The 464,311-nt window shown below is 46.4% G+C and overlaps 4 protein-coding genes and 2 long non-coding RNA genes across 14 annotated transcripts in view; 2 read left to right on the top strand and 4 right to left on the bottom strand.

Moving 5' to 3' along the window:
- Positions 1-99,842: 99,842 nt before the first annotated feature.
- Ziz (dedicator of cytokinesis protein Ziz) lies at positions 99,843-299,847 on the top strand. Of its 6 annotated transcripts, none has more exons than XM_065440172.2 (48): positions 99,843-100,065; positions 171,735-171,851; positions 185,305-185,477; positions 186,678-186,750; positions 187,414-187,512; positions 189,825-189,956; positions 195,817-196,006; positions 196,722-196,807; positions 197,039-197,122; positions 197,577-197,726; positions 199,327-199,563; positions 200,672-200,877; positions 201,766-201,888; positions 202,987-203,072; positions 203,819-204,012; positions 205,414-205,479; positions 205,913-206,005; positions 206,899-207,056; positions 209,230-209,317; positions 211,903-211,989; positions 217,366-217,458; positions 223,968-224,027; positions 228,010-228,195; positions 230,541-230,741; positions 234,198-234,344; positions 235,171-235,254; positions 237,959-238,079; positions 241,291-241,317; positions 247,754-247,932; positions 249,090-249,420; positions 261,069-261,252; positions 262,006-262,124; positions 263,783-263,849; positions 263,988-264,041; positions 265,233-265,345; positions 266,121-266,377; positions 267,217-267,273; positions 269,698-269,823; positions 270,224-270,344; positions 271,406-271,614; positions 274,770-274,827; positions 277,388-277,749; positions 281,307-281,453; positions 282,359-282,572; positions 285,188-285,378; positions 287,253-287,353; positions 291,866-292,004; positions 297,400-299,847. In XM_065440172.2, the coding sequence occupies exons 1-48, from the start codon at positions 99,967-99,969 to the stop codon at positions 297,493-297,495; spliced, it is 6,585 nt and encodes a 2,194-aa protein (XP_065296244.1). In that variant the 5' UTR covers positions 99,843-99,966; the 3' UTR covers positions 297,496-299,847. The 6 variants fall into 6 exon arrangements, with proteins under 6 accessions (XP_065296244.1, XP_065296259.1, XP_065296251.1 ...); XM_065440187.1 differs by lacking the exon at positions 99,843-100,065 and adding an exon at positions 123,186-123,206; XM_065440179.2 differs by lacking the exon at positions 99,843-100,065 and adding an exon at positions 144,645-144,874.
- LOC135907324 (uncharacterized) lies at positions 191,894-193,591 on the bottom strand. The gene is made up of 2 exons (XR_010565975.1): positions 193,396-193,591; positions 191,894-192,000 (listed from the first exon to the last, which is right to left on the bottom strand). It is a non-coding gene; the product is annotated as an uncharacterized lncRNA (long non-coding RNA).
- Positions 299,848-310,589: 10,742 nt separating the features above from the next.
- Positions 310,590-326,682, bottom strand: LOC135908409 (uncharacterized). Its single transcript, XM_065440193.2, has 3 exons — positions 326,447-326,682; positions 314,667-314,959; positions 310,590-313,568 (listed from the first exon to the last, which is right to left on the bottom strand). Exons 1-3 carry the CDS (start codon positions 326,448-326,450, stop codon positions 313,281-313,283), a joined length of 585 nt encoding a protein of 194 aa, XP_065296265.1. The 5' UTR covers positions 326,451-326,682; the 3' UTR covers positions 310,590-313,280.
- Positions 326,683-326,803: 121 nt separating this feature from the next.
- On the top strand, positions 326,804-419,054 carry LOC135907330 (cholinesterase-like). Of its 4 annotated transcripts, none has more exons than XM_070532296.1 (10): positions 326,804-326,965; positions 395,005-395,234; positions 400,583-400,899; positions 404,704-404,828; positions 405,992-406,018; positions 406,829-407,169; positions 409,193-409,415; positions 409,877-410,062; positions 413,088-413,371; positions 418,591-419,054. In XM_070532296.1, the coding sequence occupies exons 2-10, from the start codon at positions 395,011-395,013 to the stop codon at positions 418,739-418,741; spliced, it is 1,878 nt and encodes a 625-aa protein (XP_070388397.1). In that variant the 5' UTR covers positions 326,804-326,965; positions 395,005-395,010; the 3' UTR covers positions 418,742-419,054. The 4 variants fall into 4 exon arrangements, with proteins under 4 accessions (XP_070388397.1, XP_070388396.1, XP_070388395.1 ...); XM_070532295.1 differs by lacking the exon at positions 326,804-326,965 and adding an exon at positions 385,104-385,237; XM_070532294.1 differs by lacking the exon at positions 326,804-326,965 and adding an exon at positions 393,914-394,116.
- Positions 334,411-359,070, bottom strand: LOC135908420 (uncharacterized). Its single transcript, XR_010566323.1, has 3 exons — positions 358,930-359,070; positions 338,535-338,981; positions 334,411-334,545 (listed from the first exon to the last, which is right to left on the bottom strand). It is a non-coding gene; the product is annotated as an uncharacterized lncRNA (long non-coding RNA).
- A 24,442-nt stretch (positions 419,055-443,496) lies between the features above and the next one.
- The window catches only part of LOC135908426 (ionotropic receptor 25a-like), a 118,043-nt gene continuing 97,228 nt past the window's right edge, over positions 443,497-464,311 (bottom strand). The window contains exons 16-20 of the mRNA XM_065440206.2: positions 462,794-463,043; positions 449,859-450,058; positions 448,156-448,288; positions 444,578-444,705; positions 443,497-443,654 (exon numbers count right to left, since the gene is read on the bottom strand). Of these exons, the coding sequence (XP_065296278.2) occupies positions 443,497-443,654; positions 444,578-444,705; positions 448,156-448,288; positions 449,859-450,058; positions 462,794-463,043 (869 nt within the window). The remainder of the gene's footprint in view (positions 443,655-444,577; positions 444,706-448,155; positions 448,289-449,858; positions 450,059-462,793; positions 463,044-464,311) is intronic.

The raw sequence follows: 464,311 nt of genomic DNA, 5'->3' as shown, positions 1-464,311 counted from the left end.
GTGGGCCAACTTGAATTTGGGAGTGCGTCAACCTAAATTTGGGGGTGATATGGGGTGGGTCAACTCAAATAAGGGGGTGATGTGGGAGTGGGCCCATCTGAATTTAGCGTGATATGGGGGTGGGCCAACCTAAATTTGTGTGTGATGTGAAGGTTGGCCAACCTGAATTTGTGAGTGGGCCAACTTACTGTTTGTTGCGGGCCAACCTAAACTGGGGGTGAGCCCACTTAAAATTTGCGGTCGGTCAAGCTAAATTTGAGGGTTGGCCAACTTGATTTTGGGAGTCGGCCATTCTCAATTTTGGGGTGATATGAGGGTGGGCCATTCTAAATTTGAGGGTGATGACGGGTGGGCCAACTGAATTTGGAAGTGATATAGGGTTGATCCAACCTGAATTTCGGGGTGATATGGGACTGGGCCAACCTGAATTTGGGGGGGGGGGGGGGTAGTGATATGGGGCTGGGTCAACCTAAACTTTGGGGTGATATGGGGGTAGACCCACTTGAAATTTGGGGCTGGTCAAAGTAAATTTATGGGTGGGCCAGCTTGAAATTTTGTTTGGGCCAACCTAAATTTGTGGGCGCGCCAGCTTAAAATTTGGGGTGGATAAAACCTAAATTTGGGGGCGAGCCAAGTTGAAATTTCGTGTGGGCCAACTGGGAAAGAAAAACAGAAGTTAGGCTAAACGTAAAGGAAGGAAATTATGACCCGAGCCAAAGAATGCTACGCATTAGGAGACAATTCTCTGAATTTCTGTAATTTCTTTTTATCTACAGATTCAAAACTGAAAGGACCAGGCGGCACTACAGGCTTCATTCGGCAATACACAGAGCGCGTTGCCGCCTGAAAGGGAAGGAGAGAGCACGGATTTTCCCGGCACCAACGCACTTTTAATGATCCTTAAGTCGAGGCCCTCAAGTGCAACAGCACTGAGCTCTCTGGAAGAAACTACCGCATCGCGTTTAAACGGAGCACTGATAACTCATGTAGTGCTACGAGGAACGATGAAGCTTTTGCATGCTGAATAGCAATCGTGGCCCTCTTCGCAATTGGCCGGTCACCCTTACTAATATTATATCCAGCGTCAGGATTGGCCCGCGTTTGCCAGGACAAATAATGCTAGCGTACGAGGTGCTTTATAGATGTGATCTTATATTCTCGAAAGCCGCAGGCTGTTAGCGAAAAAAGGTCATAAATAAATACTTAAGGGACAGCACGAAAAACCAACTAGATTTCGAGGTTCACCTTCGCGTCCGATTCTATCGACATTTTCGCGCGGTTCAATGACCAGGAGCTTTCATGCTCTAAACAGTAACCAGAGTCGCTATAACGTAAAGCTATTCCAAACTGCTTCTATCAAATTCCTGCAATCAGCCTTCCACGATTGGTGAAAACTTCTTCGGACAACCCCCACTTCATCTGTCTGTCACGTGTCACGTGATGTCATTAAAACCGCAGAAACTCCTCATCTGATAAGGCGTGTACACACTGATAACAAAACAAAATAATTATTTATAATTTGGCACCTTTTTCACCATTTATAATTTGGCACCTTTTTCACCAAGCTTTCGGGTGGCGCCCACTTCGCCTGTCTGTCACGCAACGTCAAAAAACCGCAAAAACTTTCCACGTCAAAGTGACGTGCACGCATAAAAGTGCATTATTAGGTCAAGCAGAACTGATTTTCTTTTTTTCGGAATAGCCGGAGAGTGCCCCGTTCTGAAAGGAATAGATCTCTGGCTGCCGATCACTCAAGCACTGGTTCCTATAGGAGCTGCTAGGGAGCATGCATTTATTTGCTTATAACAGCCATCTTTCCGTGGCAGTAGAACGTTGTCGAGCCTTTTCGGCACGTCTACATCGCTCTGCCAACTCTTCTCCGCTGAGGATTTATTTTTTTTAAATACCTTTTAGCTGCACATTTCACCTTCCGTTACACGCCACCGTGAATTTGATCCTGCCACCGCAAGCTAAGCAAGAGGAAGCGGACCAATTGCAGACACCGGCACTACGCCTTGTCCAGTAATCCATACTTTCACTACGCTAGATTGGCCCCACCAAAGCTATCTCCATTGCAGCGTGGTCCTCCCCTCTTGTCAGCCATTTAGAAAAAAATACCGTCGAGACAGGCAATGCTACTCTTTTTGAAAGGACATGAAAGTGACCTCCGATACGCCAGGAAAGCGTTTTGTTTGGTCGGTTCAAACAACGCTGAGGGTCACGGACCGATGCTTGCGGCCCGATGCTTGGCGGTTACGTAAATTTCACGTCAGGAGATCGGAACAAAAACAGATTGGAATAGTTTTAGCTTATAAGGCCCTAGAGCGCCTTTATACGTCAGGAAAAAGGTATTTTCCCTCAGTGATACGTGCTGTAAGCTACCTATGAAGAAGTGAACGTGCGCCCCTGTGAAGCAAGAAATAGAATGAAATACCGTCAAGAAATCATAAGCCATTCCACTCTGTGAAGGTAGTTGACCAGCGAAGCTCCTTGGCACACGACACGGAGGTGACACATAATTTTGAACAAAGGCACGAACTCATTTATTGTCTTATGGGTCGTCAGCGTGATGAAAGGTACGCGCACTCATTTGTTGTCTCGATCGGTGGTCATTATTTCACTCGTAACTGCAATCACAGTCTTTGACAATGTTAAATCGATGCAGGTGCGCCGCTGGGTGGTCGGTTGGGCCGAATCGGTGTGGCATCGCAAGGGATGTGTCTGCAACACGGAACGCGTAAACCGCTCCTTTTCGGTGCCGACACATCCACATTGAAATCACCGACAATGACAACAGGGTCAGTGTCATCGCAGCTAGTTCACGCAAAGTGAGTAGCCATGAACCTTACGGGACTATGAGTCATTGCATTTTTTGCTTGATTCGGGGGTATGAGCCAGTGCTCACGGGGATATGAGTCATTGCACACAGGGGTATGAGCCATTGATGGCGAGAGTTTTCGACATGCTGTTCTGTATGTTGCATGCGTGATTAGAAAGTGATTAAGCACTGTTCGCTTCCCTTTGCTGAGTGCTTGTAGCCTCTGCCTTACGTGGATATGAGCCATTGCATTTTTTGCTTGCTTAAGGGAGCATGAATGCTTACGGGGGTATGAACCATTGATGGTGATAGTTTTTGTTCGCGGGGAACACAAATACATGGAACCCTAGCTATATGCAGCTTCGCTGTAATATCTAGGCACATGTATGTGATCTGGTAGAAACAGAGTGCGAATAACTGTAGTGAAATGCTCTGCGCGCAAGTTTTGCTAGGCACCTGGCAGGTTGGCTTTATGTCAGTGCCGGAGTCGTCGTCCTTGTACAGAATTGCGTTCGCACGCTGCCACCAGTCAGTTTCCGAAAAGCGAAGTGAAAGGCAGCGTACGAGATGCACGTGTATAGTGACTTCGGAAAGGTAAATCAGAATCGAGGTACAGTGTTGCACGCATATTGGTGTCTGCCTCGCGAGTCATAGGCAATGCGTATATATAGCATCGAAACGTTTTCGGGCTTTAAGTATACCACAACATGACGACCTTATACATTCGCCGTAGTTTCTTATTCATAAATTCCCATACGACGCATTCAAACTCTCGAAGATTCTTGCCGATATCGCGAGGTGTTGCGGATATCATCGCGTCTCGTAAAGTTGATACTCGATCGCCGATCTCGCGGGCCTCCTGTATGAAGTCTCGAAAGAACCTCACCTGCATCTCGATTTCCCAGGTTTATAAAAAATTGTTGTACAAAAGCAATCGCTCGTCGGTCGTCACGTAAAAGAGCGCAATAAACATAATCAAAAATAGAAAGAAAAGAAATAGTGAAATGCTTGTCAAGCCGGTAACTGAACCCAAGTAACCTCGATTGTGAGACTAGATCTCTGCCGGCTGATATACACGGACTTTCTTTTTCGTTCCATTTCTGATTTGAACCATTTTTTTCTTAAATATCACATACCGTAAATTTCCTTGGTAAGAATTACCTAGAGAAGCGGAAATTACCTGCATGAGAAATAGCTATGTTTCGATAGTTAAACACCTTCGTCGACCCTTCAGGCATACCTGCCCATGTTGCTCAGCTTGAGCGCCAAATTAAATTAAACACCTGTTACAAAACACACAGTTAAACACCTGTCGCGGGCATGCTCTGGCCTAAATCCGATACTATGCGCTACCTGCAGACAGCGAGCCTACATCTCACGAGACCACCAGACTATGACTGTTGCTGCTATGGGACCAACTATCGAGCACTATTGATATATATCGCCGAGGCCGGCCTACATTTGCATATTTAATAGTTTATGCCATTGGGCAAACTTCCTAAAAAGAAAAAAAAATATTTCATTAGCTTTGTAATCACTTTCTTCAGGGCGCATGCCGAAATTACAAAATGGAAGCCCATATCTAGCAGCACGAAAGTTATGTTTGTTTGACAAAAAGAAAAAAAATGGATGTGGCTTAGCTAAGGTTAAGCCCAGGATGCGAAGCATACTAGCCTTTATTTTAGTTGTTGAACCACTGTTTAGCCTGGTGAACTGCTGTTGCTTGGCTATATTTGCTTCGGCTAGACGAAGAAACAACTCATGCGTTACTCTGCTTCGCCTTAAAGAGTGGAACGCGACAGCGTTCCCGTCGACCCGCCAAGGGGTGTAGTAAGACAATGGGCTACGGCGCAGCGACTACGCGCCCCGCATAGGACGCGGTGAGCGTCGAGCAACGCAGCGTTCGGCGCGGCAACGAAATGTGCGCCTGAGCAAGCGACGCACGCCTGAGCCTTAGGAACAGCTCGTTTCTAAGGCAACACCGCATTCACTAGAGGTGCTTTTGTACCGCTTTGAAGCATCGTACTCGTGGCTCAGTGGTAGCGTCTCCGTCTCACACTCCGGAGACCCTGGTTCGATTCCCACCCAGCCCATCTTGCAAGAGTTGAGCCAAAGCCACCTAGAAAATCAGTCTCTGTAGCACGCCGCAACCTTCGCTTCTCATTCCAACGAGCAGCTCTGTCTCCAGGAGGCATCTCACCTCGTGAGTGTCTAGGAGAGGCAAGCGCAGCTGCTTATATACCGCCGCGACGCCGCGAGCGATGGCGCGAGTTGGAGCCCCGTTTCTCCTCTGTCGTGACGTCACGGTGTCACGTGGTATTGAAGGCGAGGCCGCCGCGCCTGAGGAGCTGGGTTGAGCTCTCGTAATATGCTTCGCATAAAAAGAGCTTCACACATGTATGCCGGTCTTGCAACTGATATATCAAAGGTCGCGAAACTGTGTAAGCCAGAACGCGAGTTGTCCTCTTTGCTGGCTTACGGCGTCAGCCTTCTGCTTTGCCAGCGAGCCGCGTACGCCGGCTCACCCCCGCACGCTTTCACTCCCATATACAGCATACGACGCGTGGCGACGATTCTATCGCCCTTGGACATTATATGGAACCTCACGGCGACGGCGACGACAGAAATTCGCCTGGGGCGTCCATATAATTGAAATAAAAACCTATCTCCGATGGAAACAGCCTGATGAGGTTGTGGCTAACACAATCTTGGCCTTTCTTATATGATATGCTTCCATCAGTTCGTGTGCAGTCTGGTACTCGCTTCTCACCAGAATCCTTATCTCCTGGAAACGTGGTATACAGGGGCAGGCATTGCAGTGCGCAGGCAAGTGCGGCAATTCGTCGTGCTTCAAGTTTTGTTGATCTTCCCTGGCTCCATCATTCAGGCATCCAAATATATGTAACACTTGCCACACGTCAGGCGGATTCGACACACAACTCCTGCATAGCATTTGGCATACGGCTTGGCATGCTTCTTGCAACAGCCTTGCCTTCTTTTAAGTTCACTCGAGCAAGAGGGCAGAGCTGCGCCATCTTAAAAGGCGCTGAAAAGACAAGGTGGACGTCGTACCTGCCTGCCACTTTCCTTATGTTGTGAGCGATCTTGTGAATGTAAGGGACCACTGCAGGTCTTACGCCCATAGTCGTCGTCCTCACTGTTGCATGCCTTCTGGAACATTTTTAGCTTCTACAGGCGTGTTTCCACCACTGGCGTCACCATCTAGTCAGGGAACCCTGCCGTCTTAAGACGAGAAATCTGACTGTCAAATGCAAGCTGCATCCTGCGCACGCACGACTTCTGGAGAGCTTATTGTAAACGGAGCATAGCAACTCCCCGTTTTACAATCTTTGACTGGGAGGAACTCTTCTGCGCCCGAAGGAAATTCTGCCAGCACACATGGCCTTCAGCAAAGAAAATGCTTACGTCTAAGAAATGCAAGCACTTCTCAAGTTGAAATTCGTGAGTACAAGAAAGACCTATATATATTACCGAGTATCACGAAAAATGGCGAAAATGATATCACAAGTAGTTAGAGCGCCTTGCCAGAAGGCACTATAACTATATATAGCTAGAGTGCCGACGGTCGATTTGATATCGACCTTCCGCACGCCACCGTGAGAAAGCTGTTACAGAACTCCCCTTAACAAATTCGCTGTAAAATTGTTAGACTGTAGCAAAACTTTCGAAATAGGCGTCCTAAATAAGTGCTACGATGCACATTGGCGTTCTAGTTAACATTTCCCTAAGAGTATATGTGCAACGTATCATGCACAAAAATAAAACTAAATTATCTTGTCCCGCCAATAATCGGATAGTTGTGCATGCAGGGAACTATACTCCACTGCCTAGGGGAACACTTGCGTACGCCTCATACCTTCGGCAGTGTTGAAAATACCTTTTGCGATGGAGTACAGTCACATAATTTCTGCTAAGGCGGCAGGAAGGAACTACTGCTTGGTTTCAATTTCGCAATTTCAGCGCGTCCCTTAAATTAGATATTTTGAAAGTTGTTCGACGAAAATATTTTTAATCAGTGGTCTGGAAGTTGCGATTTCTTACGCTAGTAACGTATGCCTCTTCCTAAAATTCGCGAAAGAGCTTGTGACCACTGGATGAAAAATTCCACACGCTGGCGTAGGAATTAAAGCTTCGTGGTTTAGGCTCACGCTAAATAACGGAAACACTAGACCTGCCGAGGCTATGTGCCTGGAACTTAAGTTTGTGCGCGCGGTGCGCTTTTCTTTCCTCCTTGAGCGAATTCGCGTGAAATCAACTTCGACTTCGGGAAACTCGAAAGTAATTAGCTTCATGACTTTGTCGCAGTGCGGGCGGCTGTCATTATCGCGCTGCGGTGCATATGAATCTAAGCGCGTCTCCGAACGATATGTTTTTGTTTCAGTGCGGCAAGAAAATTAATTACACCGAGTCAGAAAAGTGCACCGCAAAATTCCATTGATGGTGCCGCTAACCGCAGGAGAACAAACAAAAAAGTATGTACGGAACGTACAACGTTATCTCACAACCGCGGTGCAATGGTCGTTTTTAGCTTTTCTTCTGAAGCTCTTTAACTTTATCGCGCGCGAGTTGAGAAATTCGCACAGCGCGACCGAAATGGCAATTAAAGCACGCGTATTTGGGCGTGTCAGTGTGGCTGGCTCATCAAGGAAGCCGCTTCACTGAGCAAGCATCGGCGTACACGTTGCTATAGTCGCGCCCAAGGCTGTTCGAGTATCAGTTACGCTGTGCGGGATTCGGTTCTAATGCACGTCCCGTGCCATCCTTTGAAAACGAAGAGTGTGTGTGGGCGAGAGGCTGAAACTTAGCACACAACCTTAAAAATACGTCGCTAAGACTTCTTTTTATCCGTGATTGTATGGAAATCCGTTAGTGTACGTGCCTGTGCATGCGCCTGTCTGAAGGCATAAGCCAGAGTTAGGCCTGCCTACGTGTTAGTGGCTGGGGGACGGCGTGTGGATCAAAAGCCTGCATTTATTTATGTTAGCTATACCTGAGAAACAAATGATTTTGATCATGCTAAACGTTACGGTAAAGCGATAACGAAAAATATTTCTTAGCTTTTTTTTTTTTTAATGGCGCTGAGCTGATGCATGTGCCTTATTACGGAAATCAGAAGCTGTGTTCTGGCTTGTATGTCTAGAATCTACTGGAGAACAGCGCGTGAAAATTCACGCCTGGTCGAGGCAATTTTCTTTTCCAGGCAGGAATATGGTACACTATATAGTACAGGCGTGAGCGAAAGGTGTGCCGCTCGAAGTAGCGTGATAAAATGGCATAAACAGAAGACAGGAAGCAAGAGCGGAACACCGGGAGGTTAGATGGTGTAAGGACCGGCTAGCTACTTTGCTCTTACATTAGGAGGTGCAAAGAATAAAACACGTTAACAGGAGCGACAGCATGAAATAAGATAAGAACAAATTACGGCAGAAACGGCATGACGAGAGTCACATGACGAATCTCGAATGAGCACGATGGAACGACCACGAAGGCTTCACGACGGCGAGAACCTACCTAGTTGCCCAAGCTGCTAGAAAGTGTATCGCTCAGTCTATATATTTAAAAAATCGGAACAACGTGTTTCAAGTCATCTTTGATGAGGAGGCTATGGAGCAATGTTCTGTGTTTCTTTCCTACACCGAAGGCTTATTGCCCACTCTATGCAGAGCTGTTGAGAGGCTTTTATAGCACAGCGCTTAAGCGCCCGTTGCTGCGGTAGGCGTCGGCGTCGGTGTAACCGAGCGAACGAGCACAGCGAAACATGAAAGCGAACGCAAAGTGCAGCGGAAGATGAAAGACACGGCATCGCCTTTTCGGCGAAACCTCTGCAGCCTTTTCTTTCTTTCTTTCTTTCTTTCTTTCTTTCTTTCTTTCTTTCTTTCTTTCTTTCTTTCTTTCTTTCTTTCTTTCTTTCTTTCTTTCTTTCCTTCTTTCTTTCTTTCTTTCTTTCTTTCTTTCTTTTTTTTTTCTTTTTTAATGTGAGTCTGACTATAAGCGCTGCTGTGCATGAGTGCTATTGATTTTGGTTTAGAGGGAATCCGGCTTGGCCTCATGTAAGTTGCTGAGCGAATTATATATATTTATGACCTCTGCATGCAAGTGGCGATGTGTCCATTCAAGTGGATGTTGTAAATTATCAAAAGAGTTCTGCTTTCATTAGTCGTTAGAATTGCCTACAGGAAACAGAAACAACACTGATACACATATCATTCACGTACGTGCATTTCAAACGATGTTGATGAAATACTCTGCCGAAGGGGTCACTAAACTCGGCAGTTTTTGTTTTTCACGGTCAAAAAAAAAAACACGCTAATCAACTTGAAGCGAGGTGAACACACAGCAACATATTCGGCTACCTCCTTCTCTTTCAAATGTGTAGCAAGATATATATATATATATGTATATATATATATTTCCCCATCCACTTTCTTGGGTATTTATGTGTACTAGTAGAACCCTGGGAGTGTTAACCTGGCTAACACTCCCAGGGTTCTACTAGTACACATAAATACCCAAGAAAGTGGATGGGGAAACGCCGCCGCGGTAGCTCAATTGGTAGAGCATCGCACGCGACATGCGAAGGTTGTGGGTTCGGTTCCCACCTGCGGCAAGTTGTTTTTTCATCCACTTTAATTTCCATTAATGTGTCATTACTTTATTTCATTTATTAAGCACATGCAATTTTCCCTATGTTGTACTTGGTGTCAGTGTTTGTTGGCTTCTCATTATATGACTATATATATATATATATATATATATATATATATATATATATATATATATATATATATATATATATATATATATATATACTGTCTGTGCATGATGTTCACAGCACAAAAAATGACGAAGTGGGAAAATACAGATGAGGTAGCCGCAGCTAGAACTTCTATAATGCGCTTGTCCTCCTATCGTCAGAACTTGCAGAAAAAAAGCGTAAATATGAATTTATGAATTAAATGCCATGCCCGTCCACGCCAACAATGAAGGTGTAAGCTTTTAGCTACAATAAAAAATTAGCTTAAAAGGTAGAGGCAACTCAAAAGAAACCTCAACTGATGTAAAATAACTCTGCCATGGTATAAGAAGCCAACAAACACTGACACCAAGGACAACACAGGGGAAATTACTTGTGCTTAATAAATGAAGTAAGGAAACGATAAATATAATGGAAATAAGGTCGATGAAAAAACAACTTGCCGCAGGTGGGAACCGAACCCACAACCTTTGCATCCGGTTCCCTCGGTTAACCCCCTTTCTTCTCGTTTACTGCTATGGTAATGACACTTTAGGGGGGGGGGAGTTGCGTCATCGCCGGGAAAAGAGGGACTCGCTCCCCCTCCCCCCCCCTCGAAAAATTTTGAGGGCGTTCGGGCAACGGAGCCTCCCGCAGTCGGGGTCTATGGGGTTAGTACTGGTAGTAGGCACTGCATAGTTGTAATCTATTTTTCTTTTCAGCGACAGCGATGAGCTGCCATTGGGGACGTATGAGCTCCGAGTCATTTTTCTTTATCTGCGAGTTCCCTTGTAATGATAAGTGTTATCTCAACCTAAATAAACGCAACACTTGGCTGTACCTTTAGACTAAAGGTTAAGTATGGTTTTAACTGTACTCATAAATACTGCATGTTCTGCACGCTTCCCGTACCGTAGAAAGATAAGTTACCAAGGGTCGCAATTAATTACGAACTACCACTATGTCGACATCACGAGACAAAAGTGTTTTACCCGCTCATTTGTACACCGCCGCTTGAGTCGCGCACGTTGCGCCTGCCGCATCGGTCGGGATTTGTGTTAGGCCCCGACTTTTGTTACACATTCCCCGACTCTTGCGACGTTCCAAGCAGGCCTCCTCTGGGCGCGTACTTTCTCGTCTTCAAGCACGTGTCCCGTGCATCGATGCGGCGGCGCGTACCAAGCCACACAGTCCAGAGCCTGCGGTTGGTGCAAAGCGACAATTATGGCCGTCGCCCCTACTCGCGTTGAGAACAATGCGTTCATGCGCACACACTGGCGCGATGCCACTTTCGGTGCATTCGGAGCGGCAGACACTGTATTCGCACGCGCGGGCACAGCGCTCGCGGTGTACCCGGCGGTGTCTGACCCTGACCCGCTGACAGAGCGAGCGCGTACACAGCAGTGCACGTTCGCCGACAGGTACGGTGGCGAAACGATCCCGGCCGAGTGCATCGCGCCCACGGCGACGGACGCGGCTTGCGTTCCAATCGACTCGACCGGCTAACGGGCATAGCACCGCGAACTCGCCCTTGGGATGCGGCCATTAGGAAAATGTAGTAAAGTCAGAAGACATGGTGACATTTTATATGCGGTTCGAGCAAATTCCGTCCGATGAACGTATCGGAGAATTCAAAGATATAAGTAAAACGACGGTTGAATTTCGCGTTTCCTTTCTCTATCTTTTCCTTTTTCTTCTTTTTTTTTTTACTGCACCGTTGGACGATCGAAGTGAGTGGCGTCGTCTTTCCGCGTTTCCGTGCCCCGCCTGCCTTCGGCGTTGCGGCACGGTCGAACGTGACTGGGAAACGCAATCGTACGCGATCTACCCCCCCCCCCCCCTCACACACACTATTGGCGAACGAACGCTCGTCTGCGAACTCTCTCTCTCGTTTGCCATGGGAAAGGGACGGGCAGTACACAGCGCGGGGAGACTCTGCAGACGTTCCGCGTGATCTCTACGCCAGCTACTGTTTTCCGGCGCTTGCGAAACCGGCCGAATGGCAGCCCGCGGCATGCAACGGGAGCGGCAATAAGGATGCGTTTTTGTATTCCCTGTACGGGCGACTTACTTTTTCTCCCTTGTGAATCTAAATGAAGGTGCGCCGACTCAATAGCCTTACACAGATTTGCCGGTGTTTTCAACGCCCGGCTATACGCAGTGCGAGAAAAATCAATTTCTTTCGCGCCTTCACCACTTTTGTGGGTGTCGCACGCTCAGTGATAAGCTGCCCATGTATGTCCAAACTGACCATCGTAACTGCAGAATGCCATGCTCCCCCCTAAGCGACACGTTAGAGAGGATGCCTTGAAGAAGACAAGTCCACTTGTCGAAACCTTGGCTCCTGCTTTCACCTTCTTCTAGCTTCGCTCATCGTCTTGAATTTCCATCTCCCGCCTTCCCCGTATACTCCTTTTCGTAACATTTGTCTTTCAACACCGCTGTCCAGCGAACCACAAGCTACTCTCCATTTTTCCTGTTGTATACAGCCGACATCCAACCTCTGCCCTCGACGTTTCTTTCTTTTCTCGTCTAGTCAACACTTCACCATCCATTTGCTACCCGTTAGTGTCTCGTCGTGTCCAATTTTGCGACTCCGGTCGCATAAGCACAGAAGCGAGCCAAGAAGACCACAAGAGTCGTTATGATGCCACTCACCGTGTCGTTTTCTACCATCCTGGCAACGATGTGCTTCTTCGGACATCTGTGCTAGATGTCTGGTATATGTGTAAACCTTCAATCTCGGTACATCTGGCCATACAAAGTCATAAAAAAAGGTCTCTTCAGTCGACTACCACGTTACACCCGTTGATACACCGACTGACCAACGCTGCCACAGAAATTGCGCATGCTTCCCGCCTCAAGCCATTCCATCGGCGCTCTACGCTAGCTTAACTTGCGGCCAGGCTGGCCGCTTCCGTCCGCGCGGGCAATTGGTGTGACCATTTATATTATGGACATCATCGTCTTCATCTCTACATATCTCTACTTAACCATCACCATCGATTCGCATCTTCTTCTTGGGCGCGCTACCTCGTGCTCCTGGAATAAAAGCATCTGATAAACCGTTGCGTTATATATAAACCGGTATATATATATATATATATATATATATATATATATATATATATATATATATATATATATATATATATATATATATATATATATATATATATATATATATATATATATATATATATATATAAGTTACCGATATTACGTAGAATAATCAGTGTTTCGCCACAAAAAATGCACTGACAAATATAGAAGAGTGCAGTGTATTTAAGGGCTGGACAAGTACACTCAACTCCATGTCAAGTGGCGTGCATGCCTGCAATATAGGACCTTTATCATTTAGTATGGCGCTTGTTCTCCGTAACGTTTTGCAAACTGCGCGTGTAATCGCGCATGTCAGTTTAAACAGCCATATAGACGGATGTTAAGGCCTCTGAGCTCCAGAAAGGAGCAGGAAATGTATGTATGTATGTATGTATGTATGTATGTACGTATGTATGTATGTATGTATGTATGTATGTATGTATGTATGTATGTATGTATGTATGCATGCATGCATGCATGTATGTATGTATGTATGCATGTATGTATGTGTGTATGTATGTATGTATGTATGTATGTATGTATGTATGTATGTATGTATGTATGTATGTATGTATGTATGTATGTATGTATGTATGTATGTATGTATGTATGTATGTATGTATGTAAGGAAAAGCGCACCAACCGCAGACGCCGGCACCACCCTCTTGATACGGTTATCGATTTTCAGTGCAGTGGCTCGGCCCCATCAATTCCCTCTCCACTTGAGCGTGCTCCTCGCCTCTTGTCAGCCAATTAGATAAGACAAGCCCCTCAGTGTAGGCAATGTTATTCGTTTTTCAAGCAAACAAAAGGGACCTCCTATAAACGAGGAGAGCGCTTGACTGGTCTTTTCAGAAAACCCTCCGGGTGACCGCCCGATCCTTGCGTCGGTGGTTACGCAAATTTGACGTCAGGAGATTGGAATAAAAACATATTGGAATAGCTTTACGTTATAGAGCCCCACGTCAGGGCCCCTATAACGTAAAACTATTCCAATGTGTTTTTATTCCAACCGCTTGACATCAAACTTGCGTAACCGCTGACGCAAGCATCGGGTGGTGACCCGCAGCCTTGCCTCAACAGCCCAATCAAACGTCCTCTTAGTTTATAGGAGGTCACTTTTATTTGCTTTCAAAACGAACAACATTGCCTAGATTGAGCTGTTTTTCGTTTTTAATTGGCCGCCAGGAGGCGAGGAGCACGCTCAAGTGGAGAGGGTTTCGATGGGGCCGAGCCAGCGCACTGAAAATAGATAACCGGATGAAGAGGGCGGTGCCGGCGTCTACCGATCGGTCCACTTTCCCTTACTTCGCTTGCTGTGGCTGGTCGAAAATCGCCGCGGCCTGCAACGGACGGTTAAGAATACCGCTAAAACGAATCCTCAGCAAGGAAGAGTTGGCAGATCGAGGTCGTAAACGTGCCAAAAGTGCTCAAAAATATTACACGTCAACGTTGAAAGGTTTATTATACGCGAATAAACCCATGGTGCGAGTCAGGGGTGAGTAGGGCAGTTCCTGAACGATCGGCAGCAGCCATATTTTATTCCTCTCGCAACGGCGTAGCCTGCGGCTATTCAGAAAAAAATCAGTTTTTTTCGGTATATTAATGCATCTTCAACGCATACACGTCACTTTGACACGGTAGGTATCGCGGTTTTGTGACGTCGCTTGACACGCAGGTGAAGTGGGTGCAGCCCGAAAACTTTTGACCAATAGCCGGGGGGCTAATGGCGAAAAGGCGTCGAATGAGAAATAACTATTTTTCGTTTGCTCAGTCCAATCATGCATAATCAGTGTGTACACGTCATATCAGATGGGGAAATATTGCGGTTTTCGTGACGTCGCGTGACAGACAGGCGAAGTGGGGGTGGTTCAAAAAAGTTTTGGCCAATCGCAGAGGGCTGATTGCAGAATTGGAAAAGTTTGGAATAGCTTTACGTTATAACGCCCCATATTTGGCGACAGCTCGCTGACCTATTGTACAAAGCAGCTCGCGTTCAAGAGCGAATATTCTTAAAGCTCCTAGTTAGGATTTGGTAATGCGTACCATATGCACTCCAAACCATTTTTATTCTTCAATCAATTTACTTATAATCAGGGTCCTCTGTGAGCAAATGACCTCGATAGAGGTACTCGTGCACCGACGCTCCAGGCTTATTGGCCATCATGGATTCTTGTTTTCTTGCCAGGCTATTGAGCCTCCTTACCTTATCTTCTGCATGTTTATCTTCAACCCTACCCTTGCGCTCTCTCGGTTAAGATCCTCAATCATTTGTTGCAATTCATTCGCAGGACAATGTCGTCTGCAAACCGAAGTTTAGTGAGATATTCGCCGTTGATCCTGACTCCCAAGCCTTCCCATTCTAATAACTTGTATACGTATTGGAGAGATTGTGTCTCCTTTCCTGACCACTTTCTTGATAGGTATTCATCCACTTTTCTTGAGTAGAATTAAAGTATCTGTGGAGTCTCTGTAGATATTTCCCAAGGTATCCGCGTATGACTCCTGTACCCCTTGATTATGCAGTGACTACTCGTTTCTGTACTGAATCAAATGCCCTTTCATAATCTGCGAAAGCCACATAGAGAAGTTGATTCATCATCATCATCATCATCAGCAGCAGCAGCAGCAGCAGCAGCCTGGTTACGCCCACTGCAGGGCAAAGGCCTCTCCCATATTTCTCCAACAACCCCGGTCATGTACTAATTGTGACCATGCTGTCCCTGCAAACTTCTTAATCTCATCCGCCCACCTAAGTTTCTGCCGCCCCCTGCTACGCTTCCCTTCCCTTGGGATCCAGTCCGTAACCCTTAATGACCATCGGTTATCTTCCCTCCTCATTACATGTCCTGCCCATGCCCATTTCTTTTTCTTGATTTCAACTAAGATGTCATTAACTCGCGTTTGTTCCCTCACCCAATCTGCTCTTTTCTTATCCCTTAACGTTACACGTACCTATCATTCTTCTTTCCATAGCTCGTTGCGTCGTCCTCAATTTGAGTAGAACTCTTTTCGTAAGCCTCCAGGTTTCTGCCCCGTAGGTGAGTACTGGTAAGACACAGCTATTATATACTTTTTTCTTGAGGGATAATGGCAACCTGCTGTTCATGATCTGAGAATGCCTGCCAAACGCACCCCAGCCCATTCTTATTCTTCTGATTATTTCCGTCTCATGATCCGGATCCGCCGTCATTACCTGCCCCAAGAAGGTGTATTCCCTTACGACTTCCAGTGCCTCGCTACCTATTGTAAATTGCTGTTCTCTTCCGAGACTGTTAAACATTACTTTAGTTTTCTGCAGATTAATTTTTAGACCCTCTCTTCTGCTTTGCCTATCCAGGTCAGTGAGCATGCATTGCAATTGGTCCCCTGAGTTACTAAGCAAGGCAATATCATCCGCGAATCGCAAGTTACTAAGGTATTCTCCATTAACTTTTATCCCCAATTCTTCCCAATCCAGGTCTCTGAATACCTCCTGTAAACATGCTGTGAATAGCATTGGAGAGATCGTACCTCCCTGCCTGACGCCTTTCTTTATTGGGATTTTGTTGCTTGCTTTATGAAGGACTACGGTGGCTGTGGAGCCGCTATAGATATCTTTCAGTATTTTTACATACGGCTCGTCTACACCCTGATTCCGTAATGCCTCCATGACTGCTGAGGTTTCGACAGAATCAAACGCTTTCTCGTAATCAATGAAAGCTATGTAGAGAAGTTGATTGTGCTCCCCCAGATTTCTCAATTATCTGAATGATGACATGGACGTGATCCATCCATCCCTTCCTTAAGCCAGCCTGTTCTTATATTTATTTCGGAGTCGCTCCACAGGACCTAAATAAAGTTCATTGCCTGCCTGTCTACTGAAAGCCAGCATGTGGCGCAGGTAGGAGTGGATCTGTTTACACAGTGTTGATACAAAATATAAACGTTTCAAGGAGAGCAAGGTGACTGTGCGCAACCGTATCTGTCGATTAAAGTTCCTCTTTCAACTTGTAAACGGCCATTATAAGGTTAACACTTCCAAGTTCTTTACTTACTCATCAGGTTATAACACGAGACGAAGGAATGCTTTATCGATAACCCCCATCAACGCACGGAATAACTGTTTCAAATATTCTTTTTTTCCTAGGACAATAACAGACTGGAATAATCTTAATTCTCATATTGTTACCCAGAATTCATTATCATTGTTTGAAAAATGCTTGCGAATGTTATGAATTCGTGTGCGTTATCTGTTGTATGTTTTTTTTCTTGTATGTATTCTTCACCAATGTCCTAAAATGCCTGCATATGTGATGGATTTGTATGTGTTTACATGCTTGTACATTTCTATGTACACCCACCCTGCTATGATCTGATTTCAGATCGCAGTATCTATAAATAAATAAATAAATAAAAATTAAGAAAAACGTTATCAATATTGTTACGTCCAAGCGCGTCAAAGGGACGCGGGGATCAAGAAGAGAGGGGAAGAGGAGAACGAAGACTGTGCAGCGGCCATTCCTGTTGTTCGCAGCCTGCCGTTCCTGCTCTCGTACGCCTCAATAAACCCCTTTTCCCCGTGCTTGTAACAAATTGGTGGACGGTGCGGGGTACACCTCGTAACCACGGAGCCTACGCTGCTACAACTTCGCCGAAGCCGTCGACTTGCCGGACTTCCACCACCATCACCTGACATGACTGAATACGCCTGCCAGATTCCCGAAGGTTCTGACGCGACTTCAAGGCCAGCACCTGGCGTTCCGTGGCAATACTACCGGGTGCCACTCACTTTCGGAGGAAAAGCCGGAGAAGATGTCGACGAGTGGCTCACAAACTACCGAAGGGTGAGCCGATCTAACGGTTGGAACTCGACCGCACAGTTGTCAAATGTTGTGTTTTCCCTTACCGACACTGCACTCGTCTGGTATGAGAATCACGAAGACACGCTCACTTCGTGGGAGCTTTTCGTAGAGGAGCTCAGAGCGTGTTTTGGAGACTCTAGCTCAAAAAAGAAACGCGCCGAACAGACGCTTTCGCAAAGAGCTCAGATTCCCGGTGAGACCTGTACGACTTATATCGAAGAAGTGCTGAAACTGTGCAAAATAGTGAACTCTCAAATGTCTGAAGAGGACAAAGTTGGACATTTGTTGAAAGGGATAGCCGAAGACGTCTACAATTTTTTGATCGGCAAAGAAAGCTTGGATTCCGTGTCTGACGTCATTCGCCACTGCAGGACCTTTGAGACGCTGAAGATGCGACGGATAATACCGAAGTTTGGTCGCCTGGCTAATGTCACGACGGTGGCAAGTGTAGACCCGAGCTCGTGTGTTGACCTTCCATCCACTATACGGCAGATTGTTCGCGAAGAGTTGCTCCATCAGGAAGAGATGTACCGTTGCACACCCGGCATCGCTGGTGCGCACTTACCACACGAGATGCGAAACACGGCCGTTTCGACCGCATGGCAACCCACGGTTCACTCAGCGACCGTCGAGTATAGGTCTACTCCACAAACGAGAGGGACCCTGAGCTATCAAGATCATGACTACGACCAACGCCCTCGCCGCACGCACGCCTCCGGGCGGCCGATGCCTAGCCATGATGAATGGGACCCACCTGCTGGCTATGCAGTCGACAGCAACATGCGCGACTACATGGAAGAACATCGCAATTCGAGGCATCTGCCGGTGTGTTTTCAATGCGGTGTCGCGGGCCACATAGCGAGGTTTTGCAATCGTCGCCCAACAACGTGGAATCGTCGATCGGGGTCCTCAACAAGGACCACACCTCCTACGAGGACAACTCAACGGCCATACACCACCTCTTGGTCGGCTGGCGTCCCTCCTGGCAACGATTACTGGCAGAGAAGCTTCCGGAGCCGCTCGCCGGCATCTGACAGGAGTTTGACGCCACCGCCAACTTCTCGTGCACCGCGTTTACGTCAATCTCCATCGCCAGTGCGCCGCTCAGCCTCGCCTTCACAACCGGAAAACTAGCTAGCGCGGCCGATGGGGGTGAGGTCGCTCGACTCGTGCTATCGACAGAAATGCCCCCTGCAGTTGCTATGATTAAGAACAAAGTGCATGTACTTGTTGATGGTGTTCCTACAATGGCTTTAGTGGATACCGGGGCAACTGTATCCGTAATGAGCCTCGGTTTTAAAGGTCGGTTGGGGCGCAAAGTTGTATTTCCGTGGGACCAGGCTGCAACGTTTTGTGGAGTGAGCGGCGAGTCGTTGCGCCCTGTTTGTGTGTGCACTGCTGAAGTGTCCCTGGCTGGTGGAGTTTTCGCGACGGAGTTTGTAGTTATTCCCCGATCGACGCACGAAGTGATTTTGGGCATCGACTTTTTGCGGCAGTGTGGTGCGACCGTTGATTGTCGCACGGGGGAAGTTTGCGTCGATGGTCATGTTTCGTCCGGGCTCTTAGAGGAGACTTGTAGTCAAGGTGAACTTTGTGTGTGTGCAGATACTGTTGTGCCTGCGTCCAGTTCGGTGTGCGTGCCGGTTGTATGTCGCGGTGAAGTTCGAGACAGTTTCGATGCCTCCGTAGAGCCAATGCATCTAAATTGTGTGAAGAAGAACGTTTTTGTCCCTCATTGTGTGGTATCCATCGGCAACGGGCGTGCTGGCTTGTGGACGGCCAACTGCTCGGCAGAACCCGTCCTGCTTCCAGACGGCTTGAAACTCGGCTACTTTACAGAATACACGTCTTCGTCCGTAGCCGTACTAACAGACTCGCCGTGTGAACCTGCTGACCTTCGCCACGTCTCAGACAAAAAGCTTCTGTCTATGATCAACAAGTCACTCAGCACAAGGGAGCGCCATACCTTGGTGGATACGCTTTCTAAGCATCTGTCAGTGTTTGACTTTGCGCAGCCGGACAAAGCGTTCTCGATTCCCGAGTCACGAACGCGCCATACTATAGATACGGGATCTGCGCGCCCGATCAGGCAAAAGCCTTATCGCGTGTCGCCTAACGAGCGCAAGATAATCGGGGAACAAGTGAGTGACATGATGAAAAATGGGATAATACGAGAGTCCTCGAGTCCTTGGGCAGCTCCGGTCATACTCGTCAGAAAGAAAGACGGTAACTGGAGATTTTGCGTCGATTATCGCAGATTAAACGCCGTGACTAAGAAGGATGTCTACCCGCTTCCCCGGATTGATGATGCAATTGATTGCCTTCATTCGGCCTCTTATTTTTCTTCAGTGGACCTGCGCTCAGGATATTGGCAAATCCCGATACACCCGACAGACAGAGAGAAAACAGCCTTCATAACCCCGGATGGATTATTCGAATTCAATGTGATGCCATTTGGGTTGTGCAACGCTCCAGCAACCTTTGAAAGGTTCATGGACACCATTCTGCGTGGGTTAAAATGGAACATCTGTATGTGCTATCTTGACGACGTTGTTATATTCGGGCGCACATTCAATGAGCACAATACGCGCCTCGATATTGTCCTTGACTGCATCAAAAACGCCGGCCTAGTTCTGAACTCCAAGAAATGTAAATTTGGTGACCGTCAAACCCTTGTGCTGGGTCATCTTGTTGACAAAGACGGTATCCGGCCTGATCCCCTCAAGACGGCAGCTGTTGAGGCATTCAGTGCGCCGCAGTCAGTGAAGCAACTTCGTAGTTTTCTGGGTCTTTGCTCTTACTTTCGCCGATTTATTCCTGGTTTTGCTGACGTCGCTTATCCTCTGACAAATCTGCTACATAAAGACGCACGGTTTGAGTGGACACCCGAGTGCGAGTCTGCATTTCGTCAGCTGAAGTTCCTGCTGACCTCCCGACCTATCCTTCGCCACTTCAATCCTACTGCGCCGACAGAAATCCACACAGATGCTAGTGGCGTTGGTCTGGGTGCCGTCTTGGTCCAACGTTATGACGACCGTCAGCACGTGATTGCTTATGCAAGCCGCTCATTAAGCAAACCTGAACGAAATTACACGGTGACAGAGCAAGAATGCCTCGCTGTCATCTTTGGAGTTCAGCGATTTCGCTCGTACTTGTACGGACGCCCATTCCTAGTCGTCACAGACCACCATTCCCTGTGCTGGCTCGTGAATCTTCGCGACCCTTGTGGTCGCCTTGCGCGCTGGGCTTTGAGGTTGCAGGAATATAACTTCACTGTTTCCTACAAGAGTGGCCGAAAACACGCTGACGCAGACTGCCTTTCCCGTATGCCGCTTGCCACGACGGACTGCGACGCAGACGATTTTGATCATCTCGTCGCTTCTGTGACACCCGCTTTTCCAGATATCGATGTGTTCAAAACAGAACAACGGACAGACGCTAAATTGGAGCCACTCTTTACTTCTGCCCATTCAAGTGCAACAAGCAGCTACTGCGTACGTGACGGGCTCCTGTACAAAAGGAACTACTCAAGCACGGGTGCACGCTTCCTTCTAGTGGTGCCGGAGAGTCTCCGGCCAGCAATCCTTCAGGCTATGCACGATGACCCTACCTCCGGTCACTTAGGCACTGTGCGCACACTTTATCGCATTCAAGAACGCTTTTACTGGCCCCGGATGCGACATTCGGTTGAGTATTATGTCGCCAGCTGCATACAGTGCCAACGTCGGAAACGCCCAACCACTGCCCCATCTGGTCTCCTTCAACCTGTGCAGCCTTCCAGCTCACCCTTTCGGCAAGTTGGAATTGATCTGTTAGGCCCTTTTCCAAAGTCATCTAAGGGGAACCGCTGGATAATTGTCTGCGCCGACTATTTCACACGCTACTGCGAGACGGCGGCTATACCATCAGCAACTGCCACCGAAGTGTCGCTTTTCTTACTTCACGCTATTGTTCTACGACATGGGCCACCTGGTGTTATCATAAGCGACCGGGGACGTCAATTCACGGCGGATATAGTGGAAGAGCTTGTGCGTTTGTGTAACTCGCACCTCAGGCACTCGACGCCGTATCATCCGCAAACGAACGGCCTCACTGAGCGCACTAATCGAACGATCACAAATATGCTTTCCATGTATGTTGCGTCCGATCACAAGAATTGGGATGAAGTTCTACCGTTTATTACTTACGCATACAACACCGCCAAGCACGAGACAACCGGCTACAGCCCCTTCTTCCTTCTATATGCTCGGCCGCCCCGGTATACGCTCGACACTGTCCTCCCTTTTTACCACCACGACAATCCTACGGTCGCCGATACGCTGTGCCTCGCTGAAGAGGCTCGGAGACTTGCGCGTCTTCGGACTTTGGCATCACAAGAAAACTCCAAAGCCCGCTACGACGCACGACATCGGCCTGGTACATATAACCCTGGTGATCTCGTTTGGCTTTGGACTCCCACAAGGAAGCGCGGTTTGTGTCAAAAGCTGCTGGCAAACTACGATGGACCGTATGTTGTCATCGACAAAGTCAGCGAAGTGAACTATACTCTCGCGCGCCTCACGAATACTGGTAGACGTTCTGCTAGGACACAAGTCGCGCATGTCGCACGGTTGAAATCATGCACGCCACGACAAGCTAGTTGACTCGCCCAGGGGGCTTTGTCTGCGAGGGGAGGTATGTTACGTCCAAGCGCGTCAAAGGGACGCGGGGATCAAGAAGAGAGGGGAAGAGGAGAACGAAGACTGTGCAGCGGCCATTCCTGTTGTTCGCAGCCTGCCGTTCCTGCTCTCGTACGCCTCAATAAACCCGTTTTCCCCGTGCTTGTAACAATATATAAAGATCGTTGTGCACGGGATTAAGTAAGGCGCACAAAAATCGATGATATCCTTTAGTGGTAAAAATAACTTCAATCTTGGTTGATTGAAGTCAAGTGTTGTCTGATTCTATTGGAAATCATTTTGGTGAATATTTTATACAATTCTGTAAGCAAGCTAATGTGCCTATCATTTTTCAATTGTTTAACGTGTCCCTTGTGACGAATAATAATAATTTTGTCATTCCTTTAGCTCTCTGTTACACTGGAATACCTGAGACACTGCGTATAATAATAATGTAATGATACCAACTCCATCTTCCATTATATAAACTGTTTTTCCATCTTCCTCTGATGCTTTCCCCCACGACATGTCTTATAAGGCCCTTCCAATTTCATCGCTAGTTAAAGAAGGAACGTCTGTATGCTCTTCATCACTACTTCCAATGAAGTTTGTGTAGCTACTCTGAATATTGTAAAGCTAAGTATAGAATTCTGCTATTTTTTCTGCTCATGCTCATTGCTCATGACATTACCCTGCTTACCTTTCAACGCATATATCTTGCCTTGTCCTATGCCAAGTTTTCTTCTCACTGATTTCACGCTGTGGCCATTTTTTACTGCTTCTTTTATGTATGATACGTTATAATATTGTATATCGATTACTTTCTTCTTTTTGTTTATCAGCTTTGAAAGTTCAGCGAATTCTGTCTGATCTTTTGACTTAGACACCTTCATACTTCGTCGTTTCTTTACTAGGACCTTTGTTGCTTGGGAAAGCTTACCTACTCGCCGGTATTCGAGTAGGGCCTGCATAGTCAACGGCCGATCGACCAGTCGTCGCAATGCAACGGGTAGTGTTTATCTTTCCAACAGAAATCGACGACAGTGACACAATAAATGTTCGATGTTCTCTTCGCTGCCACAGACGTCGCACGCAGCACTGTCCGTCATGCCAATAAATTTTGTGTAAGCCTCCGAAGCCATGATGATGATGATGATGATGATGATGATGATGATGTAAAGGCTACTCCCAACCACAGCCGGTACAGAAGCGATGCCTCACGTCGATGAAGCCAGCGTGGAGGTCGGAGCTGGAGCGAAGGGTTCAGTTCGTGTGACCTGGTGTGTCTTATGTGCGGGGTGTTCCACTCTTTTAACGAGAGCTTGCGGGCCAGGTGACAGAGCTGCCTCCCGCATCGCTCGCCGGCCCACAAGGCCGTGAAGGCACTTTTGTCTTTCTTGAGGGCGAATGGCCTGTGTGAACGCCTTTGACTTGGTGCGGCCCTCCACGGGTGTGCGCGTATACTCACCGCGTCTTTCCTCCCCTCTCCCCTCTTCTCTTTCTATCTCATCTTCGTATTCCCTCGTTCCCGTCTCCCAGTGTACGGTAGCCAACCACTTGCACATCTGGTTAACTTCCCTGCCTTCTCATTTTCTTTCTTCGTCTTCCTCCTTACCTACTTTGTGCCTTGTTGCCTTACCTCCCACTTCAAGTGCTGCATTGAAATCAGCCTAGTTGCGGTTTCTTTCATTACATCTATGTTATCCTCGTCTTTCTGTTTTAAAGCTGGACATTTGTGTGCGAGCACCGGCCTGAATTTGTATGTTCTTACCCTTACTGCGTCTAGATTGGCCTGTTTCTTTTTGGCATATTTCGCTCTTGCTATCTTCAAATTGTAAATATACATAAGAATAAATCGATGCTTGTGCCCGGTGATAGCTCAGCGAACAAACTCACCCTTACATCATGCAGGGTTAGCAAAAGTTATATCGCGAAGTGTGGCAGGAAAGCGTGACAAAGAATGGTCACCGTAGTATTCTGGTGATGGCTTGAGATGGGACTATGGCCAAGGTGATTCGCCGCTCGAACTAAACGAAGGATGCTGATGGTGCACGTAGAGCTTCCTGGTCGTCATGAGGCGACCGCCAAATCGCAGCGTCATGTACAGCAGCACCAGCACGGCAGCGAGTACACCGAGCTTTCCATAGTGGGTTGGAGCACCTCGGTAGGAGTCGCGAAGCTCAGCCCCCGGAACCGGAGAGCTTACTCCACCATCCGATACAGTGGCGGCGTCCTTACTCCCGCGTTTCGGCTGATTCGCCGGTCGGTCGGTCGGTTCTTTCTGACTGAAATGACGCAGCCCACTCTCAAAGATCTTTGATGAATCGAACGGTACGATGGCTCAAATTAATAAAAAAATTTGAAGAAGATAAGTTGGAAGGACATTGGGAAAATAAATAAACACAAATGTTTTAGATATAACGTACACTATAAATATTACGTTAAATGAAAGCATGACATTACGAAAAGAAAGGGACAGGCCTGCGGTGGCACAGTCCGCACAGTTACAGCGTAAGTTGGAGGAGCGGCTCCATAGGAGCTCCATTTTCAGCAGCACGCAATACAGGGTCTCCTCGACGAAGTCCCTCCGCATCGCTTTCACGAAAACGAACTAAACTATGCACCCGGCGTCGACGCCGAGCTGCAGTTTGTGATGCTCTCTGCACAGCGGTGTGCCGAGCCGGTCGTTGCGTGGTTGCAGCCGCGCGCGCAGCTCTACGATTCTCTTCTTCAGCAGCTGTCCGTACCTTGCGAGGAGGCGCCATTACGTGTACCGAACAGTGAACACTTGTACCTAGACTACGCAGCGCGCATGTCACATCTCTTGATACGTGTCACAGTATGCGATGCACGTGGAAACTGGAGGCTCCATAGCACTCAGTCCGCAGGAACAGTAAAAAGAACGGACTGATTAATACTGGGCGCTAGTCACTTCTTCTTGTTCGCTATGTTTCTTCTAAATGGCGATAGGTCTTTTTTTCGTTAATGTCCTCGCCGCACTACAGACGCGGCATTTTCCTCCCTTTAAAAGGATGCATCGTCCCTGTGTGAATTTCTTGCAATTATATTGAATTCCGCCTAATTACATAATTAGCTTTATTTATCGACTACTCAAATATTATAAGTAGATTAAAAGTGTCAATGAGAAAATTGTATGGCAACATGAAAATCTCACGATACAGCTTTCTGTTGCTCAATACGTGCTACATAAAGGTGTTTTCCGAGCATGAAAGAAGACCGCGAATACACGGAAAGTGCCTAGACCCGCCAGTCGCGCGGCGTTTACGCGTCGATTAATTAAGGCTAATTATTTAATTAGGTGGAATGCAAAAAAAAAAATTTCTATTTCTATTTCCAAGCGACGGCAAACAACATTACCTTGGTTCTGTCCAGCTACGTGGCATTTGCATATTTTTAAATCCTGGTGGGTGAGAGTTGGGGCACCGTGTATGAAAAAGAAATCTTCTGGAGATTAATTTTCATTGCAGAAATATCATATAGGTGCTAAAGCCAGACCTGACTTGTGAAAAAGACAGAGACAAAAGGGGAGGAAAGACAGGGAGGTTAGCCTGTGTAAGTATCGGCTGGCTACCCTATGCTGGGGAAAGGGCTATGTAGTCTCGCGAGCGAGACTTGAAACCTTGGAGTGCCGCAGCATCTATTGTTCCATCGAAACATTAAACGCGGAAAGTCGAAGGACAATGAGTATTTGGCAAAGCTTGTGGAAAGTTTTTTCATCACTCCGCGATTGCGAATGCGGACGTTGATGAAACAAATGCCACAGGACCATTATAGGATGTCCCTGCTAGTGCACCAACAGATTAATTTAGGACTTAGCATTTGTGGCCTGGAACATACGCTAAACAAATGAGTTGTGTCTTGGAACGAAAAAATATAACGCTTCTAAGCCGTTTGATACATTAGGTGTGGTTAGCGAAGCACAGACAGACAATTCGTTAGAATTGCGGCAGGCGACAAATGCGAAGGTAACTTAAGCAAAGCTACACCATCTGCTAGTATAATTCAGAAATTTTAGCGACATGCTCTTTCCCTATGCTTCCCTTTTCCTTTTTGAAACAGCGCGTAAGCTTGTGATTTTCGGCTATTCTTGTTATTGTCACGTGGTCGTGACGGTGAATAACACAGTAGCAGTACTGTGAACGACAAAACTAACTTTTATTGGGCGAACCTGTGCCCACAAAACAGGCTACACTTATAGCACAACGATAGCGGCGAACATGCTCGGCGATCGTCGAAAATCTGATCAGCGGGTCAAGCGCGTCGGCTTTTATACAGCAGTCATCGAATGTTCCAGACTAATCGTTGGGACCCGCATGCCTTCTACAATGTTCTACACCATTCGCGTCAAGCGATGAAATCAGATAACACAAGGTTCGGCGACAACAGATAGCGGATAGAAGCATCGATAACTTTTCAGAAAGTTCGGATACATGCAAGCGCGTCCCGCGCTCTGCGATAACATTTGTTGGGCGGCTAAACGTGGTCGCCCGATAAAGATAAGTACACGTGTCATTATTTTGCCAAACAGCTAGCTCGGGCCACATCACGATGTCCATCGTGCTTTTTTTTTTCTCGTTGGTGTATTACAGGGCGGAAATCGGCTCCCATTGTCTTCTCGTTCTCTCTTCCATCGACTTGCATCGAGCCCAGCATTCGCGTACTTCACACTTGACAGAGACTGACCCATAGCTTGTGGAGGCTTTACGTAGGTTTACACGTATGCTCGAAAACTCCAGGTATCCACAAATAGTCTGGCTTCCCTCTTCACGTCACAAGGAAGCCAAACTGCTCCTTTGACAGGTGAATTCATGAGAGCCCGCCTGGATAGCCGACAACCATAGCAGTTAACTGGAGCTACGGACTGGCGCCTGCTAGCCCTTGAGCTTCCACAACTCCATGCTGGATTAGTGAGACTGTACGTGCCAGTAGCGAGGAACTCGGTCCATACGAGTTACGGTTGAAACAAGCCAGTGATTGGTTAAAATACGTGAAACAGATTCTGGACAACTTTCTGACGAATCTTTTAAATTCTAAATTAATCTTTAGCGTATTGCATTATGAACGAATATTTTGAACTGCAGGACACGGCTTGCATTTTTTATCGTGAAGTTAAAATTAAACATTTTATTTTTTTTTCGGCCGTGGACCCTGTAAAGGCTCGTTTTAGCTAAGCACTTACTTATACAAGAGTCCAACATTAGGGGAAGGGGAAAAAGTATAATGAGGAGGATAGTCAATGGAAGAGTCTCGTAGAGGAACGTTCGCGTGCAGAGTCACAGCCAGCCGGGCAAGCCATTTTTATTTAATAAGCACAGTGGCCCTTTGGCAGAGTAGCGAAGATGGACATAAATATTTTTTGCCAGGGCGATTTTTCATGCTTTTTGCATTGAACATTGGAGCATCAAAAGAGGTTATACTCATGCTGTCAGAGGTGATACACTGTCTTTACAATATGCATTATATATATATATATATATATATATATATATATATATATATATATATATATATATATATATATATATATATATATATATATATATATATATATATATATATACGTCTACAATGTGGTGTGAAGTTCTAAGTACAATCGAACGCCTTTATAACGAGGTGTTGGAGGCTTCGAAAATCGTGAGATATCTAGGTCACTTTCTAAAGCGTTCGTTGTAGAGGCGCTCGACTGTGCGCAGTTGGAGATTCTTTTGTTATGACCATTTCTAAAATATGCTCCTTTTTAATGCGATCAGCATTCGTTGGTTACTTCAGGCCCATCTATCTATCTATCTATCTATCTATCTATCTATCTATCTATCTATCTATCTATCTATCTATCTATCTATCTATCTATCTATCTATCTATCTATCTATCTATCTATCTATCTATCTATCTATCTATCTATAATTTTACGCCGACTCAGTAACCCAAACTTCAACTATTAGGTAGGTGCTGGCGGTCGTGATGCCATCGTGTTGATTCCATCGTCGTCATTCCAGCTTCGTCGTCCGACTCCTATTCTGCCACCGTCGTCACTCATTCGTCATCATCCCATTGTCATCATGCCGTCATCTTCACGCTGTCGTCGTGCCATCGTCATCATTTCAGAAAAGTGATTCCACAGTCGTCATTCCGCCGTCATTCCATCGATTCCATTCCTTCTTCGTCATTCCATCGCAATCGTGCTGTCATTCAATCATGATTACGCCGTCGTCGTCATTGCGATGTGGCCACACAGTCGTCGTCGTGCATTCGTTCGCATACCGTCGTCGGGATGCTGCAGTGGTTGTTCCAACGTCGTCATTCCAGCTTCGCCATCCGATTCTTCTCTTACCGTCGTCCCACCCCTGCCGTCGTCATAAGTTTGCCGTGACTTCAAGATCGTCTTCACATTGTCGTGATATCGCCTTCCTAGTTCTAAGTTGACGTCATGACTTCATCGTCATTCCATGTCCGTCACGGCATTGTTATCATACAGTCGTCTTTATGCGTTCGTGATCACAGCGGATCCTGGCGAGCGAGTCTCACAGCAAAGTGGCTCGATCCTGGAGACGTGCGTCGCCTATAGCCGAAGAAATGGGGAGATCTCGGAATGAGCAGTTCGTAATCTAAATAAAGGTGTCTGCAGCAATATGGTGTGTCGCCAGATTGCTTGAATGCTAATCGTATTAGCGTCAACACTCATCGTCAGATGGGTTCTAGCATTTCAGCGGGGCCGGCTTTTAGACAGGCAAACGTTCGCTTCATTCGTAGTTAATAAACGATAACAACAACGGAGCCGTCACTTTTCAACAAGAAAAAAAGAAAGAAGGGGCAGTTTCGTGCGTTCGCCCGTGTCCATTCGAAGAACCGAACAAGAGGTAAACTGAGCCGAGTAGGACTTCACTCTTTCGTTATCACGCCTATTCAAATCGACCACCTGTGCAGGATGCTTTGGAACGACAATTTCGACTTATTGCAGCCATTTCTTATCAAAATAAAGCCATCCAGTAGTTAGTACAGGCACTACACTTTCAGAATCAGTTTAAAGTCTTGCACTCCGGTGATGTCGTGATTTTTGACGTACCTTCTTGCGAAGCAATGTGCGTATGTTGTAGTGAGAAGAGACGTGGCTGTCACCTTCTGCCGCGCTCGAGAAAAAAAGTCTGCCGCTCACGATCACGCCACACTAGCATCAAACTTTTACAATGAAATGACTCTCAGCACATCATGAATTAAACTATATCGCCAGCTTTGCCGTCCAACAGTGCTGAGCGCTGATAATTAACCGAAAATGACGCCAGCTGTTCACTAGTGAGCTTTGGTTTGGAGGCCGAGCCGTTTTATTTCACTAACGTGTATTTCTGAAGGTTCGCCGGATGTTCAACCTGGCCTTTGCAACCAGTTTCCAAGAGTTTCGGTAATGCTTCTCTGGTGAAATCCCGGCAAGGGGCGCTGCTGGTGTCACTGCGCAGTTATCGAAAGTCGGTCCCACGGCGTCGTACCGCACGGCTGTGTCGAGGGAAAACCGTCGTGCTCGAAACTATGCTGCACCCGCACTTGAATAAGTGATTACGGCTCGAGTCATGATTCCGAAGATGACAGCCAAGCAGGTTGTTACGTTTCGCCTACGACGCGCGGTGTAGCCGGCGCAGATACAACGGACACCGGGGCTTCGTTCAAAGCGGCGGACATTTTGGCCCGCTCGGAGCGGCCACGACGCATCCCCGCCGAGCGCGTCCCGGCATGTTCAGTGCCACGTGTCTTTGTGTGTGCGTGTGTGTGTGTGTGCCCACGCTTGTCAAAGCGCGGCAGCCGGGGAGAGGAGCTCCCCAAGTGTGAAGCGAGGAGGTCTGACCGGCGCCGGCCCGGCTGATGCGTCACTACACTCGTCTCTACATGTCTCTCAGTCCGTCCGTGCCTCGCTGTCACGTGGTGTCATCCCGTGACCTTCCTTCTTGCCCGCGACGCCAAGAGTATAAAAGCAGCTGCTCCCGGACGCCAAGAGAGAGGCTCCGAATTCTTCTGTCGAGAAGCGTGCTCTCCCGTCTCTCCACTTCGGTCGACCTGACCGGCCGCTCTTTTGCGATGCTAGAATAAACAAGTTGTTCTGTTAGCAGTCGACTCATGCTTTGCCGGGACCTTCGGATGCTTCCAGTGTGCCCCAGGCCACCAGGCCAACGCTACCCTTGGGGCTTGCGACCCATTTGCAACAACGGGCGCCAGCGGTCCGATTGCAACAACGGGTGCCAGCACTGAGGTTCCAACAAGGTTCAAGCTCTGGCGGCGACGATGTTTTGAGTCAGCATGGGACATCCTCAGCTGTTCACCGACTAGTTGCCTTTGCGGCCTTGAGTGGTCTCCTTCCTTGTGTGCGTTTATCGGCCGATCTTCTTTCAGCTGATTCAGCTTCTTTCAGCTCTACTGATTTTCTTCAGGGTGCATACTTCGCTTGGTTATGATGTGCTGTCATCGGCAGCGAAGAAACTCCCGTTCACGCCAAGAAGGCCGCCCGTAGCACATCTCGGCCCAGCACAACGGAGCAGCGCAAGACAGTTTACAACTGCGTAGGATTTCTTTCTATTCTTGGCAGAGGTGGCAAAGGCAATGTGCACAAATGAAAACAGAAATGCTTGGATGCATAGCTTTGTAGTTGCCCAGCTGCGCTGAAAGCCATCGGTCCTGCAAGAGGCGCATGGCTCTAGACAACTGGTGAAGTACGTTCCTTGGACTTCTCATCGGACCATCCTCAGAAGATGCCTAAAAGGCGGAACTGGAAAATGTGTTACGAGGACCACGAAGTTCAACAAAAACCATACGTTTTGTGAGAAAATTGTGGAGTGCACCTATGCTTCACAATATCCAGGAACTGCTTTACCGCATGGCATGAGCGATGAACTAGCCTTAGTTTCTTTTTCGTATCCGAAGAACGGCGGTGTACTGAGCATTCATTTTTTGAGACACTATTCCGGGGCTATTTATCTTTGAAATGTACATTTTAAATTTTCATTGATATTATTATTTTTGTAGATATCATCTCTTTTATTGTTTTTATCAAATGGCAGCAAAAATGGCGCTCTCTAGAATTTTTATGTTTTACCTAATAAGTTTTTTCGGCAACGCATGTTTCTGGAAAGAGGATTTCATTATGCACAATATGCTATGCTGAAATGTGTGCCGGGATATTATTTATAGTGGTAAATAATTTTTCTTTTTTAGATACCTGGTAAAACGACCATTTTCTCTCTCTCGGTATCGAAAGAGTTAAACCTTGGCCATGTAGGTGAGACAACACGACAAGCGAAGCACTAAGTTGCTGGAACATTTTTTGTTCGGTTAGATAAAAAAACATATCTTCTCGGAAAGGTGGCTCGAGATATATAGACCGCGCACATTTATTTATTTATTTATTTATTTACTTATTTATTTATTTATTGTATACCTAAATGGCCTATCGGCCCGACAAGGGGGGAGGGCGGTTAGGGACATAAGGATAACACAGCAACTAAACATGTTATGACATAGGGAATTTACAGACAATTTTTTAGAGAGCGCCCACAGTGGACTCGGAGCAGACAGTCAGTCACACTAATCATCATAACAGCAGGAAACCAAACAAGATCTGCAAGGTCAACATCTTTTCAGCTGCATAGTAAATAATGCACGGGTCGCTTTAATCGAACGCAGATGAACTAATAACGTCGAATGTAAACGCTTTAGAGCTTGCTGCTCAGTGGATGGATTTCCTCTATGTCTGCATAGAGCGGGGGGGGGGGGGGGGGAGCGCCGGCTTACGACAATTATCGTTATTGCTTTCTTTTTACGCGCTTCACCCTTTTCTACCACAGGGGCTGGCTCCCGACAGGCACGAATGGTCGCAAGCTACGCGTTCTTGTCGTAGGCAGTGGTACGACAGCTGTTTCCTGTCGCGCATTCCTCGCGTCGCTGAGCTCTGAATTTATTCGCAGGCGTTTAAACGTCGGTTGGCGGGCGTCTGAAGCCAGCTGACGCACGTGGGTGGCTTCTCGAACGCGAATGTTTGATGAAACTCACAGGCTCCATGGCTCATAAGGTCAATGGCCGCAACGACGGGAGGCTATATGACTGGCCGATCAAGTCTCCCATGTTCATGCGGTTGCGAGCGCAGCGCGTATCGAGCGGAATCCAACCGCCTTCCGTGAAATACGGATTGCTTTCGTTTGCAGCAGTAAAATTGAGCGGAAAGTGTTTCATCCCTGCGTGCAGTCGCGTCTACGCAGACGAATACTTTCCTCTTGTACTCTTTCTTGCCCTTTGTGCAACAGCATCGCTATCAGAATCGCACAATGAACGGTCCACATTAGCGCCGAAGCGAAACAAACCAGGCTATACAATGCTGGTTACTGCTACCACTGCAGAACGCGGAATCATGTCGCTCGATCGTGCTCGAGTTCACCGCGGCCTCACGTGCATTAAGTGTAAACCCCAGTAACTAACAGTACTTTGCTAGTTATCAAGGGCCGTCCCAAGGACCGCTACACCCATTGCAACTGCGTAGCCTTCTGCGTCTGGGTCAACTCCTCCAACTATTATTCCAGCCTCGACGGGTGACATAAGAGTCAAGGTTGTGCTGCAGACTGGTCGAGTTTGAGCGGAATGTGGACACGGACGACTCGTGTGGTTTGTGTGGCACTCGGCAGCGGCAGCCAGCGCTCGTTCATTTGCGCCGACGTTGCCAAGGTATTGCAGTGTTGAGAATTGGTTATTGTTAAGGGAATTGGGTATCATGACCTTCAACAGTGTCTGCTTGGAGCTCCAACCAGGTTGACCATAGGAGAGGGTTCGGCAGGGAAGACAAGGTGAAGAACGGAAGTTTAATACATCATTATGGGGGAGCAGTGAGCTCCAAGACAAAGAGAAACAGAAACGTTCAGCGTGCGCGCAAAGGCAGCTTAGATGTGCCCCCATATGGCAGCTGGCTGGCTTTCTCATACCTTCCACTATCTGGGCAGCCGTATGGGATCCGAAACGTCTTGGTTTCCTTTTATAGTTTTTGGCCGGCGTCCGTGGCCCCCGTATGGGAGCCGAAACGTTTTGGTTTTCTTTTCTATTAATATTTTTGGTCGGGGCCCGTTTTACCCTTGATTATGCGCAATCCCGAGCGGACGAGTTTTCGTCGAACTCTTGGTTTCATGAACCGTAACAGTATGGAAAATCTCTCGTTGGTAACATTTTTCAGTGCGAAGCCACAGAATCATTTACATTGTCGATGTTTATCTGTCATACTTCGTGGACGATTATATGATAGCACAGTTACATTGGAGGCTCTACGAGGGTCTGAGGTATGCAACAAGAGGAGTGCACCACTCAACAGTGACGCGCTGCTGTGCGCCAAGAAGTATGATGCTGCTGACCTCTTGCACCCACACACTTGGTACCTAGAGGATATTACCATCTTGATCTGGTCTTCGTTTATTATATTTTTGGTGCAGAAATCCGGAAACGAACTAGGGACCTAGTGGGGATTTAAGAATTTGCCGTGCCATTGCGCGGACGCATGCATTCACCTGTTCTACCATTCCTAGCCTCACCCCTTTCTCGCTCTGAACCGGTTATCAGTGGTGGCGCTCCACTCGCGGTGGTTCGCGGTGAGGGCGGGCGCGCTGACGTCACGAGGTGGCCGCTGGCGGCTGCTCTTATGGCGGGAGCGTGTCACTTATGCCTTTGGACCACAACGGGTACGTACACGCTTCCTCTCTTTCGCCGACACCTTTGTGGCTAGGACTTGAGCTCACGCACGGTGCCTTTTCCCGTGATGGGAGCGCGTACCTTGTGTTGATCCTATCCGGACGAAAAGCCGAAGAACAGGTGCCTATAGTGCTCACACGAGGTCGTAGCACACCGAGCCGCACTTATCGAAAGCCCAAGCCGAAAGTGGTTGCCCGAGCTCTCGCGAGCTGGCCCATTGGTTATCGCGAGCGCAAGCAGCATAGCTGCCAAGACTTTTCCTAGCGGTGTGTCCCAGCTTGAGCCTGTGCTCTCGCAGCGACATGCTATAGGCGCCCTTGTCTGTATTTTCACCCTTGGTGCGGGACCCCCTTTGGTTCTCCGCCGCTTCGGGAACGTGCATTTGTGCAGTGTCGGGTGTCGCCGGATACAATAAATGACTTCCATAAACTCAGGGCAATACTGTGTTCTTGCTTGCGTCGCTCGGTAGCCCCTTGCGGACCGAGCTCACGCGCAGCGGTGCGCTAGAGGCTGACGGCTGACACGGCCCTGTGGCTCGCTAAGCTCGAACCCGTGGTGGTCGGTACTCCTATGAAACCCCAAGATCCCACAATTTTAAATTATGAAAATTGGTCAAGCGCTGGCTACATCGCCTCCACAGGTGTATAAGCTTAAGCCTTTCCGCTCACTCTTATAGTCAACGAGCAGTGAGATTAGGAAACTGAATAAGGAGATATGGAAGCTGATCGATTTGGACCAGATGGCAATGTGGAGGAATGTTACAGCTTCGAGTACGAGATACTGAACGCAAATGCAAGACTTTAATTTAGAATTATCGAGTTGGAAACAGGCGGTTCCTGAATACGTACCTAAAGAATTGCAGTATTTCCCTAGCAATGCATCATACGGGCACTAGGGATGTAAGAATCACGCAAGGCCGGTCAACAGATTTAAAGAGAGAAAAAACTGCATGAGCGGTGCCCCTGCCCTCTGGCTTCCAAGGGAACTAAAAGAGACCACAGTTGAAGTGATTTCAGCGCCATCACAAGGCGATTACACGCCGGTGTTTACTTCCAAGTCAATGCCATCATTGAAGACCACCGAACAAGAGTCTGCGACAGGAACTTCTCTCCAGCGTGAGACTAGTGAGAACGCTATAGCGGAAGATGCGCACAAGGGTCCTTTGTCTTGGGAAGGTCGTCTGCCTGCACCCACTGCGAAAATACTTTTGAGCGTTTGTCGTGCAGCCAACAATGTAAGGCAAAGCGCCCTGGACCAACGGAAGCCAAAATCCTCAATTCAAACGCGAAAACAGGGCGAAAAATAAGTCAACACCATGAAATTAGCACAAATGTAAAAGAAGCTGCGAAACCAAAGAGTGAACGTAGATACTGTTCTACTTAATAGTTCACAAAAGGACGACATGGACATGTGATTTGCTGATGAACATCATCTTCTTCAACGTCCTCTCGTACCCTCGCTCCTCGCAGGCACTATACTTCACCTTTTTCACTATATGGCAGATACATTTAGTTCCGAGACACTGGAGAAAGATTGTATGAGGCACAGACAAACGGCGTCACTCAAAGATATCGTGGTCCTGCCAAGAAACGATTGTTCGAAACCGACACAAGCAATGGAAGCACCACTGGAGGAGAAAGCGCTGTTATATCAACAACCGGACAGCTGCGACGTAGGCAGTTTGGACAGCAAAACGCATTCACCGATCGTCGTAGGAAGAGTGCGTACGAATCAGAACCCCGGTACGACCCTAACTCGTGGATGCCGAGCAAGTGCTGAAGGCAAAATGGCTCATGGGCAGCTAATGAACGAATCGACAGCGAACGAACATTCAATGAATGACTGCCACGCAGCTGACTATCTGAAACGCTAAGCGTTCAACTCGAAGGTAGCCAGTTGATAAAACTTGAAGCGCAGAAGCTGCTCGAGTTCAAACTTGCCACTTCGACGTTGGTGTGGGCGGGAATATGTTTAATATAGAAGAAAACAAGGGCGTCCGCGTCTGACACATTCACTACCATCACGATTAGCAGTAGAGCTCGTATAACGGAAGATGGGGCCAGCCATGTCATCACCGTTGGTTCTTTTAACGCGAAAGCGTTAAGGGTCCCGTGTCGCAGAAAATTCGGCTTCGGCGTCCACCGTTAACCGTCGGGTCGGCTAAAACAATTTTTAACCACGTATACCCAATCACGGGTCCTCCATGTAGCGCAAGGAAGTTATGAACTAATTTAATTCTCAAGATAAAATACGTTAAAATAATCATAAAGTGCGACTTACACGCTACCTACAGACATGATAGCGTCAGATTGTAATTCTAATATACTAGAAAACATGATTTTGTTAGGCACAAGCTCAAAATACAAACTCCTTTTCCAGCGTTTCTACCATTCATAGAGCGGCCATGGCCTCCGAGATTTGCGCACGCAAACATTAAAGGCCATAAAGCAGCGCGCCCGGTTCTTTGCAACACCTGCAGATGGCGCTCGCCTCCGAGGCATCGCAGCCCAGGCAAGAGGTCGCGTTTTTACCAAAAATCTCGCCTTCGTGCATAGCGTTAGCCGCCAGGGTTTCCTGGTAAACATTACGGTTACATACGCTCCAGTTGCCGGGAAGCATGAGAAGCAGTCAAAGATCTTTGGAAGCTATCGCATTCCACTCTTAAAGGCAAAGCTTAACTGTGCTCTAAACTTTTACCTACACAAAGCTTGTCCGATTTCGTAACCGAACTGTGCCTTTCGCGGGGAACATAAAACAATAGATAATTTTCTCATTGATTGTCAAAGATACTTTGAATTTCGAAAAAGAACCTCAGATACACCATTCCACCTTCTTAGATTAGGCTTAAATTTTCGAAATTTACTATCCTTGGGGGTTTCGACCCTTGGTCAAAGCGACAGGAACGTTGGCGACGCCAGCCAGGATTTTATTGCAGCTTCAGAAAGATTTTGACTATAAAATCAAAACTTGACATTTCGTCATATTTCTACAAAATCGATTAGATTAGATTGGTTTAATTTGTTCTTTCATTCTGTTAAAATCATAAGCTTTAATCTATATATTATTTGTCATGAACCTGTTCCCAACTTTTCTTGACAACATTTTTCTCGTTCTTTTTTGTTATTCTTACATTGAACTCCGGTTCTTGGCTATTTCCCCCAGAGTGGGTATGTGACACTAACATATAGGCTCTGTATCTACATCTACACCGGATTTCGCTAATGCAATGCTGACATTGCTTCAATTCTAATGGCCGCGGACAGCGCCTCATGGCTCAAACACGTGGCGTGATTTCTCATAAGTGCGCCCACATACGATATACGGCCACCTTCTACACCCATGAAACCTTCGGCCGTTTGCTTGGTGCACCCCGAAACTGTGCTCCTCTTCGGGGCCGAGTCGGGATGCCCGCTACGAGCCGCGCCAGTACGGAAGCCTGGCCTGCACCGGGCATGAGAGACGGCGACGGCCGCGAGTGGAAAGGGGGTGCGTCGATTCGGGGGTGTGCTGCAGAAAACGAGCAGCCGCCAACCGAAATTTTAGCAGGAAGGAAGTGTTTGCGCTAGCTGTTGCAGAAAACCCACTTACATTTAATTAATATCAGATCGTTATTATCACAGTCACCGGAACTTGCTTTGTTGGCCTTCATCTAGACAGACACTAATCGCATTAGCGTCAACATTCGCCGTGGGATGGGTTCTGCGGCATTTGTTTCGAGTTGGAAAGACTAAAGGAGATTCTGAATCTCGTTGATTCGCGATGAATCTGACTCTGCAGTGTATGTAAACGAAGGGTGTCCGTTTAATCCGGTAAGCTTGAGTACGGACATGGGAACAAATGGCTTATGCCCTTTGAATGAAAGCTTGAAAACATGAGCTGTCAGGTGGCCATTTGTGAAACCAAGGCTTACGGCGTGTAAGTCTTTCCTATAACGAATTTATCTAGTAAGCTTCACTCATGTATCTTTGTGCCCGATGCGCTATTCGTTCGAAAAGGCGGGAAGAAGAAAGCAAAAATATAAGAACTAACGAAAGCCTACGCGAGCGCCAACCGTCCCCTTCCTCGTATGCACAGGCGCTTGCTTGCTTGCGCACACACACACACACACACACACACACACAAACACACACACACACACACACACACACACACACGCACGCACGCACGCACGCACACGCACGCACACACACACACACACACACACACACACACATACATACATACACACGGACACACGCACACACGTGCACGCACACGCACGCACGCACGCACGCACACACACACGTGCGCGCACACACACACACGCGCGCGCGCGCACGCACGCACACACACACACACGCACGCACACATACACGCACGCGCACGCACACACGCAAGCACGCATATGCACACGCACGCGCACGCACACACGCAAGAACGCACACGCACACGCACACACTACCGCGTGCAAGCAGAGCACGCGCCTTGTCAGACAGTCTACGAATAACGCGCTCAGGGACTCGATCAATTTCGACGGCCGAAGCGTTGCGCCCGTTTCAGCGCCTCGGTCGCCAACTTGCGGCTTCAAAGCACAACTCGTACACGCGCATGCCATCAATCAGTGCGGCAGCTTTTCTCACTGCGCGTAAAGCACGTGCGTTCGTGTCAAGGCCGCTGCTCCCGCACAGACAGGTTAATTACGCGTGTCGGCGCTCACTCGCGCGGCGTGTATTGCGAAAGCCCTGTCGGGCGAAGAGCGGGCCGAGCTCGCTTTGCTGAAACGGCTGTTCAGCGGCTCGGCGTTTATTTCCGGCGGGCGTCGTTCTGCGCACGCGCACCCGGGTTCACGACAACTCTGTGCACTGTGCGCGCGCTCGTTTTTCGTCGGTGCGGATCGCTCTGACGTCGACGCGAAACCGTAGCGATTAGCCGCTGAAATTTAGGTAACGAGCACGTCCGGCCCGCAAAGGAGGCACTCTTATAGCGATTCCAGGTGCTAACGGCCAAACTGAACGTATACCCTAATGTGGACAGCACTTTCACGACGCGTCAGGCATATAATGGGTCAGCAACTGGTCAGCTGTGAAGCGAGAGTCAAAAGCCAATGTTTTGACAGCGATGCAGAGATAGCAACATATTTAAAAGATGGCTCTGGCCTTTTGGGGGAAGTGGATAAAAGAAAAAAAAAGCTAAGCGCAGCTCAATTTCACACGCGAAGCTTCATAGCGAATAAATTAGGTGTCTCTTTCACCCAGACCTCAGACGACGCCACCTATTTAGGCCGGTGCACATCCCGCAATGGTCTTGGTCCTTCGAATTCCCACAGTGATGCTGCACTTGGAGTTACTTCCTTCAGCACGTACATCATTTCACTTGCGGATGTGACTGCGAGCGGTCGGAGTAATTGCGTTCGTCGCCGCTGCCACAAGACAATATACCTGCCCTGGCGAAAACGATCGACTCCCCTCGCCGAAGCATTGGTTCAAACCTGAGACTTTGCTTATTGAGCCATTGTTTAACACTTCAAGTCTCTCCCTTTCTGCGACCTCATTGTTAGATTTGGCTGCGTGAAATTTACCAAACGCGAACTAACAAATTGACTAATGTCCCGCTCTTCGAAAACGGAATTAACCACAACTTTCAAACAGGATGTCTTTATTTTTACCCGCACCAAGTTTTTAAAAAACGGCCTGTATAGCAGCCAGCACAATTCTAACCCTTGTCCTAAATTACTCGATAAGGCCGCCATTGCGTCTACAACAAATAAAAATGCTTAATCGAATAATTAACATACCTACACTAATTAACATTTTAGTTCATTGTATTACGGCACATAACTAAATCGACGAATTGCAGCCGGTGTGTTCGCAAGGCATGTCCACTTGGTACCAATCCTCAAGGCTCCATTATTTTTGAGATATTAATTTTCAACGTGTCCGACGAAATGCATTGGCGTTGGTTACTTTTGTACTTCAATGCATGAAACAGCGTTTTTTTTGTTTTTTGTTTTTAAGAAAGGAGTAAGTGGAACAACAGTGCATTTTTAGCACAACTTTGACGGTGCATACTTCGAAACCAGTTCAATCCTCAGAATTCCTTCGAAGTTAATACGCCTTGGAAACTCACCAGCTACAATTCGTATTTTGAATTATGTTCCGTAATGTAATTAAATAAATAGTTCATTAGTGTAAATGTGTTAAATATTCATTTGCGCATTTTACTTTTCTGTAGAAGTAATGGCCGCCTCATCGAGTAATTTGTATCAAGGATCATAATTGTGCTATTTGCCACCGGCAATTTTTAAACATTTGGTGAAGCTAAACAAAATGGTCTCCAATCCACGCTGTGGAGGTTATTGGACAGCGAAGCTGGAAGCGCCGACTGGAACGATTACTCATTGCGTCATATCTTGAAATGATTCACCTGGCGACATTCACATGCACTTTACCCTGATTATTAGCCTAATACGTTTCAACGGCCTGCGACTTGGCTTGTGCCGCTATACTTCATGCCTTAAAAAGAGTGGACCAAAGAGAAATGCACTAGTAAATATACCTTCGCCACGCCCAGTATACGCGCTGCTCTTCTGGAGTCTTCATACTGCTGCCTCAACCCAATTAAGTTGCTAGGCGAGTTCCTCATTTACATACGGAAGTGTAGTTACGTCACTCCCTGCTTCGTATGCTACAGTTGCCGCTTCCCGGAAACTTTCTTGTGCTGCGCGGAACAAGCGGCGCAAGCCTCCCGCGCTTTTGGCTACACGGACATGACATATCCATTAGGACGTATACAGCTATACATATCGCTGTAGAAAACACCCTATATATAGCTAAAGAAATGAAGGGCTATATACTTCACATATTGGCGTCAGTGATTTCGTTTGCCTTTAACAATTATTTCTTTACAGGGGCTTTCCTGCAGCGCAGGGACACCGAAGTGACCATAGTGAGGAAGAAAATTAGCATTTAGTAATTCATTTAGAAGTCCCTAGTTAACCCGCCCTCTTCGAACTTTCCGTGCGCGTTACCCATAACATCATTCCTGTTCTCTCTAAGCGCAGTACTATCACTGCCTTTGGTTCTCCCATAGCAGGGATAAAATTTTGCAGACGTTTCACTTACGGCCTCTAAACACGCTGCAAACAAGTGCATCGCATTTATTGCTTAGCCTCTGGTTAACTCCCACACACGTAACCGCTATTCGTCCAACATATCAGCTCGTTGAAAGATATCGTTCTCAGTTCTCCCACGACACCGGAAAAACCTGCATATAACGTTTTCGAGCGTTGCTCGCCGCACTAATAAATATTACATTCATTTGATACCCTAGCATTGGTCGAGAATATGACTGGCCTCCAAAGACCATTTTAGAGCAACAAACGGTCGTTTTTTTTTCTCGTTTCTTTTAAACAGGCTACGATTCCTGTAGCTCTGTTTTAAGGGGCCCCCTTACACCCTGGTGACAACATGATGGGAAGCGCGCGGCATCAAGTCCCGTGGAATTCACTCTTGTTGCCACTGCAGAACACAATTTTGCATTAGGGACGGGCTCAGAACGGGCGAGAAAAAGGAGACAGAATGAAGACATATACAGTGCCTGGCGGAAGTGCGATGAAATTACGCGCATCCACATGCACTCGCAGACTCGGCCGATATACAGGAGGTCGTTATTCGTTATGCAGAAGGCTCGTCCTGTTTTCGAGCTGCAAGGAGAGCAGAAGTGCTGTGGGTTCCATCACAAAACACATACACACTGGCCATGGAACCATGCGTACATAAGCACACGAAAGAAACACTGATCCTGGGCATCCCCCGCTTTGGCAACTTGTAGCCATGCTAAACCTGTGAGACAAAACATGGGAACCTGCGCTACTCAAGCGTCGTTCACTCGAGCTGCTTAGAGAGGGAAGAAAGGGGGAGGAAAGGCAGGGAGCTCAAGCAGACGCACGCCCGGTTTGCTACCCTACGCAAGAGAAAGTGGGTTAATGGATGGAAAGAAAGAAAGAAACAAACAAACAAAGAACGCTGATGGTGAGAATCCTTTATGGATCAAAGTAGGTGCATGGTCTCGGTAACGACGGTCATTGGACCATGGCCACGTCTATGATGCGTGCACTGCTGTAGTCAAGCTAAAGTCGAGGAACGTTAGTGACTGCCTGTAGTCTGTCTGTGCAAGCTGCAGTTAGTGCTGCAGTTAATGCTGCTTTTAACCAAGGAGACCGTTTTCTCGAACTCCTTAGGAAGAAACTAAATTGACAATGAAATGTTAATAACCGTCTCGGTTGAAACAACGCACAGTTGTACTTGCGAATGTGCCCAACTCGTTTTTTCGTCTCACCAAGAAACTCACCAAGCAGCTAGGACGCACGCTTACGGTAAGGTGCAATACGGTGGAGCAAAATACCAGGAAGTATGTTATTTGCTGGCATTTTGCTTCCACCCTTCCCCCCTTTCCTCTCCTCTACAACTCCCCGCTTCTCACTGTGTCTGGAAGGGTTCGTACGTGCAACAATGAAAAGGAAGAAGTACGTGCGTGACCAGTTCATCCTGCGAAGCACTGTTGACCTTTCACTGCGCCAGTTAGTGAGATAAAGTTGTCCTCTTAGTCTGGCTTTTGTTCCTACAAACATTTTCTTACATGTTTCTGTGCGTACAGGTTCAGAAGAAACTAGGGGTGTTCGTATAGCGAAATTATCAAATCGAATGCGAGTATAAGAGGAAATCAACAACCTTCGAAAGTAGAACCTGAATATCGAATATTCCCAATTTCTACTAAAAAGAAAGTAATATGAAATGTTCCCTAAAATTTCTTCGGCAGTAAGATGTTTGTTTACAATATTTGGTTGAAGAAATCTCATTAACATCATGATGTCAGGTCAAATTAAAAGCTTGTGGATGAGCCACACGGTAAATACAATCATATCTGGTTCACCATGAGAATGAAAGCAATGAGAAGAAAAAAAAGAACAGCACGTCTCCAGTGCAAGTAGTAGAGTGTAGTGCTCATTGAAGGGAGCTAAGGGCCATACTACAGTACCTCGCATTGTTCTGAAGGAATCGAACCATGGTGACATTTGGCCAAGTGATTAATTCCTTTGTTTAAAGAGAGACAGCGGATTCACGAGTTGTCTAAGGCGAGACATGCATACTGAACGACTGGTAACTATTGTACATAAATAAAGTAACCGCTTCCACGCATTTCTTTCGGGAACTGGATTGGCTGTACTGCAGCCGTGATTCTCCTATACCAGGATTATTCAGACGAGCCTTCATTCGTTGCATCAGCCTTTCTCCCTGTAGGCTGCAGGAACTGCTGCTGTCCATTTCAGTACTTGAGTGAAGCGAATATGCGACAACTTCCAATACTGAATTCTCGATTCAAATACGAATTGAATACCAAAGGCTTCTCACATTCCTAGAAGAAACAAGAAGTGCAAGCGTATCAGGAAAAATAACAGCGATACTAGCCTTTCCACAGACAAGGGCTTTCTGTCATTGAATTTGATATTCAAATTCGGCGTCATTTCGGTTCGTTTACGCTGCCAGCAGCAATGCCGTCAGCGATGACGGCTCTCTGAGTGCTGCACGTTTCTCGAGCATCTTTTTCTATTATCTTCCTTTTTTTTTACTCTTTCTTCGGGATGCGAAGTTGATTTGCTAGCTTCTAGTCTATGTGAACCGCAGCAGGTATGTACGTGGTCTGTGTACCTAAGTCAGAGCCACAGCCGAATGATGTCTCTCTTTTCAGGCGTGTATATTTCGACTTGTTTGTCAGTCATATTCGGTGTCTCTTTCCTTCGTCCCTGTTTCCTCGTACCCTTGCAGCGCTACGCTTCGTCCCGACTGAGTATGTTTGTTTGCAATCGCGCTGAAAAAGAAAATTTAGTAAAGCGAAACATTTCACGACCATCTTCCAGTATTGAAATGCATGGCCTGGTTCACAAGGCTGCGGTTCAGACCATTAGGCATCGCCAGAAATACGTCTTTCGGTGCCAGCAATTGATTCAAGTATAGAAAAAGGAATATTGCTGGGCCATCCAGCAGCCTCGCGAAGCGGCGACAAGGCAAGGCCTAGACACCCCGACGTAGAAGACGTGAGCCCGGGCCATCAATTTGCAAGACACTCAATAAACGTTTTTCCCAACCAAACTGGTTTTACCGTTGACAGACACGATTGAAAAGACCTACAGGACACTGCAAGCGCTAGATTTCGCGTGCACTTTTCATGGCGAAGCTTCTCACATGTCCGTGTCTGTCTGCAGTGGAACAAGTTCGAAGTGAATAATGCACTCGTTCAAATGACCGAATTACACCTACATGTCCAACAAGAAAAATTAATTTATTTCCTCTTTAGATAGATAGATAGATAGATAGATAGATAGATAGATAGATAGATAGATAGATAGATAGATAGATAGATAGATAGATAGATAGATAGATAGATAGATAGATAGATAGATAGATAGATAGATAGATAGATAGATAGATAGATAGATAGATAGATAGATAGATAGATAGATAGATAGATAGATAGATAGATAGATAGATAGATAGATAGATAGATAGATAGATAGATAGATAGATAGATAGATAGATAGATAGATAGATAGATAGATAGATAGATAGATAGATAGATAGATAGATTGACAGATAGAGAGAGAGAGAGAGAAAGTATGCAAGGAAAGGCAGGGAGGTTAACCAGATGTAGTTCTGGTTTGCTACCCTGCACTGGGGGAGGGAGCAGGGGAATAGAAAGAGAAAGAGAGACGATCACAAACAAACCACGCATACACTATAAATTTATTGTAGAAATTCGGTTTAGACTCGTCTCCTTTGGCTGCTAACACAGCTTAAATTTGAACGGAGTTTCTCTTGCGCTTGGAGAGAGATATGAATGGGATAGGAAAGGCAGGGAAGTAAAACGGATAAGATTCTGGTTTGCTACCCTGTACTGAGGGAAGTGCAAGGGAAAATGAAAGACGGAAAGAACAGCGGAGAGCAAAAGCAAAGAAATGGGGAAAAAAGGATATGCAAGGTCGTGAACATCCATGAGAACTACAGTCTCTCCAATAGGCCACTCGAACGTCTAGCTCATAATGCTAGTAGGCAAAAGTCCCGGTGTGCAGGCAAGTTGCCGTGCCTGCTGCACCTCCCGGCTAAACATCGAAGGCTTACCTCGCACAAGAGTAGCGCCATTCCGCAATTTTTTATTGATGTGATATAAGGAGATGTTGACGCACAATTGAAGGCGCCGGCTACTCCTTAGCTCTTGAATGGTTCTATCTTACAACATATGGGGTTCAAGATTACATATCAAATAACTTTTTCGCACAAGCGCCAGGACTTGTCACGCGGCGTTTTCAAGGTAAAACTACAACGTAGGAAACAGATAGTACATACAATATGCAAGTTAAATGTTTCCACAGTTCTGTAGAAAAAAGTCTCAAAGATACAAATGATTCCGTAATGTTTGCTTACATGCTAGTGTTGTGAGACACTCGGGAATGAACTGCGTCTTCATTCTTAAATAATTACAAGCTGCCTAATCCCTGCTCCGTTCAAGGCCGAATAAAAAACATCGCTGTCCTCTGGCGCGTAGAAGCTGCAATGTTTCTAGCATGTGTACAGCACCGTCATGCCGTGCTCGGTTCCACTGCGCTGTTGTGTGTTGCGCGTTACGCCTATAACGTTTACGTGTAAACGTCATATGCCTATTCTTGTGGTTTCCTGAACACACCACCTAACTCACGATGTTTATATCCTGAGAAGAGAGAGAGAGAATGAAGAGGAAAGGCAGGGAGGTTAACCAGATATGAGTCTCCGGTTTGCTACCCTACACTGGGGTTGGGGGATAGGTGTTAGAAAGATGGCAGAGAGGAAAACGCAAAAAAAAGGAACGCCCACACATGGAGACACACACACAAAAGGCGTTCCAGTTAAAGTCGTTCACACAGGCCGGTAGATCGCAAGAAGCGCAAAAGCGCTTGCACGGCCTTCTTCTGTGATGGTAGGTTCTTTCGATGTTGTAGAATTCTTTTTTCGGATAGCGGTTGGTCGTCCAGTTGGTCAAGTTCGTGGCTAAGGCATGTCCTCTGTGGACTGTATTGCGGGCAGGCGCACAAAATATATCCTGAGAAGGTGTAGCAAACAATAAGGACGTTATTCAGTCAAATATTGAAGTTTGTGTATTGATTAAGGGTTAAATAAATGTTACTAAATCTTCGTTCTTGGTTCGTTTAGAGACGTTATCCGAGACGCTTCAAAAGTTTATCCGCTCACCTGAGAGAACATCAGCGATTTCAATTTTTTTGAAAATTGTGGCCACTTTATATCGGTGATACGGAATGATCGTTTGGAGTGGGTACGTTAATTAGGTGCTTTAAAAATAATTGCTGCATACTCGTCTTCACCCAAATTTTATGCGCTGTACAAGGCATGTAGTTGCTTTTGCCCGGCCCCTACGGTTAATTATGCGAGGCACGGTGCTCATATTTAGCGGAAATAAGAAGTATCTTACGAATGACGAACGACAAATGTATAATATGTGTAGGTTATCTGTAGCCTTTGTAGAAACTTACATATTCAAGTGTTGCATCGTGTCATGCTGCCGTTATCAGCGATGTTTCCCACGCTCTTAAAGCAAGTGCACAAGAGAAACTTACATGTTCAAGTGTTGCAGCGTGTCACGCTGCCGTTATCAGCGATGTTCCCCACGCTCTTAAAGCAAGCGCACAAGATACCAACATCAAATTCAGTGTAAAGATGCCGAGTCTACTGTGTGGTGAAATTTCTATGTTTCGACCTTGAATAGAGACGTTAGAAATATTTATTCTTGCATCGTTCTTTTTTTTTTTCGTGCGCGATACGAGTAATGTACTTGTTTTTTTTTAATAGAGAGAGATAGAGAGAGAGAGATAAAAAGTAGGCATGGATGTTAACCAGTCAAGAGTGTGGTTGGCTACCCTACGCTGGGGGAAGGAGAAGGGGATAGAAAGCAGAGAGAGAGAGAGAGAGAGGAGGTAGAGAGACGTGCACGGACAGCACTACTTAGTCAAAGGCGCTCGTGCAAGCCAGACGCACTCACGAAGCACAAAAATGCCTTCACTTCCTTCTTAGCCGTTGATCGTTGAGGACAGTGTTGGCTTCTCCAGCGTCCTCGATGAACTATACCAACCACCTTGTTTGTTTTCGACGAAATTAAGGGGCATGTAATACGTAATGTGTACGTAAGATAGAAATGTTGTGGGTTAAATGGACTTTGCGATATATTACGTATGCAAGTGAGTTGGAGCTTTATGAGTATGTTTTAGGACCAGCGCATAATTTTGCCAGCTGTCCTGGCGTAACTACAAATGGCAGCAAGCAGTTTAACAAACGTGGCGGCAGCGCTAACGCAACTTGGTGTGCCACGTTAAACGCATGTGCATCATTTACTGCCGTTCTAAAAAAAAAACAGTCTTTAAAAAGTACTCGAAAATGTCACGCTGCCGTTTTAAGGTACGTTTCCCAAGGAGGAAAATAGATAAGTAGAAGGCAGGGCGGTTAACCGGAATAACGTCCGGTTGGCTACCCTACACCGGGGGAATGGGAAAGGGGGAAAACAAAGATAACAAGGAGAAAGAGGAGAGAAGGAAAGAAGAAAATTGCAGTGAGTTCGCTGACGTGTGTGGTCTTACAGAAATTGCATTAATAGTCACAGATGGTCGCACAAGCCTGTGAAGGCGGTGAAGGCGCACAAGCGCCTTCACCGCTTTATGGGCTGACGGGCGATGGGGGCGGTGTTCCAGCAGCACCTGCACAGAAAGCGGCCAATTGTCCAGTTTTTGGAAAGCTTTGGCAAGTTCTTGTCTCTATGTAGTGTATCGTGGATAGTGGCACAGCAGGTGGTCGATGTTTTCTTCGGTGCCAAAGACCTCGCATGCTGCACTGTCAGTCACTCCAATTAATGTAGAGTATGCCTTTGTGAAGGCAACTCCTAACCAAAGGCGACAGAGAAGCGTAGCTTCACGTCGAGGAAGTCCGAGTGGAGGTCGGAGTTGAGGGGAGAAGTTTAGTCGATGCAGTCGTGTAAGTTGTAAGTTTGGCGAGTTCCACTCGGTCAGTGTAAAGCCCCTCAATCTCCCAAAGTAGCGCCATTCACTTCCCTCCTCCTCCGCTCGCCGCTTGCCGCGGTGGCGCCGCTGGTGGTGGGCCTGCCGTAGCAGACGACGGCTAACACGCTACGGGAGGAAATCCGCGGAAAAGTTCGTTCGAGTCCTGCGGAGCAGTTTTTTCAATCTAGATCTTGCTTTGTCAGTCGGTAACTGGCCTTAAGAATGTCGTGTCGGATTTGCGGAAGAAATAGAGAAAAGCACCATTATTCAAGGCGTATTTAAGGCGTAAAGCGCGCGCACGTTGAAAGTTCGTGTTGCTGAAACACCACACAAGCACGCGGTGTGCTCAGACACGCGAGTAATTACCAGAGTTTCAGGTTTTGACAGCGCGAAAGTATGTGCACGTGGTTTCGTAGGTTAATTTACGTACCTGCAGGATGCTTTTGTTCGGCCGGCGCGTGAGAGATTCCGACTGTCTGCGGTCAGCAATGCCTGGCAGCAGGGCCGTTTCTGTTCCGCGCCTTTTACAGATGTACGTAGCTCATGCACAGGTTGTGGTGGCCATGAGAAACGTTTTCACACATAGGCGGTATAGATAATTTTAACAACGTACCAGCATATGAAATCGTTATTTATTTATTACAGTGCAAATGGTTAGAATTTGATAGAAAAGAAAGAAGGAACTTGATGGGACAACTGGAAAGAGGTTCAGAAAATAATTATCCCCCTCCCTCATTGGCACCAGCAACACTTTTGTTGAAGTGCTAATTTTATCTCTGTATACTACGTGCGTCTGTATTCTTTTGCGTTGTAAGTTTTCACAAGGAAGCAGTGTTGCGTTAACTGGAACAGTCAAGGCACACAAGACAGAAGAAAAGTTGATTCTTGGGTTTTACATCCCAACACCACGATCTCATAAGGCACGCCATAATGGGGGCTCTGGATTAATTTTTTTTTGCAGCTGGGGTTTTTTAACGCACCCCCAATGCACGGGACACGGGCCCGTTTTGACACGGGCGTCAAAAGAAGAGGTTGGAGGAGCCGTGTCACTTCACAAAGCCGCGCGTTCTTTGCCACTTGCTCGAAGTCAGCCCGTTCGATCTTGTGAATCCACACTTTTCTTCGTTTTGCGTTGCGCCCGGCGGATGGTAAAACAAAAAGCTTTTTGCCGTCACTGGGTCTGTTGTGGCAACCGTAGGCGCAGCAGCACGGCATCGCAATTAAGCACTCGGCCCTAACACATTGTATAAAACTACCGCGCTCCTTCAAACCGCCTGCCATACTTCGTCGCGCAGGCCCAAGAATGGGGGTCGCAGCCCCAAGATTGGGGGTCGCAGCGCGCTGGAAAGAAAAGATATACAAAAGCGCGGCGCCTGCTCTGCGCCGGAAAGAAAAAAAATATACAAAAGCGCGGGGCCCGCTTTCACGTGACACAGATTGGCCAATGGGGGAGCGGAGGAGGCTGGGGCGACAGGAAGAGTGGAGGAGGAAGCGCCTGGGTGAGCGGGGTGGCGGAAAGATCTAAGAATGGCGCTACTTTTGGAAAATTGAGGGGCTTTAGGTCAGTGTGAGATTGCGTGCCAGGTGTCGAAGCTGCATTGCGGCGTCTGTCCTCGAAAGCGGAATTGGAACGCTGCGCTCTTCCTGATGTGCTGTGCGAGCAGCGTTATTGGCGGAATCATTGCCACTGATTCCACAATGCCAGGAACCCATTGAAAAACGACCTCGCGAACTTTTTGTTGGACGTGATGGTAAATTTTCGCGATTTCGTATGTCAATTGGTAATGCATCCGTGTCGGAGAACTGACTGCGTGCACTGTAATGCCGGTTTTGAATCGCAGAACACAGCCCATTTTCTAGGTCTTTCAGAATCAATGATTTCCAGTGCTCGACGCAGGGCCGTTAGTTCTGCCGCCGTTGAGGTCGTGACAAGCGATGTCTTGAACCGCAGTGTCATTCCTCACATTGGTATAACCACGGCACCACCAGAACTGCACGACGTAGTCGATCCATCGGTATAGATGTGCACATGGTTGCTGTACTTGTCATGCAGAAGAAGTAAGCTCAGCTGTTTTAGAGCAGGGGCCGGTAGATCTGTCTTCTTCTGTAGCCCCGGAATCATGATATGTACTTGTGGACAGATCAAACACTAAGGAGGAAACGCTGACTTGGCCGCAGGTGCGTACCCTGAAGTAAACGACGCACGATGTGCACTTACAATACCGCTAAATGTCGAGCAGGGCCGTTTCCCAATGTCACGAACAGACTCTGTGTCAGAAAATAAAGTTCATTGGTTAAGAACGTGGGCGATCTCAACTGGGATGTGCCTTGAAATTTTCGTGTTCCTGGCTTAAGTGGCAGCGTTACAAATAATTACTGAACCTTCGTACTTTTGGTTTTTTTTCTCATACGTGATACGGCGTCTGTCTTGTGTACATGATTAAATAATCAAAGCAGCTTCTTTGTACTTGGTGACAGTAAGGGCCGAGTGACGGGTGATGTGTAGGCAAAGTTGAAAGTGAGAGGCTCACTCTGGGCCTTGGCAATAAATTGCGTATGCAAGTGTTCTGGAGTGTTACGAAGGAGTATAAATAAGAGGCGCTTAATTTAGCATGCTGATTTGGCGGAATTACAAATGCCACCGAGATCAAGCATAGCGAAATTGGGCGAAATGCTACAGTAAATCTCTGTGCGAAGTTAAATGGCTATGGATAAATTACAGTTTTTGTTAGAAAAATCTTAATCAACTGTTAGAAAGTGTCGCACGGCCGCTATCAACTATGCTTCCATATATGCCGACGTAACCGTAGATTGCACCAGTTTACATTTCACAGAAAGGTAGGGGAGGGGGAGGCACGGTCACTGCAGTTTATGTCAAAATGTTCACGTTCCGTGCCTAATTAGTCAGCGTTCCAATAATACAGAACCCTCGTTACTTTTTCGTTTGTTTTTTCCTAGTTTCATGGGATCTGTTGTGCCATTACCACCAGCCCGGATTCCGAATCTGCAAGATGCAGAATTTATCCTGCGAGCGCCCAAATTCTCCCTTGACAAGTCAAGATGCTGAGCCGTCAGGCAGCGGTGTCCTGCGGAGAAGCATTGGCGGGCAACATGTTCAAACGTGTCACTACGTGCCAGACAGCCCGGCGCCGCACCTCCTTTTGCCTGGGGGTCACCGCGCGCACGAACTTTGAACCGGGTGGCCAGCGCGGTCGCTGGTTGGACCTCTCGGACGACCGTCGAGTGCTGACTTTGTATTGGGCCGTTTGAGGACCGGATCCGCCGACCCACCGGGAGCACAGTGCCGCTCTCGACTGGTGTGAGATGTGTCACGCGTTTTCGCCGGACGTCGCCGTGCGGGAACAGTCGCGTTTGCTGTGAGCTCTCGGCCCCAGTGCCGACCCGTTCATGTCCTGTATAATGACCTGTATATAGTGTATAAAGTCCCTTTTGTTATTCTCATCGACGCCTGGCTCGGAGTCTTCGCTACCAACGCTCTGTCACGAAACGGGTGACGAGCGCTACGGGACCACAAAGTCGTAATAGTGTTGCAGCGGTGCAAAGTCGTAACAGATCCTACTATCTTCATAGTTGGTCTCTCCGGTGTGCTCGGTGAACTAAACAAAGTCCCTTGTTTATATAGGACGAAAATAAGGGGCACGTTAAGGGTAACGTACAGACAGATTTCAAAGTGTGTAGACTAATAACTTAGTGCCTTTAAAGAAAATTCTGTGCGCTAGCGATAAGGAGCTTCATAGCTGTGCTTTACGAAAAACGTAGTTTTTATGCTGCAAGCCTCCGAGAACCGCGAACGCAAGTGAGATCAAATTTAGGCGAAAACCAGATGGAGGGGGTAGGGGGGCCGTTGGGGGTGGAGAGGGGGGTTGTGCGATAGTGGCTGGGAGGGGTAAAAGAGCGTCTCAAATTAGGAAATAAAAAAGGCCAGGTAGGAAATGGTTTCTCTTCTGATACCTAAATGCACGTTGTCGGCTCGTGACAACTGTCCTTGGGGTGCGTGCGTTGTTGTGAATGTGCACCGAACAGCGGGCAGCGTGGTGCAACACGAGCCACCCGCGTTCTCGCACTCGTTCCTTTAGTGCGAAAAATGCGCAGTTTTTCAGCGACGAGACGATACGCAGGGGGGTCCGTTTACCTGTTTTCTTTTTATTTCTTTTTCTGTTGGCCCGAGATCATAAGCGCACGTGCTAGGCGTGCTAGTCCGACGCACTCGACACACCTTCTTGGCATAGTACGCTGGCGCAAAAAAAAAAAAGAGAAACGTTCGGCGCCAGTTCATTTCGGTGCCTAATGGCCGACGGAAAGAAAAAAAAGTGAGAAGAAAATTACACCTCGAAGATCCTTGTGCTTCTCTCCCTTTGCACGATTGCCTGCCTCGCAGTGATGTGAGCACGAGTTCTCAACAAGCGCCTCGTGGTACTTTCAAGGCGGCGCGACGCTTTATAGCTATTTCGCGTGTACACGTAATGTCCCGACTGATATAAGAGGCCGACGCTTTCGAACCAGACACGGGCCGACTTGCCTCCTATATGTAGCCTCGGGACAACAGCAAAACCGGGTAAATATCCTTATATTAGGCGTCACGGTTATGCGCGTTGCACCAGCTAACTTTCGCCAAACTCTTCAACGGAGGAAAAAAAATATTGAGGAAACCCGATCCAAGATGCAGCCTTAAGAGCTGCGGTGTTTCGTTTTCGGACGCTTGACACCCGAATACCGTCGGTCTTATAATTCTATGTCGTACTATCTTTTTTTAACCTTTTTCTTTTGGTTGTGCAGCTTGGCTAACCTTAGCTGGGACACACGGTTGGGCTCCAGTTTTCCACACACATTGCTCGAGCACGCGAAGGACGCTTGAAGTTGTCTTGGGGCAACAGGGCAGGCGTAAACGCAAACATTTACGCTTTCTTTGGAAAAAAATGACCACCTTGCTTAGGAAGGTGCAAACTGTAAAACCACGTATGCGTTGTCCCACGTCAAAGAAATAGTTGCTGGAAGGATTTTCCGTTTTATTGCGATAGCAATTGTATGGACACACTCAAGCGCGAGCGTGGGGGTCCATTTCGATGCTTCCGCATGCTGGGATAGATGCTGCATTATTGAAATGCCAGAGGTGGCTCTGACCAGGTTTCGTTGTCTTGACTGATTTTTCCTCAGAACTGTTCCCACAAGGGAAAGTCATGAAGCATTTCTTTTACAGCGCATAACGTTTATCTTGAATCTTCTGGGGCGAATATTGCAGAACGATATTACGGCTCCCAATCTGAAAGTGATGCGATTTCGCTGTCACCGGCACTAGCGCTCTTTGCAGGCAGCGCAGAGAAGCTTGCGTGATGCCATTACAGGCCCTACACGGTGTGCTAAGCCTCACGAGGGTACCGTAAATTTCGGCGCTTCAGTTCTTTGTGCCGACAGAAATAGTCACATGAAAATTTGAATGAGCCTGGCGTCGTTACTCGATAGAATGCAGTAGCCACAATACAGGCGCTATGTAATTCACGCCGACGTTTCTGGCTTCGCGTAGTTGTAGCGGTGTCTCATTGAGGGGCGCATGGGCGAATGGCGCGCGAAGGATTACAGTGCCTCCTGATATGCGCAATGCGTTTCGCTGCAAACATTACGGCAGAAACACCCTAGTGGGATTTGTCAGATAGTGCGTGAGCATTCTTTTCAGTCGCAACACACACACACACACACACACACACACACACACACACACACACACACACACACACACACACACACACACACACACACACACACACACACACGCACACACATACACACACAAACACACGCACACACACACACACAAACACACACACACACAAACACACACACACATTTATTTATTTATTTATTTATTTATTTATTTATTTATTTATTTATTTATTTATTTATTTCAACATACTGCCAATCCCGAGAAGGAATTATTGCAGGAAGGGCAAGAAACGTACAATACAATAAATACAAATCGTAGAGCGAGTACAAAGGCGGGCTAATTTCTTGTGGAGTAGTGAAAGCATTACAGTGTTGTTCATTAATAAAATACGATACTAGTCGGCAAGAGTACGTCATCAATATGCACAAATACAAGGGATAGTACTAACTGGATTAGGTTAAATCTTCTTCTTTTTTTGTGCGCTATACCATTTTTACAGAGAAGAGTATGATTTAAGGAACCCAAGAAACACAACGAACAAGCTTTTTAATAGCATTTGCAACACGATGGAATAAGGTGGACAAGTCATATCTGCTAGGCATGTAGGTGAATCTCGTAAGATTGTCAAAAAGGCTTCTAGCGATGGACTGAGGATAATATGCGAAAGTAAGTTTTTGCGTCCTCTGGTTGCGAGTGGAAAGAATGAAAACCTAAAACAGTCAGTGCTAAAACGCTAATTTTGTAGGGAATGGAGACGATTATGACGTGTCCGTCTAGTTTCAGATTTAGTCAAGTAGTAGGAGCTATCTATAAACAACATATGATGTAGTAGTTGGTAGATTACTTTCAGATGAGCAAGTTTGGCGCGATCTTGTAAAGTGAGTAAACCGGCTATGTCCATTAGTTAGGATGGTGAGGCACTTAGGTTGTACTCGTTGTAAATAAATCTGATTGCCTTTCTCTGCACTCGCTCTAGCATTGTTATCAGTTTATTAGTATATATATGTGGAAACTAGGATACATTAGCGTATACTAGAATAGGTCCAAAGAATGTGGTATAGGCGAGCAGTTTAATTTCTGGTGTAGATTCATGGAGGCGCATTAGAAAATGCTTTTCAATACTGTTACGTTACGGTTATGTTACGGTTTTAACATGAGAGTCTCACCTGAGATTGTCTGATAATACTAGGCCAAGATATTTTTATTCTTTAGCGGTTGTCGGTGGAGTGTTTCCAACTGTATAAAGGTATATAGAGACGTTGTGCTGTCTAGTAATACGCATGACGGCTGATTTACTTACATTAAGACTCATTTGCCAGTTGCAACACCAGTGTTACTGATTTTAGCGCATGATTCATTATATTGTTATCCTCGGGTGAGTTGAATTTTTGATAAATTATGCAATCGTCAGCAAATAGTCTTATATTATTACTGGCAATACCAGGGAGATCAGTAATGAATATTAGAAATAAGATTGGGGCAAGGACACTACCTTGCGGAACACCGGAGCTAACCGTGGTAATTTCTGAACACTCGTTATTCACTTCGACAAGCTGAGAACCTGTTTCATAACTGTTTCTTCGCCTATTGTCAACTGAAGCTTCCTAATCATTTTTGGGGGGGGGGATGCTTTATCGAATTCTTTGAAGAAGTCAAGTAAGATTACGTCTATTTGCGTTTGGAGGTCTATATTTGACGCTAGGTCCTGGATCAGTTCTATTAGTTGGTTGCTGTAGATAGCCCTCGGTGAAATCCGTGTTGCAAATCTAATACAACATGTTTTTGCTGAAGGTACAGAGTTATGTGTTCGAGGATGATATGTTCGAGAATTTTACACAACGTGCTAGTTAATGAGATGGGTAGATAGTTACAGGCATCAGCTTTGTTGCCCGATTTGTACACAGAAATTATCTTAGCTTCTTCCAGTCAGTAGCAAGGGAGCAGGTTAATAACGGTTTATTGAAGATGAGACACAGGTATTTAGCTATTCATTCTGCGTATTGCGTTAAGAATTGATTTGGGATAGTTTCAGGTCCAGTTTGTTTTTATCTCAGTTTAGCAGTAGAGAAAGTACTCCAGCCTCGTCTACTGTAATTGGCCTAATTTTAGTTTGGCCGTATATATATATATATATATATATATATATATATATATATATATATATATATATATATATATATATATATATATATATATATATATATATATATATATATATATATATATATATATATATATATATATATATATATATATATATATGTATATGCGTGTGTGTGTGTGTGTGTGTGTGTGTGTTGAAAAACAGGTTGTTGCAACGAGCACGTTCCAACATTTTAAAAGGTTGTCTTTGGCACATAGCACAATTCTAGTTGATGAGCGGGACTACTCGAACAGACAGACATGCAAAAAAAAATTGAAACGCATAATCGTCTAATTAACGAAAACCCATAATTCGGTTTTTAACTAATTACCTTGCCGCCCATATTGCAATATAAAAATTCAAGCCGTGGAGTTCGCAAGGCGGATCTACTTGGAACGAATTCTCAGGGTGACGCCAATTTAGACGTACTAAATCCCGAGCTTTGCGGAGAAATGCATTGGCGTTCCAGTTACTTTCTTAACAAAACGTAGTTTTATGCATTGAAGCCGCAAGAGTAACTGGAATGCACCAGCCACGCACTCGCACCCTGTACCTCTTGTATGAGTGACGCACACCCGTTCTGAAGATCATTTCACTGCGATAGAATTATATACAGACATTCCGGGCGTCGACGCTGCGGGCGTCGTGATTCATCTGTCTCGACAATATGGCGAGCCGTCCGATCACTGCTTCAACCGATTACGCTGCTTTGATAAAACTTAAGTCCGTATCGTCCACACTCTATGATTTGATAGAGATTCTCACGGCTCATGTGATGGGCAATTTTTTTAATAATTCTATATGCCCCCTGGGCTTTCTGCCACTGGTTCATTGCGGGTAGAACGAACCTGTTTGCTGGTATTAGACGCACAGCCATGCACAGTGACCGCGAAGCGCTTAGCGAGAGCCATCGGCAGTTATTCGCTACAAAATAGGAATAACACCTAAGAGCAGTGACCCGTGCGCCTACATACAATTTCTTTTTTTTACACGCTTCCACAATCTTGCCCAGCTTGGCACGAACAGCGTTAAAGGGAGATATGTGCCTCAGAAGTTCAGTTTAATAATAATAAAGCTAATGCATAAAACTTACGCACAATGTAGAGCTTATTTTCGTATTGTTTATTATGAGTTTAATGTCGCAACATCTTCCATGGTTCTTTTTGGGTGCCTCTTGGAAATGGGAAAAGTACGGTCTGTTGTGCAAGCGGGCTTCATACCAAGCGGAGGGTGTTATAAATAGCCTACATTACTTACATTGCTTTCTATAAACTAATGATTGCGAGGAAGCTGAAAAATTGTATGCTTTTAGATTTATTACTTACAGAAAAGTATTATTATTCTCTATAGTTATCAAGAACATTGATGATTAGCTTCCTAAAATATACATGGCAACGATAACAGCGAATTAAAACAAATATTAACTTCATCATATACATTCTTGTGCGTGCGAATGCAAACTTTGGGTGAGATTGAGTCACATTATGTAAAAAAAATGTTTGTGCACATATAGTAAAAACATGTTGCTTAACATTGAACACGGAAAAATACATGAACGCCTCTAAACTTGCTTATTACTGTTCCAGATGAACAATCTGCATGAAATTTGGACAGAACGTAGACAAGCATTTCCAGAAGAAAAGCAAAGATACCAAAATATGCTGCTGAGCAACTGGTACCTTCAGAAACCCTGCGAGCTTCTTTCTCCAGCCAGGCTTTTCTTTAGCGCACACTGCAATGACGAGGTTTAGGTCCCGCTGTTCTCGATATTATTTAGATTCTTTTGACGTCTTCTCTGGCCGGCCTATAGCGATCAACTACCGAGTTCAAAGGATGATCAGCTCTTGTAAACTACCTCAAAGCCTTCGTGAAATAGTCATCAAGCCTGTTTGAGTTAATAAAGTAATGGGTGATACGCATCAGTCTAGCGTTTTGTCTATGTTTACTAGCGTGATTGAAGAGGATGATGATTTATTGGCATTCCCTTTGGAACGGAGCGGTGGCAAATACTCACCTAGCCTGCTTGACTTACTCATGTATGCTATACATGCTTTTCATTCTAGCATATCTGTACACATCTCTTTTTCCTTCTGTCTCTTCCTCAAAACTTTTATATCTACCTTGTACCAATAGCTACGCTTGTAACGGGTCCGGTCGTATGGATATCTTCCCTGCTTTTTTTTTTTTTTTTCACCGTTACTCTAAACGGTGTATATTACCTACAGGTCTCACTCGGTGAATCCCTTGGCATTCCATTATGATGTATTGAATTGTCTCCGGAGTTTCGCTGCAGCATTCACATACCTCCTCTAGCAGCCAATATTTGCTCCGGTATGTTTTGGTCCTTAGGAAACCGGCTCGAGCCTCAAATAGCAAGGCACTTCCCTTTGCGTTATCGTACAGATTTTCCCTTCTAATTTCTTTCTTCCCATTCTTGCAAATATTCATGGTCTTTATTTTTTTGTTCCCATTCTTCGCGTCCAATTCACTGTCTCTGTTTCTCTCACTTTCTGATTAATCCTGGTTGTCTATTTGCACTTTCAATTACTCTGTAGTTCGTCGCGAAATTTCTTGACTTCTTTCTCCGATCTGTGTCGGAAAATCCACCAAGCGGGAAATCCGGCGTTGGCGCGTGACCACACGATGGTACAAAAAGACTACGAGCGCTTGACCTTTGATAGGAGTCGAACCCACGACCTTTGGTGTTAACTAAGGCCACGAACCCTCCTGGACCACACTCGCACGTGCGCGTGTGTCTGTGCGTGCGTGTGTATGTTGGCGCGCGTGCGTGCGCTTGCGTGCGTAGTCTGGACCAGGGGCGTAGCCAGGGGGGGGGGGCTTATGGGGCTTGAGCCCCCCCCGAAATTTTTTCCTGCTGTCCATGCACCGCCGACCAAAGCGAACCCCGGCGCCGGAAACCACTCTGGATTTTGTCTAGAATGTCTTTTTGACGCCCGAAAAGACATTTAACCGCGAAGATTGCGAACTCGGGCTGGATTTCGTGGCAACGCCCATACACCGGCAGTCACATAACGCCAAGCAGTGCCATCCGAGCACAAAGTTTCAAGGGCGCTTTGATGGGTAGCGTGCTCGCCGCGGCATCTCACTGAGGCCACGAAATCTATGGAGCGCATGGATATCAATTGCGAAACTTTATGGGTATAAATCTCATAAGCTCTTGATGTGAAACGTGCATTGACATTTCCAAAGTTGTGCTTTAAATTTTCTATTGCGGAACTTTGTGGGTTTAATGTTGTTATAAACATTTGACGCCAAAGGCCCACTGACTTTTCTAAAGTCTTACATCGGAACATACAACGAGACAAGCCAAATCAACACACTAGCAGACGAGTTGACAAAGCACGCAGTGAGGTCGAATGAGACGATGCGTTGGGGTGGTTCATTTGTGCCGTCATGTCACATAGAAAAATATCAACATTTTTTTAACTATACGCCACAACATCCATGTCAAGACACTAAAGCCAGCCAAAGTAACTACGTTCTTATTTATTTTTTCTACTTTGACTTTTATTCGCGGAGGACACATTGAGCCTCTTCAATTTTTTTTTGTTCTCGCTACCCTACCCGCGGGCTGCCAGAGCGAGCCAGAGCGCATATGTTTTTTTTCGTATGGCCCCGACCACCGCGCGGTGCACTTCGGTGTGCGTTCGGTTTGCTTTGGCCGAGTGGATTTTTACCTGACAGAGCTTTGGAAGCTTTCTGGCCAGCAGACAAGAAAAAAAAAAGAATGGTCGCTCGCCGCCATCACTGCGGGGACTCGAAGGATTGCACCGCATTCCTTGAGCGGAACCTTTCCGGAAAGTCTTGTTTCGCCGGTGTAGGATACTGAGCCGTATACGTATGGTTCTCAGTGGGCCAAGCGTCTCATGTTTTCTTCGGTATTAATTCCGTAGCCCCATTAGGTGCCCGATGTAGGCATTCGATTCTGGCCAACATACTTTCCTATGCGTTTTTTTCTTTCATTTCGGTGCCTCCGCCCCACACACAAAAAAATTCATTGTTGCGGCGCAGCGAATTGTCGCATGGTGAAAGTTCGATTTTGATACTTCTTTTGCGGAAAGTAATGGGCGACGGGACGCTTCAGTTGCCGGATACGTTTATTATATTATTGCGAAAGCAATTATATGGACACTCCAGGCGCATTCCTGCCGTCGCCGTCGCACTCATGTTTCGTATAAAGTCCAAGGGTGATAACATCTTGACCACGCGCTGCATGTAGTATGTGCGAGTGAAAGCGTAGGAGGGGAGGTGGAATGGGTGAGCCGACGATGGTGGCTCAGTCTCGTGTGCGCAAAGGAAAAAAAGCGGGGAGCAAGCGCGCCGCCTTCCGTCGCGCGCAATACATCGAGGGGAGTGGATGGAATGGGGGCGGAATCTAGGATTCTGTGAATCTATGATTGTGCAACATGTTTATTTGCCTTGTTTGACGCATTATATACAGTTACTTTTTCTTAGATACATGGACTCATTGGAGACTTATACGTATACTTAAATATCTTGTTGCCAGGTTTTGTGTACACATGCTGTGAACCTTGTTTCCAGTGACACTTCTTGTCCTTTATCAAGCCGTATTTTCGCATTTGTATATCCCACTGTATCTTTGCATTTCTAATGTACGAGGGCGAGTCAAATGAAAGTGGGCCTACCCTAACCGCGCAATAATGGTTCGGTTCATTATGTGCGAGGCATGCGCGTAGGAGAACGGCATGTCTCATTTACAAAAGTGACACGCAGGTGTGAAGATAAATGTTCTTTAATGCTCGCATACACTGGGTTGAATATGGCTGCGTCACATAATGGACACTTCAAAAGTTGAACAGCTCGGTGTCGCGAAGTTTTTGACAGCTAAAGGTGTTTCCAAAACAGAAATTAATCGCCGTATGGCTGCCGTTTACGTTGAACACGGCATCTCATTGACCACTGTGAAGCGTTGGAGCAAACGGTTTAAAGGACGTTGTAAAGGCATTCCAAGACCGGGCCAAAACCATCGTGCAATCACCCCCACACAATTTCAAAGGTTCATGAGCTGATGAAACAAGAACGGAGGATAAGCATCGATGAACTGGCAGACGGTCTGAACATCAGTCACGGTTCGGTTCACTCCATAATTCATGAGCTTCTCGGTTATCGGCTCTTCGGTGCGCAATGGATCCCCAAGATTTTGATCCATCGCGAGAAGACGGAGAAGTTTCGCGCTGCCTTGACTCATCTGATCGGGTATCACAACGAGGATGACGACTTCTTGTTTGCAATTGTGATCGGGGACGAACCTTGGTGCCACTACTATGAGCCTGAAACATGACGGCAAAGCTTACAGTGGAAACATTCGAATTTACCACGCCCAACGAACGCAAAGGCCATCATTTCCACTGGAAAGGTGTTGTTGACTTTTTTTTCGGTCGTCCGGGTCCATTACTGATAGAATTTGCTAAATCTTGAGAGGTTATCAATTGTTTCCGATATTGTGAAACGCCAGAACGGCAGCGTGTCGCAATCAAGAACGAACAACGTGGGAAATTGACGAATGGGGCCATCTTGTTCCACGACAATGCCTGTCCCCACGTCGCTTATGTGGTTAATACAAAACTGGCAAAGTTCAAGTGGGAAACGCTGCAGCATCCGCCATACAGCTCAGACCTGTCACCTTGCGACTTCTACATTTTGGGGCAACCGAAAAAACAGCTCAAGGGAACCAGATACAGACTTTTTGAAGCAGCAACCCAAGGAGTTTTATAAGACGGGAATCACGCGACTCGTTAGTCAATGGGATAAATGTCTAAATTCTCATGAAGACTACTTTTAAATAAAGTACCCCGTTGTTGGCTCACATTCATTTGACTTGCCCTCGTATATCTTACAGAATTCCTGCTTTTTATACGTGCCCTCTGTTGCAACTATAATTTCGGTGCAATTACTCACGATACACGAGCGGTGACAGCTGCTCCTGCGTAATACATTAAAACAAATTACAGCGTCATTGAGATGTTTCACTGGCCATTGCATATATACAAGAATGTAAGCACGGTTCTTGAATGACAAAGTTTCATTAACATATTTGTCCTCAACTTGTTCAGTTCATTGCCTTTTAATTTTTCATATCAGCGGCATGCACTGTTTTCCTGGTTTCGAACTGATATAGTTCTAAAGTTCATGTGATATTTTATTTACTTATTAAATAGACGAAAATATGGAAGCATTGATATCAGTTATTTTGGGCAAAATTTTTGGCACATGCGAGTATATTCTTTTATGAAAAAATACATATTTTATTGTTTTGACTGTGCGTAGGGTTCAAGAATTCGTTTGCAGCATCTTTGGCAATGACAATGCAGTTATTATTCATGGATTTGATCCCTTGACAAATTGTTTAAGAAGAAGCTTTAGCTCGGGCCCAATCCGACGCGGCCTATTCAAATACTCGTAAAACGCAGAACCGCTTTTCTTAGATAATCCTGCTAATCGCTTTTATTGAAATTGGTTGCATTTCAGAGAGAAAGTTAAATCCTAGTTCTGTTGGAAACACAACTTCGATTTAGGGCCTGAATTTTGTTTAAAATATAGTGAAAAATTCGAAAGCTTGAAAAAATAGAAGCACGACGTTTACAAACTAATAGCTATGCATGAAAAACAGACATTGTGGTTCTGTAAACGGCATCTATTATAACAGTCAAATTGGACAAGTTTGCAATGTCAATTTGTATCTTACGTGAATTGGTTACGTTGTGTACAAGGGTTCTGCACAAGCCGTATTTCCACAATACTATTTTTTTTAGATTGATGTGTAACATATTTATTTTGTCCGCTGTCGATGTATTATTAGGTGCAATTCACAGAATTGTGATATCGTTTTTCATTGTTGAGTCACGGAGTTTTAAACTTGATAGTTTCGTTTTCTGAAAATTTTCGATTTGGGCAATTTTTAATAAATAATTGACCAGCTAAATGAAAAATTCGAAACCAGTAGTCACTAGAATAAAGCTTTTTCTTTTAACTGCAACAAACCTCCTCAAATTTGGTGAAGTGGTTGCAGGGAAAAACGAATTCCCCTTCTACATGTATTTAAATAGGAGCACCCGAGCTAAAGCTTCCTCCAACAAAATATCTGGCTATGCCACTGGCCCCATATATATATATATATATATATATATATATATATATATATATATATATATATATATATATATATATATATATATATATATATATATATATATATATATATATATATATATATATATATATATATATGGGGCCAGTGGCGTAGCCCCCCCCGAACAAAATTTCTGGCTACGCCACTGGTCTGGACATCTGTGCTTGCTTTTGGGCCCATGTTGTGGCGACTCGCAGGGCACGGACCGCTGCTGATGAAGCGAATCGTAGAGCTACGCGCGCGGCTGCAACCAAGCAACATAGGGCTCAGTGTGCGTATGTGCGTGCATGCGTGTGTGTTCGTGCGTGTGCATATGTGCATGCGTCTATGTGTGCATGTACCTGCGTGTGTATGTGGATGTGTGTGTGTCTTCGCGCGCGTGTGTGTCTGTGCGTCTATGTGCGTGTGTGTCTACGTACACGCATGCGCGCGTGCGTACGCGTGTCTCTGTGGTTGCGCCATCTTGACAGCATAATACTGATGTTGGATGTTTTTCGGTCATCGTTTTTTACCAGAAAACTACTATTACAATGTTATCGCTTAACGCTAGACGCGCGTTCATGTATCGCAACTCTCTGGAATAATGTTGCCGATTCTATAACGCGAGGGAATCTTGTCTAAATTGCATGTCTAACCAAATTGTCTAGATTCATTCATTCATTCATTTCAATACTCTAAAGGCCCGAAAGCTTCACATGGAAGAGTAGGTATACATTTTTATACGCAAAACATCTTCAAACATAGCTTTCTTGAAGGCGGTAGCATCAGTGTTTGCAGCAACGGAAGGAGGGAGATGATTCCGTTCGCGGCTCTGTGTGGTATAAAGGAATTGGAATAAAAGTTGGAAAGGCATGTGGGAACTCCGACGTTGAATTCGTGGTCACTGCAAGAAGCAACGTACGTGGGAGGCAGAAGAAGCTGTTATGTAAGTGAGGGGTTAGTAAAATAAACCTTAGGAAACAAACACAAACGAGAGCACATGCGGCGCGTTTCAAGACTTTACGAAGACCAATCATGGATTTTATTGGCTTCACATGAGTATAATTCGAAACTACAAAACGGGCAGCATCGTTTTGGGCGCTTTCGAGAGTATGTAATATAGGGTATACCATGTGGATGGATCTCAGACAGAACTGGCATACGCGATCTTGGTTCTCACCAGGGATTTATAATCTTATAAGGGATTTAAAAATACCCGTAGAGCTTGACCCGTAGATCTGATTTACACGACATAGGGTTCTGTAACGGGAACACAGTGCATGGTACACGGTCGTTCTTGAATTTCGGCCCCCACAGAAATGCGGCCGGGAAGTTAATCCGTGGGCTCGTGCTTAGCAGCGCAACTCCAAGGCCACTAAGGCACCAAGTCAGGTACATGGCGTATGTGGTATACACTGCAATATGTCTCACTTTTTTTACAGTCGCAAGCTGCTCATAAGTTTAGCTAAATGCCGTTTAGCGAATAACTGCGAGTTAAATGTGGGGCATCACAAAAAAAAAAAAACACGTACCACGGCAGTTTCTTGTTTCTTTCTTTCTTGTGCCGTTCATTAACAACCAGTCATGGTTTCCGCTTACGTGAAGTTGTGTCCTGCGGCATATAATAGCCAAACGAGGAACAAATGATACCGTCGCACCCACTCACGTGACGACGGTGCGGCAGCTGAGCCGTGCGCAAATGCGTTCCGCTACAATGAGCCGAACAACTCGGACCAGCAGTACCGTGACGGATGCTTCAAGGAACTGGTTCTCCCGAGCTGCACCGAAAACGACCTTCCTTTTTTTTTTCTTATCCAGGCTTCGCTAAGTCCGCTGTGATGAATCGCCAATGCGCTGGAGATAACTGAAGACCCGAGCTCTTTCCTGAAGCTAAACCACTCGGAAGAGCAGAGCGCAATCGCGGGTTATGGTAAGGAGTTTTCCTCATTTCTCGACTTGCCGAAGAAAGGAGTAAGCGCGCAGGGGAGCCCAGTCACTTTCTTTCAGCTGTTTTATATTGTCGATATGATAGAGTGACCCTTGCGAGACACGTGGAACTGGCTGTCGAAGGAAAAGCGCCAGTCTCTGTAAAGCAGTACATCAGTGCTGCAGTAATGCGGCAGTATAAATTATGGACAGAATCGCGTGTGAGTACCCGCGACACGCGCAAATACGGTGCGAACCGTATTATTACTGTAAAACGATTGTCCGCTTTGCGCGTGCGACACGCTGGTGCGGGGCAGCACGAAAGACAACTCCTGCTGGGTAGGAGAAACAGTGCCCTGGTAGATGCCAGGCGTCTCACAATGCTGGCGCGATGAAGAGCATCGCCAGTGACGTCGCAGATATCGCACTTCGACGGTACCCAAGATAAGACCGACGGCAGAGCCGCCAGCATTAGTCAGCCCTCAGGGAAATACTAGGTGACGTTAGCTTGGCGCTTAGTGCGCCCGTTCTGTTCAGCAGTGCATACACACAGCAGCTCAGCAGGAACGCTAGTGTGCGTTCCAGTGGTGTGCGCACAATGCTCATTCCAGCAGCGCGGAAGGCAGAATGGGCTTCACCACCGAGGCGATTGAGCGTATGCACTGATGGTGCGCGGACTTCGCTCTGCAGCCAAACGCATTCCTGTCTCTGCCCGAAGGTGCTCTATATGCCTCCGTGCGCGAACCGCGCATGCGCCGTCGAACGGGACAGCACGACAACGGCGACGCCGAGCTGGCTTTTGTGCCTCTAGCGTCCGTTTAATTGCGGTGGCAATAAAGAAGGGCTCCACGTGCATGCTCATATACGGCTGATTTTATTGCGATAGCAATTAGATCGGCACTCCGGGGGACTTTTCGCCGTCATCGTCGGCGTCACAGCAGTGTTATAGACCCTTTTATTCCTACTATGGCGCCGGTGTGTTCATAACCGCAGAAACATTCCGGTCATTCATTTTTGACAGCCCCGTTACCCAGCCCAAGTGCGACTCGGGGTCGAAGGACGAGAGACGGACTCTTGGAGCAGACGAAGAGGAGACGAAAAGCTTTATATAATATGTACAGATATAGCAGGTAATAGCATACAAGTAGCGGTAAGAGCGCACCAGACCGACGGGGTGGCTGGCGGCTACTTTCCGTCTTAACAATGGGCCGTTCTTGCCAGAAATCCCTTTTACGACACATCGTCGGCAGGAACGAGGCGGGGCGGATGCTGACGTCACCCGCGTCGCATTGCTCTTTCGTCGCGGTAGGAGTATTGGTGCTGCGCGCCATCGACCCCTCAGGTCGACCCACGGAAGGGGGCCGGCAGTTTCATGGAACTTTGAAGGTTGTTAGTCGCAAAGGCAACCACTTCAGAAGAATGACAGGCACGCAGTGTGGCACAACAGTACCCCCGCCTTCAGATGATGCATCCAGAAGTTGATCTGCCTGACGCAGCTCGGCAGATTGGATGTGCTGGTTGAGCAACGTCAATGATTGATCAGAGGGATAGGCTTCTTTTCTTTTTCTTTTTTGTCGGTGGTAAACCATGCCGCTCGGCCCTGAGAAGATCCACTGGAACGACCGATAGTCAACAACGACAAACCACTCCGGCCAGAGCAAGCACCCTCCGAATGTTCTTGGAACTGCCAGACCAAAATCACTTGAACAAAGAATTTTTTTTTAAAATCAGGCTACGCTAAACAAAAGAAAATGAGAAAGTTTCCGAACAACACGAAACATGTATCCGAGAGGAAATTCGAGATACAGATCTTTCCTTGGTTGTCAACGCGTGACAGCGTTAACCCAAATCAGAATTGCTTCGCAAGCGATTCTCGACTGTAATGCGGGCAGGTTGGGAAAGACAAAGGTTGCCGAAGATAGCTTAATTTTGCCCCCGAACGCCATGACGCAACAGCTGAGTGCTGCTAATCTGTTCATTTGGGCGCCACTTTGCAAAAGTACGGAATGACATCCGACAACTGTAACCGCCAACCGAAATAGCTCTCTGCTTTGTGCTTTCTAAATGCACTCGGCAAAACGAGTACCGCATTTTTAAAGCACGGAAGTGGTTTAACAAAGTAACAAGCAAATACTCAAAATCACGCGAGCGACATAAAAACAAAAGTGAGTCGACATTCTACGCTGACAAACTAACACGTACGATACAAAAACAAGTCACAATAGAAATAAAGCATTTAGGCTCTTCCTAGCCTAGCTGCACGTACAAAAAGTTGGCTGAGGCTTAGCTGTTGTATAAACCTAGTTATCATGAGTGAAAGGTCTGTTTGCTTTGGTTTTGCGAAGACTGTGCACACTATGCACCTTATTCTCAAGTGAATTCTGTATAATGTTACACGAACTTAATGTCCGGTTTTCGAATTCAAGCTTATATACTAATACGAGGTGATTTTAATTTCCCGAAAAGTAATTGGTCCTCATTAACTTCTCCTGCTAGTGATCCTGAAGCTCGGGCCTCCAGTGTTGCCACGATTTCTCATTGCAGGAACTTATTTCTGAGCCTACACGTCGTTCCGCAACTTCTGCCAATATTCTTGATCTTATCCTAACCAATAACCCTTACCTTTGCTCCAATATTGAGCACTTATACAAGGCCTTTCTCATCATTCCCTAATCACCGGAAAGGTGAACATCGTACCTCATAAAAAATCCGCTCGCAATAAACAAATCAGGTGCTACAACCGTTCTGACTTCGGTGAATTGAACGCTGTGTTGGCAGTTTTCGCTGATAGATTTCTTCGCGATTTCTCAACACGTTCAGTGGAGATGAACTGGAACCTATTCAGAGACAAACTTACTACTCTCATCGATAGATTCATACGCATCATCACTGTACCGTGTACGAACACCGCGCCTTGGTTTAATAAAAATCTTCTTCGCCTTAACAAAAATTTTAAAAAACGCCTCTACAGACAGGCCAATAAAAACAGGCAATCAGACTCCTGGCAATGCTACAAAGCATCTGATAGGGAATATCAGTCGGTGATGATATCTACTCGTCGCCGTTTCTTCACCCATGACTTGGCATCAATGTTTACAAACAACTCGCGTAAATTATGGCAGACATCAAACCCTTCGAATAATCCTGACGTTAGTTAACCAATGCTGAAGGAGGCAGTGTTCCTGTTGCTCAATGTGCCCAAATTTTCAATAACGCATTCCCATCAGCTTTCACCTTAGAAAAGGGCTCTGTAACTCCTATTACTATGATTTTTTTCGTTCATTCATTCTTTATTTACAGCATATTTTACAAGATACGAAAGCATTACAGGACCCATAGCCATTGGCTAGTCCTGAGTCCATAGTCAACTGGATGAATATGGACCCGGGACTATGGAAAATCCATATCCATATGGAATATGGATATGGATGGAATGCGCAATCTCGGCATTTGTGATTGCTTTAAAATATACATTGAATGAATAATTATTAAATAACAAAACTAAACTTTAACTCCTTTCTTGAATGTCCAATCATCGCAAACTATACCACCTTTACAGAGCCAGGGCACATTATTTTTGCAAGAATTTAATTATTTGTGCTTAACTATTTCACAGCAGTATGGTCGTGCCCCATTCCTTTAATCACGAAAAACTATAGCTACTCAGTAACTGACAAGTGCGTTTATTACAAAAGTATATACGACTGTTTTCGCGAAAGTCCAGTCACCGCTAAATCTAGAATGTCTCGTGTGTAAAGCTTCCTCAACTGACTAGATAATAAATAACAAACGAAAATGTCGATTGTTTTCTTGAAGGCCCAATCACTGCTATAACAGCAAGTTCCCCTGCCTAGGGCCGGCTTTCAAAAACGAAGCTTTTCTGTGCGAACCCCGCCGGGTTTCGCAACAGTTGGTTGTGCTGTGCAAACACGCGCCGCGCACGCCACTGGGTTTTTTTTTCTTTTTTAATTGAATTGAATATTAGGAAAGGTTGGCGCCTTTATGGTGGCACCGGCTACTCCTTGTCACTTGGCAAAGGAACCAAATTTGCGTAAAAAGGGAGAATAGTGACTCGAAATATGACACTCAGTAGAACACTGGATGAATAAAAAATATACAGCCCAACAGTACGTGGATCGCAAAGTTTTGTGCATGAGTTCAGTGCACGTACGCATATATAAAGACAGATATTTTGAACAGCCAAAAACACACAACACATGTAATACACTGCAAGTACAGAACAGAATTACACATATTGCCCAAAAGTCGCGATCACCACATAAATCAATTTTGAACCCTAAACAAGATATATGTTATTCATTTAGCGGATTAGGATCATCTGAAACTTAATATTTTCCCAAAATGTTGGTGTCCTCTAAAAGCTTTTCCAGAGGAAGAAGTGCTCTTTTCCGAAGGCCCGCTGTTGGCCATGGGCCAAGTATCTTTTTTAGGGTGAATGGTCTTCTGTCTAATATCAACAAATCTGCTTGCAGTACCCTTCTTTCTGGATCGTATTTCGTGCACTCGAGGAGAAGATGATGCACATCTTCGTCTGGATGGCCACAAGAACACTGCGGACTAGAGGCAAGTTTTATCCTGTACAAGAAGTGTCTCGTAAATGCAGTACCAAGACGCAGGCGGTGTACCAATGTTTCAAATTTTCTGTTGTCTCTTAGATTTTCCGGCGTGTATAATTTATACATGGGTCTATAAAGTATAACTCCGAGTTCTTAGTTTCCTGGTCAAACCAGGTAGTTTTGCTGAGGCGACAGGAAATCTGTCTCAGGATCAGATGGACTTTACCACGCAATAGGGGAAAATTGGTTGTCTCCGCGTTATTGTGCGCCCAATTCGCAGCTGCGTCCGCTGCAGTATTACCAGGAATATTGCAGTGCCCAGGTATCCACTGAAATGCAATTACGTGGTTCGTTGCGCTTGCTATTGTAAGTTGTCGTTGCGCTTGCTTTTGTAAGTTATTTGACCATCTCTGGGTTCCTCCGCGCAGGCGCGGGAGCGGCGGCGCCGGCCGTGCGGGGAAAGGAAAAAAACAAGAACCAGAAAGCTCGCCTTCGCGCATGCGCGGCTGCACCGTAATAAGGAAGCAAACGCTTCTTGCAGTTAGAATGGATTTGAATTGCGCCACATACATATGGGCATGTTGCCCCTGAAACCATGAGGCGCTCAAGGCGCCCGTCATACTCGCTATAGTATAGCCGACAACTACGCTTAACAAAAGGCTCGCCATGTTTTGTGTACGACCGCGCTTGCGCGCGCGCGTGAGTGCGTGCGTGCATACACCCGTATTTCTACTCTTATGCACTCACAGAAACCTTCACTGTACATAGATTTCAACTCGTTGGATCTTCTGCATCTTCTTTTGTCATCAGTAAAGGGTGAATAATGAAAATAGTCGTTCTAGACTCTTCCAGGACTCAGCCGTAACGCGCCGTTTATTTAACCACGAAGAAATGTGGCTCCTGGCTCAGACCGCAATCAGTGCGGCGTTCCGCCGCTTCTTAATTCTTTTTATCATGTAATATCTTTCTTTGAACTACGAGAGATAAGAAGTCTTTTTTTTTCCTCATTGAGCGCCCTTCTATCCCACCAGAAGCAGAGCGTTTCACGTATGATACACACCTACATACCCACTCTTTTCTGCAAGGTTTCGCGGTGGTTAGCCGCAAGGAAAAAAGAAACCATTAGCGTTAAAGAAAACGCCTCGGTGGCGCCAAATTCATTCACGCGCCAGGGACGGAGACTCGAGCGGCTAAACTTTGCAGTAATTGTGATTGAGAGGCCCCTGGCGCCGGCACGGCTCGCTGCCGGCACTGAAGCAAGTTTAAGCAGGAAAACAAAGAGAAGTGGGAATCGATCTCTCGATCAAATGAGGAAAGCGCGAGGGAACAGCAGAAATAATAACGGCTGATTTTCCGTGTCATTACAGTTGCGTGCATTGACCTGGAGGCTTGTGCACGTCATGTGGCATGCTCAGGCACATTTTTAAAAATTTTTTTTAAGGAGGAGAAATATGTGTCGCTAATTTTTAAAGTGAACCTGCCCGGTTTTTGATGCTGCTTACCTACCGTAGATGCTGCTGCTGTCTCTTAAAAAAAAAACATTAGAGAAGATTAAAACATTAAAGATTGAAAACATACGGCGGTGCATTCAAGCCGTTCTAGGTGCCTCGACGCGTGTGCTCTGCTTAGCTGGATTGCCTTTGTGCTGCCATCTATCGAGTGGGGACAAAAATCACAGAAGTTGGCGCGAAGGTTCAACATTTCCTATCATGCTTTTCCCGACACGTTTCCTTGCTGTTAATTGCTTTAGTATATTTAGCTATCAATATAGTTGTACATGAGTTTTTACTTGCGTGATGGTACTCCTACAACTGTAAGCGGGCAACAACATTGTAATACAACCACACTTTCTAGAAACAGGAAGACGTGATGCTCCTGAGCTTTCTGCAGATGGTGCCAATGGTACGCGTACGATGCCTATCAGAGGGACAGCGAATCTTTCAGAGACGGGTACCTTATCCAGTTTACATGTCCGGAATGTTGCCTAACACATACATATATCTGATAGTCACCATGTAGAACGGTGAAAAGAGGAGATGACAAAGGACACCGCCATCACACACCGCAACAATGATGATAACTGCGGCTGCGTTAAATTGCGAATGGCCTAATGTGCGGACTGTCATGTGGAATGGTGGCGAAACGGCAGAGAGAAATTATTAGATAAAAGGCCAAGAGGTTAATCAGAGTAGCTGCCTGCATGGTTGGATACTTGGGAAATGGGTAGAAATTATGAGAAGGAATGAAGGTACGAAAAAAATCTGTCCACAGAAACAGGAAGGCGCCTGACAACTGCAGTCTTTCATATACTATGTAAAGATGAAAAAAATAAAATAAAGGCATTCTCACCCGAAAGGCAAAACACTGACAGCAACAGTAAAGCTTAGTGCTGCACTTGAAATTGTCGACAGTGTTCTAACTTGCGGGGTCTCACTCGTGCCCTTGGGACAAAGGAACGATAACACAGTATAGTACAGACAATCACAAGGACATTTATTGCGTTTTTGATACACCATTCTACAGCCAGCCGAATTATTACCTATAGAACAGACCGATGGGCGCGCGACAAGTCGAGGAAGTCCGACTCACCGGGACCAGATAGCGGGCGAATATGTTCTCCCGCACGCTAGACATGTACGCCTAATCGTCCCCTTGTAGGTCACGCGAACTGTGGCGCGTTCGAACGATCGTGTTCGTCCCTTCCGGTGTCGTGCTCCTAAGTCTTTCACGGAATGGCCCCGCGAAGCGTGTATCGGCTCACTCCCGGAGAGTTCGCGCCGTTCGCCGACTCCCAAGCCGAAAAGGAAGAGCCTACTCCATGGTTGGCCTACTCCCTGTCGCGCCCGAGTAATCCCGCCGGGGGGTGGCGTTAGCAACGCAACACTCGCGCCATCTCTCGTAATATGCTTCTAACATACCGACCACCGCCGGCACTTAGCTACGGGGAGAAGCCGGATTACAGACGTGAGAGTCATGCGGGGAACACAACGTCAGGGGGCGGGTGAAAGTCAGGCATCCCCACAAACTATAACGCGGTCTCGAGTAACGCTGTCTCGAGATACCCGTGTGCGCCCAAATTTCTGGCACCCTTAAAACCTTCACCACGCCGTGTAGCGCCTGTAATGGCAACACACGGGCTTCACTGCGCGGCCCGTAAAGAGCTGTTCCAGTAAAGTTACGTAATTTTTTACGTTTGAGCTGTGATGTGTTTTTTTATATTTATTATTTTTCAATAGTGTGAAAAAAATTAAGATAAATGTCATGAGCTGTAAATATTATGTTTACGATATTTGTTTGCAAGATGCCATTTTAAGAAAGTCCGAAGGAATAATAGCAAGCTTTAAACCGGGCCGAATTCCTACGCCACCTATTCAAATACACGTAAAAAGCAAAAACGCTTTACTGAGATAACCACTGCGCCGATTTAATGAAATGTCCCATTTAATAGAGAAAGTTAAGTTCTATTGAATGTTGAAGCCCGATTTTGATTTAAGACCGGCATTCTTTTCATTAATGCCTATTCAAAAATTGGTATGTTGGAAAAATACAAAAGCACGACGTATACATATTTGTAGATCTGCAAAAAGCGCACATATCGCAGTTCTGTAAACTATATCCGTTATAACACCCAAAACGGACGAATTTGATATATCAATTTCTATATTACGTGAGTGTGATACATTGATTATAAAGGTTTTGCAAAAGTTATACTCGTGCGCGTGCTCGTGATCTATTCGAGAACCGCATATGATATATAAATCTTGTCCGCTTTAGATGTACTTTTAGATGCAAATGACTGAATTGTGATATCCTTCATCATTGCTGAGTTAACGAGTTAACTTCATAGCTTCATTTGTGGAAAATTTGCAATTTTTTGCAATCTTTAATGAACAATGTACGGTCTCAAATAAAGAATTAGCTACCAACAGTTACGAAATTTATATTTTCCTTTTATATGCAACAAACATCATCAAGTTTGGTGCCGCAGTTGACGAGAAAAAAACGATTTCTCCTTTTCCATAGATTTAGATTGGAGCCCCCGAGCTAAAGCTGTAGGGGTTGGAGGACGGAACGTCGGGAAGAAAACCCAAAACTTGGGAGGGATTTATTCTTCATTATGTACAAGGAGGTGAGCGTCAATTAACAGTTGTACTGTCATTACGGGCCGGCAGCAACTCGGACGCTGCGGCCCGCGGCAAGAAGTTCGAGAGAGGTGAATCAGGGAATCAGGGCATGTCCCAGAATGCTCAGGTCTCTCTGGAAGGCTTCTTATAAACCCTTCGAGCACTGCAAGTCACGTCATGTTTGACCAATGGGAGAGTCCACTCCGATGACGCCACTTTCAGCCAATGGTAGGCGCCCGTGTCGTGGTGTCACACCTGGCGGCTTGCTGCGGTCTTGCATCGCAGACTGGCAATGCACTTCGAACAAAGAGAAGGGGAGGGCTGCACCTGCTTCATTGTCGGATGCCCACCTGCTAATCCCGGCGGCGCACGAACTTGTTGGCATGTAAACTCGTTGCCTTAAACTTGTTTGCTCGGCCGCTTCTCTGGAATGCGCTTCCTGCTTCTGCATTCCTCAATTAGCTGTGCTGCCATCCGATGTGGTCTGGGGAACTCGAAGTAGCCTCAGGAAACGGCGCCATATCTAACAGCTCGTCCTCGCCCCGGTAGTTCTGAATGGCCGGTGAACTAAATTCGCTGGCCATGAGGAACGCTGAAAGAAGCTGCAGGGTACTGGGGTCGAGCCTCGTTTGACAACCCTCGGGATCCTGGGCCCTGGAGAACATACGTCAAACAAACCAAACAACACAGCGCTGCACCACGCGTAAGCGCAGGCTCTTCACCCCTGACTCGCCAGGCTATTACTGAGTCAAAATCAACCCTGATCTTTTATTTCCCCAATTTTGACAAAACAGTTCCAACCACCCTTCCAAACAGCTATCCATTTCTCCTCGATTGCCCACAAGACCAGACTATTATTGTTGTTGCAAAACAAAAGGGTCGTTGACGATGCAAACAACAAATGAAAACAGCCGACCATAACATAAGTGGCCTAACTACATGAACAGCATGTTTCCAATCTATCGCAGTGGCGTACTTATCGCACGTATTGGTGCCACTGAACAATCTGGTCAACCTCACAAGTACGTAATCACAAGCGCACTAGCCTTGTGGTCATTAAACAAAACGCGTACTTGCGTTGTAGGCAAACTCTTCATTACGCTTACTCACGTTTCTTTCCTGAAAGTCCTGCAGGACACGTGACGTAAACGAACAATTCAACTTGCGGGACTTACACACTCCGCAGAACACTTAAAATAATGCGTCTTTTAATAACTCATTCCACGCGTACTTATCAGAGAAGTCAGAATACGGCTGCCCTCCACACACACTAGCAACCCAGTCATAAAGTCTGCTTCCTTCCGTCCACACAGGACACGCGCTAATGGAACTAAGAACGCTTCTCCGTGCAAATCATGCACTCACTCAAATCTACGCGCTTAACCTTACAAAATTCAAAAACGCTTAAAAAGAAAGAAGGTTAAATAACACACGCGCTTTACCATAGGCCTTTCGACGATAACCTTGACCTTCAGGTTACTCACACACACACAAAAAAAGCCTATCTACTTATTAATGAGCATCTCGCGAGACTACATGTTTACATAAAACTCATCTTTCAAATCACGGAGCTTCTCAAACGAAAACACAAACAAAGCTCAAACCTTACACATTGAAAGAAATCCTAGTCTCAAATCGCGAAAACTTTTCGATGCTCAAAAATAAAAAACAACACTTCATTTCTACGGAAAGGCTCTTCGCCTCCCTTTCCAAAGGCTTATGTCTGACTCATACTCTGAGCCGTCCTCGCGGTCGTCGCGGCTTGAAAGCTACTCTGGCTGCCGAGAGACAACAAAAGGGCTGACTAACTATCAGCTCCCCCAAGACGTTACGGTCTCCTGCCAATTTGCGTCCCCGCGCCCCGCTTTCAATACGAACTCGATTGACCGCGTCGCTACTCCCCACCTGGTCTCGTCCTGCCACCTTGCGTTTCTTCGAACTGCACGCTGAGCTGTGAAAAGAACTACGGAACGACGAGCAGCTTAACTGCCTCGTGCCCTTTGTCCGCGTCCGTGCAGAACATTCTTCGCGGTCCCCTTTTGACCTGTGGCTCGAACGTTCTGGATGCGTCAACATCGTCCTAGACGACCGCCCCTTCTTCCTCGCGCCCTGCCCTTTTGGGTTTCTCGCCATCTTTGGCGGCGCTACATTAATTACCGCGTTCCTATCTTTAGGGCGCTTCTTCCTGCGGCGCTTTCTCTTCGCACTCGCTTTCATGTCGCCTTCTCGTGCCTCGTGCTGGCCGGTACACATTTCGTCGGCCCGGATCGGTCTCTTACCCGCACAGTCTGAGTGATTTACATTTAAATCTACTCTCACTTTGCCTCGACTGGCGGACAGCTCAACCGACTCTGGCACAATGCAGTAGGCTTTACTCGAGTAAGACAACTCGCACTCTTGCGAACTGCCCTCTACTACATTGCCCAGCGCACGCTGTGAATCGGCACACAGCCCGTCGGTATCGATCGCTGTCTCACGCGCACAGTCCGAATGATTAATAACGGAATCATCCCTATCTAGGCTATCTAGACTGGCGGAGAGCCGCACCGATCCCTGAACCATGCAGTTGTTCTCTCGTGAGCTACGGAGCTCGCCACTCCGAGAACTATTCTCAACTGCATCGTCCAGCTCGCACTTCACTTCTGCACGCACCTCTGGCCTGACATGGGTGCTCGCTGCTGTCGGGTCAGAAGTACCCTTTTCTTCGCTAGCAACCTCGCTAACCTTACCAGCGACGCACACACGCGGTAACTGTGCCAATTTGTTCGCAGCTGGCCTAGCTGTCTCTACAGTCATCTGTTGGCACAGCACCTCGTCGCTCTCACTCTGGCCTTTAACGGCCTCTGTTGCCACTAAGGCATCGTTAGCAGCTAGCCTTTTCCCTTCACTTATGACTCTGCAGCTAATCTCACAGGCACTACTCTTCTCGTCGGCTCTTAGCGAAAATCCGCTCGATGCTGCCTCATTCTTTCTCTCTGTACTACCTACAGAATTCTCAGCAAGCCGTTGTCTCTGTGCCAATAACTGATCACAATACTGTATCTCTTTGATCAGTGCTGCCTTCTCTCTCTCATACTTTTCCTCTCGCTCAAGCTTACGTTGATTCTCACGTTCGCGTGCCTTCTCACGTTCGTGACGCTGACACCTAAGAGTAAGTTCTTGAAGCTCCTGCTTCCGTTCATTCTCGCGTTCTTCACGCTGACGCTCACTCCTAAGCTCACGACGCTCTCGCAAACGTACACGACGCTCTCGCTCCCGTGGCTCCTGTATCACCTCCCAAGCAAGCTCAATGCTTTTGTCATCATTGCCACTATCGTTAATCGCCTTTATGATAGCTGGCGTTTCCATCCGTTCGTCCGCCTCAACTCCCAAATCGTCGCACACCAACAACAAGTCTAACCTCGTCAACCTTCTAAGATCCATGGCAGCTGCCCCTACAGGTGGTTAAAACTGTTTTCCTTAATTAATTTGTGCAAACACACAATGCAACAAATTCCCGATTCCCAGAACTATCAAAATTGAACGCACAACCTTTGAGTCTGGCGAATCATAAGGAAAAAAACCACGCGCTCACTTACGGTTGCAGCACCCTGCCATCCGGTTCATTTGTCCGCTGTTCCCGGTTCCTTCCGGACTCCCTGGGTCGAAGGCTCGCTCCTTCTTCGATACTCCCAGTCTCTTCGGACCTCTTTCGACGAAGGCTCTCTCTTCTTCGCTCTTCCCGGTTCCTTAGGATCTCTCTCGACGAAGGTTTATCCGTAGCGCTGCCACCAGCTGATGCATTCGGAGGCGATCCCACCGCTGCCACCAGATGTCGGGGTTGGAGTACGGGACGTCGGGAAGAAAACCCAAAACTTGGGAGGGATTTATTCTTCATTATGTACAAGGAGGTGAGCGTCAATTAACAGTTGTACTGTCATTACGGGCCGGCAGCAACTCGGACGCTGCGGCCCGCGGCAAGAAGTTCGAGAGAGGTGAATCAGGGAATCAGGGCATGTCCCAGAATGCTCAGGTCTCTCTGGAAGGCTTCTTATAAACCCTTCGAGCACTGCAAGTCACGTCATGTTTGACCAATGGGAGAGTCCACTCCGATGACGCCACTTTCAGCCAATGGTAGGCGCCCGTGTCGTGGTGTCACACCTGGCGGCTTGCTGCGGTCTTGCATCGCAGACTGGCAATGCACTTCGAACAAAGAGAAGGGGAGGGCTGCACCTGCTTCATTGTCGGATGCCCACCTGCTAATCCCGGCGGCGCACGAACTTGTTGGCATGTAAACTCGTTGCCTTAAACTTGTTTGCTCGGCCGCTTCTCTGGAATGCGCTTCCTGCTTCTGCATTCCTCAATTAGCTGTGCTGCCATCCGATGTGGTCTGGGGAACTCGAAGTAGCCTCAGGAAACGGCGCCATATCTAACAAAGCTTACTGCTGTGAGTAAGTTTGGCGGTTGATTAGTACAGCAATTACCTTGCACATATGACGTGCATAAACGTTTAGTTAGCTAGTTTTGTGGTAATTAATGGCGCAAAAGCAACTGCTATGATGCGCCAACCATAGTCTTAATAATTTACATATACCTGAATATATAGGAACCTCTGAGGAACAAAAATATGCCTGTAATGTTCCTATAATTGCGATCGCTAAATATTTGTTGGGGCTAGGGCTACAGTCCAAGAGTTGTGCTTCCCGTATATACTTTTCGTAGAGATGAATTTGTTTGTTAGGCAGCTAAACTGCAAATTTACAGTTTAGATTTAATTCCAAACTCGTTTTTTATAAATTTAAATAATGAATTCGCTGCGCTCAAGCATAAATGATGTTGCAGTACAAGTTTTGGCAAAACAAGAATTTGTCTTCTCTCCACAAATTTTCCCTGGATTTTGAAAATGTTTCCTAATCTTGACCTAAAATCTGTAAATCTAGAAAAAATTTTTTTCTAGGGTTTGCAACACTGCCGTAAGGGGATAGTGGTCAAGCTTTTCGAGCATGGTACAGAGCGCTTCCCTTTGTTCGCTGAAATGAGAACAATTCGCGATTCCAACTGAATTCTCGTCCCCCTAGTGGCCGCGCCGAGAACCAGCCGATCTAGGTTCAGCCGCAGGTTCTCACGTTAAAGCGTGAGCTGCAACGTTGCCTCGTAGTTCTCAAATCGTCGTGATGCTGCCGCGCGCAAGACCCCCCCCCCCTCGCCCTTCCCCCACCCAAAAAGAAAAGAAGACGCGCGTGCAAATAATTTTGCTGTGTGCTATCGCCGTACAAGGAGAGTAACTGACCATTTCATCGCTTCCCGAAAGTAGCAACGACGCGCTACGGAGAACTACGTGGATAAAGAGCTTGCGCATTAGGAAAAGAGTCACTGGGCCTGTGGTGGATTGTTCGGAAGGCTCCACTCGGGACGGCTTCTTTATTACCGGCAAGCAATCAATTGCCTTCCTTTTATATGTTTTAAATGTGTTAAGATTAAATTAAATTATGGGGTCTTACGGGCCAAAACTACGATTTGTGTATGAGGCACGCCGCGGGGGACTCTGGAAATTCGGAACACCTGGGATTCTTTAACGTGCCCCTAAATCTAAGTACACGGATGTTTTCGCATTTCGCCCCCATCGAAATGCGGCCGCAGTGGATTTTAAATATGTTGCTGGGGTTTCAAATCGCGGAGTGTACTTTGTTCAGGCAAGCGCTTCATTGATTATAGTGATGCACGTTTAAGCTTCATTTGGTTTGTTCATTCATAGTTTTCTGCCCCAGCATAAGTGTTACTAATGCCGTAAGCTGCAGACATATTGTTGCTAACGTACTTTTGTCCGCAGGCAACGCTGAAAAGAACGATAACTATAGCTCGGAAGGTCTGAAGTTGATCCTAACACATGTTATACCGCCAGGCGATCGATATATCGTTTCGATATCATGCTTAATTTAGCAGTGTAAGCAGAAGTTGCTGTTTTCTCATTCAGCCGGGTGAAGTGTCAGTTTATTTCCTTGAAAAAAATTAGAAGCAACTGCAAACAACGCTCCTTCCAGATTTGAAGCATTCGGCCTGGCCACAGCGCCGCTATAGTTTGCTTTCCAACACTGTGCACAGAGCCCAATTCCATTACAATTGGTTCAGTTCCTTTACAAGTCATGCATTTACACTAATACAAGTGACAATGCTCAAAAGAAAACACTCGATAAATTTCGAAAACCTGTTGGAAGACACGCAACTTGGTCCGATTGGTTATTTTCTTCTCACGTTTCACCGGGGTTTGAGAATTCCTACGGGTGGTAGGTGTCTACTGTTTTCCCAAGCCTGGACCCTACATCGAACGCTGCAGCGTACTGTGAGCACGAACAAGCGCCAGTCACTAGCCACTGCGTATATGTTATGGTACGGATCAGCTAAATATAAAGAGAACTGTGCACCACGACTCACAAACGGAACCCAGTTGTTATTATCCCGAGGCACACTAAGCATGTAACTTTATCAGTTTCTTTAGTCTCGTTGTATCAGTGCACAATATCATTATTTACTTTCTGAAAGCACGACAGACGTTACACTGCTTATAAATAGTGGCATGCTACGGGATATACTACAACACGAGTCACAGTGCCGGGTGGCCTATGAAGGTCGAAAACAGTGGAGTATCGTATACCTGTAGCAGTGGAGCAACGCAGCGAACAAAAGCTTGCGCCTTTCGCAGGCCCGCTACGCACAAACGCTTCCTTTTTTTAACCTCCGGCTCACTTGAAAGGATTTTACTGCAGCACAAATGAAATATTTACGTCATCCAAAAAATATACACCGTCATTTACGACTGCGCTACAACCACGGAACAAACAGACTTTTAAATTATATGTGCGCCATACGGGTACATGTGAACACATAGCAACTGCACTCGATCTCGCGGCGAATGGCACCCATACGCTTGCGCGTCAACCGCGTTCACGACGTGAAGCGTCGCTAACGTTTTTTTGCATACCACTCTGATCGGGAGGAGGAGTAGATTATAATGTAGAGAAAGGAGGAGAGGTCGGCCTGGAGAGCGTGTCTCTAGCCTGCTACTCCTCACTGGGGAATGGGGAAGTGGGAAAGACAGGGAAAGGTAGGTGGCGGATGATTATGATATGGTACAATGAGATACTATATACACGTTGTCCAATATGCGGATGCGCACTGGAGACGCAATACACTAAGATTAATCTTGTCCATACAAAAAGTAATCTTGCCACAAAAAGTTTTTGCGCTAACACATTTCGCACTGACTACACGTCTCACAGCTTCTAGAGGCGATCGTCTAAACCAGTCTCACTTAAAAAGTTCACAAGTGCTTTTATGGCACGTTGGGCACAGTCAACACTCCTCCACGCGCCCAAAAGCTTTTCTTCTGAAAAGGGGCGGGAGTCCAAGCTGTCAACAGTAGATTGGAGTTTTCTTCGTTCGGCCGCATATTGAGGGCACACGCTAAGTACGTGGGCTATTGTCTGGAGGGTGTGACAGACGCTATATTCAGGGTCCCGTGCTTGTCCAATCTTGTGAAGGTATCGGTGGGTGTATGCCACACCCAGCCGTAATCGATGAATGACTGTTTCCTGGCTTCTCCGCAACCGAAGTGGAAGTCGGAATTGTAATCCAACGTCAAGTCTATATAGGCGCTCTTGTCGATGTTCGGGGTTGTCCCAATGTCGCGCCGTAGAAGTTTTAATGGTGGTATGGAGCAAGGTGTTGATGTCATACCGGGAAAAATGAATTTTTACAATGGTTCCGTCAGTGTGCGCCTTTTTTGCTTCCGCGTCAGCCTGTTCGTTTCCAGCTATTCCACAATGGCCAGGAATCCACTGCAGCACGATGGTGTGCCCGGAATGAGACGCCCCAGCAAGCAGAGACATGATGTCATAAACCAGAGGACTATATGCGGTTCTGTCATTCATATAATTGCTGATGAGTTGCAGTGCTGGTTTTGAATCACAGAACACTGTCCACTTCTCGAGGCTCTGTTGCAGTATGCAGCGAACTGCTTCTCAAATTCCGGACAACTCAGCTGCTGTAGACGACGTCCTGTGTCCTGTCTTGAACCGTTGTGCGATCCCCATTCCTGGCACCGTGTAGGCCGCCGCGGAAGAGGTCTGTGTCACGGAACCATCTGTAAAAACATGTTCATACTGTCCATACATGCAAGCAATGTATGATAGCGCGAAATGCTTGGGACCAGCAAGCGGCATTTTCGACTGAATGCGGCCGCCGTGTGCGGGATTGTACCCGCGACCTCCAGGTCAGCATGCAATGCCATACAGCCACTGAACATGAAGGTAACATGAACGTATGAACTGCTCGTGTTGCATGCGATAAATGACGGGGACATTTTTGTTACCTGACAGCTGTGTTATATTGATTCGATGAGAGCAAAAGAGAAATGATTCATGATTTGCATGACCCGGTATGACTGATGCACGATCAACGATGCATGATCCGGTAACTGGTAGTGTACCGCAACTGTTAGTGTAAATGGTGGTGTAGTAAACGGTAGGGTATCGCAAAACATTTTTTTTTTCGTGTGCCAGAAAGTCCCGTGCAAAACGATTTTTTTTTTCGTGGTGACGTCACTCAGCCTGGAATTCGGAGGTGCGCGGAGGTGTGTCCGTTTGAGAGTGTGAGCACTGCAAATTTTTATTTCATTTGCTGGTCCTGTGCTCCGAAATTGTTTGCACTCAAGGGAAACGAAGCATGTCCAACAACCATATAGGCCAACGATATGAGGTGTACGAGGGAATTGCTGCCAAGCAGGGATGCACTGGACATGTACGTTATATGGTGGATGTGCACGGGATTAAAAAGATTGCGGTGCTTAACGTCCCGCAACTGCACAGATGGCTTATGAGGCATGCTGTTGTGGAGGACAGCGGATTAATTTTGATCACGTGGTGTCCTTTAACACGCACAGCAAGCACAGTATACACGAGTGTTTCTGCATTCCGCTCTCATCGGAATGCGACTGCCGCGGCTGGGAAATTTCTTTCGGGAGGGGGGGGCTCACGTTGCAGCTCGGCCTCCTCCTTAGGAGGAAGCTTTAGCTCGGGTACTCCTATTTAAATACATGTAGAAGGAGAATTCGTTTTTCTAGTAACCACTCCATCAAATTTGACGAAGTTTGTTGCATTTAAACAGACAGACAGACAAAGAACTTTAATTACAAGGTCCTGAGAAGCTTTGCCCTAGGGCAGAGCTGCGGGCCGCTCCCACGTGGGGATGGGTAGGCCGAGCCTAACCGCCGCATCGTGGGCTCTCTGGACAGCCCAGGTTTGACGTGAAAGGTCTGAGCTCTGGATGGCAGAGCTCCATTCTTCTTCTGTGATGCGATTGGGTCCCTGTAACGAGGGGCATCGCCAGAGCATGTGTGCGAGATTGCTAACAGCCCCTTAGTCGGGGCAAGTAGAGCTAAAGGCCTCTGAATGATCGTGTGGAAAAGGGCCAGGTTTGGATAGCACTTAGTCTGAAGCATGCGTAAAGTGGACGCCAGAGGTCTAGCCAGTTTGCTGTGAGGGGGGGGATAAATCCTCCTACCCTGGTGATAGTGCGTAGTAATTTCGCTGAAAGTAGTGAGAGTGTCCCGAAACTCGAGGACCCCGGAGTCTGAGCTCGATCCTGCTCCCGCGCGGTGGGTTAGTGCGCGCGCTTGGGAGTGGGCGGTGTCATTGAGATTGGGAAACGAGTCAAGCTGGGGTTCGAGGTGAGCCGGAAACCACGTGATGGTGTGCGGAGAGATTATCTTGTTCTTGAGAATTTTCTGAGCCTCAGCGATGGATCCTGAAGCGAAAGCCCTGACCGCCGATCTCGAATCAGTGAAGATTTGTGATCTGCTGTTGTCTAGGAGTGCTATAGCAACTGCGACCTGCTCCGCGCTGGTTGGTGTTGAGCACTTCAGGGAAGCCGCATTCACTAGCTGTCCGTTGTGGTCAACGAGGGCAATAGCGAAGTTAGACGACTGTCCATATTGGGCGGCCTCGACAAAACATGCCGAGTAGGGATCGTCCTTGGTACGCTTGAGGAGGGCGAGGGCTCTTGCCCTGCGTCTGCCTACGTTGTGTTGAGGATTAACGTTACGAGGAAACGGTGCAACTCGTATGTTGTTCCTTTGATCTTCTGAAATTTCATATTTCCGCTCTTCCATGAGGATAGGGTTGATCCCAAGAACCGCCAGGATCTTCTTTCCAGCCGGGGTACAGGATAGACGGGCCAGTTGGGCTGATTCCTGGGCCTCAATTATCTCGTCCAATGTGTTGTGCGCTTCAAGTTGCATAAGGAGATCCGTACTCGCCCGTAACGGAATGCCTAGTACTTTTTTATACTTTTTCTGATGAGCGTGTTTAATCGTTTCTTCTCGGAGTTATACCAGTTGTGCATGGCTGCCACATAGACTATATGACTCATGAGGAAGACGTGGAACAACCTGAGGAGGTTGTGTTCCTTTAAGCCTCCACGCCTATTCGAGTCTCTGTTGATAAGTCTGATCATGTTCTCAGTCTTGGCTGTGAGCTTGTTGAGCGTCGTATTGTTACTGCCATTGGATTCGATGAACATGCCAAGCACCCGAATGGTGTCTACTCTGGGGATGGTACAGCCGCTTTTAGTGTGGAGTTTGATGTTTATTTCTGACAACGGTTTCCGGCCTCTAGGTTTGGGACCTCTCCTGACTGGCCTGTAGAGGAGGAGCTCAGACTTGCTCGGGGAGCATCTAAGCCCCGTATTTTCCAGGTACATCTCTGTTTGATCTACAGCCTCCTGTAAGTCTAATTCAAAAGCTCCTTCGCTTCCTCCGGTGCACCAGATTGTGATATCATCAGCGTAGAGCGTATGATTGATCCCTTCTATGTTGGAGAGACGTTCCGATAGTTTCTTCATGGCGATGTTAAAAAGCAGTGGTGAGACTACCGCTCCTTGTGGCGTGCCTCTGGGGCCCAAAATGAAATTGTCGGACTTGAGGTCACCGATTTTGAGCGTGGCCTTGCGATCCCGTAGGAACGAGCTAATGTATTTCTGGAAGGCGTCTCCCAAATTGAGCTCGGAGATGGAGTTAAGAATGTGAGCATGGGATACATTGTCAAAGGCCTTCTCCAGGTCTAAGCCTAAGATGCCTGTTGCATTTAAAAGGAAAACCGAAATTCTAGTGACTGTTGGTTTCGGATTTTTCATTTAGGTTGCCAATTCTTTCCCCGGTCACAATTGCAGACAAGAAGTCGTCACTCTCATTGTGATACCGGATCCGATGAGTCTAAGCAGCGCCGAACTTTTCTGCCTTCTGGCGGTGGTTCAAAACATTGGGTATGCATGCGCACACAAGAGTCGATAACCGAGATGTTCATGAATTATAGTGTGAACCGAACTTCACACGCTCTGCCAGTTCATCGATGCTTATCCCTCGTTCTTGTCTCACCAGCTCATCAACCTTTACAATTTTGTTAGGGGTGATTGAACGATGGCTTTGGCCCGGTCTTGGATCGTCTTTGCAACTTTCACGTCCTTCTGTGATCCGTTTGTTCCAACCCTTCAGTAGCCAATGAAATGCAGTGTTCAACGTACACGGCAGCCTTACGGCGACCGATTTATTTTTGGGAAACACCTTCAGCTGTCAAAAACCTCACGGCACCACGCTGCTCAACTTCTGGAGCGTCCATTACGTCACGCAACGATGTTCAACCAAGTGCATGAGAGCTTTAAAAAACATTTATCCTCACCCTTGTGTGTCACTTTTGTGAATGAAAGGTGCCTGTGTGCTGCTCGCATGCCTCGCAGATAATGAACCGAACCATCATAGCGCGGGGTGGGTAGGCTCACTTTCATTTGACTCGCCCTCGTACATTAAAATAAGGAGATACAATGGAATATACAAACGTGATGGTACAGCTTGATAAAGGGAAAAAAGGGGTCACTGGAAACAAAGTTCACTGCACGTGTACACAAAACCTCGCAACAAGATATTTAAATATACGTATCTATGAAAAAGTCAGTGTATATAATGCGTCAAACAAGGCAAATAAACATGTTGCGTATTCACAGATTCACATAATTCTAGATCCTGCCCCCATTCCATCCACTCCCTCCGATGTATCGCGCGCGACAGAAGGCAGCGCTCTTGGTCCTCGCTTTTCTTCTTCGCGCACACAAGAGTGAGCCAGCATGGTCGGTTCACCCATTCCACCCCCACCCCCCTACGTTTTCACTGGCACATACAGCTTGCAGCGCACAGTCACGATGTTATCGCCCTTGGACTTTATACGGGACATTACGGCGACGGCGACGGCAGGAATGCGCCTTGAGAGTCCATATAATTGCTATCGCAATAATATAGTAAGAGTATCCGGCATCTGAAGCTACCCGTGGCCCTTTACTTTCCGCAAAAGAAGTAACAAATTGAACTTTCCCCATGCGACAATTCGCTGCGCCGCAACAATGTATTTTATTTCCTCTTGTGGTGCGGGGGCACCGAAATGAAAAAAAAAGAAACGCAAAGGAAAGTATGTTGGGCCCAATCGGACGCCTACTTTGGGCTCCTAATGTGCCTACCGAAGGAATATCGAAGAAAACGTCAGACGCTTGGTCCATCAATAACCATACACATACTGCTCGACATCCTTCACCGGCGAGACAAGACATTTCATTTCATTTCATTTCATTTCATTTATTATACCCTCAAGGCCTGTGAAGGCTTTACAGAGGGGAGTGGGTTACAAGTGAATCCAAACAGTAAATTTGCAAAAGAAAAATATACAACATAAAAATACAATTTGACAAGTAATTCAGTAGGTCTACATTGCGGAGAGGTTGCGCTCAAAGGAACGCGGTGCAATCCATCGAGTCCCCACAGTGATGGCGGCGAGCGACCATTGTTTCCTTTTCTCGTCTGCCAGCCAGAAAGCGCCGAAAACTCTGCCAGGCGAAAATCCACTCAGTCAGCGAAAACCGAACGCGCACTGAAACGCGCCGCGCGGTGGTCGAGGCAACACGAGCAAAACGCATGCGTCTGGCTGGCTCTGGCAGCCCGCGGGTAGCGAGAACAACAATATTGAAGATGCTCAATGTGTCTTCGTGAGTAAAAGTGATAGCAGAAAAAAAAAAGACAAGAACGCAGTTACCCTGTCTGGCTTTAGTATCTTGACATGAATGCTTTGGCGTGGGTGAAAAAAAATGGTGATATTTTTTTTTGTGTGTGACATGACGGCACAAATCGACCCACTACAACGCTTCGTCTCAGCGGACCTTGCTGCGTGCTTTGTCAACTTGTCTGATAGTGCGTTGATTTCGCTTGTTTTTTTTGTATGTTCCGATGCAAGACTTCAGAAAAGTCAATGCAGCTTTGGCGTCAAATGTTTGTGACAGCATTAAACCCACAAAGTTCCTCAAATTATAATCTAAAGCACACCTTCGGAAATGTCAATGCACCTTTCACATCAAATGTTTGAGAACTTTATACCCATAAAGTTTCGGAATTGACATCCATGCGCTCCGTAGATTCCGCGGCCTCCGCGAGATGAAAACGCCCTTGAAACTTTCTGCTCGGATGGGGCTCTTTGCGTTATGTGACTCCCCGTGCATGGGCGTTGCCGCAAAATCCGGCCAGACTTCACAATGTTCGCGGTGAAATGTGTTTTCGAGCATGAAAAAGACATTCTAGAAAAAATCCAGAATGATTTCCGGTGCCGGGGGTTGCATTGGTCGCTGGTGCATGGACAGCACGAAAATACTGCGGGGGGCTGAAGCCCCATAAGCCCCCACCCCCCTGGCTACGCCCCTGGCCACAGGCACTCAGCGACCACGGTCGCTTCAGGATTACAAAATTAAAAATTAAATAATTCTGCAGATCCTGCCTACGTGCTTGAATCTAAGAAGCGACGCTTTCGTCAAGCGGTTAAAGAAATTCCGTGCAATTGACTCTATTCCGCACAGTGCTTTGCACAATAGCGATTATACCTGCCTATCAGTAAAGACAGCAAGACGCGCAGACCCCAACCACGTGACCACACATTATACACTGCCTCCGGGACTGTCCCCCTTTTCGGCCCCACAGTTGGCGCGCGCCTACTAAAGCGGATCGACCCTGGATATATGGCGCAATTGTAAACTGCCCTTTACTCGGTGGAAGACCGACCAATCAGATGGATGCGCGAAACCTCAAGCCCTTGGAAGGTATACAGGCATGGAAAGGTATGCTTTAGTAACGGAATCGAGTTCATCATGACGTATATATATTGCATGTAATCGAGATAAGTTTGGCATGGTTCGTTTTATCACTGCGCGATTCCGTAGAAAACAATTTAAGGTCAGCAGCCAGGACACCTTTAAGGGCAGTAAATATAGTAGTGCTGTCCTGCGTGAGCTTTTCGCCAGAAGAACAGCAGTACCCCACGGGGAAAAATGAGACCCTTGAAGGGTTCCCAACGAATGCTTAACACTCAGCCCGTCCCACGAACAGTGCTTTAAGCGCGCTTCCCTAGCACAGCCCTAACGCCACCCAGCCTAGGTGGAGTCTCCCAACCCCACCCCCATCCCTCTATCATTTTCGGAGGCTCTGCTCCTCCTTGCTCCCAGCCACTGCTGCCGTCACCACCCCTACCCACACTCTGAAAAAAAAAAAGAGAGAGAGAAAGAAAAACTCGTATACAACGATGACTCTCGACGCTATTGCGTGTAACATACGAATAATGTAGCGACGTACCATATTCCGTTTTTTTTTTTTACTTGTAGTGGTCATTCTCAGATTTACGTTGCTTCGATTATATGCGGCATTCCGGTATCGTCTCATTTTGATGCGACGCTCGCAAGGTCGTCCATGGACTTGGCCGCGGTGGCGTGACGGACGTGACGACGATGATGGAATGACGTCAATGAAAAGGAAAAGGCGACGTGACGACGACCGCACGACGACGATGAGGTGACGACTTCTAAAGGATGACAACGGTACGACGACACCGCGACGACGAAATGAGGGCAATTCGGCATGACGACGAGCGTGTGACGACGATGGCGTGAAGACGACGGTGTATGGTGACAACTGGATGACAAAGCTGGAATGACGACAGTGACACGACCACGACGGCGCGACGATGGCGCGAAACGGCGACATGATCGAGATTGAATGACGGCGGCACGATTACGATGGAATGACGATGAAGAAGTGACGTCGGTGGAATGGCGACGATGGCGTGCACGAAAATGGCATAACGTTATCGAAGTGATGGTGACGGTCGAACGACAGCGTGACGACTACGACATGGCGACAATCGTATGACGATGACCGTGTGACGGCGATGGCGTGACGACGACGGTATGACGAGAGCCGGATGACAAATTAGAATGACAATTGAACGATCCTAGTTGACGGCATCGCGACTACAGTATGACTGTAATGTGTGCACGACGACGACACAATGACGGCGATGGCATGACAACGGTATGAGGACAATGAAATGACGACGAGTGTATGACGTCAGTGGCCTGACGACGACTGTGTAACGAAGCCTGTATGACCACGATGGCGTGAAGACGACGGCACGACGAGAATCAGATCCCGAAGCTGTAATGACGACGATGGGACGACCACGACGGCGCAATGACCACAAGCACATACCTAGCGGCCCAAGCTGGTAGACAACTTGGGTCAGTGGGTTGGCGTAAGAGGCTATATGAGTCCCACGTAACTCGTGACGTGTCTCGTCAAATTGTGGCGTGCGCTTCACTTCAAATTTTGCGCGACCGAGCGCACAGCATTCGTTGGCGAAAGGTGTGAGTGGAGGCTTTTTTGTTATTGTGCAAATTGGCTCTGCGGCATCCGACGCGCTTGCCTCGTTGTGACGATAAATGCGGAACGCCCCGCGAAGAAACGTCGCCCTACGTTCGTTTACTCTCCGTAACACAGGCACTGAGTGTCCGACGGGCAGCAAAATTAGTAAGTGGAATGTTTTCTAAAGGATAATGTGGGGCAATGTTGTCTGATAACTGTTGTATGTGAGTACATGGCGTGGCACGGAATTGGAAACGATTCTGTGAAAAGGATTCACATAGGTTGCTACGCATTACGACTGTGTGCTGGCCATATTACTTTCCATTATCAAAACGTTTTGTTTGGTCAGTTATATTGGTTGCATTATTCAAGGCGAATAAAAGTGAAGTTGATTCTGAAAACTCTTTGGCAGTGTCATTTATTTCCATCCTATTCGATCACCTTCCTAAGGAAGCTACTGTAGCAATTGCCGTCAATAACAGCCTAATTACGTTCACATTAAGACATACGCCAATCCTCATAGTTAAAGGACACACTGGCGTTTTAGCAAGCTCGCCTCAGCCTCGAAAGAAAAACAACTGCTGTCGTAGCGGCCGTAATGCAGTACGCTAAAGAAATTCAAACATTCGCTCCAAGCAGCGTAAGACCTTGACATCACTTCCATTTCCGGTTGTCACGTCACTTTTCTAATTTTTTGCTTGCTGTTAGTTGTCCCCAGGAAACGTAGATGGCGACTGTTACAACGAGCCCCATTTTCTCGACATGTGGGCTTTTTGGAACCTTCCCTACCAGTTTACATTTAGCTTGGCCCAGCTGCCTAGAAGCATCATAACGCCCTGCCACTTCCCCGTCGGCAGTCACGATGCAGCCGACCTTGTTCACCGAACGCACGCTTGAGAGCAGCCCGTACCACTGCGCAAGCGCTCCGTCACGTGGCTTTGTTCACATTTCAAGGGCTTTCTTTGCAACCCAGAAAAATGCACTACGTGTGACGTATCGTACAGGAAACAACTCGGTCGGTGGTTTCTGAAGGGGCTCTAAAAATCTGCATATCATACTTGGGGTCATCAGCCAATAATTAAATAGTCAGGTAATTAAAGTTAATTCATTAGCGAATTATGGGGAAGAAAATGACTGAGCTACTATAGGCCAGTGCGAATAGTAAGCGTTCGATTCAATTCGCTTCCGACGCGCCTTTCATATTTAAAACCTTGGCTCAAGTTTATAGGGGTATTACTCAGGCTCGCGCGTGCGCACCTGACCCTTCTCTGGATCGCACAGCGCCGGCGGAGCGGCAGTCGCTCCCTAGCACTTTCGCAGCAGCCCTAGCAGTCAGAGCTGTGACCCCTAACCCGCGGTTCGCAGTGAGTTGCGACCACGGCGGGTTCAGGCCAGTGGGGACAGGGTGAGTCTCGGCCTAAGGTGTTTATTCACCTTGGTGTACAATGGTTCCAACAGACAGCGACAGCCACAACACACACAAACACAACACAACACAAAACCTCAGCGGCGGAGCATTCCGCACGTCTGGGGCGAAACAAACCGCACAATGTGGGAACCACAAAAGAGGCTGATAAGAGTTCAGCTCACCCAAAAGTGGATCCGCGCTCGGGCCCTGGGGCGGTGAGTCGCACACCAAGGTCCGGGCGCCACAGGGGGACGGCGTGCGGCGGTCTCAGCGGCTGATTTGAGATGCGGCCGTTCGCTAGCTCTTCCGCCGTGAGACAAAGATCCGTCGGGGGAATAGCGCTTCTCCCGAGCGGCGGAGAGGAGTCTCCCCGGTTCCAAGAAAGGGAAAGGAGGGCACGGGGTGCCTTGGCTGCAGCGTCGCGGCCAGGCGCGAAGAGCAGCGGGAGTGGCGAAGGTGCCCTCTCCTCGCTACCCTCCGCGAGAGAGCACGTGATTATCGCGTGATAACCGCGTGGCCGCTCCGGAGATATCGGGATGCGCGTGCGATCCCCACATCCCCCCCCTCCTTAAAATAACCCTTTAGCCGCTAAGAGGCCGCCGTCACCTGAGGCTTTCCTGCGAGAGGGACATGCTACTCCGACAGCAACACGGTTTGAGTCCGTGTTGGTGAGGGAGCAGCTCTAGCTGCAGACCGTCGTTGTCGCAATGTAGGTGGTCGCGAGCCAGGCCGGAACGTTGAAGGATGGTACGGAGCAGCTTGACAGTCACAGGATGTAGTAGGAGGCAAGAAGGCTGCTGGGTCCGGGTCACCTTGCTTCTCGGCGGCGTCACCTGCCCAGTCGGACGTGCCGGGTCCGTGGTGGCGAAAGGGTCCCTGGATTTTTTCTCGGCTGCCTCGATTACGCTGACGCGATCCCCGAACCAGCCTCGATATGGCGCAGGACAGCTCTTTTGATGTTCTCGGAGGTCGTTGCCCTCTGGTATGGTCGAACGCGTTTCTTTCTGTTCGTTGCGCACCCTCGCGGGTGTCGGCACGCAAGATCGGCAAAGGCGCGCCGACCCGCCCCGACGATGGCTTGCCCCTCGCTGCGCAGCAGGGGTCCACTCTGTCCCTGCGGGCGAAGTCTACGCTCGGCCTTGAGGCTGGATGCTTGGTTGCGGGGCTCGAAACTCGGTCGCGGAGCTGTGCGGTGCGGTTCGGCGAATTCTGCGCCGCTGCGACCATTCCGGACCGGAAGTCGCCCGCTGCACCTCTCACCTCGCTGTTAGCCGCCGGAGGATGTTTTCTCGCCGCCTGTTGCCTGCACTGCGCTGCTGACTGCTTGCGGCCTGCTCGTCCCCACCGGCAGTGGAGATGGTCTTTCCTTTTTGCTTGGTGGTTGTTTCACGGCTCCCGACGGGCGGTCTGCTGCTGCGACAATTCTGTTAGCCCCTCTCGCTTCTTCCATAGAGAAAGCGCGTGCTCGCTCTGGAAGCCTGCATGCTAGACATCGGAGGAGCATTCCGTCCGATATCGCGCACAATAAAATAGCCTCCGCGAACCGGACAGAGTTAGTTCTGCCGAGATCGCAAGTTATAATACCGCACCGGGCTCGAACGTCGAGCCGTGCCACCCGATGCCGCTGCCTGCGGGCGCGGGAGAGCATTCTCCTCGGGCCACTCGTTTCCTCTGTCATAGTAGGGTTTGAGATCGCAGACATGCACCGGTCGGCTGATCGGTCTTAGCTTCAAGTCCGCCAGCCTGTACACGAGTGAAGAGACAGTCTCTCGCACCCGGTACGGTCCTGTCCATTTCGGCGCCAGAGAAGCTGAGAATTTCTTACTGGCGTCGCTCAGAACGTGATTCCGTCTCAACACCAGGTCGCCCACTCTGTAGTGAACTTCCCGATGAGAGCGGTCGTACTGCGCTTTCTGCTCGGCACGTGCAGTGCTCAGGTTCCGTCGCGCTTTTCGTAAAGCCTCCGTTACCTTCGCGCGCAGCCCAGTCGCATAATCGGCGCGTGCCGACGAAACAACCAGTTCCGTGCTGCATCGTTCCTGTAGAGTAAGTTCTACCGGATTCAACAGCTCCCTCCCAAGGTTGAGGGTGGCGGGGGTATACCCAGTCGATCGATTCACTGTCGACCTGATAGCAAATCCAATTTCAGGAAGACAAGCGTCCCACTCATTGTGCGTCCCCGCAAATGCAACTAGCATGTGCTTGATGTTGCGGTTCACACGCTCAGTGGGATTCGCCTGGGCATGGTACGTGGTTGTTCTCCTGTGCTTAATGCCGAGAGCTGCACAAGAGTCCACGAAGAGTTTGGCAGTGAAGTAGGACGCATTGTCCGTTATCAGCTGCTCAGGATAGCCGAATCGTGTAAACACCTCGATCAGCTTTCCCATGATTACGCGTGCCGTCAGCTTCCGTAGGGGGAACAGCTCCACCCACTTGCTGAAATGGTCTGTGACTACGAGAAGGAATCGGTTCCCGCTCGGTGTCCTGGGGTAAGGCCCCATGACGTCACATGCCGCAATTTGCCACGGTGTTCGGCTATTGATCGGCTGCATGAGCCCGGGTGGGCGTCCACCACGCGGCTTCACGCGTTGGCACACGTTGCACGAGCGGGCGTAGCGCATCACCTCCCGCTTCATTCCAGGCCAGGTAGCAAAGCGGCACAACTTTAGATAAGTCTTAGGGCCACTCGCATGCCCGGCGATGCACGTATCGTGAAAGTAGCGTAAAAGTGCTCCTCTCAGCGTGCGTGGAATCACCGCTTTGAAGGACTCGTGTGTATCCTTCTCCGCGGGAATGTATCTCAGCAGGACGCCGTCAGAGTCTAGCAGGTAGGAATCCAACGCGCTCACAGCATTACCAGCTGTTTCAGAGCGCCGCGCACCCACAGCAATACCAGCTGCGTCCATGTGCGCCGCGGCCGCGCCGCCGGGCTCCCGGAGCCCCTCAAACACTTTCTTACAAAACGGATCCTCCCGCTGAGCCTCTAACAGCTCCTTTCTGCCGAACACGCTCCCCACTGAACTGACGCAGTCCAAGTGGTTCACGCTTTCGTCCTGAGAAGGGGGTTCATCCGCCCTTCCTTCGGGACCAGCGCCGTCGAGCATTGTAGCAGTTACTCTGCTCTTCGGCTGAGTCACTGAGGGGTCACGATGGGTATTAATATTACCCCTCCTGACAACCTCAATCGTCGCAGCGGTTAGTCCGCTCTCAAGCTCAGTTTCGGGCGAGGTGAGTTGAGTAGTAATATCACTCTTCTCACAGTCAACGGGCGCGCGCGAAAGTGCGTCCGCCACAACGTTGTTCTTTCCTCTCCTGTAGCGCACGGTAAAATCGTATCGCTGCAGGAGAAGTGCCCATCGCGCGAGCCGGCCGCTCGGCTCTCCTAAGCGCCTAAGCCAAGTTAATGCCATATGATCGGTCTCAATTATGAATGGGACTCCATCAATATAGTAGTCAAACTTTTTGAGAGCGAAAATGATCGCCAGACATTCCTTTTCTGTCACGGAGTAATTTTTCTCTGCGGGAGTCAAAGAGCGGCTGGCAAAAGCTACCGGGCGCAAGCTACCTTCGTGCTGTTGGAGCAAAACCGCTCCTAGGCCAAGGTCGCTGGCGTCCGTATGAATGACAAATTCTTTGTTCAAATCAGGTAGCCTTAACTCGGTGGTTTCCACGAGCGCGTTTACGAGGTTGCGCAGTGCCTCCTCTTGCTCGGGACCCCACCTCCACTGCTCACCTTTCCTCAACAGCATTGTCAAGGCGGCTTGCAGTGCAGCGCAGTTTGGGATGAACTGTCGATAGAAATTCGCCAGCCCCAAAAAGCGTCTCAGTCCGCCTATGTCTTCCGGTGACGGGTAGTTCAATAATGCCTGAACCTTATCATCACACGGTAGAAGGCGTCCGTTATCCAGTTTAAACCCCAGTAGCGTTACTCGGGTTGCTGCGATCTGGGTCTTGGTCGGGTTTAGCGTTATCCCCGCAGACCTCAGACGCTCCAACACGTCCCTGAGATGGCGTAAGTGCCCATCAAAGGTACGCGAGTATACCACAACATCGTCCAGGTAAGCAAGAGCGTGGTGCCACCTTGCGTCACCCAAGACACGGTCCATCAGGCGCTGGTAAGTCGCAGGCGCACCGACAAGTCCGAATGGCATACGGGTAAACTGGAAAAGTCCCCTGTGACAAGTGAAGGCAGTCTTCTCTCGGTCACAGGGATCTACCTCCACCTGAAAGTATCCTCTGCTTGCATCGAGCGTAGTGAAGTACTTCGCTCCGCCAACGTTGGATACGATCGAGGGAATGCTAGGAAGCGGATATGCGTCCTTGCGTGTCACCTCGTTCAGGCGGCGATAGTCAACACAAAGGCGGGGCGTCCCATCCTTTTTAGGAACCAACACCACAGGAAAACCCCATGGGCTGTCCGATCTTTCAACAACGCCTGTATCGAGCAGTTCGTCCAGAGCGCTGTCTAGTGCTTTCCTCTTAGCCAAACTCACCGGCCGAGGATTGCACTTCCACGGAGAGGCGTCGCCAGTCTCAATTTTGTGCCTGTATAGCGTAGTGCAACCAGGCCGCTCTGTGAATACGGCATCATATTCAGTCAGAAGCGCTGAGAGGCGAGCCTTTTCTTCCCCCGACAAACTGCTTGAGTCGTCCAGCAGCGGGTGGTATCGTTCGCCCCTCACTGCGGCACAGTCTGCCACCGCAGCGGGGGTTATGGGCTGTGCGGGAGGGGAGCAGTTCCCCTCCGCGCCTCTTTTCTCAGCGCGGTTGGCCGGACGGCATTTCGACCCGGCCGCAACCGTTCTGAGGGACCTTTTCGGGCAATCGTTTGTTCGGTCTGCGCGCGAAGCATCATCGAACGAAGTTGTCTCTGACGCTTTTTGAAATGAAACGAAAGGTTTCAGGGTGCCACATGCTCGCTCCCTATATCCTCCGTTGCAGACGTCAATAACAATGCCCGTCTTGGCGAGGAAATCTCTACCAAGAATTATAGGAACCGACAGGCCGGGAAGGTGAGCTAGGCGCTGTCGCCTCACTCGTTTCTCCCACCGCACCACAAGCCTAGCAGCACAGCTCGCGTGTGCCGTGCCGCTGGCCAGTCGGAAGGTCACATTACTCTCTCTCAGTCGGATAGTGCTCCGATGGAGATGTTCACACACCTCGTCGCCAAATAGTGAAGCGCTTGCTCCTGTGTCTAACAGCGCAAAAAACCTGCGCCGGGCGACTGTAACCTCTATGAGCGGGACTGGCGTGTCGCTGGGCAATCCAAAATGACAAGCCAGCGGGGCAAGGAGTTCGTGTGTCTCACTTCGCACCGCTGTAACCGCCGCCGGCCATGCAGCATTGCTCACCGGCGGCCCCGCTCGTTTCCCGAAAGCGCGTGCTCTCGGTTCGCAGGCTGTCTGCAATCCCGGGCGAAGTGCCCCGGCTGGTTGCACCGATAACAGAGGAGAGCCGGCCTTTGACGGGCTTGGCGTCCAGTGCCTCGCGCCGTTAGACCGTTGTTCCTCTGTATCGACTGCTCCCTTGCAGGTACGCTCTGCTCTCGCATCATCGAGCCGGCATATCGACCACGATTCTGCATACCTCGGCCATCGGCAGCGCATGCTGCACGCATGGCATAAGTGTACGGATCGAGAGCCCGGTCAGATAAGCCCCAACCGTTTCTCAGTTGTCCGTCACTGAAAGCAACAACACCATCTCCACCGGAACGAGTGCGAAAAGTGTCCCCGTTCCACGCGCATCGCGGCTCAAGTGCCCTCGACGCTGGGGGTGGAGGTCGGTATGAGCGCAAGGCGAGTATGTCCGCCTGTATGCGCTTTGCCTCCGAGGCCAGCTCATCCAAATCCCTGAACTTGCTGCCTCTTAGGTACGCTGCGAAGGTGGGATGAGCTTGTCGTGTGACTCTCTCCACCTTATCGCAGTTCGGAGCGGTAGGGTCAGCGGTACGATAAAGTTCGTCCATCGCCCTGACGTACTCGAGCAAGGATTCGTCCGGATGCTGAGTACGTAGCTCCAACTCGCGCCGCAGACGACGCTCGTAATCTGCGGGCAGGAATTCCTCGCGTAATCCCGCTCGGAACTCAGCCAGCGTGCTAGACCGGTAGCCAGTAAGCCGGAACCAGCGGGCAGCGTGATCAGTTAACGACACTGGTATGACGCGTTCCAGCATCTCGTCATCGGACAGCCCCGTTGCGCGCTGGTAAGTCAGCACGCGATCGAGGTATTCGTTGACGCTAACTGAATCATGATACCCGCTGTAGGTGGGTAAGTCCACCCTCACTCTCGGTCTAGCAGCGGCGGCAGATGTCAGCAGAGTGTTCTGCACGGCACCTGTCAACCTCTCAATCAAGCGCATCGCATCCTGCAACAGCGCCTGTTGAGGCTCGCTCTGGCCAGTAATGCCTGGCACAGGAGCAGAACGCGTCGAGCAAGTATGCCGCAGTGGCTCCATGCTCTCCGCAAACACTGGCGAAGGGTTCGGCGTAATGTGCCTCACGCCTTCAAGGGTACGAGGCTCGCTCTGGCCAGTAATGCCTGGCACAGGAGCAGAACGCGTCGAGCAAGTATGCCGCAGTGGCTCCATGCTCTCCGCAAACACTGGCGAAGGGTTCGGCGTAATGTGCCTCACGCCTTCAAGGGTACATCCTGCCGGAGAGAGCGCCTCGTGTGTAGCGCTACCCTCTTCGAAGCTTATCAAATTCCCAGGGCTAATGTTCGCCGCAGGGCATGACTGAGCGGTAGCAGTTACCGCCGCTTCGAATTGTTGCCTGTTGGTAGCAACCTGCGACAGCGTATACAACGGCTGTAAATCAGCCCCGTATGCTGCCATGGTTCGTTCGTGTCGTGGCAATCACTTACACAAACAGACCCAACCTGTCACACCTCTGGCCCCACGTTGGGCGCCAAATATAGGGGTATTACTCAGGCTCGCGCGTGCGCACCTGACCCTTCTCTGGATCGCACAGCGCCGGCGGAGCGGCAGTCGCTCCCTAGCACTTTCGCAGCAGCCCTAGCAGTCAGAGCTGTGACCCCTAACCCGCGGTTCGCAGTGAGTTGCGACCACGGCGGGTTCAGGCCAGTGGGGACAGGGTGAGTCTCGGCCTAAGGTGTTTATTCACCTTGGTGTACAATGGTTCCAACAGACAGCGACAGCCACAACACACACAAACACAACACAACACAAAACCTCAGCGGCGGAGCATTCCGCACGTCTGGGGCGAAACAAACCGCACAATGTGGGAACCACAAAAGAGGCTGATAAGAGTTCAGCTCACCCAAAAGTGGATCCGCGCTCGGGCCCTGGGGCGGTGAGTCGCACACCAAGGTCCGGGCGCCACAGGGGGACGGCGTGCGGCGGTCTCAGCGGCTGATTTGAGATGCGGCCGTTCGCTAGCTCTTCCGCCGTGAGACAAAGATCCGTCGGGGGAATAGCGCTTCTCCCGAGCGGCGGAGAGGAGTCTCCCCGGTTCCAAGAAAGGGAAAGGAGGGCACGGGGTGCCTTGGCTGCAGCGTCGCGGCCAGGCGCGAAGAGCAGCGGGAGTGGCGAAGGTGCCCTCTCCTCGCTACCCTCCGCGAGAGAGCACGTGATTATCGCGTGATAACCGCGTGGCCGCTCCGGAGATATCGGGATGCGCGTGCGATCCCCACAAGTTACGTGGAAGGGTGACCCAACTACCGTGCACCAAGATTTAAAAAGTATGCAAATCCTACGTCCCTGTATAAAACCATGATAATGTCGTTTGCCGTCGCTTGGAGATACTCAGATAATTTTTTGCATTCCACCTAAGTACATAATTGCTCTTAATTAATTCATCAACTTCTGATATAACATAATTAAATCAAGAGTGTGAATGAGAAAACTGTAGAGCTGCATGAAAAACTCACGCTACAGCTTTCTGTTGCTTAATATGTGCTACATAAAAGTGTTTTTCCGAGCGTGAAAGAAGCCCGCGAATACAGGCAAAATTGCCGTGCGACAAGTGGTTCGACGCACGTATATTCGCGTGCTTCCTTAACGCTAGGTACATTAAGGGGAACCTGTAATTTAGATAAACACTTGCCCACGATATCAATGTCTTGAAAGAAGACGAAAGTCACGTTGTAGGTAGTTGCTTGCTTAAAAAAGCGCATAGATAGTAACTAAATAAAAAGGAAGGTGGAAGGAAATAAAATTAACTGCTGGCCGCTATTTCGCTGTCTAGCGCAGGCAGCTGACAGCTGAATGGCGGGCAGCGGTGGAGGTGGGACTCATTGTATAGTGAGCAAACTACAAGCTCGCTGTAATGCCATACTCAGCATAAATGAACACTTATTTATTTAACACAGCGAAGCTGTATACCTCTACCGTCCAAAGAAATTTTCGTGTCGTTGTTATAAGCAAGAAACTTCCCATACATGGGCCGATACCGAAGATAGTCAAAAGCTGGGCCGACCCGCGGCGGAAGTACATACGCAGCTTCGCTGGTCACCCTTCTTCACAGAGTGAGAGGGCACTGAGTTTTTATTCATTCATTTGTTCATATATACCCACCGTGGCAGCCAGCGGTTATGTCGTTGTGCGGCAGAATTCAAGGTCGTTGGTCAGATCTCGGCCACGGATGCCGTAGTCCGATCAGGGCGGAATGCAAACAACGCTCGTGTACTTAGATTTAGGTACACGTTAAACAATCCTAGGCGGTCAGAATTAATCTGGAATCTACCATTACGACGTGCCTCATAATCATACCGTGGTTTTGGCACGTGAAACCCAAAATTTAATCAACCTTGATTTCTTATTGCTACGTTCATTCCCTCTGTTGCATTTGTGTTGCTGTGTTGATGAAGAGTAAGAAAGAGAGGAACGACATGGAGTAGTGTCTCCTCAACATGGAGGAAAGAAAAACCATGCTCGTACAGTAAGTGAAAAACGAATAAAACAGAGTTGAGTGCTATGAAACCCCCAGCTACACTTTCGCGTCACTTTAGCGGGCGCACTAGTGCCATCTGTACACGGCTTCCCAAACGTATCAGTTCCGCACGGGATTCCTGGCACATGAGTGACTTTTTCAAATTCTCGCGCGCACTCGCGCTCCTTCTGGCTCGCGATAGATGGCGCCACGTCTCTCGCGCAACTTTTTTTCTCGCAGTTGGCGAAAGCAGTCATGGCGAAGTTGTGACGGAGTTCGCGACGTTCTCGGTGGATGTGTCGCACGTTCCCTGGTGTTTCTCGGGATTCTGTGCCGCTATGTGCTAAATGGCAGAACGGAAATTCACGCGAGGTCTCAGCAAGCCGGGGACCGCGGCTCAAGCCCGCGAAACCGTCTCGCAAGCGGTCAGGGAGTCGACCGAACTGGTGAGTACTACCGTGCCCCATGCCAGTCTTGGATTGCTACCCCCCGCGCGTTGCCGCCGCCTCTCAGATGTTCGTCCCTCGGCGCGTCCCGTCGTTGCCGAGGTTAGGCCTAGATCTCGTTTGAATCGCACAGCTTGGTCGCGCCCGATGCAGAAGGCGCTCGTTCGTTGCTCGGCACGAGACGACACGCGACCTGACGGCGCGTTTTCGCCGTTCCCGAATGAATGGGTATGGTTGCACGACGCTACCTGACACTCTTGCTCTCCCGCTTCGCGCAGAGGTTCGCGCCCGTGTTTTGATTTATTTTTCATTTCGCTGCCGCAGTATATCACGCTGCACGGAAGACGAAACACGCGAGTCTTGGCGGCGTAGGGGGTGGCGGTAAATCTTCGTTTCGTTGGGAGGGCTTCGTCGGTTGCGCCGATGATTTACGTCACGCGCACGCCGACGGTCCCGGTGGCGTGCCTCTGTGCGCCTGCGGGAATTCCTTCGTGAGCCGAGTTGCCGGCGCGCGTGGTGCGTCAACAGTGGAATCTCGTGTTAGTCGTTTGTGATCAGCCGACACCGGTTTCAGGGGGGCAGGTTGCGGGCGTGCCAAGTCCGGCGCGTCCTTGACAGCGCGGTTGCCGCGCCGACGGTAACGCCGAGTGTCTTCTCGCAGCTGCGTGAGCGCGCGGTTTCAACTCGCGGTGGTGACATTCCTGGAGCCGACTGCGTAAACACGCTAGGTGCGCGCGCGGAAGCCGCCACTTCCTCGCGGGCTGTGTGCGTGCATGGCGTGTTCCGCGTTAACCAACGCTCGTATTCCCACGCACGGCTGTGCGCTGCGCCCGGGCCTGCTGTGCGAAGTGTCACTGACCGGATATCCCGCGGCGCTCTCGCTCGATCGGCTGCCCCATCACAGTTGTATTGAAGTTGAAAGTGTCGCAGGTTGCGCGGCTGCTTTCTCCCTCGCAATCTCTGGCATCGCGAGCGCACGTTTCTGCGGTACGCAGCTGGAAAATATCGCGTGAGTTTCTCGATATTAAATTTGAAGCCGAGAGAAGCCGGGGCTGCGTATAGTCGCTTTGCAGCGACTGCTGTTGCCGTCGCAAATGGAGTGTTCGAGATGGCCTTGTTCACGTGGTGTTCTTGGGCACTGAACGCAACTCACTCCCTTGCGTATCTCTGAACTTTGTACGCGGAGTTTAGCGACAATCGGGCTGGCCCCCTTTGAGTCGCTTATTGCCTCTACTCTGCCTGTTGGCCTTAGAGGTCTGTGTTTTAAAGTACATTTTTTCAATGAAATATTCAGCTCTTTCGGCCTGTTTCGATACAAGCCGTCGGCTATTTGGCCTTAATTAGGAGGCCTGCCAGCTCGTTGGCCCGTATTCGGCTGCTTGGTCTTCCTGGCGACGTTCCATTCCAGATCGATCATGTTATTCTTACTAGCAATGAAGCGTAACATTGATTCGTGCACATAGCTTCAGGTTGTGGAAATGTCCTCTACAGGGCTCACACAATCGCTTTTTGGCAGATGCCGACGTAAGCACGGCGACTCACTTCTCGGTCGTTTCATTTGGTTTGTTCTTTCATTCAGCGACCGGCTGACTGCTTCGTGACGATCGCGCACTAACCTTAGATGATATCGCAGTGTCACATTAAGAAGCGGACGTGCGGTACCGGTTCCCTGATTGTCGATTGTGTTCGCAGTTGGCGAAGCGCGGGTGCATTGTAAATGATAACCGCAGGGCGATTGTCCGGACAATGACAGCGGGGGATATATTGTCTCCCTCGACGCCGTCGTTATCATTCCTTCCTACTGGCCCTGAGCATGCGGGCAAGTGCGTAGAAGTGGTATACTTACGGAGTTATTACCATTGTTTCACCGCAGTCACGCTTGTGCCCACGCTGCGACTGAACAGGCTCAAGTGCCGGATTAAAAATGCGTGGAAACTTTTGATAGTAGATTATCTTAATTGAGGTGCGTGGGTATATATTTTTGAAGTTGAATACGGGGCTTCGAGTCGAAGGCTTTTCAATTAATCTTCGAATACTTCTCAACCGGTTGTGCTCGGCTGTCTAACAACGACCCCGAACATATGCATATTTTATTTTTATTTTTTTAACTGCGAAAAAGGTACATTAAAAAATGCCACATTACCAACGTGCTCGTTCTTCCACCCTTGCCTATATTGTCAGCTTTCGAAATGACTTTAACCTGAGTTGTTGATTGTTATGATCGTTCAGCGCTGGTAAAGCTGGGAATCTACGAGAGAGAAGGGTTTTGAGGGTATGACAAAGTGGTGGTCTACGATGATTTGTCGACCGGGTCTTTGTAATAGCGCGAGTCAAAAGAAAAATGGATCGTCGTATGTTCCTGGAAGAATGGAAATCTCTTTTCGAAAAAGGCCTTTAAACGAAGATTGCAAGTGCGCGTTCTCGTCATACTTTCTTTTATGAGCGACTAAAAGATTTCTGAGAATGCCATACAGATCTCTCAACGCATATTGCCTCAGTAGGGAAATGCTTGACCACAGCATTTGCATTACGTTGATTCACGAATTCCTGATTTGAAGTTAAACGCCTTAAAGAAAGAAAAAAAACGATGTTCTGTTATAACTGTGAGTCTGTGCCTGTTTCTAGCAAGTCACGAAAATATTTCCACTTGTCTGTTCTCTGCGTCGCACGCATTGCAAAACAGATCGCCGATATTTGTAGAAAATTGTACAGCGACATGGAAAACTCCCGATGCAGCGTTCCGTTCCGTAATACGTGCTACATGAAAGTGTTTTTCCGAGCGTGAAAGAAACCCGCGAATAAAGGCAAAGTGCCTCGAGCGACCAGTCGCGCGGCAATTTTGCGTGCATTCGCGGGCTTCTTTCACGCTCGGAAAAACACTTTCATGTAGCACGTATTACGGAACGGAACGCTGCATCGGGAGTTTTCCATGTCGCTCTATAATTCTTCTCATTGGCACTTTTCATCTAATTGGAATAATTGAGAAGGTGATTAATTAATTAAGACTAATTATCTTACTATGCTGAATGCAAAAAAAGATAAAAATGTTTGAGTATCTCTAAGCGACGGTGAACAACATTCCCTTTCTTCTATCTAACTTCGTGGCATTCGCATATTTTTAAACTCTGGCTAAAGTTGACTAAAGTTAGGAATTGGCAAGAATCAGATGTATGCGTTAAAGACAAAGCCAGCAATATCATTACTAATATGGATCAGATAGTTCAAGTGGCTGAGGAGTTCTGTAGAGATTTATACCGTACCAGTGGCACCCACGACGATAATGGAAGAGAGAATAGTCTAGAGGAATTCGAAATCCCCCAGGTAACGCTGGAAGAAGTAAAGCAAGCCTTGGGAGCTATGCAAAGGGGGAAGGCAGCTGGGGAAGATCAGGTAACAGCAGATTTGTTGAAGGATGGTGGGCAGATTGTTCTAGAGAAACTGGCCACCCTGTATGCGCAATGCCTCATGACCTCGAGCGTACCCGAATCTTTGAAGAACGCTAACACAGTCCTAATCCATAAGAAAGAGGACGCCAAAGACTTGAAAAATTATAGACCGATCAGCTTACTGTCAGTTGCCTACAAACTATTTACTAAGGTAATTGCAAATAGAATCAGGAACACCTTAGACTTCTGCCAAGCAAAGGAACAGGCAGGATTCCGTAAAGGCTACTCAGCAATACACCATATTCACACTATCAATCAGGTGATAGAGAAATGAGCGGAATATAACCGACCCTTATATATATAGCTTTCATTGATTACGAGAAAACGTTTGATTCTGTCGAAACCTCAGCAGTCATGGAGGCATTACGGGATCAGGGTGTAGACGAGCCGTATGTAAAAATACTGAAAGATATCTATAGCGGTTCCACAGCCACCGTAGTCCTCCATTAAGAAAGCAACGAAATCCCAATAAGGAAAGGCGTCAAGCAGTGAGATACGATCTTTCCAATGCTATTCACAGCGTGTTTACAGGAGGTATTCAGAGACCTGGATTGGTAAGAATTGGGGATAAACGTTAATGGAGGATACCTTAGTAACTTGCTATTCGTTTATGATATTGCCTTGCTTAGTAACTCAGGGGACCAATTGCAATGCATGCTCACTGACCTGGAGAGGCAAAGCAAAAGATTGGGTCTAAAAATTAATCTACGGAAAACGAAAATAATGTTAAACAGTCTCGGAAGAGAACAGCAGTTTACGATAGATAGAGTGGCACTGGAGGTGGTGAGGGAATACATCTACTTAGGGCAGGTAGTGACGGCGGATCTGGATCATGAGGCGGAAATAATCAGAAGAATAAGAATGGGCTGGGCTGCGTTTGGCAGGCATTCTCAGATCATAAACAGCAGGTTGCCATTATCCCTCAAGAGAAAAGTGTATAATAGCTGTGTCTTACCAGTACTCACCTACGGGGCAGAAACCTGGAGTCTTACGAAAAGGGTTCTACCTAAATTGAGAACGACGCAACGAGCTATGGAAAGAGGAATGATAGGTGTAACGTTAAAGGATAAGAAAAGAGCAGATTGGGTGAGGGAACAAACGCGAGTTAATGACATCTTAGTTGAAATCAAGAAAAAGAAATGGGCATGGGCAGGACATGTAATGAGGAGGGAAGATAACCGATGGTCATTAAGGGTTGCGGACTGGATTCCAAGGGAAGGGAAGCGTAGCAGGCGGCGGCAGAAAGTTAGGTGGGCGGATGAGATTAAGAAGTTCGCAGGGACGACATGGCCACAATTAGTACATGACCGGGGTTGTTGGAGAAGTATGGGAGATGACCTTTGCCCTGCAGTGGGCATAACCAGGCTGATGATGATGATGATGATGATGAAAGTTAGCTGGGGCACCCTTTACACCACACTCGAATAACGTTCGCAAAATATTCGAGAGCTGATATGCTATAGCGCGCGTGTCAATTTTATTGCAACAGCCATGTTCGAGTTGCATGGCAACTTCGAATAGCGGCAGAATGGCACGTTAATCGGTTCGTCAGAATTTCTCGTTAGGCAAGCTCGCGAATCGTCATTACACAACGCACAAACAAACACGCATTGATGGACTAGCATCTATGACGAAGCAAGACTTCTCGGTCTACGAGGTGGCGGGATCGAATCCCGGCCGCGGCGGCCGCATATCGATGGGGGCGAAATTCAAGAACGTCTGTGGGGGTACCCCTGCATTGGGTGCACGCTGAAGAACCTTAGGCGGTCAGAATTAATACGGAGTCCCTCACTATGTTGCATGACTCATAATCAGATCGTGCTTTTGTGTTTTTTTTTTAATGATGATTCTTTATTCCTGCACATATTATATGCAGGGAATTGAAGTGAAGCTCAAGGCCATTCGGCGAGACAGGGCTTCAGCACGAGGAATAATAGAAATCTGAGCGACAGGAAAATACTAACAAAATAAATTCAGCACACAGTGGCTGTACCGACGTAAATCGACGTAAAGAGCATTTTAAAAAAAGGAAGATATTCGCAGAAACATGAAAGAAAGTATTGACATCTACGTGTGGTGTGCACATTTCCAGCGACTGCCTCTGCGGCATATACATACATCAAAGCAGGTTTAAAAACCAGGCAGATCTTGTCGTTTAGACGTCGGCTTTAGACGTAACAGACGTCGACAACGGCACCTACAATCTATAATCGGCAACATTATATTAGTCGTTCATACGCGTAAAACCGTAGAATTTAATTATCATTATTTCTTCTTGTTCGGTCTCGTTTGTGCCCGCGCTATAATATCGCACATATGAGGAGGAAGTAGAGAGAAGGCAGGGATATTAACCAGAAATGCGTCTGGTTGGCTAGCCCACCCTGGGGTACGGGAAAGAGGGAATAGAAAGATGAGATAGAGAGAGAGATGGGAAAGGGGAGGGGGGAGGAATATCCGCGGTGAGCAAATTTGTAATAATTCCCTTGGTGGTAGAAGTCCCGCTTTCCACAGCCCCGAATTTTAGGAGATCGCCATGTTCACGTCTGACACCTATATAGAGGAACCAATTAAACTACAACCTGCAAGTCGGTTTAAAAATATGTCCGTGTTTATATAGCAAAGCTGCGTTGGTCGGTGACCTCGGCATTTAAAGGAAAAAGAAAAAAAAAGGAAAAGAAGGGGCGGAACCTTGACAGGTGGTTTCGGGCATGTAATTCCCACAGCCGCCCCCCTTCTCCCCCTGATCGCGCGTGTGTGTTCGTGCGCATGTATATATATATATATATATATATATATATGTATGGTGCGCAGGGAGGAACACGCAACCACGTACCACGTTCTCGTGGCCCCGGCGCGAGCGGACGGACGGCGAGGTTCTCGTGGCCGAGTCTCTCTCGACGCCCTTCTCGCATTCCAGCACGCCGGTCGGGCGTCGTGTTTCCCCCTAGTCGGCGGCGCGTTCGATATCTGCGCTGGCTGGCTGAGCGGTGCGCGGCGGCCGCTCGAAATGGGTCTAATGAGGCCTTGCCGGATTACATGCAGGTCGGTCTCGCAACTCGGCGGCGAGGGTGGCAGGAAGCCTTCGGCTCGATCGCTTTTTGCCGCTGCGATCGCTGTCAGGCGAACGGGATGGGGGGCAGCGAATGTGCCGCGTTTTTGGACGGAAAGACAAGTCCGACTGGAGTGCGTGTGTGTACTGTAGAAGGGAGACGGAAGAAAACGAACTACGAGAAAAAAAGCGAGGAAACAGCCGAGAAAAACGTCGCTCGTGCGCAATGTTCGGCTGTGCCCAGGCGTGCAGGAAAGTCGATCGGCGAGGAAGGGGGGCGCTTTGATTAACCTAAATTTTGACCCATTGAAGCGGCGCCGGCAGCTGGAGCGGCTCGCGAACCTCTCTTACCCGCCCGCCGTTTCTCCCTCTCCCGATCCCCGTAACTTGCGGCTGTCACAGGTCAAGTTTTCTCTTTTGTGTGTGTGTGTGTGTGTGTGTGTGTGTGTTTGTGTGTGTGTGTGTGTGTGTGTGTGTTTGTGTGTGTGTCGCACTTTACTCTTAGAAACCAAAGATTAATCACGGACGCAAAGTTTGCGCAGCCTCGTCGACTAGTGCCATCGATCTCATAAAGGTGTTCATCTGCAACCTCTCTGTTTCTTACGCCCACTCGGAAAGCAGCAGTGTTGTTTATTTTTGGTGCTTATACGTTATCAGCTTCCTGCTTCTAGGAAACTAAGCGGCCAAGAACGAAAGGCGCTCACCGCCTAATTCCGGTATAGTGTGCGCCGTTTGGATTGTGCCGCCCATGTGTCCACACTTCCTTCTTTTTTTCTTTTTTTCCCCGGGAATATAATCGCTGACGTTCCACAAGCTGGAAATCCCTTAAGTCGAGTAGCTTGAAGGTAATTTAAATATTAATCTTTCTTTCTCTCTCTCTCTCTCCGCTTCCATGTCAACTCAAAAGCTCGTTTCGTTGCCTCCCGACAGCGACATCAGTCGTCCCTAATGGATCGACCGCCACGCTGCCCTCGCCATGCCGTACTTCCATATAGCTATATATTGCGCCACCTCCCCGATGCGTAATGCTACTTCGCGATCCACCTTCCGTTACTAACCGGTTTGGGGCACTCGTTGCCGGCTTCGTATGCTCTCTTCCACTGTCGTTACGCTGCTCTTTTCCGTCATCCGTCGCACCTTGCGCAAAAGTGTAGAGGAGGAGGAGGAGGAGAGATGACTTGGTCCTGGAGAAGTCGCCATCGCAACCCACGGGGGCACCGTTTGTGAGCGTCCACCACTCACACACGCGCGCGTTTGAAAAGTTCCGTTCTGCGGTTCCTTGAAAAAGCGCGAAGCTGGTACACTCGCGTTTTTGTTGCTGCCAGTGTATTCACTGACGCCTGCGTTTGCGCCGGATCCTGCGCAGAAGAAACAATATAGATTTACGCGCCTTATAAGAGCTGTACTATCTGAAAGTTCTTCGGTAACCAAACGTCCATAAGCGCTAGTATACAACTGGGTGAAGAAGTCGAGACTGCGACATCAGCTAAAACAAAAAACAAACAAAAAATAAGAACAAAGCTTCTAACACAGCCGTGCAAGTGAAATTGCCTCAACCGAACACTGCGAACCAACCTGTACACCACCTTGCTTTGAGCGTGCGTGCCTAAGTTGCGAAGAAAATATTTAATGCGATAGCGTTAAGGGCCACATGTCGCAGAAAATTCGATGTCGGCTTCGGCGTCGGCGGAGTTGTCCATGAGCGAAAATTTCCCTATGTATTTAGGTATAGGTATATGCAACACATTGCTATATGACGTGTGGTATATGCGGGTTATATTGCCACACCATTCTATCCCTCAAGTTGCGCATACCTTGTCTTACATTCTTGACAAGATTATTCCTCGGAACTTCGAGAATGACAGCCCACAAACAAATGTCAGGAAACAAAACACCGGCAGCGCATGCCTTTTATGTTAAATCATGTCAGACTGAAATAATAAAAGTGCGAAACAATAACGGAAACCTTGCAATGATGTAATTTATTTTGCGCGACTGTGCACAACCTCCGGGATCGGCCCACGTAAGCAAGAGGTCGCATTTAAGCTCGCCTTCGTGCATAGCGTTGCCCGCCAGTGTTTCCCGGTAAACATCACGGTTACATAAGCTGCAGTTGCCGGGACGCATGAGAAGCAGTCGGGGATCTTTGAATGTTATCGCGTTCCGCTTTTAAAGGCGAAGCTTCAGCGCTGTTCAAGTTTTTTTTCGCTGCGTCTGTGGTCTTCAAACCTTTGCTCGCGACTGCACAATGGAATGCCGACGATGCGAGCACGGTCGGTCCGAATTCCCTGGTGATACGATCCTTTTAGGAGGAAGCAGATGAGAAGAAGGGCTGCCGCCAGCTGCAGGCCGGCAAGAAGCATTGCAAATGCGGACGAAAATCGTTCCGCCCTGGCGCCAGTTTATCAATTGCGGTATAATGTCTCGAGCGTATACGTCACAACAAACATACACCGGCGAGACTATAGCGGGGAGGACGGCGTTGAAACTGGCGCGACACGCCCAGCTGATGGAGTTATAGAATGCGCAGCATTCTACGCAGTGGGTTGAGTTTCGTTTCGATAGTGTGGCGATTCTATTCGGATTCTATGTTCTGTTCCGCGCTTGGTCAGTAATTCGCGTGGCGCCCAGCGTATACATTACTGCCAGGAACGGCCGGGCTTGAGCGGTGCACGGGTCGTATGGAAGGAAGAGAATCGATCGAGACGGAATATTTATACCACGCGTCCCGATCATGTGCGGAATTCGGCCCCAATCTATGGGAGGCTGCGAGTCATATATTTTTTGTTTGTGTATACCGTCGGCCCACCAGAGGTTTGATCTTTAGCTGGCAGATCATCAGGGCAGTAAGCTTTGGTAGGGTAAGCGTAATATGTATGTATCATATCAAATGTTGAGAACTTTCTTGCAATTTAACAACCTATCTTGAAGCGATACCGTTGAGGTGGTACTACAGCTTATGAAAAGCTTTTTTTTTTCTTTTTTTTTTCTGGTGGGCTTTATTGTAGACCTTGAGGCCAGGCATGTGTTCCGATATATTATAGTTTTTCTTTAGCATATTATTAGTGCATCGTGTGTCGAATCGCAATAGGTTCGCCCGACGCGGCAAATATTCAAAAGCGAATGTTTAAAAATACCAATCGTTAACACACATGCAAGGTGCTCAGGGTTCAACTATGTCCTTGCACGTTGAGCTTGTTGAAGGTAATTAACTCCTGATTCTAGAAAGTGCATGGCGTATAGTTTAGAGAGAAAATGCCACTTGTCGCGCATTAATATTTTCCTTTGTTTGGGAAAGTGTCGGGCAGGCCGGGGAGGTGGTACCGGTGATTTGTGGTGCGGGGGAAGGTGGAGGAAGACGAGCCGGCTCCACCACCCTTCCCCTTAATTCCGCTTCTGGAGTCCACGCCTTGCGAATTGTGTGCGATGCGCTCGTGACAACTCCGTTTAATACGCGCGTTCGACTTCCGCGAGACCTGACGTGGAAGTTTCATGGTCTACATATAGGCGGAGCGATTCTCGGTGCATCCGTGCGTGGCAATCTTTTCGCCCGTGGCTATGACAACGCCCTCGACCGTGTTCACCGCCGAAGAATTGGCGGCACGTATAGGCACGTTCTTCCTGCAGGAAGTGCGAAACTGGGGGCCGGCGCGTACCGCTCTGCCGTGTACCTCCTAAAAATATCGCCCGTCGTCGGGAACCGGAATCAAACGACTGCGGTTTTTACTGTGTATACGCTTGGTGGATTCTCTCGAATGATCCCGCAATGAAGTTGTAGACAGGTCGGTGAGGAATGCTGTGCTCTTTCGGCGGCCGCGTGGCAGAGAGGTATCTTTAGTGCAGGAATTCCTGAATGCCGCCGATTTCGGCCGTGTCCGTTCGACGCTCGAGTTTTCCTTTTTCGCACACTCTCATTCTCACTTTCTAATTGCAAAGGCATGAATCGGACTCTAACGCGCGTGTTGCCTTTGTGGCCCGTTTCTGTCTTCCTTCCTAAAAGGGACGCGAGAAGAGAGACTATAGAGTTATAGCTATAGTGTTTATATTTATACTTCAAATCTTAAAGTTTCATTAATAATTGTTCATTATCTATGGGTAACTCCGTTTAATGTACTTAACAGGCAAAAGTCTCGCTCCACCCGTTCTTTAGTGCAGTTGTTTTTGAACTGCGGCGCTTTCTACGGAGTGAATTCTTCGCAGAATTCTGTTGCAGTGCGACTCCTTTCGACGTACCTAAAAGGAAGAGTTTGGGTGTCTGCGAAGCACCTGGATTCATCCAGATGGGAGGGGGGGGGGCGACATGGGCTTTACTTCAACCAACCCTTGAGCCTCCTCAGCTGTCGCGTACTGCAGAATCCCCTTTTCTTCTGCGGCATGGGAAAGAAACTCGTCCGAGTTTGTAAATGTGCATACCAAGCTACGCAACAGGCTCCCAGAGGATCGCGTTAAAGAACTTGCGTACGTGCACTCGAAGTTCGATGTCCTGAAGGCTTCGTCCACTGCACAGCGAAGCGTGGACGCGTCAAGCGGAAAGGAATCGGACAGAGACTGATACAAATGTCGGCCTTGACGGTTTGATGTGAAATCATTGCCTTGACGTGAAATCGTGCCTAGATTTTGAACCCGGAAGCTCTGCTGGGCCTTTTGTGATGCAACGGTTATATTATTATATTATATTATTATATCAATTATTATATTAGTTTTAGAGAAATGAATGTGCCGGCTTTTCAATAGCTCTGTGCGCAATCGTCTTTTTCAATTTTGAGTATCTTTCTGAAAAAACAAAGTACATGAAAGAAACCGTTTTTTTTCACGCCCCTCAAAATTTCATGACATTTTACGTCTCTAAACATGTCGCCGCGCGCCGTTTGCTGTATATGTGTGAGGGAAAGCGTGCGAGAGTGAGCGGACGATGGTAGCTCAGTTTCTTGCGCACAAGAGAGGAAAGCTGGGAGGAAGCGCGCCGTCCTCCGTCGCGCTCAAGGCACCAGGTGGAGGGTAGGGAGGCTGGGGGGGGGTGGCGTATGACGAGGCCGCGCGCGCCCTGTCTTAAAAGCAATCTGCGATGGGGACAGAGTGCGCCGAGTGCTGATAGCTTCGTGTGTGCTGTGTTCTCGCCGCTTAGTTCGTGTTGAAGCCAGAGGCAGCACGAAGGTCACTTCGCTCGCTGCTGCTGCCGCCGGGCTTTCCCACTCCAGCGTTTTGACAGCGAGTGCGCGCGGTCATCGAGTGAGATGTGTTCACGTTTGCTTGCGCGCGCGTGACACCATGCTTCTTAATTTAGAGAGAGTAAGCGGATGTTTACAACTTTATACGGCCGATAAAGCTGCTATCGTTATTTCGCATAGCGGTCTACTAATTTGCTATTGCAATGAATGATTCCCGTTTCGGGCGAAATTGCGACTTTCTTTGTTTCAGAGGTCTTGTTTGCAAGTTGGTCGCTTGCGAGCTCGATCACGTGGTCACTTTCATGTACGATGTCGCAAGGACTCTTGCACTCCTACAGGTTAAATAAAGAAAAAGTCATTTTCGTTCATGAATTGTCAAATATAATCACTAATTCGTAAGACAGGGACCCTGAGATAGAAACAGTTGCTTGGGCAGTTACCTAGCTTTTAAAACTTGCGTGCACCGTTGGGAAATGTCCCTGTCGGAAAGACGTCTTGCTCTCAGAATATTAAAATCGATACACGGTGCATGACTACATGCTTTTTATCTTGCGTTCAGCGAAATGTTTCAAGAATAAAATGTTTTCTTGTGGCATTATCTCGCATCCATTCACCGGGATTGCTTCATGATCATCGCAAATAAAACTTATATTCCTGCCAACAAATCTCGAAGACTGGACGTTTTAGCCCTGGAAAAGCGAATTTAGGGACGTTGGCGTAGTGGGGCTCGTGTGCATCTCTTGGCTTAAGTATACCTGTAGGCATCCACACAAATACTTTGCCCACACAACAGCTAAACTGCCTCATTTTATCATTATTTTGTTGTGCTGCCTAAAACACCTTTTGGACACACAAAAAGGCGCATGCTGTTGAGGCATGCAACAGAAACTCGTTGAAAGCGTCCTCATAGCAGGAATGTCGTATACAGCTGGCCGTTATTTCACTGGGATATGCCGTTCCAACTCGGACATCGACCTCGAAAAGAATTGTACCGGGTGCATTTTTTTTTCTTTTGCCTCGTAGTCTATACGATGTCTCCGTCGCAAAGAGAGAGATACAAAGAAAGCGTATTTTATTCCCCGTTGAGGATCGAGCATATCGTGTGGGAACGTCGCAGGGCGCTCGTTGCTTGTTCTCATACTTTGCGACGCTTTTAGCGGCGCGCGCCTTTCTTTCTTTCTTTCTTTCTTTCTTTCTTTCTTTCTTTCTTCCTTTCTTTCTTTCTTTCTTTCTTTCTTTCTTTCTTTCTTTCTTTCTTTCTTTCTTTCTTTCTTTCTTTCTTTCTTTCTTTCTTTCTTTCTTTCTTTCCATTAGGGCTGTCGCTCCTTCTGTACGGTCGCCTCCATTTTATCACCTTAGGTAAACGTGAGGGAGATCGCGAGTATGACTTGAACGTCACATTGACCTCGAAGCCTTCTGCGTCTGCTGTTGTTTATAGATGGTGTAGCACGCACTGGCGCCTGGCGGAATTTTTCGTAATGTTAACGCGCCGTCTCATGTGGAGGGTTAAAATGTGTACTCGGGGAACTAAGTGCACTAATCTGAATCTCTCATGAGAAAAAAGAAAAAAAAAAGATGTTGCTGAGACCGGCTTATGGGCAGACGTGTGTACCGCTGCGTACAATTGGACACATAAAAAAAATAATAATAAACGAGGCCACTGAATCTGGTTAGACCAAATTCGACTGACGAGGCATACCGTCGAAATTCCATTTTCGTCAACTTCGAGCAGTAAGAGGTTCGCTACCACAACAACGCAATAAAGGCTAAACTTAAGTATTTTGAACGTCGCCCCGAAATCTCAGCGCCTGTATATTACGTCAGCGTCGCGTCTTGAATTTTAAAACATTTCTTATATTTCGGCTCTTGCGGTGCAGTAAGAAAGTTATCGAGGCATGGGGGGCACGTTTAGTCTATATCGCACCCGTAGAACGCAATGTAGTCCATCAGCAGACAAAAAAAAAAAAAGCTATGGGCCCGGGAGACGCCGTCGGGATTCCTCGCGCCTCGGCGTGCAGGCTCTATGATGCAAGGACGGGAACTTCAAGTCGGCGTCGCAAGACGCATCTTCCGTTCTTGTGTCTTTTGTGCCTTTTAAAAAGCCCCCTCTCAAGGTATAAGACTGGCTTTTTTTCTTTCTTCGGTATTGCATCACAAGGGTATTTAGTGTTGCAGCTCAACTTATTCATTTTTCTGTAGCGTTCCTTGCGGCTGAAGTACGCTGCTTGTGATTCCGTACGGAGGCTGTGCTTCCACGGTCGTTCTACTCGTTTGCTCGTCGGTGTCAGCCGCGCTGTAACCTGGCCCTTGCGCCATTAGAAATCAATCAATCAATCAATCAATCAATCAATCAATCAATCAATCAATCAATCAATCAATCAATCAATCAATCAATCAATCAATCAGCCGCGCTTTCGGAGCACCGCAGCACGGTCGCGGAGAGCAGGAATGAAGCGGTAGACCAAAAAAAAAAAAAAAAGTCGGGGATTGGATGACGCGGGGAAGCTGGCTGGACAAGGCAGCGCTTTTGTCGTCCTCCTTCGGTGTCTTCACAGCGCCAGTTGCAAAGGCAGAACTTTACATAACAAAATCAAGTATTAAATTCTGAGATATTGCGTGCCAAACCACGCTCTCATTAATGCCGTATAGTGGAGGGGACTCCGGGTTAACTACGACCACCCTGGTGTTCTTTAACTGCCTTAACGTGCGCTTACATCTGAGTATACACGAACGTTCTTTGTATTTATAACCCCCATAAAAATGCTGCTGCCGCGGCGCTGTTCACAACCACAGCGTAACAGGTACACGCGGATCGAACAGCTTTGATTGCCAGTAAACGTTCCAGTACCATAAGCTGAAGCGTCACAGGTACCTGCTGTATACCGCGTATGTTTAAAGAGGACTGCAAGTGCCCAAAGGCCAGCCAGCTCGACTTCTTCGAGACAAGGACTTGTCTCGCGGAGGTGAAACGAGAGATGATAGTTTTAAAATAGGGGTCTTAAAGAAATAGCGTCGAAGCCACTGCGCATGTGCGAGACGCAAATTGCGTTTGGGTTTTGCGTCGGGCACGCTATTTCACTAATTTAGCGGGAACTCCAAAAGCTGCCTCAAAAGCTTTGCGTCAGGAAACATGGCGGCACCCATCGAAGCGGCGGCTCTAACTAGCACCAAACTGTGCTCGATTCGTGGCAACGCGCTAAGTTCGTAAGCTAGGAGGAGTGACTGCGCTTATCGCTTTCTCTCAGCTAGCGTGTGTTATGAAGATTGATTCATTACACGCCGCTGATTCCGAATTAGGTTGTCGATTTAGTGGCTTGTAGGCCTAACACGGCTTCGGTTAGCTGGTGAAGGGACGTAAAGTTCGTTGCTCAAAACGGAGTGCAACAAGTTGCTTGCTGCTAACAGAATAACCTCTAAATTGTAATTAAACGCGAAAACATGAAAGTCAAAATTACTCGATCTTCATGTTATAAAAGAGTATATTCTATTTTAACATTTATAATAGCTTTTCTTTGACGCCGTAGTGGCGCTGCAAGCGCAAGACGCTGTCGGCAAACGCAAAGCCTTATTCTTAAAGCTCTTCGCTCCTGCGTATCCCAACGCTAACACCCTCAAAGCTCTTTGGGGCCTCAAACTTTTGGGGCCGGTATTTAAAATTCTCTGTTGTCTCAAAGCGTTGCCACAGAACGGAAACAATGCCAATCGGTCACCCACGTACTTGAGAACGCGTCTACAATGCAGGAGGGTATTTTTCGTGCTTGTATTTTTCGTGCTTTTCACGGGAGTGCAAGACCAAGATGCATCTATAGGCTGGAAATGTATTACGCGAACGTGACGTTTGCATCACGGGTATCGAGATTCAGCGGCATCATATCCGCAGAGGCCGGATGTTATGACAATTAAAAATTGTGGTTTAGCCGGGCCTATAACGGGCACTAAAGTGGTCATTTAAGGTATATAGAGGTGCCGAATACTGTTCTTTGGGCCATTGATAGGCTCAATTAAAAAGAACTTCCGCAGTGCACCTCGGAATAAATTATCATTTTCTAAGGAACAGACGCCCACTAAGCCTTTGTTTTCAGAAATTCAGTTTATCTTCTCGACAAAGCGGAATGTGGCAAGCTGCGTAGGTTGCAACGTTTATCTGAGATTGACTAACGACAGCATAAGCAGAATTGTGAAAGCAGTGACAATGAAGCACCGTGCGTCTCAATATTTTCGGTTTCGTGTCGCGCCTTTTTTTTTTTTTCTCTGAGTATCGTTTCCTTTATGAATGCTCAATATTGACCGAAGTTAGGGACACATGCTTGTACTTTGGAACGTCTATTGGTCCACTACCCTCTGGAATTCTAGAATGTTCGTAGGCAAGAACCCTTGACAATTCTTTCAGTATACCGAAAACCCGGGATTTTTGTCCGAGACAGATGAAAGTCTCGAACTAATTTTATCTCTAATGCGTTTGTTAAGGATGGGGGCTGGAGCATTTCCTGAACGTCCAATATGAGCCTGTACGGATCAGAGTTGGGCCCGAGCATTCAAGTTTCTCGTGGATGTAGGCTAAAGAAACGTGAAGTGAACGCACAAGTAAGCTGAGTATCCACAAGTATCGTCGCGTAGCGTAGTTGAGCCCTTCTCATAGCGATGCTCTCGTCCGCTGAAAAGCAGTTAGTAACAAACTAAACACCGGTAAATTGTTCCTGACAATAATTGGCTGCCTTCACCAGTTCCTCAGCGGATGACAGCGTTACAAACAAAATAATTAAGGCTATGACAAAGGACTAAGAAATTCATGTTTAGGCCGTAAAAAAATTCTCTTGGAGTGTCCATATAATTGCTGTCGCAATAAAAAAAAAGGCATTTTGCCTAAAGTTGCAATCTGTCCAAATCGGCATGGTACGTGCTCCTGTTACTGTAATGCACAGTTCTTACATGTCTCATTCGCCGGTCAGCCATGGAGTTTTGTTTTGTTTAGCTGCAGATCCCGTACGGTAAACATAGTCGCTCGCCCGTCGTTTTAGTTTGCATTGCGGAGAATGTTTCTTTTAACGCGTTCGACGGCATAAAATGTGTGCACTGCCGACGACGCAAAAGCGGGGTCAGCCGGGCATTTCCTGTCCAATTGTTGCACGGTCCCCTCACCTCCCCCCCCACCTCCCCTAAGACCGCCTTCATAATCATATCCGCGGACGGCGGAGCGTGGCGGTTTTTTAAACCGACACAACGAAGCCATTGTTTCCTTTTTATTGGCTTTTCTATGCCACTGCCGACGTCCGTGGTCACGCACAAAAGGAGGGGCAGCGCTGAATGCGAGGAAGTACGCCTCTGCCGGCCTCATCTGTTAGCACGACGGAGTGAGCAACAAGGGAATGCGTCAAAATGAATTCCGCGGGAGAAGGAGTGGCAGTGCGCTTGCGCACTCACGGGCTTGCGTGGCTGTTACGTTTGCTGCCCCTTTGTGTTTGAATGGGCACGAGCGGCCGCGGTGAAAGTGTGCGTGTGTTGTTTTCTCGCGGCCTTGTTTTGGCTGGCTGCTGTACTGCGCTGGTGGCCGAGTTTGGTCTCGTTCGCTCCTATTTCTTCCTTTTATTTATTTCTTTTTGTTAAAGTTTCTCGTTTGGACCATCTCAAACAAAACGGAAGAAATGAAAGCAGTTATATTTCATTTGGGTTACAAGTTATGAGCCTTTGCCTGTTCTTTCTCTACGTGGTGTGCCAGGAGGTTATGAAGTTTGCTGCCGGAAAGTTTACGCACCCGTGGGCTCGTGGCTGAATTGGATGCGGAAAGCTTACGGAAATGCGGCGAAATAAAGGCGGTTCCTGTCGTGAAACGTTAACCGAACGTTCGTCATTAGAAAGCTTTAGAAATAGGGGACCCAAAGCTATGCCATCTGACAGACGTGACAAAAGAACTCAAAATGCGTACAAAGTAGGTTTTTTTTTGTGTGTGTTTCGAGGGGAAGGCGTAGTGGCACCAGGTACGCATGACCGCTTGACGACGCTATTTTTAAAGCTGCCTACTGCTTATTGTAAAGTACTGTCATCATCAGGTCTAACCTGTGTGGCTACGATTACCAATGTACCTGTCTCCGCGAAGCACGTTGGTAATCGTAGCCAAATAGGTCAGATCTGAAATGCACGGATCTGGAGGCACTGAGCTGCTATGATGTCGGCGAGGCCAGAGAGTGAAAAAAAAATACATAAAAGAAAGAAAGAAAGAAAGAAAGAAAGAAAGAAAGAAAGGAGGCAGCTTAGGAACTGGGCGCTAGTTCTACGCCTTCGTATTTTGTCAAGCGCCCCATTTCGTCCGCTATTGGATTCCGCGAAACGTTCGCCTCAGAAGAGATATATCGCTTCGTTCGTTGTTGTTGTCGCCGAGCAGCTGCTGGCACTGCATACGCCGCGCTCGGTCAGACGCGTGACGCAGCCACGGTCGCGGCGAGGCGCGCGGGCGAAACCTCCATTCCGATGGCCTCGCGTCAAGATAAACTCTCCCCGCAACATTCGCTGCGGAGTCGCGCTAGACGAAGGCCGCGGCACTCGGTGTACAAATATACATCCGCAGGCCGGCTCTCCCCTTGACGCGCCGGGCTCGCCTCAACTATAAGGGTTGCGTGTAGGGGACGATGGTCACTTTTAAAAATAACCGGGCGACTCGTTCGTACGCTCTTCAAGAGAAACGGCTTTTCGCTGTAGTTGCTGTACCGGAAACGAAGCGCGTATATACCTATACCCGCACCTCTCCGTTGGCTGCCACCGCTTTGAACGCGAACCTAATGATACACACTTCCAATATGTTCGCGTTCTTTTCTTACCGTCTCACTTCCGGCGTTTGAAACACCTGCCGTTACCCGTTATAAACCTTGGAGTCCAGCTCTGTGGTCGTCGTAACGGTTGTCATACTACTCCCCTCACCCAGCAACGCAGTTGAGGTCTCCACCACGCATTGTGTGAGGCGGTTATCGCTGTTTTCCTCTATTTTATGGCCGCTTCCTCCGCCTCCTCCAAGCGCGAGTTTGTTTGTTTGTTTGTTTGTTTGTTTGTTTGTTTCTTTCTTTCTCTCTTTCCTTCTTTCTTCCTTTCTTTCTTTCTTTCTTTCTTTCTTTCTTTCTTTCTTTCTTTCTTTGCTCGCTAGTTGGCCTGGCGCGACATTGTGCCCCTCGCCTACGAGCCCGTAAAGTGTATCGCCTGCGGGGCAGAGGAGAAGCGTTGCGTGCCGGGGGGGGGGGGGGGGGCTAACGCTATAGCGCACGCTATTTCTCACCGGTCTCGCTGTGCCTAACTTTGCTCGCCGCGCATCTCAAGTTGTCGCGCTGCTTGTACGTTTTTAATTGCGATAGCGATTATATGGAGAATCCAGGCGCATTTCTGTCGTCGCCGTCGCCGTGAGGTTCTCTGTGAAGTACGAGGGCGATGTAATCATTGCCTCGCACCGTATGCTGCATGTGCGAGAGAAAGCATGCGAGGGTGAACCGTCGATCGCGGCTCAATCTCGCGCACGCAACAGACGGAAGCGGGGAGGAAGCGCGCCGCCTTCCGTCGCGCGCAAGTCTTCGGGGGGAGTGTGGGGGGGCGGCGTTGTACTCCGGGCCGCTGTATCTTGAAAGCCATCTACGAGGGCCACAGAGTCCGCGCTGCGTTGTGATTTCGCAGCTCAAGTTTGCGTCGATGCGAGTGGCTGCAGGTAGGTCAATTCGCTCGCTGCTGCTGCCGCGTTTCCTCACTGCAGCGTTTCGATAGCGAGTTTCCGCGGTCATCGAGTGAGATGTGTTCAGGCTTGCTTGTGCGCGCGTGACACCATGTTTGTTAATAGAGTTAGCATGCCTATCTTTAGAAGTTTATACGGCCGAGAAAGAAATCCTTACTTCGTATAACTCGCTCTCCACTAATTTGCTATCGCAATCGATGCTTCGCCTTTCGGCAGAAACTACGACTCTTTTTTTCTCCAGGATACATATCCACGGACTAGCCCTCTGGTCAGTTAGTGCCATAGTCCCAATGCCATTTCGAACGCTATGCGTGGTAGTCATAGAACTCCACCCCCCCGCGCGTGCCTCGCGGGTGCATCTATCTCTCCTCTCTGCTTCGCATCCAATTCCCAAAAGGCGCATACATTTCGTACACTCGGGTCGATGCGGCCGAAGCACGGATGGTACGAGGCCGGTAGCTAGCCGAACATTATACGCGTCACTGTCGGCAACACCACCACCACCACAAACCGTTTTGTTTCTTTACGTCTGCGTTTTTCGACGGCTGCCACCGAATCGCGCCCGTGGCGAAAGGTCGGCCTGCCTCCTCCTTTATTAGTCCGACTGCTCCCGATTCTCCGGCGTACACTGCTACAAACTGATCGAGCGATCCTGCCAGGCCGGCTGCCCAGCTAGCTGCGCCGGGCGAACGCCGCTTTCCTCCTCCACCTGTCGCGCTTATTTTTTTTTTCTTCTCGTGAACGTTTGCTTCTCCTCGCTTGCGTTATACCTGCGTGTGGATCGTCCTGTGTCGCCGTCGTCCCGACTTCTTTCTGCTTCGTCGTGTATACCTGGCGAAGAAACTGTGCTGCTTCGCTCGAGGCGATCGGAGCCGAATTCGTCGCCCCGTCTTTCCGCACCGTGCGGGAATGCGTGCATGTGCGTGCATGCGTTGCGTGTTGGTGTGTGCGTGTGTGTGTCGCTTACGAGAGGAGGAAAACTTGGGCTTCCTTGGCAGTTTGACCCGGCGGCCACCGGGTTGCTGCTGCTGCTGCTGCTGCTACTGATTCAGTTGCCGAAGCGACTGCAGCAAAACGAAACGCCGCGAGCGGAAACGCGCGTTGTAGTGGTGGGAAGATCGTCGAGATATAGGGGTGGTCGGTGGGTCTCTAAAACAAACAAACAAAGAAAAAGCGCCTTTCCTTCGTATGTTTTTTTTCCTCGCTTTTATTTGCGCACTCGCGCGTGTAATGTTTCGTTCGAGTATACGCCAGCCGTGTGTCTCCCAGTCTTCCTCTACCCGTATGTGTTATGTCGGTCGGCGTCGGTGAAAAAACACGCTGTAAAATATCGAAGGCCCAGAGGCTGTACTTACAAACTGAGCAAGCTGTGCGTCTTTTGAAGCTCCTCACGCATGGTGCAGCATAGGCTGCGGGCCCGTCTATAGTTTTGACGCGAGGTAATCGACGAAGTAAGAAGAAACCCACGAACGGGAACTGCCGAAAGGAAACGGTGAAAACGGAAGATGTTGTGAACGTTCCGAAAGTATGTATATCTGCATTACTTCTGTATGTGAGTCATTACCCAGTCTTAATTCTTGAAAGCAGAGCTGCGGGATCGACTGCATGCAAGAAAAAAAAATGGCTGTGGCTTAGCTAAGGTTAAGCCCAGGATGCGAAGCATACTAGCCTTTATTTTAGTTGTTGAACCACCGTTCAGCCTCGTGAACTGCTGTTGCTTGGCTATATTTGGTTCGGCTAGACGAAGAAACAACTCATGCAGGCGAGCGCACGAGCTGAGAACCGGCTATGTAGCTACGCGGCCGCAAGCGAGCGCACGAGTTGAGCCTCCGCTTTTGCAGCTGTTATGACGTCATATGGTAGCTACGCGGCCGCGCGCGGCGCAGCAAGGAAGAGCGTGGTTGTGCGGCTAGTATGCTTCGCATAAAAAAGCACCTCGTAAGGGAGCTTCCGCTGCACAATGGCAGAATATTGTTCCTTCCCTCGGTGGACGCACCCACTAGGTCCAGGATGGCGGTCCTACGAGCGTTGGCAACGGAAAGCGGCAAGCACGCCTTGACGAGCGGCGGGCGCATCCAGGGATTACGGGGCCACATGGCGCAGCCGCTCGCGGGGCGCTCCCTTCAAAAGCGGCGCCGAAGCGCGTCGTCGTTGTTCTGCGTGGTAAAGAGTTGAAAAGCCAGTTTACGACGGCGTTTGCGCGCGCGCGCGCGCCCGCTGCTCTCTGGGACGTCCCGCTGCGGGGCACGAAACGTCGGGGAGGCGGCGGCCCCGCGCTACTCGCGTGGTGCTTCGACTGTACCCCCCCCCCCCCCCCCACCGAGTTCTGGTCCTTGTCGTGCGGTTGTTCGGCGCCACCGTTCCTCGTGTGCGTGCGTGCGTGCGTGCGCGTGCGTCTTCGTGCGTACGTGCGCGGTATTTACGCGCGACTCGTGCACCTCGCTCGCCCGCATGCCGCAGATCGCGTGTCGTGTCGAAGGTAGCACGCACGACAGGGCCTGTCTTCGTGGTGCTTATAGAATAACGCGGCACCGAGTTCGCTAGCTATATTCGTTGCGCAATCGACCGAACGCTTGTTGCGAGGCGCCGTCGGTGCTTGTTGCAGGGTGCCGTTGCTTGCGCGCGTGCGTTAGTTTTCATTCGTTGATCGTTGTATCCTCTCTAGATTTGCTTTTGCTTTTTGTTCGCTTTGTTTATCAGTCGTGGTACCACGCGCTAGAAATGGGTTCCCTGTCGGTAGGCCGCTGTCGGCAGCCGCTCCGAAGCGTAAATGGCGAGGCAGACGAGTTTTATGCGTTGTTGGCAAATGCGACGGCGTTTGCTTTATTCTTTTACAGAGCGGACGGTTAATATTCTATACGTGGTTCTGTGTATCTGAGAGGAAGCGGTGGGAAAACATTTTTTTTTTTTTGCGACGCTCACATAGCGGCCTACTTTGTTGTCGGACCGCGATGTAGCCCATGCCCTATAGAGGCGCGGGCGCGTACTCCCGCGCTGTGTATTCGCCCAGGTAAACGGGCCTAGATACACACAGAAGCATTACGTGTTACCGTCGTTGATCTCACCGTGTTTACTCAAGTCCTAAGTAAATCGTGTGTATGCTTGGCCTACAGAAGGCGGCTTGAGCTGACGGATCGTTTGATTTCTTCATTTCTGCTGCTGACCTTCAACAAACGGGCCTATTGTATCAACATTACCTATAGGCGTTCATTATATAGCCGTCCGTCCCCAGCCCTCGAACTGTGTGCTATATATATATATATATATAATATAGCCTGTATCACTCAGTGCGCCGCTACGTTGCTGCTTGTGCACTCTGTCAGCGTCGCAAACGACCTGCTGTGTATTGCCCTCTGGCCGTCTACAACCCATCGACGTCCCCAACCATTCTTTCGCATCGGCGTCGATCTCCTAGTCCCTTTTCCAACGTCCAAAACCGGCAAGAAGTGGGTCGCTGTTGCGACATACTACACGACGCGTTACGCCATTGCTCTAGCATTGTCGACAAGCTGCGCTACGGATGTCGCGGATTTCCTTCTGCATGACGTCATTCTAAGTTACTGCGCTCCGAAGCAGATGCTCACTAAATCGCGGCCGCGCCTGCTTGTCCTGCGATGTCGAAGATCTTCTTTCATGTTCTGCCGTGCACAAACTATATCCACCGCATGTCACCCGCAGACCAATGGACTATCTGAGAGGCTTAACCGGACGTTGATGGAGATGCTATCCATGTTCGTTTCTCCGGGCCACAGCGACTGGGACGACGCATGAGCGTACGTAACATTTGCATATAAGTCGTCCCGTCACGAGACCGCTGTTTTTTTTTTTCATTTTATCTGCTGTTCGGCCGCCACCCAACTTTGCTCTTCGACACACTCCTCCCACCTGCGACCAACATTCTGAGTGTGCCCGCGACATCTTCGCCCGGGCTGACAAAGCTCGCCAGATTGGCCGCTCCCGGCTCACTGCCTCACACGTTGCACACAAGACGAGGTACGACAGCCGCCACCGGGACGTTCATTTCTCCGCTGGGTCTTTAGTTCTTTAGCAGGGAAGAAGTTTCGGCGTGTTGGTGGGATGCATACAAACTGGGATACATAGCGCAGGAATGGCACAATGACGAAGCTCGTCCCGCTCGTCCCGTGTTCCTGCTTCGTCCTCGTGTCATTTTTGCGCTGTGTATCCCAGCTTTAGTTCTTCTTTAGACACCATGCCGCCGTATCGGATTGTCCGCAAAACTTCTCCCGCGCTACACATGGCCTTACAAGATCCTGCGCCAGCTCGGCGATGTGAATCAGGAAGTATCCCCGCTGGACAACCTCTGCACCTGTGCCCACTGATATCGTGTACGATTTTAGGCTGAAGCCTTGCGTCACCATGACTTGGCCTCTTGCATAAACACTAGCGCCGAGACAGCTGCTTTCCGACCGGGGCGTCATGTTACAGGGCATTGGGGCACATGTGACCTTTTGGCTAAGGCTAACACATTTGGCTAAGCGAGCGTGCAGCTGTTTCTGGCATCCATCTTGTGTGTCCAGCGTTGCTGCAATTTGTGAATATCTGTAAATGTGCTTTCACTTCACTGTTTCTGCCCCGTGGCAATGTGTAGACGCCAATTTCCAAGTCGCGGTCCATTCCGTATAGATGTTGACCACCTCTTCTAAAACCGACGCTTTCTTTGCGAATGCTGAAGAATTCAGTCTCGAGGGTGCCGGCGACGAGTGTGCGATTTCGGTCGCAGTGCATGCAGTGGATGTGGCGCCCCGAAGCTCCTCCTGAATGTCGCACCACGTGAAATGCGTCCTAAAGACGTTCCAGCTTCCACGCGGAAGCCTTGTTCAAGCCGACACGTATTCCCCAGCCTCGAGCCGTTCGCGTTGCGTTTTGTTTTCTCATAACGCGATCAGGTTCTTCTCTTTCTCGTGCACGTTGCACCTTGCAGCGCTACGACGGTCTAAAAATTGTTTCTTATACGTCGAAATCCGCTCTAACCGGTATACCCGCCGCGGTGGCTTAGCGGCTATATGGTGTTGCGCTGCTTAGTACGAGGTCGCGGAATCGGATCCCGGCCGGCCGCATTTAGACGGGAGGCGAAAACGCCAGCTTGTGGGCAAAATTATTCCGGCATGCCTCATCTTCGTATCGTGGTTTTAGCACGTAAAAGCCCAGAATTCATTTTGTTTTAGTTACGGCAGTTACGATGACCGGCGTTTTGATTCGTCGCTGCGCGCCATCTATAGTCAGTCGTGCGAAAGCGTTGCGTGGGTGGGGGAGGTTGGGGGGGTGCAAGGGGAAGCGGCATAGCTCCGCGTGTGTGTGTGCAAAACGTGGCCGCCGCGGTTTTCCTTTGTGCAGATTGCACGCGGGGGAGTGCGCGCTCGCTAACGACGTTGCGCGCGCGGTTGAGGACAAAAGAAAACGAGCGCGTGTAACGAGGCAGCAGCAAGCAGCCCAACAAGTTCGACCGGCGTGTGTTACGCGCGCACACGACATGCACCGCTGCAGGAGAGAGAGTCTTCTCTTTTGATGTAACGCACACACCTTCCTCACGCACTTTCGTATACTGCGGTGCATGCAGCGCACCTGCATGCTCTTTCTGCATGTGTAGCCGCGCGCACCCGTTTAGCGGACCCGTCGTGACGAGCGTAACGTTGTTCTTTAGTGCACGCTTTTGTTTTTGTGCCTCTATGGTGGTCGCTCAAGAACGCGTCACTTTGCCCTCTCCTTCTGTTTTGTTTTTCTTTGCCCGTTGTCTGCGTCGAGGGTGGTGCGCGTTTTGAAAATGCGATCGAGCGGCTTTGTCGGTGTGCGTTTTTGTGGCTGGACTATATACGTGCGGAAGCTCTTGTGTCTGGTTGTGCGCCGTGGCTTCCGCCTGTGTTGCTCGCGTGTTATAGTTTGGTGTGTAGTTTACGTTCTCGCTGGCGTCAATGCGCGCGGTGCGAGATGAGTGGCGGTTATCGTTTTATTATCGCGTTTAGCGCATACTGCGCGAAAATGTACGGAAGCGTTGTATGGCACGATCGTAATTCGTGAAACGCGCGTGTCCAGGGAGAGGTATGTTAGATGTAACGCGAGCCGTTGATCCGGAGAGTCGTGCGATGGTCTTAATGCACGTCTGAGAGAGAGAGAGAGAGAGAGAGAGAGAGAGAGAGAGAGAGAGAGAGAGAGAGAGAGAGGCTTTCTAACCGAGATTTGCGAGCGTGGTCAAGCATGCTAAGGTGGTCAAGATTATTCGTAGCCTTAAAGATATATATATTTTTAGCTATTGCAGCAGTTTGTTGAAGCATCGATTTCTTCCACTTGTCTTCAAAGCGTCTGCAGGGCGCAGCGTTAATCGGAACACCTTAAATCCCACTGCGAAGCTCGATTTCGCCGAGGCTCGTGGTATAAAAGCAGTCAAACGGAAAGAATAAAGGAAGTTCGCGTCTAAGCACCACGGGAACTCGTTTCCATGCATATTCACTAGTGCACCACGCGTTAGTCAAGCGCTTCCCTCCTTGCGGATATTCAGGTGCTGGCTGGGTGGCCGTTCATCATCTTCGCAAGGTGTCTTCCCAGTGCACAGCGAAGTCGAGAAAAAAAAAAAAAAAAAGCCGCGAAGTCCCGCTGCGGGACGCGTGCTCGGGCCTCCGAGAAATCGTGCTCGCGCGCTACGCAGGGCAACCCCCCCCCCCCTTTTTTTTTCCACTGCGCACATTGCGATCTGGTTGTTGACAATATATAAAAACGGGGCACGCGAACAGTTTGGTAACTTGGCCAGCACGCGCTCCTATTTGAAGAATCTTCGCGTTGCTCGCTGCCCGCAGACCGCGCGAGACTGTCCTCTGCAGTAATCAACGTAGCCTCTCTCTCTCCTCTTTTGCACATTCCCGGCCTCCGACCGCCGTTCCTGCTTTTTCTTTATTTTTTGCAATTTCTGTAGACGAAACGAAACGTAGTAAAAGAAAAAGAAATCCTATGCGGGACACGGGGGCTAGTGGGGAGAGTCAAACGATGTGTTAAAGAAGCACCAGTCTATCGAGGCGAAGGATTTCTGAAGAAAAGGATTACCGGAGACCGGGCCACCGCTGACCGTGTTTCCCGAGTGCGTGTAGTATACGCGTATGTATACGAGCACGCACCACACGCGCTATGCAGTGGCCGGCGCGGTGTACCTCGCCGATCTCTTGGCGCGATAGGACGTCGCGTGCGGCCCCACCACTGCTTCGCGGCGCCCGACTCGCTCCCTCGCGGGGCCGTTGGAGGCCACGGCTAACGCCATAGCGCGAGCGCATATGTGCACAGCACGTGCGCTGCATGCCCGCGCAGGAGCCCCGCGGTGTTTATGTGCGCAAGAAGCGGCGCGTGCCGCGCTGCGCGTGGACCGAGACGCCGCGAGAACACCTACCTCCCTCCCGCACGACGTCGTTTTCTTTTGTTGACGTCTTGCGCTTTGTTTTGTGCGGCGATGTTAAGTGTGTGTAAGCTCGTCGTTGGCCGCCGCTTGGGTGCTCTTCTCCACTGCGCTTGTGCTTTGCCTCGCTGAATGATCTTGTCCTAATCCTTCTTCGCTGCGGCGGCATTCCGCCGGCGGCGGAGATGGCCGGTCGTTTCGCGTGTTACCGCCGAACCGCGATGAGGACCGAGATAAAGCGACCGACAAATGTAACCACATGCGGAGGGCGAAAAAAAAATAACAAGGGCCCGAGTCCAACGAGGAGAAGCGCCTCGTTTATGCCTCGCGTCTTTTGTTTTCTCGTTCCCGCCGGCACTCCGTCCCGTATCGTTGGGTCTAGCGACTACGGCGGGACGCCTGCGCTGGGATCTGTTGCACAGCGTGTGGAACGCCGCTTATATTCGGGTGGCTTTGTGGCTACCGGAGCGGGGCGGCTGTCAGTAGCACGGTCTCAAGGTGAACGAGCCTATATGTACACGCAGCGGACGACTAATCTCTTGAGCTTTGTTTACAATATGTCGGTGTCTGGAATTCGTGCCTCTATCAATTGGGAAGGACAGAGAGTAGCTCCTGCTTTTTTTTTTAATTATGCCATATCCGTAGTGCATTGGTAGCAGACCCTGTGTCGGCTCTTGTTGACCGCAGCATATATATAACCTCCGATGCGTCTAGAATTTGTCAAGCCATCGCGAAAAGCTGACCTTAATTTGGGCAGTATGTGCCTGGCTGATAAGTTTTGATGTGTGTTGCTATCGCGGATTGTTCTTCGCGACGAGAAAGACTAAAAGGATAAATAAGAGGAAGCAATTGCTGCATGGTCAGAACAACAGCGTGTGCTTGCAAAAGCGTTAGAAATGCCCCTTAGCAGTTGCGTTTGCAAGTCTTTGACTCACCAGCTAGTCACGTGAATTGCACAACGAGGCGCGATAGCATCTCTAGCAGATGACGAGGCAAATTTTGCGCAAAGGGGGTGGGGGGGGGAGGGGGGCGGTTGTGAACTGTTGTGCTGTCAGAGCTGTCAACAGGGAAGACGAGACATTCATGCTTCCGCACGCGGACATATGTCCGTGTACTCTATTCTCTTGAAATTGCCACTAACGGGACGCAATAATAGTGGTGTAATAGTAGGGACAGGCGTTGCCCCAGCCGGCGTAGCGCTGACACTTTCGTGCGCAGCAGTTAAAGTTCCTTCGCTGATTTGTATTTCGTTCAGTCTAACAAGAAGCAAGAATATTCTAGAGCCAGGTTTAAGAACGTGATCAAAGGGTAGAGGGATCAAGCGAAAAGTGCGATGAAAGATGACAGTCAGCCTATATTTCGGCATCTAAAAACAGGGAAGGACTGTTAAAACATTAAGGGGCAGACATCGAAGGGGCGCGCAGGAAAACAGTCAGGTTCATTTATTCTAGAACTGGTACAGCGCAACATACAAAGGAAGAAACAAGCCGAGCCGGCCCTTCTTCCTTTGTATGTGGCGCTGTACCAGTTCTAGAATGCAATACCAACTCGCCCAATCCTCAACCCTAGTGATCAGGTTCACTTAACAGATTACGCCTCTTGAACAGCCAATAAACGATTCCTGCAGGGAGCGGAACTTTGATACTTCATGTGACGTTGCGAGTGATAGCTGGCGATATATACTACACCTTGCGACTCCCGCACCTGCCCTCTTTGACGTTACAAGTAACATTTTGCCGATGTTATGTTTTAACTCTTTAATAACTGGGAGACTTCATCGAAAAGCGAAAGTAAATTGAACATCAGCTAGTCCTCGATAATTTAACCGATCGACGTCGACAAGAACTCAGACGCGCGAAATTGTAACTACTGGATAGGGTCATTGTCCGCGCCCTAGCTTGATTGCAGAATTCCAAAACGAAGCTTTGTACTTTTCCGGAGTTCATTACCGCCCCTTCCCTCAAAACAAAAGCAGACTGTCGAGGCTCGCGAAACGCACACTCCTAGCCCAGTCTGCTTTATCTCCGTGTTTCATCAATGGCCTGATAAAGTCGAATGCTGGACAATGACTTACCGGACCCGTGTTGTTCTGAAGAGACCATCGGACACCTGTTACGCACGTGTCCTCAACACGACGTCCAGCGCAGATCTTTACTTGCGCACCGCACAAAGCCGACTGAACTGTATAACAGAACATTTTCTGAAACAAAAGTTACTGGGCCCTCGCCACATCCGTCGATGGCGTAGAAAGCTGTCCCAGTTTTTTTTTCTTTTTTTTAGGGAAACCGGCATCGGTGACCGATTTTAGTACTGTTGTATGTCCTGCTGTGCGTATGCAGTGTTCAATCTGTCTTACGTTCTGCACACCCTTTCCTCTCTCTATTTCCCTAACCCCCAGTGCAGGGTAGTAAACCGGACGCTCGTCTGGTTACCTCTTTTCTCTTTTTGTTCTCTCTCTCGCTCTCTCCTTAGTGTCCTGTTAAAAATTCATTTTGAACAGCTTTAACGGTGCTGCAGCTTGCCTACATTTGCACATTAACGCCTATAACATCTGTACGCACTCTGAAGCAAACAATGAGGAAACCACGGGTGTTGATCAAGCGTGAAGTGCCGCCTCGTTGTGCGGTGACTTAGTTGCTTCGTCTAGAATATATTAGCATTTTTTCTTTTCTGGTACTTCCTGTATGTGGTGTAGATTTAGTGGATTGTTGACTGTTCTGTGGTGCCTGGGGGAACAGGAAGTAGTTAGAAAGGTAAAGTGCAGGCCCGTGTAGTATACATTCTTTTCACTCGTCAAAAAATCGCCACTCCACGGGATTCGCTTGCCGCTGCCTCAAAGTGCTCTTGAAACTAGGGGTTGAACTGCGTGGTCGTCGGTTCTGTAAAGGCTGCTTAAACCAAGCGCCGTCTGGGAGGAGAGCCGTATGCTTGTTTGTTTTTGGTGGGGTTAACCCTGGGACTTAGACGTTACGGCCGTGCCTGTGCTGTTAAAGGCTGCGTCGTTTCTTGACGCGAAACGTCATCGGAAGAACTTTTGTGTACCCATATTTCGTGCGCCTTTATTAACTACACTTCGTCGAGACTGCTCATCACTTTTTCTCTTGTTCTTTCGGGCACCCGAGGAAAACGCAGAGTGAAAACTTGGAAGAGGTTTGCCAGGCAAGGTTCGTCTTGCGTGTCTCAACATAAACGCAGTGAAATGCCGCGATCACACTACACTCTTACAGCATACAGCGTCAGGCGTATCCAAGGCTCCAATTATTCTCGCCATGGCGAGAATAATTACGTTGGGGCCACTTCTGCTGCTTAGCTTCTCGAAGTCACGATTTCGATTGCCTATACCACAGACAGCCGTACTCTGATAGGGTCGGGATCATGTAAAAAAACGTTTGTCTACGGCCATGCTTTAGTAGCATGTTGCGAACAAAGAAGACAACTAACGTGACGTGCACGCCACCTTAGTTTACTTATTTTCTCAATACGGATGCGAGGCTGGTTCATTAAGAGGCACTTCGTATCCCATCTGCAGCTTCTGGACATTGACCTCTCGTAATTCATTTTGTATCCAGAAGGGTACATAGCGTGGAACGCGAAAAGCGCCTTCGTATATAAGCCATGCTTTTTAACACTGTTACAGCTGCACTCGACTTCCTCGCGCGTCTGTTCCCTTCGGCTTATTGTTGGACGAAAAGTTGCCTTCTGCCGCAACAGTTCAGTCTGGAAAATGGTCGCTCTCATCGAGCATTTATGCGAAGAGTAGGTGTAAAGTCGGGCGTCGTTCGAGAAATAACGCTGAGCCCGACAAATGGGCGCGCCATTCTTATTGGGGCGCGGAGGATTGAAAACGTGCCAGTGGGGAAGTTTCTATTCCCGTCGCGCAGAGGGCAAGAGTTACTCCTTTCGCCCGCACACCATGCAGTCTCCAGGCGGCTACAACGCGATGTGCCAGCTGGTTAACATCTGAGCGCGCGTTGCACTATACGTATATAGACACGGCGGCGTATATACGGCATATACGGCACATACGGGTGGCAGCTATGGTGGCGCTCATCCTTTCCATAGCGTCTCAAAAGTGAAAGGGAAAGGAGTGGACTGCCAACGTCGCTTGGCGCCGCGCGGTGGTGCGTATAACACAATGGGAAGAAGGAACGCCTGCCTCAGCGCCGGCAAACTGCAAAAGCGCCGGGGGAAAACGTGCCACCATTTTTCTTTTTCTCGTTGCCGCGCATTGTCTTTGATGAACGACCCCGGGAAGGCCCGGAGAAAGCGTGCGCCGGCGTGCCAGCGCGCGAGTTGCCCGAGAGCCATGCGGATGGCATAGCCGCTCGATTGACTCGCGTTTGCTGTTTGCAGCGAAGCTCCACAACTGTTCTTTCGTGCGACAGCGGCGGCGAGCTCGGTCTCGAGGCAGGCACAGGTGCATTGTATACATTGTATACATTGTATACATGGCGAAGCCGGCGCAGCGCGATGGAATGTGCGTCGCGGATACAGCCGATATTATTGTAACACTGAGCTCGTACGTTGTGACTAAGGCATTTCAAAAGACTGGTGGGTAGGCTGAAGGAATTGGCACCGGATATAATGGAGCGTTTGCAAAGACCCGGGTAGGTTTCGGGCAGTGGCAAATCAGACATCTAGGAAATCGGGAGGGTGCGAGAATTTTATTATCGCACCCTTCCGGCGCTTGGTCCTGTGCTCTTCCTTGCCCGTGTCTTTCTTTTTGTGCTGTTTAAAAAGAAATTTGATGCAGCTTAGCTGTGATATATGATTTGTTTGGACGACGGCTTCTTCTTTCTTTGTTTCTTTCATTTCTTTTTTTTTTCCTTCGTCGCTTCATATATAAAACGTAAATGTTTTTGAATAGTTTACTTTCTCTAGTGACCCGCCATGCCTATTTACTTCTGCTGTTGAGAACGGAATTTGTCATCTGATCCTGTATATTTAAGTATAATTGAATTATCCGAATTCGGTGCTCTGTTAGCATTTTTGGGGCATCTGGAGGGCGCGTGGGTAGCTCCGCTTGCTCGGCACATTTGAGCCGTAAACTAATTTTGATGTGGCCTCCAGCAAGGCAGACTACTTCGGAAAATAATAAAAAAGCACACGGTCTCCTAGTCTGTTGTTGGTGTAAGGAAGCAATACGGAAACACGCACAGCAAGATGCTACTCTCAGGTGTCGCCTAATAATTACGCGTTGGTTAATTAGGCCGTCCTTCCTTTACTCATAGTCAATATTTAAAACAAGAAGTTAGATAGGCATGGGCACTTTGATATAAGCGATTTGGTTCATATTATACTGACAGCGTCATAACAGCACGAAGGCCGAAAACGAACCGGAACACATGCGCGCCACGAACACTCAATATGACAACAACACATATATGACATACGTGCCCGCTTTTCGTCTTCGTCATATGCGTTATTAGAGCGCGGATCACAGTTTTCGGTGGAGGAAAATTCTCTTTACTTGGAACTTGAAGAATGTCGCGCGGCGGTGTGTTCGTTTCCTATCAGAGCGAATCGCATGGGGCGTTTACATTGCAGGCATCGCTGGTTGCGCAAGAGGCGTCGTTGACCGTGCTCGAAGGAGCGCGGAAACGGTGTCAAGCCGCCAGCGGTCGCGGTCTTCTTCAGGTATAATGCGCAATTTGATACCATCCTATATGTACTGCCGCGTCGTGGAAGACCCAGTTGAGTTGAACCCCCCCGAAAAAAGCAGTATGCAAACACGGGACGGAGATGTATGCTCGTTATCAGCGTAGCCTTTGTATCAGCGCCCGCTTTCGCACCTCGATTGCCTCAGCTCTAAAGGTATAGCATCCACTGCGGCGAAAAGTTTGCAGCAGAGAGGACGAGGTATATATATGAAATAGGTGCGAAGAGTCACGTTGCGACATTCTTAGCGCCACATAGACTTAGTTTGACGCAGTTATCGCCGAGGATGTATGCGCTCACTTACACTTGTTTAACAAACTTTTATGTAGCGCGTATTGAGGAACAGAAAGCTGTATCGGGAGTATTTCATGTCGCTCTACAATTTTCTCATTGACACTTTTCATCGAAATATAATATTTGATAGTTGATTAAGACTAATGATCTAATTAGGCGCAATGAAAAAAAAAAGATAGTTTGAGTATCTCCAAGCGCCGACAAACAACATTTCCTTTGTTCTTTCCAGCTATGTGGTATTTGCGTATTTTAAAACTCTGTCTAAAGCTAGCTGGGACAGCCTGTATATATATATATATATATATATATATATATAATTTGCTGCTTCTGACCAGACAAAATATGTGTGGGTTTCCTTACCGCACTTAAATGTGGCGTGCGAAGTTTTTGATGGTTGCGGAAGAGATATGGGCGTGTAAGTACTAATTTACCGCGATCTAAGACCTATCTTGAGGCATATCGTGCACACTGATTTGTTGAAAACTTGAAACATCGCCTTCTATTGCTGCAGTTCTGAACAGAGATGAACTGTATTTTTTTTTTTCATGTACAACAATAAGGTATATCAGTAGTTTCCAGGTACGGATCTCCCCATCATAACAATTAGGAGCAGCGCATGTTTCATCAAAGTGCTCTGCCGTGCAAACGCTTCTCGCTGAGTCCGCCGATTGCCCTTAACCGTTCTCCTCAACTGTACCCGTACGGTGCCTGCCATATTTCATGATCCTGTGGCCCTATCGAAACCCGTGCCGTCCTCGACTACGCTTGCGCCGTTCCTTGGCACCCACCTGTTCTCTGCGCACGCTGCGTTACCTGCCCAACCACCTTATCTATATCTCTAAGTCAGTAACTGAAAGGAGGATTACAAAGATAAGAGAAAAGCACCTGCGCGAGTGCCGCGGCTTCCTACAATAAGGGCATTCGTAAGCTAGCGCGTTTCAAATAGCCCCATTCAGTGTGCTTATATCCCTCTCCCCACTTATGGATTGGCGCTTCTGTTGCGTACATAATCTCGATCGCTGCTCTTTGTTTAACACGCAGCCTCCGTCGGTCACGAGCTGGCGTGCGACCTCGACCTCCATTCCGATGCAGGTCTTTCTTTCTTTCTTTCTTTCTTTCTTTCTTTCTTTCTTTCTTTCTTTCTTTCTTTTCTGTCGAGCGCAGTCGAATTCGTATCGCGCTACCACCACCACCACCGGCCCCTTTGACTTCGTGACGCGAGTAGTTTCATTAAGGCAACAATTGTTACGCGTCGCTTCATGACCTGCTGTATATGTGTAGCACGTCCTTTTCGGCTACCGATGGCGGCTGTTTAACGATAATATGCCGAACTCGGACTGTTCGTGTGTATATGCTTATGTCGCAAGGACTGGCCACCGATTAGCTAACTGCTTTCTTATTTACGATTCGCCTCGACCGTTTTGGACACGCGTTGACCATGCGCGGACTGGCGAGCATTCCAATGCTCTGTTCCGTGGTTTCGGTTTGTTTCTTTCGATGCCAGTTCTCATTCGTTTATGTTTATCCATTATTGGTCGTGCGAAGCATCGAGCACCCAGGTGTTGCAGTGCGTGCGTGTGTGTGTCTGTGCGTGCGTGTGTGTGTCTGTGTGTGTGTGTGTGTGTGCGTGTGTGTGTGTGGTTTCTGCGCCGTTCTGAATAGATTACGGGCTGTGCTCCCGGTGCTATTAATTTCCATTATCGCCCTTGTCATTAATCACCTTGGCCAACACGTGCAGCCTTTATTCTGTCCGCGTTATGACCGTGAAGTGCTGCCGGGCAGCACCGCTTACATTTCTCGCACAATCACATCCGTAGTTTCCTCTGCAAGGAATTGTGCATGGCGAACAATCTGTTCCCGCTCACTTTAACCTTTGCCCACTGTCACGTTCTTAGACCTACAGAGACAGAAAAAAGGATAAAAATTATGCTATCTGCTACAGGCGATTTTTAAAGGATTCCGGAAAAGTTCAAAGTGATCACCCCGTTTAGTACTAGTGCAGACATACGTATACCGGCATTTCAGGAGGCGTACATGAAAAAATAAGGTGACGCAGATGGCAACACGTTATTGCCGCTCTGTTCAACATAAAAATGCACTTGGGACGGTTTCTGCTCCGCAAGGCTCTTCTAGAGAAATAAAAATGGACAACCATAAACAATTCTCACGGCTGACGTATTCAACGCTATCCGATAAATGGAACGCATAGTCGTGTGCCTTGCAATAAGGGCTCAGCACCCTTGATGGTTGGAACCTTTACTCGCAAGATGACAACCCCAACGCTGCCATCTTCACATGCCGTGTGTACTTTGCGGTAATCGGGTAAACGTTAACGCTATAACACGTCTAGTATATGAGCCGATATTCGCGTCCGGAAATATGTTCCACTATATAGTGAACATGAGGCGCTGTGGTTCGCCATTGCATCGGAGCTTACATCATCACCCGTCCCAGCACTTTCACTCCCTTTCCCTCTTCCCCAGTGCAGCGTAGCACACTAGAGCGCACTATATATAGCTCACGTTAAGCTCTCTGCTTTTCCTGTCATTAAATTCTATCTAAGCGAGTCGCAGACAGCTCGTCACTTTCTTCTGCCACATCTCAACGCGAACGCGAGACGTTTCTTCATCGAGCGAGCTTAACTGCCTGCTTTGAAACGCGCGCTAACTATTTCCCGTAGTTAATCCTGCCCGTTAAAGTTATCAGGTATCTCCTTAAGAATGACGCAACGAGATCACATTGCAATGCGATAGATCGCGCGTACGTAATACGCGCGTGTATCACGTATCTCGGCTATATAAGAATAGTACCCACGCGCATTCAGGTCTCGTGCAAAAACAAGCGGCGCGCCCCGGATTTCGTTTTACGCGGGAGCGGCGCAGGACAGTGCGCGCACGTGATCGGAATACGTAACAGAGGCAGGCGGTCGACGCAAACCCTCGCGGCACTGTGCCCGCACTTAACACGCGCATTCTTTTCCTGTATACACACTGGTATAGAATGTAGCACGACGGCGTACACAGAACCGAGCTAGCCCGCCACCCGCGCATATGTATATATAACCAGGCGTGACCATGGTCGCTCTCCTTATGGCGCAGTGCGAGTGGTTTGCACGTGCTTTACATCGGCCCAAGATACGGCGCGAAGGGAAAAGGGGGAGAGCTGCAAAACGCCCGTGACTGCGTTCAATCAAACGCCGTGCCTGCGAGCGATCGGCAGGGCATGCGCGTGACCCAGAAACCGGCTCGCGCTGCAGCTCGATCGACTTCTGTGCGCGCCTTGCCCGGGATATTTTTTGTTCGAAGTGTATATATATATATATATATATATATATATATATATATATATATATATATATATATATATATATATATATATATATACGAAGCCCACACGTACGAAGGCTTTAATTACGCTCTGTGTTTCAGGTCCGCGTGTGTACCGAACGGAGCGTAAAAAAAGCATTACGGCTCTTAGAGAGTAGGAAAAAAAAAAAAAAAGCTATTTGGCGCGACCCGATTACGAGCTAGTTGCGTGCACTGGAACAAAAGATATACGAGAGAAAACGGAAATAACAAAACAAGAGCGGTTACAGGTTCCGTTCTTTGTCGGGTACGTCCTTCCGTATTATTATTAGCGTTCTGTTTGCCATGTTGCTGTTGTTTCTTAATTTTTTTTCTTCCTGTTGCGTTTGTCGCGGGCTCCGTGTTTCGTTTTGCGGTGTCAGCAGCGCGAGCGAGTTTGTGATTTCCGCTCCGATGGTTCGCAGCGCCCTCTCTTATTGGACCCGCGGGCGCTGGCGTTTGTGGAAAAACAAAAGAAATAAACGAAAGCAAGATCTCGTTGTGCACCGAGTGCGGTGACCACGTTTGATGAAGCGAATCTGATCGCTCCTTTAAACAGCGCTCCCGGCTAGCTGACCACCCACCCACACACCCGCCCGGCCGAGATATAGATCGTTCTCGTCTCACTCCACTCGTTCGATCTCGATGTTCAGTGATTGTGTGTGTGTGCGCCCTGTCGGGATCCACGCAGCCACGGCACTCGGAACAATTTGGCGCCGCCGTCGAACCGGAACTTCCAGTCTCCGACGGGAACTGTGCAGTGTTTCTTAACCTGACGTTGCGGCTGTTTGTCCCGCCTTAATTGTGGTCTCCGTTCTGAAAATACGCTGTCTCGGCCGTGGCAGAAACGAAAGGAGTGGGCACGATGAGCCCAGCGTGCGCGTCCGTGCTGTATTTTACTTGCCGGTTATGTCTTTGTGCTCCGGAGCACTCCCGCTCGGAGTTCTCGTACAGTGCGCGTATTGCAGCAACTGGACTTCTCGTCGGCTGTAGAAACGCGAAGTACAGGGTGCGCCTGTTCGGGCCACATGTAATGGGGGCTGAAGACATATCGCGAAGAAAGAGGTCTCTTAATCGACTCACGCTTTCTTGAGTTCGTTTAAATAAAAATATAGTTTTAATCGAACTAATCGTAGTCAACAGTCGACACAAAATATGTGGCACTCTTTGGCCTGCATGTGCCGTAAAACATTATGAATCAATGTACGGAACTGATGCGGTTTGCTTGTGTCCGAAGAGGTGCGGGCTTGTCGACGTTAACGGTGTCGGAGCAGGCGCCGTCCGATGTTCGCGTTGGCTTAATTTTTCTTCTTTGTCTATGTGGTATAACGTGTTGGCAAGGTCATGCCGTGTCGTGCTGAAATAATGATCTGCGCACAACTCGAAATATGCGACACGTTTCGGGTGCGTCGAGAGTCATGAGCACAGTAAAGTAGCGGTATACGTGGCTTCTTTTCCAGGTGCGAACGCGTCAAGAAAAAAAAAATGCTCTATAAGCCACCGCGTCCATTCTTTTCCCTGCGACACGCGAGCCGCCGGTGCTGTTTAGTGGACATGTTTACCGCATACCCACACTTGCTTATGGCGCGCGCTATCTCGAGGTGAACGACACCATATATGTTCGTTATCAGCGCGCATGCGAGTTGAGTGGTCCCGCGGTCTGTATGTACTTACAGGCTACGAGCCGCTGCCTCAAGAGAGCGTGCATGTGTGGAGGCAGCCGGCTCGCACGCGAACGAGCACACAAAAGGCACTCTTGCCTGCTGACAGCGAGAGTGCCGCTCCAGTCAGCTGCGGAAGGCTGTGCGGCTGACCCTCATCGTGTTAACCGGGATCTCGCTGTTGCGCGTTTGTTGGGCTGTGTAGCCGCGCTTGCTGTCGTCGCTTCGCCGTTTTTTTCGCGCGCACTGCAGTCGCGGAAGCGTGCGGGCGTACGTGCTCCGACGTGAGTGTGGCACGTCGCGCGGCGGATAACCGACCTGCGTGTACAGCTTTAGATTATCAGCGAAAGCCGCCCCGCTAAGTACCCGCGAAATCCTTGGCTAAATAGATAGGAACTCTGGTGACACTCGTTTCTATAGGCGGTGAGACCTCTATTCTTAGTTTCGCAGGCGTTGCTTTTTTCTTTCTCTCCGTCTCTGGTGGATATCGGTTTCTGGTGGTTTTGCCGCGAAAAGTTATATCTGTAGCCAGAGACTTTCCTCGGTCCTACTTATAGTTAGGGAAGTCGGGCCGCTGTACAGGCTGAAATTTTTCTGCCGTGGAAAAGCCTTCCGTTTCGAGAAAAGGTCTGGGTGATAAGCTCCAGGTGGTGTACCCTTTGTGGGTTTCAGTGATACAGACATAGCAATGAAAAGCCAGAACTGTAGCGAGACACTGGTGTGTTGCAGATGCAAACGAATAAGGGGAAACCCTGAAAGCCATAGAGTTTCCTACTAAAGTTACTCGTAGCAGTGGTGGAAAAGGTATACGCTAATTGCGCCAAACTGGGCCGGGATTGGTGCCTTTGCGCCGTGGATCCTGCGCGAAAACGGCATTTTAGCGGAAAATTGCGCCGAGCCTGCGCCAAAAGTAATCATGCGAGCGAAAGCCTCCTTCCTGCGATGCTTCGCAGGTAGAAAAACTGAAATCGAAACTAACAGTACGCTATCATCATCATCATCATCATCATCATAGTAAAAGGAAGCAGAGGCGCGTCGGAGTCATCCTGTTCGTCATTCCCGCATTTTTCTCTGACGGACGTACAGACGATCGATTCTTTAACAGTACCGCGTGAGCGTCGACTGGTTGGCCACATGAGGGCCGTTGAGAAAGAAAGCCGAAAAAAGAGAACCATGTGAGTATTCGTTGCTGGCCTAAGTGCGTTCTACAGTCACGGTTTAACGCGATAACGTTACGTGCCCCTTGTCGCGGACAATCCAGCGTCGGACGTCGTTCCGGCGAAAATATTTTCGAACGACCCATGCCCAGGACCTCCATGTGGCGCAATGAAGTTACTGAACTCATTGTATTTCTCAAGCTAAAATGCGTAGGAAATCGTAAAGTACGACTTACAACCTGCAGACATGATAGCGTCGGAATTATAATTTGAATATACGAATAAACAAAATTCTGTTACGCGAGAACTCGGAAGAAACCCCTTTTCCAGCGTTTCCACAATCCACAGACCGACGACGGCGTCCGTCATTTGCGCGCGCCGGCGCGTGAATATCTCGGAGTCCACGGAGTGGCGCGCCCGTTTCTCTGAAACAATTACAGATGGCGCTCGCTCCCGCCGCATAGCGGCCCACGCAAGAGGCCGCGTTTCTACCAGAAAGCCCGCCTTCGTGCATAGCGTTTGGCGCGAGCGTTTCCCGGTAAACATTACGCTGACATTCGCTGCAGTTTCTGGGAAGCGTTGTTAGATATGGAGCTGTTTCCTGCGATTACTTCGAGTTCCCCAGACCACATCGGATTGCAGCACAGCTAATTGAGGAATGCAGAAGCAGGAAATTGCATTCCAGAGAAGCGGCCGAGCAAACAAGTTTAAGGCAACAAGTTCACGTGCCAACAAGTTCGTGCGTCGCCGGGATTAGAAGGGGGCCTCGTACAATGGAGCTCAATCGTCCCCCTTCGGCTTTGAAGAAGGCATCTGCTACCGCTGCGGAGCCGAGCCACCGGGTGCAGGTGGGCCCTTGTGCAATGAAGCATGAGCGCCCCCCCTCCTTCTCCAGCCTAGAAGAAGTGGATTGCCAGTCTGCGAGGCAAGACCGCAGAGAGCCGCCAGGTGCGACACCGCGACACGGGCGCCTACCATTGGCTGAAAGTGGCGTCATCGGAGCGGACTCTCCCATTGGTGAAACATGACGTGACTTACAGTGCTCGAAGGGTTTATAAGAAGCCTTCCAGAGAGACCTGAGGATTCTGGGACATTCCCTGATTCCCTGATTCACCTCTCTCCAACTTCTTGCCGCGGGCCGCAGCGTCCGAATTGCTGCCGGCCCGTAATGTCTGCACGACTGTTAATTGACGTCTCAGCTCCCTGTACATAATGTAGAATAAATCCTCCCAAGTTTTGGGTTTTTCATCCCGAACTCCGTCCCCCAACCCCTACAGCGTGAGAAGCAGTCAGGGATATTTGATTGCTATCGCGTTCCACTGTTAAAGGCGACGCTTAAGCTTACTCCAAATTTTTATATGAATCCTTGAACTTATTTCCCATGTCCAGATATTGCGACCGATTTTCGCAACGTCGCTTCGCACTTGCTTCATAGCTATCCATGCGCCCCGTATAGTTCGTCACCCGTCGGGGTAGCCTTTACTATGGCTATGGCGTTGCAGTGCTGAGCTCGAGATCGCGGGCTTGCCTGCGGTTGCGGCGGCCGCGTATTGATGAGCGAGAGATGCAAGTACGCTGTTAATGCAAAAATTGCAAAGGTGTAAAGATAAAATTGTTTGCATAACGTTCTTATGTTGTGCCGTGTTTCATTGAATCATATAAGAGAAAGCGAGAACCTACGACACCGTTTATTGTGGTACACAGCGAGAGAAAGAGACGTATAACTTTATTATGTCCTTGATTGTGTTCAGGGGTGGCGGGGTTTGGGAGATTAGCCCCCAGTCCCCCCCCCCCCCCCCCCCCTCCTCTTCCTCAGTCGGCGGCCGGTCCTTGCTTTCTGGCGGCGTCTTCGGCCATCCTGATGGCCCAGAGTTGCCCCTCTGGGTCCAAGCTGAGTAACAAAAGTCTCCCACTGCTCGGCCGTAGTTATGATGCGTGTAGCGTTAGCACGGTAGGTGTTGGTGGGTGAGGCTTTGGGCCATTGCCAGATAATGGAATCGAGGTCAGAGGATAATGAGATCGAAGCGGCGAGAGCCGCCACTTCGATGGGTGCCGCCAAGTTTGTATGACGCAAAGTTATGGTGTCGAGTTTGATTCGTTGCATTATGTCGGCGAAATAGCGTCTTCGACGCAAACGTAAAGCCTTCTTTTGCGCCTCGCTCATGTACAGTTGCGCTGACGCTATTTCCGTGTTCGAAAACTCCCTAATGTGCATGGCATGACGTGAGTGTGTTGCATAATGTCATGTTCAGTGCGGGCGCGCGTACTCGATCGGTCTTGCGGTGAAGCTTTGCCCACAAGCCGTGACTATCGCGCTGGGCTGCATCCTCGGTTCATAAACCCGCGTTTGTTGGCGATCTGTCTGTGGTGCCTCCTCCGCGCCGTATCGGGGGGTCGACGAATTCGGCCGCAGTGCCCTTAGTGCGTCGCGGTTTTGAAGGAGCGTCGCGTCCGTTCGTGACCGCGCTCGCAAGGTGAGCCTCGCGCAAACCCATCTCGACAACATATATCGACTGCATCAATTAAATTTGCATGATATTTGGCAAGCATACGTGCGTTTGACCCCGCGTCAAAAGTGGCTTGCCTGCTGCGCCAAATGGGCTTTAATTCTTGCAGGAAACTCTTAAGGTACGTACCACCTCCAGTACAGTGAAAACGACGCGCCTGACAGAAAGTGTTTGCCAGACGCAAATACGTCACATGACGAACTTTCTTTTTCCCGTGTGTGTTGTTTCGGTATCACACTTGGCTGCACGTCGTAAACAGGTAACGTAGATGTGACTGCAACAGAGCAATGCGCGTTTCGCGTAGAGACGATGAGAAGCATCCCGGCGTTTAAGTCTTGCTAAACGTGAATGCTCTGATGGCCATTACGTCGAGACGGCGTCGTCACCGGACGGGTGGAGAACGGTGAAGGCCGCGCAGCCTTTGTTTCCCTTCAATTATACGTGCGGCATGTTCAACGGTCTTCTTTTCTGGCGGCGTCGTCGTGTCCTTGACCTTACCCTCAGCCGCTGTAGTATCAGCCTGTGGCGCTGCTGAGTTCAGTGCATCCACGTCGACCTTAACCCTGTGTTTAGGGCCGTCGTTATGCGGGAGCGTGTGAAGCTGCGTTGAGGTTTGGCGCGGAATTCGTGGCGGCAAGCACTTGTACTTGCAGGGATTGTAAGTTTCGCGGGATGGCATCTCCTCTACGACGCTGGCGCAAGTCGCTTTCGTTGTAATTTTTATTGCACATGGCTCTGCATTGGATGACTCACTCGCGTCGCTCACCGATTACGATGGATGGCAAGGGCGCTGCCACTCCGAAGTAACCCTGGTTTTTCTGTTATGTATCTCTGTCCGGTGCAGTTTTCACGAAGTAAGCCAGTGAGCTCTCTCCTTGTTGCCGACTGCAGCGATGTGTCTTTCTTCTTGCCACCTCTTCTTTTTTTCTTCTTTTTTTTTCTTTGTCCACCGTAATTTTCCGTCGTCACGCGCCGCTGTCTGCCGCTTCTTCGGGGGGCCACATGTACAACGCCGATTACGCGAGACACGCACGCTGGCTTGAGTCATCTCTGTGGGGTACGGGGCTAACTGCCGCACTTTAGTACTCGGTGGAGCTGCAGAGAGGGAGAGAGAGAGAGAGAGCTATATTGGCAGCTGCAGCGCTGTGCTAGACGTCGGAGAAGGAACAGACACAATCGGACAGGCAACCACCGGGCAATCTTGTGATCAGCGGAGGATGTGCTCGAGCAAGTGATGCTTCGAAGGGGGGGGGGAAGGGAGACAAACAAGGTTCCCCCCCCCCCCTACACCCCGTAGAGATTGGTTCCAGAAGCAGGATGTATTGCCGTTGCGTTTGTTTGTCTCTCTCTGCCAACCCCAAACACACTTCTCGCGTTCTCTTCGGCGTTTACGTCACCGAACGTCGGCGTCTGTGTGCCATTGCGGTTTCCGTGCGTGCGTGCGCGTCTCTTGCGGCTTCTCGTTTTTTGTGTCGACGGCGCCATTTGGAAGGAGGAAGCGGAGCGACGGCGGAATCCCGAAGATCGCGCGCAACCGGAGTGGTGGCACCGCAAAATAGGGTCAATTCCCGCGCGACACTGTTGATCGAAGGAAAGGCGGCGGTAGGAGGAGGAGGCCGGCGATGCCAAGGGGCACACACACCGCGGAGGAGCATCATCCCCGCCCTCTCAACCTCGGACCTTGGCGGAGGACAGGGCGACGAAGCCGCCGCCACTCTGCGGCTTTTCCTGGTTGTCGTTGACTTCTTAAGGAAAGAAGAAGAAGAAAAGGACGTTTATGAAACCAGAGCGAGCTCACGAGGGCAACGTGGACCTACTTTTTTTCTTTTTTGCGTCCTTGATTGTTTTGCTCACAGGCTGCCTTCGCATGGCGCCCACCTCCTCTCCAGAGAGCCGCCGTCGGCGTGCTGTGCCCCCCTCTTCTGTAAGCGAATACGTAACCGCCACTTTGCGGGCTAATAGTGTTTCATGACCCCCTATACCGCGACTCTGAAACTTCCTCTCTGTGGCTGAACAGGTGACCCTGTATATATGCGGTATAGGTTTGCTAACGTATTCCTTCAAGCGTATACTACCTCTCTCAATGGCCATCGACTTAGGCGCACAGCAGCGAGGCACCTCTGCTGTACGTCCAGTTCGCTTAGAACACAAGCTGCGTCGAAAGGCCGTAGACTGGGCGTAGACATTGAAAAGTTTACCCGTACTTGACACGGATATTATTCATGAAGCTTTCCAATAAAGTCACTTCTTTTTCTTTCTGGTGACAGTGGGTGACTGTCGATGCATCCGTCAGCAGAATGGCGTCGTGGTTATTCGTTCTAAACTGTTTTTTTTTCCGAGAAACAAACACGTACTGTCTTTTCGTATCCTTCCGTAATTTCCTTTCTTTTTTGGCCTTCACTAAATAAAGTTTGTACCACCACCACCACTTCCGTAGCCTTCCTGCCCTCCGTCTTGTTTTTGAACTGGTGCGTGTGCTGTTGGGTGTTGCATTCCTCCTCCCGTCTCCATCCTCACTTCCTCTCCGCCTTCTCTCTATCTCTCTCTGTGTGTCTCTCCCTCTCTCTCTCTCTCGTAGCGCGCTATAGTTTCGGGGGCCTCTCTCTTCCTCTCTCTCTCTGTGGAGAGAGGGAGAGAGGCGCTCTCGATTCCTTTCCTCCCCTACTTCGAGCGGTCCGCCGCCTCGCTCGCCCACCTTGCTCTCGCGTGGCGGCTGTTTCCCAGCGATCGGGCGACAAAACGGACGGCCCGTCGTCGGACTCTCTCGTCGAAGGCCGTTCCGATCGGCTCCCAGCCTGAGAAGCCGCCTAGGCCGGTGCTGCATCGCTATCCGTTCTCTCGGCCGACTTCGCGCCGCAAATATCCAGCCGAAGCAACTGTGCCCGCGCGCTTTCGCACCAGCTGTGCCCCGACGTCCGTGTCCGTGCGCGTGTTGGTGTTGTGTACGCTCTCGTCGCCGACTCGATTCACGAATCGCATGTCGCCCGTCAACTCGACTCAGTTTTCGATGGATGCGGCGGGCGCCGCTTGCGCGGCTGGCTAGCGCGTAATTCACACGTCGGCGCCAGCGACTCCTCGCAGCAGTGTTTGTCTCTTCTCGTGGATGCTTGCGGTTACTCGACGCGGCCACTACTCCCGTGTGTGCTGTAGTTGATAAAAAAAAAAGTTTGTGTGCTCTGTGCCGCCGTCTCGCGTCCGGTGGGATTGCGTCACCGCCGCGGGAACCCTTGGCGTTCCTTCGGGATCTGGTTGCCTACCGCGGAGCCTGTCAGTCGCGCCAGTATTTACGACCCCGTGTGCTGCGTGCGCTGGAGAACAGGGCGTCCGCGGCTCGAAAAGCAAGACAATGGTGTTTGCCGTGGCCGTGTCTTTCTCGGAGGGCGACTGCGCCGACGGGTCGCGACGACGCGGAGGAATTCGACGAGTGAGAGAGCCTGCGTTTGTCTCCCTCTGTCTCTTTGTTGCATTTGTTTAGTGGTGTCTGTTTTGCGCCTTGTTTATTTGGTCTTCGCTGTTTTCACCAGTCTCAATCCTTCGATGCGCGTGACGCGTTTTCGTGCACTAAGTTGCTACGCTTTATTTGCTGTCTGTAGCGTATGCACTCGTTTGTGGGTGTACTACCCAGCATAAGTATGTAACCCTTGTCCTCGCACCCTCCGTGCCACTATATTGCAGTACGTGGAGAAGTTTGTGACCTTGCAGCCACCAAAACTTTTTAATGAAATTTCATCACGCACCGTGTGCGCCTTCACTAATTACGTAGAGCCGCACAGAGTCCATTTAGCACACAGTGATGAGATGTAAGTTTTTTTTTCCCCAGAACTATCAAGAGTCTATGGTTTCGGTTTCACGGAGTATCACTGCTAGCGCCGTGGAGAGGGGCTACTAACGGTTTTTGTAATCGTGTTAGAAAATGTCTGCGGGGAGGCATTAGGGTGATAATTCTGGACATTGCCAAATTCCGTTATGTTGTAAAATTCCGCAATGTTGGCGTTTTTTTTTAGCCAATCAAAGAGGCCCTGGTAGTTATTTGAGCCAGTCAGGATTGACAAGATGAAGAATTTGGCAGTTTCCAGACTAGCGCTCCTGGTGGAGCCCAAGTGCGACGCATTACCGCGTATCAGCAGATCGTATATAGCTCTCGGCGAGGCGTCATCAATTTCGAAAATTGCAAACCGAGTGGCATTTGTCTAACTGTGCGCGTGGCTTTTTAGCGGTCTCTTAGCCATAGAAAGTTTCGAATTTCTATAGAATTTCTTTCGAAAAGAAATCATTGTGGTCAAAATGTTTAATGCCATTTCAGACCATGCGAACAATCAGAAACGAGATTCGAAATTTTTTTTGCCTCGGCTGTTGGCAGCTTGCCGCCATAACATGGAATCAGGTTGGGTTTTTCTGCCAGGTTGTCCGTCGGGACGTTTCCGAAGCCGTTACTTATGTACAGTATATAGCCATAGAAGTTCTTTGAACGGATGGTAACGTGACACTAAGCGGCAACAATCGAGAATTAATTTGGAAACCTATATAAACTATTTTGCGGATGCGCTATAGAGTGTCGGAATGTTGGGCTGTCAACGCGGACGACCGGTTCGCTATAATGAAACGCAGAGTGCCATGATTGATTCGCATGTTTACAAGCGATGATTCATGGAGATTGCATTTCATGAGTCACTGTTGCGGTGGCTTCACGAAACGGGCATCCATTCTTATGACATCAAATTTCAGTTCCGTTGTATGACGCGGGGCATATTGAGCGAATAAAAAAAAAGAAATGTATGAACATTATTGTGCAGGTATAATATGGGCGTTTCACGTGCGAGTGAGCTTCGTGTCGCTTCGCACACAGTAATTGAGGAAATAATCGTGTTATAGCCCAAGATAGCGGCACCAATTAACCGAATAGGACGTCGTGGAGATAGGATCCTTTCATATGCGACAGTGAGTTTCACACAGGCGTTTACCTCGAGCGAAACCGCGGTGCATGATTGTTGGGTGATATCTATATAAGCCACCCTTATTGCTTATTATCGTTGCTTGATGGAGCAAGTTCTGCACGAGCTGCAGAAACACGTTCTAGTGTGACTCATCGTGTAGTCAACGCCGTAACCGAAGCGATCGAGTGGGCGGCCTGTGGACGCGTCACCCGGAAAGCCTCCTATCGTGGTGTCTCATATCCGGCGCGTGCGCGAGTGGGGCGTCAATTTCGAAAAAAGCACGCGCCGCTGCTATCTGATACGCGTGAATGTTTTGACGTTTCTTCGACGACGACACCGCCGCTTGTTGGGCCACGATTACGACCTTTGACGCCAACCTTTCCCTGCATTCCGACCCGTCAGTTGTGTTTGCAATCATCGTCGTCAGGGGTGTTTCGTCTTCCGTTCCGCGATCAAACATCCCGCGCGGGTTTTTCTATTTCTTTCGGAGGGGAGGGCGGGGCAGGGGGGCGTGGCCCCCGTATATATCAACGCGGGGCGAGTCGCAGTTACGGCCTGGGATATCCGGCCGTGGGAGCATTCCATTCGGGGTTCGGTGTTCGGTCGTCAAAGAAAGTCGGGAAGTTTTTTTGAGTCAATCCAGGGGAGTCTCTTTCATGTTGCGGAGGCTGTCGGGAACGAATATTCTTTTTGTTTCTTTTAACCCTGTAATTTTCACAGTTCGATAGCAAGGAAAATTTAACCCACTTGCCACCTTTATATCTTGCGATACAGAATGCATCAAAAAAAGAAAAAAAAAACGATAAGTAATATAACAAATTAGTGGTGTAATTAATTAGTCACTGGTTCTTTAACAACTGTAACATCGCAAGAGGGTACCAAAAGCGCCTCCGTAAGCTATGAGTTAAATTTACGAGTTGCTTAAATATAAAAGTTGTGAGTTGCTTAAGTAAGCATTTTGAGGCATCAAACTCGGCCTATGAGAAGCATAATTGATACGTCGGACGCTAGAGTTAGCCCTGTAATAATAACGTACTAAGCGCACTTTCACGTATAAGCACTGAAATAATGCAGGAGTATGTTCTCTATGCGTAATTTCTCTACAACAACCGGAAAGTGCGCACATGCACAATATATTATGTATGCATGCGCAATCTTGCATACGCTCGGCATTATGTCGACGCAGCTGCATTTTTTTCCGAGTTAATTGTTTCGCTTAGAATGAGTGCATTGGGGGGGAGGGGGGTGTATTACTTGCCTTGTGACGCGTGGGAAAGCTTATATACGCCCCTTACTGCATTTAGTTGCAGGGTATATGGTGACTGTCATGTGTATGTAGCTTGTCACTTTTTATTTGCTCGTGTCTTTTATTTCGTCACTTCATTGCATTCCAACCTATACGGACTGGCCAGGAACTTGGATGTTAACAGATGAGATCAAGAAGAAGGACCGCGCAACAATCGACGGAACGAAAAACGTTAGGCTTAACGTTAAGATACATCAAGTCAACGGTGTGGATGAGCGTATAAGATAGTAAGCCCGGGTAGCCGGTATTCTATGTTGGCGTCAAGAAATGGAGTTGCTCGCTGTGCAGATAACTTGTGCCCTATTCGATTAACAGAATACAGGCGCTATATGGGAAACTCAGTCGACGACCGCACAGAATTAAGTTGTGCGACGCTATTAGGAGATCTGCAGGCATATAGTATGATGAAATGAGCTGACGCAATGCGGTGGTAAATGGAGATCGCTTGGGAGGGGTATTAGTACGCTGCGCTGGACACATGATAGCCTGATATGACGATGCTGGCGTTTCCTCATCGTTATCGCGTTGCAATGAGCTTGCACGTTTTCCTGCTCTAACGTATTAAATAAAAAATATTGCGCATTATGACTTTTTATGAAGTACAACTCAAGTAAGCGTCACATCTATGTGCACTCAAAGAACGTATAAGTTCCCCTTTAGACTAGAGCGTTACGCCTGAATTAAGCAACTCGTTGAGCTCCCAGGAGCAGTTTCTTTCGGTCTCGTTGTTATGCCTATACGTAATGCAGCTTTAAATCTATAGCTACCACGCATGGTGGGTATAACGTGCGGTGCGTTTAAGGAACTTACAGCGGGATGTTTTACATACGTCACGGTGCCTGTAAATTACTGGCGCTGGCTAACACTCCCAGGGCTCTAGGTCTAGTTCACGTGCACAAAAATTTTAGTTTTTGGGTGGAGGGCCGCGCTGCTGTAGCTTAATTTGTGAAGCACCGCACGCGTAATGCTTCTTCGCCCACCCGCGGCGGCAAATTGTTCTTTCGCCCTCTTTCACTTTGCTTATTATTCATAAACGTTTCAGTGAATGGGGTTAGCTTCCGCTATGCTTTCTCTGGCTCCATTGTCTGTCGGCTTTGTGCGGTCGTAATAAAAACATTGGGCAGAAACTGTCGACGACGATTGTCGATGAAAGCGAATAGCCGGAACGCGAAAGAGAGAGAGAGAGAGAGAGAGAGAGAGAGAGAGAGAGAGAGAGAGAGCGTTTTACTTGCGGAGTCCGGACTCCGCAAGGAAAACGCTCTCTCTCTATCACCGACCAACCGCGAAAACGGCCGATAGAGCCAAAGAAAGCCGTACTATTCGCTTTAACAATCAAGCCGCGTGGCTTCCGTTACTCTTCCCGCTAACAACCAACGCGTGCCGTTCTTTCAGACCGTTTTTCACTTGAGCGACCGAAGTAAATTAAAATTGAGTCACTTTAGCGTATACGCCAAAGAGGGTGAATGCGAAAGCTTGCGCGCTCAAGAGACACTCATTAAATTACTTGGCGTTCTCATTCGAATGCGCTGTGACTTCTCATTACTTGTTTCCTCCGACCAAAGGTCGTGGGTTCGAGTGCCTTAACTCTATATTAAATTACTGTCCCTTAATTAACTTTGCATTAACGCCGTAGTTTTGACTCCCACCGAAGGTCGTGGGTCTGAGTGCCTGAATTAACGACGACGAACGCGCGAGCATGTCTATACCCTTTTCTGTACCGCACGCCGCGTTTTCCAGACCATCGGGGACATATGAGCCACTTAAGGATTTCGCGTTAAAGAGCCTTCTTGCGCACGTGTTAGGAAACGAAGAGTGCGCCGAACATTGCAAGTACACGCCTGTTTATGTAACAGCAGCATCCTGAGGCGTAACCGCAGAGGCCCGGCGGCCGGGCGCGCCTGCTCGCCGTCTGTCAATAGCGACACGGCGCTACTCGATCCACTCGATCGCTCGTCGGGCCGTGGACGCCGCTGAAGACATCGCTGCCGGCTGGGCCGGGCGCGGCGAACCCGTTGTGTCATCGCCTCTGCGTGTGTCGTGGTGATCGCTCTCTGGGAGCCTACGTACTTACACGCTGTTTTTGCTGCTTCGTGTGCATACGCGCATACACTCCGGCCGCGTGTGCAAGCGCTTTTCAAGGGCACATCGCCTCACCGCCGCCGACAACGTTCGTTCCCTGTATGCAGCGGTCGTTCCTTTTGCGCTCCTTGTTGCTTTGATTTGTTCGTATTATTTACTGCCGTGTATTCGTGCACGTTTTGCATACTCTGGCGTCTCTCTCTCTCTCTCTCTGTGTGTGTGTGTGTGTGTGTTTTCGCCTTCATATCTTACTCGTCGCTGTTTAGCACATCTGGATGCCATAACGTCGTCGGCGTTTCTTTGTTTACTCACCGCTTTTTTTTTTTTTTTTTTTTTGCCTGCATGCCTGCCTACGCGGCATGCTCAGAGCGCTGTGCGGCGAAACATCAGGCCGGAAGTTGATGTTTGGCAGACGCCCCTCCGGTCCCCTCAACCTCCGCCGCGCGCGGCATCCCACCTCACGTGGCCCTCCCTCCCTCCCCTCCCACATCCCTTTTCCACGTCTTCATCTGTCATCAACATTGCTAGCGGTCCCTTCTCTGCAGATGTGACGAGCGACTGCGCCCCCCTTCTCCTTCCCAATCTCCTCTCCTGTCGCGCGACCGCGAGTTGCGTGTTTGGCGACTTGGCGTACCCGTGCTCTGAGCGTTTTATTTTTTTCTTTCGCGTGGGCAGCTCGCAAGTGGCTGGCGACCAGTGACTGACCCCCCTATTCGGAGTGCTTAGCGCAATATCACTTCTTTTTTTTGTCGTGCTACATTTGTGTTTGCGTATTTTAACTTTACGCGGTATTACGTGTCGCCACCTTGGAGCTGCTGCTTCTATTGCGCTTTTTTTTTTCCTTTATCGTGTCGATAGACGCCGTAAAGCACCGAGAAGGACTCCTTCGCCTCTCCCTCTGATGGCGATGAGCGATAAGAGAAACTGGAGCGACACAAGGCCTCTCTGCGTTCGACACCGAGGGGAAAAAAAAAGAAAAAAAAAGAGAGGCATTGGGACTCGTGACGGTTGCTGCTCCGTTGCTCGCTCGCGTGCCGGTGCGCTTTGAGCGCGCGTATTCCGGCTCTCCGGGTTCCGGTAACACCGTTCCCGTTCGCTCGAGCTTGGTCGCGTTGGTTCCCACCGCGCGAGATTTTATTTCTTGGGCTTTGCGCGCGGGCTCCTGCTCTGGCCGAGGGGAGGAAAGCGCGGAGCAAGGGAGAAATAGTGCGCGAGCTCCTTCGGTCGGTACTGTGCGTTATTTGCTGAAATTAACCAGGAGAAGAGAGAAAGGTTGTTGGTTTATTTATTTAAACGTTCTCTTAACGCTCATGTGAGGGATAAAGAAGGAAATTGTGTCGATGGTGCTGCACTGGTGCCGCGGACGGATAAGGCGGTGCAATTATGTCATCGCCCACTACCGTAATTGATTTGTAATTTACTTCGTTCCTGTCGCAAGTTGTAGTCAGCCGCTTTACCCAGTCCGACCGGCGAGTTTAGTTCCGTGGCACGTCGCTTCCAGTGACCAATTCTAAAATAAATAATTTAAGTGACGGATTTCGCATGCATAAATAAAATATACCTTTTAATGGAAGCTCCTTAGACATCTCCTAATGCCTGATGGACTGCTGCTATAGGCGATCTACGAGGGTGGTGCGGCATGTCGTTTCTTTGTACCTGCTTGAACGACGACGACGACGACGACAACAACAACAACAACGATGTTGAGGCTCTGCTATATGTACAGCGAACTCTACACTGGGCATGTTTAGGCGAAGACTTTTGGAACTTTAGAAACTGTGGAATATAAAGATAATGGACAAGACAATTTTTATATGCAATTTCATTCACTGTGGTCATTCAGTCATTGTTTCTCACTGCACTGATACCTAATGGGTGTGCATAGCACTTCAGTGATATATAGAACTCAATGTATGCTAAAGAAGAATACTACGTTAAGCTATATTCTTAAATTAGCTCGTAAACCGGTTAAGGAGGGACAAAATGAAAATTAGGTGGCAGCGATCCCTTGAAGTTTTCGCACTATATAACTGCCCGTGCCGTAATGCATTTAGGCAACGTCTGTTGCGGACTAATTAAACATTCTGTCAATAAAAGGAATGATTGCATCGATAACATCAACCAAAGAACCAATATAATGATTTTTTGTTTGTTTTTCCTCTGCACTGAAACTGGCCAAATACGAGATAAATCTGAAAGCCGGTGCCGTAACACTGACTTAACTGCGCTGCAGTATTGCGCGAAAATCGAAGCCAAACTTCCACCTTTATTTTCTCCGCTGGTAATCAATTAAGGCTCAATTAGTCAATAAATGAGAACGAGGTTACTAAGGAACGTTTAATGATTCTAAACTGTCTCTGTGTACCTTAAAGATTGACGCATGTTCATTGTTACCCCTGAAGATGCGGTAGAGCGACGTTGCAACCAACTGCACAAGGGAACTATATTCTACAACTATTTCTCTAGATACCTTACCTGCAACCGTTAAACACGCTGGGAACGTCTTGTCCCAGAAGTGCGGAGGCGCTCAGCCACGTTATGAGTGCAGCCTTCCGGAAGCGTCCTTGTCAAAGAGCAACGGATAACCTTGCACGAAATCGAAATTAGACCTTCCTGCCGCAGCACATTAATTTTCATTACCCCTTTTCTTTCTGGCATGTATACCGGATGTGATTAGTATTAGGACATAATGGGAACTTCAGGAATAGCAGTGACGTTTCAGACAAGAGGATATGTATTCCTTTCAGATTTATTGCACTGTCTAGATCAATTTCCGCTGTTTCTTGTGGCTTTTCAGTGAAACCATCTTCACAGTCTCGATGATTGAATACATTCGGCTTCGGTAACGGCTTTATGTTTGCATCAGATGGTGCTTGTCCATGTTGGCCAGTGCTTTCACAATAGTGCCCTTGGCAAGTTCTTAGCATTGTGGGATTGTCATATTCGAATTTTGCCTTATTCAAGAAAGTGGCAACATCTACCATGCGGCCGTCGTGTCAGGTGACTGGGACTGCACGTGACTTCGTCTCGTGTGCCATACTGGAAGCTGGAATAAATGTACTAGATAGGCGACAGATGGGCTGGTGTAGACGAAGTTAAACGCCTAGACAGATAGAATGAGAATGTTAATTTCAATGGCGATTCCAAGCCTTGTCCTAAAATGGCTCCTACTCCCTCTTGGTTGCTATCCATTCTTTCATCTAATAAGCAACTCGTCCCATCCATTCCCGTTTCTTTCCTTCAGCATTAGGGCCAAATTGCGGATCGATACCAACCCGTCGCAAATCGATTTCATGGCGCGGTAAACATAGACGACAACGTCAGAGCTGAGACGTCCTGATAGAAATGCAACACGACATGTCTTCGTGATCCCCATCGACAATCCTCAGGAGGAAGACGAATATAAGATCTCTTCTTGTGGTATTCTTGGTATTTTGTTGGCGTTCGCGTGTTTTTTTGCCTCTGTGTATATGAACCAAAGGAGTACTGGGGTCGTTCACCTCGCGGTAACTTTAGGCGTGCACTTCAGTCGAGGAAGGTAGACAAGCTTCCTCCGCTCCCGTAGATTTGTAGGTCTGGAGCGGTGGTGGTTGGAAACCCAACTTTGGGAGGCCGCGCGAATGATTGATTTTTCTAAACCTTTTTTATTCGGCGTTGACGTCAATTTTTTTTTTAGCGCTTTACCTCTTGGAAGTAGATCGCATCTCGTGTAGTGCGGGGTTATATTCGCCACACGACATTATATGTTCTGTCCGGCCCATATTTTAAGCAGCGCGCATGCAGACAAGGGCTAAGAAGGAACAACACGGGACGAGCGCTGTCCTGTGCTCATTGTTCGTTTGTTTGCTTGCTTGTTTGTTTGTTTTCTTCGTCATTTTCATCTGTTTGCGCGCGGCTTATAATGGATCGCTTCCAACGTGCCCGCTTCGCCACCCTTCTATATAGTTTTATCTGGGAATATCCGCTACCGACAGCAATGGAGGCGCTAGCTCGACGACGGGAAACAGCTACGGTTCCGGAGCTCGATTTCACCGTCCAACTCCAAGTTCGTCTTGCCGTGTGAGCAGCGACAACGCATACGAAGGAAATCGGCAGAGATATTCGAGCCACCTGCAGGGTTTCCTTCATCGGAGGGAAAGGCTGCAGCTGGAATCGTACACTGTATTGCACGGTAGTCGCGTAGACGGCCAGAATGGTATTTTCAAGCCACCGCGGCAGTGAAAGCTGGGTGAGCAAGCAGTTTCTCTCTCTCTTTTCTTTTTTTGGTCAGCTATGTTTGATTCGTTTTGCGCATTGCGTGAAGTTAGTTCGCGCCAGTTCCTGGAGCGCCGTGTAGTTCCACTTGGGGATCTCCTGCAAGAACTATTGCAATGCACAAATCAAACGCAAATGCGTTCGTTAATTGTGCGGGCATCAAATAGGCACCACGGACATGCTGCCGTGTGTGTTGTTGCTCCTGCCTCGTTTTAAAGGGACGCTAAGGGCAAATATTCAGTCACGCTAAAGTGATAGATTAGTGCTCGAGAATCTCTAAGGCGTCAATATTATCGCGAACAGAGCCTTCATAACCGAGAAATTGAGGCAAATGCAGGACATGATTAGAGACTCCCCCGGGATATTGAAGTGCTTTCCTTATGACGAAAGCACTCCTCAGTTCAATTTTATCACTAGTACTCAACTACTCGCTGCAAAAACGTCATTTTATTGCTTTATAAGACGAGATAAAATGCTACTTGCCCACTCTATTTGATTTTTAGAAAAAAATAACTCGTTAAAATTTCCCTTGACAACGACGCAGCTGGTCGAAAGGTTTCGTTTTCGCTCGACTCAGCGCCGCCCACGCTTTTGCGATCAGGTAGTTTCGTTATCGCGTAGTGCTACGCTGGTTTTGCTGCCTCGAAAAACTCGCCCAAACTGCAAGCAGCAGAGAATTCAACTTCCATGGGATGTCGCGCGATGCCTGAATGGTTTACGCCACTTGACCAGAGAGCAGCTGCAGCGGCGAATCCACCGCTCTGTCTTGGCTCGGTATCGCCGTCTGTCGGGCGCCGCTTTAGTCACCTACAGCAGCAAAGGGTGGTTACGGCGTATGCGACGTCACCACTCCCCCGGTTGGGTGGCGGGAGATTTGAATTTCGAGAAAGGTATTCGGACCCTACAGGTGCTGTTTTCCAGTTAGCTAAGTCTTTTCTTTGCACGAAACAAGCGTTGCGAGGTTTAGGAAATGGTATTTAAACAGTCCACGTGGACTTGGTGTTTGCCTTTAGTGTCCCTTTAACCGTGCAACCCGCCCGATGTTCGGATGAAACGCGCATAGGAAGCTTGAGAACCACTTTATGAGTAGTAACTTGAGAATGGGACTGGTGCCGTTACGGGTCCGCTCGCCAAAGATGGGCGCAGGCCCCAATGTAGGAATTGTACAAGACGAAATGGTGCCGACGTCGCATGAAGCGGTGAAAGCGAGTATATTAATAACGCGCTCTAGTTAGCCTTAGTTTTTTGTATCGTTTCGTACGAGAGTACAACTCGACTTCGCTGGAAATAACTTGGCTTTATTCAGTATTTGATAAAGCCCATGTTTGTCGCTAAAAGGCATATCATCATTATAACGACGATAGGGGTGGTCTGGTCTTTCATGTCCGGAAAGTCGTTTCTATGCGTTTCTCGTTCGTCTTTTTGGCGATAAATTTGTTGTTTGACTGACGCACTCCTAGCGAAGAGTTTTGAATACTTATCGGCCAGCCAAGGTACATTTCGCTCGTACGAGTATACAGACAATCTGAAGCTTCTGCGGTACGCGCGTAGCCCTGAAGTGCGCTGGAGCGACGATCACGTGACTTGGTTAAATAACATATGTAACGACTTTGTCGAGAATCCCTTCCCATCGGGTCCCGTCCTACCTGTGCATTTATATTCACGCAGTAAGTTAGATGAAGGTCAATGCTTCGTCGTCTGTATTCTTGTTTGTCCCGTCCTTCTCGCTATTTAGGCTTTAACGCGTGTTAGCTAGCCCACGCCAACTGTGGTTCACGGGACTCTTTAAATTCTCCAGGTATTTGCGGCAAGCAGTTAAAATACCGGTTCCTTTCTGCTGCATGTTACGTGTGTGCGTTTGGCAGCGTTACGGTCGCGCGCACAATTCGTGAATCTGAAACTTTTAGACAAATACTGGGCCAAGCATATGCGAAAATGGACACTAATCCTAGCCTGTACATAGGGTTGCGATGCAGGATTCTTGTTATACGCCATGTTAGAACACTACAGCGTATCGCCGTGTCCCTGTGTTCTGGTTGTCTTCTCGAGAGCTCGCCCAATTGCTTCCGCTACACCGTAGTGTTCCTATACATTATCGACTATGGCCAGTTCTGGCTTCTTTTGCCCCTTTTGCTATTATCTCCGTTCCCTGTACTAGCAAGCGACGCTCACCGAGTAGCCACCCTCAGTGGTGCCTTGGAATAGGGGCGTCGACCCTGCGCAGATGGGGAAGAAAACCGTGAGGACGGCCGACCACATCTGCCACCGCTAATTTCTAACCAATTAGAGCAAATAAAGTTTTCCTCCTCCTCCTCCCTGTTACGATCATCGTGCCTTGCTATGCTGCAAAACCTTATTATAATGTCCATTTCCACCGTCTCTACATATTTTGAGCAGGCCGCCGCTTCGTCTCCGCCTTGTGTATCTCTTCTTTCATCCGCCCTGCAAAGGGCACGGGCCCACGCAGCAACCACGGTGCTTGTAAACAGCCGAATCCAGCCGCTTCGGCGTACACGTGGGATGCCTGCTGCCACCCCGCTGGAAGGGAGGGGTGGGGTCGTCGGAAGAAGCAACAAACGTATCCTTCGCGGCCGCTGGCTGCATAGTGGAGGTGGCGTGTATAGCCGAGGATGTTGACGGAAACGTGAGGCATGGCCTTGAGGTGAGGGACCCACCTCGTGCAGGAACGATACGCTGCTTCACCGGGTCGTTGGCGCGGTTCTCAGCGGGGTGCCATGAACCCTCTGTCCCCCGTTTCACAATAATCTGACACAGGAATGGGAAATGTGCGAGGGTGTACGACTGAGCAGATGATCGACTCGGATGCGGAGGCAGACGAACGCCGCGGATGGGGCAGTCGAATTCGACTGGGTGACGTAGCTGTAGTTTACATTCCGGTGCCAGGATTTTTGTGAAACAGAGTATAGCTTTCGGAAGTATAGGTGGTAATACAGACGCCATTATTCAAAGATTGGCCTCACGGTTAGCTTCGGCCCCATCTCCTGCGACGGGGACTGCAGGCCGGTGCTAAGAGAGCGTGCTACGGCGAGGTCCGTATGCACCCATGCTCGGAAACCGTCCAAATCATTGGGCGAGATGTGTGCGGTCGATGGAGTTGTCTTATTCTGATGTCATGCATTCAAGGACAGTTCCAGAGCAGGTTCGCTGTGTCGATAGAGGCTTCGGCGCGAAAGCACATTGGAGAGGCAAACTTTTCTGTGATTTTCGCGACACCTCGAGGATATCGTTGTTGCCATCAGTCGACGATGCCGTGGAATAGCGTTTTATTTTCGTTTTAGTCGGCTATCAGTTGGCTCTGTAAGATCTATAATTGAATATGGAGGTGGTCATTCGGGACGTAGCATCACGAAACCATTTCCATTCTGACGTAAAACGAAGTACTACCGCTCGCATTTGGAGCCGGGTTGCCAGCGTTTGTGCATATATAACAATCAGTCTAGTTGGGCAGTGTTCAGGAAAAAAAGAAAAGAAAAAGACATATGGAGGTGCGCACACTTCTGTATGTAGGTTTCGCGTGCAGTGTCGTCGACTGTGTGGTCTGTTGCCTTTGGCTTCGACGTTTCAAGTACCGTTTCTTATTGCCGTGGGGAGGCAGCTCGATGCTGATAGCTCGGCCGGTTACCAGTGTTGCTTGTAGGGCGAGTAATGGCAAAATTTGGGATTTCTCCGGTTGACCCGATAATTTAAACGACGTTGAATGACACGCATCTGAACGTTTTGTTGACGCTTTCACGATGGAGAACAACAATAAGCAAAGAGGGACTTCTTTACATGCGTGTATTGCCTACTCGGGGACAAACGGTCTTAACGGTGTACTGTCTGCTAAACGACGTCCGTTCGTTGTCATAAATATTCAGTGTCCGCGTGGAAAACTCCGGGTGCCGCGATCTGCCCGCGGATAGCATGCCGGAATGTCTGTCATGCAAAATGAAGGCGGTATTTATTTTGCGGGCTTCTCGATATACCCGTATAGTATACTTCAAGGTGCGTTGACTGTTTTCCCGCTGTTTTCTGTCTTCGATCTTCCGTTGTTTACGCACGGGGAAAAACCCCACTGTCCTCCCCTCTCCGCTTCCGTTTGTTTCCCTTCGCTGGGCCTGTTTGTGCGTACTTCTTAATGTCTACAGTTTACGCTTAGTTTGTGCCAGCGTCTGCGCAGCGTCCAAGTTTCTTTATTTTATTCCTTCTTCGCCAGCCAGGCTCTCCCACTGCTTTACTCGCCCGCCTGGCAGCTAGCAGCGGCAGTCTTCAAACCAAGTTTAACTAACGGGGCCCCCCCTCAGCGCTGAAGGGTGCGCTCAAGAACACGCGCCTCACGAAGGGCTAAAACGAGAACCAAGATCATTGCGCGTATACAAAAGTTCGAGCTCCAGAGGAGGCCGGGGGCCGCGTGAGCTTGATGCGCTCTTCGGTCGGCAAGTGTGCCTGCATACCCGCAGAGGGCGGCTTGCCTCAAGTGGGCATTCCTCCCCCACCCTCCCTCCCCCTATATCCCGTTCCCTCCCCTCTTATAACTCGGGGAGGCCGGCGGCCTCGAGGGACTGTTTGCGGCAAACTTCCGCCGTTCGCTTCTTTTGCGCTTTCTGCTCGCTTTTCACGAGCATTATTGCCGGGCTGCGGCGGTTCAGTCCTCCCCGCGGGACGACCTCCGTCAGCCTTTCCTCTCCTCGTCGTCTTCTCTTCATCGTCGTCGTCATCATCATCACCGTCTTACTCCTGCCTCCCCCGGGGCTTGGAATAGAGACGGATCTTGCGTAGTGGGCGTGCGAGCACCCGATCGCCGTTGTTTGTCGGTGTCCGTTCCGCCAGCGAGGAAACGCGCCCCTCCCCCCCTCCCCCCGTTTGCCTATGGCGTATAGGGGTACGGGCCGCGAGTCTGACGGCGCTGTGCAACCGGTGCTCTTCACGCGCCGCGCGCATTGAGCGGGCCCGACGCAGAGAGGGGGCGCACGTCGTGCTCCGCCGTCTTCGGTGGCGGTGGTGTGTTGTCGCGTTCGTTCGGTGCTCGACTTTCGTTTCTTCGTTTGTTTGTTCGTCCCGACAGTGCCGGTATAACATGCCGGTGGAAATGCGCGCGAACGTGGTCGACGACGACGTGACTGCCGCTGCTTCGGAGTGCTCGTCGCCATTTTCGTCGTCGTCGTCCCCCGTGGTGCTGCTCAAGTACTCGTGCCTCTGGGATTACAAGCTGTCGGGACGCTGCTTCTCGTGGCACGCGGGCGACACGCGCCACGTGGCCGGAAGGAAGAGCTTCCCTTTCCTCACCATGGTGAGAGTGACGTCGGCGACCAGAAGTTCTCTTCCGCGTGCAGCGCGCCCTGTTTCTGTTTTCTTCTCTCGTGTACGACCCGCCTCGTTTCGTCGTCGTGTGCGTATACATCGACGGCTTGTCGTTACACGCGTGTAGAACTGCTTCCCCCTCGGCCGCTGTGTGATAGCTTAACGGTAGTAGCGGCGCGGTCGCCTTCAACGCGGGCGCGCTGGTGTAGCCTGCCTGGCGGCGTGATTGCGAACGGGTGCCGCCGCCTCTGTCACATCCATCACGCGCCGACACATGGTCACCTGTCAGGTGCGGTTGGTAGGCATAGAACAGCGCGGGCCGCTCGGCCTTGGCGCCTCGGTCGGGCGTGTCTGGTATACATGTGTTTGTAGAGTGAACCTATAACGATGGCGTGGATGGTGTTTGATGGCTAGGGTTCTGGACGAAAGTAGATTTGTTCACGTCGACTTGTGCATCAAGGTGCAACTGCGTAAGAACAGGGTCGAAATGATGTCTGTCCGACCCCCCCCCCCCCATAAAAAAAAAAGAATGATTTTTCACAAAATCGAAGTAGTTAGCAGCTATTTCGGATATACCCAAAGTTGGCGCGATCGTGGTGCCGGTATTTTCGAGTATATGTGCTTCAGCTGCGCTTACACTTACAGGTATCATTCTTGCAGCCGGTTGCTACACTTGTACCGCCTCATTTTGGACAGCTTGCAATGTGTCTGCTGTGTCAGTCACTCTCCAATCTGTGTGGCTCGACAGTTGAACACGTACGAGCTCTCTTGCGCAGAACAAAAGTCAGCGCCACTGAATGGAGCGAATTACTCTCCCCAGATGAGAATTGGGCTTGCTTGTGCTCATTCCATGATTGAGCGACCCTGAGTAAGATGTGGCAGGACCAGAACAAGAACGTTAGACACGACTCGCGTCGTTATTTTTTTATCCTGCGTAGATTTTTATAGCGCTTGTCATGGTACCTCAATTGTGATTTACTTGCGCGAGGAGTTAATTTATTTCGTACCCTATAACGCAGCTTCGCGTGTGGCACTGCTGTAAGCCATCACCTTGTGATAGAAGCGAGCGATCTCGATCGAGTTAAGGAAACCTGGCGACGCGCTTCATCAGCAGAGCAGGGGGACCATGCGAGCTGCCTAGCTTTCAACTCCTAATTTATACACGCTTTATGACGGTATATAAAGGCGTCCTGTGCTATTTTCGTTTAGTTGACGCAGCTATATAGCGTTGTTAAACCGTGAGCTCTACATTTCAAGAAGCTCTCGAAAAAGGCTGGAACGAATTCCATGAATGGGTCTAGCGCACACCGCATGTATTCTAATTGAGCCGTCGTCACATCAAGTGGAACCGAATGCGATTTGGTGTCCTTCCGTATGCGCAAATTGCCTCCTCTTGTTCGCACCGCAGTGGATTGCGCTTTAGCAATCGAGTTGTTCGACCCCGCTGCAGCGATAACACTTGTTCGATACCTTTCTTTCTGCTGTGTAGTTGGCGTGCTCAGCGCTTTTGCGTCCCGTTCTTTAGTTCTTTCCTCACGCCGACATGCACGATCGATTATCGCGTGCGCCCTCCGCTATTTCCGCCACATTTAACAGCGCCTGCAGCCATTCGCGTTGTCGTGTGTATATAATTGCACATACGTCCCATATGCACAGTAATCAAAGCCGCTTGCTACTAAACATGATTCTTGAGTCTGTAGCGCTTTTGCACAACCGTACGCATTCAATCCCCGCTTACTGTTGTCCCAGAAGTTCTTGACCTTGAAACCATGGACCAGCATTCTATACTCGGCTTTGTTTCGTACCGGGGCGTATAACCCGTTTATCGCAATTAGGTATATTGCGTGCATTGCGTACAAAAAAAAAAAAAAAACGCCCGCGCGCATTTTATCGTATATATATATATCTCCTCGCACAATCGCTATCTATAGAGATCCTCCCCTTCTGTGTGTCGGTGCTCCACGCACCCGATCGTGTGGCAGTAGCTGCCTCTCGTTTCCGCATGCATACATTGACCTCGAGCAGCGCACGAGCGCTCCCGTATATCGAGAACAGGTGTTACACGTTCAAAGGGCAACCCGATCACGCGTGCATAGTTTTCCGATGTGTACGCGTGCGCTCGCACGGCTGCAGGCGCGGGATAACGTTACCCGTTCGTTCGAGCTCCGTTGTCTCCGAGGTGTCATCGCGTACGTGCCTCTAAACACAATGTGCCCCTTTTGCCGGGGAGCCTGCAACTGTTCTCGCGAGCTTCTCGCGGAGCGAACCAACGGAACCGTCGTCGCTGCGCCGTCCCTCCGGCGCGTTTCACAAGCGCGCTCAGCGGGGATCTTGGCCTGAATACCTCGAATTGAATCCTGCCGGCTTCGCCCTGGGGGTCGGGTCGCTTGGTCCTCGTTGCCGAAAGAAATATAATAAAGATGGGGCGAGAGGTTTGCAATCGCTTCGTCCTCGGACGCGTGCTTTTGTCGAGGGTGATACGTCGGCATTGACGGTCGTACGTACGTGCGACGTGGAAGTCGGTGTGCCGATGTTCGGAGCGCCGCTCTTCGCGCTGCGGGACGAATTCGAGCGTGCAACGCGTCGAGCTGGTTATGCTCGTGACGCGCGCTTGACCCTGCTTTGAGGTAACGACCGGCTCCTTCTCGAAGACGCTGTCCGAGCGCAGCTCGTCGAATGGGCCGCGTATACATGTTCAGTGTGTGTCAGAGGAACACGCAACGATAAACTGTGGGGGCAAGTTAGTTCGGGAATCACTGGCTTGCAGCGCGTGAGAACATGACAGCTGTTCTGTAAAAGAACCGAAACCTGGGCAAGTGTGTATGCATTCATGTTGAGGCCAAAGCGCCAGACAAGGGAGTAAGTGAAGTATAGGCAAATTCTGGCGCTGCTCGCAACTATCAAACATTTGGGACAGAGCCGTGCATGCATACAACGCTGACTGGCTATATGGTGATCTGGCTATGACTAGTCATTGCGGTTTCAGAAATAAATAGGTGGTTATATTTCGTGTGCCATCGCCATTCTGTTGTTTGACTCGATTTTTCTACAGTGTATCGCACCGGCCTCATATCGGGGGCAGACATGTCAAGATCGAATTGATGCGCTAGGGGGCGAAGTTCTTAGGCCATCGCCACCTGCGCCACCTGTTGCGGCTCTGCTTCGATCGTCCCTCCATAACGCTGTGATAGCACCCTATTCAGGTAACCTTGGCCGTTCGTTACGCCTCTGCTGTCAGTGTATACGTCTCTGCCCTTATACCTTAGGTCCCAACGGCCTGCTCCTTATTGCGCAGGTGACAGGCGACAAGGTGACGCTATATACGCTAAAGGGCCAGTTTCCGCGAACTGTATGACCACGCCTGCACGCACAGGTTCCCTAATTCTCTGGAACGTAACGCACACAGGCACGCATAAGACCGGGCGACTGACGTGTGGACTTTGTAGTTTTTTAAAGGTGGCGACATTCGATTAATCTGTGTTGTTAGGTTACCTTCCTGGGACCTTGCAGCGTTTGTTTCACATAATGGGATCACTTGCACGGTCCTGACTGAAGGATCCGCATTATTCATTTTCGATTCATATTGCCCGCAAAGGACTGAAGTATAGTAGGGCCCACAAATCTCTGAGGTCATGCTCTGCTGGACACTGCTGCCAGTGCATTCTCGCTGCAGTGTTCTTTAATTCGACGTCCATAGTGACGTGAGTGACTGCACTGGATGACTCGGTAAGTCCAGTGAGAATAATTGTTCAGTAAAGTGCTCGTTATCGGGCAAGGAAGCACTCTGAGAGTGTTTGCGCTAACGGATGCTTCAGCCATTTACTTTTCCACTTCCAGTGCGGTGCCGAAACTATGCCGCATTGCGAGCGAAGTTGTATTTTTGCACAGCCGGCCCGAGAATATGCACAAGTTTTCTGTCGTTAACAGCGCAACTGTACTAAACTCTGTGTGAATGAGATATGGTATGTGCATATTGTGAGCTAAATGTGTACGCTTCATCAATTCCCATTTGGATATACTCATCATCATTCCTCGTCGCTTTCTATATAACGTGCTATATAGTTTACATTTGTAGCCATAGAGTTTTCTACAAAAACTCGCCGCGTTGACATAGCGACTATGGTGTTGCACTGCGAGATCGCGGGATCAAACACGAGATCGCGGGATGAAATCCCGGCCGCGGCGACTGCATTTAGATGGGAGCAAAATGCAAAAACGCCCCTGCACCTTGCATTGAGGGCACCTTAAAGATCCCCTGGTGGTCAAAATTAAACTGGAGTCCCTCACTAACGCATGCCTCATAATCAAATTGTGCTTTTGGCGCGTAAAACTACAGAATTCAATTTATAGTTTCCTACAATTACTAAAGGGAACTCTGGCGCTGCGATCATTCAACCGTCATAGGAATGATAGCTCCTACATGGATTTGTCTGATCTTCGTGCTTGCGGATTCAGACGTTCTTGTGGCTTCGTTCATTACGATTTATCAAGGCCTAAATTGGCCTAAATTTCAAAACGATTTATACTTTCTTTTTTTTAAATACGAAGGTATTGCACACTGCAAGCGCGCATAGTCGCTGCTATTTGCAGTGTTTCCGCTTGTCAGTGGTGTAATGGTTTCAGTAACGTCCTTCTGTGCTATAGTAGTCCGGTGCTCGAATCCTGCCGTCGGGCAATTTTAGTAACGTTTATTTCATTATTTATAGCACCGCACTCTTAAAAAAATATATCGCTTTCGATAGTCACAAAGTCTTTCAAGCCAGAAGGACGAAGTTTAGGCAAGTCCATGTATACTTACTACCCATCATTCCCATGCCCGCTGAACTGCCCTGCTTGCAGCTACCGTATAGACGCTATAGCCCCCACAGTTCCCACAGTTAATTGTATGAAGCTCTGTTTCTGTAGCGGTATTCGTTGTACAGTCGAACTCCTTTATAACGAAGTGCTTGGGGATTCCGAAATCACTCGTTATGCAGGTCACTTCGCTGTAAAGGCCGCGCACCTCATAGCTCACAATAGAACCGGGACAGAATTATTCCTTCGCTATACAGGTCACTTCGTTGTAGAGGAGTTCGTTGTAGAAGCGCTCGACTGTACAGGCAAGTATAGGGCTCGCTTCTTGTTTCGTCTTTGACTACAACGCGCCGCACATTGTGATTTAATCTGCTGCCTATAGCATCTATAGCACCATAGACGTACGAATCGCCAATCCGGGAACGGATTGGCGAATGTACTTTTCGTGGCGAACGCCACGGAAAGTACATTCCAGTGGCGTACATTCCAATGTACATTCCCATGTACTCCAATGGCGAATGTACTTTCCGTGGTGCTTGCGCATGCGCCGTGTGTATACTGCTAGGAGAACCGAGCGAGCTCGGAATTCCGCGCCGATCGCGGGCGTGCGTTGAAAACTCCTTCCTCGTCCGACGCAGCACAGCCGCTGCCGCACGCTTGCACTGGGCGTTCCCGTTCACGCTTCTTGCAGAGCAGGAAAGCCGCGGCAGCACCGCTCGGGTAATAGGAAACCCACCCGTATAGACCGTCCCTCCAGCGGTGCGTGTTGACCTTCGTCTTTCCTCTTGCCTGTTCGATCACTCGCGTTGTGGTCGTGACTCTTTCATTCTGCTCTTTTCAACTGAGTGTGGATTGTGTGTATATATATATATATATATATATATATATATATGCGCGCATACACACGTACACACACGCGCGCGCGAGGTGATCGTGCTAAGCCGTTTTTCGGGTCAGGGTGGAACGGGATTCACGTCGGTGCTGCATGTAACGGCGGCTATCCGCATACGTATTTTTCACGCTCGAACGTCGCCTGTCGTCGTTGCGTGCCGTTCGTCAGCCGTCGCCGAAAGACGCGCCGCGCTCTCTCACACTGTTGGCTCTGTAGGGGAGCAAGCATGCGTGAACATGCCGCAAGCAAATGTGCGAAGAAGGAAGCGAGGGAAGGGGAGAGAACAACGAAACGCATTTCGAAGCAGCTCGAAGCCGTCAGTAATGCAACGGGAGCTATATGGCGCTGTCAGTTTCTACTCTATACGAAGCGTCATGCTTCGTCAAGGGGACGTTGTCGAGTCTTTGTTCCGCTATCGTCTCGTAGGGAATGCACTGACGTCATAAGCTGTTCGCGCGCTTTGCTAGGGAGTGCAGTCTTTTGAAATGTTTGCTCGAATGCCAGACATTTCCTGCGCTCTGTCGCGGTGCCAACGTGCCATAAAAGCACTTTTGAACTTTTTAAGTGAGACTGGTTTAGACGATCGCCTCTAGAAGCTGTGAGACGTGTAGTCAGTGCGAAATGTGTTTGCGCAAAAACTTTTTGTGGCGAGATTACTTTTTGTATGGACATGATTACTCTTAGTGTATTGCGTCTCCAGTGGCGCATCCGCATATTGGACAACGTGTATGTAGTATCTCATTGTACCATATCATAATCACCCGCCACCTGCATTTCCCTGTATTTCCCACTTCCCCTTTCCCCAGTGAGGAGTAGCAGGCTAGAGACACGCTCTCCAGGCCGACCTCTCCTCCTTTCTCTTCATTAAAATCTACTCCTCCTCCTCTGTCGCGGTATCGGCGTGTGTGCATTTGGTGCCCTTGGGTTCGCCGTGAGGAGGTCGTCGGCTGGCTGACGGCGCTTTCGATTCTGGCTGGTCGGTGGGAGATACTGCTTTGAAGCGTGTATTGGGAAAACAGCGCACGGACGTGATTAGAAGGCAGAAGAGCGCACTTACTTCGCCAACGAACAGCTGCGTTCATAAATGAGTTATGCTGTGAACGTTGAACAGTTGTTTATATTTCGTATATTTTCACTTTCTCGTGGATTTTTTGTTTTTGTTTATTAATGCTGACTGTTGATAGTTCGGTCGGTTAATGGACGGCTAACTCCTTTTTTTCTTCTATTTTCGACACCTCCGAGACATCCATCTTGTTTGTACGTGAATGCATTCGTTCGCACTCCCTCAAGTCGGGGCCACTATTGCGTTCTTAATCTTTTATTTTTTATTTTAACGTTTTTTTTTTACAGGAATCTAAAACGATCGAAATTGCTAGTCATAGCGTTGCATTGTAGATCAGAACAAAACGAGGCGGCAGGTACTTCCAGTCCCTTCTCAAGTAAAGGTCTTGCTTGGGTTAGTTGATTCATGCTTGAATGAAAAGAGCAAGGCGCTATAGACCGGGACAGAAGAGCAACACAAACGACTGGACCGGCGCCTGCGCCGGTCCTGTCGTTTGTGTTCTTTTGTCCTGGTGTATTGCGCCTAAGCTTGCTCTTTTCATTCGAGTCCCTTCTCATTTTGCCTCAGTTTACCACGCCAATTGACACATTAAGTGCCGCATTAAGCGTTTTAAATTTCTAAGCCAGCGGAACCGGCATGGTGGCGCCGAGTACAAAGTCGCGGAATCGATTCCCTGCCGCCGCGGGCACTTCCAGTGGGAGGGCAAAGAAACAAGAATAAAAAGGAAATCGTTTACAGATATTTTAACACACAGGTGTTCAAAATCAATGCGCAGCCATCCACTATACTGCGACCCTCGTCGCTTTGCTGTGGCTGTATAGAACGTGAAACTCTCATCATGTTTTGCGTAATTCTGACGTCAGCTGGGGATGCACGATTATGGTACTGCTCCTGAGTGCGTGGAGCCACATACCGTTTTAGCAGGAGTCACGCTGATTGGTGTATATTATCGTCACAACAACATATAACTTCACGAAAGTCTGTTCTTTTATTTTTTTTTTTAATGCGCCTATGCACGGTACGTTCTGGACCTAGAGGAGGCGTATCATCTATATGGTTTCGAATTAAAGCGATAAATGTTTGTGGGTTAACTGGTTTGGCGAAAAAAGCATTCAGATCATAGTAGCACGATATAGGGACGAAATGATAAATCTTGGGCCTCGCACGCGCTGTATCGATCCACGCCTGATCACAATTCAGTATACTGATCGAGTAGCATTATCGATTAGTCAATTATGGAGAAAAAGCTCTATTTCCGCGGGGTCGCGTATAAACGGCAGCGGCGAAGATTTCTTGCGCGCGAGCTTCTGCCATCGTTTTATTTCGCAGTCGAGTCGCGACCTTGAACGACTTCCTGTTAACGCGCCCGCATCGAGTGCCGTTGCCGTTATCGCTTCTCTTCGAATGGAGAACTTAAAGCGGAAGCCGGAATATAATGCATCTTAAGCAACGGAGAGCGGCCTCCCGAGAAAGTTTGCGCGAATGTGGTGCGCCACACTGAACTGGCCGCGGTGTAGAAATGTCTCTTTCGGAAACCCAGCAGTCCTAATCGCAAGCCTTTTCCCGCCTTGCTGGTGGCGTTGAATACGTGATTTCGAAACCCGTAGGCACTGGAATGCCTGCTGGTGTTGAGGACCACTTCGAAGGGTACGAGCGCGCCCTGACGCGTACTGTCTGGATCATGTCGCTCGTAGTTGCAAGATGCATGGATTTCTTGAGAAAACCCGCGTGTCTTCTTGGCGAATGGAGGGGAACCTTCCTTTAGGACGGATGCATGTGCGGATGCGTTTGCGTGTTGCGAATACGACCAGTGCCTGCTCGTGCGCGCGGGCACGGTAAAATATATATATATATATATATATATATATATATATATATATATATATATATATATATATATATATATATATATACCTTGATTATGATGCGAGAAATTATCGCCTTGACGCGATTTCTTCGTTTTCGCTTGTCCAATTTCTCCTCCGCGCTTCTGCCGTGTGTCGGCGCTTGGACGCAACTTAATTTACTGCAACCACGTCTAACGTAACGATGCGAGACAACCGTTGGGTTAACGAAGGCTTAATGCAGACACGTTAGTGTTCGCCACCATTCCTTTTTTTTATGTGACGTAAAATGGGGAAGGAAATTAAGTTGTTTTTGCTTACGTTGTTAACGACAAATGATAGCTGTAACGTGAATAGAACGCAAGACAGATGTGTGGATGTGAGAATGAATGCATTTACCCGACGTTGCACGTATAACTGACAGTAAGTGGAAGGAGTCTATTTGGGCAAGCTAAGTAATGATTAGAGACCGGATGTTTAGGCACTAAAAAAGAAACATGTTTTCTTTGGAGCTGATCTATATAACATGCGCTAATTAAAGCTGCCACTTAAGGCACGTGTCGGCACCATAAACTTTCCTTGAGGCCATGTATAGGCTCAATTAATAAGAACTTTTTCTGTGCATCTGAGTATAAAATGCAAATTTTTAAATAACACAGCTCTATAAACCCCAGTTTTGTGATACTCATTTTCTCGATAAGACGCAATGAGCCAAGTTGTGTAAGTTATAAGACTCGTCTGAAATCTAGAGTGATTAGACACCACGAGAGAAGTTGTGTTGTGAAAGCAGTGACGAAGAAGCACCGCGCCAATATTTTCGGGTTTTATGTTTTGCCTCTCTTTCTTTTTTTCTGCGAGTATATTAGTTCGTATGCAGAAAAAGCACACGCTTAAGAGCCACCGGAGTTAGTGGCACATACTTGCACTTCGGAACTTTCAATGGTCCAATTATTCCATTGCCCTCTGGAATGGCAGAATGTTCGCCGGTGAGATTAACCTTTGACAGTTCTTCGGGTAGCGAAAGCTCGTGATTTTTCGTCCCATACAGATAGAAGTTTCAGACAATTCTCAGCGACCGGATTCGTTGCGGATGTTGGCAGCATCCAATATGAGCCACACATTTCGGGTCAGAGTTTCGTCCTAGCATTGAAGTTGCTCGATGATCTCAGCTCAAAACGTGAAAGGAGCGCGAGTACGCCAAGTCACCTTCAAGTGGCATCGTCCTGTAGAGCAGTTGGAGTCCTCTCACAGCGACACTGTGGTCTGCTGAAACGCCGTTAATAACAGCATTTACACCGGCAAATTGTTTGTTTAGTGATAGGCTTCTTTTAGCCAAGCTGCCCAGTGGGTGATATCATTATAAACAAAATGAGGCCATAGGGGGCAGAACACGGAAAAAGGAATTTTTTTTTTAGGCCCGGAATATTCAATATAGGCACCAACATCGAAATAGGCCTTAATAAGCACAATAAAAGTGCTACTAAGATGCTTCTAAATCCATAGTTAGTGCTTATACACTAAATAGGGACGATAAGAATAGCACGTAAGGAAAAAAAAGGCACATTGCCCAAAGTCCCGGTCTCTATTAATGAGTGTACAGCAGGTGATCTATGAAATCTTTACCTACAGTGCGAACGAAACTGAGCGGACACTAAGGGAGGACTACAGCACACGAGCGCTGACACACGACTGGGAGTTCGTTGATAACAATTCACATATAAATTGAAAATAATAAACTTCTAGTTGTGAGTCGGCGCTTGCGTGGGATCGACCTTCCTTATTGCCCCGTCTGGTTTGTTTTCGCCGTCGGCAAAGATGCAATTGTACCAACTCGTCCAGCTAGCTACGATTCGCCCGTCAAAGCAACGCAAGGGCGGGATCAAATCCCGGCCGAGGCGACCGCATTGCGATGGGGTCGAAATCCGAAAACGCCCGTGTGCCGTGCATTGGGTGCACGTTGAAGAACCCCAGGTGGTCAGAATTAATCCGTAGTCCCTTCCCTCTCCCCTTCCACTACGGCGTGCCTGATAATAAGATCGCAGTTTTGGCTCGTAAAAGCCTAAAATTTAATTTACAGCAGCGTAATGGGTGTCATTGGAAACAAAACGCAGTTGGGGATGGTGGAAGACCACGTGGCGCGATGCGATTCGAAAAAAAATTTTCGGGTAAAGTCTGGTGTGTCAGCTGACGCGAGACTAAAGGTAGTTGGAGATACAGAAAGGCCTTCGTTCTTCAATGGATGCATGAAATATGGGTTAATGGTGGTCGTAATGCTGGCAGTGAAGACTGTAGTTGCTATCTTACACGACCTTTAAGTGCCACCGGAGCGCACTTTAAAGACCACTCGAAAATTTCATTCACGAACCTGACCGCGGAAGTTATCTGACGGCCTGGAGTCAACTTCGAATCTAAAGGAAGAACATATCTCTCGATCGTTCCTCGTTATAATTACGTGGCGCGGCGTGTTTTTCTGTTTTGATACGACCCCGCCCCCCTCGTTCACCAACATGCAAACTGACGTTACGCGTTGCAGAAGTTATGCGAGCGTATACTAGGTTACACACTTAATCCCGGCGCAGCAAACGATCACTATTAGAGCAAGGTGCAGTGCTTGCTATAGGACACCTATCAGGCCGTTTTTTTTTTTCCTTCCTTCTGCGTTCCTCTTCCTTTCTATACGCTTGAATGGTCACTTATACTTTCCCACGGCCGAAATGGCGGTCCTTGCCCTATAGCCGGCGCGCCACTTGCCAAATCATTGGCTCTATGGCCCGGCGCGGCTTGTATACACGAACGGCGTGCATACACACACGTTCGAACGCATTTCTTCCCGCTTTTTCACTTGTTCGCCGGGCACCGGCTATTCTATATATTCCTGCGCTTAGTTAGACGACGCGGACCTATCCAGTGCTGTCGACGTTGTGCAGGGTGTGGCACTTAAGCGGCGGCGAACTTCCTGGTTTCCTAATCAGCTCTTCCGCGCCGTTCTGGCTTTTCCCTCTCGTGACTTGAATAATCGTCCGGTCGTCGCGAGACGGCGAGGAAGTTAGCCACACTTGATAGCTGATACTTTCGTATTCGCCTGGCTTGCCTCGCGTAACGCCTGTTCTTCATTATTTTTTTACACTATGTAAATGCAGAACTCGATAGCTTTTGAAAGAAATATCGCAACTTTCGCATCGCGCATGCAACGTCGTCACTCATTCAGCCAGCCAGCAAGAGTACGCGAAGCTGCACTAACTATAATTGCCGTGGCTGTGCACGCGTGATTTGCATAGCCTAAAACGTGGGTGAGTTCAGCTTAACTAGAACCTGCTCTAGAGGTGTTTCTGTGTTCGTTGCTCGTACGCACACATGCGTTCTAACGTTGGAAGGATCTATTTTGACACACGGGTTCAGGAGCTGGAAACCGCTTTGCGAGCAGCTACACGGTGATTAAACTTCCCACTCGAACTGTTAGGCGTAAGCTCGTTAGTACGCTTAATTTTTGGTTATTCTTTTGTTTTCGTCTCGGCCCACGCTGGCAGTGCAGAACAATTATGTTTGGACGTGTATGTATGTGTAGGGTGTAATTCACGCCGTGCACAGGAGCTGAATACTAGTGCATGTTCCTCCTTTATCTCGTAGCTTTTGCTGTGCCTCTTAACAATTAAGTATTTTGTTCGAGTGTGTGTGTGTGCTTGTGTTTTCAACTGTTCCTTATCCCCCCCCCCCCCACCCACTTTGTGCGTCAGTGTGTTCCATCAGTCACTTATATTGCTGTTAGATGTTGATCGCTTCACTAATTAACGCCACTCTACTCCGCTGTATACCGCAGGTCCGGCACCAGTTGGTGGAACCCCTGGACTACGAGCAGTTCGTGTCCAAGAACAAAACCATCCTGCACAATGACCCCCAGCGGGAGATGCTCTTCTTTCCTCCGGACGACATCTCGGTGAGGAGCGATACGTCTCGCAGATGCATGGGAATGCCGATGCACATATACACAGGCATCGAAAGTGCCTGACCTTGGCGTAAAGGGTGGTCGGACATGTACATGAAAGGGAGCACCCCATCCACAATCAAACAACGATTGCGGTAGGAGTGCGAGTTCAGACACCGCGTCGCTTTTACGTGCAAAATAAACTTCCACTGCTGAAGAACCTTCCCCTCTGCGCTCGCGTGACGTCGTACCGATGCGGAGAATTCGATAACTTCCGGTGTGCAACGCACATGAGGTGTTCCTTTTCGTATTAGTCGTCACTGTATTTCGTATTAGACATCACTGGCAGTCACTATGTGCGCAGTGCTGCAGTAGCCCGATGTCTATGCTGCTCACGTTGAATGTTAATGAGATCCAGAAATAGCGACTGCATTTCTTGCATGGTTCGTGTAACGCTGTTCGCAAGCTACTTACGACTCGAACTTCTTCACGGGACAACGCGTATACGTGCACGCAAGAATGGCACGCCGCACTTTTCGTTTCTTTCTTTCTTTCTTTCTTTCTTTCTTTCTTTCTTTCTTTCTTTCTTTCTTTCTTTCTTTCTTTCTTTCTTTCTTTCTTTCTTTGTTTGTTTGTTTGTTTGTTTGTTTCTTAATCTCTGCTGGGAGTAAATGCTTACTGTTCAATACGTTCTTTTGTCATTCTTTTGCCAACCTCAGGAATTCCAACCTAAAATATACAGCCTCTATTTTAAATCATTGTTTTAAACTTACAATTATGCATAATTATTAGACATGTCCTGGCGCTCTTTGGCCTCAGATGACCTTGCGCGGTTGAAATGTAATAATCATCGTTCCAACCTAAACAACAGTGCCCATTAAAGGAAGTCTAAGAACCGCATTGGCTGTGCGATTCCAAATCGTGCGGTTAGGAGAGAGCGGCACTTTCTTTCACGACGAGCAGACACAGCCGTAAAGTGCGCATTGCTCAGCCTGTCGCTATGTGTAGGCATCCAGGATACAACATGGCGTTGCGCCATCTATCATACTGAGTGCGCTTTTTGGGCGACCAACACTTCACAGTGTTTCTACTATGACATCCATTTGAAACGCAGCTACTGAGGTTTACCGATTGAAGACAGCATTATTTAATACGGTTTTTTTTCTTTCTTTTTCTTTTTTTTCCCCGCCGTGGTAGGCGTTGCGCTGCTAAGAACCCCGAGGGCGCGGGATCAAATCCAGGCCACGGCGGCCGTACTTCGCGATAGGTGCGAAATGCAAAAAAAAAAAAAAAAACGCCCGCCTATATATCGTGCATTGGGTGCACGTTAAAGGACCCCAGATGGTCAAAATTAATCCGTAGTCTCCCCCCCCCCTTCCGCACCAACTATCCCCCACTACGGCGTGCCTCATAGTCGTGCATATCGTGGTTCTGGCACGTGAAACCCCGAAAATTCTTTTAACGTTTCTTTTAAAGATGTTTTTATGACTCTTTTGTTGGAGGCTTCGCATTCTCGAAGGGAAAAGCCTTCACAAATCTTATAACGTAATCTGTAGCCCTATCTATGCATTCAAATCGAAGAGACATGCATTCTGAATTTAAAACCATACACTCTGAGAGGCACTGCAGACATTCAACTGTGGGCTTTGATGGAAGCATCGCATGCTTGAAAGAAGGGGGAAGAATACATTAAAGAACCTTTATCTAACCTAGCCCAACGTGTACTTTTGAAGTAGAGGTATTCTTAATATTGTAGTGTACACTTTGAGGGGCACTGTTGTTTCACTAATGTGCCCATCTCTCGCGTGGCGCTGTTTGTTTACGCATACGCATAAATCTTGCGTGTAAACAGGACGTGCGTCGCCATCACGCCCGCTTCATCGCGCGCTTAAGGGAGCGATTATCGCCACGGCGCCTGCGTAGCCCGATTAGCGAAACTGTGTCGTCCAGTGCCGTAATCGTTTAAGCGCAGTTTCCCGTCTGAAGCTCGTCGATTAAGCGGACGACTTGGCCGAATAGGTTTCCCCATTCAGCAGAATGCAAGAAGCGTCTCGTGCGACGTTTTAAATATTTGGGGCACCGTGCATTTTAGACGGAGAGAATTGCGCGCCACTTCCGATCAGCGAGATTAGATTCGAGAATCAAAAATGCATTAGGTGCATCGATTTCTTTTTCATTCTTTCCGGGACGCTGTGAAGCCTGGTTTTAAAGTTGGCGGCTGTGCTTGCGTCGTGTGGTACCGTGTAGCGATTAGTGAAAATAATAACAAATAAAAAAGAATAGAAGAGTCCGTTCGTTGACCTAAGCGCCTTGCTCACGTACGCGTCTCTTTGCGCCTAATCGGCCGTAGCCAATAGCGTGTAATTGACCCACATTTTCCTCTCCTTTTTTTTTCTTTCTGTATAACGTGGGTTAATAGCTGCATCTATACGCGCTCCTTTTCGAGAAAACAGGCTTCTTCTGCTTCACAGGCTTTTGTCTGCTTCGCGGAGTCGGACGAACGTTATGCGTGTACGTGTGCATGTATACAGTGTGAGATACTCGAGCTCTGCCTATGATGCCCACGCTGTGCGGGTCATTTTTTGTTTTCTTCTTTAGATAACCGAGAATGGATGGGCAGTGTGGCTGTCTTATCCTGCAACCCTTTGTCTTCGATGAGCAGAACGTGCTCGCAAACTTTTTTTTTTCTAGCACGAACTCGTCTAACAGTGTACTACGTGATAGCATTGTTTTTTCGAGCGCTCCTCGGTCAGTTCTCTCGATCCCTTCGAACGCCGTCCGCACGTCCAAAGGGAGTCGGCCGGCTGCTTCTCTCGTGTGTTTTTAGGTGCTGCCTCTTTGCGAAGTGCAAAGAACGAAGTCTGGTATCGTCGTTCTTGCCGAGTTCAACGACACCCCTGAGTTCGATGTTCGAACGAGTCTACGGTTTTCTTTGTTTTCTTCCTTGCGCTTTCCGTTTGTTTACCCATTTTTTTAACACTGTATGCTGCGCTCTTGTCCTGCAGCGATTGTGTAGCCAGCCAGAACGCACACGGGAGAGCTGTTATTGCGCGCTATCTATCCAGTAGCGTAGGAGAAGCGGCGGCAGTCTATACGGCCGGAGCGAGGAACCAGTTTCGTGGGAGTTCGCATGTATAAACGACACACGTACATACTGTACATGTCTGCGTTTTTTTATTTATTTTTCTTCTTGCTTTATTTCTGGTTCTTTCTTTGTTAACAACCTGCTAGCATCGAGGCTGATCTGATTCATTGGTTTATTCCAGACAGATTGTTATGGCCGATGGGAAAGGGCCATTGTTGTTATCCCTGCGTGCTCTTGGCCGGTCTCCTGCTGACGTTTTATTCTTTTTTTTTTTACTATCTTCGTCCCATATTCATCGTGCGTCGCTCCTTCTTTAGGATGCCGGCCGCGTCGTGAGAGCTCTGGTCGTTCTTAATTGACGTCGTATACCGTACGGTTCCACCATGCTGTCGCAAACTGCGAGCGCGCGCGAGTGCTATAGGGAAACTAGGTTTACTGCGTTCCCAATTTGCGTCTGCACGAAAGGAGTGCCTTTTATTACGCATTGTCACGTGCTAGCAAGATGCTAACAGACGTGTGGACGAAGACCATTAACTGGACGAAGCTATTGAAAAGATTTGCAGGGTGGTGGCTCGGAGTCCGACAAGAGTAGTTAAGCTCCGTTTTGTATTACGACGTAATACAAAACTGAGCTAAACTAGGAGTCTGCTCGTCGGACGCACTCCCTACTCCGAGCCACCACCCCGCAAATCTGTTCCATAGCTTCATCCATTTAATGGTCTTCGTCCACACATGGTGGCGGCTCGGATACGGGAGTGCGTCGGACGAGCAGGCTCCGACAAGGATAGTTAAGCTCCGTTTTGTATTACGACGTAATACAAAACTGAGCTAAACTAGGAGTCTGCTCGTCGGACGCACTCCCTACTCCGAGCCACCACCCCGCAAATCTGTTCCATAGCTTCATCCATTTAATGGTCTTCGTCCACACATGGTGGCGGCTCGGATACGGGAGTGCGTCGGACGAGCAGGCTCCGACAAGGATAGTTAAGCTCCGTTTTGTATTACGACGTAATACAAAACTGAGCTAAACTAGGAGTCTGCTCGTCGGACGCACTCCCTACTCCGAGCCACCACCCCGCAAATCTGTTCCATAGCTTCATCCATTTAATGGTCTTCGTCCACACATGGTGGCGGCTCGGGTACGGGAGTGCGTCGGACGAGCAGGCTCCGACAAGGATAGTTAAGCTCCGTTTTGTATTACGACGTAATACAAAACTGAGCTAAACTAGGAGTCTGCTCGTCGGACGCACTCCCTACTCCGAGCCACCACCCCGCAAATCTGTTCCATAGCTTCATCCATTTAATGGTCTTCGTCCACACATGGTGGCGGCTCGGATACGGGAGTGCGTCGGACGAGCAGGCTCCGACAAGGATAGTTAAGCTCAGTTTTGTATTACGACGTAATACAAAACTGAGCTAAACTAGGAGTCTGCTCGTCGGACGCACTCCCTACTCCGAGCCACCACCCCGCAAATCTGTTCCATAGCTTCATCCATTTAATGGTCTTCGTCCACACATGGTGGCGGCTCGGGTACGGGAGTGCGTCGGACGAGCAGGCTCCGACAAGGATAGTTAAGCTCCGTTTTGTATTACGACGTAATACAAAACTGAGCTAAACTAGGAGCCTGCTCGTCGGACGCACTCCCTACTCCGAGCCATCACCCCGCAAATCTGTTCCATAGCTTCATCCAATTAATGGTCTTCGTCCACACATGGTGGCGGCTCGGATACGGGAGTGCGTCGGACGAGCAGGCTCCGACAAGGATAGTTAAGCTCAGTTTTGTATTACGACGTAATACAAAACTGAGCTAAACTAGGATTCTGCTCGTCGGACGCACTCCCTACTCCGAGCCGCCACCCCGCTTAAGCGCTGTCCGCGAATCTGCATGAGTGTATACGTGCTTTACCGGAGGCGTATACAGATGGGAGCAGCAGCGCTGGTGGAAGTATCTCGTGACGCTGCGTTCAGCCCCTCTGAGTGCTCTGTCACTGACACTGTCACCGATATTGTCACTGACGCGTCACTATTGCGCAGATAAGTAGAATAGAGGTGTTCGGTGCAATTACTATAGAACAGCGTGTCAAAATGTGTCCATCGGTGCCGTTATTTCATATCTGGCGTCTCGGCAGGACATCGGGGTAATTCAAGGAAAACTGGGCCGGTGCTGTAGCTATTGTGGGGAATGCCAGGAAGCGGGGGCTTCGGATCTTTATTGGAGAGCCGCGCAGGAAAGCGTGAAGGCGCGCGCCCGGCGGATAGCATTTCGTCTTGTCACAACGGTTGAGTGGCTACTAACCTTCGAGTGATTGAAGATTAGCTTTTAGTATACGGTTACGTATAACCTATACTGTTAATAGAAGTAGACGCTGCAGTGTGGCGCGGTATGCATTGGCCACCACCGTGTCGTGCTATTCTTTGACGGTCGGCAGTCGCAGTGCGCGACAAACGGCGTAGAGAGAGAGAGAGAGAGAGAGAGAGAGAGAGAGAGAGAGGTGCCCTGCTTGCAGTTCGACTCGTAGTCAGCGTAAGTGCGAGGTGCGAAAACATTAGCGGTGTTTAATATTGTATTGTTAGCGGTAAGAGGGAAAATAGCGGAATTCCAGATCAAGCTACAGAACAGGTATTCAGCTTTAACTCAGGAAGAGGACCTTAGTGTTGAAGCAATGAACGACAATCTTGTGGGCATCATTAAGGAGTGTGCAATGGAAGTCGGTGGTAACTCCGTTAGGCAGGATACCAGCAAACTATCGCAGGAGACGAAAGATCTGATCAAGAAACGCCAATGTATGAAAGCATCTAATCCTACAGCTAGAATAGAACTGGCAGAACTTTCGAAGTTAATCAACAAGCGCAAGACAGCTGACATAAGGAAGTATAATATGGATAGAATTGAACATGCTCTCAGGAACGGAGGAAGCCTAAAAACAGTGAAGAAGAAACTAGGAATCGGCAAGAATCAGATGTATGCGTTAAGAGACAAAGCCGGCAATATCAATACTAATATGGATGAGATAGTTCAAGTGGCTGAGGAGTTCTATAGAGATTTATACAGTACCAGTGGCACACACGACGATAATGGAAGAGAAAATAGTCTAGAGGAATTCGAAATCCCGAAGGTAACGCCGGAAGAAGTAAAGAAAGCCTTAGGAGATATGCAAAGGGGGAAGGCAGCTGGGGAGGATCAGGTAACAGCAGATTTATTGAAAGATGGTGGACAGATTGTTCTAGAGAAACTGGCCACCCTGTATACGCAATGCCTCATGACCTCAAGCATACCGGAATCTTGGAAGAACGCTAACATAATCCTAATTCATAAGAAAGGGGACGCCAAAGACTTGAAAAGTTATAGACCGATCAACTTACTGTCCGTTGCCTACAAAGTATTTACTAAGGTAATTGCAAATAGAATCAGGAACACCTTAGACTTCTGTCAACCAAAAGACCAGGCAGGATTCCGTAAAGGCTACTCAACAATAGACCATATTCACACTATCAATCAAGTGATAGAGAAATGTGCAGAATATAACCAACCCTTATATATAGCTTTCATTGATTACGAGAAAGCGTTTGATTCAGTCGGAACCTCAGCAGTCATGGAGGCATTACGGAATCAGTGTGTAGATGAGCCATATGTAAAAATACTGGAAGATATCTATAGCGGCTCCACAGCCACCGTAGTCCTCCATAAAGCAAGCAACAAAATCCCAATAAAGAAAGGCGTCAGGCAGGGAGATACGATATCTCCAATGCTATTCACAGCGTGTTTACAGGAGGTATTCAGAGACCTGGATTGGGAAGAATTGGGGATAAAAGTTAGTGGAGAATACCTTAGTAACTTGCGATTCGCTGATGATATTGCCTTGCTTAGTAACTCAGGGGACCAATTGCAATGCATGCTCGCTGACCTGGAGAGGCAAAGCAGAAGAGTGGGTCTAAAAATTAATCTGCAGAAAACTAAAGTAATGCTTAACAGTCTCGGGAGAGAACAGCAATTTACAATAGGCAGCGAGGCACTGGAAGTCGTAAGGGAATACATCTACTTAGGGCAGGTAGTGACGGCGGATCCGGATCATGAGACGGAAATCATCAGAAGAATAAGAATGGGCGGGGGTGCGTTTGGCAGGCATTCTCAAATCATGAACAGCAGGTTGCCATTATCCCTCAAGAGAAAAGTATATAATAGCTGTGTCTTACCAGTACTCACCTACGGGGCAGAAACCTGGAGGCTTACGAAAAGGGTTCTACTCAAATTGAGGACGACACAACGAGCTATGGAAAGAAGAATGATAGGTGTAACGTTAAGGGATAAGAAAAGAGCAGATTGGGTATGGGAACAAACGCGAGTTAATGACATCTTAGTTGAAATCAAGAAAAAGAAATGGGCATGGGCAGGACATGTAATGAGGAGGGAAAATAACCGATGGTCATTAAGGGTTACGGGCTGGATCCCAAGGGAAGGGAAGCGTAGCAGGGGGCGGCAGAAAGTTAGGTGGGCGGATGAGATTAAGAAGTTTGCAGGGACGGCATGGCCACAATTAGTACATGACCGGGGTTGTTGGAGAAGCATGGGAGGGGCCTGTGCCCTGCAGTGGGCGCAACCAGGCTGATGATGATGATGATGATGATGATGATGATGATGATGATGAATATTGTATATTGTTTAATGGCGTATCGAGCAGGTATGAAACTCGGCTCGGGTTTGCGAGTGCACAGAGCCGGCCATGGTAGTGTAGACAGCGAATATCAAAGTAGAGATGGGGATAGATAGCCCAAGCCTACACACGCCTACCGCACGCAAGGACTAGGAGCCGAGTAATCGAGCAATATAATTGCGAACGCAAACTACAAGCGCCAACTACTGAAGTTGGTGTAGGGTTAACGTCCCGGGCTCCGCACGAACACCGCACTCAAATCTGAAAAAGCTAAATTTACTGTGTAATAGAGGTCGCGTGATTGCCTTCATTTATGATATATTGCCCTGACCCCGCGGTATCGCATAGAATTCGGTAATGTGTATATTCCCTGTTACATGTGTACAAGAGCATATTAAATATGCACACAGTTCCGCATGTAACTAACATGTAGGGAACTCCATTTCCGGTACGCTCTTGCTTTCAGGGTCGCATATACCTTCATCGGAGTGTGGTACGCGTGTATGCCTCCGGCCCTTTCATTAAAGGAGGGCGCTGAGGTCGCCAGTCTGTAAAGCTCCTGGATCTCCCCACGGGATTTACGCCTGCCGGAACAAGCGCACCTGTAGCGTTCGCGTGCTGCCCTCATCTCGCCCATCGCAAACACAAGTGACACGGGGGCGTGTGACGGCCACTCGACTTGCCCGATCGACGTAAACTTTCCCTCTTCGCGATCGAGGCAGCGGCGCGGCACACGCATCGAAAACAGATCGAGATCCGATTTAGTGCCACAGTTTCGGCGCGCTTGGAGTCGCTTGAGGAAAACGGCGCGATTTCGCGCAACAACACACAAACAGACAAAAAAAAAAGAGCAGACAGAGAGGCCGGTCGTGGCTTCTCACACGCGTCTGCTTGCGCTACGACACATAAAAAAAAAATATCAAAGAAGCAAAATTACGCCGATCGCAGAGATTCGGGAGCACGCGCACCGCAGCAACCCCGGGGCGTCGTCCTCGACGCCCGTCAGCCCGAGCGGGTCACCGATCCTGGAATGGGTCAATCCATGCCTGTGGGGTCCCGCGTGGCCGACATTCGGACACGCCGTGACTGCGCTCGTATAGGCGAGAGGGCGTGACGCCCGGCCAAATTGCCCCGGCTCCGCGATCCGAGACGTCCCTAAAACCCAAAGAAAACAAGGGGGGTGCGGCGATAAAAAAAAAAAAAAAAGATTATGCCTGGTAGCCGCCGGGTCAGTTCTCGACGATAGAGTTATTCATTGTTGCAGGGCGCAGCGCTGGGAATCGGAAAGGGTTCGTCGGGAGATTGTCTCTCTGCCCGTGGCCTCGCGAGCGTAATGGTAGTGGACGGAGTGAGCCTATATATGCGTATAGCGACGCGAAGAGAGAAAGAGGAAAGAAAAAAACAAAGAGGAAAGAAAAAAACAACAGGAGCTATTAGTCTGACTTTTACCTTGCTATCAATACACTGCCTAAGCGCAGTGTAATGATAGCAAGGAAGTAGGAATGAAGCAACGAAGTCCATTATACTTTCTCTGGCGTGTTTGTTGGTTTTTAGTGTTCTGTCGAAATGCGAGCACATCGGTACGTTTGCGCAAATTATAGGCTGTCGATGGCGGATCGCCCTTCTCCGCGTGGATGTGTCCGGGGTCACTCGAGGTCATTACCAGAACTCTAGAGCGCGAGTTAAGAGTGCGACATTCGCTGTCGCATCGTGCATGTGTAGCTATATACGCCAAGCATTCCTACAAGGGAGGCACACGCTTATTTGGCACCCCTGATTGAGCCTTTCGCTGACTCGAATTTGCTGCTTTATTTTGCCGTAGATTACTGGCATGCTCAGACTGCCGAATTATTCCATCTTTCCGCACCAAGCGGTGAAACGGTAGGGCTTTGATACAGACCTGCGTATGGTGCTTCGAAGGATTTCTGCGTTAGTTCGAAGTAGTTCGAAGTCGGTAGACCGTGGTCTCTCATTGGAAGTGCTTGCGCTTTGACCAGGTAAGGTGTGCGATTTAAAAAAAAAAGGTGCAAAGAAAAAGAAGCTCAAATGACTCTGCTGGTTAGCGTCGGAGGAAAGGAGCAGTTGTGGACTTACTTGAGTAACTAGGAAAATTAGTTAATTCTCGTTTGCATAAAAAGATTGGTGCGTGTGCAATTGTTCGTTGCCATGGGAGCGTTTCGGAATAGAAGTGTGGGTTTATCTTCTCGTGCGGTATCTCGGCGCACGCCACAGCGCACATGACATCTCACTGGGTGAAAAGTTGAAGGATTGCTCCCGCATAGTTTTTGAAGTTGTGGAAACTCAGCCAAACGCTTCTCGCACGTATAAGGATCGCATTTATCAGGTGTGACGGTTTGGAATGACGTCATAACGCATGGCAAACTTTGCTTGCGTGTTGTAGCAGTACAGTTCGCCTAGCCATGCTTTGGGCCATACGCGTTGCGAGGAGCTCTGGTGTTCGAGCGCGTCGGTGCCGTCAGGTGAAAGGCTGGACGTCAAGATGAGCGGTGAATTTCCTGACTTGAAATCGCAGCATGTGCTACTGAAACCTGCATCCTCTGCCCGCTAGTCTGTGTGTTACGGCGCTGTATTTCGCACGCAAAGTTTCAGCGCCCGTTGCCCGTATGGTTTCGGTTTTCGCCTCGCGCGTTTGCTATCGCCATCTTATCGCCATCTTATCGCCATCCTATCGCCATCTTATCACCATCGCATTCGTGGCGCTCCGCGGCGCGCGGCCGCGTGCGTTTGTCGGCGCCAGACGACGTGCCCGCATTATATGTGTTTCCGAATTATTGAATGCCTAATTAGGGAACGTCAGGAAAGGATAACAGGGGAAGTATTATGTAGGGAATATTTCCCCCAATTCTATTCACGTGTTATCATCCGTCATAGCGGATGCGCGGCTTCGTGCGAGCCACTGAGGCAGGGGAAAAAAAGAGAGTGGGAAAGTAAAAGAATCGTTACATATTACGTGTTCAAGAAGGTTTTGCTGGTTTCGCTTCTCTACCATAGTGACACCTGCTACAGCTGGCAGGAAATGCTATGGTGGGACATGCAGCCTATGCAGGCAATACCTGCAAAAACTTATGTAGAAAGTGAATAGACATTCTACAGAGTATCCAAACATTTTTGTCTGTTTTGTGTGTTTTGGCCTGTCCACAGTGGGCTACATTGTAAAGAATCTCTTTTGGTTGGAATATGTCTTTCGGGCAATAATAGCGTCTACAGCCCTTCATCCAGAGCGCTTAGTGTTCCTTTTACAAGAGCATCGAGAGGTCAGAAGTCCCAACCATAGATAGGGTTTTATACGTTTAAAGGCTGAGCACAAGAGATAACTGACACTCGGATCATTCAGTCACTGTGGGGATGATTCGAAGTGCTGACATTGAATTGAAATTGGTTGCCTCAAGGCGCAGTGTTGCTGACTCAACTGTCTGGTTTTCTTTCCTACTGATCTTTCTTTCTTTTTGCATTATTTTGTCATTAGGGTTGATCTGCGGTAATATTTTATGTTGTTACTGCTGTCGTATTATTTGCCATTGTTTTGCTTTAGTCTTTGTGTTCTATCATCTTGTTCTTTCTTTCCTCTTTCCTATCATTCTTATCGTCCATTTTTTTTTTATCCTGTCTTTCATAAAGAGAGTAGGCAGGCATTGTGCCCTTTCTGGTGGTAGTTGGCAGTCTGCATGTTATTTCCCTCTGTGTGTGTGTGTTTTCAAACTGAATAATAATAATAATAATAATAATAATAATAATAATAATAATAATAATAATAATAATAATAATAATAATAATAATAATTGCTCTCGATTTTCTTGTACATTGGTGGTTTTTCCTTGGTAGTTTGACCTGAATGTTTCTTTACTTGTAAATGTGAGTTCACTCAACAATCCCCAAGTGATGCAGCCGGACTACCATCCATAAATTGTCGTGCGAACGGTCAAGTAGCATTTTGGAGAAACTAACACGCAGTGTAATATTTGAGTGCGCTTTACTGTGTGTTTGAGATCTTCAGTGACGAATTTTGTTCAAGTATAATAAAACTTTTTCGCAATGTATTGCGATGGTTCTATTGCTGGAAACAGAATTTGAAAGTGAAACCAAGCCAAACCAAGCATTGCATTCTAAGCAGTCATCGGCCACGCTGATTGCTCTCCCAGTGCTTCTTCCCACGACATGCTTCCCATAATTTGCATACCAGTTGAAACAGTATACAGAAACCAACATAGGCACTGGTGCTATACAGGGTGTTTCACGTAACTTGAACCAAAGATTTTAAAAAAGTGGTTAGCCGCAGCTGAATGAAACCAAAGGCACATGGTTTGCTGTTGTGTGGCGCTCCTTAGAGTATTTTTTATATTCCGCTTAATTAGTTAATTAAGTAAGACAAATTATGCAATATATTAATATTCATTTTAAGGCCAAGTGCATTTCGTTGCATGGTATAGGGGGTTGAGAAACCACCAGTCCAATTTATTGGGGGCAAGGTAAAGGCTGCGTGGCGATATTTTTCTATGTTTAACGTAAACCAGCGAAATATGAAATGAAACCACTTGACTGTGCTCGTGTGCTGTCGTATTGCAGCGCCATCAACCGTGCCTTGAGCATATCGCTTATCAGGGACGACGGCGCTTCCTTTCTGCGTGCCACCGCCAAGGATGCTGACACGTTGTGAAGCCGATGCCTAGAGCCGCGGCCACTCACTTTACCATGGTCCGCTCGCACGGTTGTTTCGTACGAAGCGCGGTTGAGAGCGCCACAATACGATAGTGCACAAGCGCAGTCACATAGTCTTATTTCATATTTCACGGGCTTTCTTTTAATGCCGAAAAAAGTTCACCACGCAGCACGCACGTTGCCACAAAAAATTGGATCGGTCGTTCATGAATCCCCTCTATGACGAAACGAAACGCACTTGGCCTGAAAGTGAATATTAAAAAAAACTTTAATAGTTCATCTTAGTTAATTAATAAAATATACTCTTAGGAGCGCCACATGATGGCAAGTCGTATGACGTTGGTTTCATTCAGCTACGGCTAACCGCTTTTCTTAAATCCTTGGTTCAAGTTACATGAAACACCCTGTATATTACTCAAGATAACATTTCAGGAGACTATAAGGTCACAACAGTCTGGCAGCATTAACATCTGCAAGGAGGGAAACGAGACATCCTACCGCATGTGGGCACAATGTCATCACTACAGTACAGGCTAAATGTTCCAGAAAAAGCGCATTAGAATGTTTCAGCCCATGCTGTTGCTTTAATTCATTATATTCTGTAGGTCGTCCATGGCAACTTTCATCTTATTTACCGTTGAGACTTTCATTATGTTTTGTCTCATTTATGAGAATTTGTAGGAGGCTCACACCTGGCACCGTGGAAGTTTTGCTCATTGCCTGATTAATTTAACGATGCACAGTTAAACTGGAGCGAACACTGGAAAGGCTACTTACTGCTTCGTCTTTGCATATTAAGTTGTTCTCATAGAGTGCCAGCAAATAAAAAAAATGAACATTTTACTATTAGCAGGCAAATTGCTTCCCATCCAACTGTGTTGCTATGTTTTATCAAATGCACTTTCATAGGACATTACCAGCAACTTCAGTGGTTGAGTTTGGAGGAACAGAGCAGATAATAACCTTTTTCTTTTTGTCCAAGTATGTGTGCCAAGCAGCTCACCTTTACTGATGCCACTGCTCATTTCTAATTTTTATCCTTTCTTACAGCAAGCCGTCATTCCCCGTGCCATCCGTACCACAGTGCCAACAATCCCTGCCAATGTGCGATTGCACTGCCTGCCCTTGTTTGTGCGCCAGTGCATCAAAACCTACACGGCTGACTGGCACAAAGTCTTGTACAAGTCAAGCGTCTATTCGGGAACGTACAAAGAGCTGCTCAGGTTGGTTGCCAGTTTGCTTAAATTCTTTTTCACTTGATCGAAAGGGTGAGTTGTGCCAGTTGGGAGGTCAACATTGTCAAAATCACATAGCACAAAGGGAACAAAGGATAACAAAGTTGGACTATGCAGAGTACTGTGTAGCACCCGCGTTGTCAGAGCCTTTGTTCACCATGGGCTGTTTGAGTTTACTTTGGGCTGTTTGATTTAGACCACCCTTTTCACCGCTGTTGGGTTTAGCTTGGGATGTCCTGGTTGACTGCTTTAGAGGTAACCCTTCTTTTGAGGTAACCGGCAGCGTGTGCAAAGAGTGGCCGTGGCGAGATGGCGTGGCACCATGTAAGCTTCCTTCCAGCGTCTTTAGTACTGGAGGTTGTGTAATCTTGAGTTTCGATGACCCATTGTAGCGAGAGGCTGAAGAAGCATTCGCCTCCCGCTGCCGGCACTTTTCCTGATAGCATCATCCTGGTGCGGGTGACACTATCAGCCGCGGGGGTGGAGTGCATGCGAAAATGTGGCTGGTTTCGCTTAATTCATACCGCCAATGGGAAGATATCGCCGACGTATGTGGCATGAAACCGTATCATTTGCCGCCGACTCCTAAATTCATCAAAATGAATTGTTTCCTCATTGAAATTTGCTGTTTTTGATTGCCTAGTAATTCAGAAGATTCTGCAGCCTCTTTCCATGTAAGAAAAATCAATAGGCGATTGTACTTATTCGCATGAAATGTCAAATTTCAATGCAACGAAATTTCGATATAATGAAGCAAATTGACAATTTTACCGGCTTCGTTATATCGAGGTTTAACTGTATATATAGGCAATTAAATGCCACCCCTGCCACAACATCCTGCACTAATCCTCCTTGTTCATGATTCTTGCTCATTGGTGCATCAAACCTCGAAAAGGGGTTGGGATTTTGGGACATTGAAAGCAAGTACAGGAATCCTTTTTAAGTGAAGTTTGAATGATGCTCAACCTATTTTTGTCATTAGATTCACTTATTTATTAGTCATGGAGCTAGTGGGAGGTATGGGCATTTATTGCTTGGGTTTGTCTAACTGTGTAAGTTGAATTGTGTTATGGAAAGTCATAATTACCTTGACAACACATTAGCTAACTGAACAGTGTCACACTTGTGCAGTGCACTTCACTGCTGTAGTGTTTCCATTGGTTTCATCTTCCTTTTCATCTGTTCCAGTCGAATACCACGGCCAACAGACCTGCAGGACCAGGTGTATGAGGTTGACACAGAGACCGAGGTCAAGGACTCGGTATGTTAATTCTAAGCTATATTTTACAAAACATTTGTTCGTAACCTCTCTGAGATAAATGTTAGCATTTTTGTTTTTCTTTCTATGCTGGTGTTCTGTGTGTAATTCTCTAATGGCTTTTCGTAAATTAAAAAAAAAAATTGTCCATACTGTTTTAGTTAGTGGTCATGCTATGCTTGCTGTTGCAGTCTCTTCATCTGGGTTGTTAACTTTAAATGTGTTTGTAGTTCTACAGCTAACTTCAAATAATTCAACCTTGTCAGGACACGCTGTGGCCTTATGCTATAGGCAATGCTAAAATACAGTTTTGAAATTTGAAGCAAAATAAATATCTTCTAGTTCTAATGCCTTTTCATTGTGGCCTGTGCCTGTGCTCAGAGGTGGGAAATGTACCAATGGAGAAATCAATTGACCGGAGTTTAATTGAAATGAATTTCCTGACTAATTCCGCATTCGAAAACTTCGGCTCAGTTTTCCATGATTGCACTGATGTTGTTGATGGCTCAAAACCTTGTGAAAGAAGCACACCTAAAAGATTAGGGGTTTGGTAGGCACATGTGCAGGTACAGTTGTGGCTTCAGCTCCGACAGCAGAGGGTCTCTGCATGCTATTTCATGTTATGTGTAGGCTTTTGTTGATGTTCAGCCTTTTTATTTTCTCCAGGAGAGCAATCTCAAGGGTGACTCTGAGGTCATCAAGGAAGGCTACATACTCAAGGGGCCAGAATCCGGCACTGACAGCTTCATTAGCTTGGCAACAAAGGTAAATGTGTTTGCAGTCACCGCTAGAAGTGCAGTTGACTTGCCTGAGATCTAGGCGCGTAGGGGCCAAATGTTATTTGTATGCACCATCAGAAACAGTAATTATCTGAAACTGGATAATATGGGGTCCAAAACAAAATTGTATGTTCTATTATATCCATATGCATGATGCTTCCTAAGTATTGATGCTTCCTAATTGAAATTACATAATAATAGTTATGAATGATCAATAAGCAATAAATTTATTCACAAAAAGAAAAAGAGGGGCAGAGCGAAAGCGTTTGCCTGGCTTGAAGAACCGGAGATGTGTGCACATCTGGGATATCAAAGCTACCTATGCATGACTAGAGAAAAGACGGGGAATGCGGGAGATGGAAATTCAAGACGATGAGCAAAACGTGAACAAGGTGAATGCAGGAGCCAACGTTTCGACAAGTGGACTTGTCTTCTTCAAGGCGACATATGCTTTCCTCGCCACTGTGGCGAGGAAAGCATATGTCACCTTGAAGAAAAGTCCACTTGTCGAAACGTTGGCTCCTGCATTCACCTTGTTCACATTTTGCTCATCGTCTATGCATGACTAGGTTTCTTGTGTATGTCAACGTACAGAGTAGCCTGAGGAAGAAACTTCACAACATTTTTACTGCTGCTCGTGCCTTCTGTATGCTCCTGCTTAGTAGGCTTTTGCCTTACTACTCACGCTTTTATTTGAATTAGGTGACTTATAAATTTGTTGTGAACTGGAAGGATATTCAAGTTTTTAATTAAGCGAAATGAGACATCCACCCAATCCTACCAATTGCTACAAAGGAAACCCATACGGGTTCCTCGAACGAAAAGCCTCGCCGTTGAAGAAAAATTTGTCCTGGCCTGTGACCAGGACGAATTTCTTTTCAACTGCGAGGCTTTTCTTTCAAGGTACCTATATGGGTTTTCTTTGCAGCAGTTGCTGCGATTATGTGGATGTCTCATGTCCCTTAATTAAATACTTCTCTCCACCTTGCGGGCTTCCGCAGATCTATTATGCCAATATTCAAGTTTCTTTCAATAAAAATAAATTTGAGTTATTAGAGTTTGAGTTGGCTGCAAGTAATCTGTATTGAATTCTGTTTCAAACAATAATACAGAAGTGATAGAGGTGCTTTTGTGCATGTTTCTTTTAGTCTTCTGTTCTCTTATTTAGTCTATAGTGCCACATATTACCTCTGTCATCGCTTATAGTGTCAGTACCTGTGCATTATTGTAAGTAGCCTATTAGTGGTAATAGTGTAAGCAGAATATTTTGCTAATATTTCTGCTTCCCAGTGCAGCAACTGAGGCTTGCATTATGCAGCTTATTAATGCGAAAGCGTTATATGCCCCATTATACGAAAATCCAACATTGTAGTCGAGGGCATGGCTGAATGATAGTACCAAAAATGGCCACCGGCAAAGACTAAAGACGTGTAAAAATAAATACTCGGAATCATGTCAAATTTCTCAGGGAGGTTCCTGTAAACAAAGCAAGCAAACGCCTTTGAAGAGAATATTAGGTAAATTTCAGTCTGTGAGGGAATCGAACCCAGGCCTCCGGGGTGTGATACGAGCCCACTTTCCCAACACCACAGCAGCTCCATGGTTCTGATTGACTAAATGTGGGCCTAGTGCATGCGTTATTGCCAGCGTCACGTCGCAGCCATCTGGCTGACTAAACGTGTGGCCTAGTGTGTGTGTCGTTGCGCACGTGATGATGTATCCAATGGGGAGGAGGTGACGCCACACCGTGAGTGTATAATATGAGTGTATAATATGAGTGTATAAAATAAAAAGCAAGAATGTCCAGTTGAATGCCACTGAGCGGTCCTTTGAATTATGAACTTCTGGCGGGCAAGCGAGCGCAGCGCGTTGAGGCGTGTGGCGCGTTTTCATTTGGCCTTACGGAGGCGCAGTTAAAATGCAAGTGAGAGCTTGCGTAGACAAGGAATGCGCAGAAAAAGAACATTTCACCAAAAGGACTGTAATGCTTTTGCATTCCCGCACATAAGCAGTCTTACGTGTGTCTGCCGAATTTTTTATGCACTGAGCACAGTGTCTGTTTGTCAATTTATGTTTGAAAGCTGGTATTACTTTATGGCACCGTAGTTCCTTACCCATTATACATTCAGGCATGAGTGCATGAATTTAGCACGCTGTAAAGACTGTGTTCTCTGTTGAAGTTATAATTCTCTGATAACCTCTTGACATATCTTTTTTGCTCTTTTGCTGTTATGACTTGGATAATGTTATGATTACACAATACTCATTATATGTTCTCTGCAACTTGTTCCTCTCTAGTCATTCAAAAGAAGATACATGACACTAACACGAGGAGTGGATGGCAGCCACTCGCTCGAGTTTTACAAGGATGACAAAAAGACGGAATCGAAAGGCACCATCTGCATGGACTTCTGTAGCAAAGTGGTCAGGGTAAGTCACAGAAATGCATCATATATGTTAGAGCATCCTGTTTGCAAACTGCAGTTCTTCACAATATTAGGATTGTTCTTTGGTAAGAAATGTGGTGTCGTGTGCGTGGTTAGGCTATCCCAGAAGAACTTTGGAGCTTTCTCACTTTTGTGGGAAAGAATTCGAGGCGATAGCATGAGCTGTGTTGAAGTTGGGCAATATTACTTATAGTAATGCATGTTTATTCCTCAAACTCTTGTCACCGTTCAGTACTTGGCTACATGTGCTGCTTTTGCTACGCACAGCAGCATGGCCACTGCTGCATGGGGCCAAGCATGCTTGTGTGTGTATAGCCCATTGGTCTTATAAGGGCATCACACAGCCTTTCATGTACAGCCCTTATTCTCAATATTCTTCACTCTATGAATTCTTAGTACATGTCAATTCTGCCAATGCAGCGACTCTCTGTATTAATGGGCCCATAGCAAATTTTTGTTATACGCCGGAAGTTATTCTCGGGAGCGTTCTGCCGCAAGAAATTTTCAAATCAGCTTAATAATAGCCGAGATAGAAATATTTAGTGCCGTGAATCCATGATTTTTAGCAGGCGGGCTCCACTGCCATGCTCTCTCCACTCGCCTCGTCTAGCCTTCGCAAGCGAAATTCTCTCCCTGCGTTCTCCCATACCAGACCTCGAGGATTGCTTGACGCATACGTCATTTCATTTTTCATTTCATTTTTCATTTCATTTTTCATTTCATTTTTCATTTCATTTTTCATTTCACTTCATTTTTTTTTTCTCCTCGTTCTTTTTTTCCCTGCGCTACGCATTTCCGCTGACCGCCTCGCGCGCGAGCTGTTGTCTCATTTGCGCAGTGCACGATTTTGCACGCTGTGCACAAGGACACATGACTAGCAGTATAATTCAGTGCTACACGATTACTGAGGCAGAACAAGCGAATCGCAGAGTGTGATCATGCGCTGGAACACGGTAAAAAATGGCATAGTTTCGATACCTGCGCGCGTGACTATACGATCGTGGGAACAAGCTGACGAAACGGAAGTACATCGCTCTTGCTTTGGTGCAAAGTAAAACAAAAAAACATGCAGACCTTCCGTTTGTGTGTTTTATTATTTATCTAAACCTCAATTCGTCAATTCAAGCAACAGATCACACAAACAACAGATGTTGCCTTGAATAATTCTCGAAGTCACGTGTCACAACGAGCTACGTCACACTGCAGACACAATTACGTAGTTGTAGGAGCCCGACTACGTCACCGTCCCTCTCCGGGTGGATTCGCCACGAGTGAAGAAGGAAATGGCGTTCAGATTGAAATTTCAGGCCTTTCCGCGGCACATAGAGATGTAATTCTTTGCAAACACGATCGTTGGCGTGCATTCCCAGGTGAAAATAATTTCCATTCCCAGCTGGATTATGAAACCGGAAATGTTTCCCAGCTGGGAAAATTCCAGCTGGAAGCGATGCAATTTCCAGCTGGAAAGAATTTTATTCCCAGCTGGAAAGCATGCAGATTCCAGCTGGAAACCATATGATTTCCAGCTGGAAACCACATAATTTCCAGCTGGAAAGCGTGCAGATTCCATCTGGAAACCACATAATTTCCAGCTAGAATCTGCTGTATTCCCAGCTGCGACCAGTAGACATTCCAGCTGGAAATGGAAGAATCTACCAGCTGGAAGGCTCAGTGGTTCCAGCTGGAGCCAGAAAATGTTCCTACTACATTTCCAGCTTTAAACGATTCACTAGCCGCTTTGGTGTTGAGTCATGCCCAAGTGAAATCCCAGGGTGTAAGTTCGCATCACGCAGGATACAAACTGGCCAGAGCTCGCATGGATCTTAGCTCGCTGTCGCAAGTCACAGTTAGTCGCTAATGTGATTGGCCGCAGGACCAGCCGGTCCAGTGAAAATACACACAGCCAACGCAGCACAGTGCTGAAACTTTAAATCATTTATTTGAACACCTGCAGCAAGGATCGCGGAAGCATATCTTGCATCTCCCTCAAGATGTGGAATACACTTGCGCATCTCCTTGTACACCATCTGAAAGACATATTCAAACACAGTGAGTGAAACTTAAAACAATCATGACTTTAATCCACTCAGTTCTAGTAAACAGTGACCTTTACCAAAATCAGATGGATTGTATCAACAGCTTTTGGACAGTACCATAGTGTACCTTCATCACAGCCCCTTCTACAGTTAATGTGGCGCAAGGCCTCAACCTGAGCTCTCGCAAGGCTCTCAACTTGAGCTGCAGAAGCGATGCAGTGATTGTTAAATTGCTTAGCACCGTTGACTGTAGCTTTAGTCTAAATGGAGTTCAAATGAGCTCACTTGTATTTTGAACTAGGCGTGTGATGTAACTCAACAGCCTCCCAAGAAGCATTTATCTTCTGAATAACGCAGGAGCTTGAGGGCCAGTCTTTTTATGTTATCGTCGTTTTTCACCAATTTAAATGCCTGTTTGCAAACACACACTTGCAGAGAAAGCACGCCATAATTGTGCTTATATTGTGTTGCGCAGATTGACACATACACACTAGTATTTCATAGGTGTATGCGCAACATTAGGCACAAACATTGCATGGCACTATTTCTAATTGGACTATTGGAGACAAAAGGGGCTTACGCAAACTGGCAAGCACTTCGCATATACAGGATGATAATTTTTAGTTTTTATACAATTTTTAAAAATCGCCTGTTGAAGATACCATAATTATAGTCCTTGAGCTGGACCCTTCAGAGAGGTGGAGATTACTTGCACAAAAAATCGAAACACATATTCAACTAATTGTAAAAAATCAAACAACTTCCTAATTTATTACATTACGGCACATATAGCAATCTACGAATTGTAGCCGATGAGATTGCCAGGCGTATCCACTTGGACTTAACTTCCAGAATGACACCAGTTGAAAATATGCGTCATCAAATTCGCCGTAAATGTGCACTGTTGATTTACTTGCTTTTTTTATCAAAACACTCTTTTATGCATTGGAGCACAAAAGTAATTGGAACGCCTATTTATTTCGTCTCACACTTTGGAAAATAATATCTCGAAACTGGCGCAATTCTGGAAATTCATTTAAAGTGGATGCATTTTGCAAACTCACAGGCTACAACTCATTAATTGCAATGTATACAGCAAGGTAATCAGTTAAGAAGTTAATTTGTCAATTTTTGATAATTAGTTGAAGATTTGTTGCGATTTGGCGTGCTAATAATCGTGTACCTCTTCGAATAATTCAGCTCAGCGACATTAATTATGCTATCTGCCACAGGTGAATTCTACAAATTCCGTAAAACAAAGATGATCACCTTGCATACGAACATCACGTACAGCATGGACCTATGATATCATGCTCGAGCGTGCCAACTTTCAGGATAAAAATGAAGATTAATTACATTCAAAACATAAACAAGTGAAATATTTACCTCGATATGGTAGAATCGGGGCTGGAGAAAACGGTGCTGTTCGATCCGCACTGGTGAATCCACAACACCACAACTTACAGCAATAAAAACCGTTGACACCCGCTTGCCTGTACTTGTAACGTCGTCCAGAGAAGAAACTGTTTAAAAAGAATTACTTCATGTGCAAGATCATGCAGGTTCCTCATAAAAACTTGTTCGTCAATCACTAACCCACACCCGAGAATCTCACGTTGTTTTACTGCCCGGCTATGTGCCGCCATGTGCTGTACGAAACTGGGGGCACTGTGGCGTCGTCATATTTTATATATTCGGTCTGCATCTGTAATGCTGCTGTTTGCTTCGAATAAAAATCCGAGCTTCTCTGCGAACTACTAATATTGCAATACCAGCCTATTATTTTATTATTAGTGTCAAAAGAGCACATCAAGACAAGATACGAGACTAAAGCTACTAAGCATTCAACAAAAATGGCGGCGATTGTAGCGGCGTTGTGCAGGAAGGAAAAAGGAGCAGCGGTCACCGCAGCCTGATAACTGCTGAAGGTGCCATATGTTAGGGCTCTTTTTTTGGTACACTAGCCATTTGTGCAACGGCTCATCATGACCAATCGGGCAAGCTCCTCGCTAGACGACGTCGACAGTGTAGCAAGATAACAGTGTCGATCAGGAGCGCGTCGCTTTTCTCCTACAAGTAAGGTTCAATAAAAGTGGCGGTTTTCCTGGTGATATGTTTTTTTTTTTTTGGCAACTCGATCACACAGGGCACTTTCGATTGCAATCGATCCCGATCAGGCCCGATCGCGATCAAAGGTACCCTGAGTGATGAGCATTTCCATGCAGTTCATGCACTTATAATTACAATTGCTGTCTCAACACAAACGAAGAAAAACAAAACTTTTGTCGCTGCAAGAGTAAAGCTTTCGTTCCGATACAAACACCACCTAGGACTAAATATGGGCATGTTGCAGATATAAAAAAAATGTCTTGATGCAAGTGGGAACCATCCGGCTATTCTACGCCTGCCACTTTCCAGTCGGTAGATTCTACTTCCAGCTGGAAAATGCTCTACCCAGTTGTTTCCAGCTGGAAGCGCTGTTTCCAGCTGAAAAATGCTGTATCCAGTTGTTTCCAGCTGGAGCTGGAAAACTTCCAGCTGGAAGACCAGCTGAGGTGGATTCCACTTCCAGCTGGAAAGTGCCATTTCCAGCTATTTCCAGCTGGCTCTGGAAAATTTCCAGCTGGAAGGGCTAATTCCAGTTGGAAACCTGGCTGGAAATACCATTTCCAGCTGGAAATTCAGAGCCCATTTTCATGTGGGTTGTTTGCTCCGCGTTTGTCAGCTCAAAATGGCCAGACCTGGTGAGGGGCCCTTTAAGGAAAGGAGGTACTCGGGAAGGTTGGCAGCTGCACTTGTTCTTCTTGTTCATAATTGCATAATTTTTTGCACCCCAGTCAAAACTGAACCAATGTAGTGCATCCAAACTTGCGCAGCAACAGCTGGAAATGCAGTGACCTTGTGGGGAAATGCGCTGATGAGACGGAGTTGGGAACAAAATATTTTCGCGAACAAGGGCATTGGATAATATTTCACCCACTCTCATTCATTGCTTCCAGGCTTGTTATCATGAGTAGCAATGAGAAATGAAAGTCTCATTAGGTGAAATCGCTTTCATTGTTGCGTGTCCTGCCCTCACCATTAGAACATCATTAGTCTTCGTCTACTCTCACTCGGCTTATCCCAAATCCTATCAAAAAGAGACTCGGTTTACCCGTGATATCCTGGACTGAGGACACTGCCTGTTTAGGGCGAAAACTCTCGCCTGCTCATTTTTTTATTAATATTTATTACTACTGCTACTACCCACGACTGGACAAAAGTTCTTGTTCACTTGTATACCATTGGGTGTAAGGCAAAAACTTAGTCTTCACTGATGGCATGTTGTGTCTCTTGATATTTCCATTTGCTTCTTTGCCAATCTTATCAAAAAACATAACATTATGGCCTAGCTCTTAGTAAAAAAACACTTTGTAGTTCCTGTTCTTTCCTTGTGCTCTTGATCTTGAGCACCGGTGTCTTTATCAGTTGCTTGCTTTAGTTGTTTGTTGAACTTGGGTGTGACTGTCACCTCCAGTTTAACTTAATATTAGAACATACATAACTGAGTGATTTTACTGCTGCATGGCATGAAGGCACCTTCTGTAAGACAAACCTGTTACTAAACTCGATGTATGTGCTACATGTCGCTTCTTTTCTCATATCAGATTGAAAAAGTCATGCTGCCACGGTCAACTTGATAGTCACATTGTCGGGTCCTGTTACTTCACAGGGACCTGACTCGAGTGGTTCTTGCAACAATAAGTGCAGCTCGTATTATGGAGTTTTCATTGAGGCTGATTGAACGTGGACTCTGCCGCTGTGCAGAATTCCAAGCGGAGCAAGCTGAGTTTCGAGCTACGCATGCAAGATGGCCACAAGTCGTGTGTGCTGGCAGCTGAGAGTGAGATCGAGATGGACGGCTGGATGGCCATGCTGGTGGCCATCACCACCAACTACCGGAATGCCCAGGAGTGCAGCAAGAAGGCTGCGGCCACCGTCGTCTCATCACCTGAAGGTCTGCTCTCCCTGTGCCCCATATTTTTGTGTTCGGTGCTTTCTTGTGGAGACCGAAAAGGCTCACATAGGTGCCATTGTGCTTCAGCAAGGTGAATGGGGATTGTTGCCTTGTGTGAAACGTCCTCCACTTTGCAGATTTTTGCAGAGCTTCTGCGAATGTAATTTTTATTTGGCATGTCAGGTTGTGAAATCATTTCGCTTTGCGCTGCTAAGTTCCTGTACGCCAATGTCAGTGCAACTTCACTAGCCAGGCGGTGGTCCTGCTTTCAATAATATCACCTATTAGACAACTTTTAAGTTTGTTTCTGAGTTATTAAGCTGTGGGTAGAAATTTGTCATTACATGAAGCTTCCTCCATATTCTGGATTTACATATAATTTATTTAGTCATCAAACATTAGGAACACTTGTAAACATGCATAAGTTATTCTCTTTGCACTTTTATTATCTTAGCAAGGCGTTTTAGGCCAGTTGGTAATCTGTAGATTTTTCACTTGGTGTTCTAGGACGACACTTGAAACATGAAATGACAGGCACAATCATTAACTTCTAACTAAGGTTTATTAAGGGCCAAAGTATTGTGGTATTGCGGATTATGATGAATTACATTCACGAGAACATTGTGAACAAGTAAATGCAGCACTTCTGTATGTACCCATATTGATAGCTTTCAGTACCAATTTTACTTAGATACTTGGTCTAAAACCTTTCCAGAAAATGTGGTAACGTCACCTTCATCTCCTTATGGCTATGGAACATTGAAAAGCTTGGAGCACAGCAAGAACCCAGACTTGGTGAAGGTATTGAAGCCTTTTCTTTTTGTTCCTGATGTTTGCTCTGGACTAGTGCTGATATGTGTAACCTTATAGAAAATCTGTTTTACTGGTTTTGATTTCACAGAAGAGGATGTGACTAATAGATCTCACTAAAATGATTGTGTTATGTTCTACCCAAATGAAGTATATACCTATGTGCTAAAGCTATGTTTGGTGAATTGTATATTTAGCTTGCCTATTTTTTTTTTTTTTCAGTATGCTAAGGAAACGGACTACTCCATATCCCAAGCACGCAAGCAGAATAGGCAGAACCTGTTCTCTATTTATCCAGACTTGCAGGTAAGTAGCATTTTAGGAATTGTGGTCTTGGCTAGGTGCTACATTCTATGATAAGTGACATCACTATTTCTTTGTGGCATTCTACAGGCATGAACTGCTAGCACTGTTTGTAAGTACTGCATAGTGTTAGCAAAGTGCTAATCAACTTGCATTTCTTGTAGTCTGTAGAATGATGGGCCTACTTCAAATTGTACTGTTGCCTTTTATTCCTGAAGTGCTCATTAGCATTGTGCCTCTGGTTTCATCACTTACATTTTGTTTATAGCACTTTACTTACCATAGCTTTTCTTGCCAAAGTCAATTTGTAGGATGCCGAATGCAATGGTTTGATATGCGATTGGTAACAGGTTGCCTAGCCAGCTGTTACCTATGCCGCTAAAATCAATTGGTATTTGTGGCTTGCTAAGGACCTGCGTGATTGAGGTGCTTCTTTCGCTGCTGCCAATCCTTGCAGAGATCAAGCAGCTGCTTGCACATCTCTAACTACGAGCGACGTGTGGAGCCCTTCAAGGAAGAGTTCAACACTCGCATGTTCGTGAAGTGCGAAGAGGTCAAGTTCAATCTGCAGGCACCTCTGGACTGCCAGAATGGATCCCTCTGCCAGGTAAAGTATTGCTTGACAATTTCGCACCAACTGTACTGTAAAGCTTACCTTGTCGTGTAGTACTGTAGGCATTGAAAGCTTATGGGGCATAGTTTCTGCAAAACAGTTAAATTTTCAAATGGTTTGTGCCTGCACTTAGTAAGACTGTACAATGCTCGGTTGGTGGCACATATTAGTAGACGCTGGGAATTAAAATGCACACCACAATGCATGAGCATGTTGCGGAATTATTAAGCTTTTTCTTAGATCCCCCGCCCCATAGTTTTTGACGCTAATGGTGCACCTTGGGTCAAGTGCCTGAAAAGAGGGTGCATCGACTACCTTTAAATAATGATGGTTCACAGTTTGTTGCTACTATAGTAATCTGTGCTTGCTTAAGTTTAGTCCTTGTTTTTTATCGGCTTGTCCTCGTGTCTTCACGCAAACCTTTTTGGTATGCATTTCAACCAACTAGCTCAACTATCTCCTCTCCTTAGTTTAGAAAGAAGGTCCCCTTGCAGTCTTTGACTTCGGGACCTCTTTCTCTTCATTAACATCCTGTAATCTTTCTAATCGTCACAGTAAACCCGATTGTGATTCTGAAAGTACAATAGAAATTGTGGTTGGCAGACAAGTATTAATAAAGGTATGATGCCTGTACCACTGCAGTACAGTTTAAGTTCAATGGTTTGCTGTACAATATTTTGAATGGTATGAGTGAGACATGCACGAGACAATAAATTACATACACAAATCCATGTGTGCGTGTATGTGAGCCATTCTTTTGTGTGCCTCCCTCTTGCCATTCGAAAAAATTTACAGGGAACAACACTATCTTTCATTCAAAAACAAATTCACCTAAATAAACTTCACTCTGCTGAAGTTTTGGAGCTATAAGGAAGTTTCTTCTTTCTCTTTGAATGCATTAAAAAAATTGCTTATTTCATACTGCAGACTTAGTCTTAAAGAGAGTGATTATTTCTTTGGTTTAGAGAGATAATATTGCTTTGTGTTCTCTAACAACGCTTTTGCACCACCTTTTGTGTTAAGTGACTGGGATATTTAAGGTGCCGCTGTGCCATTTGATCTCCCAACGCTTTGCTGGTGCCCATGTGTGGTACATTCCTTCCGTGCTCGTTGAATGCTCGTAAACATCAAAGTAGGAGCAGACACGCGCCTCCTTGAGCTTAAAGGAATAGCTAAGTTTAGAATTATTTATTTATTTCTTCTATTTGGCACGAGAATAATAGGTGCTTGGTGTCGGCATGGTATACAAAGCATGGGTATTGTCTTTGTTAGAAGTTTGTGTGCACTTGTGTCAGGATTACAAAAATAGTCATGCCGTCTGGCAGTACCGAAAATACTTTACCCTAATACACTAACTTAATGGGGCTCTTTAGTTTCTCTTTTACTAAAAATTACATAAACCTGCAAGCTTTTTCTTTTGTGTGAGCCAGTGTGACAACCTTCCAAAGGAAGTGGTATATTGGCACTCTTCAGGGCTTTCTTTTGCCGTGCGCTCAGTGTAATGTTCTTCGAGTCATCCTCACGGACTTGGACAACGTTAGATTAGGCTCTCTCGCTTTTGTTGCTCTAAAATTTGGTGGCTCTGGACATGCAGGTTGAACCCTACTTTACCACCATGGCGGTTTACGATGTCCGTCACATGCGCAAGGTGACAGAGGATTTTCGCTTCGACGTCAACAATTCGTACATGCGTAACATGCTGCCAAAGACAACACGGAGGAAAAGTACCAGCGGCTCGGCTCCCAATGGGACCGCAGGCACTCAGCTGAACGACTCACTGGTACCTGGAATGAGCGAGCTCGGAGAGGAATGGCTAGCATTTCCGCAACAGGTAATAATTATACCATTCCCTTTTATTGTTCTTATTTTTTTGACATACTCTGCTGACTTGTTTTGCCGGTATTCTTGCCCAGATACACTATTCTTCCTACCCTTATTTTGTGTTACAGCGAGCAGTTGCTATAATCGTTTGCCGCCTCCCATGATGGCTAAGTGGCTGTATAGCATTTGCTGCCAAGCATGGTGTCGCAACTTATATAAGTTCAATTTGGGATCATGGCTGCTGCATTCCGATGGAGGCGAAATGCAAAGTTGTTTATGTATTGTTCTTTATATGCACATTTTAAAAACCTCAGTGGTAAAAGAACTATGCAGATCCCGCACACTAAGAGAGACAATGTTGTGCGAAGCATTTTCCGGGTAGCTGACAATACAGCATTATCCGGGGTTCTTGAGAGTTAACGAATGGACCAATGTGTATGTGTTAAGCAAACAACTGTGTGTGTGATGACAGAAGCAAGATGGCAATGACGATAGTATGACGGCAATGGCACAATGAGAGTTTTATTTCTACTTCAGTGAAGAAATAGTACAACGTGTTCTGTTACGAACCGGTCCAATCCTGAAGGCGGCACAATGTCGCACAGCGTCTTTGTAGCGGTGTATGGTACGAGGAAAAGACAGGAATCTTGGCCAATCCCGAAAGCTGTGCGGCTTAACACAGTATCTTGAAGTGTTAGGTACCATGAGGGAATAATAAAGAAAACTGGCACGCACCAGCCCGTGATGCCCAGGATAGACAGGGGTATGTCTGACCACTAGTGCGTGCCCAAATGACCACGTTTGCACCCTGGGATGGGATGCACATGCCAGCCATCTTAAAGAGCTAGTCGGCCTTGGCACAAGAGAAACGTGTGTGCAATCGTGGCCTAATGGTTAGAGTAATGGTTAGAGCTGCTGTGCTGGGAGTCACGAGGTTCAATCCCACCATAGGGCACTTGAATTTTCTTTTTGTTGAAGAGGCTCGGAATGTTGCTAGGTGAGACCTTACCTGCCTACCGCACTGTGCCTGGGATGAGGCAAAGAGCGCCTCGCATTAAGATTGCATTCACCTGGCTTATCGTGGCTGCATAACTCCCTCCACCCCCTTCCCCCCGCAGGCCGTCTTCATGGTTCAGCGTCCAGACTCCGAGCTGTTCCTGGTGGTGCGGGTAGAGAAGGTACTGCAGGGAAGCATAGCGCAGGCCTCGGAACCTTACCTTCGGCACAGCAGTGACGGCCGCCAAGGGACCAAGGCCCAGAAGATGTTCCGCCTGTGCTGCCAGCGGCTTGACCATTTCCGCATGCCCTTTGCGTGGGCCGCCAAGTGAGCACCCATTGCTTGATGGCTTCCACATCACTTTTCTCTCGTTGAAATATCTGTTTGGGACAAGCATCTGTGGGCTGGTTTTAAAGGTGCATTAAAGGCGATTACGAAATCAAGCTGGAATGACGGACCAGGGCTGCAAAATGTTTGAAGCGTCGCCTCTGCGAAACACAGCTGCTCATAAAGTTAGAAATTAGCCTTAGACGTAAAACAGCATGGTTGCCGTCACTGGGAAAATGCGGCACCGGCTCCCATGATGTAGCAGGACCCATTTGTAGTGGGTGAATTGTAGTCAACCACTGATTATTAAATTTTTTTTTTTTGCATTTCAGCTTTAAGGAAGGCTTGATGTGGCTAGTGTTATTTTTCTACAGAACTATTCATACTGCTCTACCACCGCTATTTGTGAGAGTGTGGGACTCTCTTCAACAGGACTTGTGAATCAAATCAGGCTTGGCTGGACATGGCCTCAAAGATTCAAAGTAGACAAAAAAAAAAAAATTGCCAACATAGCTATCGAAGAAAACTTCACTCACTATTGCCAATATGAACGGAAAAATTTTGCTTTGGTAATTATGTTTTTGGTCTCTTTGGTCATGAATTCAGCACCTGCTGAATTCGTGGTATACTGAAGGGCCATTCGGCCTTTCTACTGTCTTAAGGAGTCCTGCAGCTTTTGCAGTGCTGCAAACAACTTCTGAGATAGAAGTATAGACTCTAGATAGGTGTTTGCCTTTACTATTCCTTCAAACAGTATTCCATGGGGTTCATGCAATAGTGCACTGGACGCTGTTCACTGTGTTGCTTCAGCTCCTCTTTCAGTACATATGACATGTGTCTTACTAAGTGCCTTCCATAACCACATTCTCTTCTCTCCTCCTGCGACAGACCTCTGTTCAGCCGTCATTCCAATGAGTTGGACAAGTTCATGGAGTTTGGGCAGATCTATCGGCAGGATAGTGCCAAACTCTCTGAAGAAGACACGCTAAAGTTCCTCTGCGACCTCAAGAGGTAGGCTTCCTTTTTTTCTCGTTAAAGTAACCTTTAATGCAAATGAGCATGTAAGAAAGAGTGACATTTGGACATTTCGTGCATTAGTGACTGAAATGCTTAAAGCATCACTTGCACTGAGCACTCATGAATGAGAAAAATGATGTTGACATAAGAATAGTGCCACTACTGTTGAAAACACAAAAGGAGCTCCCAATAAGTATTCCTCTCCTTTTTGTCATTGGTAAACAGTCGAACAACATAAAGATAATTGCATTGCATTTGAACATGAAAAAAACAGAAAACTTGGCTGACTTCATTGAATTTTGATAAAGGGCTACCTCCCCTTATAGTGAGTGCTCTATCAGTACTAGATTTAGAAGTGTTGTAGTACGAACTTTCAACAGTGTATAAAAGGAAGGAAGATTAAGTGTGACTCACTAGTGAAGCTTCACATGCAGAGCTACATAATGTGTCATGGTTGTCACTGTTGAGTATTGTCTACTAAAGATGGTAATCATTGTTGACTAGTACAGTCAAACCCACTTATAAACGATACTGGTTTTAACAATATAGGGGTTATAACAATGAAAAGCTGCTGCACTGTCAACTTGGGTGTATTTTCCATGGTGAAATAACCTGCTTACTACAATGCCCCAATGCCACATTATCAGTTATAACAATAAAGTTTGGCTGCTGGGTGTCCGAGCCAAACGGTTGTGAAACTTCAAAGATTTCATCTCTCTTTCTGATTGCCAGAATCACAGGCATGCTACATTTTTCTTATTATGCAATCTGGTGTGTACATCTAGGGTGAAGATTATTTTCTGCTTATGACAGGTATGCATTAGATGTGGGGGCATGTTAAAACAGGGCAAACACTGCCAAGGAAAGCAGCATTTTTTTTTCTTTCTTTTTCTGCCTTTAAATTTGACCCACTGGCTAATTTGATCAATTCTGTTGGTCCTGTTAAGGTCGAATTAATGGAAGTCAACTTTAATTTGTTTTCAGATATCTTCTTGAAGATTTTATCTGCTCAGTTTAGCATGCATGAAGTATCATAGTACTTACGGCATGCATTCTTCTCACTTGCTTAGTGTTTATTCTTCTTTCTTGTAGGCCAGAGAAAGTGAAACATTTCACAGTGATTCCAGGGCACATCAAGGTTTCGCTGAGGCTATTGAGACCTGATGAGACTGTTGACAGTGAGTGCTCTTTATCTTATTGTCTCCGTGAATTGGTTCCGCATTGTGATGCCATTCAGCTTTCTGCAGCTGGCTGCTGAGGCATGGTTGTGTGTAGTTAAAAGTGCATTGACATTTTATTGGTCTGCTGTATTTACTTAACAGCCGTGCATTCTTTTTTTTTCTTTTTTGAAATTCTTATGCTTCAATGTTGACATTTGCATTATTATGGATACCATGATATTAGCATAAGCGGTGCCACAATGCAGCTAATTTTGATTGCCTGGAATCCTAGTGTTCCCACTGTTTTGCCATCCAATGCTGGTAAGGTCTTTCTTGAAATAGATTGGTGTTGCACATAGTTCTGTGTTGCAGTGCAAGAGGAAGGCCATGTAGGGAGAATGATGTATGGAATGCTGCTGAATTTCTCTGCAGGCTTGAGGTGGGGTATCAAGCTACTGGTGCTAGTTTCAAAATTTCATATCAAGTGGGCAAAGTGCAGCCTGCGTTAGGTCTTCATTTCAACAATGACCAGTGCTGTCATTAGTTGGGCAAATGCGTAGTGTGGTGAACAGCAGTTGGCGATTAGAAAAATGGTTTAAGGAATGATGAAGGATGTAATTGGTAATTGTATAATTTTTCAGATTGACCCATGTTTCAATATCTTTTTTTCTCCCTTGGCGTGCAGTTCATCTAACTGCTTGGCTGAGTGTAATGATGTTTTTGCCATTCTTCAAAAACAGTCTGTTTAATTCGCTTTGCCACAGACTCCCTGACAACGTCTCTGGTTCCTGTGGTGCCATTTCCGATGCCTCCCAAGCCCAGGGAAGGCCCCACACTCGAAGTGCAGCAGTTCCCTACGGATGTGGCAGCCGACAGTCATCCATTCTTTTCTTACCTCAATCACCTGTACGTCTACCCCAAGAGCCTCAAGTACGACAGCCAGAAAGCATTTGCCAAGGTATGTTAGTTATAGCAACATTGCTTCTTGGTCACTGGTGCTTAGTATTTTCGATGGGACAGCAGTCTGTCTTGAATGCACCCTAAAATTATGTCTCAGAGTGATGGAAACAAGCTTGATTTCTTATTCAGGGAATTACATCTTTAAGCCAGTGCACATAGGTATTGCGAAATGGCATGTCACAATACTCTACTGTCCAACATCATCAATGCATTTACATGTCATGTGACCACTTACAAGTGCTTGCACCTCAGCCAGGTCCATCCTGCTTGTCATCAAAAATACATTTTGCTAACACTAAGACTCCTGCACCATGAGCTTGTTTTAGAGCGATAGCTCTACTGCTCCAGGTACAAGCCCAGAAAGCGCCCGGTTCTGTAAATCTGACCTTCAAGCTCAGCGAAGGCCAAATTGGAATGCACAGGGTGCTGACAGCGCCAAGCAGTGCCTGTGTGTTTTCCGTTAATCCCATCTCGTGCGCCATTGAGGGGCGACATCTGCAGTGCTACTGGCACACCCATCACTCGCGCCTCCTGAGATGCCTTCAGTTCAATGCTAAACCATGCTAGCGCTTTCAGTGCTTTGTCTTCGGGTAAAACTAAAAAATTTTTTTATTAGATACAGTCAGTAGCTTCAGTGGGTCCAGATTCACCATGAAAGTTAGGTTCGTGTGTGATTTGGCGCCGATGCTCTTGACGCTCGTGCGGCAATAGATTGTTCTATCTCCCTAGCACTGCTGTGTACCGAGTCTCTCCTGCATCACAATGCACTATGCAGTGAAGAGTTAAAAGGCCAAGCAAGGTTGAGGGTCCACATTTAATTTCGCTGTGAACAGCAGTTACGAGCTCCGAAATGGACCAAGTGCCTTTGTTTGTTCACGTGCCGCTGATTAGCGGTTTAATGATGTCAGGGGCATGCCTCTTGTAGCAGGGGCATTCCCTGAGCTGCAAAGGACTATGCACAGCAGCTGAAAGATAGGAAGTGGCTCCGGTACGGTTGATGCGAGGTAGTGAGGAGCAAACCAGGACTGAATGTCTCTTTGAAGGTGCCAGGCAGAAGACAATGCCGTCACAGAAGCTTGAAAAGAAGTGCCTGTTTTGAGGTGCTACTAGTAATGGTGTGAACATATCTGTCTGGAGGACACTGTTGGAGATTGCAGGAGCGCCTTGTAGTTTGGACAGCAGTGTTATCTTCAAGTATATATAGGCATGTGGGCTTTATAGTCTGCATCCCATTTGCAGGTTTCAGACTCCTGTTTGCAGTAATTATGTTAAGAGGATAAGAGTCGCTGAAGTTCTTTATATCGAGCTGTCCTTTCTAAAGGTTGCCAGCTTGCATAGTACCGCCAATGTAGCATCCCTTGAAGATGTCTCCCAAAGCATCCGTTGAATTTCTCTGCAGGCAAGAAACATATCGTGCTGTGTGGAGCTCAGAGACAGAGACGATGAAGGAACGAAACCACTAAAGGTGAGTCAGTGACTCAGTCATACGACTTAAACGTTAACTGTTTTGTGGCAATTGTGAATGACAGCTCCACTGACCTTTCCCAGATATGGAATGTGTCCACCATAGTCTCTTGTTGAACAGGCTACCTAAGTCACTGAATTGTCCTTTTGCACGGTGAATGATCTTGCAGCCATTGTCTTGTTTGTTCTAATCTGATGTCAGAGAGCAACGATGTGCCCTGTTTTGTAGCTCTTTCAGCATTGTTATGGGTTTATTTTGTTCCTGCAAAAGCATATCACTGTTGTATTGCTAGTGTTTTACAACTTTCCTAAGAGCTGTCTTAAGTCATACAGATATTCTTTTGCATAAATTGTGCACTTAAATCCTTCATGACCTTATTACATATTTTATAAATGATTTTTTGATATCGCTGACTCCGTTTGCAAATTTTCAGTGCATCTATGGTCGACCAGGGGAGCCCCTCTTCGTCTCGCAATCATACACAGCTGTGACACATCATTGTGTCACGCCTGACTTTTATGAAGAGGTAAGGAATTCTTTTCTATCTCGTGACTGTTTGGTGCTTCACGTAGAAAAAAAAAAGCAAAAACACCACTGGACTTCATTTGTTTTTTTTTTCTTGCACTATACAATGAAACATAAAATACGTAGTTGTGGTTCCACAAAAATAAGGAACACCATTAATAAGTTTTGGATATATGCCTTAACCAGTGGGAACTGCGCTTTCAGTAGTTCTATGTATAGTATTTAATTTACAGCGCTCAAAGTTTAATTTCTTATCTACTGCTTTCTCCTTGCCCTTACCGATTTCTTTTACATGCTGTCCAAAATTTGTTTTGTGCACTGGAATATCAGTTCAATATGATCACGCATAAATTTCAAGTAGTTCTTTCTTTCAAGTTCATTTAGCACATTTATGCCATTACAGCTCAGTGCAGCATTTCGCAGATGTTATTAATTGTAGAATGTAGAGCTGATAGCTGAAGATTACGAAACCTGGGCTGGTATAATGCAAGGATTCCTTTCTTTCACTTATCATGGCTGGCCAATTAAGGGGTAATGCAGGTGGAGCGCCATGTGGACCATTGAAGCAACACGAAAAGGAATAACGTCAGAATAGAATAATTTCATTATCCTGGCCCCCCTTTAATTTTTATTGACTGAGGTTTTCTAAAGCTTTGCTGTGTGTGCGCAACAAGATGCAAATTTTTCGGTATGGATGCGATGTTACACATTCTGCAACTGAAGTGTGCCAGTATTACAGAAAGAAAATAAAAAGAAGAGAGGCCCTTTACAGAAATATTTACTAAATTTAAAATTAGTTGCACTGCAAGTGTTTGCCTAGCATGAATTAATATAGACTGTTTTGTAACTGTATCATGTTTAACATCAGTCATTTCTCGAAAATGTTCTCTACAGGTGAAGGTTGTGCTTCCTCTGGAATTGCACGAACAACACCATCTTCTGTTTACCTTTTATCACGTGAGCTGCGACATTGCCAAGGGCGCCAAACGCAAGGAGGGTCCCATTGAGAGCATTGTCGGCTACTCCTGGCTACCTCTATTCAGCAAGGGGAGGTTGGTGCAGTCCGTGCCTTTTTTTGTGATCGTTGGGCAAGAGAGGATACAGATAGCTATACCCTCATTTGCACCAAGAGGTTTGTTACAGCGACTTTGCTGATTGCAGTGGCCAACTCTTCTAACTAATTGCATGCGAATAGGCAACTATTGGACGTCACTTCCTTTTCCTTGCGATCTACATCCTCTTGCCTGTGCCAAGCTCAGATGCTACAGTGGCGTGAAAGGAGCTAGAGGCTGTCTGTTCAGTACAAGCAATATCCATGTCTCTGGGCAGTAAAACCAGTTTTCCGACACAGTGTCTTCTGTGAAACTGTTCTAGGCAAAAGAAAGAAACCAAAGCTGCTTAATTGACATTCGACCCTACTCTAGTTGCTTATCTCTAACTTTATGGCCACTAATGTCAGTGATGAACAGACAAAGTCAGTTACTTCTCATCTAAAGCATTTGTGCATCCCAAAAAATTATGGAGAACTGTTGTAACCTGGAATGGGGGCTCTCTTTGTGCATTGAAACCCCTGAAGCGTTCTACTTTTGGAAGTATGGCACAAGTAGACCTTGGGACTGAGCCACCTTTGGCAGTCTCTTTGACCTATATAAAGGGACCTAGAATGTCGGTTAATTTTACAGAAACTTTGAACCCTACAGAAATGGAAAGGTAAACAGCAGTTCTTGAACCACTCAAACTACATAAAAAAAAATTGGCTTGACGGTGTCTGAAAGAGACAAGTCTTCTTTCGTTAGGCCTGTCTAAGTGAGACAGCCTAAAAGCAATGTTCTCGAATGTGAGACAGTGAGACTATGTCCCATTGTGCCACACACTTGTTGGCCAAAGCTTGAGAACTCCGCATTGCCCGCTTTTCAGCTGGTGGTAATACAGTTGAATCCACAGGAGGAAGGATTTTCTGTGAAGTGGCTGCTTGTAGCCTTTCTTAATTAAGAGTACTGGCATGACATTTCGCTTTTAATTTCTTGCAGTAAACGAAGTTTCTTGACCTCGCCGTCCTAGAAAGGATGGTGGCAAGCTCCAGAGCATCCTAAATAACTTACTATAGTAATATAGTTTTTCTGTGAACCAGTTTAAGTTTCTCTTCCCAGGAGGCGTATGTGTCGTGACGTAGAATGTGGTTGGGGAGCAGAACTATTGTGGCGTTTTGGCACTTGTTACGGCTAGCTTTCCTGTCTGCTAAGGCGTCACATTGGCCTGCTCAATGTGTAGCAGTGTAGCAGACGACTGAGGGAGCTGAATTGAGTGCCGAAACATCGCAGTGTCTTGGTCTCAGATGACCACCTTCTGTGTGACAACACATCAAATCAAATCAAATCAAAGCTTTATTTCATCTCTCAACAAAGAGAGAAAGGGGGTGGCAGGAAAAAGCTGCATTACTGCAGCTTGACTAAGCCCGGCTCCCTATGGTACGATTCGACAGTGTGCAGCATTAGTATATGTACATAGCATAAGTCAAGGCACTTTACAGGAAATGTGAAGAAGGAAAAACGGTAACATGGACGTACAGGCAGTAAATTTTTTTGTGTGTGCAGAACAAAAAAAAAAGAAGAAAAGAGAGGTACATACGAAATAATTTCAGAAAGTAAGCTGTGACAATGCAGCTAAAAAATGAAAACAAAATTGAATGCATCAGATGCATCAAACTCAATATACATAGACATACGCATACGTGCATACATACACATGTATACTAATGTATAGTACTCATGTATACCGATACCAATGTACGTACTAATATGTATACAATAATCAAATACAAATACAAATCAAATACGCCTTCTGAGAAAAGATACTGAAACTGATTGGTAGAGAAGCTATTCTAGTTAATTATTTTGGGTGCGCTGAGGCTTTGCATAATTTTTTTTCTAGGGTATTGAGGTATTCATGCAAAAATATGATAAGTTACAAATTTCATATCATTCATTGATCATTCCACTTTTACTTCAAGATGACTTTAGGTACTAGTATTTCACTATAATGTCATTTAACAGTTTTGCATTGCCTTACATGCAACTCTTCTCAAATGGAGGCAATTGGTTTAGATTTAGTGGAATCTAACAAGTCATTTTAGTATGTAGAGGTACCAAATTAGAAGAAAAAAGCAGTGGGCATGTGTTAAGGATGTTCCAGATTTTTCTTTTATGTGTTCTTGCTTTTTGGCAGGCTAAATATCGAGGAAGACATGCTTCCAGTTGCTGCCAATTTGCCACCTGGATACCTTTCGTACAAGCCTCTTGGCCTTGGAAAAGGGGTAAGTCTTCGCTGAATAACTTTTCTCTCAGCTTTCACTTCTGCATCTGATTTCTTTGAACAATCTTTTCAGGCCTAAAAACATTCAATGATGTCATGTTACCTTTGTGTGTTAGTTGCTTCTGTACTTCAATCTGTATGACAGATTGAAGACTCTAGCTACTTGAGTTGACAGTGTATAAGCCAGTTGCAATGTCCCAATAAGGTATGCAGTTGTAAAGAAAGGTAGTAATTAAAACAGCATGTGTACATTTAACCACAAAGCTTGATGGTAAGGCAGCATTAAAAACCCACCGCTACTAGTGTTGAGGTTCCCAAAGTGGGAACCAAGCTGCTGACATCTTTGTAAAGTTCTTTGATTCCTGAAATAAGCTAAATGTGCCAATGAAACATTAGTGATGCACAAGCCGGGCCCAATTTTTCTTGTCACCAACGCATCCGTAATTTGACTTGCTTTTTCTATGACCAACAACCGTGAGCATCCTTTAGGTGCATGTAGCAGGCACAACTTTTGCAATGAATCACTAGATTTGATCTCTGTCCCAAGTTCAAGCACGTAAAGTGCTGTGTCAACCTATATTGAGGTGCAAGTTGTTTGCGCTGCATAAGCGCAATCACAGTTTAATGCAGTAAAACCCCGTTATTTCGGAGCAAAAAGAAACATGTCCGAATTTACCGAATGTCGAGTTACCAAGGATATCAAGAAAGCAATAAACAAATGCCTACTATGTCAACATGCATTTATTTATTTTATGAGCAAATTCTGTTTCTATTTTGCACAAAAGCAGTGTGGAAGCTGCAATTCTTGTTATCTTGTGACTGATTGACTCTCGCAGCGGCAAAGGTCTCGTGACTTCCTTCGCTGCGTGTGCCCTCATCTGAGACATGCTTATCGCTACCGTGCGCAATCGCGATTATTTTTTTTCACCAGTGAGCTGGTTGCTAACAGATCACCTGTCAATCGCGACGTAACCTCAGCTTTTCATCCTCGAACAGCTTTGTACCGAGTTAAAACGAAACACCTGTTTGCCACTGTCGACATGGACACCAACCTTGCGGTTCTGAAGGCACGTGGCCAACGGACGCACAGAGTCAAAACGGAACTACTTTTAGCCGCAACCGCTGCGAATGAAACCGGGGTCACCATCAACGCAATAATGGTGACTAAGCAGTTATGAAGGCACATGGCTAATGCGATGTGTTGCATGGTGGTGAACTCAAGAATAAAGGCTTTAAAGGCACAAATAGGCACAAACCGTTTTGGTGTTGCTGTCATTCGTGTAGGACTTTCGGTGATGACTATGGTGATGCAGACTCCACAGCTTCGTTTTGGTTGGACACTAGCAATGTTTTTGCTCTTTTGTGCTGTACGATTGCAGTGTTCTGCACTTGCCGAGCTCCGAGAGTTTTCTGAATGAACCTATGTGCTGCCAAATGTGTCTGAATTAATGAGAGTTTGATTGCATTAAATAATGCATACGCTTGCTGGGGCTAGAGGACGAGTCCGAATTATCCGATTTTCCAAATTACCGAAGGTCGAACTAACGAGGTTTTACTAAAATGCAATTTGATAACTGGTTTAGACTGCTTATAATGCAACTCGCTGAAATTGGGAATATTGCATTGTAAATGGCACTGTGCTATAACCAAAACAGTTTTGCGAGCCTGCAGCCAGGGCATAACCTGTGTACCAAGCCACTGTGCATATCCGATGATTGAAGCATGGTACCAGGATGTTTGCATACTTTTAAATTTGCAATCTTTGAAAGGTTGACGTTCGAGAAACATTGTTTCCTTCTTCGCATGAAACAGATCAATTAACAGAACAGAAAATGCAAAAGCGGAAAATATTTACTTTCTGCACCCAAATTAAAAGCTGAAGAATGACAACGTGCATGCATTCGGTGTGGAGTTCGGTGCAGAGTGCCCGCGGCCTGCAAGTGGCTAGAGCACAGCACGGCCTCCGAGATCAATTAGTGTGCATGGCTCGATTTTGCAGATATGAGCAGAGGTCTCTCCGTTGCCTAGGCAACGCCCACACATTCGCAGCTTCTGTCATGCTTCCGCAGAGCATGTTGTACCATGTGGCTTACGTAGTGCGTACAGTATACTGCCACTGCGGTAAGCAGGTGTGCTGTTTTTTTCTTTGTTTCTTGCTTGTTTGTTGTGTGTGTTTTCCTCCTCTACATGGCCCTCTCTTCGCTCTTCCATACGGTGATGGTGCACCTCAGTGAGAAGTGCGTCCGCTCTCCAGCGTGTATGCACCGGCAGCAGCTGTACAGCTAACTGTTATTTTGCCTTGCATGGCTGCTATTAAAAGAGGTAGTATGTGTACGCAGCGAGTTCATGGGAGGGTAAACGGGAGCAAAAGATGTACATTCTTATATTCGGTCCTACACTATAAGTTGTTACATTGCAAGTGGTCAGAGCTGTGCAACACAAGTGGCAGGTGCTGATTCGTTGTACTGATTCTCCTGCTTTCTCGTTCTTTTGTCTTGCGATCCTCCTTGTGGTTCCGTCATACCATGATTCACTGTCTGGTCTCAAAAGCATACCTCTGCTGACTCTGGTCCCTCTGCATTTCAGTTTTGCGGACCTGACGTGCGGCTTGTGGAAAGTGGCCGGGAACTGTTCAGGCTTGGCTTCAGGCTTGTCTCCACTGTACACACAAAGGTATGATTTCCTGTGAATTACTTGCTTCTCTCTGTATTGACTCTGCTGTCTGCTGCAAACATTGTGAAATCTGTAGGGCAGCCTCACAGTTTTTGCAGTGTTGTGTGATCACTATGAAATAATGTGGACTATGCAGTGCAATGAAATAGAGATTTCACCCTCTTATAATTGCCGCTCGACAGGAATGAGCATTCATCTCCTCAGAAATGAGGTTTAGCAAATGGACATAGTTGATATTCTGGTTCAAATAATGACGAGTACAAGGAAGTTTGGCACTTTACATATATCATTAGGACCGATCCAAGCAACCACGGATGTCCATAGGATGTCCGATGGATCCGGCATTCATAAATCTCCAACAGACGTCCATTGGACGTTCAGTGGATTTTCAAAAAAACAAATTTGTACATCTCTCAGACATTCGAAATGGGATCCGCGTCTCGGCCATGGCTGTTCAGGGCTGTAACCGCGGCTGATCGCAGACGCAGCCGCGCACCCTGCTTTAGAGGTAATCTGCTGCATGTGAAATGAGCGGGCGAGCATGTAAACATGTTAGCTGTCTTCCCGCGCGTTTAGTATTGAAGGCTGCGTGATCTTGAGCTTCGGTGACCTGTTGGAGTTAGAGGCAGACGAAGTATTTGCTCACCGTTGCCAGTAGTTAGTTTTTCATGATAGCGTTGTCCTAGTGTGGGCGAAGCTATCAACCGCAGGAGCGGAGCGCACGCGAAAGCACGGTGGACTTTGCTTAATTCATACCGCCTGTGTGAAAATATCGTCCACGTGGCTGGAAACCATATCATTCGTTGCCGACTCCCAAATTCATCAAAATGAATTGTTTTCTCATTCAAATTTGCTTTCTTCGATTGCTTGATAATTAAGAAAATTCTACGGCCCCTTTCTGTGTAAGAAAAATCGATCCGCGACTGTACTTATTTGCATAAAAGGTCACATTTCAATGCAACGCGTTTTCGATATAACAAAGCAAATTGCCGATTTTACCTACTCCATTATATTGAGGTTTAGCTGTACAACTAAATGAGGTGTCATGTGCTTATCATGCTTAGTTACTTTTTTTATGCTGTCAAACCTTGCGAGGATTCATTATAAGCACATGCTTTAAATAAACAAGCAAGGATAGACTTGTGGCGGAACCAACAAAAAGACAGCACAATCTGTAGTGAAAGTGTAAGCATCAAGGCTTACCTAGGTATCAGAACAGGCTAGAGAAAGGACGACAAAAATGGTGGGATGAAGACAAACACTGTCTTCGTCCCAGCTTCTCTTTGCTGTCCATTGTGTTGTTTTGCACTGATTAAACAAGATTGCTTTATACAGACATGAAAACAACAGTTGACACAGAATAATGTAAGATATCATTCAAACACAATTACTGTATTTGCTTGCATAGTAATTCCACTTCTCTGTAAAAACATTGACGCGAATTCAGGGGTGTAATCATTACGCGGATTATATTTCCCGCAAAAAGAATTTTTTTTTTTTCATCCCGCATTTGCTGCGGAATGACAACAGGTCAACAAACAGGCGCCTGCCATATAGGTGGCTACCGCTGTAACAGTGCAGGACACCAAAACAAAAATGGCGGCCGGTGGAGCAAGCCGAACGTGCCGAACGCAATTTTTTTTGTTCTTGCGAGTACATTACTTACATTGAAACAGTTTCTTCCATATCAGTAATGAACAATATTGTTACTGTCGGCAAGTTTGTGGCAATAACGTAGCCATGTCCACTCTGAGAGGACAGAAACAGAGATGGGCGCGCTTAGCTGCCAGTGACATAGAAACATGGCGGGCATGCTGAGAAAACTGCAGCATTTGTCTTCACTGCTATCCTAATACGGCACGTTTCTGTTTTGGGTGGGTGGATATCTTAGCTGTGTTACAAGCGTTGGAGTATGAATAGGGTACACTGCTAACGTATCAGTGTAAACGTGGCTGCTATCGTTGCCGCTCGCGATTTGTTGCTTGCCCATGAGTGCAGATGAGAGGAATCGAAATGGATCTTTTTTTGTTGTTGTTGTTGACCAGAACAATTATAAAGCCCGTTTGATTGTAGCTTTCTTTTTTCACAGAAGTGCGGAAAGTGATGAAAGGAATGCAATGAGGCATCTGCTTAAGAATGTTTGATGTGTGCAGACCACTTGGTATGTGAACAGTCGTTCACATGGCATTCCACAGATGGTAACTGCGATCTTCATTAGCTATACTTGGCACACAACATATCGCTGCAGCAAGTTTGGGGTGCGATCATTACACTGGAAAGAAAAAAACCTAATTTTGATGAGAAAATTCAGGGGTGCAATCATTACGTGAGTGCGATAATTATGGAAGTAAATACGATACGTATGTACAAAATGTCATAGATAGAACCCATTGTTAAAGATATGAAAAATTTTAAATTGACACACCTGCAAACTCAGTGAGATGGAAAGTGTTAACACAGAAAGCACTGCCACTTCTGCTAGCTTGAGGGATCTATGTATTGGTAACAATAATTAAAATTTATTATGCACGAAAAGAGCATTTTCTCACTCAGATGCTCAGTAAGAAAAAAATTAAGTGCATGACACTTCAAACTGTGAACTTTTAGGGCTTTGGCTACAAGAACGATATATCAAGACGGCCATTATACATATCCATAATTAGATGTGGAAATTTCAGCCACAAATGAATTTTTATAACAGTACAGTCGCCGACCGATTTTCCGGACTCCAAAAATTCGGACATGCCCGATTATTTGGTCAGCTTCGCAGCACCGCCATTCTCCCCATAGACCATAATGTATAACAACTGCTGAAAGTTCGGACACCTTGCAACCTCTCGTCTGATTTTTCGGACACTCCTTGAGCCAACTCGTTTGAGAGCACCATGCACCGACTCTGACCGGTGCATGGTTCGACTTGCTGAACGCCATTTTTGTTTTGAATGGAGCTTCCTTGCTGCCCCACGAAGTGGCGCTACTGGAAATCCTCGCTCATCATCATCGTTTCTGCCTGGTTCGATAGAGTGGCTCTGCAGCAGTTCCGGTTTCAGCTTAGTAAGCCATGTCAAGACAATCCAGCAGCTGATTTGTTTCTTCACGCACGATGCTGCGAGCAGGCCACGTTTTTTCGTTTGTGTGACTGGTGTCGGCACGGTGGTGCTTGCTTTGTGTGCTGTGTCGAGGTTTCGGTGATCCAACGCGGCATACGGAAACATTGCGTCAAGTCTCTAATGGCGCCGACAGTGCCCGCGCAGACTGCGCTGGGGAATGCCGGCAAGCGGGTGCCGGGAGGCTAGGATTTGTCGCCTTCCGATGTGCATGCTACTGACGCCGAAAATGTTCTGCCGAGACCTGTGCAGTAGTTCCGGACACCGTCTCATTTGACAGTTTCACAGGGGCTCACGCTGCTGTACTGACGTGCGTGGAACTCGATGACGGCGAGATCATTCGTCAGGTTTCTGCTGCACCGCCAGACGATGACTCTTGAGTCGGAAGATGACGCACCATGTGCTATGCTGCCGTCGCATGCGGAGCGTGTACAAGCAGTGACTGTGCTTTCAGCCGCCTATAGTGACCGCACGACCCTCTCCGAGATTCAGGCATATCTGATTGCGCGTAAACGGAACTGCGTGCAACGGCGCATTCACGATTTCTTCAAGCCTACTGCCGAGCCCGAATAAGTGTGTGGAAATAAAGGATTTAATTTTTTTTTTCTTAATCTGCTTTTTCGGACGCCGGTTTATTCGGACATTTCCACAGTCCCCGTGAGGTCCGAATAAACGGTCGGCGACTGTATAGCCAATACTTGCTCTTAGCGACCGCAGAATAGTGAATGATTTTTACCTAGATAAATTTTTACATAGATACGTTCAATTTAATGCCATAAGGATCTTAAATAACCACTGTACTAGTGAGTGGCTACAGTATTTTTCTGCTGAGCCAGAGGTTGGGGTTCACGCCATGCTACAATCATCGGCATTCACTTCTGGTGTTGCGTATGCACAGCGGAAAACATCGCAAGGCACACAAACGTTTGCACAGATAGGACGACAACACATGTTAATGCATGTGTGTGGCATACATGCACCACTGCACCATTGTGCATCTTTGATTTTTCTGGCCACCTGCCGGCACGAGATCCGAAGTCCTCAAATGTGGCCTTCGTTTGCAGTGACGCTTTTTTTCGTGTGAACAGCTTTCCCCTCACTTTAGGGCTTGCTGGCACCTGTGAGCGAAACATGTTCCAATACTCCAGTGGCTCAAATAGAGATAGATGTAGCCGTCATACCTCAGTAGCTGAGCAGGTGACTTTGGGCAGGCTGGGAAGAGGGCAAACGAACCAACACTGCACCGGAGCTTCGCCGCCATCAAAACATTGGAACAATGGCTACAACTTGGATTCGATTGGATCTCTGCAGGACACTTTCATTGAACAGCATGCGTTGCTGCCATGGCTCTCTGACACATCAACGCAAATATAAACAGTTTTGTTGAAACGTTTTTGTTATATATAAAATTAGGCAGTGAAATAACTGCTTGTTTTGGGAATAAGCTGTATCCGAAAAGCAAATGCCCATGACGTGTTTCTGGCTCCCGAAATCTCTGCTGCTGAATTCAAATAGCAAAATTATAGCAAAAGCATAGGCTTAGGGATTGTCTACAGTGACATGGCGTCTATGATGTACTTTTGCTTCCGTAATTGTTTAGTGCAGCCAGTGAAAGCATAGCCTTTGAGATTTGTTATGCTTCATGCTACAGTGGGTTTGCTCAAATATTGAAATCTGCATAACTGTCGTCTTAAGGTGCAAAGAAGTTACTTGTTTTGCCTTTCTAACTATATTTTTTCTATATTAGGACATTGATCCATGTCTTAAGTTATGTCCCAGCAATGCCTATTTATGTACAGCCAGGAGACATTCAAAACGGGCTGGCCCCCAGACATCCTGATTGGATGTCAGGAGTAGGATATGTACATTTCATGTACGTCCTATGTATGTCCGGGATGGATATTTAGATGGATCGACATTCGACTAGTGGTGGACGTCCCACGGATATCCGTGGTTGCTTGGGGATAACCATTGATTGATAAGGTAACAATAAAAGGCTCTAAGAGAAGAAAAATGCAGCTGAAGGTGGCAAAGGATCAGATGGTGTGATGAGACCAATAACTTTGCAGGCACATGGTGAGGTCTGCTGACAAAAGGGCAGGGTTAACTGGAAATCCTTCTGCAGTCGACTTAAATAAGCTGATAGTGATGATGATGATCTCCGAGTCCTCAGCTATAGCCACTTTTGAATGCTGGCTCTCTACTTCCACATTGTGATGTTGTTTTCCCGGCTGCAACTTCTTTCCTTGTATTTCCTTTTTGCATCCAGGACCAGCACCTGCACAATTTCTTTGTTCACTGTCAAAAACTCTTGGAGACAAAAGTTTTGGGCCCTGATACTGAGACTAGTACACTTCTGAAGGTAAGATTTTGCCTGGTCTTCAACTTTGGCTGCTTACACGCATTGTGAGCTCATGTGGCATGTTCTGATCAGTGGATATTTAAGCTTTGAGGTAGCCATGCTCAAAGATTACATGTGAGTCCAATAATTGTGCGCGTTTTCATAGTATTCTCATGGAAACAACATATGTATCTTCCGTAGAGTCCGTATCACTTCTGTAATATGGAAAATGTGCATAATTATTGTACTGTATATCGAAACCTTTCAGCAGGAAGTGGGCGCCTTTGTAAAATAGATAGAGCCCACTTGGCATGTCACAGAGACGACACGCTGAGACTTCTAACAGGTTTTCAACGTAATGCTTCCATTGTGCTCCGAAATTTGTCAGAGGAACAAAAATTCTCCATCCTTGTGTTCTGTAGTTTCAAGGTAAGCGAGTCTCCACAAATGAATCAAAAGTATCTTTGGTCACGGAAGTAGGAGAAAGGGGATGGAGTAACAGTCACCAGGCATAATAGACTTGCGCTAGAGCCATTTGTTCTTCGTGGCAGGCACCAGCTATTTTAGGCATTTCAAGCACGAGAAATTGAAATACTTCTTGGCTATGAATACACGTGGCATCAAATTTGCTGCTTGTCAACAAAGATAAGCATACTGCAGATAGCTTGAGAAACATGATTGTTAATAAAAGGAAGACGGAAACTGCACTACTAACAGGCTCATTGAGATAGTCACTGTATCTGTGTTGTACTGTATCCGAAAAGTAATGTACCATTTGAGGAATAGTAATGATCAGACTTTCCTTTGCAAGTGCGCATTTGTTACCTTTTACCATTAAAGTTAGCTGATGTTGTCACTCTATTGGTACTGTCTCTTGAGTTGGCAATGCAACATTTAGTATGATGTTGTATTTGATGTTGTATTTGATGTTGTTTCAGTATGAGTATTGATGTTATCTAGCATGGCTTTTTTACGGTCTTGAATGTAGTATGATGAAGCATGCACTGTCTAGAAATATGGCACTCTATGAAGATTACAGCATGCCAGCTTACGAGTCCTTGCACCTTGGTACTGTATTCAATGTATTGCACTTGCTCCTGTGATGTATACATATGTCTGCTTTACTATGAATAGGAATAGTTGCATTGAATGTTTTTTGTTTTACTCTTGTGCTCTTGAACCTGAATTTGTGAACCGTGTAATATAACCCATAGGTGCATTTTTTTCCAAGTTATATCCTATGACATGGTTTATAGTTATCACCCACAAGCAGTGGAAGTATGTACACCCACTTACTTTTGCTAAAGTATGTAAAGTAACTTTATCACTAGGTCATTATCATGGCTCCGATAACTTGAAAGAAAACGCATCATTTTGTTTGCTTCTAAAAAATTATGGAAAGGAGTTATGGAAAGTGGTGAGATGTCAGTAAAGTTGTGAATATGCATCATTAGGTGTCCTGAAGAGAAGTCTGTGAAGCAAGTTGCATTGAATCTGAATCCTAATGATAGCATGGTGACAACTGTACAGTGTATATATATATATATATATATATATCTTAGCTTTTCAGTCATACTTTTCAATCAACTGAGGCCTGTTTAATGACAAAAGCTATTGTATTGCTTATATTGCTCTTTGCTCAACCAGTCGCCAGATTAAATTTAGAAAGCTCACTAAAATTGCAATGAATAAGCGAATCTGCAAGCTTTTTTTTATATCTTTTTTTTTAAACTTCCATTATTAGGCAACTGTTGTGTATATACAACACATTCTCCACTCCAAAAAGGCATTAGCCTTTTTGGGGGAGAATATTCAAGCATAACTGCGAGTCGGCCTAGTTGGAACATATTCATATTGAAACTTTTTGTGCGCAAACAAACAGGGACGAAGAATAGGGGCAACACAAGGACGAGCGCTTCGTCCTTGTGTTGCCCCTATTCTTCGTCCCTGTTTGTTTGCGCACAAAAAGTATCAATAAGAATATTCAATGCAGTGATTTGCGTAGCCAGCATGCGGAAGCGGCATTTGCATATTTGCACACTAAGCATAGTATTATGGTATGTTCATCAGTAATGGCTGAAATGCGATGACTGTAGTGCGTGGCCTTTGGCGGGTGCAGGCATGTATCGTTCCAACTATGCCAGAAAGTCACGACTAAGTACATAGGATCTGTAAATATCAGCTTTAAGCTATCCTTAAATAAAAATGTGGGTCGGTACACTTGCAGCAAAGCACGAAATGTATGGGAAGGTCATGCACTCAGAGTATTGCGTTTCATTTGTTGCCAACTGTGCTGTGCTTTTGTGACCTGGGACGCAGCCAAATGCCGTTGAATGGCCACTTGTTAATGGGCTTCTGAGCAGAAGTATTGTGCATTCCTGCATGGCTACTAACCTGCAACCTGCCTTCACTTGGTATGACCACTGAATAACCCCGAGTGGTGGCTTGTTGGCACGCAGCATGACTAAGTGACGTGGTGAAGCATGTATGGCACCTTGCGTACACCCTGCGCCTCATTAGATGTTACAAGTTTATTGTGGCTGGGTCTTGGAGCTCCCTAATGTGTAACTAGACAGTATTGTTCACTCTGCCTGTCTTAGATGGGCTAGCTGTTCCTGTTTTAGCATTCTCAGAATCATTAGATAGCTAGGGATTCAGAAATGAATCTATGCTGGTTCATTGACACTTAAGAGCAAAAGTTTATGGAACACAGCAAACGTAAAAACTTTCAATTGACCCTTTCAGTGTCACTGACGTATCGGTAAGTTTCCGAGTTTCTGTCCCACCATGTTCCTTTTAACATTCCTTTTGTCAGATGAAAATGTGAGGATCATACCAAGAGAGCATTTGGAATTATTTGTGTCATTCTCTTTTTTTTTTTCATTTCTGCACAACCAATAATGAACCGTTGTGTTTGTTTCATAATATTCGAGAAAGAAACCCAACGCTAGAAGTGCGTCCCTTCTGAAAAAAAAGAAAAAAAGAAAGAAAGCTGACACTGAAAGAGTTAACTTGCGGCTTGGTTAGGTTAGGCTACAAGTACAGGCTGCATAGCTTAAAATTGTAATATTTGGAGGTGCAGATTGCACCTCTCAATTCCAGAATGCATGAGCTTTCTGGGATGTGATTTTGTTTATTATTTCATTACAGCAGTGTTCCAAAGACTTTTGTGGTTGATGGTACATCTTGTAGGCTGTGTTGCTTCTTGGTAGGGATACATTTAGTGCAGACCATCACACATCTTTTCAAAGATGTGCTCCTTATGAATTCTTTACGTTGTGCACAGAATTAAAAGATTTACCGTTAATGTCCTTCAAGACTTTCCAAGTTTCTTGGTGGTATGAGGTATATGAATAGATGTTCACTGACTGAATAGGAACTGAAGTATTTTTATGTACAAATGGCCTAGCCTTAATGTTGTCAGTGATTACAGTTTGGGCTAGAAACCTGCATGTCTGTCAATAGGCATTTGGTTCCAGTAACTGCATTTATAAAGTTGTCCATTGTTTGAGATTCACCCATGAATGAGGAGCACAATTTACATAAAAATTTTAAGCTAATGAAGAAAGACTTCTTGCACAGTCCTGATTTCAGTTTCAAGGCCTTTATTTTGCAAGTTGTAGTAGCAAGCTGAGAAATGGCTACTATTTCAACATTGATCACATAGTTGCTCTGCAGAGGTGCTTGGCTGAGAATCTAAGGCTTAAGTTGCACGACAGAAATTCTGCGTAGAATAAGTAATACAACCACCTACTTAAAAACTATAAATTAATGGAAATTAAAGTGGATGAAAAAACAACTTGCCGCAGGTGGGAACCGAACACACAACCTTCGCATTTCGCGTGTGATGCTCTACCAATTGAGCTATCGCGGTGCCGTTTCCCCATCCACTTTCTTGGGTATTTATGTGTCCTAGTAGAACTCTTTGAGTGTTAGCCAGCGCCACCACTCACAGACCTTGGCAGCGGATGTGGAACGTCCTTTTTGCCGCATGTGTCACGAGAACGTGATCTTTTTGGGTGAAGGCAACTGGTGAATAAACCCACACATACTACCTGAAGGCATCAATGTTGCCGGATTCGAGACCCTCTTTATATAATAAACGAGAAGAAAGGGGGTTAGCAGAGGGGCCCGATTTTTATTAGTCATATCATAAGAAGCCGACAGACGCTGACACCAAGGACAACATAGGGGAAATTACTTGTGCTTAATAAATGAAATAAAGAAATGATAAATTAATTGAAATTAAAGTGGATGAAAAAACAACTTGCCGCAGGTGGGAACCGAACCCACAACCTTCGCATTTCGTGGCTAGTAAGTTACACAGCTCCACTTGCCGCATAAATGATAATGAGTAATAAACACACTTGTGACAACACTTCGGTCAGAAATTTTTATCTAACCTAAGATTGACACAGCTCTTTTCCTGCAGTTACAAAACAAGCGCTACATAATCTTGGTAGTTAGCAAGCCACATCATTGATAAATGCAGTGCAATTTCTGTGCGCTTCTCAACGTGATGGACACAACCTTCGTGATTGTCCTCTAACTTACTGATGAATATCACTCGTTCAGGGTTTAACATGGCTAATATATTTCCCGATCATTTTTCTTTCCCTGCTTTGACACCTTCATTATGTAATTAACTCCTTTAATTAATCCATCCTAATTTTCGGGTGGCTTTGGTGCATTCAGTGTCTTTGTCACTGCGACGGCCTTCCTTGGTAATTTGCTGTTTAAACAAAGTCAGCAGCAGTACTAAAGTGTATTAACATATAGAAAGCTCCCCTGGCACAGGTTAACATAAATTATAATAAAGCAAACATATAGGATTCCTGGCATGATTTTGTGGCACTTCTCTTAACAAAGTCAATATGAAACATTCTGTGGCTTTTTGTGCACAGTACCGTGTGGTATCTCTTGGTCTGCACTAAGTGCTAGCTAGATGTGCTATTTATCTATTTTATTGTACTTCACGTTGAACATGACATGTCCTGACTGACAAACCTTCTCACCTTGTGGCACCTTTGACTTGTCATTTCGAAGCACTCTTGAAACAGCTTTGAAAGTCATGCAAGGCAGCAGCTCTGGTTTGTTATTTAAATAAGCAGGCTTCGGCATCCCACTGAAGCACGGCCGTAATTATTAGGAACTAGTTAGTCCTGCAGTGCACCTTGAATGCCTCATTGCACAGTCTGGAGTACTACGAGATGATTGGTTGATAGTGCCATAAACAGCAAAGTGCTTTAAACACAGCTGAGACGAAAACATTTTTAGTTGCCCTTGTGAAGTTTAGGTCTCAGAGGGATGCTTTTTATAGAGTGTTGAAGCAACCATTCTGCCAGATGTACATCTTGCTTATGCATTTAATTTGCTCTGTCATTGGTACACATTCAGATATCTACATTTGTTGCACATATATAATGCCCAGGCTTTGAGCTGTGCTTGAAGTCTGTTCCAAGTCACAGAGAAAGAAGGGAACGGGAGTGTTTCACTTCTGACTTCTCTAGTAGCAGATATTTGAAACTCTGCAAGCAGTGTTCGCTGTAGAGTGAAGTGCTTTTCTAAAGGTTGCACCAGGCCATGGGAGAAGTCTGCTCTAAAAATTGTTCCTATGATCCATCAGTTGCGTCACGTTCTAAACACCATGTATAGCTTCAATTACTCCTGCAGGAAATAAAACGACTACATTATTCTACTAAACGTTGTGCTCAAGCAATTGTTGTAGCAGACAAGAGATGTTGTGCTACTAAGGTATTACATAAACAAAATTTTGCTGCAACGCATTCATGGCATTACGCCGTGTAGCAAAGGTTGCTTGCATTGTGTTGCTTGCAGAGTTTTGAATATACTTTCTTGATTGGCGAGATGTCAAAGGCGTACAAACATGTTTACACTTAATGCTTCGTAGTCGCTTCCATGTTTGCGTGGCAAGCCACACTGAGCGGGATTACTCATGAGCATTACTACCGTATTATTGTGCACATAACCCTTATTCTAAAAATAAACATGTCTAGGTAAAAGCGTGGATTGTATGCAAATTTTGCTTTGAGGTGTAGCTTCATGGCAATGCAAACCTTGCTTTTAAGTGCACCTTCACAGCATTGCTGAGAAGGTGCACTTAAAAGCAAGGTTTGCATGTGTGATCGCTGTGAAGCCACATTTGAAGGCAAACTTTGCTTTGCCACGCAGTTTGACCTCTCCGAGTGGGCAGCAGAAGCGATGGCAGCGTCGAGTCGCACACTTCTGAGGCTTTGCATTGTGCCGATAATTGTGAGGAGTTACTCTTGTAAATACAATATTTTTATTGCGCGTGGTTGTTTACATTGGTTATGAGGTTCTATTTAGAGAGCTGTAATTAGGGTGCGCATATATTAGGAAGGGGTGGGTATATATGTGCAAAAATACGGTACTTGCTCTGGACATTGGAGCTCACAGCTCAGTCAGATTGTAAGTGCACAAAGCCAGTGGCGGTGTGCATGTGGTGCAAGTATAACTCGAGATGGCAGGTTGTGCATGTGGCCATGCAGGAACAGGCGCTCCCTTCAATGGGCACTGAAGCTGAGCGGGAAATCTCAAAGGTTGTCAAGGTTGGTATGCCCCCCTGTACATGTCTGTGGTCTAGGCCTGCAGTTCCACATAGAAAGTTGCACCGTCCTGGTCAGAAAGCACAGTAGCAAATTTTTACCATGAGCAGCTGTGTTTGTCCCACTTGGCATTGAACCTGTCCTCTCTCTGACCAAACCTCAAAACCTCTCGTTCATCCCCTACATCTTCTTTACTAAAGTGGCATTTTTAAATGCCAGCTCATCATATAACCCGAGAATTTAATAAATTTAGTTTTTTAGCTCTTCACTGGCTCTGATGTCCATCCAGCTCTGAAAGTTGTGCAGGCCTACCTAAGTTTTGTGCTTGTGGACACCTTTCTGCAGGCAATCTGGTTGACTGGTGCAGTTGTATAGAGAAGTAGTGCTATCATCACAAGATAGCAATTGTGACACTGCTTACATAAGACAGCAGGAGTTTCATGAAGGAGTAATATCCTGTGACATTGCTTTAGGACCAGGAATATAAATGTAAGATTGCTTTGAAGTAATGGGATTAATGTTGGTCCATGTGTTGTTCAATATATGAACACATACTAAACTAAAAACATGCATACTAAAAAATGTGTTCCTTGGCATTGCGACAACTGTCACATTTTATCTAAATTAACCGAGTATTCCACCACTACTGAGCTGTAGGGCTGGAATTAAAAGGACAAAAAGAAACTTGAAGCAAATCACTGACATCAAGCATTGCAATGAAAAATGATAGGTGTAAATGTTAGAAATACAGCTGTTATATAAACCAGAGATGCAATGTGGATGAATGCTATTCTGCTTGAGATTAAGATGAAAAAGCGCAGTTTAAATGTTATGTAGTACATAGAACAGGTCATATGGTGGTCTTTTAGAATAACACAATGGGTGCTAAGGGAACGAAATAAGTAAAGGTAGACCAAAGATTAGGTGGCATGATAAGATTAGGAAATTTGCCAGCATAGGATGGGTTCGGCTGATGTGGGACAAGGGTTATTTAATGTCCCTGGTAGAAAGGTCTTTGTCCTTCATTAGACCTGAAATCGGTTGGTAGCGATGATTTTGAACACTAGTGTTTTGATGCTAGCTATGTGCTAGCTGCAGAAATTGCACCCCCCCCCCCCTTCCCACCTTAAAAAAAGGCATAACCTGAAAAAGTGTAACTTTTTGAGCTGAATCCCTTTCTAGTGGAACTGCTGTATATTTGTGGAGCAAAACTACATGACCTTGCATGAATTGTCAGAAAGGAAAGGCTTGTGGGTTGAGGTTGTAATGTTGCTTTCTAGATCAACATACAAATAAAATAAGCATGGCAGTCTAACATTACAAAGTGTTCTGTGCATGGGTTCTGAGCTTTTCTTTTCTGGCTAGCCTCCTGTTTGGGACTTTAGTAAACTGCCACTATTTGTGACCTACTGCCAATCGGGGTCTCAGAACTGTTCAATCATACTTCTGTGACGTGTTCAGTGTTGATGCTGTACAAGAAATTTCATTATAGTATGACTAATTTTGGCTCGGAGATAACATTTTCGCACTTCTGAGTGGGGAAATGGTCCTGTAATAGCTCCAAATGAAATGCAAGATGTGTTTGTTTACTGCAGTTCGTGTTTGGTTGTAAAATGACCCCTCAAATGAGCCAGGTAAATGTCTCCAGCTTGCAATTAAAGTCAGCATCCCTCTTCTTCAGGAAGTTTTATATAGTATGACTCTGGTTGGAACAAGGATGCTTCACAAAGGCACCAACAGAGCTTACAGGAAGCTTTGGGGGTGGTAAAACCTCAATCCTGAGCAGCAATACTATGACTCAATTTTAAGTTTGTCCAACATGCTCGCATAACAGTGCTTGTTTATGGCAGCGAAAAATTTTTTCCTTAAGCACCTTGTATGTCATTTCGAAATAACAAGCTGCAGTAATGCTGCACTGCTTGTTTGCCTTAGTGCGACCATAAAGCTTGTCATGCTTTTCTTTTGAGATTTGCAATTGAAGCCAGCATTGTCATCAAGCAGTTGTAGTGCAGCGTAACGGACACTGGCCACCTGCTGCGACTGTGCCTAGGCATGAGCATTCCACATGAATGGATTCTAAGAACTGTGAAGTTACGGACTGATCCGATTGACAGCTTTGTGCCTTGGTTCGTGGGGTATTATAAGTTCTATGACTTCAGCTCGTGCATAAGGTGGTGTGCACTCTTTTTCTTTAGCTATCGTCACGTACCTTATGGCAACTTGTTCTAATATTAAAAAAAAAAGAAAATAGTGAAGAGGGAGTTATACGTTTCTCGTTATTCGTGTGATCACACTGGGTGCTCTAACACACTGTTTGCTTAAGTGCACAGAAGATAAATGTATAGCATGCAAAGGACTTCCCTGTGATTAGCGTTTAGGCTTCAGATTAGGCTGAAACTCACAGTCAGCCAGTCGCTAGAGAGCTGGAGGCTTTGCATTGTTGATATTTTCTGTGGCAGAGTACATCTGTGCTGCCTAAAGTTTGCTTTTTAACTTTCTATACTCTACTTGGTGTAGCTTTTACTACAATATCATCAGTGGTGTTTGAGCACGCTATCGGGAACTGAAGTACAAGACTTAAGCAGGAATCTTTTTGCCAAAATATGTTTGAGATGATGTCATCACTGTCTCTACACTGATGTATTGTAGCTGAAAGTTGAGTTTGCTGATTTTGTATTCTTTAAGCAGCATCTGTACATTCTTAAGACAGCCAGTTTAAAATTTAGTTCTTTATTTCCTCTTTGTAGGTTCAAATTCAGCAAAGTTGAAAATATATATATATATATATATATATATATATATATATTCGCTTTACATGTAATTTTTTTATGGGAATACATTTTTTTGACTAAAATAACAATTTCTGCTCAGTAATAAGATCGTGTTACAGAACTGGTTTCAGCTGTTATCAAAAATGCCATGTTAAAAGAAAGCCATGTGGTCTTGCAAAGAATTAAGTTCTGCAAAATCATTTAGATTACAAGGAGTGGTAGTACTTGTCCTCCATATTTGTGTCCTTGTCCTACATTTTCTGACGCATGCAAAACGGGAGAAAAAAGGAAATAATGCAAGACATGATGCCACACCAAGTGACCATCTTGTTTTCCTTGAGGCATTCATATATTTTTTTTACCTCTACACACTTTACAGATAGTTAGCTATTCTGAGTGACCCGCCACATTTGTCTCAGCAGCATACAGCCTTACCAAATTAGTGTTCGAGCTTGTTGGTGATGGTCCATCTTTGTCTTTGGTTTGACCTGTGCACAAAGGACAAAAGACAGATAATACACTGCTGCATTCATAATGAACGCTTATTTAAAACTGAATATTCATATTTAGTATACATGACCAGAAGCAAACACCCAGTTGATACTATAGTTCTAGGCCGCTATTTTGTAGCGATGCCTTATGCCTTATTCTATGCTATTCTTATCATCCACCACACACGGCCGCCTGATCCCGTTGATAATGCGGGCAGGCCGTCGCTCTGGCCACTGGCCAAGCGCGAAAAGCCTGAAAAAGCATAGCATTGGAAAAGGCATCGCTACAAAATACCGGCCCTAATTACCACTCCGAACAAATGAAAGAGAACGGCAACAGTAAGGACCAAATAATTTGGAGTACTTAATAAGTGAAGTCTTTTTTGCCGAAATAGTGCCGGGTGTCATTTTTGATATCCAGAATGCATGGTCAGATGTGATTTGATTTAATGATGAATTGCCTTGGTTGTTTGCACTTTCTTAGTTTTATTTTAACTAGAAATTGCCTGTTGTATGGGTGTTTGTTTCTGTCTATATAGCTAACGTTCATTTTTCAACAACCTTTAGTTGCAGTTGCAAGAGTGGTACTTTGCCCTCTTTCTTTCGATCTCCTGTCTTGCCTGCACTGCTCCAATCAAAGGGAGCAGGGCTCAGGATTAGTTTCTTGCTGAAAGATGAGGCAACCCTGCTTATTGGTATTGCTCTTGCCATGTCATTACGAAGGCCCTGCACGCTGTGGAGGGCAGTGCCATGATCCACTTCCTGCCGACCACACTGAACCAGCTTTTGAAGCTCCTTGTGAGCACAGGCAGTGAGGAAGTTGCGCTGAACACGGTGCGTGTGCTCATCCACTTGGTGACCTGCGTGCACGAGGCTGGCAGGGAGGACATTCTGCACAGCTATGTCCAGGTACGTACCTCCCGTGGCTGGTTGGATGGCCAAGGTGCTGTGTTGCAGATATGATTCTGTGCGTGAAATGCATGCATGCTGATGTTTTTGCTGCCAATTAAAGAGCCGTACACGGTGAAAATTTATTGAAGACGCATATAAACTGCTGCCAGAAATGCGTGCCAAACGTGCTTTTCGTGCTTTCACATTCCTGCAAAAAAAAAAAAGAAGTACTGGTTCCGGTACAAAAGCACATGCCCGAAGAAGAGACATGCCCTAATAGTACCGCAGCGAAATGACTGCAGGTAGCAGCCATTTGCTAACTGCATGAATGGCAATGATCATTGCGTGCGGTGACCTAAGAAGATGGCTCACAGTGCAAACACATGTACTGCAACTTGAAGGAATTGAAAGGAGATTAAGAGATTCTTTAGCCTGACTTCTCATACCAAGAACCTTCTAAACACCTTCTTGAGAAAGTGAACAAGATGTGTGTTGCAGCTCGGAAGAAACATCACGCAAGGCGGAGCTTATCCCTCTGCAGACATGTCATTGTCATTTGTTTCTCTCAAGCACCAAAACCCTGTCATCCCAGGGGGAGATAAGTTCATCCCATGGTAGCATTTAAGCGAGTCAAAGGCTAATACAGTTGTGAGCAATATGAGAGGAAACATAGAATCGGGTTTTAAGTAGGGGCGTGCAAATATTTGAAAATTTCTAATATTATCGAATATTATATTTTTAATATTCATTTTATTTGAAAACTAGGTATTCGAAAATTGTCTAATATTCGAAACAAATCTAATATATTGCTGATTGTGCAGGGGAAAACATGGTTCTTAACGTTTATTTCCTACCTTATCTAAGAAAGTGCGTCTCATTCTGTGCTGAATTTTGCTATTTCATGCTGCTGGCGAAATTTCGCCTGTAAAACGTACTTAGCCACTGGACGCATAAGCTGTGCAGAAAAGCCAGCTTCTCAGTAGCAATTGGCACGGGTCTGCGAACAGCGAGAGGGCTCTCTTATGCAGGTTCCACTCCCACTTGTGTGCTTATTACCTGACAGCAATTGTGATACGTGAAGGCTGGTACAGGGTCAAATGCCTCTGTGTTTACAGGAAATTGATTCGGTATAGTAAGGCACAGGTTGGTGGGAACAAATAACTGGCAGAAATTATTCAATTTTCCAAAGCTAAATGAGCCAAATACACAATCTTTTAGTATAACGGCTTACTAGTCTAATTTTTACCAATGACAATGTAATCGCAATGTTCCAAAATGTTAAAATAAACCAGCTTGCTAATAAATGCATGTGCATATCATTATTCAATATTCGATTTGATATTCCATGCTAAGTGTTCATACTCGATTCGTATTTAAAAAATTTTATGTTCGCACACCTCTGGTTTTAAGCAATGATTTCTCATGATCGGTGTATTCACATTTGACATGTTGACATGTAATCAGAAGCTTTCCCATTGCACATTTAATCTCGTTGAACACATTTATGTGGAGCATTTGTGTTTAGCCGCTATGACTTTTCAAAGCAATTTGAGTGTTCCCTTTCATATTGCTTGAGGGGGTACGTTATAGCAACAAGGAGGAAAAGGATCAGATGATGTGATTTGGTGGTAAATTGTAAACTTGCTCCCTCTGAGGTGCATTTTCCACTGCATTCTTGACCTGTCAAAGACTATGGTGATTAGTGCATGCTGGAGGGAACGTGTTCTTAGTTGTTGCACAGTGTATTCAGGAATGAAACTTCTGGTAACTGGACTTAAACTTCTGGACTGTTGCACAAATCGAAACACCAGGTATACGTGACTCTTACTGCTAGACCGCTGGCTCATATGCACTTCAATTTCACACAGAGGCAGCATTTTGCCATGAGTTTAATTATTTCTGTGTTTTCGAACTTTGCTTGCCAGTTTCATCCACAATAAATCTGAAGTGTGTGCTATCTCCAGTGGTGCTACTAAAAAATTGTTGATTCTGCAGACACAGATTAGCGGCACCGTCTCTCACTGCTATGATGAAAACACTGTTTTCTGTGTTGGGGTGCACATTAAAACACTTCAGGTGGTCAAAATTAATCAGGAGTCCACCACTATGGCGTGTGCCTCATAGTCATATTGTCGTTTTAGCATGTAAAACCCCAGAGTTTAATTTTGTGATACTTAAAACTGGCTAGTAAAGCCCAGAAACGAAATGTTCAACCACACACAATATGTACAAAGTTTGTGCAGAAATTAGCCAGTTGTTTAGCTGGAAAAGTCATGTGCAGCTGATGCTCGTATTCATTCAACACACAGCTATCCTTGCTCTCCATTCTTCTTACCTGTGCTTGCCCTTCTTTCCATTCCCAGTACATGTTCGTGACTGAGCCTCCCCAAGGCTCGCAGCAGGCGACAGTGCATGAGGAGTTGACAAAGGCCCTCTCATCACTGCTGGGTCCGGATAATGCTGACTTCTTGGTGGTGCACAAGTTTCTGCACCAGTCATGGTTCTTCTTCCAGATCCTTGCAAAGTCCATGGCTCAGCATCTGATGAACACGGACCGCATCAAGGTGTGTAGGTCTCACCACCACTTATTGCTTCACTCATATGTCTCGCAGTCATTCAAATAGGTTCAGCAGTGCTCTCGCATTTCATTTAGAGAAAGGGTGTTGTGCTGTGGGCTCTTTCCCTGTGTGAAATTGTGTTAGGAAATGTTGAATGTAATCAGAATCGGCAGCCTAGGTTTGTCCATTGGTGTAGCGATGTTACAAGGTTCGGTCAGATAATTTGCAATTAAGTCATCAATAGGTCACCACTGGTTTATTATAAAGCAGGTTAGTAGACATGAATAGTCTGATAAGGGGCTGCAAATGTCACTGGGATTGTACTGTGGATTCTCACAGGACTGCTGCAGCATTGTGATGGCCTTTTACGCATTCCACCTGAGTGCATACCCGTGCATGCCTCAAAGGCATGACATATGCTCTAAATTTCAAAGGCAGGTTCACTGTGGCAAAGGGTTTTCCATTCTGGTGAGCAAGGGGAGTAACGAACAAACTGGGATGAGGAAAGAAACCAAACCACATACTTCATGGCTGCTGAAGTGTGCTAGATGCAGGTGGGTGTAATATGCATATGGCACTCAGGTTAGATAGGGGGCTTTAGTTCAAGATGTGTGATTCAGGATCCACTGCTTGTTGTGATGTCGTGGATTAAGGTAGGCCACTTAGGCGAAGGTGCTCACATAAAGCTGTTTTGCTGCAGAACATCTAACTATCATTAACAGTGTAGCATTCCAACCTTTTTGTTCGATGTACATGTTAACCCCCCACTCCCCCTTTTGACAAGGTTGTTTTTTACCTGTAAGTTATTAAAAAATAGTTTGTGTTGCTGAATTAGTTCTGTACACGGCAGCAAGTTCCTAGTTCAGCACATACCTGCAGAGCTGCTAGCTGTCTACAAGAGCTAAGATAAGCATTTTGTGTGGGTTGAGCACATGATGTATATAGAATGATAGTGACATCTCCAAAACCCTATCACGAACATGTGCAAGAAACATAAGTGTTGTGACTGTGTGCAAGTGCATGCCTGGGAAAGTGAGCAGAAAGAAAGTAAAAGCACGAATATGTGCCAGAGACACTGTGAAAATGAAAATCAATAGACTTGCATCATGGCAAACCTCATCATTTTTAAGCAATGACTTTGATATGGCTGAAAAGGGCTTTGCAGATTAATAAGGGTATGGGAATTTTATACCTGCAGCAGTGAAAAACATGATTATGAACAAAGCAGTCACAGTGGGTTCATTATAAAAATAAAAACAGTCCTATTGGTCTGAAAAAAGAATGCTTGAAGTTTATAGCTCTGTCATTGGTGGACAGTGTTGGTCTGTGCAATGTCCAAGTGTTATAATATGTTCCTAAGTGCCTCATGCTCTGGTGCATCTGCTGTTCATTACAATCCTGTACAGAAGTAAGCATTGCATACCTTCAAAGGAAAGAAAGGCCCGATTCTCATCGCCTAGGCCGTTTTGGCTGCACTCGTAAGCATGCAGACTGTGGTAGCAGAAGTTTGCATTCTGTTTGGAATACTAGTTTGGAGAGTACATTTATTCACTCAACTGCTTGTTTTTCGTGTAAGTGTGGTACATATGTGTGTGTCATGCTTTTGTGTGCGTTATTGCTTTACACCATGCACATCCATGTGTGTAGGCTAGGCCTTGAACACACATCTGACGTATGCTCATGTTTAATGGGCTTATGTGTGTGGTTGGTGTGCATAGTGAATATCCATCTGTGTAAATAAGGATTTCGCATACCGTATTTACACGATTCTAAGTCGGCTCGAATGTAAGTCGACCCCCATATCGTGTGGGACAGGGGGGAAAAAAAGGAAAGCATACCTGAGGGCGCATTCCATAACAAAAATTTATTAGTAGCTGGCATGGCTACTGGACTACTCGTCTTCACTTATGCTATCATCCTCACTAGTGATGCCATCGTCATCTTACGGTCCCACAGTGCATCGTTGACCAGCGAAATTCTACATTTGGCAAACGACCGCATTACGACGTCATGTGGAACAGCAGCCCACACTGAATGCGCCTAACCACACGCAGCCGTCAGGGAGTCTCTTTTGACAGGTCCGGTTGGCGTAAGTTTGTGGTCTTCTGCCGCCAGCCACTTGTACTCACAGCAGAGCAGGTCCTTAAAAGGCAAAGCTCCAGGCTTGTTTCATGACCATGTTGCACTTCACTGGCAGGGACCAATCACGTATTTCAGCAACATATGCCGCAAGCTAGGCCTACAGCTCCAGAAAGCATCCCGGCTTCGGCTCGTGGGAAATTCTTCGCTTGCCGTCACAGGTGAAAATTTTGTTTCGCTGCAGTCGCCACTCTCTCACCACCTGTTCAGAAACATCGAACTAACGGCCCGCTGCGCAGTGATTTGTTTCATCAGCGTAAAGGATGGCAGCCCTCTTGAACGCTGCTGTGAACGAGCGCCGAAGGTTTAGTGGGCCTGGAGCACTCATGACGACTGAAGAAGCATGGAAGTAGCACGTAGCCAGCAGTTGAGTCTAATGCATCAAACTGAGAGCTACATGAGCGGTGTCTGCTCTTCCATGGGGTATCAATACTCCCTGCAAGCACCGCCGATCTGGGAGTGCCATCGCGAATGGAACAGCAGCACTTCCATCAACTATAGACACCCCCCTATGAAAGTCGACGATTGAAAGTCCCATGATTGAAAGTCGACCCCCCACTTCAGATTTTGAAATAAAAAAAAAATATAGGTAGACTTGCAATCGTGTAAATACGGTAACTGGCAGTCACACAATGTCTGTCATATTATTAATGGTGCGTAGCATGTACACTGCACAGTACAGCCCCCTGTTATAGAGAACACATGTTTGGCTGCCAGTTAAAGCTCAAGCGCACAGAGGCATGCAGATCATATTTTAGTGCACAGATGTCAGCCTAAACTGGCATAGTTGTGAATGAAAAAAAAAAAAACATTGAAAAGACGCTTAAGCAAGTCAAAAAGGGCCCTAGAGCACTTGTTCCCTTGTGTAAGTGTTTGTTGACTGGTTTCCTGTTCATTTGCAACTAACCGATACTACCAACCGTTTCTTTTTTTTCTCATTGTAATGTTGAAGTGTTTCATTTATGTTGACCTCATCAGCCAGGCGTTCTCTGAACAGTAGTACTATACACTGCACATATGTATCACTGACTCACATTGTAGTATATCACACTGTCGTTATGTTTCCCCCTCTTCTTTTCCCTGTCCCTCTCCATCAGTCCACACCCATGCAAAGCAGATGTTTTCAGATTTTCTTTTCTAAAGCCTTTCACATTCTCTGTCATGCAAACAACAGAGAGGTTATGATGTGCCGTGCTGAGTTCTCTCAGTTTTTGCAGAACAAGTCCTCGGTAAATGTTTCATGCCTTTTGTAATTGCGGCTGTTTGCCTTGCACACTGACGCACTTTCCTTGCCGCTTTGTCTGACAATTCGTCTCCTTCCAGATGCAGCGCCACGAGCGCTTCTCCAAGGAGTACCACAACCGGGTGCGTACGCTGGTGCAGTGCCTGATTCCACATATCATGCAGAAGCACAGGGACCAGCGCAACGAGACGAGGCATGCCAACCAGGGCCTGGCTCATTTCCTCAAGGTGTGCTTTTCCACTCGGTCACTTGATGTGTGATTTGAAGAAAGAGGCATCAATTTTGAGGAGCACTGAATGTGAATATCAAGTTGAGCTGAAATGTGATAAACCAAAGTTTGAAGGTACTCATGCAATCACTTTCATGAAAGGGAAAACTGTCATCCACCTGACTGTAGCATGAAGCTGTACCTTTGTTGCTCTATGCTACAGTCGGGTGGATGACAATCTTCCATTTCAGGAACCTTCCTGCACCTTGCAGGCTTCCACAGAACTGCTTTGCCATCGTCACCTCTACCAAAAACAAGCTTCTTATATAAGCGAAGAAATGATTCTATGTGCAGTGACATTCTGTGCCAAATGAAATGACTTGAGGCTTTCTTGATGTTTGTTAAGGTTGTTGCATTTTCGTTTGGCTAAGCGGAGGATTGCTGCAAGCTAGATGGTACATACTGTAGTCAAAATAATGCAAACACACGAGATGAGGTAAGACAACACAGCACTATATGCTGTCCATTTCCTTATATCGTTTCATGCATTCATGCTGTTTTGACTATGTCACTTGGCTAGCAGTTAGCCTGTTAAAAAGTTTCAGTAAGGATGTGGGAGCCTTTTTTGTTCTACAATCATGTTTATATTTATCCGCTGTCTCAGCCAAACCAGGCAGTTGTTTGTCTTAGCTAGTATGCTCAGCTATAGTTTACTTGTCTCAATATTGTCTAGATTTCTTTTTTATTACTTGTAGTGATGTATCCTAATTATGGACAAATAGGGAAGGCTTACGTTTTGGTTTGCGCATATAGGAACAGCCTTTCTCTTCTTTCCTAATCCTCAGAAATGCTTTTCCTTGATGGACCGTGGCTTTGTGTTCAAGCTCATCAACCTTTATTTGGAGAAGTTCAAGTCTGGTGATGAAATGGTATGTGCCAATGTGTTTTGGGCTGTGTCCAAATGCAAATATTTGTTTCATACCTTTCTACTGATATAATCTAAGTGTGACATTTGCCTTTGCATGAACAAAGTTATTGACTGCCATTCGATATGTGCCACTAATAGGTGGCTCATACAAATGTATGTCAGACATATATGGATTTTGTATGTGTCACTTCTTTATGTGCTACGTTTAACAGTACCAACACCATATTTATTTGAACCTAAGGCACACCTATTTGTCGAGAAATTTGGTCCGTAAATTGCCTGCACATTGCAATTGTATATGAAATCAAAACTGCATTCGTGGCTTTGGCAACAGGCTAACCACAGAGCCATCAGATACAGCATCATCGCCATCACAGAGCATGTTATTGATGCGATGGTAGTTGTTGGTTCATATTGAGCTCCACTGCGATTTAAAGTGGTATACCCGGCAAATAACTTTTGGTGATATGTACAATCACTTTAGTGATATTTCGAGCGACTCAGCACCAGACGCGTCGTCGTAGTCAGTCACCAGCATTTCTGGCTCTGTGCCAAGGTTGTTATCTGCGAACAGTACCAGAAACACTGTCACACATGTACTTCGACAGGTCCGATGCAGTCTTGTGAAACTGATAGCAGTACAGTTAAACCTTGATATAACGAAGTCGGTAAAATCGTCGATTTGCTTTGTTATATCGAAATTTTATTGCATTGAAATTCGACCTTTTATGCTCATAAGTACAGTTGTCAATCCTTTTACACGGAAAGGGGCTGCAGAATTTTCATAATTATCGGGCAATTGAAAAAAACTAACTTGAATAAGAAAGCAATTCATTTTGGTAAATTTAATAGATGGCAACGAATGATACGGGTTCATGCTACATACGTCGACGACATCTTCTCGATGGTACGCATAACGTGAAGCCAGCCACACTTTCACATGCACTCCACCCTCGTGGCTGATAGTGTTGCCCGCACTGGGATGATGCTATCAGGAAAAGCGTCGGCAGCAGGGAGTGAAGCTTCATCTGCCTTTCGCTTCAACGGGTCACCGAAACGTTAGATTATGCAACCTCCAGTACTTAACGCGTGGGAAGACTGCTTACACGGTGCCATGCCATTTCGGCACGCTCACTCCTTGCACACGCTGCAGATTACCTCTAAAGCAGGGCGCGCAGCTGCGTATGCTCTCAGCCGCACTTACAGCCATGCGCAGCCACAGCCGAGGGGCGCACCAACTTACCCTCCCCACTCCATCCCCCTCCCCTTCCATGCGCTTAATAGCGTTATCACGAGCTTGCACCCCTCCCTCTCTTTCCCTTTGCTTGCACAGGAAGGCGCCATTCGTGAACCATCTCTCTTGTCTCACCCGTGTACACTTTCACTCATACCTAAAGCACACAGCACTATGGCACAACAGGATCTTATCGCATTTGAACTTTATATGGAACAAGATGCGTCTCCACTTTGTTGGTCGCTGTTGTCACGGGGTGCGCAATTTGAGAGGCGCATTTGCAAGCAGCCACTTGTACTTCAATCAAGTTTCTATTTATTGTCTCGGCATTCTTTTGCGGCGGGAGGGAAATTTCATTATCTTGAAACCGCATATAAACGCGCTTCGTTATATGGAGGTTCCAGCTACATGGTGTTGTATGGACAAGAGGTTATGAAGAGCTAAATACTTTTTTATATCGAGAATTTCGTTATGTTGAACTTCATTATATCGAGGTCTGTATCTCTAAAAGTGATAACTCGAGGATACTGCCCCTGTGATCTTGGTATCTGTGGCCAATGATGTGCAAATGGCAACAACGACACGCCACTTTTATTAGTAAAGCTCAGTAAATTGAGGTAAATTCTGCATGTCTCATTTTTTTTTATTGTGAATGTGAGGGGCACGCTATATCTTTCTTTTATGGATCAGCAGCAGGCTACATTCAAGCGCACTTTTATTTTCTTACTTTAATTCGGGAAAATTGGGTACGCTTTAGGCACAGGGGCACGTTGGAACCGGGTAAATACTATGATACACAACCACTTTCATAGCAGCTACCTATGCCAGTCCTTACATTTCTTCAAATTCTTGCACTGGGTACTCCAGTTGGTTGTAATAGAAAACGGTCTACTTTTCTATGGGCTGACATTTCTAGTGTCACTTGCTATGTACCAGAGTTTATAGGCAAGTTAAGTAAACAAAACATTCGTTTTGCTCTCATAAATCTTCTGGTTGTTGTGTACAGGAAACAGCTGAGATCTGCTGAGCACACAAAACTGGCCTTTAGTCAACACTGAACATGTGAGGAAACAATAGGACTGATGTATTGCACGAAGTCCCTTTGCTCGATTCTGTTTCTTTCTTATCCGCCATTCACAACTGACCGAGCTGGTAAAAATACAGGGGGGGAGCACCACTCCCCCTACTTTACCCCAGGCTCGCAAAAACGAATAGCAGAGGGGTAGAATCATTGCATTATCCCAGGCTGGAACTCGCATGAGTTCTTTCATTGTTTACACTTCTCTTCTGAAAAGTGTAAACTTTCTTGCACCAAAGTTTAAGCTTTATTAAATGTAGCCTGTAATTTCTGACGTAAAGGAGTGTTTGGTGCAGACGATAGGCGCGCTGGTTCCTTCTTTTCCTTTTTCGCTGAGCTTTGCTGGTCTGCAGTTTATATGCCCAAGATAATTTCGTTCCCCCTTTTTTCCAGGAACTTCATTGCTACAAGTTTGACTTCCTGGAAATTATCTGCTCACACGAACATTTCATTGCACTGAACCTACCTTCCTTGAAAGGCGCTTACAGCCGAGGACACTCAAAGAATTCTAAAGGTATTGACAAGCGTTACCTTTTTTTCTTTTTTTCTTTTCTTTTTTAAATATATTTTTGTTAACTTCTGTTTATATTGCTTGTTGTTGCACTGATGTCGGTGTTGTGTACATGTATTTCTTCTCTCTATTCTTGCTTAGCAGTGTGAATTTTTGTGTTTTAACCACCGAAAATACCTTGTGTTTTTTACCACATTGTGTCCCCTCTTGCTGATGTCCTCTCCGTCTTCTTGCCACATTTTGCTGCACTTAAAAAACAGGAAGCAGAAATTCTGTGGGACAAAATAATTTATGTAGTTTGATCGTATTAAATGTCGTATTACATGCGACGTTTATGTAATATATTCCGTACCACAAAGTATGGGCATAATGTGGTTTTTGTACACACCTTTACCTTGCCAGATTCTTTTTTTTTTCTGCAAGCCTATAAGCAGGGAAATGATTATCCAGGTGTGGTAGTCAGCAGACTGCATCTTCAGCTCGCGAGTGTTATTTTGACTATTTACTGCTATGATGTCACAGCGGTCAAGGTTATTACAGCCCGCTTATGGCATAGTGCCTTCTTATTTTTATTGCAGCTTCAGATTCAGTTTGTAGATATCTGATGTACTATGAAGATAAGCATTGACTGAAGTTGTTGAGAGTGTTTGTATTTGCACCATTTGATGATAATTAGGAGCCACACTTTTCTCTTTCTCACTCACTCTTTGTGCAGTACGTTCAGCTGAGTGATGTGCTCATTGTTTTGCACATGAACACTTTATAGCTTTCTTATCACCGCAGTTGTTTGTCTGCATACTGCTTGCACATACACGTGTACATGGAAAACAACCTCACATTTTTTTCCTCACTGAAAGCACAGACACAGCGAGCTTAGTGAACTTTACAAGCATTTTTGCACTTGCATACATATATGCACTCTGTTGGCTCGCTTAGTGTTCTTGCGTCCACTTAGTATTAACATAGAACATTCAGATATTTATTTTATAAGGAACTTAAAGGGACACTAAAGGCAAATAGCAAGTCAAGCTATGGTGATAGATTATTGCTCGAAAACATCTAAAGCATCAATATGATCACGAACAGAGCCTTAATAATCGAGAAATTGAGGTAAAAATGCAGGACGTGATTGGAGACTCCCCTGGGACATTCAACTACTTGCCTGATGACAAAAGCACTCCTCAGTTAAATTTCACTAGTACTCAACCACTGCTGGCGAAAAACATCCTCGTATTGTATTATAAGACAAAATAAAATGCTACTAGTCCAGTTCTGTTTCGTTTTTAGAAAAAAGAACTTATTGAAATTACCCTTGACAGTGACGCGGGCGGTCTAAAGGTTTCGTTTTCGCTCGAATCTGCACCCCCCATGCTTTGACTTTCAGTAGTTTCGTTATCGCGTAGTGCTGCGCTGGTTTCACTGGCTCACGAAACTCGCACAAAATACAAGTAACACAGACTTCAACTTCAGTGTGATATCGCGGGATGCTTGAGCAGTCTACGCCACTTGACCAAAAAGCAGCTGTAGCGGCAAATCCATTGCTCTGTCTTGCCTCAGTACCGCCGTCTGTAGGGCGCCGTTTTACTCGCCGACGGCAGCAAAGGGCGTATGCAACGTCGCCACTCCCCCAGTTGGGCGGCGGAAGATTTGAATTACGAAAAAGTTATTCAGACCCTTCAGATAAAATTTTCTTGTACACTAAGTCTTCTTGGCACGAAACAAGCGTTGCGAGGTTTCTGGAATGGTATTTAAATAGTCCACATCGACTTAGTATTTGCCTTTAGTGTCCCTTTAACATAAATGTCTCTGGCAGCTATTGCTATTAGGTATTCTGAGGTATTGAGGTTACTGTAATACTAGATGATTTCATTTACACATTTCACACTGGTGCTAGCTGGCAAACTAGAAGAGGTCATACAGTAAAACCTCGATCATATGTTCTGGAAAAAGAAATCCAAGTAAAAAACATACTAACTGGGAAGGCGTACGATCTGAAGCTGCTAACAAATTTGACAAGCTCAACTGTTTTCTATAGTTGACTCCTATGTAAAGTGAAGTGTGCGCGAATCGCTGCAGCATGAGATGCTGACATGCACCGAGCTGATGGGGCGATGCTGGATGCCGTCGAAGCGAAACATCACGTATGCCCACATCATGCTGCCGGCAGCAGGGAATGACAGCGCGTTCAGATTATCGCTTACTAAAAGCGTGCAGTACGCTACCAATGGCACTACGCACCACGCGCTGTGGAACAGATAGGTGAAGATGCTTTTCCCAATAGGTTTGGTGACGATAGCTGTGAATGCGGCATGCAACGACCTGAGCAGAGATTTGTTGGTACCGGAATAAGAAACTGTGGGCGCTGTCGTTTTCATGCGAGACGGGCGGCTATATACTGTTCTCGATCGCACACGCCTCGCACCTTTTCTTGTTCGCATAGAATCTAGTGCTGGAAAATGTTTACGATTGCAGTCTGCAGCAGGGAATTACAACACATTTTGGTTATCACCTATTAAAAGCATGCACTACGTTTTTGATGGCACCAAACTCTGTGAAACAGATAGGCAAAGATGCTTATCACAATAGGATTGGCGGTGATAGCTTTGAGTGCTGCGTGCAACGACCCCAGAGAAGATTTGCTGGTGCCAAAATGAGAAACTGAGTGCGTGCCGTCGTTTTCACGTGAGAAGGGCGGGCGAGTATTGCGGTGAAGCTGCCATGGCGGGCAGCTATACACTGCTTTTGATTGCGTGCGCCTCCCACATTTTCTTCTTTACATGGGATGTAGCGGACAAAAAACGTATCATACAATCACAGTTTGGCTATGTACTGAATGTTGATGTTGAAAAATTGTGTTTTTTTGGGAACGTATGAACTGGTAAAAAATGAGCGTAACTCTATGGGGTCATTTTCTGTGTTCTCGACTGCGAACGTCTACGCTGGGAAAGCGTACTTAATGGGAACATATCAACGAGGTTTTACTGTAATTGTGCAATTTTCAGTATTGTTGATGCAATAGATTAGATTAGGTGTAGGCTCCCTCTAATCCATTCCCGGAGCCACATGAAATCATGAGTACACAGAGGTGCATATAGCACAGTGCTTTTCTTTTAGAGTAAACAGTTTAGGGGGCCATACATTGTAACTTCTTGATAGTAACATACCAAACCCTGTTGTCTCATTCTGCACTATGTTTGCATCTGCTGCGGAGCAGACGAAAGCGAGGAGGTTGCAACGGGCGGTAAGTTGCCCACTCTTGACTGGCTTGTAAACAGAGAGCATTTTTTAAGGGAAGCAGACATTTTCAAAATGGTCGAACACCCTGCACCTCCCTGATCACCCTGCCACGGCTCTTTCCTCTCTGCGTCTTTGGTGTGTCCCTATCCTGCTTGAGGCCTTCGCTTGCGTGTGCGGCTCCCTCTGGTGCTGGCGTTCTCGCAACTGCTGTGACGTGCACGTGCGAGACTGGTGGTTCACTGTGCGTGCAGTGTGGTGTGTGTGTGTGTGTGTGTGTGCGTCTTGAACTCTGGTCATTGGAGAGTAGTTGGAAGGTTACTTGGAGGGAATCGGCAACACAGCCTTGTTATTTGGACTGACACGGGGTGTGATGTTCTAAAACTAGGCAGAAGTTACCGCAATAGCAGGCACATCTATGTGCCTGTATGTACAAGAAGGGCTAGTGACAGTGACAGTGTGATTCACGAGGGTGCTATTTGTGATGGCTTTCTCGTCTGTGAATGCCAAGGAAAGTGCTTGACGCCATGCGTTGCCATGACGAAGATACGAAGTGATTGAATGCAGTTGTCACCAAGTTTTCCTTCTGTGTAATTGGAAACTATCATGTAACAAGAACACATTATAATGTAAGTTGTTAATTCGCCACGATAGCTCGGTGCCTATGGTGTCGCACAGCTGAACTCGAGGTTGCGGATTCGATTCTGCCTGCGGCAGCCACATTTCAAATGGGGCACGGAGAGTGTGTGTGTGTGTGCCATGCATTGGGTGCACGTTAAAAAAGCCTCAAGTGGTCAAAATTATTCTGGAGCCCATTTTGGTGTGGCTCATAATCAGATTGTGGTTCTGACACGTAAAACACAAAAATTGTATTTAAAAATGTCAGCCGTTTACTAATGCACATTCCCTGTGGTCTGCTAGGGTCTTGACATACATCTGTGGCATTTTGAAACAAATAAAACACCTTTTTTCTTTTTCGGAGTGAGATGAGTTTCTGTTAATACTGGAAAGGCACGTTAAACGGTCTGTACATGACAGAAATTAAGGAAGAGCCAACTGGTGTTAGATTTTCTATAACGTGAGAAAAACTTCCTGGCCAGGCGCGTAAGCTGGTTGGGAATTAAAAATTCTCGCTAGAGCTTTCAGTACAAATTAGGTCGTGCAGCACACATTGCCTGGATGTTGTGGCTGAGTTACGTTTTCCTCCAAGTAGCCATAGCAAACTTTGTGTCCAGTGCAACTGTAGCTCATTAGCCGTGCTGTCTGCTGGGCTGCTGAGGGCTGAGATAGAGGTGGCTGCTGGTGCTATTGCTGCTGCTTGATTTTCAGAGGTGTGTGTAGTCGTGCCCAAGTGTGACTGGTGACCCTGCTTGCTTGTAGTCTGCATTCTATGTCACTTATTGTATGCATAGACTGTTCCTTCTAGTTTCTTTTTCTTTGTTAGTAGTAATTGATCACATGTCATTCTGTTTTATTAGCTTAGCTTGCTTGAGAAACTAAGGTGACAGGATTTTTTGCAGTTGCCAGAAGTTTTGTTGGGGAACATGCGGGATACGTGCTTTTAGCTTGTGTTGAAATGTATTTAATGCTTTCTGTTTTATTGCTGTGGAGTAGCCTTTCACTTTCCCCAACAACTGTGGGCTCTGCAGTAGTATAGTACAAACACAAACCATTCTGTTTCATTGCGCAAAACAGTTCAAATTACTCTGTCATTTCGAGTCAGTCGGGCACCAAAGAGAGCAGATATTGTCAGGGATTACCTGTTTGAGCATGTAAATACTTTAAATAATGACAATTTATCAAACTGACAAAATCCAATGAAAAGCTAAATTTGTGGTTCTTGCCATGTTTGAGAGCCTTACACATACCTGCAAAATAAGTATAGTTCAAGAAACTTGTTTATTGAATGGAAGGCCTTGCCTGTTTTTTACAACCTATGAGTGTGTGAGAAACGAAAAGAGCTACACGGAAACTGTTTATTTCTGTGTAGTCTCCATTCCTTCAGCTCTTTAAGTCAGTGATATTATTGCCAAAAAACATGAATACTGCAGTGTCCACAAATACGGCGACTTGTTGTGGGTAAAGATGTTTGTTTTAGGCCCCAGGCACAAGCTGTGGTGTCTTGACAGCCATAAATCAATAAATCCACGAATAAAGTTATGGCCATAGCACATAATCAAAGACGGTGCTATGGCACAAAGGCTTGGGCAGCACATGCTCTTCTTTTTTTTCTCTTTCATGAAGTTTACTTCATTTTAAGCTGCATTTATGGAGGGATGAGCAATTTTGTAACAGATGCAAAAACTTTGAAAGGTTAAAAGCCAGTAAAGTTGGTTGTATGCCAAAGGTGGCTTGTTTTTATACCTCAAATTTGTGCATATGTGGTTGATATCTTGAAATTTAGTTTTATTCTAAACAGCATGATTTCACAGCCTTTGCATTTGCTGCTTTCTTTCTAGTTGCAGCTGGCCTAAGCCATGCATTCATTAGAGGCATGCTTCAATATAGAGCCTATCCTTTTGTTTACATGCTTAGCTGTAGCGAGGCCGTATCTTTTTTAGTAGTTTGGCTTTCTAGCTGCTTTTTATGCAGAAGCATCAAGGCTGAGAGTTCGTGGGCTACATATTGTGTTTTTACATGCTCTAGGCAATCTTTCTTTTTCGCTATCTCTTATTTTGCATAGTATTTACATAATTTTGCCTTGTCGTTTCCACATCCTATGCCTGAAAGTATGGAAGCACGTATTTTTCTTCCCTGTCAATTAGATCTTAAGGCTGTAGGTGCGGTGCGAATGTTTCTTGTAGTGTACCTTAGTACAACTCCTCTGTATACGTATAGCAAATATATTGTTACAAACGAGTGTTGTAAGAGCAATAAGGTAGAAAGTTAGGCTAGTTGGGATAGATGCGTACTTTAAATTGCCGCGGAAGATAACAGCAACATGAAGGGGCGGTCACAGGTTGAGCACCGTCTAACAACTGTTCATGTTGCTGTCGTTTTCTGCGCTAGTTAGTACCCATGTCACAAGGGCAAACTTAGTGTCATTTTAAGCGAGTGCACTTCAGCACACCGAGTGTCACTTTGGCAGCACGCTGATACACGAGGAAAAAGTGTCCTTTGGAATTGGCGACACTGGCGATGGGAGAATCAGTAGGCAACACATATATTTGTTATTTTAAGTATGATTTTCAAAATAACTGCCTTATAGTAAAAGACAGCATTTCGAATAAACTTTATTGAAACTGAAGTAATTAATTGTAACCACAATAGCATTATCAATCATAACGAGCCAGGAGAAAAGAGCATTGCCTCTACGGCGAGCAGAGGGAAAATAGTGGATTCTATTGCATGTGGCTCAAGAATAGACCACGAACATTTGGAGTGTGTTATGGCAGTGCTTATTCATTACTTAGGGACCACTTCGAGACTTTGCTCACCTTTTCATGCACTGAGACAATAGAGAGAATCGTGCCAATTCCACATATTCAAGAGCACTTCTGCTAAAGACATAAGCGATGCACAGTCAGCTTGGCTGTAGAACGACAAAGAAGTTCGCATATGTGAGCGCCTTACTCTCCCCGTCCGAACATGTCATTATTGAAGCACTACTTGTGTTCACTAAACTTGAAAATAACAATGACGGCTGCATAGGTAGGTTACTAGCACAGGCATACACATGCATAACCAACTGCCCGGCCATTACACAAAAACAGCCTGAAATCGAGAATAGTAAGCTAGCTTTTTTACAGTATAGTACATTTCATTAACTTGAAACATTTCCAATCTCAAAAAAAAAGGTGGTTTAAGTTTACTGCCGAATGTGCTTTCAATAATAGTTTGTGTATTTTAAGCATTGCTACCAAGGCTACATAGTTGGATGCAGTGAAGTGAGTTTGCTGAACACATTCGCTGCTGAGTGCATTTTGCAGCGAGTGTCACTAAGTGTTACCATATGACAGAATGTGAATGACACTAGTGGCGGAGTGCACCCGCTCAAAATGACACTAAATTTGCTTGTGGGACAGGAGTATTAAAGTATGTAAGAGCAAGTGGGTTAGTTAGAAGACATTAACGTTAGATGTGATCAAGTGCTTTGAAGTGACAATTACATAACAGAAGATAAAGGGCTTGTTGTCACTTGGGTTTTCTCATAAGTAACTGTACATGCCTCGCAGTTTCATTCTTCCTGGTGTTGGTTTTATATTTGCAAGTAAACACTTTCTGGTGATGGAAGGCGCTTTGTGTTTAACTTTGGCAATACAGGGTGGCTTGCGTGTTTGTCTTCATTAAGGTGTTATATTTTTGGCTTTTTAACTGCATTTGCTATCATTTACTGGCCATCATGACTCATTATCATCTTGTCATGCAGTTGTATTTCATGTTTTTTTTAATAGTGTGCATTAAAGGAGTAGAGACATTGAAATTACAACTTGTGCTCTGTTTTGCTCGGAACAATTGATAGAAATTCTGTCACTTATGGTGGAGGCCAGTGTGTAATATTCAAGTGGCCTTGGCATTTTTTTTATTAAGAAGTGATCTGAATTGACGATTTTGGTTTTTGAAATCAAGGTACTTAATTGGTTCCATGTTTCCTTGGACAAGTGCAGCTCATTTTTCATGATTTTATGTTCACTTGCTTTATGCCTGTGCTTGTTCTTTCGGACTTGTGGGCCTTGTACTACTATGTCTGTTCGGCACATTGATCACAGATGGCTGCACCATACTGTGTTACTTGAGTTTTAGAGCTACGGTGAAGGCTTCATATTGCAGCCCGCCAGCTCTTCCTATCGGTGAAGTCTAGCCACCAAATTTACAGACTATGCATGCACAAGTGACCATAAGCCTGTAGCTTAGTCAGTAAATTAGGCCATTGTTCCTACTTTATAATGTTTTTAGCGCTGCCAAATTTCAAAATTTGAAAGAAAATTAAGTTTGGTGGTCAAATTTATTTCAATTCATTGGCAGTTGACATTCACAAAAGAAAATGTAGTAGTTGTACAATCGTATAGAGAATTGTGTGGTGTGTTTTATTGTGCAAGTTTCGAACACCTCACAACTTCAATAGCTAGGTGCATTGCAAAAGAAACTGATTTTATTAAGTGAATGCCACAATTATTTTTGATGTGTCTACTCATTTGAAACTCCTTTAGAGTATTTGGCTTAAAGAGAGTGTTTTGAAATGCAAAATGAGTGTTCATAATTGTTTATGTTATGACAGAGAAGTGCAACCGTTTGGTTTGCTGTCAAAGATGACACATATTATATTTAATTAGCTGCATAGAGCAATCAACATAGCTTGATGGAGAGCCAGTGTGCAAATGCTACGCAATTTTTACCTGTGAAAATAGCTAATTGATAGTGCAGAACTTGTGTATCGACAGTTGCCATTGGAAATGGACTGTTTATCAGCTACCCAAGCTTATTCTTAGAGAGCATGACTGTGACAAGGGGTAGTAAGATACAGAAGTGCCCTGACATTTACTGCTGTACTAAGAGCACAAGTACAGGGCCACCTTGTACATGCCACCCTCAAATCCATCAACTGTATGTACAATTCGGTTACCTCTCTAATTTTATAGCTTACAAGGGCCAGGATTTTGATCAAGTGTGTGTCACATTAAGCTGTCCTGATAAATTTGACGTCTGTGAAGCTAAGTAGAGGAATAGTAAAAATAAGTTTGTCATGAAGCATCATTCTTGCCCATAAAAGAGTTGAAGGGTTCGAGCTTCGTTTAAAGCATCAGCTGTTTTCTAACATTTTTGTGGCTTTTATAATAGCTTCAATGTGTTGCATAGAACATGTGTGCAGAGAACTGCAATCAAATTGCTGCTGCTGCACTTTGGTACCAGAAAGGCACGGCTGTCAGTATACCTGATTGCAGACCTGTAATTTGCGTGAACTACAGAATTTAACCATTTTAGTCGAATATTCATCAGTATGGCTTAAATTTGCAATATTTATGAACATTATGTATTAGGATGTTTCATTGCTTAGATAACATGAACACAAAGGAAACATGGGAATAAATGTGAGACAGAGGCTGGGGCTGTAAGCATATGCCAACTTTTATTGTTATCACGTGCTAAGTAAGATAACTTGTTCTTGGGCTACTTACTTGGTGAAATCATAGTAACGCAAATAAAAACAAACACGAGGAACACAAGATCAGACACCGCAGGCACTACCAGTAGCATCTGTAGTGTCCGGTCTTGTGTTTTATGTTGTTTATTTTAAGCTATTTCATTCTTAGTATTATGTTATCTTTTATTTCCACTACTATGGCTTCACCAAAGATTCTAAGTAGTATAGATTTTTTTTATGCAAGAAAAAAACATTTTTTTTTACCCATTCAAGGTGCACTGTATTGTAGTAGTATCTTGGTAGGTGCGTGTTCTCATTGTATTCTCTCTGTGGCCCGCACCTCCCAATGGCAACTTGCCAGACTACGAGATGGAGTACCGGTTGTCGGAAGAGTTCTGTCGTAGCCACTTCCTGGTGGGCGCCCTTCTGCTGGAGCTACGGGCAGCACTCAGTGAGGTGCAGAAAGTTCGACAGAGAGCCATCAGTGTTGTCTGCAACCTGCTCGCCAAGCATGCCTTTGACGACCGTTACCAGGGGAAGGTATGTGTGTCTTTGGGCTTGAATTTCCATGCAGGCTTTCATGACATGCAGCAAAAGTGAACCTGAAGTGAATACAGTAAAATAAATACAGTTATACTGGGGACAGGGCAATAGAGCCGGACAAGTGGTGCCTAGGAAGTAGGAATCTCTCATTGGGGTGCATGATGGTGCTCTAAGCCTGCAGCTCATGCCAGGCTGAAGAAGCTTGGCAACTTACTGCACATATACATATCACTGCATGTACATTATGAAATGCACGGAGAGAAATAGAGCAGCACGCAGCACAAGTGTTTGACTCATCTCAGCTGGCACTTCATTTGGATTAATGGCAGCATGTGTTCTGGTGCTGGTGCGTTTTGCAATGTGTTTTCAGTAATGCTCCTGCTGTGGACATCTGACCAATCAGCAGGCCATTTTTGCAAATGATGACAGAGCTTTGGGTGTCTTGCTCTGCACAAATATTATAACTGAGAGCCAGTGCTGTAATTACATTTTGCTTGTGCATATGTACTTTTGCTAAAAAGTATGCATACTTGTAACAGTTTGTTTTTTGTGTTTGCTTATCACCAAATTGTTTAAAAATGTGCGTGATCAGCTCTTTACTTTATACTAGAGACAGCTCTCTTAGGTTAGTGCACGGCATGCGCCACTGTGTAGTTGAGCAGAAATACTCTACAAAGCGTGGAGAGTGAAGCTTTTATGTGAGTGCTTGCAGTTTATAGTTTGTATCTTGTTTAACAGCTGACAATCCTTGCATCTAGATTTAGATATTTCTTTGAGTAGCCCTTTTTTATTATAATTTGTGGTAGGAGAGTTTTGTTTACTTGAAAAGCCTTGTCACTTAACTCTCTTCAACACCTATGACATCTGTTGCTGTTTATGAAATGGCCTGGTTTTTTAATGCTTTTCACACTTTTATTCAGTGCTTTGCTAATCACTTATGGGGCTCAGTGCCGTGATATCTCATAGCATTGCTGCAGTCATCATTTGGACTTTCATCGAGTTCATTGTGAAGTGCTCAGTGATACTAAGCATGGGGCAACGCTACCTGAATACATGCATAAAAAAAGGTCATAAGAAGCAAACATTCAAGTAATACTGCGTTCAGTGTGCAAGACTTCACAAATTTTTCTCCGTCTTTCTTGCTCGGTGCTCAGGCCCAGCAAGCTCGACTCGCATCACTCTACCTGCCCCTCATCTCCGTGCTTCTGGCCAACATCAACCGTTTCAGCAGCAGCACAGAACAGCAGCAGCCATCCTCCGCCGCTCCGAGTGCAACTAACACAACGGCATCTGGCACGTCACCGTCTCGTAAAATGAGCAAGGCAGACAGTCTGAACCATGCGGCTGCAGTCGCTGAAGACCCGGGCACACCACAGAGCGTGACGTCCTACCGCAACAGCGTGGCCCTCGACGGGCCAGCTTCTTTGCCGGGCTCTGGGCGCCACAACCGGGATTCAAACTACTTATCCATCATTGCTGGCCAAGGTGGGTGAAAGTCTTTCCATTTGAATTGAATCCAATCTCCAGCTTGTTTCTTTTTCCGATTTCTGAAACAGAATTTAAGAAAGTGCAGCCTTTGAGAAAAGAAACAAAGCCAATCCCCGAAAGCACAATCAAAGCTTACTTTAGCAGTCTTGTCAGAAAACGTTCCGGATGTTGTTCGTCATGAAAACTTGGGAAGGGGGGAGGAGGGGAACACCACACTGCAGTGAGTAGTGTCATTTGCCTGAGATGTGACCGTAAAGCAAATAAGTGCCTGAACAAACACACTGTGCAGAAGGTTTGGAAGTGATTGAGCTGTTACTTGCATAAAACATCACAATTAATATTTAGTTTGGGCGGGAAATAAAAGTTTGTGTTCAACCAGTAGGAACGTGTAGTCTTTGTTTTGGGGGGCAGTGGCTTCACTCCTCAGCTCCAAGCACGATGCTTATGCTTGCAAACATGGCATACTGAACTCATTGGTACATTGAGCTCAGCTGTGTTTGATATTAGCATAACTTTGATGCATCGTTTCTGTGCCGAGGATGAAATCGGTGGTGGCGTAAGAATGAGGCATCCATGGTTAATACAGTATTCTGCTGAGTAAATACACATACATCCACAAAATTTGTGACATACACACTACTATTAGTAAAATGTCTTGCATTTTGCTTTGTAATGTGTTAGTTCTCCTGCACTGACAGCTACGTGTGCCATGTTGAACAAAAATAATGCCATGGAAAAGCTTGTTTTCATGTGAATGTTGCAGTTTGCAATAGCTTGCAGCTTTCTGATGATAAAAAAGAAAAAGTGCTGCTGTAGCACGTGGGGCCAGTAAAAAGTCAAAATTCTATGAACAGCCTCTCTCCTTATTGTTTGTCTTCTGAGTAACCATACTATTTAAAAAACCTCATGTACTTGAAAAAAAATTCTACAGGCTGATACTGTCTCTGGATCATAAATTTCCTATATTTGGTATAACCTTTATTCTTATTTTTTGGGGTGTACATGTGTACATGTCATTCACTCCAGTTTCACCATAACACCTCGGCCAGGACCTTAAAATAAAACAAGCGTTACCTCCCTGGTAAAAACAGATCCAGTATTAGAATTCGGTTCGACATACTTTTCTTGTACATTGGTATTCTATGGCTCTCTCCGATTCAGGTTTGATGTGGCTTGAAGTTTGACTATTTGCATGCTCCAAGCAGAATTCCTTTCCAAGGAGTGTGTATAAAGTACGGCAGCAACAATAAACATCAAACTAAGCATCGGACAAATGCAAAACGCTTAAATGTATTAAAATTTCAACTAGATAATTCACTCAAACGCCAAGCTGCGCAAGAGTATATTATTGACGTTTCCAATGCTTTTGAGGGATAGGTAATAAAAGAAGCCTTTTTTCTTTTTTTCTTGAGTTGTCTTTTCAGCGCTACCTACTTTTTCTGATCTCTGGCTTGTGCGTGCCAAAATATCAGCATGTGAGTGTACTGTGCCCACTTGTTAGTTAACTCTATGGTTGTGTTAGCATACAGTGCTCAACAGTTAAGGCAGTTTTACTTTTGGGACCGTGAACATACTTTCTACCCTCCCCTACCCCCCCCCCCCGTTTCTTCTTTTTTTTTACATATGCTAGCACAAACGAGCTCTGTCCCGTAGGCTCGTGCAGTATGTTTGTAAAATTCATTTTTTTCATTCAGATACAACAATGTGGCCACATTCAAAATACTCCCCATTAGAAGCACTACATTGGTTCACCTCTTGTTCCTTTGCTGAAAGCACACTTGGAAGTCCTCTTCTACTAAAAGGAAGCTTAACTCGGGCCCAACTCTGACGTGGCCTATTCAAATACATGTAAAACATAAAACATTTTTCTGAGATAACCCCGGCCCCATTTTAATGAAATTTGTTGCACTTAAGAGAGAGAGTTAAATTCTAGTGACTGTTCGTAGAGGAATTTCGATTTAGGCCTGAATTTTGTTAAAAATCTCTTCAAAAATTCAAAAGTTCGAGAAAAAGTAGAAGCACGAACTTTATATGTTAATAGCTCTGCATTGAGAACAGATATCACAAACGGCATCCATTAGATCATTGAAAGAGGACAAATTTGACGTGTCATTTTATATCATGCCTGAATTTGTTACGTTGTGTACAAGGGTTCTGCAAAAGCTGTATTTCCATATTACTAAATTTTTTGGGATTCATGTGCAATGTATCAATTTTGTCCCCTTTAGATGTTCTATTATATGCAATTCACATAATTATGATATCATCTTTCATTGTTGACTGACAGTGTTGTCAAATTGCTAGTTTCATTCTATGAAAATTTTCTCTTTTTTCCACTTCTAATGAACAATTCACAACCTAAATCAAGAATTCGAAACCAACAGTAACTATATTTAAGTTTTTCTTTTAAATGCAACAAACCTCACCACATTTGATGCAGTGGTTGCAGAGAAAAACGAATTGTTCTTTTACGTGTATTTAGATAGGGGCACCCGAGCTAAAGCTTCCTCTTAAGTGCTTCAGGAATGGTGTCGTTTCCTTTTGAATTGTCGTTGCATCCCTTAAATGTATAATTAATGTCTAAATAATGCCCTTGATCATGTTGAGATGTAACAGGGCTAAATCCAGCAAGTTGGGAGGATATTCTGGCACAGTGATGGAATTGCACACCAAAAAAGCATGCATTATCGATGCAGAGTGCATGACGGCCTTATCATTGTGCAGAATCTAGCGCTGCTCTCTTGATGGATTTGGTTGCACGCAACATGAATAATCTCTTGGACACTTCAGGACCTGCAGGTTGGACCTGCGGGTACAAATTCGTGGGGCCCAATTTTGTGGCAGTCATACACAATCAACGTGATTTTATAATTGCTTTTTTCTTTCACACTTTCTTTTCGTCTTTGGCTCATCTTTTTACACTTCTTGCTCTGTGACTTCAGCTCGACGTTGTATTTGTAAATTCAAGTTTTGTTGCTGGTGAGAGTCCTTTGTTAGAATTCAGTGTTGCTGTCCGAAGCTTTCCACTTAATGCAACCATCTTTTGTTGTTGCATTGCATTTTGTTTGTTGCATCTTTTTGCTCGGTAGTTGGCAGTTTCAGCACCATCTTGGCACAAACCTCTGTCATTTTCAAATTTCCAGTTCAAGTCTGTTGAATGGATGACTGGACGACTTTCTCAAATCAAGTGCTTCTCATATCATTCTAACAGCCATTCGGTGATCACTGAGTGAAAATGTTGATATTTTTCGTGTCTTGATGGAAAAATCAATCAAGTATTCACACACATGGTTGATGTTTTCATCTTCGCTCGAGGTGAAGGGGCGTCCTGACCTTACATCATCACTGGGGTCTTCATGGCCTTTCGGAAACACAGTTCTTTCCTTTAGTGTATCCTTTCCATAAGCCTTTTGCAACATGTGATGAATTTCTGCACCATTCTTGCCCAATTTCACAAGTAATTTGATATTGATCCTTTGTCCTGTCTATTTGCTGATCTCCATATCCACAAAGTCTAAAAATGGGTTGCACAGAAAGTGCACGCATAAAATTAAGCCTTGCCTTGTCCAGCTTGTACTAGAGGTCAACCAGGTCATTTCAAGTTAAGAGAGTGGCATTGCTGCATCATCTACCGCATGTTTTATTGCGATAGAAACTATATGGACACTCCAGGCGCATTTCTGCCGTCGGCGTCACCGTTGCCATGAGGTTTCGTAGAAGTCCAGGGACGATAAAATCGTCGTCGCGTGCTCTATGCTGTACGTGCAAGTAAAAGCGCGTGAGTGTGAGCTGCCGATTGCGGGTCAATCTCGCGCAACCTTCCGTTGTGCGCAAGGCTTCGGGGGGGGGGGGGGGGGGTGCATTCTACTCTGCAGGTGGCCTGGCCAGGCCGTTGTATCATCAAAGCCATCTGTGACAGGTACAGAGTCGGCACTACGCTGTGTTTTCGCAGCATTTGTGCGTTGTTGTGGGCAGCTGCACAAAAGTAAATTCACTTGCTGCTGTTGCTGCATTTTCTCACTGCAGCGTTTTGACAGCAAGTTCGCGGTCATCGAGGGAGATGTGTTCATGTTGGCTTGGCGTGTGTGACACCATGCTTGTGAATTTAGTTAGTATGACTAAGTTTACAAGTTTTTATGGCCAAGAAAACTACCATCCTTACTTCATATAGCTGCCCACAAATTTGCTATCGCAATTGATGCTTCGCCTTTCAAGTAAAACTGTGACTTCTTCTGACTGACTGCATAAACTTATGGGACAGACCTCGTATACACATGCACCTGCTCATTAATTCTTTATTCACGTTACCACTGGCATTGTGGATACGAAGAACTTGATCAGCTTTTCTTGTTTTGTACGGTACATAGTTCTGGTGGTTTAGTGTTTGCTTAGTTTGCTTGAAGTAAAAATGGTGTTTGAAAATGGGCAATCATTCTTGCTTCTTGAAGCAGGTTTTTTTTAGAGTCCCTACAATGACTCGATTCGTGGCGCTTTGGTTATTGTGAAAATATATTTGTGTGCATACTGGCCTGTCTGTTGTGACTGTTTTCTTTGGAAGTTTGTCATGGAAGTCTCGTGTTGTGTATAGTAAATATACATGTTGCAAGCATAGTCTTTATGTTGCATGAAATTAGAGATAACTTCCACTTTACTTGTTAGCCTTGCTGAGACATTGCATTTCCTGTGTTTTAATCTCAACCTAGATTTGCTTGATAGAATGGTTCACATTCTTCAGGTATTTGCCCTTATTAATTTTTTAATTGCAGCAGTTTTATAAATAACCGTGATTTGCATGTCTTCAAGCATTTAATAAGGCATATTGCCAAAAACTTGTCAACTGCAGTGGCCTCCGACAGGTGCATTTAGCAATGTTGCCTTAGATGTAACATGCAAGCCTTGCAGCATTTGGCTTACGTAACAAAATATTTATCTGCACTTATAATTTGCTAAAAAGCTGTAGAGCAATTCTAAATAAGGCTGTTAAATTTATATTTAATAGTGTTACACAAGCCATGAGCAAGATGCAACAAAAGGGCATACTTGCACAAACTTAATTGTGGAATTATTTCTTCACGTTAGTAGCTTTGTGAAGCATTTCATGTTATAAATTTGTTTATAACTGTTATAATTTGTTTGTTTATAAATGCTCTGAATATCACACGAATCTTCATAAATCTAAAATATGTTTGAGGAATAAAAATAAACACTTACTCACTGACTGAATTGACTGCCCTAAAGGGCCAACTGCTATAAAATTTCACTTCGGCTAAATTGGTTATAAATGAGTGACATGTACTATTGAAGCAATCTTGGCAAAGTTGGAGGGTTGGTAATTGTCTCATTTTCTTATAAGTGGCCTTTAAAGTGCCTAAGCAGATGATGCATGCGCCTCAGGTTTAGCTGACATGATGTAAATCTCAGGACATTGCTTCCGAGACTTGATCGCGCCACAGGCGGCCGCGAGCGCCACCTAACCTCAGTGGTCATGCTAAACAGCCATGCATTCTGGGTCATGCGTCACTTCCTGCAAGTGGTAGCGGTGTCGGTTTCTTTTTGTGGATTTTTGAGATCAACGTCTACTTATGTGAGCTTTTTGTGACATATACACATACATTTCAATGTATAATTATGCATGGAGGCTGCTTCGTATCAGCATTGTCTGAAACTAGGCTCTTTACATGGTCCAACATTTTATTGTATTTGGCCTTTAAGAGAAATAGTAAAAAATATGTCTATTTTGCACGCTGTATTCTCCCATACCTCCATACCTGTTTCACATTTTGCATAGCGAATTGGATTGCTGCACATTGATGCTGCTTATATAGCCATCATGTTTGTGTTGTGGTCAGTATCTTATTGTGTGTGCGTGCATGTCTTTATGTGTGTCATGTGTATGTGTGCTGGTGATGCAAAACTTGATTATACTATTAATGCTATCGATATATTATTGAACTATCGACAGCACACTGTTCATATCAATAGTGCTATCGATAGGGAAGAAGAAAGAGTTACTGATAATGTAAAATTGTGCAATGTACCGTATGTAAACACTGCAACATAAACTTGGCGATGTTTCCCTTTTCCCAACTGCATGAACTTAGCGTTACTGACGGTCAGTTATCTCAAAACGTATAGTAATATCACTAACCAAGAATTGCAAAACTATGAATAGCACTGTCAATTGTGAGCTGTTCTAATACTATAGATAGTACCATTGATTGTACTCCAGTAGTATTTGGTAGGAGTTACTATGTTAATAGTTTATTAGCAAAATATTGAATGTTATCAGTTGGGCTATCGATAGCAACACTATCAATAATCTTTTCCACACTATCGATAGTTTAAAAAAGTGCTATTGATACGACAGTCAATTTACCAATAGTTTTGCATCACTAAATGTGTATGTACAAGCGCAGCCACTGTACATGCACATACACCACGCAACCACACGGGTTGCGGCGTTTCCACTAGTGAACACGGCAACTCGGGGCATCACTGTGTGTAGCGCAACCATCAGTGCCTCATGAACTCTTGCAGTGCAAGTGTAATAATCGAAGCTATAGGCCCGGCATGTTTGTCTATTATGGCTCCTCCCCATCGCCATGCCTGTTGGTATCTCAATCGCATGTACTCGTGGCTCTGAGTTATCAATGCTGCATGCAGGCATAAAAAAATTTGGGAGGAACTGTAGCAGACGTCACACTGGGCACTCTGCCTATCACTTTGATTGCGCCTGTACCACAAGGCTTCATGTGGTTGCAGCATGCGGAGCGATGCTACAGGCTCCCGTGTTCCCACTAGCAGTGGCCACGTCTGTACATGTGCGTTTCTGTTGTGTTGCTACATTCGTCAATTCTCAAGGAACACGCAGCGAGTCCATATTTGTCTTCTCTCTCTTCCTGACTTGCGCCATGCTTTTTTAGCCTCCTCACCGCTTCCTCTAATGAAGAGGACAGCTTGGCTAAAATGGCGCCTGTCGCATTCCTCAAGTAGTAAGTAGCGATCGGTGTCATCGCCAAGGCCAGCAGCAGCAGTAGACATTTCGCTTTCTCTGTAGCGTGCACTTTGGGCTTTTGTTTATATGTAGCGGCTTCTTTCCCTTCTGTTCGTGCGCATTTGTAGTCGACGCACTGCTGCCATTGGGCCCGCCTTAGTTGGCTTGGCTTTTTATGTTTGTATGTTTAGCAAAATAATGCCTTATTTGGTGTCTTAAACTGCCTCTAATACATCACGTCAAGGCTTCCTGTTCTGAGGGACGTTTCAGCGTTTATGACTTACATGTGTATAATGATTAATTTTCTGAAGTTAGGTTGTTATGCCCTATGCATTTACTTAGGCATTAGGTACATTACACAAGTCAACATATCTAGAAACAAAAAGTTTCCCTTGCTCACACAAGCATGCTGCTTAATGGATAGCCAGCACTTTGGTGGACATTGTTGATTCTACAAAACATGTAGAGGGGAGAAAATTGTACATATTGCCTGGAATCCAATATATTTGTCCTTGTGGAGGTCTATTGCAATGTAAAGGGTAAATCGGAAATACATGCAGATAACATTGCTGTAGGCTTTTGCTGAGGGCTGTTGGTAGGTAAATGTGAGCGGCAGTATACCAAGGAAACTGCCAGTATATGTTGCTAGGCCACTGAAGCACATATTGAAGTGAACGCAGCAAAAATAGCACTGTCTGTATGTCTACATAAATATTGTGCGGTGCTTCTAGTGTGCTGTCAAATGCACTTTGTATTCGTCTGAAGGTTATTAGTAAAGAGGGACTAAATAGTGCATGTTTGTAGTGCATCCATTCAGATTAAAATTGCATGCTTCATTTATTTTTTGCAAAACTCCAGATTTCCAGCCATTAATATCGGGAAAGAAGAACTCTTGTTTTATTTTTCGATTTTTAATTCTTGTTAATTGAAAATGTTCTGTCCTTTAGGCCTATCCAAGATAAACCAGCACAATTGGCACTTTTTTAAGAATTTACTGCAGAGTTTCACGATGTTATAAGAAATAATCACTGTACTTCATTGAAGATAATTAAGTTTGGGTCATTAACCTACTAACTAGGTATATCTGTTAGTTTTATCAGCAAATCTCACATTCCTAGTCGCTTTATTTCATGGAATAATAATAAGAAAGAACATTGCATCCTATAAAAACTACAACATACAAGATTGACATGAGGACCTTTGGGCTTATGTTGGTCATGCTGATGAGGACTTTGGAAATCTGGATTAGTCATTGCAATGTATTATGCATGTTGATGCTCCATGTAGTTAGAGGTTGTAGCAGATAGTTTTGCTCTTGTGCAGTTGTTTGTAGATTGCATATATGAGACCTATGTGGTCAGGAGTGTCTTGGAGATGAGTACCAACACCCTTATGTACAAATACATCCTTAGTCATTGTGAAAACCAATAACTAATTGTGCACAAATAAGTTATGTTAACATTTTATGCTATTTATACTTGCATTCCGGCACACTTGCTGTGGAAGAGCTTTTAAATACATATACAGATATTTGTGCAAGATAGCAGCAGTGGTTGTAGGTCTTTAACATTTAAAGGAAAAGTGAGGGATTCTTTATCCAGTAGCCTAAGTTTCAGGGATAATTTTGTGTAGTCAGAGTAACTCATGAGCACTTCTTTTTTTCCTGCTAATATTCTGCTCTGATATTCTGCTCTGCTGATAAGCATTCTGTAGCAACTTATAGCAAATGCATAAACTTTTTTTTTACTGCAACATGTTATGTTGCAATGACCATTGCTCATTGGTCTAAAGCAAGCCAAGTTGGCCAAAATTTTATCATGCTATTTATTTTTCTGTCCTTGACAAATGACGCCTTATGTTCTATGGTCCTTCACACAATCTAGTGCTGATTGCTTTAGTAACTAGAGAAAGAAGAACACCCAGCAAGATCTTAGAACCAAAGTAATGGCTTTGCAATTGAGTACAGTGAAAAGTGTGTGGAAATACCATTTGTAGCATGCCTGAAAAAGTGATAAAAGCCTATATTATAATTTTTTATACTATTCAGCTATATGTGAGAGCCTATGAATGCTTTTGCACTAAACTTCAGTGAAGTTGGAAGTTGGCAGAATGTAGCAGGAAGAAGTTTATCAGCCAACCTTTGCTGCAAACAGCCCCATTCAGCTTCATGTGCATTTTACATGGAATAAGGTGTAAGATGTGTTGATGCACTTTTTTACTGCTGTCTCTGACGCTAGGACAATTCAGAGGAATGCATCTCCTGGTCAAACTGCATGTTTTAGTTCGTGCGTGTGTCGCACATTTATGCTGTCATACTGATACACACTTGCACCGGGGTCCAAATTTGTGTGAAGATGTGCAAGCCGTCACTAGCAAAATATTCACTTCCCCTGTCGTAGTGAAATATTACTTCCGAACCATTCTTTTGGAGACATCGTATCACTGCCATTAAGAGTGAGCACATTGCTTTTCACAGGCAGCGTGCAGTGTGATATGCAGATGCTTTGTTTGTGGCGGCTCTGCTTTTGAGCATGTTCGTGTGTGTGGAAATTAATTGCTTTGTGACTTATTCCTGCATTGTGCGTTTGCATTCTGGTGTGTAAAATTAACATGCGCTTGTTACATATTCATCGACATCAAGTTACTCACTATCCGTTGGTTGTGTGGAATGTCACTACTTGGCTGAAAACGCATGCAGTTGTTAACAGGCGTACCAGTGCTGTAGCATTCAGATGCTTGGAATCAATGTTTGTAAAGTAGAGACAGCGTATGTAATAGCTAGCATGAGAAGTGAAAATTTTAAAACTTTCTGCAGAATCCTTTAGAGTTTGCCCTCGTGAAGTAATCTGTCATTTGAAAAGCAATGAGGAGAACTTGAATTTGAACTCTACGATGACATTGCTGCTAGATATTTATACCATGCTAATATTCTTTGCAAGGTGGAAACAAGTTGGTGTTACCAAATATAACTCTTTTTAAGCATGGGCTTCATTTTTTTCTTTTTTTTCATATGTGGTGGTGTTCTGACAAAAATCATTGCATTCAGCAGTGCATCTATTGCTTGTGGCTGTAAACAGCTAACCAGCTGTTGCACATAGCTAAATTCCTCAAGGAATATGTCTAGCCTTTGCTGTGAATGTTTATTGAACATATTTAAAAGACAAAGCACCTGAAGAAGTGGCACACGTATGAGCATGGCACTGGTTCTCATACGAAATGAGTATTGTTATTGTTATTATGGCCAAGCATTCAGATGGGCAGCATACTTTTGAACGATGGCGAAAAGTCGAACCTCGTAGCCGACATCTCTTTGCAGTCGCAGCAGCGCTGCCGAGCAACTTCTTCACATCCCAAATGCCACACACCGTAGTCAACAGTAGACCCATGTCGCGTGCCAGTGACGACTTTTCGCGTCACATTCGACAGCACAAACGATGTCTAATTTTTCTTCTAAGCTAAGCACTCGGCGTCTCTTATATCCGAGTTTCGGAATGACGCGAGTTCTCGCTCGCACGATGCCACAGCACTCTCTGGCACGGCGCCGAAATGATATTGATGTTGACGAGGGTTAATGCGCAAACACACAGGGTGCTTAGAGGCTTGTTGTTCTGCCGGGCCACCCGATGGAGATGACACACCGCCGTGTTTGCATGCCGAAAAGTCGAAACACTATGTGTTAACCGATACGTACGCAATAAGCTGGTACGGTTTATGTGGATACAAAGTGCATTATGTTCAATGGCCGCTGAGTCGGGAATTTGACTTTGCTACTTCAAAACAAAACTACTGTTTAAGCGGGTACGGTTTAACGAGGTTTTACTGTAGTGTAAATGTAGGTAATTGGTAGCTTTATAAGCGATAAGGAACAATTGGAAAAGAAAAAAGAAATTGATCAGAGAGAATAACCATATGATAGATTTATGCATACCCGTATGGATACATAGCGTTCCCATGCTAACTGAAATATTGGGCTGGGTCAACTTGAAATTTTGTGCTGGGTCAACTTGAAATTTTGGGGTGGGCCAACTTGAAATTCGTAGGTAGACCAACTCAAGTTTGGCGGTATACTTAGACAACCCCAGTGGCTTCCTGCATAATTTTTGCTTTCCGAGGTGTGATATTCCGGCACAGATAACTGAAACCAAAAATTTAGGCAGTACAGAGCTTGAGTACATAATGTGAATTTTCACCAGGTATGGCTTCAGAACAATGCTAGTGCATTGTCATGAAACTGCACCTAAATGGAAATTCTTGCAGATACAGGCTCCATGCTGTCATGAAGTTGTGCCGAACTTCACCGAAGAGGAACAGCAAGAGCAGTCGTTTGCTAATGCATAAAACAAGATTGTTTTCGACGATTTGCTTTGTGTGAAATTTTCTTTGCAAAAGGCAGGAGCTGGCTAATACGCAGAGTCAGGTTGTACATGTGAATGCATGGTGCAATTTGCTCATCACTGATGCTTATTGCAAAGCACATTATCAAGGGTGTGGAAGCAGGGAATGGATGACATGAGAAGCTTTGGTCTTTGTTTTGGTTGCAGTTTTCAGCTCGAATGCACTTGGCAAGCTACTGGATGTGGCTTACTCCTTTTTTTTTCTGCATGTCAGTGTTTTCCAACTTCCTTTCAACTTTTCTGTTGCTCTGCTGCAGCTCCACTTCCACACATGGGTGTCACATTTGCCACCAATGGCTCTTGCACGTCGCTGGAAAGCGAGTCATCCACGCCATCCAGTTCATCTGCTAAGGAAATTGATGCACCCATCCGTAATGGCGACGTTGGATCAGCACAGTGTTTCACACGGGACGGAAGCCTTGTGAGCAAAGGTCATGCTAGGTGAGCTGGGTAGCACTGCTGCATGGGCTGACACCTCATGCATACTTCAAGCTTTGCACGAAAGGTAGCTTCTGGGTTTACTGTGTGGAGGCACCGAGTATAAAGCATTTGAAGACTTACTGTGTGGTGACCAGCTTGGTGTTTGTTCTAGGCACATAAGAGTGCAAAGATGTGTAGCGATAATACCCAAGTCTAATTACTTATGCATATTACTATTGCCAAGCAATTTTTATTGTTTTAAGGAGTACTACGCTGTCTGAAAATAATGCAGTAGCTTCCTTCTGAGACAAACTGCCAATATCTTGACAAACCGAACAGTTTGCAGTCATTTATTTAGGTTTCGTGGCTCACTAAACTTCTAAGCTAAAATTCTAATAACGCAAATAGATTTCGAAAGCGACTTCTCACTCAGGTATTAAGCTTGTTGTGTAATTAGGTACACATACTGAAATACATTCACATCTCTTCATATATTTGTGCCATTTGTGTTCTCATGATGCCTTGGTTCATGCCTTGTAGCACATTTCCGCGATTAATTCATTTAGTAATTTGCCCGGTCACTGTACCAGTTACATTCAGTGTAGCTAGATTATAAAAAAGTAGAAAGCAAATTAAACAGCCAGTAGATTTATGAGTGATTGCCATACTCTCACATTATTGGAAACACATTTATTTTGATTTGAGCCTCTGTGCCTATCTTGATGCTCGTTCGTGTGGCAGGGTGACTTTTTTTTTTTCTTTTCTTTTCTTCAGGTCGCAGTCTTTGCCATTTGCAAGCCCAACAGGCATTGTTAGGTATGACAAGTTCGAGCCCTCTGAAATCAATGACCTCTTGGTCTGTTTTCTCTACCTCATCAAGCAGCTGAACGAAGGTTCGTAAATATGCTTTTACTAGTCGCATTTTAACACCTTCTCTCTCTTGTTCAGTCGCCCGTACTCTGAGGAAAAACACTGCTACAACAAGCTTTTGCTGTAGATACATGGCAGTGAAAATTTGGGGGGTTGGCTGCAAATACTGGTCAATCGGTGTGAATATATCTTACTGTTGTAGCGGGTTTGCGACTTGCAATAATTTTGACAGAGCTTTAAGAAAAATCTGATGACACCTAAGCACTTCTTATTGAGTTGTGAATGAGATAGCATTATGCTGCTGAGCGGTCCTTCGAGTTATGAATTCCTCACAGGCAAGGAAGTACATTTTTATTTAGCCTTACCGAAGCACAGGTAGAATGCTTGCATGGACAATGCACGGATAACACAGACTTCCGAGAGTGAGAGCAACGGTGATGTGACATCACGGCCATACATAGCTCACCGGAAGGGACACATGGCGCAGAACGCACTCTTCTCAGTATAGCCCTCAAGATTAGGCACCGCCCACAACTGCCTCAAGTGCATTGTAAAATGTTGAGGAAGCGACATGCTAGGAAATACATCGTGTCCGTTAACCACCAGGTGCATGCGTCATCTGCTTAGGTGCTGTTTAAAGGCTGCTAGTAAGAAAATGAGACAAGCGCCAGCTCTGTAACTTTGCCAAGATTGCTTCAACAGTATATACAACTAATTTATAACCAATTTAGCCAAAGTGAAATTTCATTGTAGTAAACCTTCAATTGCTGTTTGAAACTTAAAAAAAAAAGTTAAGCTTTCTTAGAGATGCTACCATCTGCTTTGGACTGCCATGTTAGTGGCTGGTGTAAAACTTGAATTGCCACGTCTGACGTACGTCCGAGTAATTGCTATTTCTTCGCTAGTGAGCATTTTATAATGAAAGTGCCTGACAATACACTGTATAGAACAGTCATGTTATGCTGCGACACCAGCCTTTTTCTTTCTGTGGTGCATAAAATGGCTGCCGAAATGATGCCAACTGTACTTAAATAACTGGCTCAGTTTCTTAACTACAGGACATTTACTTTTATGTTGTGAAGATGTAAAAGTTGGTCAACTTTGAAGGCTCCTTGTCTCGTCAATCATGACAAGTCATCACCAAACTCTGTGAGATGTGGGTCACAAGCGTGGAAATTTCGACCCTGTGTTACTCCCCGTCTCTCAATTTTATGTAGTTTTTATTTTTTTTTGCGTGCCAAACATTTGTTCTTGATAAGTCAACTATTTGCTATTTTAGAATCATCTCTCAGCCTTAATGCTTTTGCTATTGTGCCTCTTTAATGTAGTTATGTACTGCTTAGTGATGATGGGAGGTTTCCATAGTAATGATGTACTGATGTAATGCCTGTTATAAGGGCATTTAGGTTTAGTGCTGTCATGATTACTGTATATTAGTATATTTGTGGCTTTATTTTTGTTGCTTACTGCAACATGGTCTTGCAGGATAATTGTGTAGGTTCTTTTGTTAGCGCTTTAATTCTGACACAAATGACCGTATGTTGCAAAGAACACACTCACTTGTGTGGCATTTGATCAGAATGCACACTTAATTTTTTCGCTAATTTATAGTCATCTACATGTTCATGCAAAAAGTGATTGCGAGCATTAAGGCACACTAATGGATGCTTTTTGTTTACAGACCTACTGATTGGCTGGTGGCAGCAATGCCGAGACTGTGATTTACTTGACTTCTTTCACCTCCTGGAGTAAGTTCATCGTCTTCTTCTTTTGTCTTGGATGTGCAAGCAGAGTGCATGTGTTCTGTGGGAAAGTGTTGGTTATGTGGAAGTTCCATTTGTTCTATCTGGAATTTTTATACATTCTTTCTGTGAACTCTCACACAGGCTCTGTTTGCATCAGTTCAGATACATGGGCAAGAAGCACATCCTTAAGGGACGGTAAGTGCGCATGACCTAGTCGTTTATACGATTCCATTACGCTTGGCTGAGCACATTATAGCACAATGTAGCAGCACATTATATATAGACAGAAGACGAACAGAGCCCCCTGCACGTATTGAACCAGAACCAAAACTAACAATGTAACGGTGATGTTTATCCCGCTTTTGAAGGTGCGTTCATTGTGAGAAAGTGCTGGTGTTTTTTTTTGTCAAGATCTGGCAAGCAACAATGGCTGTAATATATATATATATATATATATATATATATATATGTGTATATTTTGCCAGGCCATTCATCTAACATGTTAGCGAGTGGTAGCTCATACTACTTCGAAAATGTGCCGGTATCTGTACAGGCTTCCCACTTTGTAAAGCAATGGTTTTAGCTAATGTGTAGAGAAAGATTGGCGTGGCTTGGATCGATGATGTGAGTGAAAAGTTACTGGTATATATGTAATTGTGTGCAAGTGCAAGTTTTGCCATCAGCTTTTTAGGCTTAACAAAAGTTTAAAGTGGCTTCTTGTAGTTTTATGCCATGTTGGTCATTGTCATCAGAATGCCATGTAAGCCCCATAATTTAATTTAATTTGATTTGAGCTTTGAGTCCAAGCCCTGTTTACCCTTCCTTTGCATACAGGCATGCAGTGTCCTTGGCTTTTTAACTAGTAAAAAGTAAACATAGGATAAGCACCCAGCCTGAGCTGTTCTGGGCAACCAATGGCAATGTTTCGTTTCAGTAAATATTTGTTTCTTGTTTTTCTAATGTGTCACACGTTACTTTTAGGCCACATTTTGAATTCTCTCCTAATTTTACCGTGGCATATTTGATCCTGCTTCTTTTTGCTGCTCTCTGTAATGTAATAGTCAGTTTTATTTTAAGTAAGCATTCTTAAGCTAACATTACACAATTTAGCAGTCAGGGTGCATTCAGGTTTTCAGGGGAATGTGGGACTGTGGGTCCAGTGAGACGCATCGCCTCTGGTGTTGATAGAAACACTACTTTACTGGGTCAAGTTGTAGCGTGTAATATTTGTTGGGGTGAGCCGCATGAGAATGGGAGATAACTAGGATCACGATGTGCTGCCACAAACTCGGAAGGCCAAAGCACGAAGTACTACTGCAAAGCTATATTGTGTGCTCCAAGACTAGTGGACTGATTGTGTCATTCTTTTATCATTAAATAAACAAGGAATCAGCAGTCCTCAAGCGCACAGGCCAAGGCGATGACTTTGCCTGCTAGGACGGCTCCACCTACGTTCACCCAACGATGCAACAGCACCTACAGTGAGAATGCAGCCATGGGTAAGCTAGCCTGTCTGTTTTATTTTGTTAATTTAAACTGTGCTGACGTTTGCAGAAGTTAGTGAAAATTCAATTGCATCAGTACTGTAACACAGCCTTTTTAAGGTCACCACTGCCCAATGGGCAGTTCTCCATGCATTTGACTTGAGTAGGTTGAGATATAAGCAAAAGTAGTTCGAAAAAATGTTTAGTTAATCATCAACCGATTTTAAGTCTATGGCTGGATGCAGGTGCCCCTCAGCAATGTTCAGGATGCCCATCAGCCCCTGCCGATGTGTAGCATCAGTCATCAGCTTGGCAGGGGCTGTGCTGCGTGTTCAGCATTCTTCATTGCCAAAATTTTTGTCGTAGTTCGTCTCTTGGCTCTTTGAGGGCCACAGAGCATGAAATTGTCGAGGCAGTACAGATTCACTTCATTGTGCCCTCAATATGTGAAACCAATGACATATGTGCTTCTCCATTTTGAACACTTTTTCACTCAAGAGCCTGTTGTTAACTGGTACTAAAGAAGATTTCACTGTATGCCATCCGCAGTCATATTGGGGGCAAAGAACGAGTACATATGTGCTCTACTGTCTCAGGCCCAAGGTAGTAACTAGTTTAGGGGTGTAACCAATGGTCTGATGGATGTGCAAAGATGTTGAGAGCTGGAAACACCCGAAACTGCTGTCGCTCTGCATGGCTTACTCGCACTCATTGTATTCACACAAAAATGTGGTGTCTCTTTCTTTTCATTTTCATCACTAACTGTGCCTGCTTCTTCCAATGCCCACAGAGAACGGCAGTGAGGTCGATGGAGACAGCTTCTACCGAGCGCTACTAGAGGCAAACATGGCAACCGAGGTTGGCCTCATCACCCTTGATGTCCTGGGACTGTACTGCGGGCGCTTCAAGGAGTCACTGCTGTTCAACGATGGCGACAACCCAACTATGCGGCGCCTTTTCGACATCTACCTCTCGTTTCTCGAAGTGGGCCAGTCTGAGAACTTGCTGCGACACCTCTTTGCAGCCCTGCGAGCCTTCATCAACAAGGTTCGCTTTTGATGTTTGTCGTTCATGTCATGTGTTCTCCGTTGGAGGGTACTACATGCTCGTCTTGTGATAGGTAGAAGAAAAGAGTGGTAACTCCTGCAGATTTAACTTTACAGTTACTGCTGCTATCATTCAGGGGCTAAATGTGACAAATATACTTAGTTTGGTACTGTAGTACCTACTCAATTGAAATGAATAACGAGCGAACTGCAGCAAATTAAAACTATAATGAGAGCACTGAAGGAGAAGCAGCTTTCCTGTTTAAGGTTGTTAAGCGTAGTGGTAGAGAGGAACAGGAAAGTGGACATAGGAGTGTTTGTGTGTGTCCACTTGCTTCCAGTCACTGCACTTAAACATTCCTGAGTATGTCTTACCAAGAAGACGGAACATCAGTGCTTGTCAGCTTTACAGCGTTCAGCTGTTTATGACGGCATAACTAACACCTAAAGAGAGGACAGCTTTTAAAAGTGCGTAATGAGTGAAAGGTCAGTGAGCTTCAGCGACATTGGGTACAAACATTGTTGCATTTGGCTGAGGCTGTTATAATGTTCTTTCAAAAGTACACTTGATTGCAGGTATTATCAAACCACATGAACTCCTTAATGGCAAAATTTTCAGGCACAGGAAGAGTGTGCTGTGGCAATGGACAGTTACTAACTGTTACACGTGTTGTACTGTGCATGGTAAAACGAAAGTGTTTGTGATTTAGCACATTTGTTTTATACCTACTTCTTTATTCTTTAATGTGAAATACTAATGCTTCTTTATTAATGGTGCATAACTCTTGCTCGTATCAGCAGCCATTATCTGGTTGAAGTTGTACCTTGTTCTGTTTCCAGTTTCCTGTTGCTCTCTTCCAAGGCGATGCCTTCCTTTGTGGAAAGTTGTGCTTTGAGGTAAGTACTGAGCTCTGTTCATGTCTGTTTTATTTCTGGGTTTTTACACTTAGTTATTCAGAAGTGATGTGAGTTTTCTCTTGCATCCAAACTGCTGGAAACCAGATGCTATGCCTGGCCAGCTTCACTTTTCTTTCTTAAAGGGACACTAAAGTGAAACAATAAATCAGTTTAGACTAATGCGGCATTGTTTAAAAACCCTGCAGGCAGTCATTTAAAAAAAATAGTTTGATTATTAGATGAGAAAATTAAGGTACAAGTATCAGTATTTGAATTTCGCGCCGAAACCCCAGCGCCGGTACGTCAACGTGACGTCAGGGATTCCAAAGTATGTTTTCGCATTTGGGCCGCGTTGGCTGAATAAAGGTTCCCGAAACTCGCCATGTTTAATACTTGGTTCCTTTAGAACACAATGTAGTCAATCTGTACCGCTACATATAATTAGTAGGCCCCAGAAGATGCCATCAAAATCCAAGACGTCACAGCCCCCAGGTGCGGGAACTTAAGTAGGCGTCACCACCCGTATTTCATTTTTGCGCTTTTTCTGGCTTACCCAACGTCTTATCGTTGTAAGAATGGTGTTTTTATTGTTGTAGAATGGTAACTTACTGATGCAGAAGAAATCATTTTCCCCTTTAGTGTCCCTTTAGGTCTTGACAGTAGAACACCTAATTACTGAAATTTTTCTATTTTGTCAGTCTGTCATGCAATTTTGTAAAGCTGCACTAGAGTGCGTGAACTGTACTAATCTTTGATCTTTGGTGACCACGCTGTATGGTTTTGTACTGCGTGTGAAATATTTTTTTTAACATTTTACTCGCACTTATAAAGGAGGTACACATAAAATTCTTCCCTTTATACACCATACGAGACGAAAACAATTCATAGATAATTGAAGGAATTCAGCTATCTCATTCCAGATAAGGACATCTATGGATTTCCAACCAATGCCCTAAAACAGGCATTGTGTCAAGGATATGTAAAAGGAATGCTGTGTAGTTCCCGCACCAGATTTGTTATGAGGTCATTAAATGTTGGCATTTACTTCATTTACCTAATTAAAGCAGAGCTTCCATAAATTTTCACTTCTAAAGTTTTCTTTAGATTCTTAGCTCCAAAGTTTTGCATTGCAGCCTCTGTTTGGATACTGCTTTTTAACAGTATCTATTCTAAATGTGATCAAGTGCATAGAAATTGTTGGTGTAATTCGTAGTTTTATTTTCTCACATACGGTAAAACTCCAAGATATTACAGCCACATTAGGAGCCACGCTGCTCATATGCAAAGGTCAGGTCTGTTATAGTAATATGTGAGTTTCGGCAAGCAGTACGATTTGTGCCACCTGGGAGTAACTGCTGGTGCTATTGGCAAAAGGTGCAAGCATGAACCACAAAAATTACATGCCTGTTTTTGGACCATGTGAATCATATGGGGGCCGTGAGTTGTGTTTTGAAGTCGTGGCTTACGAGACTTATGACCTTGAAATCTTTGTGACCTTCCAGGGCATTGACATTTACTGATAATGCAGTGAATGGTGTAAACCATTCAGGTACTCTGCCTCATCCATGAATACTGCACCGCCATTGCCTTGTCTAGCCAGAAAGTGTCCAAGCTCTGACTTGTACCCTTCACAAGGTGAACAATAACAAAAAAAATCTGGCACTTTGTTTTCACAGCCGATGCCTGTGTGATTGCCAGTAGTGCCGATTATGAAGAAAATAAGTTCTACAGAAATTTGCAATATGGAGGGAGTTTTCATGTAGGGAAAGATTGTTATCCGTGCATAAATAGCACCGAGTTACAAAGGAAACTGATACGAGTTTATCGGGAAGAAAGCTGTATTGAAGAAAAATTTGTCCTGATCCAGGGATCCAAACCTGAACATTTCTGGGGTGGTCATTCACTCCATCTTGGCTAACCACAAGGCTAGTGGATTGCAGAGTAGGCCAAATAATTTACAAATGAGAGGCGCAGAAACTTCTGTCATTCAAATTGTTTCTCTGAAGACTCTTTCATAAAACTCCTTCCATCTTGCTCATTTTACAATGTTTGACTAAATACAAGTTGATTGTACAGTAATCGCAGAATCACCTGCCGTGGTTGCTTAGTGAATATGGTGTTGGGCTGAAGCACGGGGCCGCGGGATCAAATCCCGGCCACGGCGGCCGCATTTCGATGGGACCGAAATGCGAAAACACCTGTGTACTTATATTTAGGTGCATGTTAAAGAACCCCACATGGTCCAAAATTCCAGAATCCCCTACTACGCGTGCCTCATAATCAGAAAGTGGTTTTGGCACGTAAAACAAACAACAACAACAAAAAAAAAAACACACAACAAAGAGTAATCGCAGAATCACATACGCTATACCACTCTGTCATGCTTTACGCACATATTGAGCGTGTTGTGCTTCACCTGTGCAGCTCCTCCGCTGCTGCAACTCAAAGTTGTCGACTGTTCGCAATGAAGCATGTGCCCTGCTATACCTGCTGATGCGAAGCAACTTTGAGTTCACCCGAAGGCAGGGACTCACCAGGGTACACCTGCAGGTATGCGCTACTTACTTTGTCACCTTGTGCAGCTTTGATAATTGTTCTTGCATCATCTGTACTAGAAGTTAAGTTATAGCTAATTGATGTGCAGTTAATATGTGAAGTTTGCCTTGTAGTGGCACATCACGGCAATGCTGAACAGGGTACAGTGCAGGAAAACTGCATATCTCTTTTGTGAAGAGCAGCAGTATGAATAATAATGACTGCTCATGCGAAAGAGGGCCGTTTCTGAAACCTTGCCTCGTGCTGATTCGTCAGTTTCGATAATATGCGTACGTCTGATCACTTGACCAGCATTTCTTTACTATTTTGCCAGTGTCACGATATCACAATCACTAGATCACTTTCATTCTCTTTCAGTCTGGTTTAAACTTTATTCTCTCTTTTTTCTTTTCAGTTGATAGTTTCTGTTTCAAGATTACTGGGTGAAGTGATTGGGCTGAACACAGCGAGGTTCCAGGAGAGCCTGTCCATTATCAACAATTATGCATCCGGTGACAAGGCCATGCAGAGAACAGGTATTGAATCTTTTTAAGCTTACATAGGTGATCTGGTCAAAGCTGCATGTTTTGCAAGTGCCTCTACAGCCAACCATGCAGCCAGATCTATCGACCTTCTGAAAGTATGCAAGCCATTGGTGAACCAGGCTGACAGCTTGCATCTCGCATGCACAATGTCCAATATGGGGTTTTAGCTCCGTTGCTAGCACAGTGGTCTTCGATGACTGTAAAACTGAGAAATTAAGTTTAGTTGTAACGAGTGTATTGGTTATAAAGCTTCAACTAAGTACTGTGTAATTGTGGCACATGGTTTCTTTCATAGTATATTCCATGTTGTACTCTAACCAGCATGACTGAGACATCTGCGCTCCTCACATGGACGCCTTGTGGTTAACAGCTAGCTGCCATGGTTGCTTAATGGCTTTGTCATTGTGCCGCTAATCATGAGGTTGCAGTATCAAACGCTGGCTGTGTTGGCCACATTTCGATGGGGGCGAAATGCAAAAACGTTCGCATACCGGGCACTAGGTGCACGTTAAAGAACCCCAGGTGGTCAAAATTAATCTGGAAGTCCCACTACAGTGTGCCTCATAATCAGAATGTGGTTTTGCCGTGTAAAGCCCCAGACTTAACTTTAAATTTTGTGGTTAACATTGCGAAATTAAAAGCATTTTGTCTGGGCGGGCTATTACGTGTAAAACAACAAAAGCCTGAACTTGATAACAAGGCCTTCCTTACATAGATGTTATAAGTTTTCACTAATTTTGTAAGTTTCTGTCTTATCTCTGCACTCGAGTTGGAAGTTGATACTATGTGTAAATACGTGTGTAACAAATGTAAACTTGTGTAACTTGGCCCAAAGGGAATGTTACTTTTCTGAATATTGCCCATCTTTCTTTTCATTTTGTGTGCTGCGTATTTCATGCTTTAATGTCTCGGCAAGTGTGAACACATTTCTCACATTGTTGCACTGCGGCACCAGCTGCTCTTGTTATGCATTGTTATGTGTGCTGCTTTGCCAAACTCCCAGGCACCTTGAGAAAAGGTTGGCTGCTAGATATCTGAACCTGTCTTTGCAGTATTCCCGAGCGAGGTCAAGGAGCTGACCAAGAAGATAAGGACGGTACTCATGGCGACAACGCAGATGCGTGAACATGAGAATGACCCCGAGATGCTGGTGGACTTGCAGCACAGCTTGGCCAACAGCTATTCAGCGACACCAGCCCTTCGCAAGACCTGGCTCGAGAGCATGGCAGCCTACCACCTCAAGAACGGCAGCTACACCGAGGTGGGCTACGTTGTCTTTGGCACAGGAGAACTGTACTTCAATAACCCCATATAAATTTAGTTAGGCTTAGATACACCTACTAGATGTAAAAGAAGATGTGCTAATGTAACAACTGGTCAATTCCTCCTCCGACTTCTGATAACTTCCAGCATAACAATGTACCACAGTTCCAAAATTACTACCTTTGAGATCTGCAAACTGAAGCTTCAAGCATTACGCAGGGTGTCTACCAACCGGGAAAACCGGGAAAACCGGGAATTCTCAGGGATTTTGAGTAGTCTGGAAAAAGTCAGGGAAAACTCGGGGAATTTGGGCCTCTATCAGGGAAAATTAGCGGCAATTTTATTGAAAGGGTCGAAAGTCGTGGGAATGCTGGCTCGAGTAGCAGACAGGAATCGTAATGAATCGTCTTTGACTCCCTGTCGTTGGCAGGAGGAGTTGCCAGTGTACAGTCAACGAGCGACTTTCCGGATTCCCGATAATTTGGATGGCTTCGCGGCGCCACCTCCTACCCCATAGTGTCAACGTATCAGAACGTGTGAAATTTCCGACGCAAGAACTCCTTGCCATCCAATTTTCCGGACGTTTTGCCGCGACCGCAGGTCCGAAACGGCATTAATCAAAGGCACCACCGCTGCCGTTTTGATTACTTCGCCGCCTCGAACCGGCACTCTCGCACGCAGATACACTGGCACCCGTTGCCGCCACTGCGGCAACGCTAGGCCTAGCTGCTTCGACGTTCGCTATGAAGCTTCTTGCCATTGGGTGCCGAACTTTTTATTAAAAGAATTCGCTGCTGTCAGCAATGGCACGGACTCCACCTTTGTGGTCCTCGCGATTGGCTTAGAAACTTGGAAAACACGGTGCGTTGCATAATGCCGGTTCGTGAAAGTCAGCTTCGCCTCTGTAAAGAATGGTACTCGGTAAAGCTTACGGAAAAGTATTGCAGTGAAGCATAACAAGCGTGGGAAGGGGCTATTGCCACGGAATACAGTATGTATATCTTAATAATACACGCGGGCACCCGGCATTTCCTGTCACAGTACGAGCACAGGTATGCCTAATATGTGTACCGACAGGCCTTCAGAGCGTTTTCGAACGTGCCTGTGGCGGTTTGAGCCCCTAAGGGCAGTAAATGGCACACCTTTATTTTTTTCCAACTGGCCGATTTTTCGGACGTTCTCGCGGTCCCTAGGGAGCTCGAAAAATCGGTCGTGGACTGTGCAACTGATCAAGATGTTTCAAATGGTCCTTGGGGCGAACGAGTGGCGGAAGGCGGACAAGAACAGAAGTGACCTACGCATTGAGGAATAAACGAGAAAGGAAGCTTGTTGCCGCCGTTTTGAAAGAGCTTGAGCTCAAAAAGTAAAGTTTTGGCTGATGCCGAGATGCCGGTGTCCCTCATCCAAACCAAAATACGCAATTTGAAGCAGTGTAACACAACACTCGGGCGTCGTGTGTGGGCTGAGAGTATGTCAGGACTGTTGAGGTTGACTTACGAGCTGTTGAGAGAGAATCTCAATTGTGACAGAGTTCAGGCCTCATCCCACTGAGGTTGCTATCAGTTGATAGAAATAGCTCATATTAGAAAATATTTGCCTTTGTATGCATCTCCTTTTTATTCGTATTTGATAATGTCCGACCCTATTTGCAGTTGTTTTCGAAGACACTTTATTTGCTGTGCATTTTACTAACCCCTGCCTTCTATCCACTTTTTGAATAACATAAACACTGCTCCTTAGTATTCAAATTGGATTAAGTTGCTTTTTTTTTCATGTGCTTACTAGAGAGTGACAGCATCAGGCGATATGGTTTCAGCCCGTCTTGATATAAAACATAGTTCTGCATCACTCAGGGAAATTTGCAATGGCACTCAGGGAAAACCTGGAAAACTCGGGGAATTTGGAAATGTCAACTTGGTAGACACCCTGATTACGATGTCTGTACAGTAGACCTTCGCTAATTTGACTCTAATTAACTCAATTTTTCGGTTAATTTGATCCTTGCCTAAGGTCTTGGTGGCAACCATGCAATTTAATGGCCCAAACTTTTCTTACTTAAATAGTAAAATTTACCTTCGCCGAATAATTACCACCTTACTAGTCACCACACTACATGACCGTTATGGTGACCGTAATAGCAATCCCTGTATTGGCAGCATCTGTCTCGACAGTGCTTAGGGGACAATGAATGCGTTGAACACATGTAATCTCTCCCCGAAAACTCCTATTTTCAGCCTGCCCTAGCAAGATTTTCAAGCAAAGACCGTCAGTAGCTCACAATGTTTGAATATGGTATTTACCCAATTCTAACTAGTGCCTTTTCTTAAAAAGGAAAAATGTGCTAAAAATTGCCTGCACAGTGCAATCGGGTACAAAACCCAAGACCACCTTCTCAATGTTCATATGTGTTACTGTATTGCGGAGAAGCTGACTTTTTAAAAAAATACTTATGAGGTAGCTCGTCTTAGAAAACCAGCCACAACTGGGCAAGCAACAATGTTTCTTGCTAAAAAATCGGGTATGCATTAAGTTTCTACTTCGTTTAGGAGCTTTAATGTCATTTCTTTGTTATACACATAAAAAGTAGCCGTGCATTTCATTTGGAGGTGTTGTAAAGTCGGGCAAGTATTGTCAAACGAATCAGCGGTGTGTATTGGTGTTTTTTCTGCATCTTGTTCAATTTGACCTGCCGGATAATTCAGTTATTTTCATTGGTCCCGTCAGGGTTGATTTAGTGGAAGTTGGCTGTGACATGAGTTCACCCTCCTTTGTTGCTGTGTGCATACTGGTACGTAATTATTGATAAACATTTTGGGTGTTTCTTCGTTATATGGAGGATTCTGTAGTATTCTTTTGACAAACAGCACTGTTTAATTACAAATTGTTAAGTGGATGTGCATGGGCTTTTCAAATTATCGGGCATAATTTCTTTGCAAATTGCAGGACTGCACAAACTCAGTTCACCATATCTTGAAGTTGACCGAGACCGAATTGTTGAGCTTTTACTTTTTATTTGATATGCAGTATAGACCAAACTGTATTAATTTGCTGTAGTGGCTGTGCTTTGTATAATGCATGCAGTGATCTGGTATGTTGATCAGCTTTAAGGTTGCTTTTTTTATTTTTCAAGCCACCTGCTTTCTTGACTTGCAGGCAGCACAATGCTACATTCATGTCGCTGCATTGGAGGCCGAGTACCTGAGACACAAAGGTAATCATTGGCATTGTGACTTTCACAGTGCAGCTTTACTTTTGTATTATATTTGCATTTTCCTTCCATGCTTTACTGTATACCGCAAGTCACTTAAATTACTATGTCCTCCTTAAACATGGCCCCTGTTGCCTTGTGAGCAGAATATTGTGGCCTGAATTATTTATTACTATGAGGAAAGAGCCTAAACATAGCTCCTCTTAGTGCTTCTTAGCGCCTTGGGTTATTTGTTGTAGAAGCTGTGAAGCACTGTATGTTAACCCTTTGAGGGTCGATTTTTTCCGCCATATGCGACCGCCTAGGGTTGATTTTTTTTTTATTGCAGATTTCAATTCTTCTTAGGGACTTATTTCGAAAAAAATTTACCGCAATTTTTCCAGGGTGACCGTAAAGTAAGAAAAAAATATGTTGCGTTGGTATATATGTACTCTTCATTCATCAATAACAACAATAAAAAACGAAATAAACTTATAAGAATTAAAAATTTGATGCATTTTTGTACACATAGTTCAAGGCCTTGAAAATGCACACACGAGAATATTTCGCAAGACTCAAATGTTCCTGCTCTTACACTAATATCTGATATGTACATCCACAGTGTAATCGAACTGTGTAGGTGCACGCACTCAAGAAAACTGTGTGGTTGTGTGCCCGTCACCCGTCAAAAAGCACAATGTGTGACAAACTTGCACTAGTCTTCATCTTATAGCCAACCAGAGGCAATTAGTCTTTGCGAGTGTCGAAAAAAAAAAACAGTGGAAACGCATGCACGGCGGCATCCTTCCTATGTGCACCCCTGTGAGCACTGAACGAGCGAGAAAGAGGCGGAGGCCCTTTGAGCGATTAGTAACGAGATAGCCATCAGCTTTGCAAGCGCAAGAAGCCAAAACCGCCTGCGAAAACAAAGCCAGAACCGCCACCCGCCCACGTGCGCGCCAATGCGCGGGTGGTACTGTATCGACGCGCGGGAGCGAACTAGCGCTAAAACAAACCATGCAATGAAAACCTGAGAGAGGCAGGCACGCGAAAAAAATTCCCTGTATTCCTACATAGTGGCAGCACATGACAGAAAAGAAAAAGTTAGGAAATTGGCACGCTTTATAAACGTACAGACGGTGCCGAAAATAAACGGCATCAACCATTTTTGGACTTGTTCGTGGCGCCTATATTTACGTCATTGACCCTCAAAGTGTTATTGACCACTTGAGGAGTTTTGTAACCATTCAAGGGTGAGAGTACATTTCGGATAAAAGAAGTTGCCTAATAATTATAAATGTTATCTCTGACAGCTAGAAATGCAGCGGTCAGCACAGTGAAATAAAGGATATAGTTGTTAACAGCAAAACACAATTCTTCAGCAGACTAAATCACTGAGTGCTGAGAAGGTTGAAAATGGAGCATGCTATTTTGGCTTAATGCATGACGTGTATTATTGATGCGAAAGCATCAAACGGCCCGTTGAGCGAAAAAGCCAGCACCTATAGCTAAGAAATGACACCTAAATTCCCATCGGCTGTGACACCATGCCACATCATGTGCACACCTCGACGGAGCAGAGCAGGCGAAAGAGAACACCTGCTGCTGCACTGGCCTGCCAGGTGTTGCATCAAGGGAGGGGGCATCGCCACGACGGCACGTCACCTTTGCTCTCGGAAGCCTGTGTTATCTATGCATTCCTTGTCCGCGCATGCTTTTGCCTGTGCTCTAACTGCAACTCGGGAATAAAAGCACAATAAATTCGAAAGGAGAAATGTAGGTTGTAGTGAGTTGTGAACCTACGACCACCACTCAGAAGCCGTGTCTTACCCACTGGGCTAAACCAGCGCCTCCTAGATAGCAGGCCTGTGTACTCTGCCTTATGACGTCGTGCTACTTGGACCGAAATTTCCATTTACAAGCCCAATGTGATGAAAGCAGTGACATCAAAATCACTGAGGCTTACTCGGGAGCGACCCCATTAGATTCTGTGGCAGTTGGGCAAGGTAGCATCATGTCACAGATCAAAGTGCACAGACCTTGTGCTATCTAGGAGGCATAGGCAAAAGTTTCGCTACGCACTCGCTTGCCTGGGAGGAGTTCATAACTCAAAGGACCGCTCAGTGGTGTTCAATTGGACAATTAATGCTTTCACATTCATAACTCATAAGGAGTGCTTGGGCTTCCCCGGATTTTTCGAACATTTTCATTAACATGTTTTGTTGATAGCAACGAGAATGTGTCATGTGCTACTTTTCTCTTGATTCTGTCTGCATGGTGGCGCTTATAATGGAATTCACCAAAGTTGAGTGTTGGGCTACTTTGTGCTGTACATTACTAAGGTTTTGCAGTGCAATAAACATGGACAACAGGCACCTTCATCATTCTTTTGAGCGTCCATTCTTTTTCTGTTGTCTGTGTTTGATGCGCTGCAGAAGTTCGCCAACTATAGAGCATTCTCTACACGCATTACAATAAGGAATCTTGGGAATAAAGTGACTGCTTCACTTATTACCCCACATGTTGGCGAGTGTACATTGGCATCGTCAAGTAAATCTGCTGCCATTTACTATAATTGATGCAGAGGTGTTCCCTGAGGGCTGCCTGGCCTTTAAAAACACATCGCCAAATGTAGTGCGCGACGAGTCACACATTCGAGAAGATGCCGCTGCCGCGGCCGGGCAGCAGCAGGACTTCCAACAGACGGAAGAGTCCTTGGTTGAACGGCTGGAACAGTGCGTGGAGACACTTCAGCTGGCGGAGCGCTACGAAGCGATGGCCGACATATATCGGCTGTTGGTACCCATCTACGAGCGGCGACGCAACTACGCTGCACTCGCACGCTGCTACAAGACTCTGCACCAGGGCTACAACAAGATCCTCGAAGTCAACTGCACAGGGAAACGCCTCCTGGGCACTTACTACCGCGTCGTCTTCTTCGGACAGGCATGTTTATTTCTCCACCATGTTTCTCATTGTTGCGTCCTTTCTTGTCATTGTCACATGGAAGTTATAGTGCGCAGACAGGAATTGACAGGAATTTTTGATGTAATTAAACAAACTGTTCATTGGATGAACTCAGACCCTGAAAGCAAAATGACATGTGAGGGACAGCAGTAGTGGCTAGCAAAATTGACTGTCATCAAATCGAATTGCACTTACAGTGTCCTACCTATAACTTGTATGGTAGTATATGTTATTCTTTATTTATTCACATAGCTACACCTGCTTGAAGGTAATAAAGTAGGGGATGCATGATTTGATTCAAACAAAATATGCAATAAAGAAAGGTTGTAGGTTCTGCATCAGCGAATGGTGATTACGACAATGCCAGAACATGTGTACCTGTGTTGTGTGCTTTTGGTAATGAGCATGCTACGCACAAAGCTATAACACTTGCAACATAATAACATTCTGTAGTAAGAATCAAATAATAACACCTCAAAAATCTGCCATGCAAGAACTAAACAGTTATATCTGAGTCGTGACATGCTAATACACTCGAGCTTCATTAAACAAAGTTGAAGGGGGAGGGGTTGAAATTACTTTGTTATGTCCATTACTTTGCTATATCTATTATTGCCATTTACTGCAATACATGGCCAACGGGGGGTACACAATTGTAAACATAGAAATAAGAAGACAGCTTTGAGGCCCACGGAACCGCTAGATGGCCATGCATGCAAGGTAATTCAAATAAAACAACAGAATAATCTTTGGCGTGTGCAACACATGACTTAGCGCCTGATGCGATAGCCTTTTCGGTAGCCACTGTGACGGTCTTTCGCGTCGGCTTTCCACTTGGCTCATCGCGGTGGAGCTGTTTGTGGCACTCAACACTGTGCTCCGCTATGTGATCGAGGAGGCAGGCGAACTTCGCCGTGCTGGTTTAGCTCGGCCAGCTCGTGGCCACCAAGATTGCGCCGACACCAACTCGAACTCGGAGGCCACGCCCAGCTGCCAGCCTGTGCGGTGCACCACAGGGAGAAGAAATGAATGCACGGCCTGGGTGTGACCCCTGAGATTGCACCGGGGATATCTCTGAGGCCAGACCCAGCTGTGGCTGCCTGCATGGGGCACCATAGAGAAAGAGAAGTGAATGCACTAATCTTTCATACCACCACATGTAACTGCGCAGCGTGGTGCGACTTGCGCGGGCTTGTGCGTAACCCTTGAGATTGCACCAGGGAGATGTCGAAGGCCACGCCTAGCAGCGCCTGCCTGCATGGTGTGCCATGCAAAAGTGAATGTAATTTTTTGCACCGCCTTGCGGGTGCAACTCATGCAGCCAGGCAGGTGCAAGAGAGAGAGAGGTCAATGGAGAAGCGTGATAGTGAGATGCTGCTAGAGCGCAGGTGTGCAGCTATGTGTGGTGGTGATAAAGACCAGTGTTGTTCGGTGACGTATTCAATGCGTGGACACAGGAGTTTTGAACTGCCATGGCGAACGAGTGCCAAACCCTGCGGAAAGCGTTGTATTCAGCATGCCGCAGTTGGGCATCTTTTGTTTTCGGAGACGAATCTAATTTGTTGTATTCATTGGCTGGACAATTTCACTTTGTATAAAAGGAAATTTGAAATACGTAGTTCTCTGTGGGGATTTCAAGGGGGAATTTTATTTACTTCGCTCTATCCCATTTAGTTATAACAAGGTTCGAGTGTGCGTGCAGACAGCCAGCTGTAAAAAGAAGGAATAACAAAAGTAGGGGCGTGCGACTACTGAATAGTAGATTTCGAATCGAATATTTGTAAATTTAACAGCTTTCTGCTTACAAAATTTGCTCATAAAGACACCTTGCTGCAGTTGCTCAGATATATGTATACTCACATTACATAACAAGAATGTTGCTAGCTATAGGTAACTTAGGTGCCTAGGAAATGAGATCTATAGTATGGTCTACTTTTATTGAAAGGAACTTCAAATTAGTTGCCAGCACTAATAAATATGTGCATGTACAAAGGTCTGGAAAATATATTTTATTGAAAGGATGTTTGTTGAATAGAATCAAGTGATTACTTCTCTCTGAAGCTGAAGGAATAGCAAAGTTATGTTGTCCTGAATACCACTGAGGCTTCAGGTTAGTAGCGGAACATACTGTGCTTAACGAAGTGCCTGTCCCTGTCCACATCATTTCTTTCCTTTAGTGGCAATATTATACTGATTAGAAAGTTGCTTTCCAGTTTTATTCCAGAGAACAGAAGAGTTTTTTCATCTTTGTGGCGGGTGGTTTCTGTGGATTATGTTCAGCTCATTAAGGCCAATCTGCATGACAGACAAAAGCAGGGACCGTGCATCACATAACTGGGCATCGCTCTTCGCGGTCAATAGCACAGCACAGGTCGACCGCGCTTGGTGCCGTGGTAAATAGCGGCCGCCTTTTCACTTTCAAGTTTAGTATTGTTTGCTGCCTGTCATAGGTTCTCAAATCGGGAGGACCATGGCAAATTTGCGCAACCTCTCCCCCTCCTCCCCCTACCTCCTTCTTTCCCTTTGCATTCATCTGACCGTGTAAATGGCATCTGCAGCTGAGAGGTCAGTGCTCTTGTCATATGACATTTTTAATTCCACCATGTATATCAAAAGCTAGTTTCGTGACAGGCCGCCTAGGCTACGAAAAGAAAGCGACGTGCACCTATGCACGGCATTCAGAACGAGAGGCTGCCATACGTTGTTTAGGCAGAGATAGCAGCCAGAAATAACGGTCATCCCATGCACTCACTTTCATCGGCGAGGTGGCTTGTCCGATTTTTGAGTGTCGTGTGACAGCTGTGAATAGATCTGCATTGATTCAGTGTGAAGCCGTAACTTTAGTAGCCGACACTTGACGCACCGCTCCGATTAGGCCTTATGGGCTACACAGTGTGGTGTGGCTGTGACAAAAAATCGCTGCTGGCTGGTATGATAACGGGCTGCAAGCCATCTCTGAAAGCTTGTTGCTAATACATTCTCACGGGTTGCTTATCAGTGGTTGGACACAAGATCCCGCGTATGGCCGGGTTAGACTGATGGCCATTAAAGCAGCGTATCCAATACGATCTGCGTGCCTTCCGGTGTCTAATCGGACCAAGCTTCGCACATGCTTTCATGCTTTCCAAAATAAGCGCCGATTTTGTAGTTCCCTTTGCAGGTGGCGCGTCAATAATTGTGATTGGTACCATCGATCTGGATAAACCTTGTACTGATAGAGATTGTGCCGTGGGAATGCCTCGCCCGTCATGTCACCAACCATGGCCAGCCGAATATATCAAATGTTGGAAGAAACGAACATTAGATACTCGATTCGCACATTGAATTATTCAAATTTGCCTCTATTCGATTTGAAGTAGAATACTCAAGTATTCGCACATCTCTAAACAAAAGTACATGTAGCATTATTTTAATGTAACCAGTGGCGACGATGTGTTGGTATCGCTTGTCGTGTACACTTACCGTCTTCCTCACACAGGCCTTCTCTCTTTGTGTGTATTCGTTGAGCCAAATGACTTTTTTATTCCTATTTACAGGCCTACTTTGGGGACGAATCTGAGAAGGAGTACATTTACAAGGAGCCCAAGGTCACGTCACTTCCTGAAATCTCTGAGCGTCTGCATCGTATGTTTTGTGAGAAATTTGGCAAGGACTCTGTCAAGATGATCATGGACTCCAATCAGGTTCGACGCCATTTCCATCATGTCAGTCTCTAAAGGTCTTACGGAGTAGTCACTTCTCTATTGTTTGGCATACCAACAATGTGAATTTTCCAAGCAGCTTTGAAGGGTGAAATTTGATTAAAGATTTATGAACGAGAAAAAGAACATGTGGAATGAGAACGACAGTGGTGTATGGAAAAGCTGCTGTTTATTCAAAGCACATTAGTCGTATATTCTTTCTTTGTTTTAGTGTCATAAAGGAATTGTCATAACCTTGTTATTCCGTATGTGTACTTAGGGAGGGATTCTTTAATGCCTACAGAACTAAAAAGTTGTGCAACATTTAATGTGTTGTATTACATTGGTGTAAAGATAGCGATGACCACAGGCACACACAATCAGGCACACAAAACATTAATTAATACAAATTGAGATAGATCTGCAGGCAGCCTTAAGACAAAACATTTTTTATCAAGAAACTGCAAGATATTGCTTATAAGAAAAGAAACTGCAGAATAAGAAGAAAGTGCTGCTCCATGTGCTGTTTGTGAAAGCACTGTCCCTGGGTGTGTGCTCAGTTCTTGGACAGAGGTACTGTCAGACACACGTGAGGCAGCTCTGTGGATTTATTTCTTTTTGTAGATATTAATTATTGTTTTCTTGCTGTATTCGGGCATAGGTGAATATTGAAGAAATTTAGCATAATATTGCTTAACAGAGTGAATATGAACCAATTAACAGAAGACTACCTTATTCGACTTGCATTTAAAATTTATTACATTAGCACACTTGTAGTTCAAATGAAAAAGCCTGTAGGATCAATAACGTATGGCTTGCAAGTATAAGTTGCTGTTCACTGTAATTGCTAGCAGTGCATGCTCTTTCAATCTTTTAACAACCAGTGTCGTGTTCTGCTGCACACGCAGGTGAACCCAAGTGACCTGGACCCCAAGTACGTGTACATTCAGGTGACGCACGTGGTGCCTTACTTCACCGAGATGGAGCTGATGCAGCGCCAGACTGAGTTTGAGCGGCACAATAACATCTCGGAGTTCATGTACGAGACACCCTTCACCCTGGATGGCTCCAAGGCGCGGGGGGCCCCGGATGAACAGTGCAAGCGACGCACCATCCTCACCAGTGAGCCCTTGTGCCTATCTGCCACTGGTATTTCCAGTAGCACTCAAACTGTCAGTGCCTTGTGAGAAGGTTTTTACGGCACAGCAGTTGATAAGTCTTCACTGCAGATGGGTGGCTGTACCGGTCTGTATTTCACAACTGCTGAAAAAAAAAAAAAAGAGAGCACACACAGAGAGTGTCATGAGGTATCCTTGTTGGCAGAAGTAACAGTTTGGCTTTGACTTCAATTTTAGCACCAGATAGCAAAGATGTCATTGTTTCATGATAACATCCTTAGGGTGTGTATCTATGCCTAAAGCCAGAATAACCGGTAACTATTCAGGGCATCAACTTCAGCCTCAGATGAAAAACATGGGATTGTTTCTTCTTGAGAATATTCTTCAGGCTATGCCTTATACCAGTTGAGACAGTAACTGCTTTGTAAATTTATGCCTAACCATGGTTTGAAAGATGCTGGGGGTCTGTTGCCTTTGTACACACCTGTACACGTGCAACCATGCTATAATTGCAAGATGGATGCAGAGCTGGTGAAAGAGTAAGTACTGTAGCACATCATGAGACAGCTCAATGTCAACGAAGACTGTGTCGGCTGTAGCTCGCCACGCTTGAAGACTAGAGCTCGGTGTACAGGTGCGACCACTGCTAGAGGGAACACGGCATCCTGCGACAGCACTTCACAGAGTGCCACTGCTGATATGGGACGTTGAAGCCTTGCAGCGCAGGCGCAATCAAAGCAATAGGCAGAACACCCAATGCATCGTCTGCTACAGTTTCGCCTTCTGCTGCACTTCAGAAAGTCGGAATTTCTACTTATGTTTCTAGTGCATTCAGAGCATGGAGTTAATAAATCAGCATTCTTTGTTACAATCCAATAACAAGTTTAAAATGAATCTTAGCTGATGAACACTGTGTGGAAGTATTATTCACACCATAGATTTCGTGTGCCAGCGTACTACGCTGTTGGTAAATCAGCCTGAATATATTTGACTTATGCAGCTTTCCATGAAAACTCAGAGCCACGAGAACGCACAATCAAGGTACAGTAGGCTTCTGTTAATTTGACTCCGGTTAATTTGATTTTTCGGTTAATTCGACCCCAAGCGAAGGTCCAGGCTGGCACCCATGCATTTCTATAGACCCAAGCTTTTTTGATTCCAATCCTAAATTTGGTCTTCACTGAATAATTTGAACTTGCTCCCAACCTCCACGGTGTCCCCAGTAGTGACCCTTTTAGCAGCAGCATCTGTCTTGGAGTAGCTTAGGGGACAGTGAATGTATTTGAACGCACGTCATCTGTTGAAAACCCCTATTTTTTGTTTGCCCTAGGAACATTTTCAAGCAATAACCATCACTCATAATGTCTGATTATGGTACTTACCTGATTCTGACGCATGCCTTCTTTAAAAAAAAAAACTGGACATCAAATTGCTGGAGCCGGTGCAATCGAACGCTAAACCAAGTCTTTCAGTGTGTTTGTACGCTTTACCACAGAACAGAAACTCTTGCGGCAAAACTAACTTCAAGAATATTGTGCGGCGAAGCTGACTTTAGGAAACCAGTCGCCATTGCGTAATGCATGTTAGAACCTTGCTCATTTTTTTTTTCTGCAACAAGTGTGTAGTGGATTTATACTTTGCTTAGGAGTTGTAAAGTCGTTTCTATTTAGTTTTTGACTTCTGACACACAAAGAGTGGCCATGCGTTTGATTTGGGGGCACGAAATAATCAGGCAAATAGTACTGCCAAATGAATCAGTGGTGTGTCTGGGCATTTTTTCTGCATCTCGTTTAATTCGACTCGCCGAATCATTAGGTCAGTTTTGTCGGCCCTGTCAGGGTCGAGTTAGTGGAAGTTGACTGTAGTATATGTACCACTCAACCAATCTTGGCAAAGTAGCAGAGCTGGTAATTGTATAGATTGTCTGTAGGCAGCCTTTAAACAGAACCTGCGCACATAATGCAAGCACTTGGTGGTGGCGCTATGATGTAAGTCCCAGCGTGCCATGTCTGAGGTTTCTCAACCCGCTGAGGGCAGCTGTGAGTACCTGGAGCTTGGGCTGGCTCACGTAGCCATACCTGGAGAACCACTGTGACTAGTCAGAGCATGCTCTAGTCCGAGTGTCTCTCACGGGGAAAGAGCTCAACGCGGAACCCCGCAGCGGTTGCGGTATCTATCCTACACAGCAGTGTAGCCTTCGAGATTGTGGAGGTCATGCAAAGGAGCCGCGTGTTGGGTCATGCGTCAGTTCCAGCAAAGGGTTTGTTGATGACAGGCTTTGTTTTCTCAGTTCAGTATCGAAAATGGCTATTATTGTGAGCTTTTCATGATGCTCCCACTCATATTTCAGACGTCAAATTTTGCATGGAGGCTCCTCTATATATACGTTACCTTTTTATGCAGTCCATAATTTAATTGCAGTTGGCTTTAGCGGTATTCAGAATACAATTTTCAGAATTGTATACTGTGTGCAAGCAATACTCTGAATTTAGTTTATCATATAAATGTGATGCCCGTGGAAGTGTATAATGCACAATGCAGATTAATATCATGGTTGTTAGGATGTGTGTATGTATGTACTTCCAATTGAAGTAACCGGCCATGATGATTCCACTGCAGCTGGCTACTGCTTCCCGTACGTAAAGAAACGGATCCCGGTGACGAGCCGCCGGACCAAGGACCTCAATCCAATCGAGGTGGCCATTGATGAGATGCAGACACGTGTCGCCGAGTTGGACGAGGTGGTCCGTCGCAAACCATCTGACCTCAAGAAGCTCCAACTCAAGCTTCAGGGCAGCATTGGTGTTCAGGTAGATGCGCGCAATGTGTGGTGTTCAGAAGTGTTAATGCAGGTTTTGACTAGTTGCAATATAAATCATTTGGTGCACACTACAGAGCTGGCATGTGCAGCTGAAGGAAAAAGAAAATTGTAAAGAAGAGCTAGTAGAGCGTTGAGGCTTACCAGCAGTAAACATCTTTTTATTCCTTGCAGCTTGCTGCTAGGATTTTCATACTTTTGTGTAAATAGTGCTACCTGCACGTTTTCTTTTCTGTTCCTGTGTGTATGTTCTGTTCTTACTGGCACACTCCATTCTTTGTTGTTGTTTTACTTTAGTCTTTGTGACCTGTAAATTAATTTTTTTGGTCCTCTTTATTTCTCGTCTCTATATCTTAAACTTCTTCCTATCCCCTTCTTTTTATGGAGTAGGCAGGTGTTGTGTTTCTCTCAGTGGCAGTTGCAAGCCTGTTTCCTCCCTATTTCCCTGTTCGTCTTTTGTATATATATGTTCTCATATCAAATAATAATAATAATAATAAAGGTGTCATTATGCACAGCTGCTTCATAGTATGGCAGGACTGTATTGTTTCATGAAGGGAAAAATTGTATGATTTGTGTTTGTCTCTTCAAAAGAGATGTTTATGTTGTACTTTGGAGTCTCATGCACAGTGGTCCTTCAAAATTATGGGGTTTCACGTGCCAAAACGTGGATCTAATTATGAGGCACGCTGTAGTGGGGGACTCCGGAAATTTGGACCACCTGGGGTTCTTTAACGTGCACTTAAATCTAAGTACACGGGTCTTTTCGCATTTCGCCCCCATCAAAATGCAGCCGCCATGGCTGGGATTCGATCCTACGACCTCGTGCTTAGCAGCCCAAAGCCAAACCACTAAGCAGCCATGGTGGGTAGACACAGGGGTCCTTGTGCATGCCTGTTCTTACCGTATTTACTCGCATAATAAACGCACCTTTCTTTCACGAAAAATAGGCACAGAGTTATGGGGTGCGTTCATTATGCGGGGTAAAATTTTTTGATCGCGGCCACCTCTGAAGAAGTCAGTTTCGCCCGAAATGCAAACCGTCGATTGCGATAGCAAATGTGTAGACAGCTACACGAAGTAAGGATAGTAGTTTTATCGGCTGTACAAACTTGCAAACATCCGCTTCAATGCGAACTGAGCGGCGAGAGCGCAGCGTGCAGAAAGGTATGAGCCGCCATTGACTTATATCTGGTGCAGATCGCTTTGAAGTAGGTCGCTTTAAAGATAGGGCTCACCGCAGCTGCGCAGTGCACAGTTGCTGCCAGAGTAAATGCCCCCGCTCCCTTTCCTCCTCCTGGCGCCATGCGCGAAACGGAAGACTGCATGTTTTCATTCCGCTTTCCTCTCTTGTGCACGGGAGATTGAGCCATGATTGTCGGTGCCCCTTGGGCGCGGTTGTGCAGTATGGAGTTGCTGCCAGAGTACAACCCCGCCACCCCTCCCTCCCCCACTGGGGCTTTTTTATGCGATGAAAGACGGCGCGCGAGATTGAGCCGCACTTGTCGGCTTCCCTCACGCACTTTCACTAACACCTACGCCATGCGGCGCGCAGCGACCATGACGGAAAAAATGCGCCTGGAGCGTCCATATAATTGCTATCGCAATTAAAGTAGGAGAAATGGTACGATTCGGCGGCCGACGCGGCATCGGACACAATCGCACCCGCCGGTCGCCATATCAGACACCATATCGTACTGTGTGTCTCCTACTTCACGGCAGCAAGTTCAGGGTACGATCACTATGCAAGATAAAGAAAAAAAAACATACTTCTTGATTAGAAAAGTGGGGGCAGGGTTGATTGCACGAGTGCGTTCATTGTGTGAATAAATACAGTACTTGTTTGTTTATTACTTCTATCCACAGGTGAATGCTGGCCCTCTTGCCTATGCGAATGCCTTCTTGGATGAGAGCAAATCCCACTTGTACCCAGAGGAAGAGGTCAATGAGCTGAGGGAGACATTTAGGCAAGTGTCATTAGAGTGTTTGGCTTTTATGTATGGGTTCACTGTCTGTGCTTTGAGAGCTTCTAATGGAAAGTGTATTTTTACGCATAAACTTTGTCTAAACAGCAAAATAGAAAGTCAAACTGTGTTAGTTACTGTAAAGGTTAAGTGTGCCTTGTATCTTAGGTGGCAGCAGTCAGTTTTTATATATTTTTTATCAGTATGTATTGGAAGACACAAGGTCCGTGCTAAAGGGGCATGCAGAAAGAAAAACAGAACAAGAGGTGACATAAAACTAGAGCATAAGATATACAAAACAAAAATAAAAACAACATTATGTGATATCAAGCCTATACAATTTGTCAGCTATTAAAAATTAATTTAACCCTTTCAGAGTCGATTTTTTTTAGCCATATGCACCCGCCCAGGGTAGATTTTTTTATTGCAGATTTAACTTCTTCAGAGGGACCTATTTCGAAAAAAATTTATTGTCATTTTTTTAGGGTGACCGTAAAGTGAGAAATAAATATTTTGCATTGGTATATATGTGCTGTTTATTTATGCATAACAACAATAAAAAAAGAAACTAAATTTATAAGAATTAAAAATTTGATGAATTGTTATACACATAGTTCAAGGCTTAGGAAATGCTCACACGAGAATATTTTGCAAGTCTGAAATGCTCCTGCTCTTACACTAATATTTACGTCCATAGCATAATCAAACTGCGTACGTGAGCGCACTCAAGGAAACTGTGTGGTTGTGTGCCCATCAAAAAAGCAAAATGTGGGATAAACTTTCGCTAATCCTTCATCTCACGCCAACCAGAGGCAATTAGTATTCGCGTGTCTCCAAAAGGAAACGCATGCATGGTGGCATCCTTCACATATGCGCACCCCTGTGAGCAATAAATGAGCGAGTAACAGGTAGTTGCCCTTTGAGCGATTAGTAAAGAGATAGCCATCAGTTTTCCGAGCGCAAGAAGCCGAAACCGCCCGTGGAAAGAAACCCAAACTAACCACCACTTGCCCGAGCAAGCGCATATGCGCAAGAGGTAGAATATAGATGTGCTGGAGCAAACAAACTGTGCAGCGTAAACTGAGAGAAGGAGGCGCGAGAAAAAATTTCCCTGTATTCCTGCATAATGGCAGCACATGCCAGGAAAGAAAAAGTTAGCAAATTGGCGTGCTTTTTAAATGTACAGACGATGCCGTAAATATACGGCGTCGACAATTTTGGACTTGTTGACACTGCCGTGTATTTACGTTGGTCCTGAAAGGGTTAAACTTGCCTGTTCAATAGTGTTCAAACTTGCCTGTTGTAGTCTTGGAGAATTTCGATGCCAAGTATGTCATGTCACTATTCGTGTTATTGCATGTCTTATCATATTGGTACAAAAATTGCAGGATATATTTGTTCATGTGTTTATCCAGCCACAGTATGAAAGTATTTCAGCCTTTAAGTTGACACAGAATTACTCGGTGACTGCTTTAGTAGTGAATGAGCCAGTGTAGAATAACATTTTTCCAAAGCTGAACACGACATGACATGTTCTTCATGCACATTCTTGATGGCACATTCTTGACGGAAAATTCTTTATGGCAAATTTGTTGGTGTTACCAGAGTCCTTTAATACTTTTCTACTGGTCACAAAACTTCAGGCCACTCTTGCTATAAGAATACTAATAGCTGCCAACTAGAGACGCCACTGCAAATGAGGAGGCTGCGATTTCTAGGGTCGTCGGCTTGCTTTTGTGGTATACATAGACTAGTTTGATGGGCTTAGGACTGGTCGTGCTAGGCCGACACGATGCCGATTTCGGCCCGCCGACTTCCTGCAACAGCTGTGTTGTGTTGACGGCTGTGTCGGTAGGAGCGGAGTTGTCGTCAGACAAGTAAGACCATTTTGTTCCCACAAAACGACAGAAGAGCCCCCCGCGCCGACCCGGCTGTCGTGGAGTTTTAGCTGCTGATTTCTGCACGTGCTGCTCGCTTTTCTTTTTACTCATTTTCAGCAAGACGTTCAGCATATTCGTAGCAAGGAACAGCTAGTGCACGCGCAGCTTTTAACATCTGAACACATATTTATTTGAGCAGTGCATTTGTTTATGCTGGCATGTACGGCCACTGTTGGGACTGTTCACTTCAAGCACCATGTAAACCACGCAGCACTAACACGAAATAATGATGAAATATTGCAAGACATGCTGCTTTTGCGAATATGAGCACCATCGCAACACAGTAGCTGAGATGAGCTGCATGATATGAGTGATAGGTAGCTTCAGGGGTCCCATTGAAAACATTGCGATTGGGAGACTAGGGGCTGTTATTAATAGCTGATTTTCGCTTTCTTTTTTAAAACTCTTTGCCATTCATGCAGTGTGCTCAACGAAGTATATTGTTAAAGGAAACTCTGCCTGTATAAGCGCTCAGTTAAAGAGTGCCAGCTTTCTTTGAAAACGTCGATGCCTGCTATATACCGTATTTACTCTATTCTAACGCACCCTCGATTGTAATGCGCACCCGTTTGCCTTGACCTAATGTAAGAAAAGTCCTTTACAGAACCGTGCGCCTCATTCTTTCATACAACTTTCTCTCATTTGGAAAAAAACAGAAGATTTACTCTCAACGCACTAAAGTTGCGATAAATAAAAAAAGTCGCAGTTTCGCCCAAAAGGCGAAGCATCGATTACGATAGTGAATTAGTAGACAGCTATACAAAAAGTAAGGATAGTAGTTTTATCGGCCGTATAAACTTTTAAACATTTGCTTACTAACTAAATTAACAAGCATGGTGTCATACGCGCACAAGTAAACATGAACACGTCTCACTCAATGACCGCGGAAACTTTAAACGCTGGAGTGAGGAAGTGCGGTAGCAGGAGCGAGGAAATCGACCATTGTGCGGCCTCTTGCTTCGACGTGAATGATTCGATGAGAACACAGCGCGGAGCGCCTAGATGTGTAGACTCTTCGTCTCCATCGCAGATTGCTTTCAAGATAGGGGCCGCGCCGTACATAGCAGTCGCCAGTGTAGAACGCCTGTCCTGTTTGTGCCAGTCCTTCACGCAAGCTTCGGGAACTCCGAACGCCCATGATGCGGCCTGATTTCCGTCTGTCTTTGCAGATGTGATCGCTTTCCTTTTAATTGCGACATCGTGATGAACTTGCCATGTCTTTGCATTCGGCACTGCCATGCTGATAGAGCAAACACAGAATACGGGAAGACAGACAGTGCACTAACCTAAGCCAAAGGAAGTATTGCCTAAGCACACATACTACAGCACATGGAGAAAGCTACGCCATCTAGGCTCGAAGCGCGTACGAGGTGGCCATTTTGAAATGCCGATGGCGATGTGGTAACGCATATTTGGGGTCGTACTCGATTCTAACGTGCACACAATTTTTGGACTCGTTTTATCGGAAAAAAATGTGCGCGTTAGATTCAAGTAAATGTGGTACTCAAATAACTGAGTGAAGCATACTGCATTATTGTGGGGGCTGTCAATTGTTGCCTGTTTGGCATTTGAGGCAGACAAATGTGTCAGCATAAGAATATTAGAACTGTCACGAACAATTCATACATCATGAACAATTCATAGAGAGCTACCACTGTATGTAGTTGCATTTGGTTTTTGGAAGTGCTCTGGTGAGTACGAGCGGGAGCTGTCGATTGACAACGATGACGTACCGATGTTGGTTGTGCGCCCTGTTGTCACTTCCCGCTTCGTGTGTGTGCACCACGCAACACTTCAAATTGATATGGCCAGAACTGAACAAAAGCAGTTTTATTCATCCTAATTACTTATCTTTTAGTTGCTAACTCGTCTGCTGAGCTGGCCTAACATTCGCTAAACAAGATCGACGCATCCTTAACTCAATTTGAACATCTGGAAAGGGCTGGCAATCGTGCATTTAACCTTTTGAAGTATGTTCCATTCACTTTATGTGCAAACAAATATAAGGTGTCCCAGCAAATGTTAGCTAAGCTGCTAAAATCAGAAAGAAAAAGAAAACAGTCTGAAGCTCAAACACTGCAGTTTGATCTCTTAATCGTAACTTGCACTGTTTTTCTTTTATTTTCCCGAGATCCTGAAGACTATTCAAGCTTTTCTGCACACCCTCAAATGCAGAATGAGCGTGTAAAGGTGCTACAAAAGTTGAATGAACACACAGGCCAGCTGCTGTGCCGCTTGTCTAGTGCCCCCTCTGAACCGATGGCGCTGCCGTGTGGCCACTGCCGGCAGTGTATCTAGCTCTCCCATAGCATGACGCTGAAGTTTCGTGACCAGTAAAAAAAGTATCAAAGGGCTTTGGTGTTGCATTTATTGATAGCACATTTCTTGAATAAACATTGATATTGCTGACACTGTTTCCTTGGTGTGTTTGGTGATGGCATTTGTTGATGGCACCAGTGACACCACATTCTTTTATGCAGGTTCTGCAGCATCTCTTCATGCTTGGCTACTAGTAGCAATGTTCCTCTCTGCAGTGAAATTGTCTTCATGCTGCTGTGCTTGTTTGTGTTTTCAGGCAATTCCTCAACATTTGCCAGCAGGCCTTGGACCTAAATGGCAAGCTTATCCCACCTGAACAATGCGAGTACCACAATGCCCTTAAGAAAAACCTCGTTGACATGGCCAGCCAGCTCTCGGAAATAATGAAAGAGAAGGTGAGTGCTGCATGCCTGATATAGCATTACTTCAAGCGCCAAAAAGTTATTGGCTCCACCATTTGCAAGCTTTTCAAGTACAGGTGACCTGCGTTAATTTGACCTAAGAAATTGATGGAATTATCCGGCGGGTCGAATTAAACAAGGTGCGGAAAAAAAAAATTAAAACACACTGCTGATTTATTGGCAGTACTTTCCAGATTCTAATTTGCCCCCAAATAAAATGTGCACCCACTTTCGTTCTGTCCAAAGCAGAAAAGGAATGTAGCAATTACATTAAAGCTCCAAAATAAAGTGGAAATCCAACACACGCCCGGTCTTTTAATAAGAAAGATGGGCAAGGGTCTAATAAATACTACACAATGGATGGCCGATTTTCTTAAGTTGGCTTCGCCGCAAACATTCGTGTTTTGCGGTAAAACATACGAATGCCATGAAGGCAGTTTTGGTGTCGTGTCCAACTGCACCACGCAGGCAACTTCTGGCCCAATTTCCCTGAAACAAAAAAGTAGTTGAAAGAGGCCTGTGTTAAAATCAAGTAAATACCGTAATGGGGCATTGTGAGTTACGATTATTGCTTGAAAATCTTCCCATGGAAGGGCCGAAAATAGGCATTTTTGACAGGAGATGGCTTGTGTTCAGCGTGTTCACTGTCCCCTAAGTTGCACTGAGACACACGCTGCTACTAAAGGGGTTGCTGTTAGGGTCACTATAGGGGTCAGGCGTGTACACGCTGACTGGTCAAGTTCAAATATTCCAGCGAAGGCCAATTTTAGGGTCGAAGTAACCTAAGTTTGTGCCCATAGAAATGCATGGGCACTGACTGGGACCTTCGTCCAGGGTCGAATTAACCGAAAACTCTAACTAACCACAGTTGAAATAACAAAAGTCTACTGTACTATAACCTTTTCTTTCCGTTTATTGCAATTTGTAACTTCTCAAACAAACCTTTTTATTCAAAAATGGGGAAATTGCATTTATGGAGAAATTGCATTTGTTTTCATTTGCTTTTTTATCATTTATCATGTGATTTTCTCTTAAAGCCCCAGTTGGAATATTACACAAGGGGGAGCAATATACAGGATCAAATGGAATAAACATACAATCTTAATTACAATTGAAAACATACTGTAAAATATTTTCACCACCTTTTGTTTTTGTGTAGGTTGGTCTACCATAGATACAAGTGCAGTATAACCTGGTTAATAAGCTCCCATTGTGCAAGATTTTTCGGTGTCAACATTCGCTATCGAGAACACAGTGACGCAGTACATTTGCGCTTTTTTTTTAAGTAATACTTTCCTGGAAAAGATCTTTCAGCACCAACGTTAAGTACATCACCAAACTGCGATGACATAGCGCGTTTTTCTGCCACTAGATCTCAGGTAAACAAGAAAAGGCGCGGGGCACACGTAATTGTGAGCAGTAGGAGTCTGCATAGCAGCTTCCCCGCAGTACTCCCCAATCCGTGTCACGTAAAAGTGCTAACAAGCACTCAGTTTCCTCTTCCAGTACAAGCGAATTTCCTCGTAGGTCTTCGCATGTTGCATTTCAAGCTATTGCTGTCAACCCTATTGCGATAAGGATATTCATCTGTGTTTCACAGTGCATGTGGCATACCGTATTTACACGATTGTAAGTCGACTCGAATGTAAGTCGACCCCCCCATATCGCGTGACCGAAAAAAAAAAAAAAATAAGAAGGCATACCCGAGGGCGCATTCGATAACGAAAATTTATTAGTAGCTGACATGGTCACTGGACTACTCGTCTTCCCTAGTGCTGCCATCATCATCGTTGCTGCGGTCCCACAGCGCGTCGTGGTCCAGCGAAATTTCAAATTTGGCAAACATCTTGCAGAACAGCAGCCCACGCCAAATGCACCTAACCACACGCAGCCGTCAGGGAGGCTCTTTTGACAGGTCCGGTTGGCGTAATTTCGCAGTCTTCTACCGCCAGCCACTCGTTGTACCCACGGCGGAGCAGAACCTTAAAATTAAGGCGAAGGTCCGGGCTTGTTTCATGACCACGTCGCACTTCACTGGCAGGGACCGATCACGCATTTCAGCGACGTACGCCGCGAGCTTAGCATACAGCTCCGGAAAGCGTCCAGACTTCGGCACGTGGGAAATTTCTCACTTGCTGTCACAGGTGAAAATTTCGCTTCGCTGCAGTCGCCACTCTCGCACCACCCGTTTAGAAACATCAAAATTGCGGCCCGCTGCGCAGTGATTTGTTTCTTCGGCGTAAAGGATGGCAGCCCTCTTGAACGCTGCTGTGAACGAGTCCCGAACGATTAGTGGGCCTGGAGCACTCATGACCACTGGGGAAGCATAGAAGTAGCACGTAGCCGGCAGTCAAGTGGAACGCGTCTAGCCTTTAAACAGAAAAGAGAAACCCGCAAGCGCTGTCTGCTCTTCCATGAACTACCGATGCTCCCCGCAAGCGCCGCCGTTCTGAGGGTGCCGCCGCAAATGGGAACAGTGGCGCTTCCATCAACTATCGACACCCCCTCACCCATCATTGTTGCATGCACTGTAAAACTCTCAAAAATGTTGAAAAACCCTTCCGAAAAGCAAACAAACACGCGGGATAGCGAAAAGGTACGGGTAGGGCCATAGAGGAAACATAAAATTGTAACTACATTGTAGCTCCCGTTGGTATCGTTTTTTTTGGCGGCGCCATGTTTTGGTTTCGATTGTAAGTCGACCCCCCAACTTCAGACTTTCAAATTTAAAAAAAGGGGTCGACTTACAATCGTGTAAATACGGTAGTATCGTTAGAGGTGTACTGCACCTTACGTGATAATGCCATGCTGTTCCATGCCTGCCACCGAATGAGCATTATGTCTCGCTCTGGCGACAGTGTATTCAGACATTACCCACCAGTTTCATATCGTTTCGGTTTCCTGTTGCTGTCTCAAAATGCTATGCTGTAGTTATACGACAAATTGCGTCTTGGGCTGCTCGAACCCCATCAGCTCGGTACGCTTCAGGATCTCGTGTTGCGACGATTCTCGCTGAGTGGGCAAGTCAAAACATCCTGCCTAAACGCTCTGCCCTAAGAAGTGACTGTGCCAGGCTGAACTTGAGGAGCGCAGATGTGAGCTTGGTAATGTTGCTGAAGGCGCAGAAGTCACTGTGCAAGTCTAGGGCCGCTCAGGCCCTACCAGCTCTGTGTGCGCTGGCATCTCGTGCTGCAACAGTTCATGCAATGCTTTGTAGTTATGTAGACGTCAACTACAGTTGAGTCTCCCAATTTTAGTTTTTTTGGGTCCACGTTTTCCTAGTTAGTAAGTTTTTTTCTCATGTATTTTTTTTTTATAACGTAGGAACAAGGTTGTGCTGTATTTGGTCTTCTGTATACTTTGCACTTCAATTGAGCTCGCATTCAGTAAATTATAGAGGTGAGGTTATGGGTTGGCACACTGTCGGACAATTAATATTCATGGCACATAGTAGAGCTAGAACCAAGTGAATGCGCAAGATAAATTGGAATGGCGTAAAAGAACATATGTAATATGACGTATCAAATTTGCTTCTCATTTTATGTGGGCAAAACCGTCTTAGTTCAAGGGCCACTTGGTCATAATATGTGTGCACAATTCTTTTTTTTTTATGAGCCTTCAAATTTGCCCCCTATTGAATTCTTAAGGTTCATGTCACCTGGATAATATAAAGAACTCAGGTATATCAAATTATTGTCTGTATCGAGCAGTTGTAACATCCCCTTGGAAACCCTATGCAAAAGTATAGCACTGTACTGCATATATATATTGAACTTTCATTCACTAGCACATTCAATATATCGAACGCTGTGCCACCCCTACAAGTGTGCTTCTCCTAATGAAACTGCTGTCTCATCTCGCATCATCGGGAATTATAATATTGATGAAACGGCACTGTTTTGGCAGATGGTATGAAGACATTGAATTTGAAGGGCAGTACGTGCCATTGGGGGAAAATGAGCAAGGTGCATGTCTTAAAATACGAAGGGCTTGTGCAGCGAGGATCTTGTTTGAGCTTCGTAATGCCAGATTCGCTTTAGAAAGTTTCATTGTCTTACAGTTGTTTAATGCAGTGAAGCATACCCGCAGCCAAAAGAACTGACTTTTGTGCAGGGAAGCAGATATACATGTGACTGTTCGTTATAGGAAAAAAGAATGCTATGCTACTTCAAGAATGCAGAAAGCCTCCCAGTCCATTACACAGAAAATGGATGGCACTAGATCTTTTCCTTGAGAGGCTTCGAGCATGGGATCGGTAAATTCCTGCTTTTCACATTCTCGGGAGAGTGTCCAAGACGTGCAGAATTTTTAGATAAGCTTCAGATAGGCGTATTTTCTATTTTGAAGTATCGGTGTGCTGAACGACTGTAAAACTTTGTTGATATGATGCCGTTTCGTACGATCTTGTGGTGCCAACATTTGCAATCGAGAACTAAAAAAATAACCCAATTCAATTAAGTGTCCTTCTTGCCGGTTAATATGTTCCTGGCAAACACGATCTTTCAGCTCCAACATTCAATACATTGCCAAGCTGCAGTCGTATGATCCGTTTCTCAGCTGCTAGATTCCATGGGAAAACGTGCAAGGCATGCTCAATCAGAAATAGGCACCTGTGACAGGAGCTTCCTTGCTGTACTTGCCCACTCGTGTCTCATGACAATACCGACATGCACTACGTTTCCTCTTTCAGTACCAGCAAATTTTCTCACAAGTCATTGCATGCTGCATCCACAGCTATTGCCGCCAGCCGCATCAGGATAAGCATCTTCAATTATCTGTTTCACAGAGTGTGTGGCATACTGCCATTGGAAGCTTACTTTATGCTTTTAATAGGTGACAACCCAAAATGCAATGCAAGCTTCATGTTTCGCTCTGGCAGCAGCATATTCAAAACTCGCCCACCAGTTGAATTTAGTTTCGGTTTCATGTAGCTTTCGTGAAACACTATGCAATATATAAACATCAAAACGGCACAGCACGTCCCAGACTACTCAGGCCCTACCGGCTCGGCGCATGTCGCCATTTTGAGTTGCAACGATTTGTGCATTGTTTTGCATTATGTAGAGGTCAACTACAGTTGAGTCTGCTTAATATTTTAGTGACCTTGGATTGTACGTATTTCCTGTGTTTCTTTTTTTTCTAAAACGTATGAACGAGGTTCTACTGTATGTTGTGATGCCCTTCAAGTTTGATATGTCCCCATTCAACTGTGTATGTGTTTATTGTTGTGGTATGTTACCACTTTTATGAGATGCACGAATTATGCAAATAATACGGACAAGTACAGGAATGGGTGGCCGATCAAACAGCAATGCTTACGATGTTCCATGGTTAAGTTTTTGGAAAACTAATTGAACATACCTCTTCCTTCTTCAACCGTTTCTGACAGCTGGTCTCTGATCATCGTTCATCGGTTGCCATGAAGAGGATGTCTCTCGAAGTATTCAACTTCATCAGTGGCTCATCGGGGTCTAGCAATGTTTAAACCCATTTGAGGATTTCTTCTTGTTCTTTTTTCTCCCGATCAAGCTTCTTCATTGCCGCTTGTTAGAATTTTACTCATCCATCTCATATTCATGACCACCTTGCACTCTCATTTTGTCATTGAAAGAAGGTTGAGTATCTTTCCTTGCACTTTCATCTACTTCCCAATTCTTCACAGTAGTTGCACAATTGTGGAGTGAGGTGTGGACGTTGCAGCACCACCACCATTCTACTTCTTGTTTATAGAAATGATGTAAATAATAGAAGACTGCTTTTTTTTTCTGTATCACTGAACTTAAGGTTGCTGCTTATGTAGTAGGAATTGGGTGATGCACAGACATGCTGTGCTTATGCCAAGGTTGAGGCTAAGTGGAGTAGGTCAACAAAGTGCCTTTTTAATAGAGTATGTAGAAAACAGCAGTATGGCTGTGTTTAGGTGAGAGGGTTTCTTTAAAAAAAAATTGGTTCAAAGTGTAGGCAGGTTATTCATATGCCAGTTGGCATCAGTTGTACAGAAAAGCACTCTGAGCAACCTGTAAATAATGCCGGCCTACTTACGTGGTGCTGGAACTGGAGGGTTTTCTCTGTTGTTTTTTTTTGTGTTGGACGAAGCGAATGCCATTGTTCGCCTGCTGTCTTGTGCAAAACCTGTTTGTACCTGCCATTATCATGATGATGTTAAAGCAAAAGGTCTGTCTCGTATGGGCTGAATACTTAGGACACTTTATCAAGCAGTGCCAAATGCAGTATTGGCATATTTCATCGGGTTACTGTTTATAGATGTTATGTACTGTAGTTTACCATGTGGAATACTGTAAAATATATAACAGATACTGTAGCTGATGGCTTCGTCTTAAGGGCTTACTCTTCACCCAGCAGTGCAACTATTATACAACATGAAAGCTTGAGTCGTCACTTTCTTGTTAGCAAAGACGCTTTTCCGCCCAGCGCTTTTATCGTTTTGTATCATTATCTGATCTTACTTTGTGCAGTAGCTGTTTAACCAGTGAAGAAAATGTACATGTCTTAATTACCAAGCTTGGCAACATACCACACCTTCTTTTACAGCACAGGCCGGAATGTGCTGTAAAGGTTTTTCTCTTTTTAATGCTTGAGGCAACATATGTGTCATGTAATGTATGTCATCACATTGCCCTTATGTGTATGAGGCAAGTAATGTTTCGTTTGTTGCTTATGGTCAAATTTCTTTTTTACGGCTGCAGCTTCAGTATCGACAATTGCTTCAAATTTTTTTGCTAGTCACTTGAGAGAAAGAAGACTATTATGTATGCAGATTTGTGTGTATAGTTCGTATTCTATTTCTGTTAAGACACCTGCGTGTGTTTTTTGATTTTGTGAAGGAACAGATAGGAAAAGAAAGCAATGGTAGACTAGGTTGCAGCTTAAGTACAGCGCTTTGCCATTTGCTGGGCTTTTAATGCCTTTAACCCTGCATTATTTATTCAAACTTCATGCTTGTGGCTTGCTTCATACAAACTGTTTATACGTATTTGGAACGTCTATGGCTGTTAGAGATGTGCATTATTCCTCACTTTTGTACATAGCCATGCGTCATCTTTTACTTTCACTTTTGTGCTAGTATTTCTTTGTAGTGTTATTTGGTAAAGTTAAAAAAAAAAAAACTTTTGCTACCACCAAAAACTGCTCTCCATCATGTTGATGTGCAAGCACTTCGAGTGTTTTTGACCTCAGTAACAGACGTGGACGAAATTTTAACTTGTGTAATCGTTTGACTCCTCTTTCTCGTGCAGCCATTAATGAGCTGAAAAGACATTGTGTTCTTGACGACCGTGTTTTAGCCTAAAAAACTGAATGCCTTAGCATTAATTTGCTCCTTTCATATTTGGTAGCGATCTTGTGGAGATGTTCTTTACGTGCCTGTTACATGCGAGTCAGATGCCAATTTTTGTTTCCAGATTTCTGAAAGCATGTTCTAATGTGCATTCCTTGAAAATATTCAGCCTTGTGGTGTTAGACTATGTGCACTTTTATTTTATGTGCACTTTTATTTGAAATCGGCTGGTGCTAAGCTTCATGTAGCTTTAGTTATGTCTACATTTCTGTACATTTTGCCCATTCTTCTTTTCTTGTTTAAAAATGCTCATTGGTGTGATGGGCAGCCATCATTACTGCGCAATGCTTGCCTGCCTTGTGGAAGTCAGTGGGAGAGGGGGGGATGAACAAGCAGAGTGTGATGCTGACTGCCAACGTATGTCATGTGAAAGGCTTGAGTTGTGCGGTAACTTATGTATGTCTGTATACTGCCCCACTGTCACTTTTAGCCAAGTCATTGTACAGGTGCATTAAAACAAATTGAAGTTTTAAGCCGTCACCTACTTGTGTCTATTGCTCTTAATGCTATGGCACTTGCGCAAGTTATTCCATTCACTGTGCGATGTCAATTGCTCTGTATGAGATGGTACAAATTGCTTCAGGGGTGAGAATGTCATGCTTGTTTGTGGCTGGACAGAATTGTCATGTTGTATTTGAACTCTAAGGGCAATGCTGATGGCCCTGACAAAGGTGGTTAGAGTATGTTCAATGGCATTGATATCCTTTGTAGCACTCTATGTCGCCACAGTATTGGAAAAGCCATAGTCTTGGCAACACATAATATGCACCATGAGTAATGCCTCACACTGCCATGATGCTATCATGTGAAAATTCTTATGTATGAGATAAATAGTGGAAAACAGATAATTTTATCAGCTCTAAAGGGCTCGTAAAAGAAATTCCGTGTGTGTGTGTGTGTGTACATGCATAGGATGTGCTGAAATTTGAGAGCGTGTACAATACAGTGAACTCTCACTTAAGTGAACTTCAAGGGACCCAAAGAAGTAGTTCACTTAAAGGGACCCTGAAATGATTTTGACGATTTTGTACAAATGTACTGAGTCATTAGAGTAGGTCCTTCTGATAATCAATTGACGCATCTAAGTGCTCCATGTAAAGCGGTTAATTTATTATAAGGTGTTAAAATGTACATCGCTGCTGATCGCAGCACACTTTTCGGCTAAATTTTCAGCCGCTTCTAGCTCATTTGACATCAATTGCTCTAATGTGTCAGTAGGGTGAGCTATCCGATGGCTGCCCAGGGCACGTCATCGATAATTTTTCTAACTTAATAGCGAACAAATGCTGTTCGTAATAGTTGGAATGTTAGTTTGTTTCTATAAAAAGAAAGTAACAGAAGGAGAATGAACAAGAACAATTTCTCAGCACACTTAAACACTTCCGGCCACAGCAAGTGTCGTCTGTTTGTGTTACAACATGCTCCGTCTTGATGAGAGCTCCGCGGTCAGTGTCTGTCTGTCTTTTCGTAAGCACCATGAATTGCCTTTGTTGCGTCGTGGGCTGTAAATGTAGTGACTGGCAATACGTCAAGCTATAACATTGTGTCCCTCTGTAAGGCAGCAGACGAGCAGAGTGGCTGCGGCGCATCGGACTATCAGTATCGGATCGCCGCCAGGATTTGCGCGTTTGCGGCCGCCACTTTACAACGGAGGATTACTACCACAATAGCGTTTCACGAGTCCAATATTTGGGTAAATACAAGCGAGGGGACAGGGCCTGGCTACTTGACTGTGTCATTTCACGGGATGAGCATCACATACGCCTATGCTAAAGTTGCTTCATCAGCTTGAGTTTATGCCTCCACCCATCCGTCGAAATGCTAAGCTTGCCTGCGTTTACTGGAATACTATACACGTTCGGCATTGCGACGGAATGCTCTCGCTTGGGGTCGACAGCCAAGCAGCTGGCGGAGAGGTTGGAGAGGCTTCGCATGCGCGCTCCTAGACAACTGGAAGTAGACGACACGACGTGCCATCATGACGCAGAGCCAGTGAAGGTGGAGCGTAGGCCTGGTCACTCAGCGAATGAGTTGAGGAGAAAATGCATGGCTATGGGGGAGGGCAACTTGTAATTGTCCGTAGCTCTCTTAATATGAGACGCTTCACACAAATTGTGGTGCAAATGATTAACCTTAGCTGTACCCTACGCATCTACAAAATTTGTCCGAACTGTTCCAGGGGCCCTTTAACTAAAAGTTCACTACACTGAATATTCACTAGAATATGGAACAGCATAGGGCACAGCAGACAAGTCAAAGATGCAAAATGCAATTTATGGAGTTATGTACATCAGTAAAGTCAAACCTCGATATATCCAATACGGATATATCGAATTATTGCGTACATCGAACACTTTATATATCACCTGGAACATCACATGCATTTTTAATTTTTTATTTCGAACGGGGTCGGAGGAGAATTGGATATATCGAACTACGCAATCCCAGACCACGTGCGCTCTGTGGACAGGCGGTGAGCTTTCCCGCAACACCCTCAAAATTAGCGGTGGCGTGATAGGCGTTCCCGACTGCTGCGCACATCGATCACGTAGCTACATCGATCACGTAGACAACAAATAGCGGCGTACACACGTGGCGGCTTGGCTAGTTCGGCAACATCAACGACGCATTGCATCTGCTGCACTGACTCCTCCTCGTTGCCGCGCTCTGCGCCTGCCCCCGGCCACGCTGCCCGGCCTCGCGAGAACTGGCGGTTTGCATCTGCAGAGACTCGCGCTCACTGAGCTTATTCATAGGCGCCTTGGCAGACGCCGCTTAATACTTTGTCATTGACAGTGTTTCAATATGCTTCGATTGACGGACGTGGAGATTGCAGCAGAAGTAGCGGCCAAACGAAGACGCTGCTGAGGTTGATCCTGCAAGCGCTGATGCTGGCCCGCTCTCGACTTCAACCGAGTCTGTAGGTGCTGTGGCCCTTCTACGCCGCTACTGCGGCGCAATTAGCGACGAGAATTAGGAGTGGCGCCCTCTCGTGAGTGACGTCACGGCCAGGACGCCGCTCGCTCCCGCTCGCTCGGCTGCCGCGCGCACTCGTTCCCTTCGTGTATGCTTGGGGTATGAGTGGCTCGAGCCGTAAATATTGAAGGATACGTCGGCTTCTTTCAGCTGCCATGTCTTAACCACAGTTTCTTCTACAAGAGCGCGTAAGTCGAGAAACTTTGCGGTTTGGGTATCGCAAGCTAATTAGCGTTGAAGGGGTCTACTGGTTTTGCAATGCATATACGCGCCGTGTATATCGGTGAATTTTGCGTAAGAAGATTGTGTGCAAATTCAACACGCGAAGTTGTGTATGATGCCTATTGTGTGCAAATTCAACACGCGAAGTTGTGTATGATGCCTCGCTAATCACTTAACATTCCCTTAGTATTTAGCTATGAGAGACATTGGATTTTACATGGAAGAAAAATCTTGGTAATTGGCGTCAGCATGTTATCCGAAGTTAGAAAGACACCGCCCTGCGAAGCTTTCATCATGATTCTTATTACTCTGGTGTTGTTCTATTCAAATATGGCCATTCATTTCTTATGAAAAAGTGTGCTGCTACTTTCATCCCCCTCTGAAACAGGCCTCCAAAAAATTAATTGCTCATGGCTGCTAACACGACGGCACGTCATGTAGAGTATATACATAGTTAATTCACAAACACCATAGTAGAAATCACCTGAGAGAAAAGTTTCGTTGTTAAGGTCGAGAGCCAATCAATTGAAAGTGATGAAATGTTTCATAGTGGCCTTCAGTAGCCTTTATCGACAATATGACACACCCCTTATCACGTAACGGTAGCAATCGACTGTCCGTATGGCGAGGCACGCTATGTTCGCGAAACCCATCAGTTCACTACAACTTCGAATTGAAACCATAAAGCATTTTTACAGCGCCAACTGGAATGGCTAAAGTATTCCCGAGCTACTAGACACTAGATTGCCTAGAAAAGGAAAATTCAAGCACCTTCTGTCTCACCATGTCTCGATCCAGCGTTCTTTAATTATACAAACGGATAGCTATTCGCTTCGTCGGTACATAAAAGAGAACCTCGCCCAAATGCAGGCTAAATAAAGTTTGCTCCAATCCAATCGCAAACATTCATAAAGAAAGCACCACAAGCCTTGCATATACTTTTACTTGATTTCTGACCCTCCAAGGGGGGGGGGGGTGTATTTTTATATCTTCAATATGTCCCATACTACTAGTGATTGACGCTTCGACTTCTTTCTGGCTGCAGCCATGCGGTCCAACAGGCATACTTCACTAAAAAAGTTGGGCCGAGCAGACTGTGTCAGTTCGTAAAACAGATTCGTCCTGTATATTCCTCAAGCACTCGGAAGGGTTTGGGTGCGAGCTAGTTGGTACGGATCATTCATGTTTAAAACAGCGCCAAGAAACACGGACAAGGGAGGACACAGGACGAGCGCTGTAAATTGCACCAGTAAATTTCTCAAGTGAGTTGAACGTGTAGCACGGAAAAGGGAAGATATATTGGTACATTCCTATTTGTATTCTGTAAATAGCTTTAAGCCTTGATTAACTTTACTTCAAATTTCCGCCGCTTAAGATAAACACGTGAAGAACTGCCTAATGTTGACAAGCAGTCAAAGAAGCAAGTGGTGCTTGTAGAATCTAAACTCCAGTATTAGTTAAGTCCCCGTGTTAATGTCGAGCGTTTCTGTGAAGAAATGCAAAAGTTCGATATTATACCATGAACTACTCGTCGCGAGCAAACCTGTTTTAGCGGATTAAAATCAACGCAACTGTTGTCGAAATCATATATAGCCAGCATTTGTGCCATACTTGTTGCACTGCGGCAGATATGGTATCATATCTGGATTCATGTATGCTATGTTTTTGCGACTGTCCATCCGCGCATGAAAAACCCGCAATGGGCTGGTCTGCGCTCCTTCGGCTGGCACTGTAGCGTTGCCTTCGAGAGCTGCATTGTTGTCTAAGAAATTAGCTCTTTGAATAAATGTTCGCAAAGGAAGACGTCGTGAAAATATATTTGAGACGACCACCATAAGCATACAAGCAGAGAGAACGAGGGCGAACAAACGAAAACACCGCAGAAAGCGCCCGGACAACGCCCGAACTGTAGCAGACGACAGGCGCGAGTCCTTGCCCTGACGTCACGCGAGCGACGCTCGCAGCGCCCCTGTAGTTCGTTCTCGGGGCTAATAGGGGGCGCCGGCCTATCGCTTGTGGATCGTTTAGACTAGTTGACTCCGTGTGTAAGCACGCGGCTGCCAATAAGAAGCAAGCTGCACTACTACGGTACTTTCAGCCAATTGTGTGAAGCTTCGAGTATTTACTGCGCCACGATTGGGGCGCAATTGGGGATCCTTGTTCGGAGCGCGCGATTGGCCTTGACGGCGCCGAGTTCCCGCGGCTGACGAAGTCGGCGCAACCGAACGCGCGCTCCGAACAACGATCCCCGATCGCGCCCTCGGTTCATTGATTTATTTGCAGAAGCTTTTGACGCGTTTTTTACATGATTTTATATATCGAATTATGGCTATATCGAACTATTCTACTATCACCGTGCTATTCGGTATATTGAGGTTCGACTGTATATGCAAAGCGAGCAACAGTTACGTTGCTGCCTGTCTCATCCTAAAGAAGAAGAAGAAACTTCTTCAAGAATGGTCCGGCAGTTTTTGTTGTGGTGGCCTCAGGTGGCGGCTCGAAGTCCTTAGACTCGGGCGGCATCTTCGGCTTGCCGCACGGCCCAGAGCTGGCCTGCCAACTCTAAACTTTTGAGAGCCGCCTCGCAGCGGCGGCGACGCCGATGGACAAGGTTCCCGGCGGCTCCCGCAGCCGGGGCGGTGTCGGGAAGAAGCGAGCTCGAGGCTTCCTGTACTCTGGCCACGGCCGCGATTATGGACGCGTCGCGAAGAGAGGTGGTTTCAGTACCGTTGTTGCCGGCACATTCCCATGTGTCGCAGCGTCGCTCTCTGTCCGCAAGCTTTACACGCATCACCCGCCGTGGTTGCTCAGTGGCTATGGTGTTGGGCTGCTGAGCACGAGGTCGCGGAATCGAATCCCGGCCTCGGCGGCCGCATTTCGATGGGGGCGAAATGCGAAAACACCCGTGGGCTTAGATTTAGGTGCACGTTAAAGAACCCCAGGTGGTCAAAATTTCCGGAGTCCTCCACTACGGCGTGCCTCATAATCAGAAAGTGGTTTTGGCACGTAAAAACCCCAAATATTATTATTATTAGCTTTACACGCATCTGTTGGATATAAACACTGGTAGCAGTGATGTAAGACGGCGGGGCTAGGGTAGGTGTGTGTCTGGAGCAAGCGTAAAGTTACGGCGTCGTTCCTGTTTAATTTATCGTGCGATGGCGGGAATGTGCATCTTTCGAGTCCAGTGTAAAAAAATAAAAAAAAATTCATTTGCACTTGTGCCGTTAAAGCGCAAGAAATAACACAGCTGTCCAGAGAGTCAGTTTTTGTGCCCTTCCTCTGGCACAGGTTGTTGCTGAGACACGAAGTCTCGCAACCTTCCCAGTTATCCTACAGTCTCGACTAGTTGCAGTATTCGAATCTGCCTCTGCCATTGCATCTTCCTCATCGTACTCTTCTTTGGGACGAACATTGGAAACAATATCCAGATCTAATAGTTCAGCACAGGTAACGAGCTCACTGCCACTGCACATAGTCTTCAAGCGAAGTGTTTCTGTCAGCATTCAGCTATAGGGACAACCCTCTGTTCACATCGTTGGGTCGATCACCTTGTCGCGCTGTTCCTCTTGCCCGCTATCGCCGCAGAAGGTGGAAAGGCCTGATTTATGCCAGCAGTTTCTAATTGTAGCCGGTGTTACTGTCTACTAGGAGCCTCAAGTTCATTGCAACTGAAATAGTTGCCATTTAGAAATTTTTTAACTGATTTAACTGAATTTTTAACGTGTAACTGAAAGATTTTTGCATAGGAAAACCGGCGGGGTTTTTCTAAAAGTTCGTTATCTTGAAATATTTGTTAAACCGATGTTCGTACAACTCAGAGTTTACTGTATATTATCAACATATTGCAGTGCCCATGCAGTCATTTTTCATGTATGATGTGGTGTAGGTGTTGAGGAGAAAAAATAGATTAAAAGACTCTTGTAGTACTATGTGTGTTCTTGTCAGAGGAGGCTCTGAAGGGGGTGCCAGTAGCTGACCTCCAATACAGTCTAACCTCTTTATGAACACGGATATATATAGTACGTTATCGGATATAACGGAGCAAATTTTAAATGTTTCGCGCAGATGTCAGCGTATGACGAATATATACTTATAACAAGTATTGCATATAACAAAATGTTTTGATGTCTGATGCGGCTTCGTTATGGCACGGCTTGGCTGTGTGTATATTTACACCTGACTATCCACCCTACAACCACTAAAAAAACCCGTCAGTGACAACTGGTGTTGAGATTGGCTGATCCTGGCTATTACGCAAAATGCAGGCATTGCGAAGCGCGCATTTCTCCTCATTAGCAACTGTTGCCATGCTCACTCATTCTCACCAGTTAGGGCCAGGACAGTAGGACCTGGAACATGATCTATAGTCGATATGTAGACCTGTAACCATGGACATGTGGTTAAAATTATCGAGGTTGTTGATCTTTCTCTCCTTCACTATTCTTGCAATTTAAAGAAGAGGGGCTCGAACATTATAAAAACCCGTGTTGCTTTACACTAGGCATGATTACTAAGAACCAGGCTGTCATTACCAAGAATTGATGGAAGGAGGGAATCTTAAGTGGTGCAAACGAGTCGATGATAATAGAAGTTAATACAGTCAAACGTCTCTACAACGAAATGACCCGCATAACGAAGGATTGATTGCGCCCCGGCTGAATGTATCTTTTAAGAGGAAGCTTTAGCGCGGGTGCTCCTATCTAAATACATGTAAAAGGAGAATTCGTTTTTCTCGGCAACCACTGCACCAAATTTGACTGGGTTTGCTGCATTTAAAAGAAAAACTTAAAATCTAGAGTCTGTTGGTATCGAATTTTTGAGTTAGGTCGTCAATTTTTTATAAAAAGTTGACGAAAATTGCAAATTTTCAGAAAACGAAACTATCAAGTTTACAACTCTGTAACTCAATAAGAAAAAATGATATCGCAATTCTGTGAATTGTATCTGATAGCACATCTAAAGCGGACAAAATTGATATGTTACACATGAACCTCAAAAAATTTATTAATATGTATTTACAACTTTTGCAGAACCCTCGTAAACAATGTAACAAATTCACGTAAGATGTAAAATGACATATAATATTTGTCCGCTTTGAATGATCTAATGGATGCCGTTTACAGAACCGTGATATCTGCTCTTGATGCAGAGCTATTAGATTGGAAACTTCATGCTTCTATTTTTTTCAAACTTCTGAATTTTTGAAAATCTTTCTAACAAAATTCAAGCCCTAAATCAAAATTCTGCTTCCATCAGTCACTAGAATTGATCTTACTCTCTCAAATGCAACAGATTTCATCAAAATCGGTCCAGGGGTTATCTCAGAAAAATGTTTTTGCGTTTTTACATGTATTTGAATAGGCCGCGTCGGAGTTGGGCCCGAGCTAAAGCTTCCTCTTAAGTGTATTGTGAAAGGCTATACGACAAACACCAAAACGAATTTGCCACTACAGCGAAGAAATTTATGCGTCGACCCGTTGGCCGATTTGTCAATTCACAACAAATGCCACGTAGCGGTGGTGTCACTGTCCTCCGCGCACGCCACTGAGCTACACTACGCTATCACTAATGGCTGTGCTTGCGACGCACTTCAGCGTGCCGATGCCAGCGAGCGTTACAGTCGTTACAGTCTTGCTGCACTGCTGCATTAATCGTTTAATTTGTATACAGTTCGTTGTAACAGAAAAGCGAGTGTGACGTCTGACAGATACGTTACAGTTGATGACGGGATGGTGCAATAGTAAATGACAACAAAGGCACCTAGGGCAGAAAAGACGCGAATGTCGACGAAGGCAGCATTGTTGAACGGTATGGAAACGAACCTAGGCTTCTGACAGCGAGTGAAGCGATAGCTGCATTCGATGATATCCAGCGGTACGTCAATTACGTCGCTTCCGCGTATCGCCACGGAGCGTGCCATGAACCCCGGTGCAATGAAGGGCCCTACAAGGCAAAAACTATTCGATTCTGATTTTATTACAACCTTCTGACGTCCAGCTTGGGTAACTGCCGACGCGTGCAGGGAAGGTGAACCACAACTTTGCTTGAACAGCCCAATCAAACGCTGCCCTCGCCTATATCATGTCACTCTTCTTTCAAAGCGAATAGCATTGCCTACGTTGATAGGTTTTCGCTATATAATTGGCTGCCAAAGTAGAGAGGGTTGCGTTGGGGCTGAGCTAGCACGGTGAAAGATAAGTGGGCGAGGAGGTTGGGGGTGCCAGCGTCTCCGATCGGTCTGTTTCTCCTTGCTTGGCCATGGCCGGGCTAGAGAGGAGACGCGTGCGTTCATCGTACGTCTCCCCTTCAGCCGAAGTAAAATTTTGTTCGTTCTCTTGTCCTCGCTTCTCCGTTGGAACGTGAAACTTCTCGGACGATGATCGGCAGTTGTTGATCAAATGCAGACAGGAAGGGATGAAGATCAGATGTACTAGAAATATTTATAGTAAACTTTTCTATATACGTGGCAGGTAAAACAAATGCATCACAAACATGAACAATTCAGAAACAAAGTCTCACTCTTCGACTGTCTCAATGACTGTTAGAGCCCAGACTCGTTTTAACGTACATGGTACGGAACCTCACTGATCTATCAGCAATCCTGATTTCAGCCAAGTCTAACGTACATGGTACGGAGCCTCACTGATCTATCGGCAATCCTGATTTCAGCCAAGTATGAGGGACAGCATGTCGTCCCGATTTTTATAGCCCAAATATACAAAGAAAAAGGGCGGTAGGGCCGTTGCCCGTCCCACAGATTCAGTTGCCAATGAGAGTCAAACGTTTGTTAAACCACAACCCAAAAAGATGGGCTTACTCTTAAAAGTAAACATACTGAAAAACAAAGCTGTTTTCCTTCTTCCCTAAAACTCCGTTGCCCTCTCATTTCTACGTAGTAAGTGACGGCCTCAGCAAAACACACCAGGCCAGTCCAAGTTACTGCTGGGTCGTCTCAAACCCCGATGGCGTCTCTAGACTGCAAACGTCTCGGAAGCCGGGGCATCGACACCGCGTGCTGCAGCTGCACTTAAGGTTTGTCTGCGTGGGAGACTGACGACCGTCCCTGTCATCCGAACTTATTGCCTACAAGACAAAGTTCTCCGAGTGCGTGCTTGCAAGACGCCGCCGTCCGAATGCGCTCCTCACATGCGCACCGCATCTCTACAGCGCACCTTGTACGCTGTCACTCGACACCACGCAGGCTTTTCTCCGCACCCAGCGTCAAAGGCCGCTGTTGCCTTCCGGACGCGTAGAAGAATAGATCCCCGCTCCGTACATGCAGCACGTGGTCAATGTTGCTAAGTCCCTCTTAACTTCGGCGGCGCCTCCAATTAGCCAGGCACTCGGGAGCCAGGACCACCGCACCGTGTACAGCAGTCCCATCCGAGGCTTGTCTGTGTGGCTACATGTGGCCGTCGGCGGACTGCCAACTCCGTGCGCACAGTACCGACTTCCCCGAATCCGCACCATTTGCTAAACTTTAGTATGACAGACTCAACGACATTAGACTAAAGGGGGTACTTGGGCAAACTGATTATAGGTGAATCTTATAGAGACACCTCTATGCACGGGGTGCCGTCCTGTCTTCAGCCTGCCGTAGTGGGCCCGCTATGTACTATATATACACTCCATCTGTGTACGATATCTGTGCGATTAGATGGCGGGGCGATTGCTCGCCTTTTGACTCGGTATGCGTGATTATTGTAAGAAAGAAGAATACACGTAAAGCCAAGTAAAGTGCGTGAGAAAAAGAGAAGAGCGCTGCTCAGATGCAGCTGTCAAATGATTTTTTCCAGAGGGTGCGCCGTATTGCACGTTTGATAAGAAATAACTGCACGCTTGATAACAAATGATTCGATTCTATTATTACGCTAAAATGTTTTACGCTGCCGCTACATGCAGAGCTCGCAAAGTCCTCTGTAGCACGCCCGTGTTCTCGCACGGGCGTATTACAGAGCAAGCATCGTGGTTCCACGGGCTCCCGTTACCGACAGAATGAAAATAAACATTGTAGACACCGATAAATAAAAAGGCTTTATTAATCAACAATAATCGATGCAGTGCGTTTATGTACAATGGTGTAGTTCAGGTCTCGCCTGTATGCGCAGAGGCCTTCGCCTTTATTGTAGCATGACCACACAAGTGCTTCCCCTCAAATACCCGGCACCACGGAAAATTTTAGCGAGGCGACGGCAGCTGCTATTTTCGTCGCTCATCAAGCGAACGCAAAACTATCTTGGGCTGACTTTCTCGAACAAACTTGACAGCAAAAGCCGGAACTAGTCATTCATATGTAATCGATTCGTGCTCATTTTGCCTGGGCAACAACACAACAGCGATAGAAAGAGGCGGAGAGGAACAAAAGCTCCAGATTTAGCGGCATACCGGAGCTAACGCGCTTTCTCCCAGCGCAAGTTTTACGCGCTGCACAAACAACAGTTAGTGCTATTGCGGGATCAACGTGCACGCTCTTCTCCCCTCCCCCACGTAGGTCTGGAGACAGCGCGTTTTCGGGATTTCTGGAGACAGCGCGTTTTCGGCTACCTCACGGCGTTATGAAATACTGAAGAATTTGACTCATTATTTGGAATTATCCAGGGGATTGCAAATGCAAATCTAGTCTGACAAAAGAAAGGCGTTCCTCGCCAGTTAAGGTCGTCCTTTTTCCCAGGTAACTTCTGAAGCATCGTTCACCCCATACCCGCATTCCCATCGAGCACCGCGTTTGGAATTTCTTTTGCGCAGACCATAGGTGCATGACACACGACGACAGTGCTCCCAACCTCTGAAGCCAGTTTGCCCCTTAACTTGGAAAAAGAAATCTGCCTACATTTCCTTAGATTTGTGCAAAATGTGGTTCATTTTGTCAATATTACGTCCGTATAGGTAAATCTTCATGTTATGTAAATGAAGAACATTTTATTTATAAGCTTGTGTTATAATGTTCAATTAATGAAGTCATTGTGCTCAAGCTCAAATAACGGCACAGTGCAAGTGTTTATGCTAACATTATATCCTCCTGCTTGAAGACCTCTCTCCCTCCCCCCCTCCCCGCTCCCCTTCCGTATTCACAGAAGAAGACGTCAGCACATTAGTAAATTTATGCTTTCTTGTCCTTCATTCTTGTTTCGCACTTGGACCAAATTGACAATATTATTGCCAATTTGCCCTATTGCCTTATTGCAATTGCTAGGAAGATGGGCACTGAGCCTCTCTTGCAGAATGTAACCGCGTCAAAAGTCTGCTTCGGCACGACAGCAACGTAAAAGATGCGAATAATTTTTTTGAATGACCTGTTCTAACGTAACACCACCATATTTACGTGCTTATTACACTTCATTTGCAGCAAAGCACGCAAATACACGGCCGATATTTAAAGCAGTTCCACTGTTTCAATAGCGCGAAATTTCCCTACATTTGGAGAAATTTCTTTAGTTCCCTAAAAATTTGTAGCCAGCTTTAGCTTCACCTTTAAGAGAGGAACGCGATAGCATTCGAAGATCCCTGACTGCTTCTCACGCTTTCCGGCAACTTGAGCGTCTGTAATTGTAATGTTTAGCTGGAAAAGCTTGCCGCGAACGCTATGCACGAAGGCGAGCTTTGTGGTGGAACTACGGCCTCTTGCGTGGGCCGGGGTGGGAAGGTGGGGGGGGGGGGGGGGCGATGCGGCGGAGGCGAGCGCCAGCTGGAGTTAATGCAAGGAACCGGGCGCGCCGCTCCATGGCCCCCAAGACGAGTACTTATCACGCCGGCGCGCGGGAAACGCCGGACGCAGCGGCCAGTCTGTCAACGCCGCGGTCGGTTTGTGTGTGTGTGAAAAGGTTTCTTCCGAGTTTTCGCGTGACAGAATTATGTTTTATCGTATGGTCAAATTAAAATCCGAGAGCTATCATGTCTGCAAGTCGTGTGCAAGCAACAGGACGAGGAGAGGGACACACGACAACATCGTAGTTTACGATTTCTTCTACGTACTTTAGTTTGAGAAATTCAACTAGTTCAGTCAATTTCTTGCATCATATTTAAGGCCCGAGTATACATGGCTCGAACATCTTTTTGTCGATGCGATGCCCGACGCGGGACACCGGATTTTCTGCGACACGCGCTCCTCAATGCTATCGCGTTGAAATGTGTAAAATCTCTAGATCTAGGAAACCTTGATGGTGCCAAACCATCTGTGGGGGATATGCCATGAAGTAGGTGGTAATATGATAAAGAGACCTAGGGAATTTCCCCTGCAGGTGCCGGCTTTGCTCGACGACGAAGATAACGGCCGCGGAACCGCACGCGATGAGGCGCGAGTACTTTGCATACTCAAACTTCCATTCTTTTTTATTATATAAACGTTTCGAAAGCGTTGAAGAGACCCTTTCAAATTTCCTTCCCCACGCCATGAAATGAGCACTCAAGCGAGCTGCCTGATTCTTCGTCAATCCTCCACTGTGGGTAGGTGCCACAGTTTCTGAAGTCACCATCGCCGTCTTGTCGAGCGCTGGGACTAGGTTTGCACATAAAGACATCGTGTAAATAGTTTTCTGCGTACATCTCCACGTAACAATATCCCCCTAGTCGCGTGCCTGTGTTGTGGCTTCAGACATGTTCTTTTTTTTTTGCAATAGGAAAATGGTTTAGTGTCCAGCTCATGCTTGAGACAGTCTGCTGTTTGTTCGAGCAAGTCGCTATATCGCCCGAGTCGACTCCGCCGGTCGCAGTTATTAGTGGTGTCGCCGCTCCTTCGCCCGCATGGCGAGTCTAGCCGCCCAGTGCGTGGGCTGCGGGTGAATGTGCACGTTGACCGGCCCGTGGTGCCCTCGGCTCAGCAGCCCCGGTCGGTGCCCAAGGTGCGGCGGTGGGTGGTGGTGCCTGTCGTGACTGTGCGCAGCCGCCGCTACTCCGGCCACTGCGGCGCCCGCCAGCATGCCCACTGCCGCCGCTCCTGCCATGCCCATGCCGCTGCTGCCACTCTGGTTTTGCTGAGGGGGTGGCCGGACAACCTGCGTCGGCTGCGGAGAGAGAGATAGAGGAGAGAAAGAAGCGTCTTTGCTTAGAAACCGTGCTGCTCACGGTAAGGAGGGAAACAAGAAATAAACATATATCTTCAGGTCGGAAACTGTGCAAGCGATGTCTTTATTTACCTTCCTCTGTCATATGGTTATTGAGGGTCGAGAGATAACAGTGGTTACTTTAAGGAGAGGAGGTATATGAGACATGAAAAGTGGCGTAGCTAGGTCGTCTGGCACCCGGGGCCCATAGGTCTTCTGTCACCCCCCTCCCCGGGTGTAGCTGGCGGAAAGAGGGTTGTCTTCAGACGCATATGACACCCCCCCCCCCCTCACTAGCCCCTTGCACCCGGGGCCCACGGCCCCCCGGCCCCCCCTGTTGCTACGCCACTGGACATGAACATCCCTATCCCAAAACGCCTCTTATAAGCTCTGAGTGAGCGTTGTGCATCAAGTGGTTATCGAAAGTCGTATTTGAGCCGTAATAGTGGTGATAGGATTTGTAAAGTAATTGAACTAAGCGAAGTCAAAGATGAACAGCGCTTGTGTCGTCCTGAAGCTCGTCTATGTCTTTGGCGTTGTTTTCACTATGGATATTAACCATCTAGCCCAACAACTTGGAGAGCTAGGAAATTATTCGCGCGTCTCTCCGTCAGGTCATCGAGAAGCTCGGGATTGGTAACCATGAGTATGTTCACCTGCACTGTCACCACTTCTATATCGCTCTCTGGCACCTTTCTCCGACGCCAGTTTTCAAGGGTGGCCATAAGTGCACCGCTGGAAGAAGATAAAGAAAGGAGCAATACGCAGGGCACTGGTATGGGCGCCGTCCCAGCTGAGGAAAACGTCATGTTGAGGAGGAATGGAGAAGGTAAACATTGATCTCTTTATATCTCCTTCATTATTAGGTATTTCTAAAAAAAATTTGCGGCAGTATACTCACTGAAATGCATTGTACCCACTGCAGTGTGTTCTCAGTTCCGAAAAAAATAAAAATAAAGGTATCGCAGGACCCCTTTGAAACACAACCCCTGTATCAAGGTAAGGTCTGCGCTTTATGTAATCCACCAGCGGGCACTTCGAACGTGTAAATGCACTCACCGCTGTCTGTGCGTTGGGCTGCTGCTGCACAATGACCGTGACGGGGGGTGCCGACGGCTGCGCGTTCACGTATGTCGGGTTGTACGACGGTTGCATCGCCGCAGGCTGTGGCGGCGGTGGATAGCCCGGTGGATAGCCTGCCGGATAGGGGGCGGGCTGCACGCTGGCCGTGGCTGCAGTCTGGGGCGGGTAATAGGGCGGCGGAGGCGGGGCCGCGCCACCTGCCACAGGGGCTGGCTGTGGGTACGGTTGCACTCCAGCCGGAGGAGGGTAGTAGGCATTGTACGGCGCACCTGCAGGGAGACAACTCGTTACTACGCGCGGCACTTTGTTTTCCATGCTTTTATATTAAACCGTAATGAGTCTCATGACACTTAGGTTAGCAAAACGGCATTTTTGCTTTCTATACGAGACTGGCTTACTAGTAAAGACACGTGTCTCTCCCACAGACGTCTCCAATTGGAACAATGTGAAGTCTAGTTTGATGTTTAGTGCAGCTTAATGGCGAGTAGCGCAACACTGTAATCCGGCTCCGTATGCTGCGTAATCCTGAATGTAATCGCCACTCTTGATTCAGAGACACCGAGCATCAGGAGAGGTTGCAGTTAGTCAGGGTACCGCGACGCTCAAATGTTAGTTATAGAAAGATACTTTGACCGGTGTATCCATGGAGTTCGGCGAATGAGTTCACAGGATCTAAAGCGCCGGCAAGAGAGACACAGGCGAAATGCCTCTTTCGACTGAAAAGTTTGGATGTCGGTGGCCGGCGATATTTTCGGGCGTGTGTCTCATAGATGAGAAGTGGAGGTGGTCATCTAGATGTGGCGTGCGTGCGACTAAAATGTTGAGAAGAGGCAGCAATAATATTGCACTATAGTAATCAGCAACGCGTCAAACTCATTTCTGTATAACAGAGAAACCAGGGGACTAAAACAGTGCTTCTTTTGTAGTGCAAACCGCAGACTACCTGCTCAACCAGCAATGATCTGCAGAGACGCTGTCGTGAGTCGAAAACGGCATAGAATATTTTGTATTGAATTCTGCTCAAATAATCTAGGTGGTGGCGCATATGAGGCTGAGCTTAGAGGCACATCGCAAGTCTGGTGGCAATTTTATGCTCTCCTTAATTCCCTTGAACGATGTCTTTCGCCATCATCAGCTTCAGTTTCAATCAGCCTAATTTCAATTTCAGTTTCAATCCGTCTAATTCATGCCCATTCCAGGACGAAGGCCTCCCCCAGCGATCTCCAAGTACTCCTGTCTTGAGTCAGTTAACTGACTCCACCCTGTGCTTGCGAATTCTCTAACGTCATCACGCCACCCAGTTGACTGTCCTCATCGATGTCTTTTATGCCGTCCGTCAATGATCGAGAATCATTGCTTTACAGACGTCATCGTTGCCAGGCGAGGTGACAGTGTTATTTTCTTTTACCAGATGGAAGGGGTAAGTTCGACGGGTGTTCATGTCCGCGGGAGGTCGGAGAATCGGTAGAGTGCAGCACAGGTGGAACAAAAATATCCAGCACTTCAGTCACACATAGGTGGGGTTGTGGGCGCTCCTATTGTTTTCTAAATCAGCCCACAATTCAACAGACGATGGAAGGTTTCTTTGCACGAACTCAATATCCAGATCGCTGCTGAAGGATCAGTGATTCGGAGAAATGTCGGACAACCGTCGCTGACGGTGGACAAGCCATGACGATGCACAATGTACGTTTCTCGCACCTTCTGCTCTTCTGCCCAAAATGGGTAACGGCATAGTTAACGCGACTGACATGTATGGGAGGACGAAGATATGTCCGGAAGAGAAGATTGAGATACCGTAAGCATGCTTTTGAATAGTGAGGAATCATATAAGGGAATCTCGAACGGGGAATGGTTTGTGTCGCTTGCACTTCGAGCGCCGTGTTGATTTAAAGGCAGATCAAATAGTTATTTTTTTAAAGACGTAGGAGGCTTTGTGTTTTCCGAGGGGAGTAAATTTGCTTCTTTCCAGGAAGGCAGAAATTTTGACACCGTTTAGTTTTCGGCAGCCCAACAGTTATAAGTTATAACATAAAGGACGTTTGGGCTCGAATTCCTAAAATGTGTCGCTGTGCCATTTCTTTATTCTTTTTTTTTGGTATTTGATTGACAAAATTGACAGTTCGTTCGGGCCACTGCAGTCTCGCTGCTACTATTTGTCATAGTGATTCTATGAGGGCACCGCCAGAGTTCCCCTTAGGCTGACCACTTCAGACAAGCGCTACGTTCTGCCGTAGTTATCGTCTTTACACACCGCATGCACAATGGCAAGGAAGTCGGACGCAATAGCGGTTCACAAGGAAGTAAGTTGTGTGTGTGTGGAGCGAGGATAAGTGGAGATCACCCTACCCTATACTCTTCTTATACCACCTTTCCAAGAAATAAACAAATGTCTTAGTACAACTTGTTGGGCAGCTTCTAATACCTCTGAGAGGCTACGTTGAAAGCGAAGGCAACTTCGGTCCCGTTCAAGAAGCAATCGGACAAAAACAGTGAACTCCGCGCTTGGGTTACAGGGCAAAAATAAACAAGTTGTGTAAATCTTACGTCGGCTTCACCATATTTCCAGAGCATGCGCACAGTTGTAGAGCAGCGTATATAATAGTCTCTCATCGGCTATTCGGTTTAGTGCTTGTGTGTGCAGCTTTTGGGGAGTAGAATATTCACCACGGCGATACCAAACTCCTAGCGTAATAACCATGTCACGCTGCCTCTCTACTGAATTTTATACTAACCCCGATTGCAGTTAGTAGCATACCAAAAGTCACTGGTTTCATGAAAATGCGAGTGAATACTCTTGTAGAATAGGCTGAAGTGTCTAAATAGAGACATGCTGTTTAAATAGAGACTGTGTTGCTCGTAGCCGATTACAGGATAATCAGAGAAACAACACGACAGATATATGAAAATTTGACTCTATATACTATCACAAAATGGTCTTCCTGCAGCGTTTCTATTTTGTTGCTACAGAAGATAGAGCTTCTTTCGGGCTGTTATATATATTGTCTCAAGCACGTTTACGAAAAAGTAAGCTCCTCGCGCTGCTATTGCGTCCCTCTTACTCTTCCCCAACCAGCGACCGGAGTAATCAAAACGCAAACGCGAAGTGCCCAGCGTCTATATTGCGCAAGTCCAACAGGAGAGCTTTACGCAGCAGAAAGAACACAGATTGTAGCGAGCTGCTATCGTTGATGAAACAACGCACAGCGTGAGTGAGAATTGGAGGCCGTGAGAAGGAGGCCACAAGGCTTTCTCTGTCGACAATATGTAGAGGTTCACAGTTCCAACGGCAAGATTATCTATCTCGAACAACCAGCCGAAGGCGAGGACACACCCTTTCGCGAACACTGTATGCACAGAGCTCAATGATCTCTGCAATTTGATGGAATAAAGCATACAGAGACAGACGGCTGCCTACGCATTCTGTGCAAGAATTGAAAAAAAAAAATTAAGGGCCCTTCTAATATGTGAAGATGGAAGACCAGCGAAACTGTATTGTTCAATGGCTACATTAAGTTCTATGTGGTGGGTATGCTATATTGGTTGAATAAACGCACAAACTCATAACTTCGTTGTTTGCTTCGTCTTTCTTTTGGTATTCTTCTTTATCTATATCTTCATTATTTTATTTTTAGTGTTTAATGACTTTATTTCTTTACTTCTTTTTTTTGCTTTATACATACATGGCGATATTTTTTTTTTCTATTTTACACGGCTCTTGCCCGTGGACACATTTTTTATCAGAACCTATAGTCTTATTACACTTTGATGCAAAAAAAAAAACTCGTAGCTTCTTTTCAATGCAGGCACTGCCCCTTAAAGGGCCCCTCACCAGGTCTCGCCATCTTGAGCTGACAAGCGCAGAGCGTACAATGCGCGCTGGCGACCGTGTTTGCAAAGAATTGCAAAAAAAAGAAAAAAAAATGAGGAAAAAGAAAAAGAGAGGAGAAAAAAAAAATGAAAGCGGGTCCCGTGACGTATGCGTCACATGTTCCTAAGGGTGGGCAGCGCAACCCGGACGAAAGACGAGAGGAAGTACACAATACAAGCGCAGACTAACAACTGGTTTACTTCTTCAAACAAGGGACTATAATATACAGAAAATGTAAACACAGGTAAAGTGAGGCTTACAAGGTTGTTAGCCTATCTTGTTATTCAAAAAATCAGTTTCTTTATCCTGAAGACGCCTCGGCACACTCAAAACTAGTGAAAAGAAGAATTGCTATGACGTGTTTAGGTTCTGCACTTAGAAAGTCATGCCACCACCTCGCCAATATGAGCTTTTCGCAACAACTCAATCGTCTAGAGAAGGCCGGTTTTCCAAAATCTATTATCGTATCAATATATGAAGGGCTAGTGAAGAAAATAAAAAAAAGGTGAAGCACCCCAAACACAGATCGAAAAAGTTAAAAAGTACGCAGTCATCCCTTATGTACGTCAGATGCGGCATGGGTTAAAAAAGACAGCCATGAAATATGGTGTTCAGGTAGTCTCCAGCAAAGAACTTGTCAATCAAGATTTGCAATCTTGTCAATAGACCTGAACAGGCGTCCAAGGCTATGTGGCGCGTCAAACACTCGGGGCAGCTTGTGGCATGCACGGTGGGAGTGGTCTACGTCATTCCACTTTTGTTCGCCAAAAAAGTACTTTGGGCAGACCTTAACATCATTAACATCTTGCCTTAACATCCGCCTTAGGGAGCACCAAGGTGTGATCAGGAATGACACAGGTTCTAATCTGGCCGCGCATTGTAGAGTTTGCTTATGCAAACTTATGTTTGAACAAACGGAAATGTTGTATAAAAATGTGAATGAAATCAATCGCGACATTGTGGAAGCCTCTTCATGCACGTAAACTCAGGCGCTTGCGTCAGCCAGACTTCTATCACTCTTCAGGATAAGAGCGTAAATTTTATTTTCGAATCAATAAGATTTGAGTTCGGCATCCTTTTAGTGGGCCTGGGCACCCGACGCGGACGCGGTTCCGAGACCTTGTCTCTAAGCGGCTTCCTCGGCTCGCTGGACGGCCCAGAGTTGTGCTGTCAGGTTCGAGCTGAGCAGTGTGGTCTTCCAGCGCGAGCGGAGTCTGGCGGTGGAAGAGACGGAGGGGTCGGCACTGCCCGACTTGTTTGTTAAGTGCTGACATTCCTATAACAAGAAACTCATTTTTCGAATGGCAAGATAGGCTAACACCTTGTAAACGTCACTTTACATGTGTTTACATTTTCTGTATATTATAGTCCCTTGTTTGAAAAAAATAAACAAATTAGTCTGCGCTCGTATTGTGTACTTCCTCTCGTCTTTCGTCCGGATCGCGCTGTCCACCCTTAGGAACATGTTCAATCACCAACTCGCCCAGCTTAAGCAAGACTGCGAGTCGGCCTAGTTGGAACAAATTCATCTTGAAACTTATTGTGCGCAACAAACAGGGACGAAGAATAGAAGAAACACAAGGACGAGCGCTTATAACTGGTTTTATTTTTGAAGAACCACCTGCTTATATACCTACAGATCTGCGCGATCTAGTCAAACAGAGCACGCCTATAGCGCATATAATACACACAGATCTGCGCGATCAAGTCAAGAGAGCACATATACAGTACATATACCACTTGTGATAAAAAACAAAGACGTGGACCAAAGCCACCCGGTCAACATAAGAACAGCAAGGTGCATGAAACATCCACTTACGATAATATGCGTTAAAGATGTGATGATAGAAGTGAATTTCCTTCATCCAACAATGAAACCGATGGACGGCTGATGCATTTTTCTTTTTGTTTTTCAATCCAGTGTGCTTCTACAATTTCTCTCGCGGTTTAATTCCTGTTCCTATACAAAATGTTGGTGCTACTCAGACAGGGGGAGCAATCATGTTCGTGGCAATGCATTGCCAAATGCGTGCTAGGGCGACCTTTCAGACTGGACAAGTGTTCCCTCATCCTGGTGTTAATGCATCTCGCAGTCTGCCCTACGTACACATGACCACACGTCATAGGGATCTGATATACAACGTTCATCGCGCAATCAACAAACTGGTTCTTGCGCGGATGTTTGACACTACATTCTTTCTCTGCATCATCCTTTCTTTCGAACTTATTTTTAACCTTAGAGCACACACTACCTATTTTGTTTTTCGCTGAAAATACCACTTTCACTGCGTAACTACCAGCCACCTTCTTAAGGCTGTGTGAAAGGCCGTGCACATACGGAATCACTGAAATCTTGGAAGCTACATCCTTTTGCCTTTGATTCTTTTTGCATTGTCCTTTATCCTGTTTAAGTTTTTTCATTAGCCTTTCGCACGACGCCAACATCACAGCGAGCGGGTACCCAGCCTTTCTCAACCTATCAACTTGCTCAAAAAATGCACTCATTACGGTGTGGTGACATGAATTCAACAACGCTGACCGGAAACACGAAATGACTATGCCATTCTTCACAAGCCTGGAATGGTTTGAGGCATAATTCATTAGCGGTTTTCCAGATCGGGGTGAAAATGACCAACATACATGTTCCGGTAGGAATTCTAACTTGACATCAAGAAATTGTAGCTTGTTGTCCACCGGTACTTCAGAAGTGAACGTTAAACCCTTGCCTTGAGAATTGAAGGCTTCTACAACCCTATTCCTAAAGGCACCCTTGTCTACATGACAGCCTAAAATCAAGTAGTCATCGACATATCTGTATACCTTATTTACTACACCTTCTAAACCTTTGGCCAACTCTCTGTCTATGCTTCCCAAAAAAATGCTACTTAGGATGGGGGCTACCTTTGACCCGATGCACACACCCTTTGCCTGTATATAAGTTTCACCACAGAATCCTACATGTGTGTTCGCTAAATAAAAATGCAGAAGTTCAAGAAAGGATTCAACGGCCATGCCGCACGTGTTGCGGAAAGACACCTCATCATTCTCATTAGTTATGCAATCTTTAACACTGCACATTAGGGGCCCATGCGGTAAGGAGTAGTAGAGATCTTGAACATCTATGCTGAATCCCCAGCTGCAGCTTGTCTTATCTGATGCCAGAAAATTCACAAGGCCTTCCGAGTTTTTCAATGAGTACGGATCCTGTACTTCTAAGGAATTCAACATATTTTGCAGGAACTCGGCGACCATAACCTGCCAACACCCTCGCTCGGACACAATTGGCCTAAACGGAATTCCTTGTTTGTAGGTTCTTGCTGTAAAAAATATCTCCAATTTCATTCCTCTTGAGTTCTTTACATGTGACGTAAGCTTTTCTTGGTCACATTTCTTCAATAACTCCACCGCCTTTTTTTTACGTTTTCGACACTCACGTCACATTTCTTAAAGCACTTATTCACCGCTAGGAAAGCCTTTTCTAAGTAACAATCATTTGGTAAAACAACCAGAAAGCCTTCCTTGTCTGCTTGAACAACACGCAGATTATTCTCAACCAAATACTTAGCAATCCTATCAACATTGGGTCTGGATCCATCGCTTACCGAAGCATTGGCCACAACATCCACACATTCCACCACACATCGTTCTTTTTCTTTCTCTGGTACACTCCTGGCAATGTCCCTTGTAAGTGCTAACCTGTCGACGATGTCGATCCTTGGTTCCACGCAGAACTTCGGCCCCAACTTGAGTACCTGCTGATGCCGTGCTTCCACCGTTGCACCCCCTAGTAATAGGAGGCGTCCCTCTGGCAGTTCTCTTTTCTTCTTCTTCAGCAATTTTCGACGAACATCGTTCCATATAGCCTCAGTCACAATATTTGTCTGTCTGCACCAGTCTCGAAAAGCCTTCACGTTGAAAAGACCATCGGAAGCAGACGAACAGGCCCAGCTTGCCGGGTTGATTCAGTATGCGTCACGCGATTCTCGAGGTCCGGTATGTGAGAATGCAGGAAAGGAATTTCGCTTGCGGAGCTAGATGGGGCGAGGGGAGAGAGTGTCTCGCTTGACATTGGAGCCCGCCTGCTGAAATCATGGGTTCGCGGCACTGAAACATTTCTATCTCGGGTATAAATGCTCCGACAAAAAAAAAGTTGCGGCAGAATGCTCCCTAGAGGACACGTAACAACATTTAGCGTATAACCAAATTTTAGTATGAGGACTGCCGAGGGGACCTTTAAAACCCCTACGAAAGCCCCTTAAACTTCGCAAAGCAGTGACACTCTCCTCCTCCGCCTTCACTCCTCCTCGTTTCTCCTCTCTTTCGGGCTCCCTCCTCGATCCTGGCGCCGCCTACACTGCTCGAGCGTAGCAACGGCGCCAACATGCGCTCCTCGCCACTCCGTAGACGCTTCTCGAGCAAAAATGGCGCTGATGCATGGCGCGAGGGCCCACGTGATGCTATTAGGCCAATAGCGACGCGGCGTCGGCCTCGGCCAGAGCGCGCGAGGAGGAGGCGACATTCTTCAAAGCGGGGCAGTACTTTACGAAGGTTAAGGGGTTTTAACCCAAACCACTTCCTTTCTCCTCGGTTCCACTCCCACGTTATAGGCGCGGCCTCGAGGGTGGCGCCGCCTATGTCGACACTGCCGTAGCAGACGACGGCTAACGCGCTACCGGAGAGAGGGAGAAGAACAAACAAACAAAAAAACTGAAAAAATAGAGACCAAGAGGTAAAAAAAGAACAAGAAAGAAAAAGAAGGGCATGGGAGGGTTTTGGGGGAGCGAGAGGTTAGGGGGCACTCAGGGGTGTCGATGGCGGCATGCTTTTGTGGCTTTAGAAGAGCCGGTCAGCCGGTCAGTGCGCGAGTAACAAAAGAGGCCCAAAAAGACATCAGTTAAAAGAACTACTTGAGTAGCGTAGCAACAATGCGTTGGGTAATTTGGAGCAGTTAAGATGGCGACAAGGAGTCTGGGGTGCAATGCGTGGGGTGGCTGGAAGGCAGCGGCTTGGTCTTTCAAGGGACGTTAGCCCCAGTAACTCAACCTAGACGTCGACACGGCGGTATACAGAAGTGGTGACACCCTGTGTAGCTGAGGCACCGAAAAAGGTATCCTGGCGTCTGGGACTTTGGAATGTGTTGGTGAGGATGTTTCAAAAAATAAAATAAAGAACAGACAAAAAAAGGGGGGACAGAAATCGGAATAACAAATAGGAGGAGGACATGAGTAAAAGCGGGCGGGGGCAGGTGTGTATGGGAAAAGGGGTCGTACAGTTGGTATATGTGTAAAAACATGAAATAGTATATTAAATTAAGTAGTAGGCAGGGAAAAATTGGAAATGTAGGAATATGTCAAGTTTAGAATTAAGGATAGCTGGTGGCACCATTTGTTTTGTGCCTTGTTTGATGATATGGGAATTCCAAATTAAAGTTACAGCTTTTAGAGACTCTAAGTTGCCACGTGCCAAATTAATTCCCGTCGGGTGTAGGCATTTAAACTTGTGTATGAGGTATGATTCCTATACTTCTTCTCGCGAGGTGAACGGAAATTTGTTTGTAGTATATAGAGCCTTGCTTTGTCGAATATATGACTGTGTTCATTGAAGTGGCTCGCTACGTACTGCTTTAGGTAAATTGTGTTTTGTGTCTGCGCGGTGACCGATGAGTCTTGTATGAATTTGTTGGCCGGTCTCACCCCCTATGTATTGTTTGCTACAAGCGGCGCATTCCAGACAATAAACTACGTTGCTTGATGTGCAGGTGAAACTCGATGTTTCCTTGTGTGAGTAATTCGACGCTGTACTCTTTACTGCAGTAGTAGATTGATTATGTTTGCATGTAGAGCACCTGAAGTGGCCGCATGGACCGGTTCCTAACTTCGTCTTTGTCCTGAGTTTGACATGTACAAAAATATCATTAAAGTTAGTGTTGCGTCAGTAGGCTACTCTGGGCGGGTCGGGGAAAATCTTACTCTGGGCGAGCGGGGTGGCGGGAAGATCTAAGAATGGCGCTACTTTTGGAACATGTAGGGGCTTTATCACCTTGTTCATGATGTCGCCACCATTATCACGAACCAGCAAACTAATAAAATGGTTCTTCTGCCTTATATTTCACCATTGTATACAGGGTCATAAAGATCAAGGGCGAGTGAGTCACAGCGTATTGATTATCGGCTATCGGTTGCTGCAGTCAGAAAGTAATTTTTGCAACCTAATATTCCCATCTGTGGTATCCCGCTGGAAGGTAGGAGGCAATGCGGCTACAATATTCTTGTAGGGAGAGAAACACAGTCTTCAACCAACCTATTATGGCGGCGCGCTTTGAACTGTGGTCAAGAGCATCACGCGAGGCCCTCATCTCCCCGCCATTGCATATGCAGTGAATTCGAAGTCGTCGTCCTTTGAGAAGCCTTGCGTCCTTCGGGCTGTTGTTCGAAAGCACACGCTGACGACGCGTGTACATAAGATAGAGCGGCGGGTCAGTGTACGCTTGATGCGCGTGCATATGCGTACATCTTGATATCCGCCCACTATTGCCAACGGCGGCATGCTTTTAGGCGGTACATGCGCATAACAATACATCTACGCTGGTATGTGTACTGCCGCTTGCGGAAATTATGTGGTGGCATAGATCCGGGCATTGTTATACAGATGTGCCATCGTAGTGAGGACAAAGGTGAAAAATTTCACCCCGATAATATGTGAAACTTTGGTACTTATATGTGGAGTTGACGAAAATGAAAATTGCGTGCGTGTGTGAATATCACATCGGTAGAAGGTGCTTCCATTGGCAGAACGTCGTTCCCTAAACGGTATATAGCCACGCAGAGAGCGCAACGGGGCGCATATCTTTGGCCCGACGTGTGCGTGCCTTATTGCTTTATTACGCCACACGATTTGAGGGCTGCAAGAAAGGTGACACGGCGAGTTGACGCGGTCATGATTCAACTTATGAAATGCCATTCTAGATCAAATATAATGTATATCGACGTATTATTTCGCACAATTACTGCTCGTAAACAGACGTGCCGACGCCGACGAAACGCTTGAAATACGCTCCATGTGGGCGCCTCCTTAGTCCTTTAGGAGCCGGCGAATATTACGCAGTTTTGGAAGTTTCTACAATGCCTATTTGGAAGCCATTTTCCGGCACACAAATGCGGCAGTAATGATTGATGACTGAAGAAAAAATTGTGCAAGAGGTTATTGGCACTATGTAGTGCAAGCCGCCATAGTTGTGTTGACGCTGTGCGGCTGTACAAGTGCAAGCTGCAATACGCAGAACGGATTGCCCCATTGGAAGGATGTTTAATAGGCTGTATGCAGGGAGCGGATAAACAGGTGCTCTAAGCGCAATCTTGCATGTAAATGAACAGGAACGAGTGAGCGATGAAAATATAGTTATTTAACGGCTGCTTTTAACATATTGAGCAGCACTTGTGGCAAAAGGAAGCAATTCTGCGCTCCGAAAATCTGGAAAAATAGAAAAAAGTACCATGACAGCCATTCGAATATATCTTTAGGTATAGAGTGCTCGCGTGGGTAACATTGAAAAAGAAACGCGCACCACCATTTGTCTTCGTAAATAATAATGTAAATTAATAAACACAGGCTCGAAATATAGCGACAGGGCTAAACTAATGCATACGTAGCATGTTGAGGATAAACAAAGTGGTTGTCTATACACGATAAACTCTCGATATTTAGTCCTGTGTCAAAATTACTCTTTTTGGTACACGAGAGATGAGTCACACACGGAGCACGCCGCCTGCTTGCCGTGAGAATTTGCCACCCAGAAGAACTTTGAAGAAGAGTTTCCAAAATAAAATCTCCTTTCTGGGTGCCGTGAGGATAAGAACTCGTGATAAGGACATTGGCCTGTACTCACTCATGTCGAAACTGTGCCTTCTTCCAAGTGATGAACTTCGGTCAACAATAATCGCACTGGTCTCAAGTAAGGAACCTTCGCAGGGACAGTTAGTCGAGTAGAGGTGTGACTACGCCGCGGTGCTATCCACAGGAGAAATATGACCGTTTTCTTCTACCAACGTCCTGTATATCGTCACCCAGAGGCGCAGGCCTATCGCCGTTATCTCCCGAGTACAATGTCCACCGGCTGGCTGTATCGAACCTCTAGAGGTCGCTTTCTGTCTACGACGTTCAATCGCCACTACGACCTGCTCTTGCACACCCTCCTCTCCCGCTCTCTTCTCTCTCCCATTGCTTTGTTTCTTTTTTTTGCCCCTCGACCTCCTGGCCTCTCCTACATGAGCAACGCACGTGGAAGGAGGCCCCACGTCACCGCACCGACGCCCGTACACAACAACTCAGCCGCAGCTGGATTGTTTTCCGCTCGCCTCTCATCCGCCGCCTGGCTTCGCCCTTGATCGCAACTGGGACTCGAGCAGTACGTGTGTATGTGCTAACGGCCGCGCACATACCACACGAACTTTACTGCAGACCGAAGCCGCGTTTCCGTTTTGGTGGCCTCTCGTTTTTTGTCCCGTCCCCTTCGCTCTTCCCGCTTGCGCCATGTACGCGCGCGCACGTATACACCCGTATAGAAGTACTTCCGCTGTCGACGTGCTGTTCTGCTTGTGACGTTTTCCTTCCGCGCTCCTCGAGCCTGGGGCGATAAGTTTCCGGAGAAATCCTGCGCGCGTGTGCGTGTTGCAAGCCCGTATCGCGTCGCCTGGATTGACTCACGGTCACGCTCTTCTCCCTCTCGCCGTCGAACGACGCTTAAAAACAGATAATGTGATTGAGGGAGTTTTGTGTGAGTGTGTGAGCCACCGGCGTGAATCACCGGCGTGAATCGTCGCGACGATTGCATAAGCATTGCTCATTGAGCGACATCGCTTTTGTATATGTCACAATTAATTACCTTCGCCTCTGCTCCAGAGGATAGCTTTCTTTTTGAGAAGAGGCAAGTAAATTTCGACAACTTGTCTGCATGTATAGGTGGACAGATAGAACTCACTTACGCTTCTTAAATGTTCTAGAACAACGTTAGAACAGCTTTGACTAGGTTTCAGCCACACTCAGACTCGCTAAAAACCCGAACCTGTCGAGTTCACTCGGACTCGCAGTCATCAAATTCAGATCCAGCTGGCATTACTACGGGCTCACTCGAGTTCAACACTACCAAGTACTATACACAGCTAGGCTCATTCGTTTCCAAATTTCCCAGAAATGGGAACCATCCGGCTGCATTCGGTCCCCCTCGCCAAAAGTAATGCGTTGTCTGCCTCTCTCGAACTTGCCTAATTCAGATCCATCTACGCTCATTCACATTTAGACTCGCCAGAAAGGAAACCCAACTTGCTTTATTCGGTCTCGCTCACAAAAATCACACGCTGCTTGACCTACTCGAACTCACAAAAATAAGACGACACCAGGCTAACTCGCACTCAACTATGTATTGTTTGCAAACAATACATAGGTGAGACTGGACAACAAATTCATACAACACATAACGGCCACCACGCAGATACAAAACACAATTTACTTAAAGCGGTAGCGAGCCACTGCAATGAACATGGTTATATATTCTACAAAGCAAGGCTCTAGATACTACAAATTTCCTTTCACTTCGCGAGAGGAAGTATACGGAATCATACCTCAAACGCAAGTTTAAATGCCTACACCCGACGGGAATTAATTTGGCGCGTGACAACTTAGAATCTCTAAAAGCTGTAACTTCAATCTGAAATTCCCATATCATCAACCAAGGCACAAAACACGTTGTGCCACAGCTAACCTTAATACTAAACCTTACCTATTCTTCCATTTCCAACTTTTCCCTGCCTACTACTCAATTTAATATACTCTTTCATGATTTTACGCATATACCAACTGTACGACCCCATTTCCCATATACACCTGCCCCCGCCCGCTTTTACTCATGACCCCGGCCCGCCCTATTTGTTATTCTGGTTTTCGTGCCCCCTTTCTTTTGTCTGTTTTTTTTTGAAACACTCTCACCAACAGATTCCAAAGTCCCAGACGCCAGGACACCTTATTCGGCGCCTCAGCCACACAGGGTGTCGCCACTTCTGTGTACCGCCGTGAGGAGGCCTACTTTAAGCTACTGGGGCTAACGTCTCTTCAAAGACCAAGCCGCTGCCTTCCAGAGCTACCCCATGCATTGCACCCCAGACTCTTTGTCGCCATCTTAACTTCTTAAAAGTTATCCGAAGTATTGCTGCTACGCTACTCAAGTCATTCTTTCAACTGATGTCTTTTTCGGTCTTTCTTGTTACTCGCTCTGACCGGCTGACCGGCTCTTCTAAAGCCACAAATAGATGCCGCCAACGACACCCCCAAACGCTCCCTAACCTCTCGCTCCCCCAACACCCTCCTATGCCCTTCTTTTATTTTTCTTGTTCTTTATTCCCTCTTTGTCTTCTTTTTTCCTTTTTTTTCTTCCTGCCTTCCCACTCTCCCACTGTTGTCCGTCGTCTTAGGAACCACGCTTATAGACGTCAGGCGACAGCGCTCATTTTCTTTGCAGTCTCTCCCTTTACAACCAGCCGCCACCGACAACAACCGCATGTGACGCCACTCTGCTAATCCGTTAAAACCAACATGCCAAGGATGATGAGGCCGCCTTTGACGAGGATATGTCCTCCTATCGAAACGTTGCCCAGCCTTTCTGAGGCACCTTATCCCTGTTTAAAACCTTTATACCACAATGTGCTATTCCATCTGTCAGCCCAATTCTTGATTTTGGATTACCAGTCAAAAGTGTGCTGACGCAGCTCTTTGCTGAATAGAAAAAATTGCAGCGGCACTTAAGTCTCTTTACGTGCTTCGAATGCGAAAGCGGTATGACCCTTCCGCACAATATTTTTCACTTGGGATACCGTGGTATACCGAAATTTTTAGGGTGGACCAAGTTCATTTTGGGAGTGGACCAGGTTAGTTTTGAACATGGGTCAACTCAACTTGCGAATTGGGCATAGTCAGTTTTGGGAGCGGGCCAGATGGGGTTTGGACGTGGTTTAACTGATTTTTCGTATTGGGCAAAGTCAATATTGGGGATGGGTCAAGTGAAATTTTGGAGTGGGCCAGTTCGGTTTTGAACTTAAGTCAACTCAAATTTTGAATTGGGCAAAGTCAATTTCCAGGTGGACCATCCAAATTTTGGGGGTGGACTAAGTCATTTTAGGGAGGGGTCCAGGTCGGTTCTGAAAGTGGGTCAACTCAATTGCCCAATTGGGCAGTCAATTTTTGGGGGTGGGCTGAGTCAGTTTTGGGAGAGGGTCAGATCGGTTTTGAATGTGGGTCAACTCATTTTTCGAATTGAGCAAAGTCAATTTTGGGTGTGGGCCAGGTGGGTTTTGAATTTGGGTCAACTCATTTTTCGAATTGGGCAAAGTCAATTTTGGGGGCGGGTCAAGTCAACTTTGGGTGTGGGCCAGGTCGTCTTTGAACGTGCATCAACTCAATTTTCGAATTGGGCAAACTTAATTTTAGGGGTGGGCCAGCCAAATCTTGGGGGTGGGCTATGTCAGTTTTGCGAGAGGGCCAGATCAGTTTTGAACGTGGGTCAACTCATTTTTAGAATTGGGCAAAGTCAATTTCTTTCCCCGCGGGATATTGCAGTGCAAGCCGCAGCAGGTCCAGAGCCGGGAACTTGACGTCATCACTTGGTCACGCGGGTTTTGGTACCATCGGATGGTAACGCCGGACGCGGGATTTTCCTTCTCATGGGGCATATAATGCTTTCACATAAAAGATTATACTTTTTCTCATGACGAAGTTGTCGTAGCGGCTGGAATGACGACCCTCGAAGCGCCGTTGCTTGCCTTGGTATTCGACGACACTTCCCCAAGGAAATTCCTAGAACTAGAACGTTGGGAATTGTCCGTCTGGAGAATTAAGGTTCTTTTGGGGCCTAGGAATGTATAAATCCAGCCGCCACCTTCTTTCGCAGTCTCTCGTCTTTGACCTACAGCATGAAATAAAGGATTATAATTTGCTAAGCATCGTCTCGTCCCTACCGACACCCAGAACTACGGAAGCCTGAGGACAGCTTTTTAGTAGTTCACTTACCACGTCATAACAGCTCTAGGAGACTTGGACGTCATACCTTCCCGTTCCTGTAGGCCAATAAGAGTGGGTCGTGCACAAAAATGGCGACCTCACATATCCAAACCACGGTGATGATGCCTTCGAGATGGCGACATGATAAAACCCGAAGCCAGCTCTGCGAACACTTCTGGAATGTTTTTGCCGAATCCAAGAAAAGCACCGCACCTTTGTGACCTCGCCTCCTGGGTCTCTCTGCGTTCTACGAATTGTCCTCAACTATTGTGTTGTGCTTCTGGAGAACCACTTCTACTTCAATAGGGCCTCCAGCAGACAAACATGCCACTTCATCGCGAGGAATGTTTTTTCTGACATGATCTATCTTGGAAAGTCTACTGATGGCATTGAGGGGTTCTACAAAACACCGTAATTTCAAGGACAACAGTGCGTTAAGCCACTTCGGCAGTCCCATTGCCCATGGTTCAGAAACGCCGAAATGATCCGCTGGAATCTCTACAGAAGCAGCACCGGAGGAAAAGGAGGAGCCAGAGGAGCGTTGTTGCTACTTAGCAGTCTGACCTAGTCTTGCAAAAGCTGTGGCAATTGCTCTGCCCAAGCGCCACTTATTATGTGCGGTAGGATCTGGAGTGGGTCGTATTACCTCTGGTAACACAGGCTGCTAGAGCTGGGATTTTGTCGCGAAATTTGAACACGGAACTTGGAGCTTAATTTTCTTTTCTAATAACCAACAATTACCGCGAAATTATTGAAAAAACGGTTGTGAAAGAATGATTATAGAAAAATGAGAAATTAAAAGTAAAATAAGAATTTTAAAAGAGCAGTGGGCCTTGCAGGAGGAGTGGTGGCATCGTGCTGAAAAATCCATTTCAATTAACGCTTCAAGTGGCAGCTGTCCTTCTGGGCCACGAACTTGCGTTGACGTGCTGCTTCCGAGAAGGACCGCATTTCGAGCTGCTGCGCCGTTTAGAGCCGCACATCGATGCAGGTGGACTGCTCCTGGACATCGATAACTTGGCCGCACATCGATGCAGGTGGACTGCTCCTGGACATCGATAACTTGACTGATTCCTTCGTCACTGCAATGACTTTCAAGACATTGGTGACGTCATCCCACGTGACTGAGGGAGCCTGCAAAAAGGAGCCCTGTATAGTGCTTCGACAGTGGGCCTTGTAGCAGCAGTGGCGGCATCATGCTGAAAAACCCATTTCGATTTATGCTTCAGGTTGGTCTTTATCTTCCTGATAACTACTACCGTAGCGATGACCGCTTTCTGCTGCTGCTGTCCTGCCCACTGTATATCAAGCGCTTTCCTGGTTGCATGAGCGATTTGAAGAAACACGTTTTACTTTGCGCGGACATTGAGTCAAATCCAGGTCCTACGGAAAAGAAAAGGCGGCGTGGCGTGACTTGCTTGCAGGCCAAAGTAAAATGCCGTCTGCTAGTGACGTGATCACGGACTCCCAAACAAACATTGAGCGAAAACAATCTACTCTAACAGACCAAATTGATGGTATCGAAAAACGAATATCGGCAGTGATCATACTGACAAGCAGCGTAAAAGAAATTTATGCAACTAATGCGAAGTTCACAAAACAGCTTACATGACATGAAAGATTTCGGATGATCTTGAAAACAGAGGACGAAGGAATAAGTTTATAATAAACGGACTTACTGAGTGACGCACCGAGACTACCGAAATGCTCGCAAAGACAGTAAGCGATGAAGTATTCCAACATAAATGGGACGTATCAGCAAAAGGCATTGAAAGAATTCACAAACTGTGTCAAAAGACTGAAAATAAAGTGCGACCTGTTAAGTAAAATTTTTGCTATCGTTGCTATGTATTCGTTGTCATACCATCCTTGGGATGCCATCCCGGTCCATCGTCATCACTGTAACTTCAACATCCAACTGTCGTCATCCCGTCGTCGTCATACCGTTGCCGCCATGCCATTGTACTAAAGCTGCCGTTTCACCGTCGTATTCACTTCAGTATCGTCATTCCGCTGTAGTGATGCCGTCGTGGTCATACAGTTTTCGTCGATCTATCGACGTCATTCTTAGTGCGTCATTCTAGCTTAATCGTGCTGTCGTTATTCAGTCGTTATTATGCCGCCGTCGTTATGTCATCGTCGTCATTGCGTCGTCGTCACATATGCACTGTCATGCATCGTTTGTCATGCCTTCTTGGTCGTGCCATCGTTGTCATTACCGCTCCTTGATCTGGTTGTCTTTCGTTATTCTGCCTCTATGCTGATGGGCGACCTTGGAAAACAAGTGCTATAGCAAAGTGGGACGATATCGGAGTATGTGGCATATAGCCGAAACAAAGAAAGTCTCAGAATTACTACCACACGTGGTAAATAAGCGTGTCTTCAGCAATATGGTCTGTCGCTACAGTGCTCGATTGATATTCGCATCATGCACCCTCGACATTCACGATAAGATGAGTTCTGCCGTAATTTTTTTTTGTTCCGAACTTCCGCGGCGATTCAAATCCGCCTTGACAGAAGGCGTAATCCACAGTAAATTTGCATATTCTCTCGCAGATGATTGCGCACCGAAGAAAAACAGCGCCATTAAAAAAAAAAACCACTGCGGTCACCTGCAGTGTATGATACACATACAACAGGCTGCACCACTGTCTCTGTCTGATGAGCGCAAGCCATGACCGCTGTTGTGAATTGAATTCCCAATGCAATGAATTGAGAAAAAACAACAATAGCCGCGCGCTAACCCATTGTCCATAATGCTGAGCGTCCACTAGAAGCATTTTTAAAAGATTTCCCGCGAAGTTTAAAACTGGTTTTAGTTCGAAGAGGAACCGCGTCTTTCGAAAAAAAAATATTGCGAAAGTGTTTCGTACACGCGGAGACATGCAAGCTTTGATCCAAGGCATTTGATGTACTTTTCCTTTCGTCATTCCTAACACTCTAGATGCTGCGACCGTTCTGGGGCAAAAGCGATGTTATATCCAGTGGCAAGGCTGTCACACTGTGTCTTTTACTTCTTATCCAATCTCGCGCATCTGAATAAACCCCGAGTTAAAAAAAATTAAATAATGAGGTTTTACGTGCCAAAACCACTTTCTGATTATGAGGCACGCCGTAGTGGAGGACTCCGGAAATTTCGACCACTTGGGGTTCTTTAACGTGCACCTAAATCTAAGCACACGGGTGTTTTCGCATTTCGCCCCCATGGAAATGCGGCCGCCGTGGCCGGGATTCGATCCCACGACCTCGCGTTCAGCAGCCTAACACCATAGCCACTGAGCAACCGCGGCGGGTAAACCCCGAGTTAGGTTAGGCTCTCAGCTCGTTTGCTTTGTTAACTTGATTCCTTCCACTGGTATACTTTACTTTAAGATTTGTTTTATTACTCTAACACCCTGTTAATTCGCGAAGATTAAAGGATGCCGTCCCAGCAAGTGTTTATTACTTGCGCCATGAGGCAAAACAAAGAGCTGTGGTGATTCCAAACAATGCTGTGAAAAATCAAACATGACAATTTCATTGGGATGATACACGATCTTCGTTGTATGTGAACGTGTAGTACATGGCTAATATATTCCTGACAGCATTAAAGTTCTATTTTTTAATTTTATCTCCAGTGAGGCAGATCCCCTTCGAAACTCAAGATTCGTTGTGCGCACGCTCTGAATGCATTCGGCGTAAACACAGTGTGTTAGTTTCCACCGCAATTATTGTTAAATGCAGGTTGAACAGCGTGTGGCACAGCCCGCCGCTCAAGGGAATTAAACTGCAGTATTTGAGGCTGCCAAAGCCGACATGCTCAAGTAAATGGAAACGAATGGAACAGGTGTTTATTATTAAGTCGATGCGTTAAAGAAGTTTTATTCTAGCAAACGGTAGGCTACGTCGAGTGCTTGCAGTTTGCGTATACCCGAATCTGAAAATCTGAGTCACTGTAATCTGAAACAAAAAAAGAAAACAGAATATATAGAGCCGCCCAAAACGCACCCAGAGGCAAACAGCAGCGCTACGTAAATATAGTTCAAATAGGTTTCGAAATTTTCACATACAACGTTGTTGCTCAGGTGTAATCGAAATAGCTAGAGCATTTTTTCTCTCTGTAAAATCGGAGAATGCTTGCTGCAGCAGCGTCCAGTTTGAAATGCAAAATGCACCTTAATATTAAACCGTAACGCCACAGCCCTTCAACTGAAAGATCAATATTCTCTAGTTCTGGCTGAAATCGAGCCAAAGCTCTCCCTTTTCAGGACACTGGTTCTTAACGGTAGCGATAAATCATCGCAAAAGGATGCTGTTGTTTTTCCTTTGGTGATATAAAGTTTGTTTATGATTATGTCGCATCCATTAAACAAATAAGGTGGTTTGCTTACATCCTTTGCAGGGGGAGCGGGTAAAGTAATCGACGCCGCTCTATTGGTTGCTCTTAACATGCGCCTGTTATTTGGCTAGTTGGTACATAGCCTGTTTTATGAATTCGGCTAGAAAGGCAACGGAAAGAGGAGATGGACACATACAGCGCCTTCGTGAGCATCCTCATTTTCTCTTTTGTCGCGCTCTATTCTGAACGCATGTGCTTACTGCATGCGCATGGTGCACATGCGCATGCACATGGAAATCATCGAGGGTTCTCCTGCAGCGCGAAACGTGCACATCCATATCGTCTTATCTCCATAGAAGTCTGCCTTGCTGTATCTGTGGTCGGTCAGAGGAGAAGAGATAAGGCAGGAATCGCCTTTGTTAGCAAAGGTGACTATGGTGGCAAAACGGCTGGTGTATTCGCTGCCATGACCAACTGCGAACCTCGTGCTTTTGTGTGCCACGATTATCTTGTTTGTGGGCTCGTGACTGAAAATTTAACCCCGTCTATCAAGGTACAGGCACATACATCGACAGAGGAGGTGATTTACTTGTGCGGCAGACATTTCCAGGAGCGTACGACGGCCGATAGAGATAATAATATGAATAGTGTTTGCAGCGGAAACGCTCAGTCTCGATTTTATCACTACGATTAGCGAGAGGAAAAGACACAACAGAGGAATTCGGCGATTTCCGGGGTGTTAAACGTGCTTTATTTGGTTGGGAGTTTCATCTGAGCAGGAAAAAAAAAAAATCTACCGCCTTAAGCCAGCATTATCGTTGGGCAAAAAAGCCGTTTTGTGTACGCGAATTCAGTAATTTAAGACTATATATACAATCCTCACCTAAAGCCTGCCAAATGAAGCTTTTTTTTCCAGCAAGGGCCAGAACAAGGTTTCGAAAAACAAACAAATAAATATCTTTCTGAAATAGCCGAAGAGCAAAGGTAGGCACTGAACAGTCATTTCGATTTTTCTTTTCCATGACCCTCAGAGGCCGCTCGCATCCTGTCATGGCGGACAGCTCCAGCTGTCGCCATATGCTGACAAGGCGAAATCAAACAATGGGAGTTTGGCGTCTTCGTAGCTCGGCCATAGCACACTTGTGGCGTACGAACTTCCGCATGCCATGCATTGATAGAGGGACCATTGCCGCGCTGTGATCGGAGGCCATGTAAAGTGTATATATATATTTTTCGCAGCGTGGTTCTTACTCTTTTCTCGTGTTTTTGTCCTGCACTCCTCCCCGATTCTTCATCGCTGGTTATGATAAGTTTTATGCAGAGGAACACAAAAGCGACAGGCCGAAAAGAAACGCTGAAGGCTGAAGATATAATTCATTGCACTCTGGACGAGTCAACCGTCGCGTCAATGTCTTCGTGGTATCGTCGTCATGTTCGTAAAGTAGTGCTAGGAAACGAGCGTGGTGAGAAATTGGGCTAGTTGGCATTGGTTTATCTCGCAATGAGCTGACTGCTACCAGCCTGTTGTACTAACTTCTTTCTTAAAGAAACACGTTATTAATGGATTCCCTTGCTACTGACAACCACGGAGGAACATACCGGATAAGTTTGATGGATCGTAGCGTGGTTCATGTCTGGTGTGCCTTGGCGTGGTCGTCAGTAGCACTCAGGCCATAATAGTGATCAATTTAGGAAACAAAGAAGAATAGGAACTATACAGGGAAATGTCTTGTATTGCTTTGTCCACATTCGTTTTGCGTATTTCTTTAGCTATTATTTTGTTCACAATACCTTAATGCGCAATGAAGGTCATTGAGTGAGGGGATAACGCGTCATACAAAGTATAAAAAATAACACTGAAGACAAAAATAACGAATGTATACACAAATGATACAAGCAAAGTTAAAATACAGTGAAACATCATTTTAGAAAACTAAATGTACAACGTATTCAGGTTATTGCGAGGTGTCTCACGGTTGGATATGAATGCTATGTAGTATGTGTGTGCATGTCCTTGCGCTGTTATACAGTAAAAGCTCGTTAATTCGAACCGCAAGGGGAAGCCGCTTCAGTACGAATTAACGAAAGTTCGAACTAACGAAAGTGAAGGAGAGCAACAGTACACTGCGATTTGGAAGCAGTAGGGCATGTCAGAAATTTGGCGAGTCAGAAAGTGATGCCGTGTGCCGCGGGCACACGCCATCTTCGAGTCGAAGCTCTGGGTCCGACTGTGCCACACCACCGATGTCCAATGAAACGAACGTTAGCCGGGGCTTAACACCATCACAATGAAGCGCGACGGCCGATGCCTCCTAAGCTGAAAACAGAGGCGCACAACCGATGAAGACTGCCGAGACAAAGACGCTGAACATGTGAAGGTGGCGAAGGCCCTGATTAGTTGGTTCTTGATTGCAAGCGCAACTGCGACGTACTTGATTCGCTGTGTTTTGGCGCTTGCCGTGCCATCTCCGCACAGCATTAGCAGCTGTACAAGATTTGCGAAGCCTCCGAGATTCGCAGCGGGCAAGAAGTCTCGGAGGTTACTTAGAACGGAGAGGCGGCAGCCGCCGCTGCCTTCTGGCTGACCCCGCGTCGGTTAGATTTTTTTTCCGATTTTGCCTTCTCTCGCCGTTCTCTCCGTTTCGGAGGCAATACAGCCTTGTTTGTAGGCAGTAGGCGCGTTTCTCTGGCCGTGGGCCAGGCGAGCGTAGTTCGAATTATCCGTGAGGGAACCTTCTCGTGTTCGAATTAACGGACTTCTTTATACATAGACTTCTGTGGAGCTTGGCCGGACCAAATCGTACAGTTCGAATTATCCATAAATTTGAATTATTGAAGTTCGAATTAACGAGCTTTCACTGTACAATCAAGAACACATACCTACTGGCTCGATAGTCTGCACATTGCATTGTCGGGCTCATGGACATTCTCGCCTAATCAGCCATCACTGACATGACTGGGACTTAAGGCTTTCTTTTAAGTGGCTATATACTAACAGCGCTGAAACACACACATAATTTTAAAGAAACGTGTGAATACCACGATACATTCAACCTGAGAATGACGTAGAAGATGGCAGTAAATGGTTCTATGCTAATAAACGAATAAATCGTATACATGCAAAGTTTCGTATCAGTGTTTACGGAATATCTTTTCCGTCCTCTGATTTTAGGCCCACAGAAACTTCCACCGCAAATAGTGCATCTGCGTGAGTCCAGCCCGACTAATGGACAGTGTTCCTGCAGTTGAAATGTGACGCACGCTTGCTGTTCTTTTCAGCTTTTAATGTATGACAATGTATGACAGTTTGAAATATTGAAAGCTTCAATGAGTCGGCTTTTTATTTATGTTGCATTTTGCTAGGACATTGAAGTTTCCGAACGCGCTGCCTTTACCATGTGGATCTGATATTTTAGAACGTGTTCATGACAATCTTTTCAATTGTAGAGTGCAGGAGCCACTTTTATTTATTGTTCGTACGACATTCACCACTTCTTCTTTCTTCACTGATATGCAATCTCAGAATACCAGTGATACCGAGGATCACTTTTCCTGATTCTATTCACACATCATGCAAGTAGCTCCCTGCCCTTGATACCAGGTAACGTACCTACGTTTGCGTGGAGTTTGGTGTGGAGTTTAGTCTTTGTCCAATCAGTCAGGTGGTTCAGGAGGCCTAGATGTGGTACCCGGTACCGTAGCCCACCCCTACGGTGTGTACGCCGTATCCGTAGCGGTCTACTCCGAGGCCGACTGTGTGTACTAATCCCGGCGCTGCCACGTATGGCGTATGGTATCCGACCACGTGCAGGGGCGCTGCGTACGCTACGCGTGGCACGTAGCCGTAGGGCGCACTGTACACGGGCCCCACGTTCGTAGACTTTGCCTCGGACACGATGGAGACGGGGGAAGAAGCGACGGCTATGGGCGCGCCCGACGAGCCCGCGGGGCCTACCGCCACACCCGGACCGAGGCCGCCCAGACTGTAGCCCAGGAAAGGCGCTGCCTGGGACACGCCCAGCACGAAGCTAAGGAGAGCGACGACCACGACGAATTTCTGCGAAGAAGGCGATGGCAATCAGTCACTCAGTTATAGTCAGAGCTACTCCCTGCGCCAAATGTTTTTTTGTGATTAGCATTTTTAGCATACAAGAACTGAAATTTGGTTGAGCTTGTAAGAGTTCATACCTGACTTAAAGCGCACAAGACGAGGACATAAGAAGAAAGTCAAGACAGACCAGGCGCTCCTCCTGTCTGGTCTTTCTAGTCCTCGTTTTTTGCGCTTCAAGTCCAATATTATTTTTAGCATGCTATCTATCTATCTATCTATCTATCTATCTATCTATCTATCTATCTATCTATCTATCTATCTATCTATCTATCTATCTATCTATCTATCTATCTATCTATCTATCTATCTATCTATCTATCTATCTATCTATCTATCTATCTATCTATCTATCTATCTATCTATCTATCTATCTATCTATCTATCTATCTATCTATCTATCTATCTATCTATCTATCTATCTATCTATCTATCTATCTATCTATCTATCTATCTATCTATCTATCTATCTATCTATCTATCTATCTATCTATCTATCTATCTATCTATCTATCTATCTATCTATCTATCTATCTATCTATCTATCTATCTATCTATCTATCTATCTATCTATCTATCTATCTATCTATCTATCTATCTATCTATGTCGTGTCAGGGTCATCAGTTCAGCTTCCTCATCCGACTCTCGTCATGCCGTCGTCGTCACGCCATTTTCGTCATGCAGGGATCATCACAGCGTGGTCATCTTACCGTCGCTGTGACACGGTATCGCACGATCGTCATCAATTTCACAAGCGTCATCAAATGGTTCTCATGACGTCGTCGCCATACTACCGCCGTCGTTCCATCGACGTCATTCGTTCTTCCTCATTGCCATCGTAATCATGCTGTCGTCATTCGTTCGTCATTATGCCGTAGTTGTCGGTCCAGTGTCGTCATACAGTCTCCGCGATGCGTTCGTTGTCATACCACCGTCGTGATGACGACGTGGAACGTTCCAAGTTCGTCATTTCAGATTTGTCATCCAATTTCCGCCATAGCGGCGTCACGCCATCGTACAGTCGACGTGAAGCCGTCGTCTTCACGTATTCGTCGTCTTCACTGATCGTCATTCTGTCATCGCCGTGCTATTGTCGTCATGCTGTCTACGTACGATCGTCATCATTTCAGAAACGGTATCCTATTTTCATCACGCCATCGTCGTCGTACCGCCTTCGTCTTTCCGTTAACGTCATTCCTTCGTCATTCCATCGTAATCATTCTCTCATTCAAACGTGATTATGCCACCGTTGACGTGTCGTCGTGTTCATCGCGTTGTCTTCACTCAGTCGTCGTCATGTGGTCGTTGTCATACTATCGTCATGATCTCATTCTGGTCGTTCTGTCGTCGTCATTCGAGTTTCGTCCTTGCGTCGTCCTTAGTTTCGTCATATCATCGTCGTCACGCTATTGGACAGCTTTAGAACAGCGTCTATCGCCTTATGTAGGTTAAGCGCAAGCATCTTTGTGGGACATTACGGTGCGCGTCCTTTCAATCCTTTTATACACGGCGGGAACTTTCTGTGGCAGCACAACTAAAGGTCCAAAACTACGGAGCCAGACACGCATATTTTTGCTGCGTATCAGCATGTAGTCCGCGATTGCAAGCAACTGGAAGGTAGGCAGCGTAAAACAAAACGTAGCAATTATTATCTTATTTTTTTTGTTCAAGATCTATTTTATAACGAATAAAAAGCGCGCTTGGAAAAACAATTTCCGTTTCATGCTGCTCATAGTTTTCTGGCTCTCTAGTGTCCATGTCTGGTTTTCCTGGTCCTGTAAACACAGGTGGCGTCTCTAGGTTGCAGCAAGTGCGGGCGAGTGTGAGTAAGCTGACCTCAACTCATCAGAAGCAAAGGAATACAGAGCTGTGTCGATGAGTGTTTGAGTGGCTGCATACTACTGCTAAGAAAGAAGCTGTGTCGTGTGACGCCGACAACACCAGCACAACCGCGTCGCTGGTCCGACACGAGGGCGATGGCTACCTCGACATCGGCGGCCTGTTAGTGTGCGGCGGGTCCGCCAGGTGAGGAAACACAACTGTGAAATTATAATCAGCGCGTTAAGAACGCGTGCATTTCAGTCATTCGATGACATAAAGGGTCGGTATTATACGTTGTCTAACGCCGCAGATATAGTCACATTCGGAAAACTTCGCGTGTAGCGGTGTAGCACAGGATGTGTCAGCGCCTATGGGTGAAATCGTTCATAGCACTTCGCGACGACAGGTTTGGACTTCTTGGATACAGTCATCCTCGCGAATTTCCCACCATTGAAACACACCTGTCGATGTCTATTATACGAGGGACAGTTTTCCTTCCACTGTGCGAAAACAATGTGCTTGGCATGCACGAAAGATGTTACTTCCCGCAGACGGTGAGGCGTTTCCAGCCAGCCACCCTATATCACGTGAAAGTTATTTCATCTCCTAACATGAACAACCAAGAACAGGGACGCTGTATGCCTTGGCATCAGTGAAACGGGCTCTTTCCTTTACGTAGAATTTCCGATTTTGCAGTTCCTGGTTGGTCCGAGGTTTTTCAGAATATGAATGCTTGCGTCAATAAAAGCGCTTGCTTCACTGCTTCAGACTACAACTACTGCATCGCTTGCCGTATAGCACTACTGCAGTGGATTTCGCGCGTTTGGACATGTAGTTCAATAGTGTATGGCTTAGCGTAAAATAAGAAGCTACCTCGAGGTAATGTGTTTTGGAAAAGAGCTCAGCTATTTGTTCCATCAATGCGGCATTCGTAATTTATATCAATATTCATGTTTGCTTTTGAAAAACAGCATACATATCTGATTTACCTTGGCACTTTTTCACGGTTAGTAATGATACACTAGCGAGCTCACACGAAAACATCTAAATGAAAAAAAAACTCATGTGATGAACGTACTGATAAAAATTGAAACCGAGACCGCCAGAAAATGTCGCCACTACTTGACGTAGTAACGCAATAGCAGAACCTCCGCAAGTGCGAGCGCGTGCGCATAACTTTCGCTCTGCTGCCACGTAAGGTTGTCGTCCGGTACAGTTTAACGTGCGGGATGGCAAACGCAATGAATAGGTTAGAAGACAGAGGGCCATCTGGTGGCTCCTGCCAATCGTATCCAAGCTAAGGCAATTCTTCAGCAACCGTCCTGTCGTATTTATGCCGACGCGTCTCGTTAAACCTACGAACGCCGGATTCGCCAAACGATCTAAAAAATTGGAGGCGCTATGCGCCTCCAATTTTAACCTCACGCGCAACGTTAGTTGCGCGTGAGGTTAAAGGAAGCGAAAGCTCCTTGCTGCAGTTACTGGCAATCAGTGCGAGCGGGGGCGTTGCCATCACGAGAATTCGCGCTGAAGCAGGAGCCATGGGTTCAGCCATGCTCGACAACGCTATTTCTTAGCGTGCGTAAACATTACGAATGCTAAACTCGCGAAATAACGTACGTTATCATGCCGCACCTAAACAGCAGAAACCCAATAAAGTTGTGAGCATGGGCAATGAGGATAACAATATTTCTTTACGTGCTTAATGCGTTTACATTTGGTTGCAGACGCTATCTAAAACTGACTGTCGCCGTCTTGCAGTCGCCGTTTTCCCATTATCGTCATGCTTTCGTCATAGAATCGACATCATTTTAGAAACGTCATCCAGTTATCATGCGTCGTCATAACACCACCTTTATTATTCCATCGACGTCATTACTTTGTCATTCCATCGTAATCTTCTTGTTATCACTCAGTCGTCTTTACGCCGCCGTTGTCATGCCATCGTCATTATTGCGTCGTCATTCGGCGGCGAACGCGGCTGGTGACTCTCTCCTCCTTCACTCTTAGAAAAATTTACACCCTTTGGGGCGTATCTTGTCCCACAACAATAATCGTCATCCGTGTTGCCCGCGTTTCCTATCTTTAACGCTGCGAGCCCGGCACTTTCCAGTCACGAATGGCATGCGCGTTATCAGTGTGACGCAGCATTCTCGACAGGAAAGTAGCGAGCGCCGAGTTTTCAGGAAAGAGAGAGAGCAACTGATAAAGGAAAGGTAGGGAGGTTAACCAGGACTGAGCCCGGTTGGCTACCCTACACTGGGGAAAGGGAAAAGGGGACCGAAAGATTAAAAGAAGAAGAGAAAGTTCACTGGGGATATCGTTCGGTCACTCAGTCCGGGTCACAGACGCTGACTCAGTCCAGTAGCCTTCAAATACCGCAGCAGAGCTTTTGTGGCCTTTTGTAGCTGCGATATGCGAGGCCATGGTCCCAAGATCTTCTTCAAGGTGAACGGTGTTCTGTCTAACTGATTGAGAGCTGTGCAGAGGTCATGTCTTTCGTTTTGAAAAGATGGGCAGTAGCACAGTAGATGTTCTATAGTTTCCTCGGCACCGCAGGCATTACAGTCGGCGCTATCAGTCATTCCAATAAAAAACGTATACGCATTGGTGAATGCGACGCCCAAGCGTAAGCGGCACAGCATTGTTGCCTCATTTCGCTGAAGTCCTGGTAACAGGCGCAGTTGCATAGGGGGGTCGAGGGAATGCAATCGTTCTTGGGTGAATTCAGGTGTGTGCCATTTCTCTAATGTCATACGGTGTGCTACCTCGCTTAGGTGTTGGGCTGCGTCGGTCCGCGATAAAGGTACAGAAACAAGGGTTGCTCCTTCGTGGGCTTTCCTAGCAGCTTCGTCAGCGAGGTCGTTGCCGGAGATACCGCAATGGCCGGGCAGCCACTGAAACACGACGTCGTGTCCTTTCGCTATCATACAATGGTGCATTTCTCGTATCTCCGACACTAGTTGTTCACACGACCCGCGACGAAGAGATGACAGAAGACATTGTAAGGCCGCCTTCGAATCGCAGAATATTTCCCACCGATTAGCGGGTTGGTTGTTAATGTAATCAACGGCACCTCGGAGGGCAACAAGCCCCGATCCGGTCGATGTTGTCATGTGATAAATCTTGTATTGGATGCTAATTGATCGTGATGGTATAACCACTGCGCCGGTGGAGCTGGTCTGAGTGGAAGAGCCATCCGTATATATGTGGACTCGGTCAAAGTAGAAAGTGTTCAAACAATCCAGAGCTGCTTGCTTCAGGGCCAAGGTAGGCAGGTCGGTCTTCTTTCTTATTCCTGGTACCGTGAGACGCACTTGAGGTTGTTCTAAACACCAAAAAGCTGAGGCTGAACGTGCTGGGGGTGTGAAGCCCGATGGTAGACAGGCACGATGGATGCTGAGCTCGTTGGAGAAGGACGCCTGCGGTCGTCGTTCTGGCAGGCAGGCAGGAGAGCTTGATTGTATGCGTGAAACATGACGAACGTGGGCCCTAAGCGTGTCGATGCTAATGTAAGTCGTGATCGGATGGTCTCGAGCCATTATAATGGTTCCTGCTGTTGAGGCGCTCCGCGGAAGTCCTAGGCAAACACGTAGTGCCTGTGCTTGCACGCTCTGTAGTTCTCGAAGATTTGACTTGCATGTTTTAGCAAGCACGGGAGAACTGTAACGTAGCAATCCGATAAAAAGTGCTCGATATAACTGTAGCATGGAGCCCACTGACGATCCCCATGTTTTCCCGGCGATAAACTTGAAGACATGAACAATAGATGTGAGCTTCTTCTTCAAATGGGCAACGTGAGGGCTCCAAGAGAGGTCCCGGTCCACAATGACACTCCAAAATTGATGATTTCTCTTGTAGGAGATAGGCTGGCCATTAATGCATACTGGATAACGAGACATTGGTTTTCGTGTAAAAGCGACTAACGCACATTTTTCTGTTGAGATGGTAAGGCCTTGTGTGTGAAGATAGTGAGATGCCTGCGTTGCTTTCTGCAGCCTTGCGCGAACCTGCAGACGAGTGACCGCTGATGACCAGATGCAGATGTCGTCGGCGTAGATGGAGACACTCACTGTTTCCGGTAGGGATTCGGCCAGCCCAAGAAGCGCGAGGTTGAAAAGAATAGGGCTTAGAACCCCACCTTGGGGAACTCCTCGGCATATGTAGTGGTCGGTATTTGGACCATCTTCCGTACGTAGGAACAAGGACCTTTGTGTCAAGTAGTTTCTGATCCATCGATATACTCGCCCTCCTAGTTCAATTGTCAAAAGTGCGTCTAGAATGGGTTGATGGGAAACGTTGTCGTAAGCACCTTTCACGTCCAGAAAGAGTGCTACTGATAATCGTTTCCATGATTTTTGCTGTTCTACAGAGGACACTAAATCGATGACACCGTCAATCGATGAACGGCCTCGTCGAAATCCCGCCATAGAATCAAGGTAAATCTTGTGGTGTTCTAGGTACCATTCGAGACGCATGAGGATCATGCGTTCCATGAGTTTCCCGACGCAGCTAGCAAGTGCTATAGGCCGATACGATGCCAGTTCGAGCGGCGACTTTCCTGCTTTCAGTAGCGGTACCAGGCGGCTGCGTTTCCACTTCTGTGGGACGACACCATCTTGCCATGAACTATTAAAAAGGCTGAGGAGTTCTCTTCGTGCTTCTCGGCCTAGGTGGCGCAAAGCAGTATATGTTATGCCATCGGGCCCTGGTGAAGACGAACACCTACAGAGCCCCATTGCAGCTTCTAACTCTTCCATAGAGAAGGGAGCCTCCATACTGGTATCTCGTGGACCGGGGATGTCGCTTAAAGCCATCGCAGGGACTAAAACTGGGCCGCCGGTGATTGGCGCGCAAAATTCCTCTGCAACGTCTATCTCACGGCGGTTTTGATAGAGAGCAAGGGCGTTAAAAGGGTGTCATTGCTGGGGTCTTGAGCAAAGACCCCGTAAGGTACGCCACACACGGGACAATGGCTTGCGGGGGTCTAGTGACTCGCAAAAGCATTTCCATCTTTGATCCGCTAGCGTATCCATTCGGCGTCTTATCTTCTTTTGCATTCGCCGAGCTTCTCTGAGGTCAAGAATTGACTTTGTGCGCCTGTACCTCCTTTCAGCACGGCGACGTATTGTACGAAGCCTTTCCAATTCAATGTCATTCTCTGTACGCTTTTTCGAATGTGTGAAGCAACGCGTGCAATCTTGCATTGCGTCTGCAATTATATCTTCTAATCTGCATGCGATATGTTTCTTGCAGATGTCTTCTACTCGATCTTGAAAGATTGACCAATCGATTTGGCGAGATACATCCGGTAATGCGGCGTCTAGACCATTGATTCTCACATATGTCGGAATGTGGTCACTTCCATGGGTTTCAATATCAGTGAACCACTGCACGCTCGAAGTCAGGCAACGTGACACCAAAGTCAAGTCAAGGCAGCTACTGTACGTTGTTCCTCGCAGAAATGTCGGACTTCCGTCATTTAGAAGACACAGGTTGTGGCCTGATGCAAAGGATAATAGTGACCTGCCCCTCGAATTTATCCTGGAGCTTCCCCATATATGGTGGTGAGCGTTGAAGTCCCCAGTTATTATCCAACGACCGGGAGTAGTAGCCATAATGTCTTCTAGTCTTTTGCTGTCAAACTGACTTGTTGGGGATAGGTAGACGCCAATAATAGTAAAAGACAGTCTCTTCTTTTTCACACTAACACAGACGTATTGGTTACCGTCGTGTGGCGCTACGGGTTGCGAAAAATACGTTAGGTCCTTGCGTATGTAAACCAGAACCTTACTACTACGGACACAGGTTGTTGAAACAAAAGGTTCATATCCTGATAGTCTTATGGAAGCTGATAAGTTCGGTTCACAGATCAGCAGTATAGGAAAGTGGTAGTCAAACACGAACTGTCGAAAATCCGAAATACGTGACCTTAGGCCTCTCGCATTCCATTGGAATATGGAGGCACTTCTGACATCATCCCGGAACGATCGCTGTTGCTGTCGATGAGCCATGGTTCTGCTGTAGAAGTTCTCAAGCACTGGACTTCTGAAGGTTCGCTAGCACCGGATTGATGGCATCCAGCACTTGCAACGCACTTCGAGCTGTTGGTGTCTGCATCTTGCCCAGAAGAACACGAATAGCACTCACCAGAGAGCTGATCATGACAACAATTTGTTGATCTTGGTCCGTCAGTTTATCAGGAACAGTCGAAGTGTCCCTTGCCGTAGAAGTTTGATTTCGCTCAGTAGCAGCATGTAGCCTCAGGAGTGCAGGCCACGCGTCAGCAGCAGGGCTGGTGGTTGCATCTTTGTCCTTTGATCCGACTGCGTTGGGCCTGGGCGGAAGAGTGGGTGGCAGTGCACGTGGCTGGCGCTCTGAAGAGGCTTTGGAGGTTCGTGATCGACGTCGGCGACGCGATCGTCGCCGCCTAATATATATAGCTGCTTCTCGGTGAGACGAGTGGTCTCTAACCATTTTCTTCAATATTGCCATTTCCTTGCGAATAAAAGGGCATTCTTTCGAGGAGGCATCGTGAGGGCCGCTGCAGTTTGTACACTTCAGCACACTGGCTTCGCACGTGTTGGTGGTGTGGGGCCCAGTGCAGCGAGAACAGACGGTAGTGTTCTTGCACACACTACTCACATGCCCAAACTTCATGCACTTCCAGCACTGCAGTGGTTTTGGTATGAAGGGGCGAACTGCGTGTGGGAAATGACCCACTTTTACATGCGAAGGTAGGGAATCGCCTTTAAATATGATTTTAATACACCGCGACGTGCCGAGACGAAACGCGTTTGTGATGATGGTGTTGTCCGTAGCTGGCTTGATTAAGATTGACAGATCGGAGTCGACGATGGTCTCATCAACATCGTAAATTACGCCACTACTGATTTGTTTGCCCAGCGGAATATGAGGGCGGACTTTCATCCCGTCAAGTTCCGTGACATTGCGCAAGGAATCCAACCCAGCCGCGTGTTCTACGTCAATCGCTAGGACGTTCTTACGGGTATTCACTCTGATGTCTTTGATTTCATTCGGAACCAGTGCCTCTAGATGTGAAGACACGGCTTGCCTGTTGAGGCGTCTCAGGTTGTCTGTAGCGAGAACTGGCGTGAACAGGATGGTGAGCTCCTCGGTATTCCGCGAAGATCTCACGGTGGACTCACTCGAATTCGAGGATGCGCTGAGAAACCTCCGTTTTGCTTTACGGCTCCGCACCAGCTCGAAGGCTTCGTCACTAGAATCTTCACCGCTGACATAGTACTGCATGGTGTCGTCGCTGTCAGTGTCGCTCTCGGTGCCGTTGCGCTTCCTGGAGGCAGCCGCCGCGGGCACTGCCGACTCCGGCCGACACGCGTGAGACTCCATCTCCATCGCAGGTAAGGAGGAAATAGCAGTTCAATGGCAAAGTCTAAAGAATACACAAAATAAGTAGAGCTGGAAGACTCGGCGTTCTGCCTGAAAGGCACTTCGTCTTCTTCCTTTCAGGAAAGGAAACGCAAGCAGGGCAGATGACGATTATCGTTGTGGGACAAATATACACCCCAAAGGGTGCAACCGTTTTAAGAGTGTTTCTGTCAGCAAGATGGCCAGCGCCGTACCTTCACGGTAGCCAAAAACAGCTACTCACTTTGAAAGCTGAGAAATCACTTCAGAGCGAGGTAAAGAGAAGTTAATTTAGTCGCATACAACGTATCAGAAACAAACACAAGATGCAAAATATTCTGGCCATAAATTGACGTCGATCATCAACGCGACACTAAAAATTGATGCTTAAGGTTCCTGTCTGGGGAGGCATCACAGCATAATTTCCGTTAGACGCTTATAATAGGGCAGGTGTTTTGTGGCACGGACTGCATTCAATAACTGCTACCTCGTAATATAACATGTGCTTCTTACTGCATTTGCTTGAATTTTCGCCCATTAGGCTCAGCTATAATATATAACGAAAATTCACAAAATTAAAGAAAAATATATTGCCGTGCATAACCAACTGCATGAAATTAGAATGAGGTTTCTTATTTTCAAGCCATCCCCTTAGGGCTTCGTGTCAAGGTCCGCATGCACGAAGCAAGGGCATAAACTAACCAAACGACACCAGTTTTGTGACATTAGGTATATTTCTCGCCAGAGCAATCCCATGCCACATACTAATCCAACGAACTTCCAACGGACACACAGGCAAACTGCAGTGATAAGGCATTGAAATAGCCGCCTCCTCAGCAGACTTCTGTTTCTTGTCTACCAGACCAGACAAATGACATCGATGAAACGATAACCTTTCCGAAACACACTATCCAGAACATTGCATAATTACAGGCGTATAGCTATGTACCACAGGTTAATTTTTTGCAGAAGTAATAGTCGCTCCTGATTTCCCAAGATACTTGTGTTTATCTTACGTTTCAAACATCTCAACGTTCGTTCGCACTTTCATGTGGCAATGATTTGGTTTAAGGTCACAAGAGATTAGATAAAATAGCGCATAGGCTGTCTCCTACAAAGAAAAGTCAAGTTAATCTGTGTGACACCACTGTTCCGCTTATTTCTTCACAGTATTAGGCAGAAGTTGTGAAACCTCCCAGACTCTCCTCATTCCAAGACACCAATTTCAAACAGTTCACCTACAAGGCCTTCCATCTACGACGACTGCTTCATAAACCACCTTCGGGCGTTATGGAGTTTTTTTAATAATGACAGCATATTACACTTTTACACTTCAAACTTCCACCCCAAATTCTACGACAGCTGCTTTTCTGTACATCTGTGAGGGATTTGTGGTTGCTATTAGAAAAAGTCTACTTTGAGTCAGTGATCTGGAATGAGAATGGGAGCAGAGAGACTCCATGTATTTTTTGTTATGCAAGGAAACGTAGCAAGCCAATGAAGCCAGGGAAGACATAGTAGAAACGAACTGCTTTTTTATATTGAAATCTAGAAATACCATAAGGGAGATAGAAATGAAAGTGGACGAAAAGACAGCTTGCAGCAAGTAGAAGCCCGAACGCACATTCTGCGCAAAAACATATGCTGCTTTCCCAGCGGCAGAATTCGCAAGTTTCTCTAGTATTCGTGGAAGTTTGAGAAGTTAGCCTTGGGGGTGTCAGTCAGCGCAACTACCACACCGCCGCAGTGTACACTGGTCTTATATTTCGTTCGAAGGGCCATACCGCGGATGTGTGAGCATCCCTTTAAGAACTGCAGGCGTCACGTAGTGCGTGAGCTTATGAGCAGGCAACTGGCCAATAAACACTGATATTTTACGTCAAGGCATTAAGGCTGGAAAAGTCGAGGTCACGGCTATGGGACGAGCGAGAATAAAAGGGATAACCGAGGTACTTGATTTCTTGTTAGCCACAATCGCGGCTGGGTTCAGCTTCTATTTGCCAGAAGTCGTTTTTCTGCCCACTTCTATTTCCATTTTCCATATTATTTCCCTATCCTTCCTTGGTTTTGCTGTATGTTTGTTTTATATAGTTGTAACTAACAAAAAGTAAAACTTTCGGTTCAACTCATTGCCTAGCGTCAGCCTTGATGCCATAAGGTAGCGTACGACGGCTATTGGTCAGTTTATTGCTCCTAAGTTCACGTACTACGTGTAATCTGTAGCTAAAAGGATGATCTCCATCTACCGCCATGCCAGTGAGTAGCGCAGGCTAATACTCTCAGGGTTAATCTTGTGCGCTATACCCAAGAATGTGGGGCATGGGAACAGCCATCGCGGTAGCTTAATTTTAAAACATCGCGAGCACATTGTGGAAGATTAGGGTTCAGCTCTGATATGTGGCAAATGGTCTTTTCGTGCACCTTCATTTCACTTTTCTTCACTATTCCTACCTTTCAATAAAAGAAACAGAAAGTATGTTAATTTCTCCTACGCTTTCTCTGGATGCATTGTCTGTCGGCTTCATACGCTTGAGTCAGCTTGCTTCACATTTTGAATTACGCGAATTACGTGAATTACGCGAATTGATGTTATCGCTTGCAAGCATAAGCTGGCACCTAATTTTATTGCTGACAGGCTGGATGTGATGCAAAAACATGCTGCCACATGGCAACAAGCGCATCGTGGTTACCAACTCCTAAGCCGTTCACGCGCAATAAATAAAAAATAAAAAAATATAAGGAAAGACCACACTGGCCTGTTATATCGCTTTTACATCAATAAGATCCAATGATGATGCCTCCGTTATATCGAAGTCCCGGTTATAGTTAGGTTAACAAAGTGCGTGTGTTAGTAGTCGCAATTCGTGTTATTCAATAACTATATTTTCGCCTCAAAATACGTGTATTTCCCCAATGGCCGAAATGAACACATAGCATCATGCGTGGTCTTGGCGATATGAAATTAAAGCGTGGGTGAAAAGCCTTAGTGGCATACGTCTTCCATAAGGGATTTAAAGACGGGCCAATCTATTGTTTGTTTAAAATTTAGTTAGGCCGATTTGGTTAGGCCTTTTATCTTCAGGTAGGTTGCAATGTGGTCGCTACCCTGGGCTTATATATCTGTGAACCAATGGACGCAGCGAGTGAGGCACCGCGAGACAAAAGCTAAGTCTAAACAATTACTGTACGTCCGGCCGTGCAGAAACGTGGGACTGCCGTACTGCTCTCCGTATATGCAGACGACATTTGCATATGGGCTTCAGGATTGACCCGTGCACAAGTCCGCGCACGACTTCAGAAGGCTTCAATGGCAGTGTCAACATACCTAAGAAGGCAAGGCCTGGAGCTTTCACCTGAGAAGTATGCAATTGTTGCTTTTACTCGCAAAGCGATGGCGCTGTATTCTTTGCAGATAAATGGCCAAACTGTACCACACAGACGAATGCAGCGATATCTTTGCGTCATCACTGATGGAGACTTGTCTAGGAGCCTTCTAGTACATGGCAAAGCGTTTGGCCGCCATTGTGGACCTTCTCGTGTTTCTCGGCGGGAAGTCTTGGGGCGCAACAGTACCATCAATGCAGCATTTATATAAAGCAATATTTTTGGGCTTCTTGCGGTACAGCTTACCTGTACTAGGAAGTACTTGCACTACAAATATCCGCAGACTCCAGAGTGTGCAAGCCCAAGCACCCAGAACATGTCTCGGTCTCCCCAAAACTACGTTATCGATTGCGACAGTGACCATTGCCAGAGACGCTCGTGTGACAGTATACCTGGCTACAGATATTTTGAGACTACACATCTGACACCTGAGTGGGATTCCCTCACACAATCTTGCTTGCTTGCCAGCAAATAGGTCAGATTCAACATTTGCCAAAAGTGTAAGACATCAGTCCTACTTGCCATCACAATTCACGCTTGCTACACGATTATCATACCCGTTGTGGTGTATGCACCGGCCGCAAGTTCAATTGACAATTCCGGGCATCAAAAAGACAGCTGGAGCACCGTTGCAAGCTTTGAAGCAATAAACATAGGAACACATTCACAACGTGCACATGTTCCAACAACATGTCTACACATATGGTTCGGTAAAACTCTACACCTCTGCTGCTGCAGTCATCATCCCGGCAAAATCTGGGGAAATCGAATGAATAACTTCATTTGTGACCACATCGACGGGTGTAGAACTTGCGGCACTTCGTGCTGCACTTTATTTCTTAAATCATTAGCCATCGCAACAATGGATAGTCTTTAGTGACTGCGAGTCAGTGCTTCAGTGCATACAAAGCCCAAAGCCCAACGGACCCAATTCACAACTGGCCTCCTAAATTCGACACGTATATAATCGCAGCCATGGCAAGGGAGACAACGTAATCTTTCAATGGCTTCCAGGACATTCTAACATCCGCGGGAATGACCACGCCGACGAAGCCACCCGATTTGTCAATGAACGCGGTCAACATGTCTTGATTCCGCTTTCGCGAATAGACGCTGCGGCTGGGCTGCGATTGGTGTCCCTTGAATGTACCTTGCCCCTGTGGGACTGGAACGTGTCCACAATGTGTCGTTTGCGTTCGCTGTCTCCAGGTATAGGATGCATCTACCGCCTGGGTTACCGCGACGGGAAAAAAACCATTCTGTAGCGTCTGTGGCTAGGCGTTGCATTTACGAACTCATATGCCTTCCTTATTGGAATGGCCAAGAGCCCCACGTGCGACACATGGGCAATCTTTCACTGCCAGAACTAAATGCTTTAGGTCAGTGCTCGGAAAGAACATCCGCGCTGAAGGCATTACTCGCGTTACTAAGGTTCCTGTGGTCGACGGGCCTTCACGATAGACTATAGAACGCCACTCCCTACCACTCTATAGTGTACGCGGTTTATTTGTGTTCGTCCCTCTGTCTCTCGCTATATCTCGCCCTTCCACTTATTTTCTTTTTTTATCCCCTACCGCTCCCCCTGTGAAGGGTAGCCAACCGGGACTTCCTCTCTGGTTAACCTCCCTGCCTTTCTGTGCATCCTTTTCTCTGTTTCTCTTATTAACTCTACTTAAGAAGAAGTTCGTGCCTATCTGTGACACTGATTACTGTTCTTTTATATTGTTACGTAGAGGTGATAGTCAAAGAAAGCAGAAAAACTGTGAATGCCGGAAGTCGCGTTTTATTTGGCGAACCTGTGCCCACAAAAGCAAGCTACACTTAAAGCTCGACGATAGCAGCCAACACAGTCGGCGATCGTCGAAGATCAGATCAGCGGACGAAGCGCGTCGTCTTTTATACATGGCTCATCGAAGGTTACAGAGTAATCGCTGGTGCCCGCGTGTCTTCCAGAAAGTACTACACAATTGGCATCGCGCATACATGCAGACAGATTACCCAAGGTTAGGTGACAGTCGCTAGAACCATCGATGACTTTCGAGAAAATTTCGGTACATGCAGGCGCGCCCTGCGCCGAGCGATAACATTTGTTAGACGGTGAAACATGGTAACCCAATAAATATGAACAAGTACACGTCTCATTACATTGCTCATATAGTTCTCCTAGTTCATATACTCTTTATAGTTCCGACATACTGCTCTATAACTCATATAGCGCATATATACTGCTCACGTGCCAATGTAGTTGTGTTCATACTGATAATAACAGAAACATCAACCAGAAAAAACACTAATAGGGACATTTTTTCAAGGGTTGGCTTAGACGAAATATTGATGCTCGCACAATATAAATATTTATACAATATAAATATTCACAAAATATAAGTGATTTATGGGCAGTTGCAAATAAGTTGTTTTTCTGAGTGCAAGCACAACACACTCGCGAATGGACACAAGTGGGACATAAACACGAAAACACAAGGAAGAACATAAACAAGAATATCAGCTATTTTAAAGGGACAAGTACAATACCAGCAAGAATAAGAAGAACGAAAATATAGATGGAATAAGTGGTTACGTCATTTAGCAACTTTTTGATATCACTGATTTTCTAGTGAATTGAGCTATTCTTGTGCATCAATATGTTGCACTTCTTACGATGCCCATGAACTCAAATATTTCCTGATGATAGCCGCTGTTTATTTGAAGTAGAATATTTTAGTTGTCTCTTGGTTTTGCTTATCTGCTTGTTGTGCGTCCAAATTGAGTAACAGATTCATTACAGAAGAGTATGAAAGCCAACACAATGAAACGCTGTGTTATTCCCGCCATTATTAACTCTGTCTTCGATGTCCTGTAGTAAAGAAAATAGGCGGTGTAAACTGGCAGATGTGCAAACAGTGATTAGTTTTTCGCTTTACAAACAGGAACATCTGTTTGGCAGGTAAAGCACACCCGGCAAGGTAGTCAGTGGCTTTTTGGCTGCTATGCGCTGTTATAATTACTGCAATGTCTATGACTTCCGCACTCGCGCAGACGGCGGGACACTGCTGCTTTGGTTTAAGAATTATAGAGCCGACGATGATTAATCGTCTCCTTAAGAGAAAGCTTTAGTTCGGGCCCAACTCCGACGCGGCCTATTCAGTTGCATCTAACACGTGAAAACTTTTTCTGAGAACTTTTTCTTTTTCTGTCCCACGGCCTCCGAGGGGCTGGACATTCAGTTTAATGACCCGCTACTCACATACCAAGAAATCACCTCACACTATCGGAAAGGCAGAATGAAATACCCGCTCCCGCACGCCAAACTCGAGCGCGCGCAGGCGGCCGCGTTTCGAATGCTGCAAACGGACTCGTATCCGTCACGAGGCCTATTAAGCCACTACAATTCAGAAATCCCGGCAAATTGCCCAGACTGCCCAGAACCCTACTGCTCACTCTCGCACATGCTTTGGCAATGTACCGCGTTACCAGAGGGCCCTCTCTCCAGTGAGCCCGAATGGGAAGAAGCCCTCAAAAGCCCGGACCTCAAACTGCAATTCAAGGCCGTCCAGAGGGCCCAAGAACTGGCGGAGCGTCACCACGTTCCCGTCCCGACTTGGGCGTCGCCTACGGTTTCGGCCCAAGGAGCTCGCCGCGTGCGATCTCCAACGGCTTAGACCCCTCAGGACCTCAATAAAGTTCTTGACTGACTGACTGACTGAGATAACCCCTGGACCATTTTAAATAAATTTTGTTGAATTTGAGAAAGTTAAATTCTAATGAATTTGGGGAGCGGAATTTAGAGTTAGGGCCGGAATTTTGTTGAAGACATTTTAAAAAATTCAAAAGTGCGAAAAAAATAGAAGCATGACGTTTACAAATTCATAGCTCTGTATCAAAAAAGATATCACGGTTCTGTAAACGGCATCCATTAGATCTTTCAAAGCGGACAAATTTGATATGTCAATTTATATGTTACGTGAATTTGTTATGTTGTGTACAAGGATTCTGCAAAATCTGTATTTACACATTACTAAATTTTTTAAAGATTCATGTGTAACTAATAAATTTTGTCCGCTTTAGATGTGCTATGTGATGCAATTCGTAGAATTGTGGTATCATTTTTCATTGCTGAGTTACGGAGTTTTAAAACTCGATAGTTTCGTTTTCTGAAAAATCGCGATTTTTGCCAATTGTCAGTAAAACATTGACAACCTAAATAAAGAATTCGAAACCATCAGTCACTAGACATTAAGTTTTCTTTTAAATGCAACAAACCTCGTCAAATTTGTTGCAGTAATTGCCGAGAAAAACGAATTCTCCTTTTACATGCATTTATATAGGAGCACCTGAGCTCAAGCTTCCTATTAAGACGTAGCTTTAGCTTGTGCGCTCCTATCTATACACATGTAAAAGGAGAATTCGCTTTAGCTCAGGTGCTCCTATCTAAATGCATGCAAAAGGAGAATTTGTTTTTCTCGGCAACCACTACACCAAATTTGACGAGGTTTGTTGCATTTAAAAGGAAAACCTAAAATCTAGTGACTTCTGGTTTTGAATTTTCGATTTCTACTGTCAATTTTTATTAAAAATTGGCAAATGCGAGACATTATCAGAAAATAAAAATATCAAGGTTACAACTCTCTTACTAAGCAAGGAAAAATGATATAACAATTATGGGAAGTGCATGTGGTAGTACATCTAAAGCGGACAAAAGTGATATGTTACACATGAATCTAAAAAAAATTCAATCACAAAGAAATACAGCTTTTGCAGAACCCATTTAAACAATGCAGCAAATTTACGCAATATATAAATTGACATACAGAATTTGCCGCTTGGAATGATTTAATGGAGGCCGTTTACAGAACCGCGATATCTGTTCTTGATGCAGAGCTATTAATTTATGAACTTTGTGCGTCTATTTCTCTCGAACTCGCGAGTTTTTAAAAATCATTTTACCAAAAGTCCGCCCTTAAATCGAAACTCCGCTTCCCAAAGTAACTAGAACTTAACTTTTACTCTCAAATGCAACAAATGTCATTAAAATCCGTCCAGGGGTTATTTCAGAAAAAACTTTTTTGCGTTTTACATGTATGAGAATAGGCCGCGTCGGTGTTGGGCCCGAGTTAAAGCTTCCTATTAATTCAGGATGGACTGCCGAAATATGTTTGTAATGCCACAAGAGTGTCACATTGACGTGCTCACGTTGCAGGAGCCACGATGGTACCTTGGTCGACCGGTGTGTTGTTAACTCAGGAGGAGGTTCGTTGCGAATCGGGTATTGATCATATCCTCCGAATACGCAGTTATACCAAAAAAGCTTGAGGGCTTCATGGCTGCAAGATTGAAATTATTTTGTGTCATAGTCCTGCTAACATTTACAGACTTTTTCCACGAAGCGATATCTTACCATAATTAGGGATTTTGCAATTTTCTTTATTATTTCGGAGTGAAATTTATATATATATATATATATATATATATATATATATATATATATATATATTCGATATTTTCATACTTTCACGCCCTTTCATATAATCTCCATCTCACCTGATGTAGCAAGCCAAGACAGCTGATAGGAAAACTTCGCCAGATATCTATGAAGCTTTCTGCATCTCCCTTTTCTTTTTTGCAGAAAAATACGAATAAATTTCACTCTGAAATATTCCAAAATCCCTAATTACGGTAAGATATCGCTTCGTGGCGATATCTTAGTTGTAAATGTTAACTGTGTAAACTGTAAATGTTAATGTGTAAAAGCTGTAAATGTTAGCTGGACTATGACAAAAAATAATTTCAATCTTGTAGCCATGAAGCCCTCAAGCCTTTTTGGTATAGCTGCGTATTCGGCGGATATATATACAACCACGCCCATGAACACCGCTTATTTATTCCTTGTTCCAAGTACGAAAGGTCTCAATTACACAGAAATGATAGAAGCGACTTAGTACCATGCAAAGCAGAGATAGGGAAACCCCACGTATCGAGAACGCCCCGCTACTCACGGCGCGTGTCATGACGCATGTCGGGTGAGTTCCTGTCCCCGCAAAATTGCCTACCTCTATACAGTTTACTATGTACCTTTTCTCTCTCAAATTCTGTTTTATCTACTTATTTTTCAGCTATTTTGGTGTGCACTAACAATAAAAAATTTAAAGCTCCCATTCGGCCAAACAACTTCCACATTGGCTCTTATTTTTTTTTGTCACTGATGTCATAGAATCACGAACAAGATACGCATCGGTGCGGAAATAACACTGCACACCTGCTAAATATACTGGCTGCTCGGCTTCCCGTAAATACCGAACCGTACCTCGGGTAGTATACCATGCACTCTAAGCAGTTTTGCAGCAATAGATCCATTTACGTTTGCCACGGCCCACCCAGCACCACGATACAGTACATATGGCCTATAGGTTAAACTCATTCTAACCACTACTGGCAGCCAATTCATAAGCATACACTGCCATTTTGCGGGGAATCTTCCGCTGATGGCGTTGTCTGGTGCCCCAGCTTTCAGGAGTGTCAACTCCAGAAAAAGGTTCTACCGAGAAGACGCTCATACTGGGTTATAGGCCTAAAAGTGACACATACATTTCTTATCATTTGGTTGCCCTTACTTTCATGAAACAACACTGTCACTATTAGGAATCGCCTACTGACACTGTCTGCTTTATTTATGAGCCGAGAAACAAAACAGTAGTCTGCAAAAGACCACTTATAGAGGGCCTTTCTCTGTCAAAACAATAGCGGTAAGCTAGTTGTAAAGCACGTTAATGAACGATCGTGCGCTATATAAGTCCCATAGCTATATACGGGGGTTATGACAGGCGCCGTCAAGTAGAATGCTTCAGAATAACTTGATCAACAGAGGTTCTTGAAACATTATTTACATGTATGTGCACGGGCATTTTTTCAATTTCCTATGGTCGAAATCTCACCGTCACTGTCGAAACAGAACTCTGGGCCATGTGTAAAGCAGCAGGACACCACAACCGCCAACACTGTTAGTTTGGACTTAAGTAATCGCAATTGAAAGTTATTTTGCCTCAAACTGCTCTGGACATGGTTCATACGGTGTCCTATACATATACGCTCACGTACACGTCCCTGGTCAATGTGTGGCTTATTAGTTTCGGCGAACTTCAGCGCACGCTTACCAGCACAGTGACCTCGACCTCATTCTTTTTGCACGGCGCTGTAAATACAAGGTGATAGGAAAGAAGTCGTGGCACAATCCAGTCTTGGTATGCGTCGGTTGCGTGCCTTGCCCGCGGTGCGCCATACCGAGCAATTTCGGCCTTGCGTACATACCTGTGCGTTCATCCTGCTACCACTGCTGTTCCTGCTGACAGAGTGGCCGGGTCGGTATCTTGGAAGCTCTGTTTGGAAGTGTCAAGAGCGGCCGCGATTCTTATATGACTCAAGTGATTCCAGTTTCCACTGTGGAGGAGAGCAACCGTGGATCTTCCATACAGATGCCTCTCACTTGCCCCTACGAGGCAACCCACAAGTTCCACGGCGTCGCGATTCATTAGCGAATGCCGCAAGGCACGTTTGTTCCCCCTTGTAAACCGGTGCAGCGGGGAAAGTACAAAAGAACCACTCCCTTGACCTCGGTAAGCCACTTACTATTTTTTCTCCTCTATTCGCGGTGACACCGGCGCATATTTGTTTCCTTGCTCAACCAGGGCCCAGTGCGTGTGAATAAACCTCGCCAGCCTTGCCCGTCAGCTCTACCATACTGCAAGAGCGACAAGGGGGCGAGCAACTTGTCCTCTTCTCTTACCCCCCTTTGCCAATACGTTGTTCTGCCTTTCCTTCTTCTATTATTTGCGGCTTCCTTCTTGCAGCTCTAGAGAGAAAAGACAAGAGCGCAAAATAAATAAAACATTCAGCCTCCGTGCTAACACCTTTGTCCGGACGCGCTATTCTGCGCTCAGCTGCTTGAGTGCGCGCGCTCGTTTAGCACGCGTTGGCGTTTGTGCTTTTTTTTCTTTTGCATTGAGCGCAGCAGAGGTGTACGTGCGACTTGAAAGACAAGGCGTCATTGCTTGTCGAGCAGCGAACAGCCCCCGCGCGTTCTCCTTCAGGCCGATGCGTAACGCCAGCCGATTGTCCGAAGCTTCCGTCAATTTGCGTTCACTTGTTCTACCCGTTTCCTGTACGGTGTCCACGATGCTTGCGATAGCGTGAATTGTGAGGCTGAAAAGCATTCCCTGTTCCATCTCCTTCTTCGGTTTTATTGTTCTTAAGCCTAAGCTCGAGATATAACGATGCCCGGTAAGATTGCTCATATTGAAGCTGGCCCCGCATGGAAATGCTTCTGCAATTACCCACCCCATTTTTGTGAGTTACGTTTTCATTGTTTTCCCGGTGTTGGACGAATGAGAGAACGAGCAGCTTACGCAGCGAGACAGTGAGAAGAAAGGCAAGATGTCCGTCGTATCGTAGCGAGTAGTATATTGCCACAAATACGAAATGCTGCTTATTACATAACCGACACACGCGTCCCATTTTTCGCGTTCGTCTAAATGCTGCCTTGAAGTCGCGTAGTTATTATCGTCGAATGACAGAAGAGATGCCGAGGTCAGCTTCTGTCTAAACGCCAGCTGTGCGCATGCAGCTAACAAACTGCTAAGGAGATTGAAAATGATTTAGTTGAGATATGTTAATTAATGCGAAGAGGAGTGGAGTCATGGTGCACTAACTATACTTCACAAAATGGCTTAGCGAAGCGTTAGGGAAAAAATTCAGTCTCGAATTAGTAGTAAAGGCGAAAGAGATGCGCTACCATTACGTAGCACGTCGTTGAGGTAGCGGATCCCTGATTTAAACCACGTTCACCGCATTGCAAAATGTTGTTCAGGAGCTCACTCGACCCATGACCTGCCTCTTGAAGGACTGAAGAAGTGCAACCGATGGCAGTTTGGAGCCGACATCCATCAGTTGCACTACATATATATATAAATATATATATAGTCATATAATGAGAAGCCAACAAACACTGACACCAAGTACAACATAGGGGAAATTGCATGTGCTTAATAAATGAAATAAAGTAATGATAAATTAATAGAAATTAAAGTGGATGAAAAAACAACTTGCCGCAGGTGGGAACCGAACCCACAACCTTCGCATGTCGCGTGCGATGCTCTACCAATTGAGCTACCTCGGCGGCGTTTCCCCATCCACTTTCTTGAGTATTTAGGGTTACTAGTAGAACCCTGGGAGTGTTAGCCAGCGCCCCCACTCACAGACCTTGGCGGTGGACGTGGAACGTCTTTTTTGCCGCAGGCGTCACGAGAACGTGATCTTTTCGGGTGAAGGCAACTGGTCAATAAACCCACAAATGGTACCTGAAGGCATCAATGTTGCCGGATTCGAGACCCTCGTTATGTAATAAACGAGAAGAAAGGGGGTTAACCGAGGGACCCGATATTTATTAGTCATAGAATGAGAAGCCAACAAACACTGACACCAAGTACAACATAGGGGAAATTGCATGTGCTTAATAAATGAAATAAAGTAATGATAAATTAATGGAAATTAAAGTGGATGAAAAAACAACTTGCCGCAGGTGGGAACCGAACCCACAACCTTCGCATGTCGCGTGCGATGCTCTACCAATTGAGCTACTGCGGCGGCGTTTCCCCATCCACTTTCTTGAGTATTTAGGGTTACTAGTAGAACCCTGGGAGTGTTAGCCAGCGACTACCAGGGTTCTACTAGTACTAGTACGATATTATATGACTAATAAATATCGGGTCCCTCGGTTAACCCCCTTTCTTCTCGTTTAAATATGTATATATATATATATATATATTTATATATATATATATATGTGTGTGTGTGTGTGTGTGTGTGTGTGTGTGTGTGTGTGTGTGTGTGTGTGTGTGTGTGTGCGTGTTTATCCAAGCTCTTCTATACAACGTGGACCGGTTTCTCACACTTCACACACGTTCACTATTTTCTACTTTCACACTCCTAATGCCAGCGCATTAAAAAAAGAAGGAAGTAGAAACAAGATTGAAGTGTGTCCGCCTATTGTCGTTTAGTCGTTGACATGAAATGACCACAGTATTGGTACTAAGCAGCACGGCAAACTGTAGCAGGCTGGCTGTTTTACGTAGGGCGCTTTTACCCGATGGGCGAAGCGTTGAAAATGATAGCAAGGTCCAGAGCTGCGCTCAACCACCTTGGAGCGACAGAGAGAGGGGGGAAAGAGAAAGGTTAGCAATAATATATTACAAAGAAATATTTATATAAAACGCAACCCTAAATTGTGTTGTTACCGGTGGGGCGCCTAGATTAGGTGAATTGTGTCGCTCCTGAAGAGGTAGAAGAGCAAGTTGTCGTACATCGCTTTTAGGTAGAGAGAGAGAGAGAGAATAAACTTATAGAGAATAGCACGCGAGCGAAGCAAGCGTGTGTAGCTCTTACGCTATGCAATGGATGGTCCGCTCAGCCCATAAGTCCAGGGTCCTTAGCTCCCCTTCCCGCTCAGTCGCTCAGTTCACGTTGGTCCATCGGAGTCGGAGTTGGACAAAGCTGCCTCCCATTTCCATGTGGTAGGGTGTGTTATGGATGTGAGCTCTGGTGTGCTTGCGCAAGCATATACCATGTGGCAGAGCGTTTCTCATTCATCGCACTGTCGAAGGACGATATCTTTGTTCTTGTTGAACGTCGTAAACCTAATTTATTCTTCTTTTATGCGAAGCATATTACGAGAGCTCAACCCAGCTCCTCAGGCGCGGCGGTGTCGCCATGAAACCACGTGACACCGTGACGTCACGACAGAGGAGAAGTGGCTTTGGCTCAACTCTTGCAAGACGGGCTGGGTGGGAATCGAACCAGGGTCTCCGGAGTGTGGGACGGAGACGCTACCACTGAGCCACGAACGAGTACGATGCTTCAAAGCGGTACAAAAGCGCCTCTAGTGAATGCGGTGTTGCCTTAGAAACGAGCTGTTTCTAAGGCGTGCGTCTCTTGCTCAGGCGCACATTTCGTTGCCGCGCCGAACGCTGCTTTGCTCGACGCTCACCGCGTCCAATGCGGGGCGCGTAGTCGCTGCCCTGTAGCCCATTGTCTTACACCCCTTGGCGGGTCGACGGGAACGCCGTCGCGTTCCACTCTTGAAGGCGAAGCAGTAATGCATGAGTTGTTTCTTCGTCTAGCGGAACCAAATATAGCCAAGCAACAGCAGTTCACCAGGCTAAACAGTGGTTCAACAACTAAAATAAAGGCTAGTATGCTTCGCATCCTGGGCTTAACCTTACCTAAGCCACAGCCATTTTTTGTCTTCTGGTCGACATTTTTCTGTCACAGGCGAGGCATCAAAATTATTGGGCCCAGGAATCGCCAGCTTTTCGAGATATTTAATTGTTTCGCATCTCCAAAGACTGTTGTTTCAGCGAAGATACACCAGTATTAAGTTAGAAGGACTCTCAAGGTGCGGCGAATTGAAGAAAAAGCTTCAAAGAGAATGAAACGACGGCAGGCCTGAAAATGACGATGGAGACATTTGGCTTGGGAACCTAGCTGTCACTACCTTATGCCCCACGCTCCATGAGCTCAAGTGCTCCAGTGAAATGGCAGATTGTTTACTAAATGCTAGATTGTTTTACTAAATTGTTCGATTTGTAGTGTGCGATATTATCAAAGATAATGCTTTTGAGACTGTCGCGCCAAATCCTACGGCTGGTATATTACACTGTCGTGTTAAAAAGAAATTTACTGTTTCGCCTCAAGTCCTACGACTAGTTAATTACACTCGTGCAAATAAGAAGTTGGGGATTTGGGTTGCAAAGAACGAATGATAACAAAACTGGCAGAGCCAAGCAGATTTTTTCTAAAGAAAGTGATGTTCAATAGTCGGTGTAGAGAGTGTTAAGAGCGGCCCGCTGAGATGCAAGTTTTGCCAGCCAGTTGCGACAGCGGCGGCAACCTTGTCTCGGAACTCCACTGTTACGCTCTAGCCTTGTCGCCATTGTGACTAAACGGGCTCGGCGGACCAACTATTGTTACTGAGCCCGCGAGAACGTCTACTGAGACCTCTTCCCACGCGCCGACCAAGACGCCCGACAATGAGCAGCGGCGGAGGCCACTGTGCGAAGTCCGCTGTGGAATTTAGAGGCGCCGGCTTGCGTCGGGCGTGACCACCTGGCTACGGGGACGCAGGACAACGGACAACACGACGGCCGGGTTGCGAAGGTCAGCTCCGAGTGCAGTTAAAGTGCGTACGTGTGTGTGTAAACCATCCCGCGGAGAGGCGGCTTGTTTACGATGCCGCCGAACGTTTTGCCTCACCTAGGGATCTAGGGAACACGAAGTGTTTAATAACCGCTGTTGTGCGGCTGCTCAGGGCACTCTTTCTCAAGCAGTCATGTTAGGCTGATGTCCTTTTTCAAGCAGTAATGCTAGACGGATGTACAGTGCTCACTGAATGAAACGCGTCAATTTAGGGCTAAGTAATGCGCATACTTTCGTTTCAACCGGCTGCAGTTCGTGTCACATCGACGTAATTCTGGCTTACATCGGAGTCCTCGTCACCTTTGGTGACCAAATTTCTAGTGACATGACATGGTGCCCTCGCGTACTTTGCACATATGTAGGGTTCTACTAAATGCTCCGTGTCCCATTTCATTCCGTGAGCACTGTACATACTGTAAATAAACCCATATTCCTCGTTCTCGATGAGAAGCAGTCCTTCTCTTCATCAACGTCCTCAGCGTGAATAAGTTGGACGACGGCATGGGCCAGCTACCTTCTAATTCATGCCGCACTCCAATCTTGACAACGGGTTACGAGCGATGGGATTGAGCCCCCAATCCTGACAAGAGCAAGTGTTTGGGGCAAGAAGTTAGATAGCATATATGCTGGCCAAATACACACGGAAAACTTTGATCATAAGAAAGAGATGTGAAGGATAAAAAGTTCACCGACGATTATGATACTCCCTAATTCGAATTTAGATGTTTAGGTGTTCTTTTACAATTTTTAGGTGTTTATAATTCACGATATATTTTGGCAAAAAATTTGATTCTAAACGACAGCACCCATTCCGTGGCGGCCCTGACCCCCGTATTCACAAACGCACCTCGACTTCACCCTCCACTCGAAATGCTCCTTGAGGGCGGTTTTTCATTTCACAAATCGCCCTCCACTTGAAACGCGCCTTGAGTGAAGGAAAGCTCGAGCGCTTTACTCGAGAATCTTAAGGTAGCCTCGCAGCTACCTTGAATCGCTCCTCGAGTGAAGTTAGTGCGTAAACATGGCTGCCTTGCGATCTGTCGCTCGCCTCGTCAGCATTATCCGATGGACGCCAGTTGCCTCCGTAGCTTTTTTTGGGTTAACCGTGCTGCGCATTTTCAAGAGCTTCGTTTTACGGACAGTTGCAGTCCTCTGGAGCGCTTCGGCACCGGAATTATTCCACTGCAGCGCCGAGACAGATCGGTCGTCCTGTCAAGAAGACTGCATGCTAGTGCAGTGATTGTCGTCTTACCCCGTGTATGAGCCAGTTGATGACGTGCACGCTGGTACTCTTCGTGCCAGTGCTCCGAACCTACTATAGGCGTCAGTGCATTCACGTGTTTCTTGCGGCTCATCGTAGAAAGCCGCATCAGTTCAAGCACGGCGCGATACATGACTGCGGGCGGACTTCGAACTTGTAAAAAGAAAACAGCTACGAAGATTCCTGTTATTAGTGCGTGTATTGCCTGTGTGCGTGTGTCGCTTGCACGAGCGCCGGCAGTCGCCCCGTCGGCGCTGTTTGTACTCGGGCAGATCATCACTGCCTACGCTAATCCAAGGACGGCGAAGCACACCGCAGCAAAACGAGCATCTCTATAAACCAGCAGGTGCGTTCACTTCAATTTTTGCAATTTTCTTTAATTTGATGCGGCTAGTTGGGCTAAGGAAAATAAGAAATGGACTGTAATTTGTGCCTGTAATAATGTGCAGTTGGTGCAATTTAAAGTCATAAGCAATAATTACGTAATCCTTGCTTCAAACCATTCAGTTTAATTAGCTTGTCATCCCTATGAAGATCCAAGCTCAACGAGGAAGTCACCAACCATGAAATGGCATTCAGAATTATACCTGCACGTATACACAGGTTAATGTAATGTTTTGTTCGAATAAAAGAGACAGAATAACAATACAACAGAGTAGGGTTTTGTGCATGACATTATTTTTTATTCCGATAAATAAAGGTGTAGCAATGTAGTGACAGCACCTAATACAGACAGTGCTAGCAAGTGGTAGCAGATATATCTCGCACACCTTTATTGCGAACATCCCAGCTCTCTATAGGGTTCATTATGTAAGTGTTAGATCGCTGTTGTCGGTCTTGCTGAGCAAGCTGTAGACCAACTGAAAAATGTTTCTTTGCAAATAAAAATAAAAAAAAACAGTATGAGCTAATTATTGTAAAAAAAAAAATCGCGCTCTAGAACAGAAACTTCTTAAACTAATGTACTATTACGAAATGTAAACTAAAGAAAACGAATACAATACCTAAGCTAGCTTCATGGACCTTCTTTAACATCGTTTTATGTTTATTACCAACCCCTTCTCTTTGCAGGAACCAAGTTGCCAACACACGCACGAAGAGCAACTGCCTTTCCAACTGTGCTGTGTGTGCTGCGCTTGCATTGGTGTGCAAGTGGAGGAGAGGTCGAGTTAATGTCCTGCTGCACTATAATAGCCGTCAAAATATTCTGCTTAAGACATCTATCATTTTTCTTATATCCTACCAGCTCAAACGTCACCACTAAACGCAGTTTGACTGCATGTATTTGCCTTCATAGACACGTTGTAGCTGAAGTCATTGTATTTTTCATCCAGATGGCTTTTCTTCAGTCATACTTATTAAGTCAGTATGTACCCCTTAATAATTTCTGGTCAATTGATGTGCCAATTTTTTTCTAAAACAATAAATTAACGTTATTCTCGCCTTTTTGTACTTTGATAATATTGTTACGGTTAATGTTAAACAGGCTTTATTCAAGGGACGAGATGGATGGTAAAGTCAAGATGGCGTCCTGAGGCTGCACCAGTTCACTTCTTCTTCCTCTTCTCCTCGCCCGGCTCATGCCGTAGCAATCCCCGGTTGCCAGACGAAGCCCGCTGGGCAAGTCCAAATCACTCGGAAAGCGTAGGGTGAAACCGCTTAAGACGGGCAACATGTACTAACTGTGTCCGGCTAGACCGACGACCAGTCGACGTCAAGCGTGCCACTACGTACGTCAAGTCACTCAAGCGATCTACAATGACGAATGGGCCCGTGTACTGGGGTAAAAACTTTTCGCATAAGCCACGTTTACGTTGCGGAGTCCACAACCACACAAAGTCTCCTTTGGCGTACGAGACAGACTGGTGTCGGCTGTCATATCGCTCTTTCGAGCGGTCTTGCGATGCCACAGTACGAAGACGAGCGATACGCCGGGCTTCTTCGGCAAGACAAAGCCTCTTGGCAACAGAGTACTCGCTGTGAAAGTCAAACGGTAGTATAGTGTCAATGCAGCTTAGCGGTGAACGGGCGTAAAGGAGATAAAAAGGACTGTAATCGGTCATCTCATGCTTTGCAGTATTATACGCATAGGTGATGAAGGGGAGTACGTCATCCCAGTCCTTGTGATCGGAAGATACGTACATGGCCAGCATGTTAGTTAGAGTTCTGTTCGTACGTTCTACAAGCCCATTTGTCTGAGGGTGATATGGCGTTGAATGACGGAACTGCGAACTGCAGAGACGAAGCAGTTCTTCTACGGCGTCCGCAACGAACTGACGACCGCGATCGCTAATGATCACATGGGGGGGACCATGTCGAAGAATAATGAATCGAAGCAAAAACGTTGCAACGGACGCAGCTGTTGAAGATGGCACGGCCGCCGTTTCCGCGTAACGGGTCAGATGGTCGACACATACGATCACCCATCGGTTGTCGTTAGATGATCGGGGAAATGGGCCCAGAAGATCGATACCCACTTGTTCAAATGGCAGGCGAGGCGGCGGCAGAGGTTGGAGAAGACCTGCCGGAGCGGTCGTAGGGCGCTTGTAGCGTTGACATTGTTCGGAACTGGCGACGTAGTGCTTGACCGTGTCCCGCATTCTGGGCCAGTAAAAACGCTCCTGTGTCCGGTTCAAAGCTCTTATGAATCCTAGATGGCCAGAGGTCACATCGTTGTGCATGGCTCTCAGTATGTCCGTTCGCAGACTCTGCGGCACCACCAGAAGGAAGCGTGCGCCTTTAACCGAATAATTGGTCTTGTAAAGCAGGCCGTCACGGACACAAAATCGACCGGTGGCTCCAGGACGCGATGCGGCTACAAATATAGGTTCCAAACCAATATCATTTTCCTGCTCTGCTTTGAAAGTCATCGAGTCTGGGAATGTAGAAGAAATGGGAGCAAAACAGTCATCAAAATTGTCTTCGTCACCCTCCGTCGTCGTCAGAGGAAGGCGGGAGAGACAGTCCGCATCTGCGTGGCGACGCCCGGACTTGTAGGAAATAACGAAGTCGTACTCCTGCAGTCGAAGAGCCCAACGTGCCAGTCGTCCACTCGGGTCACGGAGATTCACCAACCAGCACAACGCGTGGTGGTCAGTAATGATAGTGAACGGGCGTCCGTAGATATAAGGTCGAAATTTGTGGACAGCGAAAACAGCTGCCAAGCATTCTTGCTCGGTCACAGTGTAATTGCGTTCCGCCTTAGTCAAAGAGCAACTAGCATAAGCCACAACGTGTTCAGCTCCTTGATGACGTTGCACAAGTACGGCACCGATGCCGATGCCACTGGCATCAGCGTGCACTTCCGTAGGTGCGGATGCATCGAAGTGACGCAATATGGGCCCTGATGTTAGTAGAAATTTTAGCTGACGGAACGCGTCGTCGCAAGCCGATGTCCAGTTGAAAGGGACGGCTTTTTGGAGAAGACATGTTAGGGGGTACACCACGTCGGCGAATCTTGGGACGAAGCGCCGAAAATACGAGCACAGGCCCAAGAAACTCCTCAACTCCTGCACTGACTTCGGTGCTTCGAAGGAGCTGACTGCCTCAATCTTCCGTGGATCTGGCCTCACACCGTTTTTGTCGACCAGATGCCCAAGTACTAACGTCTCGGTTTCTCCAAAACGACATTTCTTGGCATTTAGGATCAAGCCGGCTTGTTTGACACAATCCAGAACAAGATTGAGACGGCTGTTATGTTCACTCAGTGTGCTGCCAAAAATCACCACATCATCGAGGTAGCACAAACAAATTTCCCATTTAAGTCCTCGGAGGATAGTATCCATGAATCGTTCGAATGTTGCTGGTGCGTTACAAAGGCCGAACGGAATAACGTTAAATTCATAAAGACCGTCTGGTGTCACTAAGGCCGTTTTCTCCTTATCGTCTGGGTGCATGGGTATCTGCCAATACCCTGATCGCAAATCCAGTGATGAAAAGTAGGCAGCGGAATGTAGACAGTCGATGACATCATCAATTCTAGGAAGCGGATACACATCCTTTTTGGTGACCGCATTCAGTTTCCTGTAATCAACGCAAAACCGCCACGATCCATCCTTCTTCTTTACTAAGATTACTGGTGCTGCCCACGGACTAGAAGACTCTTGGACAACACTTTTCCGCAGCATGTCTTTCACCTGTTCAGCAATAACTGTCCTCTCTGCTGAAGAAACGCGGTAAGGCTTTTGCCGAATGGGGTGCGCAGATCCGGTGTCAATTCTGTGGCGAGCACGAGAACGCGGGAGTGAAGCCTGCTTGTCGCCTTGTGTGAAATCGAACACAGAAAGATGTGCCCACAAAACTTGTGCGAGAGCGCGGCGCTCATGTGAGGGCAGTGCCTCGTTGATCATTCGTAGGATCTGCTCTTCAGAAATGCTTTTTTGGGGATCGCTAGTATGAGACTGCTCCTCCTCGCTTAGAACTGTAATGGAGCTGTAAGTAATCTCGTCAAATTCAGCAAGCTTCATATCACGCGGGAGAACGGCAGGGACGCAAGAACAATTGAAAGCCCACAAATTGGAGGCGCCATTCACTACTCTCACGACAGAGCGTGGTACAAGTACATCTTTCTTTGCGCAGCTCGACGTAAGTGGCTGGACTTGCGCGTCAAACGATGAAAGGTCGGCAGCAGCGAAATTGACAGAGATACGTGACAGCGACCAAGGCGGTAGCAGCAAATCGTTCGAAACAACACAATAGTTTTTCACTGGTAAGGATGTGTCGGCAAGGGTGGCGAGAAGCGCGCTATTCAAAGTAATTTCGCCTGTGCCACAGTTAACGGATGCACCACAATCCTGAAGAAAGTCAATCCCGAGAATCACATCGTGAGTGCATCGCGGTAGTACGAGAAATTCTGTTTTAAGATCTTCTCCTCCGAATAAAACACTTGCAACACAAATACCAAGGGGAACTAGGCACTCTCCGCTGACACCACGAAACGTCACACCATCATTCCACGGGAACATAACTTTCCTACCCAGCCTCTCTTTGAAAGTCACACTCATGACGGAAACGGTAGCACCAGTGTCCACTAATGCCGTTGCAGGTATACTACCAATTAACACACGCACTTTGTTCTTCACCATCATAATAGGCAGAGGAGTATTTCGCAGATACACAGACTGTCCGGCGACCTTACCTCCATCGGCCGCGCCGGCTAGTTTCCCGACGGCTGTGGAGACGTAGCACGTCGCCGTGGTGACGGTGAACGGCGTTGGCGACTGGTTGGGGGCGTCAGGCTGCGGTCAGAAGCTGGCGAGCCACTCCTTCTACTATACTGACGGAAGGTATTCCGAGGTGGCGCGCCTGTGGTGTTTGCAGGGTCTATCGGCCAACGGTCGTCATAACTATCACGTTCAAAATTAGGCCAAGTTGGTGGTGGGCCATATGTTGTTGTCTGTCGGCGCCGGCGACAAAAACGAGCAATGTGTCCTGAGGCGCCACAGCTGTAACATACAGGAGCTGCGCGACCGACGTTGTATGCCTCGGAGTCAACCCTGGGACGCTGCGAATAATAAACGCGATCTTCCGAATTGCGATTCGTGGTGGTAGCTCGACGAGTTCGTTGATCGTGCGTCATGTCGTCGGGAAAGGTACGTCGGTGCTGTCGCAGCTGATCAACTCGACAGTCTGCAACGCCTGGTATGGCAGACAATGCTGACACAGCAGATGCATGTTCTTGAGGTTGGTTGGAAGCGCAACCAAGCTGTTCGACGACCGTCCCTTTGGTGTGTCGTTCAAGTTCTTCACGGACAATTTGCCTTATAGTTGCCGCAAGGTCAAATTGAAAGCTGTAGTTGTCGTTTTCGTCAACGCTTGCCACCGTGGTGACATTGGCTAGCCTGCCAAACTTTGGCGTGATACGGCGCAGCTTCAAGGCCTCAAATGTGCGGCAATGCTTGATGAGGTCGGCGACCGAGGCGAGACTCTCCTTGCCGATAAAATAATTGTACACATCCTCGGCTATGCCTTTGAGAAGGTGTCCAACCTTGCCCTCTTCGGACATTCGAGGATTGACAGTCTTGCAAAGCTTCAGGATCGCCTCTATGTACGTAGTACAGGTCTCACCTGGGACTTGAGCGCGCTGAAGCAATGTCTGCTCCGCCCGCTTCCGTTTCGTGGTGGAATCGCCAAAGCACTCTGTGAGGTGAGTAACGAAGCTGTCCCACGTTGTGAACGTATCTTCATGGTTCTCGAACCACACTAGCGCCGTGTCTGTGAGGAACAGAACCACATTGTCGAGCTGAGTCGTGGAGTTCCAGCCGTTGTACTTGCTCACACGCTTGTAGTGGGTGAGCCATTCCTCCACGTCCTCGCCGAATTTTCCAGAGAAACGGCGGGGCTCCATCTGATGCATCCAGGCGCCGGTTGTTCGCACTGGAGCAGCCAGAGAAGGCTGTTCGTCGCTGCTGTGGGACATCGGGATCTCAAGTGGTGTTGGAGGCAGTCGAGCGAGGCGTCGGCTCCGGCGTGGCACTTGCTGCAGCAGCTCCGTCGTCTTGGTCGAAGTACCCAGCACCTCCACCACAAAACTGTTACGGTTAATGTTAAACCGGCTTTATTCAAGGGACGAGATGGATGGTAAAGTCAAGATGGCGTCCTGAGGCTGCACCAGCTCACTTATTCTTCCTCTTCTCCTCGCCCGGCTCATGCCGTAGCAATATGTAATACAGCGTGAACTCTGATCCTACAGACAGAAGCAGTAATGAAGGAGAAGAAAGGGGGTTGACCGAGGGGCGCGATTTTTAATAATCATATCATAAGAAGCCAACAAGCAAAGTCACAAAAGATACCATAAGGGAAATTACCTTTACTTACTAATTGAACTAAAGAAATGATAAATTAATGGCAATGAAAGTGGATGAAAAAACAACTTGCCGCAGGTGGGAAATGATGTAGTTCTAGTAGTAGTAGTAGTAGTTAGTTCTAGTAGTAAAATATAAATACACAAGAAAGTGGATGGGAGAACGGCGCCGCGGCAGCTCCATTGGTTAGAGCATCGCACGTTTATGGCAAGTTTTCTCAACCACTTTCATTGCCATTAATTTGTCATTTCTTTAATTGAATTAGTAAGTAGAAGTAATTCCTCCTCTGTTGTCTTTGGTGTCTTCGCTTGTTTGTTTCCAAGGATATAAACAGAAGGAGTAGTACCGCTGACAAATATATTCTAGAATAAAACACCATCTCTCTTCAAGACAGTAGTCTGTCGGGTGTAGCCACCCGACGGCATGCAGTGGTAAATTCTTGTAGAATATATGCTGTTTCTACCCTGCTTCTAGCTTCAGCTTAAGATAAATTATGACGGCCCGTACAATGAGTTTCTTCCAATGGATGCGGATGACAGTTGGCTTCAATGAGGCTTGCAGAACTTCAGCAATTGACCGAGGTACAACACCCAGGGTAGCAGCGTGTCTTGTGGGATCCCAAAATAGGCCAAATGGTGATGCAGACTGTCACAATGACAACGCTGAAAAATACAGTATAGAGCGCATTACTACCGTTATTTCAGAAAAGCTGAGATCAACCATCAAAACTATGGCATATTTTTAATCTACACTTGCTCATGCTAAAGTAGCTTCAGCATGCCGCAAAATGCTGAAGTGCTGGCTACAAATACTACGAAAGTGTTGCTTCACAAATTGCGCGCAGCAGAAAGATCCTGTCGCAGCTGCAAAGCACCACCGGCAACTGATGACCTAGCCCATCATATTCATGCGATTTAAAACAAAAATTATATGACAGCTGAAGGGGAATAAAAAATTAATTTGATTTCATTGACATGGCTGTTTCATGTTTGTGGTTCTAAATAACAGGGTGTCCATTGCACCATGTTGTGAATGTGGGGACACGTAACATGAATATTTTTACAAAGTTCATGAAAATAAGCACAGACTAGTTACCGGGTAGGCTAGTCAAGTACTTCTTCAGCACCTAGCTTCTTTCAGGGAAGCGAGCTGGTGCAATTCCAACAGGCACGCACCATATCTATCGATGCGTTAAGGTCTGCCAGAAGCCTTACTGTGCAGCACAGGCGTTGATGTTTTCATCAGCTGGTCCTTCCAAGGCCCACATCCTGCACCACAGTGCCAGAACTTTTATGTAGACAGGGCGCTCGCGCGCTAAGTAAATTCAGTATACCTAAGCAACGGAAATGAAAAAAACGTAGCACAACTAAAAATATGTCGGCATTGCGTGAACTTGAAAGCCCAGTTTATGGAACGTGCATCAGCTGCTACCACATAGCACACTGAAAGAGTTAGGACGAAAAAACAAATGGCGGTGATGAAGTATTGACAAGTGAATTTTCGGAAGATTAAGACATTGCGTGGCGTATATGTGAAGTGAGGAAGCACAGGAAATGCAGGCACCAGTGCGGGTTCATTGACCATATGTGCTACAAGTTGAGCAAGCCGACTGACCACCACGGCTTCTAAAACAAAGTACAGGACTCAAAAGACGCTTGTTTTTTTTCTACCTGCCGTAGCTACGCATTCTGCCACATGTGTACTACAACTGCTTCTCCTCTACCGAAAGATTTCATGCGCGATACTGGAATGATCGTTGGATGCAGGCGCCGATCCGGACCTTCTACATTATCGTTTAAGAAAGCGAAACCAACAACAGATTGTCGTGCCGAATCTTCCACAAGTTCCGATTAGCAAATAAATAAATAAATAAATAAATAATATATGTTTTGGACAAGCTTATGCTGCCTCGAGTATGTTTCAGGTACTAATTAATGCCCGCAGCATGAGCAACTGGAGTCAATCATGCTTGTGTACATCGGAAACGGCTTGTCAACAGCGCAGCGGCAACCTCAAGAAAACCGCATTGACATACTGTGCTTCCATGAAAGAATGGCTCACTCACCCATATTTTCTGTCCTGTTGTTGCTTTCAGCAAACTCACAGTACCACTCGGTCTTGAAGGTAGACAAAGCTGCTCATCGGCCGTTCCATCTATGGCCTCAGAAGTCATTCAGGCTCGGTCACCATACGCACAAGGACACAATCACCCATCATAACCGCGATTATCAACCGCAACGTCAGTCACAAATAAAACACTAGGAAAAAAAAAAGAGCAGCGGACAAATGCCGGCGCAAATTATCTTGGTTCTCAGCCATACGCCATGCTCTCAGCTGTTGGGATGCGATTGTTGCCAGACCCCAAACACAGCTCCCGCTTGCTCTATCAGTCGAACGCTCACAGTGGCAGCGTTGCCGAGCTAAAGTTGTACATTGCGCCGTGTAGTTGTTTGATTAGGAAGACGAATGAACTGAAACACATATTTGTCTTAAATAATGGGACTTTTAATAAGCACATTGAAGAATAGTCTCGATATCAGACGCTTTTCTCGGTCGATACACTTCACTTGAGTGGAGGGCGCATTTTCAAGGCGTTCCTTGGCGGAGGAAAGGTGAAGTAGTGTTCATGAAACGCAACGGAGCCTTGAGTGAAGGAAGCCTCGTCGCCTCGGCTTGGCTGAGTCGAGGAGGAGCTTCAAGTGAAGGCGTGTTTAAGAATACGGGGGTGAGCCTCTGCTCGGGCAGCTCGTTTAGCAGCCGCGGCAGACGAAGCATTTCCACTGGCTGCGTCGCTCATCGTTCAGAAAGAAAGCGTGAATATGGGAATGCGTGGCTCGCGCGGAGCGCTTTCTCTATAGCGGTGGCGGCACAGGCGAAGTAGCGCATGTGCAGTAGGTCTGAAGCCCACGCCAGCGCTTTGTTTCCATATATGGTATAGGCGGGCGCGCTCGCCGCATGCCTGGTCGCCGCCGTTGAGCACGTCTCGTGCGGCACTCCGCCTTCCTTGTCACCCTTTCGCCATTCTCTCCTCCTCCGCTCCTCCTCATGCTTCCGTTGCACCCTCCTCCCCCACTTTCCTCCTTGCCCTCTCTCCGCTATCGTCGTATTTCATCCCCTGCTGCGCTCTACGTTCGCTCTTTCATCTTTCACTGGACTTGGCCGCTCGGACGTTGACGCTCAACGCAGGAACGGGCGCCTAAGAGCGGCGCTCTAAAGAGAGTGCGTTTAGGATGCAGTGATTGATCATGAATATATTACTAAATTATTAGTTCAAAAGGGCCTCTGCAAGACATGTCCCAGGGAACAGCGGCAGTAGAAGACGAAATAATGGTCAACTGAATCAAAGATGGAAGAAATATTATACTTGAAGAGCTTGTGTCCTTTTAGACGATGCCTCAAGACTTCCAGTGTATTAGAGAGTTGGAAGAATGTCAACATTAGGCTAATCCTTAACACGAGAGACGATAAAGAACTGAATTATTAGAGGCACATTAGGTGCTTGATTTCAGTATTGTATTAAGTACTCATGAATGTGATTTTCAGTAGAACCAAGGAAACACTTGTCTTTAATCAACCAAGATAATAGGTTAATGCAACAATGGATCACATCGATGTCATCTGTCAAGTAAGTGTGAAATCTACGGAGTACAACGATCTGTCTTCATGACTTTTGTGTATCAGGAAAAGGCAGTTTCAATAGAGATACCAGCAGTCACAGAGGCATTGCGCAATCAATGAGCAGAGTACACTTACATGAATAACCTAGCAAATATATATAGATTGCCCAGCTGTCTTGGTTCTACACAAGAAAGGTGGAAACATACCGATCAATGGATAAAGCAAGGCAACACAATCTACTCAATGCTATCCACTGCGTGGTTTGAAGTATTCAAGCGCTTGGACTGGGAAGGATTAGGAGGGAGAACTAATGGCGAATATCCCAGTAACATAAGATGCAGATGACATTGTTCTGTTCAGCACCGCTGGAGATGACTTGCAAGGAATGATTGAGGACCCTAGTAAACAATGTCAGAGTACGGTACAAGAATAATGTGCACAAGACAAAGGTAATGTTAAATAGCCCGGCAAGAGAATAATTCATGATTGAAAGTCAGCCTCTATAATCTGTGCAAGAGTATGTTTATCTATCACTTTAGAACCAAGGGTGTCATAAAGTTGCAAACTTGACTCTATCGGTAGTAGCTGCCTGTTAAATGTACGAAGCTTTTTTCTCGCTGTACCGTTTATATGGACATCACAAGCGCATTTATGCCGTCACCGCGCGCCGTACGCTGTATGTGCGAGTGAAAGCTTGGGAGGGTCAGCGACGATCGGCGCGCAATCTCGCGCGCTCGAACGAGGAAGGCGAAGTGGAAGCGCGCCGTCTTCTGTCGCGCGCGAGTCGCGGGGGGAGGGCGAAGTGAGGGACGGAGTGGGGGCGTTATACTCCGGCGGCTGCTATCTTGTAAGCGATCTGCGACATTGACAAAGTGCGCGCCAGCTCTGGCCTCATTGTCAAATCGATCTGCGATGTGAACAAAGTACGCAAAGTGCCGTTAGCTTCGCATGCGCTGTGCTTTCGACGTTTAGTCCGCGTTGCAGCGAAAGACAGCATGACGGTCAATTCGCTCGCAGCCGCTGCCGCGCTTCGTCACTCCAGCGTTTTGACGGCGAATTCCCACCGTCATCGAACGGCACGTGTTCATGTTTCCCTTTGCGCACGTGACACCTTGCTTGTTAATTTAGTTAAAAAGCAAATGTTTGAAAGTTTATACGGCTGATAAAACGAATATACTTACCTCATATAGGTGTCTACTAATTTGCTATCGCAGTCGATACTCCGCCTTTCGGGCGAAATTGGGTCTTTCTTTTATAGCGCGTGCACTCATGCACTGAAGCTCATGTGTTCCACAATAAGGAGTAGCAATACTAGTGTAACTGAACTTTACTCTGTGGAAAGTGACTTTAGTACTGACAATTTTGCTATATAGGGGATGGTTAAGGCAGTTTAGCTACAACTTGTAAAAGAAAATAGTAATTGAAAGCTTGTTTCAGAGATTACAAGTGCAGGCACGTCCATCCTTCAGGGAAGTGTAGTTGGGTTTACGTATGTGCATTGTACGTAATGTCAAAAGCCTAAAAGGCTACTCTCAGCTGCGTGAACCTTTCAGGTACATGAGGATGCCCTCTCAGGCTCCAGGACATGCATACACTGGGAGCCTGGAACGAGCACTATCACACATGTAGGCATAAGCACAACCCTAGGAATTGTACATCCCTGCGCTTGCAAATCCTGCAATGAACTTTTACTGAATTCTCATAGAAGCTGGAGCGAAACTGTGTCAAGCTCACAAAGCCCACAAAAAGCACTCCAAATGCTAAAAAAAGCGCATGACTATTAATCAAGTAAATTAAAGTGTATCATAAATAAAAAAAAAGCAGACATACTGAATTGCCAGCACATTTTATTCAGTTCTGGCCGACTTGCAGTATTGCAAATATAGTGAAAAACAAACAGCAAGTACAATCTCATAACAAATTCAGCCACGAGCGATTGAATACATTTGCATGCAAGAAAAAAAAATCGCTTCAATCAGCGGGTGCTTTTCACACACACAAAAAAAAAACAGTGGTTGGGTAGGTGGAGTTCTTGCCAGAAACCTGCAGAAATGGTTTAAACGGACGTAATTTGCAGGGCAAAATGTTTATTTTCTCATGCCACAATTTAGGACAAGAATGAGAGCTGGAAATCAAAGCGAAACTTGATTTTATGAGAAAAGGTGGCATGTTAGCAAATTCTTCCTCGGAATATATTAACCAGTGACGCTGGGTTCGTTGCAATAAACAGTAATGAAAGCAGTGAATATAATAAATAAAACGCAGAGAGTGGATAAAAATTCCGATCCCTAGACACCACCTACTCCAAGAAAGAAAGTGAATTGTTACTTTTTTCTTATATGGTACTTAGGAGACGTGGTCACCTTTAGTTGGCGCCGGCTACTTATTTTCACATAGAGATTTAAAAAAATATTTATCTTAAAGGCAATAAAACTAAAAGTCCACTCCAACTAATAATAAGACAAAGTTCAGTCACATAAGTAACAGTAATGCCACACTAAAACTGAAAGTTAAATCAGAAACACAAAGTCCAGTAACATAGGTGCACTAAAGTAAACACAAACTCCGGTTACATAACTACACTAAAATCAGCGAGAAGAAAAAGGGTTAACCGAGGGGCCCGATTTTTATTAGTCATGTCATAAGAAGCCACCAAATGCAGACACCAAGGACAACATAGGGGAAATTACTTGTGCCTAATAAATGAAATAAAGAAACGATAAATTCATGGAAATTAAAGTCGATGAACAAACAACTTGCCGCAGATGGGGAACGATCCCCAACATTCGCATTACGCGTGCGATGCTCTACCAATTGAGCTACCGCGGCGCCGTTCTTCCATCCATTTTCTTGGGTATTTATGTTTCCTAGGAGTGTTAGCCAGCGCCACCACTCGCAAACCTTGGAGGAAGATTTGGAACATCCTTTCTGCCCCAGGCGTCATGAGAACGTGAGCTTTTTGGGTGAAGGGGCCGGTCAATAAACCCGCACATGCTACCTGAAGGCATCAATGTTTTAACGCATCGAACGAACATAAAAATGAGCCCAAGCACAGGTATGTAATAAGCACAAATGACTCTATGACAAGCCGGCCATGCGTTACGTTAAGGATAGACTGTATGCCAAAGAAAACAAACTTCTTACTTGAATGAAAGCGCCAGCATTGCTGCTTGATTTTTTTTTTACAATGTAGCTGTTTGGCAGTGCAGCCTTCAAAATTTCAAAACACGGCTATCGCAAAAGTCAGCATTTTTCTTCAAGCTCCGATAAAGATTCAGGTACGCCACGTTCGTAATAGGGAGTTTTAGAATAGGGGCCCCAAACGTTTTGAGGCCCCAAAGAAATAGCGTCGAAGCCACTGCGCATGCGCAAGACGCAAACTCCGTTTGGGTTTTGCGTTGGGAGCGCTATTTCACCGATTTAGCGTGAGCCCAAATAGCGGCCCCGAAAACTTTGCGTCGGCAAACATGGTGGCACCCATCGAAGCGACGGCTCTAACCTAGCACAAAAGTGGGTTCGATTCGCGGTAACGCGTGAAGTTCGCAAGCTAGGAGAAGTGACTGCGGTTATCGCTTTCTCTCAAATAGCGTGTGCTGTGAAAATTGACTCATTAGACGCCGCTGATTTTGAATTCGATTGTGGATTTTATGGCTCGTAGGCCTAACACGGCTAAGCTTGGCTGGTGAAGGCTAGTAAAGTTGCTTTGCTCAAAACTAAGTGCAACTAATTGTTTGCTGCTTACAGAATAACCTCTAAATTGTAATTAAACGCGAATACACGCAAATCAAGGTTATTATTCCTATCACAAAATGGTATATTTTATTTAATTATTTCTAATAGCTTTTATTTGACGCCGTAGTGGCGCTCTCAGCGCAAGACGGTATCCGCAAACGTAAAATCCTATTCTAGAACTCTTCAGTCCTACGTGCCCCAACGCTAACACCCGCAAAGCTCTTTGGGGCCCCGAACTATTGGGGCCCCTATTCTAAAACTCCCTAATATCATTGCTTCATGGCCCCTACCATTCGAAAGCGTGTGTAGAGAAAACCGAAGAAGTCACAAAAGCCACAACGAGATAGCGCATGCACTCAGCCTACACAAACGGATGGTGTTGAGGCCACAGGAACCATAAGAAAATGCATGCAGATGAGTGCCCGGGGATGGATGGATACAACTTTATTGAACGTCAGGCGAGGCTTAACGAGACCCAGGCTTAGGTCTACCACAGGGGAACGTCAAGGCCCTGCCTCAACGCCGCCTCACAGGTTTAATGGACGGTCCACATCTGGATGCCGAGGTCTGAGCTGGGCCGAGCGGTGGCCCACCTCGGCGACAGGGTCTCCAGAGTAACTGCCATACTTCCTATATTTACATTGTACTTTCACAAATGTGTTTGAGTGTTGCTGGCCCTTCCGGGCACAATTTGCACGTATCGTCCTGAAGCTTACGTATGAAGATATGTTTCAGATGGAATTAGTTATGGAAGGTGTTCGGCTGCAGCTGTCTCAAGGCAACGACCTGCCTCCTGCTCAATTTGGGACTCGGCCGTGGGATGAGTTCTCATGCAGGTGAAAATTCAGGGTTGGAATCTGAGGTTGTAATTTTGTGACAGATAATTCGAGGAGCGTGTACATTCACTGCGCCAGAGCCATGAGAGTGATGATGATACTCATGAGAAGTGTTTAATATTGGTTTGATAACATTTAAATGTATGACTCCGGAATCTCGGAGCAAGTAAGCCTCTAGGCAATGATACCACAGAAAGAACGTAACTGCAAAGGGACGCCTTGGCCAGTAAGTCAGAAGTCTGATTCAAACAGACGATCTTGTAACCAGGTACATTTTGAGGCATATTTGGTTGTTTTGTTTTCTCTCTTCTGAATGCATAATTCAAGTAGCGTCTTCGTCGTCTTTGACATCATTGTTGACTGCTGTGTGAAGACTCGGGGTGGGTTGCTGGTCGCCACGTCTCGTGTGACTGGTTGCTAGAGCAAGAAGACGAAGATTGAGATCCTGAGCCACTGCAGGCGTTGTTTAGAAGTCGCGTTTGCCAGTTTGGGCTTCTATGTTTCCCGGTCATTCTCTTTAATGCGGAACCCTCGGGTGGCTTCAGTTACAGGAACGCTCGTATTAGCATTTTTAACATTTTCTGAGGCAGAAAGAGGCTTTGCGTTAAATTTTCAATATTCGGTCTAAACTCCTCCTTCAAAATTTTTACTACACGAGGTTTTTAATCATCGTAAGATTCTTCTATTGTCTGCGGTTTCCTCACTAGCAACTATACGTACTCACTTTTTTATTATTTGAAACGTAAGCTTGATTTATAAAGTCACATTCATCTAAGGTAATTTTAATACAACCCACTTATTGGCCAATTTACTGTAGTGGGTAAGCTTTATAATGCCCAGGGACAAGAACAAGGCGGAGGTGACGAGTGGCAGTCGCTAAGGCAAGTGTATAGGCTGTGAAACCCAGCGGTAGTACCGACGGCACCTACAGCGACTGCGAAGGCATTTAATCATAGAGCGTCAATGGACAAGCATTCGGTGGAGGAACAACCGTCGCTATGGAGGTTTGAAGATTGTCTTGCAGGCTGATCTTCCGAAGATGTCTGAACGGCCGCAGGTTTGCTCACCTAGTGTGTCAACGCTGTCTCACATCACCAGTGTTACCGTAACCGAAATCTCTATTGCCATAAATCATCAGGAACCAACGCACGAACTCCTAGGTACCGAAGAAAGCGTTGAAAGCTGGCCAGTCTCGAATGAACCCCCCCGTGGTGCTCAGTTATTGAAGACCAGTGCTTCGCCTCCAGCGTCACCTCGCATCAGTCTGCCAGAAGCCGGTGATGCTAACGAAGTTCCATACTACAGCAGCGAGAACGTGAAGATTTCCTCCCGCCATGCTGACGCGAACAACCAGCGGCATGGCGGCGATGAAGCATCGCCCGAAGATCTCCACTCCTGGGCAGAAGACCTGCTGGCTTCCGGCTGCACAGCTCCGTGGCCTTCGCAACAACTTGGCCTAGACAGGCGCGGTCGCTCCTACTGGCCTGGCCGTTATTCGCAAGTGAGCGTCTTTCTTCCACGAATCAACTGGCCCACCAGCGAGTCCTCTTGGAGGCGCAGGGAGTGGATGTCACCTCTGCCACCGGCATGCTTAGCGACCGATGGTAGCTGTACGTACCTGTATGGCCGCCTCTCCCGGGGCACAACGTCGTCAGTGGGAAGCGGAACGAAGGCGTCAACTACGTGCCTCAGCGCATTCGTTTTCGTGGTCGTCATGCTGTGCGTGTGGATGTTCCAAGTCGTCGGCGAGAACCGCGTGCCTCAACCGGACCTGGATTCGTTGTACGCCTCGAAAATATCCTCTTCTGTGGACAACGGTAAAGGCGCTGGCCGCGCCGCTGCTCGAGTGGTGTTAGGGGACACTGATGGTTCGCTAAGAACCGACCACACTGTGGAACGAATCTCGTCGCTATACGATGCCGAAGGGACGACAAATGTCCGTTATAGCAGAGATAGATCCACGCAGAAAACCACCATGCTTATGATTCCGCATAAGCTGAGACCTGACAGAGAGATCCGACGCATTGCAGGGGTCGACGTCCAGTAGTTCATAAAGACCAGGCTTGATGACGTCAGGTGGGGCTCCGTAATCTTGTAACTGTGCTGGTCTGGAAACGGCCTCTATACTTAGACTCGGAACAGTCTGGCACACCGGCGTCTCTATCTTGCGCATTTTTTTACTCAAAGCTCGTTGCTATTGAAGTCAAGAATTTGTCCGAAAAAGAAATACGATATCAGCATGCTGTATATAATGATATGGATATATACATATGGGACTGCACCATGCTTTACGAATTATTTGATCACTAGAAGGACTGTTGCACGGCTAAAGTTTCCTGAAGCTGTCAATGAAAACTGCTTCATGAGAAGTCAGAAAAAAATATAAATGCTTACAGTTATTTTGGCGTGATTTTGCACACTACTGTTGTCGCAACCGGAATAAGTTACAAGCAGATGGGTAAATCATGGTTTGAGTTTATTGAATATACGCGCTCGCCAAAATATCGAAACACTATCTCCTGTATCTGCTGTCTTCTTGGGTGCTTATACTCTCGGAATGCCAGTCACATAAGATATTGTTTTTTTCTTTCTTTTGCCTATTTCCGGTCAGCATTGCAGTGCATCTCGTTACGTCCCGCGGTGCGACTTGAGATCTATTTATTGCGCTGCGCGGTGGGTTGCGATGGATGCCGTATCGGAATGCTTGTGCATTAATACTGACCACTTGGGTTTCTTGAACGTGCATGTAAAGCACCGGTACACGAGCGTTTATTGCATTCCACCCTTATAGGAACGCGTGCACCGCGGCCGCAAATAGGACCAGCGAATTCTTGCTCAGTAGCCGAATGCCACAGCCACTAAACAACCGCGACGGGTCGACCATGTGTTCCCCACCAATCTAATTATCCCTACTCCATGGTGAACTCCTGCCTTCCCCCCGTATTCTCAAACGATCCTCGACTCGCAGCTTTTTGCTCTGCTTCATGATGATGATGATGATGACGATGTTGATGATGATGATATTTATTGGCATCCCATTTCAAAGGAGGGGGTGTGGTTGCAAGTTGTACTATAGCTTGCTTGATTTAATCAGGTTTTATAACACCCATCGCTATCTAGCCTTTCGCCTGTCGTATCTCAATCTTAACATTCGTATTTAAAACCTCTCTTAATCTAATGTGCCATTACCAACGCTTAAAATGACTCCGGTTGTAATAATCTCTTCCCCGTTGTTTTTTCTCTTTCAACCGATCATATCTTACTTAGCTCTACTGCTGACCAGTTAATCCTTCTACCTTCATTGTTAAACAAAAATTGGAAACTTTTCGCAACCAAGAATCCAACATTCCGATTAGCCCAATTTGCAGTCTTTATTCCTTCAAGCTTCTTTAAATAATAACGCTTTATGAAGGTGTGGGCACTCTCTACGGATCTCGCTGAGTGAATATTTTAGCATTCCGTTACGATGTGCCGAGTAGTTGCCGGGGTTTTTTTAGAGACGTCGTGCACTTCCTGCAACTCGCATTAACCGTCCATCGATCCACACCGATGTTAGTAGTGGGGGACTTTAATGTTGACATAAAGACAAACAGCAATTTCCTAACACTTATGCGGGAGAACATCCCATTCCTCTCGCTCGTAACGCGTCCCACGGCTGTGACAACCTCGCGAGGCACTTGTATAGATCTCGTCTTTGAGAATCAAGCATTGGTGTACCAAGTCGAACATCAGTCTATTTCTCCGACCACAAAGCTTCCTTCATGACTGTCAAGAACTGTTAGTGCAGTCTTTGTTAAAGGAATACGTGTGAAAAATAAAAAAAAAATTCTGTGATAGCGCATACATGTGTTGCTCGATTTCTTTGCCTCAATCTATCGAAAAGGTGAAACAGCTTATTTGCTGCGCTCAAATTTCGCATTAGGAAGTAACGTAATCGTCGGTAATTTTTTCTTTATTTTTTGCAGCACGGACGCGTCTCATCCTTTGGCGCATATTTTCTCCGGCATTGTACTCAGGTGGCCTAGTCGGGCCTCAAATAGCAAGACACTCTCTTTTGCGTTGGATGCATGTCTTCGCTCCTAATTTCTTGCCGTTGTGCCTGACAATCCCTCAGAACAAAGCCTGATTCACCGGCAGACATGCGGCTATCACAAGTGCTAATCACGCCTCATCGTTCTCTCAAGGCAGCTCAACCAACGTCACCTGGGTCTTACGGACAGGACCTCATGTTTCAGGTCTTCGGATTTTACAGCGCCCAGAAACGACAGCTTGCTTCACGACAACAACGTCGCCCCTCCTGACCGTCACAAGTATGCCATTGATAGATGACAAAGTGATTGTTGAGAACTCCCGGGGAAAGCGTTGACGGCAGGTTCACAGTTTGCACGTGGTTGCCCCATAATGTGCAACGTTGAAGACACATGGCACTTTGGGGAACGGGAGATGGACGGCAGGTTCACAGTTTGCCAGGTGCTTGCTTCGTACTGTGCAACGTTGGAGACACATGGGAAGTTGGGGAACGGGAGCTGGTGATTGATTCGGCGTTTGTGATTGGGCAGGGAAAGAGGGAAATAAACGGCATCCGGACGAGTGTGAAGGAGCGAGAGGCGCTCGGACATGAAAAGCTTCTAGCATGTAGTGCACTCCGATAGTTGGAGCCATGTTTGTAAAGCTGAATCATGTACTTTTGTGTATAATATTTTTTCTATTCTCTTAACCGTGGCTCAGAGCCCCTCTTTCTCCCGGCACTGGCACGGCCCCATCCATGGAACCTTCGTGGTCGCACGGACCCCCGACTACACATCACCGTATTTGTTAATCGCCATGGCGCTTTTTTGTGTTTCCTTCCTTTGCACCCAATTTATCGCCTCTGTTTCCCTCCCTTTCATTTTTATGATGCCTGCTTTTGTATTTAACTTTCAATTACTCCCTAGTTGGCTGCCAACTTTCCCGACCTCTTCCTTCATTACGTGTACAGGTTTTTTTTTCCAGAGTTATTAAGCACGGCGCCGGCTCTCACTGAAGACGCAGCTGTTTTCGAGAATTACATGGAATGCTAAAGGAGGCCAGTGTCTACTTCAGTCACGGGTTAGCACTGCTATCTGCTTTTTCAAGTCGAGGTGAGTGCTGAGTGCAGGAAAGTTCTAGAACGAGGGGGTTAGAGACGCCCAATTAGGCTTGTCCTAGGTGAACTGTCCCCCTCCCTCCCTATATGGTTGCATAAGTTGTAATCATGAAACCAAATGTATTTTTACCTCACAATTGATTCTGTTCATTAACTTAGTTCCCGCTCTGCCAAAATAGCGGAGCGTTAGCCATCTTAGAACGGCAGAAAAGTAAGTTGATACAGCTTCATCACATGAAAAATCAAGATTACGACACATGACCACAAGGGGAGAACAACAGGAACGGCCCTGCTATAACGGTATACAGCAAACTGCGGACTCAAAAGAATACGCACGCTTTCGGGCCTCGATTTATAAGTACCGTACTAAGCAGCTTCTCTTTGCATGACTTCTCAGCCCTAGTAAGGCGACCGATCAAAAGTTAGCAAAAGCAAGAATATTTAACGTCGCGGTTCACTGCTCAGTAACATTTGTCGTTCTTTAGGCGAGTAAACGTATCACCCAATCAGCGGTGTGGTATTTCGGTAACATTGTCAAATATTTTCTCCCGCGCGCTTTATGCATAAACCAGGAACAACACCTGCTATGACGTACGCTTCGTAAGCACAACTTAACAGCTGCGATTGTGACGGCCCCGGCTCTCATTCCCAGCAGTGAGAGCTGAACGAAAACACACTCTGTGCGTATAAGTCAAGGCTGTTTTAGGCTTGTAGCGCAGCTCGGAAGAACGTGAAACAGTCATGACATACCGATTCGCCCAAACTGCCACGCTTTTGACGTATGAGTCAAGTACATGGACGGTCGCGTGGCCGTGCATCGGAGCAACTAAAACGTGCTGTCGTAAAACTCAGATGCAATAATATTGGAAAATCACTTCTGCACACGCCCCGTCATCCCTCTGGGAAACAATGTGACCCGTTTATATAAATTTGTCAATCGGAAAAGTAAGGTTATAGGCTAACAGTCCTTCACGAGCAATTAAATGAGGTAGCAGAGGAGTGATCGCCGGTCTCACACCCATAAGGTTTCGAACCTATCTAATATTCTTCTTTCCATATTTAAAGTTGCCGAAGCGTTCTAGGGTAACGTTAGGTGCGTGCGATTGCAAAAATAACTTGTTTTTGGGCTCAAGAATACTTAGGGCAGAAAAACCGGTGCGCTGTGTATGCGGGTTTCATTGGCCCGTCTGCGCGTTGTCGCCATCCAGTGAGTGAGGGTGAACTTTAGTTAGGTCCTAAAAAAAGGAAGAACGATATGCCTTAAGTGTTGTGTACATTCAAAAATGCTGTCATGCTTTTAGTTTGAACTTAAGGTGCCGTAATATTGCTTTCGTTTGAGGTCACAGTGACTGAATTTTTCAGTTACATTTGTGTATTGAACGTGCAGTACACGGAAACAGATATGTTTATTTTAGAAACTTTGCCTTGAGGCATAAAACGATGTGAAGCACGTTCAAAAGGCCCGCAAAACGGAAGAAAAGAGTAGAAAGAGAAATATAGTGATAATATAACATTTAAGGACACACTAGGTCTTGACACACTACGCACCGCTTGTGTGAACGCGAGGGTACTCTGAGAAAGTATGAAAGCAGAGCCACAGAATCATCACATGCCCTTCTCTCTTGATTACAAAATAGCTTTATGCGATGGTATTAAATTTGCGCGCCGGCGACGTGTGATATGAGAAGCGGATGTATGATAAGCGTTGATAATAGTAGCAAACTGGGCAAGCTGGCACTGGCTCAGCTTTGAAATGGCCTTTCCCCATGTTCCAAGCGCCTTTTCAAAGATATCCTAGCTGTGACCACCGCCTTGATTCACCAACACCACTGTAATATTAATACGCACTCTTTGGGAAAATAGCCTCGCCAAATGAAAGCACACGTAGGCGGGAACTTCCATGTTCGGTTATATTAAAGGGTTTGCGTAGAAAGTGCACTGCATAGAGATACTTGGATGTGAAACCACGGCGGACTCAACACCTTGGTTTCTACGTGTCCAACGATACAGTCCCGGTATGCGCACGAAGCGCTGTCAATAAATCCGCAGCTAAATAAACACGCGGAATGAGAGACTCGACTCAGTTAAGCCCCTGACTTTTACGTACGAAATCCTTGGTCGTCGGGGTGTCTTATGCTGCTGTTTCAAGCGTGCTTTCGATGACAATTGAAACTAAACACTATGGAAATTGGCAATCTCCATAGGCTCCTTTTCGCATGCTTCGGGAAGGCAGCCAGTGGGGCTCCCAGATTTTAGTTTTCTTCGGTTTGAGTGTTCCTTGAAAGTGTGCGTGTGACGGGTATGCACGCGTATTAGGCACCAAGCAAGGACACAAGGTAGGAGAACGAACTTAGGGTGCTGATGTGCACCTCTTCAATTAAGCACACTTCGTCTTGAGTGCCGCAAGGTGTAGTATTCTAGGAGCATACCTTCTCAATATATTCATAAACGATGTTGTTAATGCGGCGGACCCAAATGTTAAACATATTAGTTATGACGACGACACGAGCCTGCTCATAGCCGACGATGAGTGGGACTGAAAGGTGATTCCAGCACGGAAACTAGGTTCTGCTTAAGCTGACCGAATGTACATGGTATAATAGGTTAGTACTTAATGTTTCCAAAACGCGTGTGGTTGTATTTCAAGCAAAAAGCAAGCACTTTGAGCAAATTAGTTCACTCCTTTTGCACGGAAGCGCTATCAAAGTTGTTAATAACTTCAAAACTCTTGGTATTATGTTTACTGAACACATGTCGTGGCACTCACATACTGATTATGTAACTAACAAGGCAGCTTGTTCATTAGGACTTATCTACGGTCACAGTGACTTATTAGCAACAAAGACTAAGCTTTTAGTTCATCATTCTTTTTTTATGCCTTTCATTGAATGCTGTTCCCTCATATAGGAAAGCACCACTTCTACGAAAATTTTTAAACTCAAAAGACTTGAGAACAAAATAATTAGGGTAATTACTATTACCGCTTCCGATATTCCGGCTTGAACGTCGCTTAAGAAGTATGGCCTAATAGGTTTGGACAAATTCTATAATTTTAAACTATGTTCATCCTCATCATCGTCGTCATCGTCGTCGTCGTCGTCGTCATCATCATCATCATCATCATCATCATCATCATCATCATCATCATCATCATCATCATCATCATCATCATCATCATCATCATCATCATCATCACAGCAGCAGCAGCAGCAGCAGTAGCCCGGTTACGCCCACTGCAGGACAAAGGCTTCTCCCATATTTCTCCAACTACCCCGGTCATGTACTAATTGTGGCTATCTTGTCCCTGCAAATTTCTTAACCTGATCCGCCCACCTCACTTTCTGCCGTCCCCTCGTACGCTTCCTTTCCCTTGGAATCCAGTCCGTAGCACTTAATGACCATCGGTTATCTTCCCTTCTCATTACATATCCTGCCCATGCCCTTTTATTTTTCTTGATTTAAGCTAAGATGTCATTAACTCGCGTTTGTTCCCTCACCCAATCTGCTCTTTTCTTATCCCTTAACGTTACACCCATCATTCTTCTTTCCATACCTCGTTGCGTCGTCCTCAGTTTAAGTAGAACCCTTTTCGTAGGCCTCCATGTTTCTGCCCCGTACGTGAGTACTGGTAAGACACAGTTTTTATACACTTTTCTCTTGAGGGATAATGGCTACCTACTGTTCATGATCTGAGACTTTCCAGTGCCTCACTACCTATCGTAAACTGCTGTTCTCTTCGGAGACTGTTAAAGATTACTCTAGTTTTCTGCAGATTAATTTTTAGACCCACCCTTCTGCTTTGCTTCTGCAGGTCAGTGAGCATGCATTGCAATTGGTCCCCCGATTTACTAAGCAAGGCAATATCATCAGCGAATTGCAAGTTAATAAGGTATTCCCCATGAGCTCTTATCTCCAATTCTTCCCAATGCAGGTCTCTGATAACCTCCTGTTAACACTCTGTGAATAGCAGTGGAGAGGTCGTATCTCCTTGCCTGATGCCTTTCCTTATTGGGATTTTGTTGCTCTCTTTATGGAGGACGACTGTGGCTTTGGAGCAGCTATAGATAACTTTCACTATTTTGACATACGGCTTGTCTACACCCTGATTCCGTAATGCCTCCATGACTGTTGAGGTTTCGACTGAATCAAACGCTTCCTCGTAATCAATGAAAGCTATATATAAGGGTTGGTTATATTCCACACATTTCTCTATCACCTGATTGCTAGTGTGAATATTGTCTATTGTTGAGCAGCCTTTACGGAATCCTGCCTGGTCCTTTGGTTGACAGAAGTCTAAGGTGTTCTTGATTCTATTTGCGATTACCTTAGTAAATACATTGTAGGCAATGGACAGTAGTAAGCTGATCGGTCTATAATTTTTCAACTCTTTTGCTACCCCTTTCTTATGGATTAGGATTATGTTAGCGTTCTTCCAAGATTCCGGTACGCTCGAATTCATGAGGCATTGCGTATACAGGGTGGCCAGTTTCTCTAGAGCAATCTGCCCACCATCCTTCAACAAATCTGCTGTTAGCTTATCCTCCCCAGCTGCCTTCCCCCTTTGCATAGCTCCCATGACTTTCTTTACTCTTCCGGCGTTACTTGTGGCATTTCGAATTCCTCTAGTCTATTCTCTCTTCCATTATCGTCGTGGGTGCCACTGGTACTGTATAAATCTTTATAGAACTCCTCAGCCATTTGAATTATGTCATTCATATTAGTAATGATATTGCCAGCTTTGTTTCTTAACGCATACATGTGATTCTTGCCTATTCCTATTTTCTTCACTTCTTTTAGGTTTCCTCCGTTCCTGAGAGCATGTTCAATTCTATCCATATTATACGTCTTTATGCCAGCTGTTTACGCTTGTTGATGAAATTGGAAAATTCTGCCAGCTCTATTCTAGCTGTGGGGTTAGAGGCTTTCATACATTGGCGTTTCTTGATCAGATCTTTCGTCTCCTGCGATAGCTTACAGGTCTCCTGTCTAACGGCGTTACCACCGACTTCTATTGCACACTCCTTAATGATCCCCGTAAGATTGTGGTTCATTTCTTCAACACTAAGGTCATCTTCCTGAGTTAAAGGCGAATACCAGTTCTGTAGATTGATCCTGAATTACTCTAATTTCCCTCTTACCGTTAACTCATTGATTGGCTTCTTATGTACCAGTTTCTTCCGTTCCCTCCTCAAGTTTAGGCTAATTCGAGTTCTTACCATCCTATGGTCACTGCAGCGCACTTTGCCGAGCACGTCCACATATTATATGATGCCAGGGTTAGCGCAGAGTATGAAGTCTATTTAATTTCTAGTCTCGCCATTCGGGCTCCTCCACGTCCACTTTCGGCTATCCCGCTTGCGGAAGAAGGTATTCATTATCCGCATCTTATTCTATTCTGCAGACTCTACTAATAACTCTCCCCTGCCATTCCTAGAGCCTATGCCGTATTCCCCCACTGACTTGTCTCCAGCCTGCTTCTTGCCTACCATGGCATTGAAGTCACCCAAAAGTATAATGTATTTTGTTTTGACTTTACCCATTGCAGATTCCACGTCTTCATAGAAGCTTTCGACTTCCTGGTCATCATGACTGGATGTAGGGGCGTAGACCTGTACGACCTTCAATTTGTACCTCTTATTAAGTTTCAAAACAAGACCTGCCACCCTCTCGTTAATGCTGTAGAATTCCTGTAGGTTATCAGCTATATCCTTATTAATCAGGAATCCGACTCCTTGTTCTCGTCTCTCCGCTAAGCCGGGGTAGCACAGGACGTGCCTGCTTTTTAGCACTGTATATGCTTCTTTTGTCCTCCTAACTTCATTGAGCCCTATTATATCCCATTTACTGCCCTCTAATTCCTCCAAAAGTACTGCTAGACTCGCTTCACTAGATAGCGTTCTAGCGTTAAACGTTGCCAGGTTCAGATTCCAATGGCGGCCTGTACGGAACCAGGGATTCTTAGCACCCTCTGCTGCGTCACAGATCTGACCGCCGCCGTGCTCATTTGCTTCGCAGCAGGTGTGGACGGAGGGCCGGGATTTGTTTCTTGTATTCATATGGGATGTTGAGGCCGAGTACTGCACCAGGGTGGCCAATCCTGCTCTGATGAGGGAGTACGTTACCGGTTCTGGTCACCGGGATAAGGCCAAACTCCAGGCCTGTTTATGCAATTCTGTCAACACGCGGATTTTTTATGCGAAGCATATTACGAGAGCTCAATCCAGCTCCTCAGGCGCGGCGGTGTCGCCTTCAATACCACGTGACACCGTGACGTCACGACAGAGGAGAAGTGGCTTTGGCTCAACTCTTGCAAGATGGGCTGGGTGGGAATCGAACCAGGGTCTCCGGAGTGTGAGACGGAGACGCTACCACTGAACCACGAGTACGATGCTTCAAAGCGGTACAAAAGCGCCTCTAGTGAATGCGGTGTTGCCCTAGAAACGAGCTGTTTCTAAGGCTCAGGCGTGCGTCGCTTGCTCAGGCGCACATTTAGTTGCCGCGCCGAACGCTGCGTTGCTCGACGCTCACCGCGTCCAATGCGGGGCGTCCAAGGCGAAGCAGAGTAACGCATGAGTTGTTTTTTCATCTAGCCGAACCAAACATAGCCAAGCAACAGCAGTTCACCAGGCTAAACAGTGGTTCAACAACTAAAATAAAGGCTAGTATGCTTCGCATTCTGGGCTTAACCTTACCTAAGCCACAGCCATTTTTTTTTATCCGGGGGAAAATTTCGCGGCACCGAGATTCGAACCACGGTTGTCTTGCACGCGAGTCGGATACTCTACCTCTAGTCCACCGCTGCACCCTAAACTATGTTATACGCTACGAAATGAAATGAAGAAAAATATTCATTATTTACGCTCTCTGGGTAACTTAAATGTAAACAGTATAGCGTTATACGTTAAAAGTATAGCGTTATACGAGTATAACGCTATTTTTTTCCGATATTGGCAAGTGCGTCCTAGCAGAACTTATTATGGGGAATACAGGTTATATTGCATCATCCCTAGAATATTAAATGGTTTTTATGAGCAAAATCGTAAATATAGAGTATTTCACACTCGACCGACTCAGGCAGTATTCATGTAGCGCTGATTTTATACTGTATTCTGTTTTCTTTGTTTGCCCTTTGTGTGTGCACACATTCTTACGCGGAGATCAACTTAAAGTTCTTTGGTTTGTGTACCAGGAAAATGAATAATGTATAACAGATATTTACAGTAAATGTTTTTGTACTTCTCTTCAATATGGTTATAACTTTTACATTTATCTATTTCGATCAATTGTGTGTAGTTCGCCGCGTGATGAATCATTCAAGACGTCTCTGACCTAATGCTGACCCATGCTCAAAATACAGGGGGTGAGAGCTTCGTAAAGCTGCCTAAAGCAGTTTTTTCTCTCACTGCTCATGTTCTGTATTGGACATGAATAAACTTCTACCTCCCAGGCCATCTATCTTGTGGCAAAAGAGGAAACATGCTCGTTCATCTCCGAGGCTTTAAATAGATTTCTTTGCCCCTTTCCCGGGAATCGTCGTTCATCGCTGTTTCCTCGCCGGATCTGCTTGTGGACATATATAGGCAACTTGGACCAATAGGTGTGTGCTGCCCGCTGCCTTGTCCAATAGACAGCTGGGGCCACTGGGAGTGTGCGTGAATTCACTACTTGCTTTTAGTTGCTGTCTGGTCTAGTAGGCGACTGGCTTACGGGATACGTGCCAATGGGCCGTGTGAGCGAACACACAATTCCTATAGCTCTTGGCTTTGGTTACGCGTAAATGAGTATGTGGAACTGGGCATGTGTCCATTCTTGGCCAGTCCATGTGTCACTGTGACATAAGGGGCATGGGGCACGAATCCCTAATTATATATTGATATGCGTCGTTATTCTGGGGGCAGACACGCTTCATCAACCTTATTTCCTTGACAAGCATCCTACATTGCCTTCGTTCTCGTGACGCAGACGGCTAACAGCTACAGGTGACGAGGGTGCGCTGGTGCCTTTCGCTACGGCTGCCCATGCTAGCTGGCTAACTCGAAGAAACTTCACGCCATTTACGTTACAACACTGCGTTGAATCTGCGTGCTTTATGTTTTCACTCTTTTTTATCAGCCTCTCTCCATTCCCTTCATACCAGTCTCACTGCTTTAAGATTACTTTGCCGTTATTCTCTAAAGCTTTCGCTCGCTTAAAGTTACGTTAGATATAATTTCCGAGTTTGCCATCTCATAGTCTCTGAGTTTGAAATACCACTACTACTACTACTACTACTACTACTACTACTACTACTACTACTACTACTACTACTACTACTACTACTACTACTACTAATACTACTACTACTACTACCACTACTAATAAACATAGACATCATCATCATCATCATCTACTTTGCTTTTTCTGCGCGTTCATCGAGTCATTGCCTATCACGTGTGTGGCTCCTACCCACGATGGGGGATCGGCCAAGAAATGGGTGGACTATTCCAAATTGATATGGAGCATAAATTTCCTACTGTCTATGAAATTGCATTGAATAGCCTAGAATTATCTGTTAAAATAAGATCACGAAAGTAATCTCGAATGAGTAATAATTATTTTAAAAGTAAAAAAGAAGAAATATTGGGCTGCGCGGCACATGCCTGTTAAAGGAAGAAGAAGATTCGGACTTTCGGCGAGTACGCAGTTCACAATCGCCCGCAGCAAATCAACCACCCACGGTTGCCGTAGGAGTTTCTTCGCCTTGAAACGTCTTCGCCTTCGCCTTGAACGAGTCGCAGGCGCTCGTTCTCTTTCTGACAACGGCATCTCGCAGCCATGTTCAAATGGCTTCACAAGGATGGGAGCAACGACGACGCGGCGAAGAGCCTGCTTCCGGTACGCACCAGGCAGCTCTGCCAAGCTTGAATGTTCCATGATTTTACCTATAGCGTGTGACGCTCCCTTTGTTCATGTACGTTCTGGAGGCACTGCTCTCTAGTCACAGAATCTGTGAACGAGTTGTTACCTTTGGTGGCGAAGGAACCGACCAGACGTCACCTTTTGCCGTTCGTAGCAAACTTCCTGTTCAGAAGTTCTTACCCAGGCTGCCGCCTAACGGGCTGAGGCCATAAGAAGCTTCTTTCTCCAATTTGTATGCAGGAATTTTGAGGGCGTTTGAGGGGAATTTTGTGCAACGGGCACAGTAGAAAAGCGTTTGCTTCATCTACGATGCACTGAATCCTATGCAAGTAGCTCGCTACTATTAGCGTTTTGATTTTTGCCGTCGTATTAAGCTAAGTTCCTATAAGAATTGCGCTACAAGCATGAAAGAAAAACAAAGAAAGAACAGTCAGTCATATATTATCAGCTCTGTTCACACGTGCTTCGGCATACATAGATCTCGATCGATAAATATTTATACATATTCGGGTTAAAAAATCGACCACATGCACTCTTGCCACTGTAACGTCCCGAAATTGTCCTCGTAGAGATTACAATCTCAGTCTTACATTCTACCGCGAAGACCGATTTCTGTCTAATCACGGGAACTACCATGGTCATTAGATCCTCACTGCCGCTGCGGCAAAAGCGCCGGTTTTCTTTCTGGGACAGGCTCTGAATTAATTTGCAGGGTCGCCCACCTAGCGAAATCAATACTGAGGGTCATGAAACAGGGTACGCTCGACATTCAGTGAACAAGTGATGGTCAGCCGCGGAGCACTAGCGCACTGCTAGAAATCACGGTAGTACGTTGCCTTGTGCTCTTCGACCATCCCAACGCAGGCCGCCATGTCACCTCTCTCGATGACACAATCTCCGCACACGGCCTCCACGTCTATGGGGGGCGAGCTGCCCTTCACGTCCGGTGGGAACTATCGCACAGCGCTGAGAGGAACGGTGCTGGGGGTCACCGGACACAGCGCTGCGCAAAACACCAGTGGACACGTGATTTCCGAGGCGGCCCACAGTTTCTGGAGCATGCGCTCCGGGAGGCACAGTTCGCACTCTTACCTGTAAGCAACTAACCCTGTTCCTTCGGCAAGCTGTTGCCGCAGTAGCACTACTGTGTGGGGCACAGTGTTTCGTACGCAACTCTTGCCGGGCATTTAATTACCTGGTGGTCGCACGCGGCGATAACGTTTTTTCCCCTCCACGATGCGGAATTCACATCCGCTGTTTTCCTACAGCGTAATGTGTTTGGCATTTGCATGTCCTAGCCTTGTGCTGAATAACCATTACCAGTTGAGAGGGGAACTCGTTGGCCAAAACGATGAAATTCTATTTGACAGATGTATATAATGAGCTGTAGGTATAATGAGTTGTACTATAGTAATTGTAACATTGTCATGGCGCAGCGGCAACCGTGGCATTCAGGGACATTTATTTATCTTTTATTGATTGATTTTTTACAATATACTGCAACATACAATGTGGCGCTTGCAGGACGGGCATACGTGATTGTATACAAACGAAGGCAAAAAATGTACATCACTTCAAATAAAATAAAAAAGCTATATATATATATATATATATATCTGCACATATACATGTATGTACATAATCAGAAATACCGTCACAAATTATGCAGTAGACGTACTGCGGTAAAAGAATTACATTCGGAAATGGTCCGTGGAAAGAAGGAGATCTTATACGTGTAGGCCTTGTGGACAAAGAGGTTACGTATAGTGAAGGGTCAAGGGCTAAATCTTGATTGATTAGATGATGCAGACAGTCTAGACGTTATCTCTGTCTCCGTAGTTCAATAGAGGAAATGTTGTTAGCCAGCATTAGTTCTGATGGAGAGTCAGAACGTTTGTATTAAGAATGAGTAAAACGTGTAGCGGCGCGCCCTAAGCGCGCTCCCAATTGCAGCGCCAGCACTGCGTCGCGCAAGACGCGCGAAATGGACAGATTGCACCGCTATATAGGCGTTGTATATGGCGACCACTATAGCTTGGTGACCCGGACGTACTTACGTACGTGATGGCTACGAACGCAACTCCCACGTCGGCGGACAACGGTACTCAACAGCGACTGCAGTCAACGGTGAGCAACGCGAACCCTTCCCTCGCCATGGACATGGAAGCAGTCCCAAAGGTGCAGGGGCGTCTCCCGCCATTTTGGCCGAAGAATCCGGCAGTACGGTTTACTCAAGTGGAAGCGCTCTTCGAGTTGCGCCGCATCACTGCACAGCGCGCTGAATACCTTCGTGTAGTTTCTACGCTACCATCTGAAGTTGCGGACGGATTCGACGACGTGCTGAGCCTTCCACACGCAACCCAACCATACGACCATTTCAAGACCATTGCTCTGACGCGCTAAACGGTTTCGGAACGCAGCCGTTTGCAGCAACTTCTCAACACGGAGAAGCTGGGAGACCGACGACCATCTCAGCTGTTGCACCGAATGCGCCAGCTACTCGGCGACAGCGTGCAAGATTCCGAGAGTCCTCTACTTCGTGAGCTATTTCTGCAGCGTCTTCCACAAAACCTTCTTCCTGTCCTGGCTGCTGCAGGCGACATGCCGTTGGAGAAGCTAGCCGAGCTCGGGGATCGCGTTGCAAAAAACTCCCGCGCTGGCCCCAGGGCTGCAGCAGCGACCGCCGTGACACCGGATACCCCCAAGCGCGGCACTCTCGCCTCGAAAGCCTCGAAAATAAAATAGAGCAGCTCACTGCTTTCATCACGGCAACTCACGTTCGCGTTCTCGTTCCCGCACTAGAAGCAACTGTGACGGCTACTGCTGGTATCATGTCCGTTTCGGCGCCAGCGTTAAGAAGGGTACCTCACTACCTACTTCTCAATACCTCACTTCTAGTTTGCATAATGAATCCTTACCAACTAGCTCAGCTTTCTGTCGTTCTAAGGGTCGGGAGCCTTGTCGCTGGCAGGAAAACACGAACGTGAGTCGCTAATGGCGGCGAGTGACTCGCTTGAACTCGCAGCGAAACGCAGCCGCCACGAGACAGAGCAACGGGACGTCGTTTTCTGGTCGACACTGGCGCTGAGATAAGCGTTATCACCGTCTCACGTCACGACCGACAACGCGCTGAGAGGATTGCGTCGCTACAAGCTGTAAATAGTTCCACAATCGCCACATTTAGACAGCGTTCGCTCACCATCGACTTAGGAATGCGCCGTACATTTCGATGGATATTCATCATCGCTGATGTGCGCTTCGCTGTACTTGGAGCGGACTTTCTTAACAGCTTCGGCCTAACCGTGAACATCCGCTCATGGCGCCTTGTACGACCAGCTTGTCCGTGCAGGGAATCCTCGCACCTTTGTCGACCCCTGTGTAAACGGCTCCGAACTTACAAGCATGCTGGCTCAATTCTGTCTGATTTTCCTGAACTTACAAGGCCCAACAACTTAGTACTACCGGTGCGACACACAGTCACGCACAAGATCGTCACAACCGGACATCGATCCCGTGTTCAGCAAACCACGACGCCTCGCGGGTGACCGCCTTGCCACAGCACGCAGGGAATTTGAACATATGTTGCAACTTGGCATCATTCGCCCATCGTCAAGCAGCTGGTCTTCAGCCCTGCACATGGTTCCGAAGCGTGACCCAGGTGATTGGCGCCCCTGTGGTGACTATCGTGCACTGAACGCGAGCACTCTCCATGATCGATATCGACTTCCCCATATTCACGACTTCGCTGCCACACTAGCTTACCACCACATTCCTGTTCAGCCATCGGACATACCAAAGACTGCCATTGCGACATCTTCCGGCCTCTTTGAGTACGTGTGCATGCCTTTCGGGTTGAGGAACACCGCCGAAACGTTCCAAAGATTCATCACTGAGGTGATGATCACTGACCCCCGGCCTACACTTAGTCGTCGCCTACCTCGATGACTTACTTGTGGCTAGCTATTCACCTGAACAGCATGCCAATCATCTGCGATTGCTTTTTACACGACTCCAGGAACACGGCTTGACCATTAACACAGCAAATTGTGTTTTCGGCGTCAACAATATCAAATTTCTTGGCCACCTCGTCACACCTGAAGGAGTCCAGCCCCTGGACGGTAAAGTTCAAGCACAGTGCGATTTTCCTCGTCCAACTTCACTTGGAAAGCTGCGCGACTTCCTAGTACTGCTGAACTTTCATCGTCGCTTTATACCTAATGTGGCTCGTATTGTCCTACCACTGACCGACATGCTCAAGCCAACTAAAGCACCGTCAGCCCCTCTTGAGTGGACAAGTGATGCTGACACAACATTTCAGGAAGCCAAGAATGCGCTGGCCAACGCACCAATGCTCGTGTATCCTTTATCCAACGCACCAATGCGGCTGATCACCGATGCTTCCTCCAACGCCGTTGGTGCCGTCCTTCAGCAGTTCCAGCAAGACTCGTGGTGCCCACTAGCCTTATTCTCCCAGAAACTAAAGCCTGTCGAAACTCACTACAGCACGTTCAACCGTGAACGTCTCACTGTCTACCTCGGAATTCGGCATTTTCGTCATAAACTGGAAAGTAGCGTATTCCACGTGCTGAACGACCATAATCCACTGACATTCGCTTTCCGTGGAAACCACAGTGCTTCATACATCCCGGCAAATTCGTCATCTAAGTTTCATTTCGGAGTTCACCGTCGAGCTATAGGTACATCGAAGGTCCCGTCAACGCTGCTGCCGATGCCCTTTCCCGCGTAAGTATCGTAACATCTGATGCTGGGGACTTCGAGGCAATTGCAGAGGCACAGCGTAGTGACAGTGAACTTCGTGACTTGCGCGCAAGCTCTAATTCTTTCTTGTTGTCTGATGTGCCGCTGCCCTTATCCTCTGATACAATTGTATGTGATGCGTCTTCTGGCCGCACGCGCCCCTTTTGTGCCCTCCGAATATCGTCGTCAAATCTTCACTAAACTGCACTAAGCTGCACTAAGCAAGCCACCCTGGCATCCGCGCCACTCAACGCCTTGTCACGTCCGGGTCACCAAGCCATAGTGGCCGCGATATACGACGTCTACACACAGCCGCGCGTATACGAGAGGCGGAATGCATAGCGGCGCGCCCTAAGCGCGCTCCCGATTGCAGCGCCAGCACCGCGTTGCTCAAGGCGTGCGAAATAAATACAGATTGCACCTCTGCGTTCGACCTCTAAAGGTGGCATCGTACGAAGACTGGGTCGCACCGCAAGCAGATGCCACCAGGAGTATTAAAGCTTTGCTGTCCTTTGCGAAGGAGGCAGGCATCCTTCCTTTCACCTGATCCCTTACCCCTGTCTTAGGCCACGGGCCATCTCTTCTAATAAATGTTTCAATCAATCGATCAATCTGCGTTCGTTGCGTGCTGACGTGCGTTCCGCCGCTCGTATACACGCTGCTGTCTACAGGCGTCGTATATGGCGACCACTATAAAATGTATTGACTTTCTCTGCATTTTCTCAAGTTTCTCAACGTTGAGCTTAGTATACGACACCTAAAGCAGTGCGAGTTTGTTCTAGTTTTGGCCGGATAAAGGTAAGCTAACTGAGCAGCTTAACACTTGAAGGAAAATTTCTAAGCGACTGTTGAAGAAAGCTTAGTCTGCGGAAGGCGGAAGAAGATATGTCACAAACGAAATGGTTAGCACATTGGTACAAAAAAATTCAACGCCTTTCTCTGATGTGGAAGTTCTGTTTGGGCAGCGTAAGGTCAGTTTAATAAAATTAGGTTGGTGGCAAACCTTTCGCAACAGTTTCCCACCGCAACAGCCATCGCCATTCCTCCGTTGATAACAAACCTGAGCTTCATTAATTCGTGGCTTTCAGGTAGTTATTGCTAAGGTGATGACAAGATGGTAATACAGGGGCGCATCAGACAATGTGATCGTGAAATGAAAAAGTGCGCACCTTAAACGGTCACTTAGCCATCTGAAAACAATCAAAATATAAAGAAGCGTGCGTACCAAGTCTATTATTCAGAAACTATCATATCTGGCCGGTGTACATAACGGCGCGCATTATAGCAGCTGGCCTCATCACGACGGTCATTATTTGACTCACTGCAGGTAGAGCAAATCCACATGGCTATTTTGTATGTTTACCTGCGAATTTTGCGGTGAAAATTTCGTTCAGACTGCAGGGTAATTGCATTCGAGGACATGACTTCCGCCATGCGCTGCTGGTATGCGGAGCCAGATGAGAAAGAAGCAAATAAATTCGGAGGCTTATGTTTTTTATGTCGGCGACACTCGCTAAGAATGCCGTTGTTTTCGCATCGCGTGTGTCGACGAGCAGGACGGCAGGCGTAATCCTTGTCACGTGAACAGATGCCCAAGTCTTCTGTGGCTATGCACCGTGCCGCGTACTGTATCATGCGAAAGTCGTGGTGAAAAGTCAAGAAAGTCTTTTCGTACCTGCGCCAGGCGAAATGTGCACACCCGGGACCTGGCATTCCTGGTGGCGCTCATCCTTGCTGCGAGCTTTGTGGCACTGATGCTGGTCGTGGCATTCCGAGGCGGACAGGATGGCAGCGATCACGTGCTCGCGGTCGGTCGCTTTGGCGTGTACTACGGCACCAGGGCCATGGTGTCCGGCGTGGCCGTGGGTGCTTTTCTGGGCGTTCCGTACGCCGACCCACGAACGCTGCGCTTCGGAGCACCCGTGCCCTGGCACCGCGAGCAGGAGATGTTCGACAACACATCGCCCGCACCGAGTTGCGCTCAGACGTTGCCAAGCCTTGGTGAGCCAGGGGCCAGTTATTCCTGCAGTGAATTACTTCTGGAAGCGCCTTTACTTTATTCTTTAGTGACGTATGGTGGATGCGCCACTTTAGTGTATCCATGCAATGTATTTTTGCACGCGTTAAGTGAGGCATTTCCATGAGTCGCGCTTTGTGTAATTGTTCTCTTTCGTGCCCGGGGATGACAGCAAAAGAAGAGTCGGTCCACATTTTTTCAGATGCACGCACAATAAAATAGCAGCAACACGTGATCTCGTGGCATGCATGAGGTTTTGGCACCGGGACATTTATAGGACTACAGTGAGTGAGCGTGGAATGCAATCATGCTTAAGTGCTTTTCGAGGCTCATGCTTGTGGCAACTGTCTCCCGCACGTAGCGGCAAAATAGCTTTTACTCAGCGTGCCAGGAAACTTGCAATGGCAGCGTGTACAAACACCATGAGACGTACGAACCAATGTGAAAAGTACAAGCAAGCCGAGCACGCAATGATTGCACGTAAGCGGCAGATACCCGCTGTTGTGGTGTAGCGGCTTCTGCGTTACGCTGCCAAGCCTGGGATCACATCCCGGAAAAGGCGGCCGCATACCGATGGGGACGAAATGCAAGAACGCCCGTGTGTCGTGCATAGGGTGCACGTTAATGAGCTGTGGGTTGTCGAAATTAATCTGGAGCCCCCCACTACGGCATGCCTCAGTCAGATCGTGGTGTTGTCACGTAAAGCCCCAACATATTTTTTGTAAAGATTAAGCGGCAGGTAAATACGCTGCGCTGATTAACAAAGGCTATGGCTATACTGGTTTCGCAGGTATAATGGAAAACAGCACTGCGTGCAACAGCGCAAAAGAGGTGAGGCGTGCAGACAGGACACAAGAGTAGAGAAGTGGACAACACGAACACTTCTCTACTCTTGTGTCCGGTCTGCACGCCTCACCTTTTTTGCATAAGGAATCCTTACCAACTAGCTCGGCTTTCTGTCGCAAAAGAGGTGCCCTGTGCAATGTATGGCAAGGCAGAGCTTTATACGGATCCTTAGGAAATTGTGTTCACTAGCATTAACAAGAGATTTGTCCAGTTTCTAGTCCAATTAAATACTGCGCGATTTATAGAGAAAAGCTTAGCGGTTACTTCAGGTGCCGATGCGCAACAATTATTTGATGAATGTCGGGGTATTGGTAAACCTTAACAATTGATTACGAGAAAGCGTTTGATTCTGTCGAGACCTCAGCAGTCATGGAGGCATTACGGAACCAGGGTGTAGATGAGCCGTATGTAAAAATACTGGAAGATATATATAGCGGCTCCACAGCCACCGTAGTCCTCCACAAAGAAAGCAACAAAATCCCAATAAAGAAAGGCGTCAGACAGGGAGATACGATCTCTCCAATGCTATTCACAGCATGTTTACAGGAGGTATTCAGAAACCTGGATTGGGAAGAATTGTGGATAAAAGTTAATGGAGAATACCTTAGTAACTTGCGATTCGCTGATGATATTGCCTTGCTTAGTAACTCAGGGGACCAATTGCAATGCATACTCAATGACCTGGAGAGGCAAAGCAGAAGAGTGGGTCTAAAAATTAATCTGCAGAAAACTAAAGTAATGTTTAACAGCCTCGGAAGAGAACAGCAATTTACAATAGGTAGCGAGGCACTGGAAGTGGTAAGGGAATACATCTACTTAGGGCAGGTAGTGACGGCGGATCCGGATCATGAGACGGAAATGATCAGAAGAATAAGAATGGGCTGGGGTGAGTTTGGCAGGCATTCTCAGATCATGAACAGCAGGTTGCCATTATCCCTCAAGAGAAAAGTCTATAATAGCTGTGTCTTACCAGTACTCACCTACGGGGCAGAAACCTGGAGGCTTACGAAAAGGGTTCTACTCAAATTGAGGACGACGCAACGAGCTATGGAAAGAAGAATGATAGGTGTAACGTTAAGGGATAAGAAAAGAGCAGATTGGGTGAGGGAACAAACGCGAGTTAATGACATCTTAGTTGAAATCAAGAAAAAGAAATGGGCATGGGCAGGACATGTAATGAGGAGGGAAGATAACCGATGGTCATTAAGGGTTACGGACTGGATTCCAAGGGAAGGGAAGCGTAGCAGGGGGCGGCAGAAAGTTAGGTGGGCGGATGAGATTAAGAAGTTTGCAGGGACGGCATGGCCACAATTAGTACATGACCGGGGTTGTTGGAGAAATATGGGAGAGGCCTTTGCCCTGCAGTGGGCGTAACCAGCCTGATGATGAACAATTCAAATATTGCGACTAATTCTGAAGAGCGCATCAGAAGCGCGCATACTTAACATGCGGCGCTCGTGAAATGCAACGTTTAATTAAGACCATTTCTAAGAACATTTTGTTGAGATCCATACGTACACTAAAGTGGATAATGGAGACACAATGCATTGTCATATCGAAGATACTGAACTGGGTTGCGGGACATTCCAGCTTCGACAGTTTTTTTTTTAATGTAAGACGGGGGTCTTTCAGCTGCTCGTTCGGACATTTATAACGATAAGAGTCAGGTACACTTAGGAAACGCTGTAGAGACAATGAGATTCATGAACTTGTGTCCCATCACGTACGCCAGCTATCAAAGGAATTCGTTGGTTTCAGGGTTATACTGTCGTCAGGAGATATTTTTCAAGGAGTTGCTACCAGTTTGTTATTGCAAGATACTGGTGTGTGTAAGGTTACGAATGCTGAAAACAGTGTGGAAGTATCGCTACGTTGTCGTAAAACATTTATAAAATTATACACTATGATGCTTCTTGAAAGCGACCTTATAGATTCCTCGATGGAAGCTGGCTAAACGTTTTGCTTACATCAAAAATCCCCCTTTTATTCTTTTGTGATATAATATCGATACGGAACAGCAGCAGATGAAGGCCGCATCCGCGTGACTGCAGCAAAGACGATGAAGAAAACCGAGAGCTGCCGATTGCTAGTCTGGCAGGACCTTTGTTGGTTATGGACTAACGTTGTAAATATCCAGAGTGATCACGTTAAACTTTTTATGGAATTTTTAAAGATAAGCTGTTGCAGATAACATAAGTATAGTCATTGGGTTGAGTTATCAAGGGAAGCGGACATCCCTCTCACGAGAAATCGAAATACATATTCAAGTAATTAGGAAAAGATCCACTATTGATCTTTTTGAATAATTACTTTTGGCACATATTGCAATTCACGAATTGTAGCGGGTGAGTTTGCAAGGCGCATTCACTTGGAATGGATTTCCAGAATGACGCCAGTTTGGAGATATGCGCCATCAAACTTGCCCTAAAAATGCCCTGTTGCTCCATTACGTTTTTTTAAAAACAAGACGCTCTTTCGTGCATTTAGGCACAAAGTAACTGAAACGCCCATGTATTTCCTTCCACAATTTAGAAAAGAATATCTCGAAACTGGTGTCACCCTGGAAATTAATGTCAAATGTACACGTCTCGCAAGCTCACTGGCCAAAATTCGTAAATTGACGCATGTGCCATAAAGCAAATACCTAATAGGTTAATTAGTAAATTTATTAATGAGCTTAATATGTGTTTCAATTTCTCGTGCTAGTAATGTCCACCTCTTCGAATAATCCAGCTCAAGGACAAGAATTATGCTATTTGCTACAGTCAATTTTTGAAAATTCCATAAAACTTAAAAATTATCACGTGTATCTTGTTAATGTCTTTGCACCGGAGTTACGCTTGACGACCAGGAAGCACGCGTGCCGATATTGGGCTCGACAAACATTTCACGACTTCTGTTGCTCTCGTTGACGTTTCCATCTTGTTTCACGTCTGCCTCAGACGAGATGAATGCGAGCACATCGGAGGACTGCCTGCACCTCAACATCTGGGCTCCGGCATGCGGATCTCGCACATGCAGCGGCAATAGGACGGTCGTCGTCTTCATCCACGGCGGCTTCTTCCAGGCAAGACTCAGCCACTTAAAGCCACTTAGCCATGCTGCTTAATTTTGCAGTACCTTGACTCGATTTTATGGCCCGTTGAAGGCCCTCTCTCGAGTTTACGATCGTAGCCATGAGAGACGCCACGCGGCACAAGAATGTGAAGCGGAGTCATCAGAAGGCAATATGCACATATTTCGAGTTTATAGTCAAATGTGTAGTTGTTTATACTTCGGCGAGAGTGAATAACGTACGCGTTGGTGTTATAAAGTGAAGCGGTCGCTCAACCACGCGGGAAGCTCTGTGGTGAACAAGACGACCGCGAATGTGTTTCTTACGTTTGTAACATGTTTTGACGCAAGTCCTCAACTTCCAGGGCTGTTGTAGCTAAACCTTGTCTTTTCAGGAAATCTTGGAATAAGCAAGGACAATAAGAGCACGCTTGAATAGACGAGAAGAGTGACATCTGCACTAGTAAGGAAGCGCCATCAGCCAGGGAAACACGACACATTAATATATTTTGTCGCATGTGGCTATAGCGCCTTAGGGCTTCCTGACAGTTACTAAGACGAAGGGCACCAGAAAATGAACAACTTTTCGTCCGGCTTGACCGTGATTGGATGACCGGTTGATGCCTGCCGAAGTGTCACCGCAGCAACTAAGCGCACACCGCTAACGTCGTCTCACTTTGAAGGAAGATGTATGGACGTGAGCAGCATCGTGCGATGTCCCGAAAAATTACGCGCCTTTCACACGTGCAGTCCCCCTGTTCTGGTATCATGCTAGAGCAGCTGGTCGCACATTGTGGCATGAAGCTGGAATACAGGGAGGGAGCGGAGGTGAGGCAAGCGGAAGAGGGAGTAAGCGCCCACAATTGAGTTACGACCTGGACCTTTTGAGATGGGGAAAATATGTCGCTTGAGGTGCGAAGATTGACGAATAGGACTGGCGGCCCCTTCGCATGATGATTACTTTGCATGAGGATGTCATTTATTTTTCACGCACTGTCATCATATGGTTTCTATACATGTAACCGCTTAGCGGCTGCGGCTATCCGCCACCAGCATTACACGCTGATGGGCTTCAGTGGCATTACGGGGTTGCTCTTGCGCTTGCTTTCACAGAGCTCACTTTATGGTTTTCGGAAGTATTTTTGGCTTATAGCGATGCTGTAATTGTCATTGCAGTTGGGGTCCAGTGAAGAAGCATTCCTAGTAAGCCATTTTGAATCCAGCTTTGCACCCATAGTAATGCACACCAGATTTAATTTCGTGTGGCCTCACTTTGCGAGGCTATACAGCAAGAATGCTGAAAAGTCCAAGTCAGGAACCGCAATCGCACTACCGTCCAGAAAATGGCAATGAGCAGCAGTGACGACTCAGAACTCCGACCCAAAGCACCCGTATAATTGACGGAATTCTGGTTCCCTTCAACAGTTGTGTATTGAAGAGCGTCCTTGAAATCTAAGACTTTTGGAAACAGGCAAAGTGCAAATTGATTTCGGCCATAGGGTTGTGACACATGAGATCGCATTGTAAAGCGAACAGGTAAAATATGTTCGTGTTCTATTTTATTTTGTCTTGCAGCGCAATAATCAATTACACTTGAACGCCTCCACAATGAAAGACCTGTATGACGAATGGATAATCATATCCCGGTTCTACTGGGAGTGGCGCGGAGCGCGACCTTTACAACGAAGTGACCTCTATAGCAAAATATTTCGGAGATCTCAAGCACTTTGTTACAAAGGCGTTCATCTGTATATCTTAGCTTGTCTATATGATCATAATTGTCGCAGTATGCATTTATATTGATGTATGTTGCGGCAATATCACCGAGTTTGTGGCGTATAAAGAATTGTTATTTGTTGAAAGCAATATTGTAGGACATGCCTATCTTAGGGCAAAAACTAATGAAGTAAATATCTCCTAAATTGGTTAAGAATCACCTTAATAAAAAGCCTAGTTTTAAATATGGTAGGTATTTGTGGAATAACATTTAACTCTTGGCGGTCTGGCTCACAGACGGGCAGCAACAACGACCCTCACTACGACGGCCGTGCGCTCGCCGCCTTAGGTGACGTAGTCGTCGTAGTGCCCAACTGGCGGCTGGGTGTGCTGGGCTTCCTTAGCCTGGCGCGCAGCGACGAAGTGCCCATCAACGCCGGCCTGCTGGACCAGGCCGAGGTACTGCGCTGGACGGCCAGAAATGTGGACGCCTTTGGTGGCAACAAGTCCGACTTGGTGGTCGTCGGCCACGGGTCCGGCGCCTCTGCTCTCGCTTACCACCTGATGCTCGGCCACGGCCTGAGTGACGTCGCTCCGATCCTCAAGGTTGTGTTCATGAGCGAGAGCCCAATGACCAGGTGTGGTGTCATTGTCTCGAATCTGCCACTCGAATTCTCTGGTGTCTGAGCCAGTATCGTCGCTGGGTAGTTCGTAGGGTTGTCGCTATCGCTTCTGCTAAAGACGACGATAAGAAAGTACTACGGTTGAAAGGCGCGTTGCCCAAAAGGGCCGGCTTGCAGCCCTGACATACTCTCTTGTGTTGGTCATCTTTCCTGCAGCAGTACAATATACGTAACTTTTGGGTCTTAAGTATGCCTAGTAAGGTTAAGAAGGCATAATTTTGTTTTAGCGCGAAAAGAAGAAGACGTAGACGACATACGCAGGGTGAGCGTTGCAATAAAATTGCGCTGCCGTACCAAATTGCCCAACTGTTGATCCCCTTGCAGGTTAAGATGATTTCAGCAGGTGAAGAAAAGAAAAACAAAACGTGAGCACACGTAATAAGGAAGAGGCGGGACGAAGTTTGACTTCCAACTAAGTTTTAAATGTCCAGCTTTGTCCCATCTCCTTCCAGTCACACGGGCTCGTGTTCTTTCACCTGCTGGAACCTACTTATCCATATATGCTCCGACTCGCCCAGCAAACCACCCTACTAAATTTTCGCGTTTCACTTTGCAATTAATACATTCCTCCTTTACTTCCACATTAGGTCTATATGAGGGGGTATCAAAATGTTTCGAGGCTGGCTCTGTTTTGAAGAAAGTAATTTATTTGTGCGCTTCCGAACACTGTAACCTTAGAAATTGCTCCCTTGCACAGCAATACAGCGCTCCCAGTCTTCCTCCCGCTTTGCGAATATCCCCTGGTACTTTGTTTTCCGAAATGAGTCGACCACCCTTGTGCGACTCGAGCCTGTAAGCAGTCGAGTCAAAATGACGACTTTAAGCTAGGTTTTAAACTTTAGGAAAAGAGCTACATAAGTGCGAGCCTAATGTAAAAAGAATGATTCGCCTTTCTCTGTGAGGATGATCACCGGTGACAAAGCGTAGGTGCATGGTAACCATCCTGAGACACGGAAAGTCTCGTCGCAGCGGAAAAGCCCAACTTCTTTACGACCGAAAAAACGCATGACATGGCCGTAGCTCAGCAAAGTACATGCTCATCGTCCATGCAGCATGACGACACTGCACCTTGTCACAGATCACTCCACCCACATGAGTTTCTCGTCAGAAACAAGATTGTTTCTGCTCTACTCGTAAGATTTGGATATCGCTTATTTCACTCTATTCAAGAAATTAAATGTCGAGCTCAAAAATCACGATTTCGAAGCTCGAATCGCAGAAGGTTGTTCGATTTCCTCCGCAAAGAAGACGTCGAGGACATTTGCAAAGTGGCAGGAACGCTGGGGGCACTGTATTCATGCGCCAGGGAAGTGCTTCAAAGGTGGTAGCTTTTGAATGCACATAAATAAATCACTGTCTTCAAGGCAGAGCCCGGCTGAAGATGTTTTGACGCTACCTCGTATTTCACAAAAATATAGGCATTTAGGCCGAAGGTTAACCAGCGCCATGGCCACCAGCCAATTATCTTAAATTACCGGTGTCTATGTGGCGACAACTGTAAAGGCGGTATTAGCAGAATGTATGACAATTGTTAATTTCTAAGAATATTGCTAGTATTAAAAAAAACTCATGAGCTATGGTGTTGGGCTGCTGAAGGTTGCGGGATTGAATCCCGGCCACGGCGGCCGCATTTCGATGGGGGTGAAATGCGAAAACACCCGTGCACTTAGATTTAGGTGTACGATAAAGAAGCCCAGGTGGTCGAAATTTCCGGAGTCCTCCACAACGGCGTGCCTCATAATCAGAAAGTGGTTTTGGCACGTAAAAACACAATTTAATTTTTTTAGTATTAAAAATTGTTGTCAGTACTAGAGATGACAGGCTATTCGATAATTTATGAAGCTATCCGGTTCGTTGTTTAATTTCGAGAGCACGGACTGATACGTTAGGATGACGTTTGATGACGTCCACGAGAAGTTCGGTATCCTATAACTATTCACTGTAGAAGAAGCCGCCATTACTTATGAATTTCGCGCAGGTATCCGGTGCCCAACGGAGGCCAGGAAAGCGCCCAGAGCGAGTACCCGAACGCGTCGGTGCGACTTCTGTGCGAGCAAAATAATTCCAGCCTGCTGAGCTGCCTGCGTAGGCTCCCAGTGGAGGAACTGTTGCGGAGGCAGCGCGGAGACCCGCGAGAGCTGCCAAAGTTCTTCCCCGTGCTGCCCGTGATGTGGCCGACCAGGTTGTGGAAAGATCTGAAGGTGAGCACGGTACACTTCATGAGGGTCGCGGTGGATGAAGAGGCATTTAAAAAATGAAAACTGTAGGAGGGCACATAGAGAGAGATAGGATAGGATAGGTATGGCGATAACATTACGAGAAAGGACCCGACGTACAAATACGTAACCCCACAACAGCCAATGTATAACTTCTACACGCCGAGTTCGATACCTTAACATGCTGATTTAAGTGTTGGAAATTTATTGCCAGAACCGCATTAGTAATTTTAAAACAATGAAGTGAAGTGTCAGTAGTGGATATGTCAGAAAACGAAATTGAAAGTTAATTATTGTTACGGTAATTAACTTATGACTCAATTCTTTTTCGCAATGTACTCCATAACCAGAAATAAAGCTGAACACCTCATCTTAATTTTCTTTGGTTATGTAATCGTGTTTTGATTTGGTGGGAATAAATAGCCAGCAAGACTTTGCACTCGCAGATGCCTCGTAACGTGACGGTTCTCCTGGGATTCTCGGAGTACGAGGGGCCGGACCTGATGCACTTCTTCCAACGTTTCTTCCACCTGGGTGGCGAGCCAAGCCTGCACGAGCATGTGCGTTCCATCCTCATGCTACTTCGCTTCTCGTCCGCCGAAGCTACGGCTATACTTGACCAGTACTTCGAGGTGAGCTTCGCAGGCTGTGTCTTCCAGTACAGAATACTACGGTGACCCTGTCAGGTCCGCCTTTTGTGAAGCCAGCTATCTACACTTTGTAGCTCAGATAATCGAAACGAAATGTTTCATTACGCCGTATTGGCAGAAAATGGAAGAACCGTGGGCTGAATTGACGAGACTTTTCATTCGTAAGCTCTCGGGGCCATAAGTGTTCGTTTGGGCTATTCATTTAGTGACGGTCTTGAACTTCAGAGCTTTTGATAAAAAGGAGTCGCAGTCAGTCCTTTTCATGACAAGTCGTGTCGTAAGTGTCTAAGTGCTACAAAGATGACGCTAGCCTACTTATGCACTTGCCAGAGGTTCCCACAGGCAAGTGATGCGGAATGTCTCGCTAGCTTCGTGGAGATGTGCACTTGCCAGATATGGGAGCGTGCGTCGAAACAGCGCTACTGGCATGTGCCAGTCAGAGTGCACGCCTCCGACATGTCTCCCTGAATGAATCTTCGAGGGGTTTCCGTCACGACAACTTCGCTGCATGGCCCTGGCTGCAGCTGCAGCGTAACACAGACTGGTTACAGATCAAAGACGTAATGTGGCTCTGGAAAGATGGCTAAGTTGAGTAGTATAGATGCGACAAACATAAGGATAATTTTTGTGCTTGATAGTGGAATTAACTCGCGGAACTCCTTTATTTGCTAACCAAAAGTGGTCGAACAGGGAAAGTTGCTTGAGCCGCCATTTCGAGAGGCGGATTTGTCTTTGTCAGCCTATAAGTGACGTCCAAAACATGGCGGAAATGACGCGTTTCTGGTGCACGCAGCCAGCAACAGCATAGCCTTGGAGATTGGCTTCTGTTACTCGGACGGAGTCGTCTCTGAGGCCTGGATTGGGACACCACCTGCTCTCGAAAATTTGGGTCCAGCGACATTCCCTGGTCGACCACGGTTGATGACTTTGAGCGTCCACCTTCATGTGACGTCTTATTTTTTTTATTAAGTTCCATTACTCCCTTGGGAAGCTTTTTGTGGACTTCATGTAAGGCTACTGCAGGCGCAGCGAACATAACTGTCAGCAAATGAATGCAATGCTAATGAATGGCGCCGATAAACACGAGAAGCGAGCGTAACTTGCACTGTCGGTGTGGCGTTCACTCTGACATACCTGAATAGGGACATCAGTGCCCCCCCCCCCCCCCCCCCGATTAGCTTATCAGACCGTAGTATACCTCCATGGTCTGCACGAGTAGGGGAATTAGTGTATCTCCCGATGCTTCTTCACTGCACTTCCTCCTTGCTCTTACATTTTCACATAGAGCGCCATTGATTGTGATCCGCTGCTTTTCGCACTATTCTTACGAGTGCGCATCGATGACAGCGCTCGCGAACTTTCATGCTTTGCTATTCTAGGACAACGACGAGAATTTCTAGGCTCAATTCATCCAATGCCCTATTGTCAAATGTCCAATGGCGTTGAAATTGCAATGAAAGGGTTTTAGAGGGCAGAAATTTCGCTTTTATTGAATCACTGTACTGATATGTCACCCACACGAATGCATCTTCGCGTCCTTTTTGGTGCACATGAACGCTGACGCGCGCGCGCGCGCACACACACACACACACAGACAAACGCGTGCGCACACACCCACACACACACACACACACACACACACACACACACACACACACACACACCCACACACACACCCACACACACAGACACACACACCTACACACACACGCACACACACACAAACACACACAAACACACACAAACACACACACACACGCGCACACACACACACACACACGCACACTCGCGCACGCACACACGCACACACTCACACACACGCACACACATACACACACACACACACACACACACGCACGCACGCGCGCGCGCACGCACGTTTCTGAAAAGAGGTTTCTGTCTATTAAGGGCATTTGCCTACAGGCCACTATATGAATTGTTTCGAAAGCGTTATAGCGCTTGTGAACTGCGCTCCGGCGTCACTTTAAAAGTTATGGTCAGCCAAAAAACTGGCTGTGGCTTAGTTAAAGTTAAGCCCAGGATGCGAAGCATACTAGCCTTTATTTTAACGCGACAGCGTTAAGGAGCTCGTGTCGCAGAAAAGCCGGTGTCGTCGGCGTCGGCACAGGCGTGCGGCGCTTGCTCAGGCGCACATTTCGTTGTCGCGCCGAACGCTGCGTTGCTCGACGCTCACCGCGTCTGATGCGGGGCGCGTAGTCGCTGCGCCGTAGCAAAGCCACCTAGAAACAGTCTCTGTAGCACGCCGCAACCTTCGCTTCTCATTCCAACAAGCAGCTCTGTCTCCAGGAGGCATCTCACCTCGTGAGTGTCTAGCAGAGGCAAGCGCAGCTGCTTATATACCGCCGCGAGCGACGGCGCGAGTTGGAGCCCCGTTTCTCCTCTGTCGTGACGTCACCGTGTCACGTGGTCAGCCTTGAAGGCGATGCCGCGAGCGACGGCGCGAGTTGGAGCCCCGTTAATCCTCTGTCGTGACGTCACGGTGTCACGTGGTATTGAAGGCGACACCGCCGCACCTGAGGAGCTGGGTTGAGCTCTAGTAATATGCCTCGCATAAAAATGAAGCAGCATTGCCGCTTGGAGTTGACACGAAGCTACATCGCCTGCTAAACTCTTCAACCGAGGCGGTGATCGAAGGGCAGAGAAGGGGGCTCGTAAACCCGTGCGCTTAATGCATCGATAGATTCACTAAACTCATTATGGGGATTAAGTACCCTGGAGGGCGAAGATTCAAAGAGCTAATTATTTATTTTAGGCAATTTCTTGCTTCACCTATGCCTATTATACAGGCGCATTAGGCTGGCCAAATGCAGGGAATCCATTCAAATATCCAGTCGTCCCACTTGTATATTCCTGTTCCTGTAGTGCATTTTTTTTTACACAAGCAGGACAGCAGGATATTGACGCTAAATGTGACGCCACATGTTCGACGCATCGTGCGAAGAAACTTCAACAAATGTGTGCTTAACTATGGAGTGGTGCGGCGCAGGCGCAGGGTGCCAAGAACACCAGCTGGCTCGAGCAGCTCTTGTCCGACCTGCTGGCTGTGTGTCCGGTGCGCTTCTACGCGGAACGCCTGCGAGCCTCGGGCAACAACGTGCATGGCTACGTTCTGCACTGCAAGAACGTTAACGGACAGTGCATCAAGCCTCCAAGGGACTACGCCGCACGGCTGCTTTTTGGGTCCCCTCTGGTGCTGGACCCGTCGTCTTTCGAGGAGCAGGCACTGAGCCGAATCGTGATCGCGCGCTGGGCGCATTTCTTCAAGACTGGGTGAGCCGACAGGAAGGGATGAAACGGTGCGGGGCCCTGCGTCTGGCCTGCTGGTTTGCAAGTTGGCGGCGAAATCTAATTGTAGCCTTGCGTGCGGAGCTATCCGTAGGACCAACTAAAGGGCGAATGAACAACTGCTGCTGACTCCTGAGATGCAGCGTTTCCTGCTGTCCCATTCCCTGTCGTTTCTCTCGGTGTGCAGAGCTCTTCCTGTGCTTTATTAAGGAAAGGAGATGTTCTAAAACACGCCTTAACGTTTGTTCACGCCAACATTAAAATACGTTGCGAAAGTGGTTGCTATAGTTGATTAGACTATACAGCGCCTTCTGGCTAAATTTCGCCATGACACGGAAGTATAGAAGAACACGACTAAAAGCACGTTGTCGGTTACTCTACGCAGCAAATCTCAAGGTTTTTAAAAGCTCTTCAGTGTCATAATTAGCCAATAATTATTGCTAAACTCGGGAAGTCTTAAACATAGAGAAAGTTTTCCGTTGAGGAAATGGTAGAGCGCTTCATCAAACCGCAAATTCAGGAGGATCTAAACTCATATCATGCAATCATTTTTTTTCCGCATAGAGCCAGCGATACATAAAAAAAAAACACACACACGTGATCATTGTTGCGCCGGGCGCAACAGTGGTCAACAGTGGCGCAACATGCGTTCTCTCAACAATGGTGCTTCTTCTCTTAACGACGGCAAGTCTTGCTTTTGTCCGAGGAAAAATAGTAAAAAAATGCTGCAGAACTTATTTCACGATGACTGTCGACGGTAATGCGTTATCATTTGAATCGATATAGTGACAAAACGTAGTGCCGCAGTCGAAACGAGTTATGTTTGAGGCACGCACCGGCAATGGGACCCGTGTTTCGCGCTTCCCTAAAAACACTCGACGACATTTAGCGCCGCCACCGTGAAGTCAGTGCGTGGCCTCCGAAATGAATGGCGCTGTGGTGCGCTCTAACGCTGAGAAATACGTCATGCGGCAACCCAGCTCCTCTGTCGCGCTTCTTTGTGGACACGCTGCACCATCTAGTGACACTGCTGAGAAGTCCGCGCGTGGCGTCCGAGATGAGAAGCGTGGCACGCCGGTGCCCGGGAAAACTGTGAACCTCACTTGCCGCGCACTCAGTGGCACATACTCAGGGACTCAACTTGGCGATAGGTTCAGTGAAGAGCGGCGGATACTTAGTACATTCATGGCGCAGCTCGCTAAAGCGTTGGCAGGAAAGCGTTTATTGAAAAGTGGCGCCTACCCAGTGAATTTGTAGCACAGCCTTATGGGGCTCTTGCATTGCCCAGGGGGCGCTCCGAAAAAGGTGCTAAAAAGCGCCCTCTGTCCTAAAATGGGTCGTACCAACCTCGGTCGTCTGCTTCGGAAAGCACGTTTACAATATGTACCCGCCACTTTCGGTTGTGTTCTATCACGGCCTGCAGCGAATATCGGGCGCCGAAGATTTCTTCAGGGGTGGCACGCTGCGTATAGGCAAGAAATTATGCAGTGCCGAATACGTGTACGCCGTTCAAGAATTAAGCGGCGAAGTTTTAGCGCGGTGTCAATCACAAGTGAAGCGAGTCGCGTACGAAGTGAAACTTCAGGTAAGGTTTGCACGCTGCTAGATAGATTCAGGCATACAAACGCGAGGAAATGCTTGCTATAAATGAATCCACAGCAGCGATAAGGAGACATCATGTGTACGGAACTGCTCGAGCACATGACGGTACGCGCCGCGATGTGCGAACTGCTCGAGCGCACGATCGTACGCGCCGCGACGGCAGCGGTCTTTCGACATGCCGCGAAACCGCGGGCCTCCTGCAATCTTTGTTGACTGCATGCCGCTAAACAAGTAGTTATGCCTGCGTTGTAGTAGTTGCCATCTGTCCCTTTTAATAACTGGTAATAACTCATGCAATGCATATGAGCTCGCACGTACGTGCGAATCGCGCTGCTCGCTTGATGCAGCTTTTAATGACAGCGCTCGAACATCGATCTGCTGTAATCAATATTACCTTGCTGCGCTGCTTCAACATGCTGGCTTGAGGTCAAGTATGAGCACATTTAACTATCTAACCGGTGCTGCTCGTAGTGGGGTAGTGAATTGTCACCGAATCGGCCCGGCCATTTGTGGTCCATTGCACACACCTGGTCACTTCACCACTTCGCATCGGTTGAATTGTTAATTTTCGCTGTGGCCGAGTCTCGAATCGTGAATTACCAGCCATGCCTGCTGCTCTGTCGGTCTGCTGTCGGGACTGTAGGTGCAAAAGACCGAAATTCTGAACGCAGATAATCAAGCAAGCTTCAAGACAGGCGAAGCAGTCAGCATGGCGCGAAGTTTCGCTTACTCAGCGCGACGAACTGCAGCTAAACAGCGCGCCCGACGCTCCACTTCGTGAGGCCTTGAAGGAAAACGGTAGAATCTCATGTTGGGATTCAGGCCTTCTTGTTCATGGCAGCCCACGACGTAGAAGTAATGACGGTGACGCCTTTTCGAGGCTGGGCTAGGTCTCTCCAGATCGGCGTCACCCATTCTTTCTGCTCCCAGCATTACGTCCCACGGCACACGGAGAGTCCGTTTTCGTTAAACTATAGGCTGCGGCGAGGTCGCAGCGTGGTCGGCATGGTCTGTGAGAAGTGACGAGCCTTTTCGCACTCGCAACAGGACAGAAAAAAGTGCGAATCGACGCAAAACTCGGCCTAGAAACGCGCTTCGCCACAGGCAGGGCTCAATACGACCCAAGCTGGTACGACCCAGATGTCGTTTCCCGCGCCGCCACCAGGCGCCGCTACTATACCTCAAACTCCAGCGCAAGACGCCCATAATGCGTGGAGTGGCTGCACTCGAAGAACCTTTGTGACGTTGGTTTGATTGCGCTCAGCAGCGGAGAAATTTAAGCAATCCTTTCCGTCATTGAAGACCGGTGTATACCCAGTGGCACATGGCTAGTAACCCAAGTTTGCGTAAGAGACGTTCATTGAGCAGTGGCACACACCTACTGGCACGTACCCAGTGATCCAAGTTGCCATCGAGGTGGTTCATTGAAGATAAGCACAGACTGAGTGGCACATACGCAGTGCTCGCCAAAAAGTTTCTTCGAAGGGTGCCTACCCAGTCCCCCATTTACAATGATCCATGTCGGCGTGAAAGAGGTTCGTTGACATTTGGAAACTAAGGGCAGCCTTAAGAACCTTCCATTACAAATAAAAAATAATGCAAGAAAAGAATTAAAGCGTTCTTTTTTTCTTTTGGTTTGCTGTAAGCAGGAAGTGCTAGATCCAATGGGAAAACGAAACAGAACTGCAAGACAAAAAAAAAAGAAAGAAGTAAAGAAGAAAATGATGCGGAACCTCCCTGAACGGGAATCGTTCAAGATATTCGTAGCATTATATGGTATCCGACGTGTTGCGGAATGTGTTATCCGCAGTAATGTTGTGTTCGGAGGGTTATGGTTATCAAGCACGAGTTAATTATTTATATATCCGTGAAGAGTAGGAGCAGAAAGATGCTGCACATATTTACATTGCCGAACATATGCGTTACGCGCCACACCGACCGCCATATAATTCCACGCATATCTTCGGCAGTTCCCGTTCACGAAGGTACCGCTTAATTTGTTTGCTCGATGCCCGGTGCGGCATAACGAACGCGGAAATGCCGTCGTAAGCAGCTTAGGGGAGACGGCTGCGCGTGCACGCGTGCCAATAGAGACCTTTAGCGTGTCCGCTATTCCGGCAAACGGGGGTGGTTTGGGCGGATTGCCGGATAGGCGGGGGCGTAGAGGTGAGAGGCTGGAGCGGTGCAGCCACCTGGTGGCATAGAGTTCGACCATACAAACACAGAGCTAAAATTGCAGTAACCTATTTTATCCTGCTTCGCTGCCGGTGCAAATTTTCGGGAGATGTGCAATTGCGAACACGATTACGCCACTGTCGAAAATTTACAGCAGCAGCTAAGCAGTATATAGTATTGGCTTTGTGTTTGTGTGGTTGAGCTTTGCACCACCAGCTGGCGCCACTAATCCGGCGGCTCACGCTTGCGCTGCCGATCAACCGGCAAATCGCCCGAGCTTGTCGGAATACCGGACGCACTAAAATTCTCTATTAATGCACGAGTGGCGCCTCCTCTCGCATCGGGTTCCCTTTACACACCTTCCATGCTCACTGGTTGATGTCTACCAGGGCGTCCCATGCTGTTTGCTATCGTCGTTTTCGTACAGCCTCAGGCACTTTTGGACTAGGTTGAATGCCTCTTTTCTACGTATGACATATGGGGAAAGGCGAAAGCGGACGGGCTCGGAGAATGTCTTGCGCCGGCGGGGAACATGCTATTCCTTCTATTCTATTCAGTATTCCTATCTGTGGTAGCTAGCGTTGCTAGCTATCGCTGATAGCCATCAGCCGTGGTCACAAAGGTCTTAAATGGCACATTCTATCCCTGTATCGGGAAAGGGTTTTTTTGACTTTACAGGGAATTTTTTAATCGACCCACCATATAATGCTCCGCATTAAAAACGCATTGATGCGCGAATCCGCAATGCACTCGTTCTTACAGGAGCCGCTTAGTCGAGCGAGCGAAACACTTAAATCGCTTCGACTGAAGATGCCGCTTAGAGCCGATTGCTCCTAGGCTGACTTCTCGCTATTTTTGTTACATTATTTTAAAAAGATTGCAGTGATAGGGGCCTGAAGGGACGTCGTGCATCACATGTCCAGAGGGCAGTGTCGATAATCACTGCCTAAAAAGGGCGGACAATGCAGCATCAAAGAGAGATGAAAGGTTTCCCGATGCACGTTTGTTTTTGTTCAGAGTATATGGGCTACGGTGCCTGTGATCGCCAAGCTGACCACAGGACGTTTAAGAGTGTTGTTTTGGCATGTTGTGGGTTCGAACGCTCTGGGGAATGAATGTAACCCTGCTATAACTCGTTATCCATAAAGTCAGAAGTGTCATATACTTCGGAAACCGCAGCACACCGCCAGAATGACATAAACGTACATGGGGAAGGCGCAGAGTAGCCTGCACACTTTTGACATGAGCTGTATACATGCTTGAAATTACTTGCTTTTAACACACATTTCCGATAGATTAGAAATTTCAAGCGCTGTGTTGAAAAATATTTTCAGCATATTTCATGTGTGTAATACTGAAACAGAATGAGGGTGAAATCGACATGTTTTTCAGTAGTCCTCTCTCATTTTAGCTTTCTTTGGTTACAGATGGCTCAGACCAGTAATCGGGTCCATTAATCAAGAAACCATTCAGGTCAACATGATATCGCTCACAAAGCCTGCGTCGACATGGACACCGGACTTGCGTAAAGAAGCGTGCGAGAAACTTAGGCCGTACTTCTCTGCTTTTATAGAGTGATTGACCAGAGACACCCCTGACTAACTGCCATTTGTGTAAGCTTAGTGATATTTGTTAGAAGTTTACTACTGTTTTCTTTTTTCATTATTGCTTTCTATTGCGTTAGAATTTGCAATAGCCTGTTAGTGAGTTCAGCTTGACCGTAACTTTTCTGGGATATACCAATGTGCTTAGTTCCTGCGGCGCGTTATTTGTGCACGAGAACTTTCCGTTTAGACGAACTATTGCAGAAATGATAGAACTAGGAGGCACGTTGGTGCTCATACACGTCTCACGTACGGACTGTTTCGGATAGCAGTGCTGACTGTGGGCAGTAGTTTGTATTCTTTTGCGTATGCATCATCTATGAACCAGGGAATGTTTGCAGACGTTTTGTTCACAAAAGAAACGTTTGTTATTGCGTAACACACTTGAATGAAATTGTCGCAACTAGGAATGTAGCACTTGAAATGTTGTTGAGCCTCTATGCAACGGCAAGCTGCAAATTGTAACTGCAAAGTGTAAGGACTTATAGTTGTTTTTGTTGTTGTGGTTGTTGTGGTTGCTTCTGCCGTTGACGATGATGATTTGTGTGTTTGCGCGCGCCTGTTTGTTTGGCAGCTCAGGAATGTATTCATGCTTCTTTCCGGCACTGTGTGGTATGAAGGCCTACCTCGTAAATTAGAGTGGACGTTGCTAAAATTGCAAGCACACACACCATAGCACCGCATAAGGTTCGGCTCGCTGTTTTTTTCTTTTTCAATTGTCGGAAATCGCGCTGGGTGTTGATAAATTCGAAAGTGCTCTTCGGTCCACGAAATCAACAACAGTTTTCTCTATGCCACTACGCGCCATAAGTGCAGATGCACATTTCCAATACTCGCATTGCTCACATCTATATTTGCGGCCTGTGGCACTGAACACGAACACCAAACATGGAAGAAGAAAAGAACAAAAAAAAGGAAAGAAAGAAAAAATTTAGGAGGGAGCGTCACGCGACCATACTGAAGCACTGCCATAGAAATATAAAGGAAGGGCTAATGGGAAATAGGTCCAAGCCACATACTGCGTAAGCAGTTATTTCTCGTTGCTCAACGTGTGTAGTGTACGCAAGAGAGTAGACCGGAGAGCGCGTTGGGAGACTCGATTGTGACTAGAGCACCGGCAAGAACTACCACGTGCCAAACAGTGTCTCGAACAGATCCAGCAACTGTGTAGGGCCTACTCGCCCTAGAGTCACCGCGCTAATAGGCTCCGGAGAGAAGGTGAAAAAAGGCTCGCTTGCCGAGGCTAGCATGCCTGGCCTCATGCTCCCTCGTAGTTTTTTTTCTGTCATCCATGGCACCAAAGTGCCCGCTCGAAATCTACGTCAGCAACGTTCAACTGAACAATTGTTCACGAGAGTACTGCTGAAACTCTAACTTGCGCGTTCTCGAAGGCTGCTCTGGACAATTGATAATTTGGAAACAACGGTTGCTCCGTCCAACGCCAACTAGATCATTGAGATGATCACGTCATATTCATAATAGTGATGGTTTTTGTACGATGACACATACCCACAAGGGAAAATTGACCAAGAAGTGGGTGGTGCTTTTAAAATAGATGGGAAGAAATGAAGAAACACAAGGAAATGTAAGGGTGGTCACATTGCGTAGCATGGATACAACACCCAATGATCTAAGAAGTAGGTAACAATCGTACCTATACTTGTATTGGGAAAAGGCCAATGACGCAGGTAAGAAATTGCCAATTTCATAGAACTTGATTAACCATTTGAGAAAGCTTTGCTGAACATATGTTGCAAGAAGTGCGCTTGACCTGTATAACTGTTTTATTATCATGACGCAGCGTTCAATTATCCATCATGTGGCATGGTGATGTATAAAGAGTCAACAATAAGAACAACCAGAACAAATGCTCGGGTATAAAGGAAGTAGTAGCATAGAGAAAGAAAAAAAAGTGGTAGTAGTAGTAGTAGTAGTAGTAGTAGTAGTAGTAGTAGTAGTAGTAGTAGTAGTAGTAGTTGTAAACGTTTATTGCATGAAGGGGATTGAAGGGTGAGTTTGCACAAACCCTGCATTTTGTGGCAGCTACCAGCAGATTTCTTAATCTAAGTATACAGTGTGCAGCGAAAGATGGGATTCAGACATGGTGAGTGCATCGCCTGACGCTTCTACGAAGCCTTCGCGTGCCGTCCTCTCCTGTATCGGTCTGGCGTTATCGATGAAGGACATTTGGGATGGTGTTCTCAGTACGTCATTATTTCAAGCCAACAAGAAATTTTGCAGTTCTTCAGTAGGGATCCTGCCAGAATACGTAGTAATGGTTCGTTTGAATAGATATTAACAACTGAGAGAAGCCGAGTCGCCGCTACAGGTAAGTTCCTATGTTTAGTGGTAGAAGTAGAATAAGAAAAAGCGTGGTAATATTAATGAGTGCATCTGGAGTATTGGCCAGTGACGGATTTCAACACACAGCTCCTCCGACCTCTTCTCCGACAGTGCCTCCTCAAGTTATGGACAGCGTATTCTGCAGTCTTTCCATGATGGGGGGGTTCAGCCGACTCCGTCGCACTGTTCCCTGTGGTGTTGACTTGCTTCAGCTTCAGTGGCGGACTGCAACGCGTGTCGGAAAGCCAGTTGCCCAGATGCTGTGCGCGCGAAACAGAGGCACTGTACCATCAGCTAAACTTCTCTTTGAGCCCCTGCAGCCACTTCTGCCGTCACGTATTCGATTCTTGCGGCGACGACTCCGAACTGCCTGCACTCACGGCCAAGCACCACTCCGAAAAAGAACTGTGCGATACGCGCGCGCGCACCGAGCTGAAAAATACATTTACCATTAATTCCAGGTTTCGATCAGAGCCTCGGTGGCTCCATGCCCTTTTGCCATATACATCGACATGCTACGAAATGAGAGCACAAAGCAAAAATCTAAGTTAATGTCACGTGTATTCTCAATATTGCGGTGAAGTACACCATATTGACTCATCCAATCCTTGCCACCTACGGTCGCGTTGGCTACCCCGACATTTTTCCTTCGCCTTTATCACCAGAGAGAGGGAGGTCCTGAACGTTGTCACGGGAAAGGGCAAGCCAGACCTGGATCCTGCACTCGCCACTGGGTACGCTTCATTGCAATGATATTGCGTGAAACATTTTAATGACATCCTGAGGAGGAGTGCCACGTGGATGCAATAGAAGAACTCTAAAGGATACAGAAATTCTAAAATAAGCAATTTCATCTATTCCACAGTTCTATTCTGGCTGAAATTGCGTATCCGCTTACCATCGATGAGTGGAGCTCAGTAGTGTGGATCATCTCTGGCGATGACCTACCCGAAGATATTTTCATGCCATGCCAGCCACACTTAGCAAAATATTCTCAGTTCTAAAAATCCCACGCAAATCGACCTTTTATTTTCAAAGCCATTGAAACCTTCTCGGCAGATAATATCCAGGAAAGTACATACGAAAGTTCAGAAGTGGCTGTGGTCCTGTCACGAGGACTGCGTGACGACTAATTCGTCAGAAAGGCTGAATGTAGCCTATGACGGGGCGACGATGGCATGACGACGACGACATGAAGAAAACCTTATGACAAAGCTGTTGAGGATGTACCGGCCACTGCAGTGTCACGCTCATGAGTACATACCTAGTGGCTTGACCTAATAGACAATTTGGGTCATTGAAGACCTCTGCACAGCTCTCAATCAGCTAGATGGGAAGCCGTTCACCTTGAAGAAGATCTTGGGACCATGGCCTCGCATATCGCAGCTACAAAAGGCCACAAAAGCGCTGCTGCGATATTTGAAAGCGACCGGATTGAGTAAGCGCCTGTGATTCTGAGTGAGTGACCGACTGATATCTCCAGTGGACTTTCTCTTCTTTTCATCTTTCCATCCCCCTTTTCCTTTCCCCAGTGTAGGGTAGCCAACCGGGCTCAGTCCTGGTTAACCTCCCTACCTTTCTTTTATCATTTTCTCTCTCTCTCTCTTGGGCCATTGGGTCGCCATGCAAGGCGTGACACCGAGGGCAAAATGAGAGTCAGATGACGAACCTACAATGCTGCCAATGGAATGACCACAATGGCACCACGACCACGACCACATCATTTGTGGGTCATGTTGGTACACAACTTGTATCACTGGGTCGGCTTACGGTGATAGATAGAACGACAGATATATAGATTGATAGATAGCCTCAGAATGCCTGAAGCATGCAAAGAATACTAATCGCACAAAAAAAAGAAACTAAAGTTATCTGCTAGCAAGCTTGCTATTATAATCGTGACCTGCGAGTTGTCCAAGTAGAGATATCGCCCTTGAGGTAACCCCTAGCGTTGCTTGCGGCAAAACGCTGGCGTAGGTTGTATGCCTAAGCGCACTCACATTGCGTCCACCAAGTACTGCAGGCGGCACGGCCAAACATCGTGCCTTTACATATAGCAGGGGGGATCACAAATACAGTGCAAGGAGCAATCACTACGGTATAGTTCAAACAATGAAGATGCCGCTGGAAAAGTGCCTCGTACTCGTGGCTTGTGTCCTGAAAATATACATAATGCATCACTGGAAGTAGTGCAGCAGGTGGCGCAACTGAGTGGCTTCACTTTGAGTGCTGCAAGTGATTGGAGACGGGTAACGTGGTAATAAGGCGCAAATTTAACGCGTTTTTGCCGCCTAACTCGCGCTTTTAATGATGACAGAACATCAACCAGACGCAGTTTAAACAACCTGAATGTCGTATCTGTCGTATGTAATCGCAATGAGGCAAGGAGTTGCTGTTGAAATAGTTTCACCCTTTCTGGAAAAAAATTACAGACCTCATCTAGCCACGAGCTATCAATAAGAAAAGAGTAAAGTTTGGGTGAAATAACTAAAAGTAAATGCTCGAGCAATGGGATCACAGTCAAACATAAAATTTCAGTGCATAATACTAAGTCTCTATTATTTTGTTGTCTTGGTTGTGAAACTCCTCACCTTATTTGTGGCGATGTACGTAGAGATAAACAGGAAGCACAAAAAATCATTTTAACAGCGTCCCATTTGTAATTAACATATTTCTGCTGGAACACTCATAGAAAGTAGTACATCGCTTGCGCTAGAAGAAGCCTCAGCAGTATTTTTTTTGATGCTTTGATATCACAACATTTGGGCGAAAATAATTTCCATTGGTACTTTCGATACTATGATAACACAAGGCATAAAAAAAGTAATGGCTTCTTCTGCGGCGTTCACGTCAAAAAGTTTTCTTTAAATATTCATTCGTGCGACCTGCCCGAAATTTAAATATAGCAGTTACCCTATTTCCGTAGGAGGCAGACACTGCATGAGTATGCCATGTCTATAGCAGGATAAGAAGAAGAAGTAAAACAAGGTTCATCACTGTGCGCTGGTGCTCCGTACCTACAAGCGATGTTGTGTTCTACAAAATGAGTGCAACTGCTGGGTTGGCCAGCGATGGACTTGAGTCTACAGTTTCTCCGACCCCTTCCACGGCAGTGCCTCAAGCTGAGAAGAATGCCTTCTGGACGCTTCTATTGATTGCGGCCTCCACAGCCTCTGTCACACTAGCCCTTGCGGTGTTGGCCTTTCTCAACTTCAGTGGTGCACTGTAACACGCTTCGGTAAGCCGGGTGCACAGCTGCTGTGCAAGTGAAACGGAGGAATGTACCAACAGCTAAACTTCTCGTCGAACCCCAGCCGCTGCTTCTACGATCACGTATGCGATTCCTACAGCAACGATTCCACATATCCCGCCATCACTGATTTCAAGTACTACTAAAAAAAAGGAACTGTACGAGGCGCCCGCGCACCGAGCTGGAAGGGCTATTTACGACTTATTCTTGTCTTGTCTCAAAGACACAGTCAACGCGCGCGACCTCGGTGGCTCTACTGCAGCCACTTACATCGGCGTGCAACGAGCGGACGTGGCTATGCACGCACAAAGCAAGCAGGAGATCCTCGCGTTTATTCTCAGGATGACGGTCAAGTACAGCATATGGGCTCATCCTATCCTTGCCATATAAGGTCGCAGTGGCTACCCCGCATTTCTTTTCTTCACCGGCATCACCAGGAAGAAGGAATTCTTGGCTGTTGTCATGGGAAACGCCAGGCTACAGTTGGAGCCAGCTATAGCTACTAGGTACGTCCACATGCGTCAAGATTGCCTGGAAAGGATTAATGAGATTTTCAGGATGAATGTGACATTAGATGTGATAGAACAACTCGAAAAGGAACTGGACATGAACAATACAGGACATCGCGTTTCGAGCATTTATATTGTGGAGGAAATTGCGCCTCCCCTCACCATGCGTGACTCGAATTCAATAGCGCGAAACGTCACCGGCGATGACCTACCAGCCGAGATCTACCATGCGACGCGAGACCCGCTTCGCAAGATATTCTCAGTTGTTCTAAATATAAAGTGCAAGGCGACAATACCAGTATTTATAATTTTCAAAGCCATTGACGCTTCCCTTGCAAACAATACCGAGAAAAGTATACACAGCAATTTATTTACGGACGTATTCCTGTTTTGTCAACGAATGTTCGCAAATTATGGCATGGTTGCCATTGTTGGCTCGTTTGAGTGAATGAATAAAAATCAATAACACGACGCTAATTTCCACCGCATGTTCAGGAATATCGTCGAACTGATTTCGAAGAAAGCCGTCGCAATAGTGCCGCCGAAGTACCAGCAAAATATCTCTCCTTATCTCGCGTCCTGGCAGATACTTTTGCCCAGCGAAATCTTCCCGTTGCAGAAGAGTATCCCTAATTTAACCGGCGACTACGTCAAAGACCGAATCGCTCTCTTCACCTCAGGATTGGTGCCATGCCGTACAAACGACCACCTGGAGTCTCGCTGCAAATGTCGGAAGCCGTAAGGTGGAGTCTGATCAGTGTATTCGGCAAGACTGTTGTAATCCCGTTTTTGTACTACGGCGCACTGAGCGCCAGCAAGAATATGAAAGCAACGTTGACCACGTCCGCTATAGGAGTCAAGCTCGCCGACGTGATCTGGAACCGCTTGTTTCTTCGTCACAATTGAACTGATGAAGCAACCACGATGACCGCTAACTATGTTGCCTGTCAGAACAATGTTAGTCTCTTGACCACTCTCCATGTTTTGCGATGGCCAGTGCTGAGCGTCGAGGTAGCAATTGAACGGTCCAGGGATGCTCACTGGTTCAACACGTTCCAAACAGCTTCTTTATGCACTACTTCTCGAAGCCGTTTGTTATTTTACTTACTTGTTCATCATCATTACTGTACCGGTGGTGTATGCACTAAGAAAGAATGCGCTAGAGAGGTCAAGTACATTTCCTCAGCGACAGAAGATTCCCGTCGGGCATATCGGCGTTCCCAGCCGAATACATCAACTGCGGTGTGTTCCTTAGGTGCTAGCAAGGGACGCTAAGCCATTGTACGCACTTTATTGAGCACTCTTGCGTAACGCCAATGTTTTCTTTGTTTGCTCTAAAGATCACGCATGAAGACAAATAAATTAGCCTTTTAACGCATTTTTTCTATCTAATCTTTTCCACCTTCAGATGATGTAGATATATCGTGTCATGGCAGCAGCACTAGGGACTTTCATTATTTGAAGGACTTCACGAAGTGTCAATCCTGTTTAACTTTATGCACAGTTTAGGTTGCAGAAAGCGAGCCTCATTGTCGTAAAGTGTTTTTTAGCAATATTTCGGCACTGCGAAACCAACGTTCTTCTGCCCAGCCGTAGTGAAATTACTCATTCTAATACGTGGCTCCCATACCGCATTCTACCTCATTCTGTTAACTAAGTTCGCCGCTTCAGTGTTAAAAACAGCTGAAGGAGATCAGTGTTAGGTCATATCTAACGTCGTCATATTCTTTCTAAAATTAAAAATGATGTATTTAAGTATCACGGCGTCTGCTTTGTTATCCATTGTTTTGTGGTGGTTTTTTCTGTATAATTTAAACCGGTCTCAGTTGTCTTCTTCGTGCGACAATCTTTAAAAAAATGTATTTTTAAGAAAAGTAAAGGTTTGTTGTTGCACCGCCCATGTGAGAGTCTGTGATGGGTGTGTGTAAAGTGACGGCGTGGTTTTGCCGTGTGGCGAGTGACGAAAGATGCCGTGAAATCCAGTGGACTGGAGGTAGCACCGAATCACACGTTCGAGCGGCAAAAAAGAAGACGACGTTGGCGAGCAATGGCACGTGTTATCCAGGAAGCGACATAAAATCAGCCTCTGTATAAAGGAGAAAAGGAGATGACCAACGCAGGAGTGGCACTAAGCTCGTAAAGAAGCAAGAGAACACAAGAGGAGGACAGGCTATAACGCAAGGAGAACAAGGAATTGCAGCAGATTGGGTTTGGGCCAATAAATCATCATAATCATCATCAACAACAACAACAACAACAACAACTACAACAACAAGAAGGTCACATGAGCGATAGGCAACAACAGAGCTCACTGGATAACGGCGACAAAATCGCTGGCGCGGGAAATGGTGTCATCGGGTTTTGGGCCTGAACACAAGGGAATCGAACGAACTAGGACAATCGCGGTTGTTCCCCAAGTGATCGGGTGAACGTTGAGCTGTTGTTCCCGCTGTTTGCGTTACTGTCACTGGTCTGGCTCTTCAGACGTGGCGTGGAACCCGTAGGTTGCTGGAATTGGCCAGTGGCCTATGTCGCGTGTGGTAAGATGCCTCCTGGATGTACCGTGAACTACGGGACTAGTACGGGTGCCTCTGAGCTGAAGCAGTGGGTCTTCTTCGGTATATGTAGCTTCTCTGCTCAAACAAAGGGGCCGCATGCCCTCAGTAGGCAAGGGCCCGGGGTTCCGACGTCCTGAGCTGGCTCAACTCCTCGCCTTCGTTACACTCTGCAAGCGCCCACAATCGCGCTACCGTGGCGTTGCAGGCGTTGCCAAAGTACATATGAAATGTCAGTGAGTAGTTCTGTTAAGTTTTCCCCTGGCATATTTCAGAACTTTAACTTGCGTGAAATAACGCTGGTTGATAATAGCACTGTATAACTGTTTTGTATGCTTAATTTTATGCAAGGAAATTTGCTACCATTCACAGAAACGCGGAAACACATGCACAAAATTGATTAGAAGCCTTCTTCCGTTCACCACAGTTTTTAATAAAACTTGAGACTCGAGCGTAAGGACCCATTTTCGAAAGTCAACTCTACGGCTTTTCTGGCTACTAACTAAACGCCTCCTAGTTTATTTAACCTGATGCACCGCATCCATTGGCCGAGGCACTGCCTAGGCCTCATCGCATTGTCTGTTGGGAAGTGCTGCCAAGTGACTACTATGGGCTGTATTTTCTCCAAAGCAGTCTATTTGAAATTTACATTTTGGACCATTTCCCCGAGTACCAATTCCAAACTCCTTTTCTGAGAAAATTTTGAATTAAAATGCAGAAATATTATGCAATATTGCGTATAGTTATACACAGAAAGCTACCAACGGGGAGGTAACCACCTTATTAACGTAATAGAGGCCGTCGCTTCAAAAGTTTATTGTCATCGTTTTATAATGCTCGAAGCATGGGTTTCCCTGACAGCTCTTTACGCTCTACCGTAATTTCAGCTTCATGTTATGGTTGACACATCTCTGATCAAGCTTAAAAGCAGGAATGTAAGCAATGCATATAATAACAAATGTGTAAGCATCTAAACTGACTTGTGCCAGTAAACCTGTGAGGCGTCAATGGTTGCCTATTAATGCTGGACTTGTGCCTTTATCGAATGCTTTACTATGAACTGCACCAAGTTGTTTATTGTTGTGTCATTATTCAACAATACTAAACCATTAGTTCAATTACCACAGTACGGAGCTCTGTTCGCAGCCAGGGTATTTGCTGGAGCGAAATGGCACAAATGCTACACCGGAGAGGGTGCAAACGTTTTCAATGCATGCCCCTCTAAATTATTGAAGGTGCAAGCCTATTGGAGAAAACAAGTGCGTTGTTTCTCTAAGGGACGGGCGAAAGCGTGAGGAAATATAATGTCTTAATCATGCGCTAATGTGACATACTATGAGGATGACTTTCTCAACAGGCGCTCCTTATTCTCGTTTTTATAGCCAGGTTGTGCAGTGCTTTGATATAACTTCAGCCGGCGTTTGTACTTATCCTGAGCGTGAACAAAGAGCTGCGCATTGGAAGGTTCTGACTAAAGTTTGACCGCACTCTATACCTCCTACGTTATAAAAACTGTAAGGGTCTAGACAGAGAGATAAAATGAAAATGAAAGCTATTGAGTTAAAGCACAGTCACTGAAGCAGGGAGATAGCTGGATGTAAAGAAATTATACACATACTTATAATTCAGAACTTCAGTTTTATATATATATATATGTTATACATACGTACATGCACAAATATAAACACATACAGAAATGCAGATTAAATACACCCACCCACTTCGAAGAGGGTTTATGCTGGCATCTTCTTGCCTCTGGTTAAGGGTAATGGGTATCCATAATGATGACTGATTGGTCACGATGTAACCACGACGCCTGAAAGCCGTGGCATGGCGACTTCGGAATGACCGCCGCTGCAAGACGATGATGGCCCGCCAACGAACGACTGCATGATTGCGAAGGCGTCACGACTGCACGTGAACCAGGAATCACGACTTAGGAGCGACGATAAAATGGCATGCCATTGAAACAATATCGCCCTAATTACGATGAATGGACGACAAGAACAGTGTGAATAGCACGACATATTCACCACGGTGGGATGATGACGATGGAAACTAGACGGCAGTGACGAGAACATAATGAAGAGAGGGTAACGACGACGATGACGATGTAAACACAAATGCGGCGATAGCGGCATGACGTCGAAAATGGTGGCCACCTGTTGAACCCGAACAGCTGACAGCCCCTAGCGTGTCCGTAACGCAGCGCAACTAATTCCGGCCCACACGTCTGAGAAGAATCAGGCGCTGCTTGCAGGAGCCGTGAGATACAAAAGTGAGGTGAGTAAATATTGCTCGTGTAGGTGCTTGCATTGTCATATGGTTTTCGCTGCATGTATTGTATCACTTGTGATAATTTCTTCTTTAGGAAGGGCCAACAAGAATTATTCAAAACACCCGAGGACAAACTTTGGAACATAGTGGATCGAGAACTGTCAAGGAACTCAGCACGTTTCAATAGGGCACCGCCACAACAGAACGATAGCTTCGTCAAGGTGGTCGCAGCAATGGTAATAATTCCTCGGTCAGGCGCCCCTGCACTGACGGTTACGCTCCGAGAAAAAAGCTGCCACAACGGTAAATGTGAGTAGCGACTTCAACTTTTGTTACATTATTGGCATAAAAAGGAAAAAATAATAATAAAATCGAAGTGAGTACTTTATGCAGGCGCTCAGATTAGACAAAATGTTTGCCTCGAAATTTGGTACTGTGTTGCGGGCTGGCTGGAATTCCCAAGTTTAAGAAGAGAAAAAGGCGGCAAAAGGGCCACGAGTGTCAAAAGAGCAGGTGGCTATTCTCCTGCAGTTCATCGAGCAGCATCCATACCTGGCGAGAGCTTCTACAGATCTCTCGCCACGTATGACTGCTGCTCGAAAAAAAAAAACGAGCTGTGGGAGGAGGCCGCGGCGGTGCTTAACGCACAGGGGCCAGCCGTAAAGACAATCAGCCGCTGGCACAACCATTGGGCCAAGATGGCCCATAAAGCGAAAAAAGAAGCGGTCAGCACCGTGAGCGAGAAGAGGTGAGCTTTCTAATGATGCTGATAGTAACGTCGTTTCACGTTGTTGTTGTTGTTGGGGTGGTGTTTGCAGGACAACGGGAGGCGGAAATGTCGGGGGAATTGACGGCCGCGTACTCAATGTCCTGATGAGGACCTGCGGGGTTCTTGTCGCCCCCCCCCCCGCCCAGTTTTTCGCCGATAGCGAGGTGCGTACATGGGATACAAAAAAAGTGTTGTTTGTTTGATCTGTGGCCTTACAAATTTTCAGCATTACATTGTAACACAAGATTGCAAAATGTTTTCAGCCATTTTTTTTTTCTTTTTGTGCTAGCGATAATATAGGTTATGTACTCTGAGCAGGAACTTGTGTAAATGATGCGCATTGCGCACACTGCCCGCAATGTATGAACACTACTCTGATTGCAGGATACGAACTCGGAGGAATCAGCAGGGCTCAGCGCTTCCTTCATGGAGACACCAGCCACAAGCGCGTTCGTGATGGCTGGCCCTGCTGCTGTTGCTGGACGAAGTGGCCTTACACATAAGGCAGTGACATATCTTTTGTAGTAGCATTGTTTGAGGTTGCTGTATGATCTTGATATGAAGCACTCCACTGTGCCCTTATCACCTTTTTGTCCAGAATGCATTCAACTCTTATTCCTGGAGCAGAAATGCAAGCCTAGAAATGACATGATGCTGTAATGGAAATTCATTGTGCTTCTTACAGGTTATTGTTACCAGCAACTTTCTGTGACATCTTGTGCTCTAATTACGCGACTGCGTTCTGTATCATAATTGTACCTGGGTAGCTACAATTACGTTTCAGTGACTGGTTGGGATAATCAAGCTGTGTGGGTCGGATAACAGTGCAGCAGCAGTTTTTGCTTTTGTCTTGCATGAAGAGCCACCAGCGCGTGCTACCCCCAGGGGCAGCAGGCACTCCACAGGCAGCCCAGGCAGCAGGAGCTCCCAGGGCAGGAGCTCAAGGGTGCTGTTGTGCGGGCTACCGCCGAATAGATTCGGCTGGGCCAGTCGGCGGAAGCCAGAGCTCAAGAGGAGGCCCACTTCCACCAATAAATGCTTGAACAAAACCGGCAGGTAAGTGTAAGGCCACAGACGCATATTTTTATGCGTATGAAATTGATGAGCATATTACCTCACTAAAAATTATATTAATCAGTAAACAAACAACATAAACGTGCAGTGCTGTGATGATCATACCTTGTACACATTTGCACGACATATGACAATATCTACGCAATTATGTGGCAAAAAGAAAGAAGTGGCGTTAAGTTCAAGGAAGCAGGTATAGCCATGTAAGACGTCTTAATGGAATGGGACGGCACAAGTCTGATGGGCCAGAAAGATATTTTCAGTGTTTCAATATAAATGACAATAGCCTGCAAATGCGAATGAATACAATACACCAAGGTCTTGTTACTGAGCTTCTGCAATTAAACTAATTACACATCTTATTTGCTAACAGCACCGCGAGGCCCATATGTAGAGCCTGTGGCACTTGAGGAAGTGGTGCAGGAACTGCGGAGTCTGCGCGAAGTCCAGCAGCAGCGTCTCGAACTGGAGCGTCGGTCTCACGACACTAACCAGCACGTGCTTTAGCTGCTGCTGGCAGCAATAGCGCATGGTGGCGGCCAAGCCCCTCACCTCTCTCAGGCCCCACATAGTTAAAGGAAGCATAGGCAAGGAATTTCTCATCATTTCTTTTATTAACTTAAGATTTGCTGATTTAGTAATGATGATGTGAAAGCCGAATATTGCTAGTTTGCAAGAAATAATTGCTTAAGTCACCTTTTAATGCAACTACAAGTGGCATAGCCGTTGCAGCATGAATTATTGCTTGAATTTATAATTTAACAATAAGAGCGTCCACACCATCAGGCTCACCTGCACAAGTGCCAGTAAGCCTGGCGGTGCGGGCATTCTGACTGGGGCACTGTAATTTCGAGGTGCCTAGTTGTTGTCATGTTAATTTAAGCACGACACCACACTGGAAATATTCTTCAATTTAATCCTGTCTCATTGAATGGCGAAACTATTGGGCCTTAATATAACGCCGAAAGGAACCTGTGGATATACACAGCAAAAAAGTTATGAAAATTCCTTGCCTATGCTCCTTCATTTAATTTGTAATGTGTATTTTTTGTTCGTTTTCTTGAATATTTATATGTATTTTTGTCGCGACATACAGAGGTGAAATGTCTTTCTCTTTTCTTGTACAGCTTTTTCATTACCAAATGTTTTGTTGTCATTCAGTGACCTTTGACAGGTTGCGATACATTTAAGGTTTAGCCCTTGTTTGTAGTTCGTGTGCAATATTTATACAGTTTCTCTTACTGAATATCAAAGTATGATGTTATGGCTTTCTTTTTCAGTATGGAACTCCATGACAGCATGTTCCTTTCACATGTAGTGATGTAAGTACCTATACATTTCGCTGTGATAAACATCGTTCTCTTGGTGCAAGATGATTTACGCACCTGTACACTTTTTTTCTGGTGCAGTTTAAGCCGGTTGCTATTTATGTGTACTTGGGCAGTGCACAACAGTTTTCTCAAACGATGCGTGCGATTACCTGAGATATTTTATGAAGAAGTTACTCGTGAATCCTTTATATGCAAGAACGACGTGATGCAACATTTATTTCAACGTGTCTGTGATATGTTGTGTAATGTCTCTGCTACTGCAGTACTCATGATTCTTACACTTCTTCAATGTAGAGACTGTCGCACATGATGTTACATAAAGAAGTGTTAATGTAAAAAAAAAGGTCTGGATGTTTAAAAGGTCTGGTTTAAAAAGGTCTGGAAGCTTTAAATAATACAGAAAGGGGCAGTTTTCCTCTGGTGCTTCTATTTACATGTCGCTACTACATTTGTAGTCCTAGCTTGCACTGTAGAAATGTTATTGTGTAACATTCCGGTTACCGAGTTCTGCTATTTACAGTTGAAGGCACATTGCTGAAATCTATGAACTGCTCATGCATGCACACACTTCACGGGCGCCACAGCGCTTGACATGTCGGATGACCAGTTGGACGGCATTTTCGTCACTAGAGAGAAACATTGCGGTTGTTATGAGACAAAATGGGTGGAGGACCCAGAAAGTGCGCGTGTAACAGCACGTTCAATGGAGTGGAAGGTGTGACGTGCACAGTGCATTTTGGCTTTTGCGAGCTTCTCTACGCGAGTAGAAGTGCGCTTATGTCCATCCATGCGCAAGGGGACAAGAGAACTCTCAGCGATGCGAGTAAGAATAAAAAATACAGAGCTGCAGGCTAGATGCATGGCACGCAGGGCATCTAGGTGACGACAGCAGCAACAAGCAAATCATGGCAGACACTTTGAAGATGTACTTATCTTTAGCTTGCTTTCAATCTTACATGTAACTACTAAACATACAGTTTCACTTATAAATGTGGGTTTTACACATATTCTTCACTATTTCTCAAAACACACACACACACATATTCTTCACATTTCTGAAAAAATTATGAAGGCTTTGGAATGTCTCTACAATTTCACAGCATGAAATGCACAATACAATTATTTGGCGTCTGTTACACTACAACTGTGTGCATGCGCCTAACGATGCTGGCGCTGCTGTTGACGTGGCAGCTGCCGCCGCACGCTCCTCAAGTACCGCGTGTGCTGCGCACGGGTTGTGCCAAACATGCCAATAATAGTGTCTCGAACAGCCCACCCTCTCAAGTAGTGCATTCTGTATCCGGTGTTTCGGGGAAGACCGTGTGCAATGGGGTCACCGTCGAGCTCACTACTACTGCTGCCGCTGTCGTCATCGCTGTAATCGTCCGATTCTTTGTCGCCTTCAGAAAGGCGATGGTTGTGCAAAACAGCACATACCGCGACTATGTTGGCCACATGTTCCGCCTCGTAGAGGAGGGTGCGATATCGCTAAAGACAGCGGAAAAGGCTCTTTAAGAGGAAGCTTTAGTTCGGGCCCAACTCCGATGCGGCCTATTTAAATAGATGTAAAACACAAACACGTTCTTCTGAGATAATACCCTGGACCGATTTTAATGAAATTTGTTTTATTTGAGAGAGAATATCAATTCTAGTGTCTGTTGCAACGGAAATTTTGATTGAAAGCCTGAATTTCGTTAAACAGGGTTTTCAAAAATTCGGAAGTTTGAAAAATATAGGAGCACGAAGTTTACAAATTAATATCTCTGCATCAAGAAAAAAAAAAAAGCAGATATCGCGGTTCTGTAAACGGTACTCGTTAGATCATTATAAGCAGACAACTTCGGTATTTCATTTTATATTTTACGTGAATTTGCTACGCTGTGCACAAGGGTTCTGCAACAGCTGTATTTTGATATTGCTAGATTTTTCGAGATTAATGTGCTACATATCAATTTTGTCCGCTTTCACTGTTAGATGCAATTCACAGAATTGTGATATCGTTTTGCACTGCTTAGTTACAGAGTTGTAAGTTTCGTTTCGTTTCGTTTCGATAGTTTCTATCGAAACTTGATAGTTTCGCTAGAACCCTAGGTGGTCAAAATTAATAAGGACTCCCCTACTACGGCGTGCCCCCGTAATAATATCATGGTTGTGGAACGTAAAATCCCAGAAATTTTTCATTGTGTATATTTTAGTCGGCATAGATATCTACGGGACCTCTTTCTGCTACTGCTAGCGGCAATCAGCGCACTGTAGCTGATGTTGACCACCTCACGCGCTTTGGTGAGTACGCCCCTACTCTCGGGCTACTCTCAGCTTTTTTCTCGTTTTCAGCCGTCACCGCACCTGCGCCTTCTACATTTCTCCTCAGGCCCGGCCAACTCGTGGTAAGTTAGCGAACACTTCATCTCTTCTATAGCCCACTACGGACAGCGCGCTCGCCTCAGCACCGACACCAGACAGCAAGAGACAGCAAAATATTCATCCACGGCGACGCCTTTCCGACCCATTTCCGAGGCCTCCGGTAGCAGACGGAGCCAGCTTTGAGAAAGTGCTTGTACAGAAATGAAATGGTGGCACGTGCGGGGATTGGGATACCCGGATTACGAGGCGCGTACTACGGCGCGGCTAGCTTAGAGTTGCGTTCATTTCCGCGCGCTACGACCATTCCCACTTTTACCTTCGCTGAGCAGCGTAACCAGTCAAGACAAGCCATTACGGCGCTTTATCCTCCATGCACACCGCGCGAAAGGGTGCCTTAAGCTTTTTACACTTTAGGTAAGAAAGAATCAGATAAGCACCAGACGTAAAGGTCCGCTTGTGCACCGCAGATGACTTGCCGTTTTCTCCGACACGATTCTGCCGCAATGCGCCTTATTCAGCTTTCCTCACACCCTTCGTCACGGGCTGTTTCCGCCTGACGAAACAAAGCGGCCGCCTTTTCTGCGCTTCCGGCTCGCTCGGTTCCGATATTTCATGGATTCAGCCTTCAAATTCGATGATGAATATCTCAAATTACGTGCGATTTTTTCTTTCATTTAAAGAATTAGATACGCCGTAAATTGTGACGCCATACAAGTTTTCCATATAAACTGCCTTCAAGTTAACGATAAATCGAATTAACAACATTTTGTTAATCATTCTTTTCAGAGTAACCTTAGCAGCGGCAAGGTGTTCAACGTGGGAAAGTAGTCCAAGCAAACTCGCTATATTTCCCAGAAATGTGCCATATGGTGGCTTTGCTTCAGCAGGTCTATATGTACAGTGGTGCATTTTTTACAGGGGTATAACACAATGTGGGCAATTTCTGACTAAATTGGCGCTATTTAGACGCGTGTGCCGTTAACCTTACCTACTCTGCGATGCGTTTTCGCATGTGGGCACCACCGAAGCGGCCTTCCAACACCACTGCCTCCCTCCTACCCTGCTTAGTCCAAGCGAGCTCCAATCAAAATCAGATCAAAAAGTTATTTCACATCCATACATGATGTAGGCGGCACAGACAAAAGCCGAAATCAGTTCGGTTTGATAGGGGTGGATGCCCCTTTCAAAATGTGTGTACAAAATAAATAAAACAAGAATTAGCAACAGCAGATCGAAGATTGTTAAGTAGCTCTATACATAGGCAAGACAGGAGTCTAAACATACGCAATAAGAAGTGCAATTCAAGCAGTGTAATACAAGGACAATTATCATTGTCGCAGAAGCATAGGGAACGAAAGAAATAGCCAGAAAAATATAACAGGGATGGTAATGAGTAGGAAAGTAGTTGAGTTTTATCATTTGTGCGTGCGCGAGGTACGAACCAGGGGCCCTATAACACAGAACTATTCCAATATGTTTCTATTCCAATCTCCTGACGTCAAATTTGCGTAACCATCAAGGCAAGCACCGGCCAGTCACCCGCAGGGTTGTCTGAACAGACCAATCATACGCTCTCCTCATTCATAGGAGGTCGCTTTTGTTTGCTTGAAAAACGAATAACATTGCCTACAATGAGCGGCTTGTCGTATCTAATTGGCTGACAAAAGGCGAGGAGAGCACTCAAGTGGAGAGGGATTCGATGGGGCCGAGCCACTGCACTGAAAGTCGACAACCGGATGAAGAGGGTGGTGCCGGCGTCTACGATTGGTCGGCTTTCCCTTACTTAGCTTGCGGTGGCTGGTAGAAAATCGCGGCGGCATGCAACGGAAGCTCAAGAACGACGCTAAAATGGACCCTCAGCAAAGAAGAGTTGGCAGAATGAGGGGGTAAACGTGACGAAAGTGCTCGAAAACATTACACGGCCACGCAAGAAGCTTTATTATAGGCAAATACACCCATGCTCTCCGGCAGGTGCGAGCAGTCAGCGTCTGAGCGATCGGCGGCAGCCATCTTTTATTCCTTTCGGAACGGGGCAGCCTGCGGCTATTCCGAAGAAAATTGAGTTTTGTTCGGCATATTAATGCATCTTTATCGCGTACACGTCATTTTGACGCGGTGAGTTCTTGCGGTTTTGTGACGTCGCGTGACAGGCAGGTGAAGTGGGTGCAGCCCGAAAACTTTTTGCCAATAGCCGAGGGCTAATGGCGAAAAGGGGTCGAATCAGAAATAGCTGTTTTTCTTTTTTCTGTCAAATCATGCATAATCAGTGTGTACACATGATATCAGATGGGGAGGCATCGCGGTTTTCGTGACATCGCGTGACAGACATGTGAAGTGGGGATGGTCGAAAAACGTTTTTGACTAATTGTGGAGGGCTGATAGCAGAATTGTAATAGAAAAGTTTGGAATAGTTTCACGTTATAGCGCCCCAGGTCGCATTATGACGAATGTTGTATTTCTTTATGTTCTTGGATAAATTCAATAGGTGTTCAATAAAGTGACTTCCTCGCTTTTTTCTGTAAGGTACATTTGCTAGAGTAATTCATTGAATAGTAAGTTTACAGGACAAACTTGAAGTTTCTTAAAGAAGTCGCAGTTCCACCCGAAAGACAAACCATCGATTGCGATAGGAAATTAGTGGGCAGCTAGCTTGCGAAGTAACGATAGTTTTGTCGACCGTATGAAATTGTAAGCATAGGCATACTAACTAAATGAAAAAGCATGGTGTCACGCTCGCGCAAGCATGCATGAACACATCTCACTCTGTGACCGCTTAAACTCGCTGTCAAAACGCTGTAGTGAGGATGCGCGGCAGCTGCAGTGAGCGAAGTGACTTTAGTGCGGCGTCTCGCATCAACATGGACTGAGCCGCGAAAACATAGCACGCGGCGGTCTCTGTCCCCGTCACGGGTGAATTTCAAGATATATCGGCTCGGAGTAGAACGCCCCCCCCCCCCTCCTCCCCACCTCCTTCCTACCCTCCCTCCGAAGCCTTGCGTGCGACGGAAGATTGTGCGCTTCTTCCCCGCTTTCCTCGCTTGCTTGCGCGATATTGAGCCGTGATCACTGGTCCAACCTCGCACAGTTTCACTCGCATATACAGCATACGGCCCGCGGCAACGATATTATCGCTCTCGGACTTTATACTGAACCTCACGGTAACACCGACGGCAACGGTGACAGCAGAAATGCACCTGTATTGTCTATATAATTACTATCGCAATAAAAATTAGTTCAGTGTGTGCATCATAGGCCGAGTTGATCATAGCACGCACAGCCTTTTTCTGTAGTAGAGAAACTCTAGTAATGTTTGACCCTGTAGTGTTTCCCCAGACAAGGCGAGAGTACTTTATGTGTGAAAAAAGAGCGAATTAGACTAATAATTTGACGGAAGTGGGCAGCGAAAAACGGGCTCCCACGACGCTCAAGTTCACCTCTGAGCATATCGGAAAGTTTATTCCGATATGTGACATGTGAATTGTGCGACCGCCTTTGACTATTTGAGGTGCACGCGTAACATCGCTTTACTGCGTGCATCTTTCTTGTTTTTTTTCTCTCTTCCTTCTCCTTTTATTCCCTTTACCTCTTTCCCCAGCACAGAGTAGCCAGCCGGTATTTACACTGGCTAACCTCCCTGTCTTTCCTTCCCTTTTCTCTCTCTCTCTTATTCCGGCTTATATCCTTATCTAAAATGAACCCAAGGCTTTTAACTGACGAGGTTACATCCACAGGTGAGTTTCCAATAATTACACGGTCACCAATATTAGCACTGAAATTCTTATTTTGAAATATAATGACGTTCGTTTTGTTTGTGTTAATGGTCAATGAGTTTACTTGACATCATGTGTTAAGCTTATTTAATGCTGAATTTTAGGTGTGCTAGCTGTTCACTACAGCTAGCAGACCTAAATAATGAGGTGGTATCATCGGCATAGATAATGTATTTGATCGTTGAACTAATGTTTGTTATGTAGTTAATATAAATTACTAATAATAGCAGCCCAAGAATGCTCCCCTGAGGCACCCCACAATTTGATATTCGATGTACGGTTTCCTATTACAACCATTTGACATCGTTACTCCGGATAGCTCTCTATTATGATTAAAAATATGGCTCTAAAGCCATAGGTTTCGAGCTTTCCTGTTAGTGTTTCATTATTAATACGATCGAAGGCCTTGGAGAAGTCTATGAACACCCCTAGTGTTAATAACTTCTGTTCATGTGCATTAAGTCTAAATTCGTTTGGGTTTAAAAGTGCCGTTTCCGTTGAGTGTCCTTGCGTGAAGCCTAGTTAGTTGTTGGTAAGGACGTGATGTTTTTCACGGAACGAAACCATTTTAACGTTGAATAATTTGTCAATGCATTTAGAAAAGACTGGTAAGATCGATATAGGCCTCTAATTTGATAATAGGTTCTTATCACCATCTCTAAAATTAATAGTTGCTTTCGCTACTTGTATTGCTTTTGGAAATGTACCATATAAAATTCGAGGTTAAAGACATGCTCGAATACTGGAGAGATAATATCTATGACATATTTAACAGGGTGAATTCACAAGGCATCAACATCAGGGCTTCTATTGTTACGAAAAGTTATGAATGCATTATATATTTCCTGAGCAGTTGTAGGGGTTAGAAATGCACTGACAAGATTATTTGCTGTAAGATGGTCTAAGCTAGCAGTATGATGGGATTGTTTATAAGAGACGTAAAGTAATCATTAAACGAATTCGCTAGTAATGAACCTGACATTGGTGTGCTATTTAGAATTATTTCTTGAGACTGATACGCATTGCAGTTTGCTCTCGCTAATACACCATTTAGCCTTTGCCAGATGACGTCGTTACGTTTTATTATGTGCGGATTGGATATATTGTGCATATAATATTTTAGCCGTTCTACGGATAGATGTTAATTTGTTTCTGAAAGATTTAAAATTCTGGATGTGATGGGCATCTCTCTTTTTCAAAAAAATTTCTATTCAGTGAATCCTTTAGTTTTATTTGAGATAAAACGCTCTTTGTGATGCAAGGTTTTTGGAATGTTCTGTAAAGCGTTTTCGTTTTATTCGGAAAAGGTCTGATGTAAGCGGATTTCAATAGATGTGAAAAGTAGTTATAGGCTAGTCCAGGATCAACCTTGTTGTGTATTTCCGACCTTTATTTGTCTTCTATTTATTTCCCTGAAGTGTTCCGTACGGTAGCTTTGCCTCAACAGGTCTATATTTACGGCGGTTCAGCCTTTACATGAAGATAGCGCAATGTGGGTAATTTGTTCACTATATTGGCGCTGCATATATGGCCCATGCCGTTAACTTTTTTTATTTACTCTGCGATGAATTCTCGCTTCTTGTGGGCACCGCAGAAAGCTGCCTTGCCGAAACCATTGCCTTGTGCGTGCTCTGCTTATTCTGAGCAAACTCGCTGTATATTCAAGAAGTATGCCTTACGGCCGCTTACCCCCAGCACACACACACACACACACACACACACACACACACACACACACACACACACACACACACACACACACACACATATATATATATATATATATATATATATATATATGTGTGTGTATATATTCGAAAATTATAACAGCGCTAACACTTGCATCCATGAAGGAACAAGGACGAGACACAAGCGCTTGTGTCTCGTCCTTGTTCCTTCGTGGATGCATGTGTTAGCGCTGTTATGATATTCAAATTAAGCATGCACCAACTCGCCCAGAAAGAAGTTTTAATCAGGTCTATATTTACGGCGGTGCATCCTTTACTACGCTGTAGCGCAACGTGGTTAGTTTCCGACTATATTGACGCTATCTATATGCCCGAGCAGGTAATTTTACCTGCTCTGCGACTAATTATCGCTTCTTGTCTCATTGAGAGCTACATTTTGATACCTCTTGCGACGCGTTACGGCACTCCGAAGGCGCGATAGGGCCGTTTCTTTTCTATCCCACATACGTCAGACCCACGTGAAGTCTGTTAAGACCTCGTCTTCGACAGGCCTCTGAGATGGGAGTTGTTGGCACTAAAGAGGCAGAAACTACGATTTAAATTTCTTTGCCGTATCTATTATAACCATATTCTTATTAGACTACGCTCGCGAGCGGCATGCGCCGCTCGCGCTTGCAGTGCTAGAGGGTCCCCAGAGACGGGGAGTGTGTTTTGCTGGAAAAACGACGAAGCGAAGTCACCGTCAACGTTCTGCTGCGTCGGCTTGGTGGCGGAGCCAGGACAGCGTTCTGCTATGCCCTACTGGCTTGAGCGTTGTGCGCTTACATACTATAAGCACAGCAGCGTTCCTGCTGAGCTGCAGTATGTATGCACCGGTGTGAGCGGAACTAACAGTGAACGTATAATCTATCGTTACCTAGTATTCTACTGGGGGCTACCGAAAGCCGACGGTTTCGCACTGGTCTCATTCGTGCAACGTGGCGGTGCGAAGCCTACACCGCCACTGCGGTACTCTTCGCCAAGCCAGCGTTGTGAGATACCCCGTAGCTGCCATGGCGCTGTCCCGACATGTCGCGCCAGCCCATGGTCGGAGGAGTTCATCCACAACCCTAAACCTTGCTATCGCTGTTAATGCTTCGCCCTCAGGACGACAATGCCAAATATTTGTTCCTCGATGCCATGCCCTTATCCAAAACGTCTCTATTGAGATACAGTAGCTATCCAGTGCACGTCCGCTCAGTACTCTGGTCGAATGGCCATGCTTTTTCTGTCGCGTGTGTTTGCTCTCTGTCATAGGTAGGTTGCTTTGTATGTGAACTTGTGCGTAAAGAATATTGGCCAAAGTGTATTACCACAGAAGATGCACTTTATTTCAAAATTCATCCATCACTCTTGTGCGTTCATACATTCAAGTGTTAGCACAGCAATAAATAAAAATAAAATAACATAGCCTACTTAAACGTGTTATCACCCATAAGGTTTTGTGGCAGCAGCAACTAAGGTGCTGCGAAATATTGTTATACTTAATGTGGTGTACTTGTAGTGATAGAAATTTGTTCAATTGATGTTTCTTTTTCATAGTCTTATATGAGCGAAATGAAATGTTGCTTCTTCAATGCACGCATGCAGTTAATGGGAAGTGGGATGCCCAAGAATAGCTGCTTTAATAGATTCAGTCGTGCATTCGTGCTCAAAACTTGTAGAAATGTGTTTGTGCTATTATCACGCGCACTTAAGCGCTTTCTTTTACATCGTGAGCCTGGTTTATGTTGTCTGAAACAAGAATTAAACTAGTAGAATAAATTAAAAATTTCGCGCTCTTCTGATTTCTGGACGTTCTTTCATTTCCATGATGGGTTCTTGTTAGCGCAATGTGACAACGTTGTCTAGAGTTCAAATCGGGTAACAGAGGTGCGGGGGGGGGGGGAGGGAGCAGGAGGAGGTGGGTGGGAGACGGATCTGTAGACAGAGGTGGTGTAGGAGGAACTGTAAACCAGGATTATAGGCGTGATGTGTGCAATCTGTTTTGTTTCGGTTGTCTGGTTTTCCTTTGGGTTTTATGCCGTACGTTGCCAAGGCAGATTTGCGAATCAAACATTATTAACGGTACGCTCAAGTCGCAAATCTATTTGCGACTTGGTTCTAGAGTATGGTGTCCTTACTCTGCCTTGATGCGGTTTGTGATGCATGACCAGCTAACGGAACAGTAATGATTCTGCGCCAGCTGGTCACAGATGCTCTTGTTCGGGATTTAGCAGGACGCCATCTTCTGCTTTACTGCAGCATTCGGTGTCACTTCCAACGTTCTCGTCACCGTTTCGGGTCCCTGCCGCTTAGAACTGCTCTCTGGTGCCAAGCGGCACCCCAGTTTTACTCTGGCCGCTGGCACAAAGAAGGGCAACAGGACCATGCGAGTAAAAGCGGCCCTGTCCCGGTTTCTTTGTGGGCATGTGGTCACTTTACGCTAGCTGCTGGAAAAGTCACAGCTCTGGGACCTTTATTTGGATGGCTGCTGAAAGAAATCTTAATGTGTAAGGGAGGAAGAAGTGCTGTTCAGAGCAGTGGTTCTCAATGTCGCTATAAGGTAAAGCACTTTAAAAGGTTGGTTTTTATTCAACGCAAAGCCGGCAAATTTCTCTGGATAATTGAGTACACACGCACCTAATCTTCAAATGCGTTTGGAACAATATCTATTCACTCGTAAGTTTCCCGCGCACTGCTGTTTCTAGCAAACGAGGGAAAATTCTTCGGTATAACACAGCGAGCTAGCTGCTTCGGGAGTAAATGCCTGGTTGAAGGCTACTAGTGATTGATAGAGTCTTTTATAGAGTCTTTGCCTGCGTATTCTTTGACGGCGACCACTTTGCTATTAGGTTTGCGGTTCTTGTAGTAGCAGTACTCTACGGCCAGGGTGATGCAAGCCATGACAACTCCGATGAAGATGACGACGAAAACGCCACCTGTTTAAACAGAAATTTATCAGGTGACTGCCTTTATTTCAAGAGACGCCACAGCATTCCAGAATCCCACAAAAACACTAATCCTATGGAGATATGCGCAAACCTTGCCCCAGTTCAAGCTGTCGGAACACCTTGCACTGATGCAAGGTACTTCGTTTCATAGCTTCGCGGAGAAAATGACCGGAAAGGTTGCGCGCATGCACAATTAGTTGAAACTATTGTCAGAACGACGACATGTCGGGTAATGAAAATGTGTTTAACTGCGTCTGATTTTCTTCCGTGATTTAATTTTACTCCGATGTAATCTAAAATTCGAAATAGTTGTCCTCTGAGCCAATCATACCCTATTGTAAATTTATTTTTATGTTTATTTAGAAAAAAATACTTCAGCCTATTCAAAGACCAAACATGTGGGCAAAATTGTTGTTCATGCAAATAGACCAAAAAGTAATACAAGAAATACAGTGTGGAGAAAAAAAGAAAGGAGCGCACACGTTTGCGCAACCGAATTACAACAGCAGGTGCACAAAAAGGGAAGCACTCTCAGTGTGAAGAATAAAAAAAAACGTAATGCCGGTACGGCAGGTACTACAAACGTACCGCTTGCAATCTGGAAACACCTTAGTCATGTATTTTCAGCGTAATAAGCAATCTAGGTATTTAAATAAATACTATTTGCTTTTTCTCCCTTCTGTCTTTAATTTTCTATTTTGTCATGAGCTTCAAACCCTGTGCTGTAGAGCGCTCTGGTAGTAACAAAGTTAACGAGCTGTGGAAGGTGCAAGTCAATAACTTAGCGCAGCCGCTGGAACAGCGAGGGTTTTTCGCACTGCTTCATTTTTTTTTTTGCACACAGAAATGGAGTTTCATACTAAAACAGGAAGCTGGTCCATCTCACTTTGGTCTTGCGTCAATCTACATACCTATGTTCCGGATGCTGATGCCATCGCTTTGGCGCTCGCTGTCGTCACATGTGACACGGGCGGGGTTCTTGTTCCACCACTTTTCCTTAAGGTCGTCCAAGCGGCGCTGGTTGAGTAGTTTGATGATTCTGTCGACACCGAAAGCAAAAGAAAAACTTGAAGGGCGCATAAGCTTCCCCTTTAAGAGTGGAATGCGTTGGCATTCAAAGATCCATGACTGCTTCTCATATTTCCCGGCAACTACAGTTTACACAACCGTAATGTTTTCCTGAAAACGCTGGCGGTGAATGCAATGCATGAAACTGCGCTTTCTGGTTCTTTTTTTCTTTCCCCCTCCCACGGCGGGCGCCGCCGCTGCCGCAGATGCGCGGAGGCGAGCACCTTCTGGATGGTACTGCAGATCCGAGTGGGGCGCGCCACCCCTACTAAGACAGACCTAAAACGGCAGCTGGAAAATGGGTTTGAGTTTCCGCATAACAGAATATGTTTACTCGTATAATAAAATATCAACCCGATGCAATCATGTCTTTAGGTTGTGTTTATGACGTACTTTACAATTTTTTTACGCATTTTAATTTGAGCAATTTAATTAGTTCACTAACGCCTATGCGGCACGCTGCGGGCCTGCGTGGTTCGGGATGCGTAGTTCGGGATGATTTTTTTCTAACGGACAACGCCGTCGACGCCGACACCGGATTTTCTGCGACATGGCTCCCTTAACGCTGTTGCGTTAAAAAGAAATTAAGTCTAGTCGTACAGCAAGAGCTTCCGCGCCCGGAAGCGCCGCACTGTTTCCACAGCGCTGGCGGTACGCAGGTACAAGTGGCTCATCATAACATAATCCAGCAGACTCTCGTTGCGCCTAGTGGAAATCGTGATGATCCACTGTGCAACTGATGTGAAAGTACGCTTCTGCGCAATGTTTCTGATTGAATCGTGGGCGTTAAACGTCCCAAAGCAAAAGTGGGGCTACGACAGACGCCCTAGCGCGCGGCTCCGCATTAATCTTGATTACCTGGAGCTACTTGACGTGCACCTAAAGCCCCAAAAGCACGAACGTTATTCACCCCATCGGTATGCGGCCTCCTTGACCAGGAATCGAACCTGCGACTTCATTTTCAGCAGCAGTACGCCTCAGCCACTAAGCCGCCGTGGATGGCAATGCAACTTGTCTCCGCAGACGTAATAACGGGGTCGGTTTTTTAACGCTTGGCCATTCTTCATGTAGTCTAAAGGTAACACTGATGTGCTTAAAGTTTTCAGGATAAATTCCAGGTAACCGCTGTGCCAGTCGCCGTGACGACGCCCCCTGCCACACTTCCTTTATACGGGGTTTTAAAGGTAAATCAATTTATAACGAATGTTTCTTATAGCGAACAATTTGCGTTATGACTGGCCCCGCCTTCGTAAGCAGGATCAACTGTAGTGCCGTCTCGGAGATGTTTGGTGGCCATCTTTATCCTGCTGGTACGGCTTCATTACACGAAAGTGAAGCAGACGACAAACGACGTCAAGCGACGTAACGACAAGCGACGTAACGACAAGCGACGTCACGAAAACCGCGATAGCTCCCCATCTGATATGACGTGAACGCACTGATTTTCCATGATTGGAAAGAACAAAAGAACAATAGTTATTTACGATTCGACGCCCTTTGCCATTACCCCTCGGCTATTGGTCAAAAGTTTTCGGGCGACACCCACGTCACCTGCCTGTCACGTGGCGTCACAGAACCGCGAGAACTAACCGCGTCAAAGTGACGTGTACGTGTTAAACATGCATTATTGTGCCGAAAAAAAAAAAACCTGAATTTTCTTCAGAATATCCCCAGGCTGCTCCGTTCCGAAGGGAATAACAAATGGCTGCCGCCGATCGTTCAGGCACTGGCTATTCGCTTTTTGCGCGGCTGTGTAACGTTTTCGAGCACTTTCGGCACGTTTACGACCTCGTTCTGCGAACTTTTCTTTGCTGAGGATTCGTTTTAGCGGCAATCTTAACCTTCCGTTGCACGCCATCGTGATTTTCGACCAGCCACCGCAAGCTAAGTAAGGGAAAGCAGACCAAACACAGACGTCGGCATCACCCTCTTCATCCGGTTATCGAGTTTCAGTGCACTGACTCGGCCCCATCGAATGCCTTTCCACTTGAGCGTGCTCCTCGCCTCTTGTCAGCCAATTCGATAAGACAAGCCGCTCAGTGTAGGCAATGCTATTCGTTTTAGAGCGCAGCTCTTTGGCGTCCGTTCCTGGGTTTCGCGTCGTCGTCGTCGTCGTCGTCGACGTCGTCGGCCTCGTAACCAGCTCGCCGACGAATCTGCTGCTCCGCCGCCGCGCATGCGCGCTGTCGGCTCTCCGGGCGAGGGAGGATGATGGAAGGGAGGAGGAGAGACTGTGGAGGAGGGCTGGCTACACAAATGGCTCTTTGGCGTCCGTTCCTGGGTTTCGCGTCGTAGCTCGCCGACGAATCTGCTCCTCCGCCGCGCATGCGCGCTGTCGGCTCTCCGGGCGAGGGAGGATGATGGAAGGGAGGAGGAGAGACTGTGGAGGAGGGCTGGCTACACAAATGGCTCTTTGGCGTCCGTTCCTGGGTTTCGCGTCGTAGCTCGCCGACGAATCTGCTCCGCCGCCGCGCATGCGCGCTGTCGGCTCTCCGGGCGAGGGAGGATGATGGAAGGGAGGAGGAGAGACTGTGGAGGAGGGCTGGCTACACAAATGGCTCTTTGGCGTCCGTTCCTGGGTTTCGCGTCGTCGTCGGCGTTATCGTCGGCCTCATAACCAGCTCCGCCCCCCTTTCATCCCCCCAGCGCTAGCAGCGACCGACTGATACCGCTTTCGTGAGTCCGCTACCGCACTCACGAAAGACGTCGTGCACTTCCTGCAACTCGCATTAACCGTCCATCGATCCACACCGATGTTAGTAGTGGGGGACTTTAATGTTGACATAAAGACAAACAGCAATTTCCTAACACTTATGCCGGAGAACATCCCGTTCCTCTCGCTCGTAACGCGTCCCACGGCTGTGACAACCTCGCGAGGCACTTGTATAGATCTCGTCTTTGAGAATCAAGCATTGGTGTACCAAGTCAAACATATATCAGTCTATTTCTCCGACCACAAAGCTTCCTTCATGACTGTCAAGAACTGTTAGTGGAGTCTTTGTTAAAGGAATACGTGTGAAAAATAAAAAAAAATTCTGTGATAGCGCATACATGTGTTGCTCGATTTCTTTGCCTCAATCTATCGAAAAGGTGAAACAGCTTATTTGCTGCGCTCAAATTTCGCATTAGGAAGTAACGTAATCGTCGGTAATTTTTTTAAAGCAAAGAAAAGGGACCTATATAAACGAAGAGAGCGTTTAATTGGTCTGTTCAGACAACGCTGCGAGTAAGCGCCCAATGTTTGCGTCGGCGGTTACGCAAATTTGACGTCAGGAGATTTTAATAAAAACACATTGCAATAGCTTTACGTTATAGGGCCCGAGCAACGTAACGCCGCGTTGCGCTTTCGCAGTAACCAAGTAAATTGCTGCAACTAACGACACCCACCGACAAACACGTCAGCCACAACGCGTATACCTGCGCGCTTGAAAGCCGGTGCTTCAAGGGCGAGTTCTGTTGAACCGCCAGTGCCAACGGCTTTCTGCTGAATTCACTGCCAATGGAGACGAGGTCACAGTTGGTCATTGTGGCGTACTTCACTTGGGTTGAGTCCGCTGCAATGCAAGTACAGTCATGCGTGACGTTTACCATATGGAATCCACACGATGGTTGGCTGAGTTGCGTGTTCAAACCAACAAACGCTGGTGAATACCGAGGGGCGTACAGCCGAAGCCGTAGGTCAGCAGATGGTATAGAATGATATATGACAGACGTCGTGGGCTTTAGTACGCACCAATTGCGCTTTGTCTGCCTTTTTTCACAGTTTGCCTATACTACATAAATTATTTGCCTTTCGCTTTTATGAGTGCTAAAATTCACCTGCATTTCTTTTTTTGCTTCGTCGAGTTTTGCCTACTTCGGTCTGTTCAGTCAGCGGCCTTGGTGTCAGTGTTTGTTGGCTTCTTATGATATGACTAATAAAAATCGGGCCCCTCGGTTAACCCACTTTCTTCTCGTTTATTACATAAGAGGGTCTCGAACACGGTAACATTGATGCCTTCGGGTAGCATGTATGGGTTTATTGACCGGTTGCCATACCTGTGCGTGGGTGGGCGAGTGGTGAGTGGGTGAGTGGGCGAGTGGTGGCACTGGCTAACACTCCCAGGGTTCTAACAGGAAACATAAATACCCAAGAAAGTGGATGGGCACACGGCGCCACGGTACTGATGGACCATCGCACACGAAATGCGAAGGTTGTGAGATCGTTCCCCATCTGCGGCAAGTTGTTTTTTCATCTACTGTCATTTCCATTAACTTTTTCCTTGGTGTCAGTGTTCGTTAGCTTCTTATGGTATGACTAATAAATATCGGGCCCCTCGGTTAGCCCCCTTGCTTCTCATATATGTATGTATATATATATAAATGGAGGTTGGCCGACTTCGGACCACCGTCAGTTGCACTTCACTCCTCGGTGAGAAAGGACGTGGCTCGAGTGAACTCCTGGATAGCACTTTGGAATGTGGTGAACGCGCGGTTTAAATCACGGATCCGAGACCTCAAAGAAGTGCGCCTTAATGCTAATGCATTTTTTTCTCGCATTTACCGCTACATCGCCACTGAAATTTTTTCTTTGTGTGTGTTTTCCTCTCATTTTCTTTACTGTTCTACAAACGCTTCACTTGACAATAAGCTCTCTGTCTTGTCTGCATTTTCAAGTGCTGTTTTTCTAACATGAAGACGTATCACCAAGCTCAAGTCAAGACGTTATTGCTGTTTTCTGTGCGACCCGTCATTAGCTATAACAGCAAAAATGGCGCACTCGAATTTTTTTCTTGTTTTTTTCGACGTCCCGAGCAATGCGTTTATATGCGCAATACACGTGTGACGACGTCAAGGAACGACACAGTAAAGGAGCTATCGCTACAGTGCTTAATTTATGCTTTTTTTGCTTTTATGCTAGGAAGTTTCCTGTGGTTTAATTTGAAAAACCAAGGGTCCTTTGAGCATGCATTTATCTCTCGGCACAGAGGTTGAGTCTCGATTTGGGATTTAACGAAACCCCGGGTTTTAAACGCGTCTTTAGCAGCAGGGCTCCATGGCAGCTGTGCTAGTGCAGCGGGTTGTGCGTCCGTCAAGACAGACCACCAAAGCTCGCTATATCCTGCAGGCTCACCGATGACTCACCGACGAAGGCGAACCCTTCTTGCGAGCCCTTGGACTCCTTGACCCTCCGCACACCTTCCTCAAATTGCGTGGGCATGCCGGAATCATGCATGGTCCACCAGATCTTCGTATATTTCTCACTCACTGGATAGTCCCACACTGCCAGTTTCGCGCGCTCTTCGTCGCTCAAGGTGTCGTCCAAGGACATCTTCTTCCATATGCTGAAAAATCAAACTTAGGGTGAAGAACAAAACGTGTAACGCGGCGAAGGTGAAGTGGTGCAGCATGCTTGATTTTAGGTTAACTTGGCCCACTTATACTCATATTGTCGCTGTCCGGGCCACTAAATTCACTTTCTTTTTCATTCGGACATTTCGGCAAATGCTCACGAAGAGAACCAAAAGGCGGCTGTCTTCTAGACTAGGGCTACTTGCTATACTTCGTATAGGTACAACACATGAGAACTGGAAACAAAACATTATAGTTTGTACAGAGATTTGGTACGCGATCATAAACAACAACAAAAACACGTGCGCAGAAAACATATTTTTTTTTGAAAGTCACGCGCACTGCTATAGACACACAGAAGTACGCACGAAGCCTGCGAAGTTCATACAGCAATGTGTGTAAAACAACATGACGTACTTACAAAAGAGCAAGCAATCAGCGAATATGGTGATATCTGCGCAAATTTGGTCAGACACATTTGTACTAATGTGAACCAACAAATCAGAAAAAAGCAAGCCTGCTTGTTTTACCTATAGTACGCGATCTGAGCTAGAATAGTATATACCTGGCCATTAGTATTCGTTATTGTTGTGCGGTCATTCTGATGCAGCTAATTGTGGCTCCCAGTGAGTGGCGTCGCACGTGGGCGCAAGGAGGCCCTGCAAACACACTGGCAGCCAAATGTTGTTTGCTAAGGCAAAATAACCAATTAATTCCACTTCCACCTGTCATAGTGAGTCTACCTACATTGACATTCGATGCTGCGTGGCGTTGCAGTCAATTACTTTAATAGAATGGAGGAAGAGGTCAAGAAAGTTGGAAAGTAAGTACAGGGTAATTGAGAGTGTATATAGACAACCAGGACTCATCAAAAGAAAGTGAGAGAAACATAAACAGTGATCTGGATGCAAAGAATCGAAAAAAATACACCATGGAGATTTACAAGAATGGGAAGAAAGAAATTCGAAGGAAAAATCTGTACGATAACATATAAGGCAGTGGTTTGCTATGTGAGGTTCGAGTTGGTTGGCTAAGGGCAAAAACATACCGGAAAGATGACGCAGGTGTTTGCTGCAGCAAAAATCCGGAGACTACTGGGCATGTCTTAATGAAATGCGAAGGGATTCACCCGGTGAGACCCGTAGGTTACATACACATTACAGAAGTGCTTACAGAAGGAAGGAAGCATCAACTGGTCTGTGGTCGAGATAAGCAAGAGGCGTTTAGAGTATTGGTGAGAAAAAAAAGCAGGGCAACATTGATATTGTCACGTGGTAGTGACGGTGAAGAAAGCAAGAATACGGTGGAATACAAAACTAGCTTTTATTGGGCGAACCTGTGCCCACAAAAACAGGCTACACTTTTAGCACAACGATAGCGGCGAACACGGTCGGCGATGGTCGGAAAATCTCATCAGCGGGTCAAGTGCGTCGGCTTTTATACAGCAGTCATCGAATGTTCCAGACTAATCGTTCGGACCCGCATGCCTTCCACAAAGTTCTACAACATCTGAGTCACGCGATGAAATCAGATAACACAAGGTTCGGCGACAACACAGCGGATAGAAGCATCGATAACTTTCCAGAAACTTCGGATACATGCAGACGCGTCCCGCGCTGTGCGATAACATTTGTTAGGCGGCGAAACGTGGTCGCCTGTTAAATATAAGTACACGTGTCAATACCCCCCTCTTAAAAAGCATCGACCCGATGCTGCAAACAAACGAAGTTAATAAACAAAAGCACTCGTAGCAAAGAAAACAAAAATAACGAAGTTGTCAGCGTCCGTAAAAGGGTTTAAGGCGCACCACGTGGACCACTGCAGATCGTGCGCGGCGCCGCTGTGAATGCGAAATGCCGTCTGGCACGACCTCATAGTCCAGTGCGCCAATACGTCGGATGACCTTGTAGGGTCCGAAATATCGTCGGAGTAGTTTCTCACTGAGTCCTCGTCGGCGTATCGGGGTCCAGACCCAAACACGGTCGCCAGGCTGGTACTCGACGAAGCGTCGTCGGAGGTTGTAGTGTCGGCTGTCGGTCCTCTGCTGGCTTTTGATTCGCAGGCGGGCGAGCTGTCGGGCTTCTTCGGCGCGCTGGAGATAGCTAGCGACGTCAACATTCTCTTCGTCAGTTACGTGCGGCAGCATGGCGTCAAGCGTCGTCGTCGGGTTCCTACCGTAGACCAGCTTGAACGGCGTGATTTGTGTTGTTTCTTGCACCGCCGTGTTGTACGCAAACGTTACGTACGGCAGGACCGCGTCCCACGTCTTGTGTTCGACGTCGACGTACATTGCTAGCATGTCGGCGAGGGTCTTGTTCAGGCGCTCCGTGAGACCATTCGTCTGCGGATGGTAGGCAGTTGTCCTCCTGTGGCTTGTCTGGCTGTATTGCAGAATGACTTGGGTGAGCTCTGCTGTAAAAGCCGTTCCTCTGTCGGTGATGAGGACTTCTGGGGCACCATGTCGCAGCAGGATGTTCTCCACGAAAAATTTCGCCACTTCGGCTGCGCTGCCTTTTGGTAGAGCTTTAGTTTCAGCAAAGCGGGTGAGATAGTCCGTCGCCACGACGATCCACTTATTCCCGGATGTTGATATCGGAAACGGCCCCAACAAATCCATCCCAATCTGCTGGAATGGTCGGCGAGGAGGTTCGATCGGCTGTAGTAATCCTGCTGGCCTTGTCGGTGGTGTCTTGCGTCGTTGACAGTCTCGGCATGTCTTGACGTAACGGGCGACGTCGGCGGTCAGACGCGGCCAGCAATACCTTTCCTGTATTCTCGACAGCGTCCGGGAGAATCCGAGGTGCCCAGCGGTTGGATCGTCGTGTAGGGCGTGCAGTATTTCTGGACGCAGCGCTGACGGTACAACAAGAAGGTAGCTGGCGCGGACTGGTGAGAAGTTCTTCTTCACGAGCAGGTTGTTTTGTAGCGTGAATGACGACAACCCGCGCTTAAATGCCCTAGGGACAACGTCGGTGTTCCCTTCCAAATACTCCACGAGACCTTTTAGCTCCGGGTCTGCTCGTTGCTGTTTAGTGAAGTCTTCCGCGCTTATTATCCCAAGGAAGGCGTCGTCGTCCTCGTCGTCTTGCGGCGGGGGATCGATGGGGGCGCGCGATAAACAGTCGGCGTCGGAGTGTTTTCTTCCGGACTTGTATATTACCGTGACGTCATATTCTTGTAGTCTGAGGCTCCACCGCGCCAGCCGTCCTGAAGGGTCCTTTAAGTTAGCTAGCCAACACAATGCATGATGGTCACTGACGACTTTGAATGGCCTGCCATAGAGGTAAGGGCGGTATTTAGCTATAGCCCAAATGATGGCGAGGCATTCCTTTTCAGTCGTAGAATAGTTGCTTTCCGCTTTTGACAGCGACCGGCTAGCATACGATATCACCGTTTCAAGTCCTTCTTTCCTCTGGACTAGGACGGCACCGAGGCCTAGGCTACTGGCGTCAGTGTGGATTTCGGTATCGGCGTCCTCGTCGAAGTGTGCAAGTACCGGCGGCGACTGCATGCGTCGTTTGAGTTCTTGAAATGCGTTGGCCTGCGGCGTTTCCCACTTGAACGCGACATCGCATTTGGTTAGATGTGTTAGCGGCTCCGCGATGCGTGAGAAGTCCTTGACAAAGCGCCTATAGTAGGCACACATGCCAAGGAATCTGCGCACTGCCTTCTTGTCGGTTGGCTGCGGGAACTTTGCGATGGCAGCTGTCTTCTGTGGGTCGGGGCGTACTCCTGATTTGCTGATCACGTGGCCTAGGAACAAAAGCTCATCGTAAGCGAAGCGGCACTTTTCCGGCTTCAGAGTGAGCCCTGATGACTTGATGGCTTCTAACACTGTCGCAAGCCGCCTAAGGTGATCGTCGAAATTTCCGGCGAAGACAACGACGTCATCCAGGTAAACAAGGCACGTCTGCCACTTCAGTCCGGCTAACACCGTGTCCATGACGCGCTGAAACGTTGCAGGCGCCGAGCACAGTCCGAATGGCATGACCTTGAACTCGTAGAGGCCGTCTGGCGTGATGAAGGCAGTCTTTTCGCGATCTCTCTCGTCGACTTCTATTTGCCAGTAGCCAGACTTGAGGTCCATTGATGAGAAGTATTTAGCGTTGCAGAGCCGATCCAATGCGTCGTCTATGCGTGGAAGGGGGTACACATCCTTCTTCGTGATCTTGTTCAGTCGACGATAGTCGACGCAGAAGCGTAGGGTTCCGTTCTTTTTCTTTACCAGGACTACAGGAGAGGCCCACGGGCTTTTCGACGGCTGGATGATGTCGTCGCGCAGCATTTCGTCGACTTGTTGCCTAATAGCTTCACGTTCTCGCGTCGAAACTCGGTAAGGGCTCTGGCGGAGTGGTCGAGTGCTCTCTTCGGTTATTATGCGATGCTTCGTAACTGGTGTTTGTCGAATCCTCGATGACGTCGAAAAGCAGTCTTTGTATCGTCGGAGAAGACTTCTGATCTGTTGCTGCTTACTCATAGGAAGACTTGGATTCACGTCGAAGTCTGGTTCGGGGACAATGCTCATCGGGGTAGATGCGGCTGAATCCGAGAGGACAAAGGCATTGCTGGTTTCCACAATTTCCTCGATGTATGCGATTGTCGTGCCCTTGTTGATGTGCTTGAACTCTTGGCTGAAGTTGGTGAGCATAACTTCCACCTGCCCTCCGTGGAGTCGAGCGATCCCTCTTTCGACGCAAATTTCACGGTCGAGCAGTAGATGTTGGTCGCCCTCGATGACGCCTTCTATGTCAGCGGGTGTTTCAGTGCCGACGGAAATAATAATGCTGGCGCGCGGGGGGATGCTCACTTGATCTTCGAGCACACTCAAGGCGTGGTGACTACGACAGCTCTCCGGCGGTATCGCTTGATCTTGTGACAGCGTTATCGACTTCGACTTCAGGTCGATGACTGCGTCATGTTGATTCAGGAAGTCCATGCCGAGAATGACGTCTCGTGAACACTGTTGGAGGACAACGAAGGTGGCAGGGTAAGTCCGGTCATGAACGGTAATTCTTGCCGTGCAGATCCCAGTCGGCGTAATCAGGTGTCCTCCAGCGGTGCGTATATGAGGGCCTTCCCATGCAGTCTTAACTTTCCTCAACTGGGCGGCGATGGATCCACTCATGACGGAGTAATCGGCTCCTGTGTCTACTAAGGCGGTGACTGCGTGGCCGTCGAGAAGCACGTCGAGGTCGGTGGTTCTTTGTCTTGCGTTACAGTTAGGTCTCGGCGTCGGATCACGGCTGCGTCGTGTTGAACTGAAGCTGGAACGTCGCGTCGTAAAGTCGTCTTTCGTCGGTGTAGTCTTGGCTTCCTGAATTCCTCGGCATGGCGGCGTGTCATCATTAGGTCGTCGAGATGGTTTCTTCGTCGTCTTCGTCGGCGGCGGAGGATCTTCGTCAGTTCGACGAACAGCAACCGCACCTCCATCGGTTGCTGCTTTTAGTTTTCCGGATACGGGCTCGCTGACCGGCCCCGGGCTGGGCCAGTGTATGGTCGGCGCTGCGGCAACAGGTAGCGGCCTGGTGATGGTGAACACGATGGTCGTCGAGAGCTCCACTGAGTAGCGGCGAGGTAGTCGGCGATATCGCGAGGGCGTTCACCTCGCTGCGGGCGCGGAGCATTGACGGCGAAACCTCGCAGTCCCATCTCCCGGTATGGGCATCGGCGATACACATGGCCGGCTTCTCCGCAGTGATAGCAGAGCGGGCGGTGGTCGGGGGCTCGCCAAATGTCCGTCTTCCTCGCGTAGGAGCGCTCGGCGACGGGTGGGCGTGCTGGCGGCGGCGGCGGACGACGGAATTGCGTCGTTGCAAGGCCTTGGCGTGGTCGCGGAGGGGGACCTTGACGGCGTGCAACGGCGGCGTAGGTCATCGCTTCCGGCTGGGGCTGCAGTAATTGAGGTTGCACCTCAGGAACCGCAAGCGATCGCTGAACCTCATCTTTCACGATGTCAGCGATCGAAGCTACTTGAGGCTGCGACGAAGGCAGGACCTTGCGCAGTTCTTCGCGCACAATGGCCCTGATGGTCTCTTGCAGGTCGTCCGAACCTAGTCCTTGGATGGCATACTGCGGCGTGTGCCCCTGGCGGTTATATTGCCGGGTGCGCATCTCCAGAGTTTTCTCGATCGTCGATGCCTCTGCAGAAAACTCAGCCACAGTCTTCGGTGGGTTACGAATAAGTCCGGCGAAAAGGTCTTGCTTGACGCCGCGCATCAGGAAGCGAACTTTTTTCTCCTCCGACATTTCCGGGTCGGCGTGCCGGAAAAGACGGGCCATTTCCTCCGTGAAGATTGCGATCGTCTCGTTTGGCAGCTGCACTCTGGTTTCTAGTAGAGCTTGGGCTCGCTCTTTTCGCACGACGCTTGTAAACGTGTGCAAGAATCCGCTTAGGAAAAGGTCCCACGTCGTTAAGGTGGCTTCCCGATTCTCGAACCACGTCCTGGCGGCGTCTTCCAATGCGAAATAGACATGCCGCAGCTTGTCGTCGCTGTCCCAACTGTTAAACTTAGCGACCCTCTCATACGTTTCGAGCTGGTTTCCGGGTCCTCGAATGTTGATCCGCGGAACGTCGGAGGTTCCCTTGGCTGCTGCAGCACGATGGGGGACGCTGGGGCTGCCATTGGGGTTGCCTTGTCCACAATCTTCTTGGTCTTCTCAGGTAGAAGTCCGTGCTCCGGGGGCAGCTGTTGAAGACGGTGGCTTGCTCGATGCTCCGGGACTACGTTGGTGTTCTCTTTGTGCTCCGGGCTTGGATCACGGCTTGTCGGGGGCGTCCGGTACATGAACGAAAAGCACCTCCACCAGATGTCACGTGGTAGTGACGGTGAAGAAAGCAAGAATACGGTGGAATACAAAACTAGCTTTTATTGGGCGAACCTGTGCCCACAAAAACAGGCTACACTTATAGCACAACGATAGCGGCGAACACGGTCGGCGATGGTCGGAAAATCTCATCAGCGGGTCAAGTGCGTCGGCTTTTATACAGCAGTCATCGAATGTTCCAGACTAATCGTTCGGACCCGCATGCCTTCCACAAAGTTCTACAACATTTGAGTCACGCGATGAAATCAGATAACACAAGGTTCGGCGACAACACAGCGGATAGAAGCATCGATAACTTTCCAGAAACTTCGGATACATGCAGACGCGTCCCGCGCTGTGCGATAACATTTGTTAGGCGGCGAAACGTGGTCGCCTGTTAAATATAAGTACACGTGTCAATATGACCGAACCCGTTACATGTATAAGTAGCGTTACAAGGTAGGTAGAAAAGTTTTGAACATGAACATGAATGAACTTTATTTGAAGCAGTGACTCGTCAGTCGAGGTGGGAGGGTCGATCCCTTATTCCAGGAACCTTCTGGCTTGGATCGCCCTCCGGGCCCGGGCGACGAGCTCGCACTGGTGGACCAGATCCGTCTTGGAGATCGCAGCCTCCCACGTTTCAGCGAGGAGGTTTGGGTCTGCGTCTGCCGCTACTAGTTGTGTCGCTGTGATGCTCACTCGGACGGTCTTGCATTGCAGTAGGAGATGCGCCAGGGTGTCAGGCACGTTGCAGTGTGGACAAGTGTAGCTGTACAGCGTCAGGTGGAAATGATGCAGTAAGTTTCTGTTGGTAAAGGTATTGCTCTGGAGTTGCCTGTAGAAGGTGCCTTCGTTTCTCGTTAGTTTTGGATGTGGTGGAGGGTACACCCTGCGTCCAAACCGATAGTGCTGCGGTAGCGCTTGGTAAGTTACCGGTATTGTTTCCGTTTCCTCCGCTGATTTGGGTGGGTGAGACATGTCTAGAATCTCGTGCGGGGAGGGCCGCCTGACGCTTGTGTGGGCCGCGGTGTGTGCCGCTTCATTCCCTTCGAGTCCCTCGTGTCCTGGAACCCACATGGTGCAGGCGTAGAGGGGGAGTAGTGTCACTACGTTTCAGCATGTTGATCGCTTTGATGGAGATCCTGCCCTTCATGTAGTTGCGCGCCGCTGTTTGAGAATCGGTGAAGACCACTATGGCGTCCTCGCTTGTGTGGGTGGCGAGTGCTATAGCGGCCTCCTCAGCTGTGTCTGCGCGTTTGGCGAGAATTGTCGTCAACGCCAGTGTCGTCCCCCTGTAGTCTGTGACACTGATGGCGAAGGCGTTTCGGCCGGGATACTTGACTGTGTCCACATAGCCCGCCTGCGGGTCGTTACGGTGCTAGTGCCCGAAGGTGTTTACCCTGGCGAGCCGTCTGCCTCGATGGTGTCCTGGATGCATGTGCCGAGAGATTTGATAAACTTGCAGACATTCTCGGAGCTTCGACTTGATCTTTTCCTTATGTTCGCCATTGAGTACTAGGTTGGTTACGTATCCTGTGCGTCGGAGGACTGCTCGGCCTGGGGTTGTGAGATTGAATCTCTCGATCTGGCTGATTAGGTGTGCTTCCGCGAGTTCTTCCCAGGAGTTGTGTACTCCCATTCGAGGCAATCGGTCAGTTAAGGCGGTTGTCGGCAGTCCTAGGGCAAGCTTTGTGGCCTTCCGTATTAGGAGGTTTAGCTTTTGTTTCTCGGCTGTATTCAGGTTGAGGTAAGGAGTTCCGTATGTAATGCGGCTGTAAAGGAGGGCTTGTACCATGTGCAAGGTGTCGTGCTCTTTGAGGCCATTGCGGTGATCGGCCACCCGTCGTATGAGATGAGTTAGCTGTGCCATGGTTTTGTGTAGCCTGGGGAGTGTGGCGGAGCAGGACCCGTCCTTGTGTATATGGACTCCGAGGACTCGAAGTGAGTCGACCGTTGGCATCGGGACTCCCTGAAGAAGGACTTGTGGGTCGTGGTGCGTCGTGGTTTGGGGGCCGGCCCCGGGTGCGTGCCCCGACTACTAACAGCTTGGATTTATCCGGGGCACAGTGAAGGCCGCAGGTGTTGAGGTACCGTTCGATGATGTTGACCGCCTCCTGATGACGGGCCTCCTGTTCGCCCGTGCTCGCGTCTCTCGCCCACAGGGTGATATCATCTGCATATAGAGCATGGAATATCCCTGGGACCGTGTCTAGGAGGCGGGGAAGTTTGAGGAGGGCCACGTTGAAGAGGAGTGGCGAGACTACGGGACCTTGTGGCGTGCCCCTGTTAGGTAGGTGAAATACCTTGCTCCGGAGGTTGCCAGTCCCCATCGTGGCCATACGGTTGGTGAGGAAAGCGCGCATGTAGGAGTATATTGTGGCACCGCAGCCGATATCTTCGAGGTTATGGAGAATGGCTTCATGACTCGCGTTATCAAAGGCGTCCTTTACGTCTACAGCTAGAACGGAATACTTGCTGTGTTTGTTCAAACGGTCCAGAATATCTTCGTTTAGCCGGAAGAGGACGTCCTGCTTGGAGAGCATCTGGCGGAAGCCAAACATGGTGTGCGGATAGCGATCGTTTTCCACGAGATGGGTGGTGAGGCGCTCGTTGACCATATGTTCAAACAGTTTCTTGGCGCAGGACGTAAGGGAGATGGGGCGGAGATTTGCGATGGAAATGGGTTTGTTTGGTTTCGGTACCATGGTTACCTCAGAGTGTTTCCAGGCTGTTGGTAGCTCGCCCTTAATCCAGCAGTCGTTAGAATACCAAAGGAGAGCCATCAACGCCCGAGGGGGTAGCTGTCGAAGGTGCTTGTTGGTGACTCTGTCTATGCCCAGGCTCGTATTGCGTGTTAGCCTAGAGAGGGCTGCCTGTAACTCTGACTATCTGAAAGGCCGATCTAGCTCTTCGTTCGGCGCTCCTTGGTATTCCCTGGGGGTGGAAAGGTTGGTGACAGTGGCTTGTTGGTTAGCTGAGCGGTGTAGCTTCGTATGAAGTCCTTGGAGTAGCTGATACTCTGTGCCGCCATAGTTGTGGATTAGTCGGTAAATTGTATGTCTTTGTTGGGTTTTGGTGTGGGTGTCGGCAAACAAGGCTCGAAGTGTATGCCAAATCATCTTTGTGCTGAGGGTCCCTTGAAGTTGGTCGCAGAAGGATCACCAGTTCTGACTCGCTAGCTGTACAGCGTATTCCTGTGCCTGCATGCCTAATAGGGTGATTCGGCGCTGGAGCTTACGGCTGAGCTTTTGGCGTCGCCATCGTTTGAGGAGCGATTGCCGAGCCTCGCATAAGTGCAGTAGGTGATGACCAACCACCGGACGGTCCTCGTCTTGTTGAATCGTCCTGGTGTGGCCGTCAGCCGCAAATATGATACTGTTTAGCCAAGCTTCAGTGTCTTTGATGTCCGAAACGTTGTGCATTCCTAAACGCGTCTTGCCTGGGCTGCATAGGTTGCATAGGTTACATAGGCTGTCTTGCCTTTCCTGTCTTGGGCACGCGGTGAGAATGTTCAATCTCGATTTGAATTATGTGGTGATCGCTGCCCAGTTTTAAAGAGAGAGAGAGAGAGAACATTAATGAGCACCAGCAGTTCAGTCGGCTGGGCCTAGGCCTCCCACGATGGGACGTTGAGGTCTTGCCTCTTCGCCGCTTCGTAGGCCTGCTGGGTCGCCCAGATTTGGTCGTCGAGATGGGAGCTGCGCAGGGCGGCGTGCCATCTCGACGAGAGGGTCACGGGATTAAGGTCTGGGTATTGATGTTTGCACTCCCATAGCATATGGGGCAGTTTAGCCGATTCAGTTTTACAGACCTTGCACGTCTGGCTCGGGTAGATGTCGGGGTATATAGTGTGATAGCAAGTGAGGGAGGGCTATGTATTCGTCTGTAACAGGCGAAGGGTGGTTGCCTGTGCCCTGTTTAATTTGCGGCGACGGGCGGGGAAGGTTCTTCTTGCGAGGTAAAATGACTTCACAAGGTCGTTGTATAATGTAAGGCGGTCGCGTCCTGCGGGTGCACCTGCACCGTCTCCGGCATGGTTGACTAGTCCTCGTGCTACGGAGTGTGTAACCTCGTTGAGGTTGGTGAGGTGCGGGTGGACAACGCCGGCGTGTGCTGGAATCCAGACGAGGGTGATTTTATTTTCAGACGAATGTGGTGCTTGTCGAAGGATACGGAGTGATTGATGAGAAATACGACCTTTGATGTAGTTGTTGATTGCTGCGCGAGAATCGCTCAGTATGGTGTGACAGGCTGGGTCAAGAGTGGCCAGGGCGACGGCCACCTTCTCGGCCGTCTCGGCATTCGGAGCAAGCCGCCTGCAGGCGGCATGTCGGAGCAAGCCGCCTGCTGTGGTAACCACCGCAAAGCGCCGTCCATCTTCGTACTCAGCTGCGTCGACGAAGGTGACGCCCGCGGTGTTGGCATAAGCTTTGATGAGGGAGGTAGCTCGCGCCTTCTTGCGTTCTTTGTTGTAGTCTGGGTGCATGTTTTTCGGAATAGGGTCGGCGTGTATCCATTGCTGAATGTCGCGTGGTATTGGGTGTTTGTCTCCATGTTGACGGTGGTAGGTGATATTAAGCTTGTTTAGAATGCTGCGGCCCGTTTCCGTGAGGGTAAGCCGCTCAAGTTGAGATCGACGTTGGGCCTCGATTAACTCGTCTAGCGTGTTGTGGATACCTAATTGTAGTAGAAGTTCCATGCTTGTGTGGTTGGGTAGTCCTAAGGCTCCTCTGATGATGATGTTTAGTTTAGTCTTTTCAGCTTTGTACCAGTTGAGAAAGGGCGCAACGTAAGTAATGTGACAGACGATAAAAGATTGGACAAGGCGGATGAGGCTTTCTTCCTTCATACCCCCTCGCCGGTTGGTCACTCGTTTCAGCAGTCTGGATGTATTAGCGGTCTGTCGAAGGATCTTGGAGTTAGCCGTATAGTTAGAGTTCTATGGTCATACCAAGAACGCGGATGCTAGGGACCACGGATGTAGGTCTGCCTTCCCTCAGGTTGAGCTCTATTTCCTCGTATTGGCGTTTATTCGTGTAGCCCTGCGGTGGGCGTCCACGGAGTGTGGGGCGGTATAGAATAAGCTCCGATTTTTCAGGGGAACAGCGAAGTCCCGTGCCTTCAAGATAATTTTCTACGACGTCAATGGCGTCTTGTAGGGCAGTTTCGATTTGGCCGTCACTGCCTTTTGCAGCCTAGATTGTAATGTCGTCGGCGTATATGGTGTGTTCAATGCCATCGAGTTTTTGTAGTTCTTGTGCTAATCCGAGCATAACCAGATGAAACAGTATTAGGGAAATGACCGTGCCTTGCAGTGTGCCCGTGTTGCCGAGGGAGAGTTCCTCCGATCGAATGTCTCCGACCGACAGGAAGGCCTTCCAATTGGATAGAAAGTATCTTACGCAGTTATAAGTGCGTTCTCCAAGGTTGAGCAAGGAGATGCGTTCGTTGATGGTGGAGTGCCTTATGTTATCGAAGGCGCGCTTGAGGTCGAGGCCCAAGATCGCCTTCGTGTGACGGGATTTGCCATCTAGGATTAGATGCTGAAGTTGGAGCATAGCGTCTTGGGTGGAAAGAGGCTGTCTAAAGCCAATTATCGAGTGGGGGTAAGCACATGTGTCTTCGAGGTGAGTGTTTACACGGGTTAGGAGTGCGTGCTCTATGACCTTGCGTACACATGAAGTTAGCGATATGGGCCGGGGGTTGGTGAGGCTAGATGGCTTACCGGGTTTGGGGATGAGAATACCCCTAGCTTTAAAGAAGCGAAAAAATATTAGAGAGGTATGCAAGAAATGCTAGAATGAAGTGCACCTATAGCACACCTGAGTAAGTCAAGCAGGCTAGGTGACTATTTGTCACCGCTCCGTTTCAAAGGGGATGCCAAGAAATCATCATCGTCATCACTAAAGAATGCTGCTCACTTGTAGAACCTGGACTCGATGTCGGCCATGCGATGGAAGTAAGTCGTCGATGACGGGTCCATATGGGGTGCGTACTTAATCTTGTACTGCTTGGCGAGGTCGTCGAGGGACTCGATAGGCGAGTCGAGTCGGGACATGGTCAGGAAGGCGGCCAAGTTAGCCGTGTACGAGGCGATGATGATGAAGCCGAACAGCCACCAGGTCGCCGCTACCAGGCGTCCGGAAAGGTTGCGTGGTGCCTCCCCACCACCTGCGCGTTTGCGAGAGCCAGCGAAGGAACAACTTCTTGCGCGCGAAGGCAGGACGCAGTACGAACACACAACGTCCCCCAGCATGCGACCCGAAACCGCCACTCGCAGCTGCAACGGTCAAGGCCATAGCTGCAATGTACACATGGACCGATATCAGAGTCAGTACAACACTGGGCGAGTTTCGTTGCTTAATTACAATGCATAGTAAAGTTTTGAAGTGCTGCTAATGTACATAAACATTTTGTGATGCTGTAGAATTCTTTTTGACTTAGTACAATTTCTGTCTATGTATATCTGCTGTTGAAACCGCCTCTCTTTTTGTAGGATGCGTGTATCAACCTCGGAGTCAGTGAAATTTGTATGGCATAACGACTCACATTACGATCCTCCCATGAACGTGGCTGCGCCAGCGTAAAGTAGCCAAGGTGTAACGCTCATCAGAGGATACACAAAGCATATTTCCGGTGGTATAACCCGCAATGCAGCGTATGGCAAAGACACGCGAGTTACACCAAAGTGTCAATGAGCAATGCTTAAAGGTGGCGTCGTTATGTATTCCGTGATCAGCCGTTGCTTTGTTGTTTGGGCTTTCACGTCCACCGTTACCCGGTGCAAATAGATACCAAGTTCGCAAACGCGTGCAATAGCTTGTGCAAGGTTTGTCGAGCCCATGACAACTCTCGGCCGGGCCCTCCAAAAAATTATTTGCGCAAGGATATCAACTATTTTCTGTGGTCAAACTAATTTGTTCACAGCCGCATCAACTTACACTATTTGGCTAATTTCCTGTCTCAGTGTTTCCACAGCGTGTTTAAAACAATATTTGGAATCGCCGCCTACAAACGGCGCGCTCTTACTATGACGACTTCCATCATCTGAAATGCTGTGCTTTCCTACAGACCTTGTGGCGCTTGCCAGTTGTATAGGAAAGACCATGGAATGTATGGTTTTAACGCGCCTGGAGTGGTTTTTGGAGAAGCGTAATATATATCCAGACGCAATGACAGGCTTTCGAAAGGGTAGGTCATCAATCACTGCGTCATTGACTTAGTAACGACTGCTAAACATCAGAAATGTCGCCATCTATTGACGGCTGCTGTCTTTCTTGATATCAAGGATGCTTTTCACTATGTTTTCCATGATGCAATTTTAAATGCCCTTGAAGAATATGGCATTGGTGGCGGCCTGCATCAGCCGGTAGCCAACTATCTTCAAAAGAGAACGATATTCATGACAACTCTAGACGGTGATACAAGGAACCATCCCG

Source organism: Dermacentor albipictus, chromosome 1, assembly GCF_038994185.2.
Source record: "Dermacentor albipictus isolate Rhodes 1998 colony chromosome 1, USDA_Dalb.pri_finalv2, whole genome shotgun sequence".
Taxonomy (NCBI): Eukaryota; Metazoa; Arthropoda; class Arachnida; order Ixodida; family Ixodidae; genus Dermacentor; species Dermacentor albipictus.
Note: the sequence above shows the minus strand (reverse complement) of the source record. Positions and strands in the feature narration are given on the sequence as shown.

Coding starts and splice junctions, on each gene's coding strand:
- Ziz (XM_065440149.2), top strand. CDS start 159,101: ATGCCGGTGGAAATGCGCGCGAACGTGGTCGACGACGACGTGACTGCC. Junction 186,751..187,413: donor AGACCGAGGTCAAGGACTCG/GTATGTTAATTC, acceptor TATTTTCTCCAG/GAGAGCAATCTCAAGGGTGA. Junction 206,006..206,898: donor CGCCTGACTTTTATGAAGAG/GTAAGGAATTCT, acceptor TGTTCTCTACAG/GTGAAGGTTGTGCTTCCTCT.
- LOC135908409 (XM_065440193.2), bottom strand. Junction 313,569..314,666: donor AGCCCAACGCACAGACAGCG/GTGAGTGCATTT, acceptor CTCTCTCCGCAG/CCGACGCAGGTTGTCCGGCC.
- LOC135907330 (XM_070532294.1), top strand. CDS start 394,057: ATGTTCAAATGGCTTCACAAGGATGGGAGCAACGACGACGCGGCGAAG. Junction 400,900..404,703: donor TCAGACGTTGCCAAGCCTTG/GTGAGCCAGGGG, acceptor CGTCTGCCTCAG/ACGAGATGAATGCGAGCACA. Junction 410,063..413,087: donor TACTTGACCAGTACTTCGAG/GTGAGCTTCGCA, acceptor GGTGCGGCGCAG/GCGCAGGGTGCCAAGAACAC.